General features: G+C 39.9%; 1 protein-coding gene and 1 long non-coding RNA gene across 2 annotated transcripts; both read right to left on the bottom strand.

Moving 5' to 3' along the window:
* Positions 1-504,147: 504,147 nt before the first annotated feature.
* Positions 504,148-525,333, bottom strand: LOC136876473 (uncharacterized). Its single transcript, XM_068228450.1, has 3 exons — positions 525,319-525,333; positions 525,048-525,237; positions 504,148-504,476 (listed from the first exon to the last, which is right to left on the bottom strand). Exons 2-3 carry the CDS (start codon positions 525,233-525,235, stop codon positions 504,281-504,283), a joined length of 384 nt encoding a protein of 127 aa, XP_068084551.1. The 5' UTR covers positions 525,236-525,237; positions 525,319-525,333; the 3' UTR covers positions 504,148-504,280.
* LOC137501327 (uncharacterized) lies at positions 508,376-525,018 on the bottom strand. The gene is made up of 2 exons (XR_011018474.1): positions 524,765-525,018; positions 508,376-508,507 (listed from the first exon to the last, which is right to left on the bottom strand). It is a non-coding gene; the product is annotated as an uncharacterized lncRNA (long non-coding RNA).
* Positions 525,334-576,716: the final 51,383 nt, after the last annotated feature.

Genomic DNA, 576,716 nt, shown 5'->3' on the forward strand with positions numbered 1-576,716 from the left:
TCCGTTGATGAAACTACGTATGTTTGTGGGAGGTATGTTGCGAATGTTATAATTCGCACGCTTCTCGTAGATCGTCCAGGCGATGTGTATTTAAATCATTCGGAGGTTCTAGATGATTACGATCGCCGTATCTACTGTACATATTCCTACCTTGTTTACTGCTGCTCGCTTCTACTTCCTTCTCGCCGCACCATGAATCTCGCTCACCTGTCGTCTACTTGACTGATTACGTCATCTTCGCTGCCCTTCGCTCTGCCTGTGCGCTGTGTAACCACGTGACATTATGTTTCTAGAACTCACTGGCTTGTAGCCTGCGCTCTTTTTCTGGAATCTTCCTTTCTACTATATATTGCTCAGTCCGCCTTTCCACCGTTGAGTCGGGCTTCGTGGCGGAGTGGTGGATCACACACTAATACTGTGCTTATTGTAATCATGGCTATTTCATCTGGACTCTATCTACAGCGACTCGGTGAGCAAGATTTATTATATCTATCTGCATTTGGACTGTGAACTTTCATTCGGGCTATTGCCTGCTGTGATACTTTCTTCTGTCGAGTGGTTATGCTTCCCTTTAAAAGATCATAACTTAGACTGCTTCTATTCACGCACTGCGCTACGGACGATTGTAAATTATTTTCAGATGTCATCCTAGATCTATACTCTTACTAAACTTCAGGAATACCCGGTGAAGAAAATCCTTTCCCGGTCCTAATTCTCATCCTACTTCCCTTCCCCTCCCTTTCATGCTTTTTCTCTTTCAGGGTTCAGTTTCGATGTATATTGTACACTTCCAATTTATTCAACAGGCTTTCCTTTTATGTACCATTGGATAATTATTTTTAAATGTGGCACACCTTTTGGATTTCTCTTCTACTTGCAATTATTTATCTTGTTGTTAAATCATGGTTGTTAAATATATATTCTCTTTCGCATTGTTATTTTGGTGATCTTCTATTGGCCTAGCTTGTTCCTTACTGCGCGATTTTCCTTGATTTATACTGCTCCTCATCACCATTATTATTATTATTATTATTATTATTATTATTATTATTATTATTATTATTATTATTATTCTACTACGCTGAGCTCTCTACCGTATCGCTATATATCTATGCATATTCCATTGCGTATTTCTGAGTATTTATCGTTACTTGTACCCTTGTCCAAACATGCTACCACCCCAAGAGCTATGGTAGCGCTATTATAAGATGCAGCTAACCATTCCACAATTGCAATACTTCATGACAGTGCCATGAAGCTTTTGTGGGATGGTGAAGTCTTGCTGTTACTAACCAATGCTGCACCATACAAGGTGAAAGCAGCAAGGGGACTTAAGGTGATTTACCCAAAAAATGGTCCATTTAACGTGTCTTGCTCACTGATTGCACAGAGTTGCTGAAGAAATACGGCAGATTTTTTCTGATGTTGACCGGTTAATATCAAAAGTCAAGAAAATATTTGTGAAGGCTCCACTGAGGATGGCCTTCACTTCCTCTTCCTCCTCAGCCAGTGCTCACCCGATGGGGAACGTCGCTCAACGCAGTAGAGTAGTACTGTGAACACTATGAAACTGTGCAAGAAATTGTTCCAATTTTGACAGTAGTGAGGCATCGTCAATAAAAATTGCACAGGAACTGTTTTCCAATGACTTGCCGGGACAATGAGTATACATTTCTTCAAATTATAGAGATTGATCGAAAACTATCTCCCTCCTAGAAACTGCGGGTTTATAAATATGTGAGAGTTTGGGAATAGTAAAGGACATGGTATCCAAAGTAGAACAAGCAAGGGGTACAGTGTCAGTTGCAGTGAAGAAAAAAGTTAGTAAGGTGCTGCGTGCAAATGAAGGATACGCAACAATGCGCAGAATTGGTGCCATTTTAGAGGATAATGGATGTGGTTTAGGCGGAAACGACCCGCTGTTAAGCAGCAGTGAACTGTCTATGTTTAAATACGCTCCTGTGTCAGGAGCTTCTCTTAGTTCAAAAAAATACTGAGCGACCTTCAAAGGATATTTCTTTTCGACAGCATGAGAATGCACATGATCGTGATGTTCAGTGCTAGCAAAGAAGAAGATTAAGTGGTATGTACGATTATGAACTCAATAAACTTCCTGTTAGGCAGTGTCTTCTAACTTACGCCGACAGATATCATGAAGCATGCTAATAATTCGGGGTTTTTTGTTTTCTTTTAGGAAAACCGAGCAAGAACTGCATCTCAAGGCTATGACACTGAATTAATGTTGAAAATTTTAATGTACTGCAGCTCTCTGTCAGTTTGCATGATTAAATGTGTCTGGTGTATTATCGCTGATCACGTTTTGGCACTTGAGACGTTTACTGTATGTTAGTAATACTCTACCTATCCCAAAAAATCATGTCATATTTTATAGTTTTTAGGTCATATTTGCTTTCATATTTTATACTTCTTTAGGTCTTGAACTTACGAACTCTATTAATAATAATAATAATAATAATAATAATAATAATAATAATAAATTTGTCAGTTAATTAATAGAACGCGAAACTTGGACATATTTGACGAGGAGAGTGTCTTTTTAAGGTCAGTCTTCGGAGATAGGTTGTATGGCGACAATGGGACGGTAAGGGGTTAGGAGTCTGACGGAATCGGCCGTGGTTTTAATTAAGGTAGAGCCCCAGCATTTGCCTGGTGTGAAAATGGCAAATTATGGAAAACCATCTTCAGGGCTGTCGACAGTCTGGTTCGAACCCACTATCTTCCGATTACTGGATACTGGCCGCACTTAAGCGACTGCAGCTATCGAGCTCGATCTTTTTTTTTTTTTTTGCTAGGGGCTTTACGTCGCACCGACACAGATAGGTCTTATGGCGACGATGGGACAGGAAAGGCCTAGGAGTTGGAAGGAAGCGACCGTGGCCTTAATTAAGGAACAGCCCCAGCATTTGCCTGGTGTGAAAATGGGAAACCACGGAAAACCATTTTCAGGGCTGCCGATAGTGGGATTCGAACCTACTATCTCCCGGATGCAAGCTCACAGCCGCGCGCCTCTACGCGCACGGCCAACTCGCCCGGTGAGCTCGATCTTAGGTCAGTCAGAAAGTAGCTAACACAGAGAAAAGACATACATTAAATAGAGTGCCATACTTGTGTACCATGAATAGTTTTAATCCTTACATTAATTTACATTAACAATGAATATTTTAGGAGAAATGAAAATATTAAGTTAAAAAACACACACTTACCACTGTCCATAATTCATAAGTATAATATTAGGTTTCATAATTTAATTTTTATTCTATACTATTTATCTTCTTCTTCTTCTCCTTCAAGTGCCATATCCGGTTGCCCAGACGTCGGAGATTACTCTGGAGAAAGTTTTCTTTCTCTCCATTGTAACTTCGTGGGAATATTGTCACTGGGGTGGTTTCCAGTTGCCTTCCCCTGTATGAATACAGTCTCTCCTAACATGGAGAACACCGAGCTCGATAGCTGCAGTCGCTTCATTCAGTGCGGCCAGTATGCAGTATTCGGGAGATAGTATGTTTGAATCGCACTGTCGGTAGCCCTGAAGATGGTTTTCCGTGGTTTCCCATTTTCACACCAGGCAAATGCTGGGGCTCTACCTTAATTAAAGCCACGGCCGATTCCTTCCCACTCCAAGCCCTTTCCTGTCCCATCGTCGCCATAAGACCTATCTGTGTCGGTGCGACGTAAAGCAACTAGAAAAAAAAGAAAGTAAACATGGAGAACAGACGCTGGGTGTAGCCGCCCACTCTGGATCAGACGCTACCTGCCTGTTGGTCCGAGGGAGGTATTTCATTTCCCTCCTCACACCCATATGTGGGAGGCATTACCCTATTAGCCACCTGGGGACGCGCCCTCTAGGGGTTACAGGCTCCCAGAAATAACAAATGGAAATATTCTGTAAGTGGGCAGAAATAAATAAATAAATAAATAAATAAATAAATAAATAAATAATGTAACAGTAATGCAGAGTGTTGATCATCCAGAACCTCCTAAGCTGCCGCCTGATACCATCCTGCAGTTTATATTGGTCGTGGGGTCAATGGCAAAGAAAGGATGTCGGAATCCCCCCCCCCCCCACACACACACAATTTCCCCAAATCATTATGACTTCATATCCTGGAAGCGATCTGGAATCCAGCTGTCAATCACACTCTGCACGAGTTCTAAGGAATCCTTGTTCGGTGCGGAGAGGTTCTCAAACCGCTTTCTTCCACACTTTATTCAGTATTTACTCTTTCATCGTGTCGACTGCAGTTCAGTGATCCTGTTTCCACCATTTCAATATAAAGTGAGTTATTTATTATTCATCATCATCATCATCTGTTTACCCTCCAGGTTCGGTTTTTCCCTCGGACTCAGCGAGGGATCCCACCTCTACCGCCTCAAGGGCAGTGTCCTGGAGCTTCAGACTCTTGGTCGGGGGATACAACTGGGGAGTATGACCAGTACCTCGCCCAGGCGGCCTCACCTGCTATGGTGAACAGGGGCCTTGTAGGGGGATGGGAAGATTGGAAGGGATAGGCAAGGATGAGGGAAGGAAGCGGCCGTGGCCTTAAGTTAGGGACCATCCCGGCATTCGCCTGGAGGTGAAGTGGGAAACCACGGAAAACCACTTCGAGGATGGCTGAGATGGGAATCGAACCCACCTCTACTCAGTTGACCTCCCGAGGCTGAGTGGACCCCGTTCCAGCCCTCATACCACTTTTCAAATTTCGTGGCAGAGCCGGGAATCGAACCCGGACCTCTGGGGGTGGCAGCTAATCACGCTAACCACTACACCACAGAGGCGGCTAGTTATTTATTATTACGGTATTATAATATTACTATTAATCATGCTTCAAATAATGAAGTACATGAAACTGTTTCATTTTTTTGCTCTGGCTCTTTTGGTGCTAACGAGTAAGACGTTGGCAATTCTGGTTACAGTAGACATAGTACATCCTATTAGCTGCTGATAGACAGTGGGCTGCCGCCGGAGAATATTGGTGTGAGGGAAGTCGTCATATTTTGTCCCGAAGTATATCAAGGTGAGATGTGTCACGAAATCTGTAAGATAAATAATTTCTTGTGGGGCGAATATCAGAATGATGAAGGGTAACTATAGAGAAGTAACAGTATATGCGTGAGAACCTGCTAATGAGAAACCGGCCAGATTAAAATGGAATTGTTGTCGGGCTGAGTGGCTCAGACGGTTAAGGCGCTGGCCTTCTGACCCCAACTTGGCAGGTTCGATCCTAGCTCAGTCCGTTGGTATTTGAAGGTGCTCAAATACGTCAGCCTCGTGTCGGTAGATTTACTGGCACGTAAAAGAACTCCTGCGGGACTAAATTGCGGCACCTCGGCGTCTCCGAAAACCGTAAAAGAGTAGTTAGTGGGACGTAACACAAATAAAATTATTAAAATGGAATTGAATTTCTTCAAGGGTGAGTCTTTATTTAGCCTTCTCCTAACTTTATAATAGTAACAGTGATGGAGCACTTCAGAGTGCACAATGGAGCACGAATCACGCTGAGGATACCGTTCTATTTGTCAGTTCAAAGTATGGGTCGAGCAGAGACTTGAAGAACAGAATACCTGAAGAGCAGTGGACTAAACGTTAGACTTACGATTTCAGGCTTAGACTAGAACTGAAAGAAAAGCCAAGAAAGCGATCAACTTGATGTAACTAAGCTCTGTGCTCGGCAGGGAAGGAGGGATAGTACTCAAAGTGAACAATCGTGTCCAATCTGAATGATGGAGTTTGTGAGAGACATTTGGAGCTTTTGTGACAAAGTAATGTCCATTAAACTCAAAGAGAAGGCTTTCAAACCTGTAGTCAAACTATCTCTGTCTTGTATAGAAGATTAAGTGCACAAGAAAAGTGTCGGGATAGATCTGTGGTGACATTTTGCATTTCACGAAATTGGGAATGAGTACGTCAAATGGACAGTGAGAGACTGCTTTGTGGAAGAAATTCCAGGAAGAAACTTTGGGAAGTTCTGAGCATATACTGCAATATGTAGAGGTGGTTAATAAATTGGAAAAAGAATGTTGAGTTTGCAAACTGATAGAAGTCAGGAGAGTGTTTAGGAAGTCGATTAGTAAGTGATGGAAGGAGGTGGTGGAGGTGAACATGAGGGAGGAGGAGCTGAATCTACGGTAGTGAATGGGAAGGACTCAGTGAAAACGGCAACTTACAAGAGAATATGGGAATAATAATAATAATAATAATAATACGGCCCCTCCGTAGCTGTAGGCATCCTTTCTAACGCCTCTAAATTGTGAATTTTCACGGAGATGGGCTGAACTGTATGATGTTTACCTAAATTTCATATTCATTAAAAGATGTTGTTTCTGAGTGCCACCTAGGGTGGAGGATTGTGGTCTGCCCAGTAAAGAATTGCTTCTGTGTTCGGTTTGGCACATAATAGGCTTGAGTCATTTGTTTCTATGTTGCCACCGCTGCCTGTTCATTTCTAAACCAACCCATCATCACCCGGCTTGTCCCTATAAATGCTGTAAGCTTGAATTTTATGGATCTATCAGGAACTGAGGTTATGCGACGTGAAGTGAGGTTCTTCTCCCACGGAGACGACAGAAGAGGCTGGATCAGCACGTAGTATGGCTTATCCTCTGTGTTCACCAGGTCCTCTGCCCCATTACGTTTTATGACATACCATGTCACTGGATCGCTTCAGGGTTCCAGCATCGCATTTCATTTTCTTCTCTGCATTTAAATTATCTTTTTATTTCAATTTTCTCACCGTTTTTCTGGAACCTTCGATCCGTATTTTGTGTATGGCTCCCCTATTTTGTAAGGGCAGAGAGTATCACGTAGAATACTAATTAGTGAGCTTTTAATTGTAATTAGACGTACCTGAAGGCCGCTATTGGCCCGTTCAGCCATTCCAAATTTGGAACTCAAATTCTCGGTTCTAGAACCTCCGATAAGCAATTATTTGTAGCTGAGGGCTTGATTCCCCCATTATTGTAATTTTATTCGGAAGCTCTAGCTTATTAATTTGTATTTAAACAACGTTTAAGGTTCTATTACCTCTGTGAAGGGTAAATTTATTCGTAGAGACTGAAACCTTCCTTGTACCTCACTTGCCAATGAATTAGGCAGACCTGATGTCCTGGTGAAGCCTTATAAAATCGTGTGTTGTTAAAAGGAAGCTTCCACCCCCTGTTTTGACTTATGATATTTTAAATATCCTACTTGTTCAAGCTTTGTTACAATTTGTTGCTGGTGTTCTGAAAACATAATCACACAAAAGAGAACTTGAAAATACATTCTAAACTTAAAATTTTTGGCGTGAATTTGCCCAGTGTTCTGGCCCTGCCGTTACTTTACCTGTGTTCTACGGCTAACACCGTGATAATAATAATAATAATAATAATAATAATAATAATCAAATTCAAAATTAAAATCAAAATCAAAATCAATAAAAATTCTCAGGAGGAAACCGTAATTATATTCTATTGCAAATTTTAAAAGCATTCAAGCTCTTTAGGCGTTTCCAACCTTGGAAATACCAGAATTTCACTCCAGTCTATCAGTGGGCTCATCAGTTAGATTGCTACATCTTTCTAAGACGATAGCGGCTAGTGCGCCAAAGGCTGGTATTTATGCACGCGAAGGTATATACTTCCCTTAGTACACCATCACTGCATTCTTCTACAAAAGAGGCTTACAATGGTGTCGCGTGATGATGATGATGATGATGATGATGATGCTTTTTGTTTAAAGAGGCCTAACATCTAGGTCATCGGCCCCTAATGGTACAACATGAGACGAAATGAAATGACAAGTTAAAAGTCCAAAATCTTTCACTGACCAGAATTCAAAGCGTGAAGACGAAGAATGAATGGATGGAGATGAATTTAAAACAATCAGTGGATCCGACTCGCAATATCTCGCATTCAGAGAAACTGATGTGAAAGAATACAGTATTATTACTGACCAAAGGACTGCGTCTATAGCATAATACTGAATCGATTATGCTTTTAATCTAAAGGGGTCCGAAATCCAATTCATCGGTCCCTCATAACGGTACTTATCGCTAGGAAAGTAGAACCATGGTGTTTGCCATGTTGCGGTACTAAACAAAAGTAGCGTAGGCTCGCGGTATTCCACACAGTATGGGACCACTCACAGGTAATGAAATTCGCACATGTAATACAGACCTATGGTGTTTCGCACATTGCGGCGCCATTTACAGGCAACGCAAACCTATGGTGTTCATCACATAAGTGCACTAACCACAGGGACTCGCGCTATCACGTGTTCCTCATATAGTGGGTACTAATCATAGGCAAGCCAGAACCATGGTGTCTCTCATATAGTGGTACTAATCACAGGTACTGTAAAATCCAGCACCGTACTCTTTTGCTACTAATCACAAACCTGTTTGGTACTTAACATAGTGGTTCTACGCGCAAGTAAAAGCGACCCATGGTGTTCCCCACGTGGTGGTACTAATCACAAGTAGTTCCATGGTTCTAATACAATCATCCCTTGGTCGCCCCTTTTAGTCGTCTCTTACGACAGGCAGGGGATACCGTGAGTGTATTCTTCGTCTTCGTCCGCCACCCATAGGGGGTTGTGTGTTTGGTTCGCGAGAGGTATTTTATTTCCTCAAGTCCGCCGGCAAGCCAGTTAGACACCTCCGCCCCTCCTATCTGACACCTGGGACGCGCCACGTGGGAGTATCACCTCTCCCCTGCTATGGCAGCGTGGAAGGTTCGTAGCAATGGTGTCTCAACCCGTTGAATGTTTTTAACATTTGCAGCCGATGAAATTAACTTATGGTTTCTTTCTGGGAATGTAAGTTTTAACGTGACTAAGTATTGGAAATTTGACAACCTGTATACCATCTATGTAGAACACCGACAGTCCTATCCGAATGAAGATAATGAATTGCGGGGTGTTGGAATTTGGTCGCAGAAGTGATTCTTCAACGTGCAGAAAACCATGGACACAAGGTCGTCGCATATGTAATTTGTTTAATGCTATCAAACGTAGCTGGACTGGAATCAGTATTCATGAGAATAGGAAGTCAAAGACTGAACCACTGACATCAATAATAACATGTTTCACTGTGTGTTAGTAATCAGTAATCGCACAATATGTAGATAGCTTCCCTCTACATTCAGCTCGTACCCATTTCTCCATCAGATAATGTAGTAGCTAGGTTTGGTTTGCCGTCAGGATACTCTCCAACCAAGTGCCAGATCAGATAATATATTTTCACTCTGAGTGACCTACAACAGCACATTAATCGCAACCATTAGACCAGGGAAGTGATTCTGCGGTGTGATTTGCAATGGTAATGAATGTTTATTAACGAGTGAGCAAATGCATGTTTAAATCACTGACCTAATGAATACATTTGTGATGATTGGTATAATGTATTGAACCACATGCACTTAAATGAGTGAGTGACAGAATGTTTCTGTAGCTTGGTCCGATAAAGAATACTCACCAAACCAAACCAAACCAAACCCCGTGGCACTTCAGCCCTTGAAAGGCCTTGGCCTACGAAGCGACCGCTGCTCAGCCCGAAGGCCTGCAGATTGCGAGGTGTCGTGTGGTCAGCACGGCGAATCCTATCGGCCGTTATTCTTGGCATTCTAGACCGGGGCCGCTATCTCACCGTCAGATAGCTCCTCAATTCTAATCACGTAGGCTGAGTGGACCTCGAACCAGCCCTCCGGTCCGGGTAAAAATCCCTAACCTGGCCGGGAATCGAACCCGAGGCCTCCGGGTAAGAGGCAGGCACGCTACCCCTACACCACGGGGCCGGCGGAATATTCGCCAAGTCATAGAAAATCAATGTTGAGTGACTAATTTCCGGAACAAGGTGAGTTTTAGGTCCATTATCTCAGATCGTGTTTCCACAGGATTCTCCAAAAAGTTTAAGAAAACAATGAGATCATATTTTAATTTTATTTTGAAACTGTATATTTAGACTCATGATGAGCAAAATATAATAAGAATCCACCATTTGAAAACTGTTCAATACTCATAAACAGAATACAGTTATATATTTATTAGCAGTACATGTGTATTCCCTACGGGCGATATCTTCAGCTGCAAGAAACTTGATAACAAGAAGTCCAAAAATGTCATATACTATGAAATTATTCTGCAAAAAAATACTATATGGCATGCAATTATGGAAATAATATTATAGTTCATTATCAATTACCAATCAATTAATCAGTCACCACTGATCTGCATTTAGGGCAGTCGCCAGGTGGCAGATTCCCTATCTGTTGTTTACCTAGTCTTTTCTTAAATAATTTCAAGGAATTTGGTAATTTACTGAACATCTCCCTTGGTAAAAGCCACCGTGGCTGAGACGGCAGCGCGTCGGCCTCTCGCAGTGGTTCAAATCCCGGTCACTCGATTTGAGATTTGTGCTGGACAAAGTGGAGGCGGGACAGATTTTTCTCCGGGTACTCCGGTTTTCCCTGTCATCTTTCATTCCAGCAACACTCTCCATTCTCATTTCATAGCATCTATCAGTCATTAATAAATCACTTTGGGAGTGGCGACCCCATCGTACTAATAGCCTATGTCTGCTTCATTCATTCCATTCCTGACCCGGTCAATGACTGGAAAACATTTTCATTCCCTTGGTAAATTATTCCAATCTATAACTCCTCTTTCTATAAGTGAGTATTTGCACACCTTTTGTCGGAATTCCAGCTATAGCTTCATATTATGATCTTTCCTACTTTTAAAATCTCCATTCAAGCTTATTTGTCTACTATTGTCATTCCACGTCATCTCACCTCTGACAGCTCGAAACATACCACATAGTCGAGCAACTGTCTTCTTTCTCCCAAGTCTTCCCAGCCGAAACTTTGCAACATTTTTGTAACGCTACTCATCTGACGGAAATCACCAGAACAAATAGAGCTGCATTTCTTTTAATTTTTCCACTTCTTGAATCAAGTAATCCTGGTGAGGGTCCCATACACTAGAATCATACTCTAGTTGGGGTATTTCTAGGGACTTATATGCCTTCTCACTTACATCCGTACTACAACCCCTAAATATCCTCATGACCACATGCAAAGTACAATTACATATTTATTAGCAGTACATGTTTCGTTCCTATGAGGTACATCTTCAGGTGTATGAAGATTGATTATAAGGTCAAAAATAGAGAGGCACAATAAAAAAACTGTTCGCCCGATGTTAGAGAGGGATAAAAATGTGCTGGATTGTACCGCCCCAAAAAGGGAAACATAAAAATTGATGTTAAGAAAGATTTGCAGGTAGGAAACACATTAAAAATGTCCTTAAAGTTAAATGAAATCTGGTCAGGGTATACAAGATCTGTAATGTTCTTTCAATAAATGCATGCCATATTTTTCTCTGCTAACAATTTTTATTGAAATTTAGCTTGTTCAGCCAATGGGCTTTGATATTTTCCTAGTACTATCGCATTTTCCTCCGGTGTAGCTCCTTTCCTTACGCCGAGCAGCGAGTACCTTATTTCTTCATTGCTTTCTCCTGAAAACCGTGGACTTTCTCCAGGATCTCTCTCATGGACTGTCTGTTTCTTAAGTCTGCCAACCTTAGTTCTTTTATGTCCTTCTCAGTCTCCTTCACGCATGTAATGCGGACTTAACTTCTTTCATCAAAAAGTGAAGAGGGGGTTGGATCAATCTGTTGGAGGAGATCTGGCTGCATGCTTATTAGGAAGCTACTGTTCTCTTCCTAACAGAGTTAGAGAGTCTCTCTATCTGGGAGTAGAACTCTTAATTGAGAAGTGTCTGTTCAACAGATGCTATTTCCACTTCCAAAATATAAATCAGTGTTTCGTCCATATGCAATACATTAGTTGAATATTATCGATTGTCATGAGCAACCCACACCAGAAAGATGTAATTTCTAAAAATTTGTGCCGAACTCGATCACGGGTACGTTATATATCTCTTTTATTTTATGTTTCTTGCGCTTTTCCCATAATTTTCTTAAAGTGGAAATATCGCCTGCTTAACATACACTCTTCAATTGAGACATCTCATGCATTTCCAATCTTCCAGAATTACTTTCTCCCTCTTCTATTTAGTGACAACACTACATAGTATAGAGGGCTTCCTGGGCTGTGGTGAATATCGCTTGTTGTAAGCGTTAAGCCAGTCGATAGGCCAGTTCTAGCCTGTTCACTCTCACGGAGAGGGCTGCATTTCCTGACAAGCTGTTTTCAGTCAAGTCGCAGAGGTACTTTCACATTTCTCCGCTCCCTTGATTTTACCCCTCTCTACAGCATTTATCTGTTAGCCTCTTGAATATTGGTAAAGTACTTGATTTCCTACAGTGACAAGTGGAGTTCCACCTAGGTCAATCAATCAATCAATCAATCAACAATGATCTGCATTTAGGGCAGTCACCCAGGTGGCAGATTCCCTATCTGTTGCTTTCCTAGCCTTTTCCGAAATAATTTCAAAGAAATTGGAAATTTATTGAACATCTCCCTTGGTAAGTTATTCCAATCCCTAACTCCCCTTCCTATAAATGAATATTTGCCCCAGTTTGTCCTCTTGAATTCCAACTTTATCTTCATATTGTGATCTTTCCTACTTTTATAAACGCCATTCAAACCTATTCGTCTACTAATGTCATTCCACGCCATCTCTCCGCTGACAGCTCGGAACATACCACTTAGTCGAGCAGCTCTTCTTCTTTCTCTCAGTTCTTCCCAACCCAAACATTGCAACATTTTTGTAACGCTACTCTTTTGTCGGAAATCACCCAGAACAAATCGAGCTGCTTTTCTTTGGATTTTTTCCAGTTCTTGAATCAGGTAATCCTGGTGAGGGTCCCATACACTGGAACCATACTCTAGTTGTCGCAACAGACAATTGACGAGGGTTGTTAATATTTCCCCAGTTTCAGCGGTTACTGCATGTCCCCTGCAAATATCAGACAATCCAGTCTAAGACCTTCCCTCTTGCGACCCAGTTACACTCAAATGTGGACACCAAATTTGACTAGTATCTTGTACCCTTCTCTCACAAGCTTCTCAACAATGCAGTTGAATAGGATTGGGGAAATTCTGTCACATTGTCTGACGCCTGTTTTGAGCTCAAGGCTTTTCAAGTTTTCACCTCTGAATTTAAAGTCGAAGTAGGTGTTAAACAGGGTTTGAGAATTATTATTAGTGTCCTACTGTCTGGTCCTAGTTCGACGAGAATTTTACTGTCCACGGAGTCGAAGGCCTTCCTAAAATCAAAGAAGGTTACTTAAACCTTGCGACTTCTAATAATTGAGAAGGTTAGAACGATTTTGATGTTGAGGATTTGCTCAGCACAAGATCGGCTATTCCTGGTATTTTCATAATTGACTGTCTACACGATTCTTGTTTGTTAGTAAGGCAGTAGACAGCTAAATTTATATTTTCTTCATCATGCCTTAAAACGGGACGCATCTTCTTTGCTGACGTTTTAAAATTATTTCTGCTATGACACTATTCTGCTGTGTGGCTGAGTGACTTACGATATTGTGCTCAACTATATAGAAAATTAACATAATATTAACATTTGTACTAGTTAGTATCTTATGAAAAATGTACTGGTCAGAAATAGAATTGATTAATTACGATATCGCAGACCTTACATCATCGATGTCTTTCAAAATTTTGCTAAGAAAGAATAGGGTACTTAATGGTGATTCCATGGATTGTTGACTGAATGTCTCACGTCGGAAGTCAAATTGAGTGTATGTGTCGCGTGTGTGTACAATTATAGTATTCCTGATTACTCGAAAGAAGTTTCATTTTATTTCTGTCCAAAATTCATTTCTGCAAAATGCTTATTCATATTAGGAATATTATTAATAGAATTCCTTAATTTGGGAGAACTATTTTATCATGTTTGTAATAAAGTTACATTTTTCTGTTTCAGGTAAGGAAACCGATGTACTATTCACTCTATAAGGTAGGAAGACACTTTAGAAAAATTTAAAAATGAGTTATTCAACGGGATATGGACTTTACTTCTCTGTGGCGTATGTGAACCTCAACTTATTGCTTACACCACAAGGCCTGTTATTACTTCCACATACCAACAATTGCTAACCACTCTCAAACTATTGGGCACTAAAGAGGAACCCATATTACTTCGAGATCGAGATATCACAATGTTGTTAATTTAATTGAAACCATCGAGTATCTTCTTCCTCACACGTGTGAAATTCGCTGGCCCGCAGGGGAAACGTGGAAGATAACTTTTGTGCCGGTAGAAAGGAACGGGAATATAATCTGTGGTATACACGGCAGAATATGTATTTCAGAAATAGATATTTGCATATCTTTAACTTGCGCAATGTGTAATGAGTTCATTTCATTTGAATCATAGTGAACTCTTTCTGCATGATAAACTATTTAGGATAATCTGACGTGCAACCCCACTTGAATATTACATATTAAATAACCACGCTCCGCAGAACAGTTACGCATTCTTCATCCGCTGCGCGTGGCACAAGATAAAAGTATTTATATTCTGATCATTTTTGTGAGGTGTGAAACTAAGCTCCTGTCACCTCACATCACCTTCCTATTCAAAAATGGTTTCTCTTAGCAGCTAATATTTTGAAAGCAAACTATACAATATTCTTTTAACAACACCCTCACTATTCTGATTTCCCGTATTTAGAAGTCAGACGTGTTCCTCGTAAGAAGGATGTACAGAGTTGCTTGATTAATATTATTATCTGTTAATTCTTCTGCCCAGAGGCTAGTTGGTTGCTCAAAAATCTACCAAGAAAAACAACGCAGTTATTTGAAGAATGCAAGGTCCATTAGGGCGACACAATGAGGCCTATAAGGCATGATAGAGAATGAGATTGTTTTTGCCATTGCTTTCCTCACTCTGACAGAAATTGCTGTTTTAGCACGAGAGTTCTTATGAGTAGCACCATTCTTAGCAACCAGATGTGCTGGTCGTGCTCTGAATATCATTAATCAGCGTCACCAATATATCAACAGCTTGTACACCACCACCAACATCATCATCATTTTTTAAATGCTATGCATTGTTGCTCCAGCGAACTTTCTCCGTCCTTTCTCTTCCCACGAGCTGCAGAACATTTGTTTTATGATGTTCATGATATATGAAAATCTCTGTCACCCTCTTCTACACATGGAATTGAAGACCTCCCCGGAATAAGGATGTACCCCAAAAAATCAGTCATTTTTGAGGAGAGGCGAAAATCATTTTTGGGGTTTATTTCATGGTATTCACTAACTGAACCAGTTGGATATGCAAGCGTCCAAATGAGTTCATCTATTGAGAACAATATTTTATGGTTATAAATTAAGGCTTAAAAATAATGTTTGAATAGGAAATGATAGAATGGAAAATAATCTGCAAGCATGTCTCACATTAATATGTATATAACAGAAAAAAATTCTTTACGTACACTTGGAACAAATGATAACACATAATATCAGAGTAATAAAACATCATTAACAATAAAATATCCTATCAAGATAAACTCAGACATTACAATACCGTGGTTAAACCTGAATGCCTCTATGCAGCAGAGAGAATTGCCATAAAAGGGATTACCGAAATAGAAAAAAAAGAGCGTAAATTTCTGAGGAAAATTCTGGGACCAAATAAATCAACAGGAAATGAGTTTACCTCCGTTTGAGATCAAATCAAAAGCTATATGAAAAGTATGAGAATATTTCAACCTCGATAAAGGAAGGGTGGCTGACTTTCTATGGACATGTGAGAAGAATGGGACGGGAACGCCTAGCAAGTAAGATCCTCATCTTCCAAGAAAGAAGAAAGACCCAAATACCATGGCTGAAAAAGTGTGGCATTAAGGACGTAGATATTACAAAGAGAGCAGTATTCAGAAGGAAAATTTCGGAGGTGACGGATCTGTTCGTAGAGAAACCCAGGAGAACAAGAAGGGTGTTCCCGGATGAGGAACGAGCGAAAGTGAGCCAGAGAATGAAGGAGTATTGGCGTAAAAGGAATGAACATCAAAAGTCAAGGAAGTTGTGTAATCGTAACCCATAGGAGGTTGAAATGATCCTAAATAAACTAAAAGAAGTCTAGAAAATATTTCAAATTATACATGTGATTTCGTCTACAGCTTTATTTAAATGAACACATGATGATGAACCAACATAAGCCCTGTCCACCATCTGGACTGACGTTCCATCATAACACCGAGGAGGACAAGGTTCTGCTGCCTATAAACCAGCTTAAAGTTTAAATTTAAGACATAATATAACACGGAAGCATAGAGGCGTAATGATGCATCCTATTTCCATGGACATCTCACTTTTAAACATTTTTGTTACATCCTTACCCCGGCGAGTTCTCCAATTCTTGTGTTTCACTAGGTTGCCCGACATTTTCAATTTCGATTCCCATATTTCACAGATGATAATTCCCATTTCATTTCCTTCTCACGGTTTTGCATTTACTTTCAGTTCATCTTGTCCGGTATAATAGCCTTCAAAATATCTGGGTTGCTTCTAGCCTGTATTTTTCATATTTTCCCAGGGTCCATGTGTCACTTCTACCAAAGACAGTGGCTTTGTTGGAAGCAACATATGTTATGAACTGTACCATAAGACAGATGCAAAAACTCTGCATCCTTCAAGAAACAGTAACAAGTGTCAGTGCAAATGTAACAGTATATGATTTATTGGTAAGTAGTATCAGTAATATTTAAACTGTCCCGAAAGTTTATGACCTAAGACTCTGCAAAGTATGCGAGTTAATATTCCATAGAAACTACTAAATATGACCGATAAAGGGTAAAATATGACTTATGGAATTTAGTGATAGATAGCTAATGTAAGAGTAATACTAAAATTAAACGCCTCCTAACAGAGCTACATTACGTTAAGACTTTCAATATGCATTCACATTAAATCGCGTAACTACGGCTTCCTTAACTTCGAACGCACTTGCCAAAGATACTTGTTCCGTCAGTAGTGCACCGTTTGGTTTATTAATGTTCCCGCGGTGACTTCCTCTATTGCGCCGCGTTGGAGCATTAATTAAATATACACCTGTTTGAACATTGCTCCGGCTATGAAATTCACAACATAGGGTCAAGAATCATACCTAGACTCTGTATTATATCATTTATGGATAATTTACATGAAAACGGGGATATCATGTATGAACACGAGCATTAACAATAAGGTGCATATTCGTTTCTCAGGGTAAATTACTTCCATTGTATTCCCATATACTCTAGATAAGTCGCAGGTTCCGTTGAAGAGTAGCTATATGCTCAATCAGTCATTCAGTTTCCATACATTTAGGTAACTGCCTGATCAACGCTTATTATACGGCATAAACCAATTCAATTGATCCATATATTATCTTATTACTACGTACTATAAGTTACTTTAAGAATAGAAACGCAATAGTAATACTATATCTAGTTTATTAGCATGCTAATATATTATAAAGTGGAATATCAATGCATCTATCGGCAATAAAGAAAAGAAAGTCGTACGAAATCACAAAATCATTCTTAAATTCTTGACTTCTGAGATAAACATAGCTGAAAATCTTTAAATTTCCATTATATTTGTTTACATTTACGTTAACCTTCAATAATATATCATATTTTCATTATTTAAGTTGATTCATGGGGAAATGTAGGGACCAAAACTTTATTCATCAAGGGGAAGTGGAATATATTCCTGTTATTACTGTTTGGGACTGTCTTTGGGGCATTATTTGGGTTTTCATCTTTCCTTTTGGTCTATTTGTCTGAATTTATTTGGATACTTGTTTGGATTCTCACTTCTGACTCATCACGTCACGAGATAAGTATTACTTTGTTTAAATCTGGGTTCAAAAACACCAATACAGTTATTAACATTCCAATCATAGCTAAAATTGAGTAAATTAAAACTGTACACAATCATATGTACATAATAAACAAATATCCTTACTGCAGAGTGCCATAGATATAATAGTAAATCAGTCTAACCTGCGAAAATCGTGCCACGAATTCCTAATCATGTATTTACTTATATTCTCAAATATCTCTTCGCTGTGCCAAGATTTTGTCAAAGAAAACCGTTCTTCATATTAGCGTTGACGCGCTGAACTTCAAATAAATATATATATATGCGAGACTCCATTTTACTCTTATATATTTATATTACGTAACGTATAATAAACAAGTAACCTATCAATACCTTCAGCTTGAAAGTCACTACGAAACATATTTTGTTTGGCTCAAGTCATACACTCAACTTAACATGGCCTGAATCCTTCATTTGGAGTGCTAATCCTAATATAAATATTATATGTAACACAGGAATTCGCAATTCAATCAGCTATCCCTTACTCATGCAACGAACAGAAAACGTATCTCCTCATACTAACAACATCTTGCCATACTATTATTCCATTTCCTTTATATACCTCCATATTTAAAAAAAATATTCATTTAACTCCATTTAAATAACCTCTGTGTTACGGTATAAATACTTAATAGCCTGAATATTCTTTCACACACTGCAACTCCGTAATATTTCAACATTTCCTTACAATACAATTATCGTACTGGGCATGTCTGCAACTCATATTGACCTCGAATATTAGGTTACGACTCGTATCTCGCATGCATTTTCTACAACCACAACTGGTTTAACATTTCACGGTCTGCTCGTATAGATTAGCACTACACATGCATATGTGCTCAATCTGATCTTGTTTCCATTAACCTAAAATTATCTCATAAGCACCATAGTTATACTGCAGAGAATGGCACATTTCATCGGTTAATAATTGGCATTTATACTCTAGTATCCGTTCGTTGGCACTAAATCTCTTACTTCTAGCACTCCTGCACTCATACGAAATATTTTTCATCAACTAATTTCAAATTCAATACGATGCAACTCATAATACTTATCTCGTAACGGGATTTTGCTGCTGGATTTCTCCTGGTCTAGGACATCTTGGAACAGGCAACCCTTGCAGTCCAAAGATTACGTCATCTGCGGCTCCGGCTGGGAATCTTGGCTTGAGCTATTTTCATCTTGAGCGATCAATCCATCTGTTCAGGCTGACTCCATCTTGTCACCAGTTCTCATGAAATGACAAAACAACAAATACATGGTAGATTGCATATTTCACTGGTGAATAGTAGGTTATTCAATACGTATTAATAGCCTTGTGATTATCGTATTGGTCGTAAATATCTTTCTTAATTTGATAATTTCTTTAACTCGGCCTACTTTTTGTTAATTCTTTAGCCTAAACAGATATTGTTTCCCACTTGGAAACAATAAATTATGCCTTCCTTAGCATAAATTTGCCGCTATAATATTAATTTCGGCAATGTTCGACTCGGCTGTAGTCTCTTTTTGCTTCTGTATTTAGCTGTTGCAATAATAAATATTCTTCTTCAAATCTTCGTTTTTCCTGCCGATATCTGCAGTTAAAGTCTTCAACGATGTCTGTATACTATTACTTTAATATTTAATGTTGCGCTAATCTCTTTCTTCTCCTTCAGTAGATTGTACTGATCCTCTTCAACTCGTAACTTTTCTCAAGGTAGTCAAGAATCGGTTCCATTCAAGAAAAATTTATGGTCCATCATTATTTAATCTTGAAACTCTTTTCTTTGCGACCGGTCGATATCGATTTACTATATCTCTATTCTGTGCATTTGCACCTTGCCTGAAGCTATTGTACGCCATATTTGTCCACTGTTTCCATGACATTTACGGCCGCTAATGTAACGTAATGGTACAGTAGGCTTACTGAAAAATCTCTTCACCGACATCTTTCACATAATTACTTAATTTTACATCTTCACAGAACCTAAACGTAGGCATGATAGGGTTCACTGCAGTACTAAAAGTTTGACCAATCTGTTGAAATTCGTTGGTGGTGAATGGAGAAGAGAGCTATAACAGGACACGTCAAAGATTGAACTGGGAGAGAGAAAACATAATATTTCCTTGTTTGCGATATGCTTCTCACATGAATGTATCTGTGAAGCTCTCCAGGAAACCATACTGTAAGTTGCGCTTCAAATACGCAATAAATCAGTCTTGTTACTTCAGGGTACAAAGCAAAGCAAAGTCACCTGCGTACAGGCCATGAAGGCCCTTGGAGGAGTGGAAGGTAAAGGCTTCCACCATTGTTACTCTCGGCACGTGATGGGGTAGAGTGGTTAGCTCTACGCCCGGCCGCCTTTGCCCCCAGAAATTAACCTGGTACTCATTTTTGGTGTAGGCTGAGTGAACCTCAGGGCCATATGCACCTCCGGAAATGGAAATCTCGTTTCTTAAATTTTACGACTGCCTGACGGGGATTCGAACCCAAGTCCTTCCGGGCGGAATGAGCACGCCTTTACCGCCTCGGCCAGGCAGGGTACAAGACAGATATGAACGTCAATCCTTAAGTGGATTCTGACTTGTGTAGTTTGAGAACGATCGTAAAAATATCCAACATTATTATTATTAATAATATTATTGTTCGCCTCTGTGGTGTAGTGGTTAGCGTGATTAGCTGCCACCCTCTGAGGTCCGGGTTCGATTCCCGGCTCTGCCACGAAATTTGAAAAATGGTACGAGGGCTGGAACGGGGTCCACTCAGCCTCGGGAGGTCAACTGAGTAGAGGTGGGTTCGATTCCCACCTCAGCCATCCTGGAAGTGGTTTTCCGTGGTTTTCCACTTCTCCTCTAGGCAAATGCCGGGTTGGTACCTAACTTAAGGCCACGGCCGCTTCCTTCCCTCTTCCTTGCCTATCCCATCCAATCGCCGCATCCCTCCACAAGGCCCCTGTTCAGCATAGCAGGTGAGGCCGCCTGGGCGAGGTACTGGTCATTCTCCCCAGTTGTATCCCCGACCCAAAGTCTGAAACTCCAGGACACTGCCCTTGAGGCGGTAGAGGTGGGATCCCTCGATTAGTCCGAGGGAAAAACCGACCCTGGAGGATAAACAGATTAAGATAAACCCTCCAGGTTCGGCTTTTTCCCTCGGACTCAGTGAGGGATCCCACCTCTACCGCCTCAAGGGCAGTGTCCTGGAGCTTCAGACTCTTGGTCGGGGGATACAACGATACAACTGGGGAGAATGACCAGTACCTCGCCGAGGCGGCCTCACCTGCTATGCTGAACAGGGGCCTTGTGGAGAGATGGGATGATTGGAAGGGATAGACAAGGAAGTGGGAAGGAAGCGGCCGTGGCCTTAAGTTAGGTACCATCCCGGCATTCGCCTGGAGGAGAAGTGGGAAACCACGGAAAACCACTTCGAGGATGGCTGAGGTGGGAATCGAACCCACCTCTATTCAGTTGACCTCCCGAGGCTGAGTGGACCCCGTTCCAGCCCTCGTACCACTTTGCAAATTTTCGTGGCAGAGCCGGGAATCGAACCCGGACCTCCGGGGATGTCAGCTAATCACGCTAACCACTAAACCACAGAGGCGGACCTTATTTTCTCAAATTATTAATATATTTCCATTTTTCAATTTTCTTGTAATTCAATAAAATCTGTCTTACAGCTTAAAAATTACCTCAAGTGATCAGTTTTTAAGCCAGAGACTTCTGGTTTTCACGAAAATTATCGCAAATTTACTTACTATCAAAACATAAAATAAACCAAAAGTGAGATTATCCAACATAAGGTATGGTTTCCTGGAGAGTGTTACATACACTGAACTGTCATCCTCCTTAATGAGACGTCCTCACAGCAGCTCTTTCTCCGAATCAAGTTTTCTAAACCTTCTGCCTGTCTATTCCGGAAAGAAAAAGAAAAGCATGTCTACTACAGTAATTGTAAATACTGTGTTCGAAACTCGATGTGCATAACATGTAACTTGTATAAAACGACGCCATAATTTTAGCCACAAATTCTCGAAATACAACCAAATATATCCGAAATGAGCAAAATATTACAGAAAAAATGAAAACGGCCAAAATATGGATTTATAAGCAACATAAAATTGCTTCAAACGGGGTCAGAGACCCATCATTCACACTTATTTTTCAGATTTCTGGGAAAATAACCTGAGGAAAGAAACTTGACTGTTCCTTAACTTTCCGAAAAGAATTATCTACTGGCGCGTAAATTAAAGCGGTGACTGACAGCGCCCAATTGTATTCCTTTAAAATTAGATTATACATTTTACTAAATCGATTCAAAGCTCAACTCTATGAAGGGTTGGCGTTGTAATGTTCAACAGACTTGCTGATTCATGACGAAATTTTAATTAGTCCGTTCTTTCATTAATATTGTCTCATTGCTTAATTCCTGAGTTTCGTTACGATCGTAATATTAATGTGTTGGACATGATCATTTCTTTAATTCATTGTTATTATTAACGTTTTTGATTAAATTGCTGTTTGCCACGTATCAATATCGTAATATTCGAGGAAAATGACTGGAACGTCCCAGGATATAAACGAGGCTATGTTTGCCGTCTACACGCAATAACTGATCGAGTTGTTGACGTTCTCTGTCAACTGAATGATGGATGGCCTGGACAAATAACGTTAAAATGTTTCGATATACCGACCGCGCTTCTGACCGTGAGTATGTGTTAAGCATATATATTATTTTCAACGACAGCCTTTGAGTGCTATTTTCGTGTTCTGTAGTAATGTAACAATTAGATCCAGCTTCTGGATGTGTTTGGACATGCCAAACTAATAATTACTGTATTATCATTACTTGTATGAACTCATCCTGATGTCTTGTACTCTTTATCGCATGGATTACCAGTGTCAGAAACTTTACCACTTACACTAGAATGGCTACTGACTAGAGTTCCACCATGACACGTGAGTGCCAAATAATAATAATAATAATAATAATAATAATAATAATAATAATAATAATAATAATAATAATAATAATAATAATAATAATAATAATAATGAATCCCGCCTGGTGGCCGTGATCGTTAAGGCGTTCAAGTCTAAACGGTTTTACACCGTGATTAGCCGGTTCGAATCCCCATTGGCCGAAAAAGTAATTCACCATCAGAATGTTGCCGGCGGGGAAGGGGAGGCTGAGGTATACAATTTCTAATCTTCTAATCACTAGACTGCGTACCAAAAGCCTGGATTAAATTCCAAACCTCTCCGCATTCTTCATATGGAGTGACGGCATATGACGCTGTTGATGGTGAATCGTCCGTCGGATGGGGACGTTAAGCCTTGAGCAGACCCCTTGGTACTATTCGCGGTACTATTCGACAGGAATAGGCTATGAGCCGGCACCGGGTTTCACCTTCTCCATATTATTATATATCACGTCATTCATTTTATCTCATTAACACTTCTGATGAGATTGACGTCAGGAAGGGCATCCGGTCATAAAAAACCCTCCAGGACAGATTCATCTCACCTCATATCCGGCCCAGCAGAGAAACAGTACAAGGGTTTGGAAAGCAAGAAGAACAACAGCAATAATAATAATAATAATAATAATAATAATAATAATAATAATAATAATAATAATAATAATGGACTTCAACTTCATACTACTCCCCTCTGTCCCCGGGATGAGTGGCTCAGACGGTTGATGCGCTCGCCTTTTGACCCCAATTTGGCAAGTTCGATCCTGGCTCAGTTCGGTGGTATTTGAAGGTGCTCAAATACGTCGGCCTCCTGTCGGTAGATTTACTGGCAAGTAAAAGAACTCCTGCGGGCCTAAATTCGGGCATCACGGCGTCTCTGAAAACCTTCAGAATAGTTAGTGGGACGTAAAGCCCATAACATTATTACAGATGTTACTATTATTATTATTATTATTATTATTATTATTATTATTATTATTATTATTATTATTATTATTATTATTATTATTATTATTATTATTATTATTATTATTGTACCGGGCGGTACACCTCTACACCGTTTATTTAAAAGTTGCGCCAGTTGAAACTCCTCTTCTGGAGGAAGGTTGAACTTTATCTACTCTATTAATTCTCTACTTTCTCAGAAGATGTCACCACGTGGAAAATTTTGAGTTTTTGAACTGTGTCACTTTTGATGTGTTTTTGTTTAGCTTGAAGTAAGAAGTGTGAACTTTCTCTTCTAGAGGACACTACTGAAGATCAACAATAGTGCAACCTAGTGCGGAGTCAAAGAACTATTTTGTTGAAGAAATTTTTACTTCAAATGTTTGTTCTTTGCTAAATTTCTTTCTGTTATTGTTTAAGTTGGCTGTATACCCCTCTCTTTCCCCTTGTTTTGCATGTAGCCAATCCCGAATTTCTTAAATTAATTTCTATCCAATCAGATGTATCTTCCCCCAACTTGAATCGATTGCGGGGTCCTAGCCAATAAAATAATTGTGGGCGGGTGTTTTCATTCCCCTAACGCCTAGAACCTTCCACGAGAGGTTATAAACTGCTGATTTTTGGGTCTCCGTGCCACTTCTGTTCCATCTTTCAGTGTATTAAGTACATCGCAGGAGGCGGGTAGCGCCTCTTTCTTCTGCAGCAGTCAACAATAAGGTAATGGCCGATTAATTAATTCTTTCTTTTCTTGCTCAGCAGTTTAACTCTCGGGGCGGGTGCGAAGCGTTCTACCATGTAACCTTTTCCTAAAATGTAACTACTCTTTTCTTCGATTCTCTTGTAAAGCTACATTCTGGGATAGAGAGTGCTAACCCTCTCGAGCTCCCACTCATATTGTTTTGAGGTGAACTTATTTTTCTCAACCTATTCTTCGATAATGTAAAACAAATTGTTCTCTTCTTAAGTCACCTCTTTAGTATGGGATTAGCCCTTGTATTAACGGCCTAGCGCCAAGTAGGTCTTAAACAAAGTGTATTAGGAGTGCAAGTTCGCCTCCTCTCAAATTGTTTTAGAGGTCATTTAATTAACCTGCTTTTCATTTAATAGACCTCAGTAGATTGGGTATTTTACCCCTGTGTTTATGTCCGTTGACGGACAACTTAAAGGTGGAGTTTGGTGTGGCCTGGGAGAGGCTTAAAATTGAGAGCGAGTGGCTCTTTTGAAAATGGTATATTGTATGCCTCGAGGAGGCTTTTCAGTGTAATTTGGAGCAAGGGCTCCTAGGTATGAATGGGGTTTTCTGCCCCTCTGTTAAAATTGTGTTTGGGGTAAAACTGAGCTGATTGCCCAAGAATTATGTTTCTGACTTTTGAAGCCCCAAATGGGGTACCTATGTAAATGTATTTTTCAATTGTGTTTCGGCTAATAAGTACCTGTTCTATTTGTTGTTACCTAATTTTGAAAAGAAAATATAACCTTGTTAAATTTTACGTTAACTTTGATTCCGTAGTTTGAGACCCATTCACGCCCGCACCTTCTTTCACGCATAACTACCACCAAAAACACGGTAACAAGTGGTAGCAGAGCGTGGTTGAATGGGTCTCAATTTAGCCCCTTTTGACGGCTAAACACTGTTTTGATCCGAACTCTAACCATTTTCTCAGTTGCTGGAAATTTTTTATTGAGGTTGTTCAAAATTTTTTTCGTCATCATGCCCGGCCCTCGCGATGTTCTCCTCCTTAACTATTTGCGCAAAGAGGAGTTGATCTACGAATTAACTATTAGAAACGTGCAATCTGGAGGCACGGTTGCTATCGACACTAACAAACTTAGAGAGTCCCTTGATTTGCCCATTTCCATCCCCAATTTGGGAGAGAAAGAAATTGATGACTCTCTTTCCACGATCGTCGAGAATATTTCTGGGCTAGCATCTGTAGTTAGTTTTTTTGATGAAAATGATCCGTCTCCTAATCAAATTAAGCGTGTGCAAGGCAGACTATATCACTTTTCAAATAGAGTTAATGATCTGTTGTCTCTAAAGGTGAATGACGTTCAGAGGAAGGAAGCTAATACGCTCCTTGAAACTATTTCTGAATTGTCTAGTAAAGTCACTCAATTGTTAACTGGGGAAGTTCCTCCCAAATCTGATCAGCCCACCATAGTGAATGCAGGTAGTGAGGAAGCGCCTCCCAAGGGAGAAGACAATAGGATAACCGTTGCTGCTCAAACTATCCCGGCCCCATTGGACACCGAATCTGAACGCCGTGCATCGTTGAGTAACATCCGTTCTGAATTAACTTCCTTACCATTGAAACCTTTACCTACTATGTCACCCGGGTTTAGCAGCTTGCCTCATCCATTGGCAATGTTGCTCAGAGGTATTTCTAAGTTTTCTGTTAACACCACCAGTGATGTAATTTCATTTTTAAGATTTCTAGTTGAATTTCAGGATCACGCCCTTGTGTTTTCTCTTTCCCCTTGTCAAATTTTGCAAATTATCTATCCTTATGCTATTGGTGTTCTCTCAGATAAAATAGTAAGAGCTATTGCTGAACAGTCATCTATTGAAGATTTTCACGCACACTTGCTTGCAAATTTCATTCCTGCCCGCGCGAGGTCATCTCTGATTCAGAAATACTATTATCGGGTACAGCGCTTGGATGAAAACTTGGCTGATTTCATACAGGACATTAAGTTTTATACTAGGGTGTTTGCTCTCCACTTCCCTGAGGATCAGATCGTGCAAGCTATTGTTGAAGGGATCTCACCACCCTACAGGTCATATTTGTGTTTCGCGGCATGCCCGCAAACTTTCTCGGAACTTGAAGCATTGGCCGTCTCAGCGGAAGGAGTTAGATACGCCGATTCCTTGCGTGTTGCGAAAGAACCCCCGCCTTCCTTTAGTAACACTCGGCCTCCACCTCGCCGATCAGTCACCCCTCGTAAATGTTATGCTTGCGGGTCGCCTGACCATCTGCGCAATAAGTGTCCTCTGATCAAGTCTAGTAGGGCAAATAATGGAGCTGGTTCATCACAGGGCTGTTTTAAATGTGGGGCTTTCTCACATATCGCCAAGAATTGTCCCAATTCGAATAGCACCCCCTCCTGCTCAACTTCTGGGGTAACTTCCAACAACAGTCAAAAGTGACTAGTGGCTTCGGCTGAGTCAACTAATCCATCTTCCCAAGGCTCAGCCCCTGGCAAAAAGGTCGAGAATTCAGGGAACGATAAGTCTTCGAATACATCTTTTGAATGCCCCAAAGAGTGTCTTAGGATTGCGGCGGATATCCCCGCACCTGTTCCTTTTCTTAAGATTGAGATAAATAACGAACCTATAACAGCTCTATTAGATTCAGGCAGTGTTTGTTCCATTATTTCGGCTGAATGGTACTCCAAATTGAAATCTGTTTGTAAACTACCTGTCTATGACTCTTCTCCTGTTAAATATGTTTCGGCTAATACATCTCCATTAGAAATTCTAGGTTCTTTACTGGTCAAAATTCGTATTTTTAAGTTTACATGGAAAATCAAACTGTTTGTGGCTAAGCACTTGTCTTGCCCCATCATACTGGGAGCGGACTTTATTTCTCACACTGGTCTTGTGCTCGATCTCCAGTCTAGGTCGTGCACATTCAAATTCGCTTCTAGTTGTAAAATCCCACTATTAACGTGTAATTCTGTGTCATGTTTCTCTATTTCGCCTACCCAGGATGAGATGTTGTTAGACCTTAGACATCTACCTGAGGAGCAGGCTAATAGTATTCGTAAATTATGTCAGTCATTTCCAGAGGTATTCACTGATACTCTTGGTGTTACTGACCTTATTGAATACAAAATTGAGGTCACGGATTCGATTCCTGTCCGTTTTCCACCTTATAGGCTATCTCCACCTCAAATGAAGGCTCTGAAAGAAATCATCGATCAGATGTTGAAGGATGGTATTATTAGGCCCTCTAAGTCGGCGTATTCATCGCCTATTTTTCTAGTCCCGAAACCCCAAGGAGGCTTCAGGCCTGTCATTGATTACAGGGCTCTCAATCGGAAGGTGGTGTTGCAATCTGTGCCCCTTCCTGACCTTCATTCTTGTTTTTCATGGTTTCGTAAGGCCAAGTTCTTCACTATCTTGGACTTAAATCAGGCCTATAATCAAATTCCCCTTGCCGAAGAGTCTAAACACCTTACAGCGTTTGCCACGGACTGGAATTTATACGAATACAACCGCGTGCCTTTCGGGCTCCCCACGGGGGCAGCTGTGCTCACTAGGCTACTAGATAGGGTCTTCTCCGACATCAAATTTGAATACTTATATCACTACTTGGATGATGTCGTCGTGTTTTCGGAGACCTTCGAAGAACATCTAGATCATCTGCGAGAAGTTCTGAATCGCCTTCGTAAGGCTGGGTTAACTGTTAAGTTGTCCAAGGTTGCCTTTGCTAAGCCCTCTATGTCTTTCCTAGGGCATATTGTGTCACCTGATGGTGTAGCAGTCGATCATTCTAGAACACAGGCCATCCGTGATTTTAAACCTCCCAAGGACATTAAAGGCATCGCCAGGTTTATTGGTATGGTGAATTTCTTCAGAAAGTTCATTCCTAACTTGGCTAATAGAGCGGCGCCCTTAAACCTTCTTCGTAGGAAAGGCATCAAATTCGAGTGGGGACCTTCTCAACAAGCCGCTTTTGAAGATCTGAAATTAGCTCTCTGTAATGCCCCTGTCCTTGCTATGCCTGATTTCTCAAAGAAATTCATCGTCCAAACGGACGCGTCGTCGTCAGCTGTAGCTGCAGTCCTTCTTCAAGAGACTGAACTAGGGAGGCGACCCATCGCCTATGCATCTAGGACTTTGTCGGCTCAAGAAGCCAATTATTCCATCTATGAGCTCGAAGGTTTGGCAGTCTTATTCGCCTTAGAGAAGTTCCGTCTCTATCTGGAACATGTCAAATTCGACCTGGAAACAGATAATCAAGCCTTAAGCTGGGTCTTAGGTAGGCCGCGTCGTACTGGTCGTATAGCCCGTTGGGCAATTCGTATTTCTGCCTTCCAATTCGATGTCAGGCATATCAGAGGTACTGAAAATGTTGTTGCTGATGGACTTAGCCGTATGTTTTCAAACGAGGTCGAGACCCACGAACCGGTCGACAGTTCATCACCTTCCGAGTCCATACTATCCGAGGTTAATGCCATCCTAACAGATGCTCCCATGCTTTTTAGAGATATTGAAAAATACCAACGTGAAGATCCGACGCTGGCTCCGATAATGGAAACCCTTTCTTCTGGGGAACAGGTTGTCCCTTATGTTCTGAGGAATGGTGTTCTATGTTGCCCATCGAGGCATGATAAGATGATGAAAGTTGTCGTTCCAGCCGTTCTGGTACCTATGATCTTCAAGTATTATCATGAGACCCCATTAGGAGGGCATCTTGGAATCTTTAAAACCCGTGAAAAGATTCGTGAAATGTTCATCTGGAAAGGTATGGACGGTGAAATCCGTGAACTTGTAAAAGCTTGTAAATCATGTTTGCTGAGTAAACCCACCATGTCCACCAAGGTAGGCCTTTTGTCTTCGCATCAAGCGTCGCGCCCCATGGAACGCCTGTATATTGATTATGTAGGACCCTTCCCCCAGTCAAAGGGTAATGCCAACAAGTTCATCTTTGTATGTGTAGATGGTTTTACCAGATTTTCTTGGTTATTTCCGACTAAGCTGGCTACCGCTCAGTCCACCATTACCTGTCTAAATTCCATTTTTGCTTCTTTTGGTCCGTGCAAATATATTGTATCTGATAATGCTAAGGCGTTCACATCAAATCTTTTTCGTAAATTCTGTTTTGACTTGTCCATCTCTCATGTAACTACTTCTGCTTATTACCCTCAACCATCTCTGGCTGAACGGGTTAACCGTAATCTCAGGTCTGCACTTATTGCCTATCATCATGAAGATCATTCCAGGTGGGACACGTCACTGCATTGGATAGCTTTTGCTTTGAATTCGGCGGTTCATGAATCTCACAAGTTTACTCCAGCTTCTTTGATGTTCAAGTTTGTTCCCAACTCGCCGCTCTCTAACCTCTGGTCTCTGAATGACATTCTACCCGAGACCATAGATCCGGATAACATTAAAGATCTTTGGAAGAAGGCTAAAGCCAATCTTAAAGTGTCTCATGAAAAGGTTAGGGAAAGGTATGATCGTGGACGGAGATCCACCCCTTTGAAGGTAGGTGACCAGGTTATGGTCAAAAATTTTGTTCCCGCGGGCAAGCTTGCCCCCAGATTCCATGGGCCATGCATCATTCTCGATTTTCTCACACCGGTTACATTGTTAGTAAGCAATCCAGCCACCGAGAGGATATTTAGGGTTCACCTGTCCCAGGTGAAACCGGTGTAAAATTTGTGTCAACTTGCTTCATATAATTTGATAGGAATATGATGGTTATATTTTTTTTTTTTTGAGTTCCACTTTTAAGGCATTCTGCTCCTTCTATTTTATTTTATATGTAAGCATTTCTGTAAACCTCCCCCGATTGTTAAACTGCCATCCTGTCCTTGTCACGGCCATTACCACGCTCCCGTCTCCTGCTCCACTAAATACAGTGGCTGGCTTAGATGAAATGCCATGAATATCGCCACGCCGCTGGCCCCTCAATCTACATGCCTGTGCCCTCAAAAAAAAAAGATGATGGTCCAACACAATTTTGCCGCCGAGCTTTTATGTTTCAGTGCCCCCGCAGCCGCGCAGCGCCGTGCAGCAACTGGGGAGGGGGATGGGCCCCCTCCTCTCCAGCGAGGACGACATGTGTACGGCGAGCCGGAGCTCTCCTCCCGGCCAAGGCTGATGTGTGGCGCACGACCTGCTACTGGCCCGCAGCCTGTATATGTTCACCGCGGGCGCGGCGTATTTCAACACCTCTGCTCCCCTCATAGTGCGGGCGAGCGGTATCTCAGGGTACTTGAGGGGTCCGAGCGGCCTCCTTTGGACGCAAGCTGCAACGGCCGGTCTGGCCATCCAACTTAATCTACATCAACTACATGGACAGTCACCTTAAACAATAATTACACTTGGGAATTCAACAACAATATTTGGTGGACATTGCAAAATTTTCTTCACTTTTAAGTAGTAAAAGTTTATCTTCAGAAATTCAAATTCTACAAACATAAAGACTTTCATTCACCTGCAACAACAACATTTTGAAACTGAATTAAGAAATCTTGTAAATGCTCCTGCTATCTATCTTCATATCAACATCATTACTTGGACTTTGTTTCAAACTGATGTCATGCGTCACCCCTGGAGGAACTTTTGGGGGGGGGGGGGAGGTCTGTACCGGGCGGTACACCTCTACACCGTTTATTTAGAAGTTGCGCCAGTTGAAACTCCTCTTCTGGAGGAAGGTTGAACTTTATCTACTCTATTAATTCTCTACTTTCTCAGAAGATGTCACCACGTGGAAAATTTTGAGTTTTTGAACTGTGTCACTTTTGATGTGTTTTTGTTTAGCTTGAAGTAAGAAGTGTGAACTTTCTCTTCTAGAGGACACTACTGAAGATCAACAATAGTGCAACCTAGTGCGGAGTCAAAGAACTATTTTGTTGAAGAAATTTTTATTTCAAATGTTTGTTCTTTGCTAAATTTCTTTCTGTTATTGTTTAAGTTGGCTGTATACCCCTCTCTTTCCCCTTGTTTTGCATGTAGCCAATCCCGAATTTCTTAAATTAATTTCTATCCAATCAGATGTATCTTCCCCCAACTTGAATCGATTGCGGGGTCCTAGCCAATAAAATAATTGTGGGCGGGTGTTTTCATTCCCCTAACGCCTAGAACCTTCCACGAGAGGTTATAAACTGCTGATTTTTGGGTCTCCGTGCCACTTCTGTTCCATCTTTCAGTGTATTAAGTACATCGCAGGAGGCGGGTAGCGCCTCTTTCTTCTGCAGCGGTCAACAATAAGGTAATGGCCGATTAATTAATTCTTTCTTTTCTTGCTCAGCAGTTTAACTCTCGGGGCGGGTGCGAAGCGTTCTACCATGTAACCTTTTCCTAAAATGTAACTACTCTTTTCTTCGATTCTCTTGTAAAGCTACATTCTGGGATAGAGAGTGCTAACCCTCTCGAGCTCCCACTCATATTGTTTTGAGGTGAACTTATTTTTCTCAACCTATTCTTCGATAATGTAAAAGAAATTGTTCTCTTCTTAAGTCACCTCTTTAGTATGGGATTAGCCCTTGTATTAACGGCCTAGCGCCAAGTAGGTCTTAAACAAAGTGTATTAGGAGTGCAAGTTCGCCTCCTCTCAAATTGTTTTAGAGGTCATTTAATTAACCTGCTTTTCATTTAATAGACCTCAGTAGATTGGGTATTTTACCCCTGTGTTTATGTCCGTTGACGGACAACTTAAAGGTGGAGTTTGGTGTGGCCTGGGAGAGGCTTAAAATTGAGAGCGAGTGGCTCTTTTGAAAATGGTATATTGTATGCCTCGAGGAGGCTTTTCAGTGTAATTTGGAGCAAGGGCTCCTAGGTATGAATGGGGTTTTCTGCCCCTCTGTTAAAATTGTGTTTGGGGTAAAACTGAGCTGATTGCCCAAGAATTATGTTTCTGACTTTTGAAGCCCCAAATAGGGTACCTATGTAAATGTATTTTTCAATTGTGTTTCGGCTACTAAGTTCCTGTTCTATTTGTTGTTACCTAATTTTGAAAAGAAAATATAACCTTGTTAAATTTTACGTTAACTTTGATTCCGTAGTTTGAGACCCATTCACGCCCGCACCTTCTTTCACGCATAACTACCACCAAAAACACGGTAACAATTATTATTATTATTATTATTATTATTATTATTATTATTATTATTATTATTATTATTATTATTATTATTATTGTACCGGGTGGTACACCTCCACGTCGCTAATTCGAACTTTGCCCCAGTTGAAACTCCTCTACTGGAGGAAGTCTGAACTTTATCTACTGTGTTAATTTTCTAGTTTCTCAGAAGATGTCACTACTTGTAAATTTTGAAGTTTCTGAACTGGGTCGTTTTCGATGTATTTTTGTTTTGCCTGTAGTAAGAAGTGTGGACATTCTCTTCCAGATGGCACTACTGAAGAAATACAATTATGCACCCTAGTGCGAAGTGAAAGAACTACGTTTTTGAAGAAATTTTGTGTTCATAAGTTTGTTCTTTGTCAAATTTCTTTCAGTTATTGTTTATGTTGGCAATATTAACCCCTTCTTTCCGCCAGGTTTGAATTTAGCCAATCCCGAATTTCTTTAATTAATTTATGACCAATCAGGTGTATCTTCTTCAACTTGGATATGTTGCTTAACCCTAGCCAATAAAATTCTTGTGGGAGGGTGTTCTCATTCCTGAAACGCCTCGAACTTTCCGCGAGAGTATATAAACTGCTGATTTTCGGGTCTCCGCGCCACTTCAGTAACATCTTTCAGTGTGTAAAGTACGTAGCAGGGGGCGGGAAGCACCTCTTTCTTCGGGCAGCAGTTCATCCACAAGGTAATGGCCGTTTAATAACTTCTTTTCTTGCTAGCTCAGCAGTTTAACTCTCGGGGCAGGTCAGAAGCTTTTTACCATGTAACTTTCGCTTAAAATGTAAAGACACTCGGTATCAATTCTATCTGTTTAAACTATAAATTGGGATAGAGAGTGCTTAACCCTCTCGAGCTCCCACTCATATTGCTTTGAGGTGAACTTATTTTGTCAACCGTTTCTTCCATTCTAGCGTAATGTAAATTGTTTCCGTTTAAAAGTCACCTCTTTAGTATGGGATTAGCCCTTGCATTAACGGCCTAGTGCCAAGTAGGTTTTAAACAAAATGTATTAGGAGTGCAGCTTCGCCTCCTCTCAAGTTGGTATTTTAGAGGCCAGGTAATTATCTTGTTTCTTTACTTAGTAGGCCTCAGTAGGTTGGGTATTTTACCCCTGTTTTCATGTCCTGGGAGGACAACTTGAAAGTGGAGTTTGGTGTAGCCTTTGACAGGCTGGAACTTAAGAGCGGCTTGCTCTTTCTAAAATTGTGTTTTCTGCGCGCCTCGAGGAGGCTTTACTGTGTAATTGGGAGCAAGTGCTCCTGGGCATGATTGGGGTCTTCTGCCCCTTTGTTGAATTCTGTATATCGTAAGGTTGGGCTTATAGCTCAAGAATTGTGTGTCTGGCTCTCGGAGCCCAAATCCTGTAATCATTGTAATTGTACATTTTCTAATTGTGTTTCGGCTACTGAGTACCTGTTCTATTTGTTATTTCTTAATCTTTAAAAGAAAATATAACCTTGTTAAATTTTATCTTAACTTTAATTTCGTATTTTGGGACCTGTTCACCCCCGCACCTTCTTTCACCTCTGCACATCCACGATACTCCGTAACAATTATTATTATTATTATTATTATTATTATTATTATTATTATTATTATTATTATTATTATTATTATTATTATTATTATTACACTCATGTGGTCGTGAGTGTGAACTGACGATGTAGCCCTGTTTTACGGACGGATGGCTTTCCTGACGCCAAACGTATGTAGAAGTAATCACTATGCCATGTTTCTGTGGTGGTTGATAATGCGATGTATTTGTTAGATATAAAAATTGTTCTACAACACCTTGGAAGAGAAGTGACTCTTAAGTTTTCTAGGTTGGAATAAACCCAGCAGAGAATTTGTTCCTGGCCATTGGCCAGCTACCTCATCAAGGGTAGAAAGCCGCAGTACTAAAGCCCTATGGACCAAGAAACGGGAGACCAAAAAGGATGGCGTAGATCTTATACAGAAGCGAATAGATACCAGTAAACATAGAAAACAACGAAAAGCCTTCGTAAATCGGTAGACACCATGTAGAGATATAATACACAAAATCTACTACGAGGTAATTAGCCGGACTCAAAACTTCGACTAGGTATCTAATGGTATCATGTCTGTCGTTCACTAATTATGCATACTAGAACCTGTATGAGACAATACATTGCTTGTAGGGAAAAAGTTTTAAGATACCAAATGTTTACACAGTAGAATTCATTACCTTGAAGTCATAAAAAAATACATATTGTCCCCTTTTCCGGGGTCGCTCAGTCGGCAAAGCGAGAGTTCCAACGGGTGGAACGTTCGCAGGGCCGTCTTTACTATTTCGGGACAGACCTTGTGAAATTTATATTTGCAGGGCTATAGGTGATTGGACAGGTGACACAGCATAATGAAAATCAGATCAAAACAACAATTACATTTATTAATAAAAGTGACAGTCTCGATACGCAAATAAGGAAGAAAAACATAATTATACACAATATCAACATAATGTGACTGCTTCTGATTTGTTAATGTGAACTTATATACACTGCGTGCGTATGGGTTCCATTCATTACAGTCCCTCGTTCCTTAAACTTCTTGTCTGAAACCATGCTTCTGGTCTAAACCGTTGATCTACGAACTGTAATATTGAACAGACTACAATGTTAGCGGAAGTGTCGTTATAACTAATATTGCTACATATGATTATTCAATTATATAATATGAATTTAATGAATAAATTCTTCGCCAATTCTTTCAAATTCTTTTACAAAACCTTGGCGAATTCCTACCAATTAATTCAAAAATCATTTACGAACTCCTTACAGATTTTTCGATTAATTCATTGAGAAATTTCTTAGCAAAATTCTTGGGAAAGGTATTTTACAAATTCATTGGAAAATTTTTGGAAAATCCTTTTACAAATTTCTTTGGAAAATTCTTTGGCAAATTTCCCCTCTTTCTCAGATTACGACCGACTATATTGACATATTCAAATTTTCAAACAATCATCCACTTTCTAAGTTACTTATAGTTGAATAGTAGAGTATCACATAAATAAATGTGCAACAGACTGAATCAAAATTTCACATGACAAGATTACATGAAAAGTCACCAAAAGAAATAATTTCTTTCTTTCCTTCCTTCTTAATCTGCTTCCCCCTACAGGGTTGGCTTTTTCCCTCGGACTCAGCGAGGGATCCCACCTCTACAACCTCAAGGGCAGTGTCCTGGGGCGTGAGACATTGGGTCGGGGGATACAACTGGGTAGAATGGCCATTACCTCACACAAGCGGCCTCACTTGCAATGCTTAACAGGGCCCTTGGTGGGGGATGGGATGATTGGAGGGGATAGACAAGGAAGAGTGAAGGAAGCGGCCGTGGCCTTAAGTAAGGTACCATCCCGGCATTTGCCTGGAGGAGAAATGGGAAACCACGGAAAACCACTGCCAGGATGGCTGAAGTGGGAATCGAAACCCCTCTACTCAGTTGACCTACCGAGGGTGAGTGGACCACGTTCCAGCCCTCGAGCAACTTTCCAAATTTCGTGAAAGAGCCGGGAATCGAACCCGGGTCTCCGGAGGTGGGAGCTATTCACACTAACCACTACACCACAGAGGCGGACCAAAATCAATTCTACGGTTTGAAATACACTGTTCAACTATCTCGCAATCGCACAATCTCCCCAATCATTTATCAGCAAATTTTATCATAGCATCAATATTATTATTATTATTATTATTATTATTATTATTATTATTATTATTATTATTATTATTATTATTATTATTATTATTATATCTCCCTTCAGGATTAGGTTGAAGACCCTTGCATAATATTCACAGATCATAGTAATGAAAAACACCGTGACATGCGATAAAAGACCTAAATTAGATGAACAAAAATCATCACCACCATCAGTTATGGATACTTCGAAGAATACACTCACTTAGCCTCATGGAAAAATTACTAATTCTTTACTTTACACAATGAAAGTTGTTGAGCCATATTTTATTATTATTCCCTGAATGACTAATTATATTACCATAATCACAAATACCTTCACGACTAACATGTACCCTAGCGGTCATCATGTTGTCAATATAAAAAGAATCATCACACAATCGTCACTCGCATTTATCTCTCAACAACAACATTACATTATTCCTATTCATTATTATTATTATTATTTTCATGATTATCATCCCTAAGTATATCATCTCGATGAACTACCTACTGATTAACATCTTTCACCTTCCCTTTTAAGGCGAGAATTATTTCGTAAGTCATTCTCTACTAAGGCTTCGGTTAAATCATTGCTTTCATTGACTGATCAATTATTATTATCATCACAATCCTTAATGAAACCTCTCATCATCCTTATTATTATTATCATCATTATACCCTTCATTTCCCAGTAAACCAAGGTCTTAATTGCTCTCGTACCCTCACGAAATTCACCAACAAATGGGGATTAATCAATGAATCAACACAGCAACAATTCAAGAAGTCAATAAAATGAAATGAATAAATCAATAAATCAACATCTACTCTACCATCATCACAATTCAAATTCTACTTCTCTAAATAAATTCAACGTTCCCTTATATAAGAATACAGTCCAACTAGTAATCTACAGAAAGAAAGGATAATGTTACAAGAGTACTTACTATTCCGATGCAGGTCTCCGGCGTCAGGAATACAGGTGTAGCTGTAGGTTTTTCCTCCGGATTATGGCGGATTATAGATGATCAAGTTCATCGTGCTGGATTACAATCGTCGGCTTAACAACTCATGATTCCTGAGCAGCCAGATAATATGGAATCATTCCAGCGCAAACGTACGCCTCCATTAATTTTGTGTTCGAGCCATCCACTTTCGAAGTTACTTATAGTTGAATAGTAGAGTATCACATAAATGAATGTGCAATAGACTGAATCAAAATTTCGCATGACAAGATTACATGAAAGTCACCAAAAGAAATTATTTCTTTCTTTCCTTATTTCTTAATCTGCTTACCCTACAGGGTTGGTTTTTCCCTCGGACTCAGCGATGGATCCCACCTCTACAACCTCAAGGGCAGTGTCCTGGGGCGTGAGACATTGGGTCGAGGGATACAACTGGGTAGAATGGCCATTACCTCACACGAGCGGCCTCACTTGCAATGCTTAACAGGGCCCTTGGTGGGGGATGGGATGATTGGAGGGGATAGACAAGGCCCAGTAGTTTGGGTAATAATTACCCCTGTGTACAAAATTGTAAAATTGTAAGTTGCGCCTAGAGAGGCCTGAAATTTTTAACATTTTTGGTGTAATGTAGCCTTGAGTAGGCTGTAAGAAGTTGGTGAGCATAGTCTCCTTGGTTAATGTTGGAGAGCATGTAAGCTCGTTTCTAAGTTTGCTGTAATATTGAGGGGTGCCTTTGGAAGGCTGTAAAATTTGTAACGGTTGGTGCAAAGTGCTCTTGAATTTGGAGATTTCTCTCCTCTTCTAAACTCAATAAATAAATAAAACTTGTAAATTTAGAGCTGGAGCTCAGAACGTGTAATTTCCAAACTGCTATTTGTACCTGTAACTTTGTTATTTCACTAAGTGAATAGTTGGTTAAGTTTGTTATTTGAAAAAAACATAACCTTTATTTTAAAGTTTTAATTTAATTTTTGATATCGTAGATAGACCCATCAAACCCACACCTTCTTTCACCTCTTTCTGCTCCACGGAACCTCCGTAACAACAATAATAGACTAGGCTTATCAGTTGTACGGTTTGATATTTTTCAGACGTTATTTGAACAGTTTTCGATTTAATTTTGTTTCATCAATCGAGTAAATGATTATAACCGAGACTTCGGTATCGTTTACAGTTCAGTAGTTACTGAACCAATTACATTTAAGTGCAAACATCTAATTGGTACATTGTTGGGATTTCAGCACCTCACTGAGCCGTAAAACCACGGAGGCAGTTAAATAACACATGTTAAAAATTGTTAATAATCTGACAATAACGAAGAATCCCAAGTTTAAATACATTGAGAATATATTTCATTAATTCTACCTGTCGTATTTAAGTTTTTATTAGTTGTTCGTATGTTTTTACATTTTATTTGAAGGTGACCGTGTTCTTAATTTAGGAGGCCGGCCCGTATTCACATTCACTACTTATAGTCTTGCTTATAGCTCAACTGCTTTTACTTATAGGAGGGTTTAAGTTCAGGGTCAGCCAACTGCGTGTACGTGTGATATCAGGTAACACGTCACACACTCTGCTCGGGCAGCGAAACGAAGTACTTAGTACTGTAACTGAGAAGTGAAGGCTAGAGGGGCGAGGGGAAACACAACGTCATTCGTAGGGGAGGCCGAAGGGCTGCAGGTACAATGCGGTATGTGTACTACATATTTCTCTCTACATATTTTATTGTAACGTAACTTGTTTTTGAAGTAGCATAAGCGTTATAAAGCAACTTTATTTCCACATATACAAACTAAACATTTAGCTGTAGCATTCCTATCATTTTCAACAAATAAATATAGATCTTTCCTTAAAGATAAAAAGATCGCAGGGGTAGATAACTTGCCGCCCCATGATGTTCCCGGTTCATCCTTACGTACTGCACCACTACCACCACCACTACGTATGGCACTGCACGTGTTTACTACAAAGCGAGGCTGTCTCTTCGTCTCACTCTACGACAGCGTCTCCCAATACGTCACATGTGCTCTCCGACGTCACACGGGCCCTCTTACACCACACGCCAGCCAGTTGGCTGACCCTGTTATAGTCCGTATCGTAATGATAATATTAATGGTATGTTGTATTTTTTCATTCGATATGACAGCATTATAATTGCAAGTACATCTCAGATTTAGTGACGTACACGAGTAGGAGCGGAGGAGTAATATAACAGTTACATGAAACACTTTATAATAGACAATGAATAATACAACATGACACACTATTCAATTCTAATGTTGGTCAGAATTATATTCCTTTGTGTCCGGCTCAGTGGATAAATGGTTAGCCTTTGGTCACAGGGGTCCCAGGTTCGATTCCCGGCAGGGTCGGGAATTTTAACTATAATTGGTTAATTCCGCTGGCATGGGGTCTGGGTGTCAGTGTCACCTTCATCATTATTTCATCCTCATCAATATTTGCAAGTCGCCTACGGGCGTTAAAACAAAAGACCTGCATCTGGCGAGCCGAACTTGTCCTCTGACACTCCCGGCACTAAAAGCCATAAGCCATTTCATTTTCACCTTGAGTTCTTTCTTTCTTTCTTACTTTCTTTCTTTCCTTCCTTCCTTCGCAATCCGTTTGTCGTCCAGGTTTGGTTTTCCCTCCGACTCATCGAGGGATCCCTCCTCTACCGCCTCAAGGTCAGTATCCTGGAGCGTGAGATTTTGGGTTTTTGAGATACAACTGGGAAGATGATCAGTACCTCGCCCAGGTGGTCTCGCCTTCTATGCTGAACTGTTGTCTTCTGAGGGTATGGAAAGATCGGAAAGGATAGGCTAGGAAAAGGGAAGGAAGCGGCCGTGCCCTGAAGTAAGGTACTGTCTTGGCATTTGCCTGGATGAGAGGTGGAGAAGCACGGAAAACACTTCGAGGATGGCTGAGGTGGGAATCGAACCCCCTCTACTCAGTTCACCTCCCTAGCCTGAGTGGACCCCGTTCCAGCCCCCTACCACTTTCCAAATTTCGTGGCAGAGCCGGGATTCGAACCCGGGCCTCCGGGGTTGGCAGGTAATAACACTAACAGCTGCACTACAGAGGCGGGCCTTAAATTAAGCACTAATACATAAGTTATATGTTGCACAGGCAACATACGGTATAAGATTCATGAGTAAAGTATAATAAGTACTTATTGTACTAATGAAATTCAGAGTTTTCTTGACAATTATGTAGCCGAATACACGCAATACTAGTACTAGGAAACTGTATTATTGTATTGCACATTAACAATAATTGACTTAATAATAACCCTAGAAGGGTAGTGCTCGCCTCAGGGATGAACATGTGATAAGCTTTCCCCAATTCTCCTTTTATTTTATCCCCACTTAAGTCTGGCAGTGCCTAGCGCAACGTTCAGGCTGCTTTCTGCTAGCAGAGAAAGTCGACAGAATGTTGAAGTAAGTGTTGTTTAGGATGCGTTCAATTCAGGGCCGTTTTCCCCAAATGAGTTTAAACTAGGTTTATTTTAATCTGGTTTAAGTCTGAGTTTAAACTAACATTCATTTTCCCCATATTGGTTTAAACTTTGTATCAAGTTTAAACCTGGCTCAGAGTTAAACCTTATATATTGTTGGTTTAAACTGCTGTTTATATTCAACCTTCTTGACATTTTATTAACGTATCTGTGATTTTCCTAATAGAATGGTTAGTTTTGACTACCAGTACTGCAGCACTTTAATGAAAAACGTACTAAAATTTTAACCTAGTATTAGCATTAGAAAAATGGGAGAATTTATTGAAGTCTTTGGTTAAATAGGAAATAATTTTGATGTGCAAGAGAGGTTAAGAAGCCGCGTTCCAACAAAAGTTTACAATCTTGGAAAATCGGATGTAACGGAGTTCTTTGATGGATTTATAATTCATAAGCGAACAGCAAGGATTGTCTAGTATCGAAGAAGGATTCATTTAAAACGTCAACTGCACGAAATAATGCTATTTCGCTAGAAGCAATGATTCTGGTTGCTTTAAGATATGATGCGCAGGCATTTTTTTCATTAACAACGGGGACCACAGACCTTAAATTGCAGTCTCCTTATAATATTATATACTGTAAAATACTGTTCGTGGTATGAATACTGTAATGTGAAGCATAAAAATATCCGGTACGTGGTGGCTGTGGTCGCTAAAGCGTGAAGTCAGCATCGTCCGAATCCGTGACAAGACGGTTCGAATCTAATTTGTCGAAAATATTTTTACCATCAGAATGTTGACCGGCACGGTAGGAGAGGCGGTGGTATACAATTTCTAATCGTTAGATTATATATTTATAGGATCAGAAAAACAATAAAGTATTTCATGCTTGCTAGTAAACTTGTAATAGAATAGATTATAGTTAAGAATGTTTCATCGTATCTATTGCCAGCATACCAGCAATAGAAATATTAATGCTATAGGGAGAAGAGTATTATGCATACAGTACGACATATCGTGAACTTGGTTATGTTATAAACGAATATGGAATCAAGTAATACATCTCCAAAGTCTGTCTGCTGGATCCAAGGTTTGTGAGATTGATCCCGGCCGAGGGCGATGGATTTTGAGAGGAGATAGATCCCGAGCATGCTTGGAATTTGTTTACTTGAAATTCACATAAATTTTTATTTTCTGAGGAAAGGAATACCGTAGGCCTATTGCTGAAAGACCAGGATTTTAATATTTCAACGTTCCCGTGTGTTCCGTTAGACAATAGACATCAAAAGACACGTATTATGCCCACGGTACTTGTTTATGGTAAAGCATGACAGAGAAAAATAAGAAATAAAAGTGCGTTCCAATAAATTGTAGACAGCAATAGGTAGAATTATATGACACAACACTTCGCACAAATGTAAACAATTTATTTATCAGTAAAGCTAATATCCCGCCGAATTTGTTCTTTATTCACTACGTACGATAGCATTAACTCGCCACAAACAGCTGATATTATTACAAAAATGTCGGTCATTGAATTACTTGGCTCTGATTGGCCAATTCCAATCGACCATGCCTTCGACTATTCCTTCAGTGCAGCCAACGTTAGCGCCAACGACAGCTCGCCCGTTTAAACTAAACGAGTGTCAGAAATTGGTGGAGAAAATGGACGCAACTTTAAACTAGGTACTAAAGTTAAACGGGTTTAATTTATACCAGGTTTAACTCGATGTGGAGAAAATGGCCCTCAGTCAGTTTTCTCCTTCGTCATCAGAAGGTTCAACGAGAATATTCTGGATTTCTTCTCCGAGAAATCTCCGTCCATTTCAGACTGTTGACCATATACGGAAAACCTAAAAAAAATTAGATACAGATTCCCGGTGTATATTTTCACACAACTACGAAGTGAAATATTCTACTTTATGTAATTACATGTAAAATGTACGGTGATCATTAGTAGCAGTTCGTCTTGAAGACGGAAGAAGTAGTAAGCGTTTATATGTAGCGCTTCGTATCGGCGACGACCGAGATTTGTCGGTTGGCAACACTGAATTTAAGCCACTTAATATTATTTGCAGTGCAATCATAATATTATAAATAGTGCAATTTTCTATCATTGTACTTATAAGAACTGATTGTGTTAGTTATTTTCTTTACAGTACAAGTATTTAATTTTATCTTATATTTTCTATGTATCCTATGCTCTGATATACGTTTTACTGCCCCTTTTGCATGAGCCATGGCTTGTAGAGACATTGAGTGATAAATAAATAAATAAATAAATAAATAAATAAATAAATAAATAAATAAATAAATAAATAAATAAATAAAACTCCTCGGCCTGTTCCAGTCATTCGACTGGGTCAGGAATGAATGAAGCCTCCATCCAGTGGCCGGCTGCCGAGCCTATCGCACTCCCCTGGAACAATGATTAATAACTAACAGATGAACTGAAATGATATTGGAGAGTACTGCTAGAATGAAAGAAGCCAGGGAAAACTGGAGTACTAGGAGGAATACCTGCCAACCTCGGCTTTGTCTATCACAAATCTCGCATGGAGTGACCGGGATTTAAACCAGGGAACCCAGTGGTAGGAGGCCGGCGTGCCGCCCGATCGGTATAAGGACACGATTTTACTTTCTAAAGTTCCATCAGTTTCGTTTGGGTGATTTCTCAGCCAGTCGGGTGCAAATTTCTGGGAGAACAACGAACTAAACATAGGCCTATGTAAAGACGCGAGTTATCTTAGTGGATTGTGACACCCTGCGTTGTTGACAGTTTGAGCTTTTTGACCTGAATACTATGCAGTGCAGCTAAAAACTGGGTGAAATGAATAACTGAATTGATCGTCTGTTTGCTTGATACTAGCTCACTGCGTGGAAGTCCTATGAAATCCCTTCTCAATCCCTGGGAGTTACATGGACCACATTTCGAGTATCTTGTTGACGGCCCAACGGGAATGAAGACAACCAGCCACTGCAAACAGCCCCTAGTGACTCAACATAACGCTCCAGAAATTTTACAGAAAGATAATTCAAAACAAATATATGAGTAAATAGATGATGTTTTATTAAGATTTCCATTGTGGAATTTTGGAAGGAACTTCAAATTCAGCTGAGATTATGTTACCCGCGATTAGACTGTAGTGGATAATTACTATAGGATATCTCCGGAAAATTGTAACACAGTAGATGTAATAACATGTTCTATAAACATCTCAAACTGAAAAAGCGTCTCCATTCGTAAAAACATATAACATAAGTGAGAATAAGACCTACGGTATTTATTAATCTAAATTCGCAACTGAGTTTACATTAAAAATACACTATAATAGAGTCTGATTAATACTTCTGGCTCGGGGACCGGGCGTGTGTGTGTTTGTTCCAAAACCCTCCTCTTCATATTCACACAACACAACACACCACACTACCAACCATGCAGAAACACGCATTAGTGAATATTTCCCGCCACGTAGGTTTGGCGTCAGGAAGGACATCTGGTGTTAAAACAATGTCAAATCCAAACGTACGACACAATTAGCACCCCCGATTCCACAGGTGTGTAAAAAGCGGAACAATATGTTTCTCTCGAATATTACTTGATTAGTGGAATTAGATGTAATTTTCCTGCAATTATACACAGCACATTAATTTGGAACAAATTTGTGCATGAAAACGCTCAGAATTTTCCACACAACTTAACCAATAGAATGTAACTTGAACAGTTCAAACCCTCAGAAATACTAGGCATCACATTAAACTTTCTCGTACTCTGAAAAGCATGAGGAGTGTGGAATTTTCAGCTGTTATTATAATCCTTCCCTAAAGATATTTTTGGGAAGGTTCATGAAAATGTTATCTCTTACAGCGCGTAGCCTCTAAGGTGTGAAATCCATTGGTGCTTCTGTTTAAAGTCACTTATGACCTACTCTTTGTTCTGGAGGACCGCCCTAACACTATTTAGTCTAATGGAAGGGGAGTCATCGTCTAATATCACACTCAAATTCTGGGTCATAAAAGGTAAGTAGTGTTGACACTTCAAACGAAAAAGCGAAGCGCGGTAACATGATAGTTTTTGATACCCATCTTGTCACTTATGACAGACCTACCCTCAAAGTCTGCACCTTCTTTCTACTGTGTTGGCAGATTTATGTATACTGAACTTCATTACGATGGTTGATACTTCCGTCTAGCCAGGATTCGGCGTAGGAATTCACCACTGCGAAAGTCAACCCATGGGTAAAACTGAGTTCTTTTAGGTGTCATCAGTCTTTGAATTAGTCTGATGCAGTTCCCCAATCCATCACACCTTACTCCATTACACCCCACTCTTGCAATTAATTTTCATAGTGCCCTTCCTGCTACACACTACCCGGCTCTCAATATTCAACCTGCTAGTCTCCCGGCGCGAATCAGGTCAGCTCTACGTGCTCACCTCGGTCGTCTCGCATATCACTACGCTATGACTTGGGCAATGATCCATGTACGCCACTGCCGGCGTTCCGTGAGCGTGGAGGTGTTGTTAGTTGGCGTGATTTCATGTAGTGCTCGAGGGCCAATCTCTACATCGCTACATATCTATCACATCCTACATTCATCATAATCTCTTTATCATACTGATCTCTTCGTCTCCATCAGCCACTTTCATCCTATATACCTGCATCCAAAATGAAATGAACAACCCCTGTATGTCTTAGAACGTAACAAGCCTACTCCTTCGAGTTAAATAACACCAAAATGTTCTCTTCACACCTATGCGGTTCGGTGCCTTTTGTTTGTGACCTGATCTACTCATCTCGCCTTACGCTTTCTTCTATACAATGCCACATTTTTATTCTCTTTATTTCTGACACAGTCATCGTACACGCTTCACTCCCATTTCTTCCACATTATAGACGCTTACTTTCAATAATGACAGTCTCATAAGTGTATTTTTAGTTGTTTTGAGTAAACATTTCTTTCTTATGAAGGCTTTATTTACTGATGCCACAGTTAACAATGCTACCAAAATAACTGTTTAATTAATTTTATCTTCTTAGGATAGCCATAAACACAAAAAATTAATCTGTACAACCATAATCGCAGCGACAGTGTGCCTGTCAATTTATTATTTTGGTGAAATTTACTTATAGTTACCTGTTTTAGGTGTAACAATGACAATGTACATAACTCTTAGTTTCGGTTTATATCTGTTTGTCTGTTTGAGTTATTATAACTGAAAAGCTACTGGGTATATTTCAACGAAACTTTTTAGAATCCACCTACCCAAAGATAGTTTCAGGTTTTATAGAATTTCGAAATCCCTGAATGGTCTGAAGTTATAGAAAGTCTAAAATAGTGAACTCACTCTCCCGAAAGTATCCAAGACGAACTTGAATGAACATCTGCCGACTTTAATGGAAATCAATTTATAATATTTTCCTCGTATATATTTTTCAATAGGAGGACTATCAAGGGAGATATTATTAATAAAATAACGCAATACCTAAAGGACATAGTCCAGCAGCTGGTTCGCATAGAGATTAAATTGAAAAACAACTGGACATATTTCAATTAAACTAACATTAATCGAAAATCTATTTCGAAAACTCATTTTTATGCAAAATTTTTCGATGGTTTGAATAATTAGGGAGATATTATAACGTAATGTTTCACTATGTCCTAGCAGACATAGATCAGAAGTGTTTTCGCGAAATGACGATTTCTTATAACTACAAAACTACACCGCTCCTATACATTCACACGAATCAACGTGTTGAATACAGCAGGGGTGGCCACTAACCTTAATTTTGAGAGCCGAAAATTTAGGAGCAAATTCAAGAGACAAAATTGGGAGCATGTTCAGAAAATGATTTATAAAATGAAGACACGTTTTCATTTTACAACAAATGAAGGAACATTTATTTTCTACACTGCACAGAACCCTGTTGTTCGGGTACACACCAAGGAATGAGATTTTTCGAGTGTTCATAATTGCTGTTAGATTTTTGAAATCCTGCTGATAGTTGGTAATCGCAGTTCGCACAAGTTCACTTAGATGTACATCAGTCCATTGCGATATTTAGATTTAATGAATTTAAGCGTTGAATACAGTGATTCATACATATGAGTAGTTCCAAAGATTGAGATAAGTCTCTTAGCACACACTTTTTAGTGGGTATTTTTCTTCTGGAACATTTTTTCCAAAATTCTATGGTATAAACGCCATTTCATTTCAGTCCTTTTGGTCCTCCGTCGTCTTGCAGTTCAAGTAGCTCCAACTCTACAGCTGCTGTATCCTTTGTTGTTGGTGATGAAACAGGACAGCTATCGTCCACAACATTAACAGAAAAATGATTTTCCAGTTATGAAAATAAAGATTTAAGTGATCTCAAATCATTAAATCTGCCTTTGATTTCTACAGCAAGGCCAGAGATATTACTAATGCAATCTCCAGTTTCCACATGAACGCCAGAAAGGTTTTCACTAATTTTCTTCAAACACTTGAAGTAAGAAAATATTTTAGTCTGAAGTTCTTTTCCAAAAAGCTTTAACTTGCTATGAAAGCTAAATACAGTGTAGGCCAAGTCAGACATAAGTTTTTCTCTTGCTTGTAAATATATGTTTAACGTTTTTAAATGCTGGACCACATCTGTAAGAAAAGACAAATCTAGCAACCACTGGGTGTCAAGAGCCGTACGAGACTTACTCAAGAGCCGCATGCGGTTCGCGAGCCTCGTTGTAGTCAGCCAGGGAATATAGCAACATATCATTTACTGTCCCTACTGAGTGATGTTGAATATACCTGCTACTAAACTACTTAATGTGGATGCCAAGTCCTGATTATGAACGAGGTGGCTTTGCTTCTTCTATAGGCTCATGTTTATTACGTGTTTTAAACAAGGAACGTTCACGCTGTAGCTCTTTCTTCCCCATGTGAGGTACCTTACATGTTATATTATACATCATTAGATGTACCATTGTACGGTGAGGAATTAATTGTCCATTTCTTCTCTGCTGTACATTTAATCCTTGACTAAAAGCGATAACCACATCTTCAGTTGTCCAGGGGACTGTTCTGGGGTAGTAAACACTCTATAGCATTGCAAAATCCACGATCCAGAACACTGAAATCAGAGATGTTTGATGGGTACAGTTTAAATATATTCATTCTTCACAGATTCCGGGAAGCTCGTATTGTTTTGTTATGTTAATAGTGTTTTGTTCTTTCAAGTCACCGGAAACGTTTCTTCAATTACTGGAATTACATTGTCTACCAACATTGCCTGGAATTCATTTTACATCAACGAGGACTTGACAGTAATACAAGAGGTAGTTTGTGCTATCTCTATTTCCCTCGATTGCGTCCCAAGTTGACCATTGAACTAGTGGTTTTTATGGAGATACCACCTATGTCTTTCAACCTGTGCCATAATCATAATTTCTTAGTTATGAATTGTTTAATTTTAATAAATATTACGGGGAATACTCGTCCAGCATCGTAACATAAAACTGCTTATAAACAATATGTACATAACCGATCATGGTGTTGAAAAGTCACCATTACGTTCCACTATGGATAATAAAAACTGCAAGCGTTCGCGTCTGTTTATATGTGTCGCGAGGGACTTCATTTTGGACGATTCTATGTTGATCGAATGGTTTCGACCTCAACAGCTACGCCAACATCCGTCACAGATGGCCCAGCCATCACTGAAGAGGTGTACTAGGCAAGTGAGTAGTGAGGTAGATTCCCGTTGCTTTCCTTGCTGAACCAGATGTTGCTGTAACGTATCAGTCTGCCATTCCCACTGAAATTCCTGCACCAACCGACCCTATGAGCAACAGTTTGACATCATTAATAACAGGCACTGGATGCATAAGGAATGGCCTTGCTAGCATCACTCATACCTCGGTCACTTTCCTGTTGTCAAAGTCAATAATGAGACTGCAACCGACGAAAGACAGTAACAAATTTGTTCTAGCCCACACCAGAAGACGCAGTGCAGTGTAAACACTAGTTCATGCAAGCAAAAGCATGTTGAACCTGTAGCTGTATCTAAAACACCGAAATAATGTTGTTGCTGTCATCTCAATAGCATACGCCAGCTATTAAGTTCATCGACTGAGTAATGGCGTGGATTATTTTGCACTTAAGTTACACTTATTTTCTTCTTGTGCACTAAAATAAGTGTACATCTGTTCTTGATTAAATTGCACTTGAGCAAGATACCAAATCACCGAAAGCGATAAAAAAATTAAACTTAACGATAGCAACTTTGATAGCGCCCTTCCGCCAGGTTGTACATCATTATCCTCTGGAACAGGAACTGCAGGATTCTGGCGAGATATTTGGTTTTCAAGCGTTGTGCCTTGTTTTTCTATACGCACAATGGGTGCTGTTTACGTTTCTTGGACATCGAATTCAACCCCATTGATGATGCCTATTTGATTCCCGATTATGACTTACGTATATTATTTTACAGTAATTAGATATTTCCACAGGTTATCCACACCACGTGGATGTTTATTTTATGTATCTACTGTTTGAGTTGTATTCCATACAATACCGGAGAACGTATCTCTAAGCAGCCTCTAAATCCTTTTTTTCCATGTTAAGTATCTCAACGCAAACGTTTCTCCATTAGGAACGTATAATCTCCTACGCTCTCCTTTCTCTGACACAAATCCTATTCATACTATACATGACCCTGAAGAGGAGATCAAACCGTTTCCTACTGTCCAAGAAAGTCAGATTTTTAAAAAATAAAATCAGCATATTATGGAACTTGAAAAATAAAGAAGGAGAAACTAGCAGATCTGTTGGACGTGTGAGTTATTGGTGTTGTGATTTCTACAAGGTTTCTGCAAGAAATTAGGAGAATGAAGAAAAGACACTGGAAACTACTGTAACGAAGTTTGAATGTGTTGTGCCTCATCGGTGAGAAGGTTCTGTTGCTTTAATGGCAATGCTAAAACAATTAGAGTTTATTTCGTAATATGGAATGTATATAAGTACAATGAAAGGAATACTCTGTATTTATCATCATTGGGAGTTTAAAAGTACACGCTTCCACTAAAAAAAGCAAAAAAAAAGGAAAGGATGTGAATTCATGTGCCTGTTTATTTGACCTTTTAAAGGAACACGAATGATTCAAATATAACTACATTACATTAATCATATAACCTACATAATAACAAAATATGAAAATTTTGTACTCACAAGTAATTAGCAATTATAAATTATAAATATAGGTAAATATTTATTAATGGTAGAGAGAAATATCTCCAAAATATTTAGAAATCAAAGTAATATATTCGAACTATAACTTTATTACAGAATGTAGCTGAAGGAGTTCCTTAACAACCTTAATTTATGGTCATGAAATGGAGTATGGCTTATAGTGCCGAGGATAAGTTCGGCTCGCCAGATGAAGGTCATTTGATTAGATGCCCGTAGGCAATCTGCGCGTTGTGATGATGATGAAATTCTGTTGATGATGACACATACACTCAGCCCCCGTGCCAGCGGAAATCACCAATTATCGTTAAAATTCCCATCCCTGCCGGGAATGGAACCTGGGATCCCCGTGACCAAAGGCCAGCACGCTAACCATTTAGCCACGGAGCCGGACTTAATGTATGTTAAGAGCATAGAATTATTTCATGAACGAAATTTTGTGGATATTTATAGATGAAGATTTTCTACACCCGGACACGTTGAGAAGGAGAGATACGTCTGTTTGGTTCAGATTCCTCGATTAAATCTGGGAATTAGGAAGTTAGAGAAATTCTTGGCAAGTAGTAAAAAGGAATGAATTTGTTAGGATGATTGCCAGTGATTAGCCTTTGCATACTCCTCAAAGTAGGTCTTAGAATGGAACCCACACACCATAAAGCTGGAAGCTTGTATTGATGGACAATTATAGAATGTTAAGAAAATATAGGTGGCTTCAGTTTAGTTCTTCCTATGGAGCGGTAAAAGATAATTTGTCCACGAGTATTAATATGTGAGATTCAAATTTCAGCCTACAGGAAGGTTTTTCGTAGCTCCTATATCTCCCATTAACTGAATAAAATAGTGGATACCTATGGAAATGCCCCTAGTTAATTATTGTATTGACAACAGTTCACATTAGCATACACATGTGTTTACAGCTCTGATGCAGTTGTCGTGCGTGTGATGCGTCCTGCTTACAGATGAGCATCATGTTAATGTACATTGGGACGTGATCTGCAACGCTAAGAACTTGACAGAGAATTACGCGGATGTTGGACAGTTTGTCCATAAACTAAAGGGTTTACTCAGTAAGAGTATAGTGTAAGACTGCCCACGAGTATGCATCGCCCATGAGAACATATTAAGGTTCACACTTTATCCGGTATTTTGCAAAAGCTACCAACAGGGGATGTAAATGAATTTCTTTGTGTGTGTACTTGTGTCTAGCCCTACTCTTCCGATGGTTTATTTCTGTTCATACGATATACCACTGTTTATGAGTAATTGTTCCATGATACTGTATCGTTATTATTCCTCTTGTGTATCCTTTTTCCGTATTCATTGATTATTTACTTCATATACTATATCCGTTTTTAAACATATGGTGTTCGAAATAAAAACTTATGATATGTCCTAAGAGTACCCAGAAGTGGACGGTGAAGTGGGGAATTCGGGCGATTATGAGGATGATGATTTTCCTTGTATTTCTTGAAATAATTCTTATTCTTTTCCAGGATCTCGTTAACATTGGAGTCATTGCCTGAGTTTGCCGACATGGAGCTGATATAAAGTATGCCGAGATCAGCCTCGATCTAGGACTTCCAACTCTACAGTTCATAATGCCTCTGATGAACACTTAAATAAACTCTACTTTCATTCGGTAATGACACTTTAACTTCCCATTCAAATGGGTACTCTTGTGTCAAGTAAGCGTGTTATCTTAGGATGTTAGTTGCACAAGAGTATATTGTATTATCCATCATTTCATACGAGTAATAAAAACCTACAAAACATATTTAAATATTACTTCATTGTTCTTTGGAATAATCGAAAACGAAAAGTTCAAGTAAAATTCCATGCAAACATTTGGATTTTGGTTCACAACGTCCAATGAAAAAATGCTTACTCTGGTGATTTTACTCTGGTTAATAAATTGATTTAAGAACTGAACTGAAATTATTAGAATGAAAATATTTGCGATTGTCAAATGAAGTTAAAGGAAAATGTTCTCTAGTGAGTTCAAATTTGGAAGTTGCCACACTGGCAAAGTCTAGAGAAAAAAAATGGTTTAAAATATGTAATTTTGTTTCAAACACAAGTAACGCTACAAATAAAACCAACAAGCCTAGAAAAATATTAATGAAATAATACTTATTCACACATTATCATTAAAAACTGTTACGCTTTTCAGCATTTATCTTCCATGTCTGTGTGAATTAATTGTACACAATTAAAATCGAGAGTAACTGAGTACACGAGACATTATTTTAACGGGCCAGCGTGAATACATCCTTCAATTCCTTTTATAGATTCGAATAACATCGAATACCCCGGACGTACAAGACCTAGAAATTCCGTACTGAACTACAGTTTAAACTGAGAGGAGTTTTACCTGCTTAATTTTTTCTTTTCATGGTAGAAAATACACACATTACATGACTTAATGTCGTTCCTAAATACTTTTAATCACTTGCCAGTGAAAATTGATATAATATGCAGGCAGAGTGCTTTCTCTCAGAAAAAGAAGAAGAAGAAGAAGAACAAGGGGGAGAATAAGAAGAAGAAGAAGAAGACAACCACTAAATATAACATGCTTTTTAAAGACGTTTTTATAAATTCAATATTTGCGTTTTAATTAGCGTGCCTCTTGTAATTTTTATATATTACTAAGCTGAATATCTCTCATATTAAGGGACGAAACATGTCCTTATGAACAAGTGTCATTCTTTGACGACATAATAAATGCATTGAAAGGTGGAATGTTCTTGATTTTAATTAGATGGCGTCATTGCGTATGCATAATAATGAATTTCATCCAATTACAACTGTGCACGTCCAAAATTCCTTATTACGCATCTAGATATTTAATTTCCTTTAGTTCTACCCATCACATTTAAATCGTTAAATCTAAGTGATTCCCTTACCCTCCATGTTCAGGTCTATTATTCTTTTAGTTAATCTATCCTTCCCCATCCGCCTCACTTGAACACACTACCAAACCCAGTTTACACCTACGGCTTCATCGATCAAGTTCATTCCTAAATCTTTTTCTCCTTACTATGAGTACCCTCCTGTCGTAGTACCCACCAGATTTTAACACTAATCATTCCTGCCACACCTAAGTCTGTTATTTTGAACTTTGAAACAGTATATCTTGATACCTTACAGTTTTCCTTCCCATCAGAAAACAGACCGATGTAGAGGTAATTTCATCCGAGAACTCACTTCTGTCTCACAGAATACGGCACATTGCCAGCGCGATCTCATGGCATTGGCCTTTCTTGCACTTTCATTAGATTTCACTTACTATAACACATTCGTGACAGAATATACACACGAATAATTTGAAATCAACCCACATGTTGAAATTTTGTATTTCTTACCTGACATTTAGTCCCCTTAGCTTTCTTCCTAACTTACAACACTTTAGTCTATATTTGTACCATATTCGCTGTTTCTCGTTCCAAGCTCCAAGAAATTAAGCATCTCGCCTTCGGCACAGTCTAACATTGGGACTTTTACTCAAATTCAAAGGCCAGACTGCTTACCACATTTCAAACATGCCGGAATGAGTGGCTCAGACGGTCTTCCGACCCCAACTTGGCAGGCTCGATCCTGACTCAGTCCGGTGGTATTTGAAGGTGTTCAACTACGTCAGCCTCGTGTCGGTAGATTTACTGGTACGTAAAATAACACCTGAGGGACGAAATTCCGGCACCCCGACGTCTTCGAAAACCAAAAAAATAGTTAGTGGGATGTAAAGCCAATAACATTATTATTATTACATTTCAAACCAGCTGAATACCTCCCTGCCATTTTATACCTTTCACTGAATAATCCACGTAGACTATGAATAAGGCAGCATTGTTTTATCCATGAAACTTCCCTGGATAATGAATTCATTGTGCCACCTCCTCTCATTGCAACATAAATGCTTTTGAATGCCATTTAAAAATACCCCTAATCCCTCAGCCCAGTTAACATATTTTCCCTTTGATCTTCTCGAGATGTACGAAACATAAGTGTATATGACCCTTAATCCTGTAACACTTTTCAACGCATACTGAATAATTTGTTCCTGACAACCCCATTGTGTTCTGAAACCAAACTTAATATCCACCATCGTTCACATTCTTCTTTCGAAAATCCTGCGAAGATGTTGCCTGGTATATTGATTAATAGAAAAATCTCAATACTTGTTGCATTACTTCCTGTTCCCTTGTTTAGTGATGGGTACAACTACCGTTTTTATCCTATGGGAAGGAAACATAATAATTATATTAGTATACAAACCCATTTAAATTGTCTATTAAAACTGCGAGGAATAATTTTTTTCCATAGACTATAAAATACAGAAATTCTACACAATTCCCTTATTCTTACCTACCGATATAAACGACCTGACTTTCATTAAAAAAAATTCTGTCATAACATATCAATTGAACTTTAAATCTAAGGTCAAAAAAGTTGTTTCTTCAGCGCGAATTTCTTTTCACTATCGGATTGTAATTGAAATTGACTTTTAGTATGTTGGGCCATAGTGAGTAAACCGGGTGACCCGTTAGAGCCGTACTTTCTACTTATAAGTGTCCCGCATGCACTTATGATGAATGGGATATATCTAATCACGGATTTTCACGGTTGCGGTTAATTATTTACGGCGGAATATGAAGGGTTAAAAACCTGACGACCGCTATCTGCATGCTCCTCAGCGCTACACGTAAAATGCAACCCCTTGCGTTAGTAAGCCTCGTTTTCGAACGCTCCCTAGAATGGTGCAGCAACACTAGAGTTTCTGTCAATATATCGACAATGGCCGGTGTGTTCATTACCGACGAATACACAGAGTTTTAATTGTGAGCTAATGAATCATTCAAGGCACATGACTGTAAATACACGCAACTTTTTCGTAGAGTGGAATATCTGTACGCGTAAACATTAATGAGTTGTTAAACTTGAATTTCTGCATCTGTTGCAAAACATCTTTAGTAAAGTGACTGCCATTTGTTTCACATCTGAAATATAATACATTGTACCGCTCCTTTGTAAACCAGCGATTAGGCATCCCGTTCATCATTAGTGTATGCCGGACACTCATAAGTAGAACGTACTGAGCTGGAGGGCCACCTGGTGTCTAATGGATATCAAAGATAAAAGTGACCAACCGAACACCAGTTAACATCCTATCACATAACCTTCTGATTTCACGTCGGTTGCTGTACCATTTGAGCTACAGTGTCATACTTGTTTTATTAGTAAAAACGCGAGCTACAGGTATGGGCTTTTCAGCAACGAACTCATTAATCAAGAATCTTTGAACTACAAGCAACAATATATGAAATTTAAAGAGGGAGTATGAACCTGGGGAAGTTAACAGAACTATCTACATACGGTGAATATATATATGCACATTTACTGTCTTAAAAAGTGATTTACTGGACTTACTAAGTCTCCGAATATATCCACGACCGAAGGGAAGACTCAAACGGTACAGCATCCGACGCGAAATCAGAAGGTTGTGGGATCTGATACTAGCTGGTGTACGGTTGGTCATTTTTGTTCTTGACTAGTTAATACACAGCTGTTTATCTGCACTTTCCAAGGAACATGCTGGAATAAATTGTTCGAGAGAGTTTAAATGATAACTTTCATAACATATTGCCCAAACTTTTACTTCTTACTTTCTGAGCTTACAGAACTACACGTTTTCTGCCAAAGGATATAGTGAACGAACGTATTTAAAGCGTTAAACCAAAATATTTCTTTACTAAAAACTATAATGTGCAACGGAAGATGGTATTACATGTCAGTTTTCAAAGTCTAATGAAATGTAAATACTAACTAAACAAGCTAAACATTTGCACTTCCGAGCGAATATCTACGTGGTTTGTACCATGTAGCTGTCAGTTTGCATTTGTAAGATAGCGGGTTCGAGCCCAAGAATAAGTCTGTGGCTGCAACTTAATCAAGGCCACGGTTGATACCTTCCCATACCTAGGACTTTCTCATTCTATCATCGCCGTAAGACAAACCTGTCTGTGCTGGTGTGACGTAAAGCAAATTGTAAACAATATAATTAAATGATCCACTCGCATTATTCACCTCAGGGACCAGCTGCGTAAGAAACCCTGGTTCTGGCAGTGCTCATCACTAAGACACTTCCACATTGTCGGAAACAAAACGGAGACAGACAAGTCGATAAAAGCAACAAAATTTCTATAGCTCAAACTCGAAAATACATTGAACAAGAAACATTATATCTCTATTATCAAAGCAGTGATGTTTTACGTTAACTAATGAAAATCCGTCATTAACACGAGATGAGTACTATTTTTGAACCATAACACAATTTTTAAAAATTTCGTTTACCTTACATAATCTTTCTAGTACGCCTGGAATTTTAGAATAAATTAATACTCGTACTGATGTTGTACAGATAGAGTAACTTCATGCTTGGCCATCTTCTCCCGTAAGGTTCATGAGATGTTAATTTAGATGGCTCTTACTGCTTTAGTTCTCAGTAAGAATGATTACAAATATTCGTGATTATTTTTACATTTTGATTTCTTGAGAATGAAAAAATGAAAATCCACAGCTTCTTTCCAGTCATTCGACCGGGTCAGGAATGGAATGAACAAAGCCCCTATCTAGAGGCAAGGATAGGAATTGTGCCGGCTGCGAAGACTGTCACACTCTTCTGAGTGAATAATTAATGAATGACAGATGAAATGATATTGGTGAGTGTTGCTGGAATGAAATAGGACAGGGAAACCCAGAGTACCCGAGAAAAATCTGTCCGCCTCCGCTTTGTCCAGCACACACCTCACACCTCACACGGAGTGACCGGGATTTGAACTAAGGAACACAGGGGTGAGAGGCTGGCGCGCTGCCGCCTGAGTCACGGAGGCTCTTATTTCTTGAAAATGAAATTTTATATTTCCCAGCTGAAATTTTTCGCGGTCGTAAGGAAATTCCCATTACTTAAACTCACATTCACATTTTGAAATTTGTCTGGAAGATGGATTAGATTTATTTGAAACATGGGAAAACAGACGTATAAACGGAGTCGTATTCAATATTACTGTACACAAAGCTGATTGCGTGTTGTTAACGGAATTTAAATTGTGTTTTGACACATTTATTAGTTAAAGCACAATCGGTGATTAATTTCGCCTCTGTTTAGCTTGACGGCTAATTAATTCTAGAGTGCTAGATCACAGTCAAAGCCAACATATTGAAAACGTATTAATCAACACGGAGTCCAGTATTTCAGTTCGTTGTATATTAAATTAAGACACGTGCTGTAATTTGTACAAAGTTCTCAGTAGATCTCTATGAGACACTCGAAACCAATTTAATCCTTGAAGGAATGATTATTTAATTAAAGTATCCCACCATTCTCCGTTCTCCAACTCCTGTACTTGACGCCGTTGACAAAGAATGATTTGCAGTACTATAAACTCCATAGGGTCAAAAAATTTGATTACAGACGGCTGTAACTCCTGTCAATACGGGAATTTGGCAGGATGTGTAAATATTGACTGAGACGTGGTGTGGTGACCAAGACGATTCAGTGAAGTCCGATATTGCCTCAATTTAACTTTACAGGCCTCTTTATTTTCTTCTCTCTTCTTTAGTTATGTCTCGAATTTCTTTCTTTCTACGACAGTATTAGATTTTCTAGGGTTAAAATATCGTTCATTCAAATTTATCTTTCCTTTCATTAACTAATAGTTCGTGCTGTATCCTTGAGGGCAAAATATTTAAAATGATGCGTTCCAATACTACACTGCGTTTCTCTATAAAAATCTCGGTGTGGCCTTATAGCAGCCGAAATAAATGTTACTTCTATTATTCCATTTTATTATTTCTATTATTCAGGAAAGCAAAGTCATCTCCGATCAGCCCATGAAGGCCCTGAGAGGTGTGGAAGGTAAAGGCTTCCACTGTCCCTAACCTCAATATTTGTTGGGGTGGAGTGAATAGCTGTATGGCCGGCCGCCTTTGCCTCCAGGAATTAACCTGGTACTCATTTTTGGTTTAGGCTGAGTGAACCTGAGGCTCATGTGCACCTTGGGAAGTGAAAATTTTCTTTCTCTAATTTTTCAACTTCCTTAATGGGAATCAAACACACGTCCTCGCGGGTGAAAGGAGCACGCCATTACCGCCTAAGCCAGGCATCACCCATCTCCAGTATTCAGTTGTGTCTTACATTTAGGATAGGTACTAGATCTATACTATAACTTAAACACATTGATGATTACAACTGAGTTTTGAATATTGGCATTCTTCTTCTACCGCTTTTCCCACATAGGCCGGATCGTGGGTGCGAACTTATCACATATGAGGATTTAGACTTGTTTTACGGTCGAATGCCTTTCCTGACGACAACGCTATGTGGGGATCGAACCCACTATCTCTCGGATGCAAATTCACAGCTGAGGACTCCTAACCGCACGGCCAACTCACCCGGTGAAAGAAAACACTTCGAGGGTGGCTGAGGTGGGAATCGAACCCACCTCTATTCAGTTGACCTCCCGGGGCTGAGTGGAAGAGTGGCTTGCAGTCTCAACATTGATAGCCATAAGAGTCTATGATGATATAAGAAGTAAACACGCTGTACGGAAGCTTATCGCAGATTACAGGCGTAATATTGGAGGAAGTGTTCAGATAGACGGGAAGGTCCATTTACTGTCTATCTGGCAGGAGAGAAGGAATTTAGGGGTATGGTTGCCATAGAAACGTGAGCGGAGCAACCGCTTTCGCCATGGGGACGTGCCTTCTGTTCGCGTGCTGTTGCTTGGATTTGCCAAAACTTTCATCAATCAGTTATATATTGTCGCACGCTACAATAGAATACAGCGGTCTGAACAACCAAGAGAGCAAGAAGGGGAAGAGATGTAAGATTGCGGCAACGCCATGCAACGGCACGGCAGTACGCCCTTCCTGTTGCGCTAGCTGTCAGAACGCTTCTTTTAATACTTTCACTAGAGCCTGGGTTTTTATGGAGTAAGAGTAAGAGTTTAGAATACAAACTAACTGAAGCGAGTAACAGATACACACTAATCTAAGCTTAGCATGAACATTATGGGTTCAGCGCATCAGAACCCCTAGAATTTATGTTAATCTCACTACATTACGGAATAGCGGCCTACACGGAACCTCCTAATAACCAAATTAGTTTGAATTCTAACCTATTACTGCATAACAATCCAGGGTCTAATTATCAATATAGCTGAGACCATGACATCATTGCACGAGCTGTATGGGTCAGGTGTCTTCTGCATCACCCAAACGCTGCACAAGACATAAGCGGCAACTCGACTGAGGCATAATGAAGGTCTAGGAATTGGAATGTAGCAGCCGTGGCCTTAATTAAGATACAACCCCAGCATTTTCCGGGTGTGAAAATGGCAAACCACGGAAAACCACCTTCAGGGCTGCCCTAAAAGCACGGCCATTTGGCCCGGTCCGGCACAACAATGAGCTATACAAACATCAGAAGACATCGTTACTTGTATAAGAAGTGCCTGGTCTTCTGTCGGCACCTAACTGATTCGTATGAACACCTGGAGACTCACCAACTTAGAAAGGATCCGCTGGGGTAGTTATGAGGATGGCATCCAGGAACAAGTGGATCTCTTCGGTCAAGTCGGATCCCGCCGGAGTCCATAAATGACCGCCCAGGGTTACGGCAAGCCATCCAGCAGGGACTTATTCCGATGTCACTTACGAGTAAGAACACAGGAACCAGTAGACTTATGTGGTCGAAGAAAAGAAAGCTGGCTCGCAGCCAGAAAATGAACAAGTACTCGAAGAGGAGAAAACCTAAGGTCAAGTGACGAGAAGATACGAGCCCCGTGGTCCTCATTAGGCCCAAACAAAAATTAATAATAATAAAGACAAAGACACCTCCATACAGGCCATGAAGGCCCTTGGAGGAGTGGAAGTTAAAGGCTTCCACCATTGCTAACCGCGGCACGTGGTGGGGGTGGAGTGGTTAGCTCTACGCCCGGCCACCTTTGCCCCCAGGAATTAACCTGGTACTCATTTTTGGTGTATGCTGAGTGAACCTCAGGGCTATATGCACCTCCGGAAGTGGAAATTTAAATTTTAGGACTTCCTGATTGGGATTCGAACCCACGTCCTTCCGGGAGAACCGATCACGCCTTTACCGCCTCGGCCAGGCAGCCCCTGTAATAATAATAATAATGCGCACTGGAAATATCACTAATAAACAGTAAAGTTTGGTAAATATTCATCCGTAGAATAAATATTAATGGAGTTATAACAGGTAACATGTAGCCTACATTATCAGGGACGACGTAGCATTTGTATCTTAGTTGAAATATTGTTGTTTTGAAATTACAGTCTAAATATTTATGTCTCCTTAGTGAATATAGTGCACAAAATAATCAATTTATTACACGTAGAACTAACTGAAAAGTATAGAGAATGCAGGTATTTCTAGACTAATAGGACGAAAATGACGTACAATAAAGAAGAGAAAGTAAATTTTTTGTAATTTTCATTAAAGTTATGTCAAGAATAATAAGCTCAATGTGACAGCTGAAATTTTGTCTTTGCCACCACAGAAAAGCAAGCTCACGTTTCATAACGGAGGAGGTTTCATAAATTATTGGGGGGGGGAGGAATATGATCTATTTATTGTATGGCTATATGCGGAAATAATCAAACGGCTGTCCTTTGTAGTAACAAAATTTCTCGGCACTGCCACTCTGTTTGTAATTTAGAGACTCGATTTTGAAATAAATTACACGATAGAGCATGACTCCATAACATTACATCGTGTTCATAATTCCGTATAACAAGTTAAATTAAATATAAAGTATTGTGCCACCCACCTCACTTGTACGTAGTCATGCAAATTTGTTTACCTTCCATAAACTTGTACAATCTTATCCGCCATCTCTGCTCTTCTACCTTTCATTGAAATTCCAACTCGAAACTTTTCTTTTTCTGCCTTTATTCATGTGTTTTTGTGCAGATGATAAAAAACAAACTATATCACATTCGGTCTTCTTGACACACGTGCAACGTTGTTCCAAGGAAACCAACAATTCAATACATCATTTTTCACTCTTCGGATGGGTGGATTGCTGTGATAGCAAACGCGTAGGAGAAGAAAGCATGTACAACATTATTCCTTAGATACCGTACACATCCTTTGCAATACAACGTTGTTACCACCATCGCTTCAATTACTTTCACAATTTTACAAGAACAGAACACAACGAAACATAGAAAGTAACTATGTCTGACATGATGTGTCATGGGATCTGCATTCCTATTAGTGGAATTAATAATATGCTTTTTCGCAGAATAGTTTACTCTTTTAATAAAGCTGGGCTGAGGAACTTAGATGGCTGAGACGCAGGCCTTCTGAACCCATCTTAGCGGATCCAGTCCCGACTCAGTCTGGTTGTATTTGAAGGTGATCAAATATGTCAGGCTCGTGTCGGTATTTTTACTGGCACGTACAAGAACTCCTGCGGGACAAACTTTTGGCACCGCGGCGTCTCCTAAAACCGTGCACAGTAGTTAGTAGGACGTAGAAACCAATAACAGTATTACTATTGTGATATTTTAATTCCGGGTGAGTTGGCCGAGTGGTTAGGGGCGCGCGACTGTGAGCTTGCATCCAGGAGATAGTGGGTTCTAACCCCATTGTCAGCAGCCCTGAATGTGGTTTTCATAGTTTCCCATTTTCACACTAGGCAAATGCTTGGGCTGTACCTTAGTTAAGGCCACTCCAGCCCTTTCCCATCCCTTCGTCGCCATAAGACCTATCTGTGTCGGTGTGACGTAAAGCCAATTGCAAAAAAATGATATTGTAATAAAAACTAAAGATCTTAGTGATAATGCAGTTTTTGAGGTAAAACACATCGTTCACATTGATAACCGTGAACGAAAGGGTTACAATTAAAATTCCACGATTCTTCAGGATAAGATTACACTTTACATCATTACCTCTTAAGAATGCATTTGGTGGATCATTTTAATGAAAATTGGTGTTTACATAGTTCCTACATCTTGTATTATAATATGGAAAAGAGTAAAAACTCAAAAGAACGCATTCGAATTATGCAAAGCGACCAATGCCAGAATACTGAAAATCGCTAGAAGTGTTTCCTGGCACTAATACATTAGATTTTGTTGTTGTAGCGCTTTCAGAGGTTTTAGAGGTCGAACGAAATAAGCAATACATTGAAGATAAAATTTCTAAAATGCACTTTTTAAGTTGTAACCCTTTAGTTCTAAGCCATCGACATGAGAAGGATTTACATCCACAATGAGGCAATAAGAATAATCCATTTGACATAAATAGTGGGTAATGTCACCTTTCCATCTATATCCCCTTTGTGTGTTGAATTTCTCTGAAGTGGGTTTTGAACATATATACAGTATCTGTGTTCTTTCTGTAAGGTAGTCTTTGATTGCAATTCCTCGGGTTTCGAAAAGACGTTAAAGATATCAGTGATGAATTATTTCAGCTACATTTTTACCAAACTTTAGGGTGATGTGTTCAGTTAGTTCTATGCCAACCTACACAGCATAATGTCACTTACAAACATACATACAACTGCTACACTCTTATTTGTTGAGATGGACAGGGGACAACAACAAGATGTAAATGATCAGATTATGGTGTAAATGATCGCACCTGGGATCTGTAAAACGATGGGGTTATCAGTTATTCGTAAAGATAAGTGTGAAGTAAACATCACAAACTTTCAACTGTTAAGGTATCGGCTAAATAATTGAAATGTACTTGAAATATATATTACATGAAAACTTTTTGACATTGTAAATTTAATACAACGGCCTTCCAAAAATGAAACTTTAAAAATGGAGTGAGGATAGGAAGAGTGATAACAGTAATCTTGTAGAAAGAAGTAAAACATCTTTGACACTCCACATAGTTCTCAGGGAAGAATAATAAACTTGTTTACTGAGCAGTGTCATAATAACAACAACAAGTAAAACGTGAAGTCCCGTGCGGATTAAATTTAATGACTTGAAGGGAGAAAGCGAGGAGGAAATTAATGAAGCGCAAAGTTGGAGGTCTGAAAGTAATTGCCACCATTACGATAAGCTTGGTGTGACAGCTGTGAATTGCCCACTTGAGTGACATCTTCTTAACGAACCGACCTTACAACTTTCAACTTTCTGGATGATGCCCAAGTTTACTACCAGGTGGAGGGAGATGCTTGTGCGCATTGCAGATGTTTATGGGCCCAGTTTTCCTTACATGATATACAATTCTACAAAAAAACTTCTGAAAATGAGCATTTTAATTTGAAGTATGAATGAATAGCGAACAGTGGGTAATCGACGAGTTAGGAATTTGATTTATTGTCCTTTTTAGTAAAATCAGCAGCTTTGTTAGAAGCGTTGATTCTAACATCGAACTGAGCTTCACATTTCGGGGTACAATGATGTTCTACTAATGTACTCCGTGACACATTTGTCATAGAATTATAAATAAATCATTGTAAATATTGTATAACTTCGTTCTTAATTCTGTGGCTTGGTTCTAAAAGGGCCAATGTCAAAAGCCTGTTTTTGAGCTATGAGCATTTGAAGTTTCGCTTATATTTCTCCAATTATTTTTTTCAACATCTAACTTTAAATAACTTTATACTTTCTTTGTGGAATTCAGCTTATTAAACGCTAATTTTTTCTATCGTATGCTTTAAAATTGCCAGGTCTCTAATCTTTATTGGTAATCTAACATTATTGACAAGGGCTTATTTAATTAAACATTAACTGTTCGTTTAGTACTTAACAGAGACATTGACCCTTTTAACATGTTGTAAGCGAGGATAAAACACGTTTTTATCCGTTAATATCTCAATTTCGATACAAAGTTACATAGGTCCTTTTAGAACCAAGCCACAGAATTATTTGCACCGGGAAACAGCTGATGTATTTTGTCCAATGAATGTTCGGCGGGTGAAAAGTACGATGAAAATCAAGTCCCAAAGTGTATTGGACCGTGGGAGAACGCGTTTGGGAAAGAGGATATGAGTGCCAACTTCATGAGAAATATCTTGTAAAGACTTAACCAAGAAATTTAGCACGTGGTACAGCAGTTTTCTGTTGAACTTACCAGTGTGCAGACAGTGACCCTCGTGAGACTACAGTGATGATCGAATGTCATGTGATAGATATTCCAGTCATCGTGCTAGTGATACGGGACTTGCATCGCTGTAAAGTAGGACGTGTACAGTAGCGTGCAAAGAAAAGTTCACTAAACTCTGCCACATTGATTATCTGCTTCCAAAGAAAAGTATGATTCTACGTTTGTAACACCACTACTAACGGAGGAAACTACGTTGATATGTAAGTGATAGCCGAAAAACCCTAAGGTTTTTACATTTTCCTCTGTTAGAAATATGAATAATAGCTTTGATAAACAAAACGTGCCTTAAAGATTTTTAAAATTGAAAACATTTCATAGCAAACAAAGAAGGAGTCTCTACTCCACGAAAAACGATAAAATTTAGTAATTTCCTCATTTGTGCCGAACGTTTAAGGGATAAAGGGCCCAAAAAGGTTTATATTTATGAGTCTTGAACAGATCTATCAAACTAAAAAAAGAAAAATTCGAAAATCACCTTCGGCCTAGATGCAGTTCCGGAAAAACAGCCTAAAGTTGTTTTTTACTTTACTCGACTTATTTCTGACTCAAATCCTATCCAAATTCACTTATTTGCATAATTCGTTCTGTAATATGTTCCTTGATTCAATACCCTCAGGTATGTTTCGTGTTTTTGAAAAACGACCACACCGAGTGTAATTATAAGAACTTGAGTGAAACTCTGCGTTAACGCACATTAGCGCTCGTAGTGGTAGAAGAAGACAAACTGCTAACCTTATCCACCCGGACAACGATGATTAAGAAGATTTTAATTTTTAGGAATAAATAAAGAATATATTCTCATACTTTATGATATGTTATTTACCTAAAATTCGTAGCTCATATCCCTAGGATGTTTTCAACATTGAGTTGCTTGTCTAAATGGCTAGAACTGTGGATTTTGTTTTACAAGTTGCTTTAAATAGCACCGACACCTATAGGTCTTATGGTTGCGATGGGGTAAGGAAGGGATAAGTATAGGAAAGAAGGGTCCGTCGCCTTACTTCACGTAGATCCCCAGCATATGCCTGGTGTGAACATGGGAAACTATGAAATACCATTTTAAGGTTACCGTCAGTGGAGTTCTAACACACCATCTCCCAAATGCAAGCTCACAGCTGCGCACCTCTTTACCACACGGCCTACTCGCTCGATAGGGAATTTTCTCATGTCTCACCATAGTGGAAGACGCTCTGTTCGTTCATGTCTCACGATGAAATGCTCCTCAGGGTTGTACATGGCTGGTCTGCCGTATGCAGAACCTTCATCAGATTATTTCCCATAGGACGATGTGACTATAAAGTTCTAACCGGCAAAATGGCGGGAACGTCATCCACCCTTCCTCTTGCATACCTTTTATGCGACCTTTATAAAATTTTCGTATTCACTTGCGTTCTTTGGCCATGTAAATTTCTCACAAAATGTCATGCATCTCACATTATATTTACCCTTCTGATGACTGTTAACATAAGCAACATGAACACTGATTCAACTGCAATCACAAGGTATTAATTTTGTGCAGGCTCTGTCCCGCGATAATTTAGTAATTTATATATCTCCGTTCATCTTGGCTATTCATCAATTTCAGTGCTCACTGGATATTTTTTACAATTTAAGAAAACGTTTATATCAGTGAAATATTATCTTATGGAATTCCATTTGATTCTGAAACGTCATCCGGCTCATGTCAGGATGTACTCGACACCGAATGGTGAATATTAAGTTGCATGCATAGCTGCTAGCGTCTCGTGAAGCAATAATCGTGGGAGAAATTTTGGAGAAATTATATGGCTCAAGGGTTTCATCACACTCCAATGCACTACGAGTAATCAAAACCCTTCAACGTCCTAGCTGGAAGATGTGAAGTACCAAGAGTGTAGTTGGAAGTTAATGCCAGTATATAACTCTCCCACAGGTAACCATATTTTCATAAATTAACCCTCCTTTGTAAACATTTTAAAGATAATTATTTAGCGTGATAGAGCAATTTAATATATCACTTTCACAACCTCAGTTTTCCTCCCCTCATGAGGCTCATACCTGCTTAAAACATACACTGATCAGCCAGAACATAATGACCACCTACCTAATAGCCTGTATGTCTACCCTTGGATGGATAACAGCGGCGACGCGTCTTGGCTTGGAAGCAACGAGGCCTTGCGAGCTAGCTGGAGGGAACTGGCACATCTGCACACACAAGTCACCTAATTCTCGTAAATTCTGAGGAGGGGGCGATGAGCTCTGAACCCACGTTCAATCACATCCCAGATGTGCTCGATCGGTTTAAGATCTGGCGAGCTTGGTGGCCACCACATCATTTGCAACTCGCCCCAGTGTTCCTCGAACCACTCCACCGCACTCCTGGCCTTCTGATATGGCGTATTATCTTGCTGAAGTACGCCACTACTGTTGGGGAACATGATCGTCATGAAGGGGTGTACGTGGTCTGCAACCAGGCCGTCATGGTGTCTTGCACGAGCTCCACTGGACCCATGGATGCCCACGTGAATCTTCCCCAGAGCATAACTGAGCCGCCATCAGCTTGTCTCCGTCCCGCAGTACAGGTGTCTAGGAACTATTCCCGTGGAAGACGACTGATTTGCACGCTCCCATCGGCATGATAAAGACGGTATCGGAATTCGTGAGACCATGCAACGCTCTGCCACTGCCCCAACGTCCAGCGACGATGGTCACATGCCCATTTCAGTCGTAGTTGCCGATGTCGTGGTGTTTGGCACATGCATGGGTCGTCGGCTGCGGAGGTTCATCCTTAGGGGTGTTCGGTGCGCTGTGTTCAGACACACTTGTACTCTGCCCAGCATTAAAGTCTGATGTTAGTTCCGCCACAGTTCGCCCCCTGTACTGTTTTACCAGCCTGTCCAGCCTACGACTTCCGACATCTGTAATGAGGGATGGCCGCCCAACCCCGAGACGTTTGGACGTTGTTTCACCTTGGTTTCGCCACTTGTTGAAGGCCCTCACCACAGCACACCTCGAACACTCGAAAAGTCATGCCGTTTCCGAAATGCTCGTGCCGAGCCTCTGGGCCATCATAATCTGCCCTCGGTCAAACTCAGATAGTGTAGATCGTGCGCCTTCCCCATTCTACACACGGACAACACGCTCACTGATACTACATGCACCGTGCGTGTGTCTGACTAGCAGTCATTCCTCATCAGGTGACGCTGCTATCGCGTGGTAGGTAGGTGGGCATTGTTCTGGATGATCAGTGTATACACCTAAGAGTTATTTGGCATTAATTGATCTTACAAATTATTATTTTTGTTATTGGCTTTACGTCGCACCGACACAGATAGGTCTTATGGCGACGATGGGACAGGAAAGGGCTAGGACTGGGAAGGAAGCGGCCGTGGCCTTAATTAAGGTACAGCCCCAGCATTTGCCTGGTGTGAAAATGGGAGACCACGGAAAACCATCTTCAGGGCTGCCGACCGTGGGGTTCGAACCCACTATCTCCCGAATACTGGATACTGGCCGCACTTAAGCGACTGCAGCTATCGAGCACGGTACAAATTATTATTAGACGTTCATTTCATCATAACAACACTTGTATTAACATTCCTGTCTCACATACGCTGGAGTGTCATAACATCGTCCTGAATTTTTTTTTGACATGCCATGTGTCCATTATTATATATGTCTCAAATTATAAGGTTATTGTGTGTCAACTAAGTGGTTCGAGACTCAGTCGCAAGATCTGTATACAGCCGATGAATATCCAAACAACTACATTTTCTTTTCGGTGTAAGATTTATGATAATTTCGTTATTAGAAATAAAATTCAAAGTATTGTTACCTATACCATGCCATGAAAATGAATATTCGGACGTGTTTGTAAAAACTTTCTGATATACCAATTGTTTTGCTACTTTTTATCGTTGTACTAACTCATCGAAGGTTTTCAATGATAGAGAGATGGGAAAGCACTAGGGTTGGGAAGGTGGCGGCCATGGCGTCAATTATGGTACAGGGAAACTACTGACAGCCATATCAATGTCTGCCGACGGTGGGATTCAAACCCACTGTCTCCCGAATGGAGGCTCACAGCTTCGTGACCCTGACAGCACGGCCAACTAATCGTTCCCAAATATTGCCTAGGAGCAATGAACTTTTCTCTGTGAAAAAAAAAATCAGGTAAATATTAATTTCAGTTTTAAAATAGGTTTTAGTTTGAAGTTGGTGAGTTATAGAAGAGATCGTAAAAGCCATGTTGTAAGTTACCTCGTAAATTAAATATTTATTATGGGACAGAAGTGAAGGGGGTGCATAGAAGAATATAATCACGTTGATGTGCACAACTATAATCAGTTTTTTTCCACACCTCAAAAATAACGATATAAGGCAGTCACGCAATTGACGACTAAAATATAATTACAATTACAATCAAGATTATAGTTTCATATGACATTGGATATCGTGGCCATAATCACGGGTTCCCCAGTTTTACATGGGATCCGAACCATATGGACGTATTTTTTTTATAACTTGCTTTACGTCGCACTGACGCAGATAGGTCTTACGGCGACTATGTGATAGGAGAGGGCTAAGAGTTGGAAGGAAGTGGTCGTGACCTTAATTAAGCACGGAAAACCATCTTTAGGGCTACCGACAGTGGGATCGAACCCACTATCTCCCGAATGAAAGCTGATAGCTGCGTGACCCAAACTGCACAGCTACTTGCTCGGTGACATGGATGTTTCTTCTCATTCTTTAAATACAGCAGTAAAATCGAGAATGAGGTGCAGAATGCGGCATCCCCAACACCTTGTTAATTAGGTGAGCGATTCTAATAGATATTCTCGAAATGTCAAGAATTTACTTCAGATAAGGTGAGAAAGTTTGCAGCTTATATAGGTGGTTCGGAACTCAAATAAGTATATTTCTCTATTTCATCAGCATAATTTCTACAACTCCCTGAATAATCCTTGCTACAGACAACTTTTTCAGTGTTGTAAATATTCTCCATACCTTTTAACTGTTGACGAACGCATTCTATGATATTTTAATTAAATCCTTCTCAACCACGCACCACAAATATTCTTCTACACTCCTAAGAGTGTAATTAATTAACGAAGTTAAAAAACTTTGCAATTCATTGCAAGTGTTTAATATAGGTGAAACTTTTTTCCTAGATCTCCTTTGAACACTACTGGATATAGATTTTACTTAACACATAAAATGTTGTTCTATTTAACCAGAAATATTTTAGCTGAGAAGTTTCAAAGCTTTATGTATTGTTACTAACCACCTTTACTATCTTTTACACGGAGCAGATTACTGTACTTTTCTGTGGCATTCATAGCAAGAAATTCAAGCCAGCGTGGCTCAGGAGGCAGCACGCTGGCCTCTCACCGCTGGGTTCCGTGGATCAAATTCCGGTCAGTCCTTGTGAGATTTGTGCTGGAAAAAGTGAAAGCGGGACAGGTCTTTTTCCGGTTACTCCGGTTTTCCATGCCATCTTGCATTCCAGCAACACTCCCCAATATCATTTCATCATTAATCATTGCCCCAGAAGAGTGCGAATGGCTTCGGCAGCCGGCGCAATTCCTATCCTCACCGCTAGATGAAGGCTTCATTCATCCCATTCCCGACCCAGTTGAATGACTGGAAACAGGCTGTGGAATTTTTCATACTAGTAAATTCAGTGAAATTTGTTACTAATTGAAGACTTCCCTGGAATAAGGAAGTAAGTAACAAATCACTAATTGTTCAGGAGAGACGAAACTTACTTATGGGGTTTAATTCATTGTATACATTACTTGAGCCAATTGCACATGCAAGTGTATAAATGAGTTCATATATTAAAAAACAATATCTTATTGTTACTAGCAGTTTCCCGCTGTACAAAGAATGGTGTTGTTCGTTACTATCCTCACAGATGTATTTGCAAAGGATCGACGTAATGAAATAAAGCACATGATCTGCTGTGGTAATAGAATTTAATATTATGTCAACAAAACACTTTAAAATACATCACACAAATAAATTGAATTAAACATTCATTGGAACAACACTACGCGCCGAACTGTTAAAAAGTCCTTCAAAGATCTTCGTCATGGAGACAAATGTACTCATAACTTTTCTCAGAATCTACCAACTTAAGTAGTTATTACCTCAAAAGAAAGCGCTTGATTCACTGAGTGTTTTTAGACCAAAACAAACAGCGTATCGCAATTAGAACGAAAGAAATGAGTGCTTCAATGAGAAAAAACGTTGAAGAAATGAGACGTCAAATTGAATGTGCACTCATAACTTTCCTCAGAAGCAACCAATTTGAATTATTAAGAGCTGAAATGAAAGAGCTTGATCCACTGAGTGTTCTTAGACCAAAACAAAATCCGTACCTCAATTAAAACCAAAGATATGATTGCCTCAAAGAGGCAAAAAATTGAAAAAAAATAAAATAATTTGAGGTAGGCGGAAGTTAAGTGATTTATAGTACCTGATGACAAATCTGTGTATGAATACCTTTCAGTTAAAAAAGAATGAAGGAAATCGACCGGATAGAATGGCTGGACTGACTGACTTAAGTTTTCATATTTTTTTAAATATATAGATAACTTTAAAGTTTTAAGAATACTGTATGAAATGGAGGTTATACGATGGAAAATAATCTGCAAGCATGTCTTACTGTTGTATATAACAGGAGATAAATCCTGTACATGTACTTGGAAGGAACATTATAAAACCAAAAACCAAACCCCCTTGGCACTACAGCCCATTAAGGGCCTTGGCCTACCAAGCGACCGCTGCTTAACCCGAAGGCCTGTAGATTACGAGGTGTCGTGTAGTCAGCACGACGAATCCTGTCGGCCGTTATTCTTGGCTTTCGAGAGCGAGAAGGAACATTATAGTAAATAATATTATTGTAATAATGACAATTATAAATTATAAGAAATGTCAAGATAATATTTCAAAGCATAGACGGTGTTTCGTGTATGGCCGTTATTTAAGTGAATTTTTTACACCTAATGATGAGCCAACACAAGCACTTGTCACCATCTTGACTGATGTTCCATCCTTACACCACGGTGTACAAAGTTCTGATGGCTGTAAACAACACTGAAGTTCAAATGTAAGACACAAGATTACACCACAGTATAGAGGCGTGATGGTATACATCCTCACTACGGAGAAGTCTTCAATTATTATGTACTACTGCAAATTTCGAAGAGATATTTGGATTGGAGCGCATTTTCAGATACTCAGGGCAGAGTGGTTGGCACATAGTCCTCAACACAGGAGTGATAATGTATAGATATTTTTATGATATATCCTTTACCACTTTTATAAGTTCAAGTCCATTGACGAAAAAATGCTCAATTACTGGCGAAAATATAAATGCAGGAATTTGATTGATGGATTGTCTCCACAACACATAAATTAAACTCTAAACATGCAAACAAAAAGTGTTTAGAATGTAGAACAATGGAACTGAATAATGGCTCATGTGAACGGGGACAGAATTTTTTATAAGTTGCTTTACGTAGCAGCGATACAGAAGTGTCATATGGTGACGATGGGGTACGAGTGGGGAGGACGTGACCGTGGCCTTAATTAAGGTACAGCCCAAGCATTTGCCTAGTGTGAACATGGGAAATCACGGAAAACCATCTTCAGGGCTATCGATAGTGAGGTTCGTATCCACTATCTCCCTTATGCAACCTCACAGCTTCGCGTCAAATGCCTCGATAGACGGGTATCCTACAGATTAATATCGGAAGAAAAGACGTTCACCTTCCCAATTGTTTGGCATCCACAGACAAGGTGTGGTCCCTACCATATGAGAACTGTGAGTTATTCACGGATATTGTTGATGTTGTTCTGCTATACTACTCTAGAGTCCAAGCTCAGTGGTTCAGACGGTTAAGTCATTGGCTTTCTGAGCGAAAGTTGGAAAATTCGATCCAGGCTCAGTCCGGTGGTGTTTGAAGGTCCTCAAATACGTCAACGCCATGCCGGTACATTTACCGGCACGTGAAAGAACTCCTGCAGGACCAAAAATCTTTCACGATGGCGTCTCCGAAAACCCTAAAAGTAATTAGTGGAATAACATTATTATTATTATTATTATTGTTATTATTATTATTATTATTATTATTATTATTATTATTGTTATTATTATTATTATTATTATTATTATTATTATTATTATTATTATTATTATTATTATTATTATATTACTCTAGATTCATATTCTCACATTTTTATAACAGCTTTATAGTTTTCACGTTCATGTTGGTACTGGAAATGATAATTCTCTTTGCTAAGTATACATAAATAAGTTGCTTGTAAAATATTTTTTTATTAAATTGATGAAGGTCTATATATAAGACAGGGCAGATAATGCCTAGTTTCGTCTTGAGGTTCATTTTAATATTTTGTCAGTTTGCCTGCGTGCAATGTCATTAAACTTTTCTTAAAAGATAAAGATAAATATGATAAGAATCTTTGTTACTCATTTTCCGGTTGATATTAACGGTAAGTGGTTGAGGGGTGAATGGAGAGCTGCGTACAAACAGAACATATACATCATTTCTGTCTCATTTAACACAGTAGGGAAAGTGGAAATCGTAACCCCACGAAGGAATGCGTCATTCATATTGATATCCTAGATTTGGAATATGGATATGTGGGTATGTAAACGATTCCGGTTTAAGGTCAATTGGATTATTCATACGGCTGTGGTCACTGGCGAGCCAGTAGAGCTTAGTTGGCGTGTAATCTGGGAGGTGCAGTGACGTGAAGTGTTCGCTTATAAAACATGCCTCACCGACAGGTACGGGAAGGATATAAACAATTGTTACTGGTTGAGTGGGCCATATAATTGGTCCGCGTGAAAGTGGGATGTAGTTGAACGTTGTGGCACAAATATAGTATATATTTGCACAACGTGTGCTCCCCGCCCACCTCATATTCTGAAACTCAACTCACTCCAATCACTGTTAATAAATCCATCCGAACCTCTCGACACCCTCCCATGATCTCAAGATTCACCCAATCCATAGACTCCGACTGCTCTCTCACCTCTCCTCCCTCACTCTATACACCACAGGAAACACAAACTACCATCACAGTTTCACCCAACACAGACACTTTCCGCCCCCTCCCCATACATGCAAGTCCTGAGCTCGGAAGCGAGACCTTTTCAACCTCGCAACCGAGCAAGGCTACTCAAACCAAGTACACTCAAACTAGGAGCAGGCGTCGCAAACCTGCTCCCAAGTTACCTCCTCCACCAACACACCACACTACCATCTCAGTGACTCGAACTCGCCCCTCCACCCAACCCACCCTTGTTACACAGTGCTATAATTGCCTCAAGCTCAACCATTCAGCGGCTTCTTGCCCTAATGATACCCGCTGTAACAGATGTGGTGGTCCCCACCGCCACTCTGTATGCATGGTACCAACGGAACAGGCGAGGTGCGCGAACTGCGAAGGCAGGCACGCAGCCTCCTATCCTGGCTATCCCTTCATGAAAAAATCAATAAAAGCACACTACAGTCGCTCACATAATCTACACACACACACACACACACACACACACACACACACACACACACACCTCCTAAGTCTCAAAATCCCACATCCCACGAACCCAGGACCCTTCACTCCAGACCAGACCGTTCAACCAAGCCAAGACAACCCCTCACTACTCAACCTACAGCTCTTCAACTTACTCACGTCCCTCAACCCGCCATCCATGTCAGCCAGACAACTATTAATTAATTAGCCCCCTCAAGTACTCCAGCAACTCACCCCCATCCAGTTACACTCCTCATCAAGCCAACTGCACCAAGTTCATCCCCCCAAGTACTTCCCCCTACTCCGAAGCACTAAACACTAGCGTATGCTACGAGAATTGCAGCAACATCGGCCGTGGTCATCATATGGATGGGTGACCACAAGAAGACAATCGTGCCCCTCACCTGCTTTGCCGACTCAACACTCTGTCCCCTACTAACACCTCTCCAATTTCGTCCTGACAACATTCTTCTTTCCTCTTCTTCTTTTTCTCTTTCTTTTAATTTACCCTTCGGGGCACAAGGCATATTCTGTCCAGTCATGATATGGAAGCTACAATCGGCCACCACCCACAGTACGTCAAGCAGCGAGAAGATGTCATCATCAAGAAATAGCACTCAAAGCCTATAATGAGGCTGACGGGCTAAAATACTCACGGAGCAGGCCCTGTCTGCTCCAAATGAGACGGCTGCTACTACTAATGCTCAAATGAAGCACACCCTGTACAGGATCAATCCGACGGACAACAGTGTAAGACGACCACAGCATTATTCGGATGTACTGTACAAATCTTTGGGTAACAACAGTGGAATTTGTGTGACACTGTGATGACACACGTTACGTGGCAAACAGCGGGTGATGTGATGATGGTTGACGATCCCATACCCTCTTATGCATGTGTTCTACTGACTCAATTACATCAGCACGTGAGGTTGTCGTCATGTAGTGAGAGATTACGCTGAGCCGGCGAATTGCATAGAATCATCTTCAGTGATGAATCGGCCTTTAGTCTAGGCCCCATTGTTCGTCGTATTCATGTCCAACGGCGTACCGCGGACAGGTACTGTATTAAAATTATTTTTGAGAGGCATATGGAGCCAACTTAACGCATCACACTTCTGAAGGCTTTTGTATACCACGAGAAACCACCATTAGTAATGGTGGATTTTGCAAAGACTAATCGACAATATTTTGAATCGAGTGGTTGTCCCGCTCATTGATACTGTTTTAAGTGGGTTGTTTCAGCAAGACAATGCCCACCCCTACACTGCACGCATTCCATTGAAGCTGTCAAAAACACTACCGTTTTACACTGGATGCTACGTCTCCGAACTGAATATCAATTTAACGTACAGACATGGACAAAAGAATTCATACCCCTAACCATTCAATACGAAATGCTTTATTGCTGGACCAATGCGGAGTACAGGTCAAAATTACAAACCCAAACGTATATCTTGTACAGCAGTGTACATTAAAAGCCACAAAATAAACTGGAAATAAATAACAGTACATAACAAAGCAACAAATTCGTACTTCATGATACTACTTGTCTAGACATAAGTATTCATACCTTATCACAGAAGAGTTCACAACTCAATGAAGAGACAGATATTACCAACTCGATCAGTGGCGCGTTTTTTTGCCATTCCTGTATATTATATCTTTTAACCTGCTGGGCATTGAGAACACCAGTTCGCGTGTTAGTTCTGATGCAATGTTCCCCATTCTTGTTGTAGTAACTGTTTCAAGTGTGCTTTACTTTTCTTACTCTGGACGCCAATTCACTCCATTAACGTTCGATGGGGTTGGTATCCGGTGATTGGGATGGTGTTTGTAATGTGTGCGGCTTGTTATAGAGTACCCCAAAACGAACAATTTTGTCCGTATGTTTGGGGTCATTGTCGCGTGGGAAATAAAACTCGTTAGCAATCCGAAGCTTTTCGGCGCGTTTGCGAACATTTTCCTCCAGGATGTTCAAATATTGGAATCTGTCCGTAGTCCCCTCGATAAATACCAACTCTCCCACACCTGAAGCGGCCATTGAAGCCCACGCATAACCGCACCCCCGCCGTGCTTCACAGTGGTAACGAGGTTCTGTTCATCGAGCTCTGTGTTACGGCGTCTCCACATTAAAATGCGTCCATCACTTCAGAAAATATTAAATTTACTCTCATCTGTAAACATCACTGTCGACCAAAACGCATTATCTTTCGCCATGTATTCTTTTGCGAATTGTTGTCTCTTCCGTCGATTCATTTTCGTTATGTGCAGTTTCTTTCTTGGGACCCTAAATATATACCCAGCACGATGAAGGATCCTCCTTACTGTTTTGTGTTACACTGCATGATGGAAATATCCTGCCACCTGTGATGCTATTGCCGAAGATGTAGTGTGTGGTTGTTTTTTAATTGTGGTTACTATGGACCTTTCTTCTCGTGCGGTCAGTTTTTTCGGACGTCCACTTCTTTTCTTGCGTATAAGAACATCCTCTCCTTTTAACCTTTGTATGATGCTTTGCACAGTTGATTTACTTCTTCCAATGATGTCTTCGATCTCGGAATACGATTTTCCTTGGTGGTGAAGGCGTAGAATAAGTCGTCTCTCTTCAACAGACGTTTACCTAGTTTTGCTCGCCATTGGACTAGTACCGTCTCTGACCAGCTGATCAGCCCGTCTCTGTCTGCATCTACTACACAACTAATGCCACGCAACAACACAGGTTTCTGTTTACTCGTTCAGACCCCATTTTTACACGTAAGGTATGAATACTTATGACCAGACAGGTAGCGTCATGGAGTACGCATTTGTTGCTTTGTTAGGTACTGTTATTTATTTCCAGTTTATTTTGTGCTTTGTAATGAGCACTGTTGTACAAGGTATACGTTTGGGTTTGTAATTTTGATCTGAACTTCGTAATGGTCCAGCAATAAAGCATTTTGTATTGAATGAGTAGGGGTATGAATACATTTGTCCATTTCTGTATATGGGATACGATGTGTAGACATTTCCACAACAGAGTACGTTTATCCATCACAAATAGTGGACGAAATAAACTTCGAAGTTCTGCAAACACTGGCCGAAATTCTGCAGAACGTTATCTAGCGTCTCATTCATTCCATATCGCGCAGGATTCAACAATGTATTGTAGCTCTGAGTCGGAAAATACCGTACAGATTTGTATCCGTACGTATGTATGTACAGAGGCCCCTGTTCGTGTCACTATCGTATTACTTCGTCCACTATGCGCAGTTGAAGCGTCACCTTGGTGGTATTGCGATTTCCAGTTTTTGCTAGTGTATTATCGCAACATCGACCGGTTTCATCGCTAAATGCTTAGCATGCTGGTCTGTAGTCGAAGGTGTCCCGAGTTCGATTCTCGGCCGAGTAGGGAATTTTAACCTTCATTGATTAATTCCGACGGCTTAGGATCTGGGTTCACGTGCCGTCTTCACCGTTAGAATTCGTCACAGGTCGCCTATAAGGGGTCAACACCAATGACTTGCACCTGGCTTCTTCAGAGGTCATACGCCATTGTAATGTGTCGCATGATCTATCTCCTGTATGTTTGTTCCTACGAAACGTAAGGAAACATCAGCTCTTAGCGCTTGGCGAGACGTTCCAGGAAGGAGAGAAAGAAGGAATAGCTACCAGATATACCTTCCAGTTGGCACTGCGTGTTGTCATCTTCCACTTACATGTTCATAGCTGAACTCAGATAAATAAGATTTTTTAATATTTCAGCGTAAAATACGTATTCCATTTCATTTCAGTACTGGGTCCCTTTATAAAAATCCATGTGTGCCAAAAACCTGTAAACCACAATTCTTTCAATAATTATAAAAATAAAGCTAACCAAAGTATAAACTCACTCGAAAAGAAGAACGTCGAAGGGGTCTGCCCAAACTGATTTCACGGTCAGATAGTGCATTAGTGTACATTCGTCCCTTTGTAGTAAAACAAAAAGAGCAGGGAACGTTCGGTAAAATTATTACTGTTTAGGACCACGACATGATATGACGTACTGAAAGGTGCAGGTCGTTTCACGTGCATTACTTCTGTCGATATCAGTAAAGTATTGTGAAAAACAATATTAGAGACGTGGAAAACTGTGAAATGTTTGTTAACTTTGTGAAAATTTCCGGAATGTTCAAGCCCATCTAAAATGTAATCAGACAGAAAAATGAATTAAGAGGAATCGAACAAGCCGAAAATATCCGAAGCCGAACATAAAAGGGACTATATAAAGTGATGAGAAAACCGTAGCGGTGGAGCGCCACGAGTGGCAATTGAACCTAGCCCATGGAGATAGATGCGACCGAAGGAACTCCAGAAGATGTAGTCGAATCGATAGGATTTTAAGCTGAGTTATTTGATTGCATTCGAAAAAGGATAAGCCAGACAAAATAAATAATAATTTAAAAAATTCAAAATCTAATCTCTGCCTATTTGCTTATTTTTAATACTCACTTAAATGATCTGAAACCTTGGTTATACACAGCCACATACGAATTTTATTTTTTACATTTTTTATTACTAACTAATGTCCTATTCACACTAACCTTGAGGCTGTAGAGGTGGGGTTCCTCGCTGAATCCGAGGGAATAGTCAACCCTGGACGGTAAATGGATTGAGAAAGAAAGTCTTATTCAGTCTAACCAAAATAATTGAAAAATGAACAACATTGACCCATATCTGGATATCCTAAAATCTCAGTTCTGAATAAATGAAAATGAAAACCCACAGGCTGTTTTCAGTCATTCCACCGGGTCAGGAATAGAATGAATGAAGCCCACATCTAGCGGCGAGGATAGGAATTGTACCGGCTGCCGAAGCCTGTCGCTCTCCACTGGGGCAATGATTAATGAATGACAGATGAAATGAAATGATATTGGAGAGTGTTGCTGGAATGAACTATGACAGGGAAAACCTGTCTCGCCACCGCTTTGTCCACCACAAATATCACAGGAAGTGACCGAGATTTGAACCACGGAACTAGCTGTGAGAGGCCGGCGCGCTGCCGCCTGAGCCACGGAGGCTCTGAATAAATATTCTACTAAATAGTTTATGAATTGGAATACTATATATAAAAACGATTTTTCCATGAATGTAAGGTACAGAATCTCGTTTCAAATCGTTTAGTGTCGTGAAGTAATGTCAACTAGATATTTCTGTCAGTCGTAGTGACTGGCGTGTTCATTTATCAATGTTGTCGAGCTCATTATGAATCCTTCTACGAAATGTAGTTTATGAGGAAAGATATTCTGAACATTAAGCCTATAATACGTGAGTTCGTTCCTTTTTTTCTTCATTTTATAACGGCTTCAACATAGAATTGCCTGCTATAGAACAGGAAGCCCTCCTGTGACGATCATGATGATAAAGTGGATTGTGTCAGTGAAGGTCACTAATGCTATGAACGTAACGAGAATGAGGGTAAACATTAGTTCAGGCAACAAATTTGGATATTCACTAGATTTTCGTATGGAGCAGTGATAGCTTATCGGCCTCAGGATTCCAAGATAGCGGGTTCAAACCCGGTAGAGATAGTCGAGTTTTTAAGGCGGAAAGAAGGTCATTCGACACACCATGTCGAACGATGTCGGCATTTAAAAGATCTATAGTGACACATTTGATGTTCACCCAACAAAATTAATAAAAACGTCGAAATTGAGGAGCGTCATATTAAAATATCTGCACATGGGTAGCTGCGTCCATACGATTATTATTATTATTATTATTATTATTATTATTATTATTATTATTATTATTATTATTATTATTATTATTATTATTATTATTATTATTATTATTATTATTATTGCAGTATTCATTGAAATACCTATTTAGGCAACAGATCATTGAGGGAGAACATACTAGAGAGCTGGTGGCGGATAACTTACAACTCAAAAAACCTTGAATATCTCAAGGAATACGGACCGGGACATTATATATTTCGGTTTTGTTGTCAGAGTATTCTGCATACCAGCCACAAAATAAAGACATAGAAGTTTTGAAAAATGCTTGCCCTTTTCAACCTGTGTCATGCGAATATTACTTCCTATTTCACAAGAACGATACGATAATTATAAGGTGTTTTTGTTTCCGTAAATGGAAAAGAGTAATTAGGAGCAGAAGAAAATACTTGTACCGCGCCTTGTTGATAGAAGAGGTAAAATACATCCACAGTATTCCCTGTCTATTGATATAGGCTACTGAAATGGAAAGCTCGTAGTGACTTTCAAATTGGGAGAATGCGATGGCCACTTCGAATCACCTAACTGAGTATGGTGAAGCTTTCAGTTACGTGTTTCAGGCTCATCACCTTTAACTCCTCTCTCCGAGCTCCTTCGGTCAGTTTCTGTTTACAACTTAATTTACGTCGCACCGACTCAGATCGGTCTTATGGCGATAATTGTATAAGGCTAGAAGTGAGAAGGAAGTGGTCGTGGACTTAATTAACCAAAATATCCAGCATTTGCCTGGTGTGAAAATTGGAAACCACGGAAAAGTTTTCAGGCTGCCGAGAGTGAGGTTCGAGCCCACTATATCTCGAATTTAAGTTAACAGCTGCGTGACCTTAACCGCTCGGTAGTTGATGTTCTCATCCAACTACGTCGATACAAGGTTTGTGAGGCCGACATTATCTTTCGTATTGGATTTAAAGGGGTGGTTGTTGGTTGCTTAGTTGAACTTACCCCCAAAATAATAATCACCTCTTTGTTCAACCAAATGTATAGTAATTCTCCAATCATGTGGAAAACTACTTGAAGGATTTATATTAGCGTGATTCTCCCTGAAATTTAGCACCATAGTACACATTTAGCACCTGTGTCTCTTACCTGAAGGGCCCTATTTTGATTCCTTGTTAGTCCAGGGATTTTGATGCTAGATTGCAGGCCGATTAGGGGGTTAAATCATCCTGGTGAAATCAATTGATGAGCTTTCTGACATTAGAGGTAGCGAACACGGTTAGAAAGCAATTATTTTGGGGTTGTCATTATGCTGGACATATAGCTAAGCATCGGTTGTAGTGCCAAGCCGAGGCTTAAAACTTGGCTGTAGGTGCCATCGGTCTTTTACTTCTCCTTAAAGGATGTCTGATCAATGGCAGTTGTATTGCTATTAATCTGGTGAAACAACGTTTTTCCCTAGAAATCAGGTCATCAAATACCAAAATAATGAAGGAGTCATACACCGTTAGCCAACGGCCGTACCCGTGTTGAAACACCGGATCCCGTGAGATCTCCGAAGTTAAGCAACATTGGGCGTGGTCAGGAGTTGGATGGGTTGCCACGCGCTGTTGGTGGGGGGTAAGGGAATGGAGGAGCGGAAAGGAACTGGCCACCCTACCGCACGTAAACTCCGGCTCAGGAACACCTCTGCGGAGGTTCGGACCTGCCTTCGGGCAGAATAACCCTTACCTACCTATACTCCGTTACGTGAAAGTAACTATCATCTGTAAATTGTGATGTAATGACGCAGGCTCTTGGAAATAAAGCATCCTCTTACTAACGGTATTTCTCTTCAGGCTGTGTCATCTTAATATTCCTGTAGAATTTGAGAGTTCTTCACATTATTGGAAGAATTGAGTATCAACGTTGATTGGTTCATCCGATCCTGATCACATTAATGAGTTTGGCAGTGTAATGTGGCATAAAGGAGCAGAGGCAACCTCGATTTCTTTTCTAATGAAAGGCGAAATGCACAGCCATAACTCAAGACGAATCCTCGGCAATCAAAGCCACTACTGCTGTGAGGAATATATACAGGCAGTCCATACGTATGATTCCCCAACACAGTTTCAAAGCGGACGAATTTCCGTACCGTATGTTCCTAGCCTATAATTCATATCGCTTTGAAATGGGACATAGCATCTCTCACGTTTCATATTATATTGTTCTAAGGACTGGTAGGGCATATAACGCTTATTTTATGTTGGGCTCCTGGAATTTTCAGCGTATCGGACTGGCCGTAGGGTTAGGATCGCATAGCTCTGAACTTGCATTTAGATGTTTGTATAGAGCTTCCCTACTATAGAAAATCTGTTGGAATTACACCATTCTAGGAATATAAAAGATGAATTCTAATGCACCATTGATGTGATATTCCTCACTATGGCTGCACAACTTGTGTGAAAGTACAAATGTTGCGTTTTCCTAACACTACGTACATGAGGGTCACGTAGGACTCGAACAGAGTTATTAATTTTAGTTTTCGAGTGGTGTAGGTGAGATAAATTTCCCCTTTCATTGTATATTATGACAGTGGTTATTTATTGTGTGTTGTAATGCAGGATTACTTTGCAGAGATTCTGTTCTGCAGATTGATTTATATGAATGCTGGAGGAAGCCGCTTACAATATTATCTGGACAGTAAAGTTTCGATCTGCTCTGCACCCATCATTCGACCAATGAGATATGTAAGGATAGCTAAAATTAGTAGAATAACCATTATTTATAGCTAAGGTATGTCGTATTTTACCAAGGGAGCTATATTCGTGACAAACATACGTTCGTGATAAATCTTTAAATACCGAGCTCGATAGCTGCAGTCGCTTAAGTGCGGCCAGTATCCAGTAATAGGGCGATAGTGGGTTCGAGCCCCACTGTCGGCAGCCCTGAAGATGGTTTTCCGTGGTTTCCGATTTTCACACCAGGCAAATGCCGGGGCTGTACCTTAATTAAGGCCACGGCCGCTTCCTTCCAATTCCTAGGCTTTCCCTACCCCATCGTCGCCATAAGACATATCCGTGTCGGTGCGACGTAAAGCAAATAGCAAAAAAGAAATCTTTAAATATCATTAAGTTCCCTGTTTCAGATCAAGAATTTCAACATTACTAGCAGTTCCCTGAGTTCTCAACAGATGTATTTGGATACTTGCATTTGTCTTCATCGCTCTAGGGACACTTGATAATTATTCAATGATTCGTCATGAACTTACCTGAATCATGACCATAACTCCAATTATATATCTAGGCTCATAAACATGAATAATTGCTACTATGATCAGCTAAAATCGATACCGTAAACATTGGTTGCACCTCAAGTTTCAATCGCATTTGATTTTAATAACATTATCAGGCAGGTAATTTGTGAATGCTCCTAGTTAATCCCAATTGAAGACATGGATGGAAGAAGGGCGTAACTCAAAAAACACTCTTTTGAGATAAATGAGTTTAAAGAATTACAACATCAAACACTTTTCTCAGAAATACAAAATTGTGGTATATTATACTTAATTACATTCCTGATTATTTCATAATATGTACACCAAAAATATTTATACATTTTTTGGTTTGTTGTCAATTTTGTATTTTGGAGTTACGCCCTTATTCCATTTTCAAGAAACATTTTTCATTGAAAATTAATGTTTTTTACATTATTGGAAGCATGTAGACAAGTTTTACAGGTTAGAACATTTGGCAGGGCACAACATACTATTAGGGGAGTCACTATATCGAGAATTTCCTACTCCCACAGATTCAGCTCCCCGGAAAATATTTTCAAACCATGCACGTGCATCTGCGCATAGAAAGCTTACTAAATCTTTAACAACTTTTAATTTTCTGGGTTCAATACCTACACGAGGGACTGGAAAGCTATCCAAATTATCTTACAGACCATATATCCTTCAATAACTGGAACTTGTCATGAAACGTAATATTATAATTCTGGCTTCCTGATACAGTTCCTTCAGGAGAGTGACATAATATGACATACTTTAGAATTGAAAACTGAAGTCCTTTTGTTTGTGGTGTTGCAAATGACAGTGGGCTGAGAACGGCAGATCATTCTGATAGTAAGGATTTAGTATCCGAATCATCTGAGGTTTCATTTGGTAAATATTCACTCTCATCTGCTGAAATATCAGATGTTTCTCCTCCTGACATTACTCCTGCGTCAGCTGTTTCGAGTCTGATGAGTGATGATTGCTGGCTCGCCCTAAGTCAGCATTGGAGCGTATTTTAAGTCGGACATGAGTAATATTTGGAAGAACGGCGCAACTCAATATAGCACATCACACGCCATCTATTGACACTACCGATAAGCCATTTAGGTAGTATCTAGAAGAGCCTCCAAGGAACGTATATATGCAATTTACCGAATAACACCACAACCTGACTTAAGCCCTTCTTCCATCCATGTCTTCAATTATAAAAGGAAGAGGAACAGGTCCATCATTGCGGCGAATGATTATGTCGGCCAAAGGTAGGGAAGATCAACGGGGGGTACGAAAATGAAAGTCTGTCTGTCTCACAAACCTAATCGAAGCACCTAAGGAAAAAACGATGAAACTAGAGCGAACTTTCAACTGTTGCCTCAGATTCGTTTACTACTTGAGATATGATGTGCACATAACTGCTTACCTTATTCTTCTTAATCTGTTTACCCTCCAGGGTTGGATTTTCCCGCGGACTCAGCGAGGGATCTCACCTCCACCGCCTCAAGGGCAGTGTCCTGGAGCGCGAGACATTGGTCGGGGATACAACTGGGGAGCAGGACCAGTACCTCACGCAGGCGAACTCACCCGCTATGCTGAACAGAGGCCTTGTGAGGGATGGGAAGATTGGAAGAGGTAGACAAAGAAGAGGGAAGGAAGCATTTGCCTGGAGGAGAAGTGGGAAACCATGGAAAACCACTTCGAGGATGGCTGAGGAGGGAATCGAACCCGCCTCTACTCAGTTGACCTCTCGAGGGTCAGTGGAAACCCTTCCAGCCCTGGTACCACTTGCCACATTTCATGGCAGAGCCTTGAGTCGAACCCGGACCTCCGGGGGCGCCAGTTTATCACGCTAACCACTACACCACAGAGGCGGACATCAAGATCATCACAAAAGACGTAAATATCACATACTTGTATTAATACATAGCAACTCGCCTCAGTACATTTCCTCTAAATTTCACTTTCGCTGTCCTCATTTCATAACTGTAATACTCGCGCTGGATCTACCCTTGGAATTCCTTTTCACCACTCATCTGCGTATAAGAATTATTTTACTGTGACCGGTTCCAGAATTTGGAATTATTCCTTAGCAGTCAGTGAGAGGGACAGTGACTCATTTACTAAATTTAAGAAATATTGCCGATATTACCTGTTGGAAACTACCGACTGACGTACGCACTATACAGCTGAGTGTACGAATGGCAATAAACTGTGTTTTTTCTGGTGTATGTAGACATAGTTGTGTAATATGTGCATTTATTTTGTGCGTGTGTATGTGTGTGTTCCAGCAATATTATTTCATATTGGTTAATGTACAGTATAATAGTTTAATTCCTTTACGAAATGCGAGTGAGAGTGATAGAGTGTGTGTTATCATAATTTAATTCTACTAAATTATAACTTACGGTCTAGAAAGCCAAGAATAATGGCCTGGAGGATTCGTCGTGCTGACCACATGACACCTCGTAATCTGCAGGCCTTCGGGCTGTGCAATGGTCGCTTGGTAGGCCAAGGCCCTTCAAGGGCTGTAGTGCCATGAGGTTTGGTTTGGGTTTGGTAAATTATAACTTAACATATCTTCAGAAAAGTATTGTAGGTGTGGTTAAATGCAGGAGAGGGCCATGCGCCCTAACTTCGTCACTTGAAAGAAGACAAATAAATAAATAAATAACAAATAAATGAAGAGAAAACATGCCCAAACAAACTGAAATTGTGTTCTCCAAATCTCCAGATACATTATGAAACTAAAGGCTTGTTCGGAGAGCCCTGTAACGATAGTAAATTCCTGATGTGTTCTTTTACTTAATAGTTTGAAGTTATAGTGTAAATTGAACTATGTTTTTCAAAAGTTTGTACAAACTTTTCCTCGTGAAACGATCCCCTATTCGCTCAGTTTGAGTTGTATTGTTTATTTTAGAGGACGCTTTAAGTGATAGATGTGTAACAGACCAATTGGCTTCGTTTGCAGAGTTCAATTGACTGTTTGACAGCATTACCTGCCTCCCTGTGCACTCGGGTGAAAAGTGACACGCTTGGTGTGCAGTGGCTCTTCTCTACTTGTTAGTCGTAGCAAAGACCGTGGTCAAATCCATAATGTCATCCGGTGCCACTATTTCCCACTCCTGTAGACTTGAGTTCCGCCTGTAAATCATCCGGACCCTGTATGGAAAAATACGTTTATGGCAGCTACCAATATCGATGCTGAATTCATATTAGGGTTACACATTTATTTGTAATGATTCTTTTATTACTCCACTGACAATACCCATGTTAGTTATTTGTGATTATCAGATACAAGACCAGAGAGAGGGTTGCGCATCATGACGCAGACCGAACGATTTTGTACTTGTAATTGTTAATTCTCTATTCACATACGTTTGGATTTTTAAAATATTAAGTAACAAGTCCTGATTACCTGCCAACTGTCCCGCTCCTTGGCTAAATGGTCAGCGTAGTGCTCTTCAGTTGAAAGGGCCCCGGGTTCGATTCCCGGCCAGGTCGAAAATTTTAACCTTAAGTGGTCAATTCCATGGACTGGGGACTGGGAGTTTATACTGCCCCCAGTATCCCTACAACTCACACACCGCATACAACAGTATCGTCCACTGCATTAACATGTAGTATCCTAAATATGGCAGATGCCTCCCACCCTCATCGGAGAGTCTGCTTTACTGGTGCTGGACCAAGATATAAATAGGCACATGACATTATAATTTTTATATACAAACATTGCCTTCGCCGCATTTCCCACATCCTATTAAAGAAACCGAAGCGAAATGAGTGGATCTGTCCCGTTTCACGGCCGGAAATCTCCCTCTACAAGAATCACAAGTGGAGGAATGCGTTCACCATTGCGTACAATTGTAGTGGTTGTTAGTGTGGTGTGTTGTGTGTGTTGTGTATATATGAAGAGATGCGTAATGATACAAAATAAGCATTCAGCCACCGAGCAAGAGGAATAAACTAGAGACAGATAAATTCATCGATTCAGCCGGGAGTCGAACCCGGAAATCTTTGAACGTCAAGCTGTATCGCCGCTCATGCAGGCAAAGAGCGTGAAACGTCTTTTTCCAGCGTATCCCACGTGAATATCGGCTCACTGAACCAAACTCTTTAAGGTTTAATTTAGGGGCTAAGACAAGATGCTGTTGCTTACGGCATCTAATTTTTCACATAAAATTTATTTCGACCTCTGCCATGAAAGACCAGCACGGGGTATTGTCTGTGTCTCCATCTATCTACCATACACCTCACTTCCCTTCTCTTTCGTGAAGCTCAGAGGCGGGGAGAGGTTTGCGCTCTAGCACAGCAAATACGGCGAGCTCGTCAATTTGAATCGCACATCCGGAAGTTACGAAGTAACCTAATTTTATGAAAGATAAAACTTTTCTCCGTCAATCCGATTCCATCATCGTTCTTTATATAACACGGAGAGTATCCCTGATTTGTTCAGGTGTAATTTAGGTATACGCTCTGTAGTCCCAACTCCAATTAAGCTGAAGATCTCCAGGAAGGGAGAAGAAAAAGACTTCGAATGTCCATATTATGTTGTAAAAGAATGAGCTGGAAGTTTTCCTCAGTCCTTTTTTGGATACGGATTTTACTGTATCTTCATTATACCAGGTGGTTCTCGAACGCCGTACTTTCTACTTATAAATGCTTCGCATGCACAAATGATGAATGGGATGTCTACCAACTGATTTTCACAGGGAACTACTGCCAGCGGGCAGGTTACTTCAGAATATGAAGAGATAAGAAACGGAGTGTCGCTCGCAGCATGTTACTCAGCGCTGCCGGTCTAATGCACCCCTTGCATTAGTAAACATCATTTTCGACCGCATCGTTCTAGGCTGGTGTATGGTACAGCCGCACTATATTTGCTTTCTGAATATTAGCAATGGCTAGTGTGTTCAGCAGCGACTAATACACAGACATTATTTTAATCTGGACAATCTGGTCGGAATGCAACAGAAGCTCCAAACAGACGTATGCCTTCTACACACGTACTTCACCGAACAGTATTAGTTTTTGTTTCATACAAGTAACTCTTCCATCGAGTGGAATGTCTACACTTGTATAAATTAACAAGTTATTAGATTTCCTTTTCTGCATATTTGGCGTGTCTACAAACAGTAGGGGCGATTAGAGGGTGGGGCGAGGAGGGACAGTCGCCCCCCCCCCCAACACCACTTTGTGGAGTAAACATTACATTTTTATTCCACTTTAGCCAGCTGGAATTAGGAATTATTTTTAAAAAGCTGTTTGTACAAACCTTGTTAGTTTATCTGGTAATTCCTTCGATCATTTTATTTAATTATTAATTATAGACGGAAATACGCACAAAATGCTGTTCGTCGTGGCTAACCAATTTGTATAACACTACAGCAAGTAGTGGAGACTTTGCATGTGCTGTGAGGAAGGGTAGTAGGGGTACATATTTTTTCCGAGGTCGTCGGCCACTGAGTTATAATTCACCCACTTGCCACGCGCATTAATTAGTCTGGCAGTGTCTTTAGTGTCTGTTAGTTTCTTAGTGAGTATTCAAATACTAAATGATTTTTAATTGCATAATCACGCCGTACCTCTATTTAATTGTACGGGGCGAGGTGGCCGTGGGGTTACGGGCGCGCAGCTCTGAGCTTGCACTCGGGTGATAGCAGTTTCGAATCCCACTGTCAGCAGCCCTGAAGATGGTTTTCCGTGGTTTCCCATTTACACACCAGGCAAGTGCTGGGGCTGTACTTTACTGCATTTAAGGCCACGGTCGCTTCCTTTGCACGCGTAGCCCTTTCCTGTCTCATCGTCGCCATAAATCCTATCTATGTCAATGCGACGTAAATAAAAATGGTAAAAAATCACTTGTAATCGTATTTCTACGGGAGCAAATACGAAAGTTCCTAAATTCTTCCTTTTTGTTATTTATTAAGTAAATGCCCCGTAATATGTTTGTGAGACCTGGTGAAAATTTTATTATATAACACTGAATCAAAATCTCAAAAACTTATTATTACGAAATCCACGGGGAAGATTAATTAAATTTACATATAAAATAACATAATACAAACGAAATAATTTAGTCCGGTGAAAGTAAAGTTGGTATTCTCTCGCGTTGAAATTACAATTACAATTAAATATATATTTTTTACAATTGACTTTACGTCGGACCGACAAAGATAGAACTTATGGGAAGGTAGCGGCCGTGGCCTTAATTAAGGTACAGCCTCAGCATTTGTCTGGTATGAAAATGAGAAACCACGGAAAACCATCTTCAGGGCTGTCGACAGTGGGATTCGAAACCACTATCTCCCGAGTGCAAGCTCACACCTGCGCGCCCGAAACCCCACGGCCAGCTCGCCCGGTACAATTCCACAGATGTACGGCATGATTATGCAATTTAAAATAATTTAGTATTTGAATACACACTAAGAAACTAACAGACAATAAAGAGACTGCCAGACTGACGAATGCGTGCGGCAAGCGGGTGAATTATAACTCAGTGGCCACGACCTCGGCCAAATAAAAAATGTACCCCTACTACCCTTCCTCACAGCAGATGCAAAGTCTCCACTACTTGCCGTAGCGCTATACAATAAAGGAAAGGTTTAGCATATAAGACAACAAATGCAAATAGCTTTTTTTTTAATAATTCCGAGTTCCAGCTGGCTAAAGTGGAATAAAATGTAATATTTACTCTACAAAGTGGGGGTGGGAGCGACTGTCCCTCCTTACCCAAGTCAATAACCGCCGCTACTGCTTTGTAGACACGCTAAAGATGCAGTAAATGAAATCTGACAACTTATTAATTTATACATGTGTAGACATTCAACTCGATAAAAGAGTTGATTGTGTGGAACAAAAACTAATACTGTTCGGCGAAATATGTGGGTAGAAGGCGTGCGTCTGTTTGGAGCTTCTGTTGCACTCCGACGAGGTTGTCCAGCTTAAAATAATGTCTGTGTATTCACCACTGCTGATCACACTAGCCATTGCCGATGTGCAGAAAGCAAATATAGTGCGGCTGTACCATACACCAGCCTGGAACTATGCGTGGAAACGATGTTTACTAATGCAAGGGGTGCATTAGACCGGCAGCGCTGAGTAACATGCTGCGAGCGACACTCCGTTTCTTATCACTTCATATTCTGACGTAACCTGCCCGCTGGCAGTAGTTCCCCTGTGAAAATCAGTTGGTAGACATCCCATTCATTATTTGTGCATGCGGGGAATTTATAAGTAGAAAGTACGGCGTTCGAGAGCCACCTGGTATAACTATGGTAAGTAATACTGTCATTTCAATGGTTGGTTATGGACTTCCACAAACCAGAAAAGGACTATTCCCTGGGTACTGACAACGAATCTTAACATTTCTATGAACATTTGAGTCGGATTTTCTTCGTTTATTACAGCAGACATTGTAGCAATATCTGTCCCATCTTGCATGCTTCGTCGTGAACTTCAAAGGTTTGGAGTCTATGTTTGAGATTTAAGGATCTAGTGTGATCAGCAGTGATCACAGTTGATCTGAAATTTCGTCAAACTGGAATCTTGAAAAACCTACAACCTGTTTTCCAGTTAATGACCGGGTCAGGGATGCAATGAATGAAGCCCCATCTTGCAGCGAGAATAGGAATTGTGACAGCTGCCGAACGCCTGTCACACACCTCTGTGGCAATGGTTAGTGGCTGACAGATTAAATGAAATGATATTGGAAAGTGTTGCTGGAATGAAAGATGGCAAGGAAAACCGGAGTACCCGAAGGAAAACCTGTCCCGTCTCCGCTTTGTCCAGCACAAATCTCGTATGGAGTGACCGGAATTTGAGCTACGAAGCCCAACAGTGAGAGGCCGGGGCAGTTCCGCCTGAGCCACGGGGCTCTTCAAACCTAAATCTTATTCATCTTCGTAGAAATGTACTCACCTGTCATTTATCGTTTTAATTTTGATACCATTGTTCGATACTGAACATTTGCACATATTTAATTGATCCGTTTACGAACGAGGTTTACGCCTTAATGATTTACAACTCTCGTGTTTTAAAATATGCTTCAAAAATACACGTACGGCTCTTATGTCCTTGACATACGTTTCAGTAATATTCTACAATACAAGAAAATCTTATCTTAATCTGTTTACCCTCCAGAGTCGGTTTTCCCTCTGACTCGGCAAGGGATCCCACCTGTACCGCCCCAAGGGTAGTGTCCTGGAGCTTCAGACATCGGATCGGGGGATACAACTGGGGATGACCAGTACCTCGCCCAGGCGGCCTCACCTGCTATGCTGAACAGGGTCCTTGTGGGGGAATGGGAAGATTGGAAGGGATAGACAAGGAAGAGGGAAGGAAGCGGCCGTGGCCTTAGGTTAGGTACCATCCCAACATTTGCCTGGAGGAGAAGTGGGAAACGACGAAAAACCACTTCAAGGATGGCTGAGGTGGGAATCGAACCCACCTCTACGCAGTTGACCTCCCGACGCAGAGTGGACCCCGTTCCAGCCCTCGTACCACTTTTTAAAAATTCGAACCCGTTCCTCTGGGGGTGGCAGCTAATCACACTAACCACTACACCACGGAGGCGGACTCAATGCAAGAAAATATTGATCCATTTACGGTATGTCAACCAGAGCGCATATTCTTTCTCGTACAGTGAGCTATATCCATTCTTACTGGGAAGAAACAGTCAGTATTTCCGTTATTACAGGCGTTTACAAACTCCTGTCCCAGAGGGATGCAATTACGATGCTAAATTTTGACCATCTAAATTGTAATGGGAAATGTTATTAATCTATCTAGAATGGCAGTCGCTGATTTTCGGTTACCAAGTTCTATTTTCAATGGTTTAGTTGACATGCAATGCAGTATAAATGAAAACACAGAGTATGGCAGTAATGAATGCTTGATTGAGTTGGGTCACTCACGCAAGCGAGTGAGTTGTGTGGTACCAAGTATGAAAATGAAAGCTCACAGCCTGTTTTCAGTCATTCCACTGGTTCAGGAATGGAATCCTTGAAGCTCCCATCTAGCGGTGAGGATAGGGAGTGTGCCGACTGCCGAAGCTTGTCACACTCCTCTTGGACACTGATTAATAACTAACATAGGAAATGATATTGGAGAGTGTCGGTGGAATGAATCATGACAGGGAAAGCCGGAGTACCGGGAGAAAATCTGTCCCGTCTCCGCGTTGTCCAGTACAAATCTCACATGGTGTGACCGGGATATGAACCAATGAACCCAGCGGTGAGAGACCGGCGTGGTACCGCTTTTAGCACGGAGAGTTTATTAGATTTCACCGTGATATTCAACATAAAGGTTTCTGTCCGCAGCGTTGTTTTCCAGAGAAAATATTTGCATAGAATCTGCGTCAAAGAACAAAGGAAATATGTGGAGTAAATCTCCGTAAATAACTTAGTAATAAGCTATAGGGAAATTACACAGGAGCGATTTTAAAATTCAGTTACTGTATTCCATATAAATTATTGAAACGGGATTGAATTTCAAACCGTAGATTAAGCTTTCATGATTTACCATAAGAGATATCTGAGAGGGAAGATAATACTGTACGATAACATGCAAGAAGAATTGTTTTAAAATCTTCTTCCTTCTCTTCTTCCTCCTCCTCCTCCTCTTCATACAAATACAACTACTTCTACGTGTTAAATATTGTCACAGTGAGGGCCGAGGTTGCAGGAGACCGGCGAATGGAAAAGAAGTTCCGTGAAGTGGCAACCACGTAATTGGGACCACTGGCGAGCAAAATAAGAGCCCCGTCGAACTGTTAGCCGAGCTCCTTAGAAGATGCTGGAAGGAGGCTTCTAACGACGGAGAGGGATCGCTGAATGATCTGGAAGAGGAAACAGTAAGAATCGTTAACTAATATTTTCATAACAAATGAATCTGTGTATCCAAGTGTCAGTTACGAGAGAGCGGAATTTAGTCACGAGACAATTGCGGATCAGTTTCGGCAGTACGTCAGCATGGACTAAGGTGGTCTTGATAACGTGAAGTACCGCGATCTCAGGGGATGGCACTACGCATTGAGAAGCTGGGTTCACGAGGAGTAGTTCGAAGTTCCACAGCGCTGCATGTTCTAACACACTCGTTAGTACAAAGAAGAAGATTGTAATTGAATAAATGCAGTCGATAGTAAAATGAGCTACCTTTATCAGTAGCCATTTTAGTCTTGGATTTCGACAACCTGCTGCAGAAATAACAAGTATTGTTACACAAGAAAATAAAAGTTTGAGGAGGAATAGGGAAAACATTAGTTTCCTGGTATGTGTCCCATCAGCTGATCTAGAGTTAAGGTTTTGGTGTGACAAACTTCCTATATATGGTGTGAATTTACGGATCATTCCTGGCAATTAATGTGAACAGTGAGGAATTAACCAACGTTGTAAGAATGGTTTTTGGGCTATTCATGATCAATGGATGAAAAGAAGGAAGGAGACCATCTTACTTGAAGATGAGATCACCCATATTCTCACCAGTGGACACCATAGATCAACACGATTTTGACTCATCTGTGTTTATTATATCCCCAGTAAGGAATAGATTACCGTATGACTGGGCAACATGGCGCAGGACTGAATGATCATATGGCCATATTATACGTTTCCAACACTGGAACTGACATCACTTCATATTGGGAGAGTTGTGACTGTGCATGAATCATCTCGCAAGAATTTTACCTTCGTATTTTCAATGATGATGTTAAGCTCCTGAAAACACTTTGCATTCAATGAAAGCAAGTGTAGACATAGCAATCTCTTTTTGTACATGCCTACAATATAATAATCACCACCAGTACTAAGCATGCATGATCTCCACATAATCCATCCAACGATCATAGTCTTCCGTCATCAATACTTGATAAGGATAAGACTACGAAGTATGATTATCAACTACTTCTGGAAATCAGTTAGTCTCATGTGGTCGCTTTTGTCCCTTTCAAAGGGAGACTGGCGTGTTTTGGCTTTTCGGAAATTTAGATGAACATATGGACTTGCGCATTTTCTTCCCCAATGGATAATATTGGCCGACCACATCTGCAATTACCTACCGCAGATCCCGTGTTTATCAGCCTGGAAAGATGTTGGAATTACAATAATTTCGAGTTTAGTGAACATTGTGTCACCATAATATCTACAACGTCCGACTTTTTGGCAGCGTAGAGGAAGTCTGTTCAGAGGGTGCTCGGTTCGATTCCTAGTGGAGTCAGTGGTTTTAATCTTAAGTTAATTTCCTTGGTCCGAAGTCTGGGTATTTGCGCTGTCTCCAACGTCACTGCAACTCATACACCACACAAAACATTATCCTCCTTCAAATTAACACGCAATTTCCTATCCACGGCACCCTTGTCTGAGGGTCGCATGGCCTCAGCTGACGCGTTCCCGCATTTTTGTTTGACGCCTTATACGCTTCCTGCGCGGTAATTTTAAAGTTCCATTTTACTCCACTAGATGGTATAGCAAACTACACGGAATGCCAAATGAACTTCTTCTCATCCTTCAAAAATTCTACTATCTATTCCGGGTTTGAAACTGTGACCTGCGGGTACGCAGACTGACACTCTATCACTGATCCATGGAGGGAGCTATATGATCGGGTAAATTGTAACGTCAAAATTTACACGTAGGCCGACCAATTAATATTAAATTGAACTGCATGCACATTGTAACTGTGGTCGTACGATTATTATTATTATTATTATTATTATTATTATTATTATTATTATTATTATTATTATTATTATTATTATTATTATTATTATTATTATTATTATTATTATTATTATTATTCCTATGTAAATGTCGACATATAATGCGTGATCAAAAAATCCCGTTTGATGGCGTTGCTGCAGCGGACATAGAACGTAGCGCAATTCCGATGCGGGTATGTAAGCACGGACATGTAGGCAAAGGGATTAGTGTGGTAGTCGTCTCGTGCCGAAGTACATGCATTAAATGAGGCGACGTGAACTATGGCGACGTTATTACCAAATACGTCCAAACAAGACCAACGTGCTGTTATTCCGTTCTTGGTACACCAAGTTCTGTGCGGGTCGCGTTTCGACACAAAACGCCGGTCGATCTGGGAGGACAGCCTCATCCATAACCGACAACAGCAAGCGGCCGGTGGATGAGGCGATTAGGGCGGACTAGCACATAGGCCTGTCCATGCTCGCCCGCTTCGGTCAGTTCGACAAGGCCTTGACAAGGATGTGCAGTAGGCGGTAATGGATTTCTTCATGCAGCAGAACACGGTGTGTTACCACACGGGGATCTTCAACCTGGTGTGCGGTGGGATGAGTGTCTCAGTGCTCACGGCGATTTCGCCTGATTGGCATCCAAATTCAGGACTGCACGGCCATCGAACGGAAACTTTTGGTCATCCCTTATACGTTCTACTAACGAAGACCCCATCCTTCTTGCAGGTCGAAAAAGCACAATGGTGTTAATATCGATGTGTATTGATCCTTGAAGGGATGGTGAACCACCACGCTATACAATTCGTGGTGGTTGAGGTTCGTGTGAACTTCTATGATCAACACAGTGACTCACGTGCCGCTCGTAGTACAATTTAAGAATTTGCTTGGATAATTCTGTGAATTCTGACGGAGATCAGTTTTCAAATGTAACATCTAGCGCATAAGAATTATCTTTGTTTTCAGAGGTAGATACATTCCGCAGCCCTCAAGGGTACAATTTCCATCTCTGTATAAAGTTTTCTAATAGCAGAACTTATTATTCTGTAATGCTTTGAATTGTGCCAGTGCGACTGACCTTTACCAGTCCCTAAGTGCAATGCATTCGTCGTACTATTGTCATCTGAACTATCATTAACCGAGGAAAACCGCCTGTTGGCGGAGATTGTTAAAACGTCAAGTCCGTATGCTCTGACACCGTCAAAATATTGGCAGGCAGGGTTGAAGAGGTTCTGATCATAAGGTTGAGTGCTAAATGCCTCTCCGCAGTGTTAGCATGGAGTGAGAGCGTATAACGCTTTTGATAGAGATTATTCTGTCGGATGCGGACGTTAAGGCAAAAGCTGACAGGAGTAGGCTCATCATCTTACTCCCAGACCTGCAGGTCACCTATGTGCGTCAAATACCAAAACCTTCCACCAGGCGAGCCGAACATATTCTCTGACACTCGCATTGGAAAAATAATACGCTTAACAGCTAAAAGAAATCAACTGAATATAAGAGTGGCGGACTCACCCAGTCGTCATCATGCCCCGCACGCCTCATCGCTTCTTGTGGTATCCCTATGATCCCATAAACTTTGGTAGTGCTGTTTGAGTTTCCAATCAGCCACTGGGCTGTAAATTTAACAGATGGTCATCAATCTGTCCCAGCGGTGCAATGTTGCTTTCGAAGTAGGAGCGGGTTTGAACAATCACCAAATCAGTACCTTGGTTGTCTGATTGTTGCATTACTCGATTTTACGTTTTGTTCGTTTGTTTCCCTAAGGAAGTAATTGAGTATTACATAAAGTAATTAATATACTGTATGTGAATGTGTGAGATGGCCATGCAGTTAAGGTCGTGCATCTGCAATTTTTCATTCGGGAGATAAGGGGTTCGAATCCCACCGTCGGTATCGCTGAAAAACGCTTTCAGTTGTTTCCTATTTACACATCAGGCAAATTCTGGGACTGAACCTTAATCAAGGCCGGGGCCACTACCTTTTTCAATCCTATCACTTTCCCGTTCTTGTGTCGGCGAAAACATTCGATGTTAAGCCACATGAAAAAATGAACTTAGTATATTACTATCGAAGAACATGTCACAAGAAAGGCCTTGGTATACTTGGAAAGTAATTCAATGCTGATTTTAAGTTTTCTACAGAAAAGGAAGGGTATTTAGCTGGCCGAAGCGTTGAAGAAGTAGACTAACCAAACGACGCGTAGTAGGGATAAACGGACAAAGATCTGTGCTACAGATTCATTGCACTGTCTTCATTGGCGTTCATTTACATGCTGACTTAAACATCCTGCTGAGATTATTATTTTACACCCCAAGAAGCTACAACCTTTGATCGCAACCGAGCCCGTGATCATGGAATCAAGACGTGATCTCATAATCAATTGATTTCCAAATCTGGTACATTATTTAATATCATATATTTTTATATATTTTTTAAAATGAACATTTGCATCCTTTCTCTCAAATGTATATTCCTATTTAGCTTCGAGCATCCAAAATATGTATAAGATATTTTGGAAAGTCAATTGTAATTCCTCAGAAAAAATTATGTGGTATACTGTACCTTTATAATATTAACTTTGCGACCAAGCGGAATCAGTGTTAGTGTGAGTACTTTTCGCTTCAATAATTTAGATTTCACTTTCATTTCCTTCCTTAATCCGTATACTCTCCAGGGTTGGCTTTTGCCTGGGACTCAGTAAGGTATCCCACCTCTACCGCCTCAATGGCAGTGTCCTGGAGCGTGAGTTTGGGTTGTGATACAACTGGGGAGGAGGACCATTAGCTCACCCAGGTGTCCTCATCTGCTATGCTAAGCAGGGGCATTGTGGAGGATGGGAAGATCGGAAGGGATAGACAAGGAGAGGGAAGGAAGCCGTGGCCATAAGTGAGGTACCACACCGACATTTTACTGGAGCAAAATTGGGAAACAACGGAAAACCACATCCAGGACGGCTGAGGTGAGAATCGAACCCTCCCCTTCTCATTTGACCTCCAGAGGCTGAGTGTACTCCGTTTCACCCCTCCTGCAACTTTTCAAATTTAGTGGCAACGCCAGGAATGGAACCCGTTCTCCGGTGTTTGCAGCGAATCACTCTAATCACTACACCACAGCGGCGGCCCCTTTTCATTTTATAGATCATTTTTGAAGAACTGTCGCAACTTTCTCTTATGTAGCTTGTGTAATATAGGCTACTGTGTAACTATCACGAACAAAGCAATATCAGTATCTCTAACCCTCAGACCATGCCTATGCCTCATAAACCATCATTAAAGCGCCCACTACAATGTTAAGCATCATACTCAATCTGTTACTCAGGGGTTATACAAACTGCAATTATTGAATGGTCTTCATTCAATAACTAGCCGTACTAACCGTAATTAACTGATTATTAATCAACGTATAGCCAGGAGAAGCTAATTAGGTACCACTTCTGCTAATATGAAAGCCCTTGCCATGTGTCCCAAGTACAGTACGTCCGGTCATGATATTACACAAGTGTCAAGTGATTTACAAAAACAGCGTAATAATTAATTCGTGAATACTTTAGTTATAATGGTTATAACGCTAAAATATGACACATAATAGACTGGATATTACATTTTCTAAAACTCTTCATAAGAACCTAATATTTTTGGAAGTATTCTTTACGTTTATATACAGTAGTAACTAAATAAAGTGTAGGCCTAGTGCACAACCTGGCTCTCCCCTAACTCATATATATCCAATTTTAAAAATTGTGGGATATCGTAATAAACGAGCAAACAGACAAAAGTCAACCAAAAAGCCTGCCGAGAGACAGGCAAAAAATTAACTGAACCCTAATTTCGAATTTTGTATATCTAATCCGAGATAAATAATTTAAGGAAAATTTGAAATGTATGGTGAAATGAATACTGTTTGGGTATACCATCCACCAGCCCATTATAACTCATGAAGATACGCAACCAATCTAAGAATGATAGTCCCTATGGCTTGCCACCGCTGTGCTAACAACGTAATACGACACAGACTTGCACAGGAAAAAGGACTATATTCCAACCAAAACAATAGGACCATTCCACAAACATGCTGATTATTGTGTGCTTTTATAATTCATGTACCACTAATAGGAAATAGTTTATAGTTTTGTCAAGTCATCCCTTGTGGCAGAATGCAAAATTAACTCTGTCAAACATGAATCATATATATGTAAAAGATATTACATAGCGAGCCATGAACTGCAATTACGTCTGGTAAGATCCAGTTGATGTACAGCAAGCATGGCTGAAGTGGCAACTTGTCCGTCACTCATCAGGACTGACAGTGGTTGGACGGTTCAAACCTAGGTGTACGCAAAGGTTTATGTAAGTGTTCAAAGTTTCCAAGTACAAAGGAAGGTACAGGAAATATTAGGATCAATGTTAATTGAATATTAATTTGATACACGATTGAACTCTAAATGCGGTCACAAATGCTATAATACCTACATTACAGAAGGAGATGTACTTGAAGACTATGAATTGTTACTGAATAGGCTGTGAATTGTAGTTTATGTACCGAGTCTTACAATGCCTCACTTGGAAGGAACTACAACTAATCAAGCAGAGCAATATGATGAATCTATTTTTCTGAGTTGGACTAGGAAACCGTATCTGTTCATAGACTTCATGTGTTGTATACTTTTGTAATGTAAGTGTTATTCGATCAGTGATCTGAGTTCATTCGAGTTTCAAATATCGAGTTAACATTGGCCCCAATGATTTCCACTGCTTTACTTTGTTCAAGAAAGCTATAAAAAAACGCACAGAAATGCGTACGGATAGATTCGAACCATTCGCCCGCTGTCATCACAGCTGTCGTCTACACCTTGCAACATCAGTCACGTTTATCAAACAATGCGTATCCCTTAGAATACGTGCTTGGAGTTCACGGTCATCCACCTCGTAATGTAACATCCTTTTTATATACCTTGTTCATGTTTTACAGAGTTTATTATTATCAGTCTGCCAAAACAGATTAACAAACCATTAACTAATTCGTGTTAGCGATATATGTATTGTAAAGGAACGCAATAAACAGCATTCATGTGCAAAGTTCCTTTTATCTTGGAGTGAATATAGCATGTGAAAATCTGCCCCATTTTACGTTGCTGACGTACTGGTAGCATGCAGAGCAATATCAACCCTAAAGACTATCAGTGTTAGAGAGGTTGCATATCCTCATGAATTAAAAGGCACTGGTTGACCATGCGGTATAAGGAGAAGAAGAAGGTCACCAGGAGATTGGTACAGTAGGGCCCACGAGAGTTGAAGTCTGACAGGTGAGCGGCGAAAGCTGTAACTACGAAGTACGCTGCGTTGTCATAGTTACCTCCATTTGCGATCTACCACCTTTCAGACAGGCTGAGTGTTTAATAAAACCTGTAGGCCTAGGCCTAATGCAATTCATTTACCCTTGACCGGTTCTTAAGCTCGTGTTAATAATTCCAGCATTTAAGACAGAACACGACATTATCGATATATATGTAAAAGATTTCATAATCACTACATCAGTTTCTGACAATAACCTCAACAAATGCACATGTTAATCACAGAATAGAACAACACTACCCACATTGATAGTTTTTTATTATTTAACTCCGATTGTTAACGGTACTTGTACAATTCAGGAATAAACTACGGTATAATAAGCACAATAGGAAGACGATACTTCATCGAGAAAAGAAATCAGTCAGAATATGAATGACAAAGGCAACTGAGAGCCAGCCAAGCCACGTGGTGATAGCGTCCTAAAATGTTGCAACTCTGTTATCGTTGTCATAGCAACAGGCCATTTTCGCACAGCGTTATTTAACTTTTTCTCGCCGGTGGCGCTAAACGTCAGACTTCAACTCTCGTGGGCCCTACTGTAGTTCATACGCCAACTTGAGCCTCAATGACCACGTTTTGTTCTCCTTTCTACTTCTCACATAAATAGAACCCTTGAAGCGAAACCGAGATCTCCTTGCAAAGAATAATGCAGTGCTACAGATTCATTGCACTGTCTCCATTGGCGTTCGTTTATATTCTGACTTGAACATCCTGGTGAGCTTATTATTTTCCTCCCCAAGAAGCTACCACATTTGATAGCAACTGAGTTCGTGATAATGGAATCAAGACGTGATCTCATAATCATTTGATCTCCAACTCTGGTTCATTATTTAACATCATATATTTTTATATGAATATTTGCATCCATTCTTGTGGCATCCAAACAAGGATGGTTTTCTTCGTTTATTATAAGTAGATGAAATACTATCTTCTTATTGTTATTCTTCTCCTACTTCTGGTACCATCTCCTCATAGATGGTTGGAGACCATCATGGAACAAACTTTCCTAGTTTGTGTTTGCCGCATCAAAGTGATTGTATTGTGGGTGTCGAATCTCACTGGAAGGTTCCTCATCCACGTTACCATTTTCTCGTTCACGTCTTATTTTCTCTTTTAACTTGCATTTTATTTTTACTTTTACCAGATTGAATTTTTCATTTCAAAAGTAATGACCATACTATATTTCACACACTAACGTCTGAGCGTACACAGAAATACTTCGAAGATATTTGTCAGCTATTGCCTGGATGTGTGGTCATCTCTAACAATTGAATAGGATATCGTCGTTGGGCCTAGAAAAGCTGCTATGTGATATATTTCAGCTTAGAACTCTGAACAAAAGGTTCTGTCATCTAAGGTTTAGTACTGCATGAACTATATCAACGAATTTTCGTTCTGTTATACGTGTGCTGCGGGTCAGTGTCCCTCCCCTCAACATTGTCACATTATGGTATTTCGAGGCGCAGCGACGATGTAATATGTGCAGATTTCAGATACACTTCGGTCAAAAGATGCAAGGATAAGCTGAAACGAAGAATGCACTGCTAAGGGCCTCGACGAATGGAGATCTTTCGTTGACCATACGCAGCCCCCACCCGAATGTCATCTCCCGTGGAGTGTATGGGGCCACTAAACAGAGTGCGCACTCTGCATGGAAGAAGTGGCTCTGCGATGAATTCTTAGGGCCTTCGACCTTTTATAAGCTATGAGATTGGTGAAGAATTCCAGACAATGCGACAAATCACCTTCATATGCTTTCCGTGGAAATATCGACGACCTTCTGACAGCTTGAACAACGGCTATTCAGTGGTCACAAGTGGACATCTTAGTTTAATTTATAGTTTTCATTTGTTATTTCACGTATTTACTTATATTTTACATCATTTATGTGTTTTTGTATTTTTGTACGTTTTCTTTCTATTTTTCTGTATTGGACATATCTCCCCCGATTTCTTCCTTATGTTTTACTTTGGCCGTTTACATTTATTCTGTTTTGTAAATTATTTGCTTTTTCACAATGTTACTCAGTTTATGTGCGGCTTAACTTGGGCCAAAAGCTCAATAATTAGTTGAACAGTTACGCACATGAACAATAATGAAAATGACCACCTATTTTGTATAGCGATAGAACACACTATCCTTATTGTATATGTTAATCGCTATTTACTGTCATATTGCATTTGATTTCCACAGTAAGAACAAAAGTTATTTCCTAGAAAACCAGTAATTTATTATTTCGGAATGACGAAAATATATTTTTAGGCTTTATCACCCAATATAATAGAACATACTAGAACAATAGTTCCGGATCGCCTGGAACTGAGGATAGAGTAATCATTCACTGCATTCGAAATTATTTTTTATACGTGCGTGATTTTCTTGTTACAGTTAATTTATCTACTATTGCATTAAACATTACAGTCATTCAGTTAATTTATAGTGTCTATTTTAAGCTGAATATAAATCTAATCAGACTCATGAAACAAATAAATATTTGCACTAACACAAATTAATGATGTTAAGATACATGTTGTCCTACACTAAATAACACTGTTAAAGTATAGGGCACCGGGCGAGTTCGCTGTGCGGTTAGGGGCGCGCAGCTGTGAGCTCGCATCCGGGAGACAGTGGGTTCGAATTCCACTGTCGGTAGCCCTAAATATGGTTTTCCGCGGTTTCACATTTTCACACCAGGCAAATGCCGGAGCTGTACCTTAATTAAGGCCACGGCTACTTCCTTCCCATTGCTAGGCGTTTCCGATCCCATCGTCGCCATAAGACTTATCTGTGTCGGTGCGACGTAAGGCAAATGGAAAAAAAGTCTAGGATAAAAATAAATACTATATGAAAACTACAATTTAGAGATTGTGTGTAAATAGTGATTATTACACAATATCCCATCTTTAAAATATTTATGAGTTAACGAACCTGATTAAACAAATCCAAATAACGATTACTTAATAGATTGCGTAGCAGACCTCGTCACCGGGCACAATAAACCAGGGCACACTTTAGTTCAGGGAGTGAAATACATAGATCAAGGTACATGAGTAATAATATGGATCTCATCGCAGTTAATACATTCTAAGTTAGGAGGCTACCTTTCTTTAAAACTTAGCTTCGCAAATTTATCTCCAGCACTTTCTACCCGAACTTTATTTATTTATAGTAATTAGAGCATAGAAGTCACAGAATAAATTATAATATCTACCTCTTCATCCAACCTGAAGCCTTTTAATGGCAATGTTTTTGAGCCTGCCATGGTTTTGAAATAAATCGCTAGGCAGCTGAAATTCAAAATGTTTCCTTACTTTATTTTTTACTTTCACTCACACATCGTGTGCACCTATCGACTAAAATATTGCCTCACATCTGCTGAAATGCTTTTAAGGCTTCCCACTCGCGCTTTGTCAGTAAAAATCGCACCTAAAACTGTCCCTGTAGAGAAATGAGACAAACAATGTGACCACGTAGCCTTGCGGTAAGAGAAACATCAAATGAATGATTCAGCTGTTTCAGGGTTTGTGCTGTCCTCTCATAAACCTCACCCTTCACCACCAGGCATCCTTAACAAATGAAAGTCAGCCAGCCAACAAGTCACTCAGCGGGATTGCCAACATGGCGTTACACATTACATGAATGCCTGCCTTCATGTTTACTGAAAGCGCGACTGCAGTTTAACATTTCCTCGCTTCTAAATAGGTCCTGTAACGACCTCCAGCCCCTGTTAAGGTTTAAACATCAAGAGGCAACGGCAGTGGTTGTATTTTCATCCGTACATCAGGGGCTCTGTTTAATTTCCTGTTTAAAATCTGAGAGAAAATGGACTGCCAGAACTTAATTTCTCTTGACTGTCCCTCTTTCCATTGATTAGTACGCTTTGTCATAGGCAGTTTTTGTTCGAAGGAAAGAGAAAATAAAGACTATTTTCGAAATTAAAGTCGAACCTTCTGCTGATCCAATGCAACACAATTCTCCGCCTTCGTGATAGTTTGCCGTGGCAATTATTAATATCATACTGTAGGCTCAGTGATTGACTTCCCTGTGACTACTTGGTTTGCTTGTGTTTATATTTCTTACTGTCCATTTGCGACATATTTTACTCTAGCCCGTTTCTTGTTTCTATCTCTTTGAAGTGTTTATGGCGTGTCCCATTTTAAGCACAGATTAAGTCCCGGACATCATGGCAGTAATATAAATTATATTTAAGGTAAACCTTCATTTTTATGTTCGTGCTGTGCGCACTTGCCTTTTCTGCATGGAGTCCCCTCCTCTATAATTCTGAAAACTATGAACCATAATTGTTGTTTGATAGTGTATCTTAATCTACTATTATCTCTGACACCTATCGAGTTGTCCGTACGGTTAGAATGACGCAGGTGTGATCGTTCATTCATCACATAGTGGGTTCGAACCCCACTGTCAGCAGCCCTGAACATGGCTATCCGTGGTTTCCCATTTTCGCACCATCCAAATGATGAGGCTGTGCCTTAATCAAGGCCACGGCTTCTTCCTGCGCTTTCATAGCCCTTTCCTATCCTATCGTCGCCATAAAACCTATCTTTTCCGGTACGACGTAAAGCAAGTTGAATAATGTATTTCTAGTATTTCTATGCACTTAGAAGGAAAGTCTTCCTTTCCTTTGAACAGAATGTTATGAATATTCGCGTAGTTAATTTATTTTGCATGGTTACGTTTAATTTATTTACCTTTTAATTTGTTCAATATACATATGTATTCTTACTGAGTTCACCTAATCTTTCCTTAGCCTGCAGCTTTGTTTACCATGTGTAGCTCTCACGGCAAACTGTTTCCTTACTCTCCTACAGTTGACCATGAGTAATCACACAACCACTTGACCAATTCTGAGCGATTTCATACATGACCTTTAAAATTATAATATTAAAATTACTCGATCTACGAGTTTCCTATTTAGGCCCAGTATTTTGAGAAATTCTACTATTTCGGTTTCGTTCACCCGACCACTTCGCAGCCACAAAAAGAGACCAAAACAATGACGCAACAGCCCCGAAAGTCCATGGCCTACCAAGCGACAGCTGCTCAGCCCGAAGGCCTGCATATTATGAGGTGTCACATGGTTATTCTTGGCTTCTAAGACCGGGTTCTCCGCCACAGTAGCCGGCAAAAACCTTACGCATCAAAACATAATGAATTCGTGAAGAAAACTAGGAAGTATACTGTTAGGAAGTGGCCCAAAGAACACAACATTCAACACAGTGCATACATGAAGATAATTTGGGAACATAAGAAGGCGAAAACTATCAGGCCAACGAACAATTTCAAACATGCTCTTTGAATGGGCATAACGAAATAATAATAATAATAATAATAATAATAATAATAATAATAATAATAATAATAATAATAATAATAATAATAATAATAATAATAATAATAATATAATAATAATAATAATAATGTAGTGTATTTTCGTACATTAATCTTTTGTCACTATTTTGAGACGATTCATATCCAAATATCTCACTTTATGTTCAAATTGAATTAATGCGAAAACTGTCAATACCTTTTTTCATGACACTTACTAATACTAAAAGAATGATATCCAGAATTTCTCTGTATTTGTTTTGATTTCAATCCTTTAAGTAGAAGCTAAGAAATTACACTTTTAGCTTCGAAAATACCGCTTCTCAGGCAAAGGGAAGCGAACAAGAAGTCAGTCAATTACTTCGGCGCCTTCGATAACATGCCACTATTCATTTCTTGCTATCAATAGTACTTTCTTACCTCTTTGCTGTGTAAATACAAAGCTATTTAAAATGAAGTCTTAAATGCCGTTCACAAGTGCACTGACTGCAAGATTTTGTCTTTATTAATCGCTGTTTCACTGAAATCTTAACGTAATTTTCTTCCACCCGTAGTTGCAATAGCTCTAGTGTCACACAAGGCGTGAGACTTCAGTTTTACTGATGTATCAATTTGAGGCTCCAGCAGTAACCATCAATGTTAAAGTCTGAGCATTTTCACTTTCACCTAAACTCGCAGCGTGGGATCCAAAATAATCCTATATACCTAACTATAGCACCATTCATTGTTGTTAGACATCTCAGTTTTAATGGTATATCAGTTAGAAGCGCCAGTAGTAACGTTTCTTCCTTATCGAGTATTTATATTGACCACACTCGGCGAAATTGTTCGTGGTAAATATTTATCATAACTCATAGGAAATCGGTGTAATGATTTGGTTTGCGGTTTACTTCCAACCAGTGGAAAATTTAAGCTTAGTTTACACGTTCATCAGTTCTGTCAATAGCCATAAATTATTAACTTCCGAGCGTGGAAAGCCGTGGAAAAAAGACAGTTAATATTTAAGATATACATCAATTTTAAATCGTACATAAGCAAGTGAACCAAAGATAGAAGTTCAAGTTACATAAGGTACACAGACTTCTATAAATAGATAACGAATACATTGTATAGAGAACGTGATGGGGTGTTTATTATTCTTTTAAGGGGAATTAAAATTAGGCAACCATCGTTTCTTAACCCCAATCGGATGAGAAGGAAAGATGACCGATTTTTAATAACGTCGTCTTCGTCACAAGAGAAACGCAAAATCACGGGGGACGTGAAAATGTGGTTCCAATGTCTTATAAACCTAAAATGATGAGGATGGTGAAGAACAAGAGTGGACCATGGGAAAGATAAAAGTGATAAGTGTGAGTTTAAGGAATCTCAGTCTCAGGTTGCAATCCCTCACTTGCATTTTGGAAGTCCTTGAGGAATTTTCCCTTCAGTCACTTCTTGCAACAGACAGGGGACATCCTGCATGCAACCAATTCCCAGGATAACGGGAGATAAGGATGTAAGACATAGTAAATGTCTACGGAAGTAGGAACTAAACGTTTTGAAATATTAATGAAATGAAATTTAGTTTTGATGTGAACTTCATCTTCTTCCTAGGACACAGTATTAGCTCTAGATTTCCGAGAAGTTTTATCAGTGGATTATAAAACGTACTTTGGAGTATTCTGGTGCAGAACGAAGGCATGACAAAGGGAATATGGAAAGAAAAGTCAACTTATGGAGAAGATTAAAACGTTTTCTTATATGGGACATGTGGAATATAAAACTTGAATACAACTTTTTTAACTGATACCTCAGAGATAGGTAAATTAAAAAAAGACATGTAGTTAAGCGGTGAAATATTGTGTTCCACGTCATAAGGCAGACCCTCCGACGAGAGTGAGTGGCACTTGCCATGTATAGGAAACTGTGTGTTATTGTGGTCGAAGTGTGTAGTGTTTCTTGTAGGGATGTTGGGCTAGGTTAAATACTCAGTCCTTGAGCCAAGAGAATTAACTATTAAGGTTAAAATCCCCGATATGCCGGGAATCCCACCCGAGGCCCTGTAAACCGAGAAGCACAACGCTGACCACTCAGCCACGGAACAGGACAAGTATTTGATAAACAAGGTTATCAAATTATCAAATTATCAAATTATTATAATTAGTGAAACACCTTTCCAATACACAAAATCCTTATATTTAGGATGAAACCATTTAATCACAAATTGGACATATTTCACTCAACTTTGTGAGCATCATCAGCAATAGTTAACATAAATAATTGGTGGGTCAGGGCCCTGATCGTGGTGTATATCCCAAAAGAATGTCTAATATACATTGATGAAAATATATAAATTTAACACTTTAAAAATAATCAATAAGATTATTTATGTCTATTAAAACAAAAATTTGAATGATTAAAATTTTGAATGATTAAAATTTTGAATGATTAAAATTTTGAATGATTAAAATTTTTGTTTTAATAGACATAAATAATCTTTTTGATTATTTTCAAAGTGTTAAATTTATATATTTTTATCAATGTATATTAGACATTCTTTTGTGATATACACCAGGATCAGGGCCCTGACCCACCAATGATTTATGTTAACTATTGCTGATGATGCTCACAAAGTTGAGTGAAACATGTCCAATTTGTGATTAAATGGTTTCATCGTAAATATAAGGATTTTGTGTATTGGAAAGGTGTTTCATTAATTATAATAATTTGATACTCTGAACTCCGATACGGTTGGAAAATGAGATTTATAACTTGTAAAACAAGGTTATGACAAGATCGATAGTGGTAACATGGGAAGTAAGAGAACGAAAGTAAGAGAAAGAAGAAGCAGCAGTAGAATAAAATAATGACGTCAAGGTCAGACCCGAGTGAGACTAAAGCGGAACTCATAGGGAAGAAAATGAGAAGGTGGGTGATTTGAAAACAAAGCTTTCTTTCTTGTTTGGGTCATTAGGCCATAGATGGGCTTGATACAGCCTGCATACCACCCAATCCTACGCCAACCTTTTCATTTCTATGTAATTACTACATCCTGCTTCTACTCTAATCTCTTCGTCATATTCACGCCTTCGTCTATCCCTACCGTTAATACCAGGAGTATTTCCCTCAAAAAGTGTCTGAACAGGTCCTGGGTGTCTTACGGTGTATCCTATCATTCTTCTTCTCAGATTTCGGCAAATAGTTCTAAACTCACCATTTCGATTCAGTACCTCCTCATTCGTAATTCTATCTACCCATACTACCTTTGGTAAGCTTCAAAAGTTTTTATTCTATTCATTTCTGTGCTACTTATCGTCCACGTTTCACTTCCATACAATGGCACGCTTCAGACGAAAGTCTTCAAAGACACCTTTCTAATTACTACAGTATATCAATGTCCAAAGTGAGCAAATTGCTTTTCTTAGAAAAGGTCTTCCTTGCTCGTGCTGGTCTGCGTTTTATGCCCTCCTTACTTCTGCCCTCGTTTGTTATTATACTTCCCAAGGAAAATTGCATCTAATTCCTAAAGGCTTCATCTCCTAATTTAACATTTTTTTTTAAAATCACCGTACCTCGATTGACTTCACTCCCTTACTTTTGTATTGGATTTATTTCCTTTATATTCTGTAGTCCTTCTCCAAGACTGCGTCCTGGTATCTATGGAAAATGTGAAACCTAAGTAGTGCTGGAGCGAAATAAATTTCACTTTCTACGGAAATCCTATGAACTGACTGAATTAGGAACATTAACTTGATTTTACGAAGTAGAAAGTTAGAGAATCCCATATGGGGCCATTCATCAACTGAAAACGAGAAGAACAATGAAATAAACCTCCCATGTATATTATACCAAAGTACGAGGGACAGGCAGAAAGTTAATGGTGATGATGATGATGATGATGATGATGATGACTGTTACGGAGTTATCCGTGGTAGTTAGAGGTGAAAGAAGGTGCTGGGATGAATAGGTCTCAATCTACGAAATTAAAGTTAATTTAAAATTTAACAAGGTTATATTTTCTTTTCAAGATCAATAAATAACAAATATAACAGGTACACAGTAGCCTAGCAACCAGTCAAGAATGTACAATTACGGTAGTTACAGGATTTGGGCTCTGAGACCCAGACACACAATTCTTGAGCAATTAGCCTAACTTTACTCGAATACAAGATTCAACAAAAGGGGGAAAAAACCCCTATCATGCCCGGGGGCACTTACTCCCAATTACACAGTAAAGCCTCCTCGAGGCACACAGAAACCTTTTTTGAAAGAGCAACCCGCTCTCAAAGTTCCAGCCTATCAAAGGCCACACCAAACTCAACTTTCAAGCTGACCTCCAAACACATGAAAACAGGGGTAAAAATACCCAACCTACTGAGGCCTATTAAGTAAAGAAACAGGACAATTACACGGCCTCCAAAATACCAACTTGAGAGGAGGCGAAACTGCACTCCTAATACACTTTATTAAAACCTACTGGGCACTAGGCCGCATATGCAAGGGCAAATCCCATACTAAAGAGGTGACACGATAGGAAAACCATTACATTACGAAACGAAGAAAAATGGTTGAGAAAACGTAGTCACCTCAAAAACAATATGAAAGGGAGCTCGAGAGGGTTAGGCACTCTCTATCCCAATTTATAGTACAGAGGCAGAATTTAAATCAAGAGTCTTTTACATTTTAGAGGAAAGTTACATGGTAGAAGGTTTCGAACCCGCCCCGAGGGTTAAACTGCTGAGCTGGCAAGAAAATAAGTTATAAGACGGCCATTACCTGGTGGTTGAACTGCTGCCCGAAGAAAGAGGCGCTTCCCGCCCCCTGCTACATAATTTACACAACGATAGGTGTTACTGAAGTGGCGCAGAGACCCGAAAATCAGCAGTTTATATACCCTCGCGGAACATTCGAGACCTTTCAGGAATGATAACACCCACCCACAATCATTTTATTGGACGGCCAAAAGATTACATGTCAAAATTAAAGAAGAAAACCAGGTTTGGTGGAAAATTAATTACAAAAATAACTCATTGGTCGAATTCAAAACTGGCGGAAAGTGAAGGGTTATACAGCCAACCTAAACAATGACTGAAAGAAATTTAACAAAGAACAAACTTATGAACACAAAATTTCTCCAAAAACACAGTTCTTTCACTTCGCACTAGGGAGCATAATTGTAGTCCTTCAGTAGTGCCATCTAGAAGAGAATGTTCACACTTCTTGCTACAGAGAAAACAACAATGAATCGAAATTGACATAGTTCAGAACACTTCAAAATTTACAAGTAGCGACATCTTCTGAGAAATTTGAGAATTAACACGGTAGTTAAAGTTCAGGCTTCCTCCAGTAGAGGAGTTTCAACTGGCGCAATGTTTGAATTAGCGGAGCGGAGGTGTACCGCCCGGTACAGACGATGATGATGATGGTGATAACTAGCTCAGATAGAAAGAAAATAAAAGCTGTTTAAATGTGTTGTTACAGAAGAATATCGAAGGTGATATGGGGTAGATCGAGCTTTATTTGATCTTCACCGGTTTCTAACTCATTTAATTTATACATGGCCCTGAAGTGGCCTCAGAAACCTAGTACTGCAGAGATCGGAAAAGTACAAGGGTAGACTAAGGGAATTCCAATGTGGAAGGAAACTTACTGCATGTATCTTCTTCCTTTACCTGTTACCTGTGACCATATTACAGATGATTCAAGTATATAACTACATGTAAGATGCGATGAAAATTTTCCGTACGGTTCTGAACCGGAATGCCAATCAGGCAAAATCGCCGGGATCACCGAGGCATTCATCCCACCAACGCCCCAGGTTGAAAATCCGTTTTGTGGTAAAACACTCTGTCCTGCTGTGTGAAGAAATCCGTAAACGCCTGCTGCTCATCCTCGTCCTGCAATGAGCTTTGACACTTCAAGTCCTGTTTGAGGGAACCGAAGGTGTGATTGGGAGAGATCAGGACTATAGGGCGGGCGCTCGTGTGTCTTCCACTTGTCCGTAATTGATGAGGCTGGCCTCCCAGATCGACCAGCCTCTTGTGTCGAAACACGATCAACACGGAACTTGGTGCACCATGCCACAATTGTGGTTTTCGGCAGACATAGATACACAGTCTTCATTCTCCATGGATGTCTACTGGTGTTTGTCCTTCGATAGCCAAGAACAGAATAACACTACGTTGGTAATAAATTCGCAAGAGTTCACATGGCCGCATTTAACGCACGACACGATCGCCACACTAATCCCTTTGACTACATGTCCGTGCTCTCAAACCCGCAGTCGCGCTACGTTACAAGTCCGCTGCAGCAACGCCCTCAAACGCAAACTTCTTGATCACGCCGTATACGTTCTGCCTCGGCAAATCAGCGGGCTACTCATCCGTTACCTTCAAGCTATTCAATTACTTCTTCTCTTGATATTTTTTTCTCTTCTGCAGGGTCAGGCGGTGGCAAATGTGAATAACATAGATAGACGTGGAAGGCCAGATATGTATAAGTATCTGTTGTAATGGCATCCTTATAAAACCTTATAAAACGCAGTGCGTATACTAAAGCGGGCGATTGCAACAATATTTATTATTAGTGTTTTAAGCCCACTATAGAGCACTTATGACTAGTTAATTTTGGATGCTTGCTTTCCTTCCCAGTACCTCTTGAGTTCAGCTATTAGTTTTTTCCTTTCATTCTTGTGAATGAGGTTTGCGAGATTTTATAACCTTTGTTATAGGAGACCGCGAGTTTACTATTTCACCAAATTTACAGTAGGCTGTTTTGAGACATCAGTATCAGAAAAACCAACGCAAGCTAAGTCAATTTGTTTACTTCATCGAGCCTCATGCTAGCAATCTTGTACCTCTTGATGGATGAGAAGATATTTTTCGTAAGCCTGCCGTTATCTATTCTAAGTAAGTTACAGCTGGGCGTGAGATGGCAAACATTACAAAGCCAGGAAGAAAGCTTATTTATAACTCATATTATGAGGAATGATTGAAGTCAGGCGAGAAGCTGGTAGACCACTGATGTTATGGCTCCAAAACATCAAAGAATGGATTTCTATCAACAGCACTTTAAAGCAGTTGCTTCGGACCAACATCTAGTCACATCACATCGATTCCTGGAGTAAATTTCGCGAAAGAAGGACGTAGAGAAAGAAAAGGGAGAATGATGACCTTAGAGGCGCAGACGGTTAGTTGTCATTCATCAGTATCCAGTATACTGGGTTCCATAAAATCTAAGATTATTGTCGTGTAAATGGCGGTATTTACATGTGACAATTCAGCGTCATTAGCTTCCACCGTGATCAACAATAAAAATAGCCGAACATTTCAATATGCCAAGGTCTCCTAAAGCTTGCAACAAAATAACAGTAATTTAAAGAATAACATTAATGATATAGAAATATAATAATAATAATAATAATAATAATAATAATAATAATAATAATAATAATAATAATAATAATAATAATAATGACAGGTTCAAGAAAATGATTCTCAACTTTGCTCTCTCAATAAGTCAAGAAAAACTCGCTTAGTGAAATAGAAACAAACCTTCAGGAAATTAGCATCCCGCGGGAAATTATTCAAGATCGACTGCAATTAAAAAAACACTCTACAAGTATCATTTTGCTGAGAAAATGAATATCAGGACCAATAGATCATGGACTGAAGAACGGAGGAAAATTTTCAGTGCTGAGATGAAGAGATTCTGGGAGAAGAAAAGGTCAACAAAAACTAAATAAGTTCTGTCGCACTCCACAGATGGGCATAACACTGTAATAATAATAATAATAATAATAATAATAATAATAATAATAATAATAATAATAGTAATAATGATAATAATGCAACTCGCGTACAAGTTACCATTTTAATTGCTATTATTCGTATGCTGGTGATAGTGAGTGCATCACAGGAATGACAAATCTCGCGGCATCCTCTGGAAAACAAAGCGTTTAATTTATTCATACGAATAAGAACGGTTTTTGTTTCTGAACGAAAGAATACATAAAGCTGGGGAATGTAAAAGAATAATGTGCACTCATACTCTTTGAATGAGTTATACATTCACAACTCTTTTGCATTGTCCATTTACCAGCTAGATTCAGTAATTATCACCGCTGTCCAAATATTGCTTTTGGAAAAACAAATACAAGTTTTATCAAGTAGTCTTTTAACGGTAAAAATAAGAAAATATACAGGAAACACCCTGAAATTTAATTAACTCGGTTTGCATTGATTAGCTCACGAAATTCAATTCTGGTCCAATTAGTACATTGAAAGCGTACTGAATTGAATTACTTCATTTGAATAAAACATTCTGAAAAATCCTGGTACCTGAGCTAAAAGTAAAAGGCACAATACTTCATCCTTAATTCTATTCTGAATAATACTCGCCCTGTTAATTAAATGTGGAAGAGTTTTTGTTTCCCAGCCTCTAAAAATGTATTTTCTTCTGCTAGGTTTCCCCAGAATAGAAGTGAAGGGGACTTGAGAAATACTTCGGGAGAGTTGTAGCGAAGGTCATTGACTTCCTACTAGGTCTAAAATATTGTTGATATCGAAACTGATAAGTTTGGTTGTAGGTGACGGTGTTTGATGGAGAGGACAAAGAACATTTCCGTAAATTCATCATGCCAGAGTCTAGTTGGATCCTCAAAGAGCATCACCGAAGATTAAAGAGTTATACGGAAAATATAAGGAAATAAATTCTTAAAGGATGTCGACGAATATTGTTACTAGGGCGGTAGAATAAGTAACGATCGCAGAAGTAAGGAGGACATCAAGCAGGAAAGGCCTACCTTAATAAGCGTGGACAGTAGCATTGCATGGAAGTGGAACATGGACGATAATTAGCTCAGAAAGCAAGAGAATAGAGTCTTTTGAAATGTGGTGATACAGAAGAATGCTGAAGGTTGGATTAGTATATCGAACACGAAAAAGAGATGCTGAAGCTTATTAATGGTTGGTGACGGATTTGGTGACATTTGGCCAGATAAAAGTAGCTGCGAAAAGAAACCTAACGTTGCATCATTCTCGGACGTACAGCTATGGCAAAATTAAAGAAGATTTGGCAAGATAGAGCAATATCTATGAATACGAAGAAAAGATTAGTCCATTCGCTTGTGTTCTCGATCTTCCTGTATGGATGCGAAACTTGGACCATAAAAGCTAAAGACAGGAACCGAATCAACGCATTTGAAATGTGGTCTTGGAGAAGGATGTCGCGAATACCGTGGACAGCCAGGCCAACAAATGATTCTGTCATCCGGGAAATTGGAATACAAGAAAGTTTATGCCAAGTTGTGTACCGGAGAATCCTGCAATTCTTTGGTCACATTATGAGAAGAGAGGATGACAACCTGGAAAAATTAATTGTCCAAGGAAATGTTTCTGGTACAAGGACACGAGGACGGGTCGCAAAAAGATGGGTTTATCAAGTAAGAGAGATCATGGGCTTACCATGGAGAGTTACTATCCGGAAAAAGCAAGTACGTACAGAATGGTATCAGCTTATAAAAGAAACAACAAAGTCCTTGGGTCATGATACTCAGTCATGAGTGGAACGACTGGAGATAGATAGTACTAATCCTAAGATACCCAGGACTTGTTCAGTTGGTTAGACCAAGGTAAGAATGTAACAAACTGATTAGAGTTGAAGTGGACGTAGAAATTAAAAGGTGGCATGGTGAGTTGCATCAAAACAATGTACGGACTGATGTCTCAAACAACAAAAACAGAAGGAAACCTAATGACCGATGACAATGTCATAATGAGGCGTACTAGGCATGATGAAGAGTAGGATTGTCTGCCTTTGCTTTCCTCATTGAGTCAGGCAGTTGTATTTCAGCTCCACTGGCCGTTTCAGTTGTACCTATAACAGAATCCAGACGTACTTTCACTGTGATTGTCATTACTCAGCAGCGTCCATTCTGTCGCAACCATAACTGGACTTCAGTGCAGACTACGTTTTACATTGGCTTGTGTCAGTATACACATTGAAAAATACTATATCCACCAGTAAATAGATGTATGCTTGATAGAAAATAAACCAAAGTAAAGGGACATAAATGATGATGAAAATACAGTCAAAAATATTCACGGGTAAGAGAATAATGTCATATTACATCACGGAGAAGAAGCGCAGATTCTCTTCACTTTAAATCGAAGTAGTACCGAGAGAACAAAATAATGGATGAGCCAAAATTTCATAGGCTCCTCATCGAAAAATTGCCACAGTTAAATCGTGCCAACCACACAAGTTAAGCAACATCTTCAGTGGTCAACTTATGGATGGGTGACCGCGCACAAACACACAGGATGGGAGCGTCTCCCTCTTCATGAAACACGTACATTTCTCCTTCTTATTATTATCATTCTTCCTCTTTTCCTTTATTAACAGCTGATCTAAATAAGGCCTATGGCACAGGTTCCTAAACCATGAGGTCAGCACAACAAATCCTCTGGGCCGTTATTCTTGGCTTTCTAGACCGGGACCGCTATCACACCGTCAGATAGCTCCTCAATTCTAATCACGTAGGCTGAATGGACCTCGAACCAGCCCTCCGATCCAGGTCAAACCCCTGACCTGCCCAGGAATCGAACCCGGGGCCTCCGGGTAACAGGCAGGCACGCTAACCCTACACCGCGGGGCCGGCTAAATAAATGCAAAAACTTTGGACAATTTTCGTAAATTATTTCAATCCCTAACTCCTCTTCCTGTAACGAATATATGACCCAATTTGTCTTCTTGAATTCAAACTTTACTTTCATATTGTGAACCTTCCTATTTTGAAAAACACCACTCGAACTTATTCGTCTAATAATGTCAGTCCACGCATCCTTTCACTGACAGCTCGGAACATACTACTTATTCGAGCAGTTCCACTCCTTTCTTCAAGTATTTCCAGCCCAAACTTTGCAACATTTTTGTAACACTTTTCTCTTGTCGGAAATCATCCAGAACAAATCGAGCTGCTTTTCTTTGATTTTTTTTTCATTTATCCAATCCAGTAATCCTGGTGATGGTCTCATACTCTGGGACCATATTCTAGTTGGGGTCTTGTACGGAGATGACTTTGCTTTTATCATTGTTTGTTTAGATTATCGACCGTGGTTTCGTGGTAAGCTACAGTATAACCACAAACTGTTATCATGTCTTAATGACAGTTCATGCGTATTACAAATCTCTGAGTAGAGTGGATGACATACACCAGTTTGTGTCTAGAGATTTGATCTAAGCTACTCAACAAGTTTAAAGGATAACTTTCCAGATTAAAGTGAAGTGCGTTAACGTTGAGTGTAGTGGGACAGTTTGCAGGGTATTAAAGCTCTGCAGTTCGGGAAAATAGAAAGTGCTTTGCAGCTGTGCTTGATGACAAGTTACTAGAAGTTCGTTCCTATCAGAGTAAGGAAAACTAATTGAAAAATATATTCTGCAAAGTCATTGTTAGCGCGGCTCAGATTTTCTTCTACATATTACAATTACAGTACACAAAGTGGTCTCAATTACAGTTCATTAACACCTAGCTGCTGGTTCGTATTAAGGATCATAGTTCAGAATATGCTTAGATCTGAGCCTCAAGAGTTTGTAAGTGTATCTGGCCCGTTAAGAAAGGGATCCAGGAAAGTATGTACAGTTAAATGTTTTATCCTTTTGAATAACATTCCGACAGGAAGAGTGGGAGTTTTGAAGATTCACATTCATTGATGAGTGGAAAAAATAATTAAAGGACATCAATTGGTCATCTAACGGAGTAAAACAGTGCTTCGAAATTGTTTTGCAGGCAGCCTTAATAACGTCATTGCCTATGATCCCGGACAAAATATTATGCAAAAATATTAACTTTTGAAAGTATTTAATAAATATTTGTTTGCTCTTTCCTCAAATAATAGCAATAATTTAAAACGGGAATAAATACTTTGAATAGGATATAACAAACGTTTAATAATTTGAGCATTAGAGCTTCGATAACGACTGAGGAGAAGGACCACCCAATTCACAAGCCTTATTAGGCAAATCTTTGGTATAATCACAAACATTTTGTACAGAATAAGTTACACTGTTAGCGGAGATCGAGCTCACAACCTTCCAGACCATGAGTGCCTATACGCACATCAAGGTATCCCCTTAACACATTCCCAGAGGGAAACGAAGAATCTCAAAAGTTTACGAACTTCTACATCTTTTGACATCCGTTGCCCCTATTTAATCACCAAGCAACAGAACAACATTTGGTTCCGAAGGAGCCAGACAATGAAGGAGCAGAAGTTCATGCTACAAGGACACGAATAATTAGATAGAATGTTCAAAAGAAAAGCCAGAACCAAATAAAATACTCAAGCAATCAAGCATACATACATACATACATTATCATTATAGACTGTTATGCCTTTAAGCGTTCAGTCTGCAAGCCTCTGTGAATTTACTAAACGTCGCCACAATCCTCGATTTGCAACTAGTGTTGTGGCTTCATTTAGTTCTATACCTCTTATCTTTAAATCGTTAGAAACCGAGTCTAACCATCGTCGTCTTGGCCTACCCCTACTTCTTTTACCCTCCATAGCAGAGTCCATTATTCTCCTAGGTAACCTATCCTCCTCCATTCGCCTCACATGACCACACCACCGAAGCCGGTTTATGCGTACAGCTTCATACATCGAGTTCATTCCTAAATTAGCCTTTATCTCCTCATTCCGAGTACCATCCCTCCATTGTTCCCACCTGTTTGTCCCAGCAATCATTCTTGCTACTTTCATGTCTGTTACTTCTAACTTATGAATAAGGTATCCTGAGTCAACCCAGTATGACTACAATAAAATATAATGGGCAGAAGTCCCTGTGTCAAAGAAGATAAGCCATACTACGTTGTGACTAAGATCGGAAAGTTAAAGTTTGAAAAGAGAGAAGGAGGAAATTCAATTTTGAAAAGTTTAGTCACAATAACACAAAATGAATAATGGAAACCAGGGTCCACACTCGTAATTCCACAAGACATTGCACTCGTTCGTGTCATTACACTCGTAACCAGAAAGCCCAGAAACCTACATTTTACAAATTATGTTAAATAAAGAAAAATCTACATTAACACAAGGCAACCGCAGCTCAACCCTAACCGTTACATGCTGAAGGGGAGCGCTAGCACCTTCCCGCCGCCACACGCAAATAAATTCACATCACAGAATACGTTCTTAGCCACCTGCCTTAAATGTTGTCCCAGCTCGTCTGTAGCCTAATGTGAGGAGAACTTCACTGGTCGTCGCACTGATCAAGATAGATACATGAGGGTGAGCTGGCGACGATTGGTTGACATAATTTCAAAATCCAGTTGCAGAAACTTAAAAATAGATGCAATAAGCTATTCAGTGACAACTCTTAAAAGTTACAATGCTCCACCTTATGGGGTTCATTTAAAAGTCCCTGGGTGGCAATCCAAATAAAAATAGTGACATTTTAAACAAGCTTGAAAATGATGTGGATTTCTGAAAGTTCAGGATGTTTCCACCATACTTCACTATACAAAGGGGTTTAAGGTATTGCCTGTCACTAGGCTGAGAGGCCTTACTGATGGCACGATGATTATTATTAATTGTTCATTTTTAGTGTCATGGAAACCCATACCCTGTTCTCTGGTTTACGCAAGAACAGATACGTTTCATTCTTCTGACTTATCTCTGTCTTACCCTTGGCGTTTTAAATATATATTTAAATATATTTAATTGATTGAGGTATAAAGAATGCTAGTAATGTCATTCCATATCCTCTTATGTTATGCTTATAGGTACATTTGAGTGGGTCTGGCACACTGAAATGTAATGATGCGGTGGAGAAATCAACGAGGATCTGTCTCCTCAATTGTTCAGCACAGCTCTCCAATGTACGTGATGGCTGCTGGACATCTAAACAGCCTTCTAATTGAGGAGCCACCAAATATTGTATCGTCGTTACTCCTGAAAAAAACCACTATGTGATAATATTTTTGGGAAAACACTGGCCCGCAACACATATATTATGAAGAACGAGAATTCATTGGTATTACTCGCACAATATCGAACCTTGGATGACATAACCTTACAGACGAAAAGTCTAAGCTAAAATATTACATAGCAATATTTTCAGCTGCAACGGCTATATATTCACGTACAGGTCCTAGAGCGTATTCTGCCAACAATTTCTATTACTGTAGAACAAAATATTATGCACACTCGAGTTTGGAGTTTGTTTATTAAATAACCAAGAATAGATAGATAGATAGATAAAAGCCTTAATTTTCTGTGGCGAAGTTAGTGCTCTTGGCCCTTTCTTACACTTAAGCACACACACATATTATTATTTGTTAATACAGTGACACTGATTAACTTAAAATACTACGAACTACAAATAACACTAATATTTAAGACAAAAATATGAATATATAAACGCAAATATGAAAGAAAAAAAGGAACTGCCTACATAATACAGATCTGAAAAATACTCATTTCAATACACAACGAAAGAAATACGAACGTAAAAATACTAGTAAGTTTAATAAAATTTGTAAATGAAATTCAACTAATTGTATCCTTGCAATACAATATCTAAGTTAAATATAGTTACTACTAGCTTGTTTAGGCTACAGTACGAATGTTTTCAATTCAATTTTAATTATCATATTAACCCAATATTTTATTTTAATGTACAATAATTTCATATCATTTTCACATCCATTCACTCGTTCCACTCATACAGGTACTTTGCTGGAAGCACTTAACGAGGAACTGCTCGTAAGATATTTTAAATATATTTTTTGATGCAGGATCTTTAATGTCTTTGGGAAAAGCATTCCACCATCCTGAAGCGGTGATAGTAAATGATCGATGGTATATGGTTGTTCGGTGGACAGGTATTTCTAGGAGGGATACTGAGCGAGTATCATGGAGATGTAAAGAATGAAGGTGACGAAAATTGCTGGAGAGATAAGCAGGGATGTCTTCCGAAGGTATCTGGCACACGAGAGTATTTGAATGTAGTTTACGTCTGTCGTCTATTCGTAACCAAGATAAGTGTTTATAGTAGTGGGAAACTCGATCGTCATACCGAAAATTCACAGCATATCTAAGACAAGCATTTTTAGTGCGTTGTAGTTTCAAGCTTAATTCGTTTATTATATCCGTAAAAATTACATCACAGTAGTCAAAAATGGAAAATAATAATGACTGAACAAGTTGAATTTTTAATGATCGAGGGAATACATTTCTGAAACTTTTTAAGGGGTGCAAGCCACAAGAAACCTTCTTACAGATATTCTTGACTTGTGCAGATCGGTTCAGAGTTTCCGTTATAATAACTCCAAGGTTAGAAACTGATTCACAATAACGTATAACAGTATTATTTAAAGGTATGGGAGAGATGCAGTTTTGTTTTAAAATTTAAAGATTCTTTGATGTACCGATGATAATGGCTTGCGTTTTATGGGGGTTAATCCCTCTGAAAATCCAACAACACCATCATTTTTCACGTTTCATTTCACGTTAGGTCATGTAATTGCCGTACTTTTAATTTATATTGTCATATTGTTTTACCGCAAGTGGAACGCAAAAAGTGCCCGTTTTTAAGCTTATTTCAAACATACGTCAATTTTAAGACATTGTTTCTCCAAACCCCGTCATCTGATCGAATATGTTTAACACAATGTACATTTGGATGTTTTAAATATAGTTTATACATTTAAGAATGTTGTGTTTCAAGAAAAAAGTTATTATCAATTTTCAAAAGTAACTTTTCCTCGGCTCGGGCTGGTTGAAAAATTGCGTTCATGGTTGCGTTGTAATCTTTACGGACCCAATAGTTCTGCTGTATGACCATGAAATACATAAATGATTTTTGACTTTTTAATGTCAGTTTGTAGGGGCTGCCTGGCCGAGGCGGTAAAGGCGTGCTCGGTTCGCCCGGAAGGACGTGGTTCGAATCCTGGTCAGGAAATCGTAAATTTAAGAAAGGAGATTTCCACTTCCGGAGGTGCACATGGCCCCGAGGTTCACTAAGCCTACACCAAAAATGAGTACCAGGTTAATTCCTGGGGGCAAAGGCAGTCGGGCGAAGAGCTAACCACTCTACCCGAGATACCGAGGTTACGAATAGTGGAAGCCTTTATCTTCCACCCCTCCAAGGGCCTTCATGGCCTAGAAGGAGATCTTTGCTTTGCTAATATCAGTTTGTATTTGTAGTGGGTAGGACGACATAAATGAGTAGATGGCTTGTGCTGGGATGACCCTGCGACTTTGCTGCGATAGTGTGAGACACCGCGCCACCCTGGAAGTTGAGTCTACTGACTACAGTTGCATGTACAGTGGCATTTGCTTCGGCGTATACTTAAAACGTTCCTCGGTATTTAATAATAATTACCTGGAAGCGGCATTGAATAGGATGGCATTATGAGGTAATGAAAAACATTTCCCATCAACTTTTTTCATAGGGAATAGTAAGCTCGCGTCATCGTCCCGAGGCGGTTCAGCTCTTTTCAGGCAAACCCCCAATGGAGCTTAGCTGCAGGTGCCATAATACAACAGCCTTCCTGCCATTCTGAAAACTATGACATTACGGGTAATCGAGCCCAGATTCCCCAAGGAAGGCAGCAAGTAACGCTAGCCGTTACGCTACGTAGGCGGACAGCTTTTCTTTTTACAATTTTTAATGTACTTTACGTCACGCCGATACAGATAGGTCTTATGACGATGATTAGATAGAAAAGATTTAGGAGCGACCGTGGCCTTAACTGAGGTACCCTGCCATCTGCCCGGTGTGAAAATGGGAACCCACGAAAAACCATCTTCAGGGCTGTCGACAGTGGTGGTCGAACCAACTACCTTCCAAATGCATGCTTATAACTGCTTGACCCTAATAGCACGGCCAACTCGTTGGGAGGACAGCTTTTCTAGTAAGGACAATGGACCTCCAAGGGCAACTTCAAAATTGTATCATATTTTGTTATTATGTAGTTTTTGCTTTTAATATTTTTAATCTTTTAATTATTTGGTATTTACGTACCAGCCTGACTTATCCGTGCTACTTGGTCTTTCCTCCTACAAGTCACTGTAATTCCAACGCTGGAGTTTTCTACCCTCAATAAAGACATATTTTTCCGTCTTCTTATTAACTAACTTCAGTTCAGTGTTGTTCAGTTTGTTGGCGAGTGCTTGTTCCTAAGAGATACCTCCAAGAACTTCGTTCACTGAATTTGAGCTTCGTACGATAGTGAGTGTCGTTTGTTCTTTTACCTTAGAGGCCAAGAAGCTAGGTGAAAAGCAGTTTCCTATTCATAAACGAACAGCTTATTGCCTCGGAATATCACTTCGGTCCGTTAAATACGCAGTGAAGAAGAATAAATAATGACGGCAAGGAAAACATTGAAGGTACTCCTACGCCCTTTGAGAAGAAACGACTGTCAGCAGGATGACCGCGGATAGTAATAGCTCAGTTCAATATTGGACTTATCAGGCGTACCATTCAGAGCTGTTTTGAGAAGGCTTCTCCGACAATTTTAAAATTAAAAGAGACATTCAAATACCAACGTTCCAGAAATGTCCCTTTAAAAACTTCGGCAAATTGTTCACAGTATCGGATTTTGCTTTTAAAACTGAACAACATGGCTGTTCTTATGGAATCGTTATCAGTCACAACCTCCGGACACGCGTTTTTATGAAGAATTCGACGACTTCGGAAAGAAGGCTACAAGATTTTCTACACAGTTGAAACATGGTGGGCCCAAAACCGCACGATGACGTACGCGGGGCAAGAAAAAGTTATTGAAGCTATAAATAGACATGATAATTTTGACAAATACCGATGCCATCTGCAGGAAGTATACGGATGGAGAGGAGGTTGAAAAACTCTGCCAGGAGCTGGAGAGCTTGTCATAACACTGCACATTAGCAGTGAACAGGGATTTACTCAAGGAGCCAAGCTCTGCTTCATGGGAAAGAAAGATATAGGTGATTATGACCAGGAAATGAATTCACTCTACTTTTAAGAATAGTTCAGGAACGTTTAAAGCCTACTCCTTCCAAAATCTGCTGTAGTGATAGACCACGCACCGTGCAACACAATGCTGGACCAAGAAATAAGAACCCTACCAAGTCATGGTTAAAAGCCGACATCATTGCGTGGATTAAGAAAAGGAACATCCCACTGCCACCTGATGCAATTGATTTCAATTCCTTAATATAGGCAGTACTACTCCACCATGCTACACCATACTTCAGAACGCCTCAAAAGAAAGTTGATCGAATCACTGAAAAATTAAGAAAAGATGTTGAACGTATATGGGTGCCAGTAGCTCACTGTGAAGAGAACGCTATAGAATTGGTTTGGACCTTCGTGAAGAACAAAAATTGCATCATTAAACTTCGCAAACGCTAAAGAGAAGGGACGAAGCATAAATGTGACAAGAGGCCTATGCCAAGAAACTTTACGTTCCGTAACGCCTGAGCTCTGGAAGAAATGTATAAAACATCCCATAGAAATAGAAAAGTATTATTGGAAAAAGACCACCTTACTGACGAGATTCAAATACATCCAGTTGTAGTCAGGCTTGAAAGTTGTGATTCTGAAAGCGATTATTAAGAATTATAAAGTGATGACGATATTTCTACTGATAAACTGTAAGCTAAACCAAACCAATATACATAGTGTAAATATTTAGAAATACGTAAATAAAAACTGTCAAAAGAAGAAAAATATAAAATGCTAATAACATAAAAATAATAAGAAATGCATTTTAAAGCTGCCATTGGATTTCCAAAGCCCTCGTGAGAAAAGCTGATGGGAAATGTTATGCATTATCTCGTAATGCCACTTGCTTCAGTGTTGATTCCAGGTAATTATTAAATACCGGAGGGATGTTTAAGTATACGGCGAAGCAAATGCCACTGTGCATGCGACTGTAATCAGTATACTCAACTTCCAGCGTGGCGTGGCATGGCGCGGTGTCTGGCACTTCGCGGCAGCGTCGCAGGGTCAGCCAGCTACGCATCCATGTCGTCCCACCCACTGCAAATCAAACTGATAAGAAAGTGAAATAATTTACGTATTTCACAGCCATACAGGATAACTATTGGATATATAAAGATTACAACGCGACCTAGACCGCAATTTTAAATCAACCCGAGCCGAGAAAAAATTGGGTTAGAAAATTGATTTCTTGGCAAGACAAAATTTTGAAATTCATAAACTGTATTTAAAACATCCCATTGTATATTGTGTTATAATTTAGATTCGATCAGATGACGGAGTTTGGAGAAACGATGTCTTAAATTTTACGTATGGTTGAAACGCGCTTAAGAACGCGCACTATATGAGTTCTACTTGCGATAAAAAAATTACAATATAAATTAAAAATTAGAAATCTACATTATCTTACGTGCAATTAAACGAGGAAAACGATAGTTTTATAGGATTTTCAGTGCGTCTATTGGTTATTTCATAAACAACCCCAAAACTCGAGCACGCATAATGTTTTGGTCGATAGTAGCTTCAAACATTGCATTCAATATAGACATGATATAGGCTTTTGGGATTATGCCGTGTCAGAAAAATAATGTGAAATTCTTTAGGTTTCGCAGAGAAATTTGCTCTACGTCTTCAGCAGAAAATGTCGACTGTTCACGAGAAAGGCTTCTCAAAGGCGAGGTTTCAATTTAGACGTTATAATGGAAGGGGAAGTGGTACGTTCATTCATCACCAGATGGCGCATCGGACACTGTTCAGCGCTACCGTTCGAAGCGTAAGCTGACGGAACCACCGGAATCAGTCTGAGAGGGAGTCACCTAACATAACGGGAGTACACACATATGAAATTATGACATAGATACAAGCCTATAATGAAAAATCTGGCGATGAGGTACGTACGAATTTGGAAAATACCGAAACGAAGTAACAAAAGTGAAGGGACAGCGAAGGGTACTACCTAGGTAAATCCTTAATGTCTGGCAACCACGTATTACTTACTTGATACTCAGTGTCCCTGTTGGAGTTGTTAGCATTTCTATGTATTGCCACAGCTTCTCCTATAATGCTGGACCTGTAGCGTCAAGTGTGGGTAAGGGCTCGAGCATCTTGGAACACGACATCATGATCCGACGATAGAGCGTGCTCAGCTATTCCTGATTTGCCTAGCTGTTTGAGAGGAATATTTCGTTCATGTTATTTGATACGAGTACTAATGGACCAGAATGTTCGGCCAATGTATACCTTGCAACAAGTACAGTGAATTTCGTTTACACTAGGATGTAAACGTGGGGACAATTTGTCCTTGGTTTAACCCAGACTGTGAGCAAACTTAGTGAAGGTGCCAAATACGGTTTTTACGTTTTGTGTGCGGAGGACCTTGACAATTTGATCTGTGGTGTTTTGAATGTAAGGCAGGTAGGCAGTTACCTTACTTCTTCCTCCTGTGAGCTTTGCTTGGTCGTTTCTCTGGAATGCAGGGCTCTATGAATCTGCAAATCGCTGTAACCATTACCCTTGAACGTTACTTTGAGTGCGTCCATCTCCACGTCGATAATGATGGCTCACAAATTCGTCTCGCCCTCTTAGTGAGTGTCGTGAAAATGCCTTGTTTTTGTGATGGGTTGTGGTGAGAATCTGCATAAAGAGAGCAATTTGGGTGGGTAAGCTTACGATAGATAGTATGTTCTAAGGAGCCGTCCGGTTTCTTTCTTACTAGAACATCCAATAAACGGAGGCATGCGTCCGACTCCATCTCCATAATGAATTTAATTGAAGGATGTTGCTGATTTAGGTGTTTAGAAATAGATGAATTTTCTCAGGACATTTTGTCCGGACCACAAATGTATCATCAATATATCTCCCTCAAGTCATAGGTATCACGGGCGGTGAAGCAATAACCTCCTCCTCAAAATGCTCCATAAAGAAATTGGCCACTACGGGCGAAAGTGCATTCAACAATTTTCCTGAACCCTGAAATGGAAATATGGTTAACACAGTGCCCCAGAGACATTTCCTTTCGCTGTACTATCTGTGAAATCCATATGACGTGACTTTTCTTAGGAAGTAGTCGGCATTCGAACAAAACAATTTCTTAGTGTGCAGAGCTTTGTTTTCGTGCTCTGTGGTAGCCTTGGATCATGCAGCATCCCACGAGTCAGTTTACGTTAGTTTGTTGCTCTTCCAAGTGTGTTATTGTTTGTAGAACTCTCATTATTTCTCCGGCAAGGAACATAATGAATTGGTTTTGTATAACTCTGTCAATACTTAGAGATGAATAATATAACTGGAGAATATTTTTTTTTCTGGAAAGGTCGCTTCATATATCCGAAGAGAATTGTTGAAGTCAGATCAAGGGAAAATTGTAGATTTAACATCATTCACTTCTTATGGTGAAAAGGAGGACACTGTGATTGAGGTGTACGAGGTGATATTTGTTTCAGAGGCGTATCAAATGAAAGGAAGGAACCTGTCATCAGTGGTCGTCGAAGCCTCAATGAAAGCTGGAATAACACCGAGGCATGATATTGTGTTCATTGGACCCTATCGTAAAGCAATGCTAAGCTCCTGAAAACAACATCAGAAGAATACTGTTTATCGATGCTGCGGATGTTGAACAATATAGTTAATTTCACCAAAACCGAAATCTTTGCACAGTGGATTAAACATGAAGCTGGCCAACGATATAATGGAAAAACAAAGGCTCATCCAGATTTTGTTTTATTATTCTTGATAGTATGGCTTTCGAAAATAATATTTCGTAATGTTCTTCAATTAGTAGTCCCACAAGTGTTATACTGTGTTTCAATTACAATACAGCAGGATGCTTTACACAAATTGCCATTTAAAATATGGGGTACTCACAGCCTTATGTTTCAGTTTATGTCCGAGAAAACTTACGTTTCCAGTCCAGGGATAAGTGAATCATTGATATTATTTCTTCATAAAACAGTTCTCTATAGGCTTTCCTAAACGAATTCATTGAAAAATCTCATTTCATCAAATTCTACGTTACTGTATAAATCGAATGATCACGTCTGGATCGTCCAGTTCCTTGGCTGAAAAAGTAAGCATAATTGCCTTTGGTTCAGAGGATCTCAGCTTCAATTACCGGCCGAGTATGAGATTTGTATTTTAAATGATAATTTCTCCTGGCTCGGCGACTGGCATCTGTACTTTCCCAACATTCCTGTAACTCAAACACCAAACACAACACTATCCTCCACTACAAAATCACGCAGTTCCCAGACACGGCACATACCTCCCACACTCGTAGGAGTGTCCACCTTACAGCGGCTGCGCCAGGTTGGAAATAACCACACAAAATTATTAATTATTACTTCTGGATGAGGATGAAATTATGTGGTTATCGTGCAATTTGGAATATGATACACATATTCTCTACATTCACTTTGAAAAATCATTAGGGTGTAGTAGCATATTGTTTGAGTTCCAGTGTGACCTGTTGGAATTATAGTTCAAGATACCTGCAGCTTCGTACGGTGACGTCCATGGGACAAAACGACAGAGGTTAGGCTGCGTGCCGGGTTCAAATCTCTGGGAGAAATATTATTAAATTTGTGCTGGGAAAACTTGTGATAGGATATTTGCTTACATTTCCATTCTAAAATCACCACATAATCAATCTCTTGCTACCATCATGGAAGTGTGTGAGAAAAATCACCCAAAGACAACTTTTCTTCCACCATGAAGTTGGTTGTTACAAATTCATCTCAATAACATAATATGCCACATTACTCCAAACACATACGACATAGAGGGGATTAGCATGTATTCCGTTCTGAAGATCTAGCATTCTGACGTGACTCAAGACTTAAATCTGCTGTATTTTATATTTCAGATTTTCTCAATAAGCACTAAAAATCTACTGTTAATAGTAATCGGAAGATAAAATCTATGGCTGCACTAGTTATGTCTAGACGTCTAGAATAACAGTTCAAAGAATATAAGGCGAAGGGCCATTCGGCAGTTCCGGAAACTAGATAACCTGAACTTGACCTTATAACCAGCCACGAGGCAGTCGATTCACATTCCCTAGGAGTCGCATCTATCGATGTGGTATGAACAAAGAATCCTCGCCCGTCTTATTGTTTTCTCTTCTTTCAGAGAATCGGAAAATAGTTTGCCCCACTGACCCACTCCTAGGACCGTGAATTCCAGAGTCAAGTGGAGTGACGTGCGGGGCAAGCGAAATGTTTTCAATGAAGGAATTGAACATCTGAATGGTGTTCCAGAGATAAACAATTCTGGAATCGGTAATATGGGAGATTCGCGACCTAAATGACCACGGCATTTTCTCACGAGTTTGTTTCAGTTTTCATAATACAAATCTGATGGGCATTTTGACCTACTATCTCTCTTCACTCGTTGCCCTCTACCAACGCTAACTTACCACCTCACAATAAGAGAATATATAACATTGAAACTAAAACAAATGCATACACAGATTTATTCATGACCTCATCCTCCCAACAAGTCACCATACAATTTTTCACACGTGTACATTGGTCTAGAAATTGTAAGGACCTAACTATCACGCGCGTAGTTAAATTGTATCTACGAGATAATAATAATGGCGTATGGCCTCCGGAGAGGCCTGGTGCAGGTCATTTTCTAGTAGACGGCCTATTAGGCGACCTGCATGTCTGTGAAGATGAGGGACCTACCTAGGATGATTTCTAATGTTGAATACGCCACAAACACCCAGCCATCCGAGCCATTGGAATTAACCAATTAAGGCTAAAATCCCCGACCCGGTCGGGAATCGAACCCGGGCCCTCTGAACCGAAGGCCAGTACCCTGACCATTCAGCCAACGAGTCAGGACATCTACGAGATATATTTGCAGGAAAAGAAGAAAAAAAGCAATTGGTTCCAAAAAATGGTCAGCATGGCAATATTGGAAATCCAGGAAGTGATATCGTTTAATACCAAAATTGCACGTGGAGCTGAATAGGTAATTATCGAATTCCTTTCTTTCTTTCTTTCTTTCTTTCTTTCTTTCTTTCTTTCTTTCTTTCTTTCTTCATTATCTACTTATATGTGTGCCGATGTTAGGGCTCACGGCCTTCTCTTAAACGTAACCGCATTAAAAACATTTAAGAATTTAAACATAAAATAAAAGCAAGACATAGTAATTTTACAAAAATTAAATACTAGGGACCGATACGCAACACACAAATACAATTAAAATTAAATGCTTAATACTACACATATAATGTTATATAAACACCTGCACCACACGGTCAAGTGAAATAAATTCAAAATAATACTAGCTGATGTACCCTACTTCGCTACGGAATTCTACACTGTGTACAGAATTCTAGGTTAAGTAGTGTACACGTTTGCAGTACGATTGTATTAAATTGTATAGTTGTTAACGTTACCCGACAAACGTAACGCAGAAATCACCATACTTTTCTCATATGAAGGATGGGTTAAGAATTTTAAGTGTAATGGCAGGCCCTCTTGCCTAGTATCAATCACAATCAAGTTGGGAAGTTTTCATTATATTGGTAGGCTCACTTGCCTACTGCCAGTCAGAAGCACATTTGACAGTTTTCATTATAATGGCAGGCATTCACTTTCCACCTGCCTATTCTACATCCTCAGAAAACTGTCTTTGCAGTTCTTCAGACTGAAGTCTATAGATGCTATTGTTGATCAATTCTATGAGCTTTTTATATTATAGGCCTTCAGATTTAGTTTCCTTCCGACTCTGTGATATTAGGGCATCTAATGTAAAGGGAGTCCTCCTTCTTTCGTGACTCATTCTTATCTTATTTTTCGAATGATCGTTTTTTTGCGTCCTTGTTCTCATTTTTATATTCAAAATCGTCCTTGTCGATTGGGATTTATGACTACGCATTTTTACACCTTAAGGCAATCATGACAAACTCCATCGCCAGTGAACACTATTAAACAATAGTACCATGTCAGCAATGCTCGGCGTTGATATGAAATAAGCAACAAAAGTCTAAATTAATCTAACTTCATGAATTCGTCTTAAAACTATAACCATCACCACCATCACCACCACCAATCTTATCATAGTTGGTTCGGTAAAACAGCATAAGACGTAAATGATCGTAAATTGTATTCTCTATAACTTTGTTACGTAGTACTTTTGGATAGGAGCAACAGCATAAGTAATTAAACCTTAAATTTTAGGTGTCCGCCTTTGTGGTGTAGTGGTTAGCGTGATTAGCTGCAACCTCCAGAGGCCCGGGTTCGATTCCCGGCTCTGCCATGAAATTTGAAAATTGGTACGAGGACTGGAATTGGGTCTTCTGAGCCTCGGGAGGTCAACTGAGTAGAGGTGGGTTGGATTCCCTACTCAGCCATCCTGGAAGTATTTTCACGTGGTTTCCCACTTCTCCTCCAGGCAAATGCCGGGATGGTACCTAACTTAAGGCCACGGCCGCTTCGTTTCCTCTTCCTTGGCTATCCCTTACAATCTTCCCATCCCCCCCCCGCAAGGCCCCTATTCAGCATAGCAGGTGAGGCCGCCTGAGCGAGGTACTCGTCCTCCTCCCCAGTTGTATCCCCAGCCCCGATGTCTGACTCTCAAGGACACTGCCCTTGAGGCGGTATAGGTGGGATCTCTCGCTGAGTCCGAGGGAAAAATCAACCTTGGAGGGTAAAGAGATTAAGAAGATGAAATTATAGGTGCCTTCCCCTGAACTACAATTTCAAGCAGGAGGAATACAATTATTTATGACTGTAGTTCATTATTCCCCGACTTTGCGTACCGATTTTTATTAAATTCTGTTTACCCATTTTCTCGAGGCTCGGTATTGATAAGGACTTAGCAACGGAAATCGAAATTCATGAATATTTCTCTTATAGCCGGCACGGTAAAAACGTATACGGCGTAAATGACCGGAAATTAAATTTTATACAACTTTAGTTATGTAGTAATTATCGATAGGACCACTAATAACATAAATATTTGAGAATTAAATTTCAGGCCTTTCCCTAAACTACCATTTCACTCAGCGGGAGTACAGTTACTTATGGCCTAGATTTTAGTGAGTTATTTCCTAACTTTACATGCCTATTTTCATTCAATTCTCTTCAGCCGTTTTCTTGTGATGAGCGGGCAGACAGACAGACAGACAGACAGACAGACAGACAGACAGACAGACAGACAGACATCACGGAAAATTAAAAAGGGCGTTTACTTGTAACTGTGGACATGACCGATAGAGAAATACAATCCTATTTAAATTTTGAGCAATGTACATACAAAACTCTTATTTTATATATACAGGCTCTTATAATACGTGGTAGGAATTACAGTTGTGTGTTTTACATATTAAAAGCAAGGTTAAAGATCGTGTAACAAATTAATAAGGCAATAAGAGTGGAAATACTAGTAATAAGGAAAATGTATTGTAGTAATAACGATTGAATGCAATCTGATAAAAAATTATTGTTATGTCGTGTTACTCTAAGTTAATTAACTAACGCCGGGCTGAGTGGCTCAGGCTTTGAGGCGCTTGCTTCCTTACCCCAACTTGGCAGGTTCGATCCTGGTTCAGTCCGGGAGTATTTGAAGATGCTCATATACGTCAGCCTCGTGTTGGTTTATTTTCTAGCACGTAAACGATCTTCTGTGGGAATAAATTATGGCACCCCGACGTCACCGAAAACCGTACTTAGTGGGACGTAAAGCCAATAACAGTATTATTAATTATCTAACATCTTGAGTGGGCAAAGGACTCCTTTCATGGAGTATAGGATCTGGAATCACTACTGACCCAATGCACAGTAAGTTAGAATAACTCTATCCAGTAATGTTTTCCTTCCCTGTCCTTCTCTCTCTTTCTTCTGACCGGAACTACACGCATATTATAGCTAGCTTTTTAGCCGAGTGTCCTTTTTTACGCCAGCCTTATAGGGAGGGAAATAATCGTGTTTATTGGTTGTGTGGTGGTTTCCGTGTAAATGAAAGGGCATATACTGTATTAAGTCGAACACAAATCGCAGTACACAAGGACAGAGGAGTTAACAAGACGCGACTAAAATCTCCAGCCTAGCTCTGCTCGGAGTTATTGAGGCGTACTTAATTAGTTACTCTTGAATTACACAGCTTCCAGGACTTTCTATCTAATTATCCCTCCAGCTAGTCTGGTCTGTTGTTTACCTGTCGTCTTCGCAAAGATATCTTACTCCGCCTTTCTTCGTTTTGTCCTCGTTGCTTTTACATAATTTAAAACATAGAAGAAATGATTTCGTCTGTCATTTCACCAACATGATGTCCCATATTTCTGATTCGATTCCGGCCCACTCCCAGGACTGTAGCCGTAAATTTTTCAGGTTTCTGGATCGAGAACTACGTGGTTATATTTGTCTTCATTATTTATTGCATGGCTCTGAGTGCCGGGAGTGTCCGAGGACATGTTCGGCTTGCCATGTGCAGTTACTTTTATATGATAGATAAAAAAAAAGCTTAATACATGAAACAACAACGGAAACGGGGAAGGACTTATATATAGAGTGGGAGAAATCTACCAAATGCATTATAACAACGAATTTCGAAGCAATAAACGGTGATTATTATTGTATATCACACAAATGTAATTTAATTACTAATTCATACCTACTTTAAAAAATTGGGACAGTCAGATAAAATATGATAAACAATTTTTGGCATTTCACAGATACAGGCGTATTTTAACCTTTCATTCTAGAGGATTGGAATCCAAAAGGTAAATTGTAACCGTAATTGCGCAAATGTACAATAACGGGGTTCCAAGAAATATTGTAAATACGCCTTGGCATTGCTCAACGGTGATACATAAGATTCCACTCATGGGCGTGAAGGTTATATTAGGCACCGGTTACAGTTCATAATAATCATCAGCACGTTAATATTTTGATAATGAGAGATTATAGCTTAAAACTACCTGAAGCTAATAGAAATCCTAATGTACAATTGACAATACTGAAAATTTATTTCAATAGGAAGGATGTTCCAATTTTACAAAATCAATCATCGAAAACAAAATAATCAACAGTAATCGAAGAGCATCTTATAACATGGGTGGATAAATAATAGACATTGCATAAAATAAATGACATACTTTTTCAACCATACATTAAAATTTCTTTTGCTGGTTATTATCTCTTCCGCTCATATGGCGCTACTATGTTATTCCCTTTAAAATAATGCCAAACCTATCTTATGTTAAATATAAAATACATGCAAACCCAGCCATATGAATAAAGGTAGGCCAATGAACTATCAGTGTTAATATGAAAGTTGCTGAAGGCTTAAACACGCAATCATCTCAACTTATTATTTTATACACCGCAAATGAAGAAAAATATTCGTTCGTTCATGTCTATGTCCATCTTGGGCAAAAAACCTTGTCCTTTAGTATCTCATTAACATCACTTTTAACAGTCACATAAAATAACGACTTCTAATTTACAAATTGAGCTCTTACTAAAATAAATACATGCATCGCCGTGGAACCTGAGAATAAAAATTACAGAACACTGAAAACTAGACACTGCAGCTAACTACGGATAATAAATTAAAGAAGTATGGAAACAAAATAACAACATAATCATGGTGTCCTTAAGCTGTCGCACCTAAAAATAGGTATTCAAATCTGCATGCTACTATAATGAACAATTATTATGAACTGAAATTATCAAGACACACCAACATCTGGATGTGTCCACGGTCTCTCCTCTGGATTGCTGAAATTCTGTCAACATCTCCAAGACACATGCTCTAGCGCTACAGTTACTCTAGGGTATGGAAAATAAGTAGGGTGTACACTGAGTGCTATGACCCTAACTTTATTCACAATATTAATTTGAAGAACTTCATCCCATATATATCTATTATCATTCATATAATGCCTGTCCCATACTTATGTATCATATTAATATTATTGACGATCTTTCATTCAGATATACAAGCTCATTACTACCGAAGACAATTATTGTCAATTCTAAACATATACGAGTTCCATGCGTATCCATGCGCATAATTAAACGTTTCTTTTATGAAGATTCGGTCAGGCCATATGGAATATCTGATTCATAAATGAAAATCCCTTACTCTTCACCACATAATAAATACATTTTCAATCCTTCCAATAAGATTCGCGAATAAATTGGCAAATTAATTTCATCGAAAATAAACCGTGTCATGGAAACGATAGCTAAATCATAATGAAATTCTCGCATCACAACCTATAAATGTGCATCAATTCGAATTCCAATCATGCCATCATTTAGGAGGATTAGAGCGCCCATCGACATTATAAAATATACATAAATGATTCAATATCGTCGCTCAAGTTGCTTTATGTATAACACGTTACGGTCATAAACGCGAAATGAAATATGTAACTACACAATGTACAATATAATAGAATAAATAAAGGACAAGTCTTTTGAACTCATCTTAACTGGCGAGTTCTTGAAGATATAAATCGATTATCCCGGTCCTCGGAACATTGTCATTTTTTCATATTACCACATTTCCCAGGCCCGCCGGGACTCCATCCCGGTTTAGGCCTGCATCATTATATTGGCGGATCTTTCAACATGACGATTCTCCATCTGATCCGCCATAGAGTAATCTGCAACTTATATAATTCAATTAGTACAATATTATACACCGAAATAAACATGTAAATATTCTGACGCCACACTCGTCTTGTGTGTCTTTCTTTTAAATAACTATAATTTCTACTTTTAAGGTTTACTTATTCGCATACGATTATCAGATAGATTCGACTGCACTGCTGTTAAATTTCCTTTCGTTCATGACAAGCGATGATCATTCTCATTTTTCTTTTATATTGTTCTCATATAAAACAAAACGCATTTCATTACTACAATAATTTAGCTGTGTGCGGTTTTGATTGAGAATATTCTTAGCAACTTAACCTCTTTTTATAGAACTTCTGAGAACCGAGGAACATTCTCTTTGACACAACTAATCTCACTAGCGGGAATGCTCAATTAAGAATGGAATGCGCCCAATAATTTATACCGTTGTTTCTCCAATTCTATTCGAATCGATAATTTTATAAATAATTCTCAATAATTTGTAGATGTTCATAGTAGGTAGATACTTCACAATGAATGCAAGTGAAGGCAAATCCAACATGTATATTTCATAATATTTAAACCAGCCCATGACCTGCGTTGTATAAACTGTCATCGGAATGAAACATTGCACATTAGTTATCAATTAATCTCGCATCGAATACGGTTCTTTTCACTCAACAGCAGTTGACTTTACTTTAAAATTAAACTTACGGACACACATTTTTTAGATACCACGGGGTTCTGCCCTTGTAAATTTTCACAAAATCATTGAATATTTACTTAAACTTATCACTCAATTGAGCGAGTTACTTTGAACTATCGATATATCTAAACATAAATTGACTGGGCGTATGATTTCCTCAAGATTTCAACTGACTTCAGTGTTATAATGAACTTTAATATTTCCTTCATGTTTGACTCGGAATCAGTTAAAAGGTTATAGATATCAATTCTAAACTCTCAGAATATGACCCATATTTTTCTTATCCAATGTGATCATGTGTTAGTAATCTACTTTCCAATCTATCTTAGATCTTCAGAAAGAACAATTTCGTTGTAAGCTGACCTCTTCTGCCATGTATCTATAGATTGTTCCATATAATCTGCATATACGTTTTCTGTTCCTGTTTGACAAAGAACATAGGGCACTTCTCATACAGTGTCTGGAGTGGTTGCAGCTTCTCTGGCAAGTTCATCTGCTCCGTCCTTCCCTTCTGGGCCGTTATGACCTCACACCCATTTCTTGCAGATATGCTGGTTGAGTCTAATAAATGTGATATTATATTAACAGTAATCGGATGTAAATTATATGTGTCTTGAATTGCATTCAATTCAGCCACAGAATCGTCTACTATACGTGCATTACAATCGTGATTATTAATCCATTAAACTGCGCAGATTTCTGCTAGAATTATTGAACATTCTGAAAGCAATCTAAATTTCCAGTAATATGATAGTTTCGATGTGGTTATTTAATTACTCTTAACGAGGTTTATCCATACCAGACGACGTAAAATTTCTCCGAAAATAAAAATTATATTGAAGGTTTCGTGGCAGAAAATTTATGAACGTCTGCATACGTTACATATATACAAATAACCAAATATGTGACTAATAATGGGAGACAAGTCTGTAGAAAACATATTGAGAATGTAGCTGGACGCGGTAAGGGATCGAGAATGACCGGGAGTACATTTGCAGAATACAGAAGCGTCGCAAGTTTGAGATTACCGTGCGTAGAATGAAGACTGTAAACGAAGAGGCAGTGGCAAGTACTTCTAGTGAAACAACGAATGTAGAACAAAGGAAATTGATGAACTGTGTATACAAGAAGTAAGGGGGGAGACCCAGCTTAACAAAGGAAAAAAGAAGGTTAATATTCATTCGATTGTTAAATATGCTACAATTGTTGTTGACAATTGCTGCACATATCCCAGTGTTGGCATGCTTCCTGGCAACAGGAAACAACTTCAATAATGTCAGAATTTTTATAATTTTAATATTTTAAAATATAATGTTCAAAATTCCCCGCCTTTTTAACAATATATCACTGTTTCCCTTATAAATTCCAAGTTTATAAGAATTTTCGTACTTTTCCTTTTTTAAAGTGTGTATCAAACCTACAGCTACAAAATGAACCTCAATCATTTACATAGACTGTGATTTGGAATTTTTGTCAGGTTTGTATTCCGAGCACCAGAAAATATTAATATTTGTATAAATATGTTATATAAAATCTAATTTAAACCCTATTGATTTGAATGAGGTACAGGTTGTAGTACAACACTATGGGAGGAAACTCTGAAAAAAATCGTAATTATCCGTGAAACAGTAAGAGAGTTATGAAGGAAACCGTTACAAACGCGAGCGATAAGACCAGCCCACTGGGTAATGTGGATCACTATATTAGGAATTAAATTTTATTTTGTAAAAATGTATCAGAATAATTTAAAAAATATATAGCGATGACTTCGGAAAATATTGCAATACCTTTGGTAGAGTTTGCTTTGAAAATTATTTAAAATCAGCTACCAGAAAGTTTTGTACAGTATATTGATAAGTGGGTTCTCAGATGAATAATTTGGTAATTCAAAATGTGTGATAACTCTGGTCCTCTGTTATGAATAATAAAGTGCAGCTAAGCGTGAGTATTTTAATACTAATTGCAATATATGCCTCCGAAACTTGGAAATTAACTATCAAAATAATGGAACAGCTGAAGGTCTTCCAACAACATTACCTTCAACTGATACGGATACGGGAGCGTGTCATATCGTAATCTTACTTTAAAAGAAGAGATTTTACAAATATCATTCTCAAAATCCGTGTGAGCATCTGTGACTGGGCAACAGGTTCAACTTGCAAGTTACATTCACCGTATGCCCGAAAGTCGGTATCCCAGATTTTTGTTGTGGTGGATACCACTTGGAGGCAAAAGAAAACAAGGTCGACCTCGAAGAACTCGACATAAGTCATTTTAAGGAAACCTTAGAACAGACAACATCTCTCAGGAATGAGCAGAATCTGTAGCAATTGACTGGCAATTCTGGAAAGCAATGTGCTTCGCATAGGACTAAATGATGATGATGTCTGAGAGTATTGGCTTAAATAACCACTCAAGCGAGCTCGCTTGCCGCATTTGATGACGGACTTACATTGGTGAGATTGCATTTCATGCAAATAAGGCACTTTTGTAGAGCCTTCTTAGCTCAGGCGGCAGCGCACCGGCCTCTCACCGCTGGGTTCCGTGCTTCGAATCCCGGTCACTCCTTGTGAGATTTGTGCTGGAGAAAGCGGAGATTTTTCTCCGGGTTCTGCGGTTTCCCTGTCATTTTCATTCCAGCAACACTCTTCAATAACGTTTCATTTCATCTGTCATTCATTAATCATCGCCCCAGAGGAGTGCGTCAGGCTTCGGCAGCCGGCACAATTCCTATCCTCACCGCTAGATGGGGCTTCATTCATTTCATTTCTGACCCGGTCGAATGACTGGGAACAGGCTGTGGATTTTCAAGGTACTTTTGTTATTGTAGCAGTTCGAAGATTATAGGTGAATTTACAAACGTTTCTTGCTATGGAAATGCTGTGGTGAAACAGTAACTAGGAAAATTTTATGATGATCATGTCATAAATGTCAGTAGCAGGAAGATCATTATAGACAAGTCTTCAATTTTATACTGATGTGTAAAGCAAAGTTTAGGGAATGTTGCGCGATCAGATATAGCTCCATATCAGTAATCGATTCCGTTAAGTATGATTTATAATGTGTTTCAAGAGAGTTGTCCTTTCCAAGTATTTACTATGGAATGGCTAAGCTGCTTGTGAAAGACGTCTTACTGATCCTAGAAGAGGTAAATCTGATCACGTATTATAGACAGTCATGAAAATTACGATACTTGGTGTAAATGAAGTGATGTGTAACAACTTCCAATGTATTCAGAACACTGAAGGTATACGCGGTGGATGATTGGAAGTCGTGCATTCTTGGATGACCGTGAGGAAAGGAGTCAAATGTTAAGAAGGATTTGTTTGAGATGACGAGACAGTTGGTTCTTCTTCTTGAAAGTACCATATCAGGTCTGCCTAGCGTTGGCGATCACTTTGGCGAATGGTGCGCGATCTCTTGCTAGATGGAAAATTATTTCAACACTTTGAATTCCAGTCCATTCTTTGATGTTTCGGAGCCATTTTGTTTGCTTTAATCCGACAGCTCTTCGACCCTGTATTTTGCCGCCTAGAATCCGCTATAATATCAGGTAACGGTATTTTATGACGATGTGGCCAAGTTAGATGTCTTCCGGCGCTTTCTTGTCCGAATCAGTTCCCGACTTGCCCTTCTGAGTACAAAGCCGACTATATAATTGATAATGCATGTGAATGAAAGTTGATCGCCACATTCAGTTGAATAACATGAATGGCTACCATAAAGATATGGCTGTAAGTGAAAGTGAAAGTGAAAATTTAAGGGAATAAATAGAATTATGGTAAAAATTTAATTAGTTTATAATCTATAATTACAGCACACCGTAGACGTTTCACGTGAAGCAAGAGCATGTAACTAGTACAGCTTAATAAGTCCTTTTGCAACGTGTGAAACTACGAGGTCATTCGCACCTATTGAAAAGGAAAGTAATGAACGTGACTATAGACATGAGAAGCAAAACTTGAAAGAACGAGAATAGGGGATCATTATAGAGAGGAATGGATTGAAAGTCTAGCTTTTGAATGTCTCCAGACCGTCAAAACGGAATAAAACCAAAGTAGATGTCCCTAAATATCCTTAGCCTAAAAATGTTTAAAAAACAACAATACAACGACTCTGTTATTGTTAATTGTGATGTGCTCTGTCTCCTCTGTAGCCACTCATCTCCACTGGTTGGTATTACTGCTGGATCTTCACAAAAAGTAACACGAAATAATGGTACATAACAAGTTTATACTCATTCAACGACGAAGAGATTCATTTTATGTGTGTAAACTTGGGTGGAGAAAATCTGTTCCACTACACGAGGATTGCAATAATGCTTTTTCTTCCATAAGGTTTCCACATTAACGTAACTAACACTTGACTCCACTCAGCCTTTACAATTTTTCCTTAGTGACTGGATTGATGTAAATGTATAGAAACAAAAATTAACTGTGGAGCTAAATGTCATGTGATGTTAATAACGTTGCTTGTCTACGAGCCCTCGAAATGGCAGCAGTACGGCGAGGCGTAAACTCTACAAGGTGTTGGAATCGTTCTGGAGGGATCTACACACACGCATCTTGCACTGCTACCTACAATTGGTCTTGTGTAGTTGGTGCGGTGTTCATGGAGCTTACACCAGCATGGACAGCATCCCGTAATTACTCTTTTGTTATCAGTATTGGGGTATTTGGAGGGCCAATACATGGGCATAACTTCACTAGAGTGCTACTGCAACCACCTGCGTGCTACCACAGGACAGTGACATGGCGCATTGTCTTGTTGAAATATGGCATCTCCATCAGGTTACTCCAAAGCCAGAAAGGGATGCAGATGGTTTGAACGAATGTACACATAACGTGCACCTGTCAGCGCTCTCTGCAGCCGAACAATGGGGATTAAATACGACTATGAGAACGCCACCTACACCAGAGCTGAGCCACCTCCCGTCTGGACATAATCTTCTTGACACGGAAGTTTCATAACTTCATGGGGCGTACGCCACACTCTCACGCGCCCATCAGCTCGATAGAACTGGAAACGGGATTCATCGGACCATACCACACGCCGCCATTGTTAAGTGTTCCATTGCCGATGTTCGTGGGCCCATGCACATCGCTGAGCTCTGTGTTGAGGTATCAGCAAAGGGACACGAGTTATTCGTCGGTTCGTGAAGCCTATGCTGAGCAGTTGCCTCCTTAGAATCCTGGTAAAAATGGGTTACTGATTCCCAACGTTCAACTGGGCGGTGAACTGACACACAGTAGTACGTCGAGCGCCCAATATGGTTCTGCGGAGGCGACGTTCGTTAGACACCTGTGATCTTCCCGAGCGGTGGTTTACGCGGGTGGTAACACTCTCTTTGCGATATTGAAGATCCACCCTCGACACAGTTGACCTTGGAAACCTAAATTCGCGTGTAATCTCAGCAATGCTCTGACCCGCGACGATGATCAACCTACGTTGAAGGTCGGTTAAATAGCGACGTGTTGCCAGCACTCAGGGGTCATGTACGACACATGTCTGATGGGACACCACTCCCCATGTCTTTTGGCCACTCAATGTAAACCAGAAAAAAGTATTAACTTGGTGTGATATGGCCGTCAAAATATCCCCGATTATGAAATTGCTATGTTTGGATGAAATAGCAGGGATTTTTAATTGTTTGTACTTCGTTGACGACATAGAAATCCTTTCCGGATGTATAGAAACGGTCTGGGAACAAATCAATATTCTGAAAGAAATAGCAGGTAAAGTGGACTTCAGGTATCTCTTGAGGATGTTAAATTTATGACCAGTGTTAGAGATTCACCCACAATGCTAAAAACAGATTACGGAAAAATCAGCAAGGTTAATCGATTTAAATACCTAGGTGAAATAATGCGTACTAATGGACTCGATAAGGAAGCAAAGAGATCATGAAGAAGAAAGCTGGAACTGGCATACGAACTCTCTAAAGATACCTACAATAAGAAAAATATCTCAAGAGGGGCCGATGACCTTCGATGTTGGGCCCCTTAAAACAACAAGCATCATCATCAGCATCAATCTCTCAAGAAAAGCTAAGATCAAACACTACAACACAGTAATCAGACCAGAGAGTCTGAATGCCACAGAATGCACGCTCTCTATGAAAACCGGTGAAATTGAAGAGATAAAGAAGATGGAAAGGAAAATAATTGACCATTGAAAACAGGGGGAAGAAGAGTTTAGACATAGCAGGAGTAAATATCTTTGTAAGGACGAAGAAGATGAAAGGATTTCAGACACGACTAGAAAGAGGAGAATTAAATTTGTTGGTCATATAATGAGGATGCTTAACAACAGATTGAAAAGACGAGTGTTTAACCATGTTTACAAGAAAAACCAATGGGTCCAAGGAGTAAAAAAGATATGACAGGAATTGGAATAACAGACGATATAACACGAGTTTGGAGCGCTCGGTAATCTACTCCTGGCGCACGGCGCGAAATGAAAAGCAATAGGTGATAATGGATGTAACAGCCAGGACCAGATCCAAAGAAGAGCCAGTATTAGTCCACTGAACAGTACGAATCAATGTAGATTATCTGATATTAATTAGTCCACACTCGGGGTGGTCTGCTTTAAGCCGCTTGTAGTAACAGTGGGTTACAATGCTATTATTTCTACCAAAAGAGATTAAATCCCTCTCACGCTTATTAGTCAACTTTTGCTATAATTCCACGAAATAGAAATATACGTCCTAATACGACAGATATGTACAGTACCTAACAAAAGATTAAAACCGCAAGCGAAAATCAGTTAATGAACTCTTGGACCTATATTTGTGGCAGGGGCCGATGACGTTCGATGTTAGGCCCCTTATAACAACAGGCATCATCATCATCATTATCATCATCATCATCATCATCATCATATTTATGGTACTAGTTGGTCTGCAAAAAATATGTTTTGGCGTATTCGAGTTGAAACCTTTGAACCTTTGAAATATCGAATGAAGTGTAGGAGTTATAACTTTTGAAACATTATGCGAACCTATAACATTACCCCTCCTTTGGGAGAAAAGGCCACCCTATTCACAGCACATAATGGGTACTTATATTTTTCTAAATACCTATCAAATGGATTCTTATTACCGTTAAAGCCGAAAGATGAAAATATCATAGGGTCTTTTTTGTTTTCATTTTTTCATTTTTCTCGACCCTCACTTCCCAAGTCGGACGGTGATTGTAACCTAAAAGATAGGACGCGTCAGCGATATTTCTCCATGTGCATTGCCTACGAGATAGTAAAGGCCAGTAAATTCGACACACTGGATGCGTCCTCGAGATACTTCCAACTACCGCCAGTAGAGTTATCTTTACTGAGATGTCTCGTCCGTTCATTACCACACGGTTGAATAAGAAAAACTATAACAATTCATTAAAACTATTAATTTCAGAAGATACTAAACAGATATGAGATAAAATGTACTCCAAGAGCAATTATACAATTGCTTACCTTCTACAACATATTTCTCAAACGAAATAAGTAATTCGCGAAAACTTTGTGATAAATTAAGACAAGTATATCAGCAGTAATAATTAATGTTTTTAAGGACCACATTATTTCATTTCATCTCATAGAAACGAAGGTATTGTATATATTATGTCACCTACCGGTACATAAGTTTAGATTACCTGAATTGTAAGAAGCTATCATAATTTCAGCACTTTGCCTTTCAGGGGTTTCGTTCTGAAATTATTGAAGTCTGATCGGAAGTTGCCTTGACATGATTGTCCAGAATCGGTTTTACAAACTTAGTATTCTTTTACCTAGTATTTCCTGCTCACAACAACCTACACAGTGAAACCGTTGCAGGAATTGGACACAACATGGACAATTAGCTTCTTTAAAAGATTTGCTTTTTTACAAAGCGGATCACGTGAATTTTAAAATATTTCTTAGGAAATACACAAACATTCTTCATGGGTACTGCATTCTAATTAGGTGTGTTAGAGGACTATTACTGGTGACTGGTGACTATAGGCAGGTTGCACAATGTGTACGCTCCTTATATACTCTTACCACATAGCCGATTATCGTTGCCAGGAAGACAAGCTCCTAAATGTCCAATTTTGCCGTTCTTTCTAATTTGGGTTACTTTTTGGGGAAGTTCGGATACCTTAAAACTTTTTTGATTTCATTACCCGGATTCTACTTCTCAATTTAAATATTGTTCTTCTTGATCTGATACTTAATTCTCTCATCAATACATATTTAGATTTAACAAAACAGCTAGCCTTGTACTCCTTTTCCCTTTATGGCTGACGTATGTATGTTCAGTCCGTCAGCGATGCCGCTGGTGGGATCCTCAACAGCTCTGCCATTAGCTGTCATAGATGGCTTAGACATCACTGAAGAGGCGTACTAGGGAAATGAGGAGTGAGGTAGTTTCCCGTTGCTTTCCTCACCGAGCCAGAGTTGCTATTATATACCAGTCTGCCAAGCCCACTGAAATGCATACACTAACCGACCCTATAAGCAACATTTTCACACCATTAGCAGGGACTGGCTGCATAAGGATTGGCATTACTAGCATCGCTCATACCTCAGTCACTTTCATATTGTCAAAGCCAAGGATAAGACAGAGACAGGTCTATGAAAGTAACAAAATTGCTCTAGCCTGTACCAGAAGATATAGTGCACTGTAAACACTAGGTTCTGCCAGCAAAGGCATATGGCTGACGTAGAAAAATTATTTGCTGAAGATATAATATGTTCATTGTTATGTGAATAGGAAATTTTACAAAATGTTGATGGCAATGCGTCACTGGACTCTTTCCGCCTTTGAACAGGATGCACATTAAAAAAAGGAAATTTGTTGGGAAGACTTTGTTTGAATGATGTGCTTACACTGAAATCGGTTGTATTAAAATGCACCCTACACACTCGGGAATAATTGTTAGGTGCCCAAAGAGATCGTACTTTATTACCCTGCATCGAAATAGCTTTCCTGCATATCTCTCTTAAAACGCACGCCGAAGGAAAACTATGGAACATCGCATTTCCTTGCTTTTGTATAGAGGTACATAGAGGTACACAGCAGTGCACCATCTTCTCACATTTGCCGGGCAGAGTGGCTCAGAAGGATGAGGCACTGGCCTGCTGACCCCAACTTGGCAAGTTCGATCCTGGCTCAGCCGGTGGTATTTGAAAGTTCGAAAATACGTCAGATTCGTGTCGGTAGATATTCTGGCACGTAAAATAACTCGTGTGGCACTAAATTCCGGTACCTAGGCGTCTCCGAAAACCGTAAACGTAGTTAGTGGGGCGTAAAATCCATTATTATTATTATTATTATTATTATTATTATTATTATTATTATTATTATTCTCACCTTCACAGACCGTCACAGACCCTCACCGACAGAAACAGTACTCACCATGTACTGCACAAGAACAACACAGCATCACAATTTCTCAGCACATCACAATGTTAAAGTCTGCCTAGAACATAACAGAAACGTGACATCTAGTGGCCAGACCGTGAACACGGTCGGCCATGTTTTCAGCGATGAATGAGTAGCTATGTCCCGGCCTTGTATATCTCGTAGGCAACGCCATGTGTAACATGTGTCGATCCTTGCGATCTGTTGAGCGAAGCCTGTACTACTTAAAGAAGAACCGTTCGCTGACGGTAGCTCATTCCAAGGATTTTAGAAGCATTTCTAAGTACGGTCTTAGTCTATTGTTATTTGAATGCGAAATTTCAAACAGAACATCCCAAAACCCGACCCATTGGCACTTTCATCTTTCGAAGTTTATGTCACTTTACATTCTACTGGATAGTTATTTAGGAAAAATAAAGTAGCCATACACCTTCTGTAGTTCAGAGAACTCAATGGATTTTACACCGGAAAGTGCGGTATTTTCATAGGTTCTCATAATGATTGAAACATGTGAACTATTAAACTTCATTCCATGTTTCAACAGTTGTTTTCCATAATGTGCATATCTATACACATAATCCACTAACTTTTGAGACCAGTTCGTACATTAAATATAGGACCAGGAGTCCATTAACTGATTTTCACTGGTGGTCTTAAACTTTTGTTGTGGCACAGTATAGCAACCTCCTAGTCATACAATCAATATCTACTAACTCAGAGTTGGCAAAAACGACCACTTGTGACTTTAACTCTCGTTTTTCATGAGCCTGCGCCCAGAGCTCTTCGATCCCAGGGCTCTCAGGGCAGTTCTCCAACCACGCTAGTTACAAGACGGCAGACAGTATAGCTAACACTATGTGAATAAAGGCTATGACTTTCACGCCCGGTTCCTTCAACGAGTGTTAAGTATTAACAATGCTACTAAATAGGCTTAAACACACAATTTAGCAAAATGAATGTCATGAAAAGTTGTTAACACTAACAAATTGTTAATTCCCCCTCCACCCCGCCCATGGTGCAACCGCCCCGAAGGGCCATGGCCTACCAAGCGACCGCTGCTCAGCCCGAAGTCCTGCAGATTACGAGGTGTCATGCCGTCAGCAAGACGGATTATCTCAGCCATTATTCTTGGTTTTCTATACCGGGGTCGCCATCTCACTGTCCGATGGCTCCTCAATTGTAATCACGTAGGCTGAGTGGACCTCAAACCAGCCCTCAGATCCACGTAAAAATCCCTGACCTGGCTGGGAATCGAACCCGGGGTCTCCGGGTAAGAGGTGGGCACGCCACTCCTACACCGCGGGGCCGGCAACAAATTGTTAATACTTGCGTGAAATTAACACGACACCAGCCCTGAGTTAAGCCACTTAACAGCTGTTACCAAGTTTCAAAATGGCAGCATCTAGAAGATGTAAGTTTGAAGCCTCGCTGCTGTACGGCGACTGTCGGTAAACTGAAGAAATATTCCCAGTTCTAGTCCCTTGGAAAGCAACTGAACTTTGAAAATGTTCTTTCACGAAATGTGGAAAAGGGAACTTTTAGGAAATGAGTGAGATGTAAACCACGAGATTGCTTGCAGTGTACACAAAATTTATTACTATAATTATATAAAAATACATCTTTTGTCAGATTTATATTTCTTTCTTTTAAAACGATTTATTATATTGGCATTCATATATCGTATATACGATATCTTTGCTGGCGAGATGTAGTGTTTACAGTGCCCTATGTCTTCTGGTATGGGATATATCAAATTTGTTACTTTCATTGACCTGTCCCAGTCATATCCTTGGCTTTGACAATATGAAAGTGACTGAGGTATGAGTGATGCTAGTAATACCATTGCTTATACAGCCAGTCCCTGTTATGAATGGTGTGAAGATATCGCTCATAGGGTCGGTTGGTGCATGCATTTCAGTGGGCTTGGCAGACTGATATGTAATAGCAGCGGCTGGCTCGGTGAGGAAAGCAACGGGAAACTACCTCACTCCTCATTTCCCTAGTACGCCTCTTCAGTGACGCCTAGGCTATTTATGACAGCTGTTGGCGGAGCTGCAGAGGATCAAACCAGCCTTCGGGCTGAATACCCAACATACATATACGATGTAATTATCGTTTTGTAATCCCGTCGCTTTGGTTGTTCTTCTTGATGAGGTTTACGTTGCTTCTGAACTTTTATATCGAAGTATTTGATCAATTGTCTTTGTTGATAGCTCTGCTATCACATCTTAATCCGAACGACCATTCGCTCCTTGGTTCATCACTATATTTCACCAATTTAAGTTTTTCTACTTTACTAACTTATTATTAGCAACCAAAGGACTTTTACGTGTGCACGTGGCGTACGACGTTATCACGTGATTCACTGTTAGATAACACAACCTCAAATCGGAAACTAGTAAATCTAGTGTCACATCATACATGAGTCCCTTCAAATAGAACTCGAGACCTTAGTTTTACGAAATTAAAAAATCTGACACACAAATTGTTAAAAAAGGATCAGTCTATTTATTGAAGTTTTTAAAATGAACATTGGATAATAATAGCGGAACAAGTCCATTTTTGAATAATTAGTTTTACGAAATTAAAAAATCTGACACACAAATTGTTAAAAAAAAGGATCAGTCTATTTATTGAAGTTTTTAAAATGAACATCGGATAATAATAGCGGAACAAGTCCATTTTTGAATAATTAGTTTTACGAAATTAAAAAATCTGACACACAAATTGTTAAAAAAAGGATCAGTCTATTTATTGAAGTTTTTAAAATGAACATCGGATAATAATAGCGGAACAAGTCCATTTTTGAATAATTAGTTTTACGAAATTAAAAAATCTGACACACAAATTGTTAAAAAAAGGATCAGTCTATTTATTGAATTTTTTAAAATGAACATTGGATAATAATTGCGGAACAAGTCCATTTTTTGAAAATTGTCCTCTTTATGGGTTTTACGTGAATAACATTTTTACCCGAAATGATTTCCAAAATTTTCTGCTTCTGTTTGATAGAGCACTCCAAAAAAGGCATTTTGACACCTTGACTATTTCTAGACTTTCAGTATTTTAGTTCTAATTGAGTGAAATCACTTTACGTTTTTGCTAAAGTAAGGCCCCATACTGTGTGACCCAAGAAACATTTTCACTGTTAAAAACTACTTCTCCATAAAGTCGGAAAACACTTTCCACAAATATACCTTAAAGCCAAAGCCATAATGAAGATGGTAGCAGAAGAAACTGATAATAGCCAAGGTTAGAGTTTCACATATATAGAAACTAATCAGTTCCTCCAGTGAAGCAGTGCCTTATAGTTCTTAGGCATTATAATGCTTTACATTATTTTCATGTAATTGTAGGCGACTATGTTTATGAATGCAAGAAAAGAGTGTATACAATAACAGTCCAAGGAGCTTTTGCTGCTATTGTAGCATTGTCCCCGCATGCCCAAAAATAATTCAAGACATATCAGTTATCACATTTTCCCTGTGTTGTAGAAGTCTTATATTTCACTCATAATGTTGTGATGTAACCGTCCGTTCTTTTATTTTCCATGCACACTCGAGTCCTTTGAAACTAAATCTATAACGACGTTAGTCTCGTATTCATTATAATAACGCATTTGTTGCCTCTTACTGCACAGGTTTACTTCCTAGCGGTCTCCGCTAACTATAACCTCAAACATGTGTGACAAAAGACATTCTGACATACCGCTCTGAGCGCTCTATGTAAAGAAACAAAAGACGCTCACTGCCGAACCCAATCAGAAATCTCATGGAAACGTATTAAGTTGTGTTTAACAATTGTTTTGTAACAAATGTGTTCATGAAACTACGGACTTTTAACCGAAATGTTAAATTATTAACAAATGTTAGTTAACATTTTGTTAAGTAAAATTGATCACAGAGTTGAAGGAACCGGGCCTCAGATTCACGCACTAAGGAAATTGTTGTTGCCGTAATATAATAATAATAATAATAATAATAATAATAATAATAATAATAATAATAATAATAATAATAATAATAATAATAATAATAACCGAATCCTATGGCGCAACAGCCCCAAAGGGCAACGGACTACCAAGCGAAATGCTTACAGACACCCTACAAGCCTCACACCCCAAAAATCATTAGAAAAATCGAAAATTGACAAAAATTTATGATGGGACCGATGCGAGGACTGGGCTGTTACTAAATTGGGTTCTGAAGCAAACCGGCGTACGAAGTGAAGCGTAAGCACTTATTAACCCAGTGGGAAATTTTATTTTCTAAGCAATGATTAACCCAGTGGGAAAATTTATTTTCTAAGCAATGACTATGTTAAATGGTAAGCGGGAACTTTTCCAGAGTACAGAAATTACGTTCTAACCTCTAACCCCGAGAAAATGCTGCGGGAAATGTTCTATGTTATAAAACAAATGTCGAAGTATTAAGCTAGGGTAAAACTGGAAAGAGACGTGAATTAATTATGCACTTCCAAGTAGCTCAGATGCTTAAATTTTGGTGTCAATGAACCATGATTCTCAGAAAAATTTGAGCTGTCCGATGGGACCGAGCTGAGGTGAGGGAATTGGAAATTGAGGCTTACAAGAACACACATTAAGTACGCCCGTATACGTGTTGTTGCTGTTTTACCCAACTGGAAACTTCTTTGGAAATCTATAATAATAAAGCCAAATCTACGGCACGCAGAGATCTGAATTTTTTTACATAGGATTATTGTTGGATGCATATTTTTACAGGTAAAGATACTTTTGCATTAAATGTTCATATTTTTAATCGTTTTAAAGATTTATGTACTTAATTATTTTTTACTCGATATTCATTTTATTCACTAAAATATCAGAGAATACTACGAGGATTTCAGTATATCAGAAAAAAACGTGAACTGTGTATTCCTTCAACTAACTTAATCTTATATTTTATTCAAAGTAAACGTAATATAAATAAAGAAGATAAACAACCGAGGGAGCTGACCATACGGTTAGGAGCGCGCACATGTGAGCTTGAATTCGGGAGATAGTGGGCTCGAACTCCATTTTCGGCAGTCCTGAAGTTGGTTTTCAGTGATTTACCATTTTCACACCAGGCTTCCTTGGAACTCCTAGCCCTTTCCTATCCCATCGTCGCCATAAAACCTCTCTGTTTCGGTTAGACGTAAGGCCAATTTTTTTTTAAAGAAAGGAAAACTATAGTAGTACATATACCAGTCAAAATGCCATTTTACGTCCAGACCATAGGAAGCTATTCTTGTCCGTGATATCCGGAATTGTTGGTCTGTGTATGTGTGCGATGGCCAGTCAAATCTACGGGACAAACCGATCACTCATGTCTGTGTCAAAGAGCAATTTTTTGCTTGAAGAAATGAAGCTGCCAGCGTCTTCAGCAAGCAGCTTTTACGATTTAATAGCATCAAACACGGTTGAATTAATAAACGCAGGAGAAGCCGCGGGAAAATGCTGCTACATAATATATATGGGCTTAGGAGTAAGGCACATGAATAGACATTTAATTACCAGCTTTAAATTTATCCGTTAAAAATAACTTATCTTACTGAATGTATTTTAGCCTTTCAATCTGAATAGCACAGTCCGACTCGTTGGCTGAATGGTCAGCGTACTGACCTTCGGTTCAGAGGGTCCCGGGTTCGATTCCCGGCCGGGTCGGGGATTTTAATCGCTTCTGATTAATTCTTCTCTCTCGGGGACTGGGTGTTTGTGTCCGTCCCAACACTCTCCTCTTCATATTCACACAACACACTACACTACCAACCACCACAGAAACACGCAATAGTGATTACATCCCTCCATAAAGGGTTGGCGCCAGGAAGGGCATCCGGCCGTAAAACAGGGCCAAATCCACATGTGCGCCACAGATCGCACCCGCGACCCCACAGGTGTGGGAAAAGCGGTAGGAAAAGAAGAAGAAGAATCTGAATAGCACAATGACCTTGATTCACGTGTTTATTTATGTTATTATATAAGAAAATAATATGCATTTAACTCGGAACACGTTTAAAACCAAGCTCATTGCCATTTTCAAGTGCAGTAAAGCGCAGGGCTCACCGCTAGAGTACATAATGCGTATTCACAGGAACCTCTTTTATACAGCCGTCATTAATCCAGATTTCCGGGTTAATCTATGTTGATTTCTTATTCACTGCATTGTTATTTTGTATTATCTTTAATCAGGAAAATATGCGCGCCCTTTAAATAATATTGAATGTATGAAGCGATGCAGTTGTTACGTTTGTACCACAGGGAGCATAGATATCGCCGGTCCCAACGCTTCAAGCCACAAGGTTGCATCTTCCTTGGGATCACGTTACTAAACTTATCAGTTAAGACGTCATGGAAAATAGTATGGACCACCGTTTGGTATTCCCCTGCTGAAGTTTTTGAATGTCCAAATTCCTTGAAATATTTGCAAACATACCTTGTTGTTCAGATGTAGACGATAGGGACGTAAATGCCTGGTTTCAGATTGGCAGTGATGGTGGTTACGGCATGATGCCCGATGACGAAATTATTGCCACCTGTGAAACAGAGGAGGACAGTGATGGTGAATTGGAAAACGAAAGTGACGTTTTAGGAAAAAAAAAAAGCAATGCCTCATATCGATGCAACAGCACTACTGGAAAAAAACTAATGAATTTTCTAGAATGTCAGACGGAAACAACTTCTGCCGAACTGATGTTGGAGAAACCTCTACACGATCGTATTGCTATCAAACGTCTCACGAATTGGAAGCAAAAGAGACTTACACACTGTTTTAGTAAACAGAAGTGAGCAGAGTACGTACTGTATTGAATATTACGTGCTAAAATAAATTGGTTCTCTTATTCTTGTAAAGTCAAATTAAGGTTTGTATAGATTAGTAGCTGATATGAATTTATTTATTTATTTATTTATTTATTTATTTATTTATTTATTTATTTATTTATTTATTTATTTATTTATTTATTTATTTATTTATTTATTTATTTTATTTTTGTTTCCGAATTATCCGGATTATTATTGTTATGGTTATAACGAAGCCATGGACATAAGTATTTTGCGATTAAATTACGTTACGTGTTTGTTAGGTGGGTGTTAGAGACAAATACATGTGTGCAGAGTTTAGGCTGAGAGAGTTGTTATCTTATTTAGCAGGGCTAAAATTGTAATAAAACTGAAAAGATACGAATCACAATATTTATGATCTCCATCGATTCAGTGATATCTCCTGAAGTATTTTTGGTCGTATCTACCTCCTTAGGTGTACAGGAGCAATAGTAGCACTCGTTACTGTCTCGCGGTGGTCGGCCGTCTCAACTTCCTTACGTTGTCTGCAGAATCTCTTCCGCTCAGTCTCCAGCATTTTGGGATTTTTGCATTCTCCTAGACTCATGTTTTTGACCTAATTTGCGGTTGGCTTAGATCCTTCTGATATTAATAATTTACTCTTCCTTATTTTTCCAGTACGCACTTTTAGCTGGTAAAATGTATTCGTCTTTTAACCATTCTTTAAATTCAGAAAGTGTTACTATATGTATGTGTGAAGCACTTGGGATATTTTTATGAAATTATCGACAATTTTACAATTTTTACATATTTCAATAAACTCACATAGACAATATTGAAGACACTATTTTTTCTATTTACTTTACGTCGCACTGACACAGAAAGGCTTTACGGCGACGATTGGGTAGGGTAAGTCCTAGGTATGAGAAAGAAGAGAAAACGCCCTTAAGGTACTGCCCGCAGCATTTTCCTGGTGTAGAAATGAGAAATCCACCTACTCTCAAATGCAAGTACACAGATCCTGGACAGAAACAGCGTAATTAACTCACTCGGTGAATAACATTTTTTCGTACGTGCTATCATGTCCTGGACCCCCTCCGAACTCCACTTACTAAGGCAGAATCTGACCTTGAAAATCATTTAGGTAGGCTCCTTGGGTCGCCCCTTTTAAAACCAGTTATATTATTGCTATCTTTGATGGATTTGAAATTGTGGAGGGGAGAATGGTGAACACTTCTTTGAGACAAAATTATTTTTAATGAGAGACCGTGCAGTAAGTATAATTACAGTATAGAAGGGCTACGTTTATAGAATTTGAAAATTTTGACTGAAATGATGAACAAATTGATATTGTAATAGAGTAATTAAGGAGTGTCTGCTCGAAAGGTGCTATTTCCACCTTAAGAAATTTGTGGGTAAGGAGCATGAAACCTAAAATAAAAGGCACATGTGACCTACCCACGATTGGTTTTGGCACAAATTTTAAGGAATTACATGTAATACGGACCTTAAGAAGAGGTTAGTAAAGCGCTTTCTATGGAGCGTTGCTATTTATGGGTCTGAGACTTGGAACGTGAGAGGAAATGTGGGTATGGAGGAAAATGAAAATCAACTGGCAAGACAGATTAAGGAAAACGTAGTATTGGAAGGAGTAAGTGAAGGAAGGGAGACAATACTGGAAACCATTCAAAAGAGAAGAAAAGAAGTTGCTCAGGTCACTGTTTACGAAGGAAATGTTTATTAACACAGGCACTGGATGGAGAAGTTGACGGTAGAAGGTGGAGAGGAAGAAGGAGGTACCAGATGATAGACAGTGTGAAAATGAATGGAAGACTAAAAGGATGGCAGAAGACATATAGGCCTGAGAATGCATGCGAAAACCTGCTGATAGGCAGAGAACCGATAATGTTGATGATGATGATGATGATGATGATGATGATGATATCTTTCTGGTCTGGATTGCTCATGGCAATTGATAATACTCGACCACTGTAATGTACAAGGCAGAAATACTGATTTATTTTTTGGAACTAGAAATAGCACATTTTGAATATACACTCTTCAATTTTACGAAGTTCACGAACGTGACGTAATAGACACCGACCCGTTTTACACTAAAGGAGGTGAATAACTGCTTTCCACCACACCATATCCCACACGAAGCGTAATTTCTGTTCGAAATAATCACCAGGGTACCAAAATTCAGTCTTGTGCTTCGACATGAAGAACCTCTTATGGAAACACTAATTCAGCCAGGTTTTGCAAAGGAAGGTTAAAATACCTGCTGTCCATTTAATTTGGCTGGCTCCCTGATGCATCAAATGACATGGATTCCTTTGTTTTCACGTTATAATTCCAGTGAAATGGATTTTACCTCCAGGCCGGGAATTCATTAGATTCCCAATTTCATTACGTGTGGCTGCAGTACACATTGTGGGTGCAGTTTCAACTCGAGCACACAGAAGCCGATGGAGCTGTGTAAAACACAAAGGCCTATAACAGTGCAAAAGTGTACCTCAACAGATCAATTCCACTACAATATCCCGACGAGCAGCAACAAATTGGTACGGTACTTCAAGTTTGACGAATCATATTCCACCTCATTTTAGAAAATGTGTATTCCAAAGACAGAATAAGGAAATGACAGTCATTCACAAGCGACTGAGCAAAATCGTCAGTGAAAGCCTTATATCGAAACTTTCCTTGACAATACGCACTGAGAATGCTTGCCCTGTTATACTTCCCCTTAAAATAATATCTACCATTACCACCACCATCATGTTACTTCACGGTGTTACCAGAAATATTCAACTCATCTTACATAAGCCTACTTACAACTAAAGACCAAGTCAGACGTGGTTCAGTCATTTCCGTGCCAGAATGTCTATCGATTTGAAATTGGCATTTTTGAGCACTTCCAAATACGACAGAATTCAATCGCGATCAAACTTTGGGTTACGAAAGTCAACGCTCTAACGTAAATGAGTCACTCATCTTGGTAGTGAGAAAAACAATATACAAGAGGTCATGCACATTTTAATGGACACCAAATCTAAATAGGATAGTACATATTAATCATAAGATTTCATGGAACACAATGGTTTTACAATTATGAATACTGGTTTAGAAGACATTCATCTATTATGCGGAATTTCTCATACTGCTATCTACAAAGCGTAGTATTCCATCTTCAGCTGTTCCGTCATAGAATGGATGGTTACCAGCTGTACTTCCTAACAATAATCACCAGTGCCATCACCATCTGTTCCTTGGTAACCATGAAATGTTAGTTTTATGTGTGTGTCAGTGTAGAATTTGATTCTATTCCGTTTTTTTCTGCTGCTTTCTGTTCCCCTTTATGTAATACGCTCAGAGTTTTCACATGTCATGCGACTCTGATGAGGTAGCTGTTTTCTTTCTAACTGATACACAAAGCAAGGTGGTTTGAATCTGGACAAACATGCTGTTCGTTTTCAGAAAGTGGAATTTTTAACACACCTAATTAATAAGATTTCTCCCAAATGTCATTAAATATACCTTTGGAGTCAGCGTAAAGGAAATTAACTATAACTCATGGTACGTAGTTTGAGGTCTCGGTTACGAATAGTAATACCTTCAACGGATGGATTTGAAATTATGGAAAGAAGATTTATATACACTGTTTTGGGACACAGGGATGTTAAAGAACAGATGCAGTTCTAGAATGAAACGATAGACATATTCTGTATCAAAAAAAGTACTTGTTCTTTATCGGTAAAAGTTTACAGTAATTCTTGGAGTGAAAGGTAGTGTTATTTCCAGGATTCTTTCTTCTTAGAATTTATTGGGTGAACGGTTTACTGGTTGTATTGAGGTATAAACCCAAGTATGTTTTCTACGCAGCAGTTAAGTGGACACGGATGTGTATGAATTCACTTAAGCTACGGCAGCTTCCACTCCTCTGAAGTGTAAATACACAAATCAGTACTCATACCACAAGGGCCTTAAAGTACACTGAGCTATTGGCTAAGACGTCCCAAGCTAATTACATGGCACACTGACAGTGAACATCATAATATAACCTAAATCGATCAATACACAACTCTCAATCCTAGTGTACACATTTGTAACTTGCCCATTACCTCTGCATAGCAAAAAGTCATCCCGTCTCCGATACCTTCGGTTCTTATTATAAATCCAATCTTTCAATATCTGTCTCTTCAAGCTTATTAGTACAAATTCGTAAGACCCGTCCGATTTAACAACTGAAAAGGGGTGATGACCGTGTAGTTAATGAATGGGATGAAGAACAAATATAATGATAACTATACATGGCGAGTTGGCCATGCTGTCAGGGCTGCGCAGCTGTAAGCTTGCATCAGAGAGCTAATGGGTTCGAACCCCACTGTCGGCAGCCCTCAAGATGGCTTTCTGTGGTTTCCCAATTTCACACCAGGTAAATGCTGGGGCTGTACCTTAATTAAGGCCACGGCCGTTTCCTTCTTATTCCTAGCCCATAAGACCTAACCTTGTCGATGCGACGTTAAGCAAATTCAAACCAAAAAACTATTGATATATTTGTTTGCTCTTTCCTCTTAACCCTTAAACCGCCGCTATATTTTTCAATGAATACAGATTATATAAAGTCTTCATGTCATGTTATCGTGGCCTTCTAAATCCTGAAGTTGGAAGGTTATGGCCACAAACATTTTCTTCACTGATAACGTGAAATAATCTCTCAAGAAAGTGCACTTTCCACCCAGACGTGCTATCGTCAGTCGGGTCGGCTGCTCTTCTTGCAAAGGCTTGTCATATGGCGTTACAGGCAATGTAACAGCAGTTGGGTTTAGTCTGTCAATGAAGATGCTTTGGATGCTTCTGGGTGAATCAATTATAAATTTGTTTCCTGACTGGGCAGGAACACGGTTTGGTAGTAAGGTTGGAGAGGTCTTCTTGCAGTACCTTGACGAAAGAAGAGAGGGAATCCTTTCATAAGATCAAGATGAACAAAAACAAAATTGGATGAGTATTGCTTAATATGTACAGGTTGAAGTCAGTTCATGTGTTATTTAAGTTTGAGTACAAATGACGGGATATCTTCTTTTGGTTTTTAATGTCGGGTATATTATCTGCTGCTAATCTAATTGGCGTAACGTAGGTTATCTCTGCAGATAATGTGTCATACGATGGAAGCACGTAAGATAGGTGTTCCATGAAGATTGTCGAGAAGATTGTGTGCCAGCGTTCTACTTTTCCGTTGGATGCTGGTAGGTGGTTATTTTAATATGATGGATGCTTAGCAACTTGGTAAGATGAGTGATAGTTTTTAACTTATTATTTCAATTTTCTTTGCGTCGCACCGACACAGATAGGTCTTATGGCGACGATGGGATAGGGAAGAAGTAGGAGTGGGAAGGAAGTAAACGTGGCCTTAATTAAAGTACTGCCACAGCATTTGCCAGGTGTGAAAATATGAGACCACCGAAAAACATCTTCAGGGCTGCCGACAGTGGGGTTTGAACCCACTATCTCCCGAATACGAGCTTAATTTAATTTCGTGTGGCTATTTCTAGCCGAGTGCAGCTCTTGTAAGGTAGACCTTCCGATGAGCGTGGGAGGTATCTGTCATGTGTAGGGAACAGCGTGTTATTGTGGTGGAGGATAGTGTTATGTGTGATGTGTGAGTTGCAGGGATGTTGGGGACAGCACAAACACCCAGCCCTCGAACCATTGGAATTAACCAATGAAGGTTTAAATCCCGGAATCGAACAAGGGACGCTCTGAATGAAGGCCAGTACGCTGACCATTCAGCCAACCAGTCGGACGAATACGAGCTGATAGCTACGTTACCCAAGCTGCACAGCCGCTTGCTCTGTGAGTGAAAAATTGACAGTCGATTAGAATTCCTAGCTCAGTTGTAACATATCGTCGGCTTACTTCTAAAACCTCGTATGTTGCAATGTTCTTCCTACCCATTATATTCCTTAAGACTAGCCAAGCCTCCCAGCCACATATTTATATGCAATCCATCAGAACATTTTTCGTAGCTTTATTTTCCTGTGCTACCATGTAAAGGAAAATGGTCCTTACCATACCGTATTGTAGGGATGTTGTTTTCATAGAGAATTTAAGGACTCCTACAGTTTAATGTATTTAAGGTTCATTTTTCTTTACAGGGCGGCATAGGAAAATGAACACAACGATAATTGTTCTGATGGACTGTACATCCATATCTGGCTGGGAGGCGTGACCATTCTTAAGGAAGAAAATGGATAGGAAGTGCATTGGGAGATACGAGGTTTTAGAAGTAAGCCATCGATATGCATAGGAAGAGGGCCTACAATATCAAGGTGAATGTAGGAGAAACGGTCATCTACTAGATTGCGTGTAACGATGGCATTTTTAGTAATCCTCCAGATTTTAGCATGCTGACAGGGAATGCAAGATTTATCCCACAGTTTGATATCTTTTTTCACTGAAGGTCATACGAATTACTGTTTGATAAGGTCTGTTGAGCCGTTAATTCCAGGATAAGCCAAGCTGTGCAGGGAATTGAATATAGTCCTTCGGAAAGTTTTTAGAATGTACGGGTAGTTTCCTCGTTGAGTTGTCACATATTAATTCAGATCAACCAGACAAGTTAATTTTCGTGAACTGTAAGGAACTATATTCCGACTTCATTAGTTTGTCAAGTTCCACATCATATTCTTCTAGCTCTGCAACATTTTTGAACTAAATTACGAAATGGAGGCAGGTAGAATGATTTCCGCAATTCTACAACATGTGTCCGCTGGTATATTATCCCCTTCATGAAGGTACCGTGCATTAGTGGTGAACTGTCCTATATAATCTTGGTGCTGCTTTATCAGAGCGTTGGTTAAATTAAAACGTTAGTGGTTTGTAATTCGTGAAAATTGTGAATTGCTATCCTTGTAGCAAGTATCATAACGCAGGTGTTTAATCGGGCGAGAAAGCTGCTAACAATTCACGGTCATAAACGTACTCTATTTGCGTTGAGTACCTGTGAGAGAACTTGAAATAGAAAAGGATGAAGTTTATGGTACATCGTTTCTTGATTGTTGGAGTGCTGCACCGACTGCGAAGTCTGACGCATCAACAATGAGAACAAAAGGAAGTTCTGGAGATGGATGAGCAAGCATAAAAGCTTTAGGAAGATTTTCCTTTAAACTTTGAATAGCTTGGGATGTTATATCGGTCCAATGAATTTTTCAGTTGTCCTTTCTCTTTGTATTTCTGCAGAGGTTAAGTACGGTGTGTTGCGTTTCCTCTGCGTGTAGCAAACATCTTCGAGAGAAATTGATTAATCTGAAAATTCTATGTACTTCTGCCACTGTTTTGGGACTATGAAATTCTTTAATTGTCTTTATCTGTTCTCTTAAAGATGAAGTTCTATTTGGTAACTCATGGTAACATAAAAATGGCAGTTTCTTTTTACCAAAAACACACTTTTTCAGATTTAAATTGATACTGTGTTGACTCAGATATTAAAAAATTCTCTGAATTGAACTTTGTGTTTTTCCTCCGATATTGAGACTACATGAATGTCATCAAGAAGAGTGTACCCAAAAAGGCAGGACACAGATAATACTTTTCGTGTAACGCTGAAACGTTTGAGCTGAGTTTAGAAAGCCTAATGGCATTTGTACAAATTCAAAAACAGTAAATGACGTTTTCACAGCTCTTTGTAATATAATTAGAGGCCATAGGGTTATGATTATAGGGACCAATAAGGTCCACTATGGATAATATGGTTTCCCCACTAATAGTACATTGACTATTAAAATTTAATAGACTTGGAATAGGATTGCGATCAAGTAGAGTAACGTCATACAGGGCACCGTAGTTCCCGCTAGGACGCCAGGAAACGTCGTTCTGGGGAACCAAGTGAAGTGAACTCAATGAGCAAATTTTAGACGGTCTTGATCATTTCTTGAAATTCGTTTCTTTCTTGTGCCAGTTTATTATTGTTGTTTTTATTATTATTGTCAGGGGGTTATCTTCGTGGACATGCGTGCACTAGAGCACCTGTTGTCGTAATGGTGTGGTGTGCACTAACCTGAGGGTGACTGAAATTTATCTTTGTGTTGAATGGATTGGGGTATTTCCTTATGAGTTCCTAGAATTTATCGTGTGGATTTATGGCCTAGAGTTTCTCTATCGAACAGCCTGTTTAGATTGTACGTTCAGTATACGAACAAAACAAAATAATGGGAAAGTGCTAGGACTGGAAAGGCAACGGTCATGGTCTTAATTAAAGTAAAAACCCAGCATTTCTCTAGTGTGAAAATGGAAAACCATCTTGAAGGGTGCCAATGATGGAGTTACAACCCACAATCGTCCGAATGCAAGCTAACTGCTACTTGACCTATCGCGCAGCTAGCTCTTTCCGGTCTAGGTGGTTTAATACCATGTTGTGGTAATAATATTGTCCCTTACAAGGCGTCGCATATTAATTTTTACCCTTTTCTGGTTAGTGGCTTTACGGGGCACGGACACAGATAGATCTTATGGCGACGATGGGATAGGAAATGCCTAGGAATTGGAAGGAAGTGACCGCGGTATTAAGTAAGGTACAGCCCCAGAATTTGCCTGGTGTGAAAATGGAAAACCACGGAAAACCATCCTCAGGGCTGTCGTCAGTGGGATTCGAACCCACTATCACCCGGATGCAAACTCACAGCCGCGCGCTCTTAACCGCATGGTGAGCTCGCCCGATGATGTTTATCTTTACCTGCTGACGTACAATATTTCGAAAGTTAATAAACGACACAATTGGACAGTGTTATGAAACAAGGAAACAGCCCACAAAATGAGAATAAGTGCAGGAAATAGCAGGCTGGCTGTGCCACATATTCAGCTATCTTCAAACATAATTTTTGTTCTCAGTGGCGATAATATGAGCTGTTGAACCAATCCACATTTATCTTAAGGAATATTTCATTTTCTCAACAAGGAGCCAATCCACAGAAACAAGCTGATTCTTGATTGGTAAAATTCAACAAGGAACCAATCCGCAAAAAGCAGTTGATTCTTGTATTACAAAACGCAGCAAGGAAAATATTCACCAGATTTGTAACGGAACGCCCTAAACCATATTTTCCTCCCACCTCTCCCCCAAAAGTAACAGTAATAATAGACAATATGATCCACAAAACGGATTGTTTTGGGAAACCTTGTATAAGTATAATGTAAATAGACACTTAAAACAAATTGTGTATTATGTAAAACATCTGAATATAACTTAAATTATTTTAAATATCGCAAACAATCTACTCTGAAAAAATTAAAATTAAAGAATAAAAGAAAGAAAGAACAAATACGATTAGCCAATAGGCCATACGCCTTTGTTCTCCTTATTTACACACACCCAGTACCCACCTTCTAAATCCCTCACTTCAGCTTTAACGCGCCTGAATCTTTTGGCCAGAGAGAAGGCGTTACCTTCTAGGTGGCCCGCTTCTCTCTTCAGGGTAAGAATGAAAACATGCTTAAAAGTCATCCTATTTTACTGTTGTTGTTGTTCTTATCTAAGCTTATAGCTTGTGTGCCTTATATTTTAAGAGTATGAATGATCCAAAATAGGTTTACTTCACATGAAGCATTAATTATGTCAATGAAATAAAATGTCGTATGGCTTTTAGTGCCGGGATATCCCAGGAACGGTTCGGCTCGCCAGGTGCAGGTCTTTCTATTTAACTCCCGTAGGCGACCTGCGCGTCGTGATGAGGATGAAATGATGATGAAGACAGCACATACACCCAGCCCCCGGACCATTGGAATTAACCAGTTAAGGTTAAAATCCCCGACCCGGCCGGGATTCGAACCCGGGAATTATGTCAATGCCACCTGGTTACGAGGGGTGTACTATATTGTTTTACATTTTAATTTTTACGTCCGGGTATGGATCACATTTTACTTTTGAAGGTGGTGACGTATAACTAGTGTCTTTGTCCACCGTTTGGTAGCAGTACACGCACAGGGGCCAACGAATGCACTCGTCATAGCCATTTCATAACAACACTGTCATCGTAGGAACAGACAACATGGAAAGCTATACGACTTGGTTTCTATGGAAAGAAGGCGTGACCACCACAGAAATTAATCGGTGCTTGTTGGCAGTCTGTGGAGAATATGCGCCGTCACATAAAACAATTTACAACTGGTTGGAAGGTTGGAAAACATGGCGCACATCGATGGACAAGGAAACCAGTTCTAGAAGGAATGTCACAGTGTCAACACCAGCCAGCATTGCCCGGGTCGAACAGGCTATCTAAGGAAACAAATGCATCGCATTTACGAAAATGGAGGCAACCACGTTTATTAGCCTAAACACCCTGCAGCGAATCGTGCACGGCCATTTACAGTTGGGGAAGGTGTCATCCACGTGGGTGCATAGACTCTTGTCTGCAGACAAAAAACAGAGGCGTGTGGACGTGTGTAGATAACTTTTGAAACTCCATGATTGAGATCCAGCCGACTTCGTGGCTAGGCTTGTGACTGGTGATGAGACATGTTACCACCGCTGCCATTGATCAAATGGGATTCACGGTACTGCCACGCCCACCATACTCTCCCGACTTGGCACAAAGTGATTACCACCTGTTCGGGAACATGAAGAAACATCTTCGTGGTTTCCGTTTTGCGGATTTTTCAGAAGTGGACACATTTATCAAGGCATTAGTAGCACTCCGAAAGAGTGATTTCAGGAAGTGTGGAGAGACTGACACATCTATGGCAAAAGTGCATACAGTTACAAGGAGATTATACTGAGTAGGTGGACGTAACAACTGATGTTTTACAAAACGCAGCAAGGAAAATATTCACCAGATTTGTAACGGAACGCCCTAAATCATATTTTCCTCCCATCTCTCTCCCCCCAAAATAACAGTAATGATAGACAATATGATCCACAAAACGAATTGTTTTGGAAAAACTTGTATAATAATAATGTAAATAGACACTGAAAACAAATTGTGTATTATGTAAAACATCTGAATATAACTTAAATTTCATTTCAGTAGAAAAATTAAGTGTAAAACAATATTGTACTCCCTTCGTATTTACAAGAGCAACAGGTAGTTTTCTCATTTTTAAGTAAATAGTAACTTACAACTTCTGTTTAATGTAATCTAACCTACAAAATTAATAAAATAGCCTTCATATTTTAATAGACCTTTAATTTTCTTGGCGTATTTGACCCATTCAAAGTTCAATTTATGGAGAAAACAGATTTCTGCCGAACTGAAGAAATTGAAAAGTTGATAGTCAATCGTAAGACTGACACAAATAAAGAAGTCAACTGGTTTGTAGTTCTGACGGACGATCAGCGATTTTCAATCCAGTTGCATGCAGGTTTTGATGACAGTAACAAGATACAGACCGTTGACATCATAAAGAAATTTGGACGACCAACGAAATAGCCTTTCTTCTTCATACCTAAACTTGTAAACCTATGGCCCCAAGGTAAACAAATATCGCCCACCAAACTTGAAGATATAAAATCACTTATGCACCTGATTCCATCTGATACGAAACTATTTTATGAGAGCTTGATATCAGACAATAGTGTAGTGGATGATCTAGACGTTTTCAATGCACCGCTTGAATTTGAGCTAGAAGGCGAAGTTGATTCAGCTTTAAACATAGAAATGAGTAACTTTCCGCTTAAAAACCACCAATGAACATACATGCCAATAAGTGCTTTTGTGCAAGACTTGAGCGCAGTGCGATTTTTATGTATTCTACTGCAGTTAATGCCACAATATAACAACAAAAGTGGCAAATATGTTGTGATTATTTTGACACTTAGAAATTCAAAAGTAATAATGTGTACTATAAGTTACGTGACTTATTGCTAAGAAATAAACAATAGGCTAAAAACTTTTTCTGCAAATTATAATTTTTCATTATCGTATTGTTAAAACCTAACTAAAACTGTAAAAAAAGAACAAGGAACTATATATATGGTACCATATAGGTCAACTGGTTCTCAGATTTTTAAACAAAACAAGGAGCCAACTCACATTTTAATCTGTAGAGGTATAAATAAATAAAACTCTGATAAATTTACTAATGGAATATATCATCGATGCCGGGAAAAAATCCTCCTATGTGAAATATTTTAGCTTAGAGCCTTGGCCTGTAAGGTTTTATCATCTAACGTGCAATATTGTCAAGGCATTCTCGCTCTTCATAATGCATGTGCTGCGGGTCAGTATATCTCCAAAAATATTATCACATAGAAGATTTTGTCTCAGCAACGACTATATTTGTTTAGGAGAAAGCTAATAATCCGTACAGTTTTGTACCTTTAAGTTCAATAGGGACACTTTGATGTGATGCTTTGTTTAAAGCTCCATTTTGTTAGAACAATTCGAACGTGGGTTGGTTTCTTTTTGCTTAACGCTGTCCAATTTATCATACTGCATTCATGGTTACAGTAGAGCGAATACCCAGCTGTCGGAAGAAGGTGAAGGCATTGTGTATATCGACAGCTAGTTCATGTTTCATTAAAATGAAAAATAAAAACTCTCAGCCTGTTTCCAGTCATTCGACCGAGTCAGAAATGAAATAAATGCAGCCCCCATCTAGCAACAAGGGTAGTAATTGTGCCGGCTACCGTAGCCTGTTGCACTCCTTTGCGGTAATGATTAATGACGCTCAGGTGAAATGGTATTGGATAATGTTGCTGGAATGAAAGACGACATAGAAAACCGGAGTACCCGGATAAAAACCTGTCCCGTCTGCGCTTTGTCCGGCACAAATCTCACATGGAGTGACAAGATTTGAAGCATGGAATCCAGCGGTGAGAGGCCGGTGCATTGCCGCTTGAGCCACGGAATCTCTTCCGTGTTTCATACCGAGCGAGTTGGTCATGCCGTGAGCTTGCAACCGGGAGATAGTGGGCTCGAGTCCCACTGTCGGCAGCCCTTAAGGTCGTTTTCCGTGGTTACCCATTTTCAAACCAGGCAAATACTGGGGCTGTACCTTAATTTAGGACATGGCCCCTACCTTCCCACTTCTAGGCCTTTCATATCCCACCACCATCATAAGACCTATCTGTGTCTGAGCGACGTAAAAGAACGTTTCATACGTTATGCAAATCGAACTCGGCACCCCTTTCCCTGGCGAATGAAGCACGTTCGAATGAGCCCCTCGGTACTGTTACTGAAAGTGGCTACAGAATATCAATATCTTTACAGGTTCATGAGTTACTTGAGATGGACATCTCAGCTGAATAACCCTGTCATCTCTGTGGAACACTGAGACGGGAATATTACTCGTCATTTGCACAGTGTACTAAATTGAATATGAACACCCCACCATCTTGAAACCAGCCTCGTTGTTTTGTAGACTTGTACACCGAGCTCTGCTCTTGTTTGTCATCCGCTAAAAATTTTATGTTTGTTAAACAGCAACTGCGATCCATTATGCAGCGGTTTCCGCTAATACGCGCTTCCCATCTGCGTGTATAAACAGAGCTTGCATTGTGTTGAAATAATAAAGATTATTAGCTGACGTAGAATTGAGCCGTGGATGAGTCATGAAAACCATTACGGGAAATACATTATACAGAATATCATGGAATGCTATACAATTGGAACTATATTGTTCATTTCCGATGTTAACAGTGGGAACTCAGTAATTAGGATTCGCTCTGCATTACATTACCAATGACAACGTGCTATTACCATTCAGTATGGCCAAATAACGTTCGCTCTTTCTGGCAGAGTATTCACTCAACCGCAAATTTTTAATCATATATAAATCATGATGAAAACATTAGGGCTTCTTTCAGACCTATGAAAGCAAGTCCATTTAGATTGCTAATATTGCAATTAGTTTATTTTCTGCTTTGTGGTCAATACATTCTTTTGTTTTTACTTAATTCAAATCCATTAGTAGTATACTCAGTGCGCAGGGTACATTACGGCTAGGCTGTACGTCGAGTGGACTGATCCAAGATTACCTGAATGGACAATTTCAGTTCCGAATATCATGTATAGTGCTGATCTTAGTGATAAAAATGTTAAGGGGAAGTATAATGCGAAATATCAGGGCATGTATTTGAATTATTGCAGTCTGACCAATTTAAATGGGACATTTATACCGAATAATAATAATAATAATAATAATAATAATAATAATAATAATAATAATAATAATAATAATAATAATAATAATAATAATAATAATAATAATAATAATAATAATAATAATAATAATAATAATGCCGCCTCTGTGGTGTAGTGGTTAGCGTGATTAGCTGCCACCCCCGGAGGTCCGGGTTCGATTCCCGGCTCTGCCACGAAATTTGAAAAGTGGTACGAGGGCTGGAACGTGGTCCACTCAGCCTCGGGAGGTCAACTGCGTAGAGGTGGGTTCGATTCCCACCTCAGCCATCCTCGACGTGGTTTTCCGTGGTTTCCCGCTTCACCTCCAGGCGAATGGTACCTAACTTAAGGCCACGGCCGCTTCCTTCCCTCATCCTTGCCTATCCCTTCCAATCTTCCCATCCCCCTACTAGGCCCCTGTTCACCATAGCAGGTGAGGCCGCCTGGGCGAGGTACTGGTCATACTCCCCAGTTGTATCCCCCGACCAAGAGTCTGAAGCTCCAGGACACTGCCCTTGAGGCGGTAGGGGTGGGATCCCTCGCTGAGTCCGAGGGAAAAGCCGAACCTGGAGGGTAAACAGATGATGAAGATGGTGATGATAATAATAATAATAATAATAATAATAATAATAATAATAATAATAATAATAATAATAATAATAATAATAATAACAGGTTAATAGTAAGCAATAATAAGCAATTTATACTCCATGTTTGCCAAATCTGTCAGCCAAATATAATATTCTTCTTGGTCAATGGGTTGTCAGAGGCCTCCTGTTTTGATCCAGAGGTACCCTACCGAAGAACACACCCACTACGCTCCAAAATTTGAAAATTCCTTTTCATGACATAGAAAAAATCATAGTAAAAATCATAAGATATTCTCTGCCAATTATACAGCTCCATTTATATCTGAAATTGTCCACTTTACGATTAATTTTCCAGAAATAATACTATTTCATTATTATAATTAGACTTATGTACTGTAGGTTATGTGTTCCAGAAGTTCATAGTCTCTGTCGTCTGGCCACACGGTGTAGAGGGCAACGCGTCCGCCTGTCACTCGGTGGACCTGGGTTCGATTCCTGGCAAGATCAGGGGTTTTTAATTGTAATTATTATTATTATTATTATTATTATTATTATTATTATTATTATTATTATTATTATTATTATTGTAGTAGTACTAGTAAGATTTATTGGAAATAAATCATCCCTCCTCCAGTGACGGTTACCATTTTTTAAAAATGCTATTTGTTCGGGGCGTCGTACAAGGAGGAGTGTGTTTGGGAAACACAAATTCCTCGTCCCCGCGTCAGGGAAACATATTAGATGCACTTTAAATTCTCCATCCTAGTTGGGAATTGAATTTCTTGATTCTCCAAAACGAACATCCCAATGCTAACCATTCAGCTAAAGAGAAGGACAATAGGACTAAGAAGCCTGGAGCCTGTTCGAATTACTTGTGGAAATTTACATATCAAGGCACTCAGGCTGCCTCCGTGACAATTTTGTTTTACTCTACCAAGTTAAAGAGGAGATGGAACTTTGTTGGGCATTCTATCTCCGAGTTTTAAATGATCTTGTACAGTAACAACCGAAGTGTTGCCAGAGAAATTTTACATGCTGACATAGAATAACAACAACAACAACAACAACAAAACAAACCGCATGGCGCAACAGATCTGAATGACCTTAGCCTACCAGGCGACCGCTGCTCAGCCCGAAGGCCAGCAAATCACGAGGTATCATGTGGTCGGCAAGAAGAAACTTCTCGGCTGTTATTTTTGGCTTTCTATACCGGGTCCGCAATCTCACCGTCAGATAGCTCCTCAATTGTAATCATGCAGTCTGAGTGGACCTCGAACAAACCCCCAGAGCCAGATAAAAATCCCTGGCCTGGCCGAAAATCGATCACGGATCCTCCGGGTAAGAGGTAAGAACGCTACCTCTACACCGCGTGACCGGCCATAGAACGTACAACAAGGAGTGTCGAAATTATTTTTCCAACTTTCAACAATCCTTCTACCGTTGTTGGGTTTGAACTCACAAATTCTAAATCTGGAGACCGATATCCTAGCATAGAGCTAGCTATAGGTATAATAACTTATAATTAATCAACATCCTTGCATTGAACAGCGTGCCTGCCTCTTACCTGGAGGCCTCGGGTTCGATTCCCGGCCAGACCAGGGATTTTTACCTGGACCTGAGGGCTGGTTTTAGGTCTACTAAGCCTACGTGATTAGAAATGAGGAGCTATATGACGGTGAGATGGCGGCCCCGGTCTAGAGAGCCAAGAATAACGGATCCGTCGTGCTGACCACATGACACCTCGTAATCTGCAGGCCTTCGGGCTGATCAGAGGTCGCTTGGTAGGCCAAGGCCCTTCAAGGGCTATAGTGCCATGGGGTTTGGCTTTTTACATTGAACAATATAATACAATCTAAACTAATTTGATGGAATAGGGTTATTTTCTATCATAGTTGTTCGTAAGGACTACCTTAGAATCTTCAGAATATAACTTATGGATTAGTTTCGGTAAATATCATATATGTCGCAATATAAACTCTATTTTGAAGACTTCATACAAGTCTCAAGAAGTGCAATTGAATCACCCTCGAAAGATATAACATATAAGAAATTAAATCATGGGTTGTAGTGCGTATTTCCTAAAGAGGAAGTAGAGTATACAGTAGCTAGGGAACCATCTCCAGAAATGAAAAGTAATAATACCAGTCCTTCCAAGAAAGAACATTTGAACGAAGGAAGGCGAAGGATCATGAAGAGCATGGAAATGGAAAACATCTGGGTTTCGCGAATCAAATTAAAGGATCCTAACACAAATGGAACCATTGCCTGTCTCTGACCCGAGGTCCTCAATCCACGCCCCCATAATGAGAATCCAGGAGATTCCCCTTTTAGTCACCTCTTATGATAAGCAGGTGATACCGCACATCTATCCTATGCCCCAACCACAAGGGAATATATTTAAATCGTTATTGAACTCCCTATCATGTAGCTCTTTGCACCCTTTCACTGTTACCAAATGTTTCATTTCACTTGGAGCATTCATTTTTATGCCTGGCAGTGTACAGTTTGTTTTTGAAGCTTAACTGACCATAACAGAATATGGCAGGATGTTTATCAATTAGTCTGACTTATTTATTATTTACGCCAAAACACAACAGTGTAGCGGACTCTTCACTTCACCGGCAACTACTGTTATCAACCTCGCCACGCACATAACCTTTTTCTACAATTAATATGGACTTACCTTCATCTGGATACACACCGCATTTTCTCTTCAACTGGAACTTGCATACTTAGGTGGATTTGCACACATCATACCTTGCATGAACTTTGCTCTATCCACCTTTACGACCGATGATAAACTAACCTCCTTTTCGCTTCCTGACGTCATGTGACATCGCCCGCTTTGTCACGCATGCTCCACTAACTTCTGGAATATTCCAGACATATCTCTCATTATTCCACACTATAAATTCCCGGCCTTCCTCTGAATGTGTTGAGATGGACTTTGGCCTGTGTGGAGGGAAGAACCTTTAACGTCATCTCCGTCTTTAGCGACATGTGCCCTGGACTCTCCATTTTTTGGGCAGAACTACTTGGTTCAAGATGAGGTATGACAAACTAAAAATGTCCTTATTGTAAATAATGCTGTGTTGCATTTGGAGCTATTTTCTTTGCAAATTCTAACTGGGAGAAGTGCATTTCCAGGCCGAGATTTTGCTTGGATTTTCGATTTCTATGCCTCATTTGACTATCCAATGACTATTTGCTTTCCAAATGTGCGTGTGGTATATCCGCAACTCTGCGACTCCTATACACACTTGTGGTTAATTAGTGCTTCTCCATTTATGTTTTGGTATACTTTGAGACTGTTTCATTATAGTATACAGTGACTTACGCCAGTATGACAACGTTTGTTTGTGTCTATTCGGGTGATAATTGAAGAGGTGGCAACTTTCATATGACATTAGACTTTGCTTAGTGACTTCATGTTGGTATACTTCAATCTGGTAACTGCGAACATTCTTTTCTTATTCTCGTTGTTCAACATTTTTCTTTAAACTGTATTCATCCCTTTCTTGTCCATCCCTTTCCTCTCCTGGCCCATTCTCTTATTTGCTTTCATTTTCTTCGATATTTTACTCTTGATGTAACAATTTGTATTACTTGTGGTTGGGAAAATTCCGTATTTGTACAGACTTCTATTCTTCTAATATTGTAAGACCTTGATTAATTCTTCTAATATATGTATATTTCCAAATTTTATCTTGGTTTCTCATCTATTTTCACCTGTCATGTCCCTTATTTCTCCTGCCATTTTCTTTTAGTTTTTTTTTAATATTATCTAGCATAGTTTCCACTGCGCTATCTGTGTTTATTCTGCAGTGTTTATTTGGAGAACCCTGTTTACCACGGCCTCAACTTGGCATTTTTCTCATTGCGTAACTTTATTCCCTACCGTTTGAAAGCACTCGGTGTCACTGATACTTTGGATTTCCCTTGGCTGGATTTATGAATAAATATATATATATATATGCATCTACCCCCATAAAGGGGTTACACATGGTAGCAGAGTACAAAGTCGCAGTTTACTACTACTCTAAATCTTCACCCTGTTACGGCCTTAGTTCTTTTGTTTCTTTCTTCTGAGGTTTAGTGTTTTTCCTCGCTAGACTCTGCTTTTCTTTTTGTCATCTCTTTCAACATGGCTTATTTTTCTGATAATTTTTCTCCTTATACTTCACACACTTCGGACATTTCGTTTGATCCCCATTTCAATTTTTCTGATCCAAATCCTTTTACTAATATGTCTTACAATCCTTTTCTCCCTTGTAATTCTGATCTTACTTCCACGTCTAGTACTCTTACTACTACTGTTTCTTCTAGTTCATCCTCTGAACCTTTACCAACCCTGCCTCAACCTAACACTCCTCTCTATCCTGATCTTTCTCTTTTTACTGCTGAATCCAAACTTCCACTTAATCAAGCACCTCCGCCTTCTCCCAATAAAACTCAATCAGCACAGCATTACTCTCCCGATTTGCGCACTCCACCACCATGCCCTTCTCAGCAATATTTTTATGAATCTCCATATCATCACACCCCTTCTTCACATCAACCACTTAATTTCCATATTTTGACTAAATGTCTTGATCAGGTACCCCTCATTCAGTCTACTGATCCTGATACTTTGACACAGTGGCTTTTTTTAGTTCGCAAATTTCTACAGACAGACTTGGCTCCGTTTTCCCAATTGCTTTCGTTGCTTTATCCAAAAACCTCTGGTCATCTTAGTAATTTTTGGCTCCAGTATATGAAGTCTTCTCATGATTGGGCTCATTTTCGCTCGGTTTTACATACTTATTTTCTGCCTTATGAAATTAGACAACAGCTGAGTAACAAATATATCAGACGTCATCAACGTCCAGAGGAATCAGCTTACGATTATCTTGACTCCATTATCGGCTATTCTGATGTGTTAGCTATTGCTCAACATCCCCAGGAAATTATTTCTCTTATTCGATTTTATGCCTCTCCAGCTTTCCGCCAAATCATCAATCCCTTTACGCCACCCACTACTATTCCTCAGCTTTACCACATTGCTCAACTAGATATTCTAAATACCCGTAGTAATTTTTCCTATTATTCGTCTACCCCACCTCCCCAGTTTAACACATTAACACCTCGCATGCCCTCTACCACCCGTCCACCTTCTCAGAGTGATATTTCTCGCCTTCGCTGTTATCGGTGTCAGGCTATGGGGCACCTCGCACGAAATTGTACCAATTCTACCTTGGGAAACTTCAATTCCCGTCGTCAGTAGGCAGCTCACGACCTCTTGGGCAAAATCTGCCTTATGTTTCCTCAACTTTCTCGCCTGCTACTAAATCACAGTCGTATACTCTTGTACAGTTACATAACATTCCCTCCTTAGCCTTCTTAGACTCAGGTTCTGCAATTTCCCTCATCAGTTTCTCCTTTCTTCAGCAACTTTTACAAACGCATCCGCATCTTCAATTGCGCCCTTCTACCCTCAGATGTCTTTCCATATCTCAGCACACTCTTGAAATCATGGGTTACCTAAAACTTAATGTTAAAATTTCCCAATTTTCTTGGCCGTTTGAATTTCAAGTGATTAATAATTGTTCACTTCCTGTTATTCTGGGATATGATTTTTCTGCTCATACTGGCCTTATTTATAATACTGCTATGGCCTCTATCTCTTTCTTTTTCAATCCGCACGTTCAAATTCCTTTGGTAGACCCCCTCGATTTCCCTATGAACCATGTATTCAGTCATCAGCATATTTATGCCACTGCTCCCCAACTAGATGCAATTGAGGCCTTGAAATCTGAATTTGCCGATGTTATCACAGATACTTTAGGCTCCGTTGTTAATTATCAGGCTCACATTGATTTACTTGATGAAACACCTGTTCGTTCGTCTCCTTACCATCTTAGCCCTCCTCGGATGGCCAAAATGGATGACATTATTGACAAAATGCTTCTGGATGGTACCATTGTCCCATCTTCTTCCAATTATGCCTCTCCGGCCTTTCTTGTCGACAAGCCTGATGGTTCTTCGCGCCTGGTAGTTGATTACCGTAAATTAAACTCCAAAATCCTCTATGACTCCTATCCTATTCCTAAAATGCAAAACGCTTTCCACTTTTTTTCTAAAGCTAAATATTTTTCTCTTTTAGATCTCAATTCTGCTTACTACCAAATCCCCTTGGACTCTCGGAGCAGTCGGCTTACTGCTTTCATCACCCCAAATGGCCTTTTTCAGTTCACAAAAGTTCCTTTTGGATTGAACTTGGGGTCACAAATCATGCAGAGATTAGTGGATTCCTTATTTTCTGATTGCAAGTACAAATTTCTCTATCCTTATATTGATGACCTTTCAATTTTTAGCCCTGACTTTGAGTCCCACATGTCGCATTTACACCATGTTCTTTCTAGATTACGTTCTATTGGTCTGACAGTTAACCCTTCTAAAATTTCTCTAGCTCAAACTTCTATAAAGTTCTTAGGTCACATTGTGTCATCTCAGGGAGTAGCTGTCGATCCCGAACGTACTTCGGCTATCTCTAATATTCCACCTCCCAAAAATCTCAAACAAACACGCACCTTTTTAGGCATGGTTTCTTTCTACCACCGGTTCATTCCTAACTTTTCTCACATTGCTGAGCCTCTCAATTATTTGAAACGTAAAAACGTCCCTTTCATTTGGACTCAATCTCAACAGGACGCCTTTCTTCAGCTTAAGTCTCTTTTGATGCATGCTCCCATTCTTCAATTTCCTGATTTCTCCCTACCTTTTGAAATACATACTGATGCTTCCAATCTTGCTGTTGCTGGTGTTCTAACTCAGGTTGTTAATGATGTTCCTCTACCTATCGCCTATTTCAGTCGACTTCTTTCTCCTACTGAGAGAAAATATTCTATCTTCGAGCGTGAAGCCTTGGCTTTATTAAATTCCATTGAACACTTTGCGGAGTATTTGGAACATAAAGAATTCCTTGTCAAGACTGATAATCAGGCTCTCTCATGGTTGTTACATAACGCACCTAAGATTGGTAGAACTGGCCGCTGGCTCATGCGATTGTCCAGATTCAAGTTTTCCCTTAAATTTATTTCTAGCACTGAGAATTCTGTAGCTGACGCTCTTAGTCGCTTATTTGACACTTCCACTCCCCAGTTAAGTACTACTGACGATTTACCCCCGAATCTCTCTATGATGCCTTCATCTTCCTCCATTCATGCGGTTCTTTCGTTAACAGACTTTCCTCTTTCATTTCAATCCTGTCAGTCGCATCAGCTCACCGATCAGTTCTGCACCCAACTCAAACAATCCATCTCTGATCCCTCTTATCAGGGTCCCTTTACTATTTTTAAAGATCTCTTGGTTTACAAACCCACTAAGAAAGCTTCTCCTAAAGTGGTGCTTCCACAGGCTCTTCAACCCATGATTTTACAATATTATCATTCCTCCCCTGTGGGCGGGCATCTAGGCATCACTAAAACGTACAACCGTATAGCCTCTCTTTTTTTTTGGCCTCAAATGCGCAAATCTATTCGCAATTTTGTTGAAACTTGTGAATTGTGTCAAACATCTAAACCTTTAAACATAAAGTCTGCTGGTCTTCATTCTGCCCTTCCACCCACTCATCCTGCCCAAACCTTTTTCATTGATCTAGTTGGACCCATAGTTCGTTCTTCTCGTGGCAACTTGTACATTTTTACCTTGTTGGATGCCTTCTCAAAATTTCTAGTCCTTCGACCCTTACGGAAATTTTCTACTAAGATCATCATTAATTTACTCACTGAACAAATCTTTCCTATTACCGGTTTGCCTGCTAATATCGTTTCTGATAATGCTTCTATTTTTACTTCAAGTGTTTTTTTTAATATGTGCTTTCAACTGGGTATCAAACGTATCTTGACTTCTCCCTACCACCCTCAGTCCAACACCGTGGAAAGGTATCACCGTAATCTCAAAGTTGCTTTATCTATATTTCATCGTTCTTTCCAGAAAGACTGGGATTCTCATCTTTCTTCTTTGGCGTTAGCCTTTAATTCTAGTATCAATAGTTCTACTGCTCGAACTCCGGCTAAGCTCTTTCTTGGTCGTGATCTCCAAACTCCTCTTTCCCTAACCTGGGATCTGCACAACCTCCTTGAATCTTCTGATCAGCCATCCTCTTCATCACTCTGGAAAGACGCCTTTGATCAATTGTTAAAAGCTCAACAGGTCCACAAAAAAGCTTATAATGCTCGTCATAAGCCATCCACTTTTAAAATTGGTGATTTAGTCCTCGTTGCTAATCATCCACACAGCTCGGCAATTAATGCCACTTCTGCCAAACTTGCTCCTCGATGGCTTGGACCATACCGTATTTTGTCTTTCCCTACTCCTGTCACTGTATATTTGCAATCCACTACCGATTTGTTTGATACTAAAAAACTTCATCTAAATCAGCTCAAGCGCTTTCATTCTTAAAAACTTTCATATCTTGATCTTCTTTTCTTTTGCCCTGTGTTTTCCTTTTCTTGTTATTACCTCCTCTTCTTACTGATTTTTTTTCTCTCTCTTTTCTCCATCTGGTCTGGAAATGTCTATTGCTCCCAGTGTTATTTATTATTTTTTTTGGTTCCTTTCTTTTCTTTGTTTGTCTGCCTCATCCCTCCATTCTTTTTTTTCCCTTTATGGAATTTCCTTTTTTTTCTCCCTCCACACAGGTTTCTCCAGTCTCCCTCCCAGCCAATTGGCACAGGTTGTAATGGGAGTGTACATACAACTTCCCAACCATTTTATTTTTCTCTTTTGTAATTGTTCTTAAATTTTTTAAATCTTCTTGTCATTTGTGATATTTATATTTATATTTCTATGTTAATTTATCACTACCCTTTTCTCCTTACCCTTTCCCTTTGCTAACGCGTTAGCCCTTTTCTTGTTTCCTTTCCTCCTCTACCTTTTTGTATTTTCTATTCTCTATTTAGGCATGTTTATTGTGTTTGGACATTTTTCTGCCGCCTCTTGTTTTGTTTTGCAGTATTTTCTCTCTTTGATATACCGTGGCGGCTGCTATCGACCCCCGCTCCAGCTCATGGAAGGGCCCTCCATTGCTGTTCCTGGGGCCGCCTCGCCGTCGCCATTCAACTGTATCTTCCGCTTCTCGTCTTCCACCAGCCGTCTTCATTTAACTCCAGCTGCTTCAACAACTACAAAAAAAAATCCTTTTGGATTTTTTTTTCTGGTGCCCGGCGGATGATGTAACGGACTCTTCACTTCACCGGCAACTACTGTTATCAACCTCGCCACGCACATAACCTTTTTCTACAATTAATATGGACTTACCTTCATCTGGATACACACCGCATTTTCTCTTCAACTGGAACTTGCATACTTAGGTGGATTTGCACACATCATACCTTGCATGAACTTTGCTCTATCCACCTTTACGACCGATGATAAACTAACCTCCTTTTCGCTTCCTGACGTCATGTGACATCGCCCGCTTTGTCACGCATGCTCCACTAACTTCTGGAATATTCCAGACATATCTCTCATTATTCCACACTATCAATTCCCGGCCTTCCTCTGAATGTGTTGAGATGGACTTTGGCCTGTGTGGAGGGAAGAACCTTTAACGTCATCTCCGTCTTTAGCGACATGTGCCCTGGACTCTCCATTTTTTGGGCAGAACTACTTGGTTCAAGATGAGGTATGACAAACTAAAAATGTCCTCATTGTAAATAATGCTGTGTTGCATTTGGAGCTATTTTCTTTGCAAATTCTAACTGGGAGCAGTGCATTTCCAGGCCGAGATTTTGCTTGGATTTTCAATTTCTATGCCTCATTTGACTATCCAGTGACTATTTGCTTTCCAAATGTGCGTGTGGTATATCCGCAACTCTGCGACTCCTATACACACTTGTGGTTAATTAGTGCTTCTCCATTTATGGTTTGGTATACTTTGAGACTGTTTCATTATAGTATACAGTGACTTACGCCAGTATGACAACGTTTGTTTGTGTCTATTCGGGTGATAATTGAAGAGGTGGCAACTTTCATATGACATTAGACTTTGCTTAGTGACTTCATGTTGGTATACTTCAATCTGGTAACTGCGAACATTCTTTTCTTATTCTCGTTGTTCAACATTTTTCTTTAAACTGTATTCATCCCTTTCTTGTCCATCCCTTTCCTCTCCTGGCCCATTCTCTTATTTGCTTTCATTTTCTTCGATATTTTACTCTTGATGTAACAATTTGTATTACTTGTGGTTGGGAAAATTCCGTATTTGTACAGACTTCTATTCTTCTAATATTGTAAGACCTTGATTAATTCTTCTAATATATGTATATTTCCAAATTTTATCTTGGTTTCTCATCTATTTTCACCTGTCATGTCCCTTATTTCTCCTGCCATTTTCTTTTAGTTTTTTTTAATATTATCTAGCATAGTTTCCACTGCGCTATCTGTGTTTATTCTGCAATGTTTATTTGGAGAACCCTGTTTACCACGGCCTCAACTTGGCATTTTTCTCATTGCGTAACTTTATTCCCTACCGTTTGAAAGCACTCGGTGTCACCGATACTTTGGATTTCCCTTGGCTGGATTTATGAATAAATATATATATATGCATCTACCCCCATAAAGGGGTTACAACAGCAATGGTTCTTTTTTTTTTTTTCGTGAATGCAATGGAAATAGAGTACACATTATGATGAGTTCTCTCCGCTAACCAATTGCTCCTGAGGGGTATGTAGCACATGGGTAAAATGTAACGCTCTTTTGCATTGGCACTGTAGAACCAGTCCGACTCGTTGGCTGAACGGTCAGCGTATTGGCCTTAGGTTCAGAGGGTCCCGGGTTCGATTCCCGGCCGCGTCGGGGATTTTAACCTTAATTGGTTAATTCCAATGGCACGGGGGCTGGGTGTATGTGTTATCTTCATCATCATTTCATCCTCATCACGACGCGCAGGTCACCTACAGACGTCAAATAGAAAGACCTGCAGCTGGCGAGCCGAACCCGTCCTGGGATATCCCGGCACTAAAAGCCATACGACATTTCATTACTGTAAGACCAATCGACGTTAAAGTCGGAAGATGATTCGATAAAATATCCCGGATCAGTACTCTGTGTATCAGTTGTATGTCATATTACTGACAGTCATTCTTTCATTGGAACACGCCGTCACTTTGATCAGACATGTATCATTAAACCACGTCTAGCGAGGAGTTCGGAGACTACCACCATTGAGTGAAATAGGATTTAACACATGTAAAACTGAACTTTATTGTTTTAATTGTGGTAACGAAAGATTTGTTGTAATAATAATAATAATAATAATAATAATAATAATAATAATAATAATAATAATAATAATAATAATAATAATAATAATGAAACTTCAGGTGCCTTTGAAATGAGGACAGGAGTTAGACAGGGAGATGGGCTGTCACCTCTGTTCTTCAACTGTATTCCAGAAAGGTCATGCGCGAATGGGGCAAGAAAATGAGAAATAAAAGGGTCGTCGGTGAAGTCAGACTGGGTTGCAAGGTCACGAATCATATAATTGACTGTCTTGCTTTTGCATATGATCTAGCAATCTACAGACAACTGCTTAACTCAATCACCTTAACGCACAGGCAGCGAAGGCGGGTCTTACGATCTCCTTTGAGGAAACGCAGTTTATAGCACACATTATTCGGCACCAAAAGACCAAGGAAAAAGCATACGGTCAGTGAGGTTCAAATATCTATGTTGAGTATACAGAACCCAAGATGTCTGAGAAAGAAGCTTTCATGTCACGCATAAATAAAATGAAATGAAATGGCGTATGGCTTTTAGTGCCGGGAGTGTCCGAGGACAAGTTCGGCTCGCCAGATGCAGGTCTTTCTATTTGACTCCCGAAGGCGACCTGCGCGTCATGATGAGGATGAAATTATGATGAAGGCGACACATACACCCAGCCCCCGTCATAGAGAAATTAACCAATTAAGGTTAAAAATCCCGACCCTGACGGGAATCGAACCCGGGACCCCTGTGGCCAAAGGCCAGCACGCTAACTGTTTAGCCGTGGAGCCGGATATGAATAAAATGGAAATGGCATACCATCTAACCTAGGGTGTCTAGAACAAACGATCAACATCCTTCAAAGCCAAGCTCAGACACTCTGCAGCATCATTTGGTCGAAGGCCGTCTAGACAGCAAAGTCTGCCTTACAATGAACATAAAAGGCCTGTTGAGAAATTTGAGTTCAAAGAATAATTTTGAGGAAAATCTTAGGTCTCATCAAAGTCAAAGGTGAATGTGAGAGAAGCCATAACTACTAACTCAATTTCCACCGATACGATACTGAAGAGGTCCGCCTCTGTGGTGTAGTGGTTAGCGTGATTAGCTGCCACCCCCGGAGGCCCGGGTTCGATTCCCGCCTCTGCCAAGAAATTTGAAAAGTGGTACGAGTTCGATTCCCACCTCAGCCATCCTGGAAGTGGTTTTCCGTGGTTTCCCACTTCTCCTCCAGGCGAATGCCGGGATGGTACCTAACTTAAGGCCACGGCCGCTTCCTTCCCTCTTCCTTGCCTATCCCTTCCAATCTTCCCATCCCTCCACAAGGCCCCTGTTCAGCATAGCAGGTGAGGCCGCCTGGGCGACGTACTGGTCATACTCCCCAGTTGTATCCCCCGACCAAGAGTCTGAAGCTCCAGGACACTGCCCTTGAGGCGGTAGAGGTGGGATCCCTCGCTAAGTCCGAGGGAAAAACCGAACCTGACGGGTAAACAGATGATGATGATGATGATGATGATGACGATACTGAAGAGAGGGATCACTCTCTACGGTCACCTGAGAAGAACGAGTCTGCAATGTCAACCAAGCGGATCTTCTGCTACTTCCAGAATAAGAATAAAAATAGACCTGATTCAGTGAGTAGGAATAGATCTACAAGAGGTGGGCATCACACGTAATGATGTGCTGGAACACAGTCCATTTAGGAAAAGATTTCAAGACTACAGGGATTTCCAGGAAAATCTGAAGCTAAAAACAGGAAAGGCGTGGACTGAAGAAAAAGAAGGATTACACTGGCAACGAATGTGAGAGTACTGGGAAAATGTCAAAGACCGGGGAAGGAGAGAGTTGAAATGACTTAGTGGACGAAACGATATGAAAGAATAACGATATTATTAGTTATACGTTCCACTTACTACTTCCACGTCTTTCAAACACGCCATCGTGCGTGGAATTTGTTTTACATACCAGTAAATCTACCTTTACCAAACTGACGTATTTCAGCACTAAATTTCATATGTCTATGGCCAGCGGTATTCGAGACAAAGGTACATAATTTTTTTCAAAAAATCGAATTTGTGGAAGGAAATTTTTTTAAGTAAAGTAGTTCGAAAAATTGGGTTTCTAATTTTTCATAATTCTTTTTTTGGCTTTTGTGAATGAAATTCACAGGGCTGTAAAATAGGCACCCCTTAATTTATGAAAATGTACTTCCACCAAAACGTTTACTGAACTTAAATGTGCATTTGTACAAAAACCTTAAGGTAAGATATCTGATAGCTTCTGAGAAAAACTTACATGAATATGAAAAAATTATTTTCTAGAAAAATGCCTTTTACGTTGGAAACATATCGTCGCTGCCGGGACAAAACCTCCTATGTGAAATATTGTAGTTGAGAACTTTGGCTGGTAAGGTTCTGTCATCTAAGATGCAATATTGTGTTAATATAGTCAAGGCATTCTCGGTCTTCTAAATTAATGTGCTGCGGGTCAGTATATCTTCAAAAAATATTATCACAAAGGGGGTTTAGTCCCTGCAACGACGATATCACATTTAGAGTTCTACACTAAAATTCACCGCATGCTTAATCTTAGTCCCTTTATTGTTTTTTCAAGTTTTGATATCTTCCTCTTTGCTGCCCTCATTTGCTAAGCGCAAATCTAGACATTGCTATCACTGCTGCATCTGCAGCAACACTTTGTCGTCAATGTGAATTCACCAGGAGAGAAACCGAGGTTCCGCATGCATGAGTGACGAACGGAATATCTAATAACTGATTTACACATGAGTATTACTGCCTACAGGTTAGTTACGTCGGAATATAAAGAGATAACTATGAGACAGCCGCTCCCTGCATGTTCTTCAGCGCTACGTGTCAATTGTGCCTCCTTGCGTTAGTAAGCTTCGTTTCCGAACGCTCAGTAGTGGGCTGGTATTTGGTAGAGTAGCACTATAGTTGCTACCAATATATCGACAATGTGTGGTGTATTCAGAAACGATAAATGCACCGACATTATTTTAATCTATGAAGAATCTGGTTGGAATGCAGCCGAAGCTCGCAGACGGTATTTGCAGGAGTTTCTAAATAGCCGTCTGTATTCTATACACGTATTTCACCGAACAGAGCTGCAATTCCGAGCTAATAGATTCTCCAAGGCACATACGAAGGCTGTAACTTAAATAGTGGCAACTATTTATTTACAACACATACAAAAGATTTACATGTTAGCAGCCTTTGCTGTCCTTCAATGTAGTCACCAGCGTTGTGTATAACCCGTTGCCAGCGATATGGAAGTCGCAGTATACTTTTAGCAGAGCCTGTTCCGTTGATGATGCAAATGGAGCGGTCTACTGTCTGTCGAATCTCTGCAACAGTTCTGAAGCGAATGCTCACGAATCGTCTGGTTTCGATCAGTGTCCAGTAACGCGGCAAGAGCATGCACTTCTTCTTCACTCGTAGGACGACCTGCCCGATGAGTGTCCGCCACAGTTTGCCGACCATCCCTGAGGCCTTTATCCAACGTGCCACTGTTCTGTAAGGCAATGCAGATTCCCCGCAAGCCTCTTGAAGACCTTGATGGCACTGTCGTGCTGTACGACCTCTGGCACATTCAAACTTGATCCAACTCAGTTGTTCCTGTTTGGAAAACACAGTGACAACGTTACGTTAGACCGCTAGCTCACAAGTGACTGTGTTTCTCTCGCTTGTGCGTACGCAGGTGATGTGGGAAGGGCGAGTCCATTTGCTCTGACGTAAGGTAGGTATGTAACCAACATGTGCTATCAGCGACAACATTAGATTCCGTTGCATAGCGTCTCCAAAGAAGTGTTGCCACTATTTAAGTTCCAACCCTCGTACCACACACAAGCAACATATTTTTAGAGTGGAATTTCCGTAAGTGTATAAATTAACGCCTTATTCAAATTTATTTTTTACATCTTTGCCGTGTTTAGAAATACAGCCTGTTATAGAACATGTGTATTTTCGGCTGCCAACAGTGGGATAACTGTATAGATTTGTCCTTTAGATTATGATGCATATCACTTAGCTCTAGCTAATACAAATTCTGAGATATAGCCGAAGACCACGTGTCAGAAAATGTCACGCGTCGTTTTCATGTTTGATATTCATAAACACACTCGTTGAAACCGGCAGGTTACAATATTTTCATTTGTCCTAACGATAGCCATGTGGTACGTTTTATTGAAAACACAAACATTCCAATTTCATATTGTTAAAATGTTATAGTCTACTATTCAGAATATTGAATTCATGCCATTTATAAGAATATGACAAAATGGTTATATTTTCCTTCTTCTAACCTTGCAAAAATTCTAAGTGTAACTTTTGAGTAACAAAAATATTTGCTTTAAAGATATGCTCAAAATTTCGCGTTTAAATGTGGAGAATCTTAATTTGACCAAGCTCGCCATAACAGTGGTAAATGTTATTCTAGATAGTTGCTTGCAGAGGAAGAACAACCACTTAGCCATCCTCTTATGACTTTAATCTAGAAAACTGTCGTCGCGGAGATTTGTACCTCTTCTGCTCTTCGACATGGATTTCAATCTCCTCGTGAAGCTATGGTTAAATAAGGGAAACGGGTGATCCTGCAAAAGATCAATATAATCAGTATGTTTCGTAACGTTTAATCGGATTTCTGGAGTTTTCTTTAAAACATAAATTACACTTGTTTCGTCCTTTTGTGCTCGTTAACATTAAATTATTCTACTATTTGTCATAACAATACCACCTACACACACAGGCTCTACACGTCTTTAGATGAAAAGAACAGTGAATTCTTCCTTTTCTAATAAGAATACTGTTATTTTACATTTACCAACAGCCGTCAGTTTCAAGGGCATATGTAGGTCAGTAGGGCAACATTTCAAACATTATTATTGCTGTCTTCGGACTGAACGCGGTAATAAAATATCATTCTAACAAATGCAGGTTAATGTTTTAACAGATCTCCGATGGAGGTGCGCATGACAAATCAGCACCTGCTTACATCTCGTCGCTTCATTAACGAAAAGAATGTGTGATACAAGTGATCATCGAGCTTGCGTGATAATGGATCATTTTAAAACAAACGAATTCAAGGAAGCTAAAAACAAAGCATTTTTCATGTGCAATACAAAGTATCTGCGAATGAACACAGTGGTAATGCTGGTGGTATCAAAAGTCAAATTCTAATATATTCTAAGTGCAAATCAGTAATGGAATTAGTAACTCTTATGTATAGTGAAGGAGACGAATTTTGAAGCGGGTATAAGTCAACATCCATGGAAATTCCTTCAAATATAATGAGTGTACAATGTGCGTGTAGTAATATTGTAGAAGACGATGGATTAATAGGAATTATTCGTCCAGGTAAAAATTAAGACTACAGACACAGGCAATTTTGCAGTTAAGGATATTTAGATACCAACCGATTACGAAGAAAGTTGAGCATAAGCTTGAGCACATGAGACGAAAGCCTTATCAGATGAGCTAGAAAACTTGTCGATTGTCTGCACCATTAGGAAAAGGATAAATATTTTAAAAAATTGTCTAAAGCTGTACTAAATTTCAGATGTCTATGACCAGCGGTATTCAAGAAAAAGGAACATAACATGTTTTCAAACGTTCGAATTTATTTTATTATAACCTCTTTAAATAATAAGTCATGACACTACAACAATATATTAGTATTCCTTTAAGTATAATGTTTCCAATTGCCAAGTTTCAGTTTTCATAAGAACAAAAAATATTAATTTCAATTGTGTAATTATGCCGACATCTCCCCTTTATCTCGTATTTTACTGTTTTGCTAATATTATGTACCACTAGCTGTTCTTGACGGATCTATTATTTAACATGTGCTTGATAACCTTTCTATCGATCTCTTGTGTTGTTTCTGACATTCTGAGACACGTAGGTGGATATCCTCTTCCAGCCAGCGGCATGTCATGACGTACTCGTCTCCTGGCTCTCTTCGTTCGTGCACAGTTTTATCTTTCCTACATTTAATCTCTTCCATCTGGTACAAAATTAAATTATCAGATTAATATTAAGAAAGTACAGAGGGATGTAAAAAGCATATAAAAACCTTGCTGGTATGATCTACATAAAGTTAGCTATGGACTCTTGTACTTTACTTTTAGGCTACAGCCCCTGTCATTCTCCTTTCATTTTCAGAGTGTTGAAAACATGTTTGGACATAAAAGTTTGTGGGTAGTAATCTAAATCAATCTTATCATGAGAAATTTTCCATTGAAGCAAGCATAAAACAATTACATCGAATTTTGTCCTTTAGTTCTCCTTTAAAGTGTAATTTATCTGGATAACTTATAGTTAAAATCTCACTGACCCTTATCGGAAACTTAAATACGACGTTCCATGAAAATCTCACTATCCATTATCCCGTGATTCTATGAGAGACAAACAGACAGAAAAACAAACATAATTTTTTAACCAAACCCGATGTTATGTCAGCCTGCAGTATAAAACGCAGGGCCGTCAACCACTCCGAGAATCGATCAACGGTTTGGACGTAGGAGGGATGATGGCACTGAAGTCATGTAACAGTGAGTCAGTAATATTAATGACTATAGACATATCAATAAGTATATAGAGGTGGATTTCAGTTAATGAATAGTTTAAAGGTCAGAAATATGAACACATAATCACATGTATTCTCGTACAGTATCCACATCCACGCGTTAAATATACTTCTAACATAGCAAAGCCATTGATATGGGGAACGCACATACCATGGTCTTTACATGTTCTCAAAGCCCCAAATCTAATGAGTTAAGTTCAGGCGATCAGATAGGCCAAGGTATTGGTCTTCTCTGACCAATCATTAGATCACGCAAGACCCGTGTTAGGTTTCTCTTAACCCTATGATAAATATGGGGAGGTGCACGATCATAATACGACCATAACACAACACGCTAGTAGGTATACGACCAATATTTAGGTAGGAAGATATTTCCGTGTTTTGTTGCATACTTTCCCCCATAAATTGCTGGAACATCAGGATTATTGACAGTAGTGGCAGGGGACCATAACTCCGAATATATTGTGTTTGCGACTAATGTTGCTGGACCCTTTTTCCTTCGTTTGTTCCGCCCTGCCTCCGCTCTAAGTTCTGAAAAAATATTCAAGGACATACTGTATATATATTTACATTCTTTAAAATACTATTAAAACTACTGCTATTATATTATTAACCATTTTTATTTACCCGAATAGTGTTTCAAAACACGTAATTAGATAAAAGAGACACGAAACATATAAGTAGGCGTATTCTTTAAACTCTGATGTTATAATGAACAATGGTTTATTGCGGCTGACCAGGATGGAGTACACAAGCATGCTTCATACTGATGTTGATAACGTTGTCAGCACGTCCTTTTGTCTAAGCAGGTCCTTGGAAGAAATAATATTGTTCGTAACAAGTGGTCTGGTGCTAACATCGTAAGCTTCCAAGTCACTGGCTTTACTGTGTTAGAAGTATCTTAAACAATCCAAGTGTTCTTTTTAGCTCCTCTGCATACAGATAAGGCTGATTCAGTATTGATTGATTATCGCATATAAGGAACCGTGTTTATACGGGAACATGAAAGCCAAAGTCCGTCTCCTCACATCAAAGGGGACATTAAGGTATGGTACTTAATGATGTGGTCAGAGGCTACTCTTATCATCAGGTCAGGTTGAATCCCTATAGCCCGTAAACTGCTCGGTTTACTCTTCAGCTTTTGTTGTGTCCATGCATTTTATGATGGACCATCTCCTTTATAGGAGCCGGTAAAGCACACGTGACTAATATTGCGGTTGATTCCCTGCCGTTCAAATGAAGTTCGCTGTAGAGGCTGAGTAGTCTAGGGAATGTGATAGTTATAGCATGACGTTGGGTGAGCACTGGGCAATAACTACCACCCGCTGAAATTCGATTCCACAATACAACACCGAGAAGACAGAGCAAAACGTGAAAAGAACATTAATTTTTGGATTTTTCCCACGATGTGTATATGATCGGACTGGACTGCAAGATCTCTTGTTACACACGGGTCCTCACTTCATAATATGTGTCGCACGAGGAACAATTTTCTGTCAGTTAGAACTTACCGGCTGGACATCGCAGGAATAGTGGACACTTGTGTCGCTGTGTGCCTTCAACTAACAGGTTGGGGAAAGCTGGGAAGTGTTATTGGCACCTAGTTTTAAATATGTTATTGACGTTTGAGTGTCGTGATTTATTCTGTACCATCTCATCATGTAACGAAAGTAAATAGTAAATTATTTATACATGGATGTCACCAACGTCTCGTCCCAGTTGCGAAATACTTACAGAGAACTGTTCGTATACGTTTGACAAGCAATCAGTGAGAAGGCGGATTCTCATCTTTCACACGCGCGGCTTTGTTCTCTATTTCGTACGATATCCTGTTCCAGGTGTCTTCGTATCTAGTAAGGTTTGAACTTTTAACAGCTTTCTATAGCATTAATGGCGTTTTCCTTCTAATATCTCTTAGAAATTTATTTTCAAAATCTGAATTCTGAGATAATCATTCATATATTCAAATGCACTCTTACCATTTTTAAAAGATTTTATTTCATATATTATAGAAGATATACTGCACTTCAAGATAGACTGGTTGTAAAATAATGTGATTAAATGAGGTCCAGTATATACAGCATGGGATTTATTCTCATCTATACGGGTGGTACAACCAAATTCAGTCTGACTATCGTGTGTAAATGTTAACTCCTGGGGGTCAAAGGCGACCGTTTAACCACTCTACCTCACCAAGTGCCGAGATGACGGGTAGTGAAAGCCTTTACCTTCCACCACTTCTTGGGGCTTCGTGGCCTATACGAAGACGACTTACCGGTATTTCTTCAATCACATGAGTGTATATACTCTATTTTGTGCTACCTCTCAGTGAATAATTTTTCATGTATATAACCGTTGAAGGAATTTGTCATACTCCTACCGAGTTCGATTGCTGCAGTCGCTTAAGTGCGGCCGGTAAGCAGTATTCGGGAGATAGTAGGTTCGAACCCCACTGTCGGCAGCCCTGAAGATGGTTTTCCGTGTTTTCCCATTTTCACGCCAGGCAAATGCTCCTGCTGTACCTTAACTAAGGCCACGGCCGTTTCCTTCCCAGTCCTAGCCATTTCCTGTCCCATCGTCGCCATATGACATATCTGTGTCGGTGCGACGTAAAGCCAATAGCTTCCTATTCCTAGACGTTTCCTATCCTATCGTCACCATAAAATCTATCTGTTTCGGTGTGACATAAAGCAAATTATAAAAAATATATATCATTATTGTTACAGTTACTTGCCGTGGACTGCAGAGGTAAGGGAGCGCGTGGGGTGAATGCCTGGACAGGGGACCATTTAGAGTAACATTACTCTAACGAAATTGGAAATTGTATTTCTTTCCCCTCTTAAAATCCAAATAGGGTTCAATGATTTAACAAGAACTACAAAAACATAGGAGCTGAAAAATTACTTGAGAATAGTAACATATATCAAAGGGCTCGACAGCTCCAACAATACGGCGGACTCAGAAGCCATTAATCAGGTACAAGTCGAATGGGAAGAATCCCCCACTTATTAACCTACGTTATGGAAGAGCATAATTTATCCTAACAGGTACAACATTATAGATTCTGAGCTCCAATTACACAGAGGCTAGCCTAAGTAAAGCGATATTTCGCTTTTTTAATTACACTGATAAACAATTGGGTGACACCACTCCATAGTGTGCATAAACAGTTTGCCCCATGGTGGGCTTTTCATTAACAAAATTTCACAAACAGTTGGTGTACTGTTCCACAAAGGAACCTAAATATAGACATGGTTACCCGCAAAATCGTAATGCTCATACAGGTGCATATTACCCATCCTACTTGGCCTCACGAAGGAAAAGAAAACGTTTAAAACAAACATAGGCCGTTAACAAAAGCCAAGGAGGTGAAACTCTATTACCCCTTAAAAGAATATTCTAGAGACGACAAGAATGTAAGTGGGTTTAAGGCCCTATGAAACAGAGGTTAATCCCATGCTAAAAGAGGGGAACATTAAAGCCCGAGACTAATTTATAAATTTATAGGTTAAAAACTTTGATCACCAAGCTCAAAATTAGAAGCGAAGTGTTTCGAGGGTAACCACTCGTGCTCCCTTTCATCAATTTATTTTCCCAGCAGTGAATATTAAATGAGTCCGAAGATTGAGCAAAAGGTCTTACATTACAGCGACAAACGAAAAGCTTGCACGTTATATTTTAAAGAAAAGCGCTGAAATCTTCCCTTCAAGAGGCACGTCGGCATAATCACATATTTAGGTTTATTCTGCCATTACCTCTTAGGTCTGGATCTTCTTCAAACCGGCCGCCCCATGCTCTTGATCACTCTAACCTCCGTCAAGTAGAACAAACAGTCACCGGAGCAATATCAGACAAGACGACCCTAATGCACTCAGTTTAAAAAGATCCCCAGGGGAAAGTTTTAGTGTATATTAGAATCCAGAACGCTGATAGGTAAATTTTCATGCACTAACCTCAGTTCTCATTGGTCAGAAAACTTAATTACAGGCATGTGTTAGGCAATTTACATTGGAGGAAGAACCAGGATGAGTTCGGCACAAGTAAAAACGTTTAAGAAGTATAACAAATTAAATTCCTCGGTAGATTAACGGTGGCTTCGCCCACCAGAGATCGCTAGAAAACAGATTCCAGAGCCATCTAAGCATCAGAGAAGAAGGTTTTACAAAGTTTTAAGATTTCTTAATCATTGTCCGAGATGGCCGTAGTGGAGAAGGTGCACAATTTAAATAGCCGGGGAAGGTATACCCCTGGTGCAGACCTCCACCCCCTAAGGTTTAAAATATAGTGAACAGTTTAGAAATCTTGGAGCACTACCAGATTTGTAAATTTTGAATTTCAGAAATACGTCAGTAATATTGAGTATGCCTCTGTTAATAGTCTTTCTTGTTTATTTGTTTTGGCTTCATGTAGAAGAGTTGTGATGGCATCATAACATAGCTAGTCCAAGTCCGGGCTGTACAGCCCAGATTTGATGGTAAGGGTGAACACAACGGCCAATATTCAGATGAGATGCACGGACCCCTTGGGTACCCTCAGATACCATCCACCCAATACTATGAGAGTTTTGAAGGCGGGTTGAAGAGAGGCCAAGACCAAAGACCAAGTTGCCACCCAGGAATAGAGTGGAAGATTTAGTGCTGGGTCCCAGCACCTTCCCATGGTGACAGGCCCAAATAAGTTTGGGCTCAGCGCCGGGGCAAGGCGGGCACAAACCCCGCGTCGGTATCTCTCCCAGGTTGATTGCTCGTGGCCTCAGTAGTAAGGCTGGGCACAGTAACAGGGTTATTTGGTGGCCAGAGTAATTGTAGTACAAATTGGTTTAAGTAGGTGTTTGAATATGGCTGGTAACATTGGAGGAGGGGAAAGTTGACTTCCTTATTAACTTTGGAGGCAGGGGCGACTATGGCAGAATAAGTTGACATTTCAGAAGGGAATACTTTTATAAAATTAATTTCTACAATATAAGTTACTTTAAAATTTAGGATGCTTCCTAACCATATGAATAAGTACTAATTCAAACACATCTTTTCTGGTACAAAACAAAAAAGCGGAAGTTCTAATTGCTTTAATAAATTAGTAGCATTTAAGCAAATGGAAAGAAAGCCTTCACACAGGCTTAACTTGAGAGTGATGAACACGAACAGTCCTTTCAGTCCCCGAAATAGTCATAAGAAGTGTAACAGGAGTGAGAAAGTCGATAATTACACAAGATTCCTGAAATCTAGGAGCAAGCTTTCCCGAGGGAACAACATTTTTAACAATAACCTGATCTCCAACTTTCAAATTGGTGGGTTTTCGTCCACCGTCATACCTCATTTTTACTCTCCTAAGAGAGGCTTTAAGGTTGTTCCTAGCTTTCTTCACCGTAACACAATAATGTGATATATTTAGAGCGACAGTGACACGCATACTGAAAGTGTGATCATAAAGGCCTCTGCCATTGCACTGTTGAGCTTGAAAATGAAGCTAGGAAAGAGGTCGGCCTGAAAAGCTTCTGCTGGAAGTCATAGCTTACCATCACATGGTATTGTTGTTAAAAGCTCAGCCGAATCGCTTTTCGTATTATAAAATACGGCACAGAGATAAGAGTGTGGCAGAAAACACTTCACCCGACTTGTGTGAAATGGGTATACTGTATGTACATGATAGGATACACCTTCGTGCCCATATGCTGTGCGATGCATTCCATCTACAAACTTGAAGTGATCGATTAGGAACTCACGTGCCACGAGTTCTATCTCTTGGATGTTTCGAGTTTGGCATTCATTCTTCCATACTTCCACACTTCATACATAACTATAACACTACAGTAAATCATAAGAGATGGGTGATCACTGGAGTTCGTGGTTTATAGCATTTAAAAATCGGAGATTTAGCGTTTTGATTTCAAATTTACCATTTTGTAGCAAATTGGTTAAAATAGGCATAATTTGCTAATCAAAACCGACTTTAAACATATTGGATCGTGTTACGTACATTTAGTACGTGTTGAAGAGATGTTAAGTACAGAACAAAAATGGCCAACCGGACAGCAGTGGGATCCGAACTCACAACCTCCCGATTTCGCGTTCGTTGATCTACCAATTGAGCTATAGTGGCCTAGGCCATCTTTGTTCTGTTGGAAAGGATGTATAAGCTACAGGTCTGGCACCACTGCCATCACACTCTACAGTGCGTTTAAGTTGCCCGTTGAGGGCCATGTCAATGAATATTGAATTTTGACGACCGCATTGTAATCGAAACCGACTTTCAACCTATTACGTCGTGTTACGTACATTTAGTATGTGTTGAAGAGATGTTAAGTACAGAACAAAAATGGCCAACCGTGCACCAGGACGGAAGTGTCCGTCAAAGTATTTTACAGCCTCATAATCGCAATGGCCGCCGTAATCATTCTTTCTCCTAAAATACACTGACTGACAGTGACAATGCAACACCAAGGAGGAGTGGTTCGAAAGGGATGAAAGTTGGGAAAAAAACAGAGACGGCACGGATGAATAATTGATGTTTATTTCAAACCGATATGCAGGTTACACAATGCAAACGGCATCGACTCAGTAGGATGTAGGACCACCGCGAGCGGCGATGCACGCAGAAACACGTCGAGGTACAGAGTCAATAAGAGTGCGGATGGTGTCCTGAGGGATGGTTCTCCATTCTCTGTCAACCATTTGCCACAGTTGGTCGTCCGTACGAGGCTGGGGCAGAGTTTGCAAACGGCGTCCAATGAGATCCCACACGTGTTCGATTGGTGAGAGATACGGAGAGTACGCTGGCCACGGAAGCATCTGTACACCTCGTAGAGCCTGTTGGGAGATGCGAGCAGTGTGTGGGCGGGCATTATCCTGCTGAAACAGAGCATTGGGCAGCCCCTGAAGGTACGGGAGTGCCACCGGCCGCAGCACATGCTGCACGTAGCGGTGGGCATTTTACGTGCCTTGAATACGCACTAGAGGTGACGTGGAATCGTACGCAATAGCGCCCCAAACCATGATGCCGCGTTGTCTAGCGGTAGGGCGCTCCACAGTTACTGCCGGATTTGACCTTTCTCCACGCCGACGCCACACTCGTCTGCGGTGACTATCACTGACAGAACAGAAGCGTGACTCATCGGAGAACACGACGTTCCGCCATTCCCTCATCCAAGTCGCTCTAGCCCGGCACCATGCCAGGCGTGCACGTCTATGCTGTGGAGTCAATGGTAGTCTTCTGAGAGGACGCCGGGAGTGCAGGCCTCCTTCAACCAATCGACGGGAAATTGTTCTGGTCGATATTGGAACAGCCAGGGTGTGTTGAACATGTTGAAGAATGGCGGTTGACGTGGCGTGCGGGGCTGCCACCGCTTGGCGGCGGATGCGGCGATCCTCGCGTGCTGACGTCACTCGGGCTGCGCCTGGACCCCTCGCACGTGCCACATGTCCCTGCGCCAACTATCTCCGCCACAGGCGCTGCACCGTGGACACATCCCTATGGGTATCGGCTGCGATTTGACGAAGCGACCAACCTGCCCTTCTCAGCCCGATCACCATACCCCTCGTAAAGTCGTCTGTCTGCTGGAAATGCCTCCGTTGACGGCGGCCTGGCATTCTTAGCTATACACGTGTCCTGTGGCACACGACAACACGTTCTACAATGACTTTCGGCTGAGAAATCACGGTACGAACTGGGCCATTCGCCAACGCCGTGTCCCATTTATCGTTCGCTACGTGCGCAGCACAGCGGCGCATTTCACATCATGAGCATACCTCAGTGACGTCAGTCTACCCTGCAATTGGCATAAAGTTCTGACCACTCCTTCTTGGTGTTGCATTTGCTCTGTCAGTCAGTGTAAATAACAACATATATCTTATTTTTAAGAAAAATGCGTCGCTTTTAAAAAATGTATGTTTATTTCGTACAAAACAGAGAGGTTCACATCTATTTCGCACAAAATTGCATAATTTCGCATGTGAACCAATTTTACATTTTATCGCTAATTCAGAATCGCTGAAAACCACTCGTACGGGTCATATAAGATGAAGGCACATACACTGACAAAGTTTCGACGTATTTCGCATTTATAGCAAAAAATCACAAACTCTAGTGATCACATGTTGTATGAACGAACAGAACACTCTTCTCTCCCCCTCACTAATGACCACCATTTGGGGATAGATTTTTGAAATGAGTAAAAATTTGGCAATGTTACGATTTTTATAAACTCTTTTGGTGAAAATACACTATTTTTACACAGGCACAAGCTCCTATACGGAACATACGTATCCATTAATCATTACAAGTTTCTTTGCAGCTCTGGAAGCATGCATCCGTGAAATTGCCTGTTATCCGTTGCTTGTGATGTATCTTTATAACGATAGCTGTAATTAAGCAGCTTTGAGTCACCTTTTGCTCTAAGAACTGTTTCCTCTACAGCAGGGCCTCTCAGGGTGCATGCGCTTGGTGCATGCACTGTGCACGGTGCAAAAGACGACTTCGCTTGGTTGACCAGAGTGCAAACCCCCCACTCCTCGATTTGGAGCAATAGCGCTCGCTCTTTCTCTCTCTCTTTCCCCACGCCTGTCTCGCTCGCTCCCCCTGTCTCCCTCTTCCACACTTGCTGCGTAGCGCTCCAAATCCGAGCCGAATTGAGCCGAATTGAGCCGAGTTGAGCCGAGCTTAGCCGAGTAGCCCAGAGACGAAGTGTTGGTGCAAGCCGTGCCGAGCGGGAGCGATGCACAGTGCACGGAGCTCTTGCGCCTCGATTTGCACGCGTGAGATTTTGTGCGTTTGAGAGGCCCTGCTCTACAGATTTCCAAGATATAAATCTTACGCCCAGTAGGATATTTTCTATACAGTTTTCATACTTGATGAGCCGTAGTTCATTTCTACGGTACTTTTTGATGTCGACAAACTTAATTATCTATGTAATAAGTAATATTTTTTTGAGGACAAATAAAAAAATGTTTCTTTTTCTAATAATTGACCGTCCTATGAATAATTGTACATGGTTTGGAAATTCAGTTCTAGATGGGAATGTAGGTGATGCGTTACGAAAGACGGTAATTAGTTTCATTCGTTATTAAAACCATTCAGTGAGACTGACGATGTCACAAGCTGAGCTCATAAGACTCCACTACTCGCTGATGGGCTGCGGTCATCTACAGTCCTGGGATCTTAGTGAACAACACGTACCACGGGGATTCTTCCTTCCTTTTCTTAGTCTTAATTAAAATCTGCATTCCGATAGGAAGGATTTTACATTTTTTGAGGTAGTATTCCTGATGGTTTAGGAAGTTTAAATACTCCAGTTTCATGAACGGCTACTCAAAACACTGAGGTAATAAAAAGTTCATGATTTTAATATTCATTTAAAAAATAGAAGTTGGCGAATTGAAATTCTCGTGAACACTACACCAAACATTCAGGGTCGAAATATACTGGAAATGTATTTGATGTGAAATGGCGAAATCTCGACGCGAAGGAACTGGAAAGTGTGGTTTAATGATTAGGCAGTTTAAATTCATTTCATATTCTTGTTCGTTTTAGCGTACACAGCTCATCGTTGTTGTTTTTTCTTCTAATGCTTAATTTCATTGTGTAAATTGTGTTTATGAGCCTAATATTTCTGTCCTTCTGCTTTACGTTACAGAATATACTATGCCATATGAAGATAACTACAATTCGAACTTCTAGATAATAATGCATGTTATGTATACTCAAAATTCATTTCCGTAATCTAACTTTCCAGCAACAGTCTCTAACCTGTTTGGTAACCGTTGAAGTAGCAATTTGTGTTATACATCACAAAAGGATTTCCTATCCATAGCCAATTCATTTCCAAAGTTCACCAAGGTGTAAAGGAAAATGAACCTTATTACACTGTATGAGTGCGTAAATACGTAATGCAAACATACATTCCTAGTGTGGCACGGTATGGTTCTTTTTTCTTTACAGGCCGGCATAGCAAAATGAACACAACGAAAATTGTTGTGATGGACTGCATACCCGTATGACGTGGCTGGGAGGTGTGACTAGTCTTGGGACATACGAGACTTTTTTCTTCAACGATCATATATACTATTTAATGACTAGGACTATTACGTTAATGACAGTTTTAACAATGAAGAGGGTTGGACATTGACATATAAATACTAATCAGAACACAATGAGGTAAGTAATACATAAGGAGATTTGTGTCGTTAAAGTTTACACAAGCAAGTTATCAACTCTTACCTTTCAATGAGTGATCAGAAAATGCAGTATGTGTGTGTGTGAATGACGGGGATAGAAGGTATGAATGTATTTAGAATCATATCCAGTATCACTTAAGTCTTTTCCAACGCATGTAACATCCGACAAGAAATACAACTTCAAACTAGTTTAGGCTAACACGTGTGTGGTTACTCCAAACTTTTCGTGTCTGCGATATGGCTTGCTTTCAGTAAGCTGTAGGTTCGTATATAACACTCGTATGGGTCAGAGTTATTAAGAAAAGGCTACTGATGGCGTTCGTTCACGATTCACCACGACTCTATGCCCAAAACCTCTGTACCCCGAGCCCGAAGGTCATTCCTCCCGCCATACCAGTTGTGAGAGTTGTGGTTAACACTGAGTGAATACTGATTGCTTGTTTGTGTTTCTGGCACTAAAGAGACCATTATGCGATATTTTATCACCCCTTATTATTATTATTATTATTATTATTATTATTATTATTATTATTATTATTTCGGAGTTATCCGTGGAAGGCAGAGGTGAAAGAAGGTGCGGACTGGAATGGGTCTAACTACAAGTCCGAAAGATGAATTAAAATTTCAATAAAGGTTATATTTTCAATAGACAACAAAATTTAACAAATTTTCACTAGGTGAAATAACAATGAAAAATCTGCTACAAATATAACTTTACAAACGAAAGCACAAGTTAAGGGATCTTTACAAATTCTGGGCTTCGAGCCCCAAGTTAATAATTCCTGAGCCCTCAGCTCACAACCACAAATTACAAAAGGGCAGAAAACCCCTCATTACATGGAGCACTTGCTCCCACCTAGTAATGTCAAGCCTCCTAGAGGCACCTTTCAAAACACCATAAAGAGCTGACCCGCTCTCAGTCTTTTAAGCCTATTAAAGGCAATACAATGCTTTACAATCACTTGCCATCGAGGGGCAACTTACAAGAATTAAACAGGGGTATCTCGTACCCAGCCTACAGGGCCTTAAAAGAAAAATAATAGGTTAATTAAATGGCCAAAAATACCAATATCAATGGAGGCGTTGCTTGCGCTCCTACATGAAACCTTATAAAACCTAAGGGGCACTAGGCCGATGATACAGGGGCTATTCCCAAGCCAGGAAGGTGACTCGTGTAAGACAATTTTAAGACATTAAGAGTAGAAAATCGGTTATGAAAACGTAGTCACCTCAACTCAAGATGAAGGGGAGCTCGAGAGGGTAAAGAACTCTCTATCTCCCATTTACAGTCAAAGTACTAAGAAACTTTTACATAAGCCGGCACTAAGTTACATTTTTTAAAAGTAGGTTACATTGAAAAGGTTTCGGACTTTCCCCGAGGGCTAAACTGCAGAGCTAGCAAGAAATAAAGATGTTAAAAGGCCATTACCTTGTAGAAGAGCTGCTGGCGGATGAAAGAGGCGCTTCCCGCCTCCTGCTATACTTCCATACACTAAGCTAGATGTTGTACGAGTGGCGGAGAGCCAGGAAAATCAGTAGTTTTTATACTATAGGGGAAGATTCGAAACCTTTCATGAATGATTAAGACACACCCACAGTCGTTTATTGGGTAGCTTACAGTTACACATCGACATTGGTAAAGAAAGACACCATTGGCTGAAAATTAATGACAGAAATTTACGATTGGCTAATTTCAAAACTGGCGGAAAGAAAGATTAATATTGCCAACCCACAAATGAAAGAACAACGTTATAAAAGAACAAACTTATGAATACAAAATATCTTCAAGAAAAGCTCCTTCACTTCGCACCAGGGTTCATGATCATAGTTTTTTGTAGAGACATCTGTGAGAGAATGTCTACACTTCTTAATAATAGTAAACAAAAACAATTCGAAATTAACACAATGACATCTTCTGATAAACGGTTGAATTAATTCTGTTTCAAAGTTCAGAGTTTCAGCTTTAGAGGAGTACTTTAAGGCGGAAAATTCAAATGTGCGGCGTATAGGTGTACCAACCGGTACAATTATTATTATTATTATTATTATTATTATTATTATTATTATTATTATTATTATTATTATTATTATTATTATTATTATACAAGCTGCTTTACGTCGCGACATATATAGATCTTATGGTGCCGATGGGATAGGAAAGCGCTAGGAGTGGCAAGGATGCGGCGTTGGTCTTAATTAAGGTATGTACCCAGCATTTGCTTTGTGTGAAAATAGGAAACCACTGAAAACCATCTTCAGGGCTGCCGATGATAGGGTTTTTTTGCTATTGGCTTTACGTCACACTGACATAGATAGGTCTTATGGCGACAATGGACTAGGAGTTGGAAGAAAGCTGCCGTGGCCTTAATTAAGGTGCAACCCCAGCATTTGCCTGGTGTGAAAATGGGAGAACAAGGAAAACCATCTTCAGGACTCCCGACAGTGGGATTCGAACCCACTATCTCCCGGATGCAAGCTCACAGCTGCCTGACCCTAACCGCACGGCTAACTCGCCCGGTGATGATGATTATGATGATAGGGTTCGAACCCACTATCTCCCAAATTCAAGCTCATAGCTGCGCCCCCTTAACCACACCGCCAACTCGCTCAATCTATTGTTATTTCTGACGTGGCCTTAATTAACGCACGCCCCCAGCATTTGCCTTGTGTAAAAATGGGAAACCGCAGAAAACCCTCTTCAGGGCTGCCGATAGTAGAATTTAAACCCACTATCTCTCAAATTCAAGCTCACAGTTGCGCGCCTCTAACCACATGGCCAACTCGCTCGGTAAATTATTATTATTAATATTATTATTATTATTATTATTATTATTATTATTATTATTATTATTATTATTAGCATTAGCATTATTATTTGCGTATTGATCCTGTTGGATCACGCAGTGCTTTTGTGATTCGCCTTTTCGGTCTTCCATGTGGCTATTATTTTTTCTCCGTGGGCTCTCTTGCTTTCTTCTGTCCTCTTGGTCCCTGGTTCCCTTAGAACTTCTTTCTCAGGCTGTACTACCGATCTGTTTACTTTTTTAAGGAACTTTTTTTTTTTTTTTTTTGCTGTTTGCTGTATGTCGCACTGACACAGATAGGTCTTATGGCGACGATGGAAGAGGAAAGGCGCAGGAATGGAAAGGAAGCGGCCGTGGCCTTAATTAAGGTACAGCCCCAGCATTTGCCTGGTGTGAAAATGGGCAAGTACGGAAAACCATCTTCAGGGCTGCCGACATTGGGGGGTCGAACCCACTATCTCAGGATGCGAGCTCACAGCTGAGCGCTCCTAACCGCACGGCCAACTCGCCCGGTCGGATCAGATTTCTGTCTATTATTTCTGATATATACTGTATATATATATATCTTGGCATTCTCCCAGGTTTCTTTGACTTCTTGGATCCATGGCAGATTCTTCAATGTTCTGCTGTACGTCATGACCTTGTGTATAAGCCTTGTTCTTGGGAGTCTTCAAACGTGGCCATAAAATTTCAATCTTCGTTTTCTAATATCTGCTGCCAGGTTGGACAGCTTCTCTGTTGCTTTATGGGATTACAGTCTGTATCCATTTTCAGTTATTTTCTGGACCAAAAGTGTTTCTTATGATCTTTCGTCTTCCTTTAAATGTTCTCTAGATACCCTTGAGTACCAGCGTTTTGCTCGCGTATAGAACTTCAGGTTTGAGCATAGTATTGTAGTGCCTGATCAATTTGTGTATGAACATACATTTTATGGTGCATTTGTGCTTACCGTACTGGTGCAGAGCGACGAGTCACGCCATGATGCCTGTTCTGCAATTTTCATTATGAATATTATTATCATCATAATTAAAATACAGCCAAAGCCTAAATGCATCTAATAAGCTAAAAAGCTTCCATTTCTTATCTCACTATCCTACTACTCCGTTTATTAAAATATATAAATATCCAGTATTCGGGAGATCGTGCGTTCGAACCCCACTGTCGGCAGCCCTGAAGATGGTTTTCCGTGGCTTCCCATTTTCACACCAGGCAAATGCTGGGGCTGTACCTTAATTAAGGCTACGGCTGCTTCCTTCCCACTCCTAGCCCCTTCCTCCATCATCGTCGCCATAAGACCTACCGTGTCGGTGCGACGTAAAGCAAATGACAAATATATACGTTTGGAAGTGGGTAACATTCTACATTCAAACATAGACATGTGGTCACCCTGCTATGGTTTGTCTCTATTCACTGAAAGTGGTGGTAGTGCTTATTGTTTATTGTTTTAAGAAGAAATACAACCATCCTCTATACAGGGTGTTAGGGGTATACGTGCAGATATTAAGCAAGTCGGCAAAGAAAAAGACATATCACAATATATGCTATGTACTTTTTACCTTGTCCTATTAGTTTGCCCTTAACTGAGCCAAATATTTCAGGACCTAATGTGTTTTGAACGGCCATAGCAGGGTATGCCGGTTACGTCATTCTGTCCACGCGTAGTGGAAGTACAGTAGCAAAATATAGGGCTTGTTGAACCTGTTTCTTATCGCAGGCCAACGCATGTTGTTGTGCACTTCCCCTAAAGGCTTGGCAAGTAGGAGAGGATGACTCACGTGCCAGCCACTTGCTGTACTTGAAAACCGGTCTAGGGTACTCTGTATGAAATGTACACAGAATCCTTACAGTGACCTCGAAGATACATACCAGCACATACATGCGAATCAAGTATTGTGTAGGTGTGTGTGATTTATAAGACGTCAATGGCATTACTCAGTGATCCAAGCTGACAAAATGAAAGGAAATAATTAATAAGTAAATGAAAAATGAGCGCAACATTTCGGTGCTGTTATTGCGACAAACTACGATGAATTTCTGACAATAGACAATGCGAGTTGTATATGCTTATTCATAAACTTTTCAGGTCAATGAAATGACGGTGGACACTGAAAGAAAAGGCTGTAAGTATTCAGTCATATTGTTATTAATGAGACAGATTTCAAAAACCGTAGTTGCAACCATGCGTGAACATTGCTCGAAGGAAAAATAGCTACTGTTGATTTTTTTTTGCTAGTTGGTTTACGTCGCACCGACACAGATAGCTCTTATGGCGACGATGGGACAGGAAAGGGCTAGGAGTGGGAAGGAAGCGGCCGTGGCCTTAATTAAGGTACAGCCCCAGCATTTGACTGGTGTGAAAATGGGAAACCACGGAAAACCATCTTCAGGGCCGCCGACAGTGGGGTTCGAACCTGGTATCTCCCGATACTGGATACTGGCCGCACTTAAGCGACTGCAGCTATCGAGCTCGGTCTACTGTGGAATTGCCGCCGGGCATTTCTAATAGAAGGCTTATTCTTCTTTTTCCTAATCTGTTTACCCTCCAGGGTAGGTTTACCCTCGGACACAGCGAGGGATCCCACCTCTACCGCCTCAAGGGCAGTGACCGGGAGCGTGAGACATTGGCTCGGGGGATACAACTGGGGAGAATGACCAGTACCTCGCCCAGGCGGCCTCACCTTCTATGCTGAACAGGGACCTTGCGGGGGAATGGGGAGATTGGAAGGGATAGACAAGGAAGAGGGAAGGAAGCGGCCGTGGCCTTCATGACGTTACAGCCCCAGCATTTGCCTGGTGTGAACATGGCAAACCACGGAAAACCATCTTTAGGGCTGCCAACAGAGGGGTTCGAACCCACTATACCCCACTCATGAGCTGTGGAACATCTCCATTCAATAGGGCAAGGCGATTTCCAGCACCGGTTCTAATTAACATCTGGATGGGTGTAGTTGGAGGTCGGTTACATCTTTTTATTAATGTTATCTTGCTCCTGTAGAGGCAGTACGTTATTGGAGCTTTCAGAGGATGTGTCGCTTCGACTACGCCGAACCATGTGGATTTTACACGATGGTGCAGACATTTCCTCAACGGTAGACAGGACGATGTGGAACTATCAATTGGCCAGCCCTTATTCCAGTGGATTGTTATGTCTGGCGGGACATGAAACACAAAGTATACTGAACTGAAGTAACCACTTCGGATGACCTCCGTAAACATATTCTTCCGGCACCAGAGGATATTCTGAACAACACAGGTTCCTTGTCTCGAATGCGTCGCAACTGCATTCGGAGAAGTGAAGCCTGCAGAGAAGCCCAGGGTGGTCACTGTGAACAATTGCTACGAGTTTCGCTTTGGTATGTCAGATGTTACGCCATTTCTGCACCGTAATGGCTTGGGAGTACAGTACAGTATCGATGTAGTATTTTGAGTCCCGATAGTTCGATATTCTCATAAATCCAAGCAGTGAAATTGAAGTACCGGTAACAAAAATTATAAATCGAGAGTTTCAGAGCGCGAGTGACTTGTACGTGCCGAAAGCTGAACACAGCACAGGGAAGACGTGCTTGTTAAAACTCTAGACATTGACCTTGGACGCATTTTGGCAGTTCCTCAATTCTACCCTGCATGTGGTTTTGGTTTTTTACGTGTGTTCGAGCAATTTATATTTTGTTTCTTATTCACTACGAGTTAAAACAAAAGGCACGCGCTTTTAAGGGCCGATGACCTTAAAACAGCAATCATCATCATCATCATCATCATCACATCATCATTATTAACACGTATAAAACTTCAATAAAATGCTTGTGTTATATTCATCACTACTGAAATAGGAAAAAATTCAATCAAATTAGTTATTTCATTCCCAGACCTCGTGGAGGAGTGGGTGGGCCTTCAGCTATGCGTGTAGCTCTTGGGCCATGTAGTAAGGAAGTAGAGTTGTGAGGATGAAATAATTCAAGTTGGACGTATGTCTTGTACATACAATAAATTGAATTGAATACGTTAGTAAATATGCTTGTTGTTTAAAGGGGCCTAACATCGAGGTCATCGGCCCTGTTAGTAAATACCTGACCGCGCAGAGAGATAACCGCAGCAACAACACGGACCCCAGAGGAGGTCCGCAGAGCACCCCACCCAGGGCAGAGGTCCCCCCACACACCCCGTTTATTGAGTAAATTTTCATGGTATGATGTTGACATAGTACAATGTTGACATACATACATACATTGGTAAATAAACAAACAAACAAACAGAGAAAAGTGGTTGGCCTTGAACTTGCTGGGCCGATTGAGACGAGTTCTTAGTCCAGTTATGTGAACAAAACAAGCACTGAGGTCATTGACCATGCTACACTCTTAAAGGCTACAGAGCAGATTAAAGGTGATGTATCACAAGGTCAAACATGAACATGTAACAGAACGTAACGTAAGATGTAATTGTGACACATGAGAAACGAAAAAAGTAAAAAGTAAAAAGAGGAATAAGACGAAAATATGAACAGGTGAATAATAATAATAATAATAATAATAATCAGACGAGGAAAAGAGTAATAAGAAGTAGTTCAATATGAGTAGTAGCGATAATAATAAGACTGAATAATAATAATAGTAATAATAATAATAATACCGGTAATGTTATTTGCTTTACGTCCCACTAACTACTCGTACTGTTTCTGGAGGCGCTGTAATTTAGTCCCACATGAGTTCTCTTTACGTGCCAGTAAATCTACCGACACCAGGCTGACGTATTTGTGCACCTTCGAATACCACCGGATTGAACCAAGATCGAGCCTGCTAAGTTGGAACCAAGAAACCAGTGCTTTAACCGTCTGAGCAACTCAGACTGGCCACTTTTATTTTGATAAATTTATTAAGCACTGCAAAGGAAGCAGTACGTTATACTTTATTTTACCATTACACATATGCTTTTCGTTTGTAAACACTAAATAATAATGTAATTTTTTACGTCCTAATAATTACTTTGACGGATTTTGGAGACGCCGAGGCGCCGGAATGTTGTATTGCAGGACTTTTTTAAATGCAAGTAAATCTACAGACACGAAACTGGCGTATTTCACCACCTTCAAATACCCCCGAATTGAGCCTCCATCGAACCTGCCAAGATGGGATCAGAATACCAGCGAACTATCGTCCGAGGTACTCAGCCCGGCGTTAGAGCTTGGAATACGTTGGTCGTGCGGTTAGGGGCGCGAAATTGTGAACTTTCATAGGGGAGATACTGGGTTCGAACTACACTGTCGGCAGCCCTGAAGATGGTTCTCCGTGGTGTCCCATTTTCACATCAGGAAAATGCTGGAGCTGAACCTTTATTAAGGCCACGAACGCTTCCTTCTCACTTCTACACCTTTTCTGTCCCATCGTCACCATAAGACCTATCTGTGTCGGTGCGACGTAAAGCCAATTTTGAAAATCATCATATTTAGGACATTATACAACTGTCGAGATCCATAGTTATAAACGATGAGAAGTATTTTCTGGGCAGACATTATTGGCGAGTAGTCAATAATAATAATAATAATAATAATAATAATAATAATAATAATAATAATAATAATAATAATAATAATAATAATAATGATAATGGTATTTGCGTTACGTTTACGGTTTTCGAAGACGATGAGGTCCCGCAGGGGTTCTATTTACGTGTCACTAAATCTACCGGCACGAGTGTGACGTATTTGAGCACATTCAAATACCACCGGACTGGGCCAGGTTCGAACCTGCGAGGTTGGAGTAAAAAGGCCAGCACCTCAACCGTCTGAGCCATACAGCCCGGCAAGAAACACGAAATGTAGGTACGTACACCGGTAGCAGCCTTCAGCTGTTATCGTAGTTCAGTTGCTCGTAAACATAAAACCAGTTTAGCAAGTATATTACGTAACATCTCGTTACAGTAGTACATTTGCTCCGAAACATAAACAGAAACCTGTTTGGCACGGGTGGCGCGTGACTTGCCTGTTATCAACGGAAAGCTATTCATTCTCAGAACAAGGCATACTACCTATTCTAAAAACATCGTATCCCTTTGCTTTCGAAAATAACTTCCGCTGATTACTAAAAGTTTGATATATAGTGGTTCGTCACATCGTTCTCTATTGCTACAAGAAATATCTGCACGTATACACCTAACACCCTGTATAACACTAATCACAGAGAAGAAATGGAAGGGGTCTGACACTTCGAAAAATGATGGTATCGGCCAAAGGAAGATAAGGGTCACGAAGGGCGTGAGAATGAAGGACTCCCTAGGCCTCCAAACGTAATACCGTCGGGGTCAGGAAAGAACAAGAGTTGACCAAGAGAGGTCGGATAGGATAAATGAAAGTGAGGAGCCTGGCACAAGTAAGTGGGAACAATGCCAGGACTCAGCTAAGGGCCCCATGGTCGCCAAGCCACGCTCCAAAGTTCAGAACATCTGAGGCCCCTTTTAGTCGCCTCTCACGGCAGACAGGCGATACCGTGGGTGTTATTCTAACGCCCCCACCCACAGGGGAATATTAATTGAAAGTGTTGCCTTGAATTCACGCTACCACTCTCTGCGTTTTGGTGCATTTAAACTTACCGTAACTGGTATAAAGCAGCGAGGTGCGCCATGCTGCCTACTTGTGGAATTTAATTCTGTCAAATAATTCATTATTTCCGTGGAATTTCCGACTTAATTCCTACAAAGCGCAGCTTCAGAGGCTCATCCGTTTATGTATTCTCCCAATGGTCTTTACAGCCCCGCACATACGAGAGTTTAAAATTTGAGCAGACGTGCGTGAATGTGGCCCCACTTTCACAGCAAGTGTAGAGGCCTAAAAACATCTACACTAATGAAAATTAATTGGAAGCAGCAGATGCGCCAGGTTTTGTGATACACGCTACGTCCTTTGACCCGACCAGACCTGACCTGATGTGTTCCTCACACATGAATTAAACATCTCAGCTCAGCAGGTGCCACACCAGACTAGTGGTTACCCAACCCCGTGGGGACAAATTTCTCTCACATACAGTCTGTCACCGTAATAATTAGCAAGCCCCAGCTCACGGACACTATAGAGCCTACCGGATTAAACTGTATTTATCCCTGTTTGCAATGCAGACATAGGCATTGAATTATAACATTTTGTGAGCAGTTTGTAGAGTATAGAGCAGTATTAACGATTTATACCGTAATACTATCGTTTAATGTTTCAATATTAATAACTGAAAATGTATTATTATTATTATTATTATTATTATTATTATTATTATTATTATTATTATTATTATTATTATTATTATTGTATCAGTTTACCGCCCAGTGTTGGCTTTACCCTCGGAATCAGCAAGAGACCGCACCTCTACCGCCTCAAAGAAGTGAGATATTCGGTCGAGGTATACAACTAGGCGGACCAGTACCCCGCCCAGGCGGCCTCACCTGCTATGACGAACAGGGGCCTTGTGGGAAGATTGGAAGGGATAGGCAAGTAAGAGGGAAGGAAGCTCTGTGGCGTTAAGTTAGGTATCATCCCGGAATTTGCATGGAGAAGAAGTGGGAAAACACGGAAAACTACTTCGAGATGTCTGAGGCGGGAATCGAACACCCCCTACTCAGTTGACCCTCCGAGACTGAGTGGACTCCGGTCCAGTTCTCGTACGAATTTTCAAATTTCGTGGCAGAGCTGGGAATTGAACTCGGGCCTACGGGAGTGGCGGCTAATCACACTAACCACTACAGCACAGAGGCGGAGATCTGAACATTTATTTTCACAATCTAAGGATCTTGGATAATTTGGTAAGGTCTACGGAAGAAATACGTAATAAAATTGAATTAAATATGGAGTCAGCGTGTCCTAAAATGGAAATATAAAAAGGAAAGTAACATTCTAAGATAATTCAAACCGTATCCAGCTCCATGCAGACTGAATTTCAGAACACTGATGGGTATTCCCTTGATGATGACGGATTCATTTCTGTATAGGCATTGTGCTCTGCAGTCTGATCATAATTCCAGGGGTATTTTGACTTTTTCTTAAAATAGCCTTTCCATGGATCACGGTCTTCGTTTTTTTCTGGAGCTATCTGATGGTGATTAGGATAGGCTTGAAAACGAACTGTTGAAACGGTGATAAATTAATATAATAGTCGAACAGCGGGTGATTACTACGACCCCTTGCGCGGTGATCACTATGATGAGGGCAAATATCCCATTATTATTGTTATCTAGGGTATAGTTGAAGATGTTCGCCCAGGTTGGGCAATTCTCTCCATTAGGGATCACTGAGGTAAGAATACTGTAGATCTGGAGGGAAATAATAATTATAAATAAATACAAATAAAGATAAAGATTAAGATAAAGTTAAGATAAAGATAAAGATAAAGATAAAGATAAAGATAAAGATAAAGATAAAGATAAAGATAAAGATAAAGATAAAGATAAAGATAAAGATAAAGATAAAGATAAAGATGAAGATGAAGATAAAGATAAAAATAAATCAAGAATTAACTGTTTAAGTAACTAACTAACAAAGTAATTAACTGTTAGATTATCAAACAACAATTAACTTACTGACTGACTGACTAACTGTCTGACCGTCTGACTGAACGAATGAGTCAATGACTGGCTGATTGATTGAGTTAACCAATTTCCTAACTGGTTGATTAACTGACTGACTGTCTGACTCACTTAATAACTTAATAAGTAGCTAACTGAGCTACCGTACTGACAAACGAACGTAGCAACTGGTTTTTAAAATAACTAACAAACGACATAAATACATAAATAAAAAATAAATATTTAAATAAATAAATAAATGCTATATGTGGGTGTGTCCAAGAATTTTTACAGACTTTTCGATAAACTACGAAGTTTAAACGTTGCATGTTGTTCCCTCCACATTGTAGTATTGCTCAAAATTAATAAAAATTCCGAAATATTAACGGAAATTCTTAATAACAAAATTATCCGAGTATATAATTGTCTCTCATTTACCACGAATACCACCGCAAGCGCATTGCCCTCCACCATCGTACACTTCATTGGCCCTAGAGCTAATCCGAGCGCTCTTCGCTCTCAGGCGGCAGTATTAATTCTTACAGTATTAATTCTTCTTGCCGTATTGACTTCGATTATGTTCATGGTCGTTATTGTTATTATTTTTAGTACTGACTGAGTACGAACTACGTACGGGTTTGAAGGTTGACTCTTTATGTGATTATTTTCTAATTTGTATTCTCCTGAAAAGAATATTGACATCTAAGTTATTCCTGGCCATAACTCTTCTTTATTATAGTTCCGATTACGGACATAATAGCCCAAAATTGAAAGTTGCTGCTTCGTGCTTTTCCATTTTCTAAGCTGAATTGCTAAACATGCTAAATTAAGTTACTAGCAGAAATTATTCCCACTTAACGGCATGTTTGATATTATTTCGTTACTGATTGAGAAATGTTGCCTTGAAGTCAAAAGAATTGCCTCCTAATCGCCACAGTTCACTATTTTGTCCACTATACATTTGCTTGTTGAAATGGATTATATGTTGCATGATGAACTGATGACTTCGTTTTTTCCTATTCGCATTCACAAGTTTCATTAAATTATAGCATTCTATACAAACGTTAGGTCGCAAAGTGTATTCATCATTAATGATTTGAATTTTGTTACGTCTGTTTCTCTGTTTATATAAATCATATTCAAATTCTTGGAGAGAATCCAATTCAAGTAGATATCATTCACTGGATAAGTACGTACCTAGATAGACATGTCATTCGTCTTTATAATAGTTTCAGTCTGATAAGGTTTTCAATACAACATGGATTAGATCCATCAGCTTTGTGATCAGCTTCTGGATCAGCCTTTTATGAACAAACGCACCAAAATCCTAATTTAACTGACTTTACTACTGTCCCATACTTCCTTCACAACAAGAGAAACACACAACAGAAATGAGACTGTTGGAAATTATAATTCCTCTGGAGTGAAAAATCATCTATGAAATATGTTTAACATTATATATACTGCACCCATTCTCTATAATTGGCATATCTACAGTGAGTTCCTCTCACCGGTCAGCCGACGGTACTTTCTCACTTTATCCGTGCATGACATAATATAACAATTAAAAATATGACATAAAACACGTACGTTAATATGTTTGAAATGTTCTCCGTATACATCCGCAGATTTTGGCACGTTTTAGGAAACTCCGATTCACACACATTAATTCGTCTTCCGTACTTGAGGCCTTCTATCTCGTGATATGTTCTATTACTTCGTCCAACGTGCGGGGATTTCTTGCATACACCTTTCTAATTTTCCCATAAATATTGTCGAAAACAGTTAAATCCGAAGACCATTCCAGCCATAAGTCTGCACCAATAACCCGGTCTTCAAAAGTGTCCTAATTGCAGCTTAATGTGTCATTAGGTCTATGCGTGGTGGCAGAGTCTTTCTGAAAATATCTTTTTCGATATTCAATGTCAGTTCGTCAAAAAGTAGTTTGATAATATTAGCCCAGCAACTTAGTGCATTGATTGAGCCCTATCGGTCCTGTATCATTCACAGGGCATCATACTCCTATCCATTCTTCATGCACAGCAATTCCGTATACTGTATGCGATGCGTATTTTCGGCACTCCAATGCCTGTGTCATAATATGCCGATGTAAATGGAACCATGCTTCGTCAGAGAGCAATATTAAGCTTGGATCAGTTACTTTATCAGGAATATTTCGCAAACTTCCAATTAAAAAACGTACCTGCTTAGCACGATCACGTGGATTTAGTTTGTGTACTAAAGTTACCATTTGTGGTTTCAGTATTAGCATTTTCGTAGCTCGCCAAGCTGACTGAGCTCTTCAAAACCCAGGTTTCTTGTCCAAGTAGCCTAGTCGTACGTACAGTACTTTGTAGGCGTTTGTATGCTTTAAATATTTCTGCAATTTTGTTTATTTTTTCCTCATTAAGCAAACGTATTCATAACTTTCGCTTCTTACAGAGTAAGAAACTCGTTCCTCTCAATTCAATTTGTCTACGAGTGTCCTTACTGTATCTGTATATGGAGGGCGTACGCCAGGAAAATTGTGTTATGAATCGTCTAATAACTTTCCTGAAAGGTTTTCCTTTTACATAACTAGCGTACATAAATAACTTTTCCTGTCCTCTGTACACATGTGGAGGCGTTATGAGAATTACACCCCCGAACTAGCTAGCACTTCATAACTCGAGAACAGTTGGAGCGACAGATCGATACTTGTTAAACGTTCTAAGCACGGAACATAGCTGAGGAAGGGAGATAATTGTGTGCTTGTTGCTATGCCACGGAGGTGGAACTGATGAGTCAACGGCAGGCAGACCTCGCGTGTCCACCGGCCAACCGGTGAATGAAACTCACTGTACAACCAGTCAAGGAACCGTTACGAAATAACACACCAAAAGACGAACAAGAAAAATAACGGTGTATAAAAAAGCTATTAAATTTCGAGAAAGATCTCATATATTAAAGGATAGTTTTAGGAAACCCTTATCACGATTGTTAGAAACTTCTAGAAATAAAGATATCCGTTTGACTAAAGAATGGAACGATTACTAGAATCTAAAAGAGAGAGTTTCGTTTGACTAGAAAATTATATGAAATAACGTATGCCATATCCAGAAACGGCAGGCTTCGTGATGCAAATGTTCAAATCTTTAACGGATCGAATTTATATCTTTAAGGGAACAAACAAGATGTTTTGGTTAGTGAAAGTGGAAAATGATGGATAAAGTATTTAGGGACAAGGAAATCATACAGGAAAATATTGTTCCACCACGGTTAGAATATGGTCGCTGTGCAAGCAAGTTCATCAAAACAATGTCCGTTGTTTTCATTCTCCTAGGCCAGTTTGTAAAGGAAAATGAACCGTATTGTATAGTACTGTATGAATGTATATTTCTTAAAGTATTTACGTAATCCTACTGTATGATGCATTGAAAGTTCATTTTCCTTTGTATATGAGCACAGGAAAATGAACACAACGAATGTTGTTCTGATTGATTGTATACCCATGCGTGGCTGGGAGGCGTGAACAGTCTTACGGAAGATAATGAATAGGAAGGACGCTTGTATTAGGTATTGCTGACGCAGGGATGATATGCTTTAAGCTGATTTCACAGCTTTTGTAATGAACACTTCAACAAACCACCGTATTCTAGGCATTAATTTACAAATATGTCAATACGGTCCCTTCCCATGGCACTTCGTCGCATGTCCGTTATGTGAATGCGAAGGTATTTACGCCGGAAGCAATTCTTCGCCATCAAGTTCACAGCTAGTTCAGTAATATTTTATGAAATATACAACAATTTTTTTACATGTGAGTAATTATTTCAGAAAATTAGATCACTTACTTCCTCTTGACAAGGGATAACGAAGAATGGTTGAGATCTAAATAAGAGATGATTTTACACGGGCTCCAGAATTTCCAGTGTTCATGGAGAACGTAATACAGGGAAGTGATTAATGAAAATAAAATATTATGATATAATAATGCTATTTATTAACTTTGAAACTCTAGACTTATCTGAACTGTACCGTGGCTGTGTTGAAATATCGGATTACAAAACATGCCCTTAATTAATTAGCACTGGATTTCGTTTCTATGTTGATAAGTAATCACGTAATGTTAGCTCTGTTGATGAGTTTAACTTTTTTCAGCAGCTAAACTCTGTACATCTTTCATAGATATATTATGGCGCATTTTACATTAATTCTCTTCATATTTTCACCGTATAATGTAATGTGAGGATAACACATTGCTAGTATAATTAAAATTATTTTTGTAATGTTTAATCTCCTTCGAAAGTTCTATTCTTATTATTATTATTATTATTATTATTATTATTATTATTATTATTATTATTAATATTGTTTTTTTTCTGTTACAGGTTAGTCAGACACTAATCTTACCATAGATATCAATCCTCCAGTCGGACAGGTAAGTGAATAGCATATGGATGTTCATTGAATTCTAATGGAGTATTAATCTTTGGCATACCCCGTTCTTTGGTTTGTTTGGACCATTACGAAATAATATTGTTCAGCGAGTTCCTTCCATTATATTCATCGGTCTCACCATCCATAACCGTTGCCTTCCACGGTGGGGGTTGCACAATGCGCCCTTCCAATTTAATGAGAACTGTGGCAAATGGCTTCACTGAAGGAAATCATCCACGAGGAAGACCTAGAAATACCTTCCTTAAACAAACTATATTGCACATTCAGGTACAAAATTGTATTTCAATGAAAGAAGTGGTGGTTGACAGGATAATCTGGAAATGCGTCATTATTATTATTAACAAATACATCGCAATTGGGAAATATCATGATGGTAATGGTCACGTACAGTAGTGTGATAGTAAACTAAAGTTAAAACATAATTATCCAACAACAACAAGCAATTCCTTGGAAAGAAAATATTACAAGGAATACTACTAGTTTGAAAGTTTAAATCCAGCATCATCACATACAATTTTCATGGCAACTGTTCTTCCTTAGGACTGTAAACCCATGATGAACAACGATTATGAGTTTTCAGGTTTATAGTGACACGTGACATATACTTCAGCTCACTATCTATTTTTTCTTGGAAGCAACGAAAATGTACACTGAAAGGATATAGGCTATGAGGCTCAGGAAGGATATGAAACTCGTCATTGTCTAGTAAAGACATCCCGACAAAGTTCAGTTAGGAAGTCCAAATATATCGTTGCACTGCCTGAATCCAGAGCCTGAGTTGCTCAGACGGCAGTACCGGCCGGGTTCCGTGCTTCTTCCCTGTCACTCCATGTGAGATTTGTGCTGGACAAAACGGAGCTGGGACAGGTTTTTCTCTGGGTACTCCGGTTTACCCTGTCATCTTTCCTTCCAACAACACTCTGCTATCTGTCAGTCATTAATAATTGCCCCAGGGGAGTGCGACAGGCTTCGACAGCTGGCACATTTCCTATCCTCGTCACTACATGGGGTCTTCATTTATTTCATTCCTCACTTTGTTGAATGTCTGGAAACAGACTGTGGATAGTTTATTGCATTTATCCACCTAATATGTACAACGGAACTAGGGTGAAGATAAAGGCGTTGCACGGCATCACTGCAGCCCCGAATATTACTGGACCGGCTGCAGTAGAATCAGACTACACATCGTACTTGCGCGTCAGAAATCGCAATGTGAAATATTCCAGCTTAGAATAATTTCACATAATTCTCACTCTGATGATATTTGTGCTGCGGGTCAGTATTTCATTCACAATGTTATCACATAGTCGTTTTCTCAGGCGCAACGACGATAACTCGCATTGCATTGATTCTCAGTGACATGTTATTTCAATTTAAATATCTTCAGTTCCATGAAACGAATTTATTTCGTTATAGTTCGTAAATTAAAACCTGCAAATAATAATAGATTTATAATGAGAAGTTTACAACGCATTTTTAATTTCACCTAGGTAAACCTGCAGGCAAGAACTATTTGTCTACAAGTTCGACTTTATGACGAGTGAAGGCACGGGCACCTCTGGGCTAACTAAAAACATATTTACCCATGCATGTGGTAGGAATGATTAGATTAATGTCAACATTTCTGAGAACTGCATGCTCTGATGAGTATAATAATCTGACGTACCTCTTTCATCTCAGAACGCATGCTAATACGCAAGAGGATCTCCGTATTAGGGCTAATAACCACGAGCAGAAGAGGCTAACCCCAGCAGACGACCTTCCTCAATTCTGCGTTCAAACGAGGATCATACTCTACAGAGCTTCAATTATCAAATTACTGAGAGAAAATGAAATTTATTATCTCTCAACATCGAGATATTAAGTTATCTCAAGCCGTCTGCTAGAAGTAATTCTGCGGAGTGGGATCTTGCTCCGGGGGATGGGGTAAATATCCTCAGAAAGGAAAGGGATTTTAGTGAGGAAAGATAGATTTGTAATAAATGTAGCATTACGTTTAATTTAATTCTCATGTAGAAGAAGGTAAATAACGTTCCACGTCGCTTACTTTGCTTTGTCGAATGTATAAGATACGTACGTACATAATGATATTTACACTAATTTACGCTACTGGAGGGTGGGTTACTTATACGGGAATTTACTCAGGACTGTGGCTATACTTCAAAGGAATGTTGGATATTACATCATAGGCCATAACGTTTATTTAAGAATACCACTTCGCACGTTGGTGGTACCCGTGGTAAATACGTACAAAGGTTTTTAGGGTGTTTTGAATCGAAATAATTCAAATACAGCGAGTTTCTCTCATAGGTTGGCCGGCTGGCGCGCCAAGCATATCTAACCCCCCTTTGACTCATCACTCCCCGCCTCGTGGCATAGCAACAACTGAACTGAACTGAAATAACAATTACAATTAGGTAAATAATAATTAATAAAATAAGAATTTGAAAATTAGTACATGACAGGAGATTTTGGAAATTCCTCCTCATGCATCCACACATTTCTGGCATCGTCTTAATGAACTACGATTCACACGCATAAAATTGCATTGTATATTGAGGCTATTTCTCTTCGGATATGTTCTTTAAGTTCGTACAACGTACGAGGGCTTCTTGCATAAATTTATTTTTTTAAGCTCCCCCCATGGTATCGAACTTAACATCTTCGTAACCCGCCATGCAAAGCTCTTCTAAACCCCGTCTTCTTGTCCAAGCCGTCTTAGGAATTTTGCAAGCGTATTTTCTCATATTACTGCGATTTCATTTCATTTTTCCTCGTTAAATATACGTTTCCTAACACTTCGTTTCTTAACGAGTAAAAAGCCAGTTCCTCCCAGTTTTGTAGGAGTTTCCACAAATTCTCTCTATGTGGAGGCGTACACCTGGAAATTGTTTTACAAATCGTCTAATGACTCCCCTGAAAGACTCTGTTTTCACATAATTTTCGTACATAAACACCCTTTCCCCTACCGTGTACATATGTGGATGCATTATGGGAATTATACCCCGAAGAAACACTTCACATCTCGAGAACATTTGGAGCGACAGATCAATACTTAACACACGTTCTAAGCACAGATCTGAACTGCGAGGTGCGGGCATTGGCGTGCTGTCGCTGCGCTGTGTGACGGGAAGTGATGAGTCGACGGGAAGCAGATAAGCTGGACGCGCCTGCTGGCCAACCTTTGTGAGAAACTCACTGTATTTTCTTCTGAATACACACATCTTCAGATGGAGAATTAATACTGCGAGTTCCTCGCAGGTAGAATTTTCTCAGAAGTGACTGAAATATAACGAAAATATTATTCGTTAGTATCCCCAGAATGTGTAACTACACGGCAAGTTAATGATATTTTCATAATAATTAAAATTATACGGAAATATTAATTGCTAGCGATTAAAAACCATCACCAAATGGATAGAAGAGGTCAAGAGGGATGCAGAAGAAGTTGGAATTACATTACAGATGATCCGCAATACAAAATAATTCAGAAGAAGAATCGACTGTCTAAAATCATTTCAAGAGAAACCACTAAAACGGATGCCCGAACAGATCATTTCCGAAGAAGAGAGAAAGATGAGAAGCGAAAGAGTGAAGAGGTTTTGGAAGAGATGAAAGGCCAATAAACCTTAACTTCTAAGCAGTCTATAGTTGCAAAATTCGGAAACCAATGAAAAATTCCGAGGAACATAGAATTCACTCATTCTGTTCCTGAACATTTATGCAATAGTTGTTTGATTCACGTATAATCAGTAAAAATTTAGTTACTAATCATATATCCTTACAAATAAGTTCAACTCTACTCAGAATGCATAAATTGTATGTAATGTATTCACATTCGTAGTAATTTTAAGCTGGGCGTAATTTAAGCAATAAGGATGTTAACTGTCACAGTTTCTCCGTAATTTCATCATATGGTATTTCTTTAAAATGTATATTGTTTATAATTGTACATACATTATGAACGTTTGTTTTTATGTGTGTCCAACCATTGTTTCTCTACAGGGTCGGGTATGAAGTGAGATAAATCTGTCGTGGCAGGATTTTACGACCGAATGCCCTTCCTGGCATCAACCTCATCAGAAGAGCTAATGAGGCGAAATAAATGACATGATATATGAAAGTAGTAAGGGAGAGGGTGAAACCAGGTGCAAACATACAGGCTACTCCTGTCAAATAGCACCAAAGGGGTGTGCTCAATTCTTAACATCCCCTTCCGACGGACGAATCACCATCAACAGTGTCGTATGCCCTCACTCCATATGAGCTCTGCGGAGAGGTTTGGAATTTCATCCAGGATTTTGACACGCAATCCAGTGATTACAAATTATATACCACCACCTCACCTGCTCTGGCGACCAACGTTCTGCTGGACCAACGGGAACAATATGAACAAATTATAACGAGATTATAGCGTTCCGCTTATAAAGCAAAGGGATTAGTTTCCTTTTCGTAGCGCTTGAACGGTCTATGTTTACTGCAAACAGACTCCTGATAAAGTACATCAAGAAGAGCCATTTGTCATGAGTACAAAGTTTGCCGCAACACCCCAGTTGCGACTTGCTTCCTTGACCGTGGATATATTCCATAAATTTTATATATTTGTGAGCGGTTGAATGGAACTGGTCACAAAGTCGGCAATGTAAATTTTATACCAGAGCTGAACAAAAGTATCTGGAATGTAAAAATTGCATTTCTATGTTTTGACTTAATAAACTAAGTTACACAGCAGTTCGAGTTTTCGCCACTCGATGTCATGAAAACTATTTGCAATTGATAAGAAATTTACTGAAAACTGTAATTGCCTTTTCCCCAAATTACACTTTTCTTAATAGGAACAGTCAATAATTAGTATCTTCTGAAGTATTGCACCTAGAAACATGAACTCTTTTTCTAAAATGCTCACTACTGTACGCCAATTTTGAAACCACACAAATCTCAAAAATGAAAAATCCGCGTTTTGGTCCCTTTCCGCTCAACGGGTTATGTATAGGCATTATTAGTTTTGCAAGTTGCTTTACGTCGCACCGACACAGATAGGTCTTATGGCGACGACGGGATAGGAAGGACCTAGGGGTTGGACGGAAATGACCATGGCCTTAATGAAGGTTCAGCCCCAGCATTTGCATGGCGTGAAAATGGAAAAAAATACGGAAAACCATCTTCATGGCTGCCGAAAGTGGAGATCAAACCCCCTATCTCCCGGATGCAAACTCACAGCTGAGCGCCCCTAACCGCACGGCCAACTCGTCCGGTATTATTTCTTCTTTCGTTTCACCCTCCTTGGGGTACGTTGAATCAATCATTTCTTTGTGTGTTGTTCTTTTCATAGTGCTCAGTATTTCTTCATTCTTTCTGATCTGAGTTTCCTGTCGTCTTTGAGGTAATAGGTTTGGCTTTTAATGTAGATTTATCTTGAAACTTTATATTTTCGTCTTTAGTTATTACTTTAGCTGTTCGACCGAATAGTGAATTTTCTGTAATTTTTTATTCTGCTACGTCTTCTTTCAGTTTCTTTAAACCAGTTGGGTTTTGTTTTGCGGTTACGGAAGAAGTCAAAGATTTGTTTGGTTAATCTATTAGAGTTCATTCTGAGAAGATGATCGTAAAAATGGATCTTTCTTTTCGCATAGTATCTGAGAGTTTTCAATTTTCTTGTAGAGCGTTTCATTCCTGATGTATGATGCCTTATTGTCCTGAAATTTCTGTCCTATGATCTTTCTTCAAATGTTCATTTCATTTAGCTCGAGTATCTCCATCTGGTACTCAATTATTATTATTATTATTATTATTATTATTATTATTATTATTATTATTATTATTATTATGTCCGACTCGTTGGCTGAACGGTCAGCGTACTGGCCTTCGGTTCAGAGGGTCCCGGGTTCGATTCCCGGCCGGGTCGGGGATTTTAACCTTAATTGGTTAATTCCTACAGCACGGGGGCTGGGTGTATGTGTTGTCTTTATCATCATTTCATCCTCATCACGACGCGCAGGTCGCCTACGGGAGTCAAATAGAAAGACCTGCACCTGGTGAGCCGAACCCGTCCTGGGATATCCCGGCACTAAAAGCCATACGACATTTCATTATTATTATTATTATTAGTAGTAGTAGTAGTAGTAGTAGTAGTAGTAGTAATAGTAGTAGTATATAATCCGTTTACCTCACAGGGTTTATCCCTCCCCCAGATTCAGCGAGGGACCCCATCCCTATCGCCTCAGGAGCATTGTCCTGGAGCGTGAGACATTTGATTGGGATACAAGTGGGGAAAAAAATCCATACCTCACCCAGGTGGCCTCACATTTTATGCTGAACTGGAGCCTTGTGAGGGGATGAAAAGATTCTAAGGGATAGGCAAGGAGTAGGGAAGGAAGCGGCCGTGGCCTTAAGTTATATACCATCCCGGCATTTGCCTGTAGAAAAAGTGATAAACCAACGATCTGAGTGGGTGGCTGAGAAGGGAGTCGAAACCCCTCTACTCATTTGACCATTCCAGAACTTGTGCCACTCTTCAAATTTCGTGCAAGAGCAGGGAATCGAATCCCGACCTCCGGGATTGGCGGGTAATCACACTAACCACTACTAGACAAAGGCGGGTGGCTATACTGTATACGGGTTTAAAACGCCGACTTCATTCTCGGTGTTCTGAGCTAATCTACCCGAATGTTTAAAAAATTATGGTGTATAGTTATGTTGTTTTGATCAAATATTGTGTTCCTTTACTTGTATCAGACTGTCCTTCAAGTTCTGTTTTTATACATCGTTATGCTTAGCATTGTTTGTGTAGTGTTGTAGTTCCATCCAGGCTGGCTATCTTCCGGTGTAGATTTGTGTAGAAGTGGGGAAGTTCCGTGAAGATCTCCCAAAAGGATTTAGTTGTCGCTCTGAATAAAAAGTCTCTAGATTCTGATTGCATAACGAGGGTTGTCACGTGCCCTAGGGATCACCATCGCGACCTCATCAATCGTGAGGAGAGACAGGGCGGAGAAAGAGAAGCAGTGAACCGTGGAAAAGCGTCCTCTTCTGGGCTTTTACACACCCTCTCAACCACAGCGTCACTCAGCCGAGTTAGTCCACTGTCGCTATCCAATATGGAAAGTTTTAATCAGAACTAGAGTGTACGGGACGTGATTAAAGTAGCAAAGTGCTGGCTCGTGAAGTAATGCTGCTACATGTAAGACATTATACTGCGTTATAAAATCCGTCTTTCACAACGAATTCTTATAATATCAGCTTATACATGTACGTCTGAATTTAGTTTTGTAATTTTTTTAACCTGTCACCTTTGAAGAATATATATATATATATAATTATGAGTAATAAATGATATTGAAATACGTTTATTTAAAAGAGATATTGATTAATGGCTTACCTAGCGAGTTGGCCGTGCAGTTACCGGCGCGCAGCTGTGAGATTTCATTCGAGAAATAGTGGGTTCGAACCCCACTCTCAACAACCCTGAAGATGTTTTCCTGTGATTTCCCATTTTCACACCAGGCAAATACTGGGGCTGTGCCTTAATTAAGGCCATGGCCGCTTACTTCACACTCCTAGCCCTTCCCTGTCACATAATCTCCGTAAGTCCTACCTGTGTCGGTGAGACGTAAAGCAACTTGTAAAAAAAAAAGAAGGAAAACATTCATGGCTTCCTCATCATGAACATGCAAATTCTATAATTCGTTGAAAAATGATCTAGAATATATTTATAGTCTATTTACATATAAAACAGCGAAATAAATTTATGGAGTGCAAGAAATTAATAAAAACGAAGATCATGAACATTTATCCGTTCCATTGTTTCCTTTAAGCTCTCTGTTTATTACAATAATATTGTACTGTGACATATTTTATGCAGTGCATGTATTAAAGATTTGGGGTCAAACGAGAGGGTCTATTTCACCGATCGTATGCTCGGATCCCGAAGATACTACATGATCCATTTACTACTTACACAACAATGTCTGATAGCAGATCTTAATTCAACCAAAATGCAGTGCAAAAATCGACGAAATATTCTGAATTAACTTCCATTTTTTCTAGGACGGAAATATATTATGTCTTTCATAGAAAATATCGGTTAATATCAAGTCGTGGTTTAGAAATAGTTTCTTCTTCTAGAGGCCGGTTACGATTCTCTAGCCAATGATTTTCAATGGACAGTAAGAGAAAGAAAATATATGAAATGGGCTTCTTGTAATATATTTTAATTGGTCTTACTTATACTGTATTTCACACGAGGTGTTATAACGGTAGTCAATTGGTATTTAAAAGACTGATTGGTTTAGAATCCATAAATATTATCGTCCTGTTATAAACAATGGGAATGTGGAAAGAATTCCTGTCAGTCCAACAATATATACGGTATTTGTTTTTGAACCGTAAAGTGAGTTATATCCCACGGAAGTCAAAATGAGTTACTGCAGCCGGAACTTCGAAATAATATATGGGCTACGTGTGTATGAACTCAGCCTAAAGGGGGATGGTACAGCTGTATGGATCAGAAAATTATATTGGTTTTTTAATTTACCTTTTCTTCGTGGAATACACCTATGCTATTTATTTTACTGAAAATATTATGTTTAAAAAGTACGTCTGTATGCTTTACTATCTACTTCCCTCCCATTCGTATGGTTATTTGATATTTTCGTATCATTACTGTTGATGGTATAGCCGATAGTGCTCTTGCTTTCTGAGCTCAAATTGGTGAATTCGATCCTGGTTCAGTTCGATGGTACTTGAGGTGCTTAAATACGCCACCTTCGTGACGGCAGGTTTACTGTCACATGAAAGGTCTCCTGCAGGACAAACTCTCGGCAACCTCACATCTCAGGAGAAGAGCAGCGAAATCACAGTTGCTCAAGAAGACACTAGCATACGGGGCCTCACTCTTGTTCAGCGTCTTACGGAATTCACCAGCGACAAAGTTGAAATCTCCATATAGACTCTGGACTGATCAATATGTACTTCAAACGCGCATTTAAACAAAACAATAGAGGCAGTGTTGGGAACAACGTCCACATACCAACGCTTTACTGGTCAAGGGCGCAGCAGAGAAAACCCCATGCTCCCATTTTCGTCGCCGCGAGGGATCAAAAACTCAACCGGATCTGAACATTCCACGGGAAGTGGCACTATATGAGAAAATAAAACTATTATTGTCTTTACGGTTTTTGGAGACCCTCAGGTGCCGTGATTTAGTCCCGTAGGATATGTGACGAAAAGGTAGAGGTGCAGTGTAATTGCTACGTCTATGTGTGGTGTTGAGGAGCAGGGATTGCTTTATGTTGTTCAGAACTGTCTAATGTCAACTTTCAAGGATAAAAATAAGGGTGTGTGGCCCTCGGAGAGGCCTAGTGCAAATCTTTCGAGTTGACGCCTTACAGGTGACCTGCGCGACTGTGAGGATGGGGCCGTACCTATGATGAATGCCAATTCTGAAGACAGTACACACACCTAGCCCTTAACCATAGAAATTAACTAATTCAGCTTAAAAATACCCGACCCGGCAGGGAATCGAACCAGGGATGTTTTGGACCAAAGGCCAGCACTTTAACACTTTAGCAATAGAACTGGGCGTTTTTTAAGGATGGATAACAGGTTCTGCAAGAAGTATCATCAAGTGACTGACTGTCGAATATGAACATTCCAGTTAATTTTTCTGTATATATATTGTATATTATTATAACTAATGTTTTTAAATGCCACGGGATAATAATAATACAAATCCGACTCTGTGTTGTAGGGATTAGCGTGATTAGCTGCCACCAACGGATGCCCGATTTTGATTCTCTGCTCTGCCACGAAATTTGAACAGTGATACGAGGATTGGAATGAGATCAACTCAGCCTCGGGAGATCAAATGATGAGTTTTGATTTCCGCCACAACCGCCCTAGATGTGATTTTCCGTCGTTTCCCACCTCTTCTCCAGGTAAATGCCGGGATGGTATCTAACTTAAGGCTACGGCCACTTCCCTCAGTTTTCCTGATCTATCCCTTCCAATCTTGCTATCCCCACAAGGACCGTGTTCAGCTTAGCAGGGAAGCCGCCCGGTAAAGGTACTGGTCCTCCTCCCAAGTTGTGTCCAATACCAAATGTCTTACGCGCCGGCAGCAGAGGTGGGGTTCCCCGACGATTCTGGTGAAAAGCTAACGCTTGAGGGTAAAGGGATTAAATAAATTAATTAATTAAATAATAATATTTTTTCCTGAATGTTAAGTGCGATAAGTTCACACTTTTTGTGCAATCTTCGTGTTTTAACACATGTATAATCTGAATGATGTTTGTGAAAGAAGATAACTCGGTACGGTTTTTGAGAACATTCTTAGCTACACCAGGTGAACCGACTGCCCTATTTAGTGGAGTTTCATGCCACCCGCTCTACCTCAAAGCACTGGTTCCTGTAGTGAGGCAAATAATAAAAACTGATATAAAGACTAGCCCTGTGTTTCTAATTTCGGTTTATTTATCCTCAGAGGTATTAATAAACAGCACGATCATAGTGTTAATGAACAAGCAGTGAACACAGCAATGACACATATTTATTCCCATGAAGCCGATGGACGACATAATTGTAGGCTGTGGTTTGTCAAGCCCGCTGAAAGTACGCCGGCCAGCGTAGCGTTTTCCTACACTCCACAGTAAACTTTTTTAATATACCTGTAATTTACTGGTCGAATATGGCAACTGGTTTGTATTTGGAAACTAAAGCTCAGTGTACAAGTAAAATCAGGTACTGTATGCAATATGGAACTCGAGCCACTGAGGCTACTCCGACAATTATCCCACTCAGCTCCGGAACACATGTTCAAGGTGCTTGTATTAAGACAAACTAGTGTCTATTCCATTTCCCTGTTTCATAGTTGTATCATGTTAATATAGAGCGGTTAAGCGTCAGTAGTGCATTGCGCTGTACCAAATCACATGGTATGATCTAGATTCCAAAATTTCTTAGATTAATGTACAATAACAACTGATTGAGTCCGCCTCTGTGGTGCAGTGGTTATCATGATTATCTGCCACCCGCGGAGGCCTGGGTTCGATTCCCGGCTCTGCCATGAGATTTACAAGGTGGTACGAGGAATGAAAGGGGCTCTACTTAACCTAGGGTGGTTCGATTCCCACAGAAATGCCGGGGTGGTGACTAACTTAAGGCCACGGCCCGCTGGACAAGGGACAGGTCCTCATCCACAGTTGTATCCCCGATCAAATGTCTCACGCTGCACGACACTGCCCTTCAGTCTGTAGAAGTGGAATCCCTCGCTGAGTCCGGGGGAAAATAAAACCTTGGACTGTGAACGTATTAAATAAATAAAATTTAAAAAACCATCTAATTGAAAAAATTTATGGAACGGCCTTCTTCTTCTTCTACTTCTCGAAATGTAGAGTCCAGCATTCTCTTCCAGGAAAAATATCGAACATGACGACTAACGCGTATTCTTGGGTTAAGTATGAGGAAGAGCTAGTTCAATTTGTGTAGTCAGTGATTTGAATTTGAATTTTCATTAATAATCTGAATTAGCACTTTTCTTTCATATGCGAATTCACTTTCCTGAAAACAACGATTCTTCTTACATAACTCGTATGACACAACAAGAACAGATAGAGGTACATAAGAGTTGAAACAAATACATCTCCACATATAAAATCGTTTCTATGTCTATACGTCTTCATTATTAACATGATAACTGGTTGTTATTTCCCTAAATCGGGTTCAGATTAATTTTAGTGTTGAAACTGTACTATCAAAAACGTATAATTAAGCGATTTCCTCAATTTTGCGGAAAGTTGAAGGGCTAAAGTGCCAGAAGGTTTCAAATTATGAGTTTTGGATATCTCCATCAAAAAGCAAATTTTAAAAATCGCTCCGGCCTAAATACAGTTTCATAAACACTGCCTAAAAACGCTTGAGTCTTTACTAGTTTCCTAATGGATTCAAATCCTAGCCAAATTAGCTTATTTACATAGTTCTTTCTGTAATGTGTTCTTTGGTTCAATGCCCTCAAGTGTTTTATGATTTTTCGAAACATATCCACGCCGAATATAGTTACAAGGGCTTAAGTGGAACTCTGCATTGAATTACATTAGCGCTCGTAGTGGTGCTTAAGTGAAACAATGCATTGACTCACATTAGCGCTTATAGTGGTTAGACAAACGCAAAGTGCTAATGTAATCGACCGTATAACGATGATTAAGGAGAGGATTGTAATTTTTAGGAATAAGTAAAGAATATATTCTCATACTTCATTTTTTTACTCACCTAAAATTCGTATCATATCCCTAGGATGTTTTTAACAATGAGTTGCTTGCCTATAGGGATAGAACTGTGGATTTTTGTATATGTGTCTTGCTTGTCCGCTTGTTATGTCATAGCATCAAGGGGAAAGTGGATTAGTGTATGTTCATTATAAACGACATGACCACAGTGTACGCGATTTAAACTTTCGTTTGAGTATTTTCATTATATTGGGTATTGAAGTTTACAATAACGGCATAATGGCATGTAGGAACTTATTACTTTGCGCCGGGCTGAGTGGCACAGACAGTTGAGGCGCTGGCCCTCTGACCCCAACTAGACAGGTTCGATCGTGGCTTAGTCTGGTGATATTTGAAGGTGCTCAAATACGTCAGTCTCGTGTCTGCGGGACAAAATTCCGACACATCGGCGTCTTCGAAAGCCGTAAAAGTAGTTCGTGGGACGTAAAGCCAGTAACATAATTATTATTTTATTAGTTACCATGCGTGAATTCGCCTCCTTTTCCCTGTTTCATATTTCTATCATGTTACTGTACCGTCGATTTTAGTGCTAATAAGATAATTCACTAGCTAAATTCCATTTTACCTTACAATGTCATATTTGTCTTCTTAGTACGTTTGTCTGCTTACCTGTTATATCAGTTTGGGTGTATTTGGCCCAGCGTTACCTTCGGTTTCCCTTTCTTACGTTAACCCTGTGAGGAGCGATGCCTTCACTATTGCGTATTTCTATGGTGGTTACTATTGTGAAGTGCTGGTTTCTAAATGAACTTACATACTATTCGTTCTTCCACAGCAGTAATACCCGCTCTGATTCCTGCCTTTCTATCCCTATCTACCGATCCTTAATGTATAACCATTCGTTTTGTTGTGACTGTTTCCAAACTTTGGAATTCCTTACCTGTCAGTGTCAGAGATACCACCTCACTACCGAAATTTAAGAGCGCTTGCCGAGACCTCCTGCTGAATGAAGATGACTAATTTGTATGACTGATTGTGTTAATGGCTCTGAGTTAGAAAAGTATAATGTATTCTCTTATAGAATATTATTATATATTATAATGTACAGTGATCTATGTTTCCATTGAATTATTACTACTGTGGTTATGTATAAGAGGACTCCGAGAGCACTCAGTTTGCCACCTGAAAACATAATAAATCATTAAGTAAATGAAAAATACATCCTGCAGGCCATTTTCATGAGACTGATGTAATTTCCTAATGATCATTTTACCCTTACGTATGTGTCGTGACGAATTGCTATGTACTTTTGCCTATTTTGGGCAAATCTCCATTCCAAATCATATTTACTAATCATAGAAACCTGCAAATAAATTATTCCCTTGTGTATTTAAAGAGTTATGAATTCATTTCATCTTCATCAGGAGCTTCACACTTCTTTAACTTTTAGATACATTTTTGAGATCTGACAGGGTAATACTTCACAGTTAGTATTGTCCGACTCGTTGGCTGAATAGTCAGCGTACTGGCCTTCGGTTCAGAGGGTCCCGGGTTCGATTCCCGGCCGGGTCGGGGATTTTAACCTTCACTGGTTAATTCCAATGGCCCGGGGGCTGGGTGTTTGTGCTGTCCCCAACATCCCTGCAACTCACACACCTCACATAATACTATCCTCCACCACAATAACACGCAGTTACCTACACATGGCAGATGCCGCCCACCCTCATCGGAGGGTCTGCCTTACAAGGGCTGCACTCGGCTAGAAATAGCCATACGAAATTATTATTACAGTTAGTATTTACTGATTTTGGCTGTTCTTAAAGGTAATTATCCCGACTGTCTTCTTGAATTATATGACCTTCTTACTGGACTTATTCCTGACACTCTTCTGACCATATATGTTGAAAAAAATGTATCCATATTCCAAGGACTATAATATTTATGTTTAGGTTGTCTTTTGTTTTCTGGTTCAAGTCTTTTAAACTTTTGTTTGTTTTGGTATGAGGTCTCGTTATTTTCATTTTGAGAGAGGAGACAAATTTTCCCCAGCTTTTTACACGATTTTTCCTAAATTCCCGTTTTCCTATGATTATCATTCGATGGTACTTTAACTTTTCTTCTAAATGTTTATTTCATAAATATTTCTTTAAAGCTCCTCCCTTGTCTGTAATTATTTTCACAATGTCTTGAGCCTTCCTTTCCTTGCCACAGTTTTTGTCTTACCAAAACTCTCAAAATCAGATTTTTTTAACATAGTTTGAATAATAGCCCATTCTTCTTGTTCAGTACTCGTTGATGTTGATTCAACTAGGTCTCGTCTGATATAGCCATATCATACCGGGATTTTTCAAAATCCGTACTCTAAATTATACAGTTATGGGATTTTGTCATAATCTTGATTTTTGTACCATTTAAGCTTCATTCGGGCAGGGCACATTAGTAAATAATGATCAGATTCAACTTCTGGGCCTCTAAACCCTTTGGTTTCCAGAACTGTTTCAGAAACTTTTCAATTGCAGTTTGTATAGTCAGCTATGGATTTCTGACGACGTACTTCCCAAGTAAAGTTGTGGATTTTTTTGTGTTGAATTTATTTATAATACATTGAAGTTCATTGTGAAATATATAATTTTCTTCCTTATGCCCCTCTGTTGGGGTATAAATTCTAATAACTAAGAGGCATAAATTCCAACAATTATAAGATAACCTAGGAAAAATTTAAGTCGTAACTTTATAATTATTTCTTTCCAGAAAATGTAATGATTTACTGCGGGTCTTAAATATTTATTAACCAGGAGCATAACTATTTCACCAAAGGTAACAATATTATTATATTTGTTTACAGTAGAAATACTCCGTTAGGTATGAGAATAGCATTCCTGATATTCGACTTAGCACTGTCTAAACCGTCAAGGAAATCCCCAAATTATATATGTAAGAAATATCGAAAATTGAATGTTCTACGAAAGGGTACGCGATACAAAAAGTGATTGCTTAAAAGGTAGCCGACTATAATATTTTTATATTGGAGTTAGAATTTTAAAAACCAGTTGTTGTGTATTAATCTTGAATTTTATTTTTCAACCATCAGCTTATTGTAATGTAAGTTCAAATATAATGAAATACTGGTTTGAAATGTTTCATCCTAAGTTCCGTCAAGCGATACTTTACAAAACGCAAAGGACACAGTCGCTTGTATTCATATCATCTAGTCGATGTCGTCGAAGCCTGAGGTAAAGGCCAGTATCATTACAAACCAATTACGTTCGCTTTATTTAACTGTGGCCGTCTTGATTCAGATGATGGTCGTTTTTAACGCTGACCGTGGGAATGGTCTCCGGTGATTTCCCGATTTTAGCTTCAGGCAAACTCTTCCTCACGTGAAACAACGTATAAAGCAGCAATGCCATTTATGCAAAATAAATCGACATGAATTAAAATATTCCAATATTTATGAGAGATTAGTTCACGAATTGCTTGCTCATTAGTAGAGGGAAATTTTAACTCTCATCAAACCTGGATTATTACGAATTACCTGGGGAGAGAATGTTTTTGAGCTAGCTTTACCGGGGCTTGTCATGTTACCAGCGTGCACTTCAAGGCCTTTGTTCTAGCAAGGTAATACATTGATTATCGTTGTCGGACAGGCAACGTGGATAGGTGCTTGTCATGCGCGTACCTCGGCGCTTTAAGGTCTTCACAATCTTGCTGGCAACTTTCTGTCAGAATTTGTATCTCTACTCACTATTTCATTTACGGCAAGTAACTAAAGTGACGTCAATAACAACGGGAAGTAAAATAAGCGAATAAAAACAGATTAGATCATGGAAACTGTTTCTGGTACTTGAGGTCATAATGTACGTAAAAATGTCATAAAAACTTTCAGTTTTTCACTACATCGAATAAACTTTTCTGAATTCAAATATGTTCTCACAATACAGGTGATATATATTTCACAATTGGCTTTACGTCGCTGGTATGAGAATAGGAAAACCATCTTCAGGCTGCCGACAGTGGGGTTCGATCCCATTATCTTCCGAATGTAAGATCACAGCTGCGCCACCTTAACCGCACGGTCAACTCGCTCGGCACAAGTGTATTTTAATGGCTATTTGAGCACGGTGGCACCGCTGCCACTAACCCCCCCCCTCTCATCCCCAAGTTTCCACCACGTCTTACATTTAAAAATGTGAAATTTGCCGATACATTTCCCTCAGTGACTATGTGGGGTAAAAAAAAAATGTTCACTACACTTTCTTAATAGTATAAGAGATTCAACATAGAATGATGTAAACCGTATAATATTCCACAAAACATAATTACTATAGCACTAACCAATTACAAATATGTCAGGGAAATTTTTAGAACCCATTCTGATAGAGTAAAAATACCATTTGGATACAAGGCTTTATTTTTTACAATTTGCTGTGTGTCGCACCGACACTGATAGGTCTTATGGCGACGATGTGATAGGGAAGGACTAGGAGAGGAAAGGAAGGGGCCATGGCCTTAATTAAGGTACAGCTTCGGCATTTGTCTGGCATGAGAATAGGAAAAAAATTAAAATCGACAGTGCTGCCACCAGTGGGGTTTGAATCAACTATCTACTGAATGAAAATTCACAGCTAAGTGACCCTATCCGCATGGCCAGCTCGCTAGGTCCCGTATTTTTATACTTGTTTATTTTTTATTTATTTGTTTACTTTTTACTTATTGAAATGTACCTAAAGTTGTGGCAGATATTTGCATTTTGAAATGTGATTTTCTGCTATTTCCATTCCTCTTAATGAATTAAAGAAAATAACGTTGTTGTCGGGACAAACACCCCTGTGTAATAATATATTTGGAGATATACTGACCCGCAGCACATACGTTATGAAGAGCGAGAATGCCTTGACAACATGCACACAACATTGCACCTTAGATGACAGAACCTTACCGGCCAAAGTTCTAAGCTAAAATATTTCACATAGGAGGTTTTGTCCCGGCAGCGACGATAAATAATTAGTATTATGGATGTATTTTGCTGTAGATAACGTCAAAATGTGACGAAAGTTTATTACTCATTGAACTAATAGTATCCTAGATACGAAACTACAAAGTGGGCCTTAAACATGCAGGGTTACATCCAGGTGCCCATAAATTTAATTGTTGGCTCACATGAAGATTACTGCCCAGATGACAGAGATGTCGGGGGTATCACGTGATCAACGTGAGGAGTCTTTCAATTCCATTGCTGCTTCTTCATGACCAGGTTATTTCCTTCTCCTGTCAGGCAGCTGGTTGACCGACAACATGTCAGCTTGCATTGGGGAGATAGTGGGTTCGAACCCCCTGTCGGAAGTTCTGGAGATGTTTTATGGGTTTCCCATTTCCACACAAGGCAAATGCTGGGGCTGTACTTTCATTAAGTCTACGGAAGCTTCCTTCCCACTCCTAACCGTTTCCTACCCCATCGTCTCCATAAAAATGTGTCAGTGAAACGTAAAGCAAGTTGTAGTGAAAGAAATGTTAAGGAATTAACAACATGACATTGATTTAACATATCAACTCATACTCTGCTAGATTTGGAAACCTTAAAATGACCAAATGTACAAACCAGATCATACGAGTAAGGAAGTACTCAACTCCTACACTACTTCCAAGGGATTTTCTGGCATTAGAACGTGTACATTCCGAAAACGAAAGTAAAGTGCGAGACAACCAACCATAGAGTAGATCACAGCGCTCTGTTTATATGTTATCCTGATAATCTCTAATCAGTTTTGGACACATCATGTACTTCTCTCTTAATGCCCTACACATTAATATTTTTTAAATAAAATATAAAGCATTACTAACTCACGTCTGAAGAAAGAACGTTGTGATTAATGCTGGATTTTCATCCGAATAACCAAGGTAAAAATGAAGGTGTACTTACGTTAACACTTTCACTATGAAAATCTACCCTTAAGGACTTCAATAAATGGCCATTTTACATACGTGTATCTCATCACTTACAGTATGTATTTTCTAAATGAAATCTACTCCATGTTTATAGTGGAATGGTATACATTCATGTTCCTAACAACCAGAACACCTTGAATGACTAGAGAGAGGAATTTCATATTCACAGAACATGTGCAGTAGTGTGTTCTCAAGAAATGATTAGCATTTAAAAATGTCAGCCCTCAGGTTCAAGGTCCATATTGGAATTCTGGCGCACATCCACCGACTGGTAAAGTTTGCCTGTGGCTCTCGTTGTCACTATAAACCGAAGTTAATGGATAAGTGTAACTTGAGCAGACGTGCAGGATTCCTGGCGGACGTATGCGAGAACTGTACCGTCAAATGAATGAGTTTGAAAGAGAGCGCATTATTAGCATGAAAGAACGTGATGAATTCATACGGGAAACTGCTTCTCTTGTGAGAAGAAGTGTGCCGGGAGCGCCACGGTTGTGCGCAGAATGGTTCACACAAGGCACGGCGAGATGGGCCTAGTCGCACCACAAAGACCTCCCCACCCCCTCGAGAAGATCGACACGTCATCCAAATGGCATTGCAGGAGATATCTGGGTCCTCCTCGGCTCTGGCGCAACAGTGGAACAGTGTAACACATCGTACACTATCAGGAGTGGCCGTTCATTACGGTTTGGGTTACAGACGCGTCGTCCACTTCTCCGCCTACCTTTGACATGTACATAAACTTACTAGACTGCAATGGTGTGCGGAACAACGTCACTGGGGACAGAAATGGCAGCAGATAGCATTTTCGGACAAATCCAGGTTCTGTTTGTTTGAAAATGATGGCCGCATTTTGGTTCACCGCAGACAGGGTGAGAGCCATGACTTAGACTGCATTCACACAAGACATACAGTGCCAACTTAAGGCCTTATGGTGTGGGGTGCTATTGGGTACAGCCCCAAATCACAGTTGGTGCGTGTACAGGGCACTGTGATCAGTGTGACATTCGTGAATGACATCCTACGCCCCGTAGCCATGCCCCTTCTGCACGACACCGCAGACGCCATACTTCAGCAATGCAATGCGTGACCACATGTTTCTGCACGAACACTTGCCTTCTTGTTGTCACAGGATGTCAGACTGTTTCCCCGTCCCGCCCGATCACCGGACTTGTCGCCAATCGAAAATGTGTGGTATATGATGAAACGACGGGTGCCGCGCTGTGACCCAATGCCAACCACCAAATATGAACTGTGGAACCAGGTGAATTCAGCATGGATGGAAATACCCCAGGACGCCATTCGTGCCTTATACACGTCGATGCCATCACGCATGGTACAAACTATCATGGAAGACCCAGTGCCTACTAGGCAGCAGGACACATGCTGGGTCCAGGTTACTGGAATGTTAATCGTTTCTGCAGAACGTACTAATGGACATGTCCTGTGAATATGAACTTTCTATCTGTAGTCTTTCAAGGTGTTCTGCTTTTTATGAACATGAGTGTAATTCATTACTGATATGGGTGTTATTAAACTCAATAACATTTCAATAATATTGATAGTTTAACTGCCGACATTCAATGTGTCCTTCATAGTTGTGAAATGAACATTTAAATACACTTCATCAACAGTAAATCAATACCAGGGTCATGGCCATAGACGTCACGAAAGGTTCTGGAAGAACGGAAGTAAAGGACTTCCACAATTCATTACCTCAGCGCTAGGAAGGATAGAGCGGTTAAACTCAAATTCGTTTTCACACCTGCCCTCATGAATTAATCTGGTAGGCTGAGTGACGTGGAAGTCTCGTTTCTAAATACTGTAATTCAACTTATTGAGGATGAAGTCCTGCTGGAAGAATCAAACTCGCCTTTACCCCATGAGCTAGACATTAGAAAACAATAGCAGTGTAGTGTCTTAAATTAAAAAAGTTAGTTGAAAAGGGATATTTTGGAAAATAATGTGTTACGGATTCATTTAACATAATAGTATTTTACTTGTTACCTTCATTCCCCCGAAGGCTACATGGTCTGGGCTTGCCTTTCATCAGGAGGCCTCCCTCTCTTTTCTCTGTCATGTCAGTGACTGTAAGTTGAATTTTAGGGCTGGTTTGAGGCCACTCATTCCACTTTAGAAGATGTGATAAGATGTTTGATGGTGGCTTAGCTGACCCGGCCTGCAAGACCAAGTATAATGTCTGAGAGGATAACATGCTTACCATGCGCAACGTCTTAATCTGGACGTCTTAGGTGTGATCAGCAATCACTTGGTAGATACAAGTCCATTAATGCTGTTTTGCTGTGGAATGGTCAGCATCGCTGCCATGGATTATTGTGATGTATTGCTTTCAGTACGAGCTTTAGCTGAGGATACCTTCGAGATACCAAATAAATAAATAAATAAATAAATAAATAAATAAATAAATAAATAAATAAATAAATAAATAATACGGCAAAGTTAGAAAGAGAAATGTTCAAAATATCGAATCCATCGAACCAGTTGGCTGTTCGGTTAGGACCGTGTACCTATGATCTTGCATTCCTGAGATATTTGGTTCAAACCCCACTACTGCCAGCGCTGACGATGATTTTGCAAGGGTTATCATTTTACCATCAAGTTAATGCTGAGGCCATGGTTACTTATTTCCCAAACCTTGTCCTGTCCTATCCCATTGTCGCCAATAAACCTGTGTGTGTCAGTGACACTTAAGATCAAAAACAATTAAATATACGATATGTTATTTTTATGATTCTATATATACTCTCTCAACATATTCAGTGTACAACAATTGAGGTTATGTGATATCAGGTGTTCATCACATTCAGGTACATAAAGTTAGGAACAGCCCTACTTTGCGAAGCGTAATTTACATTACTGTAACTTACAATTAGGGCCCAGAACCTTAAGTAATTACATATTCATTTCTTTACTTGTAGACAACTGAACATGAAAAATTTCGGTGAATCGTGGTTCTGATGCGGTTATGCCGCGGTTTCATTTTACATATGATTATATATTCTTAGTGATATTGCATATTTTTGCATATGATGCGAAGTATGTAATATGTTTGTACATAGCTAGGTAAATATTCAATAATTGAAAATTGTATCAGCTCGTATAATTTTCAGCCTACAGTAAATTAATATAATTCAATGGCTAAAGTTGGGTTTTAACCCTTTCAGACCGAGTACGCACAATTGTGCGGGTTCGTATTTTAGTTATCCCTGACCGTATTTGATGTTTTTTCGGCGCTACACCGGACTGCAGTGATTGTGCAGGACACGTGGCGTGTATTTCAATTGATTTTAGTATGCGCTTGACCGCCAGGGCGAAGGAAGAAGAGTTTAAAAAGCACAGTTGATCGGCGAGATGGCAGGAAGCAGTAGTGCCGAAAGTAAGTATTTATTTACTGCGTTTATATTAATCTAGAAGCTTTACTGAATACCGGAATATATTCAATGAAGTGTGTACATTGGTTAGTGAACGTAAATTTTGAAGCTACACCATCGTACGTGATACAACGAGGTTTTGAATTTTGATACGCACAAGTGTGTGGGTCCTGTTTTTCGGATGTTAGTTTTTATTTTGTAAAATAAACTATTAATATGTGTATTGAGGAGCATTTTAGTCAGTTCTTGACGTACAAACAACAATTCACACCTCCAGTTTTCTTTCAGGTCTGAAAGGGTTAAATTCCTTTTATAATACACTGACTGACAGAGCAAATGCAACATCAAGAAGGAGTGGTCAGAACTTTATGCAAATTGCAGGGTAGACTGACGTCACTGAGTTATGCTCATGATGTGAAATGCGCCGCTGTGCTGCGCACGTAGCGAACGATAAATGGGACACGGCGTTGGCGAATGGCCCACTTCGTACCGTGATTTCTCAGCCGACAGTCATTGTAGAACGTGTTGTCGTGTGCCACAGGACACGTGTATAGCTAAGAATGCCAGGCCGCCGTCAACGGAGGCATTTCCAGCAGACAGACGACTTTACGAGGGGTATGGTGATCGGGCTGAGAAGGGCAGGTTGGTCGCTTCGTCAAATCGCAGCCGATACCCATAGGGATGTGTCCACGGTGCAGCGCCTGTGGCGAAGATGGTTGGCGCAGGGACATGTGGCACGTGCGAGGGGTCCAGGCGCAGCCAGAGTGACGTCAGCACGCGAGGATCGGCGCATCCGCTGCCAAGCGGTGGCAGCCCCGCACGCCACGTCAACCGCCATTCTTCAGCATGTGCAAGACACCCTGGCTGTTTCAATATCGACCAGAACAACTTCCCGTCGATTGGTTGAAGGAGGCCTGCACTCCCGGCGTCCGCTCAGAAGACTACCATTGACTCCACAGCATAGACGTGCACGCCTGGCATGGTGCCGGGCTAGAGCGACTTGGATGAGGGAATGGCGGAACGTCGTGTTCTCCGATGAGTCACGCTTCTGTTCTGTCAGTGATAGTCACCGCAGACGAGTCTGGCGTCGGCGTGGAGAAAGGTCAAATCCGGCAGTAACTGTGGAGCGCCCTACCGCTAGACAACGCGGCATCATGGTTTGGGGCGCTATTGCGTATGATTCCACGTCACCTCTAGTGCGTATTCAAGGCACGTTAAATGCCCACCGCTACGTGCAGCATGTGCTGCGGCCGGTGGCACTCCCGTACCTTCAGGGGCTGCCCAATGCTCTGTTTCAGCAGGATAATGCCCGCCCACACACTGCTCGCATCTCCCAACAGGCTCTACGAGGTGTACAGATGCTTCCGTGGCCAGCGTACACTCCGGATCTCTCACCAATCGAACACGTGTGGGATCTCATTGGACGCCGTTTGCAAACTCTGCCCCAGCCTCGTACGGACGACCAACTGTGGCAAATGGTTGACAGAGAATGGAGAACCATCCCTCAGGACACCATCCGCACTCTTATTGACTCTGTACCTCGACGTGTTTTCTGCGTGCATCGCTGCTCGCGGTGGTCCTACATCCTACTGAGTCGATGCCGTGCGCATTGTGTAACCTGCATATCGGTTTGAAATAAACATCAATTATTCTTCCGTGCCGTCTCTGTTTCTTCCCCAACTTTCATCCCTTTCGAACCACTCCTCCTTGGTGTTGCATTGTCACTGTCAGTCAGTGTATATTTCAATGGCTAAAGTTGGGTTTTAAATTCCTTTTATAATACTTGGTTTGCTAACCCTTTGTCTTGCGAAATACAGTAGGTCTGAGTGCCCCAGCTACATCCAACAGCACTAATTATTTCTCAGAATCTGGGATGGCTCGGTGCCTTTCGTTGGTTAGAGTTTCTGACAAAATCCATGCAGTTTTGAAACAAATTCTAAGTTATTCAAGCTCTCCATCTATTTGCAAGACTATTAGTGGCGAACAAGAAGATCGCCCGGAAGATATTTCTCCCAGCTAGGTTTATCTTTCAAAATATGCACCGGTGACTTCCTGCGATGTTAAACCGTACTTTTCAGCTTAGAAGTGAATTTTATGTGATCAGCGCCCAAATATTCGAAAGCACTTGGGACATTTGTGTTACTATTGTGACTATTTGTGTTACTTAATAGGTATTTGAAGACAGATTCTATATTGAATTTAGATAGTAACATTTATTTGTTTCATTTTCAGGGCATGAGGGCAACAAGAAATTAGCTACGACAATACATTGCGTAATAATACTCCGCGATTTACAGTGCATGACATTATTTTTAAATATCCGAATATTTTGAATCTGCATTTAATTTTATTATTTAATATTGTCCAAATTAAAAAGCAGTAGATTTTTAAATTATCTGAAGCAACAGCGATGATTTTGTCATGAAATATAGAGGTATTGTTTCATATCAAAGCAATAAGTCATAATAAAATGAATATACGAATATTTTTGTAAATACTTTACTGATACTTACTACATGTTTATGTACTTACTTTTTACTTTGATATTATATAAAAATACGGCCCCAATTACAACTGTTGGGTTCTTCGGGCTGCAGAAAATAATTTTGTAAAAAACACACAATTTTCTTTCTTTCTGTTTCAGGTATAATTGTGTTACCATATTATGTTTCATTTTCCATGAGGTTTGTAAATATATAACCCAGAATTAGTTTTGCCAAACTCATCAACTTAACAGTTATAAATTAACTGAGTCGAAATTAAAAAAATGATGGCTTCAGATAACACAAATTACTGTAATTCTCGTGATGTTCACAAACATGTTTGATCTCATTGTGCGTACTTTGTTACTCTATTACAGAACAATAAAACGTGAAATGAGTTTTTTGTGGATACAATTTGCAGTAACTCAAATACGCACATTGGAATTTGATTTGTTTTGTGACTGTACCAGGAATGAATACAATGCACGCATGCTATTAACTACAACGAAAGCAAGGATTCCAAAAACAGATACCTATACAGTGAATAAATTGTGAGTTGGCATAATAATAATGCAGCAATGCAAGTCAATCTCCTTGAAAAGACAGCCAACATCACAGGCTTGAGAATCTCTGCCGAGAAAACGAAATTTTTGACGAATATAAAAAGTGCCCCAAAGTGTTTAGTAACGGATATTGGTCAAATAGAAAAGTAAAGAAATTCAAATATTTGGGTGAGACAATTCAAGAAAATGGTTTAGAAAAATCTGCTATAGAGGAGAGGATACAAAAGATGGAAAGAGCGCACGGTATAACTAAGAATACTTACAACAAAAAGTGCTTATCAAGAAAACACAAAATAAAGCACTAAAACACAGTAGTGAAACCAGAATGCCTTTATGCCAGCGAATGTCTATCATTGAAATACAAGCTTGATAAATTAGAAATATTAGAAATAAGAATTATAAGGAAAATATTAGGTCCTCTAAGAATTGCAGAGTTTTGGAAATTAAGAAGTAACAATGAAATTTACCAGAACGTAGAGAACATATCAGAAACAATAAGAAAAAGGAGATTGCTATTTCTTGGACACATTTACAGAATGGATGACAATAGACTAACTAAACGAATCTTCAAGTACCTTTGGGAAAAGAAATCAACTACCACCTGGATTCAAGAAGTCCAGAATGACCTGGAAAGGAACAACATACGAGAAGAAGAATTATTGGAAAGAAAGATTTTAAGGAAGAAAGTCTTACAAATTGAAGGATTCCAAGGGAGGAAGGAAAAGAAAACAGGCACAAAATGGACTGAAGACAGGAAAAAGAAACACAGTGAAACAACGAAAGAATACTGGAAGAAAAGGAAAGAACAACTAAGGTGGAACAATTGAAATTGTAACGTGGTCTTTAGAAGGCCGGAACGCAATAATAATAATAATAATAATAATAATAATAATAATAATAATAATAATAATAATAATAATAATAATAATAATAATAATAATAATAATAATAATAATAATTTGCTGCCTTAATTATTTTTTGCAGTTGTAAGCCTAAATAGAAAGATTTCCAGCGAGTTTAATAATATCGGTCATAGTTTTATTTCATACAAGTAATATTACCATTAATATCATTCTCGTCACGTCCACCTCCATAGTTGAACTGTTCGCACAATTTTCTGCTATCCACGGCACCCGGGTATCAATTCCCATTACTTTCAGAAATTTAAAACTGTCAGGAGGCTCAGAACCTGATAAACTGCACACATTGCTCACCTCAATAATAGGCGTGCCTCAAAATAACTGCACCGCACGAATTTATAGTTTCACCATCGTCACAATCATCTACTTCTTATTCATCTTTTCCTACCGCTTTTTCCTACACCTGTGAGGTCGCGGGTGCGAATTGCGTAGCACATGTGGATTTGGCCCTGTTTAACGTCCGGAAGCCCTTCCTGTCGCCAACCTTATATGGAGAGGTGTAAGCACTAGTCCGTGTTGCTCTGGTGGTTGTTAGTGTGGTGTGTTGTCTGCATATGATGAGAAGAGTGTGTCACAATCATCTACATACACTATATAATATACGTAGTAGAGTCATTAAATTCGTGGAATGTCCGTCTAGTGTCGCTGTGGAGCATTACCGCAGGGAGTTTGCACCACAGGATGTTTCTTTTGCACGCTGCTTTACGTCGCATTGTCACAGAAAGGACGTATGGCGACGAAGGGATAGGAAAGGGCTAGAAGTGGGAAGGAAGCGTCCGTGGCCTTAATTAAGGTACAGCCCCGGCATTTATCTGGTGTGAAAATGGGAAACCACGGAAAACCATCTTCAGGGCTGCCGACAGTGGGGTTCGAACCCATTATCTCCCAAATACTGGATACTGGCCGCACTTAAGCGACTGCAGATATCGAGGTCGGTACCACAGGATGTTGCTGTGACAGTTCTTCGCTAGTCGCTACAAAAGACAATACCGTGCATACAGTATAAAAAGAACTATGGTCTCTATTTGTAAAGGGTAGTTGAATTTTATGTGTTCAAAGTGAAGCCCATTGGTAGCCAAACAGCCTCGATGCCACTGAACTGCTGACCGAACTACGGCTGTCAGGGTTGCCGGTGTAATAGCCGCACAGGACGCCTCGATGGTTTCTCGTAACTCGTTTAGTGTAGCTGGCTTCTGCCGATAGACTTAATTTTTCAAGGTCCCCCATAGTCTGGATACCGTACAGATACAGATTATCTTCGACGTATCCATCGTCTACGTAGATTTTCACCCAAATAGTCTCTGCCATTTCTGTGGTAGTGAGGCGGATTGCCAGTTAGTTGTAGGTGAAAAGTGGAGCACCTCTCGAATGTTGAGTAAAGGCGATGTTTGCAGCATATGAAGATACACCTCACTAGTTACGGTACCTTCAAAGAAGAATGGACCAATCAAACAGCGCGATGACAGACCACACCACACATTAACACCGGGTAGATTAACAGGTTTGTCCACGCGAACGTGAGGATTTTTCAGCAGCCCAGTACACGCAGTTGTGGCGGTTTACAGTACCCTTCATTTTCAATTGCGCCACGTCAGACCAGATAACCATCCCTGCAAACCGTTCATCCTCGCAGAGTATGCCTTCAAACCACTCGCACTACACCATCCTTCAATCCAGGTCGTCTCGTTCATAGCGTGCAGCGATTTTGGAATGTACAGTATACTTTCCACTTTGCACCCTTTAGAATTCTTCGTACGGTTGATCGGCTTACCCCGCTTCCACGTTCAGCCTGGTTCACAGAATTTTGATGTGACCTAGTAAAATGTTGCAACACAGCATTGCTGTAAGCTGGACTTGTTGATGTTTTTGGTCAGCCAGACCTTTTCTTACACACATCCTGAAGAGTACCGTCGGCTTTAAATTTATCCCGAATATGATAAATTGCTGTAAGTATTGCCATTGCCACTGTACCTCCATCATGTTTGGGTACATCCAGTGCCATTTCAATACGTAAATGCGTTGCTCAAACGACAAACTTATTTCATTCTTTGCTGCACTGTCATCTGCTGGAAAACGCGCGCCTAGATTGTTGGGCCATTCACCTTCATCATCTGTTGAGAAACCAATGGACCTCAATAGAGCGTTGTCCTTTACTTAGCTCTACTTCACGACACGTAACATTATTATAAGTTCATCTTACAGAGATCGATAGCTGCAGTCTCTTAAGTGGGGCCAGTATCCAGTATTTAGGAGATAGTGGGTTCGAATCCTACTGTCGGCAGTCCTAAAGATGGTTTTCGGTGGTTTCCCATTTTCACACCGGGCAAATGCTGGGACTGTACCTCAATTAAGGCCACGGCTGCTTCCTTCCCACTCCTAGCCCTTTATCATCCTTTCGTCAGTGCGACATAAAGAAATTTGTAACAAAAATAAGTTCATTGTAATCCCAGCATAAAGAAAGAAAGCTATATCGTATGGTTTCCCTAAACTGTGGAGTGTCTGCGTTGTAGGAGCCAGCTCCTAATTGTGAAACAGGTGGGAAAATTCTATGCTATGTCACGCTTAAATTAAGTCCTACCGTGTAGTCGCAGACAAGTCAAATTACTCATTTCACTCATTGCCACATGTCCACTGGTAAATGAATACGTTGTTAATTTCGTATTATGTATTGAATACATTATATTCAAATGTCCGCATCGAGCTGATTACCAACTCAGGGGACTCAGTCCGCCGGGAAATATATTTGGTTTAGTAAATGGCTATATAATTCACTAAATGAAATCATATCGTTCCTTGAAAGTAGCCGGGATGAGTGGTTGCGGCGCTGGCCTCCTGACCCCAACTTAGCAGATTCGATCTGCGCTCAGCCCGGTGGTATTTGAAGGTGCTTAAATACGTCAGCCTCGTGTCAGTAGATTTACTGGCACCTAAAAGAACTACAATTTGACACACTTATGGCACCTTGGCGTCTCCGCCAGAAACCGCCAAAAGTAGGTAGTGGGGCGTAAAGCAATATTTAAAATTAACGTTGAAAATATCAAATTTGAATAATAGGCAGTGTGATTGATTATAACGCTCTCATTCTGTATTCCAGTGGTTCCTAAAGTGTAGGGTCAAGAGACGATCGATGTAGACGACAGAGAATTAGCAGCGTAATGAAAGCCGAAAATTCGTTCAACTCAAAGATATCTACTAACCTTCATTTCGAACTAAGGAGGAAACTAATGAATGCATATGTTTGGAATGTTGCCTTGTATGGCTGTGTTACATGAACAGTGGGGAGCAGTAGAGAACAGTAGACTTGAAACTTTGGAAACCTTGTGCTACAGGAGAATGGTAAAAATAAGCTGGATGGACAGAGCAACGAATGGTGTGGTGTTTGATAGAGCAGCAGAATCGAGAAATCTTTGACGTCAGATTCAGTTTAGACGATACTGGCTATTGGTCCATCTGCTGCACCTTAACACAGTGATAACAACAATAGCAGAGGGCTGCACAGACGAGCGAAATCGGCGAGGAAGACCTTATATGGAATACATGAACCAAGTCATGTCAAATGAGAGACGTGCAAATTATATGGATCTGAAAAGAAAGGCCGAAAGGACAGAAGAATCAAAGACTGCTGCAAATCAACCCATACGTTGGGAACAGAAGAAGAAGCAGAAGCAGGAGAAGAATAATGAAAAAGACTATAACTAATATTTCCGGAGATATTTATAAGTTTATTAAAATGTAATAGCCGCGGATATATCTCTTACGTACGGTAAAAACGCACGAAATTTGCACCACGAGTATTGTTACGACCGTTCTACGACATCTTACCTTCTGCCATCTGTTGCATTCTACTGCTCGCTCGCCCAGCTGTTTACTGACTGGCTTGTTCACCGGCACTGCTCTTGCTGCCTGTCTGTGACGTCACACCTACGTGATCTTCGTCGAGTAACTTCTCGAATCTCTTCACTTCGTATATAAGCAAGCCATTCCTTCGTTTCGACGGTCAGACATTTAGTGCATATTAACTCAAGTGGAGAGAGCGAACTGTTCGCTGGCGGCTGGCCCGTAGCGATGTTTTATTTCCTTTTAATTTGTGAATAGCTGCATCGTGCTTCAACAGACTGGGTTAGCAACATTTTATAAGTTGTTGTGGTACTTCGTTCTTTTAAATCAAGAATTGAACTTTGAGTGATTGATAATTTTGTGGCTTCTCGGTCTCCATTGTAAGAGAGTCCTTCTGACCGAAAATCGTAATCAATTTCATAACTTCAAAAGACTAATTGTGCTTGGACGAATGATAGAAGTGTTGCCACCTTTTGGACATTTTCTACAGGCCCGAGTGGTCGCTTACATCACCGAAGTAGTAGTGTTTAAGCAGTCTGGAAAGAACCCCCCCCCTCTACCTTTCTTTCCTTTCGTACTCACTCTGCCCCCTTTCCCTTTCCTTTATTCCGATATTGAGTAATGTAATTCTCTTTCCTCCCGATGTGTTTTAGCTCTCTTTCCCTCTTTGAGGTTTCAAATAAAGATTGTAGGAGTGGCCTTAAATTGGTATGGTGAAGTGTACTAATCCCCCCTTTTTATTGGAAGTCGTGTAATCTACTAGGTACTAATTGTGTTTTCTCTTTTGAATACGGGTCTTCAGCTTTAGCTGAATATTATAACTGGTATCCCCAAGAATTCTTAATCATTATTTGTCTCGATTGTATTCTGGTCGTCAAGTGGGCTGAGCCCTTATCATATGTTTGTATTTCCTATCCTTCAACTGATTTATGTATTACCTGTTCTAGTCATTTATGCTCAAAATATAGCTTGTTTTAAATTGATTCTTCACTCTTGTATTTGGTTCGATGTATGTATCCTCTGTCCTTTCACTCCTTGCTTATTCTTTTTTTGAACTCGGTACCTACCACGGACAGCCCTTTCGGTTAGCCCGCTAAGCTTCCGTTGCCTCTGTCGATTGAATAAAGCTAAGCCCGATATACTAATTTCTCTTGGTGTCGTCCCAGTTTATTGAGGAGTCGGGCATATGCCTTTCAGTGGTTTAACAAGTTTCCACCAGTGAAACAATATTTGCTCGCCTCAAGGGTTCAGCTGCCCTCATACTGACCCAAATACGCAACAGTATTATGCAGATTATTTTAATACATCTGACAGTGGTGGAGAAATTTGATATTTTCTGTCTTAGTCAATTATTCCGCCAATGAACGGGTCAAAATATGTTACGTCAGTGCCCGCGTTGGGTACTACACACTCATTCTGAAATACATGTTATTACCATCAATCATATTTTTCTATAAATGAACCATTACCGTAGTATTAAAAATATTCACATTTAATCACCATTATACTATTTTACAACGTATTTTTTGTTAGTACCGAATGTTTAAACATTTATTTCATATTTAACATAGAACTCAACATTTATCACCTAAAAGTAAAAGTCACATAATCTAACCCTAACTGTAAGTTCAATCCAACATGCTATCTTCACAGTCATAGCAAAGGAATACCGCGTGCCCCAAACGCAGGTACTTTTTGCACTGGCTGCATGAGTAGCGCATTTTCATGCCTTTGTAGTACGCACACCGTCGTCTATTATTCCTACTATTTTCATGTCCCAATTTTTCCTTCACCAGAGATTCGCTGCGAAAAACATGAAATTCTATTTACGTAAGCAGCTTGAAAATAAAAGACAGAATCATTCAGAAAAACTTCCATGACTGCATAGGTTGGGTCTAACAGGCCCACAGATAAAGAGTGAAAGCAAACACTTCGTCACAAGTATATCGTGTTATTAAACATGTTTAGGCAGGAAGGTAGTGGAAACCACAAGGAATCACCTACTTCGATCCCTGATAAAATGAAAGAAACAGGCGAACATGCGTCTCAGAGACCCAGTCCATGCATTGTCGGGTTAATATTGCTACACTTATTGTAAACTTTCGTGGTATCAGTACATCAATAGACCATAATATTCCCGCAACATGACGTTAAAAATGGAACACCTTGGATGAGGCCTTCGACCGGGCGCGGCGCCGAAGACCCTTTCTCCCCTACTAGCGTTACAAGGCACTAGCTGAGCCGGTAGAGACATACGGGTCGCAGTCTGTCCTTACTGGGCAGTAATCTAATAATTTACAGTAGGGGAATCATAATGATGAGAGGAATACTATTTACCTATGAAATGAGAAGAATGAATTACGTTTCCTTTTTTAAAAAAAAAATTAATGCCTGAGAAAACACGTAGATAATTTATACATGGATATGCCACCATATTAAACCTATAAATTAGACACCGTAAATTTCCTTGAGTGTGTAACTGTCCTCTCTAGTCCTTTCCCTAGAATTGCAATTCACTCTGAAGATATTTAAACACATTATGCACTAGTACCGTTGTACACAGAAATAATTGGATGATGGCGTATCTTGTATTACTCGCCTTATTTACATTATTACACTATATATTCAAATACCAAGTCGTCGTCCTATCGGCGAGAATTAACATTAGCTATCGAATGAACCAGGTGAGACGTATTTGATATATGAGCTTGTCTAAAATATCTGAAAGTCGTCTCACTTATTAGAAAGAAAAACACCTATCCCGCTATCTCATGAAATAAACAAATAATACACATCGTATGTTCCAATGGGATGTCACTTAAATATATACACGAATTCGACACTTGTACAACGATGGTTCCTAAACGAATCATATTTAGCGAAACAGAAAACAATACAGTATTCAAATACATATCACACCTGTGGAGAGAAGACAATAAATACACTCGACATTCACAATATAAATCACGGACCGGGGCATCCGCCCGTAGCTGGTGGCAGCAGCATAACTGCCTCTGGTGCTGATGAGACATGAACTCATGTCCCGTGACAATTGTGAAGTGTGACTTCCACTCTGAAAATCCCTAGTCGTTTTAATTAACATAAAGAAATGGGGGAATTCTCTCATTTATTGGAATTGTAGGTCTAACCAACGGTGTTTATTTCTGAATGGTTGCATGTAATATCGATGCCGGAGAGAAGCAGAACGAGCCCTCTAACACTAAGTTCCTCTCACAGCGGCGATAGTATTTCACATCCCTCCTTACCTGGCCGGACTTAAAATTTCACCGGCCAGCTGTTTACACTGTCCTCACCCTGCGCTTTCACTTTCAACACAAGGGAACTCAGTCCCGTTATCTAGCCACCTCGGCATTTCGCTTTAGAATATCATTATTCATTGGATGCCACACGCATCAATTAAACACATCGGCTTGCATCTAGCCTACTTTATACCATTAGCACGGGATAAACAACCTTGCGCATACTTTGCTTATATTTCATCAACACCGCATTCGATCTATTCCTTATCGGCTAGAGTAGCTCGATCTCATTTCTCGGCATAACCAATACACGCATATTTTGGAAGAAAGAAAGGCCCTAGCATTCGGGACAAAGTATGCTAACACTCGCGTTCTAAATAAATTCACACATTATCACACTTCACTTGTCATATCGAGGTTTCTTCTTCACCATACTTAATTTATACAAGGGGATGACCTAACATATTACGTGAAGCATCTACTACAGAAAACCTTGAAATTTCTAGATGACTCATATTACTCGTATCTTTTTATCAATGGTACATGGAATGATTTTTAAGAATATTAAAGAATCCCTTTTAATTCCCATAGTGCTCCACGGTAAATCAAATCTAGGGTCTTAAATTATCATGCATGAATTCCCATATTAAATAAAGAAATACGGTCCACGACCGTGAAGAAACATAAACACTAGCCCTATCAATAACTACTGCCATCCCTTTGAGAACAACGAAATCCTACCCTACATTTCTAAAGAATCTGCATGCATTAAATATTTACATTTTTACAGGAAATAGACTTTCAAATATTTTCACAATACTCATCTGCCTGGATCACCCCACAGCTCACCCAAGAAGGCACATCTAGTCGTTTAGTCGTCCATTACGACTGCATCAGCAATCTGGAGTCCGGTGTTCGGCTGCCGCTGGGTGGATGGCATGATGTCTTGGCTCCCCGTACACTGTAGGCAGTCCTTGAGGTTCCACGGCGTCTTGGTTATGTACGGGCCTCCCGCCGATTCTCTTCTTTCTCGGAGACTGACGTCACTGGCACACAACACAATGAGGGGATCTGACTTAATTATAATCGTGATAACTGGCAACACATTATAATTTCTATGATCAGAGAAACTCATAGGCTCGATTCCTCTAACCAAGCACCGGTAATGTTTGTAGCCCATTGCTTTCCCTATTGGCTGTCTATCCCACTGTCGGCAGTTTAGGCCCTAGTTATCACGTTCGCACTTTCACTGTTATTAGAAGTCCCAAAGCTACCCTTACGAACGTGGTTTGACCTTGCCTAATTCAGCACTAGTTTATATGGGAGTACAGATTAGCTATTACGTCTGGGATTTTTTTTACCGATATCGCCCTGAGTTTACGCGTCGCTACTGAGCCGCACTTTCTCCTACACCTGATCATTCATCATTATATGGTTACTGGATCTCCCATGTTATTTCTTCGGCAGTTAATACACTCGTGAATTTACTTACACGATTTCACAGCCTACTAGCGTTTGATTTACGTCCTCTTTACTCATATATTCGTACACATAAGCACTCTGCATCTCATATGACCGTCATGGTTAGGGTTAAATACCGCACTCTGTTAGTATCAATAAACCTTCACTCCACTATTACATAATCATATCACTGATAGAACTTCAGCTACATAAACACTATTCAAATGATTATTGACTGGTCACACTTTGTAGCACTGAAGCAAAGAATACTGAAGAGTCACTCACATTAAGTACCACCTCACTATGCCACTGGCAGAATAGAACAAGATGCTTGCCTCAGTTCGCACCCCCTTTTATCATGAAACGTGTTAGATTCGAGAGAGAGGGTAAGACTCCTCCTACCTGCAGAAATCGGTCCGGTGGCACGTGGTTTCCAGGATCGATCAATGCATCAAATTAAAGCTCAATTGCGCGAGTTTCTACTGATCACTTATCATTTTGATCACTTCACGCATTTTGCTTTAATCTCGAAAGCGTCCTTTGATATCCCAGTGAGGGAGGGGCTTGCAATTTGGCGGTTCCGTGGCTTCGGTCACCCTAACAGCTTTCTCCAGATGGTGAACACCTGTGGGATGTCCATAAACTGCGTAGATTATCCCATTAGAATCATGTAAAGGACTTCTTGGTGTCAAAATTTTCTATAAAATTCGCCGCTTTTAATGAACCTTGAGTCATGAAAATCTGCCTTGTAGTATGCGAGTTATGTTAATTTCTCTCCTGAAAACAATTGAAGACAGGTTTCTGGCAGCGGTGTTTCCGCGGGAAAAGGAGCGGAAAAGTGATATTTGTCAACGTTGGGCACGACCTCCGTGACCTACTTGCTGTGGGAGTGTTTCTTTCTCTGTCGCGCCTGAGTGAGAGCGCTTCTGGCCGGAGGCGAAAATATGTCTCGGTACAGTACTTACGCGCAAAGAGAGTTTGGTGCGTGGGGCTGACAGCTCGCCACTCGCACCCCGTGGAGGGTGGACGTGCGCTGACTTGGGCGCTAATTAACGTATGAAAGCGCGGACAACGGCATATTTGAGCGGCGGAATGCCACAATATAGTCTTGATGATGTGATGAACGGTCACATCCTCTCCCCACTTTGACAAAGAAAAATCACGAGTAGGGATTTTTCTTTCCAGTTCATGGTTTCTCCCCTCCGTGCATTCACGGTAATCATCTTGGTTTGATTCCTTGTCGCCATCATCCGCGTCGCGGCGGACTCCGTCAACTATCAGGAAGTTCACCTCGTCTTCTTCTTCTTCTTCTTCTTCTTCTTCTTCTTCTTCTTCTTCTCGTGCAGGCTCTCCTGCTGCGTTGGACCCGTCGTCGTCTTCCTCTTCATCATCGGGCATTTCATCATCATCTCGTTCCTCAGGCAGTTCTCTGTCCTCTTGATTGTTTGGATCCTCGGCGGGCAACTGTCCTGGCATATGATATAACATCAAATTAGCGGCGTTATAGATGGCTTCAACGGTACCATCCATTGACTGAACTTTGTATGAGTTGTTATCTAAATTCTGGATAATCCTATACGGTCCAATGTAAAGCTCAGCGAACTTGTGATAGAACTTCCTGGGAGGGTCGGAAGTTGCGGGGCGCTTGATTAATACGTATTCGCCTACACGTAGTGGTCGGTGAAACCGCTTACGCCTGAGTCGTCTTAATCGTTTGTCAGCTTGCCTCTTTAGAGACTCCAAAGTGTCTCTCACTCTTAATTCCACAGATGGTCTGGGATCTTCAGGACATGGCACGATATCTTTCCACGGCCTTTCGGGCTGTTCATTAAAGTGTACCACGCTAGGTATCTGCTGGGTTGATTCGTGTACTGTGGAATTGATGCACTCCATAATGATTGGGATTAAATCAACCCATCGCCTGTGCTGCCTCGGGCAATAGATCCTACAAAACTTGCCAATTTCGCGCATGATTCTCTCGGAAGGGTTTGATTCCGGATGTCGTATAGAACTCATCAAATGCTGTATTTCCATTTGCTCCATATCTCTTCGAAAAGCGGCAGAGGTGAATTGTGACCTGTGGTCAGTGAGTAGTTTATCTGGTTTACCCATTTTAGGTATAATCTTATTTTTGATCTGGCTAATAACGGTACGTGTGTTAGCCTTCTGTACTGGGCACAACATGACGTACTTCGTGAAGACGTCCATGCATACCAAGATGAACTGTAGCCCCCTGGTCGCCTTGGGGAGGGGACCGTAAAAATCCATAGAGTATAACTCGCGTGGTTTTTCTGGGATCAGTGGCTTCGGCGGTTGCTTTAATAGATATGCGTTCGGCTTTATGCGTTGGCAAGTATCACAGGTCATTAGTACCGTGCGTGTCATCCTTCTCATGCGCGGCCAGGTGAAAGTTTCTTTAAGAGTAGCCATGACCTTATGTACTCCTGCGTGCCGTATGGAATGGTGTGTCAGCCAAATGAGATCAACTTGTAAAGCAGGTGGAATAACAACTCGAAGTCGAGTGTGCGCCTCGTCCACGTATTTGTACAGGATTCCATTAATATGGTTATAATTTTGAGCGCGCCTCTCAGCATCTACATAATCAGGTGTTCCAGGTGGTAGTTGCTTTCTTAGATACTGAATTATACGGCGTGACTCTGGCCAGTTCTCCTGTTCTTCGGGAATCTGCCTCAACCTATCGAGAATCTCTCGGTCTTCTTCAGTCAGCTGTACGTAGTGTAGAACTTCACTTTCGGAATCCGGATTTCTACTGAGCGCGTCGGCGATAATATTCTCCTTTCCGGCGCAATGTTCCACCTCTAGGTCGAACTGCTGTACAAACAATGTCCAACGATTTACTCTTTCAGATGACATGGTGGATTTTAATATGAATGTGAGAGCTCGGTGATTTCTTAGCAATATGGGGAATCCATAAATATATTTACGCCAGTGATTTAAGGCGGTGACAATGGCAAGCATTTCCAGCTCCGTGACAGTATAGTTCCGTTCATGTTCGCGCAACTTACGACTCATGAAGGCTAGGTAATTTATGCGAGGTTCGGCATCCTTTCTCTCTTGGTACAGTACTGCACCGACACCAATCATTGAAGCGTCTGTCTGAATGATAAAACGTTGAGTATAATCTGGATATCCCAACTTGACGCTATTACTCATTAATTCTTTAGTCCTATTAAACGCATCTTCGCAGGCGGCGTCCCACTTCCACTGGTTGTTTTTCTTCAGACGTTCTTGTAATGGAGCAACCGTAGTAGTGTAAGACGGACAATGGTCCGAAAAGAAGCCACATATACCAAGGAATTGCCTGACAAGCTTCACTCTGGTGGGCTTCGGAAAATTTTGAATGGCTTTAATTTTGACTGGGTTAGGTGAAATGCCATCTGCGTCAATAATATGGCCCAAAAACAGAATGCTGCGTTGGCAGAAATGCGACTTTTCAAGATTAATTTTGAAATTATTCCGGCCCAAGTCCTCTAACACAAGTCGCAGGTGTTCAAAATGCTCTTCCATTGTTTCCGTCGCTATCAATATGTCATCCACATATTGGACAGTGATCTCTTTCACCTTGTCGCTCAGGTTTCGGTCCAGCGCTCTAATCAAAGCCGATCCGGCATTCTTGACCCCGAACGGAAGCCGGTTGTAAACATACGTCTGTTGGTCAAATAAAAATCCCGTTAAGACCTTAGATTCGCTGGACAGTTCCACATGATGGTATGATGCACGTAGGTCAACGCTAGAGAAGAATTGTATGTGCTGAAACCTCTTTAAGAAATCTTTGATATTCGGGGCTCTATCGTACTCGGGGACTAGCCTCTCATTTATGGACCTCACGTCGAGGCACACCCTCAAGGAGCCATTTGGTTTTGCCACAATAACCAGAGGGTTTAGGAAAGGCGTGGGAGCCTTTGAGATAATGCCATGGTCTTCCATTTCTTTAATGATCGTGCGCACCTTCGCGTGATATTTCTCCGATATTGGATATGGGTTTTTCTTAAACGGTTCCCAGCTGGTAACCACCATATTGTATTTGAAGTTTAATATTTTCCCTGGGTGAGACCAGAAAACATTCTGGTGTGCTTCTATAATTTGCTTTAATTTCAATTTTTCCTCATCATTAATTTTAGCCTCATTTAGTTTAACTTGTACTACGTCCTCGAACGTAGGCTCTCCTTCTTCCTTATCTTTCTCCAAACTAGCAATCATCGCTTCGAACCTTTCTCTTATTTCTTCCATTTTCTCCTGGTCCCAATTCGGGAACTTATCCTGGTCATCTTCTTCGTTCCGAAATGACTGAGCGGTCCAGATTCTCTCTTCTTCCATGACTTCTGGCATATCGTTCAACCGTATATTTTCCTGATTCATATTTACGAATAATTTTACATGGTTCTGGTCCATATCGATAACCGCTCTGTACTCTCGCAGAAGATCGGCTCCTAGGATAATATTGTACTCCATTTTATCCATAACTAGGAATGGATGCGCGAGTATGGCATTATCTATCTCTAGGTCTAGAAATACTTGTGTGTCGCATATTGTGGTGCGGTCAGGGATAATTCCCCGCACCTTTACCCTCGATACAGGGAGAGTTGGAACATTAAATTTTGACTGGACTTCTCTCAAGAAAACCTTCGAAACTACACTTACGCTGGCTCCAGTGTTAACTAAGCAGCGTACGCGTATCCCGTGAACTCGGATATAAATTACAGGTAATTCTCGTATCATCCTTTTACAGCTCGGATTAGGATCTTCTAACAAGTCTTCCGGCTGGACTACCCAAGTATCTATTGTGATTATGGTCCATTCTAGTTCGTTTCGATGATCGCTAGCCCGGGAAAAAACTATCTCCTCGTTTCTTAATTCTGGTTTTTTTAATCGCTCCACCCCCTGCAGAATATACGGCTGCGTGAGGGTTGAGACTATTTTCGCGGTTTTGCTCTCGATGGGCCTGGAGTTCGAGACTTTCCGCCCCTCTCATTTCTTCTGAAGAGGCCATCTCTCGGATAGGCCCCTGCCACTTGTCATTTCCAATTGGTTGGTTGCGCAGTTGTTCTACGTATCTCCTGGACTCAGCTTGTCGGTCTGGAATCTGGCTTTCATTTCCTCGGGGTCTTACCCACGACCGTCCGCCATCACCTTTCCACCTATTATAGGGCCTTTGGAAACGCTCAGTATAACCATACCGAGGGCCATTTTTTCTCTCTGGTCGTCTCCTGTATTCGTAATTTATAGAATCCCAAGCCTCATGATATCGTTCTCGCGGCCTGTTCCATCTGGAGAGGCTCCGGTCCTCCGTCCTCGGTGATGAGTACATCTCTCTAGATTCTTCTGTGCTTGTGCCCTGGGTTCTTCGCTTCGGGGATCCTCCTTCTGGATTCGCATTTATAGTATGGACCGTTTCATGGTGCCTCTGTCTAACGTGTCCCCCGTTAGTTGTTTGATCGAGTTGCCGTAGGATGTGTTCCGCTTCTATGGCCGTTCGGACGTTTGCGGAGATCAATATCTTCTGAACCTCAGGCGGCAGTTGTTTTCCTATGGCCGAGATGAGTTCTAACTCGGATGGCGGACTATCGAGCTCCTTCATCCGTAATAACTGATTTACGAAATACTCACAGAAACGCGTCTGGCCTGTCGCGGAATACCGCCTTGAATATAATTTTAAGCGCATTCCCTGCTGCGCATCGATCCCCAATATTTTTCAAGGAACCGGCGCCTGAACTCATCATAACTATCAAAGCAATATTTAAAAGCCTTGAACCATATGAGCGGTTGGTCCGCGAGATATCGCTCGACCACACGCAAGCGCTTGTCCACTGGGATGTGGTGATCTGTAAAGTACTGGTCCATCTCACTTAGAAAGCCCTTGGGGGTCATGTGCGCGTTTGACCCAAACTTCTTCGGTTCATCGTGATTTAATCGTAAGAAGTTATATAATGGGATCGAACCAAGGTCCTGTGGCATGGGGATCTGACCTAGCGGAAGGCGAGTTGGATGCGACTCGTTAATATGGGGTGACTCTCCCATCATGTCCGACTCTACATGGTTTCCTAACATTTCCTGGCTACCATTTTCCGGCTTTTTCAAGACTGACTTGAGGCCGCCGTCTCTTCGAGCCTGTTGTGCCTTTAAGTTTTCGACTTCGTCCTGTAGCTCCATAATTAACTTTTCGTGCACATCAATTTTAATGGCTACCTTTTGAGCTTTTAGCTCAAAATTCTCTACCTTCTCTCTCAGGTCTTTTATTTTGCCTTGAGTTTCCCGTTGTTTTCCCTCGGCGGAAGTGTTAAGTTCGACCCTTGCCTGACCCATTTGTTGGTCGATATATTCCTTGCATTTAGTTTCCGTTTGTTCCGCCACCTGTGTCAAATTTTCTTCGATCTCTTGGGACCTCAGAGATAAGTCTTCGAACTTAGTTCGTAGATGAATCATTTCCTCCGCTTCAGTATTTAATTTGGCCTCTAACTCTTCCACCTTAGTCTGTTGAGCGATTAATTTATTATTAGCTTCGCTTATTCTTTCGTCTAAACGGACGTTTGTCTGATCCAATTTAAAAGTGAGAGAGTCTATACGATGTGTGACATCGCTAATACTTGAGGTAAAAAGGTCCTTAAGTTCCGCGGCCTGGGCTCTGCCTGATGCTTCATACCCCTCTAATCGTGCATTAATCTGTCCCATATTACTAGTGTGCTGATCTAAAATTGCATTTATTTTGCTGAATTGTTCCTGGTTTTCCGCGTTTATCTTACTGAAACGTTCCTGGTTTTCCGCGTTTATCTGTTCCAGTTTATCAAAACGTTCATTAAGCCGTGTATTTGCCTGCTCCAATCTCTCGTTCTGTTCGGCCAATAATTGGGCGAACATTGCCTTCACTGCCTCCAAATCCATGTTAAACTGTATTCTTGAGAATTAGTGCCCCCTTGAGTTTGAGCTGCTTCGTGAAACCTTGGTTCATTCGATTTATTCCCTAACGAAAGAAGGTGTGTTTTAAAAAAAAATACAGGATAATTTATGCCGAAACTAGCTTCACAACAGCTGCGTAACACCTCCTAATAATTACTGTGCTTTCTCAGTATACTATACGTAATTCATGGATATCATCCCGATATATAACGAATACAATCTATTTTAGCCCTTCATGAAATAATAATAATAATAATAAGATTCGCGACTACAGGGGGTTGAGAATTTACCTGTACCTGAAACATGGTACGATCGATAAACATTGAATGCTCTCAGCTTCAAGACAGGCAAGATGCGTTTGCAGACAATTCCCCGTCTTAAACTGACAACATCGCACTGTTCATTTAGAAAACAAGAGTCGTGGGATGAGGCATCCCCTCTCATACGCGATATATAATCACTTTACGTGGGATATATCCCCTAAACTACCAAGGCCTGCTGCACATGCAGTACCTTTAGCTTAGACCCATGACCAGTGGAATTTGAAGAATTCCGTCTAATCATTCTATCCTCACTGTTGGGAAAATCATTTCACTGTTTCCATGAAGTTTCACAACTCCATGATATTATTGGGTCTGCTATAATCTGAGTGATTCCCGCGCATATTTCCACTTAACCTGGACGCGCGATATTTCATTCTTCTCCCTACAGTTATTATTTAAATTTAATTTACCTTATCACTCATTTAAATAACATGTATTCCTCTGTTCTAACAAAAATCGAATATACGGAATAAATTCAGTGTTCCATTCGTTCAGTTCTGACCGTGTCAGTTTGGCAATACTACTTTACTAGGTTCTCCTTCAATAGTAGCGGTGTTCGAACTTGTGCCTAATATTTGGCTATGTCATATTTTCTATCGCCATAAGGCCATTACAGGATTTGCCAAGGAAAACAAATAAAATACAACACGTGTGAGGTGTCAAACTCGATATCGCAACCTAGGTGTAAATCTGCCCATAAATAACACTGCACCACGTGTCGGGCGCCACACTTGATGTAACCTTTCGTGGTATCAGTACATCAATAGACCATAATATTCCCGCAACATGACGTTAAAAATGGAACACCTTGGATGAGGCCTTCGACCGGGCGCGGCGCCGAAGACCCCTTCTCCCCTACTAGCGTTACAAGGCACTAGCTGAGCCGGTAGAGACATACGGGTCGCAGTCTGTCCTTACTGGGCAGTAATCTAATAATTTACAGTAGGGGAATCATAATGATGAGAGGAATACTATTTACCTATGAAATGAGAAGAATGAATTACGTTTCCTTTTTTTTTTTAAAAAATTAATGCCTGAGAAAACACGTAGATAATTTATACATGGATATGCCACCATATTAAACCTATAAATTAGACACCGTAAATTTCCTTGAGTGTGTAACTGTCCTCTCTAGTCCTTTCCCTAGAATTGCAATTCACTCTGAAGATATTTAAACACATTATGCACTAGTACCGTTGTACACAGAAATAATTGGATGATGGCGTATCTTGTATTACTCGCCTTATTTACATTATTACACTATATATTCAAATACCAAGTCGTCGTCCTATCGGCGAGAATTAACATTAGCTATCGAATGAACCAGGTGAGACGTATTTGATATATGAGCTTGTCTAAAATATCTGAAAGTCGTCTCACTTATTAGAAAGAAAAACACCTATCCCGCTATCTCATGAAATAAACAAATAATACACATCGTATGTTCCAATGGGATGTCACTTAAATATATACACGAATTCGACACTTGTACAACGATGGTTCCTAAACGAATCATATTTAGCGAAACAGAAAACAATACAGTATTCAAATACATATCACACCTGTGGAGAGAAGACAATAAATACACTCGACATTCACAATATAAATCACGGACCGGGGCATCCGCCCGTAGCTGGTGGCAGCAGCATAACTGCCTCTGGTGCTGATGAGACATGAACTCATGTCCCGTGACAATTGTGAAGTGTGACTTCCACTCTGAAAATCCCTAGTCGTTTTAATTAACATAAAGAAATGGGGGAATTCTCTCATTTATTGGAATTGTAGGTCTAACCAACGGTGTTTATTTCTGAATGGTTGCATGTAATATCGATGCCGGAGAGAAGCAGAACGAGCCCTCTAACACTAAGTTCCTCTCACAGCGGCGATAGTATTTCACATCCCTCCTTACCTGGCCGGACTTAAAATTTCACCGGCCAGCTGTTTACACTGTCCTCACCCTGCGCTTTCACTTTCAACACAAGGGAACTCAGTCCCGTTATCTAGCCACCTCGGCATTTCGCTTTAGAATATCATTATTCATTGGATGCCACACGCATCAATTAAACACATCGGCTTGCATCTAGCCTACTTTATACCATTAGCACGGGATAAACAACCTTGCGCATACTTTGCTTATATTTCATCAACACCGCATTCGATCTATTCCTTATCGGCTAGAGTAGCTCGATCTCATTTCTCGGCATAACCAATACACGCATATTTTGGAAGAAAGAAAGGCCCTAGCATTCGGGACAAAGTATGCTAACACTCGCGTTCTAAATAAATTCACACATTATCACACTTCACTTGTCATATCGAGGTTTCTTCTTCACCATACTTAATTTATACAAGGGGATGACCTAACATATTACGTGAAGCATCTACTACAGAAAACCTTGAAATTTCTAGATGACTCATATTACTCGTATCTTTTTATCAATGGTACATGGAATGATTTTTAAGAATATTAAAGAATCCCTTTTAATTCCCATAGTGCTCCACGGTAAATCAAATCTAGGGTCTTAAATTATCATGCATGAATTCCCATATTAAATAAAGAAATACGGTCCACGACCGTGAAGAAACATAAACACTAGCCCTATCAATAACTACTGCCATCCCTTTGAGAACAACGAAATCCTACCCTACATTTCTAAAGAATCTGCATGCATTAAATATTTACATTTTTACAGGAAATAGACTTTCAAATATTTTCACAATACTCATCTGCCTGGATCACCCCACAGCTCACCCAAGAAGGCACATCTAGTCGTTTAGTCGTCCATTACGACTGCATCAGCAATCTGGAGTCCGGTGTTCGGCTGCCGCTGGGTGGATGGCATGATGTCTTGGCTCCCCGTACACTGTAGGCAGTCCTTGAGGTTCCACGGCGTCTTGGTTATGTACGGGCCTCCCGCCGATTCTCTTCTTCCTCGGAGACTGACGTCACTGGCACACAACACAATGAGGGGATCTGACTTAATTATAATCGTGATAACTGGCAACACATTATAATTTCTATGATCAGAGAAACTCATAGGCTCGAGTCCTCTAACCAAGCACCGGTAATGTTTGTAGCCCGTTGCTTTCCCTATTGGCTGTCTGTCCCACTGTCGGCAGTTTAGGCCCTAATTATCACGTTCGCACTTTCACTGTTATTAGAAGTCCCAAAGCTACCCTTACGAACGTGGTTTGACCTTGCCTAATTCAGCACTAGTTTATATGGGAGTACAGATTAGCTACTACGCCTGGGATTTTTTTTTACTGATATCGCCCTGAGTTTACGCGTCGCCACTGAGCCGCACTTTCTCCTACACCTGATCATTCATCATTATATGGTTACTGGATCTCCCATGTTATTTCTTCGGCAGTTAATACACTCGTGAATTTACTTATACGATTTCACAGCCTACTAGCGTTTGATTTACGTCCTCTTTACTCATATATTCGTACACATAAGCACTCTGCATATCATATGACCGTCATGGTTAGGGTTAAATACCGCACTCTGTTAGTATCAATAAACCTTCACTCCACTATTACATAATCATATCACTGATAGAACTTCAGCTACATAAACACTATTCAAATGATTATTGACTGGTCACACTTTGTAGCACTGAAGCAAAGAATACTGAAGAGTCACTCACATTAAGTACCACCTCACTATGCCACTGGCAGAATAGAACAAGATGCTTGCCTCAGTTCGCACCCCCTTTTATCATGAAACGTGTTAGATTCGAGAGAGAGGGTAAGACTCCTCCTACCTGCAGAAATCGGTCCGGTGGCACGTGGTTTCCAGGATCGATCAATGCATCAAATTAAAGCTCAATTGCGCGAGTTTCTACTGATCACTTATAATTTTGATCACTTCACGCAATTTGCTTTAATCTCGAAAGCGTCCTTTGATATCCCAGTGAGGGAGGGGCTTGCAATTTGGCGGTTCCGTGGCTTCGGTCACCCTAACAGCTTTCTCTAGATGGTGAACACCTGTGGGATGTCCATAAACTGCGTAGATTATCCCATTAGAATCATGTAAAGGACTTCTTGGTATCAAAATTTTCTATAAAATTCGCCGCTTTTAATGAACCTTGAGTCATGAAAATCTGCCTTGTAGTATGCGAGTTATGTTAATTTCTCTCCTGAAAACAATTGAAGACAGGTTTCTGGCAGCGGTGTTTCCGCGGGAAAAGGAGCGGAAAAGTGATATTTGTCAACGTTGGGCACGACCTCCGTGACCTACTTGCTGTGGGAGTGTTTCTTTCTCTGTCGCGCCTGAGTGAGAGCGCTTCTGGCCGGAGGCGAAAATATGTCTCGGTACAGTACTTACGCGCAAAGAGAGTTTGGTGCGTGGGGCCGTGAAGGGTGGACGTGCGCTGACTTGGGCGCTAATTAACGTATGAAAGCGCGGAAAACGGCATATTTGAGCGGCGGAATGCCACAATATAGTCTTGATGATGTGATGAACGGTCACATCATCTATAATGCCAATATAGTAGGTCCGTTATTGTACATTATAAATTTTCCAGCTAACTCATTCCTGGTTGCCAGCGTTTCGCCCCAGTATGCTAAGTTGTGCTCATCAGTTGGTAAATAGCACACCTATCAAGACGCATGACCAGTGCATACCGTGGAGGTCACTGGGAATGTTTCTTGGAGCCACCTGTAGTGCCAATGCACTATGAAAGAATTTGTAACATTTCCAACAATTGATGCTTCCCTGGCCATCAGATGATACGGATGTTGATTCCCATAAGGAACCTGAAATATTTGTCCCGAATGAGTAAAATTATAATACCAATATAGTTGGTATTATATACTGGTATTATTTTTCCTTCACCACAGATTCGCTACGAGAAGGTCATTGTCACCCTACAATGCAACTGGGTCTACAAGACATCTGTTCGCCTGTTTCCTTGATTTTATCAGAGATGGAAGTAGTTGATTCCTTACGTTTTCCACTACCTTCCTGCCTGAACACATTTTTAGTGACACTATATATTTGTGACGAACGTTTGCTTTCAATATAGTTGGTATTATATATTGGTGTTATAAATTTACTCATTCGGGACAAATATTTCAGGTTCCCTATGGGAATGAACATCTATATCACACTTCTCTATACCAATAGAATAATATCTATTCTAGTGGACATCGAAGCTCTGCACGAATTTAAATACAGAGTTTCCGTAAAATATGTTACGTTGGTTTCCACACAATCATAGGAGTAAACAAGCAAACAAGCAAACAGACATACAGACAGATATACAATGAACTGAATCTCCTTTCGATTATGCTGAGATAAAATCGTAGTATGTGTAGACGTTCTAAACGTACATACAAAATTAAAATTGTATTTACAAATATTATAAATAAGAAACCATTTATTATGAATTCATAATTAGTGTTATAACTGCGAGGATTATGGTCCTCAGTGTAGGAATGTAGATGAGCTACAAGCTGTGGATGGGCGGCTTGCACCACAGTCGCTGGTGAAGGTAGGTTATTCTTAGAATGCATTAGTAACAGTCTCGGTTAATGACCACGAGGCGGGGCGTGCATGTTTATCTATGTTACATCCGGCAAGGCAGGGCGTGTCCCCTCCATTAGTGAGAAGCTTGCATCACTCGGTGTCATCATGACCAAGTGTGATTTGAAACTTTCTACACCTATTTGAAAAACGGCTTATAAAACATGATTAGAGACAATCTGACAACTAAAGTACAGTGACAGTCCTACGCTTCGCGTGTAAGGTTGAGAAATTAGTATTCGAATAGTTTTTACGTAAAACCAATACCTTTTCAGATTATATCCCGTAGAAAATCGGCGAAAATACAGAAAGTTACAAATTTCTTTAATGTGTCTGGAATTACGAATAAGTTAAAGGTACCTAAGTTGGTGATGTTTTCAGTTGATGCTTGTTGTGAGGCACTTACATATGTTCGAATACCCCGTAATTGATGTATATACTTGATAGAATATTTGCCCTATATGATCCAGGGCCTAATCAATGAAAATAATTCAAGTATAATATATAATTTACTAACAACTAAACAACCTTATTTGGTGATTAGGGACCCAGTTTGGTAACAGGGTACACCTACTTTGGTGACCGTTCAATATTAACACGATAAAGTAGAAAAAATAATTTAAAAATCATGTTTGCGCTGCGTTACATATCTAACGTGAATGTTCATCAGTAGTATATTGATCACACATGAAAACAAGATCAAATTCTGTTTCATTCTGGCAAAGTTCATGGTAAGGAAATAGGTTGCCCATTGTCGACAAGCAGCTAACAGAAGATCAAAAACCTCTGATTTCAGTTTTAAGTTTCCTGCAGCTGACACTAGTAGAGATAAGGTATTCTGGGAATTCCTGACATAAAGCACATATCTTGCTCAATCTATGAGCAAAATGTGAAACCATTTGGAGATAATCTAACGTGGTAATTGACAAAATGAAAACTATCACCAAATAAGGAACCTTCACCCTACAGACTGAGTAGCCCATGGGGGTAACCAGATCTAATTCCTTGAGCTTATTATCATGCGCTGCATGCTCAGATTGAATTTTTTATAAGTATTAATATTTTATCTGAAACGACTCATGGCTGTTCTGTATTATCTTTAATTATCCCTGGCACGCAAACCTAGATTCCCCACGCCTCTTGAAAGCCAGGAAGCATTCGTTACAGTTGCAGCTGGACTTATGACAAAGAGATTTGTTGGAGCTACGAGCTTTCCCACTTGTAGGGTTTCCTACTCTCGGATATAGGCATCGCAGCATACGGCTGAGGTTCATCTAGCCCTTATGTTAACTTGCTAAGCATGTTTATCACTCGGTGTTGTAGTATATTAGTTTTGGGTAGTGAATCAATGTTTAAAAAAGTGACAGTACGCTAACCGAACAGATGCTATAGAAGGTGATGATAACAATTGTATGTGATAAACTGCTGAATAATGAATAGTGCTGAGGAGAATTATAAGCGTACAAATTAAATATTTAAGAAAGGCAGACCGTGCCTGCAGATCTCGACACTGCACTTAAATATGGCAAAGGTAGATTCTTCTTCACTCCTAGCCCTTTTCTCTGCCACTTTCATAAAAAAAACTTCCCTGTGGTAGTAACATTAAACATCAAACGAACAGAATAAAGTATTTGCAAGTTGTTGTTCATTAATTCATCGTTCCATATTTACCAAGTCTTCGTACATGGCACTCTGAACACGTCGAAAACTCCTTAGACATGTAAAACACGTTTTAATTTCGGAAATGAGATGAAGTATTGTAAATAAATAAATAAATAAATAAATAAATAAATAAATAAATAAATAAACACAAGCAGTGGTAGTTTTATGCGATTGTTGATATCATGGTCTTAGTGAATTTAGGCCATATTTATTTATTTATTTATTTATAAAATCCCCGGTACATTGGTCGTTACTGCAACATCGGCCGCCTTGGTGGGAAGACAGAGGCAATGCCACTTGGCTATTAATAATAATAATGTTATTTGCTTTACGTTCCACTAACTACTTTTTAAGGTCTTCGGAGACGCCGAGGTGCCGGAATTTAGTCGCGCAGGAGTTCTTTTACGTGCCTGTAAATCTACCGACACGGGGCTGTCGTATTTGAGCACCTTCAAATACCACCGGACTGAGCCAGGATCGAACCTGCCAAGTTGGGGTTAGAAGGCCAGAGCCTTAACCCTCTGAGCCACTCAGCCCGGCACACTTGGCTATTAGGATCTAAATAAACAAGTAAATAACTTGTATTATTAATCTCTTCGTATTTTTCAGCAGAAGCCTTATATTCTATGCTCTTATCGATATGGAATTAGAGACATACAACATGTATAGTTCTGCTGTATTTAATGACGTAACTGAACAAGGCAGGTAGGTTGAACCGGCGATGTGTAAATGAATTGTTTATAGCTGGATTTTCTGAATGCTGAAATTATTGGCTGTAGGTGTAACTGTTGACAGTATGTTCCTTCCTTTGAGACTTTATATTTACAGAAATTATTTTTGAGAATGACTAGCACTATAAAGTCAATATCCTTCATTAGCGAAATATTATTTTTTTATTGCTAACAGAGTTTGTGAATGAAATGAAGATACCGTTATTACTGCTACTTAAAATACATGTGACCATTAAATTAGCAACACGATGAAAGACAGGAGCCATAAAAATCGTTCATTATAGAGAGTCTCTATTTCGTGAGTATAAATGGTTGCGCTAACTGTAGAGATTAGTGTTCAGAAAGGAAAATAAGGGTCTCTTGCGTGACAATAACCTATCGAATATTGTATGACGTAAGAAGCAGAACAGCAGAACTTCTGGTAAGTGTACTTTCAAGACGTTGATCTGATGTAATTGTCGATAGTCTGTGGTATAAGAGTCAATGTGCAATCATCAATGAATGCCACATCTAGTACCCAGTGACCAGCAAGGTTGTAGAACATGGCGTCCCGTCTGGTTTCCATTGTTTGCCGCACCACCACAACAACCTGGCCATACGGCATGGTGTCTTACTTTTCCTTTAATTACCACAATGTCTGTGAAAATTATTTTGTTTCAGTTATTGTACACTAATCATCGGCAAACCACCAAATGTTTGTGTAAAAAATACAAAATGTACAATATTTCAATCATTTAGAGAAAGAACATTGTATATACGTCTGAGCCTTGTCCCTTTTCTCTACGGAGTCGGGTGTGAAGCGAGATCAATATTTATAGCGTGTTTTACGACCGTATGCCCTTCCTGACGCCAGCCTCATCATAGGAGTTAATAAGATTAATTGCGTGACATATGATAGCAGGAAGGGGAGAGGGTAAAACCTGGTGCTGGCACATAGCACACTCCTGTATAGTAGCATGAAAGGGTCTCCTCAAGGCTTAACGTTTCCATTCGACGGACGAATCACCATCAGCAGTATAATATGCCCTCAGTCCATATGAGCACTGCGAAAAGGTTTAGAAATTAATCGATGATTTTGGCACGCAATCCCCTCGCATATATATGATTAACCTTACAATTATGAGTTTTGTCTGTTAGGCCATTGCCGAACGATTTGGCCGTGAAGTTTCGGGAGATGGTGGGTTTGAACCCCACGGTTGGTAGCCCTGAAGAACATTTTCCGTGTTTTCCCATTTTTACACCAGGAAAATGCTGGGTGTAGTACTTAATTAATGCCGTTGTCCCTATCTTCCCGTTCCTAGCCCTTTCCTAGCCCATCGTCCCCATAAGATATATTTTTGTCGGTGTGCCGAAAACCAAAATTGTAAAAAAATAGGTCATCAGCCTAGATCCTACAGAGGTTATGAAAACTGCAAAATCCGATGGAGTTGCCAAAATGAGGCTTATTAGGCAAGATAAGGAGTGAGGTAGTTTGCCATTGCTTTCCCCAATAGGTCAGACAATGTTATTGCAGTACGACTCACTCTATTAGTAACAGCTTTCGTAACATACAGATGCACTCTTCGCGCTCTGAATATCATTAGGCCTACTCAGCATCACCAATACCTCAGCAGTTTCCATATTGTCACAGCATGGATTGGAATGGAGCTTAGTTGGAAGTTACAAATTGCAAATTCCTATGACCAAAATGTGTATTGTCACTTGGTAACCAGTACCACGCAAGAACGACATACAAAATTTACACCATAAGTGAAAGGAAAACCCTATATAAACTGTAATAGTCGTCCAGAAACCTTAGGAATTGGTCCCTTTTAATGAAATAGCTAAATACAAGTTTAAGTAAGCGAAAAATATTAACTTCACATTTTGCTGTATTCTGTTAGCTACGTTATGTTGTTTCTCAAGCTGCACGGTGTAACAATAACTCTCAGGACACATTCCCCTCACGTAGAAAAAGAAAAGATGTTTTATGTTCAAGGGTCCAGAAACAGTTTATTTCCATGTTAGAACACATTTTCTACAGCTTTATATAGTACAATAATCATGGAAAACACACAGGAATGGATCGTACCAGCATACCACATGAAACTCTTTTTAATATCAAATGTTTAAAATGACGTCCGTTAACATGGATACATGCGGATTGTTGCCGTCCTGGGACACACCAGCGCATCCCGGACAGCGGGTTGATGCCGTCCTGGGATATATCAGCGCATCCCGGACAGCGGATTGTTGCCGTCCTGGGACACACCAGCGCAACCCGGACAGCGGGTTGTTGCCGTCCAGGGATATATCAACGCATCCCGGACAGCGGGTTGATGCCGTCCAGCGGGTTGTTGCCATCATGGGACACACCAGCGCATCCCGGACAGCGGGTTGATGCCGTCCAGGGATACATCAGCGCATCCCGGACAGCGGGTTGATGCCGTCCAGGGATACATCAACGCATCCCGGACAGCGGGTTGATGCCGTCCAGCGGGTTGTTGCCATCATGGGACACACCAGCGCATTCCGGACGGCGGGTTGATTCCGTCCTGTGATACATCAGCGCATCCCGGACTGCGGGTTGATGCCGTCCAGCGGGTTGTTGCCGTCCTGGGACACACCAGCGCATCCCGGACAGCGGGTTGATGCCGTCCAGGGATACACCAGCGCATCCCGGACAGCGGGTTGATGCCGTCCAGGGATACATCAGCGCATCCCGGACAGCGGGTTGATGCCGTCCAGGGATACATCAGCGCATCCCGGACAGCGGGTTGATGCCGTCCAGGGATACATCAGCGCATCCCGGATAGCGGGTTGATGCATGTATCAATGTAGGTGTAATCTGTGGGCATTTTGAATATAGTAAGAAAGATTTTCATGTGGTATGCTAGTACATTCTGTCCCTGTGTGTTTTCCCATGTTTAATGTAACATGTAGAATTGTAGATTTTTTCTAACTCGGAAATGTAGCTTTTCCCAACTCATGTCCATATTTTCTTCGTCTACGCGTGAGGAGAGTGTGCTAAAAATTTCCCCCTATGGGTGGGGGCGGTAGAATAACACCCATGATGTGCCCTGCCTGTCGTCAGAAGCGACTAAAAGAGTCTCCAGACATCTTAACTTGGGTTGGTTGGTTGGTTGGTTGGTTGGTTGGTTGGTTGGTTGGTTGGTTGGTTGGTTGGTTGGTTGGTTGGTTGGTTGGTTGGTTGGTTGGTTGGTTGGTTGGTTGGTTGGTTGGTTGGTTGGTTGGTTGGTTGGTTGGTTGGTTGGTTGGTTGGTTGGTTGGTTGGTTGGTTGGTTGGTTGGTTGGTTGGTTGGTTGGTTGGTTGGTTGGTTGGTTGGTTGGTTGGTTGGTTGGTTGGTTGGTTGGTTGGTTGGTTGGTTGGTTGGTTGGTTGGTTGGTTGGTTGGTTGGTTGGTTGGTTGGTTGGTTGGTTGGTTGGTTGGTTGGTTGGTTGGTTGGTTGGTTGGTTGGTTGGTTGGTTGGTTGGTTGGTTGGTTGGTTGGTTGGTTGGTTGGTTGGTTGGTTGGTTGGTTGGTTGGTTGGTTGGTTGGTTGGTTGGTTGGTTGGTTGGTTGGTTGGTTGGTTGGTTGGTTGGTTGGTTGGTTGGTTGGTTGGTTGGTTGGTTGGTTGGTTGGTTGGTTGGTTGGTTGGTTGGTTGGTTGGTTGGTTGGTTGGTTGGTTGGTTGGTTGGTTGGTTGGTTGGTTGGTTGGTTGGTTGGTTGGTTGGTTGGTTGGTTGGTTGGTTGGTTGGTTGGTTGGTTGGTTGGTTGGTTGGTTGGTTGGTTGGTTGGTTTGTTTGTTGGTTGGTTGGTTGGTTGGTTGGTTGGTTGGGTCTAGCTGAGTCCTAGCATTGCTTCAAATTACTTGTGCCAGTTGCGGCACTGTTATGTGTCCTATCCAACCTTACTTGGCCAATTCTGGTTCCTTTCCAATTCCAACGGTATTAGGTGCCACTTTCATGCGCTTCCTGGCCCTTCTCTTTCCTTGGACCGTATCTTCATTTTACGAAGTGTTGGACGCCTCCAAATGTTTCCTATTGATTAGTGTTAATCGAGAGTGGTTGACCAGTTGTAATTTCTCTTAAAACAATAATCCCGACAACCACCAACATCCTGAAAGTTTGGACGTACAAACGTCGCATCGTGTTCGCCGGCTGGTCATACTCAGCCGAGTCTAAACCAATTTCTGCAGCACTTTATTCGGGACAAGTTCCATGCTTCATTCTCTCTTCAAGGACTTTTTCATGCATTATCGGGTAGAGTGGAGATACTAGGAAGTCGTGCTACAATTTTTGTACCGAAATAGGCTTTAAATATCGTGACATCATCCACGTTGTTTCGTTTAGCATGTTCTCAAATCATCCAAATAAACTTAAAGTTGGCCATTTTTGTTGTGTACTTAACATCTCTTCAAGACGTACATTGGGTACTGAAGACGAACTAATAGGCTGAAAGTTATTTCGGTTATAATGCGGTCGTGAGAATTCAATATACATTGGTTTCAAATTATATTTCGTGTATACGCAAGGCTTTATAGAGTAGCGCACTCCTGTACGAATTCACTTAACATAAGGTCTGAATTCTTCATGATATGGGTATTTTATTCCTGATTGTGTTAATCTTCGAGGTGACATTTTCCATGGCAGTGACATTATCCCATTGTTACGGCTTCTTTGTTCAATGAACATCGTCGTGGATTTCGTTCGATTGCCTGCAAGGTCGGCAATTAAAAGCACGCCTGGTCAAACCCTGTGATTCGGCAACTAGGCATTTTTGTTTATCTCTATATATAGTACTTTCTGAACACACAACTCTACCAGCCACCGCAACAACACGTAGTAGTGAAAAAAATTCCCTCCTCACACGATTGACGTAGGGAAGGGATTACGCCCGGAAAAATATGGTCAAGTACAGCTCACACCCTGGACCCCCATTCTGTTATGGTAAACATGTTAGAAAAATTGACATAGTGTTATCGGTAGTCTGTGATAAACGTAGCCGGTTTGTTGACGTAGTTTGCAAGGCGGCTGAACCTCTTTTGTTGTTTTCTAGTTGTTCAGAAACATTTCATTCCATTCACTCGGCTTTCACTTGCGCAACTCGATATAATGCTAATTGATTGGTATAATGCCATGGGTCCGCCTCTGTGGTGTAGTGGTTAGCGTGATTAGCTGCCACCCCCGGAGACCCGGGTTCGATTCCCGGCTCTGCCACGAAATTTGAAAAGTGGTACGAGGGCTGGAACGGGGTCCACTCAGCCTCGGGAGGTCAACTGAGTAGAGGTGGGTTCGATTCCCACCTCAGCCATCCTGGAAGTGGTTTTCCGTGGTTTCCCACTTCTCCTCCAGGCGAATGCCGGGATGGTACCTAACTTAAGGCCACGGCCGCTTCCTTCCCTCTTCCTTGCCTATCCCTTCCAATCTTACCATCCCTCCACAAGGCCCCTGTTCAGCATAGCTGGTGAGGCCGCCTGGGCGAGGTACTGGTCATACTCCCCAGTTGTATCCCCCGACCAAGTGTCTGAAATTCCAGGACACTGCCCTTGAGGCGGTAGAGGTGGGATCCCTCGCTAAGTCCGAGGGAAAAACCGAACCTGGATGGTAAACAGATGATGATGATAATGATAATACCATGGGCTAGTTCAAAGTACCTTAAAATATTGCTAAATAAAATTTCAAGTAAGTTTTTAACTCTATCGGTTAATGAAATGAAGTTTCGTATGACTTTTAGTGCCGGGATATCCCAGGACGGGTTCGGCTCGCCAGGTGCAGGTCTTTCTATTTGACACCCGTTGGCGACCTGCGCGTGTGATGAGGATGAAATGATGATGAAGACAACACATACATCCAGCCCCCGTGCCATTTAAATTAACCAATTAAGGTTAAAATTCCCGACCCGGCCGGGAATCGAATCCGAACCGATGGCCAGTACGCTAACCGTTCAGGCAACGAGTCGGACTATGAATTCTGACAGTACCGGTAATCGAACCCGTTCCCCGAGGACGGAAGGTTATAACACTAACCTTTACACTACGGCCCGCTAACAAGTTTTTGACGATTTTCGGAGACGCCAATATGCTGGAATTTTGTGCCGAAGTAGTTCTTTTCAGTGGCAGTATATCTACCAACACAAGGCGGACGTATTGCAGCACCGTCGAGTACCACTGGACTTAGCCAGGATCGAACTTACCAAGTTGGGATCAGAAGGCCAGCGCCTAACACGTCTGAGCCACTCAGCCCGACACTATGTCAGTTAATCTACTTTTCTGGATGTAAGCTGGATCATGCTTCATGAACCTAGAGTAAATCTTACTATATTCCCTTCAGAAACAGCCAGGGTAATTAAAATGTCATTTATAAAGAAATGAAGACCGGGCTGGCTTAATTCTTTTTAACGATACTTTTATCAGCTTTCATCGGTTATTTAATGGAGTTGCTGGAGGCACGCAGAATCAGTTTGGTTTTGACTGGGAGTTTAAGACCAGATCCCGTCCTGAGGCCAGCCGATTTTTAAAACTGTTACTTTATTTACTCATTTTACCTAACAGGTTTGGTTTCTCCCCCGCACTCAGCAAGGGATCCCACCTCTATCGCCGTCCTGGAGCGTGAGACATTTGGTCGGGGATATAACTGAGGAAGTGGACCAGTACCTCGCCCAAGTGGTCTCACCTGCTATGCTGAACTGGGGCCTTATGGGGGGATGGGAAGATTGCAAGGGGTAGGCAAGGAAGAGGGAAGGAGTTGGCCGAGACCTTATGTTAGGTACCATCCCGGCATTTACCTGGAGAAGAAGTGGGAAACTACGGAAAATTACTTTGAGGATGGCTAAGGTGGGAAACGAACATCCTCTGCTCAGTTGACTACCCGTTCAAGTGCTCGTACCACATTTCAAATTTCGTGGCAGATCCGGGAATCGAACCCGGGCGTCCGGAGGTAGCAGCTAATCACACTATCCACTGCACCAGAGAGGCGGACCTCAATTGATTCTATGGCCATATATTTTTACACATTTTATTAGGTTAAAGCAAAAATAACTTATTCCTAAAATTTAACTTGTTTTTTACAATGTAATTTTCAGTGCTGTTTGCAAAACAAAATCATGAAATATTCAGTCGAATATGTGTAATGCAGTCTACTATGTAAAACCGGGCTGTGTGGCTCAGATGGTTGAGGCGCTGGCCTTCTGATCCTAACTTGGCAGGTTTGATCCTGGCTCAGTCCGGTGGTATTTGAATGTGCTGAAATACGTCAGTCTCGTGTCGGTATATTCACTGGCACGTACAGTAAGAAAACTTCTGCTGGACAAACTTCCGGCACCTCAGCGTATCCCAAAACCGTAAAAGTGGTTAGTGAGATAAAAAGCAAAATAATGTTTTTTATTAATGTTTTTTAACCGATTGTTGCCCTTAAGGAGAGCGATTGAACTTGAATACATGATGCCATCTTGGCACGTTTCTTCTCTTTTCTTCCCAAAATCTCGCCATCCTCTCTGAATGCTTCCTCTTCCGCTCCTATGTCCACTTTTTCCCAGGTTGTCGTGATAACCTTGACTCAAATTTTACATTCGTGATTTTATTTCGGCACTCGGTGCGGTCCTCGAGATTCGCTATGTTCACCTGTTGTAGATCCCTCTGAACCTCTTTTAGCCATTCCGTACCGCATTTACTCTTTGTTACGATATTGAGTAGTATTTTCTTGCCGTTCTGGAGTTGTCCATTCTGTAAATGAAGGCCTATATGTAAAATATCGCTCGGTGTTTTCTGATTTCCTCAGTAATGGTGATTGTTATCTTTTCATAGAGGTCGTTCTGCGGTCTCTTCATCCAGATGTAATTTGTCTTGACTGCCCCATAAATCTCCCTAAGAATTTTTCACTCCTGTTTTTCTACGTCCTTAATTTAAGAATGACCGTCGATCACCGATTTTCCAACTGCATAGGTTGCTTCTGGAAGAATTACTGCTTTAAACTGCCGTAATTTTGCATCTATCGAAATGCTTTTCTTATAGTAGTGAGCCCACGTTAGCTTGTCGGCCTTCTGTAGCTTGGCGATTCTTTGTTCATTGGCGATCCGGTTTAGTCCCGAGGACTGTATAGTTTCACTAAGGTATTTAAAATGACTTACTTGAGTATTTTACCGTATTGTGTGATTAAAGGGGATTTATTTTCTGGCCGTCTTTCGATATACTGGGTTTTCTCGTAAGAGATTTATAGCTAGTCCGGTTTTATGCGCAATTTCAGGTAGTTTTTCCACTGCGTGTATCGCTTCAGTTCTGTTGTCTGTAATAATGGCAATGTCGTGCGCGAAAGCAAGAGACTTGACTATAATTCGGTTCTCTTTCTTCATACCTAGTTGGATGCCCTTCATATGAGGTTCCCATTCTGTAATGATCTTTTCTGGACAATATTGAAAAGGGTAGGGATATTCCGTCCCCCTGTCGGACTCCAGCTTTTGTTTCGAAGGGCTCCGATATTTCGCCCATGAATTTCACTTTGGACAATGTTCCTGTAACTTAAGTGTCTTTTCAATGATGTTTCGAATCTTTACGTCTATGCCGAATTTTTCCATGAATCTGAAGGAGGTCTCACGGTCTACTGAGTCATATGCCTTTCTGAAGTAATTACTGTATAGCTGCATTTACTCATTTGTAGTATCTTCCTCAAGCTCCAGATCTGTTCAGTACATGATCGCCCTTTTCTGAATCCGGCTTGGTAGTCACAAATTAGTGGATTCGCTTGCGGTTCTATCCCGTTTAAAAGTGCTTCGGAAAGGATTTTGTAAGCAACCAGGAGCAAGGGGATTCCTCTGTAATTCTTGATGTCCGTCTTACCACCCTTTTTGTGTAAGGGGTGAATTAGAGCACGTTTCCAGTTTTCTGGTATACGCTCTGTCCTCCATTCGTCTTAAATTATCTTATAAAGTTTCTACGTTAGTGTAGGATTGTTTAGTTTCCAAAGTTCAGCAATGATCCCATCTTCTCCTGATGCTTTGTTGATTTTAAGCTCCTTGATGATGTCTTCAATTTCTTCGAGATCGGGGGCTTGTGAGTCCGGGTGTGTGTGTGAGAACACCGGAGTGGTGAAGACTAGATTTTCATGGGGTGGACCGGGTGAGTTGGCCGTGCGGTTAGGGGCACGCGGCCTGTGAGCTTGCATCCGGGAGTTAGTGGGTTCGAATCCCTCTGTCGGCAGCCCTGAAGATGGTTTTCCATGGTCTCCCAATTTCACACCTGCAAATGCTGGCTTTGTACCTTAATTAAGACCACAGACGCTTCCTTCCAACTCTTAGGCCTTTCCTGTCCCATCGACGGTGCGACGTAAAACCACTAGCGAAATAAAATTCATGGGGTGGTTCACAGTTGAGAAGGTAGTTGAAGAATTGGGCTAAGATTTTGTAGTTATTTTTTGTGTTAGTTTCCAATAATCCGTCGGGTTTTTTGAAGCAAAGGCTGGGCATTTGATATCCCTGTAGATTCTCTCTTAGTAGAAACATCTTGTGCAGTGAAACCTGTTCAAGACGGAAGTGGCCGGGTTCCAACATTCTTTTCCGATTTGGACAGGTTTCCGTATTATTCAGGTAAATCAAAAATACAGTATTTAATGTGACATTGTTTTTTTATACTCTGTTATTATCTGAAAAGTCTTAAGAATGAAATGCATGCTATACATTGAGTGAAAACTTTCACACTAGGCAACTGTACTTACGTTACAAAGAGCATTCAGTGTCTTATCCATCAATGAATCTTGATGTAATTCCAATTCACGGTACACATTTTTGTAAACACTTATAACACTGAAAGTTTAATAACCACATTAAATTAAAAATGAACACTCTAAGGCTACTACAAAACTATTATTTGTCAATACACACGAATTTATTTCTTGCAGCTGGAGTTTCATATGTCACTTATCTTCACCTGCTTGGTGTTGCGCTGGATTGGACTTTTCTCGACGGATTCTTTAACCCGGCATAAATATTTGAACAGTTCAGGCAAATTCCGTTTGGCAGCGAATATTTGTAGACCCCCATACGTGCGCGAGAGCTTCTTGAGAGTCGTCATCAACTTCTGTCTCTTCTTCCTCGTTACTTCATTTTGCAACGTTCTTTTCTCGAGTCTCTCACCAATGATTTTTGTCGAAAAATCAGCGATTTGATATGGCGACACATCAAAATTTTCGTTGATGTATTGGGCAGCATACGTGTCAAAGTTTTCAGATGCACACATGGACGATATGGCCTGCACATTGTCTTCCACTTCCTCCAAGAGTTCGTTATCTCTAGTGGTGGGAATAAAATTAGCCTTCCGGAAGCATTTTGTGACAGTTTCTTGATTTATTTTCTGTACTTCCATGTGGATCCAGTTCACAGCATTCAGTACAGAAATAGATTTTGCCATATCACTGGCACTAGCTATCCCCTCCATCTTCGCAGCTATTGCCTGCTAAACTAGTCTCCTGTAGTGACTTTTAAAGGTGTAGATAACACCTTGGTCCATGGGCTGAGTGATACTTGTAGTGTTTGTTGGAAACCACGCTAGTGTTACGTTGGACAACTTAATGTGTGGATGGCGTGTAGCATTGTCAAGGAATAGCAACATATTACGATTTTCTCTCTTCATTTTAGCATTGAAACTAGTGAGCCATTCCTCCATCAGTGCAGCAGTCATTCACGCCTTTTTTGTTTGCTCTCCATATGACTGGAAGTTTACGCGGATCTATATGTTTGAAGCACCGTGGCTTAGCTGATTTTCATATCACCAAAAGTTTCTCAAGTTGTCCCGCCATATTCCCGCAAAGAAAAACAGTCAACCGTTCTGTAGACATTTTGCCGCCTACAAATTTTTCCCCGCGCAACGAGAGCGACTTTGGTGGAGGTGCTCTATAGTACAAACCCGTTTCGTCTCCATTGTAGACGTCGTTTGGAAGAAACACGTTCAGTAATGTTGTCAGTTTTTCCTACAACTCACTAACAACAATAAGGTTAGCGTCACTTGCTTCCCCACACACCTTATTCCAAACGATGTTATGTATATTCCTAAACCTTTCGAGCCAACCATTTGAAGCCTTAAATTCTGGCTTATTCAGTTTTATGGCAAGTTCAATGGCTTCACTTTGAAGAATAGGTCCAGAAATAGGCATTTTCTTTGAACGAGCATTAACAAATCACTCTCACAGCAGCTCATTAATTTCTTCATACCCTGTTAGTTTCTGCTTCCTTTAATGTCACCATTATTAGCCCCCAGCCACTCGCTCATTATGAGATCTTTGTTTTTCAAAGTGTCATCCACCTCTGCTTTATCGCAATGAAACTGTAGCATTATATCACGAACACTGTTTTGTTCTTTTTTTCTTCATTTCTATCACTTTGACTTTGTCGCGTAATGACAGCGCCACATTTTTACGAGACATCTTGCACAAGAATAACCATATTCCCTCAACCACTTAGAGGGACTGGAAAGCCAGACTGCTCCCCTGTAAACAATGCAATAAAACGGATTTTCTTGCTGCTATTGTCGCCCTCGCACAAAGGAAGATTGTGTTTACCTCTGCGGCCTACTGTTGAGAGTTGCTTGGAACTACAGTTTTTAACATAAAATTTACTTCAGCATAACCTGTTAAAATGTGAATTCTGTTTTGAAATGTAATTTACTTCAGAATAGCCTATTAAAAATGTGAATTCCGTTTTGAAAACTCATAAACAATTTCCGTTTCCGCGTTGAGCAGTTTCCGTTTTATTCAGAAAATATAACATGTAATACATATGATTTTCGTCAGCATCAAGAAATATTACGTAATAATATACAGAATTCCGTGTTATCCAGTGTCCGATTTGGACAGGTTTCACTGTATTATTTTTGGTGAAATCCTGCTGAATTTTGCGTAGTCGGTTGTTATCATATCTTCGTTTTTCTTTCCTAATTATTTTTGAGGCATGTGATTGAATTTGAAGGAAGTTATCCCAGTTTACCTCGGTCTCGTGACTGCTAAAGTTCTTCCACCCAGTTATGCTGTTGTCAATTATCTGATCGCAAATTGCGTTCCACCAGCGATGTTTCCTGGTGCGAAGGGGTTGTCCTAGGTTCATGACTTCCTGAATTTTCTTAGTTATTTTCTGCCAGTCTCTTTATTTCTCCTGATTAATTTGCATGAAGATTTCTTCTCTTTTGTGTTCCAAGTACTCTGGATCTGGTTTAATAATTGTAGATGGGCCTTTTTTCTTCTATTGGGTTGGAATTTGATCTTTATTTGGAGAAGAAAATGGTTCGATTCAAAGGATCCTTTACGAGCTCTAATATTAAGAATTTATTTTGTGTTATTTTTGAAATACCGACATGGTCAATTCGGTATTCACCCTGTCGAAGACTGGGTGATTTCCATGTTGCTAATTTTTGTAAAGGTTTCTTAAATTGGGTACTCTTGATTTTAAGTTTGAAGTTTCTACAAAAGTCAATTAATTTTTCACCATTCTTGTTGGTACGCTTGTGCTTGGTATGGGGCCCTGTGGTATATCTGAATTTTCTTTACTTAGCTATGCGTTAAAATCGCCTAATAAGATTTTCACATGATGCCTTGTTTTTTTGTTCTTTGTTTCTTCTAGAGTTTCCTAGAAATTTTCCACACTTTCAGGGTTAGTCTTGTGCTGATTTGTGGGGGTATGCAGGTTGACCAATGTGTATAGCTTTATTAGCTGTTTTAACGGAAAGCAGAGAGACTCGTTCGTTAGGAGAAGTAAAGTAAATGACTGAGTCGAGTACGGAATAGTGTATGATGAATCCAGTCCCAAGAGACGTAGTTTGTCTCTAACTTTTATTGCAAGTTTGCCCTTGCGGATTTTGAAATTCTCTGTATCAAAGTGTCTTTATCAGTGAATCGTGTCTCTTGGAGTGCGGTGATTTTTAAGTCAATATTTTCCAGGACGTTGGAGAGGATTTTTTTGCTATTTGCTTTACGTCACACCGACATAGATAGGTCGTATGGCGACTATGGGACAGGAAAGGCCTAGGAATGGGAAGGAAGCGGCCGTGGCCTTAATTAAGGTACAGCCCAAGCATTTGCCTGGTGTGAAAATGGGAAACCATGGAAGACCCTCTTTAGGGCTGCCGACAGTGGGATTCGAACCCACTATCTCCCGGGTGCTAGCTCACAGTTGCGCGCCCCTAACCGCACGGCCAGCTCGCCCGGTTGGAGAGTTGTTTTAATTTGCCTGTTTTAGTGAGGGTGTTCACATTTATTGCGCCAATAAAGTTTTTACGTCTAGTTTTGAGAGTGTGACAAGGTCTTGAGAAACTCCGCAAAGTGTCCCTGATCCCCCAGAATCCGATGATCAGGTAAGGCCATTCTGTCGAGTGGTGCCTGGGGTAATGTTTCTAAGATCGTCTCTTCCATCGTGCGCTCAAGTTGAGGTTTGGTTTTAGGGGTGATCTCAATGGAGACCACTGGTGTACGACACGATTTTGAGTTCGAGAAGCCGCCTCAACTAGAGGATTAGACGCTGACCACTTTGCCGCTTGTTACAAGTCAGACTCAATGTGGATTTTGCAGGATGGTATGCCTCTTCCGCCAATTCCGCCGTACTGAGACCTACTCTCTCCGCCTTCACTACCGTTGAGGTCTTCACCGTAACCCTGGCAAGGGACCCTTATATGGGACTACCAGCCGGGTCAGCTGGACCAAGGTTTTTAAAGAGGTGTTACTCCTCTGTCACTCGCCCTTTTTCCTCGCTTGTGACAGGCAGAGCCTGGCTTCCCAGATATTGGGCCCAGGTTGTTGTTATTATTATTATTATTATTATTATTATTATTATTATTATTATTATTATTATCTGAAAGAGGTCAAAGAGGGGGTTTCGAGATGATTTTAAAGAAAATTAACCGAAGGCACACTAGAAAGTAGAAAGAAATTAACAAGACCTTAATTTACACGCTAGTCGGTAAAGGTTTGTCATCCCTGTCCTAGAGATACCGCACTAGTAGTTAATCTGGCTTCCCCCTAAAGCATTGCTAATAACGAGCAACATATCCACAAAGTCTGCTGATGGCTAGTATCGGTCGATAAGGAATGTGTGTTGGGGAGATGCCAACATAGCAGACTTCATGGCTCCGACTGTGTACGTAGTCTGCCGAGTAACCTTCAGTTAGAAAGGGATAAAAAAATAAGCGATAACCAAGCTTCATTAAATGAAACTGCATGCATCCGATAAATATGTGAGTGAAGTCTGTACAACATGGTGACTGTACTCAGAAATTAACCTCCAATGGAAGGAAATACTAGGTGTTCCAGAACAAGATTGCCTAAGCCTGTACTGATATTTTCGACGTTGCTTACTTTATGGTGAACTGAATGCAAATGAGATGAAAAAATAGTATTAGGGCAACATGAATTTTCTTCTTTACGATGAGGCCTGCTAGGGAGCACGTGCCAGTTTAGACTCATCCCTCCTTGTTGTTTCGGGGCTGATGACCTAGATGTTAGGCCCCTTTAAACAACAAGCATCATCATCATCATCATCTTGTTGTTTCCTCCTCCGTTCTTTACAATATTCCTCCATCATTACACTTTGCCTTATTCTTCTCTTCTCAGACCTCTTTGGACCGGGTTTTCTTTTCATTCATCCTTGGAATCCTTCCATTGTTAGAACGTTTTAATTATAAACAGGGGCTGCCTAGCCGAGGCGGTAAAGGCGTGCTCGTTTCCCCGGAAGGACATGGGTTCGAATCCCCGTCAGGAAGTCGTACATTTTAAGAAACGAGATTTCCATTTCCGGAAGTGTATATCGCCCTGAGGTTCACTCAGCCTACACCAAAAATGAGTACCAGGTTAATTCCTAGGAACAAAGGTGGCCACTCTACCCCATCACGTGCCGAGGTTGACAATGGTGGAAGCCTTTACTTTCCACTCCTCCAAGTGCCTTCATGCCCTGTACAAAGGTGACTTTCCTTTGTTTTGCTTTTTATTTAAAAATCTCTGTTTATATAGTTTTCCACCTTCTCTTATTTTATTTCTTTCTAAGTCTTTCTTGACCTCTCTTATCCAGGTCGTTGTTGACTTTTTCTCCCAAAGTAACTTGAATATCTGTTTTGTGAATCTGTCATCATTCGTTCTGTAGCTACGTCCAAAAAATAGCAATCTCCTTTTTTTTATACTTTCTGTTATATGTCATATATTCTGGTATATTTCCTTATTAGTTCTTAATTTCCATTGTTCTGTTGTTCTCATTGGTCCGAAGACTTTTCCCATGATTCTTCTTTCTAGAAATTCTTTTTTTATTGGCTTTACGTAGCACCGACACAGACAGGTCTTATGGCGACGATGGGATAGAAAAGGGCTATTAGTGGGAAGGAAGTGGCCATGTCCTTAACTAAGGTACAGCCCCAGCATTTGTCTGATATTAAAATGGGAAACCAAGGAAAACCATCAGGGCTGCCTACAGTGGGATTAGAACCCACTATCTCCCGGATGCAAACTCACAGCTGCGCGCCCCCTAACCGCACGGCCAACTCGCCCGGTACTAGAACTTCTAATTTATCTCAACTATAGGTCTAAAACTAGACATTCACTTGAGTAAAGACATCCTGGTTTCGTCTCTGTATTGTAGTGCCTTACTTTAAGGTTTTTAGATAATAATTTCTTATTGTAAATACTCTTAGTGATGCCATACGCTCATGCCATCTATTTATACATTGCATTTCATTCAAACAGTAGCGATGTTTTGATACAGGATCCATTCAAAAGATGTAAAATAATGTTGTCGTCATAGCTGGAAGAAACAAATGAATATTGCGCAACGCAGGATGGCACTGTTGCTATGGTGATGGCAAGCATGGCTTTATCTCTACATGGGCCTATACACGTGACCTAATTGCTTACCTGATGTCAGCTACTACACGAATCACGTTAGTTCGAGTTCACGCTTCGTTCCGACTCATTCGGGTTGAGTAGCTCAGACGGTACAGTGCTGGCCATCTGAGGTCCAGGTGGTAGGTTTGATCTTGGTTCAATCTAATGGTACTTTGAAAATGTTCAAATACGTCAGCATCGTGTAGATAGATTTACCTGTACGTCAAAGAACTCCTGAGGGACAAAATTTCGATACTTCGGCGTCTTCCAAAACCGTAAATGTTGTGACCGGGTCGCAAAATTAACAATATTCTTATTGTTACGTTTTCGATGATTTCTTTCTTACTTCTTTATACTCTTGCAACCATTTTACCCTTTATCAGTATCTCTCCTCATTGAATGAAGTAATTTACTATTTTAGTGTTAATTAAAACACGTTTCCTACCACTATAACAAAAGCTATGAGTTTTGTAAACAGCTTCGCACAGAAATGGTGTCCCGACATAAACAATCAACACTGCCCTACTTCAGTATTGAAAAGGAGGAAAGGGAGTGAAGGGGTAGGGTTGAAGGCCACTTCGGTACCGAAAAGGCGTGGAAGGAAGTGAACGTGTAGTGCTGAAAGCACAGTGTGTGGATTGCTATAGATCCACTAGTGTGCCTATTTCAATCACAACAGTCTTGTAGCGGGTTGTCTACCTGCAGGAGGTGGGAGGGGACACCGTGCTTTGTTTACATCGGAACATACCGAGCTCGATAGCTGCAGTCGCTTAAGTGCGGCCAGTATCCAGTATTCGGGAGATAGTAGGTTCGAACCCCACTGTCGGCAGCCCTGAAAATGGTTTTCCGTGGTTTCCCATTTTCACACCAGGCAAATGCTGGGGCTGTACCTTAATTAAGGCCACGGCCACTTCCTTCCCACTCCTAGCCCTTCCCTGTCCCATCGTCGCCATAAGACCTATCTGTGTCGGTGCGACGTAAAGCAACTAGCAAAAAAAAATACATCGGAACACCATTTATTTGCATGCGTATACACTGTGAAATATAGTTTGATTTAGTGGCATCTGTCTCTGAAGATCACAGAAATTGAAAATTACTATATTTGACCTCATAATTTGGACAGGTATACTTATTCTAAATGGACCAAAATGATCATGTGCAATGAATGAACATTGTAGATTTGTATTAGCTTATTCATTACTCGTTATTCTTCATGATTATTTTTTATGACAGGATGTTTCTTCATTTTAAGCTGTCTGAAGGGTAAACTCCGAAACTAATTAAGTGACCTGGTAGACTAAATCATGCAATTTGGTAAAATAGCTTTAGGTATGAAAAGTTCTAATACTGGTATTTAAATTCTCATTAATTTTGTCGAATAATTAACTGATCTTATTTTACAGAGAGTAATTCAAAGTGAAGTATAAAAGGTGAATATCTCTGTAACCATTAATGATAGACTGAACGAAATTTGGGAGACTGTTTTAATGTGCACCCGGTCTAGAAACCCAAGAATAACGGACGAGAGGATTCGTCGTGCTGACTACAGGACACCCCATAATCTGCAGGGCTTCGGGCTGAGCAGCGGAAGCTTTCTAGGCCATGGCCCTTCGGGGCTGCTGCACCAATTGGTTTGGTTTGGTTTTAACGTGCAATTGTCTTAAACGTAAACTACAATCATGAATGCAGCTCATTATTTATGAAAATAAGGGCAATAATATACTGCATTCGACAAAATTTATGAAATTTTGAAGAGGAAAATTTTAAATTTTACCAAATTCCAAGATTATTGTCTACTTTGTAGCGTCATGATGTAGGTATTAGCGGTAAAATTCATGTTAGGTGAGTAGTTTCCGACTTTACCCTTCCGACAGCCCAGAGTGAATTCGCAGTCTAAAAATCATTACACTGGGGCTGTACCTTAATTAAGGCCACGGCCACTTCCTTCCAACTCCTAGGCCTTTCCTATCCCATCGTCGCCATAAGACCTATCTGTGTCGGTGCGACGTAAAGCCCCTAGCAAAAAAAAATAATTGCAAGGAACAAATTGTCATAAACAATTGACCATGAAGTATAATCACTAACTTGTAAGCTATTTCCAGTCTAACTGCGAACTTACTGTAGCTTGCAGTGGCCAAAATTACGTTCATACCGCGCTGCGAGCATTGCCCGTAGTAAGGTTTAACAAATCGCTGAAAATCGAGAACGGGCTGTGCACACATTCTGGCGGATAAATCGTATTTCTTCATGTATTATTTACGAGAGTATTTAAACAGATGACATGCAACAACCGTGTCAACAGGAACACTGGTGTCCGAGATTTTTAAAAGATCTAGAACCGTGTTTGTCTATAATGGAGGGGACTCCTTGGATCTAAATAACTAGAGACCAATAACCATCTATTTACTAGTGAGAAGAGTAATAGAGCGCACATTAGATACAAGAATATGTAGCTACGTGAGCTTTAATGACAATCAACGTGTTTTCACAAACTCTGCTGGCACTCATATCAACACTTCCATCTTGTAATCTATTCTGACATCTGGCAAACACCAAACCGTCGACTGTAACTGGCTTTTCCTGGTTATCACTAAGGTTTGTGACAACGCAAGGCATAAACAGTTGCTGAATGCCCCCTCCTCCCTCGCCCTACCATCAAAACTGGCTGACCTAATAATGGCAGTTAATACTACTCAAATAGAATCCCATCACAAGAAGATCAAACCAATTGTTTTCAATAAAGGTATAATGCAAGGTTCTCCCTTATCGCCGGCGCTTTACAGCATTGCAACTGACAACATTTCAGAAGAACTTTCATCAACAGAGTTCCAAGAAGAACATGGATATTGTGTAATGCCGGTCTTCCTAACGTAACCATTCTGGGCTTTGCTGATGATACGTTGACTGTATCGAGACATCAGCTAGAAAGAACACTGGAAACGACATCAAGAGATTCGAAGAAATTGGCCGAACAATCGACGTCAACAAATCTAAACCCATAAATCTCTAACATTACATGGTTACAATAAAATTACATCTATAACTCCTGCAGAGACAATCCGCCACCTAGTAGTAAACTATCACAATGCTACAGTATTTAATGCTAAATTAACGATGGAAAACTTAAGAGTAAACTAGATGAATTAGCATCAACTCCACTACTGCAAAAACATGAGAAATTTAATGTGCTATCAATCTACATTTGCCCATATTTGATCTACAAATTCCGCACTACACTTTTACATCGAATACCTGCGAGTTTCCTAACTGATACTGACAATCTTATCAAAATCACCGCGAAAGAAGTCCTTCAACTTCCAATAGATACAACAGACAGCATGTTATACTCCGATAAAATGTATGAAGGACTTAGTCTTTTCAAGTGTGGCTGGGAGGCTTAACTACTGCACATAAATGCATGCCAAGTTCTTCACTGATCGAACAATATACACATTAACCATACTAGAGACCTCCATACAGAAAGAGAGAAGTCCTCCCAAAAGCTTGGCCTACTCCTGAATACTGAATACGAATCAGTCAAAGTCTCACTCCTACGACAATAACTCCGTGAGAAAGAATTCGATGCCTGGTGTGCTTTACCACAAAGGGGTACTGGTGTTATACTATATAAAGAATACACATCATTGGATAAGAAATCCCTAAAGTTTAACCAACAGTGACTGGAGAAGTGCCATAAAACTGACAGCAAATATAGTTCCAGTTCGTGCATTACCTGGCAGGTCTGAAGACAATAACCACTGTCGGCGTTGCCACAGTGAGATTGAAACACTTTGTCACGTCTTTACACGCTACGGAATTCACGACATCGTCGTATAAGATCTATGATCGCTGAAGCCATAAGAGGAAAGCAGTATACAGTCTATGAGGGTGTACATGAATTGTTTCAGGCTGGGTCAAGCCGGCGAATTGACCTGTCAGCTATACCACCAGGCTCAATTAAAGGGTACATAATAGATCCCACAATTAGAACCGAGGTATCATCCACTCAACCACATGATGTTCACAAGGAGAAATGTGATATATATGAACCTACAGTTCCATATTACGCCGAGAAATATAATCTGGACTCCATAAATATTTTAGGACTGATGATAGGAGCAAGAGGCACCATTACTCACACATATAACAACATTTGTAAGAAATTTATTTTGGATAAGCAATTTATTAAGGATATTGGGTTAGCAGCCCTAAAAGGATAGGTACGAGGGCAGATCAGAAAATCAGTTGCACTTCCCAGTTATGGCCATTTATTACACCACCTATACAACAGTAACACGACTATAACGACATACGCTGTAACGCCAATTTTCCACATAGTTTCCAAGAGACTCCAAACATTTCTGCGAACGCACAGCCAACATGTCGATGCCGGATGCATAGAAATTTCCTCCAGCGTTCTGCAACCACTCGGAGACAGCGGCCTTCACCCCCTCATCGGTCTGGAAACGTCGACCACCGAGCTCCGTTTTGAGCTTGCTGAACAGATGAAAGTCACATGGCGCTAGGTCGGGACTGTAGGGTGGATGTTGCCAGACCTCCCACTTGAAACGCTGCTGCAGTTCTCTCGTTTGGCGGGCCTTGTGAGGTGTTGCGTTATCGTTCAACAAAATCACACCGGCGCTCAATTTTCCCCGGCGCTTCTCTTTAATCGCTTAATGCAACCGGTCCAACGTTTGACAATACGACGCCGCGGTGATTGTCGTTCCTTTCGGCATGAATTCCACGTGCAGCAAACCCTCCATGTCAGAGAACGCTGTCGCCATAACCTTACCTGCTGAAGGTTGAACCTTGGTCTTCTTTCGTTGTGGTGATGAGGGGTGCACCCATTCCATTGATGTTCACTTCGTTTCGGGGGTGAAGTGGTGAACCCACGTTTCGTCACCTGTTGACGATTCGCCGCAGAAACCCGTTGCCGTCTGCGGCATAGCGTTGCAAAAATGCCAGGGAGGATTGGAAAACTTGTCCCTTGTGCTCATCGGTGAGAAGACGTGGGACCCATCTTTTACTCAGCTTACGATATCCAAGGTCCTCGTGAACAATTGCGAACACACTGCCGTACGACATGTTCAGCTGCGTCGCGATTTCTCTCAGTTTAATGCGCCGGTTCTGTCTAATGATCGCATTCACACTGTTGACCTTTGCACGGGTCCTGGACGTTGCGGGCCTGCCTTCGCGATGGTTGTCCGTGATATCCGTGCGTCCGGCTTCAAATTGCTCACACCACTTTACTATACCTTGCCGGGAAATGGCCCGCTTCCCATACACAGCACAAATGTCACGATGAATGTCCTTGAAGTTCTTCCTTTTGACCCATATTAATCGGATTGTCGCACGCACCTCTTGTTTGGAGTGAACGTCCAGTTGACGCGCCATATCATTTGGCCGCTATTCACACAGTACTAGGCGAGATACCACAGCGACCTGCCTAACAGACGAGTGGGCAGTGTCTGTCCCTTTCTCCGCTGTGCCCACGTTTGCGACACACAGCGCGCTGCTGTGGCGCGTTAGTGCAACTAACCTTTTGATCCACCTACCCCACAATAGTAAAAAATAATTTATACTCTTAGCTATATTTTTGTCCTATGATGAATTCCTCTTGGACTTCAAAATCATTGACTGATACGATTTTTATTAATAAGTAGGTATTTTTAATATGGTATACCAATCATTTATAGACATATTTTATACGACCCTTGTAGTTATTAATAAAATTTTCATGCAATATTTGTCTTTTTGGCAGTCTCCAAATGGGGGAAGCAGAAATAAATGCATTTGTCCCTCAGTCCAAGTCAGAGAATTTACGATATTATTGACGAGTATACATTAGTAAATGTCATTCAATGTGCTCTTAAACATGGTTTCTCGTGGCAAACAAGTGCTTAATGAAAGTGATGTTTAAGATAATTTATGTAATCGTGTTCCCTCATATCTAGAAAAAAATTAAAACTTTCCCAATATGTAGATATTCTTACGTATTCAAGCAATTATGAAACGCGCAGGAACATGCATTAGGCTGTAAAACGAATTCCAGTCCTAATGAAATGCAAGGTGTTGTTTCTAATTCATGTTCGGATGTCAATAATAGATTCATTTGTGAATACCTTCAATATTATCTTCGCCCTGAGTATCTTTGATAGCATCACCTCCCGAGCCACTAGCGTCACACAGAAATATATATGTATAAATAAATTTTCATAAGAGCTCCCATTTTCTTTATTGTTATTATTGTCGGACAATTATTATCTTATACCACTGTCATTACTGTTTTGTAATTGCAATGCACGTTTTACTTTATCAAATTAGAGGAAATGTAACAGTATTTCAGAAAACTGTACTTAGTAATAAGGCTTATTTTCATTCGCAACATGTGGTATAATGATGTAAACAATTTTATGCTCAACGATGCCGAAATATAAATATTATATGCCAAAAAACTGAATATTAATGAGACTCATTTTAGTTCAAGTTTCATTATGATACAGGTTCTCCAACAATCAGAGTTCAGATTTTTATTTTTATACTGATGCTCCACCAATCAGAGTTCAGATTTTCATTATGATTCCACTGTTTGACCAATTAGGTAAGGATAACATCGCGCCTCCGCTCAACGCACTAGCTTCGCAATTGTTTCCAAAATCAAACATGTCGGACACACATGTTAATATCAAAGCACCTTCTACTTCCAATATTCCACAACCACACGGCACATTCCCGTAAATTCATTTCACCAACTGTACAATAAACAATTTGAATTTGAAATAAAGCTACTTTATGATAACCTTCTATCAAAGCTTTGAAACATATGACATTGTCAAGGTCTCTGATCCACTCACGGAAAATTAATAACCCAGCACATGCGCTCTGCGCTCTGTTCAGTAAACTTAATTGTCAAGCGACATCTCAACAGAAGTTTATGAATATTTAAAAAAATAGAATTATAATTATCGTCGAGCATAAACAGTCGTATGCAACTCGTCTATAATGGCAATTAATTATTGTCATTATCGGCTTGTTGCATAATACACTATTGAATTCTCAAGTGATAGCTGACGTGAAACAAACAACTTTTAAAAAACTAGATGCTCAAACAAGCACAAAGAGAAAAACCATGCAAATGTCTCCTATAGGTATATTTTTTTAAATCCTTAAACATGCCCAGTTCGGAACGTTTGCTAGGGATATTCAGGCCCAGTCCGGAATTGGTAACAACCTACAAAGTTCATGCATTGTACATGATTCTTTTTATACAGCTATAATAAGTATATCTGTCCAAATTATGATGGCAAAATAGTGATTTTGTACTACTTTACAGTGGTCTTCACAGATGTGCGCTAAACGTATAATTGCGGTAATACTTATTTATACCGACTGAGTTGGCCATGTGGTTAGGGGCGCGCATCTGTGACTTTGCATTCGGGAGATGGTAGGTTTAAACCCCACTCTTGGCGGCCCTGAAAATGGTTTTCCGTGGTTTTCTAGTTAAGCGAAACAATGCTGTACCCCAATTAAGGCCACTGCCAATTCCTTCCCGTTCCTGTCCCTTTCCTGGCCCATCATCGCCTTAAGACCTCTGTGTGTCGGTGCGACGTAAAGCTACTACTACTACTACTACTACTACTACTACTAATAATAATAATAATAATAATAATAATAATAATAATAATAATAATAATAATAATAATAATAATAATAATAATAATAATTGTACCAGGCGGTACACCTCCGCGCCGCTAATTCAAACTTTGCGCCAGTTGAAACTCCTCTACTGGAGGAAGCCTGAACTCTAACAACCATGTTAATTCTAAAGGTTATCAGAAGATGTCGCTATCTGTAAATTTTGAAGAGTTCTGAACTGTGTCTTTTTCGATTTATTTTTGTTTTCTCTGTAGTGAGAAGTGTGAACATTCTCTTCTAGATGGCACTACTGAAGAAATACAACGGTGCACCCTAGTACGAAGTGAAAGAACTGTTTTTTTGAAGAATTTTAGTATGCATAAGTTTGTTCTTTGTTAAATTTCTTTCAGTCATTGTTTAGGTTGGCTGTATAACCCTTCTCTTTATGCCAGTTTTGAATTCGACCAATGAGTAATTTTTGTAATTAATTTTCCACCAATCCTAGATGTCTTCTTCAGTTTTGACTTGTAATGTTTTGGCCGTCCAATAAAGTGCTTGTGGGCGGGTGTTATCATTCATGAAAGGTCTCGAATGTTCCGCGAGGGTATATAAACTGCTGATTTTCGGGTCTCTGCGCCACTTCAGTAACATCTATTATTGTGTAAATTATGTAGCAGGGGGCGGGAAGCGCCTCTTTCGTCGGGCAGCGGTTCATCAATAAGGTAATGGCCTTTTAATAACTTATTTTCTTGCTAGTTCAGCAGTTTAACTCTCGAGGCAGGTTCGATACCTTTTATCATGTAACTTTCCTCTAAAATGTAATAGACTCTTGGTATAAATTCTATCTCTTTAAACTACAAATTGGTATAGAGAATGCCTAACCCTCTCGAGCTCCCTTTCATATTGTTTTTGAGGTGACTACGTTTTCTCAACCATTTTTCTTCGTTTCGTAATGCAATAAGTTTTCCTATCGTGTCACCTCTTTAGTATGGGATTAGCCCTTGCATATGCGGCCTAGTGCCAAATAGGTTTTAAATAAAGTGTATTAGGAGTGCAAGGACGCCTCCTCTCAAGTTGGTATTTTGGAGGCCATGTAATTGTCCTGTTTCTTTATTGAGTAGGCCTCAGTAGGTTGGGTACTTTTACCCCTGTTTTCATGTGCTTGGAGGTCAGCTTAAAGGTGGAGTTTGGTGTGGCCTTTGATAGGCTTGAACTTTAAGAGCGGGTTGCTCTTTCTTAAAATTTCGATTTCTGTGTGCCTCGAGCAGACTTTACTGAGTAATAGGGAGCAAGAGCTCCTGGGCATATTTGGGGTTTTCTGCCCCTTTGTCAAACCTGGTATCTGGCTAAAGTTGGGCTAATTGCTCAAGAATTATATGTCTGGCTCTCGGAGCCCAAATCCTGTAACACTGTAATCGTACATTCTCGATTTGTTGCTAGGCTACCGAGTACCTGTTATATTTGTTATTTCTTGATCTTAAAAAGAAAATATAACCTTGTTAAATTTTAAATTAACTTTAATTTCGTATATTGAGACCTATTCATCCCAGCACCTTCTTTCACCTCTGCTAATCCACCAAACCACGGTAACAATAATAATAATAATAATCATGTAACATCCACGCGGAGTGGTTTTTTTACGTTAAGGCTAGTTTACACGACAACACTACGTTTCGCAACTAATTAATTTGAAACAAATTTCATAAAAGTAACTGCATGGATGTTTGTTCACATGAAGACACTAGTGCATAATATAGTTCCACCATATTTTTGCATTATACTCCAGTATTACCTAATTATTACACACAGTTCAAAAAGTAAGGGAACATGTTTTGTAACGTCTGGTATGTGAACGTCAATTTGGTAGATGGGGTTCCAATGGTCGTACAGCATACCTTGAGACCTTAGCTACTCAGAGTATGTCAAATCGAAGTAACACTCCATCTGTAGGCGTAGCCATGCATTAAACTGTCAGGTGACCCCACAAAACAAAGTGAATAGCAGTGTGTCTGTGTGTCGTTGTGAGGTACACAGACCACGGCGGTCATTTGAGCACGTTGTACGTACACCAGCACATCCCATGAGACATCGTAACGAGGTTCAAGTCACAAGGGCCGTCACGTTGATCCAGGAAGGATAGACTTTTCGTCATGTTGCTGTGGATCTCAATGTCTCTCCGTCAATTATTCAACGCTTGTGGAATCGCTACAATGGGACAGGCCATATCACAAGGAGTTTTGGACAAGTTCGTGGACGCATGACTACCCCACAGGATGACCGTTACCTGACCATCTGTCCGTTGCGGCATCGTTCAGCAACTGCCAGAGAACTGCAACGAGACCTCAGGAAGGTCACTGGAGTCACGGTGTCTGACCAGACAGTGAGGAACAGGTTAAGAGAAGAAGTGTCCTTACGACCCAGACATCCTGTTCGATTGCCCCATCTAACGCAGCAACATCGCAGCTCGCCTTCTGTTTGCCCGTACTCCAGTCAACTGACAACTTCGCCAATGGAGGCCTGTGTTGTTCACAGACGAGTCCAGACATAGCGTGATGGACGTCAATGTGTATGGAGACGCCGTGGTGAGTAGTACATGCCAAATGTTGTCCAGGAAGGCGACCGATTCGGAGAAGGTTCTGTGATGGTGTGGGGTGGCATCAGTATTGATGGCCGTACGGATCCTGTGGTAATCTTACCGCTGCGGGGTACATAGAGGAAATACTACTATAGCATGTGTTGGTTGCTGCATACGGTGTTGGCCCTGAATTCATACTCATGCGCGACAATGCCAGGGCTCATGTAGCGCGCATCACCAGCGCTGTCTTGAGAGAACTGGACTTCCAAGGGATGGAATGGCCAGCAGTGAGTCTCTACCTTAATCCCATCGAGCATTTGTGGGATATGCTTGACAGAAGTGTTCGTGGGCATCCTGTTCCACAACATACTCTCCTGCCAAGCTGTGATAAATGCTCGTGGAGGACATACACTATACTGAAGTACTCCGACTGTGGTAAAAATCCACCCTGGAGGACTATTATCACTTTGTCCTTGCCTCTATTTGGGCATTTCCGTTTCTGTTCTGAAAATGAACGCGTGTCCATCGATGTTCTTTCGTATGCTTCAACGGTATAGAATAAAAGTTTAGTTGGTAATATACCTGGGTGTGAGGTATTCTTTTGTGGAACATGGCATACGTTCAAAAACATGTTCCCTTAATTTTTTTTACTGTGTAGATGCTCACATGCTTACAGCAACTACAGTCGTGGCAGAGGTATTGTTGTTAACTACTCTAAAGGCCGAGAAAACTAACATATAAGTAAAGAATAGGAAATGGAAATATAGATCAAATTTAGGATCTCAGGATGTCTTGAAACTTTACTGACCGAGCCGGATAGCTGCAGTCGCTTAAGTGCGGCAAATATCCAGTAATCGGGAGATAGTGGGTTCGAATTCCACTGTTGGCAGCCCTGAAGATGGTTTTCCGTTGTTTCCCATTTTGTTCACACCAGGCAAATGTTGGGGCTGTACATTAATTAAGGCCATGGACGATTCCTTTCCACTCCCAGCTCCTTCCTATCCATTGTCGCCATAAGACATCTCTGTGTCGATGCGACGAAAAACGACTAGCAAAAAAATAAAAAGGAAACGTTACTGTCAAATATAATTGTAGAATATTGAATCTACAAAGTAAACATCTAGCTCTACTGATATTTTGTAAACGTTAATAAATCATGCATCATCATCGTCTTCTAAAGGCAATGCCATGTCTCTGCAGCCACATCTGACGATCTTCTGGTTGCCATATGAACCACATGCCAATTCAGTGAAGCGCCGGAGTTCCTGATGTATGACATCCTTGGGTCCCTTACCTAGTGCTTTACCTTGATGTTGGTTTCGAGAAGAGAGTCATGTCTCAGTACATGTACAAAGAACTGTGTTTTCCTCTTCTTTATCGTATGTAATCAACATCGATCCTGCTTTACGTTTTCTAAATCAAGGCAATTTTTTTTCTTATCCACCCAACTTGTTTTAATGTTCCCATGCAACAAAAAGCGTAAAAGTAAGCAATTTTCTCAATTGTGCCGAAATTTGAAGGGCTGAAGGGCCCAGAAAGTTTTCAAATTTTTAGTCCTTGATAGCTCTATCAAACTATTTTCCTCGTCGCCATAAGATCTATCTGTGTCGGTGCGACGTAAAGCCCCTAGCAAAAAAAAAAAAACTATTTTCCCGCCAAAATTCAGTTACGGGAAAACAGCCTAAAATCGCTTGTATTTTTACTTTTACATTTTTGATCTAAATCCTAGCCAAATTGACTTATTTACTGATTTCTTTCTTTAATGTGCTTCTTGTTTCAATATCTTCAGTCATTTTTGATTCTTTTAAATGTCCACGCCGAATGTAGTTAAAAGAGCTTAAGTGAAACTCTGCATTGACTTACATTAGCGCTCATAGTGGTAGCAAAAGGCAAACTACTAATCTAATCGACCGGATAACGATGATTAAGAAAAGGATTTTAATTTTTAAGAATAAATAAAGAATATACTTCCATACTTTATTATATTTGGTTTACCTAAAAGTCTTAGCTCATATCCCTAAGATGTTTGCAACATTGAGTTGCTTTCCTGAAGGGCTAGAACTGTGCATTTTTGCAATTCCCCTCGGAAACGACAATTCTGTAGCCTAAAGTTTTGTTTCTTCCTGTTTCCCCTATGTCCAAGTTTCGAATCCATACAGTAGCACACTCCAAACAAACGTCTTAAAATGATTTTCTGGTCTCCAAACTGAGATGATCGTTTAGGAATAAGTTCTTATGTCGCAAAGATTATTTTTCTAATCATGCATAACAAATTTAAATAATTTATTTTGGAAACTGTTTTTGTCAGGAGAGTATCAGCAATGTTCAATTACAGAATCCTCGTCTAATACATTTATTTAATGCCATTAGTTGACTTCTTACTATTTTCTCTCGTCTTTGTTGTTAAATCACGTATTTATTCCTAAGAGAATGGATTTTGTTTCTGAGTTCATCAACATTGCTAGTCCATTCCCATCACAACCTTCCAAAATAGATTCAATACATGTACAGCTTTGGAATGTGTTTTTAAAATAACACTGTTTAAATCTCATAAACTCGTCTAGACTGCGTACAAATAGAGGCATTTCACCATTTATTCCATTCTCCAGTTCATTTCGCAAATTAATTAACGGATCTAATCATTTATAATTTCAGAAGAAACAGTTTGATTTGTAAAAATTTGGGGGTAGCCGAAAGGCGTTAATGTCACAACTGCAATTCACGCATGTGTATTCAGTTAAAAGGCAGTTCATAAACTTAACAGCAAATCCTAGCGTCGTCGTGTAAACTGGCTTTACAAAACGAGATGCTTACAAAATCAGTAATGTAAACTTCACTTTAGTGGCTCTTGTGTACAATATTTGGTTCCATACTTTGGATCATTTACTTATTTTACATTAAACATTTTACTACACACAAGTTCGGCACGTCACCACCCTAGTCATCCATGTGTGACTTATGCAGAGACCTTTTTCTTTTTGTTGTGTGTTTTTCTGAAAGTTATGAGAAGTCTACTTGGAGTTATGTGGTGATAAAACATCGAAATGAATGTTAATTGATGCAGTGAATAATCCACACACCTACCATAATCGTAAATATGGTCTTTTGGTTCTAGATAAACCCACCCACTCTTTCGACTTCAAGAATGTCACTATCATTTGGATAGAACTGGTCTGAGCGATAAAAGTGTAACTTACAATGGAAGGAATTCTTTTTCCAGCAGCAGTTCATGGCGGCTTAAAAGAAGATACGTTGGTCGATTCTCGACTCAGTCAATGATGTTAATCTGGATCTGAGGCTTGAGATAATGCTCACTCGGAGTTCGATCGAGAAACTGTGATGTTAGAAGCAGCGAATCATGTTAAGAGAGACAACCAGTATGGATAAGAAAGTAAAATTTATCACAAAAATTAAAATATCTCAGTATTCAAGCTCTTGATTAGTGTCATATTAGTGTTCAATGAAATGGAATTAATATGGCTCCCTCCTCGATACATAACTTCTGGCATAAATGCATTTCAGTATCTTCAAGCCTTCCAGCTGGACTACAGGTATCTGGGCAGGCACTAAGTCCTAAATGAGCTGCATATGTTTACTGTATATGTTTGCTATTATTTTTAAGGCTCTTAAATTTCGAGAGATTTCAGAAAGGACTGACCTAGTTTTCATTTTAGAATAATATAAACCCCCAAACAAACTCCATAGCACTACAGCACTTGAAAGGCCATGGTCTACCAAGTGACCACTGCTCAGCTGGAAAGCCTGCAGATTACGAGGTGTCGTGTGGTCAGCACGACGAATCCCTTCGGCCGTTATTCTTGGTTTTTTAGACCGGGGCCGCTATCTCACCGTCAGATAGCTCCTCAACTCTAATCACGTAGGCTGAGTGGACCTCGAAGAAGCCCTCAGGTACAGGTAAAAATTCCCTGATCTGTCCCGTGACGTTCATTTCCAGTGAAGGATATCGTAACTATTCCACAATATTAGTAACTTGCATGCACTACAGGAATCTCCAGACTAGAAAGGTTCCTTAATCCTTTGAAAGTCACGAGTTCTAATTTCTCATGCTCTGTGCGACAAGCAAACCAAGTTCACATTTCATCGTCGTGGAGCGCATAGACTATTTCATACCCTTTAAAATATTCACAAGTCTCTGTGGAAAGAGACGGAGGTTTTCGCTCCCCGCCACTTGTCTGAGCGTGTTGCAGCTCGCTGACAATGATCCAGGAAGCCCACACTGAACAAATTCTCTTTCACGAAGTAAAGAGTGGACAGTTATGTACACAGAGTCTCAAGAGTAACAACGTATATTATGCACAGTTATGTACACAAAGTCTCAAGAATAACAATATCCTCAACGGTGAGCCCTTGCCCCTGATAGAGAGGACTTAGTCAAATTCTCTTCATTAGGCAGGATCAAATTAAAATTTTCAGTACAATAGAGAGAAATTTCGTCCTACGGATAGTTTAAATTAAGTGGCGGTGGTGATTAATCTTATAAAACAGGCATGGGAAACAGCCGTAACAAGACTTCTTACGTGCCTTTGTAATGAAAATGAAAACCTACAACCTTTTTTTCCAGTCATTGGCCGGGTCAGGGATGTAATGAATGAATCATATATAGGCTATTAGTACGATGGGGTCGCCTCTCCCAAAGTGATTTAGTAATGACAGATAGATGCTATGAAATGAGAATGGACAGTGTTGCTGGAATGAAAGATGACAGGGAAAACCGGAGTACCCGGCGAGAAACCTGTACCGCCTCCGCTTTGTCCAGCACAAATCTCACATGGAGTGACCGGGATTTGAACCACGGTATCCAGCGATGAGAGGCCGATGCGCTGCCTCCTGAGCCACGGAGGCTCCCTGCCTTTGTAATATGAACGATATATTTTTTCATTTTGCATTCAGTGTGAAACGAATGGAAGAACGACCATTTATAAGCACCCAAAGGTTATAGTGTTCTAATTGTATTGCACGTACGGCAAACAGACCCAGACCCAGGGTAAAGAATGTCACCTGCAGCCATTTGTCATGACTGCTACGTTTACCACAACCCTCTCGTAGTAATTAGCGTCCAGCACCGGTCTGTTCTCAGGGAATATACAACTAGGTAAGCAACTTCTAATTACAATTTATATATTCCCATTTTTTTACGAATCGGCCACTTAGGATCACGCTAAAATTTCAATTTTTCTATATCTGGAGTCTCCTCTTCCTCCAGTACTCATTCATATGGGCTCTATGCTCCTTCTTCTGCTCATCCGTCCAGGCTCTTTCCGTCGTTGCAGTTCCTTCGACTTGAAACCGTTCCTAATTTATCAATCATGGTCCAACATTTTTCCTGCTTAACAACGCATCTTCCTGGATATTGAACATCTCTAGATGTTTACGAACTTGCTTAATCAATGCCTTCGTTGTCTTCTTGATCCACAGATAGTCAAATAACTTCATGGTCAGTCTGGTTTTGTCCATCTGTACAAATGTCCGAGTAATGATAACCTCCTCTTTGTCACGGTTTTTGAAATTTTCTCCAAAATTTTGTAGACTTCGTAGCTGTTCCGACGTTTCCAGCCGGCTTCAGTCTGGCTTGGGTCCAAGGTTTTCCGTTGTATTCTTCTTTCTAGGATCTCCAGCTTCTCTATCTTGCAGTTCATCGAGAGGCATTCGCTGGCATACAGGCAAACTGTTTTTGTTACACTGTGATAATGCTTTTTTTTTTTTGGCATTCAATGAGGTACATTTCTTCTTGTAGATGTTTTTATTTATTTATTTAGTAGTAGTACGATACAGTTACGAAGTACACCAATTTACACTAACTGCATAACAACATAAAATATTAATAGTAATAAAGGTAAGGTAAAGGTTATTCTGCCCGAAGGCAGGTCCGAACCTCCGCAGAGGTGTTCCTGAGCCGGAGTTTACGTGCGGTAGGGTGGCCAGTTCCTTTCCGCTCCTCCATTCCCTTACCCCCCAACAAACAGCGCGTGGCAACCCATCCAACTCCTGACCACGCCCAATTTTGCTTAACTTCGGAGATCTCAAGGGATCCGGTGTTTCAATACGGCTACGGCCGTTGGCATAGTAATAAAAGATACAATAAAATTTAACAAAAAAGGTATTTAGTATTAATAAGTTTTTAGAAATATAATAAAGATGGAAAAATAAAAATGGAAAACACAGCATGATATCCATGTCACTAGTAATATTCTGACCAGGTTGTCAACAGAGAATCCAGAGCTTACTCCTTTCTAGGTTTCAATGTTGTTTTGAAGACATGATAGCAAATATCAGATATCAGTTTCTTACAGGCCATTTGCTGTTGCGCGCAGGCTATAGAGTACGTAACGTTGCAGAAGTACTAGGCGCACACGAGGAATATGGAATAGTGGTCTATTTCGGGTCCGACGTGAATGAACACGTAACGGGAATTGAGGTAAAAATGTGCACTTAAGGGTACCAAAACAATTCTGTAAAGTAAAAGAGAAATCTGTGTACTATAGACGTTTATTCAAGTCCAAGAAGTAGAAATATGAAAGAATTTGGTTGGTACTATACTGTCTCCTACTATTCACAGTGAAGGAAGGGCCGACAAGTGTCTGAAAATAAACTCTCGGCCTGAGTCGGAGGAGACCTATATCAGAATTTAGGGTTTTATACTTTTTACGTCCGAACAACTATTTTTACGGATTTCATAGTTCTATATTAGAGCAAGGGAGCTCGGACAGGAATGATTAAAGTGAGTCTTAGTAAGTAGGTGCGGTATCAGTTCCATCTAGGTGCTCTGCGGTCACCGACGCACTTCTCAAGTTCAGAACCTTTGGAGAGTCATTCACTTCTTTGATTACACTTTTACTACAGGAAAGGGACTCTTCGAATGTGTTCATCATCTCTACTTAAGTAAGAGGATTGCCTAACATACTTTATTCAATTAACAGAATTACAGCGTTGATGACGTGGAAGCTCCTTATGTAGATCACTGTTAGTACCTAGGTGTTAATATAAGGAATGATCTTCACTGGGTCAATCACATAAACGGGAGTAACGGTTAAAGATCTCTTCACATGGTTATGCGGGTATTTACGGGATGAAGTAAGGATATGAAAGACACCAGTTAGAGTTCGGTTTCAGTGTATGAGGCTCTCACCAAGATTACTTGATTTGAGAAATTGAAAGAATCCTAAGAAAAGCATCTGTATTTGTTCTGAGTAATTTTCTACAAAAGTGTGGAGTTATGAAAATGTTGCAGACTTTGGGCTGAGAAGGCTTGGGAGAAAGAAGGCGAACTGATCGACTATGCGGTATGTTCCGAGTAGTGATGGGACATTCGATTCATTTTACTGAATCGATTAATTTGATTCCGTTCACGTTACTGAATCGATACAATGATCCGATTCACGGCTCATTGGTCACCGCTCCTACTGCATCTGTGTAGTACGTGCTGGTAAGACAGCAGCAACAGCATTCAGTGCTCGCAGCTGCCGTCTGGTCTTCATACTATGAACTCCTTTCTTAGAAAAAGTGCTAGTTACTCTAATACATCGAAGGTTTCCGGTGACGCAGGGTGGGAAATGTTAGGATTAGGAAGGTAGCAGCCATGACCTGAATTAAGGTACAGTCCCAGCATTTCCTGGTGTGAAAATGGGGAAACTACGGAAAAACGATCTTAAATGCTGCCGACGGTGGGATTCGAACCCACCATCCCCCGAATGCAAGCGCATAGCCACGCGATATTAACCGCACGAAACTCGCTCAGTCATTAAAAAAAAGTATTTTTCTATCAGCTGAGGATTTTTTTTTATTGTCATATTTTGTATAGGCTACCCGAGATGTACAGTAGCCCGCTGGTTCTCTGATTCGACATACTGTTATAGCGTCTGTCCACATATGATTGAAGTCTTGTGCAACGATGTGACATATGAACTGAGAGAATACTGAGCCGTTCTTCCCAATATAAAACAGGTACTTTTGAGTGGTCATGAGCATGACTCATAGTCATAGCGCAGGCTAGAGTCGAGTTTAATTGTCAAATGTCAAGTAAGTTATAATACTAAGATTCATTAAACTAATAAATAGTATAACCTAATAGCCTACCTACTTACTAGCTACTTCAGAATTATGTTGTGACTACCTTTTTAACACTGCAAATAAATCCATCTATTATTTAAACCTCCCTGTAAGAAGAGGACAGTGAATGAAAATGGGTATTATTTTCAAATGATCTGAGCTCGAGAGTCCATTATAGCATACGATTCTTTCAGTGTAGCATGGCTCACTGTATGTCTCGCTGCAGTGAGCCGATTAGGAGCCGTGTGTATATTGTGTCTCACTGAACCGCGCTCGTTCACGATTCTTTCGATGTGCCATGGCTCACTGTATGTCTCACTGCAGCGGAAGCTCGGCTCTCCGCGTGTCCAGTGAGCTGATAAGAAGCCGTGTGTATAATGTGTCTCACTGAGCCGCGCTCGTTCACGATTCTTTCGATGTGCCATGATTCACCGTCTTGCTGCAGCGGAAGCTCGGCTCTCCGCGTGTCCAGTGAGCCGATAAGGAGCCGTCTGTATCATGTGTCTCACTGAGCCGCTCTCGTTCACGATTCTTTCGATGTGCCATGATTCACTGTCTCGCTGTAGCGGAAGCTCGGCTCCCCGTCAACGTCCAGTGAGTGCGCCACTCAGCACTGTCCGCTGGGAGTAAGCTGATTCATGTGCCGTGAGCTCGCCGTTCCTGTGAATCGATTCACTCGGACACTTGAATGAATCGATACACTGCTTCGAATCATACATTCAGTAGCCAACACTAGTTCCGAGCTGTCAGTGGAGAAATGGCGTGAAATGACATTAGCATAAGTATGTGTGATGGTTTCATAAGTAGGAAGACGAAGTTCAGGAGGAATAATGTGGTCAAATATTCATTTATAGGAAGAGGAGTTATTGGAATAATTTACCAAGGGTGATGTTTGATAAATTTCCAAATTCTTTGCTATTATTTACAAAATACTAGATAAACAACAGATAGGGACCCTATCACCTGAGCGACTGCCCTAAATGCAGATCAGAGGTGATTGATGGTGAGTGAATATTCGTATTCCTAATCACTATCGAGGAGTAGCCTATAGGCTACTCTTTTCTCAAATTTGTCAATTAAGCCTATTCAGATATTCTTAGAAACGCTGGCACGTTCCCTTACGTATGGTCTACATTATGTACTCACCAAATTTCACGACTCATAAAGTAATCTATAAATACTTCGATATAAATTAAAATTTTAAATTATTACTTGTTGCTATTTTCATCCCGGAATCGAATTAAATCTGCATTAAACGTTTGTTTTAAGCTTGAAGCCAAGAACAGAAAACCTGTTTCTGCCAGAACAAGTTATGAGGTGTATAATAGATAGAAGATGGGACCGACCTTCGTTATTCAGTTATGAGTGTGAAACCGTTAGGTTATGGAAATTACTGTAACTAGCTCTACAGAATGCAATCATATGGATATGTAGCTGGTACATGACAAATGCATTTCCCCTTTCAAACATCCGTCGTTATAGGAGCGTGCACTGGTACTCAGAAAGCCTGTTATCTGGCATCAGGACTCGCAACAGATGCATACATGAATAAATCAAGAATTCTCAGGTGAGAACCCTTCTATCCGTGCTATTTATACGCTGCACTTTCAGGAGGTCATGTTTGATAGGAAATGTATGGAGTTCATTTGTTTCATCAACATGAGTTAACAGCATTTACAAATGAATGGAACGGTGTTGTTCAGAAGATAGATAACCATCAAATGTGTGTGTAGAAGGCAAGGGTTCATCATTGGAAAGTAATCAGTTTGCTGTAATCTACTATTCCCGGTCAATGAACAGAAAAATTGAATCCGTCCACCTTTCCCGCAGTTTACGTTTGTTTTCCCAGTTGTTGGAGCACAGTTCTGATCGTCCGTTGATGAGAATTACACCGGCTCCTGTATACTTGCCACTCACAAATAGCGTGTTATCAGAGAGACAGTAGCTCATTATTATTATCATTATTATTATTGTTACCGTGGTTTGGTGGATTAGCAAAGGTGAAAGAAGGTGCGGGGGTGAACAGGTCTCAGGCTACGAAATTAAAGTTAATTTAAAATTTAACAAGGTTCAATTTTCTTTAGCAAAATCAAGAAATAACAATAATGGCAGGTACAGAGTAGCAAGGTAACAAATTACAATTACAGTATTTACAGGATTTGAGCTTCGAGCCCCGAACTCACAATTCTTGGGCAACTAGCCCAACTTTACCCCAAAACAAGATTTAACAGAGGGGCAGAAAACCCCATTCATGCCCAGGAGCACTTGCTCTAAATTGTACAGAAAAGTCTCCTCGAGGCATACATACTCAATTTTCAAGAAAGAGCCACTCGCTCTCAACTTTAAGCCTATCAAAGGCTACACCAAACTCCACATTCAAGTTGTCCTCCACGGACACGAAAACAGGGGTAAAATACCCAACCTACTGAGGCCTATTAAGAGAGAAAAGGTTAATTACATGGCCTCTAAAATACCAATTTGAGAGGAGGCGATCTGCACTCCTAATACATTTGTTTAAAACCTAATCTGGCACTAGGCCGCTAATGCAAGGGCTAATCCCATACTAAAGAGGTGACTTTAGAAAGAATCGATTTACATTACGTTAAGGAAGAATTGGTTGTGAAAAATAAGTTCACCTCAAAACAATATGAGTGGGAGCTCGAGAGGGTTAAGCACTCTCTATCCCAATATGTAGCTTAAAAGAGAATAGATACAAAGAGTCTTTACATTTTAGGGAAAAGTTACATGGAGGAAAAGCTTCGGACCCGCCCCAAGAGTTAAACTGCTGAGCTAGCAAGAAAAGAAGTTATTAAACGGCCATTACCTTGTTGTTGAACTGCTGCCCGAAGAAAGAGGCGCTTCCCGCCCCCTGCTATGTACTTTACACACTGAAAGATGGTACTGAAGTGGCGCAGAGACCCGAAAATCAGCAGTTTATATACTCTCGTGGAAAGTTCGAGGCGTTTCGGAAATGAGAACACCCGCCCACAAAAACTTTATTGGCTAGGGTTAAGCAAGATATTCAAGTTGGAGAAGATACATCTGATTGGTCAGAAATTAATTCAAGAAATTCGGGATTGGCTAGATTCAAAACAAGGGGAAGGAAAGGGTTATACAGCCAACTTAAACCATAACAGAAAGAAATTTAACAGGGAACAAACTTTTTGAAATAAAAATTTATAAAAAAAAAAAAAAAAACAGTTATTTCACTTCGCACTAGGGTGCACCATTGTAGTTCTTCAGTTGTGTCCTCTAGAAGAGAAAGTTCACACTTCTTACTACAGGTAAAACAAAATACATCGAAAACGACCCAGTTCAGAAACTCCAAAATTTCCAAGTAGGGACATCTTCTGAGAAACTTGAAAATTAACACAGTAGATAAAGTTCAGACTTCCTCCAGCAGAGGAGTTTCAACTGGCGCAAAGTCTGAATTAGCGGCGTGGAGGTGTACCGCCCGGTACAATTATTATTATTATTATTATTATTATTATTATTATTATTATTATTATTATTATTATTATTATTATTACTAAGAGTTGTAAGCAATGTAGCAAGTAGTAGAATATTTTTTCTTTTGATTTTTTTTAAAAAATTCTTTTTTCTTTTGCTACTTGCTTTACGTCGCACCGACACAGATAGGTCTTATGGCGACGATGGGACAGGGAATTGCTAGAATTGGGAAGGAACTGGCCGCGGCCTTAATTAAGGTACAGCCCCAGTGTTTGCCTGGTGTGAAAATGGGAAACCACGGAAAACCATCTTCAGAGCTGCCGACATTGAGGATCGAACCCTCTTTCTCCCGGATGCAAGCTCACAGCTGCGCGACCCTAACCGCACGGCCAACTCGCTCGGTGCAGTAGGTAACCTGGTACTCGTTTTTGGTGCGGGCTGAGTGAACCTCAGGGTTATGAGGTACTCCAAAAGTGGAAATCTTGTGTCTTCCTAACGGGGATTCGAACACCTGTAACCGAGAACGACTCTAGCCACACACATTCAGCTCGTTAAGATCCTTGGCTTGCTAAGGCAACAGCTGCTCAGATATTTCAATGGGACCTGGTCGACGTGACGATATCCTCAGCCGCATTGTTTGGATGATTTTTGATGGGAAGTGTCCTATTTACCGGGTTTGAATACGCGATCTAGTTATTATTATTATTATTATTACGTGTATAAATCTATATAAATAAAATTGTTTCTGTTTGTCTGTTTGTCTGTCTGTTTGTCTGTTCCACCATCACGTCGAAACGGCTGGATAGATCTCAACCAAACTTCATATTTAGAGTATACTGACCCCGGGGAAGGTTTCGATATGCATATCATTTTAAAATCTTTGAAAAGACGGGGGTTTTATAGGAAAAACGGTTTTCCTCCATTTTCTCTTATACTATTATAGGCAAAATATCGAATTTGTCGTATAAGGACGAGACAAAGCTCAATTTAATCCTCTTGACGCAAAGAACAAAACTCGGTAAGCCCTACGGGCCCGAAAACCATGTTTTAAGGCCCTAAAACCAACCGTTACGGAGATATTGGCACCACACTACCCCTGCTCTAGGAATCGGATAAAGAAATTAACTGCCGTAACCATGGCAACGTCAGCTCCAGGATTCTAGAGCAGTGAGATTATGCATGTACGTTTGGGCATAGCTGTCAACCAAAATAGGTACAAATAAGACTTAATATCTGGGAAAAAAATATACTGTTGTGTAAGGCACTCATAGGACTCCTTTGGGCGGGGATGGAAAGGGGGTGAAGAACGAGTGTAAAAATCTATATAAATAAAATTGTTTCTGTTTGTCTGTCTGTTTGTCTGTTCCACCATCACGTCGAAACGGCTGGATAGATCTCAACCAAACTTCATATTTAGAGTATACTCATCCCGGGGAAGGTTTCGATATGCATATCATTTTAAAATCTTTGAATACACGGGGGGTTTATAGGAAAACCTGAATGGTTTTTCCACCATCACGTCGAAACGGCTGGATAGATCTCAACCAAACTTCATATTTAGAGTATACTCCTCCCGGGGAAGGTTTCGATATGCATATCATTTTAAAATCTTTGAATACACGGGGGGTTTATAGGAAAACCAGAATGGTTTTTCCAACATCACGTCGAAACGGCTGGATAGATCTCAACTAAACTTCGTATTTAGAGTATACTCCTCCCGGGGAAGGTTTCGATATGCATATCATTTTAAAATCTTTGAATACACGGGGGGTTTATAGGAAAACCAGAATGATTTTTCCACCATCACGTCGAAACGGCTGGATAGATCTCAACCAAATTTCATATTTAGAGTATACTCATCGCGGGGAAGGTTTCGATATGCATATCATTTTAAAATCTTTGAATAGACGGGGGTTTATAGGAAAACCACAATGGTTTTTCCACCATCACGTCGAAACGGCTGGATAGATCTCAACCAAACTTCATATTTAGAGTATACTCCTCCCGGGGAAGGTTTTGATGTGCATATCATTTTAAACTCCTTGAAAACACGTTGGGGTTATAGGAAAACCAAAATGGTTTTTCCACCATCACGTCGAAACGGCTGGATAGATCTCAACCAAACTTCATATTTAGAGTATACTCCTCCCGGGGTAGGTTTCGATATGCATATCATTTTAAAATCTTTGAATACACGGGGGGTTTATCGGAAAACCAGAATGGTTTTTCCACCATCACGTCGAAACGGCTCGATAGATCTCAACCAAATTTCATATATACAGTATACTCATCCCGGGGAAGGTTTCGATATGCATGTCATTTTAAAATCTTTGAATACACGGGGGGTTTATAGGAAAACCAGAATGGTTTTTCCACCATCACGTCGAAACGGCTGGATAGATCTCAACCAAACTTCATATTTAGAGTATACTCATCCCGGGGAAGGTTTCGATATGCATATCATTTTAAAATCTCTGAATACACGGGGGGTTTATAAGAAAACCAGAATGGTTTTTCCACCGTCACGTCGAAACGGCTGGATAGATCTCAACCAAATTTCATATTTAGAGTATACTCATCCCGGGGAAGGTTTCGATATGCATATCATTTTAAAATCTTTGAATACACGGGGGGTTTATAGGAAAACCAGAATGGTTTTTCCACCATCACGTCGAAACGGCTGGATAGATCTCAACCAAATTTCATATTTAGAGTATACTCATCCCGGGGAAGGTTTCGATATGCATATCATTTTAAAATCTTTGAATACACGGGGGTTTATACGGAAACCAGTATGGTTTTTCCACCATCACGTCGAAACGGCTGGATAGATCTCAACCAAACTTCATATTTAGAGTATACTCTTCCCGGGGAAGGTTTCGATACGTATATCATTTTAAAATCTTTGAATACACGGGGGTTTATAGGAAAACCTGAATGGTTTTTCCACCATCACGTCGAAACGGCTGGATAGATCTCAACCAAATTTCAAATTTAGAGTATACTCATCCCGGGGAAGGTTTCGATATGCATATCATTTTAAAATCTTTGAATAGACGGGGGTTTATAGGAAAACCAGAATGGTTTTACCACCATCACGTCGAAACGGCTCGATAGATCTCAAACAAATTTCATATTTAGAGTATACTCATCCCGGGGAAGGTTTCGATATGCATATCATTTTAAAATCTTTGAATACACGGGGGGTTTATAGGAAAACCAGAATGGTTTTTCCACCATCACGTCGAAACGGCTGGATAGATCTCAACGAAATTTCATATTTAGAGTATACTCATCCCGGGGAAGGTTTCGATATGCATATCATTTTAAAATCTTTGAATAGACGGGGGTTTATAGGAAAACCAGAATGGTCTTTCCACCATCACGTCGAAACGGCTCGATAGATCTCAACTAAACTTCATATTTAGAGTGTATTCATCCCATGGAAGGTTTCAATATGCATATCATTTTAAAATCTTTCAATAGACGGGGGGTTTATAGGGAAACCAGAATGGTTTTCCTCCATTTTCTCTTATACTATTGATTTTCTGTAAGCTTCGTTTACCGTACGTGAAACGTCTCTTCATTATAAACAACTTTCGTTATGTTCATAGTTTACCTTACTCTTTACATGACGGAGAAATTTACAATTTTCTGCTGGTACCATGCTCTGCATTGAGTAACCGACAGACCGACAACGAACCTACAGGTTACCATGGCAACGTCTCTGACTGCATGCCAGCAGGGAAGTAACTTTTTGCCATTTTCCTCACCATGCTTTTAAATTCGTGGTTGTTCCTTAGGTAGAAGGCAGGAGAGGCGTCAATTGGCCTATCTGCGGGATATTGGCGGAATATCGTTGGATGTTATAACCGCCTTCGAATAGATTAAGTAATAACACCATTAGTCATCTTCTTATTTTTTGTTTACCTAGGAATCACTGGACCTAAATTTCTCCTCTGTTACCGCTTTATTATATCCATAACTCACACTAGCATAATTTATTGAGGGTCATTTGATTTTCCAATACATTAACTAGGCATTTACATATTTGTCGTTTTCCGGCTGTCCTCAGTTATAATCCATTTTCTATTACTTTCAACTCTCTTAACTGTACTATTTTCTTCCTTAATTACGCCGAATGTACGCGAATGCTACAAACTACTGGATGTATTCCCACCAATACTCATATTTAGAATACACCTGTCCTTGATAGGTTTTAGGGCAAATATTGTTTCTAAATCCCTGAACTGACTGGGGGTTTATACGAAACCGAAACAGTGATTTTGCACTTCCACAAAATATACACAACCAACGTTAATTTAAATCTACCTGCCTTGGTAGAAATTTTTTTCTAAACCTTTTTTCTCATGTGCATCATTTCGATATGAGGATTAATAAGGGAGATATCATTAACGGACCGTTTTTCTGTACAAGTCCCAACGGACTTAACTCTCGAGCGGGTGCGTGTAAAGCGTATTCCTTACAACTTGAAAACTACTGAAGACATTCGAACCAAAATTCATATTTAGCATCCACCTGTCCAAAGGTAGGTTTTAAACGTAAATAACATTTCATGTTCCGGAATGGACTGGCGGTTTATAGGGAATCGAAATGGTGATTTTACTCTTCCACAATATATACAGAACAAGACCAACCTGACTGGAAATCGACCAAACGTGATGGAATTCTAGCTCTAAACCTTTTTTTCATGTGCATTTTTTCGTCAGGAGGATTAATAAGGGAGATATCATGAATGGTCAGTTTTGCAGGTTAAGTCCAGCGGACATAGCCAAAAAGGTGTTTTACATGGAGCAGATTCCTTATCTACATAAATCAAATCGTAACGACTGTGTGCCTCTACACTGACTATTTTGGCGAAATTTTCGTACAGCTTTCCGTTTAAGGGGTAATATTGACCATCTGCATAATTTTTGGTTTAGTTTCCTGAAAGTCCTAATTTTTACCCGCCTCTCCGAAAATCCAGATTGCGGCATAATCTGCCAGAAGAAAAAGAAGATAATTGAAATTTGACAAAATTATACGTTTTAGCCTGTAACGAACGGAAAACATCCTAGATCATTAAATTTTTCACTTTTTATCCGCGAAGAATATAGAAATATGCAGGCAATTTTAATGATGGTGCAGACCTTCGGAAATTCCTATCACATAACTGATTGCACAATATTCGTTCAATTTGGAATGATCTACAACCTTGGTCTTATGACTTTTTGCCGTATCTGTATCCCTTTTACGTTTGATTTTTCTCTATTAATCGATGTTAAGTCAATTTGGAATTTTCACATGCATAATTCATACTTTCAATTACTTAGATGAAATACATAATCATCAAACTCTTCACGAAAATTGGCCCACCCAGTAGCCATATGTGAGCCAAATGCTATGTATGTAGCTGTCACATAATTATCCGAAAAGTAATGTAATGTGAGATAATCTTACAAATTCTTTACCCTGTTTCACTTTTCTAACTCAATCTGACCCAAGAATAGATGACATATCATAGGACCAGCCATTTAGGCCACTAAATCCGGCGTGTCTTATGGTATAATCCTTTGTCGATATGACGTACGTTTAGTAGCAGTTAATCTGTAAATGAAGGTCTTCAATATTGTAAACACGCATATGCTTTCGTATGTCGATTTGTGTGTATTCACTGATGCCGATTTTTAGCGATCGAGAAAGGGTGGGTCTGCTATTGTAATCAGTACTCCCCACACCGACTTTGACTAGCAGTAGGAAAGGGTTCCTTCTCCAACTCCTGTGTAACTGTCATTAGTAAGGAAGGTCTACAATTGTAATGAATAGTTCACTTCTCGATTTGACTTGCAGAAGGCAAGTGAGCATGCAGTTTTGTTTAAAACTCCCCTACCCGATTGTGTTTGGCAGTAGGCAAGGATGCCCGCCATTATAAAGAAATGTCCTCATCTAAAATGTGACTGGCATTAGGCATAGTGGCCTGCTATTTTGATGGAAACTCACCAACTTGGTGTGACTGGCAGTAAGCTGGCTGGAAGTAGGAAAATGGGCCTGGCATTATAATGATAACTGCACAACTCAGTTTCGAGTGATAGTAGGGTAATTGCCTGCCATTATAATAAAAACTGTAATCTGTCTGGAAGTAGGAAAGGGGGGCAGCCATTTTAACGAAAACTCCCCAAATCGATTCTGTGCGCATAGTAGGCAATGGGGCCTGCAATTATAATGTAAACTTCCCAACTCGATTGTGAATGGCAGTAGGCAAGTGAGCCTGTCGTTATATCACAAATCCATAACAAACACTTTACATTGGAAACAACGTACGGGGACCTCCCCATGCTCTTTCTCGGATAACGCTAAGAGACATGCAATTTTAAAACAATCTTATTTACTACATGCACACTATTTACTTCGATATTCGAATACAATGTAGAATACCGTAGCGAAGCACGGGTACATTCGCTAGTCTATATAAATAAAATTGTTTCTGTTTGTCTGTTTGTCTGTCTGTTTGTCTGTTCCACCATCACGTCGAAACGGCTGGATAGATCTCAACCAAACTTCATATTTAGAGTATACTGACCCCGGGGAAGGTTTCGATATGCATATCATTTTAAAATCTTTGAAAAGACGGGGGTTTTATAGGAAAAACGGTTTTCCTCCATTTTCTCTTATACTATTATAGGCAAAATATCGAATTTGTCGTATAAGGACGAGACAAACTCAATTTAATCCTCTTGACGCAAAGAACAAAACTCGGTAAGCCCTACGGGCCCGAAAACCATGTTTTAAGGCCCTAAAACCAACCGTTACGGAGATATTGGCACCACACTACCCCTGCTCTAGGAATCGGATAAAGAAATGAACTGCCGTAACCATGGCAACGTCAGCTCCAGGATTCTAGAGCAGTGAGATTATGCATGTACGTTTGGGCATAGCTGTCAACCAAAATAGGTACAAATAAGACTTAATATCTGGGAAAAAAATATACTGTTGTGTAAGGCACTCGTAGGACTCCTTTGGGCGGGGATGGAAAGGGGGTGAAGAACGAGTGTAAAAATCTATATAAATAAAATTGTTTCTGTTTGTCTGTCTGTTTGTCTGTTCCACCATCACGTCGAAACGGCTGGATAGATCTCAACCAAACTTCACATTTAGGGTATACTCATCCCGGAGAAGGTTTTGATATGCATATCATTTTAAAATCCTTGAATAGACAGGGGGTTTATAGGAAAACCAGAATGGTTTTTCCACCATCACGTCGAAACGTCTGGATAGATCTCAACCAAACTTCATATTTAGAGGATACTCATCGCGGGGAAGTTTTCCATATGCATATCATTTTAAAATATTTGAATATATGGGGGGTTTATAGGAAAATCAGAATGGTTTTTCCACCATCACGTCGAAACGGCTGGATGGATCTCAACCAAACATTGTATTTAGAGTATACTAATCCCGGGGAAGGTTTAGATATGCATATCATTTTAAAATCCTTGAATAGACGGGGGGTTTATAGGAAAACCAGAGTGGTTTTCCCACCATCACGTCGAAACGGCTGGATAGATCTCAGCCAAACTTCATATTTAGAGTATACTCATCCCAGGAAAGGTTCCGATATGCATATAATTTTAAAATCTTTGAATAGACGGGGTGTTTATAGGAAAACCACAGTGGTTTTCCTCTATTTTCTCTTATACTATTGATTTTCTGTAAACTTCGTTTACCGTACGTGAAACGTCTCTTCATTATAAACAACTTTCGTTATGTTCATAATTTACCTTACTCTTCACATGACGGAGAAATTTACAATTTTCTGCTGGTATCATGCTCTGCATTTAGTGACCGACAGACCGAGAACGAACCTACAGGTTACCATGGCAACGTCTCTGACTGCATGCCAGTAGGGAAGTAACGTGTTGCCATTTTCCTCATCATGCTTTTAAATTCGTGGTTGTTCCTTGGGTAGAAGGCAAGAGAGGCGTCAATCGGCCTATCTGCGGGATATTGGCGGAATATCGTTGGATGTTATAACCGCCCTCGAATAGATTAAGTAATAACACCATTAGTCATCTTCATATTTGTTTACCTAAGAATCACTGAACCTAAATTTCTCCTCTGTTAGCGCTTTATTATATCCATAACTCACGGCATTTATTTATTTGTCGTTATCCGGCTGTACTCAGTTATAATCCATTTTCTATTAGTTTCAACATTCTTAACTGTATTATTTTCTTCCTTAATTACGCCGTATGTACGTGAATGCTAGAAACTACTGGATGCATTTCCACCAAGATTCGTATTTAGAATACACCTGTCCTTGATAGGTTTCAAGGCAAATATTGTTTCTAAATCCCTGAACTAACTGAGGGTTTATACGAAACCGAAACAGTGATTTTGCACTTCCAAAAAATATACACAACAAAAGTTTATGGAAGTCTACCTACCTTGGTAGAAATTAATGTCTAAACCTTTTTTTCTCATGTGCATCATTTCGATACGAGGATCAATAAGGGAGATATCATTAAAGGACCGTTTTTCTGTACAAGTCCCATCGGACTTAACTCACGAGCGGGTGCGTGTAAAGCGTATTCCTTACAACTTGAAAACTACTGAAGACATTCGAAACAAAATTTATATTTAGCATCCACCTGTCCAAAGGTAGGTTTTAAACGTAAATAACATTTCATGTTCCGGAATGGACTGGCGGTTTATAAGGAACCGAAATGGTGATTTTACTCTTCCACAATATATACAGAACAAGACCAACCTGACTGGAAATCGACCAAACCTGATGGAATTCCACCTCTAAACCTTTTTTTTCATGTGCATTTTTTCGTCAGGAGGATTAATAAGGGAGATATCATGAATGGTCACTTTTGCAGGTTAAGTCCAGCGGACATAGCCCAAAAGGTGTTTTACATGGAGCAGATTCCTTATCTATATAAATCAAATCGTAACGACTGTGTACCTCTACACTGACTATTTTGGCGAAATTTTCGTACAGCTTTCCGTTTAAGGGGTAATAATAACAATCTCCATAATTTTTGATTTCCTGAAAGTCCTAATTTTTACCCGCCTCGCCCAAAATCCACATTGTGGCATAATCTGCCAGAAGAATAAGAAGATAATTGAAATTTGACAAAATTATACGTTTTAGCCTGTAACGAATGAAAAATCCTATATCATTAAATTTTTCATTTTTTATCCCCGAAGAATATCGAAATATGCAGGCAATTTTCATGATGGTGCAGACCTTCGGAAATTCCTATCACGTAACGGATTGCACAATCTCCGTTCAATTTGGAATGATCTACAACCTTGGTCTTATGACTTTATGCCGTATCTGTATCCCTTTTACGTTTGATTTTTCTCTATTAATCGATGTTAAGTCAATTTGGAATTTTCACATGCATTATTCAAACTTTCAATTACTTATATGAAATACAGAATCATCAAACTCTTCACGAAAATTGGCCCACTCAGTAGCCATATGTGAGCCAAATGCTACGTATGTAGCTGTCACATTATTATACGAAAAGTAATGTAATGTGAGATGATCTTACAAAACCTTTACCCTGTTCCACGTTTCTAAATCTCACCCAAGAATAGATGACATATCATTGGACCAGCCATTTAGGCCACTAAATCCGGCGTGTCTTATGGTATAATCCTTTGTCGATATGACGTACGTTTAGTAGCAGTTAATCTGTAAATGAAGGTCTTCAATATTGTAAACACGCATATACTTTCGTATGTCGATCTATATATATTCACTGATGTCGATTTAGCGATCGAGAAAGGGTCGGTCTGCTATTGTAATCAGTACTCCCCACACCGACTTTGACTGGCAGTAGGAAAGGGTTCCTTCTCCAACTCCTGTGTAACTGTCATTAGTAAGGAAGGCCTACAATTGTAATGAATAGTTCCCTTCTCGATTTGACTTGCAGAAGGTAAGTGAGCATGCAGTTTTGTTTAAAACTCCCCTACCCGATTGTGTTTGGCAGTAGGCAAGGGTGCCTATCATTATAAAGAAATGTCCTCATCTAAAATGTGACTGGCATTAGGCATAGTGGCCTGCTATTTTGATGGAAACTCACCAACTTGGTGTGACTGGCAGTACGCTGGCTGGCAGTAGGAAAAGGGGCCTGTCATTATAATGATAACTGCACAACTCAATTTCGAGTGATAGTAGGGTAATTGCCTGCCATTATAATAAAAACTGTAATCTGTCTGGAGGTAGGAAAGGGGGGCTGCCATTTTAACGAAAACTCCCCAAATCGATTCTGTCCGCATAGTAGGCAATGGGGCCTGCAATTATAATGTAAACTTCCCAACCTGATTGTGAATGCCAGTAGGCAAGTGAGCCTGCCGTTATATCACAAATCCGTAACAAACACTTTACATTGGAAACGTACGGGGACCTCCCCATGCTCTTTCTCGGATAACGCTAAGAGACATGCAATTTTAAAACTATCTTATTTACTGCATGTACACTATTTACTTCGATATTCGAGTACAATGTAGAATACCGTAGCGAAGCACGGGTACATTCGCTAGTTACATATAAATTCATCTGCTATAAGAATGTGTGTGAATTTTAACAAAATGACAATGATTTATAATGAATCTGACTTTGCGGTGCATTTTTCTAAGAATCAATTTCACTTAGTTTTTCTTTTCAAAAATAATGAACAGTATCAGGAGAGACTAAGCATCTCTGCACAAAAAAGAATATAAATCATTACATATGAGACTGACATTAACTTATAGATTCAGTTTCTTTAATTGTGTTTATTAATATTTTACGAGGTTTGATTCAGAAGTCATGGCAACGACTTTTTGTTTCTCGAAAATGTGTCAACGCCAAATCTATATAAATAAAATTGTAGGGGGTCCGCTGTCCGTAATTTCTTTTGTTTTGCCAATTTTTCAGATATTTATCCGTTTTAGGTCAACTCAAGACCGAATCGGTGGTTTTTACGTTTCGTGTCTGTTTGTTTGTCTGTTTGTCTGTTTGTCTGTTTGTCTGTCTGTCTGTTTGTTTGTCTGTTCCACCATCACGTCGAAACGGCTGGATAGATCTCAACCAAACTTCATATTTAGAGTAAACTCATCCCGGGGATGGTTTCGATATGCATATCATTTTAAAATCTTTCAATACTCGGGGGGTTTATAGGAAAACCAGAATGGTATTTCCACCATCACGTTGAAACGGCTGGATAGATCTCAACTAAACTTCATATCTAGAGTATACTCATCTCGGGGAAGGTTTCGATATGCATATTATTTTAAAATCTTTGAATAGACCGGGGGTTTATAGGAAAACCAGAATGGTTTTTCTACCATCACTTCGAAACGGCTGGATAGATCTCAACCAAACTTCATAATTAGAGTATACTCATCCCGGGGAAGGTTTCGATATGCATATCATTTTAAAATCTTTCAACAGACGGGGGTTTATAGGAAAACCTGAATGGTTTTTCCACCATCACTTCGAAACGGCTGGATAAATCTCAACCAAACTTCATATTTAGAGAATACTCATCTCGGGGAAGGTTTCTATATACATATTATTTTACAATCGTCGAATAGACGGGTGGTTTATAGGAAAACCAGAATGGGTTTCCTCCATTTTCTCTTATACTATTGATTTTCTGTAAACTTCGTTTACCGTACGTGAAACGTCTCTTCATTATAAACAACTTTCGTTATGTTCATAATTTACCTTACTCTTCACATGACGGAGAAATTTACAATTTTCCGCTGGTATCATGCTCTGCATTGAGTGACCGACAGACCGACAACGAAACTACAGGTTACCATGGCAACGTCTCTGACTGCATGCCAGCAGGGAAGTAACGTATTGCCATTTTCCTCATCATGCTTTTAAATTCGTGGTTGTTCCTTGGGTAGAAGGAAAGAGAGGCGTCAATCGGCCTATCTGCGGGATATTGGCGGAATATCGTTGGATATTATAGCCGCCCTCGAATAGATTAAGTAATAACACCATTAGTCATCTTCTTATTATTTGTTTACCTAAGAATCACTGACCTAAATTTCTCCTCTGTTACCGCTTTATTATATCCATTACTCACACTAGCATAATTTATTGAGGGGCATTTGATTTTCCAATACATTCACTTGGCATTTACATATTTGTCGTTATCCGGCTGTCCGCAGTTATAATCCATTTTCTATTACTTTCAACTTTCTTAACTGTATTATTTCTTCCTTAATTACGCCGTATGTACGCGAGTGCTACAAACTACTGGATGTATTTCCACCAAGACTCATATTTACAATACACCTGTCCTTGATAGGTTTTGGGCAAATATTGTTTCTAAATCCCTGAACTGACTGGGGGTTTATACGAAACCGAAACAGTGATTTTGCACTTCCACAAAATATACACAACCAAACTTAATGGAAATCTATCTACCTTGGTAGATAATAATTTCTAAACCTTTTTTCTCATGTGCATCATTTCGATACGAGGATTAATAAGGGAGATATCATTAACGGACCGTTTTTCTGTACAAGTCCCATCGGACTTAACTCCCGAGCGGGTGCGTGTAAAGCGTACTCCTTACAATTTGAAAACTACTGAAGACATTCGAACCAAAATTTATATTTAGCATCCACCTGTCCAAAGGTAGGTTTTAAACGTAAATAACATTTCATGTTCCGGAATGGACTGGCGGTTTATAGGGAACCGAAATGGTGATTTTACTCTTCCACAACATATACAGAACAAGACCAACCTGACTGGAAATCGACCAAACGTGGGAATTCCACCTCTAAACCTTTTTTTCATGTGCATTCTTTCGTCAGGAGGATTACTAAGGGAGATATCATGAATGGTCACTTTTGCAGGTTAAGTCCAGTGGACATAGCCCAAAAGGTGTTTTACATGGAGCAGATTCCTTATCTATATAAATCAAATCGTAACGACTGTGTGCCTCTACACTGACTATTTTGGCGAAATTTTCGTACAGCTTTCCGTTTAAGGGGTAATAATGACCATCTCCATAATATTTGGTTTAGTTTCCTGAAAGTACTAATTTTTACCCGCCTCACCCAAAATCCAAATTGCGCCATAATCTGCCAGAAGAAAAAGAAGATAATTGAAATTTGACAAAATTATACGTTTAAGCCTGTAACGAACGGAAAACTTCCTAGATCATTAAATTTTTCACTTTGAATCCCCGAAGAATATCGAAATACGCAGGCAATTTTAATGATGGTACAGACCTTCGGAAATTCCTATCCTATAACGGATTGCACAATCTCCGTTCAATTTGGAATGATCTACAACCGTGGTCTTATGACTTTTTGCCGTATCTGTATCCCTTTTACGTTTGATTTTTCTCTTTAATCGATGTTAAGTCAATTTGGAATTTTCACATGCATAATTCATACTTTCAATTACTTATATGAAATACAGAATCATTAAACTCTTCACGAAAATTGGCCCACCCAGTAGCCATATGTGAGCCAAATGCTATGTATGTATCCGAAAAGTAATGTAATGTGAGATAATCTTACAAAACCTTTACCCTGTTCCACGTTTCTAACTCAATCTGACCCAAGAATAGATGACATATCATAAGACCAGCCATTTAGGCCACTAAATCCGGCGTGTCTTATGGTATAATCCTTTGTCGATATGAGGTACGTTTAGTAGCAGTTAATCTGTAAATGAAGGTCTTCAATATTGTAAATACGCATATACTTTCGTATGTCGATCTATATATATTCACTGATGTCGATTTTTAGCGATCGAGAAAGGGTGGGTCTGCTATTGTAATAAGTACTCCCCACACCGACTTTGACTGGCAGTAGGAAAGGGTTCCTTCTCCAACTCCTGTGTAACTGTCATTAGTAAGGAAAGCCTACAATTATAATGAATAGTTCCCTTCTCGATTTGACTTGCAGAAGGCAAGTGAGCATGCAGTTTTGTTTAAAACTCCCCTACCCGATTGTGTTTGGCAGTAGGCAAGGGTGCCTATCATTATAAAGAAATGTCCTCATCTAAAATGTGACTGGCATTAGGCATAGTGGCCTGCTATTTTGATGGAAACTCACCAACTTGGTGTGACTGGCAGTAAGCTGGCTGGCAGTAGGAAAATGGGCCTGGCATTATAATGATAACTGCACAACTCAATTTCGAGTGATAGTAGGGTAATTGCCTGCCATTATAATAAAAACTCCTCACCTGAAATCTGTCTGGAAGTAGGAAGGGGGCTGCCATATTAACGAAAACTCCTCAAATCGATTCTGTCCGCGTAGTAGGCAATGGGGCCTGCAATTATTACGTAATCATCCCAACTCGATTGTGAATGGCAGTAGGCAAGTGAGTCTGCCGCTATATCACAAATCCGTACCAAACACTTTACATTGGAAACAACGTACGGGGAACTCCCCATGCTCTTTCTCGGATAACGCTAAGAGACATGCAATTTTAAAACAATCTTATTTACTGCATGTACACTATTTACTTCGATAACCGAATACAATGTAGAATACCGTAGCGAAGCACGGGTACATTCGCTAGTCTCATAATAAACAGTTATGTCTTTCACCGTTCAGTCTGCAGGCCACTGTAGATTACTAAATATCACGTTCTCCTATTTGACATCGCCTCTAATCTTTAGGTCAGGCATCTCAAGGTTACGAGCTGACTGGCAGCTCTGACTGCATGAGAAACAGCTTTACGAGCGCTAGCCCAGTCTCATAGTGCAAGCATCAGTGTTGCCAATCCGCTAAAATTCCGCCAAGAAATCCGATCTCAAATAATGAGTAATAATAATAATAATATTAATAATAACAATAATAATAATAATAATAATAATAATAATAATAATAATAATAATAATAAAAGCAAATGTCTGCACTCACCAGATCTGTGAGTTTCACTGGGATTAACCCCCTGCCTGCGAACCGGCGAGCTAAAAACTTGTCGGCGATTTACTGCCGGGTACAAACTAGGTGAATCCCCTACCTCAAGGGCCACACACAAAACAGGCCAGTTCATTAAACGGTCTCCCTTCATAGCATAAATATAAATGCTACTCTCTCACCGTTTCATTATCTGTCCTCATTCGTCAACTAAGAGACAAGTACCCTTTCCCCACGCATTACAAATTTATGATATCATGATCTCATAACATCAAATCAAATAACATGTTTTCCTCATGTGACTGCTAGCTCCTGACAAGAAATACGGAATAGCTCAGAGACAGACTGGAGTACAATTTTTTTTAAAAAAAGTAAAATGCATAAAACGCTAAATTCCGCTATAATAAATCTAGAATTCCGCCAAAAAATCCGCTGTCCGCTAAATGGTATATTTCTCCGCCGACAGTCCTCTAATTCCGCCAAATTTAGCGGAAAATCCGCTAAGTTATCAACACTGGCAAGCATATTGATCACTACGATATTCGGTGCAATACATACATATATGACTTCTCGGAAGAATGGTCAGCGTTGAATCCTTCAGATCAGATTGTTCCGGGTTCGTTTCCCGGCCGTGTCGTGTGATTAATTCATCTGGCTCGGGGACTAGTTGTTTTTGTCCCAACACTCTCCTCTTCATATTCAGACAATACACTACACTATCACCACCACAGATATTCCTCCACGTGTGTTGGAGTCAAGAAGGGCATCCGGCCATAAAACATGGTCAAATAATAAATAAATAAATAAATAAATAAATAAATAAATAAATAAATAAATAAATAAATAAATAAATAAATAAATAAATAAATAAATAAATAAATAAATAAATAAATAAATAAATAAATAAATAAATATTTGTTTTTGCTATTTGCTTTACGTCGCACCGACACATATAGGTCTTATGGCGACGATGGGAGAGGAAAGGCCTAGGAAGTGGAAGGAAGCGGCCGTGGCCTTAATTAAGGTACAGCCCCGGCATTTCCCTGGTGTGAAAGTAAATAAATAAATAAATAAATAAATAAATAAATAAATAAATAAATAAATAAATAAATAAATAAATAAATAAATAAATAAATAAATAAACCCGTGTGGGGATTTACCGGTTACCTCCATCGGGCGCGTCCCATTGGAATTGGGGAAGCTCGCTGGCTCTGACGCCAGCAGAGTCAGAGGGTAGTAGGGAAATAAAATACCACCGTGAAAAAAAACTGGTCCCTTGCCAGGGTTACGGCGAAGACTGGTAAATGACCAGAAGCGAGAAAACATCTTGAGGCAACCTCTAGGGCTAACAACCCTAGCTGTAAAAGGATGGGTACCCGTCCAAAGCAAAGTCAAAAAGCATGATGGCACAACATTTCAAGAAACATACTCCGGGGGGGGGGGGGTAAATCTTTGAATAAATCCCTCGTCGTGAACGCTACGGTGCACGAGTCTCGTTCGGATTCTGGGGGAGACTCGACATCATGCAAGAGACGAGTCGGAGCGTCTCGGTGCACCCCGAAGAGTCAAAAACTCAGGCCAAAATCTAAAACCTTTCTAGCGAATTTCAACATAAATTCACTTACACAAACTGGCAAGCTGAAAACTCTCACCAAAGCTCTTCACGAAAATCAGATATCCATAATGGCCCTACAGGAAACAAGGTACCCAGATGAAGAGATTTTTGAATCCGAAGGCTACCGATTTTTCAAGAGCAAAGCGCAAAGAGGAATCCTCAATGGAGCTGTGATGCTTGGAACCGCGTTTGCTGTTAGAACCAAGATCCTTAAATCGGTTGCAAATTTCGAACCTGTGAATGACAGATTGTCTATACTCACAATTAAATGCGCGAACAAAACCTACGCCCTAGTTAACGCACATGCTCCTACAAACGATAAGAACAAGTCTGATCCAGACGAAGTTGATAATTTCTGGGACCTACTGGATGAAAAATTAAACAAAATCCCCAAACACCATGTCAAGCTTCTTTTGGGTGACTTCAATGCCCAACTAGGTCGTGAACAGAAGTACAAGAAAGTTATAGGAAATTACCCTGCTCATAAAAGAACCAATCCCTACGGCAAAAGACTGGTGTCCATTTGCGAAAATCACAACCTGCAGGTCATGTCGACCCACTTTCGCCATCTACCCAGAAAGCAAATGCTTGGCGTTCTCCCGTCCAAGCTCTCGGAGAGATCCAAATTGATCATGTTGCAATCTCCAGGAGAAACAGCCCTGAGATTATGAATGTCAAGGTAAAGAAAGGCATCAATGTGGCCTCAGATCATTATATGTCTCTTATCAAATTCAAACCAATTCCCGCAAACAAGGAAGACAACCAAACAGATCACACGCTTCGACAATGATAAACTTCGGCAAAGGGTCGAGGAGTTCCAGGAGAAGGCTAGACCAAATGACTGTGACTTTAACAACGCCAAAAGTCTCCTTGATGAGGCCGCCAAAGACGTTGCAGAAATCAAGAGAAGCGAAAAGCATGCCTGGTGGTACGGTACCTGCGAATCAGTCCTCCAAGAAAGATTCAATGCGTGGAAACAGTACTACTCTACGAAATCAGAAAATGATTGGAAACCTACAAAACCCAACGTGCCCAAGCAGCTAGGGTGTTCAGAACTGAGAAACGTAAATACGAAAAATCTCTCATTGAAAAGATAGAACAAAACTTTAGGAAGAATGAAAGCAGAGAGTACTTCAGAGCCTTGAAACGCAAACTCACTGGCTATAAACCACCATCTCTATGCTTTGAGCGAAAGGACGGCACACTGGCGACGTCAAATGAAGAAAATTGCAGCATTCTGGCAGATTACTTCAAGAATTTACTTAATTGCTCTAAACCGCAAAGCTCCATTGAGACCAAGGAACCCTTACTCAGGTACCCAGATTCCAGACCACCCAACAGAGATGAAATCAAGCGCCACATTGCTCGTCTAAAAAAATAACAAAGCGCCGGGGGAAGACTCTGTAGTTGCAGAACTATGGAAATATGCCCCAGAGGAATCACTTGATATCTTGCAAAAGCAAATAGAAGAAATTTGGAACAAGGAGACCCTACCCGAAGATTGGAAAATAGCTTTGATCCATCCATTACACATAAAAGGCAACATGAAGAACATCAACAGCTACAGAGGAATATCTTTGCTACCCGTGACTTACAAAATTCTATCACTTGCCATCCTGGAGCGTTTGAAAGCACAAGTCGAATATCAAATAGGTGAATACCAAGGAGGGTTCAGAAAAGGTCGCTCAACAGCTGAACAGATCCAAAATCTCAAAACGATCATCCGATATTGTACACTAAGGTCCAAGCAGTATGTGTCTGTCTTTGTGGACTTTAAGAAAGCGTACGACTCCATTGACCGGGAAGTCCTGCTAAACATCTTAAATGATTTTGGAGTTGATTTGAAACTGCTGGCATTAATTAGAGCCACCCTGACCGATACAAAATCCAAGGTGAAGTTCCACGGATGTCTCTCGCATTCTTTTGACATCAAAACAGGAATCCGACAAGGTGATGGGCTATCCCCGATACTCTTCAACTGTGTTCTTGAAAAGATCATCAGAACCTGGCCGGTGAGATTACAGGAAACCAACTACAGTCCATTGAGAATAGGAACCAAATCCAAGGGGATCGCTACAGACTGCTTAGCATTTGCCGATGATATTGCTGTTCTCTCAAACGACATAGAAACCGCTAGACCTCAAGATGAAATTTTAAAGGAAATTGCCGAAGAAACTGGTTTGCAGATATCGTTTGAGAAAACAGAAGTAATGACTAACTTCAAAGAGGCTCCACCAAAACTCCATACAAAATACGGGGACATCACTCGAGTAGACAATTTCAAATACCTGTGTGAGATCATCATGAAAAATGGACTGGACAAAGAAGCACTTCAGGAGCGAGTACGCAAACTGGAAATAGCCTACCAAACATTCCGCACAATCTACAACAAAAAATGCCTTTCCCAAAACACCAAGATACGTCACTATGAAACAGTTATGAAGCCAGTAGTTCTATATGCAGCCGAAACTCTATCTCTAAATGCCAACAAAGGACTCCTTGAAGAACTGGGGAAAAGAGAACGCAAAATTGTGAGAGGAATCTTGGGATCAAAGTACAGAAATGGAATCCATCAAAAGAGATCCAACAAGGAAGTCTACAGCAAAATAGAGAAAATTACCGACACAATCAGAAAAAGACGGGCACGATTTTACGGTCATCTGAAAAGAATGGACGGAAGAAAGTTAACTAAAGAAATCTTTCACTTTTTTGATTCAAACCCCAAAACCACAATTCCCTGGTTTAGAAATACCAAAGAAGACCTGCAAATGCTACATATCTCAGCTGAAGACGCCCTTAACAGAGATCTCTTCCGCAAGAAAATATTGACGAACGGGCTAAACCGAGACGAGCAACCGAAGATAAGACACGGTGCCCCTTGGACAGAGGAGCGTAAGCAGGCCCACTCACAAAGAATGAGGGAAATTTGGGCTCTAAAGAAGGCCAAGTTCAGTGTCAAATGCAACAAGACTTAACGTGGTCCTTGATGACCCCAGCGAATTATAAATAAATAAATAAATAAATAAATAAATAAATAAATAAATAAATAAATAAATAAATAAATAAATAAATAAATAAATAAATAAATAAATAAATAAATAAATATATAAATAAATAAATAAATAAATAAATAAATAAATAAATAAATAAATAATACATACATACATACATACTGAACCCGACAGGGGCATGATCCAAGGACCTTGGGTTGATATCGATCTCAGTAATTACGCACGCAATGCTATTAAAGGGAAAGAACGCTGAAAATGATTAATATTCATATCATTAATAGAGGTCATACCGAAACTAATTAATATTCATACCATTGAGATAGATAAATTGTGTATTTTAAAATTATTTTATGAGATTTCTTTGTCTGCGACTTACTGCGCAGTATTATCCTCTGTGTAGCGGGGGCCCCGCAGATGAAGCCAAGCCAACTTAGACCCGGGAGGGGTTACGAATGGGGATTCCCTATGACATCACTCGAGAGAAGACATCCCTCCTCAAGGCTCACAGAATGAGGGGGAACTAACTTTTTCGAAACGGAATATAGGAGCCATCTTGGAATCGGACTGGCCAACTTAATTACCGACGAGGTAGAAAATTAATAAAACTCGAATTAGGGGCTCATCTCCCGATTTAAAAGGGATGAATGCTACTGGGACATTTATTTAGAGTGTTTAATGTCCTCTTCCGTGATAACTTTCAGCAGGAGAAAGAATACTGTGTTGTTTCTGCGTGGAAAAGTACTGGGGCCATCTGGTTAGTGTCATGACAGCTCCTCGAGACCGGGACTTCACCCCGTGTGGTGGGGGAAGCAGAACATATTTTAATTAATTTAAAGAGATTCACCGAAGGATAATTGAGTGGTTATGTCTCAATCGCACCAACTAGATGCTGGTCACCGATCAATCGTACTATTTTACCTCGAGTACGCCGGGAATAGGCGATACGCAAATTAGTGGAAGGGGTATCGCTCCCTAGTAAAAACTACTGCAGAAAGGGAGAAGCGTCAGTCGGGATTTGTGGCTTACAGGCGGCGAAGCTACGTGTTGTCGAGCTGCCAGTGATCTTTTGGTTGGAGTGAATTTCAATTTAATTTACAAGTGAAATCGCGTACTGTGCGTAAATATTGCAGAGATTGGATAGACGTGATGCTAGGGTCTAAACTTTAAAGATCAGAGACGTGTCGCGAACATTAAATATAATTTGTAATAATATTATTATTATTATTACTACGGCGCTACTGTGTCGAGTAGTGACAAAGGTACGCGGAATCCGATACTGAATCGCGGATTGCGGAGTGAGGTCCGGTATCGTGGCTGGACGTTCACACCGAATGTAACTAAATAAATCTTGGAATAAATAGTGACGTGTTGTGTGCCTCAGGAATATTGCCAGCGGTTTCGTCAACCTAGAACAATGGACTCCCAGTTGGAAAGAAGAATGGTGCCTCCAGTAACTGCTGTGGTGCCTATGGGTCAGCACTAAGCCAGCAATGGACTCCCTGAGCTGACAACGGGTCATCGAGATGGAGATGAGTATAAATCATAATTAATATGACGTAATCAGATTGGGCGGGGAACAGTTATCATTACCTGACGCTATAATGTTAAAGATTGTAACTTCAGTAATGTAGATGTGCTACCATGATACACGTAGCTTCTATTTACTTTATTTAATTAGTAACACGTCTGAGCAATCAATTGTAAATAAAGGGGTAACACGATAAGTTTGCATGCAGTAATAGATTGACTTAATCATTTTATTTGGGAAAACTTGTAATTATTGATGCGTCAGGAGACCAATTTTTTTTAGTAATTCAGAGTAATTCAAGTTAGGCTGTAGTTAGTCCAGCGATGATTATGCATGGCTGGTAAATAGTGTAATTTTATTCCGTGAGCACCCAGAACTACGAGATGTGACTTCGGAACTGACACCCAGGCCTCCACTGACATATATTTAGATAGGAAGTGTACGATTTTAATTGGAAGGCTTATCACAATTTTAAGTGCAAATTGAGGAATATTTAATTCATAATTGTATTACCGTGTGACGATTTTATCAGAAATCACAATTTAGATATGGATTAATTACACCGTCATTACGAGGAAGTTAATTATGATCACGCAGTATGGTCTAATTTCCAGGTAAGTCGTGTAGGGAGATGGTGTAATGATGAACCCAATAATAATAATAATAATAATAATAATAATAATAATAATAATAATAATAATAATAAATTGTAGTTATGGTAATCAAACAAGTATTGGTATCATAGGAACCGATGTCGCGTCGCGGGATCATGATATTGTAAATGAATGTGTGTGTTGAATTGAAGTGAAGTATTGAGAGCCAATGTAATTTTGTTTAAGGAACGATGAGGCTCAGTTTATTAGTGAACGATCCCCGAGATGGGGTGTTTTGTTAAGAAAGGGCGTTATGCCTGTGAAGGCCGAGGCCAATGACCACCCGCCGTGTGGGGGCTGTGGGCAGTTGACCTACTGAGGAGAAGTGTCGGTTTTTTGTGTATTCTCGTCCGCTCGTGTAAGAGGGAGCCTTGAGTTGAAGTGAATGAGGGCGAAAGAATCGCTTAATAATGAAATATTCAACACGCCAGACTGATGTAGTCGCTAATAAATGACACGGCGATTGTTACCAGTACTTGTTAGTTTACTGCCATTACACACTTGAGTATAACGTAGTTTAGGGTTTTCAGAGTCCCACTTCCATCCCAACGGGTGTCAGTTCAGTTCCCGACAGCGGCATTGGTACCCCAATGCTCAACCGAAGGCTGGATGTCTCACGTGTTTACTGTATATAATTTGTGTTCTTTAAGGGTTTATGTATCTTGTTGTGATTATAATTGAGTTACCGATGGTGTTGACCATCGGGGTGGTGAATTTTTTACAAGTGAGGGTCGGTTCAAACCCGGGCGTTTGTTCCACATTTTTATGAGTTCCTTCGTGGTACTTCGTTGGGGAATAGCTGTGTGTTTAGTATAGGGATTGCTCAGATTCGTTGCATGCATGTTAATCCTATTGGTCAATGATATCACATAGCCTCAGTGTCTATGATAAGTGTTTTCCCGTTCGAATCTCGTCATAATGGATCGCTCTGCGATAGATAATACTCGGATCCATCACAAACGACTGAAAGTCGATAACAAACAACAACAATTGATAATAATCCATGTAATTCATTTGTATATAAATGCGTCATTACCATCATCATCATTAAGGCCTAATAAACCACGTGTATTAATCTAATCTTTAACCCGAATGTGTTCTCATTGTAATTAGGTATGACCCGTCTCCTACCCTGTATGCCCTTAAGCTTAGTCGAGTTAAGCGCCCATTTGTTTTATTCCAACCCGTTAACGCCCTGTAGACATCATGCCGGAGCCATTAGGTGTAGGGACGGGCACAATACACACACACACATATATATGTGTGTATGACGCGGTTCGCACCCGCGATGCCACAAGGTGTAAGGAAAGCGGTAGGAGAAGAATATTCTTTCACATACAGTATATACAAGCCGACTCACGGACAGAGACTTGCGTCCGCGTACAAAAAAAAAAGAAATAAATGGTACCGGCACTATGCTTACGGCGGAGAAACTTTGACACCCGTCGTTTAAGTCTTTGTAAACTGACCTTTTCTTCGTCCCCTGTGTCTGCTTCTGATGTTTATCACGTTGGACCTCATTATTCTGCTACCATCCACATTCCGCTTCACTTGACCGAATCACGAAAGTCCGTTTATGCCGACAAATTAATTTATCGTCTTTTACCTCTTCATTCTGAATGCCCACCTACCTTTACTCCTACCTGTTTGTAACAGCAATCATTGTTAGTAGCCTACCTTAATTTCTGTTAGGCTACATCCAACATATGAGTAGATATTCTTAGTCTACAAGGCTTTCCCTACTGCACAGCAAGCTCGGCCTGTAAACAGCAATGTAAAAGTTATTTCATCCGAGAACTTACTTCCTTCTTACAGAAAACCATTCTTCTTCTCCTGCTTCATTTTATTTCTATTATCATTATTAATATTGTACCGGACGGTACACCTCCACGCCGCTAATTTAAAATGTGCGCCAGTTGAAACTCCTCTGCTGGAGGAAGTCTGAACTTTATTGACGGTATTAATTTTCTACTTTCACAGAAGATGTCACTACCTGTAAATTTCGGAGTTTTAGACCTGTGTCATTTTTGATGTGTTTTTGTTCTGCTTGAAGTAAGAAGTGTGAACTTTCTCTTCTAGAGGACACTACTGAAGAACTACAATAGTGCACCCTAGTGCGAAGAAAAATAACTGTTCTTTGGAGAATTTTTTTTTCAAAAGTTTGTTCCTTGTTAAATTTCTTTCTGTTATTGTTTAAGTTGGCTGTATACCCCTCTCTTTCCCCTTGTTGGCATTTAACCAATCCCGAATTTCCGTTATTAATTTCTGACCAATCATAGGTATCTTCCCCCAACTTGAATATGTTGCTGTATCCTACCCAATAAAAAGTTTGTGGGAGGGTGTTTTCATTCCCCTAACACCTAGAACCTTCCGCGAGAGTATATAAACTGCTGATTTTAGGGTCTCTGCGCCACTTCTGTTCCATCTTTCTGTGTGTAAAGTACATAGCAGGGGGCGGGAAGCGCCTCTTTCTTCGGCAGCGGTCAACAACAAGGTAATGGCCAATTAATAACTTCTTTCTTTGCTAGCTCAGCAGTTTAACTCTCGGGGCGGGTCCGAAGTTTTTCCATTATGTAACTTTCCGTAAAATGTAAAGAAACTGGTATCTATCCTATCTTTTAAACTGCATATTGGGATAGAGAGTGCTTAACCCTCTCGAGCTCCCAATCATATTGTTTTGAGGTGAACTTATTTTCTCAACCTATTCTTCGTTAACGTAAAACAAATTGTTCTTTTCTAAAGTCACCTCTGTAGTATGGGATTAGCCCTTGCATTAGTGGCCTAGAGCCGGATTAGGTTTTAAAAACAAGTGTATTAGGAGTGCAGATCGACTCCTCTCAAATTGTTATTTTAGAGGTCATGTAATTACCCCTTTTCATTTAATAGACCTCAGTAGGTTGGGTATTTTACCCCTGTGTCTATGTCCAGTGAGGACAACTTGAAGGTGGAGTTCGGTGTGGCCTTTGAGAGGCTTAAAGTTGAGAGCGAGTGGCTCTTTTTGTAAATTGAGTGTTGTATGCCTCGTGGAGGCTTTTCAGTGTAATTTGGAGCTAGGGCTCCTAGGCATGAATAGGGTTTTCTGCCCCTCTGTTGAAACTTGTGTTTGGGGTAAAACTGAGCTGATTGCCCAAGCATTGTGTTTTCAGGGCTCGAAGCCCAAATCCTGTAAATATTGTAACTACCCTTTGACTTGCTACTTTGTACCTGCCATGCTTGTTATTTCTTTGTTTTTGAAAAGAAAATATAACCTTGTTAAATTTTAAATTAATTTTACTTTCGTAGTTTGAGACCCGTTCACACCCGCACCTTCTTTCACGCATAACTACCACAAAAACACGGTAACAAATATTATTAATCTCATCGTCAGATAGCTCCTCATTTGTAATCACGTGGACTGAGTCGACCTCGAACCTGCATTCAGATCCAGGTAAAATTCCGTAATCTTACCGGAAATCGAACCCGGAACCTCCAAATGAGAGGCAAACACGCTACCCCTACATCATGGCACCGGCTAATAATAATAATAATAATAATAATAATAATAATAATAATAATAATAATAATAACAATAATAATAATGTTGTTTGTGTATCAGTCCATAGAATATTTTGATGCAGCCCTCCATGCCACCCTACCTTGTGCTAAACTTTTCATCTCTGCGTAACTATTGCATTCTACATCTGCTATAATCAGCTTGTCATATTCATATCTTGGTCTACCCCAACCGATCTTACCACCTACAATTCCTTCAAGAATCAACTGAACAAGTCCTGGGTGCCTTAAGATGTGTCCTATCATTCTATCTCTTCTTCTCGTCAAATTTAACCAAATCGATCTCCTCTCACCTATTCGATTCAGTAACTCTTCATTCGTGATTCGATCTATCCATCTCACCTTCAGCTTCGTTCTGTAAAACCACATTTCAAAAGCTTCTATTCTCTTTCCTTCTGAACTAGTTATCGTCCATGTTTCACTTCCATACAATGCCACGCTCCACACGAAAGTCTTCAAAAATATCTTTCTAATTCCCATATCAATGTTTGAAGTGTGCAAATTTCTTTTCTTAAGAAAGCTCTTCCTTGCTTGTGCTAATCTGCATTTTATGTCCTTACTTCTGCCATCGTTAGTTATTTTACTACCCAAGTAACACCATTCATCTACTTCCTTAAAGAATTCATTTCCTATTCTAATATTTCCTGCATCACCTGCCTTCGTTCGACGCACTCCATTACTTTTTGTTTTGGAGTTATTTATTTTCTTCTTGTACTCCTTACCCATGACTTCATCCATACCGTTCAGCAGCTTATCGAGATCTTGTGCAGCCTCAGACAAAATAACAATATCATCGGCAAAACTCAAGGTTTTGATTTCCTCTCCTTTGATTGTGATTCTCTTTCCAAGTTCCTCTTTGATTTCCTCTACTGCCTGTTCTATGTAAACATTGAAAAGGAGGGGGGACAAACTGCAGCCTTGCCTCACTCCTTTCTGGATTGCTGCTTCTTTATCAAAACCCTCGATTCTTATCACTGCAGACTGATTTTTATACAGATTGTAGATAATTCTTCGTTCTCGGTATTTGATCCCAATCACTTTCAGAATCTTAAATAACTTGGTCCAATCAACATTATAGAATGCCTTTTCTAGATCTACGAATGCCATGTACGTGGGGTTGTCCTTCTTGATTCGATCGTCTAAGATCAGACGTAAAGTCAGGATTGCTTCACATGTTCCTAAATTTCTCCTGAAGCCACATTGATCTTCTCCCAACTCAGCTTCAACTAGTTTTTCCATTATTCTGTAAATAATACGTGTTAAAATTTTGCAGGCATGAGATACTAAACTAATGGTGCGGGAGATTCACACATCTTACACACTAAATGGAATAACCTTGCCATACTAGTTTCTCTTAAGGCAGTCAGTAATTCAAAGGGAATGTCATCAATTTCAGGTACCTTGTTCCTATTTAGGTCACTCACAGCTCTGTCAAACTCTGACCTCAAAATTGGGTCTCTCATTTCATCAGCATCAACAGGCTCTTCTAGTTCCAGATCCAAATTATGTACATCTTTACCTTGATACAACTGTAGGATATGTTCCTGTCATCTTTCTGCTTTGTCTTCTTTCCCTATAAGTGGCTTTCCATCTGAGCTCTTAATATTCATACACCTAGATTTCCTATCTCCAAAGGTTTCCTTGATTTTCCTGTATGCAGCATCTACTTTTCCCAGGACAATACAACATTCGACATCCTTGCATTTCTTCGACATTCTTGCCATTCTTCCTTAGCTACCTTGCACTTTCTATCCACTTGATTCTTTAATCGCCTGTATTCATTTCTACCCTCTTCATTTCTAGCACACTTGTATTTTCGTCGTTCATCAATCAGGTCTAGTATCTCCTGAGTTATCCACTGATTCTTAGTTGATCTTTTCTTCCTTCCTAACATTTCTTCAGCAGCCCTACTGAATTCATTTTTCATAACTCTCCACTCTTCCTCTATTGTATTTCCTCCAGCCTTTTCATTTAGCCCTTGTGCAATATTTTCCTTGAAACAATCCCTCACATTCTTTTCTTTCAACTTGTCTAGATCCCATCTTTTTGCATTCTTTCCTTTCTTCAATTTCTTCAACATCAGATGGCATTTCATGACCAACAAGTTGTGGTCAGAGGCCACGTCTGCTCCTGGGAAAGTTTTGCAATCCAACACCTGGTTTCTGAATCTCAGCCTAATCATAATGAAGTCTATTTGATACCTTCCAGTGTCTCCAGGTCTCGTCCACGTATACAGCCGTATACAGATAATAATAATAATTGTACCGGGAGGTACACCCCAACGCCGCGCATTCAAAATCGTCGCCTAAATGAATTCCTCTATTGGTCAAACAGTGAAACTCTAACTACACCAACTTGGAACTTTAATCAGAAGATGTCACCACTAAAATATTGAGTAGTTTTGTTATTGTGAAGTTTTCTAAACTGACTGAATTTCTCCTAGTTTTGTTTGTTATAGGCTACATCAAGAAGTTTGGACATTTCTCCACAGATGACACTACCAAAAAACTATGGTTACGCACCCTAGTGCAAAGTGAAAGAACTTATAATTTAAAGAAGTTTTGTATTTCTAGGTTTTTGTAACTGATTGATGTTCGTTTATTTTTGGGTTGGCAATATTTCCTTGTCCTTTTCGCCAGTTTTGAATCTGGCCAATGAAAAATTCTGTAATTAATGTTCAACCTATTACAGGCTTCTTGTTCGATTTTGAGTGTTACCTTTGAACTCAACCAATAAAATTGAGAGGGTGTGGCTAGTTTAGTCTTGAATGATCTCGACCCTTCTCTGAGGGTTTATAAACTACGGCTTTTCACGTTCCTTCGCCAATTGATCGTCATCCTTCTGAGTGTGTGTGTTTCAAGCAGGAGGCGGGCGGCCTCTTTCGTCGGCAGCTAGAACATCTACAAGGTAATGGCCACATCTCTTTATTCTTTCCTGCTAACTCCGCAGTTTAATCCGAGGGAAAGGTCCGAATCTTTAAATATGTAACCTAAGTTTCTAAAATGTAAATCATCTTTCGGCTAATGTAAAAACTTTGTAAACCCTTTAATTGTAAATCGGGGATAGAGAGTGAATTACCCTCTCGAGTTCCCCTTCATCTTAGTTTGAGGTGACTACGTTTTATCTTTTCATTCTGTATTGTTTGGGAATAGCCCCTGTTTCAACGGCCTAGAGCCCTTGAGGGTTTTTGGTTTTCATTGTCTTGGAGCTCAGTGTATGCCTCCATTCCTTTTGTGTTTGGGCCAGTTATTTAACCTGTTCTTTTCTATGAATTCCCCGTAGGTTGGGTATTAAATACCCCTGTATAAAATCATTTTTCAAATTGTAAGTTGTGCATTGAGAGGCCAGTGATTGGCTTGAGTAGGCTAGGAAAACATAGCCTGTTGGCTATTTTTCAAAGTTTTGTAAGATTAATGAGTGTCTCTAGAAGGCTAGAAATTGTATTTTGGGAGCAAGTGCTCCATGAATTAGGAGATTTCTGCCCTTGAGTAAATGTGTGCTCTTTTGTAAATTTGAGCTGGGAGCTCAAAAATTGTAAAGCGAGGGGTCTGAAGTCCAGGATCTGTAAAGTTCACTAATTTTGGATTTTCCTAGACTTGTTTCGAGATTGTCATTTTACCTGATGTTGCATTGTTATGAAAAATTGTTAAGTTTGAAGTTCTAAAAGAAATATAACCTTTGTTAAAGTTTTAAATCAATCCCTTGTATTGTAGTTAGACCCATTCAAGCCCGTACCTTCTTTAACCTCTTTCTGCTCCAGAGATATCTCCGTAATAATAATAATAATAATAATAATAATAATAATAATAATAATAATAATAATAATAATAATAATAATTTATGAACAATTATATTAGTATCCGTCCACCTCCGTGGTGTAGTGTTCAGTGTGATTAGCTGCCACAGGGGAGGCCCGGGTTCGATTCTTGGCTCTGCCATTAAATTTGAAAAAATGGTACGAAGTCTGAAATGGGGTCCACTCAGCCTCGGGAGGTCAACTGATTAGAGGAGGGGATAGAATCCCATCTCATCCATCCTCTAAATGGTTTTCCGTCGTTTTCCAATTTTCCTTCAGCAAATGCCTGGATGGTACTTAAGTACACGGTCGCGTCCTTCCCTTTTCCTTGTCTATCCCTACCAATCTTCCCTTCCCCCCACAGGAACACTGTGCAGCGTAGCATGCGAGGGCGCCTGAGTGAGGTACTGCTCCTCCTCCCCAGTTTTACCCCCTACCATATCTCTCACGCTCCAGGACACTGCACTTGAGGCGATTCCGAGGTAAAAACTAACCCTGGACGGTAAATGGATTAAGAACGAAAAGAATTTGAAATTTGATATCAAACATTCCTTCTGAACTTCGGTCGACTGGTTATCCAAATCAAAGCTCCACTGACCAAAACTCCAACGTAACTATGTTTAGTATTCAGAAGTCATCGATTTAAATCTGAAGGGAACAGATAATGTCAATTTAGTTCTACTTGTTACCCCGAGTTTGGGAGTAGCTCGCTTGAAAGTTTTGCGGTTAGGCCCCACTAAATCACCCGTTACTGTTCGAGCTGCGGTCGCCAGATCCAGGCGCGGATTTCTCTGTCACCAATTACGTACACCCTGCTGAGAGGAAATTGTTCTTTACCGTTCTGCTCTGCTGGAGGCTCTCCTGGGTGTTGTGCGTACTTCATGTTTTAGAGCAACACAGGACTACTTAAAAGAGGAATAAAATTAACATTAGTAAAATCAGTGCATCTCAGCAGGAATATTCAGCAGTACTTATTAGTAAGACCTACCTCACTGGTTGAAGGGCAGGTAGCCAAGGCAGTGGATACCTAATTGTGGTCTAGTCTGATCTTCCATAAGCGATAGATTGGTCGAGGAGAAACAATACCTTGGCTTGTCCGTTCGCATCTGCTATTAATGGTATAAAATCATCAGCTATGATTAACTCGTGGAAATTACTTTTAATAAATGAAGAGGTCGAACCAGAACGGCTGGATTGGAAACAGAGGATTTTCACAACACGTTCCAACTTCCTACTCTGTGTCAGTGTGACGGATAGCAGATTGTAAGGGAAAGCTAAAATGAGTACTCTTAGATTAAAATATTTTCATTTTACTGACATATCGAATACGTTGACCCCCTGGTGAAGGGTAGGATATCTGGCTTTTACCCAGAGGCCCCAGGTTCGATTTCCTCACACTCAGCCTCCGTGACTACAATGAGGAGCTATCAGATGGTGAGATATCGGCCCCGGTCTAGAAAGCCTAGAACAACGGCCAACAGGATTCGTCATGCCGACCACACAACACCTTGTAATCTACAGACATTGCGACGTACAGAGTTCGTTTAGTAGGCCATAGCCCTTCGGGGTTGTTGCATCATGGGAGTTTGGTTTGGTTTACATCGACTATAATTTAATGTTCATGTGTTTGTTATGTACATGCATCGTGTGTTTTGTACACGTTGTGGTGGTCCCACTCTTGCACCACGGATGGGCGACAATATGTATATTGTCAATTACTACCTTGAAAGATCTGATTAATTGTGACGTACCCATAAATCATCACACTATAGAACAAAGATTCTGATACTTTATTACTTTTAATTAAAATAGTTCCATGGTTACCCATCCAAAATTAACGTTAGTTCTCTTTTGTAAGGTGATTGGGAGCCAGACCAGAGCTGAAGGCCCTAGGTCAAAACTTGTATTAAAAGGAGAGACACAAGATAATCACAGGGGTAGGGTGATAGGATACCAGCCATTAAGTACTACCTTGATTAACAAGTCTAATTTAACGTAATCTAAATTAAAAAGCAAAGAAAATAATTTGTTTAAGTGAAAATGAAATGCTAGTAATCTACCAAGAGCTGAACTGAAAGATTACTGAATGAAAAGTGACTCATTAACTTTAATTGACTCCGCGAATGCTTACTGCATTTTAATCGAACGCTCACTAATTGTAGACTAGTTCATTTGGACATCCTTCTGATCTGGTTTGGTTCCGTGGTTGTTGCCTTCCTTCATGTGGGCTGCTCATCTCGTGATCTTAGTACTGGTATGCCTGTTGCGTGTGTCAATCAATAGTTGAAAGGCGTCTTCTTTAAAATTACCACTCACTATTACGCCAATATCTATAAAGCAGATATCAGTCCTACTGAAACAGACCACTATGGGTACTTATGAGTGGAGAAAATTCCAAGATCGGAATATTTCCAAATTAAAATGATGCTTCCTCTAGACATAAAAATCTATCTATGCCTAATTGAGACGCAGTAGGCCTCTTGTTCGTTCCGGACTGGAAAATATGACTACAAGTAGTCGAATGAAGTAACTCGCCATGAGTTCATGACAAAGTGCAAGAAATAAAAGTACAGAAGCTCTGCGGTTGTACTGCGATAATTCACTGGTAGCGCAGTTCAGAAGTAGGACTCACCACTGATCTAATATCATGAGGTTCTACCTAAGTTATAATACCAAGTGAGACTCTCGAAATACCAATGCCAACTGAGACCGAGGGGCCTAAGTCTAAGTTTCCTCTCCCTCTACTACATCAGTCAATCGCTCCATCAAATCCATTCTAGTAGCTTCTTCTTAATAGGTCGACTTTTTCCCGCTTCGTACAAAGCGTCCCACGCTAACAGGTCCAAGGAATATTGCCGTATTCAAATTGATGTGAACAACGAAATTCATAAATATTGGCCTTGGTGGCTGCTGTCTTGAAATTCCAGGAACAATCTAGCATCGGTCTGGGGTGCGTGAATACCACTTGCTGTTGTCGTGAGCGCTCAAGTAAATCGTTAAGTTAATTTTAGCGTGTACGATGCAATACATTACTTGTATGAAACCTTTCTTTTCAGATCATCCTAACTTTTTTTCTGCTATTTGCTTTACGTTGTACCGACACAGATAGGTTTTATGGCTACGATAGCGTAGGGAAGACCTAGAAGTGGGGAGAAAGCGGTAGCGGCCTTGATTACGGTAAGGCTGGGTTAACTGTCAAGTTGTCCAAGGTCGCCTTTGCTAAGCCCTCTATGTCGTTCCTAGGGCATATTGTATCACCTGATGGTGTAGCGGTCGATCATTCTAGAACACAGGCCATCCGTGATTTTAAACCTCCCAATGACATTAAAGGTATCGCCAGGTTCATTGGTATGGTGAATTTCTTCAGGAAGTTTATTCCTAACTTCGTTAATAGAGCGGCGCCCTTGAACCTTCTTCGTAGGAAAGGCATCAAATTCGAGTGGGGACCTTCTCAACAAGCCGCTTTTGAAGATCTTAAATTAGCTCTATGTAATGCCCCTGTACTTGCTATGCCTGATTTCTCGAAGAAATTCATCGTCCAAACTGACGCGTCGTCGTCAGCAGTAGCTGCAGTCCTTCTTCAAGAGACTGAACTAGGGAGGCGACCCATCGCCTATGCATCTAGGACTCTATCGGCTCAAGAAGCCAAGTATTCTATCTATGAGCTCGAAGGTTTGGCAGTCTTATTCGCCTTAGAAAAGTTCCGTTTCTATCTGGAACATGTCAAATTCGACCTGGAGACAGATAATCAAGCCTTAAGCTGGGTCTTAGGTAGGCCGCGTCGTGCTGGTCGTATAGCCCGTTGGGCCATCCGAATTTCTGCCTTCCAATTCGATGTCCGGCATATCAGAGGTATCGAAAATGTTGTTGCTGATGGACTCAGCCGTATGTTTTCCAACGACGTTGAGAACCATGAACCGGTCGATAGTTCATCTCCTCCCGAGTCCATGCTATCTGATGTTAATGCCATCTTAACAGATGCTCCCATGCTCTTTAGGGATATCGAGAAATACCAACGTGAAGATCCGACGCAGGCTCCGATAATGGAAACCCTTTCTTCTGGGGAACATGTCGTCCCTTATGTTCTGAGGAATGGTGTTCTATGTTGCCCTTTGAGGCATGATAAGATGATGAAAGTGGTCGTTCCAGCTGTTCTTGTACCTATGATCTCAAGTATTATCATGAGACCCCATTAGGAGGGCATCTTGGAATCTTTAAAACTCGTGAGAAGATTCGTGAAATGTTCATCTGGAAAGGTATGGACGGTGAAATCCGTGAACTAGTGAAGGCTTGCAAACCCTGTTTGCTTAGTAAACCAACCATGTCCACCAAGGTAGGCCTTTTGTCTTCTCATCAAGCGTCGCGCCCCATGGAACGCCTGTATATTGATTATGTAGGACCCTTCCCCCAGTCTAAGGGAAATGCTAACAAGTTTATCTTTGTATGCGTGGATGGCTTTACTAGATTTTCCTGGTTATTTCCGACTAAGCTGGCTACCGCTCAGTCTACCATTACTTGCTTAAATTCTATTTTAGCCTCTTTTGTTCCGTGCCAATATATTGTGTCTGATAATGCTAAGGCGTTCACATCTAATCTTTTACGTAAATTCTGTTTCGACTTGTCCATCTCTCATGTAACTACTTCTGCTTATTACCCTCAACCATCTCTGGCTGAACGGGTTAACCGTAATCTCAGGTCCGCGCTTATTGCCTATCATCATGAAGATCATTCCAGGTGGGATACGTCCCTGCATTGGTTAGCTTTTGCTTTGAATTCAGCGGTTCATGAATCACATAAATTTATTCCAGCCTCTTTGATGTTCAAGTTTGTTCCCAACACGCCGCTCTCTAACCTCTGGTCTCTGAGTGACATTCTACCCGAGACAATAGATCCGGACCACATTAAAGATCTTTGGAAGAAGGCTAAAGCCAATCTTAAAGTGTCTCATGAAAAGGTTAGGGAAAGGTATGATCGTGGACGGAGACCCACCCCTTTAAATGTAGGTGACCAAGTTATGGTCAAGAACTTTGTTCCCGCGGGCAAGCTTGCCCGCAGATTTCATGGGCCTTGTATCATTCTCGATTTTCTTACGCCGGTTACGTTGTTATTAAGTAATCCAGCCACCGAGAGGATATTTAGGGTTCACCTGTCACAGGTGAAACCAGTGTAAATTTGGTGTCAACTTGCTTCATATAATTCGAAAGGAATATGAAGGTTATATTTTTTGAGTTTCACTTTTAAGGCTTTCTGCCCCTTCTATAAAATTTAGTTTCATATGTAAGTATTTTTGTAAACCCTCCCCGCACAGTTAAACTGCCATTCTGTCCTTACCACGGCCATTACCACGCTCCCGTCTCCTGCTATACACACTGTGGCTTGCTTATATTAAATGCCATGGATATCTGCACGCCGCTGGCCCCTCAACCTCTCAACCAAGCCTGTGCCCTCAAAAAAAAAGATGATGGTCCAACAATTCTGCCGCCTAGTTTTAATGTTTCAGTGCCCCCGCAGCCGCGTGGCGCCGTGCCGCGTCTGGGCTAGAGGAAGTGCCCGCTCGACCCCAGCGAGGACGACATGTGCACGGCGAGCCCGAGCTCTCCTCCCGGCCAAGGCTGATGTGCGGCGCACGACCTGCTACTTGCCCGCAGCCTGTATTTGTTCACCGCGGGCGCGGCGTGCTTCAACACCACTGCTCCCCTCATAGTGCGGGCGAACGGTATCTCAGGGTACTTGAGGGGTCCGAGCGGCCTCCATTGGACGCAAGCTGCAACGGCCGGTCTGGCCATCCAACTTAATCAACATCAACTACATGAACAGTTACTATAAGCAATGACTACACTTGGGAATTCAACAGCAATATTTGGTGGACCTTGCAAAATTTTTCTTTACTTTCAAGTATTAAAAGTTTATCTTCTGAATTCCACTTCTACAACCATAAAGACTTTACTTCACCTGCAACAACAAAATTTTGAAACTGAATCAAACCACATTAAGAGAATCTTATAAATTTTTCGGCAATTAATCTCCATATCTACATCAAAACTTGGACCTTGTTTTCTAACAAATTTCATGTGTCACCCCTGGAGGAACTTTTTTTTTTGGGGGGGAGGTCTGTACCGGGCGGTACACCTCCACGCCGCTAATTTAAAAGTTGCGCCAGTTGAAACTCCTCTGCTGGAGGAAGTCTGAACTTTATTGACGGTATTAATTTTCAAGTTTCTCAGAAGATGTCACTACCTGGAAATTTTAGAGTTTTTGAACTGTGTCATTTTCGACGTATTTTGTTTTGCTTGTAGTAAGAAGTGTGAACTTTCTCTTCTAGAGGACACTACTGAAGATCAACAATAGTGCACCCTAGTGCGGAGTGAAAGAACTGTTTTTTTGGAGAAATTTTTATTTCAAAAGTTTGTTTCTTGTTAATTTTTTTTCTGTTATTGTTTAAGTTGGCTGTATACCCCTCTCCTTCCCCTTGTTTTGTATTTCACCAATCCCGAATTTCTTTTATTAATTTCTGACCAATTGGATCTATCTTCCCCCAACATGGATATGTTGCTGTATCCTACCCAATAAAGTGTTTGTGGGAGGGTGTTTTCATTCCCCTAACGCCTCGAACCTTGCGCGAGAGGATATAAAATGCTGATTTTAGGGTCTCCGGGCCACTTCTGTTCCATCTTTCAGTGTGTAAAGTACATAGCAGGGGGCGGGAAGCGCCTCTTTCTTCGGCGACAGTCAACAACCAGGTAATGGCCGATTAATTACTTCTTTTCTTGCTTGCTCAGCAGTTTAACTCTCGGGGCGGGTCCGAAGTTTTTCCATTATGTAACCTTCCTTAAAAATGTAAAGAAACTGGTATCTATTCTATCTTTTAAACTACGTATTGGGATAGAGAGTGCTTAACCCTCTCGAGCTCGCACTCATATTGTTTTGAGGTGAACTTATTTTCTCAACCTGTTCTTCCTTAACATTATGTAAATTTGTTTCTTTTCTAAAGTCACCTCTGTAGTATGGGATTAGCCCTTGCATTAGTGGCCTAGAGCCAGATTAGGTTTTTAAAAACAAAGTGTATTAGGAGTGCAGTTCGCCTCCTCTCAAATTGTTATTTTGGAGGTCATGTAATTACCCCTCTTCATTTAATAGACCTCAGTAGGTTGGGTATTTTACCCCTGTGTCTATGTCCAGTGAGGACCACTTGAAGGTGGAGTTTGGTGTGGCCTTTGAGAGGCTTAGAGTTGAGAGCGAGTGGCTCTTTTTTCGGAAATTGAGTGTTGTATGCCTCGTGGAGGCTTTTCAGTGTAATTTGGAGCAAATGCTCCTGAACACGAATGGGGTTTTCTGCCCCTCTGGTAAAACTTATTTTGAAGTAAGGTTGGGCTGATTGCCCACGAATTGTGAAGCAAGGGCGCTGAGCCCAAATTCTGTAAATATTGTAATTACCCTTTTGACTTGCTACTCTGTACCTGGCATGTTTGTTATTTCTTTATTTTAAAAAGAAATTATAACCTTGTTAAATTTTACATTAACTTTGATTCCGTAGTTTGGGACCCGTTCACGCCCGCACCTTCTTTCACCTCTACCTACCACGGAAAACTCGGTAATAATAATAATAATAATACTAATAATAATAATAATAATAATAATAATAATAATAATAATAATAATAATAATAATAAAATAATAATAATAATAATAATAATAATAATAATGGCATATTACCAAAATGATCCTTCTGTGTTCACAAACTTACGCAAAATGTAGAGTAAAATTAATAATATATTCATACTATTACATTTAATTTATATTTAAAAGAATGGACCTGCGGAGATTGGCGCACAAATTCTTCACTTTCCACGAAAAATGCAAATCCCCGCTGGGTGAATGAGGCACACAGAGAAATGCGGTTAAAGGACAAAACCAGAGGACATAGCGGAGAGGACCATGTTTAGGAAGAAAGTTCCGGGGTAGACGCTAGAAAACCTCGGAACATCTTGGCGAAAGAACGAACGAAAAGATATTTTAAATTGAAAAACCATTTGTTACAAACTGAACAGAAAGGTGTAAGCTTAAGAATCCGCAGTCCACAGTTGGTTGGTATCGATGCAAATAAATAAAATAAATATTTATTTAATCGTATCATTCTTAAAATAACATGATTAACATAACTACAGCCATAAGACCTATCTGTGTTGGTGTGACGTAAAGCCACTAGAAAAAAACATAACTAAATTATAAAAAGTAATATATATATATGACATGACGTATGGCTTTTAGAGCCGGGAGTTTGCGAGGACAAGTTCGGCTCGCCAGGTGCAGGTCTTTTGAGTTGACTCCTGTAGGCGATCTGCGCGTCGTGATGAGGATGAAATTATGATGAAGACGACACATATACCCAGCTCCAGTGTCAGCGAAATTGACCATTTATGGTTAAAATTCCCGACCCTGCCTGGAATCGAACCCAGGACCCCTGTGACCAAAGGTCAGCACGCCAATAATTTAGCCATGGAGCCGGAAATAATAATAATAATAATAATAATAATAATAATAATAATAATAATAATAATAATAATGGCATAGCCTCAGCCCAATACAAGTAAACGCTCATATATCTCACCAGAGTTGGATATGGGCTCTCCTTCGTGAAGAAGTAACTAGCAACAAAGGTTGAATGGGAATGATTCGCAGACACCAAGTGAGTTGACCCCGGAAAGAACAAACGCAATGAACCTTGCTTCCAATAGTTTGGAGAAATGTACCACATACCTTGGCAGTGGATGGTATGTTTTGGAGTTCCTATTTCAGGTTTAAATGACACCAGTGCCTATGCATCGTATTATGTGGGATCTACATCACAAGCGGATATGAGAAACCAAAACGAAAAGAGAAATTTTTTGCGGTAGGCTATCACTATTGTAACGACCTCAGGGTTTTGAGGGTTATTGGAAATAAAAGACAAGTATTACTTGGTTGTTAAATGTTATTCATAATTAATAACATGGCACACTTCGAATGTGGGTAATAACTCTGTGTAGTAGGGATCTGTTATATGAAAAATAAGTGACATAATTTAATAATTCTTCTTGTAAATTGTTTTCACTGTTTCAATTTCTCACAGTAACGCGTATTACGCTCTTTTCGTTTCAGTTTATTTACTTCTTAACTGCCGTAGCCGAGAGACCTCCGAAGTTAAGCAACATTGGGCGTGGTCAATATTTGGATGGGTTGCCACGCGCTGTTGGTTGAGGGGTAAGGAAATGGAGGAGCGAAAAGGAACTGGCCACCCTACCGTACATAAACGTCGGCTCAGGCACACCTCTGCGGAGGTTCGGACTTCGGGCAGAATACACTATTACCTTATCACATTCGTTGAAAGTATTCCTTAAAAATTTATTTTTCTCATTTCTACTCTTTCTTTTGCAGGATCTGTTTACGAATCCAAATCAAATCTTTCGTTTCCATTATTAAATGTGTTATTCTATACAACTGATCACGATGTATTCACAACGACAGCTAACCTCCAACTGAGCGGTCGAGTCAACACGGCGCCATCTTGTAACAGAGTATGCGTGTGACGTCACATATTTAGCACAAAACTTGCCTTATTTTGAAGCGCTATTTCATGAAAACTTCGTTTCAGATTTTCAATTTATTTTTGCAACAGGCAGCCTCGTCGTGTGTCTGTCAGTTGAGACATAATCGTAAGTTAAATAATCTCGGCAATATACGCGTTCTTCCCAAACTCTAAAAGGGTCGTAAAACTTGTCTTCCCATGTAACCGTTGTTGAGAAAAGTAGATTATAGCTATTTTCGTACAGATATTTCAATATACGAAGGTAATCCCAAAAATAAGGTCTCCCATTTTTTTTATAAATACAGAACTCTGTCTGTGTGGCTGTTTTTCACAATATTGTGGAGAGTGCTTCCCACGCTCGAACTTAAGCACTCGCACGCCGCGCTGAGGCACTCAGTTTTGGCTTGGCAGCCGTTGAGAATGGAGCTCCCATTGGATTTTACCGCCAAGTGCATGGATGTCAAAAATGTTCCTAAGTGGTGTAGAGAGTGTACAGCCGGTCAGACTGAAGTTCGCGACGAACAAAGGAGCGGGAGCAATCAAATTCCGTCGAGGCAGTCGTGAAGGTTGAAAAAATCATGCGTGAAAATCGGCTGATCACCATATATGTTAGAACAGGGTCTCTTAGTGTGCATGTACTGTGCACGGTGCAAAAGGCAACTTCGCTTGGTTGACCAGAGTGCAGACCCCCATTCTTCGATTTGGAACAATAGCGCTGTCTCTCTCTTTCCCCGAGCTTGCCTCGCTCGCTCCGCCTGTCTCCCTCTTCCTCACTAGTTCCGTAGCGCTCCAGATCTGAGTCGAATTGAGCCGACCTAAGCCGAGTAGTCCAGAGACGAAGCGTTGATCTGAGCCGAGCCGAGTGGGACGGATGCACTGTGCACAGGAACTCTGTACCGCAGTTTGCACGCGTGAGATTTTGCGCGTTTGAGAGGCCCTGATGTAGAAAAATGTTCAAGCTGTAAAATGATGTAAACCACTGTAGAAATAAAGAGGTCTATGTATTTATAAAAATATACGTTACCTTATTTTTGGGATTACCTTCGTATATACAGTGAAAATTCCTTATGGATCGTTAAGAATGTGTCCAATATAGTGGAGTGTCCATCCTACAGCGTAAGTGTATACAGTATTTCTAAATTTCACTGACAGTGCTTGAAAGGAAAAACTCTGAGCTAGTGTGTACTGTATTGTAAATACATAATAAAAGCAGTGAATTTATATACAATACAGTATATTGAACTTTTAAAAATCGCACCCTCAAAATCTTACATGGAAACAAAAGAACATCTGGAAGGACTTTTATTCAACGGATGTTATGTTGACAGAAGGGTGGAAGAAATCAGACTATGATCTAAGACATTTAATGACACCTTTTTTTGTGCACGTTTTGCACCACAAAGTTTGTATTATCAAAAGATTCCATAACCCAAGTAAAAACAGTAAATACGAGTTATATGAAGAACGATATGATCGACACCATTTCGGACAATATCTTTAAATAAATTCTAGTAAGGCTGAAACATATCCTAAATCTTCTAATGGCTCGTAAACCTTCTAATGGCCATTTGGCTGCAATAATAATAATAATAATAATAATAATAATAATAATAATAATAATAATAATAATAATAATAATAATAATAATTGTACCGGGCGGTACACCTCCACTCCGCTAATTTAAAATGTGCGCCTGTGGAAACTCCTCTGCTGGAGGAAGTCCGAACTTTATTTACCCTATTAATTTTCTAGTTTCTCAGAAGATGTCACCACCTGGAAATTTTTGAGTTTGTGAACTGTGTCATTTTCGACGTACTTTTGTTTTGCTTGAAGTAAGAAGTGTGAACTTTCTCTTCTAGAGGACACCACTGAAAAACTACAATAGTGCACCCTAGTGGGAAGAAAAATAACTGTTCTTTGGAGAAAATTTTATTTCAAAAGTTTGTTCTTTGTTAAATTTCTTTCTGTTATTGTTTAAGTTGGCTGTATACCCCTCTCTTTCCCCTTGTTTTGTATTTGACCAATCCCGAATTTCTGTTATTAATTTCTGACCAATCATTGGTATCTTCCCCCAACTTGAATATGTTTCTATACCCTAGCCAATAAAAAGTTTGTGGGAGGGCGTTTTCTTTCCCCTAACACCTAGAACCTTCCGCGAGAGGATATAAACTGCTGATTTTTGGGTCTCCGGGCCACTTCTGTTCCATCTTTCAGTGAATTAAGTACATAGCAGGAGGCGGGAAGCGCCTCTTTCTCCGGCAGCGGTCAACTATAAGGTAATGGCCGATTAATAAATTCTTTCTTTGCTAGCTCAGCAGTTTAACTCTCGGGGCAGGTGCGAAGCGTTCCACCATGTAACCTTTTCCTAAAATGTAAATGTAACTACTCTTTTCATCTATTCTCTTGGAAAGCTACATTCTGGGATAGAGAGTGCTAACCCTCTCGAGCTCCCACTCATATTGTTTTGAGGTGAACTTATTTTTCTCAACCTATTCTTCGTTAATGTAAAACAAATTGTTCTCTTCTTAAGTCACCTCTTTAGTATAGGATTAGCCCTTGTATTAACGGCCTAGCGCCAAGTAGGTCTTAATCTAGTGTATTAGGAGTGCAAGTTCGCCTCCTCTCAAATTGTTATTTTAGAGGTCATTTAATTAACATTCTTTTCGTTTAATAGACCTCAGTAGATTGGGTATTTTACCCCCTGTGTTTATGTCCGTTGAGGGCAGCTTGAAGGTGGAGTTTGGTGTGGCCTGGGAGAGGCTTAAATTTGAGAGCGAGTGGCTCTTTTGAAAATTGTATGTTGTATGCCTCGAGGAGGCTTTTCAGTGTAATTTGGAGCAAGGGCTCCTAGGTATGAATGGGGTTTTCTGCCCCTCTGTTAAAACTTGTGTTTGGGGTAAAACTGAGCTGATTGTCCAAGCATTGTGAACTCGGGGCGCGAAGCCCAAATTCTGTAAATATTGTAACTACCTTATTTTGACTTGCTATTCTGTACCTGCCATGCTTGTTACTTATTTATTTTGAAAAGAAAATATAACCGTATTAAATTTTAAATTTACTTTACGGGCACTATAATTTCGTAGCTTGAGATCCATTCATACCCGCACCTTCTTTCACCTCTACCTACCGCTAAAACACGGTAACAAGTGGTAGCAGAGCGTGGTTGAATGGGTCTCAATTTAGCCCCTTTTGACGGCTAAACATTGTTTTGTTCCGAACTCTAACTATTTTCCCAGTTGCTGGAATTTTTTGAGTTTTTCAAAATTGTTCTGTCACCATGCCCGGCCCTCGCGATGTTCTCCATCTTAACTATTTGCGCAAGGAGGAGTTGATCTATGAATTAACTATCAGAAATGTGCAATCTGGAGGCACGGTTGCAGTAGACACTAACAAGCTTAGAGAGTCCCTTGATTTGCCCATTTCCATCCCCAATTTGGGAGAGAAAGAAATTGATGACTCTCTTTCCACGATCGTCGAGAATATTACTGGGCTAGCTTCTGTAGTTAGTTTTTTTATGAAAATGATCCGTCTCCTAATCAAATTAAGCGTGTGCAAGGCAGGCTATATCATTTTTCGAATAGGTTTAACGATCTGTTGTCTCTAAAACTGAATGACGTTCAGAGGAAGGAAGCTAGTACGCTCCTGGAAAATATTTCCGAATTATCTAGTAAGGTCACTCAATTGTTAACTGGGGTGAATGCAGGTAGTGAGGAAGCGCCTCCCAAGGGAGAAGTTAATAGGATAACCGTTGCTGCTCAAACTATCCCTGCCCCATTGGACAACGAATCTGAACGTCGTGCATCTTTGAGTAATATCCGTTCTGAATTAACTTCCTTGCCATTGAAACCTTTACCTACTATGTCACCCGGGTTTAGCAGCTTGCCTCATCCATTGGCAATGTTGCTCAGAGGTATCTCTAAGTTTTCCGTTAATACCACCAGTGATGTAATTTCTTTTTTAAGATTTCTAGTTGAATTTCAGGATCATGCCCTTGTGTTTTCTCTTTCTCCATGTCAAATTTTGCAAATTATCTATCCGTATGCTATTGGTATTCTCTCAGATAAAATCGTAAGAGCCATTGCCGAGCAATCATCTATTGAGGATTTCCATGCCCATTTGCTAGCTAACTTCATCCCGGCAAGGGCCAGGTCCTCCCTTATTCAGAAGTACTATTACCGTGTACAACGCTTGGATGAAAACTTGGCTGATTTCATACAGGACATTAAGTTTTATACTAGGGTGTTTGCTCTTCATCTCCCTGAGGATCAGATTGTACAAGCTATTGTGGAAGGGATTTCACCACCCTACAGGTCATATTTGTGTTTCGCGGCGTGCCCGCAAACTTTCTCTGAACTTGAAGCGTTGGCCGTCTCAGCGGAAGGAGTTAGATACGCCGACTCTTTGCGTGTCGCGAAAGAACCCCCGCCTTCCTTTAGTAATACTCGGCCTCCACCTCGCCGACCAGTCAATCCCCGTAAATGTTATGCTTGCGGGTCGCCTGACCATCTGCGCAACAAGTGTCCACTGATCAAGTCAAGTGGGACAAGGAATGGAGCCGGGTCATCACAAGGCTGTTTTAAGTGTGGGGCCTTCTCACATATCGCCTAGAATTGCCCAAACTCAAATAGCACCCCCTCCTGCTCAACTTCTGGTGCAAATTCCACCTATGCCAATACTAAAAAGTGACTAGTGGCTTCGGCTGAGTCGACTAATCCATCTTCCCGAGACTCAGCCCCTAGTAAACAGGTTGTAAATGCAGAGAACGATCAGCCTTCAAATTCATCTTTTGAATGCCCTAAAGAATGTCTTAGGATTGCGGCGGATACCCCCGCACCTGTTCCTTTTCTTAAGATTGAGTTAAATAACGAGCCTATAACAGCTCTCTTAGATTCAGGCAGTGTTTGTTCGATTATTTCGGCTGAATGGTATTCTAAATTGAAAACGGTTTGTAAACTTCCTGACTATGTCTCTTCTCCTGTTAAATACGTGTCGGCTAATTCATCTCCATTAGAAATTCTAGGTTCCTTACTGGTCAAAATTCGTATTTTTAAGTTTACATGGAAAGTTAAATTGTTTGTGGCCAAGCAGTCTTGCCCCATTATATTGGGAGCTGACTTTATTTCTCACACTGGTCTTGTGCTCGATCTCCAGTCTAGGTCGTGCACATTCAAATTTGCTTCTAATTGTAAAATCCCACTATTAAAGTGTAATTCTGTGTCATGTTCTTCTATTTCGCCTACCCAGGATGAGATGTTGTTAGACCTTAGACATCTACCTGAGGAGCAGGCTGATAGTATTCGCAAACTGTGTCTGTCGTTTCCCGAGGTGTTCTCTGATACTCTTGGTGTTACTGACCTTATTGAATACAAAATTGAGGTCACGGATTCGATTCCTGTCCGTTTTCCACCTTATAGGCTATCTCCACCTAAAATGAAGGCTCTGAAAGAACTTATCGATCAGATGTTGAAGGATGGTATTATTAGGCCCTCTAAGTCGGCGTATTCATCGCCTATTTTTCTAGTCCCGAAACCCCAAGGAGGCTTCAGGCCTGTCATTGATTACAGGGCTCTCAATCGGAAGGTGGTGTTGCAATCTGTGCCCCTTCCTGACCTACATTCTTTTTTTTCATGGTTTCGTAAGGCCAAGTTCTTCACCATCTTGGACTTGAATCAGGCCTATAATCAAATTCCCCTTACCGAAGAGTCTAAACACCTTACAGCGTTTGCCACGGACTGGAATTTATATGAATACAACCGCGTACCCTTCGGGCTCCCCACGGGGGCAGCTGTGCTCACTAGGCTACTAGATAGGGTCTTCTCCGACATCAAATTCGAGTACTTATATCACTACTTAGATGATGTCGTCGTATTTTCAGAGACTTTTGAAGAACATCTAGATCATCTGCGAGAAGTTCTCGATCGCCTTCGTAAGGCTGGGTTAACTGTTAAGTTGTCCAAGGTTGCCTTTGCTAAGCCCTCTATGTCATTCCTAGGGCATATTGTGTCACCCGATGGTGTAGCAGTCGATCATTCTAGAACACAGGCCATCCGTGATTTTAAACCTCCCAAGGACATTAAAGGTATCGCCAGGTTCATTGGTATGGTGAATTTCTTCAGGAAGTTTATTCCTAACTTCGCTAATAGAGCGGCGCCCTTAAACCTTCTTCGTAGGAAAGGCATCAAATTCGAGTGGGGACCTTCTCAACAAGCCGCTTTTGAAGACCTTAAATTAGCACTTTGTAATGCCCCTGTACTTGCTATGCCTGATTTCTCGAAGAAATTCATTGTCCAAACCGACGCATCGTCGTCGGCGGTAGCTGCAGTCCTTCTCCAAGAGACTGAACTAGGGAGGCGCCCCATCGCCTATGCATCTAGGACTCTCTCGGCTCAAGAAGCAAAGTACTCCATATATGAGCTTGAAGGTTTGGCAGTCTTATTCGCCTTAGAAAAGTTCCGTCTCTATCTGGAACACGTCAAATACGACCTGGAGACAGATAATCAAGCCTTAAGCTGGGTCTTAGGTAGACCGCGTCGTACTGGTCGTATAGCCCGTTGGGCCATCCGTATTTCTGCCTTCCAATTTGATGTTAGACATATCAGAGGTATCGAAAATGTTGTTGCTGATGGACTCAGCCGTATGTTTTCTAACGACGTCGAGACCCACGAACCGGTCGACAGTTCATCACCTTCCGAGTCCATACTATCTGAGGTTAATGCCATCCTAACATATGCTCCCATGCTTTTTAGGGATATCGAGAAATACCAACGTGAAGATCCGACGCTGGCTCCGATAATGGAAACCCTTTCTTCTGGGGAACATGTTGTCCCTTATGTTCTGAGGAATGGGGTTCTATGTTGCCCTTCGAGGCATGATAAGATGATGAAAGTAGTTGTTCCAGCTGTTCTTGTACCTATGATCTTCAAGTATTATCATGAGACCCCATTAGGAGGGCATCTTGGTATCTTTAAAACTCGTGAAAAAATTCGTGATATGTTCATCTGGAAAGGTATGGACGGTGAAATCCGTGAACTAGTAAAGGCTTGTAAATCCTGTTTGCTTAGTAAACCGACCATGTCCACCAAGATAGGCCTCTTGTCTTCTCAGCAAGCGTCGCGCCCCATGGAACGCCTGTATATTGATTATGTAGGACCCTTCCCCCGGTCAAAGGGTAATGCTAACAAGTTCATCTTTGTGTGTGTAGATGGTTTTACCAGATTTTCTTGGTTATTTCCGACTAAGCTGGCTACCGCTCAGTCCACCATTACTTGCTTAAATTCTATTTTTGCTTCTTTTGGTCCGTGCCAATATATGGTATCTGATAATGCTAAGGCTTTTACATCTAATTTATTTCGTAAATTCTGTTTTGACTTGTCCATCTCTCATGTAACTACTTCGGCTTATTACCCTCAACCATCTCTGGCTGAACGGGTTAACCGTAATCTCAGGTCCGCACTTATTGCCTATCATCATGAAGATCCTTCCAGGTGGGACACGTCCCTGCATTGGATAGCTTTTGCTTTGAATTCGGCGGTTCATGAATCTCACAAGTTTACTCCAGCTTCTTTGATGTTCAAGTTTGTTCCCAACACGCCGCTCTCTAACCTCTGGTCTCTGAGTGACATTCTACCCGAGACAATAGATCCGGACAACATTAAAGATCTTTGGAAGAAGGCTAAAGCCAATCTTAAAGTGTCTCATGAAAAGGTTAGGGAAAGGTATGATCGTGGACGGAGACCCACCCCTTTGAAGGTAGGTGACCAGGTTATGGTCAAGAATTTTGTTCCCGCGGGCAAGCTTGCCCCCAGATTTCACGGGCCATGCATCATTCTCGATTTTCTTACTCCGGTTACATTGTTAGTAAGCAATCCAGCCACCGAGAGGATATCTAGGGTTCACCTGTCCCAGGTGAAACCGGTGTAAATTTGTTTCAACTTGCTTCATATAATTTGATAGGAATATGATGGTTATATTTTTTTTTTGAGTTCCACTCTTAAGGCATTCTGCTCCTTCTATTTTATTTTATATGTAAGCATTTCTTGTAAACCTCCCCCGATTGTTAAACTGCCATCCTGTCCTTGTCACGGCCATTACCACGCTCCCGTCTCCTGCTCCACTACACTCAGTGGCTGGCTTAGATGAAATGCCATGGATATCTGCACGCCGCTGGCCCCTCAATCTCTCTACATGCCTGTGCCTTCAAAAGAAAAATGATGGTCCAACACAATTCTGCCGCCTAGCTTTAATGTTTCAGTGCCCCCGCAGCCGCGCGGCGCTGTGCCGCGGCTGGGTTCGAGGACGGCCCCCCTCGGCCCCAGCGAGGACGACATGTGCACGGCGAGCCGGAGCTCTCCTCCCGGCCAAGGCTGATGTGCGGCGCACGACCTGCTACTTGCCCGCAGCCTGTATATGTTCACCGCGGGTGCGGCGTGCTTCAACACCTCTGCTCCCCTCATAGTGCGGGCGAGCGGTATCTCAGGGTACTTGAGGGGTCCGAGCGGCTTCCTTTGGACGCAAGCTGTAACGGCCGGTCTGGCCATCCAACTTTGCCTACATCAACTACATAGACATTCCTGTTCAACCTTAATACCGTTTCACGGGAATTCAACAGCAATATTTGGTGGACATTGCAAAATTTTTCTTCACTTTTAAGTATTAAAAGTTTATCCTCAGAATTCAACTACTACAAACAGAAAGACCTTCACTTGCAACAACAAAATTTTGAAACTGAAACAAACCAAATTAAGAAAATCTCATAAATGCTTCTGCAATCTATCTTCATATTCACATCATAACTTGGAACTTGTTTCAAACTAACTTCATGTGTCATCCCTCGAGGAACGTTTTGGGGGGGAGGTCTGTACCGGGCGGTACACCTCCACTCCGCTAATTTAAAATGTGCGCCTGTGGAAACTCCTCTGCTGGAGGAAGTCTGAACTTTATTTACCCTATTAATTTTCTAGTTTCTCAGAAGATGTCACCACCTGGAAATTTTTGAGTTTGTGAACTGTGTCATTTTCGACGTACTTTTGTTTTGCTTGAAGTAAGAAGTGTGAACTTTCTCTTCTAGAGGACACCACTGAAAAACTACAATAGTGCACCCTAGTGGGAAGAAAAATAACTGTTCTTTGGAGAAAATTTTATTTCAAAAGTTTGTTCTTTGTTAAATTTCTTTCTGTTATTGTTTAAGTTGGCTGTATACCCCTCTCTTTCCCCTTGTTTTGTATTTGACCAATCCCGAATTTCTGTTATTAATTTCTGACCAATCATTGGTATCTTCCCCCAACTTGAATATGTTTCTATACCCTAGCCAATAAAAAGTTTGTGGGAGGGCGTTTTCTTTCCCCTAACACCTAGAACCTTCCGCGAGAGGATATAAACTGCTGATTTTTGGGTCTCCGGGCCACTTCTGTTCCATCTTTCAGTGAATTAAGTACATAGCAGGAGGCGGGAAGCGCCTCTTTCTCCGGCAGCGGTCAACTATAAGGTAATGGCCGATTAATAAATTCTTTCTTTGCTAGCTCAGCAGTTTAACTCTCGGGGCGGGTGCGAAGCGTTCCACCATGTAACCTTTTCCTAAAATGTAAATGTAACTACTCTTTTCATCTATTCTCTTGGAAAGCTACATTCTGGGATAGAGAGTGCTAACCCTCTCGAGCTCCCACTCACATTATTTTGAGGTGAACTTATTTTTCTCAACCTATTCTTCGTTAATGTAAAACAAATTGTTCTCTTCTTAAGTCACCTCTTTAGTATAGGATTAGCCCTTGTATTAACGGCCTAGCGCCAAGTAGGTCTTAATCTAGTGTATTAGGAGTGCAAGTTCGCCTCCTCTCAAATTGTTATTTTAGAGGTCATTTAATTAACATTCTTTTCGTTTAATAGACCTCAGTAGATTGGGTATTTTACCCCCTGTGTTTATGTCCGTTGAGGGCAGCTTGAAGGTGGAGTTTGGTGTGGCCTGGGAGAGGCTTAAATTTGAGAGCGAGTGGCTCTTTTGAAAATTGTATGTTGTATGCCTCGAGGAGGCTTTTCAGTGTAATTTGGAGCAAGGGCTCCTAGGTATGAATGGGGTTTTCTGCCCCTCTGTTAAAACTTGTGTTTGGGGTAAAACTGAGCTGATTGTCCAAGCATTGTGAACTCGGGGCGCGAAGCCCAAATTCTGTAAATATTGTAACTACCTTATTTTGACTTGCTATTCTGTACCTGCCATGCTTGTTACTTATTTATTTTGAAAAGAAAATATAACCGTATTAAATTTTAAATTTACTTTACGGGCACTATAATTTCGTAGCTTGAGATCCATTCATACCCGCACCTTCTTTCACCTCTACCTACCGCTAAAACACGGTAACAATAATAATAATAATAATAATAATAATAATAATAATAATAATAATAATAAAATCTCTGTGGACATGAGTCCCATTGTACCTCGTTTTCGATTTAGCTGTACTGCTCGGTCTTGGCAAGTTTTGAAGAGACAAGTTTGCTGCAAGATGGAAGCACGCAACCGGACACTGTTAGAAATTCTACCTCTCCCTGTTCAAAACCTGCCACACCATGCGCGGTATCATGTGAGTTGTTAACTAGGTACAGTATGCAGGTAATTTCAGATTGTACGCTTAACAAGAACAGTTTGAATAGCGTTATGTCACAGACGTGACAAGATGGATTATTCAAACGAAGACATGGCAAAAATACACTCAGCAGAAATAAGACATCTACGTCTTTGTAAAGAATGAACGGGTAACAAACAAAACTCTCGAAGGCCTGCGGGCTCTCCGGATTTGAATCCAACAGATTTACATTGTTAGTGGAGAAATTTGAAAGGATTTATTATTAATTCACCCACTCCCACCATTGCCGTACGCCATCGGCGTATACAATGTGTCTGCCAAGAAGTTCAACAGAGTGACTGGTGAACTTCCCGAGATATCGAATTAATTATTTCAAATTATTTATCAGTATGTCCATGCTAATTTGAAATGACTCTTTACCAGTATGCCTGATAATTGATGAAACCCTTTTTTTCAGTCGTAAGCTTGTGAGGATATTAACTGTACATATTTTGAGTGATAGGATATTCTTCTTTTTCTTCCCCTCCTTTAGTGTTTGTCGCACCTGGTGGCAGGGTCCTCAGCATCTCCATTTAATTCGTTACGGGTCATGTCTGGATGTATTTCTTACAGTTTTCATGTCGTGTACTGTATCGGTCCATCGTGGTCTTGGTCGTCCTTTGCGCCTCTTTCCAGCGACTTCCAATGTATTGTCCTCTGCACGCAACGAATACCTAAACCAGCGCAGATGGCTTTTCTGCATTTTCTTCTGCATCGGTGAAACTCCAAAACATTTTCTAATATCTTCGTTTGAAATCTGATGCAGTCTAGGAATGTCAGCTGTCCACCTAAGCGTCTTCGTATCAATGACGCTTAGTCGGCGCTCTATCTCCAACACTCGGAGCCGTAGAGAGCGACAGGATGGATAACAGTCCGGTAAATCTTAAATTTCAGATGGTCCTTCACTGAAGGTTGCAGGTGACGCCCGTTGTTATTCGCCACTTCAGCCAGGCTGCGTGTATCCTTATGCTGACATCATCAGTAAACTGGCCATGGATTGTTCCAACTTCCCGGGGATCTACTGTCATGTATTCTCTCTTCTTTTTGTTGAGGCGCACGCCGTGTTGCGCTAGTCGGTTGTTCCACTGTTCTGTTTGGCACTGCAAATTAAGTTTCATCTCCGCAGCCAACATGACTTTTTTTTTGTCCTAGTTGCTTTACGTCGCACCGACACAGATAGGTCTTATGGCGACGATGGGACAGGAAAGGGCTAGGAGTTGGAAGGAAGTGGCCGTGGCCTTAATTAAAGTACAGCCCAAACATTTGCCCGGTGTGAAAATGGTAAACCACTGAAAACCATTTTCAGGGCTGCCGACAGTGGGATTCGAACCTACTATCTCCCGAATACTGTTTACTGGCCGCACTTAAGCGACTGCAGCTATCGAGCTCGGTCGCCAACATGACATCATCAGCATAGAAGAATTGCCCATGGTATTGGCTTGTATAGGTCTGATATAACGGTGTCCATCACAGGAATGAATAGCATTGGTGATAAGGGAGAGGTTTGGTGACTCCTACAATGATGCAGAAATCATCGGACGCTCCTGCGGCAGCTTGAATATAACTCCTTGGTTGTATTAGAGCAAATATACTCACTTAAAAAGGTCCTCTGGAATGCCATGTTCTCGTAGCGCTAACTAACACAACCTCTGGTCTTTATCCAGCCCACATCCTTGCATGTGCTATCACAAGATGTCAGGTTTTACATGTAGGCTCTTTCTTCTTTCTGCCTATGTGGTTTTTCCCTGACCCTTCAATACCACACCTTACACTATCCAACCAACACAAACTTTGCCGTGGTAGCGAGTCTGACTCGGAAACCTGCAGATACTCCTTGTATCACTTCCCACTCTACCCAGCTATCTATTTTCTTCTTAGAAATTAATAGCATGTCGGAGGCCATGTAGATTGAGTCGATTGTCACGGCGGGAGAGCGGGCTACGGGGGCCCCTCGTATAAAAAAAAATCGTAGCGCTAACCAGATTAGGTCATGTGGTACCCGATCTAATGCCTTCTCAAGGTCCAGAAAAGTGACATGAAGCGGCTTATCTTTTTACGGTGTTTCTCAACTAAGATAAAAAAGTTGACAAAGTCATCTCTGTACAGGCCATGAAGGCCCTTGGAGGAGTGGAAGGTAAAGGCTTCCACCATTGTTAACCGCGGCACGTGATGGGTAGAGTGGTTAGCTCTACGCCCGGCCGCCTTTGCCCCCAGGAATTAACCTGGTACTCATTTTTTGGTGTAGGCTGAGTGAACCACACGGCTATATGCACCTCCGGAAGTGGAAATCTCTTTTCTTAAATTTTATGACTTCCTGACGGGGATTCGAACCCACGTCCTTCCGGGCGAACCGTGCACGCCTTCACCGCTTCACAGTAATAATGAATGTTCCATTGTTCTGCACAATTCATCATTTGTGAATGTAAGATTTAAAGGGGTATTACAAGACAAAGCCTGACTCACATAACCGTTCTTAATTTAATTATCAGGAACATAAGCCTGAAATAGAAAGTAACGACGCTTTAAATTGCAATTACCTCTAGAACAAAATATTATAATTATATTTGTGCTGTAGGTAATTCACGAGAGTGAAAAGACTTAATTACAAATCTCGTATCTGGAGGAGAAGTGCAGAACGTGAGCGAAATGGATGAATAACTGGTAATTACCGTCCTGTTTCAAGGGAAGGTCATACACACTCCGAGAGGGGAAGAGGAAATAAAATGAAGTACCAGCGAATAAGAGTCCAACTTAAACCTCACTTAATGGGCTACAATTCTCTTTAATATACCTCCGAGAACATTTCAGTTAAATGAACGGAATAACTTCACAGTCCTCGTATAAACCGTTATTTATAAACTGGACTTTTCAAGTCAAGTCCAGCGCTGTACAATTATTTTCAAATCAGAAAGTGACCATATTTGAAGTTCCATGCTGATGGTCAGAAATTTTAGGTATAGAAATGTATAGACGTTCTGAATCTGTGTATTTAAGATAGAAAGAGATGTGTAAAATCCAATGTTTGGAGTGTGCGAACATATGAAAGGAAGACGTGTACAAGAAAGGAAGAAACTGTAAACAGCAAAAATATGGTTCAGGAGGATTATGACCAGAACACGTTGAAATTGTAGGAAAAGGAATGAAAGATTCCTGAAAGAGAAATGAGGAAAGAAGATCGAGGCTAAATTAATAGGACACATAATAAGGCACAATTATCTCATCTCTTGCATTCGGGAAGGGAAGGTCTGGTTAAATAGAGAAGAGCATTCCCAAGAATCTCGTACACGAAGCAACTTCGGGAGTGAATTAGTTGCAGTTGGAATGAGGGAGCGGTTACAGAGTAGGCTCCGCCCTACAAGTGGCCACGGCTGGTCCCTGGTACGACAGCTCTGCACTCCGAACGGCCAACCGACAGATGAAGAATGGCCACGGATCTATCGTGGCTCTACGCTACTGCATTTGGGAGGTGGAGAGAGGCTGCTGCTCATCGTCGGCTGTCCTGAGAATTCTTTTCCGTGGTTTTCCTTTCTTCTGCCCTAAGGCGACTGAAGGAATTGTTCCTAGTATAGGCCTAGGCCACGGCCGCCAAACCCCTCGCCTTCTCCGAGCATCTCCTTAAAAGTAACAAATCTTCGTGCCTAAGAGACGGCATCATTGTTTAAGAGGCCCGCCTTACCCTTTAGGGGAAGAACTGTAGTAGGAACTGAAAGTCCTAGCTAGTAGCAGCGAATTATAGTTGCCGCCACGAGGCTTAGCCTTCAGAAGTTAATGATGTTATACTTTAGACCAGGGCCTCTCAGGGTGCATGCGCTTGGTGCATGCACTGTGCTCGGTGCAAAAGACGACTGCGCTTGATTGACCAGAGTGCAGACCCCCCACTCCTCGATTTGGAGCAATAGCGCTTACTCTCTCTTTCCTCACGCCTGTCTCGCTCGCTCCCCCTACCTCCCTCTACCTCACTTGCTCCGTAGTGCTCTAAATCCGAGCTGACTTGAGCCGAGTAGAGCCGAGCTTAGCCGAGTAGCCAAGAGACGAAGCGTTGGTCCGAGCTGAACCGAGCGGGACCGATGCACAGTGCATGGAGCTCTTGCGCCTCGATTTGCATGCGTGAGATTTTGGGCCCTTGAGACGCCCTGCTTTAGACACTCATGGTCCTTATCATTTTATTCTCGAATTATCGAAACTTCCGAGTGAGAGCCATTGGGTTTCAGTTTCTGGTTGTGAGTGAAACTAATCTAGTCCATTCTCGTTTGATGAGACGTGCCTTCATATACGAAGGAGTGCCACAGTTACAAACACTAAAATTCGCGCCATGGAACTGAGTAGCATTCACCTTGAACAATGATCCATACTGCCCAAGATCTGAACGCAAAATTACGTTCATACACTTTTTCCTAAAAATCCGAACTGGGATGCGTTGGGAACACGACCACAAACTTCGCCCTAGAATACGAAATAATGTATCTGGTCGGTGCAAGTGTGAAATGTTTTCACCGCTGGGGCGGTATATGTGCTCGACTGGGACTTCAATTGGGCAGAATTCGCCCCAAAACTTTTTTTACGTTCGATATTATTGACTATGGATATTTTGGAATTCTGAAGATGGTTTTCCTTAGTTTCCCATTTTCACACCAGGCAAATGTTGGGGCTGTACCTTACTTAAGGCCACGGCCGCTTCCTTCCAACTCCTAGGCTTTTCCTATCCCGTCGTCGCCATAAGATCTATCTGTGTCGGTGCGACGTAAAACAAGTAGCTAAAAAAGTGTTGTCGGTGGGTGAAGTTTACCATATCCTGTAATGTTTAACAGGTGGGTTCTGCAGGGCAGTGTTATTGGATCTTTATTTTTTCTGATATATAAAATGATATGAGTAAAGAAGGATATTTGCGGATGATGTTTTACTGTATAGAGAAGTAAATGAGCTGCAGAATTACAAGTATAACAAAAATGCATTCAAGAGGAGAGAATTTCAGAATTCAATATGAAGCCATTTATTGTCAACTCACCGGGCGAGTTGGCCATGCTCAAATGCCCTAGAATTATCATTCACAGCTCCAGTATTCGGGACATAGTAGTTTCGAACCACACTGTCGGCAGCCCTGAAAATGGTTTTCTGTGGTTTCCCATTTTTACACCACGGCCTCTTCCTTCCCACTCGTAGCCCTTTCCTGTCGCATAGTCTCCATAAGACGTATCTATGTCGGTGCGACGTAAAGCAACTAGCAAAAAAAAATCTTCACCTACTCTAAAATGAAATGTCGTATGGCTTTTAGTGTCGGGATATCCCAGAACGGGTTCGGCTCACCAGGTACAGGTCTTTCTATTTGAGGATGAAATGATGATGAAGACAACATACACCAAGCCCCCCTGCCGGAGTAATTAACCAATTAAGGTTAAAATCTCCCACCCGGCCGGGAATCGAACCCTGTACCCTCTGAACCGAAGGCCAGTACGCTGACCGTTCAGCCAACGAGTTCCGTTTTCTAAAAATGTAGCCATCCATTCAACCACACTCTGATCATAGTCCGAGCATTTCTAAACTCTCATTTGCCATTGTACTTCTCACTAGAGATGGCTGAAAAATAACGTAGCAGTTACTTTGTCACAGTTATATTCCTGTCACTGTTACAAATGTAACGAGGACAAAAAAATACCAGGTTGCCGAGTAACGACAATGGAATAACGTATTAGTGAAAACAGTAACTGGGAAGTGGGAACTGTCACTAGTAGCAGCTTACAGACACAGAATGTGACGTTCAGAGTTCAGATAGTACGCATGTCTTCCAAATGAGAGCGTTTTCGTAGGAGATTGCTTTAACTCAAAAACACTATTGTGTATAATATACACTATATTGTATTTAATTAAGTTGTTGCTGTCATCTGGTAACTAAAGTGTGAACTGTTATGACATATTCAACTGCTCAGGGGTAATCGTTGACTCAGACATCACGCAAGGCCACCTACATTAAAATATTTTTATAATTTTCATCCGTATAATTTTTCTTGAACCGTAAATAAATTAGTATATTGGTATTATAGATATCATATTATAGATAACATAACATTACTTCATTTTACTTAATCGATCCTATTGTACCAGTTTGTGTCGATTTTGGCAGAGAGATCATCATGTTTTCTTGTCTTCTATCCTTGATAGGGGCATTGTCAAACTCACTCCTCTAGATTTCAGAAAAGACGCTAAGTAGTATTTTCATTCCATCCTTTGTCTGTCTCTCGTTAACTTAATAGCAAATAGGAATGCGTGTTTTGCTGCACCGACTTTGAACAGTGTAGTGATGCGTGTGCACATGTGCGAGTGAATGAATGGGACTTCACAACATAGCTGTAACGACACAAGCTTGAAGCTCTGACCAGGCTGTGACCAATAAAAGGTGAGTAACGTTGGACGTTATTTTTAACTGTTACTCTTCATAGTTACGTTATTTTAGCAGTGGCAAATGTAAAAGTTACACAAAAATAACCGTTTGTCACACCCCTACTTCTTAGTGTAATTACAGCAGGCCTTTCCTCCAAGAAACTGAGCCAAGGGCAATATGCGGCGGTTTGTGATCGGGAGCTGACATATAAGATTATACGCTCTGTCCTGAAGCCATATATCGCAGTTTAGAAGTATTAATTACATTCATTATGCGATTAAAACCTGTATCCTGTGTGTAATGTACTGAGAAGTAAATATTATTGTGAGTTCACGTGACCCTGTGATCTCATGGTCCGGCCGTCACTGGATGAAATTCACTACCTGTTATATGCTCCTACTAGTCTACCAGCCACTCTGGAGGCAACAAATGAGTTCCATTTAATGCATAAAGAAGATCTAAATTCGCTGGTGAACTATGAAGTCGTCGAAAGTCACTTGCTCCTTACTGAAAGGAATAAATGTATCAAGTTCCTGTAGTTACTACAGTACAAGTATTCTATAAGAGAAACAAATAACTTTCTGTCAGTGTAACCTAGAGATTATCGACAATATGCTCTAAGACCTCTCATATCATTTCTCATTCAAATCATCTTTGAAATGTGTATTGTAGCAAATAGATTATAATGATGATAGTGGAAACCAATGTAACTCCCGCTAGAAAACTGGGACATCGATTGTGCATGTCATCTAGCGGTTCGCGCAGATAACTACACTTGATATTGCACACAGCCGGCATATGTCACTTATTTTTAATTCTTTCACTCTCAGTAGCCCCGAAGTGAACAGGATACATTTAAGCAATGATGAAGTTGATGAAATTTGTGATTGAAAAATCTACAGCAACTCCATGTTGAAATCATCCTAGGGATATGAGCTACAAATTTTAGGTAAACAAAATATAATAAAGTATGAGAATGTATTCTTCATTTATTCCTAAAAAATTACAAGCATTTTAGTAATCATCGTTATCTGGTCGATTAGATTAGCAGTTTACCTTTCTACCACTATGAGCGCTAATGTGAGTCAATGCAGAGTTTCACTTAAGCCCCTATAACTACATTCGGTGTGGACATTTTTCAAACAATGTAAAAAAAAAAACGCCTGAGAGTATTGAACCTAGGAACACATTACAGCAATACTAATGTAAATAAGTTAATTTTACTAGGATTCGAATCAAAAAGAATACTAGTAAAGAAACAAGCAATTTTAGGCTGCTTTTCCGGAACTGCATTTAGGTCGGAAGGGTTTGTTTAAAATTTGTTTTTAGTTTTATAGAGCTACTCAGTACTCACAATTTGAAACGTTTCCGGGTGCTTTATCCCTGTTTCGGCACAATAAGGTATGTGTACACCCAAAAATTGTCAAAAAGTCTCATTTTTTTCAATTTTGAATTTCACATTACCTGGATTCGTTATTTTGTTAGCTTTAATTTGGTGTACGTTACAAAACCCTACCTTCACTACTTTTTGAGACATCGACGTTTATGTAAAATGCAGCACACTGAGCCACGCCCCCGTTTATGGACACAAGTGTTCATTCTTAGCCTTCTGCTCATGCTGATCATCTGTGACTTTTGTTTTCCTTCTAGTTAATGATGTACAATATAGTGTTCACTCCACACTAACCCTGTGCTGCTCTCTATGAGAATTGTTCTTAATTATTTGAATAAACAGCTGTGAATGTTTTGAGCACCCTTGCATGTTGTAGGCCTTCTATTTATATTGATATACTGATAGTTTTCCAACAATTCTAATTTGTTTATTTTGAATATTGTTGTACATTGTTGTTATAACCATGGGTAACAGAAAAACTAACAGGAGGCTTGTAAGGAAGTTCCATGGAAACCAGTTTACAAACATGAAGAAAGTTGATAGGTTAGAGCAGGACAATGAAATTGGATACCGAAAGGTGAAGGCAGTTGGTGTTGTTTCCAAAAAGCAGTGGCAACTGGCACAATGGATAAATATAAGCCTAAAAATGGACTGCCTGACAATGTACTTGGCAAGCCAGTGTACTCCAAGCTGACTGATCCAGCCGTGCTAGGGCGTTGTCTCCTTGGCAAAACGCTAAATCAAAATGAAAGTTTTAATGGCATGATATGGAGAAGATGCCCAAAAACTGGTTATGTAGGACTAAAAACATTGAATTTTTGTGTTATGGATGCTATTTGCCATTATAATTTTGGCCCAGATGTAGAAAAGGAAATTCTAAAGCGAGTGGGTGTTACTATTGGTAAACATACTCGAGCCGGTGTGAAGTTGGCTAAAGCTGTAAAACAGAAAAAGTATCATCTACAGAACACCCCAGAGGAGAAAACCAGGAAGAGGTACCTGAGAGGAAGAAGGAACATGAAGGAAGACCTGAATCCTGGTTTAGAAGGGACATCAGATGATGCAGGAGGTTTCTAAAACAGTGTTAAAACTTTGAGCTGGATTTCTGTGGAAAATAATTTTTAATGCTCTCATTATTTTAAAACATCATAATATTAGACCTAATTATCCTATTTCACTGAATATTTTTTAAATTAAAGCCAAAAGCCTACTCCAGGGCACAAACCTCAGAAATGTAACTAATGTTGTAAAATAATATTGATTATGTGATTTGTTTATAAACACTCACCAAAAAAATTTGTATCCACTAAAGTAATAGGACATCAACAGGCACAATTTCATTCTAGAAACATGTATTTTAGGTTTATGCCCTACCTATAAGTGTTGTGAAGAATATGCAAAAAACAGATTTGAAGAATGTCAATTAGTTTGGGAGCTATGATGTTTAAAACAATATAATACATTTTTAAACAAAATAATTTGTTATTAACAAACAATGCAATATTTTTAGTTTATATACATACTGATCTTTCTACATTTTCTTGCCGATTCCAGAAACCTAAATTCCAAACAGGAAACCTTGTAATTTAAAAAAAGAAAATTCTGGGTGTACACATACCTTGTAAATTGCTTAATTGTACGTTATTTTTTCTAGTATCGGGACCACTATTTTGTCTACTGAAATGATTTCAACATTAAAACTAAAAGTATTGAAGAACTGCATTCAGGGATGGGTACACAATTTGTCTGCTTTGAAACTCTTATGGTTAGATTTATAAAAAATATTATGATTTCCGTTTTTTTTTTTTTTTTTTTTTTTTTTTTGTGAACAAGGAGTATCATGCATTGAAAACATATATTCGTTCATTAGAACGAAAGGAGGTAACACATACAAACAAATTTCGCAGTGCCACAAGAGGTGTAATCATAAATCAGTTGCTCTCTGATTCTGATCAGAGTATTTGTGAGTCTGATACAGCAAATTTTATATTCACTCATAATGTATATTGTCATCTTATGATAATGATTATATCATAAGAAATGTGCACTTGGAAATGAAGACGTACAACAATTTTACGATTTGTCAATTCAGTAACTACTGATCTACATTTAGTTCATTCGGGCAGGTGGCAGATACCCTATCTGTTGTTTCTCTAGCCTTTTCTCAAATGGTAGCAAAGAAATTGGAAATTTATTGAACATCACCCTTGGTAAGGTATTCCACTCTAACTCCCTTTGCTATAAACGATTAATTGCCCAATTTGTCCTTTGGAATTCCAACTTTTATCTTGGTGTTTTGATCTTTCCTACTTTTAAAGACACAACTCATACTTATTCGTCTACTAATGTCATTACACCCCATCTCTCCACTGACAGCTTGGAACATTCCACTTAGTCGGGCAGCTCGTCTCCTTTCTGCCAAGTCTTCCCAACAAAAGCTTTGCAACATTTTTTGTAACGCTACTCTTTTGTCGGCAGTCACTCAGAACAAATCGAGCTGCTTTTTTTGTGTGGACGTTTTCCAGTTCTTGAATCAAATAATCCTGGTGAGGATCCCATACACTGGAACCATACACAAATTGGGGTCTCACCTTTACATCCTTACTTCAACCCCGAAATACCCTCAAAACCATTTTCCGAAATCTGCTCCCTTTGTTTGCAATCCCATTTATCTGATCACCCCAATGAAGATCTTCCTTTCCAATTTTACTCCAATTGCACAGGCTGAAAATTTCGCTTCTTGCAAGGTTATCAGGCTACAGTTCTGACGCCCACTTAGCATCTCTCCGTACGTGTCCTGTTTCAATATCGACCTGTAAAGCACCGTTCGAGTAAAACGCTGAGAAATTAAAATAATCTGAATTCTTGGCATACGTTACACGATGGAAATATGCGGATAGAATTTTGGAATTCTTGGGGGGATATTATGTTTAGTAACTGCCATTAATTGTTAGTTATAGAAATCCACGGAGACCTGTGTAAAGGAATGGCCTCAGCAACCATTGTGGAAATATATTGACTTGACATTATTTTGGGTGCCTGTGTATCAATTTCTGTGTTGTAAATTCCTCTAGCAGATGGCAGAGGACGTGAAAACCTTTTGGATGGAAATTTACTAAGTTATATGGAGCATTATATCACATGGAGTCCCCAACATTCTCCTCTGACTTACAAGAATTCAACAACCTCTGCCATGTTTAGACCAGAAATATTGCGATCCGAAGGCCTACACTGCGTCACTAGTGCAGGAAGGGAGTAATCTTTACACAAAGGTAGGTAAATTAGCACACATCAACTCGAAGAACACTGCATATTGACTAATTGGTCGTAGACGAGCTCTTTCGTATCAGTTGTTCACGGGTTGACTTTTAAAATTACAGTTGTCATGGAATCTAGCGGAGATGAGAGATAATAAATCCTCTATATCTTTCTTCTAACTTCAGTTATTCTCATTACCTCGCGAACAGCTGCCTCTGTGGATCCGTGGTAGAGTGTCGGCCTCCGAATCCCAAGATAGCGGGGTTCAAACCCGGCAGAGGTAGTCGGATTTTTGAAGGGCGGAAAGAAGTCCATTCGACACTCCATGTCGTACGATGTCGGCATGTAAAAGATCTCTGGTGATACATTTGGTATTTACCCGACAAAATTAATTAAATCTCAGCCATAGACGCCCAAGAGAGATTCGGTTTACTCTGTCTGCCATCTAGCGGACCTAGAGTAAAACGGAACGTCGAAATTGACGAGCAGACAGCCAGATGGCGTCAAATCGAAATGTCTGCACACGGTAGCTGAGGCCATACGATTATTATTATTATTATTATTTACCTCGCGAACTTAAGATAATGACTACACAGTATTCCAACTTAATAAAGCGATCACTAGAACAGTCACAGTCATCCCCAGTTTCTTCAACACCACGAAGAGTGAACAACATTTCCACATCACCGGTGCTTGTAGCAAAATAAAAATTCTCAATTCCCTTCACTGTTACACAATGTGATTCGTATGAAACGGACGGCATTTAGTACTGTCTCATGTCGGATTGATGATAGCTACGAGCATGTAATACGTTTCTAAGTATCGTTATTAAAGTAACATTATTTCCCATAAGAATGTACACGCCTCCCAGCCAGGTATGTAAATGCATGCAGTCATCAGTACAATTTTAATTGTTTTCATTTTCCTATACATAGCCTATGTGTAAAAGAAAATGAATCGTACAATACCGCAGGAATGTATGTTTGCAAGACTATTTGCGCACACTTACAGTATGATGTATTTAAGGTGATAATTATTTTTGGAGAAATACGGACTCGCAGCACAGCAAGAATTCGTTGATGTTTTACCTTATATGACAGAACCTTAACGACCAAAGCTCTAAGCTAAAATGTATTTTTTTTTATTTTTTCAGGATTAACTACGACATATCTGTTCTCCCCATGTTTTTCATAGTCGAAAATGTTATTCTAATAGGTCTGTGCTTTATGCCTTTATACAGTAATTTCCATACACTGATCGACTATCGTTACCTCCAGTATAGTCTCCAGCATCATCCCTCAAATTCGTTTCTCTATACACTAATTCATTGGTGTGCAAACGCTAATATTCGTCAGTCCCTGGTGTTCGGTTGGTCAATTCGCTTCTTCTCCTTCTGCCGTTTCCCCATATCTGTGCCGCACATGTTGATTTGGACCTGCTTCCCCTCCGGATGCCCTTCCTGACGCCAACCGTATCTGCAGGGATCTATTCACTACTGTGTGTATCTCTTGGTGATCGGTAGAGTGGTGTGCTGTCTGAATATGAAGAGGAGAGTGTTGGTACAAACCCCAGTCCCGGAGCCACAAGAATTAATCAGATGCGATAAAAATCACCGAACACGCGGGAATCGAACCTGGGACCCTCGGAACCGAAGGCCTCAAAGGTTGACCATTTAGCCAAGAAGTCAGGCAGTTGGTCACTTCACTATGTGCTCGTTTCCAGCTCTCTATTTGGTAATAAGTTACAATTGTCTTCATATTTTTTTCTTTCTGTCCTTATCCTAATTACCTAAGGTCAACACTTTGGAAGGATTTAGCCCAGTCTTACGGCCGGATGCCTTTCAAGGTTCCCACCTTGTGTGGAGGGTGTATTCACTATGGCGTGCTCCTGTGATGGTTTCTAGTGTGATGGGTTGTACTTACATGAAGATGCGTTAAGATGAACAAAGGAACAAAATGTGAAAATGGGAGTGTTGGCGGAAGTAACTGCAGACAGAATCATAGGGCCTATAGTTTCTGAAACCACAATCACAGGGCAAAGAAATAGGAATTACATTCTCGTGCCATTTTTAACAACTGACGGACAATGAATGTCAGTCTTGATTTTTTCAGCAAGTCTCGGCAACCGTGCATACGGATAACGAGTCATTAAGTTGAGGGAATTTTTGACAACATATTAATTAGTAAACCAGTGTGACCCACAAGATCCCCAGATCATACGGTTTGAGATTTTTATTTATGGGAAAAATTGAAACATAAAGTTTATGCAACTAACTCTCACGCTGTAGATGAACTCAAATAAAATATCACGAGAGAAATTGAGACGAATTCGGTAGATGAACTAATGCGTATGAATGAAAATTTCCTTAGATGAAGTCAGAAATGTGTAGATACAGGCGGAAGCCGTTTTCAAAATCTTCTGTGGCAAGGTGAGAAATTATTTTACTTTGATTATGCGTTATTGTGTGCTTGTTATTTACATGCGATTCATACGGGCGCTCTCTCGGCTCCAAGCTCAGCGAGTTTCCATGTGCTCGTCTGACCATCTACCCGCTGCTCTGCGTCGGCCAGCCTGCTCCACTTTGAGTGAAAGACCCTTTATTTCACTTTGGTTAGACGCAGGTATTTGAACAGAAGTATTGCCATCGTTATGTACCTAATAGGTTAGAACTTATCAACTTCTGATACCTGTTCAATTTAAAGTATGAAAGAATATTAAATTCTCCAGCAGTGTAAAGAATCGTTCAATCGTATGATACTACTGTATAGTCGTCTGTCGAGAAGTCGCGTGGATGCGGGGCAGTGTTGCCAACTTAGCGGATTTTCCGTTAAATTTGGCGGAAATAGAAGACTGTCGGCGGAGAAATATATCATTTAGCGGACAGCGGATTTTTTGGCGGAATTCTAGATGTGTTATAGCGGAATTTAGTGTTTTATCCAATTAACGTTTTTAAAAAAAATTGTATTCCAGTCTGTGTCCAAGCTGTTCCGTATTTCTTATCAGGAGCTGGCAGTCGCATGAGGAAAATGTGTTATTTGGATCTGATGTTATGAGATCATGGCATCATTAATTTCTAATGCGTGAGGAAAGGGTTCTTTTCTCTTAGTTGACGCGTGATGACAGATAATGAAACTGTGAGAGAGTAGCATTTATATTTATGCTATGAAGGAAGACCATTTATTGAACTGTCCTGTTTTTCCTGTGGCCCTTGGGGTAGGGGATTCACCTAGTTTGCACCAGGCACTAAAACGCCTACAAGATTTAGCTCGCCGGCTCGCAGATAGGGGGTTAATCCCAGTGAAACTCACAGATCACGTGAGTGCAGACATTTATTATTATTATTATTATTATTATTATTATTATTATTATTATTATTATTATTATTATTATTATTATTATTATTATTATTATTATTATTATTGCTCATTAAATGAGATCGGATTGCTTGGCGGAATTTTGGTGGATTTGTAGTAGTATTTAGCGGATCTTGAAAATATAAGTTGGCAACACTGGTGCGGGGTAAATATGGCTGCCGCGCATGCGTCTGTCTCAACTCTCAAGGCCTGACAATAAACATCAGTTCCGTCCGCGGTGATTCCTACGAACTCAGGTGCTATCGTGATGTTTCGAATTGGTAGTACCATTGTGCTTTATATCCACAATTACTATAATTAATAAGTACTGCTTTATGAACAGTTTAATAATGAATATGCATTGTCTGTTTCGACTGATGTTTGTAGCCTAGTATCTGTTACACGTGCCGTACCTACAAGCTGCCACGACTTCTCGTCAGATGGCAAGTTATGGAATTTTGAATCCTCTAAATGTCTCATTCAATTATAACGGGACTATAACAAATCATTCCATTATAGCTTTTTTTTTAATCGTGTCAGAAATGGAACACATGACGTCAAATATATTAAAATATAATATAAAACGTATCCAAAAATTGGTACTATAAACATATGATAATTTCTATTAACAAGATAATATGACCAGCATCTAACCAAAGCTAAAGTCTAGGAAATACCTTATAAATTATACGTTTTCTTAATGATAAGACCAAGTAGGATTCATGCGTTGAATGCAAATACATCATGCATTTCAACTCCTTTGAATTATATTTTATTATTTGGCAAACATTGAGTTTTTGCCTTAAACAACAAACTATATGTGTTTTAGTGACGATTACGATTAATGAATTCACTCTCTCTAGTTGCCGATCGTCCATGATTAATTCATTTTCTCATTCCATTAGTTTATTCCCTAAGAATAGTTAATGTATCAGTGTTTTCGTCTTCTTCCTCTAATTATTATTATTGTATGGTTTTACCACACCTTTGGTATGGGACATATAGATTTTCTCTGTTTTACGACAGAATGCCCTTCCTGACACCAACTCTATGTGGAGGGGTATAACTACTACTCATACTACTCATACTACTACGTCATACATTTCTCTGACGTAAGAATGTTCTAATGTTGTACACAAACTTACAGGTCATTCTACTAAGTGAATGTAATGATTTTTCAGATTTGTAGCTTATTATCAGTTTAATGTGTACGCCTATACTTCACATGATAACACTACTATGGAGAGAAGCGTCGAATGAAACTAATTAACATACCGTATATTACAGTAGTGATTCTGGGTATTATCTGCCTATATCCACATTAGGGGATTATGATCTCCCAGAATATTACAGCCAAAGCTCAAAGCATGTTGCACTTAATATGAGTACACCGGTGGTAAACCAGCAGGTTTACATCAGCAGGATGACCTAATGAGTTAAGCTGCTCATGAATAAGCAAGTAAGGGTAGATAGTGTTTATTCACCTCTGGGATCTAACGTCAGCTCTAACATTCCGCAATAAGTAACGAGAAATGTAGAGCTAAATGTGTGGTGTCCACATATTGTGTGAGACCAGTCAGAGAATGACAAGGGTAGCAATACGGTGAAGTGGATAATTCTGGCGAAAGTCGCTGAAATAAGAGACATACAGAATGGTGACGAAATGACAAACTCCTTAATGAATAACGTAGTCGCAAATGAAGCAGACAAGCGAAGTTTTTGGATTATCTCTAGCTTTGTGTACAACATTAGAACATTCTTACGTCAGAGAAATGTATGACGTCATCAAATACTTTTGTGATTAATGTGGACTAACAAGGGAAAATCCACTGATATTCACACTTCGTCTTCTACCGCTTTTCGCACACTGGCGGGATAGCAGGTGCGAACTGTACAGCACATATGTATCTTGCAAGGATTTACGGCCGGTTGCCCTTCCTGACGTCAACCCTATACGGATGGATGTATTCACTATTGTGTGATCCTGTGGTATATTAATAATGGCAAGTGGCCTCCAAAGGGGCCTGGTGCAGGTCTTTTGATTTGACACCCGTAGGCGACCTGCGCGTCATGATGAGGATGAAATGATGATGAAGACGACTCATACACCCAGCCCCCGTGCCAGCGAAATTAACCAATGATGGTTGAAATTGCCGACCCTGCCGGGAATCGAACCCGGGACCCCGGTGATGAAAGGCCAGCACGCTAACCATTTAGCCATGGAGCAGGACGCCGTTGCAATTAATCGTACACAGAATCTCCGGCTAGGCAGGAATTGAACCCGGTGCCCTCTGAACCGAAGGCAAGTACGTTGACCATTTAGCCAAGGAGTCGCAACATTGAATTTCACACTACTCACTGTAGTACATATTACTTCATACGGTCATGCATCGTTAGTATAATTTTTCTTTCTTTCTGAATCTGTTCACCCTCCAGGGTCGGTTATTCCCTAGGAATCAGCGAGCGATTCCACCTCTACCGCCTCGTGGGCATTGTTCTGGAGAGTATGACTTTGGATCGGGGGATACAACTGGGAAGAAGGACCAATGCCTCACCTAGGCGGTCTCACCTGCTATACCTAACTGGAGCCTTGTGGAGGGATGGGAAAGTTGGAAGGGATAATGGCCTTAAGTTAGGTACCATCCCGGCATTTACCTGGAGGAGAAGTGGGGAACCACGGTAAACCACTACGAGGAGAGCTGAGATGGGAATCGAACCCAACTCCACTCAGCTGACCTCCCGAGGCTGAGTGACCCCTCTTCCAGCCCTCGTACCACTTTTCAAATTTCGTGGTACATCCGGGAATCGAACCCGGGGCTCCGTGAATGGCTGCTAATGACGCTAACCACTGCATCGTTAGTATAATATCAAACAAAATAATGTGTAAAGCGCAATAACTTACTGTATATTAGTGCACTTTTAAGAACAATATTTGTGATGAATTTAGTCGTCATGTTTTGTTCGTTAGTCTATATCTGTGACTTTGAGGCTCTGTGCCACAAAAACTTGAGTAAAACTCCATTGTCTAGGCAGTCTTCCTTCTAGACAGTTCTCTGCTTTGATGTGGCTTTCGGAAAGCCTAACGATGAAGTTTCTCCCAGTCTTGTTGAAAGTTTCCAAGCATATCTAGATCTAATTTATGTACTAATGGGAGGAAAAACAACTTCTCCTACGAGTGAAATTCTGTATAATGATGCATTTTTAACAAATTACTGCATTCATTTAACATCTTTGCTTGAAGGAGAATATGAAGCGTGATTCATTAAGCGCTATGGATCAATACTCGAGTCTGCATTCATATCAAACTATCTATTCATTCTTTGTGTCAGGATAATGACAATTAAATTTAATATCCAAAACCAAACCAAACCCCATGGCACTACAGCCCTTGAAGGGCCTTGGCCTACCAAGCGACCGCTGCTCAGCCCGGAGGCCTGCAGATTACGAGGTGTCGTGTGGTCAGCACGACGAATCCTCTCGGTCGTTATTCTTGGCTTTCTAGACCGGGAATTCAATATCCACAGAACACATTATTCATAGTTCGTCGTCATCTACGTATCATTATCTCCCAGGGGAATGGAGACTATTGACCCAACGGCATTTCTTTTCTTGGTGGAAAATATTTGCTATTTTCAGTTTGGAAGATTTATCATGAGTTCAAATTATTCCAAAAATATTGCCCAAAATTCTAACTAACATTTGATGGACTCAAATATTTAAGAATCATAATCAACATAATTGAGAATATCGTGCTAGTATCTGATAATACTCCCAAATTACTTCCTGTTTTGCCGAGCAAGGTAGCCGTGCGATCAAAGGCGCGCAGCTATGAGCTTGCCTAGGATCTAGGAAAGGTTTTCATTCCCCTCCCAGGGGAAACATGGTCCTCATAATTCAGCTCCTCGAAGGAGAGGGGCGGGCCAACAAGAAGGTGACGCCTTCTTTCTGGTCAGGGGATTCGGCGGGTTGGGAGATTTGATGGAGTCGAGAAATGGTTAGAGGTGGTTTAATTCGGTAAAAGAGATGGAGGGGTGTTTCGAACTCTTCGCTAACTGCTTTATTAATCTTAATATTTTACAGTTGCTTACAGTAGTGATTAATTTACAGAGTTTTTACGGTGCTGTGTATAAATCGGCAGAAAGTGGGTTCAAACCCCATTGTCGGTAGCTCTCAAGATGGTTTTCGGTGGTATCACATTTTCATACCTGATAAATTGTGGGACTGTAATTAAGGCTACGGCCGCATCCCTCCCACTCCTAGCCCTCCCCTATCCCATCGTCGCTATAAAGCCTATCCCTGTCGGTGTGACGGAAAGCAGGTTGTTAAAAAAATAATTCCTCGTTTGAACGAGTACACCAGCTCGCTGTTTAATAATAATAATAATAATAATAATAATAATAATAATAATAATAATAATAAAGTTATTTGCTTTACGTCCCACTAACTATTTCAACAGTTTTCAAAGACGCAGAGGTGCCGGAATTTAGTCCCGCAGGAGTCCTTTCACGTGACCGTAAATCTACTGACACGAGTCTGACATATTTTAGCACCTTGAAATTCCACCGGACTGAACCAGGATCGAACGTGCCAAGTTGGGGTCAGAAGGCCAGCGCCTCAACCTTCTGAAACACTCAGCCCAGCCCTGTATTTATTAGCTGCCTATCTGTTGGGTACCGCCGAAGTGTATGGAGCTCTGGTTCACAACATTTTAGATTTTTTATCATTTATTTAGTTAATATACCCCTCAAAATTTGTGTTAGATATTGTTGAGACGAAGGAAGGGAATAGACTCCTAGGGCACCTAGCATTGTTCATCTCTCTCTCTACCTTCAGACACCCGCATAAACATTCCTTTTTAATAAACTCTTTTTAGCGGGATGTTTTATTAACCACACAAAAGGTGATTCCGTTATTCATTTATTCTCCGCTATTCATATCCACTTAAATTGTTAAGAAATAATTTCGTCGAAAATAGTCCTTGTTAGAAAGGGTATCTGATGAACGAAACCCCACATACTGTAGTGTGACTTTGTTATTTATTATTCTCTTGTTTACTTACCCTTTCAAATAGTTTTACAGCAATAGAATCCAATGCGATTCTTTTATATACGACCGTGAAAGCAATAATTGGCATTTAAGAGTTTATTTCGTAAATGTAGGTTGGAATTATCCCCTGACTAAGTAAACTGAAAATGGAACCCACGAAGGCACGCAAGTGTTACTGTATGTGATCGCTAATATCGTCGTCATTGTATTAATTTTACGCAATAAATCTGTGTTTCCTGCTTTTTTTTATTTTTGATGAGGAGCTTGAGTTTGAACGATCGCGGCAAATTCTTCCCTCACTCCTTGTAGTGCAGACACTCATTCATTACAAGCTACAATTATTACGTTTTCAAGAATTTGCTTTACGTCGCACCGACACAGGTCTTATGGCGATTATGGGATAGCAAATGGCTGGGAGTGGGAAGGAAGCGATCGTGGCCTGAATTAGGGTAAAGTCTCAGAATTCGCCTGGTGTGAAAATGGAAAACCACGGAAAACCATCTTCGTGTCTGCTGACAGTGGGGTGGGAACATACTATATATTGAATGCAAGTTGATAGCTAAGTGACCCAAACCGCACAACCACTTGCTTGGTGCAAGGGTTATTATTATTATTATTATTATTATTATTATTATTATTATTATTATTATTATTATTATTATTATTATTATTATTATTATTATTATTATTATTATTATTATTATTATTATTTTATTATTATTATTATTATACCGGGGGTACACCTTCTCCGGCCAGTTACATTGCGTGCCTTCCATAAGGCCATCTATGTAATCTAAATTGAACTGATGTGGTACTAAATAGTTTGGTTTTAAACTGTGAGATGCCTCTACCATAGGTTTAGTTGCTCCATCTTACGGGGTAAACTATAATTATTCCATAAAGAAGTTTGTAATTTTGAGGTTTTTCAACCTGGTTCTTAGGATTGTTCTTTTATGTACATATCAAAGTTGTCTACACTTTGTTCTGGTCCCTTCTCCAATAACAGTCAATCAATCAGAATTTTGTAAATATTTTCTCTAGCCAATATAATCGAGGGGTGTGTACAGGAATCCAGTAAAGAGTTCTGGACTCTTCCCATCACAAATAGAAAAAAATCTAGGGGCTTTATGGCCGTATTGTCTTCCTCTTGCTGAAATTACATTAGTGCGGCGTGTCTTAACGGAAGCAGAGGCCGCGGGTGGTGTTAGCAGCAACACAAGATAATGATAGAATTTTCATAAACATGTGATAGCTCCAGCAGATAGTTTGAGGGGAAGATTTCAACCTCTTTTATTTCATGTAAATTTCTAAGTTGGTGGTTTAATGTAGAATTATCGGCCAGTCTGAGGACACTGTTTTTCCGATTGGGAAATACGTAATGTAAGGGAACAAAGAGTGATTTTCCTCTGTTGATTCCCATTCAACTTGGTATGGGGTGACTAAAGTTTTTATCTTCTGAAATTCCTAACACTCTTTTGGTATTTAATGTTTCTCATTCAGTCACTTCGGTGTAGAATAGGCTTAGCCTCTGTATCATTGGGTCATAAGCCCACTTAGGGTTTAAACAACTTCTAGAAGGAGTGCAAATGTTTCGTCTCCTAGCCTTTTGTTCATGGCCAATCGTGTCCAACTTTTACTTTTACATTAAGGCATTCATTGCCCTTGTTTATGTTTCTGGAACAGAAAGTGAAAAACTGTTGAGCAGAAGATAAGCTCAAACCAGGTCTACGTGACTATAAATACCCTATTTGAAGAGTGTCAGGTAAAACCTTGTGCGCTGTAAGAAACATAATGCATCTGAGAGTCTGGGCTATATTACCTTTTGGAGCTCAGACTCCTAGGCTATGTAAGTTAGTGGAGCAAACATGTTCTTATGAAATGGTGTACCTGTTGAGAGCTATAATGCTCATCTCTTGTTGATAATTCTCTCTAGTTTTTGTATATGATTTGCGGACTTAAAGTCCGCTGTTTTTATCGGAGCTGATGAGCTCATTGTTATTCTAGTTAACTGTTACTTGTTCCAAATCCTCTGTCTATCAAATTTTAAACTCAGAAAGAAACGGGAAATAAATAAAATTTCTAATTTCGTTGTGTTATATTCTACTCTTGCTAATTCCTTGTCCACCTATTCACTCCAGCAACTTCCTACACCTCTGTAAACCATGGAATTCTCTGAACAATTATTATTATTATATGATATAATTTTCTAGAGGTTCCCGCTGTACAGTATGCATAGTGTCGGAGAAACCTAATATTAAATATGAATCTACTTCTAGTTCGATCGACATATTTGGAACAAAGCCACTCAACTAATATTTTTTAAAGCCTAACTTCTTTCGGAATTTGCAGCATAACTGTACGAGTTCATGATATTTCAACTGAGTACGCAGCTATTCCTATAAACGCATCTGTCATCATCATGAAAAGGAAAATATACAGCCTGTTTCCAGTCATTCGACAGGTCAAAAATGGAATGAATGAAGCACCCATCTAGCGGCGAGGGTAGAAATTGTGCCGGCTGACAAAGCCTATCGCACTCCTCTTAGGCAATGATTAATGACTGGCAGATGAAATGAAATTATATTGGAGAGTGTTCCTGGAATAGAAGATGACAGAGGAAACTGGAATACCCGGAGAAAATCCCGTACCACCTCTGCTTTGTCTAGTACAAATCTCACATGCAGTGACCAGGATTTGAAGTACGGAACCCAGTGTTGAGAGGTCGGCGTCATCATATTTATATTTAATTATCTGACAATTAACTGGAAAACACATCTCGTCGCAGATATGTGCACGGTTATCAGCTATGGAGAATAAAATATATCCATAATATTGTGTAGAGAATTAGGGATAATCACAATAGGACGATTTATTGCAATTCTTCACGCACGTATGGCTCCAATCATGAATAAAAAATCGTCATGCACTCCATGAATAATCCGATATTATAAACTCAATACCCTATAATCTGATTTGAGGAGAAATAATTTTAGCACGCTTTCATGGCATGAGGGTACTCGGAACGAGGAGATAAAGGCTAATTTGGGAATTAACTCGATAGATGAAGTTGTACGTATAAACCGGCTTCGGTGATGGGGTCATGTGAGGCCAGTGGAGGAGGATAGGTTACCTAGGAGAATAATGGACTCTGTTATGGAGGGTAAAAGAAGTAGAGGGAGAACAAGACGACGATGGTTAGACTCAGTTTCTAACGATTTAAAATTAAGAGGTATAGAAGTGAGGCCACAGCACTAGTTGCAAATAGAGGATTGTGGCGATGTTTAATAAATTCGCAGAGGCTTTCAGACTGAACGCTGAAAGGCATAACGGTCTATAATGATAATGTATGTATGTATATACGTCATACTTTATACAGGACTAGCAAATGTACCCGTGCTTCGCTACGGTATTCTACATTGTATACGGATATCGACGTAAATACTGTGCGTGCAGCAAATGAGATTGTTTTAAAATTGCATGTCTCTTAGCCTTATCCGAGAAATAGCATGGGGAGGTCCACATACGTTGTTTCCAATGTAAAGTGAGGGTTGCGGAGTTGTGATGATAACGCCAGGCTCACTTGCCTACTGCCATTCACAATCGAGTTGGCAAGTTTACATTATAATTGCAGGCCCCAATGCCTACTGCGCGGTCACAATCGATTTGGGGAGTTTTAGTTACAATGGCAGACCCATTTCCTACTTTCAGACAGGTTACAGTTGTGAAGTTTTTATTATAATACCAGGCAACTTCCCTACCACCAGTCAAAATTGAGTTGTGCAGTTATCATTATAATGACAGTCCCTTTTTACTGCTGCTAGCCAGCTTACTGCCAGTCACACAGAATTAGTGAGTTTCCATGAAAATAGCAGGCCACAATGCCTAATGCTAGTCAAATTTTAGATTGGAACATTTGTTTATAATGGCGGGCACCCTGGCCTAGAGCCAAACACAATAGAGTAGGGGACTTTCGAACAAAACTTCATGATCCCTTGCCTTCTGCAAGACAAATCGAAAAGTGAATTATTCATTAAAATGGTAGGCCCTCCTTACTAATGCCAGTTACACAGGAGTTGGAGAAGGACCCCATTCCTACTGCCAGCAGTCAAAGTCGGTGTAGGGAGTACTGATTACAATAGCAGACACATCCTTTCTCGATCTCTACAAATCGACATCAATGAATATATATACAGATGGACATACGAAAGTATATGAATGTTTACAATATTGCAGACCTTCATTTACAGATTAACTGCTGCTAAACGGTACGTCATATCGACAAAGGATTGTACCGTAAGGCGCAGTATTTAGCGATCTAAATGGCTGGTCCTATGATATTTTCTCGCATCTAATCTATTCATGGGTCAGATTGAATCAAAAACGTTGAATAGGTTGAAATTTGTGTAAGAATATCTTACATTTCCATTACTTTTCGGATAATTATGTGGCATAGCATTTGGCTCACATATGGGTACTGGGTGGGCCAATGTTCGTGTAGAGTTTGATCATACTATCTTTCCTGTAAGTGATTGAAATTATGCACATGAGAAGAAAAGGTTTAGAAATTAATTTCCATTAAGGCAGGTAGATTTCCATAAAGTTTGGTTGTGTGTATTTAGAGGGAGTGCAAAATCACGGTTTCGGTTTCGTATAAACCCCCAATTAGTTCAGCGATTTAGAAACAATATTTGCCCTAAAACCTCCCCAAAGGACAGGTGGATTCTAAATATGAAGTTTGGTGGAAATATATCCAGTAGTTTTCAAGTTAGAGAAAGACAAACAGACCAACAAACAAAGAAACAAACAAACAAACTAACTAACTAACTAACAGACACCAAGGAAACCTACCCCTGGACAGATGGATGCTATATATAAAATTTGGTTCAAATATCTTGTTAGTTTTCAAGTTGTAAGAAGTACGCTTTACACGCACCCGCTGGGATTTGTACCGAAAAACGGTCCGTTAATGATATATCCCTTACTAAATCCTGTTATCGAAATGATGCACATGAGAAAAAAAGGTTTAGAAATTCATTTTCATTAAGGCAGGTTGATTTCCATTAAGTTCGGTTGTGTATACTTTGAGGGAGTGCAAAATCACGGTTTCGGTTTCGTAAAAATCCCCACTCAGTTCAGGGATTTAGAAACGATATTTGAGCTAAAACCTACGCAAGGAGAGGTGGATTCTAAATATGAAGTTTGGTGGAAACATATCCAGTAGTTTTCAAGTTATAGAAGGACAGACAAACAGACAAACAGACAAACAGACAAACAGACACCAAAGATAAAAATGATGCAGATGGTCATTACTACACCTGAAACGGATAACTGTACGGAAATTTCGCCAAAATCAATGTACAGACACACGGTCGTTACGCTTTTATTTTTTGCGCTAAAACCTACCCAAGGACAGGTGGATTCTAAATATGAAGTTTGGTGGAAATATATCCAGTAGTTTTCAAGTTATAGAAGGACAGACAAACAGACAAACAGACAAACAAACAGACAAACGGACACCAAAGCTAAAAATGATGCAGATGGTCATAATTAAAGGTGAAACGGATAACTGTACGGAAATTTCGCCAAAATAATCAATGTACAGACACACTGTCGTTACGATTTAATTTATATAGATGACGGATAAGCATGAGCACGTTGAAAAGTGCAGACTTCCACTTCGAGATTCATATCTCCTAAACGGTTTATGATATTAAGAAACGGTTTGCGCCATCAGACGCCTCATTTATTGCTCTACATGTTTGTTTCTAAACCCCTTCCTCGTATCTCCCATATTAAGGGGGTAAATTGAGATCAAATTTTGAATAGGGTGAAATTTGGGTGCATTTTTAACACTTTACATTACATTTTGCCTACTTATGTATAAGCTAGAATCATGAAATTTGGTACACATATGTCCCTTAATCGTGCCAATGTACACCCACAACGTGAAGATCCTATCATTCTTATAAGTGTGTCAAACAATGAAATATACTTGTAAAAATCACCAAATTTACGAACAATCCAGAAATACGGCCAAATTTAACGTATAAGGGAGAGAGATACGACAAAATGTCACAGGAACAAAGTTGTAGATCACTCCGAATTGAAGAGACATTGTGCCATCCGTTTTGTGATACGACTTACCGTTTAGCCAAAAAATAGCTCAAAAGGAATGTCTGCACAGTCATTAAAATTGCCTCCATATTACGATATCTTTGGGGGGTAAAAAGTGAAAAATTTGAACATCTTGGAATTTTCCCGTCGGTGAGGGACCAAAAGCTATAATTTCACCAAATTTCAATTGTCTACTTCGTCTGGCAGGTTGTGCCGCCATTTTGATTTGGGGGGATAGGGGATAAAAATGAGGAAATTCTCGAAAATTTTTAAGCCCACGAAACCTATAGGTTATCGTTTTGGATATACTATACGACTGTGTTCTTATGCTGAGCCCAAAATTTGAGCCCCCCCAGCGTGCCCCCTTCAGGGAATTTTGAGAATTTCCGATTTTTCTAGGGATCCTGGGGTCATCAGTTTCCTCCGTACAAAGTTTCAAATTTCTGAGATTTCTGGAAGTGCCTCATTAATTCACGTCTTTTTTTCATTTTTAAATATTTATATATACATCGCTCCAGCCCGACTTGCTTTTATATATATAGATGACGGATAAGCATGAGCACGTTGAAAAGTGCAGACTTCCACTTCGAGATTCATATCTCCTAAACGGTTTATGATATTAAGAAACGGTTTGCGCCATCAGACGCCTCATTTATCGCTCTACATATTTGTTTCTAAACCATTTCCTCGTATCTCCCATATTAAGGGGGTAAATTGAGATCAAATTTTGAATAGGGTGAAATTTGGGTGCATTTTTAACATTTTACATTACTTTTTGCCTACTTATGTATAAGCTAGAATCATGAAATTTGGTCCACACATGTCCCTTAATCGTTCCAATGTGCGCACACAACGTGATGATCCTATCATTCTTATAAGTGTGTCAAACAATGCAATATACTTGTAAAAATCACCAAATTTACGAACAATCCAGAAATACGGCCAAATTTAACGTATAAGGGAGAGAGATACGACAAAATGTCACAGGACCAAAGTTGTAGATCACTCCGAATTGAAGCGACATTGTGCCATCCGTTTTGTGATACGACTTACCGTTTAGCCAAAAAATAGCTCAAAAGGAATGTCTGCACAGTCATTAAAACTGCCTCCATATTTCGATATCTTTGGGGGGTAAAAAGTGAAAAATTTGAACATCTTGGAATTTTCCCGTCGGTGAGGGACCAAAAGCTATAATTTCACCAAATTTCAATTGTCTACTTCGTCTGGCAGGTTGTGCCGCCATTTTGATTTGGGGGGATAGGGGATAAAAATGAGGAAATTCTCGAAAATTTTTAAGCCCACGAAACCTATAGGTTATCGTTTTGGATATACTATACGACTGTGTTCTTATGCTGAGCCCAAAATTTGAGCCCCCCCAGCGTGCCCCCTTCAGGGAATTTTGAGAATTTCCGATTTTTCTAGGGATCCTGGGGTCATCAGTTTCCTCCGTACAAAGTTTCAAATTTCTGAGATTCCTGGAAGTGCCTCATTAATTCACGTCTTTTTTCATTTTTAAATATTTATATATACATCGCTCCAGCCCGACTTGCTTTTATATATATAGATAGATGACGGATAAGCATGAGCACGTTGAAAAGTGCAGACTTCCACTTCGAGATTCATATCTCCTAAACGGTTTATGATATTAAGAAACGGTTTGCGCCATCAGACGCCTCATATATCGCTCTAAATGTTTGTTTCTAAACCATATCCTCGTATCTCCCATATTAAGGGGGTAAATTGAGTTCAAAGTTTGAATAGGGTGAAATTCGGGTGCATTTTTAACATTTTACATTACATTTTGCCTACTCATGTATAAGCTAGAATCATGAAATTTGGTACACATATGTCCCATAACCGTGCCAATGTGCGCACCTAACGCGATGATCCTATCATTCTTATAAGTGTGTCAAACAATGAAATATACTTGTAAAAATCACCAAATTTACGAACAATCCGGAAATAAGGCCAAATTTAACGTATAAGGGAGAGAGATACGACAAAATGTCACAGGACCAAAGTTGTAGATCACTCCGAATTGAAGCGACACTGTGCCATCCGTTTTGTGATATGACTTGCCGTTTAGCCAAAAAATAGCTCAAAAGGAATGTCTGCACAGTCATTAAAATTGCCTCCATATTTCGATATCTTTGGGGGTAAAAAGTGAAAAATTTGAACATCTTGGAATTTTCCCGTCGGTTAGGGACCAAAAGCTATAATTTCACCAAATTTCAATTGTCTACCTCGTCTGGCAGGTTGTGCCGCCATCTTGATTTAGGGGGATAGGGGATAAAAATGAGGAAATTCCCGAAAATTTTTACTCCCACGAAACCTATAGGTTATCGATTTGGATATACTATACGACTGTGTTCTTATGCTGAGCCCAAAATTTTAGCCCCCCCAGCGTGCCCCCTTCAGGGAATTTTGAGAATTTCCGATTTTTCTAGGGAGCCGGGGGTCATCAGTTTCCCTCGTACCAAGTTTCAAATTTCTGAGATTTCTGGAAGTGCCTCATTAATTCACGTCTTTTTTCATTTTTAAATATTTATATATACATCGTTCCAGCCCGACTTGCTTTTATATATATAGATGACGGATAAGCATGAGCACGTTGAAAAGTGCAGACTTCCACTTCGAGATTCATATCTCCTAAACGGTTTATGATATTAAGAAACGGTTTGCGCCATCAGACGCCTCATATATCGCTCTAAATGTTTGTTTCTAAACCATATCCTCGTATCTCCCATATTAAGGGGGTAAATTGAGTTCAAAGTTTGATTAGGGTGAAATTTGGGTGCATTTTTAACATTTGACATTACATTTTGCCTACTTATGTATAAGCTAGAATCATGAAATTTGGTACACATATGTCCCATAACCGTGCCAATGTGCGCACCTAACGCGATGATCCTATCATTCTTATAAGTGTGTCAAACAATGAAATATACTTGTAAAAATCACCAAATTTACGAACAATCCGGAAATAAGGCCAAATTTAACGTATAAGGGAGAGAGATACGACAAAATGTCACAGGACCAAAGTTGTAGATCACTCCGAATTGAAGTGACACTGTGCCATCCGTTTTGTGATATGACTTGCCGTTTAGCCAAAAAATAGCTCAAAAGGAATGTCTGCACAGTCATTAAAATTGCCTCCATATTTCGATATCTTTGGGGGTAAAAAGTGAAAAATTTGAACATCTTGGAATTTTCCCGTCGGTTAGGGACCAAAAGCTATAATTTCACCAAATTTCAATTGTCTACCTAGTCTGGCAGGTTGTGCCGCCATCTTGATTTGGGGGGATAGGGGATAAAAATGAGGAAATTCCCGAAAATGTTTACTCCCACGAAACCTATAGGTTATCGTTTTGGATATACTATACGACTGTGTTCTTATGCTGAGCCCAAAATTTGAGCCCCCCCAGCGTGCCCCCTTCAGGGAATTTTGAGAATTTCCGATTTTTCTAGGGATCCGGGGGTCATCAGTTTCCCTCGTACCAAGTTTCAAATTTCTGAGATTTCTGGAAGTGCCTCATTAATTCACGTCTTTTTTCATTTTTAAATATTTATTATATATACATCGTTCCAGCCCGACTTGCTTTTATATATATAGATGACGGATAAGCATGAGCACGTTGAAAAGTGCAGACTTCCACTTCGAGATTCATATCTCCTAAACGGTTTATGATATTAAGAAACGGTTTGCGCCATCAGACGCCTCATATATCGCTCTAAATGTTTGTTTCTAAACCATATCCTCGTATCTCCCATATTAAGGGGGTAAATTGAGTTCAAAGTTTGAATAGGGTGAAATTTGGGTGCATTTTTAACATTTTACATTACATTTTGCCTACTTATGTATAAGCTAGAATCATGAAATTTGGTACACATATGTCCCATAACCGTGCCAATGTGCGCACCTAACGCGATGATCCTATCATTCTTATAAGTGTGTCAAACTATGAAATATACTTGTAAAAATCACCAAATTTACGAACAATCCGGAAATAAGGCCAAATTTAACGTATAAGGGAGAGAGATACGACAAAATGTCACAGGACCAAAGTTGTAGATCACTCCGAATTGAAGCGACCCTGTGCCATCCGTTTTGTGATATGACTTGCCGTTTAGCCAAAAAATAGCTCAAAAGGAATGTCTGCACAGTCATTAAAATTGCCTCCATATTTCGATATCTTTGGGGGTAAAAAGTGAAAAATTTGAACATCTTGGAATTTTCCCGTCGGTTAGGGACCAAAAGCTATAATTTCACCAAATTTCAATTGTCTACCTCGTCTGGCAGGTTGTGCCGCCATCTTGATTTGGGGGGATAGGGGATAAAAATGAGGAAATTCCCGAAAATTTTTACTCCCACGAAACCTATAGGTTATCGATTTGGATATACTATACGACTGTGTTCTTATGCTGAGCCCAAAATTTGAGCCCCCCCAGCGTGCCCCCTTCAGGGAATTTTGAGAATTTCCGATTTTTCTAGGGATCCGGGGGTCATCAGTTTCCCTCGTACCAAGTTTCAAATTTCTGAGATTTCTGGAAGTGCCTCATTAATTCACGTCTTTTTTCATTTTTAAATATTTATATATATATCGTTCCAGCCCGACTTGCTTTTATATATATAGATGACGGATAAGCATGAGCACGTTGAAAAGTGCAGACTTCCACTTCGAGATTCATATCTCCTAAACGGTTTATGATATTAAGAAACGGTTTGCGCCATCAGACGCCTCATATATCGCTCTAAATTTTTGTTTCTAAACCATATCCTCGTATCTCCCATATTAAGGGGGTAAATTGAGTTCAAAGTTTGAATAGGGTGAAATTTGGGTGCATTTTTAACATTTGACATTACATTTCGCCTACTTATGTATAAGCTAGAATCATGAAATTTGGTACACATATGTCCCATAACCGTGCCAATGTGCGCACCTAACGCGATGATCCTATCATTCTTATAAGTGTGTCAAACAATGAAATATACTTGTAAAAATCACCAAATTTACGAACAATCCGGAAATAAGGCCAAATTTAACGTATAAGGGAGAGAGATACGACAAAATGTCACAGGACCAAAGTTGTAGATCACTCCGAATTGAAGTGACACTGTGCCATCCGTTTTGTGATATGACTTGCCGTTTAGCCAAAAAATAGCTCAAAAGGAATGTCTGCACAGTCATTAAAATTGCCTCCATATTTCGATATCTTTGGGGGTAAAAAGTGAAAAATTTGAACATCTTGGAATTTTCCCGTCGGTTAGGGACCAAAAGCTATAATTTCACCAAATTTCAATTGTCTACCTAGTCTGGCAGGTTGTGCCGCCATCTTGATTTGGGGGGATAGGGGATAAAAATGAGGAAATTCCCGAAAATGTTTACTCCCACGAAACCTATAGGTTATCGTTTTGGATATACTATACGACTGTGTTCTTATGCTGAGCCCAAAATTTGAGCCCCCCCAGCGTGCCCCCTTCAGGGAATTTTGAGAATTTCCGATTTTTCTAGGGATCCGGGGGTCATCAGTTTCCCTCGTACCAAGTTTCAAATTTCTGAGATTTCTGGAAGTGCCTCATTAATTCACGTCTTTTTTCATTTTTAAATATTTATTATATATACATCGTTCCAGCCCGACTTGCTTTTATATATATAGATGATCGAAAACAACTTCAACCGTGTATATGAGCGTTAGAGCTTTGGTAATTCTGATAAATAATTTGAAAAAATAATTCGATGTCTCGCGCCATTGCCATTTTATTAGCTGCTGAAGTTAGCCAATCAGGTTGCTCCGCGGGTGAATTCAAATGGGCTTTGCGCGGCGGTGTTGCTAAATCTGCACTTGGATCAAAACTTGCTTCAGAGCACCAATCGAAGAAAAGTACTTCGATAGGGAAAGGAATTGAATACGGACTTCCGAAATGACAGGACGCGCCGTAGCAAGTACGCTGCGGTGTCACCTACTGAAATCCCCGGTGTGTTTTTGTTTCATCGGCATGCCTCTCAAGCACGCTTTGAGTCACTTACAGATGTAGCAACAGGGCCTCTCAAGGCCCATTTGAATTCGTCCGCGAAGAGATCTGATTGGCTAACTTCGGCAGCTGATAAAATAACATCAGTGCAAGATATCGAATGATTTTAAATTATTTATCAGTATGAGCAACCCTCTAACATTCATATACCCGGCTCACGTTGTTTTGGGCCACCCTGTGTTATTGGGAGTGGACTTCATTTCCCTTCTTCTCTTCACAACCACACTGTACTTGCTATCTTGATGTAGTGTCCCTGCATGCTCTGTTGTCATATGTTTCTTTTTTCTTCTCTTCGAGCTCTCATGGGACACGATAATGTCTGGAAGTAGAGAGCAGTTATGTGTAATAGAGGGCAGATAAGATAAGTTTTCTATTAGCAGTGGGTCATTTACCTTTTCTGCGTGATATGTCCTTATGCTCTTCAGTGGAAACAATGAGATGTCACGTACAGACTAACAGGATAGTGTTAGGTGCTTGAGTTGAGAAAAGGCTACCCTTATAAAAAGGTAATAAAATTCAGCTCCAAGTATGGTATTGCGTTAGGAGTACGAGATTCTACCAAAATAACAGAGAAAAGGAGGATTGAATTGCGTACTTTGAGTGGAAGCTTCACGGCCTGTGGGTTGCCTACTGCATTTGTCTTACAGGTTGGACCGTGTCGTTGCTCTGCGTTCTGCGTCAATCTTAACTGCATGAGGAGACTGATTATTATTATTATTTTTTTTTCTTGATTCGTTGTGCCCAGCTGTGGAGCGCGTTTGAACTTATTTTGCACAATGTTTCTTCTTCTTTTCTTCCCAATATCTCTTCATTTTTTCACTGTGTTCCTTTCTGCGTGTTTCTGTCCAGCCTGTATTTTTTCTTATTATTATTATTATTATTATTATTATTATTATTATTATTATTATTATTATTATTATTATTGTGCCACAGCTAGTGTCTCTCTTTGAGTATTACATGAGCTGTTCTCTACTATTTCCATCTCCGCTAAAGACTATGAAATTGGTGATAGTGTAATAGTTTTTTCTTCAATGTTTATATCGCTCTGCTCTCGATATATAAAAGACCTCCTAAGGTAAAACCCCTAATTAACACTTAAGGAAAATCTATATAACTATTATGGCAAACTTGTTGGCATGCTGTTGTTATTATTTCTAGTTCCTAAGTTGCACATACTTCCTCTACTACCTCCTCTAATTCTATCAGCCTATCTTAAGCTAGAATGTAATATTTTTGACCTCTTAGTTAATGGAAGCCGTCCAGTGCGATCCCTAGATTATAAACACCAGATCTTTCTGGCTCACTCTCTATATAAGCTGAAGCATTTTCACCCTCAGTGTCTTGCATTGCTGTTGTGATTGTGTGCGCGTAATGACGGAGGAGAGAGAGGGTTCCCCTCGGGGACATCTGGAGGCGGGGGTTTGGGCCTGAAAGAAGTCGCAACTAATAAGGTATTGTAGAATTAACTTATCTAAGTGGACTTAAATAATGATTTCCATTGTGGGAATTTGGTTGAATGCAAGGGAGCACGAGTGGTTACCCTCGTAATTCTCCCATTCAAATTGAATAGGGTGACCAAATTTTTGTAATTCTTAAATTGACTTACATTTTTCGGCTTTAAAAGTTTTTCCCACTGTCACCCCGTAGTACGGAATCAGAGTCTGCTTCATCGGGCCATCAGCCAACATATGTTTCGAAACTTTTCATTTCGGAGTGCTTGATGTCCGCCACCTTTCTAATTAGTTATCGGGCTACTGTAAAGACTTCCTTTTCTAAATTCGTTTTGCGGTGGCTAAGTAGGTCTTCGGCCCCAGTATATAAGTTTCTTGAACGATAATCTTAATAAGTTAGATATGTGTGCTTTAACCTAATAGGAGAATTTGGAAACACTATTGTAATCTGAAAGACTGTATCAATAGCCCGTTATGGGGCTGATCCGGAAAATATTAAGAGTTATCTCTATCACTGCCATGTTAATGTAAATGGGAGCTAAATTCCTTGATAATTATACTGGTTAGAAGCTAATAGTCTTATGTTGTACCGGTGCCAGAGCTTCTTAGTTCTTATATTGGCTTTCTCCAGCTGGCGAGCTCCAGTATTGTTTTAAAGCAGTAAAGGTTTAGAGAGCAACCTTGCTGTGATTGTGCATGTTATGACTAAATCAAAGTCTATTGGAGAACAAATAAGTAACATTTCTTGAAGTTTGTTAGTTTAACTTATACTTTGAATATGGCTTGTCAGCCCATTCAACCCAGGCGTTTCCTCTTCCTCTGTGAGCCACGGAAACGACAGTAAAATTATTATTCTTATTATTCTTATTACTATTAATATTAATATTATTCTTACAAGCGAATGGCCAACTTAGGATCACGCTACATTTTAATTCCTTTCTCTTCTTGCGTAGTTTTCTCTGTGTCCAATATTCCTTCACGAGTTCGCTGCCCTGCTTCCGTTGTTCATCTGTCCAGGCTCTTCCGGTCTTTTTAGTTCCTCCTGCGGCTTGGACCTCTTCCAAATTTCTCACTGTGTTCCTAAATGTATTCCTTTCTAATAGATGGACATCCGAGATGTTTAAGCTTTCCATATCCTTCTTCCTTTCCTTAATCCATGATGGAGTGGTCTTCATCCTCCGAGAGTAATCAAATATCTGTTTGGTACGTCTGTTTGTGTTAATTCTGTACAGATGTCCGAGAAACGCCAGTCTCCTTTTCTTTATCGTCCCCGAAATCATTATTAGTGTTTACAAGTTGCTTTACTTTGCACCGTATGGTGACGACGGGATAGGAAAGAGCTAGGAGTGGTAAGGAAGCGACCGTCGAGTAAAGCTAGAACAGACATAATGAAATGGATTGGCGAAATCTAAACCGATTTTAAACAGGCAGGAATTACACCAGCAGATGTCCAAAGCAGGGTAATCTTCAGATCAAAAACTCACAAATGGCAAGTTGACCAAGAGGAAAGTCCAAAGAAGAAGACTGCTAAACATGGTCTGAAGACACGAAGGACGCCCACAGTAAAAGAATTAAAGAATTGTGGGCACGAAAGAAGGCCAATGCACGTCTCTAAGTAGTCTATGTAGTCTTAATGGGCCCATTCACATATATAAAATATAAATACTGAGCGAGTTGGCCGTGCGGTTAGTTTAAAATTCGAAGTCCAGCATCAACATGTACAAATTCGCATACAAACTTAAGAACTTCCAGTGATTACGGTTTAAAATAATATAGGTTGAACTTGCTACTTACTTAACATTACAACACCGTCATATACAAATTCACACGCACCTTACTTACTTGTTTGTCAAGTCTGCCTGGGTGCATTCTTTTAATATTTGCATGGAATCTCAGCCTGCGTTTCCGATTTTCACTGTGAATATTTGTGTATTATTTCGTTAACTGTTTGCCTCTAAGTTGGTATTGTTTGTCGGTGAGTTCTGGGCTTTGATTTCTCCTTATGATTTTGAGTTCCTTATTCTCAGTGTTTTCAATGTTTCTTTCCTGTTCAAAATTAGCCTCTGTGACCCATAAATACATTCTGGTTTAATGACTGTATTGTATATATCCGTTTTGTGTGCTTGGAGATACATTTTTTGTTATAGATTTTTTGGGTTATCCCAAATGCATTTTCCATCTTTTGACATATGGTTTTATTGGATTTGGTTTCTAACCCATTTTCCTGAATTGTTTCACCAATATAGGGCCTACTTAAATTGTTATACTCCATTCATTTTGCAGTATTTTGTTTCCATGAATTTTAGTGCTTGTAGGGTGCAGGTAATGTATTCTGTATTTTCAAAAATTCTCTGAAGGCAGACAATTCCCACAATTTCCTTCCAACTTTCAATCATTTTGGGCTGTTGAAATGTCTTGGGTTAACATTGCTCGGTAGTCCGCAAATTATAGGATATCTCACTAATTTTCCTCTGCTTAAAGTGATTGGATGGTGAATATTGAGCGCTAGTTTCTGTTTGCATCATTCTTGTATCACTTCTTCAAGGACGCATTTAAAGAATAAAGGTGAGAGTACATCTCCTTGTCTTACTCCCGTTTTGATTTCTAAGGGTTCCTACGACTCCCCCCCCCCCATTAATTTAACCTTGAACTTCGTGTCTTTCAGTGTCTTTTTTTAAGATTGCAAGTGTTTTCATGTCTAAACCTTGTCCTTTCAATATTAGGAGGAGTGATTTGTAATAAATTCAATCATACGTTTTTTGAAACTAACAAATGTGCAGACTAAATTTTTGCTACAAATTATCTGATGTCTTAGGATTAGCTTTAGGTTCAAGATTTGCTCTTGACACTATCGGCTTGGTCTGAATCCTGCCTGATATTCTCCGATTTGTGGTACTAGTTGCTATTGTCCTCTACCAAGAAGACATTGGGATAACATTTTCTATGCACCCGATACTAATGAGATTCCTCTGTACTTGCTTATATCTGCTCTGCCTCCCTTCTTGTGTAGCGGGTGAATTAATCCATTTCTCCAGTCGTCTGTGATTTGTTCTATTTACCAAATGTCTTGCGTGATTTTTGTGATTTTTGTGATTTTTATGGTGTTTGGACCGGTTGATTTGAGGGCTACCGCTATGAATCCATCTTTACACGATGCTTCAGTGTTTTTAAGTCGTTTGACCTGTCTTGTGATTTGTTCATCTGCTGGTAATAAATTTAGATTAGAATTTTAAGGTTCTTGTGGAGAAAATCTTGTGTTGGTTCTGGACAGTTCAGTAATTCTTTAAAATATCTGGCGAGCTCCTTGTAGTTTTCTTGGTTGCTCAGTGCCAACTGTCCGTTTTCTTTCTTTAGAAGACACTTTTTTCAATATCCTGCAAGCTTAGTTATGAAGTTCTTGTAGAACATTCGTGTGTAGTTTCATTTAAAGTCTCTCTAAATTTCAAGTAGTTGTTCCTTTTCGAATTTCCTTTTGGTCTGTCTGATCACTTGAGCTGTCTATTTCCACGCTGCCAGGAATGTTCTTTTAGTTATTCTCCGTCTTTTTTTGTTCCAGTTGTTGTATATCTTCCGTCAAGATTGAGCTGCTTGTTCGCATTTCTCATTCCATCAAAGGAGTTTCTTCCTTTTCTGCTGAAGAATTAGTGTTTGTGCTGTTGTAGTCAGTTTGATTTTGAGTTGTTGCCAATTTTTTTTTACTCCTTTCTCTCTAATTCTTCTATGACGGTTGAATCCTAATGGTGTCAAAATTTGGGATTAGTGGCTTCAATATTTTGAATCTCTGAGTCCTCAACTGTAGTTTGATTCTTGTCAGGTCTATGTCAGGTCTGAGTCTTTATTTTCACCCCTCCTGACTTGAACATTCATCATTTCTATACGATTTGGATAGGGAATTTCTACATGGTAAATTTAGAATTCCATGATGAGTGTGTTGTCGTTTTTTGTCATTTGTTTCGATGGTTTCTTTTTGAAGTGTCTTGACATGATTTTAAAGTTGAGTATCTTGCAGAATTCGACAAATATTTGCCCATTTCGGTTGGTTCATATTTACGCTGGGAATTTTCCTATTATTTTTCAGTGTTTTCTTTCTTTCCTTAATTGTGCATTGAAGTCACCTGGTAAGGCCTTGACGTGGTTTGGAGGAATTTTTGGTACTATTTCTTCTAGTGTTTCCCAGGATTTATCTATTTTCTGCTGTCTGTTTTATTGGCTTTCATTGATTGGTATGTGTGCATTAATTAATGTGTATGTTTTATTTGCGAACTTTACAGCGATTGTCATTAGTCTGTCGTTTACAGGCTTCACATTTGTTGCTGATTTGAGTATGTTTTCCTTGATTGAAAAAGCTACTTCTAAAAGTGGTGTAGTTTTGAGAATTCGTTTGTCTGTTTTCCTTTGTACGAGTCTGTAGTTCCCAAAGTCCATTCTGATTTCGTCATCCAGTCTTGTTTCTTGTAAAGCCAGTATCTGTATTTCTTGTTCTTTTAAGGTTTGCTCTAATTAATACAATTTTCCTGCTCGCATGAGATTATTTATGTTTACGGTTCCGAAAAAGGTTTTTACTGTTTAGGCGAAGTTGGCCATAGGTCTCCGACCACTTCTGTTCGCGTGTCAGTCCAGACTCTCCAGGTTCCGACAGTCTAGTTTTACTGTTCTTGACAGCAGTGAATTGATTACCCCCTGAGGTAAAACTTCGATTTCTAACACGCCTAATGTTACTTGATTATCACAAGTTTGGACCAAGGCCAGTTCTTGGGACTGGAGTGGTGAGTTTCAGAAAATGAATTTCCAGCCGCACCTCTGGTGATCAGACGCTGTCATTGGGATATATCCTCTTCTGTCATCAAGGCCGTTGATAATTTTTTCACTTACCTCAGTTGATTCGCGGGTGCTAATCTGGCTATGCCTTATTCACACCTGTCCTGCATGTCTGCAGGAATTTTCCCTATCAGCCACTGGGACGTGCCGTACCTGGTTGAGGGCCCCCACTCCAGTGTCTCACCCAGCGTTATGCCTAACTCTTACTCAGTTCACAGCTAAACCCCCACGCAAGCTGACCAGGCAAGGATATTATTATTATTATTATTATTATTATTATTATTATTATTATTATTATTATTATTATTATTATTATTATTATTATTTTATGTACTGCTCTCAGCATGACATAAGGAGTAAAAGGCAGAATTTTTTATAATAAAAAATTATCTTGACTGTCGTTAACCTGGTGCAGCTCAACGTGCAAAATGCTGTTATTAATAATAAAAATGTTTGATGGTAGGAATATCCCAGTAATTTGGCCCAAAGAAATAAGTTTTCCCGTACATAGAAATAATTATATTTCAGCACACTTAGCAAGATTTATACAGGTATATTAGCAAAAAGTCTCACGAAATAAGAAATTAATGCAGTATATTTGTCATTAAATTGTTAATGGAAATAAAACAAAATGTGGTACGTTACATATTACGGGTTTCGATGAAGAAAAAGCCTTCAGTTATGTCAGCAGCCGGGCGTCCGTTGGAAAATTGGTACATGAACTAAATATACAGGGGTTATAAGTACTTTTAAAGTAAAAGGGGATGTAACATTAGGATATATTCACTAAAATATGGGACTAAAGAGGGAGTGCGAAGTATCGCCTATATAGTTTGTATGTTTTATTTACAACTAGCTGTAGTACCCGGCGTTGCCCGGATAGTTTCTGAATATTTACCTTTAAGATTTGAATTACCTGTTAGTTATGTGTGAAGTGAATTTTTATAGAATTCCTTTTTGACTTGCAGATTGATGTGTTACGATCTATTATCTAGTTTTGGAATTATTTAGATGTGTTTGATTTCAAGTTTTAGATTATTTAGTTTTCGAGTAAAACTTCGTCCTTATGGAAGCTCGAATCGACTGGGAAGTATTTGATCCTGTCAAACATTAGTAAGTGATAACTATATGTATTTAGCCGTCGCACTATAGATACGATGTTCAGGATTTCAACTGTCAATGAGACTGCACCCACCCTTAACAGGTAAGAAATCTGGATTGTCACCATTCATCCCAGTGACCCCGAAAACTGTAGATTCGACACTGTTTTCGATTTTTTTTTTATATCTCACTCTCCCCCTCCCCCTCACCCTCACCCCAAAGGGGGCTGAACATTAACTTTTAAAAAATTCGGAGTGTCACTATTCATTCCAGCGACCACGAAAACTACGGATTCGATACTATTCTAGATTATTTTTCTACCACTCCCCTCGCCCCCTGCCCATAAGGGTGCTAGGGGTGTCTTACCCCCACGCGGTTTGTCTCCTGATACTAGTTGATAAGTGTACCAAGTTTGGTGAAATTGCTCCAGTGGTTTAGGAGGAGATGTGTCATTTGGACACCCACCCCCCCCCACACACACACGAATACACATACATCCATTTTATGTATAGTACGAAGAAGAATATAATATTTTTATATATAGTTTTTTGATTATTTTTATATCTCACCCCCTCCACCCCCCCACTTGGTCTTGCAAATCATCCGGTGTATTACTATTCATCCCAGAGACCCTGACATCTATGAATTCGAATCTGTTTTTAATTATTTCTGTATCTCACCCCCTTCGCTCCCCACCTAAAAGGGGGCTGAACTTGGGCTTTAAAAAATTCTGGAGTATTACTTTTTCAACTCAGCGACCCCGAAAACTATGAATTCGACACTATCCTCGATTATTTTTATAACTAACCCCCAGACCCCCTCTCTTAAGGGCGTTAGGGATGGCTTACCCCCACAGTGCTCGTCTCCCGATAGTAAGTAATACGCGTACCAAGTTTGGTTGAAATTGCTCCAGTGGTTTAGAAGGAGATGTGTCATTTACACACAAACATACATCCCTTTTAATACTTTACCCTCTTTCCATCCCCGCTCAAAGGAGTCCTATGAGTGCCTTACACAACAGTATATTTTTTTTACAGATAGTAAGTCCTTTGTGTACCAATTTTGGTTGGCAGCTATGCCCAAACGTACAGGAATAATCTCGTTGCTCTAGAATCCTGGAGCTAACGTTGCCATGGTTACGCCAGTTCATTTCATCTCACTTGTGCCATTAGAAACCTACTTCAAAATCGAAGTTTCTTCGTTGAGTTCCAGCGAAAAAGAGGCAGGTGGAGGATACAGAAGAACGGACTACCTCAGGGAAGCGTGTTGGCACCAATGTGTTTCACTATTTACACAAATGATCAGCCTTTTCCTGCCGGGACGAATAGTTTCATCTATGCTGATGATTGTGCTATCATTTCTCAGGGGGATAATTTCGAGGCGACTGAACAAACTTTGTCCAAAGCTCTAGACACTCTTGCTGGCTATTACAAGAAGAATCAGCTAACACCATACCCAACTAAGACGCAAACCTGTGTTTTCCATCTAAACAACGGATAAGCTTCCCGAACTCTGAAGGTGACTTGGCAAACATAGCATTACAACACAATCCTACTCCGAAGTACCTCGGAGTCACTCTGGATCGTGCCTTAACCTACAGAAATCATTGTTTGAACATCAAGCAGAAAGTGGCTGCCAGAAACAATATTGTGCGGAAGCTAACTGGACCATCTTGGGGAGCACAATCAGACACAGTGAGGACATCTGCCGTTTCGCTCTGCTATTCTGCAGCTGAATACGCAATTCGGTGTGGTACAAATCTTGCCATGCCAAAGCAGTTGATGTAGAACTCAACGAAACGTGCCGCATTATTACTGGATGTTTGAGACCTACACCTTTGAAAAAAGTGTATTTCCTTGCAGGGATAGCACCTCCCGATATCCGCCGTGAAGTGGCAGCCAAGAAAGAAAAGAGAAAGGTGTTGACATCGGAAGCCCACCCTTTGTTTGGATATGAGCCACCACGCCAGTGGCTTATGCTTCTTGAGAGTAACCGGAACACTTGCAGGAACAGCGCAGCAAGCAAGAATTCAAGAATGGCGCGTCAGAAGTCAAAATGCGAGGATCAGTCAATGGATGACCCCAAAATAGGAAATCCGTCCTCGCCATGCCACAGATTGGGTGAATTGGAGAGCACTGAATAGACTGCGTTCTGGTGTTACGCGGTGCAGGGCAAACCAGAAGAAATGGGGTTTCGAAGTGGACAGTGAAGAAGAGCAGACCACAGCCCATTTGCTCCAATGTAGTCCATGCCCATTCAGCTGCACAACAGAAGACATGGTTAAAGCGAAGCCAAATGCACTTGATGTTGCAAGATTTTGGGTTCACATAGTTTAATGTGGCTTTTCGTCATTGAAGTATTTATATTGTTCTATGTTTTTTCCTTATATTTAATTTTAAACTTATGTATGCTTCTGACACGATATAAATAAATCCGATTCCTAGAGCAGGGGTAGTGTGGTGCCAATATCTCCGTAACGGTTGGTTTTAGGGCCCGTAGGGCTTACCGAGTTTTGTTCTTTGCGCCAAGAGGATTAAATTGAGCTTTGTCTCGTCCTTATACGACAAATTCAATATTTTGCACATATTAGCCTATTATTTTTATATCTCCCCTCGGTGTCCCCACCCCACCTCGAATTGTTTTGAAAAGAAAATAAAGCCCATGTTACTCACTGGAAATGCAGCTTTCTATAGGCGAAGTAATTTTTAAAATCGGTTTAGTAGTTCTTGAGTCTATTCGTTACAAATAAATCTACAAATATTTCCTCTTTATAATATTATATTCACAATATATTGGAAAATGAAGGGAAGAAGAATGTAGCAAATCAGTATCTTATCAATGTAGACCAGGGCCTCTCAAACGCCCAAACTCTCACGCGTGCAGAGCGAGGTGCATAGGCTCTGTGCACTGTGCATCGGTACGCTTCGCCTCAACTCGGCTTGACTCGGATGGTGTAGTGTGCTGAGAGCGACGAAGCGTTTGGTGGTAGACGACGTGTTTATCAGTGAAATAGATAAGCGCACGACAACAAAATAATGGAGCAACCTGTTTCGAAGAAAGCAAAGACTTCCGAAAGTCCATTTCAATCGAACTGGGAACTTTCGTATGTTTCTTTTTTTTTTTTTTTGTCTGTCGTGACGATAACGCCAAATGCTTAATCTGTGGGACGATAGGGACGATAATTACATGCGTAAGAAAATCGTCTGTTGAAAGACACTACAACAGATTACATTCGGAAAATTATTGTGAAATCATAGGAAACGTCAGAGAGAAAGAATTAAGGAAGTTGAAACATCTTGAAGAAGAGCATTCTATATCCACAAATGAGGTTTGTTCCAGTACTGTAGCATTTTCATTTTGGTTACGGGTTCTGCATTTAAAATTATGTTTGCATTCCTCTCAAACATGTATGTGTATTTCTAATTCACTTTTTTTTAATTTTTTAATAACACTGGTAACCTTGTCCCATACAACTTGAGCGTCTCCGCTCACCACACGTAAACATTTCGCAGTGGAGAAGAAATAGCAGTGAAGGTGAGGAACGCGGAGACAGGCCGAACGGGCGAGACAGGTGTGGGGAGAGAGGAGTGGAGGGGTCTGCACTCTGGTCAACCAAGCGAAGTCGTCTTTGCACCGTGCACAGTGCATGCACCACGCGCATGCACTCTGAGAGGCCCTGATGCAGACATTCCTCAATCGGTTTTCGCAGACGACCTCTTTCAGCTCATTCAGCTATGAAAAGTACCTCACTTGGTCCAGTGGTTTAGGCGTGACTGGGTGAGAAATGGAAGGGCATCATCTCGCTTTTAAACGTTATACAATGTGTTAAAACAATTTGTCATATATTACATTTTCAGAAGACTACCTTAAAATAAAATATAACTGAAAGTACCCGCCGTTCAGTTTCACACCTCTTACAATTAAACGATTACAACTATAACTATCGTCGGCTTAGTCTCCCACAGTCCATTATTCTCCTAGGTAACTTATACTCCTCACTTCTTCTCACATGACCTGACGGTCAAAGCCGGGTGATACGTATTTACAGCTTCAGCAACCGACTTTATTCCTAAAATAGCATTTATCTCATCGTTTCAATTACCCTTCTGTCATTTTCACGCCTGTTTGTGGCAGCGAACGTTTTCGCTACTTAGTTTATGCAAATAAAGGAACACTTATGTACATGAGGTTGACTTGTAACGATGATAATTCTCGACTGTAATATTTCAGTAATAATTCATAAACCAGTAATTTTCAGGCATATATTTATATGTCTTGTTTGGATATGATAAACTTTTCCCTACAGTTTGTCTCATTACTTTTGTTCCTGTATATTTGGGCGTCGGAGGCAGTGTAGCGTAAGTGCCATTTTACTAACTTTTCAGGACAGCATAAGGAAGCTGCTGAGGTGAATGTTTTGCTGCCTTTATTAAGGTCGAATCGACAGTTCTCACCATGGTAAACTATCGTAAGATCCAATGCGATAAGGAGTGCGACAATGGCATGAGGTTGAACTCCGTATGATCACTTACCATTGCTTATCGCTGGATTCGCCTTGCTCTTGCGATACTATCACATAGCTTATCTTCATTCCTGTACAATGCACAATAGTGAACTCATAAGAAGGCACACCCAAAACAAGTCGCCTACGTCATTTTTGCTTATGCTTTACCTCTGACATCTAGATAGATAGTATTTTCTTGTCTCTAAATTAATGTGTATAAAATTCGATGAAATCACTTTATATAGTACTTTCTCGCAATTTGCATCTATATTCCGCCACTTCTAAAGATAATGTTATCTTTATAATACTACTTTATAATGAACATTCCAAAATTTCATGATTCCATGAGCTAAAACTGGCTTAAAATAAAGCAGCGTCGTAGCTATCATTCAGTGCTTGTATTCCACAAAATGATATCTTATCTTATCTAACAGATTATTTACAGTTGCTCTCAACCATTCATAACTACCCAATGAGAGCTGAAGCCAGCCTAACCATCAAAATATCAAACCGCAGATCCACCCCGTCTACAATAATTATCTTATTATCAGTACAATTAGAACATGGAATTCGTTGCCCAGTGACCTAAGGGACACTCTGTCTGAACCGGCATTTAAAAGGAAATATTGGAAGCGGTATTTGAGCGGATCAACTTGGGTGTAAATGCATGAATTCTGCTTTCCTGTTTTGTCATTTCATTCCGTTTGACACTAAGATTTACTAATTTTTTTTAATCGATGCATTGCGACAATGTTCTTTATTCTGGATTATTTTATGCACGTTTCTTCTTCCTTTCCTTTAACGTGTTTTTATAACTATGGGTACAGTTTAGTATTTTAGTGTGTATGCAATAAGTGTAATATTGGCGCTGCTGAGCCAAAACCGCGAAAGTGTCAATGATCTCCCCTTAAGACTGGTCCCACCTCCCAGCCTCTGTTGTGGTGCCGGTATTGGAATCCCACGCACAGCGGGGCTTGTATCTAGTTCTCACCGGAAGAGCTGGCCAGGCGACTAGGTGACACTTCACGTCATCTCTCAAGAACCTATATAAGCGAGTGGGCCGGTAGATAATGCAGTCAGTCGTCCAACGGCTAGCTGCACCTTATTTCGGAAGCGCAGAAAATGCTCGGTATTGTAAAATTGGCGGTTTGGCAGAGCAGCGACGATATATTGTTAGATTGTATGTATATTATAAGTAAGGATGGGAAGTTCATACCTATGCATCTACAGTCAACATCGGTTACAATCATTGTCGTTGTTATAACCGATAGTCAAACAAACCGGGTTTTTTTATTGTTGCTAAAATTGTCGTATCTGCATCTGTACGTTTTAGGTTGTACGCGTACAAAGTTAATAATCATAATTAAGTTAAAAGTTCAAAAAATACGTACTGTATTTACAGGAAAGTATTTATCTAGTGGGACTGTGAGGAATTTAAGTTAAAAGTTCAAAAAATAAGTGCTATATTTACAGGAAAGTATTTATCTAGTGGGGCTGTAAGAAATTTCATTGATGGGAACATTAATTGTTCTATGCTGCTACCCTTTTGCACTCAGCGCGCCGATTTCCTCAAGGGTTATGGCGAGAATGTCACGGCGCCAATACATCGGCTCTGTCCTATTCACGGATTTTGATAATTTGTGTGTCTGTTAAATGCTAACAGATGATCGTGATAGTAACTTAAATAGTTGAATTTGTATTTTACTCAACAGATATATCCACCAGCCCTACGAAAAATTTTCGACAAACGAAATCTGCTGACCTTGAATGTTTTTGTTGTAGTTGTCCTAAGTTGTTATTGCGTGGATCTGTTTTAGGTTGGCTTATTAATACAACAATTTGAACTTGCTATCATTTTAGTCTACAGTTCTATAATTATACATCTTCTCATTACTCCGTGTTTACATGTGGTTGCGTCATCTTGTTCTCGTAATGGCTGGGCTATGTTCAAGGCCGAATGATTCCGATATCCTTGAAGTTTCAAATTATTAAGTGACTTTTTTATCGTAGTGATTCCCATTGTGTGAGAAGTGACGATTTTGCTCCTGAAGATTTTCGCACAGTCACAACTGCTCACCGTGCATCGGACCGTGAAGAACCTGCAGCACACACTATTAAATGCTTTTTTTCATGTTTAAGAGTAAAGAAGAAAGACGCAATAATGTCTGATTTTTCTGTCATTGAAAACCATTATTTATTTTTCAAAAAATTCTTTTCAAACTACAATAATTTATTTCGTCTTTACGAATAATAATACGTCTAAGGTATATTCATTTCTGAAATGCTCATAGTTTCCTATATTAGGGTAATTTATTGCATTTTAATAATACGTTAAACTGTTTACGTGTTGATTTTTCGTAATTTGGTTGGAAAATCATGGAAGTTAGTTCGAGCTGCTTCGACAAACCTCTGCATATAGACTGAATGCAAGAGTGTTAAACCATCTAAGTCAGGACCTTTCAAACTCCCAAAATCTCACGCGTGTAAAGCGAGGCGCAAGCGCTCCGTGCACTGTGCATCGGTCCGACTCGGCTCAACTCGGCTTGACTCGGATGTGTAGTGCGATGAGAGTGACGAAGCTTTCGGTGATAGACGGCTTGTTTATCAGTGAAATAGATAAGCGCGAGACAACAACATAATGCAGCCGGTTTCGAAGGAAGTAAACACATCCGAAAGTCTATTTCAATCGAATTGGGAACTTTCGTATTTTTTCCCAGTCGTGGCGATAAAGCCAAATGCTAAATCTGTGGGACAATAATTACGTGTTCATCAAAAATATCTATTTTTCAATACAAAGGCTTTGCTTGAATTCTACGAAAATTTGTCGAAGGAAGATTTTCCCAAGCTGCATCGAGAATGAGCTAAGTTTATTTCTATGTTTGGTTCTACATGCGTATGTCCAAAAAAAATCTGCTTTGAGTTGTACAAAAACTAGATTGCGTGCGAATATTTCTGATCGTAATTTAAAGAACACTCACAGAGATCCCTTGTTCCATATATTACTGGTATATATGTAAAGAAAAAGGAAAAGAAGAGCTAGAGAAGATAAATTTTATGCTAAAATCATATTGAAAGACGAGTTTTTAACACCTGTAACATTGTCCCATACAACTGAGTGTCTCCGCTCACCGCACATAAACATTTCCCAGTGAGGGGAAAATCAGTGGGAAAGGTGAAGAAGGCGCTGACAGCCCGAACGGATGAGAGAGATGTAGGGAAAGATGAGTGGGGTTTGCACTCTGGTCAACCTAGTGAAGTCGTCTCCTGCACCTTGTGCCGTGCAGTGCACGGTGGCATGCACCCTGAGGGGCCCTGATCTAAGTAAAGATTCTTCATTATCTTTGTACTCAGATCATCTGGTGCGCTTGATTCTTAAAGACTTCTCTTCGGAAGGTGACTGTATTTTAACTGTGTCCTTCCAAACTTTAGAAATCGTTCAGTGTGATGCGTCCCGTTCCTTCGTGATCCTGACGTTTGTTTCCCCATTTCTAATCGCCATTTAATGTGTGACTCCTTTCAATATTAAACACTTTACTTTTCTTCTACGACATCTTTACAGCGATGCTTCCGTTGACTATTTAACAGACATACTGCCACCTGGGCGAGTGCCCTAAATGCAGATCAGTAGTGATTGATACTTGAATTCATCTGAAGAATGGAAAATTCTGTGCTGGAATTGATAAGGTTTCCGGCGATATACTAAAGACAATGCGTGGGGATGTAGTACCGTACCTGAAGTACTTGTTTGATTATTGTTTGCATGAAGGAACTTTACCAAATGAATGGAGAGTTGCAATAGTAACCCCTGTATATAAAGGAAAGGGTAATAGCCATAAAGCTCAAAATTACAGCCCAGGCAGTTTGACATGCATTGTATGTAAGCTTTGGGAAAGCATTCTTTCTGATTATATAAGACATGTTTGTGAAATTAATAACTGGTTTGATGGGAGGCAGTTTGGGTTTAGAAAAGGTTATTCCACTGAAGCCCAACTTGTAGGATTCCAGCAAGATATAGCAGATACCTTGGATTCAGGAGGTCAAATGGACTGTATCGCGATTGACCTGTCTAAGGCATTTGATAGGGTAGATCATGGGAGACTACTGGCAAAAAATGAGTGCAATTGGACTTCACAAAAGAGTGACTGAATGGGTGGCTCAGTTTCTAGAAAATAGAACTCAGAGAATTAGATTAGGTGAAGATTTATCTGTCCGTATAAAAATTAAGAGGGGAATTCCTCAAGGCAGTATTATTGGACCTTTATATTTCTTATATATATCAATGATATGTGTAAAGAAGTGGAATCAGAGATAAGGCTTTTCGCAGATGATGTTATTCTGTACAGAGCAATAAATAAGTTACAAGATTGTGAGCAACTGCAACATGACCTCGATAATGCGGTGAGATGGACAGTAGGCAATGGTATGATGATAAACGGGGATAAAAGTCAGGTTGTGAGTTTCACAAATAGGAAAAATCCTCTCAGTTTTAATTACTGCGTTGATGGGGTGAAAGTTCCCCTTTGGGATCATTGTAAATACCTAGGTATGAATATAAGGAAAGATCTTCATTGGGGTAATCACATAAATATGATTGTAAATAAAGGGCACAGACCTCTGCACATGGTTATGAGAGTATTTAGCGGTTGTAGTTAGGATGTAAAGGAGAGAGAGCATATTTGTCTTCGGTGAGACTCCAACTAGAGTATGGTTCCATTGTATGGGACCCTTACCAGGATTACTTCATTCAGGAACTGGAAGAAATCCAAAGAAAAGCATCTCGATTTGTTCTGGGCGATTTCCGACAAAAGAGTAGCGTTACAAAAATGTTGCAAAGTTTTGGCTGGGAAGACTTGGGAGAAAGGAGACGAGCTGCTCGACTAAGTGGTATGTTCCGAGCTGTCAGTGGAAAGATGTCGTGGGAGGACATCAGTAGACGATGGTGTCTTTAAAAGTAGGAAAGATCACACTATGAAGATAAAGTTGGAATTCAAGAGGACAAATTGGTGCAAATATTCGTTTATAGGAAGGGGAGTTATGAATTGGAATAACTTACCAAGGGAGATGTTCAATAAATTTCCAATTTCTTTGAAATCATTTAAGAAAAGGCTAGGAAAACAACAGATAGGGAATCTGCCACCTGGACGACTGCCCTAAATGCAGATCAGTGGTGATTGATACTTGATTGAAATCTACAATATAAAGCGTTACTTTGTTGTCAGCAAACCTCAAATACATAAGAAATAAAAATCAATACTGGACGTCATAGCCGATACATTTCTTCGAAAATGTGATCAAAATGCGTCGTTTTATACGATATTTTGTAAAAAGCGACATCGTAAGAAGCGATTTTTAAATACAGCATTTATATAGGACTTGGACGTGACCGTTAGGTTACGCCATTATTTCCTATACGTTGTTAATACTGATGTTGCAATAAACGGTTTCGACTATATTTTTTCCACCATTGTATAAAAATGCTGGTAAATTATTTATGCATATCACTAATATCTAAAAAGAATATGAGCACTTTTATGGTATCCATAAAGTTCATTTTTAATTTTTTAATAGATGCATCATATTTTGTTTTTTTGCCCTAAAGTGGCATATTCAACTTATATTATCACGTTCATTGTTATAAATGTACTCCCTGGCACTTTCTACTAACGTGTAATAAGGAAAGTGGCTGATGACAGTGACGACTCATACATGGTAGGGCTTATTCAGAGAAGAAATGAGAATTTTGGTGTGCAATGTGAAGGAGTAGAAAGAAACAGCAAGATAGTGACGAGGGAAGCGTGACTCACGAACGATACTTCAGGCGCGAAGCTGAATCTCATGTGTCCCGGTGTTTCCCCACATACGATTGCCAGTCAGTGTTGCCAGTTTTGCTATTTTGCACTAAACCAAGCGGTCTTGAGTTGTTTTAGCTACAAGAAATTGAAAATGTAATGCTCATTGTGTAGGGAATTAGCTACATTTTGAAGACGTCTAACTACAACAAAGTTGATTTATCGTTTTTGGTATTGGGATTTAGTTATCTTTCCATGATTGAGCAGTGACTTTGTCTTTATGGAAGTTGACAACACTGTTGCGAATCACAGTATGAGGGCTTCACGTGGAAAATCAATCACAACAGTAGTGGCGCAGCTTCGGTGGAGGCTGATTGGATATATTGCTTCGACCAGTCGTCTTAACAGTGCTGAAAGCTAGTTGTTAACTGCAATAGTGAATAATTCACCGATTACGAGGCTGGTACTTCAAAATCAATGGAATAACAATATAAGTTACAGGCAATAATTGTATTTTATGGAAATAAGCGCAAAGTGAATATGCATAGTTTGCTGCGTATTTAGGTACATTTTTGGCCGGCTGAATAAACCGTTCGATCTTAGATCACAGACGAAATTGATCTGAATTCACGCTAAACTCCGATTTTTTGTTGTATAAACGTTAATGTGAGATCAATTCGCACTGAACTAGGATTAATTTTGACTGGAGAAATTTCTCCGATCAAACTATTTGATCTCAGTTCAAGGAGTTGTTTTCTATTCGAGATAGAAGAACAGTTCATTGTGAACAACCTGTGATGTTACGATAAATCATATGAAAATACACAAAAGACTAACCAAATACATTATTAGCTGTAGTTGTCGTCCGTATATAGGCTATATTATTCTTCATATAAACATAATTACATAACCTCTATGAATTGCTTAAGATATTACATTATTATGTTCATATTTTACAGATATCTGATTAGTGAGATAAAGAGCGTTATTCAGCCAAGTTCTCCATCTCAAATAACATATGGACCGTTCAAGATATAATGGAGTCAATATCCTCTGAGGTAATGCTATTAACTTTGTTTTGTTAATGGAACTATTATCCTTAAATCTACAAACATTACAAGTTCAGCACTGTGATTATTCTGAAAATGGATCCAAGTACTTCTCAATAAAATTTTATGTATTCAGACGTGTATTCAGACGTGCTCCATTTGCCAGCTGGGGACTGCCCTGATCGATTCGCTCTACGTGTGTAACATGAGCTAGCTATTGACATGCAGAGTTATGTCACCTTTTACTGACAGCTACGTATTCGGTCTGCTGTGCTCATAAGAGCACTATGACCAAATGTATTATTTATCACCTTTAATATCGCCGTAGGTAACAGGAACCGTAAAGGAGAAACGGATATACGATGGGCTGGATGTGACAATACTTTTATCCTTACGTGATATTAAACCACACAAGACCGAAGCAGCTAGTGCACTGGGCAATCACCCCCTTTTTAACACTAATCGATTTTTCAAAGAGTGAATAAAAGAAAGAGAAGGGCCACGAAGGCTGTGAAAATGAAACACTCGTTGCGCTTCTCAAACCTAATAACGCCGGTATCAGAATAAAAACAAGAGTTGACTGAGGGAAGTCGGATATCCGTTTTTCCTTCACCTGTGTTCGCTGCAAGAAAAGCATATATTATGAAGAAATTCCAGTACATGCTACAAACTACGTTCTTTTGACGAGTGTCACGGCCAGCTCAATCCCACCATTTACGTATTATCCAACGGGCAAAGTTATTTTATATTTCATTCCTTTTGCGGTGTTGCAACGTCCACTTTTCTGAACTCCGATTATATTTAAGCTACGCATGTGTAAACCGAGTTCAGTTTTGTACAACGCGACGAAGTCGTAATCTCAGTTCAGTTTTAGAACTAGGTTCTAAATTGATCTCTGGTTAGATTTCTTTACACAACCGGCCCTTTAGGGCATAAATGCATATATATTCATACAGTTTTTAGCCAATGAACTTCCGATCCCTAATTATAAGGCTTGGTTTGGCAGAATAGCAAACTTCATAGCCTGAGTCACGCTATTTAAATAAAGATATAATAATTGAGTATATTAGAAGAAATTCTAAAGGAATTCAATTAGATTAGGTCCACCTGTTCAGTACACTTCCGCCATTTATTAATGGTCTGTTTAAAAGTTATATAGTGGTTTAAAATACCTTGGACACGTTTCGACCTAGCTTAGAGGTCATCATCAGCAAAATAACAAAGAAGAAAGACATACAACAAATAACAGTGACACATAAAATTCCGAGATGAAATACAGTCAACAAATGCAATGGGAGCTTATTTCAAAATGTGTAGAGCTTCATTATTAAATGTATATTTCATAAGTACACCTGAAAATGTTAAAAATGTACATGGATTCAAACTTGAACAAAATAATTGTGAGCGTGGGTCCGAACGTATGTCTTTCTTCTTTGTTATTTTGCTGATGACGACCTCTAAGCTAGGTCGAAACATGTCCAAGGTATTTTAAACAACTATGTAACTTTTAGACAGACCATTTAATAAATGGCAGAAGTGTATTGAATATGGGTATCTAATATGATTGAATTCATGTAGAATTTCATCTTAGATATTTGAAGTCAATACGGAACCGGAATGAAGTTTATTACTTGTAATAATTGAATGATAAACATTTAGTTTCCATATAGGCCTACACACGATTTTCCAAGTGAAACATGAATTCACCCACCTTGAAGAATTCAGTCGGGTATAACGTCGTAGTATTAGGGAGAACACTTATGCCATTGACTTAACATATTCCGTCGAATGCTTCTCCGGATCCTGTATAATCTCGCGCGTATTATGGCGGTGACATCGTGGAGATGGCTGCCACAATTAGTGGTGCAATTAGGGTGCAGAAGACGCCAGGCTACAGTAGTCATACTCGTTAGCGACAAATTAGAGTTACAAGACACGCCCAGGAAACGCATCACGTCTCTCAAGACCCTGCTATAACACCGACATGACAGTCAGGAGTAGTGCTCCGGTGATCTTACCGAGAAGATGTCAGCTTTGCTGCTCAGCTCACAGTAGACTGATGCTGGATACGCATGATTACGTGTAAAATGACAGCATTATTACAGAATTCATATTCATTTACCATATCCATCTCTGTCATGATAATATGTGCGCTTCATTAATAATCGTAATATTCTAAAGGCCATAACTTGCTGATGCGACCATGCCTCTCTTCCTTCTACTCCCTACTTCAGTCCCTTAGAGTCTCTGTTATTTCATCCACCATCATTTCTCTTGCTTTCCCTATGGTTCCCTTCCCCAATATATTACCGACAGCTATTATTGTGGTGCGAAAATTAAGCCTAACCAATTGATCTAAAGGTGATGTTTATTTCCTATGTATTATGTTTATTAAAGTCATCGTTCTTTAACAATATTTAAAGAAAATTCGTTCGGATTTCTTTCTTTTCAAGATGTTCAGGTACCTCTTCTCCATTGCCTCCAGACTATGTAATTTTTAATGTTGAAATCATTTCTTAGCAGGAAAAGTATGATTCCCCTTACTACGATAAACGTAGAATTATGCAGTTTTCTCAATTGTTCTGAAAACGGAAGGGGCTAAAAGGCCCAGAAAGGTTTAAAATTAAAAGTCTTCAATATCTCTATAAAACTTTTAAAAAGTTTTAAAATGACTTCCGGACCAAATGCAATTCCGGGAAAACAGCTTAAAATTGCTTGTTTTTTCACTCGTTTCCTTTTTTATTCAAATCCTAGCCAAATTAAACTTATTTACATAAATATTTCTGTAATGTGTTCCTTGGTTTAATACACTCGCGCGTTTTATGATTTTTTTGAAAAATGTCCACACCGAATGTAGTTATAAGAGCTTAAGTGAAAGTGTGCATTGTATCACATTAGCGCTAGTAGTGGTGCTTAAGTGAAACAATGCATTCACTCACATTAGCGCTCGTAGTGGTGCTTAAGTGAAACAATGCATTCACTCACATTAGCGCTCGTAGTGGTGCTTAAGTGAAACAATGCATTCACTCACATTAGCGCTCGTAGTGGTAAACTACTTATCTAATCGCAGATAATGTAATAAATTACTACAATCTAAAGCACCACTAGTTAAAGTGAAAATAATTATTCACTGTGTCGTATATGCAGGTAGTACAACAATACTATCAATATTCTTTAATGGAGAAAGACGAGCACAATCGCGCCTCTCTTAAAGAATTTCAAAATAACTTTCAGATGACCGCCATCCATAAGGCATATTTATGTCTAAATAGAGGATTAAGGAAGCTTTAGTAAATGCACAATGGTTTCCGGACTGGACGCTGAAAGGCACAACAGTCTACAATGCAGATGTATGTATATGTAATTTTCAGGAAAAAATAAAGAATATATTCTCATATTTCATTATATTTAATTTACTTAAAATTCGTAGTTCATATCCCCAGGATATTTTCAACACTGAGTTGCTTGCTGAAGGTCTAGAACTGTGGATTTTTCTTTCTCTTCAAAATGTTTTGGCTACTTTTCTCCAAATTCAAATTTCCTCCAGTTTATGTCACCTTTCTTTACAACGCCGGTGCACTCCTGGTGAAAGAACAATTTGCTTTCATTTTTTGAAAATGTTGAGCGACTGATTAATGATTAACTGTGGTTTTCTCATGATATGCACGTTTAACCGGTGCTATGTTTCTCCTAATTTCCATGATTCACCTGTGTAAATACTGTATCTAGGCAACGAAAACTGTCAATCTGGTGAATTTTGTGATTTACAATCTTGATTTTAGAAGTCCTTTCCTCGCTTTATTTCTTGATTAACATAGGGCCTTGTTCTTTCTCTGTTTCCGAATACCTGCGGGTGCGAACTGTGTCGCACATGTGGATTTCACCTTATTTTGAGGTCGTATGACCTTCCTGATACCAACCCTATATGGAGGGATGCAATCATTATTGCGTTTTCCTGTGCTGGTTGTTAGTGTAGTATGTTGTCTGAATATGAAAAGGAAAGTGTTAGGACAAACACAAACTCCCAGTCTCCTAGCCAGAAGAATTAATCAGATGTGATTAAAATCCCCGACCAAGCCGAGTATCGAGAAACCGGGACTCTCTGAACCGACGGCCTCAGAGAGTCGAACCCTTCTCATAGGGCCTATTGATATTACATTATACTGGAATCCTTTAAGAGAGGTGCGATTGTGCTCGTTTTTCTCCATTTTTTTAAAAAAACTTTTGGATAGTGTGTTGTGCTGTCTGCATATGCGACAGAAGGAATAATCCTGTTCACTTTAACTCGTGGTGTTTTGGATTGAAGTGATTTATTGCATTATCTGTGAAGATTTTGAACAGATGCGGCGATAGTCAGTAATCTTACCGTACACAGTAAAGATTTTTGGTTTACAGCTTTTGCCATTCACTTCTACGTTATATGTTTGCTTTCTAGTACCGAAACTAACATTACTCTTTTTTCTCTCCAGTCTAAAGTGTGGGACTTCAATGCTTTGGAATAAATTCTTGAGATTAACTTATGCGGAATGTGTTTACAGTCGGATGCCCTGCTTGAGGCCAACATCTGTTGAGGAGATAGTGAATAAAACTGGGTAAGGAGATAGAAGGAATCTGCTGGGACTTATGAACAGGAACGGGCCTGATATTTGCTTGGAAATGAAAATGGGAAACGAGAGAAAATCATTCTCAGGACAACCAACGGTGTGATTCAAAACTACTCGTCTCCCGAATGCAGAACTTGGCTCCAGAACCGCATCGCGACAACACGTGTGACCACTCCGCTCGGTATTGGACCACATCATTAATAAAAACGAGTTTTATCACAGAGCGAGTTGGCCGCGCGGTTAGGGGGGCACAGCTGTGAGCTTGCACTCTGGAGATAGTGGGTTCGAACCCCGCTGTCTTGACACTGAATATGGATTTCCATGGTTTCCCATTTTCTCACAAGATAAATGCTGGGGCTGAATATTAATTAAGGCCACGACCGCTTCCTTCCCACTCCTAGCCCTTTCCTATTCTATAAAACCTATCTGTCTCGTTGCAATGTGAAGCCAATTGAAAAATAAATTGTTTTTATCATCCACGACATATCAGTACGACAGAGTGTATTAGCGACCATGGGTCCCGGAGCTCAGACTGACATTGCTTCTACTTACTTTAACGAGACTACTCACATTCATCTTTCCTATCCAAGCTCTCGGTCAAACTTCTTCTGTTCTGTCTTCGACGGTATTAGATTTGCGAGGGATCCCTTCGTAATCCTTCCCCTTCTTTTCCCGATACCTTCATTCTGCGATGAATTTGTCCCCCTCCTATTTATCCTATCGTTAGTGTTCAACTGTACTTAAACCTGAAACAATAACAACTCCCACCGACATCTTGAATAAAAACTCACCGAGCTTGATAGCTGCAGTCGCTTAGTTCGGCCAGTATTCAGTATTTGGGAGATCCACTGTATCCACTGTCGGCAGCCCTGAAGATGGTTTTCCGTGGTTTCCCATTTTCACACCAGGCGAGTGCTGCGGCTGTACCTTAATTAAGGCCACGGACGCTTCTTTCTTACTCCTAGCCCTTTCCCGTCCCATCATCACAATAAGACCTATCTGTGTCGGTGCGACGTATAGCAACTTGTAAAATAATAATAATAATAATAATAATAATAATAATAATAATACCGAGCTCGATAGCTGCAGTCGCTTCAGTGCGGCCAGTATCCAGTATTCGGGAGATAGTAGGTTCGAACCCCACTGTCGCCAGCCCTGAAAATGGTTTTCCGTGGTTTCCCATTTTCACACCAGGCAAATGCTGGGGCTGTACCTTAATTAAGGCCATAATACCTTTCCACTAGCAAATAATAATAATAATAATAATAATAATAATAATAATAATAATAATAATAATAATAATAATAATAATAATAAACTCAGATATTCAATTTTTAAATAATATGTGCGAATATACCGTGGAAAATAAAAGAAAAGAAAAAATGTTGTGTATATCACTCTAAACTTGAAACCATGACGGTAATCCTATCAAAAAAAGAAATCACGCCAGTAGTTCTACGAGATCATAGCCACGCGATATCCAGTTTTGCAAGGAATACGAGACACGAGGCATTGGCTTTTATTTCGAAAATTCTACGTACATTGGAAAAGATACGAACCACGGCCATTTTCGTGACAAGGTAGTGATAACTACACTGAGCTACCAGTCCTCCATTTTACCCGATGATTCATCTTAAGTAGTTGAAGAGATAGGGATTTATCGTCTGCGTCATCATCATGATCACATATTGTGTTGTTCACACTATTCAAAGGATTTATTTTATATAGTCCTCTTGTGGACAAAGTTTTCCATTTGCAGCTAATATTATGCAATTTAACTTATTTCAACCTACATGATTTTCACCCAAATTAAAACATCATCATGCACTCCAAGTAGACATTTTGAGGTGTATTCAACGAAATCAAAAACATTTTACCTTTCTAACCTCCAAGTTCAGTCGAAATGGAAAACTGAGTTAAAATATATATATATTTTTTTTTTGCTAGGGGCTTTACGTCGCACCGACACAGATAGGTTTTATGGCGACGATGGGATGGGAAAGGCCTAGGCGTTGGAAGGAAGCGGCCGTGGCCTTAATTAAGGTACAGCCCCAGCATTTGCCTGATATGAAACTGGGAAACCACGGAAAACCATCTTCAGGGCTGCCGATAGTGGGAGTCGAACCTACTATCTCCCGGATGCAAGCTCACTGCCGCGCGCCTCTACGCGCACGGCCAACTCGCCCGGTGTTAAAATATTAACAATATAAAATCTCTTACGATAAATGTATTAGAGTAATGAAAATGTTATTCGTTTTACGTCCTACTATCGGCTTCTTACAGTTTTAGGAGACGCCGAAGTACCGAAATTTTGTCCGGTAGGAATTATTTTAGTGTACATACCAGTAAATCTACCAAAACGAAGCTGACGTACTCGCGTTCCTTAAAATTCAACTCGACTGGACCCACCAAGATGGGTTCAGATGTCCAGTACACCACCGTCTCAGCTACACATCCCTCAAAACATATGAGAGTAAAAATTCATCACCAGAAATAATGTGAATTATCTGAAAGAACCTGCAAGACAAATTAATATCACGAAAGTAATGGATTCACTTGGAGGTTATTCTTACAACTAGTACTTTAGCCTTCAAAATAAAAATAAAGGGAAATTATTATTATTATTATTATTATTATTATTATTATTATTATTATTATTATTATTATTATTATTATTATTATTATTATTATTATTATTCGAATAATCCTTTCGAAGGTACGATAAATCAACTTTGGTTACTTTTCCTCACATTTATCTTTCTTCAGTTCCAAACTTCCTTCATTTTCTGAGAATGTTGTTCCTTTCCCCTTGAGTCCATTTTCTTCCAATTGTTAATTTATTTCTCCCCTGAAATCATGATTTTCGTCTTACTTCTCTGAAACGTGTTCTGTTTTCTATCGTATCAATTCCAGTATTTTTTCATATCCTTTTCAATTTCAATGAATCACATTGGTTTGGATTTGCAACTGTTCAGTAAGTTGAAGGTTTGTTTAGTTAGTCTATTGTTGTTCATTCTATAAATGTGTTCAAAAAATTGGTGTCTTCTTATTCTCATTACAATTGTTAGTTTTCAAACTCTTAAATATTGCTCTCTGTTTGATCGTAGTTTAAATTCACCATTGTTGTTTCTTATAGGTCCCAGTATTTTTCTCAAAATTCTTTCAACTTTTTCTAATTTTTCAAGATCGCCAATTCTTGTACGTTGCATATAAAATTTCTGGCCGGGTAAAGGTTTGATAATGTCTTAATTTCAAGTACCAGGGTATATATTTCTTATTGCATATATTTGTTTGTCATATGAAACACCCTTTCCATTTTGTTTACTCTTATATCAATAGCTACATTTTGTTTTTGCCTTTGCTGGCGAGATGTAGTGTTTACAGTGCACCATGTCTTCTGGTACGGGCTAGAATAAATGTGTTACTTTCATTGACCTGTCTCAGTCTCATACTTGGCTTTGACAATACGAAAGTGACCGAGGTATGAGCGATGCTAGTAATAACATTTCTTATGCAGCCAGTCCCTATTAAAAATGGTATGAAAATATAATTCGTAGGGTCGGATGGTGCGTGCATTTCAGCGGGCTTGGCTGACTGATATCAGAGCCACTTCTGACTCGGTGAGGAAAGCAACGGGAAACTACCTCACTCCTCATTTCCCTAGTACGCCTCTTCAGTGAAACCTAGGCCGTCTCTGACAGCTCTTGGCATAGCTGTGGAGGATCAAACCAGCCTTCGGGCTGAGTACAAAACATACAACATACACATATATTTTCTTTTGTACTGTTTGTTATCCGTTCTCCCAGGTACTTAAGGCAATCTGTCCGAGATATTATGTAATTGTTAATTATGGTTTTTGTTGTTATTTTTAGCTTTTTACAACGTTATACCCATCTGTGAAGCGAAACAGAATTTATTTGGCTGATGTTGATTTTTTCTTCTCCCCAAATCTCTTCATCTGTGCACTGGAAGTTTTCATCCGTTTTTCAGTCCATGATTTATTGGTCCTGGTATTCATTTTCTCAGCAACATGGTGGTTGTTGGCTACTTTTTTGAACTGGAGTCGATCTTGAACAATTTCTTGTGGGTTACCAAATTCCTGAAGGTCTTTTTCTATTTCACTAAGCCAGTTGTTCTTGTCTTTCATTGAGAGAGCAAGGTTGAGAATTATTTTGGTGAGCCTGTCATTGTTCATTCTGAGAATGCGGCCATATTACTTTAATCACCTTCTCCTGATGGTGTCGGTGATCTTCTCAGAATGCTGATAAAGCTCCCGAGTCTTCCGTTGCATCCGGATTCCCTCTGAGCAGACTGGACCAAAGTTATTCCTCAATATTTTCCTCTCCTGTTTCTCTATGCACTTAATAAGTGATCTGCCTCCAATGATCAAGGTTTCCGAGGCGTATAGTGCTTCAGGTTTGATAACTGAGTTGTAATGTCTTAATTTTGCTTTCCTGAATATTGACTTTTTGTTGTATCTGTTCCAGGTGAGTTTACAGTCCTTCTGTAATTTTGTAATAATGATTGTGTATATATATATATATATAGATAATAGTCTGAATGCTTTAGATCACCATCTCGTACATCTCACTTTGTAAGGTAGTCCCTTGCAGCAAAATCCCCAACAAAGTTACTCGAAACTACGGGAACCTGCTTCACATTTAATTTCTCTGCTGCTGCCATGTACAGTAACTTGTGACAGGAGTTGTCAAGAACAACACACATACAGTAGAAGGGAGGTACAGGAGTAGAAAGTGAAGACTGTGATAAGATTCAAGAGATGCAAACTTAATAAAGCTTTCCTTCATTTTTCCCAGGCAATTAATTTTAACATTAAACTTTCCTTTAGGTTTCATGCTTTTGAAATCCCTCAGCAACTCTGTAACATTGCTAGTCTAAATTAATTACACTGCCTCGCGAATATATTTTGTAATCTTGGAAATTAATGATTCATATGGAAATCGATGTGCTGACTTCGAAAATGTCAATGAATTGGTCCTAACATGTACAAATTTTACTTAATTCGATATTAAATGTTTAATGGATACCACATACAGCTCGTCATTGTTGTTGTTAACAGTAATATAATTACTGCGAAACATAAATTATATTAGTACACTTGAATAATATTTAATGCGTATATACAGTTTATGATTCCGCGGAACAAACTACCCCTAGTCTGACCGCACATCTCTGAACTGTTTGCCTTTAACCTTCCATGTAGTTTATGGGCTGTCACTTGAAAACCGGGAATTAGGGGATAAATCTGTCAATAGTGACTCAGGAGAAGAGTGACAGATCTTGTTAAGATATTATAAACCCAGCCCTTTAAGGAATGTATGTCCTAACAAGAACGAAAACCTAAACAGAATTCGAGATTGGACTGTTAATGATTCCCTCAAAGTTAACCCAAAAAATCATAAGCCATCAGAGTAGGATGTAAAAATAACCGAAAAAAATTGGAGAGAAAAAATTCGTCCGATTATGTTTCAGGAAACAGAAATCGGTGTGAAAGACTCCGTGAAGGATCTAGGCCAAATCATTGACAAAATTCTAACCTGGTCTGAACATGCGACAAAAATCTACCAGTGAACTTTCTACACACTACACTTATTTAAGAAGGCTAAGAGATCTTCTCCAATTTAAAACAAAGAAATTACTTGTACAAAGTCTAATTCTACCCATTTTAGACCATGGAGACGTTATTCACAACAGTTTAAACAGCACACTCGGTACCAAATTACAGCGCGCATTCAGCGCATGTATCCACTTTATCTTCAATAAACCGAGTCATTGCCATATCTCCCCCTACCTCAATCAGTTATCTTGGCTTTATTTGGAGGAGAGACGAAATCTGCACTCTGTCAGTTATTCATAGTTTATTAACTAACTCCCTGGTAAGTTTCTCTACCCATCACTACTAGTTACAGTGACTTATTCATTCCTGCTATGATCCCCCTGAGGAATTCCCTGCCAGCTGAATTTAGAGACATTCCTAGTACTCAACTGATCAAAAAAAGGCGCTGCAAACCTTACTTACTTATAAGAACATAACATACAGCACAGATCTAAGATAATTTACTTCCGTTATATGAATATTATCCGTAGGAACTAGACGATAAGCTATTCCTTTTAGTGTATATGTTACACAAATTTAGTATGTTGTAGGATTTTACAAAAATTAACCAGTGTATTATGGTTGGGCGTATAGCCTGAGCCACGCCACAGAAAACAAGGTGATAATAACAAAAATAATATAATACCTTAAAGCCCTCAGTTTCATTCCTTTACTGACGATCGTCGGCAGTGTAGTAATCTCTTGTAGTACGAAACATTAACTGTTCAGTGTTGTTTTTAGTCATGCTTTGTGTTCTGTCTAAAGAGCTACGGAGTAAAAAGCTATATAGCTTCTGTCAGCGGAAACATCAGGATTTAATATGTGGACGACCTCAACAAGTTCGGTTATATTTGTGGTTCATACCAGCTATGAAGACAGAAAAATAATAATACGGCATGTATTAAGAAAGTTCTTTTGCGTATTTTAAAGTTAAACTTGGAGATCAAGGTAGAAAGTGGGTACCACATATTGAATGTAAACTTTGTTTTGAAAGACTAAGACACTGGTATAATGATAAATATAAATTCCTGCCATACATAAAAAATAGGTACAAAAATGAAAGTCCAAAATCAAATATCGTCAAAGCCTAGAATCAGGCATAAGACCTACAGCTATTCAAAATCGAGTTGGAAAGTTTACATTATAATTTGAGGCCTCATTGCCTACTGCGCGATCAAAATCGATTTGGGGAGTTTTCGTTACAATGGCAGGCCTCCTTTCCAACTTCCAGACAGATTACAGTTGATGAGTTTGCATTTTAATGGCATAAAACATCCCTACAGCCAGTCAAATTTGAGTTGTGTAGTTATAATTATAATGAGAGGCCCTTCTTCCTACTGCCAGGCAGCTTACTGCCAGTCACACTAAGTTGGTGAGTTTCCATTAAAATAGCAGACCATTATGCCTAATGCCAGTCACATTTCAGATGGGTACAATATTGTTTATATAGGTGGGCATTCTTGCCCACAGCCAAACATAATCGGGTAGGGGAGTTTTTTTTACAAAATTACATGCTCCCTTGACTTCTGCAAGTTAAATCGAAAAGTGAATTATTCATTACAATGGTAGGCCCCCATTACTAATGACAGTTACACAGGAGTTGGAGAAGGATCCCATTCCTACTGCCAGTCAAAGTCGATGTGGGGAATACTGATTACAATAGCAGACACACCATTTCTCCAACGCTAAAAATCGATATCAATGAATATATATACATCGCCATACGAAAGTATACGCATGTTTACAATATTGCAGACCTTCATTTACAGATTAACTGCTGCTAAGCGGTACGTCATATCACAAACGGATTTACCATAAGACGCCGTATTTAGCGGTCTAAATGGCTGGTCCTATGATATTTTCTTGCATCTCATCTATTCTTGGGTCAGATTGAGTTAGAAAAGTTGAATAGGGTGAAGTTTGGGTAAGATTATCTCACATTGCATTACAGTACTTTTCGTATAATCATGTGACAGCTACAAACATGGCATTTGTCTCACATATGGCTACTGGGTGGGTCAAGGTTCGTGTAGAATTTGATGATTCTATCTTTACTACAAGTGACTCAAAGTATGAATTATGCGTGTAAAAAGACCAAATTTACTTAAAGTCGAGAAATAGAGACCAATTTAACGGATACAGATACGACAAAGGGTCATCACACCAAGGTTGTAGATCACTGAAAAATTTGAAGATCTTGGAAGTCTTCCGTCGGTTACCAGCTAAAACGTGTAATTTTGCCTAATTTTAATTTTCAAGCTCGTCTGGCAAATTGTGCCACAATCTTGATTTTGGGTGAGGGGGGTAAAATAAAAGATCTTCAGGAAACTACAGCTAAAAATATGCAGATTTTAATTATTACCCCTTAAACGGATAGCTGTACGAAAATTTCGCCAAAATAAGTCAATGCACAGACACACGGTCGTTACGATATGATTTATCTAGAGAGATAAGGAATCTGCTCCACGTATAACACCCTTTGGGCTATGTCCGCTAGACTTAGCCTGAAAACCGACCTTTTATGTTATCTCCCTTATTAATCCTCCCGTTGAAAACTGCACATGAGAAAAAGAAATTAGAATTGGATTTCCAAACAGTTTGATCGATTTCCAGTCAGGTTGGTCTTGTACTTTATATATTGTGGGAGAGTAAAAATCACCATTTCGGTCCCCTATAAAACCACAGTCCATTCCGGGAATTTGAAATGGTATAAACTTTAAAAGCTACCCTTGGAGGGGTGGATGCTAAATATAAAGTTTGGTTCAAATATCTCAGTAGTTTTCAAGTTGTAAGAAATAAGCTTTACGCGCACCCGCTCTTGCGTTAAGTTCGGTGGGATTTGTACCGAAAAACGGTCCGTTAATGATATCTCCGTTATTAATCCTGGTATCTATATGATGCACATGAGAAAAAATGGTTTAGAAATTAATTTCCATTAAGGCAGGTAGATTCCCATTAAGTTTGGTTGTGTATATTTTGAGGGAGTGCTAAATCACGGTTTCGGTTTCGTATAAACCCCCAATTAGTTCAGGGATTTAGAAACAATATTTGCCCTAAAACCTACCCAAGGACAGGTGGATTCTAAATATGAAGTTTGGTGGAAATATATCAAGTAGTTTTCAAGTTATAGAAGGACAGACAAACAGACAAACAAACAGACACTAAAGCAAAAAATTATGCAGATGGTCATTATTACACCTGAAACGGACAACTGTATGGAAATTTCGCCAAAATAATCAATGTGCAGGCACACGGTCGTTACGATTTTATTTATATAGATTCTTAAACTGCAGATCGCTTTTGTTGACAATTTGTTTAACGTCGCACCAACACAGATAGGTCTTATGGTTACGATGGGATAAGAAAGGCCTAGGAGTGGAAAGGAGTCGGCCGTGTCCTTAATTAAGGTAAAGCCGCAGCATTTGCCTCGTGTAAAAATGGGAAACCACGGAAAACCATCTACCGACAGTGGGGCTCGAACCCACTATCTCCCGGATGCAAGTTCACAGCTAAATCGCTTTTAAGATCATTATATCAGGCTTTTGTGTCTTTATGAGGTCTAGACCCAAAGTTTTCAGGAATTTTCTTCTTGAAAGCTTTTCTCGAGTATTGCAGTTCATAATGATTTGTGAATTTATTCCACCAATGTAAAGAAAATATTTTCCAAAAGAAGGGCACTAAGCGCTAAATAAAATCAACAGTAGCTCATAACCAAATGAAATATTTCAGATGCAGTTGTGTCATTTGCCCAGAAATATAACATGCTTACGTGGGAAGGTTTCATCACTTTAATTTCATCTACTGTAGATTGTATCAACCATGTCTGATGTACGCATGCACTTTAGTATAATTTTCTCATCCGTACATTAGTGTGGTAGGTTATTTCTTCAAGAATCGACACTGGGAAAAAGAGGTTCCATACTTCAGTAATTGTCTCTGAATTCTTGGCCTTCCCTGTCACTCCTGGAAGGTGAATTCCGATGCTCTCGCTTGGTCTGCGTCTGCACAGATTAGGTACGTGGATTATCCACTGTGTTGTCTTGTCATGGTCAGTGTAATAAGGCCCAAAACAAACGACTATTCCTTCCACTTCATCTTCTTCTGCATATTGTTCATATCGTGATCAATATTTCCAAACTCATCTACCTTGGAGAATTATCAGATGAACTGTTACCGTCCTGAAACATATTCTCTTCATGGTCCGATTCCTCTTCAAGCCAAGTGGCCTTTTGATATTCATCATTCACAATGTAAAAAGTAAAGTACACATAAAAATGGAAAATAATTAGAACTGGGTAATTAATCATAAGAATTGTAAGAATTTGGCTAGCTAAACACGAAATACGAAAATTGAGAATAAAACTAAATCAGTAAAAATGTGTGAGCGCTCCGCTCACCGGCACGTGGGTGTACAGTTCAGTGGCACTGAAGTCACTGAAGATGATTCAGTTAGGTAGTGTTTGATCCCCCTCACTCCATATATTCCAACGAACAGCTACCAGCTACTCATAGTTACCTTCGGCTTTCGGCCATTAACAGCAAAATTAATTTGGGGAAGAGGCAAATAAACTAGGCAACCGAAGTATGATGGACTTAGAACCACGAGAATTTTTGTGATTAGTACCATTTCGTGAGGAACACCATGGATCTACGTTACCTGGGAACAGTACCATTATGTGCGGAACACCATGGGTTTATGTTGCCTGTGGGTGGTACCATGATTTCACCGTTGGTTTACATTGCTTATGATTAGAACCACTATGTGAGCAACACCATGAGTATACGTGGCCTGTGATTAGTACAACTAACTGAGGAACACCATGGATTTAGCCGGCGCCTGTGTTTAGTCCTAATACGTGAGGAACACCACGGATCTGCGCTGCCTGTGAGTAGTGCCCTTATGTGAGGAACACCATGGATCTACATTACCTGTGAGTGGTGCCATTATGTGTGACATGCCATATCTGTGATTAGTACCACCATGCGAGGAACACCATGAGTACAATACCTGTGATTAGTACGACTATGGGAGGAACACTATGGTTCTGCTTTACCAGTAATTAGCACTCTAATGAGGGGCTGGTGATTTGGGTTTTTGGTCCCTGGACAACAAGCATCATCTCAGAAAATAAGACACTGTGAATTGCATCCACTGATTGATTAGGATTCATGATCATTTTTATCATCATTTGTTTTAGATTCTAGTCAGTGATACACTTTGAAGGTTTAACTATCGTTTCATTTCGTTGAACCTCGTATCACTAGGAGCCGATGACTTTACTATGAGGCCCATTTAAACAACAAACATCATATTAATTTCCTCATTTCATTTTAAATGGAGTTAATTAGTATGTTCTTGTTATTCCCTAGAAGAAGTACACTGACTGACAGAGCAAATGCAACACCAAGAAGGAGTGGTCAGAACTTTATGCCAATTGCAGGGTAGACTGACGTCACTGAGGTATGCTCATGATGTGAAATGCGCCGCTGTGCTACGCACGTAGCGAACGATAAATGGGACACGGCCTTGGCGAATGGCCCACTTCGTACCGTGATTTCTCAGCCGACAGTCATTGTAGAACGTGTTGTCGTGTGCCACAGGACACGTGTATAGCTAAGAATGCCAGGCCGCCGTCAACGGAGGCATTTCCAGCAGACAGACGACTTTACGAGGGGTATGGTGATCGGGCTGAGAAGGGCAGGTTGGTCGCCTCGTCAAATCGCAGCCGATACCCATAGGGATGTGTCCACGGTGCAGCGCCTGTGGCGAAGATGGTTGGCGCAGGGACATGTGGCACGTGCGAGGGGTCCAGGCGCAGCCCGAGTGACGTCGAGTGACGTCAGCACGCGAGGATCGGCGCATCCGCCGCCAAGCGGTGGCAGCCCCGCACGCCACGTCAACCGCCATTCTTCAGCATGTGCAAGACACCCTGGCTGTTCCAATATCGACCAGAACAATTTCCCGTCGATTGGTTGAAGGAGGCCTGCACTCCCGGCGTCCGCTCAGAAGACTACCATTGACTCCACAGCATAGACGTGCACGCCTGGCATGGTGCCGGGCTAGAGCGACTTGGATGAGGGAATGGCGGAACGTCGTGTTCTCCGATGAGTCACGCTTCTGTTCTGTCAGTGATAGTCACCGCAGACGAGTGTGGCGTCGGCGTGGAGAAAGGTCAAATCCGGCAGTAACTGTGGAGCGCCCTACCGCTAGACAACGCGGCATCATGGTTTGGGGCGCTATTGCGTATGATTCCACGTCACCTCTAGTGCGTATTCAAGGCACGTTAAATGCCCACCGCTACGTGCAGCATGTGCTGCGGCCGGTGGCACTCCCGTACCTTCAGGGGCTGCCCAATGCTCTGTTTCAGCAGGATAATGCCCGCCCACACACTGCTCGCATCTCCCAACAGGCTCTACCAGGTGTGCAGATGCTTCCGTGGCCAGCGTACTCTCCGAATCTCTCACCAATCGAACACGTGTGGGATCTCATTGGACGCCGTTTGCAAACTCTGCCCCAGCCTCGTACGGACGACCAACTGTGGCAAATGGTTGACAGAGAATGGAGAACCATCCCTCAGGACACCATCCGCACTCTTATTGACTCTGTACCTCGACGTGTTTCTGCGTGCATCGCCGCTCGCGGTGGTCCTACATCCTACTGAGTCGATGCCGTGCGCATTGTGTAACCTGCATATCGGTTTGAAATAAACATCAATTATTCGTCCGTGCCGTCTCTGTTTTTCCCCCAACTTTCATCCCTTTCGAACCACTCCTTCTTGGTGTTGCATTTGCTCTGTCAGTCAGTGTATATGGATGGATTTAGCCACTTTTGAAATTAAGCTCCGCATATTCTATACACTTAGATAGAAACGTTCAAAATAGTTTCGACCTGGTTGATGAAAATGTCGGTCATCCTTTTATTTAGCTCCATTTAACAGCAATCAACACCACGACCAGTAATTTCGATTTACTCGGCAATACATAGCTCATTGGAAATGGAATTGAAGCAGCTCGTGACAGGTATAGAACCTAACTACTAAACTGAGTTAAACGGACAGTTCCAGAGTGCCGTTGTGGATAGATCTGTTTCATTGCAATGCATGTCGTTTATGTTGATTTATGGGGTTATGTAGGTAAATTCAGGGATGTCTGTTAACTGCGGCAGACATTAAACGATTAAGCAAGCGTTTTTGTATTCAGAAACGGACATCTATATATATATAAAATAAGAGTTTTGTCTGTACATTGCTCATAATTTGAAAAGAATGGTATTTCTGTATCGGTCATGTCCATAGTAACAGGAAAATGTAATTTTTACTTTTACGTAATGTCTGTCTGTCTGTCTGTCTGTCTGTCTGTCTGTCTGTCTGTCTGTCTGTCTGTCTGTCTGTCTGTCTGTCTGTCTGTCTGTACACGCATCACGAGAAAACGGCTGAAGAGAATTTAATGAAAATCAATATGTAAAGTCGGGAGATGAGCCGCTACAATCTAGGCTATAAATAATTTTATTCACGCCGAGTGAAATGGTAGTTTAGGGGAAGGCCTTAAATTTAATTACGGTATCGAATATTTATATTATTGGCGCTCCTATCGATAAATACTATATAACTAAAGTTATATAGAATTAAATTTCCAATCAATTATATCTTATACATTTTTACCGTACCGGCTCTGATAACACAGATATTAATGAATTTGTAGTTTTGTCGCTAAGTCCATATCAACGCCTAGCCACGAGAAAATGGGTTAACAGAAGTTAATGAAAACCGCTATATAGAGTCGGGGAATAAGAAACCACAGTCTAGGCTGTAAATAATTTTATTCGCCCGAGATGAAATGGTAGTTTAGGGGAAGGCGCCTAAAATTTAATTTTTAAATACCGGTACCTATGTTATTGGTGCTATGGAAAAGTACTGCATAACAAAAGTTATAGACAATACAGTTTCCGATCATTTATGTTTCATTCGGTTTTACTGTACCGACTATGATAACAGTGGTATTTCAGAAGGCCTACAATATCGAAAGCCCATAACACTGATAACACTGTGCTGGACAAAGCGGAGGCGGGACAGGTTTTTCTCCAGGTACTCCGGTTTTCCCTGTCATATTTCATTCCAGCATTGTTTGTTGTGATGTTCTTCGTTTCTTATGGTCCCGCTCAACTCCGATAGATGGGATTACTGCTTCGTACCGTGTATAACAGCCCGTCTGAACATCGGCGGGAAATAGCTGGGGAGTTTAAAATCTTTCTTCTTTAGCATGCCATTCCTCTGGTTCATGTAGCCTCCTTGGCTCAGACGACAGCGCGTCGGCCTCTCACTGCTGGTTACCGTGGTTCAAATCCCGGTCACTCCATGTGAGATTTGTGCTGGACAAAGCGGAGGCGGGACAGGTTTTTCTCCAGGTACTCCGGTTTTCCCTGTCATCTTTCATTCCAGCAACACTCTCCATTCTCATTTCATAGCATCTATCAGTCATTAATATATCACTGGAAGTGGCGACGCCATCGTACTAACAGCCAGTCAATGACTGGAAAACAGGTTGTAGGTTTTCATTTTCCTCTGGTTCATACATTTTCTGATACTGTAGGTTCGTAAAACACTTTTTCATCATAGTATTCCAGTTATTCGATGTCTACTCTGACGCGCTGTTTTGAATAAGCTGTATGCACACTTACGGCAGAGGCTCACTTAGTAGTAGTAGTAGTAGTAGTAGTATGACCTGGTCTAGAATTACAATTTATGCCTATTTCAAATTATAGCACCACTATTCACTAAATAACTCAAAAGTCAACCCTGAAAAGAGCCGTTTCTTAAGAAAAGCTTCTTCCTCTTCACTTTTATTGAATTCTACATTAATTTAATTCCAAATTAGCAGTGATGTGGGGCTTCTCCTCTGGCTTGGAGGAAAAAATTGCCTCCAAATCCGATAGGTTCTTCCGTTGCCATTGTAGTGAATTGAGATTTTCCGACTCATCGGGTACTCCTCGGAAACAGATTAGTAAAAGGGCATAGTTTTTGCCCTGGGACTCTCTACTATTCGCCTTCCCACCCTCCCGCTCCCCGCACCGCCGAAAAAAGACGAAGAGTGTTCACGGATCAAATCTGTCTGCGACTTGGTCATTCCAACTCTGGAATTCCAGAATAGTACTGTTCGTTAAAAGTGAGAAAGTGTGTGGTCTTTCATTTGATGGAGTATTTCATATGAAAGCATTGCTTTTAATCGCGCTATTCCTACTGACGTCATAGCAATGACCTATGTTCATTTCAGTTGGAAAAACCACTAAGACAGTCTTTCTGAGGATGTGAAATGACTGGTGGAGAGTGAGTGTCTGCCATTATAATGAAAACTCCCCAACCTGGTGGTGACTGATGGTAGGCCAGCAGGCCTGTCATTACAATGAAAATTCCCTAAACCAGTCTTCATATGAGAAAAGACGTTTGGTGACTTCCCCGTCACGTTTCTAGGGTAACGTTAAGAGCTATGGAATTTAATACAATCTTGCTCACAACGTGTACACCACCTAGCCTAGAATTCTGTATACAATGGAGAATTCCGTAGCGAAGCACGGGTACATCAGCTAGTATTCCAAAAATATGAAAGTAGTTCGTTTATTATCCTTTCTGAAATTGCTCTTAAAAACTACATAATTTTGCATCGATTTTGTCCATCTATTTCAGAACGTGGACTTACGGTTCAGTTTTATTTTCGAGTACATTCAGTTTGTTCTTGGCGCTGGACCAGACTGCACCCCCTGTGGGTGTGGCTAGTAGAATAACACCCACGGTATCCCTTGTTTGACGTAAGAGGCGACTAAAAGAGGACCCAGGCGCTCTGAAGTAGGGAGCGTTGTTTGGCGATCATGGGGCCCGTAGACCTGGTATTGCTTCCACTTACTTGTGCCAGGCTTCTCACTTTAATCTCTCCTATCCAACGTCCCTTGGTCAATTCTTTTCCGACCCCGACGGTATTAGGTTTGCGTGTCCTAGAGAGTCTTTCATTTTCACGCCCTTCGTGGCCCTTGTCTTTTTTTTTGCGGATACCTTCAATTTATGAAATGACGGAACTCTTTCGGTTTCTTTTTTTTTTTTTTTTTACAATTTGCTTTACGTCGCACCGACACAGATAGGTCTTACGGCAACCTTGGGATAGGAAAGCGCTAGGACTGGGCAGGAAGTGGCCGTAGCCTTAACCCTTTACTGCATGAATAATTTTTTGTTTTCGTTTGGTGAAGAAAATTTCAAGCTTTAATGTTCAACATACGTTCAGTGTATTAGATGTACCGGCAATTCTTAACTGGGGCTAATAGCTTAACACTCATATGTGATGTGGATTGCCATAGTTGAATATATATACGAATTTTCACGATTTTACGCTAAGCTTTTAACATTCAAAGACCGAACATTACTACCTACTGGCCATGGGTACGTACTGCAAGGCGCAAGTACAGCTTGCAGAACCGTAGGTCGGTAATGTCTTTGAGGTTGAGCCAGAGGTACTCCTGAAGCCTGTGGTAATGTGATGGGGAGGGCCCACGTAAAATAAACGGTGGTTGGTTCGCGTGGATGTTGACGGGGTGGAAGGAGTACCTTCGGTTGTAGGGCTGTTTTGTCTTATGTTATGTATATATATAATAAATAAATAAATAAATAAAAAGGCATCACTGGGATATGTGTTTAATTGATTGTACAGTTGAAGATGTGCCGTAAAATACAATATTTGTCCATTTATACAGGTGAAAAGTTGTTTGTTGCCTGAGGGCAACAGTATGCAGTAAAGGGTTAACTTAGGTAGAGCCTCAGCATTTTTCTGGTGTAAAAATGGGAAACCATGGAAGATATTTTCAGGGCTGCAGACAGTGGGTATCGAACCCACTATTTCCCAGCAGCGCGATCCTAAACTCGCCATTTTTTGTCTCTCTTTCGTGTTGTATAGAGGATGGTTGCCTAGTTGTACTTCGTCTTAAAGTAATAAACACCACCACCATCAAGACAAAGACGCTGGCGACTGATGTCCCGTAATGACCCCACGGTAAGTCTGTTTTTAACCACGTGCACTGAAATTGCACTTGTGATGGCCGCTTTGCTACAATACAGGGACAGTAGTTCGTGTGAGGGCTGTTTTGGTACAGGTTACAGTTACGGCTAGGTTAGGATAAGGATACACAGTGACCGTCGGTTATATTTTGATACAGTTATATTCAGTTAGAGATGGTTACGATATACAGTGATACACTGCTACGGTAATGTTAATATATATATACACAGTGACGGTCAACAAGAGGCATTGTGACGGTTAGGATTCCACCAGCACTAGTTAGGTTAATGATCAAACTTTAACATGTTGGGCACGGGAACATAAAAACATTTTTAAACACTGTAAGGTACCAGGTTAGGAAACATACCACATGAAACTCAGAGGAACTCCCTAGCTAATAATCCTTTTAGCGTAGAGAGGTGCCCAAGCAAAACAATCAACATACACTCTTTTAAAACACTGCACCAAGGTAACGGTGGCAGCAAAGAGAATCTAGATATAATGACACAGTAAGACGAAGGCACAGTAACGTAGTAGGCGACAGCCAGTTGACAGTTCAATAGCAGTAAGAAACCCAGTGCACAGCGATTATCCAAAATGTGCACCCAGTAAATCCAAATAAACTACCACAGAGTCACCACACGGAAGCAGTTAATGCAATAAATAAATACAAGTAAAAGGAAAGACAACTTACCTCAAAGGTGAGAAAGTGGAAGGTGCCTTAAGATCTTTGCAATCATGACCTTAGATATAAGAAAGGATAAGTCGAGGATTTTAGAAATATCGGAATTTAATTAAAACGCAAAATGAACATTACACCACAATAAATAAAAGAAGAATAAGTCAAGGTTTTCGAAATCAAGATCTAAGGATGGAGGAAGTAGATAATTAATTTCTTTAAATCGCAACTACCAAGGAGAGAAATGAATCCAATCTTTAGCACGGTGTTATTCTAGAACAACCTGCATTAATGAGCAGGGCCCGGAAAACAGCAAACCCGAAAACGCCATTCAATGGAAATACACTAACACACGGTACCGGCCTGGTACAATACCAAATAGGTTGGCACGAAGAAACAGCTAAATTCAGAATTAGGAAATAAATCACAGGAAATTCCCAAAATCACACCACTAAGTCAGTGGAGTGCAGAACAGGGGTAATTCGGCAATACACTCACAACACCTTCAGGAGCGTAACGGAGTAAGCAGATACTTCTGCTAAATAAAATATTTCATACTTAAAATCATAGGCCAAAATTCGAGAATGGCATCACAAGCACTGAGAAGTAGGTAACGTAAAGGGTCCACACCAACTCAGTAAGGGATTTCCAGAATACGCAGAAGTTTCTGCCGAATTCAATATTTCACACACACAAATCACAGGAGAGATAATACGGATACCCCCAACAAACAATAGATACCGGGGAAGGAAATAAAGTAAACCAATAATAATAATTCCCCAAAATTCCAAGTCAAGCTCAGATCAACCAATTCCAACCGTAATCCGTGCCAATCACCAACCAACTCATCAGTCATCGCGTAAAATCAACAATCTCATCAATATCTTTAGCAAGAATAGTCATCAAGACGACCTCAAATTCAAATTAAAAACAGACAGTCAACGAGTGACAAAACACTGTTGAACGGATTGGTATTCATTTTTCTCAGCTCCTCTTAAAACAATTAATAACAATTTACCACCCAAGGTGGTTGGTGATGAAGATTAACCTTACAGAACCGTTAGGTATGTTTGGTTTTTTGCAAGTTTTGAAATGGGTATTAACCCAGACGCAGAACTACATTTCTTTTAATTAACAAGTTGATGGCCTCCAGAAGGGCAGGTCCAAATTAACATAACTGACCTTTCGAAAAATAAGTACAAGAACCAGAAGAAAATGTGTTTTAGGAAAGGGGTCAGTTATTGAAGAATGATCAAATAAGTTTCTGTTACTAGCGAAAATGCCAGATCGGGAAGAGAATCCAGAATGATAATAATAACGGTACAACCACAAATTACGTTAACAGACACAAGAAATGATAAAAACATACCAAATTTCCACCCGAAAGGGATGGAAAACCAGGGTAAACCCTGGACCAAAATAAAATCTTACATGGCATGTCTGTCTGGTACAAAGACAGGAATAAAAACTGCAAGATGGCCTCCCCAACAACGGTCAAGGCCCCAGCGTTCTCGCTAGTAATAGGGAGCGAGGGTGAGGGGGAAACAATACAGAAGTACACAGACAATGGTATGTATACCTCTGCTGACATCAAAAGGAGGACGAGGTTCAAGGAGATTAAACTTTAGGTAACAACCTTACACACTAGGAGAGAAATCACAGTCACTCAATAAATTAGCGTATTGTATACGTTCCTCGTAATTACACATTTCTATGAATCATTTGGATCGATGGATGTAATGTTTGTTGCGGGTATCGAGAGGGTTTAAACCGTACAAGTTGGCCATGTTTTCTATGTTAATGCGACGTGAAACAAAATAGTAAATAAGAAGTATTTTGAATACATTTCCTAATAAAATATTAACTGCGATGAACATAGAATACCACGCGCTCATTCTCAATTCAGTGAACGGACACCCCTTGCTGTTACTCCACAATTGCAGAAGCTTTAAAAGCTTTCTTATATACTGTTCATAAATGATGAAGTTATATTATGGTTCCCCTCTGGGAACTTATTTTTTGATGAAAAAACAAACTTTCTTTTTTCTGGTGTTTACACTCTTAATGCTTCTTTGAATATCAAACACTAATCTATGAAGCCGTTAGATTATTCAAAGAACCCAAACGATTTGAATGCGCTGTCAGCAGCCCTGCGAAACTGAAAGTCATATATGTTGACACACACACACTCTCGTGTTGGTGGGGCTTTTGCGGGATTGTCCATCAAGCTTATATTTTCTCGGATATTACTTAGATATTATTTCATGTCGCCCAATGCATGTTGTACGTTATGGTGTTTTGTATGCATATATAAAATTCTGACAATAACTAGGCCAAATACGGGCCCCCACTTAGAATGATATCTGTGAGTATTGCCTAAATGGAAAATATAACTAGGGAACCATCTCTTCTTAAATGTACTCGGAAAGAAAAATGAGGTCATCAGAAAACAAAATGCGAGGACAGTGAAGGGTGAAATAAACACATCCGATTATAGAGAATTTGAAAATGTATAGGATATATCTAGAATTTAATTTTATTTATTTCTTTACTTCTTATGTGAGTTTTGAATATAAAATATTCAGTACCCATCATGAAATTGAAGGAATGAATAAATAATTGCAATTAGAAGGCAGTGATAATGTAGCGCATGGTGATGTCATTTCAGCTGACAACTTTCATACATTAAGTGCATCATTTTGAGGATTATAATCCTGGGCACATTTTTCGTATTTACTTTGAAGGGATGAGGTTTGACCCTTTGGAAAATTAAAATACTCAAAAGAGATAGTAAAGGTTATGATTACGTGAATATGAAGTCCTCGAAATTATGGTACCGTGTCGGAAGAGAACAGGAATTAAACAAGGTAGGTAGGATAAGGCAAGATAAAAGCCACAGAGACCAGGATAAGCAAATGTAGGCAATTCTAGATTTAATCAAGGAACAGGTGGTCACCAATCCACGCTCCTAAGTTCAGAAACCGTAATAGTTATTTACAAAGAAGTTACTTCCAAGACACAAAGTACACATTCGATGAGATTACGGTTACATGATATCGTGGTATTGACAAAGACTGAATTAGTCAGAAGGTTAGTAAAGGAATGATTTTCCAAGTCATCTATGAAGTCCATGACGAAGCATAAAACTGAATCAGAGTAGGATGGATACCATTACTTTTTTTCTTTTAACAGTTTGATTTTCGTCGCACCGACACAGATAGGTCTTATGGCGACGATGGGAGAGGAAATGCTTAGGAGTGGGATTGAAGCGGCCGTGGCCTCAATTACGGTTCAGCCCCAGCATTTTCCTGGTGTGAAAATGGAGAAACCACGAAAAACAAACTTCAGGGCTGCCGTAAGCGGGACTCGAACCCACTATATCCCCGATGCAAGCTTACAACCGCGCGCCCCTAACCGCACGGCCAACTCGCCCGGTCCATTGCTTCTTAAAACATGACCCGATATTTCAGTGATCTAATGTAACTACCTGCCAATCAAATATAACCGTTATGCAATAGAAGTAAATATATACATCGTTACTGAACGGATAGCGATATCAGTTAGAGGAAATCGTGGGCGTATCGAATAATGCAAGACGAACAACTCCAGGCTTGAAGGGAAGATGTGTTTCATCTTGTCACAACTGAAACAGGTAGTTATCATTCCTTCAAGTAAGTTGGCTGCAGAATCTCAAGCATATAAGGTGTAATTCATACCTGTCAAATAATTTCAAAGTTTAATCATTGTATTTATTTTAAAAATTACAAATACTTTCCACTCAGATTGAGAATGTACAAAATAGGATGTGTACCAGACAGAAAAATGATTTTACTAATTTTTCGCAATGAAATGAAACATAAATAGTAGATATAGAACGGAATAATAATTTATTGTAATCCAAAACGTGGTATATGCATTCTGTACCTTATTACTGTTTATCTATACTACATTAACCATTACAGTTAAACTTGTTAATTATTTTAATCCAGTTCCTTAATTGCAGTTTTATTCCTTTAAGGTGTATTTATTCTGTCCTAGAGGTTGACAAACATGTATCTTACCCTCTCTAAATTGTACGAGTGCTTATTTTTGTGTCATCACTCTTTATAGAGTTATCAGTATATAGTTATCATTTGTATTTACCTACATAGACCGAAAGAAATCTTCGAAGTACCGTCAGGAGTGTGGTTTTGTACAGTTCAGAAATGGGCGATCCTCTCATGTGATAAAGGACTGGAAGCATTTGAGATATGATGCTGGAGAAAGGTAGCATAATAGACTGACCAATGAAGGGGTTTTCGGGAATTTTGAACGAAGAACTGTAATGATAACAATAACGAGATGAAGACACCAGTTTTTAGATACTTTATAAAAATAATATCAAGTACGGAATGGTACGGAAGTAACTTATATATTTTATTTTATGGGTACAAACGTCAAAGTGGTCGGCCTCAAGCAAGAGGGAAGGAGGAAGGCCCTTACTGAAATAATCAAATCAAATCAAATCAAATCAAATCAAATCAAATCAAATCAAATCAAATCAAATCAAATCAAATCAAATCAAATCAAATCAAATCAAATCAAATCAAATCAAATCAAATCAAATCAAATCAAATCAAATCAAATCAAATCAAATCAAATCAAATCAAATCAAATCAAATCAAAACAAATCAAATCAAATCAAATCAAATCAAATCAAATCAAATCAAATCAAATCAAATCAAATCAAATCAAATCAAATCAAATCAAATCAAATCAAATCAAATCAAATCAAATCAAATCAAATCAAATCAAATCAAATCAAATCAAATCAAATCAAATCAAATCAAATCAAATCAAATCAAATCAAATCAAATCAAATCAAATCAAATCAAATCAAATCAAATCAAATCAAATCAAATCAAATCAAATCAAATCAAATCAAATCAAATCAAATCAAATCAAATCAAATCAAATCAAATCAAATCAAATACAATGAAATGAAATGTAATCAAATCCATTCAAATTAAAGGGTAACATTTTACAGAAGTGACCTTCGTTACGTATAATTTGAAATATCAGTTCATCATTTGTTATTCATATTATCTTTCCAGGAAATAATTTAATTAGGACGCTTGAAGACAAGTAATTTCGACACATTTTTATTGTTAATTATTTTTCTATGGAGGAATGACTTGAGTCACTGTGATAATTCCTATTTATCCATAAAATCTACCCGTAGTGTAGTTATATTACGATGCCGAAGCAATAATCTCATCATCAGACGCACTGTTCAATCTCCATGAAATATATTGCAGCTGCGTCATGGAGTACAGATTTTAAACGAGGGGAAGTAATGCAATTATAGCACAATCATGGCCTTGTTTTAAAATTACTCTTGTTTTGTTTCCGTTCGGCAGCGAAACAAGCGCTCTATTTACCCTCATCAAAATCTAATTCCCCGTATGAATGGTCGCTGTGAGGCTCCTGTCAGAGGGAAATACAAGCTCTTTTAGAATTTCATTTCATGATAATGAAGTTAAAGATTCTCGCTTGTGTATGTCATTTTGAATACAACAATTCCAATGTACGATTTATTAGCCGGCCTTAAATATCCTTCTCTCTCTGGGTGACGTAAGCCCCTAGCGGTCTCTTGAGAATTCTGGAATACATACAGCATGTCACAGCCAGGTGGTTGGTGATTGCCAGCGTTATTACGTAACTTGAGGTTTGTCCTGTATGTTTATGTTGTGGCCTGCATCTAAACTCTTTCGACCTAGAGAATAAAGTAAGCATAAACAAAACCTCGTGACTTCGAATGCTTTACACTTGCTTCATTCCTCGTCCGCCGCGTATAAAGTCCATTTCTGAATTATTTTAAAAATACGTGCCGTTTCGGAAAGTTTGACGTGTAAAATATTGAATGCGAAAGCGTTTTATCGATTGAAAATTGTAAGCTAGGTCAGTAACTTAAATATTGGATATGTGCTGGCATTAATCCCTATTTATCTGGTATTTATAGCTGTCAGCCACAAGGAAAGTCACGCGCGTTTGCACGACGTTGAGTCGGTTCATTTTAACACATGGAGTTGTAAAACATAAGCGAGGGAAACCTCTGAAAAGTGGAGAGAAGACTATTGCCTTAAATGTATTTATTAAGTTTATGGAAACATAACCTGGCAGTTCAATTGACGATATCATGGAATTAACACCCCAGTTCATCGGTGTGTCCCTTTTGAGTGCTTACAGTGCACGGGAAGAGTTCTATGAATTTCTTCATTCTGCTATTCGGAGGAAAATGCACATATTATAAAAATAAAAATGAACTCCCTGTGATTAACGAAGTGTTATCGGCTGCAAATTCTAATCCTGAAATCCTAGATTTTAAAAATCCTCCCTGCATACCCTACAGAAAGAAACAGGTTCCGAGTTCATCAGTAGAAATCGAAAAAACGTCGTAGTGGCAGAGTCGATATTATATTGTGCCGTATGCGTTATCTCCGCAAGATAAGAGTTTAGACAACAGTGCTAATCAATTTAGGAGAGGATTCCAGTGATACAAGTGACAGTGAATCGTTCGATCTACAAGGAATCAAGCCTCCTGCCAGTTTAGATTAATGAAGTAATGAAATGTCGCGTAAATGGGCATACTTGTTAATATTCATGGCAAATTAATTTTATAGCAGTGATGTTATATTTGTCCGCCTCTGTGGTGTAGTGGTTAGCGTGATTACCTGCCACTCCCGGAGGCCCGGCTTCGATTCCCGGCTCTGCCACGAAATTTGAAAAGTGGAAAGAGGGCTGGAATGGGGTCCGCTCAGCCTCGGGAGGTCAACTGAGTAGAGGTGGGTTCGATTCCTCACTCATCCATCTTCGAAGTGGTTTTCCATGGTTTCCCATATCTCCTCCATGCAAATGGCGGGATGGTGCCTAACTTAAGGCCACGGCCGCTTCCTTCGCTCTTCCTTGTCTATCCCTTCCAATCTTCCCTTCCCCCCACAAGAACCCTGTTCAGCATAGCAGGTGAGGCTGCCTGGGCGAGCTACTGGTCCTCCTCCCAGTTGTATCCCCTCGAACCAATGTCTGACGCTCCAGGACACTGCCTCTGAGGTGGTAGAGGTGAAATCCCTCGCTGAGTCCGAGGGAAAACCCAACACTTCGAGACTAAACAGATTAAGAAGAAGAATATGTTTTTATTACCGTATTCCAAATACGCTTATATTTAATATTATTTATCAAGGGAACTTGAATTAGTAATATGATATCGTCCCTTTTCTGCCAAAACGGCGAATGTTACAATGCTCTTCCTATCCATCATTTCCCGTAAGAATGGTCACGCCTTCCAGCCACATATTGACATGCGTTCCATCAAAACAATTTTCGTTGAGTTCATTTTCCTATGCGCATGTGTGAAGGAAAATGGACCTTAAATACATCTCACTCTAGGAGTGGGTAAATGTCATGGAAACATACATTGCTTCAGTATGGCACAGTAAGGTTCATTTTCCTTTACACACGCACATAGGAAAATGAACTCAACGGAAATTGTTCTGATGGACCGAATATCAATATGTAGCTGGAAGGCGTGACCAGTCTTAAGGGAAATAATGGATAGGAAGAGCATTGTAACATTCACCGTTTTGGCAGAACAGGGATGATATGTAGCCGGCCAAAGTCGTGCCAGCCGTCGCGGTTATGCGTAGGGCTAAAGTAAACATTGGTAGAGAAGTTAATAGTTTTCATAAGTTTAAAGGAATATTTTTAGGTATAATTTTGAATCTATGTAAGGCTTGATGTTCATAATGACGTAAAGAGTAGGTAGAGAGATGCGTGGACACGCCGAGCGATACAAAATATTCGTATTTGATTTGATCTGATTGGATTGGATTGGATTGGATTGGATTGGATTGGATTGGATTTGATTTGATTTGATTTGATTTGATTTGATTTGATTTGATTTGATTTGATTTGATTTGATTTGATTTGATTTGATTTGATTTGATTTGATTTGATTTGATTTGATTTGATTTGATTTGATTTGATTTGATTTGATTTGACTTGACTTGACTTGACTTGACTTGACTTGACTTGACTTGACTTGACTTGACTTGATTTGATTTGATTTGATTTGATTTGATTTGATTTGATTTGATTTGATTTGATTTGATTTGATTTGATTTGATTTGATTTGATTTGATTTGATTTGATTTGATTTGATTTGATTTGATTTGATTTGATTTGATTTGATTTGATTTGATTTGATTTGATTTGATTTGATTTGATTTGATTTGATTTGATTTGATTTGATTTGATTTGATTTGATTTGATTTGATTTGATTTGATTTGATTTGATTTGATTTGGATTTGATTTGATTTGACATGTATAATATGCATCCAATAGTTGCTGATTTTGTTTCCTTACTCTATATTCATATTGTTCGGGTGTTTCATAGTTTACATAATCTCAACGATTTTCCTTTCAAGTTTCCAGGGAATAGCTGATAACATCATGGTCCTGTCGAATGAAATTTCGTGTCTTGTTTCGTAGCAATGCTTGGCTACAGCTGAAATAACTTATCTGTGTCTTGGTTCTTGATGTGCCGAATATGTTCTTTAAGATTGGTAGAAATCAGACGCTTCGTTTCGCCTTCGTAGTACGTTCCGCAGCTACATTGAAGATGGAGGCTTCATCCATGAAGGGAGCATTTCCATACTACCGCCAAGCATTTCCTAGTTTCAAGCCTCTTTATAAGACGGGTTCGCTTTGCTTTTCGGCAAGTTCCTTTCATTTATCCAGGGTCCGTAAGTAAGGGATGTATCTTTCCAATACTCTATTTTGGTTCTGCGCCGGGGGTACCAGAATCGCTTTCCTGTGCTAAGCGCTCTTGTAGCTTGTACGTCACTGTGAGGACACTTCTACGACTACTTCCAAGCAGTAACATTACTAAGTGGGCTCCGGTCAGCTGTTTAATTGTTTATGGCGCGTTTATTAAGTGAATTAGTACAGGACTAACACAAGTAATTAAACATTGTCAATATCATGTGTACGCAGACGACATACAGATATATACACATGCACACCCTCGTGACTTACCGACTGCAATAAATAATATGAACGACGACCTAGGAAGAATATGTAGGTGGACCGATGACCATGCACTAAAGATCAATGCCCAAAAATCACAGTGTATTCTTTTAGCTACCCAAAAAACCCACGCACGACTTACAGACATCCATACCCACTCAGTAACATTAAGAGGCACTCAGTTACAATTCAAAGACACAGTTAAAAACTTAGGGATGATAATGGATAAAAACCTTAGTTGGAACGATCATGTAACAGGTATATGTCAGCGAGTGTTTTATTCCTTACATTCCCTTAAAAAACTCAGAGATTTACTCCCCCAAAATGTAAGAAAACTGCTTATCCAAAGTATGGTAATGCCAATATTCGACTACTGTGACGTAGTATACAGTAACCTGAATGCCTCACTTTCCATCAAGCTCCAAAAGGCACATAACGCATGCGTTCGATTTATTTCAGATATACCAAGGTTTAGCCATATTTCTCCCGCATTTGCTAGGCTTTCATGGCTACGCTTAAGAGAGCGACGAAATTTACACACTCTTTCCCTGTTACATCGTATACTGAACCTTAACACACCTGAATACCTTGCCACACAATTCCATTACCTAGCATCACCTTCTAGTATTCCTACCAGATCATCATCCACCGCAGTACTAAGCATTCCCATTCACCGCTCAACTGGCTACAGTAGATCATTTATAGTCGCCGCCAGCCGAATTTGGAATTCCCTACCTGCTGAAATTAGGAGCGTGTCAAACCACCTCCGCTTTAAGAAACTCTGTCAAACCTGGTTAATAAATAATAATGATTTCTTATAACATAGTAGGATTAGATCATAGTTAAGTTTTAGATTAATTAAAACATTTAATTGCTACCTTAAGATATTAAACTGTAGATAATTTAGTGTATATTTAACTCTTCATGTAGGTGTAGGTCGGACAGAATAGCAGGCTTCATAGCCTGAGTCCCGCCATATAAAACAAGACAATAAATAAATAAATAAATAAATAAAAATGTGTGTGTGAAATTTAGATTACGTGCTGTTATTTAGAGTACGGAGGTAGTTAAATCAGTAAAATCAGGAATAACTGGTCTGTTGCAGAGTGTAAAAGTATGGCCTATAAAACTGAGAATATAATTTATGATGGCTTTCGAAACAAATGTTATTTATGGACTAAATAGATGTTATGGTGTCAAAGAGCTGATATAATTAACCCTAACGCTGCTTGAATTTGTTCTACAAATTACCTCCCTCATAACTATGAACGGGTTATAAAACGAACTGCCGGGCTTGCCATTAAAAAAGAAAATTCAAAGCAGATTCTGTACCCATCCAAAATACTCCTAACTTGCATGGAAATGGTATCGATGCTACAAGTACAAGAAATGATGACGATCAGCTGACAATATTTGCGCCAATAGTGATATTAAAATAATTACCATATTGATATTCTGAAGGAAAAATCTCAAATTATTGCGAATAGGCTATTCCTGTTCCTATATTTCCTTCTGTCCATTATTTTCTATTTATACATAGAAATTATTATACTAGGTAGTACAGAACTTCATACGAATACAGACACGATATTCGAGGTAGCTGACAGTACCAAAGAAGAAATCAATCGGCTGCAAACAGAAATACAGAGACTGAAGACGAAACAATTGTCATGAAGTATATAATTTATGACCCAGAACAAGTAACAAGTTACAAAATATCCTGTACCTTTTACGAAACGATCTCCCCACAATTCAAAACCAGAAGCTCATATACAGTGAACTGAAGCCTGTCTGGTCTCGATGTTTCTTTACGATCCATTCTGAGCAAAAGAAATTGAGTGAAGTGATGCCTAGAGGACATTGCAAGTGCCCTTATCTAAAGAGCTCTCCCTCCTTAGGCATATGTTTATTTGCGAACACAGGAATATCCTCTACCTTTTCGCTCTACTTTTCACAATTGGGCCAAGCATTTTAAAGTGTAAACCTGGAATTCTGGCAGAGGTTATGGATCTCATTAAGGTCAAAAGCAGAAAAAGTTACGCACTTACAGAAGATAGCACTTATCAACTTCGATGAAATGAATATACATGGTCGTGTGTTACGATTCATCTGGTGACCTGATTTGATGTCCACATAATTCCCCGAAATTCACAACAAAATAATGTCGCTGTATGTGAGAAAAAAAACATTCATTAGGATTAGACGAACCATAAAAGATATACGGACATTTTATGAAAGAATGATGCTAAGAAGAATCTTCACTTGGTAGCATTATGATCGTTTAAGTTAATTTAATTTCGTGTGGCTATTTCTAGCCGGGTGCAGCCCTTGTAAGGCAGACCCTCCGAGGAGGGTGGGCGGCATCTGCCATGTGTAGTAACTGCGTGTTAGTGTGGTGGAGGATAGTGTTATGTGTGGTGTGTGAGTTGCAGGGATGTTGGGGACAGCACAAACACCCAGCCCCCGAGCCATTGAAATTAACCAATTACGGTGAAAATCCCCGACCCGAACCCGGGACCCTCTGAACCGAAGGTCAGTACGCTGACCATTCAGCCAGCGAGTCGGACATCGTTTAAGTTGATTTAATATTTAATTTACAATGAACGTAAGTCTAGATGTATAACAAATTATTCTTAAATTATTGCATTTCCTGTAACCTACATGTCATATAATTCGTAGTTTCCTTTCTTTTGAAGATGCGATAATTAACTATAATAAGTTGGATACTAGTTGTCCTTTATGTTAAGTTAAAATGTGTTGAATTCAGTGTTTACCTCATTTATATGCTTATTAGTTCGAGTAATTCGTTCATAAAATATTATTAACTCAATTTCGAAATCGCCGCTGTGAGTGCATGTGTATCATAGCAGCTACAGATTTGAGGCGCTATGTTTTCGTATTAATTTTAAAGGATAAATGTTATGTCCTCAAAAGATGCATGACTAAATGGAGTGTAATTCAAAATAATATTAAACCTGAAATGAAATGGCGTATGGCTTTTAGTTCCGGGAGTGTCCGAGGACATGTTCGGCTCGCCAGGTGCATGTCTTTTGATTTGACACCAGTAGGCGACCTGCGCGACGTGATGAGGATAAAATTATGACGAAGACGACACATACACGCAGCCCCGTGCTAGCAAAATTAAGCAATGATGGTTAAAATTACCGACCCTGTCGGGAATCGAACCCGGGACCCCTGTGACAAAGGCCAATACGATAACCATTTAGCCATGGAGGCGGTCAATATAAATAATATTAAACAAGATGAACTTAAAAAACACTCAGCTAACTGTACCATTTAACACATAATGCACTGAATCTTGCGGTAGCACTAGCTTGAGGGTGGCGTCACGTGCACCAGCCAATGGCAGAGCAGCTCCCCGGAGTGGCCTATCTGTTAGTATTTTAGCTACATTGGGTTCTGCCTTTTTATGATCCTTTAGGTTCGGAATTCTCTGGCGAAATGTTGGGTGTGAAATATGCTGTACATTATCGATAGGAGTTTGTATGTGTGTAGATCCCTTGGATTTTAATTCTATATTACACACTCCCTCTTCGTATCTGGGGCTTTGTAGTCGTGCGGATTACGTCTCGATGCATCGTTAATCTTGCTTTAAAAACCTTGACTGGGTGTTTTTACTTTTCGAGGTTATACGGGTACTGATCACAAGGAAAGGAAACACGTTTACCTTAATCAATGACCGGAATTAAAACACACTCTCAGTATTCCATGGCAGACCAAAAAGTGCGGTAGACCAAAGATATGTTTGATATGTTTCGAGTTGTCAATGGAGAGTTGGCGTGGAATGACATAAGTAGAAGCATGAGTGGAGCTTTAAAAGAGTAAGAAAGATCATAATGTGAAGATAGAATTGGAATTCAAGAGGACAGATTGTGAACAAATATTCATTTATAGAACGAGGAGTAAAGGATAGGAATAAATTATCAAGCGAAATGTTCGATAAATTTCCAAATTCGTTGAAAATATTTAAGAAAACGCTAGGAAAACAATTGATAGGGAATCTGCCACCTGGGTGTCCACCCTAAACGCTATTGATAATTGATCTCATTAATAGCAAGAGGGCACTTGATAGTGGTTTGCGTGATATTCATTTTAAGATGCTACATCTTGGAGATAAAATCTCGGGGTGGAGATAATTTTTTTCTCTTTGGTCTACCGCATTTGTTTATCTGCCACGGAATACTGAGAGTGTATGTTAGTTCTGTTCAGTAAGCGAGGTGAGTGTGTTTCCTTTCTTTGTGTTGCGAATGAGATTTTATGAAAGTGATTTTATCTGATTTCCCACATTCAGATGAAAATTGCGTGCTTAAATTCTTCCCCTTTCCTGTTCTTTTTCTCATATTACATTTTCTTTATTTTTCTACAGCTCTGATATTGCTTATTTAGCTTGTATTATATTAATGTTGGATGTCATTTACATTGGTATCTTTTAAATTTTCACTTATTTTTCTTGCGAGCTCCATCTTTGAGTTCTGCTCTACACATTAGCATCTTCCTGTTATCACGTCACTCTTTTCTTTGTTTCTGGGTGGGCTTTACTCTGTGTGTTATTGCCTTTGTGAGGGCGTAATCTCGGTTAGTTTGGTTGCACAAGACCATGTGAATTCGGGCATTCGGTCCTTTATTCAGTTAATATTTTAACATAATCGGATTTGAAATACTACGTAAATGTAGTCTTGATTGAAGTGATATTTGGATTTTCTGTTTTATTCCGAGGGAGCTATATGTGGCTAGTACATTTTAATGGTGATATTTTACTGTGAGTGCCCTCCATCTTATTCACAATCTAAGGACTGCAGTACTCCTGTTTCATGGATGCTACGACTTTCTTGGGACATCCTAGATTTACCAAGTTAACATTTGTTTTGTTCAGCTCTCCCAGATTTTTTGTGTTAACTTCTCTCTTTTAGTTTATTTTACCGCAGGTAGATGGTATTTCCACGTTGTAAAGAAAACTGGACCCAAATTCCGACTTGTTTCTAAGCTGATCTTTTCGGGATTCACGGTCTGTTTAAAACACCAGTTCCTCCCACTGCGTCTGCAATTCTGCTTGGTAACTTTTATGATATGTATATGAGTTGTCTGATCCCTCCACATAATTATTCCTTTCCCTGAATACGTGGAAATGTTGGTGTTGGTAACGATATGGGTTGTTGATCCGTCTGACTACTTCATTTTTCCGCTTTAATAATATTCCAAAATCTTTCTTTCTAAATAAAGCGAAGGGAAGTAATGCAATTATAACACAATCATAATCTCGTTTTAAAATATTTGTTATATTTCTTACATTTGACAGCAAAACTAGATTTTTAAAATGTTATAATGCTTCCATTTGACAGCCTATCTAATCTCTCATGCATCTGTATTCCGGTCAGAAATTTTAAAATTGGTGGTCACTTGTCGGTCAAGTCCAGAATAAGAAGAAAATGATCTTTTTTAATATCCATCTTGTCTGTCTGTCTGTCTGTCTGTCTGTCTGTCTGTCTGTCTGTCTGTCTGTCTGTCTGTCTGTCTGTCTGTCTGTCTGTCTGTCTGTCTGTCTATCTGTCTGTGTGCTATGACGAGACTGCGACAGACCAGGAATTCAATAAACATACATATTTAAGATTAATGGAGAAGGCACTACAGTCTAAGTTACAAATAATTGCATTTATTTTAGGTGAATAGTATTTTAAGAAAAGGCTTGTAAAATAATGGCCCTATCGATAAATGCTGTATTTTCTAATCCAATATGGGTCATGAGTGCACCTCTGTATGACAACCAATCTATGCCGAGTGCAACAATCTCTGTTTAAATATTGGTCTGGAGGAGCTAGGAAGTTAGATACATTTTTTTTGATATCTTGCCATTCCTGCAGGCATTACCTACTCTTATAATACAACTAGCGTTAGTATTCCGGGTTCGATTCCTGGCAGGGTCAGGATTTTTAACCATAATTGGTTTATTTCACTGGCATGGGACCTGAGTGTATGTGTCGTCTCCATCATCATTTCATTCTCATCACGTCGTGCAGGTCTGCCTACGGGAGTCAAATCGAATGACCTGCATCTGGCGAGCCGAACCTGTCTTCGGGCACTCCCGGCACTAAAAGCCATACGCCATTTCATTTCATTTATCTAAGAAGTAGATGGTAGAGCCATCTGACTGTAGAAGACGAAATTCTTTGGGAGTTTACAAGTTCAAGTCCGTTGGCCTACATGAGAGAAGGCGTGCAGTTTAAATCGCCGGGGAAGTGAAAATGTAATCGAGAATTTTACCAAAAATATATTCGTTAGAAAATAAATATTATACAAGAATATTAAAAACGTTTAAGCAAGTGAACCATCCACCCATTCATTGATTTTCAAACCATGCATCTTAAAATACAGCACTTAAATGGACAGGCTCAATATGTTTTTTCTCGAAGTACGCCTACATTATGGTGGAACAAACAAACAGAAAGAAGAACGTGGATATGGCCTTGAGTCGACCTCAAACTGATAAAAGACACAAAATCTCGAAAAGAAATGAATATACAAATAGTGAAACCCTACAAATCTTTTCATGCCTACTTTTTGGTTTTATCTATGGAAACATTAGTGAACAGTTAGTGATCGTGCTGTACGTGACAAGATAACAGCTATCAGAGACTTCAATCTGCTCCTTATACAAATACATACCGTTCTACCAATCTGAACTAAATTTTGTACACTTAACTTTTTAGACCCTATCTTCAAGAAATGTTAACAGACCTCTCTATTCCCTAAATTTGAGTCCTTTGACAGATTAACATAGGCTAATGTAGGTGAAATATTGAATTTGTCGTACAAGGACGTGATAAAACTCATTTTTAACTTTCGACGCGAAGAACAATACTCGGTATGGCCCTACGGGCCCGAAAACGATGTTTTAAGCTCTAAAACCTACTACACCTCAGATATTAACACCACACTACCCCTGGTCTAGGAATCGGATAAAGGAAATACCGGCCGTAACCATGGCAACGACAGCTCAAAGATTCTACAGAAGCGAGATTACGGATGATCCCAGCACAGCTGTCAACCAAAACTGGTACACAGATGAATTACTATCTGGAAAAGAATACTGGGGTGGGGGGAAAGACCCCGTAACACCCCTTTGAGCGGGGATTGAAAGGGGGTGAAGTATAATAAGTAACAAATGGTCGTTGCTGGACGAAACCTCCTATGTGTTAATATTTTTGTAGATATATTGACCCGCAGCACATACATTATGAAGAGCGAGAATGCCTTGACAATTGCCACGCAATATTGCACCTTAGATGACAGAACCTTACCGGGCAAAGTTCTAAGCTAAAATATTTCACATAGGAGGTTTTGTCCCGGCAACGACGAAATATATCGACCAATATTAATGTAGAATCCATAGTTTTTGTGGTCGCTGAGGTGAATAGAGTAGTGACACTTCAGATATCATTTAAGTGCACGGTGGTAACAAGGGCTGAAAATCAAAATGTTCAAAATGACTGAGATTACGAAGGAATGTGTGTATGTTCCATCATAGCTCTCAACCAAGCTTGGTACACTTGGTACACAAACTGCGGGGGAAACACAGCACTAGCAATCCTAGGGGAGGGTGTCAAACACAAAAAATTACTGAAAATGACCGATATTAGTGTCGAATACATAGTTTTTGTGGTCTCCGAGAGGAACTGTGACAATCTGGATGCCGTTTAAGTTACAGTTCATCTGCAGTCGAAATGGAGATTGAAAGGGGGTGAAGAAAGAACATCGAAAATGACCGAGATTTTGGATGTATGTGTATAACTAACGCTGTGGTAGTAAGACACCACTAGCAGCCTTAAGGCGGGGGAAGAAATGAATTATAAAAATAATAGAAAACGACCCCTACCAATGTAGAATCCATAGTTGTTGGGGTCGCTGAGATGAATTGTGATACTCCGGATGTCGTTTCATTGCAAGTTCAGTCCCAGTCGGCATAGGGTGTGGTGAACGGGGAAAATTAAAATATGATCGAGATTATGGATGTATGCGTGTATGTTCCAACATAGCTCTCAAGTAAACTTGGTACACATATGACTTACTATCTGGAAAAATACTGTGGGGATAAGAATCCCTTGCACACCTAGGGGAGGGGATGATATTTCAAAAATAATTGAAAAGGTTGGATATTAGTGTAGAATCCATAGTATTCAGGGTCTCTGAGATGAACTGTCTCACTCTGGATGCTGTGTAAGTCCAAATTCAGCCTCCATCGGCATGGTGAGAGGGGGTGAAAAAAGGGAGAAGAATGCTTATTCCATAGTTCTTTGGGTGCCTAACGTGATTTCTTTTTGCTAGCTGCTTTACGTCGCACCGACACAGATAGGTCTTATGGCGACGATGGGAAAAGGAAGGGCTACGAGTGGGAAGGAAGCGGCCGTGGCCTTAATTAAGGTACAGCCCCAGCATTTGCCTGGTGTGAAAATGGGAAACCACGGAAAACCATCTTCAGGGCTGCCGACAGTGGGGCTCGAACCCACAGTCTCCCGGATGCAAGCTCACAGCCGCGCGCCTCTACACGCACGGCCAACTCGCCCGGTCCTAAGATGATTGGTGACAGCCCCGGTACAGTTGAACATCATATGTATAACGCGAAGCCTAAATACGTACAGTTACACCATACTTTTATTAGTTGCTAGAAAGGATCAAAAAGTTTCCAGACTATCTGGTGTGCCCCAAGTAAATACATTAAATCGAAATTAAACAATATCAAAGTGAAACTTAAAATTATACACAGAGCAATATTTCTAAATCTACGAAGGAGTTCGTAAACTATCAGTCAACGTCAAAGTAAATAAATCTACAAAGAATAACTTCAAAGTGGTAATACAAATCTTGAAAGTAAAAATTAAAATAGTACCCGAGCAGAGCCGGGTACTGCACCTAATATTCGATAAAGATAACTATGATAATATACTTTATTTAATAATTGTAATATTATTTTACCATCTGTAAGACCTTTCCCTAGTGGTAAGCAACGCCTTAAAAGCCTGAGGATGGTGAAGTATCGCGGAGACAGACTGAACTTAATATAAACCTCATAGTATTCAAGTCCCTTGACAGATGTCACTACTTTGGTTTTGAGCGCCACGTAGGGATTTGATATTGAACCCTTTGGTCCAAAGGTCATGTGTTCAATATGAACTCTGTTTAGTGGAGTATTGTAACTATTAGGTGTTGACACAAGCAAAGCGCATTGCTTCTGTTTCTAAGTTGCCACCAATGTGATTTTCAAATTAAGCCAACCAGTCATCGCCCAGCTCGCGCCTATAAAGTGGAGCAAACCTGGACTTATGTATCTACCTTTTTCTTTTTCCAAACCATGATTTTACGATAGAGGTGTTATTATTATTATTGTTATTATGATTATTATTATTATTATTATTACGAGAAGAACGAAAACACTAAGGGAATCATCTCTCAGGATTAACAAGCGAAGCAACCTGCAAACAAAGACGCGTAATGACACAAAATATTTCGCAGAATGTCTGTGTGTACTGGTATTGAAGAACTTAAGAGCTGAAATAAATAATAGAGAATTGGAGAATATCTGACGTGAGTGATTAAGTACTGCCTATTATGACACAATATGATATCAGTTAGGGCAAGTCATGATACAATGATGGCAATCAGAACAATAAGAAACGTTATGAAATAATTCAATACCTAAAACATGTTTGGAAAGCGAGTTAGGCTCAATGAAGTCAAAACTAGGTGATGAGTGAGCATATTTCTTCAACAAACACAACGCAATCCGAATTAATTCATATTGACTGCTCAACAATTCAGCTTTCTTTTCTCTGATGGCATTTTGTGGAAATCCCTCTGAAATCCGTTCTAAATTATGAGATTTAACCTCTAAGAATCTTGTTTTTATTTCCAGAATTCAACAGCAGGGCAGACATATTAAACTGAGACAAAGGGAAATACATTTTTTTTGTGTCTGGAGTCCCAGGTCACGGCAATGAACCACAATACCTAAGTAAGGTATGTGCAACATAGAGCAATACAGTTCAAAATTATTGTTATAAAAACTATGTGCATTGTTCCTTCGAACTTATATAAACTGGTTTTAGGGAGGTTTTCTGTATGCAATGCTCCATGTTTGTTTTAAATTCACCTTATGGTGAATAATGTATTGGTATCTAACAGGATTATTTTCATTTGATATCCCCTAGCGTTTTTGCAAAGTTGCCCACGAATGTTCATTCTAAATACCATAATTATACATAAAAGCATGCTTTTTTTGTTCCAGGTAATTCCCACAGCAATTCTGGTGTGAAGACCGCTTTCGTAAGTGAGGTAAAGTGATTTATTATTATTAGTTAGAGTAGGCAAAATTATGACACGCATAACTTATACTATTTGCATCAATAAGAAGTCTCACTATCAGCGAGTAAGAACCGTAAGTTCACACCGAGATCCGATCTACTGCATTGCCGACGTGAGAATGTCACAACTGACACACTCTGGTTATATAAAGTGTGAAAGTGTCGAACACCACAGTCACAATCTGACTTTGAAGAGAACTCCAAGTTGCATATAATTAGCATATATATATGATAATTCCTGCGTCTCATTACTCGAGGTAATTCCATTTATAAAAATCGAAAATAAGAGAGGTCCTGTCGCAGATCCTTGCGGGATTCAAACACGGTAGGTTACAACAAAAATAAATTGTATCCCATTATTGGTGATCTGAGGGGTAGGAAGTTATCCACGATAGTAAAATTGAGAGTAATTAGTGGAAAAACTGTGTCAACGATTATTGAGATCTAAGAGGGTTAAAAAAATGTATCTATCCTTTATTCGGTATCACAGAAATGATGTTTGTATTTTAAGCGGGCTGTTATAGTGTTGTGATGAATTGTGGAGCTTGATTAGTATTCAGTAATATGTTTTTTGACATTCAAGTGTTTCAGTTACTTGCTTTTTGCCAGGTACCACAAAATGCAAATTGTTTGGACGTCAAGTGCTGCAAATGGGTTATTAACTTTTGAAATTGAATTGATAACGACTAATCTCTACAAGTAGGGAAATATACCCGTTATCAATGAGGTATTAGTGATATATTGCTATGTTCTATAGAATTAAGTCTAGAAATTTGAATAATAACTTTGGGGCTACTTTATCACGTCCTGTCGGTGCTTACTTTATGGAATGAATTGTTCACCTCGTCCTTGCTGAAGATATCTATGAAAACAATGCAAATTAACTTTCTTGTTTAATTTTAATTTTCAGCCCGTAGTTTCACCGTCCTTTTGCTAGTTTTGCGTGCAGTTAATCACCATATATTCCCCATCAACAAGAAATTGCCAAAAGAATAGGATTGCTGCACCGTCATTAATGTACAGTTTTAAATTAATGTACAAGTAAGATTATATTTTTTTAGGATAATAATTTTGTGTTTATAATTCGCAGGAGTTATGGTTTTTCTTTTAGTTCTTCATGTTAGTATTAAGTAAATAACAGTATAACGCGATTTTTTTCCAGTAAGTTATTACTCAAAATTCTTGACTTAATTCAGTCTGTCTTAAAAATAATATTGCTAACATCTCATCGATGACCAGTATATTTCCCTCCCATTGCACATTATGTGCTGTCCCAGTAACTAGAATCTTACGGCTCTCTACTAATTAACATGATCGTTACCTGCGTGTTTTTCCTTTAGTATGCGTGAAGAAACTGATCAAGTTCATAACACGTCAAATATAAATTACGAGTTACTCAACTTTATCACTGGTGTAGTGTTTAGTGTGATTAGCTGCCTACCCCGCAGACCCCGGTTCGATTTCCGGCTCTGCCACGAAATTTGAAAAGTGGTGCGAGGACTGAAAGTGGTCCACTCAGTCTGGGGAAATCAATTGAGTAGAGGGGGAGTTCGATTCCCTCCTCAGTTATTTTCGAAGCGGTTTTACACTTCTCCACGCAAATACCGGGATGGTACCCAATTTAAGGCCACAGCCGCTTCCTTTTCTTCCGATCTTCTCATTCACCCACAAGGCCCCTGTTGAGCACAACAGTTGAGGCCACCTGGGTGACGTACTGGTCCTCCTCCCTAGTTGTATCAAAATTTCTCAAAATTTAACCCCCCAGGACACTTTCCTCATCCCGAGCGAAAAGCCAACCCTGGGGGGTAAACGGATTTAAAACAAGAAAGAAAGAAAGAAAGAAAGAAAGAAAGAAAGAAAATAATATAGCATTTTACTTATGTATTTTATTTTGTAAAATAGCATTTTTATATATTTTATTTTATTTATAAAATATTATATTTTTTCCTGACGTCGACCTCTATAGATCTTTTGCCACTACTTTCACCATCTGAGAGGAACCTGCGTGTAGGACCTAAGTGGAAATGGGGAAGTGTAGAGTGTTGAATGTGAGGAAAGGAACGTTAAGGAAGGCACAAATACCCAGTCCCCAGGCCAGGGATATTTTACTTATATATACTCTCAGACCACTTCCTTGGCTCAATGGTCAGCCTTCTGTTCAGAGGACCCCGGGTTCGATTCTCAGGCGAGTCGGGAACTTTAATCACGTCTGATTAATTCTTCTGGTACGTAGAACGAGCTTTTTGTTTGTCCCGACACCCTTATCTTCAAATTAACTAAATACACCACACCAACGGCCAAATCCGTCCGCAAATTGTTGACGTCAGGAAGATCATCCGTCTGTAATACAAGGCTAAAGCCAAATGTACTACACATTTCGTGCTTGAGACCCCTCTGGTGTGGGGACAAGCGGTAGAATAAGAAGAAGAAGAAGAAGAAGAAGAAGAAGAAGAAGACTATATTATACACTCATGTTCATAAAAAGAGAACACCTTGAATGACTAGAGGTAGGAATTTCATATTCATATGACATGTTCATTCGTATGTTCTGCAGAAAGAATTAGCATTTCAGTCAGTTATGTTCAGCATGTGTTCTGTTGCCTAGTAGACACTGGGTTCTTAATGGGCATTGATAACTTGTTCCGTGCGTCATGGCATCGACGGGTATAAGGCAAGAATGGCGTCCTGGTGTATAGCCGTCCACGCTGCATTCACCTGGTTTCACAGTTCATCTTTGGTGGTTGGCAATGGGTCACAGCGCCACACCCGTCGTTTCGCCATATCCCGCACATTTGCGATTGGCGGCAAGTCCGGTGATCCGGTGGGCCAGGGCAACAGTCTGACATCCTGTGCCAACAAGAATGCACGTATTCGTGCAGCAACATGTGGACGCGCATTGTCCTGCTGAAATATGGCGCCTGGTGTGTCCTGCAAAAAGGATATGACTAAGGTCACCGGATGTCATTTATGTAGGTCAGACTGGTTACAGTGCCCTGGACATCCACCGACTGTGATTTGTGGTTGTAGCCAGTAGCACCTCAAACTATAAGGCCTTTAGTTGGCGCTGTATGTCTTCTGCGAATGCAGTCAGTGTGATGCATCTCCCCCTGTCCTCGGCGAACCAAAATGCGCCCATCATTTTCAAACGAACTGAACCTGGTTTCGTCCGAAAACACTGTCTGTTGGCATTCCTGTCCCAGTTGACGTTGTTCCATACACCATTGCAGTCTAGCATGTATGTGCACAATAGTCAAAGGTAGGCGGAGAAGTGGACGACGCACCGGTAACCCAGACCTTAATAAAGGGCAACGGACTGTCACTCCTCGTAGTGTACAATGTAATACATTGTTCCACTGGTGCGCCAGGGCCGAGGAGGTCGCAGATCTGTCCTCAAAGGCCATTAGGATGAGGTGTCGATCTTCTCGGGGTGATGGTCTGGGTGGTGCGACCAGACACGTCTCGCCGTGTTCTATGGTCTCCTGTGAACCTTTCTGTACATAGCCGTTGCACTGCCGACGAAATTCGTCCCACACGAGCAGCAATTTCCCGGATGGATGCATCACTTGCTCTCATGCGCAATCTTACAAACTCACTCACTTGACGATAGGGGTTCTCGCATACGTCTGCGAGGCATCCTGAACGTCTGCTCGAGTCACACTGATCCATTACCTTCGGTTTATAGCTTCAACGAGAGACGCAGACACATTTTACTAGTCGGTGGTGGTGTGCTGTGATATCGATGTGGACCTTGAACCTGAGGGCCTACATGTTTCAAATGCTAATCATTTCTTCACAACATACTAGTGCACATGTCCTGCGAATATGAACTTCCTTTAAAGGTGTTCTGGTGTTTATGATAATGAGTGTACTTTCATGAAAGTGGATCTCATGTTTCAATAGTGTATGTTCACTCTGTATTCCAAACCCTCCCGGGAACATGAATATTAATTACGTTAAATTGTTACACATCCATATCGTGTTGCCAATTCTTGATAGATGTAGTAGTTTTGCATCTTCCAGTAGGCATAGATCAGAATAAAATGTGGCTTTCACTTATACTGAGTGCGACGAAATGGAAGCTGTTGAATTATATGTACTGTTGAGTGTTGAGCTTCAGAGCAGCACTTGTGCGTCAGAACGTAATGAGCGGTATTTCTGTTAGGACTGGTCATCCTGCAATAACATTTTCTGGTTCAGTGAGGGAAGCAGTTGGAAATTTCAGACCCCACACCTCACGCGTAATTATCGGAGCACTACTACTACTAATATGTTTTTATTCCTCCTCTGAAGAGAGAGGCGGGCCTCCTAGACGGTGACGCCTTCTCTCAGGCCGAGAGTATTGTTACGGTGAAGGTAATGCTCGGAGCATGTGAGGGAGTTTGCGGCCGAGGCCTATACTAGGAACTGTCCCCTCATTTGCTGTAGTGCAGGAGAATGAAAAAGTACGGAAAACCATTCTCAGGACAGCCGACGGTTGGGACTAGCCGTGAGGTCCAGCGCTTTCCCGTCTCCCATATACAGAGTTGTAGAGCCGTGGCCACCCTACATCTGCTCGGTTGATCGGTCGGAGTGTGGAGCTGTTGGTTCACGGACCAGCTGGGGACACTTGTGGGCCGAGACCCACTCTGCATCCACCGAGCTCTCTCTCGCAGTACGTATGTGGTTTCCCTATTACCGCATGAAGTTTAGTTGTTGCATAAGGGGAGCCCGGAGGCCGAAGGCTTAGCATACGATTCCACACCAACTATTTGCCTAATTGCATATAACAGCCTGTCGGCTTCAATACAAACAGTGAGTTAAACCTCTCCATTTCAACCGTATGTCTAACTCATCCTCGGGATTATCATGAATTTACCTATTACAGACTAAGCATTTTCCTGGGTTCTCAACAGATGACTCTAGTTACTTGCATTGGTCTTCATCGCGCTATAGCGGACACATGACACTTAATCACAGATTTATCTTGAATTTATCCCTACCACGAACACACCTCCCTTTATCATATGCTAAGTAGTGCCAGTCCATTCAGACTTCCTTTCAATGTGAGAGTTGGGCACGTTTTTTTTCTAGAGAGAGTCTAGGTACTCCTTTCTGAACCAGTGGTTTTCACAGGTAAAATAGGTATAATTTTTAGAAGTCAGTGAATATTTGGGAATAAAATCTGGTGACATGACTTGAGACCTTGAATCGCAGTTGAATGGAGATCGCCGACTTTAATTGATTTCCATTTTGTTTCGAGACTTCAAGCTCAGCTTCGACTACAAAATCAAGGCCTGGTAAATAATTCTTATAAAACGTCGCTGTTTCTGTAATCTTTTTCCACAAACCCAAGCACTAAATTTTGGAACTAATATTTGGGGCATATTAATTTATTACTTGTCTATGTACTTTAAACATTGTAGTTGGTGCACTTTAACATGAAATCAAAGAAAGGAATGACCGAGCTCGATAGCTACAGTCGCGCTAGTGCGGCCAGTATCCGGTATTCGGGAGGTAGTGAGTGCGAACCCCACTGCAGCCCTGAAGATAGTTTTCCGTGGTTTCGCATTTTCACACCAGGCAAATGCTGGGGCTGTACCTTAATTAAGACCACGGCCGTTTCCTTCCCACTGCTAGGCCATTCCTGCCTCATCGTCTCCATAAAACCTATCTGTGTCGGTGTGACGTAAAGCAAATAACAAAAAAAAAGGAATGTACATTGCAAAACAGTAATATTTCGCTGGAGCGCTCTCCATGCAGTTTTCCCTGTCAGCCTATTTTTCCCAATCGTCACAACATTATGTGTCAATCTATATTATTGTCTTTGCAATGCCATTCAGAACGTTGAACAATTGATTTAAAATTTTCATGAGCATTATCTCCAGTTTTCATGACAGTGTCTACATGTTCAACACGCATCACCAAACCACAATGAGCAGTTTGCAGTGACACTGACAAGGGACATGTTAATGGAAAATATTCTCACGTACTAACAAATAACTTAAAACCTCCAACGTAAAAACTGGTTAATAATTTACACTCATTAATGGATAACTCTTTATGAAACGTTTCTTATATTTTCTGCTGGTTCATTACAGCTGTCGAAAGGAGTTGTATAACTGTAGTCTAATTTTGTGCCGCTTTACCCAAAGTATTTCACACAAAGGGTGGGACTGTGCGATTTATTTGCTCTGCCAGAGTTTTTTTAAATATTTTCTCTCGGAAAGTTAGTTCTTTGTGGGGACAAGAACGGGGTAAGTTAATAATACCCTAGGCAATACTAATACAATTTGTATTTCACTACTTAGAAAGGACCAAATTAAATATATGATTGCACAATGTACATGGACATCCTAAGAGTAAATCTTTCTTTAACTCAGCTTGAACCCCTTTGGAATTGTCACTCATAGTATTCGCACCGTCTTAGCCCTACAAACGGAGACATTTTAAATATATACCCAAACCTAACCGACTAGTGATTATGGCCTCTGATAAAGATGAACTTGTGGTATTTGTAACTGGGATAAATTTTAAAAAAACATAACGAATGTAAATATCTCCGTACTCTCCCGCAATTTAACGCACACACAAATAATATTGTTTGGTACCTGTAACATCAGTTGTTTCGTCGGTCAGTAATGAGAAGCATTTTTTACTGTTCACATTATCTACAAGGTTTACAACAATGAGACTGCCACAAATATCGATCAGTTCATTTTGAATTTTGTAGCTAATATACACTGAGTGGCCAAAAGTCACGGAAAGGGGTGTCCCATTAGAAAATGTGCCTTGTACGACCCCTGAGCCAGCTGAGCAGTCTGTCACAGGCACCAGTGTCGTGAAGATGGCAACATTGCGCGAGTTAATCGACTTTGAAACATCGGATGATCATCAGCGCACTGCACATGGGTGATAGCGTTACTGATATTAACGTCAATTCAGATTTTCGAGGTCTAAAGTGTCGAGGATAGATCTTCAATATCGTGGAGAGAATGTTAGCGCCCACGTAAACCGCAGCACGGGAAGATCACAGGTGTTTAACGAACGGACTACACGTCGCCTCCCCAGAACCATACTGGGCGCTCGATGGGCTACTGTGAGTCAGATCTCCGCCCGGTTGAATGTTGGGAGTCAGGAACCCCCTTCTACCAGGCCTGCAAGGAGGCAACTGTACCGCATAGGCTTCACCAACCGACGACCAACTGATATCCCTTTGCTGACACCTCGACACAGAGCTCAACGACGTGCATGGGCCCGCGAACATCGGGAATGGTCCGTGGAACAGTGGCAGCATGTGGTATGGTTCGATGGATCCCGATTACAGTTGTGTCGAGCTGATGGGAGCGTGAGAGTGTGCCGTATGCCCCATGAAGCTATGGATCCAGCGTGTCAACAACGTTGTGTCCAGGCTGTAGAACGCTCAGCTCTGATCTGGATGACGTTCTCATGGTGCAATTAGGTCCCACTGTACGACTGCAGGAAGCGCTGCCTGATGCGCGTTATGTGGACGTACTTTCAGACCATCTGCATCCCTTTCTGGCCCTAGATTACGCTGATGAAGATACTGCGCTTCAAGAGGACAATGCGCCATTTCGCTGCTCTGTGATAACACGCAGGTGGTTGGATGAGCACTCCAGTGAAGTTACGACCAGGGATTGGCCCTCGAGAATCCCCGATTTTAATCCAATCGAGCATGTATGGGATGCTGTCGGTGCTGGTGTATGCTCCATGAACCCATCACCCCCTCACCAACTACACAAGCCCATCTGTGGGTAGCGTTGCAGCATGATTGAGTCCAATTCCCTCTAGAACGATTCCAACACCTTGCAGAGTCGTTGTCTCGACGTACTGCTGCCGTATTGAGGGCTCGCGGAGGAATTAACTCAATATTAACACCACATTCAATGTGTCCCCATGATTTTTGACCACTCGGTGTATTTGGCATTCAGTGAAATAAATTTTAAATGTTATTTAAAAACGTCATCCCCACAGCAACAAGAAACCCCAGTAATGCACGGAAGCTCCCCTCATTTTCACCTGAATCTGTAGTTAATGGTCCTGAGTCCCTATGTACTCTTAGAACAATATTTTGACGCTCACAAATCATTGCTGTTTCTACAATTGAAATACGTTTTCTTCTGTTCTCTGATACTCGTCTCCAGTGCGGACAATTTTACACACGGATAAAAATAAGTTTATGATAGTGAGTTTCTTCACGGGAACAGAAATATTCAAAAGCAACCCTCTAATGTGTGAAGGATTTAGACACCAACTTTCTTTCCTAGCTTCTGAATCCCTCGCTCTCCCACTCTGCCGACAGAAGACAATATTAATGTAATAGAAGGTGTTCGTCCTCTATAATCATTATAACGCAACGATATAAATATTAAGTTTTTCTTTTGGAAACGCTTTCTTTTTAGTACAGGAAATACACAGATCTGGAGTCCAAGGTTCCGTCAAGAGCTCTATAAAGACCTCATGATCATTTGTTGGGGAATTCGCAACATGAACAGTACTTTCAGCTTGTAACGGGTCGAACTTCAATTTCCTCACCAATCACAGCAGCAACAAAAGTAGATAGAACGAGGCTTATGACGCCTCAGCTTGCGCTGATGAGACCTGAAAAGGACGCACATTTATTACTAGAACCCGAATTTGTGAGCTGTAATAGAATGAGAACTTAATGAGTCAAGTAAGTGAACTCCAACCACACATATGCACAAACGTAGGGAGACGGCCAATTACAACCCCTAGAATTTATGTTACTCTAGGTATATTTCGGAACAACGAGCTAGCCGATGCTTCCCATTAGCCAAATTAGTTTGCATACTATCATATTACTACCTAAAAATCACGGCCCTACTTACCGCTATGTTCAACTCACTGTCTCTCTCCATTGTCTATTATTTTTTTAAATATGGGTTTTTTGGAACAAACCAAGTAGAAATCTTTCTTTGTCTCGTTTTGATTCTGCTATCCGGAACTGATCTACAGGAAAAATTCCAGCGGACTGAGGTGCATTTAAAATGTACTGGGTGGGTGGACCTAATACGAAAGTCAAGAATCAACTGCCTCATAATATCGCCTTGAATGTCATACAAGAAGATAACTAATTCCTTTGATTTTTGATGACGCCGCATGCTGCTGCGAGGGAGAGAAATAACATTACTCAAGTTAAAGTTGACACCGGTAACAAATAATCGGGCGTGCCAGCTGCGTTGTATTAATTTAATTTCACATTCGCCTGGATTTTAATATGTGTAAGGTGGCTGACATACAGGTATAAAGACTATAACTCCGACATCTCACCAGTGGATATCATGCACACTTTGTTTAATGGGTTGGAAAAATACAATGAATGGTCAATAAAATACACTAAAGCAACGACAAATCTAGCGAAGTTTATTTCTAAATATCTATTTATCTTTCGTTTTAAGCCTGTCAAATGACAAATTACGCCAGCATCGACCCTGAATAAAAGACTTTGTAAATCTAGATATTGCGTTGAGTCTGGTGGCTTCACAATTTATTATGAAAACGACCGGCCAATTAAAAAAAAAATCTGTCAGTCAAAATATACAGGATTTGAAATTTTGAATATTGGTTATTGTTTTTAGAAACAATGAAACTTATTTATCTACCAGTGTAACAGTTGCAACGCAAGTAGGGGATTATTTCTTCATCGTTTAATCTAACTTAAATTTTAAACAAAATTCTTGAAAAATCAGTCATCTCAGTGAGGGCCCTCCCAATCTGCCCCCGGAGGCCCGGATTCGATTCGATTCACGACTCTGCCACGAAATTTGAAAAGTGGTACGAACTGGGCTCACTCAGCGTCAGGAGGTCACTGAGTAAAGGAGGGTTCGATTCCCTACTCAGTCATCATCTAAGTGGTTTTCTCCAGGCAAATGCCGCGATGGTAGCTAACCTAAGGCCAGGGTCACTCCTATTCCTATTCCTTCCAATCTTCACATCCCCTAAAAGACGCCCGTTCAGCAAAGCAGGTGAGGCCACCCGGACGAGGTAATGGTCCTCCTCCCCAGGTTTATTTCCGACGACAGGCGGGATCCCTCGCTGAGTCCGGAGGAGTATCCAAACCTATAGACGGTAAACGGAGTAGGTAATTTTTTTTAGAATTTTCGTCTAACACTCCGTTTCTTAAAATTTTGAATGAGGAGTTAAATGATTGATTTCATCTTCTTGTCTGTTTTACTGTTTATGCTACTATCACGGTGTTAATGACGTGGAAGGCTACACGTTTTTATAGTATTCTTCTGCTTGGTGAGGGTTTAGAAGCAACACATGGTCAGTTCTTTGGAAGTGATATTCCGGTAAATATAACAATCGTTGTAGGAAAGCTTTTTTTGTGTGTGTGTGCATATGTTACTCGGTTCATTTTTTGGTACGATAAGTGATTACGAAATACCTGTGGAAACTCGTACCAAGAACAACTACTTATTTAATGTTTGGTGCTCTGTCATCTGGCTCTGTATCCAAACACAGAAGCGCGCTGAATCTCTGACTGCTCAGTTATTCAGTTGTTTATTCCTTGGAGATACAATGGTTCCTTTCTCTCTAACGTTCTGTTTTCACTCTTTATCAAAAATTGGTTACATTCTTAACGATTGATACATTCTCCTTGATCGTTTCACCCAAAATTGTTTTTGCATTTAAAATAAACTCACAAATTTGCCCGTAAAATCCATCTTATCCTATGGATAATACGAGGCTTATGTAATCACTACACGGTCCACAAGACGTGATCGCTGTCCACTTCCAACAACGACAAACAAAAACCAGCGCTTCCTCATCCAAGTGACATTGTATTTTGAATATGTAATAATAATAATAATAATAATAATAATAATAATAATAATAATAATAATAATAATAATAATAATAATAATAATAATAATAATAATAATAATAATGATTTGACGCCCCCAGTATGGCGACCATCTTTTCCCTCGGTACCCTGTCATATGCTTTCTCTAGATCTACGAAACATAAACACAACTGCCTATTCCTCTCGTAGCATTTTTCAATTACCTGGCGCATACTGAAAATCTGATCCTGACAGCCTCTTTGTGGTCTGAAACCACACTGGTTTTCATCCAATTTCCTCTCAATGACTGATTGCACCCTCCTTTCCAAGATGCCAGTGAATACTTTGCCTGGTATACTAATCAATGAGATACCTCGATAGTTGTTGCAATCCTTCCTGTTTTCTTGCTTATAGATAGGTGCAATTACTGCTTTTGTCCAATCTGAAGATACCTTACCAACATTATACGCCGATTGTACTACTCTATGAAGCCATTTCATCCTTGCCTTCCCACTAAACTTCACCATTTCAGGTCTAATTTCATCTATGCCTGCTGCCTTATGACAATGGAGTTTATATACCATCCTTTCCACTTCCTCAAGTATAATTTCACCAACATCATTTTCCTCCTCCCCATGAGCTTGGCTGTTCGCAACACCACCAGGATGATTTCCTTTTACATTGAGAAGATGTTCAAAATATTCCCTCCACCTCTCCAGTGATTCCTTGGGATCTATTATGAGTTTACCTGAATTACTCAAAACACTGTTCATTTCCTTTTACCCTCCCTTCCTAAAATTCTTCATTACTGTCCAGAAAGGTTTCCCTGCTGCTTGACCTAGCCTTTCCAGGTTGTTACCAAAATCTTCCCATGAATTATTTTCGGATTCAGCAACTATTTCTTTCGCTCTGTTTCTTTCATCTACGTACAAATATCTGTCTGCCTTGGCCCTTGTTTGGAGCCATTTCTGATAAGCCTTCTTTTTACGTTTACAAGCTGCTCTCACTTCATCATCCCACCAAGATGTCCGCCTTTTCCCATCTTTACACACAGATGTTCCTAGGCATTCCCTTGCTGTTTCTACTACAGTATCCCTGTATGCCACCCATTAACTTTCTATGCCCTGAACCTGCTTACTGTCTACTGTTCGAAACTTCTCACTAATCATATCCATGTACTTATGTCTAATTACCTCGTCCTGGAGATTTTCTACCCTTATTCGTTTTCAGACAGATTTCACTTTCTCTACCCTAAGCCTAGAGATACTTAGTTCACTACAGATCAGATAATGGTCTGTATCATTGAAAAATCCGCGGAAAACTGGTGCATTCCTAACAGATTTCCTGAATTCGAAGTCTCTTAAGACATAGTCTATTATAGATCTGGTACCCCTAGCCTCCCATGTGTAGCGGTGAACAGCCTTATGCTTGAAGAATGTATTCGTAACAGCTAAGCCCATACTAGCACATAAGTACAGCAAACGCTTCCCATTCCCATTAGCTTCCATATCTTCCCCACATTTACCAATCACCCTTTCTTATCCTTTCATCCTCATCTGCACCCTCACATGGTGAATACACGGACATAATTCTAGTCCTAATTCCTCCAACTGACAAATCTACGCACATCATTCGCTCATTTACGAGCCTAACGGAAACTATGTTGCGTGCAATGGTATTCCTGATAAAGAGCCCTACCCCAGACTCTGCCCTTTCCTTTCTAACAACCGTCAAGTACACTTTATAATCTCTTCCTCGTTATCTCCCCTTACCAGAATATCACTTACTCCTAGCACACCCAGATGCATCCTCTTTGTTGACTCAGCCAGTTCCACTTTCTTTCTTCCATAAGCCCTATTAATATTGATAGCTCCCCTTCGAATTCCATTTCGTTCGCCAAGTTGTTTCCAAGGAGTCTCTCGCCTATCAAATTAGAGTGGTACTCCGTTACTCCCATAGGTCCGAGGCTTGCTTAAAAAGTTCTGAGCTCGGTAAATTCATGAAGCAGGATGCTACTCTACTTGCACATAGTCCAAGTGAGGATCTCTCCTCTAAGGGGTTATGGACCACCGGTGAGTTGTATAGTCCTAGCCGCCTGAGCACAAAGAGGGCCAGGACTCAGATTATGTCCGAGATGCCCACTCCCATTCCATAGCAACTGGTATCCCGACTCTCAGGACCACTTACTAGGCCACTCAGCCGTTGCCCATGGTTCACGAACTAGGACGTGACTACAGTAACCCACAAACATGAGCGTAGTTTTTAAGTTATATAATTATTTTTCCGTATATTCAACCGTAAGGAAATATATATTGTGGAATTGTTGACGTTAATTACCAACAAAAATATCTGCCGTACCCCAAAACAAGGAAGCTGTTTTTCTTTCCGGCCATCCAAAAAATTCTGATAGGGGCCTATGGCCTAGATGTTAGGCCCCTTTAAACAACAAGCATAATCATCAGAATTCTGACATATGAATGTCTACTGCCATACATTTTTGGCATCGCTATTGCAGCCTAAAATTATTTATAATTTCTTTCCAGACCGGTGGAATATGATATGTGTATGGTATCTGAAATGGTTGATTTTGGCAACAATATAACAACGAATTGGACTGAAACAATGTCAAAGAAATTTGATTCTAGATGTCCGTAAATATAATTGAAATTATTTCCTCTTAGCAAGATGGTCGGGTGCAGTATACCTTTATTTCTCTTAGGACGAAAGAGGTGTTATTACTGAACTATGCAATGAAGAAGGAACTTAATTTTGGGGTAGACTGTTTCATGGAGGAAATAATTTCTTTGTGATGTGAATATCTAGATTACCTGAAGAAATAGAGTGTGCCATTGAGTTTCACGTTCCGAACGAAAGGATCTGAAGGGAAATATATTAAGGAATGATGTGGAAATCTGTATTAAGTTTTCTAGGTGAGAAACTTTTAAGTAAAATTTTTGTGTGTGAGTGTATTGATTCACACGGTACTACAGGTACTTACATTCTGGAATCCAAAAATGTCAACTCCAGTCATTTTGCGAGGAGAAAAATATTCGTAGTGGTTTGTATATGAATGGTTAATCAATAATAAAGCTCACCTCAATTATGACTAGATCTCGTAAAGGTAAAAGTATTCTGTTTTTCATATTCTTAAACGTTATTGAAGGGCTCGTAAAGAATTTCACCACCATTTCCATTAGAATATTAAAAATGGTTTTAATGACATCAAGTTCAATTGTAAATGGACTTTTGCCGGATTTACCCTGACTACAGTGTGTAAACCTAGGCAAATTTGGCTGTGTAATTGCTTTCAAATGCTGGGGCTGTACGTAAAGCCAATTGTAAAGAAAAAAAATAATCAAACATGGCTGCACGCAGTGACATTAATAAGGATGAAAATCATATATCACAATGTTAATAGAAGTTTTAGTCGCTTAGCAACCTGTTAATTACAGAATGTATTGCGGGTTAGGGTAAGCCTTCGCCTGCAATTATTGGAGTGATCATTAAATTTGATTTTAAGATTACTCAAAGTTGGCTGAATTTAGAGACACACCACCACACCGGCAGGTAATTCTGGAGAGAATAGAATAAAACTGAAGCAAATCGGTTCAGTAGAACGGACGTTCGTATTTGCCAAAGCTGTTTTTAGTGAACTCTTTTAATATATAGATAATAAAGAAGTCGATGGTCGACGTCCGCATGGAAGACTTCGTGCAACTATGGACGAATACAGTTAATTCAAATTTGAAATGCCAGATGATGTGTTCAGCTGATCAGAGTGTAGTTCTTCTATGTGAAAAACGGACCCTGCTCAGTTCATGTTAAAGTTGGAAGTCTTGATGCTTAACTTTGAATATTCTGCGTTGAAGAAACATCCTGGAAGTAAACTGAAATATATGGTAAAAGTTCCGCTCCAGGCAGAAAGTAGAAGTAGAAGCTGGAAGCTATGTTCATGCAGCCTTCCTTATTGATGAATCGTGCTTCGACGAAAGGAGATATGAGCTGTAGTTCTGCAAGAGACTGTAAGATGTTGTCGATCCGTTATTAATCTGGTTGAAATGGATGAGCAGCCTTGGCGAGTAGCAAGACCCGCTTTCTTGTATGTAGAATAGTCCTATCCCCGCATTTTATTAAATTATTCCCAACTTCCATAACATACATAGGTATGATTAATTGTAATGCAGAACCTGTGTGCCGGGAGTCAAATCTGGGGTCAACAGACAGTATCAATTATATCCTTGTTACTGTACAGGGATGAAAGTAATATTCGTCATCTACATCATGGCTGGAATGTGTACATGCCGGTTCACGGCAATCTGTAATACTTACACTGAGCTGCATATTGATTGAAACGTAGATAACAAAGCTAATTCCTTTGTGCATACGAACTAATAACTTCGTAAGTTATCAGAGGGAATAATGCGATGATACCTTCTTCATCTATCGCTTTTCACACTCCTGTAGGGTCGCTGGTGCGAATTGAGCAGGACATGAGGATCTGGCCCCATTTTAGGGCTGGATGTCCTCCCTGAGGCCAACGCTATATCGAGGAATGTACTCACTATTGCGTGTTTCTGTCGTGGTTGGGAGTGTGGTGTGTTGTCTGAATATGGATAGAAGAGGTTTGGGACAAACACGAACACGCAATCCCTAAGCCAGAAGAATTAATCAGACACGATTATAATCAGGCCGGGTGTCGAACCGGCGATCGTCTGAACCGAAGGCCTCAACCAGGACCATCCACCTAAGGATTCGTTCTAATGATACGGAGGTAACAATCTTCACAAACAGATTAACGAAGGAATTAACTAATGTGTTATTTTCTCAGTATTATGACAGTCCACCCGCCTCTGTCATGTAGTGGTTAGTGTCGTTAGCAGCCACACCCCCGGAGGCCCGGAATCGCTTCACGGCTCTGCCACGAAGTTTGAAATGTGATACGAGGGCTTAAATGGGGTCCACTCAGCCTCCGGAGGTCAACATAGTAGAGGGTTCCATTCTCACCTCAACCATCCTCTAAGTGGTTTTCCGTGGTTTCCCACTTCTCTTCCAGACAAATGCCGGGATGTTACCTATTTTAAGGCCACAGCTGATTTATTTCCTCTTCCTTGTCGATTCCTTCTTATCTTCCCATCCTTCCACAACGTCCCCGTTGAGCTTAGCAGGTGGAGCCGGCTGGGCGAGGTACTGGTTCTCCTCACGGTTGTATCCCTGACCCAGAATCTCACGCTCCAGGACACTGCCCTTGAGGTGGTAGAGGTGGAATCCCTCGCTGACTCCGAGGGAGAAACCGAACCTGGAGGGTAAACGGATTATGAAAGAAGAACGATGACGGTCCACAATTGAGATGTTTCGGCTTCAGGGTATGTAAATAAGAGAAAGATAAAATACCAGTGTGTATCATAAACAACTACGTCTCCAACACGTCATTTGTTCACTAAACAACAATATGTAGATATTTATCACACAAATTATAGTATATTTTACAATGCAATGTGACCTATTGAAAATGTTTAAGAGTTATATAAAGGATCAACCAATAGGATAGCGATATTGATCACATTTTGTCACTTGGTAGACAGAAAATCATTGTTACACGGGTGAATTAGGCTATATATAAACTTTAAAAGTGTAATAAATGTTGGAAATGTCACACCACCCTTCTGTTCGTAGATAGATCTTTAATAAATATCTTGTGCTTCTATCGGCAGCAGCACCGATCTGAAATCAAACGCCATCAAGGTACTAATGTAACAATGAGTGTCCCATTTCGGACATGCACGTCCGTTCTGTTGTTAAGTTTTTACGGCACTGAAATTGCGAATCCTGCTGAAATTTACTGACGAATGACAACTCAGTTTGGTGATGCAGATTTATTACAGCAGGAACCAAGGGGGGAGCGTTATTAAGGGCTAAAGGGGCTTAGCCCCATCAGATTTTCAGACATAAGAATGTAGAAAAGTTATATTATTTATATTTTAGATAAATGATTTAATGAGACCAAATTAATATCTGAGTACCACTGTTCTTAAGTAATTAATGATATTAGAAAATGAAAGTATGGTGTATTACGTGTTTTCTACGTTTATCCTGACACTGGAGCTAATTCGCTCTCAGCCCTCATAGTGAGAATTGGTAACTATTTTGAAGGTCAGTAAACCTTTGAGGCAGTGAAAGCTTCAATTCATTTTAAGATGACAAGCTAGAGGCTAGCTTTGACATGCCCGCAATAAAAACAGACAATGTAGACGAAGCTGTAGCGGCGGGTGTTATGGCGATGTTACTGCAAACTGACTTATATTGTTCTAACCTCATGTATCATGTTCTGGTGATCATTCACAGAGTGAGGCTTTCGACACGTTTCGAATTTTAGTTTACCGTTGCGGAGGGGAGAGCAAAAGTTCTGGATAGTTTTTGTTTAACAGTGATTAGTATGTAGTGTTTAAAATAATGAATAATTTGCACCGCAGAAGAATCGACGAGCGCAGATCCTTTATGAATGAGGTAACACTTTTTTTGCTATTTGGTTTACGTCTCACCGACACAGATAGGCCTTGTGGCGACGATGGGATATGATAGGCCTAGGGATGGGATGGAAGCGGCCGTGGCCTTAATTAAGGTACAGCCCCAGCATTTGCCTGGTGTGAAAGCAAGAAACCACGGAAAACCACCTTCAGGGCTGCCAACAGAAGGGTTCGAACCCACTATCTCCCGATTACTGGATACTGGCCGAACTTAAGCGACTGCGGCTATCGAGCTCGGTGAGATAACTTGTAAAGTATTTTATTATTAACATGAATTAGAATCAAGTATGCTTAACTGTATTGATACTGCCAATAACAATGCAATTACAAGGTTTAAATATGTGTGTGTATACCACAGCAGAAGCAACAAAAACACATTAATAATAATAATAATAATAATAATAATAATAATAATAATAATAATAATAACAATATCCATATTAGCCCCACCTACAATTTGAACCAGGAGAGGCTACTGGCAGGAACATGATAATGTTGGGCCCCAGACTGGGCGGGAAACAGTTGTGACCATCCAGGACCTGCACTTTGAATGTCTTCCTTGTCCAACGTAACAACCAGATAGCAACCCTTGTGGTTATCACATGCTTGGGCCACTAATTGAGGCATAGGGAAGAAACGTGTTCAGCGTGTTCCGTTCAGATAAAATGAAGGATGAATGTGGTGCACGCAGAACACCCAAGGATATTTCAGGATATTTTTAGAGGAATCAGTTCACTCTGGAGGACTTCCGTTGAACGCAAATGAGACTACAAAATCACAGTTATGCATTGTTTCCTCTCAGTAAAGTAACATGAATACATGCATCGTCATTATAGACTTACAGCGTTCAGTGTGCGAGCCACTGTGAATTTATCAAATGCCTCCACTGTTCTCTATTTGTAACTAGTATTGTGGCTTCGTTCAATTCTATACCTCATGCCTTTAAATCACTAGAAACTAAGTCAAGACATCGTCGTCTTATCACCCTACACTTCTCTTACCATACACGACCGAGCCCATTATTCTCCTAGGTAACCTATGCTCCTCCATTCACATGACATGCCCCTCCACCGAAGCCGATTAATGCCCCTGTGGGGTGGACGGTATAATAACACACGCGGTATCCCCTGCCTGTCGTAAGGGGTGACTGAAAGGGGCCTCAGAGGTACATAACTTGCGAGCGTGGGTTGGCGACAATGGGGCACGTAGTTAAGTCCCGGCATAGCTTACATTTACTTGTGGCAGTCTCTTCACTTTCACCTAATCTATCCGACCTCCCTTGGTCAACTCCCGTTCTTTTTCAACCCCCACGGCCCAAGCGAGCAGACGCTTGTCTGAAATTATCCCACTTATGAAAGCCGATCAAGGCCTAAATCTAGAAAACAGGCTCACGCTATACAAGACATCCATTCGACCTATTCTAGAGTATGCCAGTCCGGTCTGGGGAATGGCAGCCAAAACTCACCTGGATAAGGTGCAGCGCCTCCAAAATCGTGCGCTGCGTCTCATCTCTGGTGCTCAATGGTTTCAACGAAATCGGGATATCCACCAATCCCTTAAGATTGATGAGATCAGAACCAGAATAAAGAAGACATCCTGGAAATTCTTTTCTGGTTTGACTACTAAGCCCAACCCCCTCATCTCGACGCTGGACAACTATGATACCCTTGGTCTCCGCTATAAGCGACCCAAGGTTGTCTTAGATTAGTCGCCCCTAAAAAGGGCGCAGGTCACATTCTGACCAGTACTGATTTCGTTGATTCCAGGTCCCCCTACCATACATCAATGCAGTTTCCTTCAACCAATTAAGAGATAGCACCCAAGACCTACACGGTCGGAGGGCTAGAATCCTCAACGGATCCAAACCTCCTGGATTCCGTCTGAGACTTGGGGCATGGCCAGTGTTCTGAGTGCGACGTGTCCTAAGGCAGGCAGGGGACGTGGGTGGCGTTCGGAAGGCCCAGCAACTCAAGGTAATCGTAGAATTTTTTTTTGCTAGGGGCTTTACGTCGCACCGACACAGATAGGTCTGATGGCGACGATGGGATAGGAAAGGGCTAGGAGTTGGAAGGAAGCGGCCGTGGCCTTAATTAAGGTACAGCCCCAGCATTTGCCTGGTGTGAAAATGGGGAAACCACGGAAAACCATCTTCAGGGCTGCCGATAGTGGGATTCGAACCTACTATCTCCCGGATGCAAGCTCACAGCCGCGCGCCTCTACGCGCACGGCCAACTCGCCCGGTCGTAGAATTTTCATAAACATGTGATATCTTAAGGGGAAGGTTTCAACCTCTTTTATTTCAGGCACATTTCTGAAGTTGGTGGTTTAAATGTAGAATTTTCGGCAATTCTGAGGACAATACCCTATTCCCTACCTGGAAATATGTAATACAAGGGAATTAAGCGTGATGATCCTCTTTTGGTTCCCATTCAACTTAGCACGGGGTGGCTAAAGTTTCTAAACCTACATTCTTAACACTTATTTGGTACTTATTCAATGTTTCTCATTTGGTCACCTTGATGTAGAATAGACTTAGTCTCTGTATCAATGAGGCATAAGCCCACTTAGGTTTTCTTTTTTTTACTATTACTGTAAGGAGGCCAAGTGTTTCACCTCCTAGACTTTTGTTTATGGCCAGTTATGTTCAACCATTTAGTATGAGCACTCGTGCACCTGTTGATTCGATAAATGTTTCGGATGTCAGTTCCCTTTAGGAACGTTGTGCTACAAACTGTTGAGCAATAGATAAGCCCAGACCATGGCAACGGTGTGAAAAAACTTTAATTAAGGACAACACATAGATTGTAAGTACACCATAAAAAAAATTAATGCCTCTACGTGGATGGACTATGATATAATTGGAGCGCAGACTCCCCTACAGTGTAAAGGATTGGAGAAAATCCTGGTCTTGTAAATGTTGTATCGGGCAAGAGCAATCCAGCTCTTTTATGTGTAAATTAGCATTTGTAATTCTCACAAGTTTTGTACCTGATATTCGAAATTTTAAGTTCTTGTTATTGCTAATGTTGACGACCTCATGAATATTGTTGTAGATTTTGTACTTATTATTAATTTTAAAGTAGAGACAAAAAGGGAAAAGTATAATTTCAAAATTTGTTGTTTTAAGTTATGCTCTAGTTAATTCCTTGTCCACCCATTCAACCCTCATGCTTGTTACATCTCTGTGGTCCACGATATTTCCTTAACATTCATAAAAAATAGAACGTCTTGAAAGATTAGAGAGTGGAAGTTCACATATAGAGGACGTGTTCATTAGTATGTTCTGCAGAAACGATTAGCATTTCAGTCATCTAGGTACAGCATGTGTCCTGTTGCCTAGTAGGCACTGGGTCCTCCATGGGCACTGATAACTTGATCCGTGCCTGATGGCATCGACGCGTATAAGGCGCGAATGGCATCCTGGGGCATAGCCATCCCTGCTGCATTCACCTGGTTCCTCAGTTCATCTTCAGTGGTTGGCATTGTGTCACAGCGCTGCACCCGTCGCTTCACTATGTTCCACAAGTCCGGTGATCGGGCAGGCCAGGGCAATAGTCTGACATCATGTGACAACGAGAAGGCACGTCATCGTGCAGCAACATGTGGTCGCACATTGTCCTGGTGAAATATGGCGTCTGGGGTGTCGTGCAGGAAGGCCATTGCTACGGGTCGCAGGATGTCATTCACGTAGGTCAAACTGGTCACAGTGCCCTGGACACGCACCGGCTGTGATTTGTGTTTGTACCCAATAGCATCCCTCTCCATAAGGCCTTGATTTGGCTCTGTGTCTTGTGCGAATGCAGTGAGTGTGATGCCTCTACCCCTGTCTGCGGAAGACCTAAATGCGGCCACCACTCTCAAACAAACAGAACCTGGATTCGTCCGAAAACACTATCTGATACCATTCCAGACTCAGCGACGTCGTTCTGTACACTATTGAGGTGTAGCATGTTTGTGCATGTGAGTAGGGGAAGAAGTGGACGACGCGCCGGTAACCCAGACCGTAATAAACGGCGACGGACTGTCAGTCTTGATAGTGTACGACTTGATACACTGTTCCACTGTTGCGCCAGAGCCGAGGAAGATCTGTCCTGCAATGCCATTCGGAAGAAGTGTCGATGTTCTCGGGGGGTGGTCTGGGTGGTTCTACCAGGCCCATCTCATCGTGTTCTAGGCCTTCTGTGAACAATTCTGTACACACCCGTTGCACTGTCGACATACTTCCTCCCACACTAGCAGCAATTTCCCGGATGGGTTCATCCCGTTCTCTCATGCCAATCATACACCCTTTTTCAAGTTCACTCTTGACGGTACGATTCTCGCATACGTCAGCGAGGCATCCTGCACGTCCGCTAAAGTCACACTGATCCATTACCTTCGGTTTATAGCGATAACGAGAGACGCAGGCACATTTTACCAGTCGGTGGTGGTGCAGAGATATATCGAGATATATCGATGTGGATGTTGAACCTGAGGGCCTACATGGTTCAAATTCTAATCATATACATATATATGTATTTATTTTTCTATTTGTTTTGCGTCGCGCCGAAATCATTTCTTCACATGTCCTGTGAATATGAACTTCCTATTCTAGATTTTCAAGGTGTTCTGTTTTTTTATGAACATGATTGTATATCCCCTGTTATTCGTTTAATATCTCCAAAATCTGTCATTTTTATTTTCATTTTATCATTTAACTGCCTACTTCAGTTTTCTTCCTTATGTTTTAAATTCTTTCACTTCTTGTCTTCTTTAGAAAGAATTTCATATCCACCAGCTACATTCACCTTTTTCATATTATAAGAATGACTTCTTTAAAAAGAGCCGGAGAAGTAAATTTGAGATAATTTTTTTCTTTCACTGTTCGTGTTCTACGACACAAAGATTTAAAATCTGTAACTAATATAAACTACCACGTCTTCTTTTATATTTTAGTTATGTACATTTCCTCGTCGGCCTAGATGTTGTATCTAAGCATTTTTATTGTTATTTGTCAAGTCGAACTGTTGAGTGACATTCTTCATATTTCTGTTGAATATAGGTCAGTCATAGTAAAAAACGAATATTTAAGCAGCCTATTGAAGAAGATATTTGTGGAAAGACAAGAAGCTAGTGGAATAGGTGTCACTGCTAAGGAACTCCACTACATGCTAAGATCAATTGATTTTCTGATGCCGTGCGTAGATGTAAAGATTGCTTTAAAAGTTTTGTATTTTAGTACATTGAATGAGATGAACATGCCCTTTCTACTGTGTTGAATGTGATGAAAATTGAGATACGAAACACTGAATAAAATTCGATAAAGGGACATATAAATAAAATTCGATATTGAAGATAGTCATTTGGTGAGATATCTAACGTAGTGGAGGACATACTTTGACTTGTCATTTATTTGATTTTCTTCAAGGGGATTCAAGACTGAAATTTTGAACTTCTACGACTTACCACTTATGTAAACCAAATTTAAAACACAAGCGATATTAATATGATAGTGGTTCACACACAATGTTGAGTTGATTGGTTAAATGATTGCAGTGTTATTGACAAATAATATTTACTTTTATATATTGAATGGAAAATGCCCCTTGCGGCATAGTTTTCATTTTTGGGAGATATAACTTGTCAGAATTTTCACAGATACTCATATATTTAAGAACAACTCTGCGTTTTGCAGTCAGGTATAAACTAATGTGATATAATTTGTTTCACTTTTTTACTATCCAGCCAATAGCAAAAATTTAGCTTCCTAGTATTTCAGTAGTAAAACTATGAAGGTAATATTCAACCGACAATAAAATGCAGAGCTACTTTTAATTCTTGTACATATTTAAGCATTCTGTGATAATCTCATGTGATTCGGATAAGAACTCTATCGCAAGGAGCATTTTAAGCACGGCAAAGATATGAAAGAATTTTGAGGTAGATAAAAGCAATTGAAACTTTTAAGAAACATACTTGCTTTAAAACTGCCTTGGATTGTAAACTACACCCTCATATGTCCTCCTCCTCTTACGCACAGCCTAGGCCGAGTAGAAGGTAGGTATATTCCAACGTTTTTAGTGAAATTTTAGTCCGAAATAACTTTGAAATTAATTTTGTCTAATAGCGTGAAATAAAGAAGTGTGGGCCGGCTCTATATACGCCTATACGCCGAACCGCTACCCTTTAAATCCAGCCTTTGGAGCTTTAAAAATGACGTTAGCGAATTGGGGGATTTGTTAAGGTTAAAATTTAAGTCACGGCTCCGCTTAATTTCAGTAGACGTGGTACGCCATTCAAAGTGGGATTCTGGAGGGGTGGGTGGAGGAGGGATCTCTGGCGAAGAACTGATGTGAAACTTTTTATCTAACGCAAAATATGATTGTGGCTCAAAATGGACTAAGTATGCGGGAATGGTTTGTGTATTATTTCAAAGTAGAAGTATGAATGAACAAGACGTGACCAGGGGCATAACGAATATTACAGGGGCCCGTCTACAGAGAACGCAATTGTGCTTCCTCGAAGAAAGTGTGTAAAACCTGTGAATAACACACATCAATTTACTGTAGCAAATACAAGCAAAAATTTGATTGAATCTTTATCCTTTTAACATATATAAAAATATTGTAAGAGTGACATGGGAAGAATAAGAGCTTTTGAAATGTGGTGCTGGCGTTGAATCCTACGAATACCATGGACGAGTAAGGTAACAAACGATGAAGTTTTGAATAGAGTGGAAGAGAAACGCTCATTGTTACCAACTATTGAAAATAGACTAAACAGCTGCATTGGTCATCTATTGCGCCATTCATCCTGGTGCATTACACCGATCGAAGAAAAAGTGGGAGGGGCACCAAAAAGAGGTCGACCAAGACCTCTTTTTGGTGCCCCTTCCTCTTTTAAACATTTCACTTTACTCACATTGGAGTCCAAGAAAACTATGTGAAATGCTTTCTGGGATGTGGAGCTGTTAATGATTTCTCTGACATCATATTCGAAGCTGAGAAGGCTCATTTCACTGAGTGTTTAATGGTTCATAACATTTCTTAGAAAGTTCCCTATACATACTGTTTTAAGAATGTAATCGCTCCGCGAAGAAAAAGTAACAGAAAGAGTAACAAACGGATGAAACGCCAAACATAAGTCTTGAAATTACAACTGAGTTAGGCGACATTTTATTTTACGGCGTTTTGTGATGGTCTGTTGTTGCTTGTGTTATGAGAGATGTCTGTGTTAGACTCAAAACAATATCAATAACCGCAGCTAAATCCAACCATCGGATATCTCCTCTTGTTACGAAATGTAAGCTTTTCTAACCCATTCAACAAAAACATTGCAGTATCACCTTTCCTTTGCAGAAAGGCGATCAATTGGATTTAATTATTTAGTTATTTATTTGCCTATCCCGCGATGTAAGGGTAGCGTGCCTGTCTCTTACCCGGCAGCCCCAGGTTCGATTCCCAGCCAGTTCAGGGAATTTTATAGGGCAGGTTCTAGGTGGACTCAGCCTACGTGAATTCTATCGAGGAGCTATGTGACGGTGAGATCCCCGGTCAAGAAAGCCTAGAATAACGGCCGAGAGATTCATCGTGCTGACCACACGACACCTGCAGGACTTCGGGCTGAGCAAGGTCGCTTGGTATGCCAAGGCCCTTCGGGGATTTTGCACCATGGGGTTTGGATTTGGTTTTATTTATTTATTTACTTTTGTATTTATTTATTTATTTATTTATTTATTTATTTATTTATTTGCGGAAATGTATGCAGGGACCCATAAGCTCCCACCAGCATTGCAGGCCCTAACGTTTCGCCACCGGACGTGACCCCTTTAGCTGGCGTAATGCGTACGATGTACAAAATGGCCGCCTAGCTAAAGCCTGTATATGCTGGTCAAAAATCAGTCACCGCGCGATGTGTTCCGGAGTGTAAATGTCTAGCACAGACGAGTGAGATGCAAATTGATTTTCCTTGATAAGATCTATCAGAAAAATTATTGAAAAATATAAATCATAATTGTAATTTAAGAAAGAAATATTGAAGGCTTTGTGATTGTAAATTGACGACTTTCGGCACACTTTGAAAAATTGTCGAAATGTACTACTACCGAATTGGATAATGCCTATAGCTAACCTATTCTGAAGGAAACTGGACTCAGTAAGGTTTCGAATAAAACCACAACGAATGAGACAGCAAAGGAAGCGCCTCAAACTTGAACCTGACGTTGGTGACTGTAAATGACAGGGCGATGGCAAGTACTTTCACGGAACAAATAATGCATAAGGAAATTTAGTTGAATAAATAAAACCATGTAGAAATTTCACCTTCATTGTCATTTATAATTACAATACAGGTTATAGGTTCCTCGTCTGTTTGTATTCTACAGTTCAGAAGTATTTACATGATTCTCTGTTACTTTCAGTTATATTCTCCGATTAGTTATTTATAGTTAACCGTATTTCATTATCGCTTTTAAAAACTCAGATCACATTTAGTTACAGCAAGTTGTTCTATTTAAGATTAAGTGCATTATTCAGATATTAGTATAACTCATTGATGAGCTTATTTCATTTTGAAATACTAATATTAAAACTTGCGTTTACATTTTAATTATATTTAAAGCGCAGGTTCTTTATTTTATCTGAAAGTATTTTATGTTATTTGCTTTACGTCCCACTAACTACTTTTAGGGTTATAGGAGTAAGGCAAGGTACGTAGAATACAAGGTAGGGATCACGAGATGGGTGCGCAGTAGCACAGTAGAGCTGTGACGTCACGCAGGACCCTCGAGTTGAATCTCCTCTGAATGAGGTAGAGATAGTTCGAATAAGAATCGCTGTACACGCAGAAGCTAGGTGCTAATAATACAAGATAGTAACATATCTGTGGTGTATAAGAAACCGTGTGTGTTTATTTTATGTAATAAAACGTAAAATGCAGTAATAGTGTACACTTTTCAGTATGCTTTTTCATGCCACTGCAGGCTGCACAAATTATAGCAGGCACGCGAAGGAACGAAACATACACTTTCATGTATTCCCTAAAGCCACTGGCCTAAATAAATGGTGACAGAAGTAATCAAGACATTATCGAAAGCTATCTTTCTCAGCCTAGTATCCACTGTGGGGCTACAATAAATGCCAGGAAACAGCTTGCGTGCCAATACATCCTTGGCCGAAAGCACGCTGTCTGATGGGGCACGCAAAAGCCCAAAAGCGGTTTTTATTGATATCTCAAAAATTAACTCTCCGATTTTGAAAATATTTACATATTTCAACTTTTAGGCAAGCTGTATGTATTCGTGCCGTTCCGCATAAAGATATGGAGTTAGTATCAATATCTAGGTTATTAATCACCCCATGGGAATATGTAGCACATTATTTAACAATCCTCTGGATATCATTTACGAAAATGAAAACGGAATGCCGATATTTTTAATGGTTTAGACGTTATTTCTGTGTAACATCTTAGGTGAATAACCCTGTATAAATACGAAGTGGATGTGCTTGAAAATATTCCCCTCAATAAATTGCGATGGTATGAGTTACGGATATAAGAAGGTGGTAATTGAGGAGAAATTTAGCTGCAGGGATTCATAGGTGAACAGATAAGGAGATATATTATGGTGTTATTATTTAAGTCTAAATAGGCAAGACAGAGGAAGAAATTAAAGAGGAAAACAGAAGTAGAAGAGAAATACAGTAAAAATTTAATCAAATGCCAGAAAACACATTACGGTGTGAAATAATGGGGCTACACTCCGCGGTACTGTTCAAATATTAACAACGCTCCTTAGCGCTATTCGAGTACGATTGTAACCTCCAACGGTGTTCCGCCAATATGCCGCATAATGCCCGTTTGACATCTCTCTTGCTTTCTACCCAAGGAACAACCACGAGTTTACAGGAATGATAATGACAATGGCAATACGTTACTTCCCTGCTGGCAAGCAGTCAGAGTTGTTGCCATGGTAACCTGTCGGATCGTTGTTGGTCTGTCGGTCACTCAATGCAGAGCGTGAGACCCGCTGAAAATGGTAATTTTCTTCGTCATTTGAAGAGTAAACGAAATAATGTACATACAAAAGCTATTTATAATGAAGGGATATTTACCGGGGGGGAGTTGGCCGTGCGATTAGGAGCGCGCAGCTGTGAGCTTGCCTCCGGGTGATAGTGGGCTCGAATCCCACTGTCGGCAGCCCTGAAGATGGTTTTCCGTGGTTCCCCATTTTCACACAAGGCAAATGCTGGTGCTGTAGCTTAATTAAGGCCACGGCCATTTCCTTCCCATTCCTAGGCTTTTCCTATCGCATCGTCGCCATAGGACCTATCTGTGTCGGTGCGACGTAAAGCAAATAGCAAAAAATAAGAAGAGATGTTTCCCGTATAGTCCACGGATTTTACAGAAATCAATAGTATGAGGTAAAATGGAAGAAAACTGTTCATCAGGCCATGTGAAGTTCTGGTTCTGACATAATAAAAAATGTCAGCCCCTTTTAATATTTAGGTGAACTGATAAACAACAACGGAAAACACAGTTTGGAGGTAACAGCAAAGATGAAAGTAGCATTCCAGATCACTAGAAATGTATACAAAAATAGACCCTAATGTATGCCAATGTACTTTGGTGGAAAGCTCGGCTTTGTTTTAATAATAAATAGGCTTTGATTTAGTAATAAGCAAGTGGTCTTAATCCAAAAAATTATATTTATTAAGTTGAATATTATGTTTGTTTCATGGACGAATTTCAAACAAATTAAACAAATAATCTGCAGACTGAATTGCCTGGGAACCTGAAATAGCAATGTATCGACGCAGCATGCTAACGGAGGACAGAGAGATGTTAATTTCAACACTCCCCGAATTGAGTGTATACGGGTGTCTGGCGTACCTTGAAAGATGATGGTTTCACCCCGTGCTTGCTGCACCAAGTGTACTAGTTAAGTGTTCCTTTCGCTCCTTTTGACAGTTGTAATTTGTCAATGGTTATTGTGTAGGCCTAATACTAGAAATAAGGAGATACCTTTTCAACATATTTCTTTCACAGGAGAGGCATCATTTACGGCGGATTGAATCGTGTAGGATTTCCATAATATGTATGCTCGAGCTAAAGAACCCCGCGTAACGAATTGGTTAATATTAGTCACGTCATTGTTCTTATCCAGAATATTTTTCTTTTCTTTTTCACATTTACTACAAACGAGGATTACTGACTGGCTTTTGTTTGTTCTTTGAGAACGGAACACACACGTCTCGTGTTTCTCTCTACAGTAATTAGCAAGAATTTCCAGCCATACTCACATTTTTTACCAACGTCAATGGCGCGATTTTCAGCTCTTAGTCGTCTCATCTACGGACTAATTAGGGGTTATATTCACTCGGAGGTCATAGTATTTCAGAATATATAAATGGGGCAGTTTCTCGTTATTGCTTTAGACTCGTCAGTATAGCCTGTTCTTTCAGCAAATCCGTGGAAATGTTGAAGTGCAGGAGCAACTGTGTTCATTTTCTAACAATTTTCAAAAGATTATAAGTCCAACCAATCTGATTTCAAGGTCACTGTACAACAATGGCTCTTACAAAACACTGAAGATGCACGATCAGCTGAAACGGACGACAATATATTACATTATGCCGGTTCGATTATAATAAAGAATTGGTTTGTGTTTTTTATTGCTATTTGTTCGGGGCGTCGACCTAAAAAGATCTTTTGCCCCTACTTGCACCATACATGAGGAACCTGCGTGTATGTAGTAATTGGCGAAAGTTTAAAGTGTTGAATGTAAGGAAAGGAGTGTTAAGAACGAAACAAACACAGTCCCCAGGCCAGGGATACTATTATAATTAAAAACTCTTGACCCGGCCGGCAATCGAACCCGGAGCCGCTGGGTGACAGGCGGACGCGTTGCCCCCTACACCGCGGGGCCGGACAATAACAAAATTTAAAGGCTATCACACTGTCACAAAATTCCTTCTCATGATTTGAATCATAATACTCCCATATTTCTCAGAAAGTTGATTTATTTGATTCTATATGTTCAAACTGGCAATTTAGTGAATACTGGCGTGCTCTAAGGTTCAGAGCTTGGCCTAATATGCTTCTCGATATATATCAGTGATATGCCCACGACATTTAGGATCAAATATTATCATATGTACGCCGATATTCTTCAGATGTACTTACATGTTAGTCCCAGTACAGCAAATCAGCTTTTATAATTTTTCAAAGAAGACATAATCCTCCTAATTCAATGGACCTATCATCATAATTTTCATTTTGTATTTTATTTTGCAAATTACTTGACTTATGGCGGTGATGGGAGAGGAAATGCATACGAGAGGGAAGGAAGCGACCGTGGCCTTATATTTAATGTACAGCTGCCGACAGTGAGATTCCAAGCCACCTCACAGGTGCGTGCCCCTAACCGCCTGGACTTAAGTCATTTGAAGAGTCAGCTGATATCCATTGGCTATTCCGAACTCTTAAACTCTGTGGATTTCAATTCATTTCTACAAGAAAATAGCTAGATATTTCCATCCTCTACAGCAATGCTGTCAGTGACTTCGGAATTATTTTCGACAGAACTTTGTCTTAGTCGGAGCACTTGACAGCTGAATTAAAATAAAGAATTTAATCGTTGCATACTTTTAAGTATAACATTCACTCTATTCCTCCTATTATGAATAGGTTGTTTATCGATGCTTTAATATTTCCTATCATGTCTCAGCTGATACACTGAGCTGATACATTGTGGAGAGTTCAACATGCCCACGTTCGTTACATTTTGAACACTGCACATGATTTGTGATATTTATAGCAATATCATTTCAGCGCCTGTCAGCAAAGTACCACTCACAGAAAACAGTGTATTTCCATATGAATACACGAAGTCATTGCTGTTATCTTAGAAGATGTTGACAATGTGGAAAAGCAATTCCATTTCTATTGTGAGACCCTTGGTAATATTACTCAAAGTTAAAACAGAATTATGATATCTTCAACTATTTACAAGTTATTTGAAGTGAACAAAATAGGTGATTCACATTGTGTGCTTACGAATGCATCTATGTATATGTGCGTAAGTAAGTTTAGGCCTTAATATTATGACTGGTCGATTCCCAATATTTTGACTTGAGTTGTAGTAGGCAACTTCGAAAGCTACTTTCTTCAGTTTGACAGAAGATACTTTTACACGTTCATGGAAACGTATGCTGTTGTGATGTTTTTAAATTCGAATATGAATAACGATAGAAGATATAGTTGCAGAAAATCGTATTGTCTTGCGTTACTTTATCTATATAGCAGTGATTATTGATTTAAAAGGAAGTATATCAATTCGTCTCCCCGTAGGATCTAAGTTCAAATCCTATAATTTTTTTCTCTATGGTGTTTGCGATAAGAGAACAGGGATTGAATCTATTGTAGCTAAACGAGAGTTCAAAATCTATACAAATCACCATTTCACGTCATTTATTGTGCACAAACTGTGTTAAGAATTGCGTTACTGGCAACGTTCATAACTCAGTCATGTTTTAAAAAATCAATTATCCCAATAAGATAATTAGATGAAAATGTTAACGGTTAGGTTATTCAGTATGCCGAAATTAATGTATGAATTATCTCAAACGAGAAACATGTGGTAAGAATATTATATTTAAAAAGAAATAACGTAATGAAAGTAGAATAACCTGTTTATTCCTTGAAAGAACGTTTCCAGATTCTGTCAAAACACATACAAAAATTTAGAAATATATAAACATTTATGAACTTGAAATCTGGAGCGTATGTTAATGAATTTCTCTTTTGTCTCCACTCAAGCATAGAATGTGACGTATGTGAAAATTTGCTCTTTCACTGGCGCGAGTCCAACTGGATATCCAGTCCGTTGACCTTTCGTTGCGCCACGACCCCTGCCTTGGCTAGGTCAATGGCACGCTGTGTTTCAATTTTTGGCGTTTTAAATTTAGTGCTGGCATCATGATTGTTGTTGTTGCTGTTATTAGTATTATTATTAGCCTCGTATTAAAATTAACAGTCTAAACTGAAAAGTGAAGGCTTCAGATATTAGAAAGCAATTTGATGAAAGGTATGAACTTTCTGAAGCATTTTCCAGAAGACTTGGAACTGAGATTAGATATGAAAAGTACCATCTTGATGTTTCATATTTAACAAACTGTTCAGTAACTGAGAACATTCAACTTTGATCGGCAGTGGAAAATAAATACATTTCAGTGCTAACAATTCACTCGTAATCACGCGGAAGTTAACTGCCCCCTGCGCCAGCTTCTGCGAGAGTAGTGCTCATTACTTGCTAATCCGGTTCGTTTCGTAAAATAATCCAGGACGACGCCGCCTTGTTTAGTCTGAATACAGCAGACGAACAGGTTCACAGCATTGTTGCCTGTGGTTGCCTTGCTTCGCTGATTTGTTGATTACACAAGGAGCAAGTCAGTCTGTCGAGGATCTTGCGGTGAACACAGCTGTGTAGTCAAGAGCTTTACGCTGCAAGAGGAATTTAGCATATTGGAACATAGAGAATCTGGAGACAAGACATAGTAACAAGTAGTAACAGAGATGTAATCATGAAAACTTACTAATGGAAGTGTCCAATTCCTTATCTGCTAATATTATAATTTTTCGAAGCACTTTATTTGTAAGACAAGGTGAGCCTGTACTATCTTGTTGGAGTTCCTTTATGAGGAAGTCTTATGATTTATTTGTATAAGGCCCAAGAATATAAACCCAAGTACGGAGAATTGGATTCGTTTCACTGCGCACCAACGTTACACTTAACGATGTTTCCAATGTGGCATGCATTTCATTGGAATAGTTCCAAATCGATGGCTTTCTTTAACCCTCCGTTAAACGCGCGCTCTGTTGTAACACCCTTACACGCGCGCGGACTGAGAGTCCGCGATTGTGTGTAAGCTTCCATTCCTTTTATTTCAATTCTTTTTTCAAGAATTCCTTATTTCTCTCTTTTTTCAATCTGTCTTACATCGTAATTACTTTATTTGATTTTATTAAAATTGATAAATGTGTATACAATCTACATTTACAAGAACATGTCAGTCCTTTAAACATATTAGAAGTTATCAACTGCAAATCACAGGACTTAGCAAAACTAATTGCAAATTAACAATAATTGGTTATTAATTTACTCCTTGGAATAAAATTGTAATCGTTACATTCTATTAATTGATGTATATCGCACGGAAGAAGTCACGATGTCGTGATGTTCTTGCCATGGAGTAAGTGCATTTCATTTCATCCACCTTATCAACGACCGACTTCGTGTCTTTATAGAAGGTAATCATTCAGGGTTTTGATCCATCTGAATCGTCATCAATAGAATGGTCTTAATGGAAAGTAGATAGAACCACTACAACTTTGTCTTTCCTTGACTTGTATGACACAAGGGTATATATAGCGATTTGTGCATGTTACGATTTCTTGTAGCATTTCGTCGGTAAAGAACAATTACAGAGCTTCAACTGGCATGTCAGTATGCATGGCAACACCTAATACTCCAGGCAAGTGTTTTCTAATATTATGTTCAGGTTGCCTGACCCTTCTATTGCAGGGCGATGATTCCACTCGGTCCCGTCCTTTCCAACATATATTCCATGCTGTTCACATTCAGTCACGTCCTCTTCGTACGTGGACTGTTTGCTCTCAGAATTATGATCACTATCGTTTACGACGTCCAGATCACTGTCATCACTTGCACCAACTTCATCGTCGTCCAATGACTGCTCGATTTGATCCATAACTCTCGGAATAAATCGCACCAACTCCTTGGAAAGAGGACGCAAAATAATTATTTATAGCTCATTTTGTAATATCGTGTTTATCCCACTATAAATAATCACAAGCAGAAAATATATAAAAATGAGCCCACTACTACACTTGTAGGTAATAAAAGTATATAATTTTATAATAAATAATAACGGAAGAATGGACAACTTACCAAAAGAGTGAGTAAGATTAACAACTCACCAACACACGCCTGCGGACTCAGACTCCGCAAGTCTGCAGTTGACAATATAAACTTCCGTAATCAACAGCTCGGCGATTACTCAGACATTCTCACGCCGTCACGGCCTCTGTATTGTTGCAGAAGGAAGCTACAAGAAGGCAGCCCGTTCTGCCTTGCATTTTCGGCCTATGATACCAAAGAATAATAACGTGCGGATTCTCACTCCGCGGCGCGTGTAATGGAGGGTTAAAAACCTCGTATGTCCGAATACTCTTCCTATCCATTATATTCCTTAAGAATAGGCACGCCTCCCAGTCTCATATTTACATGCAGTCCAAAAGAATAATTTTCGTTATGGTCATTTTCCTCTGCCAACTTCTAAAGAAAAATGAACCTTAAAAACATTATACTGTAGGAGTGTGTAAATTTGCCATGCAATCAACATCCCTACAATACGATACGGTAAGGTCCATTTTCCTTTAGACACTATCAAAGGAAAATGAACACAGCGAAAATTATTCTGATGGACTGCATACAAATATATGACCGGGAGGCGTGACCAGTCTTAAGGAATATAATGGGTAGGAAGAACATTTGGACACACGAGGTTTTAAAGGAAAGCCATCGAAATACCTCCTGCTTTAGTCAAGATACAACAAAAGGCCGATAGAACATTATTTCAGCTAATATTACAAATAAACATTTCCATCAAAGTATTTTTGGTGCGATTGGATCATGATTATGTTGTATTTCCGTGTAATTTGGGAGTGTTTCTAGATGGGTCATCTGTCTTGAAAACTAGTTATTTCAATATGCCCAATACGTATTCTTCCGGGGCCGTAAGATATTGGCAGCAGGAAGGGTACTGAAATGGATTCCTACGAGAAATATTGTGAACCTCAAAGTTTCCTTGCAGAAGGGTGATACCCCACCAGTGCGTGGTGTAGCTCCATCTTTCTGATTTTATGGTCGCTGGAGAGGTAAATTTCGGGCGCGAGAAAAACTGCATAAATCCCGCACGGATGTGATAAAATATGTGGTCTCTGTCAGATACCTGGTCCACTGTTCTTGGAGTCTGTTCAGCATTCTCGACGAATTAAGTGCCCATTATTTCATAACTGGACATGACGAACGAAATCGTAACCCGCACACAGTGTGGTGGTTTCCTTATAACGCAATCAGGCCGTTTAAACCCTAAAAAGCGAGTTGATTATCGGTTATTGTAGCCATAATGGCTTTCATCTGAAATCCATATATCCTATAAGAAATTAGGATCCTCATGCACCATGGAAAACACTCGGCTGCAACACTATAATAGGGATCGCTCATCCCTTTCTGTTAGATTCTGAGCAACTTGTACATTTTTTCTAATCCACTCAGCTCTTTAAACATTGGCTAAAGAAACCTTTCTCTGAAACTGATTTTCAGCAATGGAGATCGAAACACTTGTGGGAATTTTTTTTCCATGTGATACTTTCCTAACTGTCTGACTAATTTTACTAACATATAAAACTGCATTTAACTTGAAAAATATGAAATATCTGCATTTAAAAAGGAAATTATGAAAATTAACATTCATTAAATAAAATACACACTCGTCGGACCTTGTACTCACACTTACTTGTTACCTGCTTACTTACACATACGTTATTTGAAGGGCGCCAGCTGCCACTCAGTGCAGCAATAATAGAATGAGACTCTTGACTATCTCTAGGGTGTGGCGTAATAAGCTTATTTTTGACAACATACCGTATAAGTTCTGGGAAAAGGAGATTGGCGTTCGGTTTCCCCATTAATTTTGAGGTTAAGATATTTTACTGTCATTGAAATAAAACTATGAATTCGTTTTATAGAACAAAATATATTCTTTAAATAATATATATAAAAATAGTGAGTCTTGTTGCGATAAAACAGATGAGAATATGAAATTATGACATTGCAACTGAAAGAAACCAGGCATGAATTTGAATTCTTCTTGACCGGACATTTAACAATTTATACGAAATATTTCCCTCACTGATTCACTTGACTGTACCTTCAACACTTTGAGTGTAATTACGACGTATTCCTTTGATCTGGTGTTTACTGTAGATGTGTCACGCCTAACTTGGTGATACATCCTTGTGACTGCTTCTTCTCCATATCATCTGATTTCTTTGTAAGTCAATATGGTATTACCTCATGGCAGGTCCAGGGTTGCCCTCTCTGACTCCATGGTAAGCCCTTGCGTCCGTGTCTTCAACTAAGTGACCAACTAACTTTGGCCTCACTCTCTCAATGACCAATTATTAATGGCTCACTGAGTCTTGGCTGAGTCTTCTCCATCTCTCGTTCACACTCATTGACTGACCGACTAAGGCCTCCTCATCTCGTAGACTTCTTCACTGTTCAGCTTCCGTTTAACTAATGACTGACGCTACAATATGCAGCCACCTTTTATAGACGTTGGTTGACACAGCTACGTAATCTCCAGAAATAACAATGACATTCTCCCACAACGCCTCAAACTGTTGCCTGTAATGGTGAAATCCCCCGGGGCTCTCTAAGAAACTCAAAGGAACAGAGCTCAGTGCTAAGTGAGCACGATGACGTAGCCATGACGTGGCGATGACTTGGCAGAATCGCCAGTAGTGCAAAATATAACAACGTCACATCCACATCTGATATATCGAAACTCTCACTGTACAGGTATTTAATGTTAATCTACATATACGTATATATGCATACACTCAATTACAAATACGCAAGCGACAAGCAATGCATAATCGAATTGAATAATAATTATAACAAAATAATAGTAATCTCACAGATAAAATAATAATAATACGGACATAATAATGATAATAATAATACAGATAAAATAATAACAATACAGATATCATCTTGTAACGGGATTTGAACCGTTACACATGTAGTGACGGTTAATTTCCGTCTTTGTTCACATAAGTCTGATGCTGTATGACGGAACATGTCAACGAATGCTAACTTTTTTCTGCCATTTGGTACCTCCTTATTGAACTTCTCCTCGCACTGCTCCTTAATGTGAAGCAAATTCGGCCCATTCTGACACCCTATTCCGAATGACTCGAAATAATGTTCGTCTGTTATGAGAATTGTAATTGCAGAAGTTAATGCAACACTGAATTAACAATATGTCAAACTACCGTATACTACAAATAACTACATCTTAGCTAAGTAAACATGGAAAGTAGGTGGCCAGTAGTTTCAGTTTGCCACATACCGAATTCCTCCTCAGCGGTGGGTACAAATAGGAAGCAGTGATATCAGCTCTTCAACAAATAGTACGATGCGATTCTTAATGATTTCTGTCGTATTCCTGTGTTAGTCACTAATTAATGTAATGAGAATTGTCGGATTCAACCCATTCACCAAGGTATTTGAATCCTTCCACTTTCTAGATTCTATCGTGGGTAGTCAAAACATGTGGTGGAGCATGTATGATGTTACAAATGAATTATTATTATACTTATTCTCTAGGCTTATGAGCGTATCGGCATTCAGTTTGGAAACATCTGAATGAACTAAGCTCCTTTGTAATCGCCCATATGCGTTTGAAACTGAGGCCTTCTCAATTACCACACCTAGGATCATTCAAAACATGAAAGAAGCTGACAAATTACCATCTGACTGGACCTCAGCCTTGATCTACCCCATTCACAAGAAAGGAGATCTTACAGAAGGGAACAACTACCATGGGATATCTCTCCTCACAGATACATAGACCTTACTGGCAAGGGCGAAGAATCAACAGCACAGTCAACTGAGGAAATATCACGGAGTCTTCAGGAAGGGCCAATGCTGTACTGAGAAAATCCTCGACCTCAAAACAGTACCTCCCTACTCCAATACTAGAAGCCACCTGGTGGTGGTCACCTTTGTTTATATTAGGACGGAACTAGGACTAGACAACAAAACCTGATGAGATATTTTATAAACACCGACTGACACTCACTCCACGGTTACATTCAGAGGCAAAATCATGGAAACTGTAAATATGAAAACAGGGGCAGCCAAGTTCAAAGGCTTCTTCCACTCTTCTTCAACTTTGTTCTAGAAACGTTTTGAGGGAATGACGCAAGGAAGTGGTCAGTTTCGTAGTCCAGAGTGGGGTATACCTCGGTTGGCATTATATTATCTGCCATTTGCAGCTTCACATTAATCGCCGAATCTCTGGAAAGAGTGGTGATCCAGGTTAACATTGTGAGAAGACAATTAGCTAAAGCGGGACTTCAAGCGTCACTGGAGAAGAACAACAGCTTCACCAACTTCAAAGAGGTTAACAGAGACATATTACAAGAATAGGATAAAAACAATCATATGGAGAAATTGAAGTACCCCGGCGAACGGACTGAACCCAAATTCTTATCGAAATCCAATAACTAACACAAAACCCCTACAACAAGCGATGTTTATCACGAAATCTGAAGCTGAAACATTACACAAATGTCATTCGCCTGAATGCCCTGTGTGCCATGGACTGTATATCAATAAATAAAAATGTATTTCTTGAAAAACTGGAATTCAGAGAGAGAATTCTCAGGAATCTTCTAGGACTATTCTTGGAGGATGGGATATACTATTGATGTCACAATTGGGAACACTACTCCAAGATGGAAAGGTTCTCGGAATCTGCCAGGAAACGGAGGATAGCTTTCTGCAGTCACGTGGCAAGATTATCTTACGGCAGACTAACCACCGTCTGTTCACCTTCTGGCAAAACAAAAATGTCCGTGCCACATGGCTGATGGGGACTGAGAAGGACAAGAAGGAACTGGAACTGACAGCAACAATAAAAGCAGGTTTTCACAATTCACAAGCGCTACATAGACGAAGTTGTATAGTATAAATATCATATGTACATAAGTCCGTCATCTAACAAGCGGCTTGCAAGCCTCCGTGACTCAGGTGGCAGCGCGCTGACCTCTCAACATTGCGTTCCGTGGTTCAAATCCCGGTCACACAATGTGAGGTTTGTGCTGGATAAAACGGAGGTGGGACAGGTTTTTCCCCGGGTAGTCTGGTTTTCTCCGTCATTTTTCATTCCAGCAACACACTCCAATATCATTTCATTTCATCTGTCAGTCATTAATCATTGCCCCAGAAATTGCGACAGGCTTCGGCAGCCGGCACAATTCCTATCCTCGCCGCTAGACGGGCTTCATTCATTACATGCGTGACGGGTCAAATGATTGGAAACAGGTTGTGGATTTTCATTTTCAACAAGCTCCTTAGTATTAACGGGAAAGATTGCTGACCGTTTGTCCAACAGGTCCGGCGTTCAGTTCTCTCTGCTGCTATTTGCTTTAAGTCGCTCCGACAGAGATAGGTCTTTTGGCGACGATGGGAAAGGAAAGGCCTAGGAATGGGAAGAAAGCGGCGGGTGGCCTTAATTAAGGTACAGCCCCAGTATTTGCCTGGTGTGAAAATGGGAAACCACGGAAAACCACCTTCAGGGCTGGCGACAGTGGGGTTCGAACCCACTATCTCCCAGATGGGTGCTCACAGCTGCGCGCCCCTAACAGCACGGCCAACTCGCCCGGTCGTTCATTTCTCGGGTAGGAATGTTTAATCTTCATTGCTTATTTCGTCTGACTATAGAGCTGGGGGTTTATACTGTCTCAAACCTTAGGTTCCATGGTGGATAGGCCTTCATACAAACAGACGCGCAGGTCGTCAGTGGGAGTCAAATCAAAAGATCTGAAAATGACTTCCCCGGAGGCCACTTATTATTATTATTATTATTATTATTATTATTATTATTATTATTATTATTATTATTATTATTATTATTATTATTATTATTATTGTTGTTGTATTCACAAGAGTCCATGGAAGCATAAGCATACTGTTTGAAAGGTTAGTCATACTTGTAACCACAAGTAAATGCGAGTTACGGTGTTTGTTGTTATATTTCTTGGCTAGTTATAGAAAGCAATTCAGATACTAATGTAATACTGTGCGTCCGTCACTGATTCAATCTTTACCTTAACTAAATAACAGCAATAAAGTTAATTAAGGTTGTTTTCTCTTTTTTACCAGTTGCAATGCGTCGTGCCGAAACAGATAGGTCTTGTGGTGACAATCGGGAGGGAAAGGTCTAGGAGCGGGAACGAAACGGCCGTCACGTTTATTAAGGTGTGAAAATGCGAAACCTCGGAAAACCATCTGCGGGGCTGCCGACTGTGGGGTTCGAACCTACTATCTCCAGAATGCAAGCTCATAGCTACGCGGTCATAACTGCCCAGCCAACTCGATAAGCATTGTAATATTAATAATAATAATAATAATAATAATAATAATAATAATAATAATAATAATAATAATAATAATAATAATAATAATAATAATAATAAACGTTTTATGTAAGGTAATATTCTTATAACAGCATAAGCATTAAATCGAAGTATTCCTAATAGTACATATAATATATATCCTAAAACTTAGAAAGAATATTTTTTCGACACTAGTTAACATTCTATTGCAAGAAGATAAATCTAAAGACTTAAAAAACGAACAATAAACATTCATTTTAAGCATCCCCATTTTATGATTTTTAGTTCGTCCAGAGGCAATGTGACGATACGAAGCGTGAGAAATTTACATTGTCGTGCTTTCAAAATTTTACTAAGTGCTAATTTATAATTATAGTGTCGTAACTTTTAACAGGACTCCTTACTTTTCGCGATGAAGATTGGTATAGGCTGTATAGGAAATTATTGGTGATTTAGGCAAATTTGTAACTTTTTCACTCCTTATATTAACATATCCTGTAACTCGCTGAAAATGTATTACTGGAATGTAACACGTCAACATGTACTTATGGTCTAAGAAACAAACAGACAACATGAAATCAATATGTGACCTTCATATAATTGTCATTTCGTTTAGATTATGTGGATCGTTGGAGGATTTATAATAACAATATACACCAGTTCACTTCTCAATAATTTCTATGTTAATAATGTTATTGTTTTTACGTCCCATTAACAACTTTTGACGGTTTTAGGAGACGCCGAGTTGCTGGAATTTTGTCCCGCAGGAGTACTTTCATGTGGCAGTAAATCTACCGACAAGAGGTTTACGTATTTGAGCACCTTCAAATACAACCGGATTTAGCCAGGATCGAACCTGTCAAGAGTGAATCAGAAGGCCAGTGCCTCAATCTTCTGAGTCAGCCAGGCCAGGCATTCGTATAGAATGCTTTCAGATATTACTAAAGTATCTAGGTCTATATAAAATACTTATAGTTCAGGATATTTCAGCTGTTATTCGTTAAAAGTGGAACAAGTGTCCAATAACAATTCGATATCGACTCAGTTAATCAAATATTTGAATAACGGAATGTTTCCGATGTACTTGGGCCGTCATATCCTGTTTTTCCTGCAATCGCTTCGCAGAACTTTATATGATGTTTGCAGCTCTGCAGGATTTATAAAAGGGATTGAATGAACATTCTCGTTCGTAAGGGAAATAAATCTACAATGTTCAGTAATAAATTCAAGGCCCCTTAACGAGTACTTAATAGGCCTCAAACAACAGAACTGATCAACGAAGAAAATCGGGGGAAGTACGAATAAATCATTGGAGTTGACTGTACGGAAGCTGCTTACAATTATTATGGAAATTTCAATGGAAATGAAGACTGAAGCAACCTTCTGTCCTGGGAATGTTTACCCAGAAGTGGATATTATGTATTTAAAATACTATTGCACTCGGCTATACCAGGAACTATTGCTTGTTTACGTCTGGTACCACACATGAATTTCAGCAACTGTATTAGAGTAAATATTTCCATTAAAATGATTTCCTTTCACTTCTTTGCAGCGAGCAGCCAAGCACATCAGTACGGTGCGTTCTAAAGAATTTGGGTTACTACATCGTCGTTTAATCTAGATAAACCGTTTATGCACTATATTTCAGCCTGTAACTCTGACCAGAATGGTTCTGTCATCTAAGGTTCAGTATTGCATGAACCGTTTCAACGAATTTTCGTTCTGAGTGATACATGTGCTGCGGGTCAGTATCTCTCCCCTGAACATTTTCATATAACGGAATTTCGAGGCGCAACGGCGATATTATAACGTTCTCAGTACAGTAGCAAACAGCGTCCCAGTTAACAGCACTAAAATATGTAGAGTTAAACTTGTTAGTGCAGCAAAATGCTTATTCGTTGTAACATGCCATATCATGTAGTAATATACACTGACTGACAGAGCAAATGCAACACCAAGAAGGAGTGGTCAGAACTTTATGCCAATTGCAGGGTAGACTGACGTCACTGAGGTATGCTCATGATGTGAAATGCGCCGCTGTGCTGCGCACGTAGCGAACGATAAATGGGACACGGCGTTGGCGAATGGCCCACTTCGTACCGTGATTTCTCAGCCGACAGTCATTGTAGAACGTGTTGTCGTGTGCCACAGGACACGTGTATAGCTAAGAATGCCAGGCCGCCATCAACGGAGGCATTTCCAGCAGACAGACGACTTTACGAGGGGTATGGTGATCGGGCTGAGAAGGGCAGGTTGGTCGCTTCGTCAAATCGCAGCCGATACCCATAGGGATGTGTCCACGGTGCAGCGCCTGTGGCGAAGATGGTTGGCGCAGGGACATGTGGCATGTGCGAGGGGTCCAGGCGCAGCCCGAGTGACGTCAGCACGCGAGGATCGGCGCATCCGCCGCCAAGCGGTGGCAGCCCCGCACGCCACGTCAACCGCCATTCTTTAGCATGTGCAAGACACCCTGGCTGTTCCAATATCGACCAGAACAATTTCCCGTCGATTGGTTGAAGGAGGCCTGCACTCCCGGCCCGGCGTCCGCTCAGAAGACTACCATTGACTCCACAGCATAGACGTGCACGCCTGGCATGGTGCCGGGCTAGAGCGACTTGGATGAGGGAATGGCGGAACGTCGTGTTCTCCGATGAGTCACGCTTCTGTTCTGTCAGTGATAGTCACCGCAGACGAGTGTGGCGTCGGCGTGGAGAAAGGTCAAATCCGGCAGTAACTGTGGAGCGCCCTACCGCTAGACAACGCGGCATCATGGTTTGGGGCGCTATTGCGTATGATTCCACGTCACCTCTAGTGCGTATTCAAGGCACGTTAAATGCCCACCTCTACGTGCAGCATGTGCTGCGGCCGGTGGCACTCCCGTACCTTCAGGGGCTGCCCAATGCTCTGTTTCAGCAGGATAATGCCCGCCCACACACTGCTCGCATCTCCCAACAGGCTCTACGAGGTGTACAGATGCTTCCGTGGCCAGCGTACTCTCCGGATCTCTCACCAATCGAACACGTGTGGGATCTCATTGGACGCCGTTTGCAAACTCTGCCCCAGCCTCGTACGGACGACCAACTGTGGCAAATGGTTGACAGAGAATGGAGAACCATCCCTCAGGACACCATCCGCACTCTTATTGACTCTGTACCTCGACGTGTTTCTGCGTGCATCGCCGCTCGCGGTGGTCCTACATCCTACTGAGTCGATGGCGTGCGCATTGTGTAACCTGCATGTCGGTTTGAAATAAACATCAATTATTCGTCCGTGCCGTCTCTGTTTTTTCCGCAACTTTCATCCCTTTCGAACCACTCCTTCTTGGTGTTGCATTTGCTCTGTCAGTCAGTGTATATATATATTAATAATAATGTTTTTTGCTTTACGTCCCACTAACTACTTTTACGGTTTTTGGAGAAGTGCCGAAATTTTGTCTCGCAGGAGTTATATTACGTGCCAATAAATCTACTGACACGAGGCTGACGTACTTGAGCATCTTCAAATACCACGGGACTGAGACAGGATCGAACCTGCCAAGTTGGGGTCAGAAGGCAAGCACCTCAAACATCTGAGCCACTCAGCTTAGCAATATATTTATCAGTCATATTCAATGTTATGGGAGAATGTTCTTCAAAACAATATTATTGAGCCTTAGAGATCATTATACTTAACAGGTTATCAGTTTCAAGCAGAAAATTCTAAATGTAGCGTGGTTCCAGGAGTTTGTACCTAGGTATTATATGTTTTCAGCACTGTTTACGTGTAAGCACAGCAGAACAGAGCACTCAGTTGATGCCTGCAGTGTATAACGGCTTATAAGTGGACACATGCCCAAGATTAACTAACATTTAGCTAGTATCCATACAAACACTTTTACGTTGCCTCATAAATATCTTGTGAACTATTCTGAACGGTACATTATACGAGTAAATGGGAATGCGTTACGTATTCCTTTATTTTTAAAGGTTGTATGAACATGCCAAGACAGAAGTAATATTCTGTAAATCTAAGACGGGCTGCATTAAATGACTTAAAGGAAGGGAAATCTCAATCTCGCATTGCTGGTGAGTGTGGAATATCCCAACAGATGGTAAGTGTATGGAATTGACGTTAAGAACAAGAAGGCAAGGTACAGAAGAAACCCAGGTCAGGTCAGTCTAGTAAAACAACCAGGTGGGAGGATGGAATAATTCGGAATCAATCGGTTACTGTTCCCAAGAAATCTGCAACGGAAATCAGGGATTGTTTAGGAGATTGTTTCCGTCAACTGATGTTGGGGTGATGATAATTTTAGATTAGACACACTGGAAAAGAGGCGGCATATCATTTATATACAAATGACTATAAATATAACTAAACTCTTACGTAGGAATTTATTCACGTTAGCAACGACATTTTTGGAATAATATATGAGAAGCAGTAACATACACTAATTTTTACTTGTCAGAATGTGCAATACGTTCAATTTTGACAATAGGAATATAGTGATATAAAATAGAAATAATAAATGAAGTAAGATGAAAAGAGATTTTCGTAGATATATGTGACACCACCTGCGATCGTTCACTGGTTATCTAATCCGAATATCAGCCTTCGTTCAAAATTATTATATGTTCGATCATGTTGACTATATGGATTTATTTTACAATTGGCTTTACGTCGCACCCACACGGATGAGTCTTACGGCGACGATGGGATAGGAAAGGGGTAGGAGTGGGAAGGAAGTGGCCATGGCCTGGATTAAGGTACAGCCCCAGTACCTAACTGCTGCGAAAATGGGAAACAATGGAGAACAATCTTCAGGGCTGCTGGGTAAGAACCCAGCATCTTCTAAATGCAAGTTCACTGCTGCGTGCCCTTAACCGCACGGCCAATCACTCGGTAATATATGATCCTTTTAATTAGAATATAGCTGAACAATTATAGATTATCAGCTGAAAGTGTTATTACTAGTATTAATCTAATATACTTGTATATTAAAGCATCACACCTAAAGCAATGTGTAGCTTTAGATTCACTTTATAAAATTGTACGTGTTTTCCAAAGATTTACATATCCACAGAAAATGAAATGTTTAGCGAAATTACATGGATATGCTCTAATTGTTGCAAGTCTATTTCGTACACTACTTTAAATATCATAAATAAACGAATAAAAAAAGAAAATAGCGAAATAAAGTAGGGGTGGAAGAGAGAGAGTGTGTAAGAAAGAAGAAATAATTGCATCGTTCTACATCTTAGGGAAAAAATTACCATAATCATAATTATTTTCAACTCTGAAATTTGATCACCATTCTCTAAAAATATTTTCTTTTCTAATACTTTTGCACAACTGCAATATCTACACCTCAGTTCCACAGTTATTATATAAAAGGCAATATTCGACATATGTCACACCGTTGCTCTACGGTTTAGATAAATTAAGTATTAACAATTTGATCTTTAGGGTAATAATAAAAATGTTTATGCAAATATCTGCGAGCAGACATTTCTCGAAGGTAATGGTACGTCTTGCGTGGAGTGAATCATCTCAAACCTTACACTTCAGCGTAGAGTCAACACATCCAGATGATATATAGTTCAATAATTTAATCTCCAAGACAAGTAAAAAACAACTTGCATGCAAATACTTCAAGATATGCAAGAAAACAATTTTTTGCAGCATTATACCACGTTTTGCAGAGAGGAAGCGAAATTTCTTTGCCAAGGAAATGGAGTCACTTCCTCAGTCATTCACAAGATAAACTATCGAGCGCTCAAAAGCAGTCGGTGCTCCATGAAACATGCATACGGCGTTCCACATCAATGAGAGTCATGAGGAAATGTCACCTGTAATAATTCCTTTACGAGTGCGTGTGTAGGTAGTAAGAGAGAGGTGAATATGTCCGTCAATTTCATCAATGCTTTATTTGAATAGTAAGGAATACCCAAAAGTCAAACCATGTTGCTGTGTTAAAGCAAAAGGTAGGTACAGAAGTTTCGCTCAGAGAGAGTAAGAAGGATGATTTTGAAAGGGTGTCCTTTAGAAAAAAAGCACGCCTAAGAATGTTGTATACTCTTTCCGGCTCTTCGGTTTTGGAGTGAGAGTTGATTAAGGACCAGCGATCATAACATTTCGTGCAAATGCAAAATTATCTCCTTACAGGCCATGAAGGTTCATGGAGAGCTGAAAGATAAATTATTCCACTACTCGTAACCTCGGCTCGACCACCTTCGCCCCTAGGAATTTACCTGGTACACATTTTCGGTGTGGGCTGAGTGAACCTTAGTGCCATGTGGAAATATCGTTTCTTAAATGTCTCGGTTGCCTAACGGTGAATCGGACCTACGTACTTCCTAGTGTACCAAGCACGCCTTTACCTCTTCATACAGACAACCCCTCATAACACTTAGTACCCTTCATAATGATCTACTGTATGTACCGAACCATAAATCTCGTAGGTGAACTGACTTGCGGACAAGAATATGCTTGATGCTCATTCTAATCTTTTAGGGCATGGAATTTCCGTCCCGTGGTATAATCTTCTCAATTTCATCATATTGCTCTATGAGAGAGGAGACTTCTTTGGTCATACCAGTTGGATACGAATATGCCGTAAATTTGAGGAAGTAAACCCACATCGTGAAACACTTACTACTACTTACGCACTCTTTTCAAGGGGTGATCTAGAAGACCTGTTATGGTGGTGGATTGATAATTCATGGGGAAAAACGACAGGAATATCAGACGATTTTGTCACTGTGTACACTTGAAAATTTGTGAACAAATTTCATGAAATTATGTATATAATTGCAAATAAATTATGCTTTTTTTGAGAGTATCAACAATGTTTACACAGCTAGCAACAAAACCAGAAGCGTAATTTAAAAATAATTGTAAAATAAAAATATTGGTTCGAACTTACTGCGTTTTTTAAGTACTCAGACTATAATGACAAAAAATCATAAATTCTCAGTTTATCAGAAAACCAAAGAGGTTTTCTACATAATATGAACTGTGTATACACGGTCGATCATGAAATAAACTATTATATTCCTTTAAACCGTGTTGCCGTAAATGAGAGTATTCTATCCAACAAGTACACAGCATTATTCCCTTGTAGAAGCCATAAACTGTTACGCATTAAGAAATCAAATGGATAATACAATAATTTAACTAACTAATTTAACCTTCCCGATAGTCTGTGGTTTTTCTTAGGGAGATCCCGACATGAGGGAGAACTCGACACTTTTAAGCTTAGCCCCACTGGTAACCACAGTACTCTACAGGTCAAACTGCAGCCATATGGCTTTGTGCTCATGGTCATCCTGTTACCATGCCCCAAATCTCAGACGGAATCCGAACAAGTCGGTTCCGTTGATTATTTTTAGCCCTCCGACCGAGTAAGGTCTTGGGTGCTATCTCTTTTCAAGGTTGACTAAAATCTGCATTGATGTTGGGTAGGGAGACCTGTTAGAACGGAATCAGAACTGGTCAGAATGTGACCTGCGCCCTTTTCAGTGGCGACTAATCTAAGATAACCTTGGGACGCTTATAGCGGAAACCCTCTGCATCATAGTTGCCGAACGACATGATGAGGTGATTGGGCTTGTTGATTAGTCCAGAATAGAATTTCCGCAACAACTTCTTAATTCTGGTTCTAATCTTACCAATCCTTAGGGATTGGTGGATGTCCTGATTCCGTTCGAACCATTGTGCACCAGAGATGAGACGCAGCGCACGGTTTTGGGCGCGCTGCACCTTATCCAGGTGAGTTTTGGCTGCCATTCCCCAGACCGGACTGGCACACTCTAGTATTGGTCGGATAGATGTATTGTACAGCGTGAGCCTGTTTTCTAGATTTAGGCCTTGATCGGCTTTCATGGGGGGGACAATTTCAGATAAGCGTTTGTTCGCTTATGCCGAAATCGAACTGATATGATCTTTAAAGGTAAGTCCTCTGTCTAGGATAACACCTGGGTGTTTAGTGGCATTTTTCCACCGGATCACTTCGCCGAAAAAGTTCAATGGGTCCATCATCCAATTTTAAGCCCCTCCTCCCGCCGGGAGGAGGAGTTTGGTTAGTTTTGCTGGTACCGGTGCGAGTGAACGCTCCTCACGCAGTTGTTTAGTGAAATGTAGTATTTAGGGAAAATATATAATTGAGTTATTGTCTTAGTGAGTATTTGATAGTTATTAGAGAAGGCTGATAATCAGTGAATAATGAAATTACGTTAATTAGTCGCCCATCCCATGGGTGACTACGCCCAATATTGCTTAACTGTGGCTTAGTGAATTTTTATAATTGAGGAGTTTTTAATGGTAGTTAAATAGGACACGTATGATTATTCACTTAGTGTATGGATGACGTAGTAATTAATGTTTCAGATACGCGGTCGTGTTGGAATGGTCACCCATTCAAACACTAACCACGCCCGGATTTTACCTTTGATGAGGTAACTGGCATTTATCTGATAATTGTGCAGTGACTACACATTCAGTAATAATTATAATTTCGGGTGGCTATTTCTAGCCGAGTGCAGCCCTTGTAAGGCAGACCCTCCGATGAGGGTGGGCGGCATCTGCCATGTGTAGGTAACTGCGTGTTATTGTGGTGGAGGATAGTGTTATGTGTGGTGTGTGAGTTGCAGGGATGTTGGGGACAGCACAAACACCCAGCCCCCGGGCCATTGGAATTAACCAATTAAGGTTAAAATCCTCGACCCGGCCGGGAATCGAACCCGGGACCCTCTGAACCGAAGGCCAGTACGCTGACCATTCAGCCAACGAGTCGGACTACACATTCAGTAAACTGTTGCGTTATACATTTAATGTGAGTATGCGGTGTTAATTTTGAAAACAGCATTAATCATTGCAGCATTTTATCGAAGTGCACCCGCCACGGGGTCTGGTTTCTGGTGTTTGTGGTGTTATGAGAAGAGGTAGTTTATTGGCTAAGAAGGCGTTTTGGTTAGGAAGTGGGTTAATTTGGAAAAAATTGAAATTGATGGGGGGATGTGAATCTTGGTAGGGTGGAGATAGTTTTTGATGTACAGGGTCTCGGCTACTCGACCCACCGAGGGGGGCCCGCAGGGGAGAAATTTGACATTTAGTGAGGAATTGTTGAAATTGGAGGATTTCGGGGTCGGGATGGGGTCGAGATGGGGTGGGGATGGCCCTTCGTGGGGAGGCGCCGCACCACATGTCACGGAACTGACGCATCGGCCGCGACGATGGGGAACCTACCCTACCGGGTACCATCTGGTAACCCTTCAGAGGGGGCTCCGAGCCGGAACGCCCCAATCCACCACATGCTACGGAACTCGACGCATCGGCCGCAGCGATGGGGCAGGGCTAAGAGCACGCCCGCACGGGACACCGCCCACCATCGGGCCACCATGAGTTGGGGGATGTCGTAGGTACCTTGGCATTTTTCCTTGACCTAGGGAGGGAGAATCCATGTCACATTAATCTGTTCTGTGACTAGGATACCTGGGAGGAAGTAGGGAATGGAGGGGTGCGTTTGAAACACCATAAGGGGTCAAACGCACTTCACGGACCGACCTGATGGCAACCCGTTGCCTGCGTCGTGTCAGGGGTAGTTTTTTGAGTGGTTAACGCCACTGACAAGACACGATCGCAGAACACCGTGCCGCCGCGACACATTGCTTTCCAGTACAACTGTAGTTGGAATCTTGAGGTGTTAGCAAGTAAACCAGCTGAATATGAAGTTAGGCCCGTGTAGAGTTGTCTCCGTACCGCTGTTTCTTGGCTTGGTGGGATGTAGTAGCAGTACAGATCCTTGGTTAGAGCCTCTTGATTGAATTCTTGGTGCTGGTTGACTACGGATGCTGATTGGTCGCCAGGCCGGTGAGGTGAGCTATGATTGGTCGATGGAGTGCTGGGGACCAGCGTGCTTGGCTGCTGGGTCGGCCGGGGTGGCCTGAGAGCTAGGTGCTCCCTTACTTTGGCGGCCATGTTGTCGTCGTGGAGTCTTGGTTGAGGAGCACTAGCGTGCTTGGCGGCTAGCCCTACAGGTGTGGCCGCGAGATCCGGAGGCTCTCGGTGTCTCCTTCATTCCACATGCACCTCGATGTTAACACCACGAGCACTTGGCGGGGAATGTGTGTTGTCAGCTTGGTAAGTGCTGCCACCTTTTGCCTGCCAATGAAACTCGGGGATATATTTTTGGGGACAGGGTTTAATGGTGCATTAATACTACAGTTTAGTAGGATCAACCAATGATGACAATGTAGAGTATTAGGGTATTTATAATATTTTTGTCATGCTATTCTTATAATGGTATTTGTATTGTTTTGTTAAATTTAATATAAATTACGAAGGTTTGGGACTGATGATAAAGTAGAAGTTTCGCGTTAATAGTTTTGCATCTAACTGGTTATATGTGGAAGATGCCGCGGAGATATGTGTACAAAGGTCTGCTTGGACGATGGAATGCAGAAGATATGACTGCTGCTATTAAGGACGTGAAAGGAAATGGAAGTCTTTTGACAACACTTGCGAAGTATTTCAGTGTTCCAAGGAATACACTCAGATACAGAATACTCTTTGGTATATCTACCAATAGACAACTGGAAAAAGGAGCAACAATGGACAAAGCTATGAAGGACCAGTTAGTCAACCATCTTGTTCTTATCGATTCTAAAGTGTTTGGACTAACAGTGACCGACTTACGAGAACTGCCTTTGAGGTTCACTCAGAGGAATGGTGTTAAAAAGCATATTTAATAAACAAAAGGCAATGGTTGGATATGACTGGGTTTTGCAAGAGCCTGCTACTATTTTTAGTGCCGTTGAATGTTTTTTTCAGCTCATATTTAAGGTAGGTAAGATTATCAGTGAAAAAGGAAAGAAAAACGTGTTTCACAGTACCACGGCAGAAAAGGGATCTACGTTAACAGTAATGGTGTGTGCTAATGCTGATGGATATGCTATCCCACTCTTTGTTATAATGAAGAGGGTAAGGTAAAGAGACACTTACTCAAAAGGAATGCCCAGTGGATCAGTTGTTAAAATGTCCGAATCGGTGTAAATGACCACTGAGGTATTTTCATTATTCCTTGATCATCTAAACCGTTACAAACCTAGGGGCAGGATTCGGTTGATAATCGACGTACACTCAACGCACTGCAAAAATCCGGATGTGCTTGATAAGGCATCTGCTTTAGGAATAGAGATGTGGTGCTCCCACCTCCCCCCACCGCCCCACAGTGCTCAACGCTGCCACTCGCTAGATGTGTCTTACTTCAAGAAATTCAAACATTTTTACAATGAGACCACCAAGAACTTTGATCGCGCTCACCCGGGAAAAGGGATCACCATAGATAATTTTGGAGACCTTCTAAAGCTGGCATGGGACAAATCGACAACGTCAGGAAATTTTATCGGCGGACTTCGGAAATGTGGCATTTATCCGTACAATCCCGATAGCCAACGAGACGACATTTTTGAATGTGACCTTGTGCTAGACGAAACTGGTTCAAATTATGTACATTTTGGAGAATATGTCACTGTAGAAGATAATGCCAACAGTCCTACATTAACACAGGAACCCGAAGCTTCACCCGTAATAACACCTCTCAGTTGCTCAGTCCAGGAATTGTCTCCTGTTCCGATATTAAAACTCCCGTCTGGAAAAGGAAGAGGGGGAAGAGCGCAAGAATACGCTACGGTGACTTCACAGGATTACCGGGAAAATTTTAAAAAAGAGGAAACGCGAAAATGAAAAGGATCCTTCAAATGGAAGGACAACAATGAAAACTCGGCGTGTGCAACGGGGAAGCTAGTTTCTTTTTTCTGAGAAATATTGCGCATAATGTGACGACAACCGTAATGAGGCAGGATTCAATTTAGTGGTGAATGCAAGAAATGGTTCCACGGCATGTGTGAGGAAAATGGAAACGATAAACAGTTTATATGTACCCACTGTATATAATAGTTGTGTAACTATTCCGAGGTCTTACCTACTGTCAGATTCTCCCTAAGTGTGGGAGAAGTGGACATTATTGAACCTTTTATTTATTTGATGATAATTTAAGATGTTATGAAATGTTATTTTTTGCCATAAATAATAGAAAACATAACCTAACTGTGTACAAAATCGCCAGGAAAAGAATTGAAATATTTGCTAATAAAACATGATCAAAATTACATGTTTTTGCTTAGCGTGTCGAGATATCCCTAAATTACCTTACTAATCTCTTCTCAAATAGAAAACTCTGGGCTAAAATATAAATACGCAGAAATGGAATTAAAAATATTTGTTTTTCTTATAACATTCGTAGTTTTCCCTAGGAACTGCCATAGTTATGTCCTAAAAATGGTTCAACTAGGACCAGCGGTCCGGAAAATTTCCCTCAAATATATAGGAAATACTTTCATTTAGATATTTTTGGGTTATTCGTGTTCAACATTTGAAAAGACAGCACCCACTTTGATATAAATTCACTGATTTTTTTATGACATATGCAATCGCGCGCTTTCTTGTAATCGCCGTTTTCGGGCGGCATTTCGGTGTATGGCAGGTGTTTAATGCTATTGTGATAGTAAAAATGCCTGTCTCCATACGAACCAAACTTTCCGCAGGGACAGTAGTGGTCTGTATTCTATCCATTCAGCACCAGTCATCTGGTCTCCAGGAAACTACGAGTTCCGTGCTTATTCAGCGGTCCCTACGGACTGCTGCGGACTGCGGATCGCTGATTTCTCAATTCATATCTATCAGAGTTTTTGTCCGTACATTGCTCAGAATTTAAAAAGGATGGTATTTCTGTATCAGTCATGTTCAAAAAATGCACTTTTTAATTTTCCGTAATTTCTGTCTGTTTGTATGAAAGTATGTACTGTATATACGCGCATCACGAGAAAAGGGCTGAAGAGAATTTAATGAAAATCGGTATGCAAAGTTGGGAAATAACTTGCTGTAATCTAAACCATAAACAACTGTATTCACGCTGAGTGAAATGGTCGTTTATGGGAAGGCTTACAATTTATTTCTCAAACATTTATGTTATCAGTGGTCGTATTGATAAATACTACATAACTAAAGTTATATAGTACTAGCAAGATACCCGTGCTTCGCTACGGTACTATACTGACATTTATAATTGAATGCTTAACGTTTTATATATAATCCTCGAAATTCGCGATTTGACTCGTTTTCTGAGAGATTACGGCAAAGTTCCTCACATTTTTCAATCTTTCCTTCCAGCAATCGATTTCGTACTTCCCGGGCTAGGTCCAGGTATTCCACGCGGTCAGTTGGGACACTACATCTTTGCCATCTTTTCCTGTAAGCATTTTTAGTATGGATCAAATCCTGAAGGAGATCCGGTGTGATGTCGCCTTGGGTGCCTTGGCGGTACTGAACCCGCGGCCGGACTGTATTCGTAGTCATTACCAGGCCAGGACCCGTTTCCAGCGCGATCCGCACAATTTGACGACGCTCCAGAACATTATTATTATTATTATTATTATTATTATTATTATTATTATTATTATTATTATTATTATTATTATTAGATGTTCTAGACCCCACAGCAAGATGAAAGACCGCTACTTGGCGGTAAATTAAATCTGCTACCATTGTCATTGTTGACAATGTGACCAGCACTATTGTCGCGCGGAGGCAAGTGTGCGGGATTTTTGGCGATACAAATGACATACTTCCGTGCATTATTGACCTTATTATAGAGGTGGACAATTTGACGGTCAATCTCATTCCTATCGTTTATTTCAAATGTGTTTAAATTTTTATTTATTTGCCAGGAGAGTCTACTGTAATCTAAGAACGTTCTGCGAAGGAAAAGGTGGCTGTTAAAAACGAACCCAGGAAAGATTAAAAATGATCGGTTTATGATCAGAATAAGTACATCGAAAATCTACAGCCCGTTTCCAGTCATTCGACAGGGTCAGGAATGGAATGAATAAAGCCTCATCTAGTGGCGACAATAGGAATTGTGCCTGCTGCCGAAGCACTCCTCTGGGGCAATGATCGATGAATGACAAATGAAACGAAATATTGGACAGTTGCTGGAATGAATAATGACAGGGTAAACCGGAGTATCCGGAGAAATACCTGTCCCGCCTCCGTTTTGTCCAGCACGAATGTCACATGGAGTGAACGGGATTTGAACCACGGAACCCAGCTGTGTGAGGCCGGCGCGCTGCCGCCTGAGCAACGGAGGCTCCTTATAAGTACATTATGAACAGTAAAATCAATTGGTCTCACCTCATTTTACATCCCACCGCAGTTAAGTTTATTTAACTCTACCCCCACCCAAAAAAAATTAAAATAAGGCATGTTTCTTTATGTTTAAAGGAGATTCCAAACACCAATGTTCACGTCTATTACCTTCAGTTTTGAGATATAAGTATCGCCATAAAAATAATTCATTTTTTCACTTCTTTCTCACTCCTCGCCCCCCCCCACCCCAAACCGCAAGTGAATTTTCCAGCAAAATATACTCGTTTCTTTAATAGTAAAGGATCTTCTAAATACCAATTATCACGACTCTAACTTCTTCAGTTTTTGATTTATGTGTCCTCATGAAAGGAATTCAATTTCTTTCCACTCCCGCCCCCCAAGATGGTACCCCCCCCCCCGCAAACGCGTTTTTCTTTGTTTTTAAAGGAGATCCAAATACCAATTTTCACGTCTGTAAAAACTTTAGTTTTTGTTAGATGTATGTATTCTCATACAATTAAGTCAATTCATTTTTCAATTTTTTCACCCCCCCCCCACTTAATTGGATTTTCCGAGAATACGTGTTTCTTTACTTTTAAAGCAGATTCCAAACATCAAATTTCACGTCTGTAACATCTTCATTTTTGAGATATCAGTAGCCTAATTAAAGGAATTCAACACCATTTTCAGTCACTTTTACCCCCCCCCCCCATTCACCCAAGTGGTATTTCCGAAAACTAAAAATACACGTTTCTTTATTTTTAATATATGTAAAAAAATACCATATTTCACTTCTGTAACATGTTTTTTTTAGATATATTTAGAAATTTTCATTTTAAAATTTCACCCCTTTTTAGTTCCTCTTAAGTGGAGTTTCCAAAACAAATCACCTATGTTTCTTTACATTTACAGGAGATTCCAAATACCCACTTTTTACGTCTGTAATATTTTACATTTCTCAGATATTCTGTAGATATAGTCTCTCAAAAAATTCACCCTAATTTGTCACTCCTGTTTAACCGCCATTAATTGGATTTTCCAGAAACTAAAAATATATGTTTCTTTGTTGTTAAAGGGGATCCCACATACAAATTTTCAGTTCTGTAATATCTTCAGTTTCTGAGATATATGTATCCTCATTAAAGGCAATCAACCCATTATTCACCCTTTTACACCCCTCCAATTGGGATTTACAGAAAACCAAATTATACGTGTTCCCTTAGTTTTAAAGGAGATTCTAAATACCAATTTTTACATCTGTAAAGTTTTAAGGTGTAGACACACTCATTTTAAAAATTCACCCCCCTCTTCACCCCCCATTATTTGGATTTTCCAAAAACGAATATATACCTGTTCCTTTATTTTTAAAGTAGATCCCAAATACCAATTTTCAGGTCTGTAATATCTTCAGGTTCTGAAATATAAGTAGCCTCATTAAAGGCATTCAACCCATTTTTCACCCTTTTCCAAACTTCCTATTGGGATTTTCCGAAAACAGAAAAAATGCGCGTTTCTTTATTTTTAAAAGGAGATTCTAAATGCCAAATTTTACATTTATAAAATTTAAAAGTTTTGATATATAGATACACTCATTTCAAAAATTCACCCCCTTTTCACTCCCCATTAATTGGATTTTCGAAAAACAAAAAAATACTTGTTCCTATATTTTTAAAGGAGACCCCAAATACCAATTTTCAGGTCTGTAATATCTTCAGTTTCTGAGATATAAGTACCGGTATCCTGATTAAGGGCATTCAACCCCTTTTTCACCCTTTTCAAGCTATTGGGATTTTTTGAAAACCAAAAAAATACGTATTTCCTTATTTTTAAGGAAGAATCTAAATACCAATTTTTACATTTGTAAACTTTTGAAGTTTTGAGATATAGATTCACTCATTTTAAAATTTCACCCCCCTTTTCACCCCCTTAGCGACGGTATATCCAAAAATTCTCTCTTAGCGAGCACCTACATCTTAGTATGGATGTATCCCCAAAATTTCATTTCATTATGTCCAGTAGTTTTGGCTCGGCGATGATGAATCAGTCAGTCAGTCAGTCAGGACAAGCTATTTTATATAGATAGATTGAGTGTGGTCAATTGATAACTTTGTAGGTAGTGTGTTGGGACAAACAATAAGAAGATGGACCTGTGATGGTAGTCATTGTTAAATAGGAAAGAATTCTTAGGTTTTTATTTTATTTTACCATGTGGACTTGTAATTTTATTAAGCGTAACGTAACCATTTATAACCTGAAAGTTGGTTTTATAATAATATTTTTCAAGTGATTTACCACTTTTTAATTAACTTCAGTGTTTGGCATTTGTTCTAAATGCGTGATGAATAAGTGTTTCCTGCATTTTGCAGTTTTGTTCCTTCAGAACGACGAAACGTAAGATCCTCTCGGATCGTGTTTTTGTTGGTTCCTTCTGAACAGCTGTTTGGGTGATGCACTTTTTAGCATCGGGATTATTGTATAACTTAAGGGTGTCATGAAATGACAATACATGGTGGAATTTTGTTTAAATTGTGAATGCTGCTGTTAACTGGTAGTGAACACCATGCTTTTCCCATAATAACTCGCAACCTATCCAAAGCAACTAATAGTCAATTTGGTTCGATTAAGGGTCCATTCGGCGGGTGTTTCCGTATCCAAAAGAGTATTCGACTGGTGGATAAACTTAATTAAGAGTAAATCCAGAATTCTACTTGTTGAACGTCAGATTTTCCACGGATCGTGTGGATTAATTCTCAGTTATCGTTTGGATAAATAGGTGCCCGATTTCCAGGTTTTCTTTTCACTTTTTCAGTTTAACCGTCCACTAAATTGTGAGATCTCTGTTTTTCTCCGAAGTAAGTTCTTCGATATTGTAATCAATAAAAATAACGCTATGCAACATGACTGTGTTTGAAACATTTAATAATTAATAATTTCTTGATCAAGGATTTATATAAATATATTTTTTGTGCAATTAATTGATTCAATAAAAGTTAGTAAGCACATATTTACTCCTCATTTCAAGTAGTTAGGCTCTCTTCTGAACCCCATTGTTTGGTTAAGATCGTGACCGAATTATTCCCGCAACGACCCCAAGATTTAAGAATTCAATATTGCTCTACTGCAGCAGCTGTGGCCGACCAACGATGGAATGGTAAGTCAAGGGTTCAACATTGCGTCCTTTGAATGGGATCGTTGCCTCATCAATAGCTAATGCTCTGCCTGGATTGTATTTCTACTGGAAGCTTTCCTTTATTTGCAAGAATGGAAGCTCTCTTTGAAACATGTCGTAAGAGGGATCATCTCCACCTTTTAGCTGTCTAATGTCCATAATATGAAAATATTTTGTGAGAATATTGTATCTCTTAAAAGTTATAGAGTTTTTTTTTATTACAGGACACTCAGTGTCTGGACTAAACCAATAATAACATGGTTCTGGAAGTGGAAAGATGCCCATGTATATAATAACTCCAATGTAAGTCTTTATTTCCTCTGAGCAAGTGTTTTCCCGTTCAATATCTAGTTTACCGCACTGTGCCTTTTTGAATGCCGAATTGATATTTGTGCAATTGGCTATGTCATGCAATAGTTTGTCTCCTCCTAATATATGTAAAAATAATCTTCATCTTGTGAACAACTTTCCAAATTATCGACTGGTCCAACATCACCCACGTAATCATTCGGAGTAACGAAACGAAACATTTGTGTTGCCTGAATTGCCGGCGCATCGCCATGAGATCCGATTTCAGGATATCCGTTTTCATTTACATCACTGATATCACTAAAATTATCTCAATTTATATCTTCCTCAGTTACTAAAAATTCACTTCCAGCACTACTCAACAATCCCGCCAAGTTTACAAACGAAAGAGCTGACCCGCGCGCGCTGAAATTCAAGGCAGATTATCGCTCTTTTTTTTATTTCCTAAGCCTTGTAGATTATACAGCGTGTTCATGAATACCTTGTAAATATTTCACTGCCGAAAACAACACAAAACTATCGCATAGATAGCAGACGTGAGTAGAAAATGTGGCCGGACGCTTTCGGGTGCTAAGGACCGGAAGGAAAATGAAAAGACGGGCACTTTTGGACGCTAAGGTCCGGAAAGGGTTGCTTCAATCTCTATTTAACCCTCAATTACCCAACATATATTTCGAGGTCACATACCCCAAACTCAGGTCTGACTGACCTTTAAACACTTAAACACTAAAACATAATAAGAGCAATTGAATTATGAAAAATTATAAAATCTGTGTCATTTATACATTGAAGTAAGACAAACATAAACTAGAAAGATCAGTGATAGTAAGATCTTTTAACAAATAAATCATCCGTCCTCCAGTGAGTGAGACAATAAATGACAATAATACATCATTAATTACACTATGTAATCTTAATAATTAAATCATGTATTTCCTGGAAAATTCATCGTAAGGAGATTACGATTTCAAGTGTAAATGAAACTGTATAATTTGCAGCGAATATCTAATGATCTGTCATAAAATCTTCTCTATTACGTAAAAAAGGACAGTTAACGACCAAAATTATTTCTTTGAAGAACTTCTCATATTGTTAATTCAAGTATTGAATAAAAATATTGGAGATTATTTGTTATTATTTATTTGTATAACAGGATAAGGACACAGCATGACATACACGAATATACGTGAGTAAAAACAGTAAACAAACAATACGAGTAACTTCTTGGACATACTGTTGTAATGCAAGGATGTGATTTAAGGTGAAATATTATTTTCAACAAACTTAATTCATATTCTCAATCACTAATATTTATAGTTCATCAGTGCATCCCCGAACAATTGTCTAATTATACTTTCAAAAATTTCATTAGGAGCATTCGCTTCATGTAATATACTGATGTTCTCATTCAAGAACATACGCACCTTTTAATTAAAGAACACAGTGGTTTCTTCCGACCACTACAAAGTAGAGAAACAATCACTATTGCAACTCCGCGCGTTCTCGCAGACAGATCCAGGGTACTTGCGCGTTAAGAACGCACGAAAAGTGATTTCTGGGCCTTCCTTTATGAGCAACATAGTTATGCAGTTAAAACAACTGGTATCTACGAATAATAAGACATGAGAAAAGTGTTACTTAAGAGTAAAGACAACAATAATAACCACTTACGATGAATAAATGAAGGAATTCCCTTCTAACTAGTTCCAGCAAATAGTAACAAATTAACAATGTAACTATAAAATGACCATGTGATACCTGCAACACACACTGGCAATTATTGTCACTAAATAGCCAATAGGACTCAAACAAGCAACCATATCATTCACTCCCACCAAATCTGCTTTGAAATTTCCTTAAGGAAATGAGGGCCTATGAGGGCGACCATTCAAATCCGGAATACAGTCAGTTTACAATTTCGATAGAGTTTAAAACATCAAAAAGTGGAAATTTAATTGTTAATTTTATTAGTATATTCTTTATTCCAGGCGTAGTTATGGAGGAATTTTAATCACGTTCTCAGTCATCGATGGAAATAAATGTTTTGTAGATGAGTCCCTTAGTGTCTGTATTACTAGTTTTTCTATTTCGCTGAATGGAACTTTCAAATTTTTAGTAAGGTCTGACTAGGGAGGTGCCTATTGCTTCCAATAGCAGGCCTCTGAAAATCCATAGGTATTTTATACTTTGCTGACAGGTAAGCAAGCACGGAACATAAATAGTTTACTTTTCTGAGTACACATCCCGAGCCTGATCTGTGTCCCTTTCAAAGCGAATGGTTCCTGTTCATGGATATAATGCCAGCCCTTCGATTAGGTTCATAGGTTGAGATGCAGTGAACCTTCTCGTGTACCTCCCAACCACGTTGCCCTATGTAGTGAGCAATGGACATCCTTACACGATGGTGGCGATGGTTACGCATTAGCTCAGTGCTCCGGCAGAATCCCAGCACATGTCCAAGGTTTTCTATCTCGTTTCAGCCACAATCACTGTTCATAATTATTTTGAACACTGTTGATATGTTATACTTTCTCATGTTCAGGAACCCATACATTGGGATGTAAGAAATAAATTGATGAAATAAATAAATAAATAAATAAATAAATAAATAAATAAATAAATAAATAAATAAATAAATAAATAAATAAATAGATAAATAAATAAATAAATAAATAAATAAATACGTCCCTACTGATTTGTGACTAAATTTTACTTTTTTAAAATTATCCCTATATTTCAAAATTAGCGATAAATTGCTTCGAAGTGTGTTTTGGTTGGCGGCCAAAAGCCTGTGTTTTAGTGTTTTCTACGCTTTCTATGGACTAAATATCTGCGAATGTTGTTTCAAATCTAACACTTTTAAAGCAGCATAATTTTTAAATTGTTAACGTTTTGCGTAACTTACCTTAAAAATGTATAAGTATATTGCCATATTGTGTATTTTTCAGGAGAACGTAACGCATTTTAATGCATTTAGTCGTTTGCATCCAGTGGAACTGTTTAAACGAAGGTGATGAGGGACGTATCCCAGAGGTCGCTACCCTCGAATCTTCTCTTTGAGCATGGTAAAGGGAACAATGAGCTTAAACCACATAAGACTGACGCTGTATACAGTATAAAGGAGTTTATTAAGTAGGTAATGGAGATGAAGGACTCACGCCAACTACTGTACTCCTTAGCATGTACAGTGAGGATACAACCTCACTCTTTCTCCCCTGGTTATAGTGAAGATAGTGATTTATAGTTATTTTATAACTGTTAGGTTTGATTAATTGTCACTAACCGTACAGTTTAGGGACCCTGCGTGCCGATACTGTTAATCTTGCACGTTGGCACTATACATTCACGGTTTTTCTCGTGTCTTGCGAGATGTACGTGTTACCACTGCCGAACTGTTAAAATCACTAGTGTTACATTTACGGGTATAAGTGAAGCATATTTTCTGTTTGGGTAATGCATGTTCAGTAGAATTGTGCCCTGTTTTAATAATGCATTTAATAACGTCGTTGGTGTGGAATTACAAACGCAGCATTTTAATAATATGGTCTTATTTCGTCCAATTCGCGTGTATAGAATGCAATTAGGATGAAAAGAAGCCAGAAAAATCTGCGCGAACTCCTCCGAAAAGGAAAGCTACAAAACCTCCTCTATAAAGATCAGTTAGGTTGAAATGGAAGAAAATTTCGTATCAACCTGACTTAAACTAACCTTGTCTTCTCACGATTTTGGTACGGTTTGCACACAAAACCTTTGTGTATTATTATTGACTTACGGAATAGTTGAATTTAATACAAGTAACAGCAAATTTCAAGAAGTAAGGTAAGGGTGTATTCTGCCCGAAGGCAGGTCCGAACCTCCGCAGAGGTGTGCCTGAGCCGGAGTTTACGTACAGTAGGGTGGCCAGCTACTTTCCGCTCCTCCATTCACATACTCCCACCAACAGCGCGTGGAACCCATCCAAATCTTGACCACGCCCAATGTTGCTTAACTTCGGAGATCTCACGGAATCCGGTGTTTCAACACCTGAACAGCTCCACCATCAGCTGACATAGATGGCCCAGGCATTTTTGAAGAGGCGTACTAGGGAAATGAGGAGCGATGTAGTTTCCCGTTGCTTTCCTCACTGAGCCTGACGTTGCAATTACATTTCAGTCTGCCAAGCCCAATGAAATGCATGCATCAACCGACCTTATGAGCAACATTTTCACAGCATTCATAGCAGAGACTGGTTGCAGAAGGAATGGCATTGCTAGCATCGTTCTTACCTCAGTCACTTTCCTATTGTCAAAGCCAAGGATAAGACAGAGACAGATCAATTAATGTAACAACATTTCTTTAGCCCATACCACAAGACATAGTGCACTTTAAACACTAGGTCCTGCCAGCAAAGGCATGGTTGTAGTAATGTGTATATTAAAATAAAAGCAGAAACATATAATTAAATTATGTGAGGATGAGAGAGTGTGTGTATTTTCTTAATTCCTCATTGGGCTTGAAAAGCGACTTAATTATGAATATCTTGATTTATCACTTAGTTGGGTAAGGGCACCTCCGTTGTTGATACTTACACTGAAGTAGTTTTCTATGGTGATCTTTCGTGATATGTAACTAGTTATTCTGGTAGCAGTGATGAGCCATTAAAAAAGAGAACAGAGCGGTGATATTTGCTTTTTAGTGTACAAACTTACGTGACGAGTTCTATACTTGCAGTTGGTTGTTCTTCTGGAATAAGTTAAGTGTACATAGATGGATCTCTCTCCTTCAACAGTACTTGGGAACTGTGCAGTTCTAGTTGAGAGATTACTATCTACGTTCGGTTTTATTTGTAAGCTGCTGGATATCATTTCAAGAGTTATTGTAAATCCCAGAGGGATGCAATAAAACCCTTTATGGTGAAATATTCTTACTGTACGATTCATATACTGCGAAATACACTCGGCAAAATCTTGTTATTACACAGGGTGTAACAATAAATTAAGGCCATATTTTGTGGACAAATTATTAACACGTAGAAGAAGCAAAATGTTACATGAACATTAGTCCGGAAACTCTCTATTTCCTTCCTGAAACTTATTTCCTACAACTCTATATAGTAAATTAATCATGGGAAACACACGGGAACAGAATGTATCAGCATACCACATGAAACCATTTCTCGCATGAGAAGTTATAAATGCCCTCCATTAGCATTGATACATGCATCAGACAGCAGTCACATTGAATCTCGTATGCGCTGATGCGGATGTCTCAATGTTGTTGTTTGAGTCATCAGTCCATAGGCCGGTTCGATGCAGCTGTCCATGCCCCCTATCGTGTGCTAACCTTTTCCTTTCTACATAACTGCTGCATCCTACATCTCCACTAATCTGCTTGTCATATTCATACATTGGTCTACCCCTACCGTTCTTACACGCTACACTTCCCTTAAAAACCAACCGTAGAAGTCCCGGGTGTATTAAGATGTGTCCTGTCATTCTATCTCTTATTTTCGTGGAATTTAGCCACAACGATCTCCCTTCACCAATTCGATTCAATATCTCCTCATTCCTGATTCGATCTATCCATCTCACCTTCGGCATTCTTCTGTAACACCACATTCATAAAGCTTCAATTTTCTTTCTTTCTGAGCTAGTTATCCTCCATGTTTTACTTCTATACAATGCCACGCTCAAAACGAAAGTCGTCAATTTTTTCTAATTCCTATTTCAATGTTTGAAGTAAGCATATTTCTTTTCTTAAGAAAGGCCTAGCTTGCTTGTGCTAGCCTGTACTTTATGTCCTCCTTACTTATGACATCGTTAGTTATTTTACTACGCAAGTAACAATATTCATCCACTTCCTTTAAGACTGAATTTCCTAATTTTATATTTCCTGCATCACTTGACTTCGTACGACTGCCCACTATGATTTTTGTTTTGGACTTATTTATTTTCATCTTGTACTCGTCACCCAAGATTCCGCCCATACCATTCAGAAACTTCTCCATATCTTCTGCTCTCTCTGATAAAATAACAATAGCATCGTCAAATCTCAGGGTTTTGATTTCCTCTCCTGGGATTGTGTTTCCAAAATTATTCTTGGTTTCCTTTACTACTTGTTCTATAACGGAGGGTATTCTGAATGTTTCATGAACCAAAGAGTTTCATGTGTTATGCTGGTACGTTGTTTTCCTGTGCGTTTACCATCAATAGGTCGATGTAGAATTGTATAAAATGAGTTTTAACGTGGAAATAAAGAGCTTCGGCACCACTGTCCGTAAAACATATTTTCTTCCACGTATGAGGTACGTACCTCGGAAAGTTTCACCGCACTTTACTGTCACACCTGTATTTGGAACAAAGGAACATATACACCTCCTAATGGGTAGTCGCTACTGGTGTCTTGATGGTACTATCAAGCAGGGACCCACTAATCTAACATAATTGTGTACTGTTCTAGCTGAGCTAAAAGCCAGTCAAAACGATGGTGGTACTGAAATGTCGGCTCCATTGATTCATGCCGTATTGGGTGATAAGAAATATGCAAAAATATTTTATCTTCAGGACGTGAGTTGGAATTTGATTTAAAACAACCAATTAGCATTCTGTGTGACTTCGAAAAGGCCATTAAAAGTAGTACAAGTGCCTTTACTGCTGCTAAAATATAAAATTTAGGCCAGTCGTTACAAAGGAGAATTCGATTAACTTCCATGTGGGTTATAATATTTAAGTATTTAAGGGGAGTCTCGACTGAAATGTTGCGATATTTGAACAAAATATACAATTTTAAATTTTAAATAAGAATCCCTTAATTCTTCCACTTTTAAATCCATTGTTTAGTTTTTCCCTAACGCCATTTTAAAGCTCTAAATTCCGGATTTAAAAGGTTGCGATTCTGCGCGTATAGAGCAAGCCCATAGCCGTTTATCTCACACTGTCACACAACATTAGCTTCAAAGTCATTTCGGACTACTACTTCAATAATACCGCTGGAATATATTTACCTTCTAGTAGGCCTATGCTGTGTGTGATGAGCCCAGCGAAACGCTGGCAACCAGGAATTAGTTAGCTGGAAAATTTATAATGTCCAATAACGGACCATTTATATTGGTATTATAAATATACTCATTCGGAACAAATATTTCAGATTCCCTATGGGAATCAATATCTATATCATCTGATGGCCAAGCAGGCATCAATTTTTGATAATGAGACAAAGTCTCTCATAGTGCATTGGCACTGCCTGTGGCTACAATTAGCCTACGCAGTGGCCTCCACGGTTTGCACTAGCCAGCGTCTTGGTAGGTGTGCTAGGTACCAACTGATGAGCCCAGCCTAGCACACGGGGGCGAAACGCTGGCAACCAGGAATGAGTTAGCTGGAAAATTTAAAATATCCAATAACGGACTATTTATATTGGTATTATAAAACGTCTGAGGGAGTAATTTACACTCCAGGGAATATGTTTCTCAAAACTTTCATTGCTTTTTATCTCCATCGAACTATTTCAGCTCTTTGTCCTGCATAGAATGCTCCTTGCAACAGAGTTCTTACCAGATTCACCTGAAATTTTCAGAGAAGGTTTGAATACGTACAGGAATTAAGAGTAGTTCTGCGTGTTATTATCAGTCAGATTTTACCTTCATATTTTTGCTCCTAAAAGTACGAAACAGAACTTCTTTCCAATTGAATGAAAAATGAAAATTAAAGAAATGATATATCCGAAACTGTATACCTTACTGCAAAACCCGGAGTCGTTCCTAATATTAGTATTTTTGACAAATCTGCAAAATTACTGCCAAAAGAAGAAAACATCTGTCGTATGGAACATTTAACACCTAAAAATTATTTAGCAATATCCTGGCCATGAATTAACTTGAAAATGAAAATGATAACCTACAACTTGTTTTCCAGTCATTGACCGGATGTGGGATGTAATGAATGAAACATATAGTACGCTATTAGTACGATGGGGTCGCCACTCACAAAGTGATTTATTCATGACTGATAGATGCTATAAAATGAGAATGGAGAGTGTTGCTGGAATGAAAGATGACGGGGAAAAAGGGAATACGCGGAGAAAAACCTGTCCCGCCTCTGCTTTGTCCAGCACAAATCTCATATGGAATGTCCTAGATTTGAACCACGGTATCCAGCGGTGAGAGGTCGACGCGCTGCCGTCTGAGACACGGAAGCTCTGTCATGAAGTACCTTATCATCTCGGAATTTAGTTTGTGAATATATCTTATTAAAATGTGCTTGAATTTTTATTTTACAAGTGGTAAATTCTAGAAGTTCAAAATTTCAATCACGACTCCCCTAATATACATTTTATCCAGTACACCGTACTCGCTTCTTCCTAGCCACCACTTACCGTTACCAATATCTTCCGAAGGATTTACTAACGAAACGAGCAGGATATTGCAATTCTGTATCCAGATACTCCTTGTCTTGCATCCGTTCAAGACAACAGGCTACAATTGCGTCTTGTATAGTCTGAGTTTGAACTGTTTCAGAGAACTGTGCAACTTGTGAAGTGACTGAGACTGTAGTAATTACGATTTTCATCTTGAATTGCGGCTATATCTCTGTCCTTTGTTTCTATCTCTCTGTGAAATCTGCCCCCAAGTACTTCCCGCAGAATGTTTGGGAGGATCGAATATCTACTCTAATGTCTGGAGTTATTTCCTTGAAGTAAAGTGGGCGATACATAAATTTAGAATTCAGATGGAATACCCATTAGTTTCAATATTTGACGTCATTCATGATTTTTAAAGGCAGTCAGTGAGTTGTAGTCCGGCTGTATAGCTAAATGGTTAGCATGCAGTCCTTTGGTCACAGGAGTCCCGCGTTCGATTCCCGGCAGGGTCTGGAATATTAACCATAATTGGTTAATTTCGTTGGCACTGGGGGTGGGTGTATGTGTCGTCTTCATCATCATTTCATCCTCATCACGACGCGCAGGTCATCTACGGGAGTCAAATTAAAAGACCTGCATCTGGCGAGCCTCACATGTCCTCGGACACTCCCGGCACTAAAAGCCATACGCCATTTTTAGTGAGTCGTGCGCTCCCTCACAAACTTAGCGTTTATGCTGCATTTTAAGCTGCTTTAAGTGCATGTGTTAAGAGGAAATAGTTAACTCTTTGAAGCATGCTGGTATGAAATATAATATACCACATTTTAATTCATTCTGAGGATGCTGCCTGATGGCTATTTCTACTACCACCACTCTACGCTTTCCTGCCAGTTCTTAGCTTTTGGACAGAGTGAGCGTTATGCTATATTCTTCTTATCGGCTGCCTGACTTTGTTCTTACTTTAGGGAAGTGAACCTCGGTGAATCACCTGCTACTTATTTATTTATTATTTAGCGTATGGCTTATACAGACATAATCAGTAATATATATATATATTTACAGCTGAGAAACAAAGTAATTTGTGCTTCACAATTGAATATCTAATTCTTCAATCCAGCGTGCAGCATCTGGAGTTAGCAGCAGGAAGTCATCTTCATCACCGTGATAGGCTCGAATCTTACATTCCCTGACGATATGACGAACAGTGTGGTGAGGAGCTCCGCAGTCACAGTCTGGATTAGGTAGCTTATTCCACTTATGGAGAGCGGCTCTGCACCGACCATGTCCAGGTCTTGAGTGGTAGGTGGGTTCCACTTGGAAGTCTGGGACCTGAGAAGGTATGAAGGAGCAAATCACCTGCTGTTATTTATTCAGTTGTGCCTCTAGAAACCTATGTTCGTGCTGTTTATATCTGCTGAACAATTCACTAGATATAAGAGCTAAAGTAAGTAATAATCACTTTCTTGTACTTTAGAATGTTTATGTACGTCACTTGGGAAAAGTGGGTGGTATGTTTTATCAACCACCATATGGACAGTGAGGTTATAAGCTAAGTTTTCTTTAGTCTCTTGTGATGGATGTTATTTCAGTGACGTTTTGCACAAAACAATCACCTGGAAATGAATTTGAGGTAAAGAAACATAAGCCACATGTTCTGTAGGATGTTCGACTGCAGAGTTCACCTCAACAGCACTGTGCTTTGTCAAATGTAGCACGAAGAATAAGAAAGTTCGCAGTGCTCTGACTGTAAAACTTGAGTAAAAACGAAACATGTGTCCAAGACCTTCGCTAATGCTAGGATAGTGTTGTTCGTAATTAGAGAAGCTTTACAATATATTTATTCATTATTCTTTGTGCTTGATTTATTTTATTAGTGATTTTTGATGTTATTATTTTGCCATAAATGAATATAATTCAATCAATTTCATTATTGCATTGGTGTTCAGTAAGGTTTAGAACAGGGAGAATAGTTGTAAAACGCAAGATATTTCTAATTTATTATATTAGTTACTTTCTCTCTTTTCATTTTATTAACGTTTATATCTTCTTCTCCTTAATCGGTTTACGCTCCAAGGTTGGTTTTTCCGTCGGATTCAGCGAGGGATTCCAACTCTACCGCCTCAAGGGCTGTCCTGGAGCGTGAGATATTGGGTCGGGGATACAACTGGGGAGAATAACCAGTATCTCGCCCAGGCGGCCTCACCTGCTATGCTGAACAGGTGCCTTGTTAGGGGATGGGAGTTTTGGAAGGGATAGACAAGGAAGAGGGAATGAAGCGGCCGTGGACTTATGTTAGGTATGATCCCGGTATTTGCCTGGAGGAGAAGTGCGAAACCACGGAAAACCACTTCCAGGATGACTGAGGTAGGAATAGAACCCACTTCTACTCATTTGACCTCCCGAGAATGAGTGGATCCCATTCCAGCCCTCGTACCTCTTTTCAAAATTCGTGGTGGAGCCGGGGATGGAACCCGGGCCTCCGGGGTGACAGCTAATCACACTAACCACTACACCACAGAGGCGGACATTTAACGTTTAGATATTATACAATACTTTCAGATTTTCCATTTCAGATTCTTATTTACCTCAAGTTATGATTAGTACTAAAAACATTGGGGTTTATACAATGTACTTATAACAACAGCCATTTTCGGATAATCATATATTAAAATATAATCGTAAATGAGGTCATTGAATAAAGTAAAAAGGATATTTAAGCGTCAACAAGTGGAAGTAGTTGTAAACAGGAAACATTGTACGAATTCATCTTAAACGCGGAATAGTTTGCGTAAATTATCTGGCAAACAACACAAGGATTTATAATTAACCTATAACTGTATAAAAGATTAGATTCAAATAAATATAATGATGCGAACCGTTATTTAGTTGAACATCTTTGAGACTTAATTATTCACAACGTGAAAATTGCCTAGCAAGTAGTTTTATATCTGCACCGTAAGATTTTTTAAGACCAGAGCTCTTTTCCAGAATTCTGCTTCATGTTCAAGCTGTTCTCTGCTTGTATTGCATGGTAGAATATCAACTGAAAATATGACTTCGGACATTCCCACCACTAAAATCCATAAGCCATTCCATTCGAACTGAAAATAATGGATCTGATACTCTTAGATTTCCAGAGAGAACATCTATTATCAGATCAAAAATCCACAGTTCTATCTCTTCAGGCAAGCAACTCAATGTCGAGAACATCCTAGGGATATGAGCCACGAATTTTAGGTAAATAGGATATAATAAAATATGATAATATATTCTTTATTTATTACTAATATTTACAATTTTTTAATCATCGTTATCCTGTCGATTAGATTAGCAGTTTGCCTTTTCCTTCCCCTACGAGCGGTAACGTGAGTCAATGCAGAGTTTTACTTAAGCCTTTATAACTTCTTACTTAAGCCTTTATAACTACACTAGCTGCCTCTGTGGATCCGTGGTAGAGTGTCGGCCTCCGGATCCCAAGATAGCGGGTTCAAACCCGGCAGAAGTAGTCGGATTTTTGAAGGGCGGAAAAATGTCCATTCGATACTCCATGTCGTACGATGTCGGCATGTAAAAGACCTCTGGTGATACATTTGTCATTTACCCGACAAAATTCATTAAAATCTCAGCCATAGACGCCCAAGAGAGTTTCGGATTACTCGGTCTGCTATCTAGTGGGCATAGAGTAAAACGGAACGTCGAAATTGACGAGCAGACAGCCAGATGGCGTCAAATCGAAATGTCTGCACACGGTAGCTGAGGCCATACGATTATTATTATTATTATTATTTAACTACATTCGGTGGAGACATTCTCCAAAATCAAATGACACCTCAGGGTATTAAACCAAGGAACAAATAAGTTAATTTGCTAGGATTTGAATCACAAAGAGAACGACTAGAGAAACAAGCGATTTTAAACAGTTTTTCCGGAAATAAATTTAGGCCAGAAGTGATTTTCGAAATGTGTCTTTTTAGTTTTTGATGTAGGTATCCAAGACTTACAATCTGAAACATTTCTCTGTCCTTCAGCTCTTCAACTTTCGGCACAATTGAGCAAATTGCTTAATTTTTCGTTTTTCTTAGTTTGGGGACCCATACTTTGTCTGTTAAAGAATGTATACAACATTAAAATATAGGGACTCAGTTCACATCATTGATGAAGACCAACTAGGAGTGATATGGTCTCAGTAAATCTTACACTGCTTACAACTTGCGTCTCTGCTCCTTGGTACAAGTCCTGCTAATATCTACATAAATGTAATTACAATTTTTTATTTAGGCCTACGCTTCAAATTTTTGCCCCGCACAGATTTCTTTCTCAGACTTGGTTTACATTGTAATCACTATACAACGATGACCGATGTAACAACAATGCTCCATTTATCAATATAATATGCTGATCCCAGCGTTAATTCCATTAATCCAATGTCAAATTCAACTCTATTTAACGATACTCTCGTTAAAGATAAATTTATCCAGTACGACTGCCTTTTCAGACGCAAGTGATGTGCCTTCCTCCCCGTACTACGATAATCCAAGCCAAAGTGTAATTAGGACCATTTGCGAATGCCACTAAAGGATTTAACTTTTCGATTGTGAAAGTATAGCAACCAAGATTGTTTATAGCTGTGTACTTACTGAAAAGTGAATCTGTTGGGTAATTCCGACAGGTAAAGAATTCCACGAATGTAATAGGTAGTGTTTATACTAGAAGGATTTATTCAGCAGTACTGTAATTACTGGATAGTGGCTAATGACTGAAATTGCCTCTTCACTATTTCATTTTGACACATTGTCGTACATTTCAAGGAATGTTGTGAATTGTAGCAGTGAATCTCTTCACAATTAAGTCTTTGTGCATTTCCTTGTCTGTGAAAAGGAATGCGAATCAGGGTATAATTTCAGATTTCTTCAGCTTTTTCTAGTTCACAGCAGCGGAATTTTGCACAGTTTGAACAACAATTTATCATGGAAAAGACATTAATATTTCGCCGTCAGTTTGGCTGTATTCTTCTGGACATAGGCAAGGTATTGACCGGTAAGGTTCTCTCATCTAAGGTGCAATATTGTGTGAGTATTGTCAAGGCACTCTCGCTCTTCATAACGTATGTGCTACAGGTTAGTATATCTTCTAAAATATTATCACATAGGAGGTTTTGTCCCGGCAACGACGATATATCAAATTCTTCCGTTAATATTAGCTGCATCGAAAAAAATTACACCTTAAAGTTTGTTGAAATACATTTTATTTCCAGATGTTTTATGTTCGTTTTACTTGGTGAATAGAAATGAGGCATGTTTGATGATGTTTGTCTTTTTTAACTTCCAAATATCTCTGCATACATTTGCTCCATCGGAAACCTGTAAATAAAACAAAAACATTTGTTAAACTACAATTTACTAACATTCATATCTCACAATACATTATTACTGCAAGAGAATAGATAACGGAGATATTCACACAAGTTCATCAACGCCGAATATGACTCACATGCCAGTATTGTTCAGTCGTCGTGGTAGCGAATTAAACGGTGATGATGGTCATTGTTGTGGTGACTGATTTTATAAGGTACTAGCTGTAATACCCGACGTTGTCCGTTTCTGAATACTTCCCTTTAAGATTTTCATTACCAGTTAGCTATGTGTGAAATGAATTTTTATAGAATTACTTTTTGACTTGCAGATTGATATGTTACGATCTATAATGTAGTTTAAGAATTATTTAGATGTGTTTGATTTCAAGTTTTAGATTATTTAATTTTCGAGTAAAACTTCGTCTTAATGGAAGCTCAAATCGACTGGGAAGTATTTGATCCTGTCAAAAATTAATAAGTGGTAACAATATGTGTTTACCCGTCGCATTATAGATACGATGTATAGGATTTTAACTGTCAATGAGACTGTCCCCCTCTCGCCCCCCCCCCTCTAAGAGATAGAAAATCTGGATTATAACCATTCATCTCAGTGACCCCAAAAACTGTAGATTCGACACTGTTTTCGTTTATTTTTATATCTCACTCCCCCCTCACCCTCACCCCTAAGGAGGCGTAACATGAACTTCAAAAAATTCGGAGTGTCACTATTCATTTCAGCGACCACGAAAACTATGGATTCGATACAATTCTAGATTATATTTAAACCCCCCTCGCCCCCTTCCATAAGGGTGTTAGGGGTGTCTTACCTCCACGCGGTTTGTCTCCTGATATTAATTGATAAGTGTACCAAGTTTGGTGAAATTGCTCCAGTGGTTTAGGAGGAGATGTGCCACTTACACACCCACACACACAGCCACGCACACACCCACGCACACACATACATCCATTTTTATATATAGTAAGAAGCAGAATCAGAAGAAGAAAATATTTTATATATAGTTTTTCGATTATTTTTATATCTCACCCACTTCGCCCCCCACTTGGGCCTGTAAAAAATTCGGAGTATTACTATTCATCTCAGATACCCTGAAATCAATGGATTCGAAACTGTTTTTAATTATTTCTATATCTCACTCCCATTTGCTCCCCACCTAAAAGGAAACTGAACTTGGACTTTAAAAAATTCACGAGTATTATATTTCAACTCAGCGACCCCGAAAACTATGAATTCGACACTTTTCCCAATTATTTGTATAACTAACCCCCCTTACGCCCTCCCTTAAGGGCGCTAGGGATGGCTTACCCCCACAGTGCTCGTCTCCCGATAGTAGGTAATACGTGTACCAAGTTTGGTTGAAATTGCTCCAGTGGTTTAGGAGGAGATGTGTCATGTACACACACACATACATCCATTTTTATATATAGAAAGATAATATTTTTATACTGCATCCCTTTTCCATCCCCGCCCAAAGGAGTTCTATGAGTGCCTTACACAACAGTATACTTTTTCCAGGTAGTAAGTCTTATTTGTACCAATTTTGGCTATGCCCAAACGTACATGCATAATCTCGCTGCTCTAGAATCCTGGAACTGACGTTGCCATGGTTACGGCAGTTCATTTCTTTTATCCGATTCCTAGAGCAGGGGCAGTGTGGTGCCAATATCTCCGTAACGGTTGGTTTTACGGCCTTAAAACATGGTTTTCGGGCCCGTAGGGCTTACCGAGTTTTGTTCTTTGCGTCAAGAGGATGGAAATGTGCTTTGTCTCGTCCTTATACGACAAATTCGATATTTTGCCTATATTAGCCTATTATTTTTATATCTCCTCACCCCGATCCCCCCTCGAATTGTTTTGAAAATACAATACAGCCCATGTTACTAACTGGCAATGCAGCTTTCTATAGGTGAAGACATTTTTAAAATCGGTTCAGTAGTTTTTGAGTCTATTCGTTACAAACAAACAAATTTTTCCTCTTTATAATATTAGTATAGATATAGATGAAAGCGCATAGTCATCAGCAGATAGTGATCAGGAAATTATGATAAATAAGAATATTGTTCTCTTATCCGAAAATTTAAACAGTAATTAAGGCTTTAATGTTCAGGATCTTTAGACAGCCTAAAGAATGATAGCTCTGGTGTCTTCTTGTAACTGAGCAATTTATTGCGCCACACACACACCTCCTTTCGTACATACCATGTCAATTTAATAGTAAACCGATCATCTATAATGTAATTACCTCACGCTTACCTCGCAAAACGTATACAATTTACACATCCCAGAAGACCGGCAGCTTGCTGGCCACGTGGAGCGCTGCAGTCGCATGGATGAAAAAAATAAGCCGAGCTTCGGGACTGTGTATATTAGACTGTGCCCTAAGCCCAAAGAACTCTTCAACAATAACACTACACTGACTATTGTTAACTGATAGGTACTCTCTAATTTCGGTTGCCACTCATATTCGCTAGATGGCATTGCTATTGTAATTGTATAGAACGACAGCGACAGGTTCAACAGCTACTAATTAATAGATCTCAAAAGTATAAATGGCAGTTCCTTTCCACTTTGTCCTCTGTTCCGATAAAAATAAATTCAAATTTAGTGAGGCCTACGAACTGAAAGCTTTTGTGTTGGTGGCCCCGGATCCTCAAGATCACAATAATATTTGGTGATGGATCTCTCCATCCCAGATTTCAATAATTCAGAAAATTGCACATTACAGCATCTCACATTGTTTCTTCGCATGAAAATGACGAAAGTTACACGTATTCCCCGTTTCGTTATTGTCATTATTAAGTCTCAAGGACAGTCGTTATACAACGTGCATTTTTCTTCAGGGAGTCAGGATTTTCACACGTTGCGAATTTCACGGAAAATATTAAGTACCAGTACTTACGTAATACAATGTGAAAACCTTCAACTTTCTTCTTCTTTTTCCGCTTTGCCCAGTTCTCTGAGTTCGGGGGTGCGAACTGTGTCACAAATGTGGATTTGGCCCTGTTTTACGGCCAGATGCTCTTACTCTATACACAGGTATATAATCACTATAGCGTGTATCTGCTGATCATTCAGCCATAGAGTCTGACGAAACCTTTAAAAACAAATTTAAAAACTGTTAACAAATATTGTTTATAAGGAACTAATTAATCGAAGTACAGTTTCGTCTTTACAAACCAGTAAAAATTGCGTGTTGATATTGTTAGAATAAACACCGCCTTCTTGATACCAAGAGTCAGAAATTAGACCCTTGCGATATCATCGCCAATAAATGCCAATTGAACATTTAAAATGAACATGGATAATGATGCTGATTTTATAACGCCCAGAGGAATAATAGGAAGGAAAATAAGTGCCAGCTGGAAATACAGGATCGCGGAGGCGCTTATTTCATTCAGTGTCTTGCAAATAAAATGTTGAAAACTATAAGTTATGGCATTTTGTTACTAAGGTATATCGTCGCTGTGCGAGCAGTACCTCGTATCTCACAATGGTCTTTCTAACCATTACCCTCCTTTAGATTGGTCACCCCTCCCAGCCACACATGGATATGCAGTCCATCAGAACAATGGTCATTGTGCTCATTTCCCTGTGCTAATGAACCTGTAATGCATTATACTGTAAGAGTGGGTAAATACTTCATGAAAATATACATTCTCACCATATGGTACTAAAGAATAAATTTTCCTTCATAAAAGTGCATAGGAAAATGAACACAATGAAAATTGTTCTGAAGGACTGCATATCCATGTGTGGATGCAAGGTATGACCAGTGTTAAGGAAAATATTGGATAGAAAGACAGCACGCTATAAAACTGGGCTCTAAACCTGCGCGGGTTCTAATGAAAATGGCAGCCGAAGTTGGCTACGCCGCGCAGTGTTGCCAACTGCTGAAAACATTTCCCGTGTTGCCAACTTCGTAGCTTAATATTTCCCTTTTTTTTTAAATTCATTTTCGTGTGAAAAATATACCTTGAGTGCGACGGTGCTGCTGCGTGTGAGCGAATATTTGTACTACATGCTTTTGTGCGATGGTGCTGCTGCGTGTGAGCGAATGTTGGTACTACATGCTTTTGTGCGACGGTGCTGTTGCGTGTGAGCGAATGTTGGTACTACGTGCTTGAGTGCAAGAGTGCTGCCGCGTAGGGGCGTTCGTGCGTACTCGTGGCGTGTAAGTCTTTGGTTGTAATTTTAAATGTTATTTCCGTATGGCTTTTATTTTTATATCTCGTCGCTGCCGGGACAAAACCTCCTATGTGAAATATTTTAGCTTAGAACTTTGACCGGTAAGGTTATGTCATGTAAGGTGTAATGATCAAGACATTATCGCCCTTCATAATCTATGTGTTGCGGGTCAGTACATCTCCAAAAATATTAACACATAGGAGGTTTTGTCCCGGCAACGACGATATTTTTATTTTTATTTTATATATATGTATATATATGGAAGGATAGGATTTAGAAGGAGAAAAATGTACATAGTTTTTTGAATGGCTGCATGTCGGAGTAGCTGCTCTTGCCTACATAAACTTGCTTGCGCATGAGAGCACTTCGGAGCGCGTTTCCTTATATTATTTTTCTTTTGTTTAAATTTTGGTTATTATGAGTAGGAGGAGATGCTGAGTGAGTTAAGGATGGAGGTATTTTGGCCAGTAAGTTTGACATGCATTGTATGTAAGCTTTGGGAAGGCATTCTTTCTGATTATATTAGACATGTTTGTGAAATGAATAACTGGTTCTGTAGAAGGCAGTTCGGTTTTAGGAAAGGTTATTCCACTGAAGCTCAATTTGTAGGATTCCAGCAAGATATAGCAGATATCTTGGATTCTGGAGGTCAAATGGACTGTATCGCGATTGACCTGTCTAAAGCATTTGATAGGGTGGATCATGGGAGACTACTGGCAAAAATGAGTGCAACTGGACTAGACAAAAGAGTGACTGAATGGGTTGCTATATTTCTAGAAAATAGATCTCAGAGAATTAGAGTAGATGAAGCTTTATCTGACCCTGTAATAATTAAGAGGGGAATTCCTCAAGGCAGTATTATCGGACCCTTATGTTTTCTTATATATATAAATGATATATGTAAAGGAGTGGAATCGGAGGTAAGGCTTTTTGCGGATGATGTTATTCTCTATAGAGTGATAAATAAGTTACAAGATTGTGAGCAACTGCAACGTGACCTCGAAAATGTTGTGAGATGGACAGCAGGCAATGGTATGTTGATAAACGGGGTTAAAAATCAGGTTGTGAGTTTCACAAATAGGAAAAGTCCTCTCAGTTTTAATTACTGCGTTGATGGGGTGAAAGTTCCTTTTGGGGATCATTGTAGGTATCTGGGTGTTAATATAAGGAAAGATCTTCATTGGGGTAATCACGTAAATGGGATTGTAAATAAAGGGTACAGATCTCTGCACATGGTTATGAGGGTGTTTAGGGGTTGTAGTAAGGATGTAAAGGAGAGGGCATATAAGTCTCTGGTAAGACCCCAACTAGAGTATGGTTCCAGTGTATGGGACCCTCACCAGGATTACCTGATTCAAGAACTGGAAAAAATCCAAAGAAAAGCAGCTCGATTTGTTCTGGGTGATTTCCGGCAAAAGAGTAGCGTTACAAAAATGTTGCAAAGTTTGGGTTGGGAAGAATTGGAAAGAAGAAGAGCTGCTCGACTAAGTGGTATGTTCCGAGCTGTCAGCGGAGAGATGGCGTTGAATGACATTAGTAGACGAAATAAGTTTGAGTGGCGCTTATAAAAGTAGGAAAGATCACAATAAGAAGATAAAGTTGGAATTCAAGAGGACAAACTGGGGCAAATATTAATTTATAGGAAGGGGAGTTGGGGATTGGAATAGCTTACCAAGGGAGACGTTCAATAAATATCCAACTTCTTTGAAATCATTTAGGAAAAGGCTAGGAAAGCAACAGATAGGGAATCTGCCACCTGGGCGACTGCCCCAAATGCAGATCAGTATTCATTGATTGATTGATATTGAACAGGACTGTGGTGGTTGTTTGCCGAAATAGGGTTAGATAAGTAATATAACGTACAGGGGTTAATTTAATAAAGAATAAATGTCAATAACAAAGGTGTTAATAAGAAAATTATTTGCATTACAGTAGTAATATACAAGCACTGTTTACATGCAATAAAACAACAAATCCCGACACCACAAATGTTAAACAAGTAATAATAATAAATTTGTTGCACAAATGTTGTCTTGGTCGTTAATGATATACCAAATGGGAAAGTAATTGCACTAACTTGTTATTTAAAAAAAACCATGACCCTTACATTGTGTATGCTTATATATATATAGTGTATTTAATGAAGTTAAACATGGAATAGACACTAAAAAACAAGCGTCTTTGTACAAAATATGTTAGTGCTGTACATAAAAACCAACTAGTGCTACACACTATTACAATAGCCTACTGCATGTTTAACTTAGCGCACAATGGTCAATGTTCTCACTGTGTGCCGTTATCTTAGTTTTATCTGTTTGAAATGCTAATAACACAAAGCGTGTCTTGACTTGATTTTCCAGGTATGTTTCGTTGCACCCGTAGGAATAGAAGGAAGTCCATATGTTTCCCACAAGCGGAAAGTTTGTAATATATGTACAAGCTCTTCATCAGACAGAGAAACACTGGCCATTTTGCAGTAAATATTATCGATAATAATTATTGAGTTGTCGTCTGCACAGGAAGAGTTAGAGCGCTAGCATCATTACTGCTGCAAATTAACACGAGCTCGTATGTACAATTAACTACCATGCTTTTAAAGTCTTCTGCTAAACCTAGGAAATGCAATAATGGTACCACTAGATGAAATTCTCCCATTGTTTCATCTATGACGACATTCCAGCCTGCATTCTATAGGTAGATAGCGTTTTCATTTTGAAAAGTGTTGAGTGTTCTTATGGTGCTCGTACGTCCGAGCAGCCGCGATCGACAAATTTCAATGCTATTTAGTTCATAATTAACCTCCGAGAATAGAAAAGGAGCGAAATTCCCTTCTAAAGTTGCCGATCTCCTGGCTCGAGTCGTTTCCTCCCCTAAGACACCTTTAATGTGTAGCGTCCATAGACTAGTTATTAAATGTTGGATCTGAGATTGCACTGGACTAAGCACTTGATTGTCATAGCCGAGAGTTGTACCGACGTATAGGTAATAAACATGATCTTTTGTTTAATAGCCGTATCGTAGGTAGGCATCTCTTTAACATGTAACACCCTCGAAAAAACATCATACTGCAATAGTAGTTGGAAAATCATATATACTAAGGAGCTGACAGTCTGGTATTTTCAACGCGTATCCTAACGATTACAGAATACGCTTGTTTGCTTTCTTTAGACATCGATTACTAGCCGGTTTTTTTTACCAGTGTTGGTTTCTTTCGACCACAGGGATGTACTGCGCACGATAATACACTACTGGCGTGGTCGAATGTGAAAACTTACAAACAGTTCTTCGTGCTGAATTCTACAGGACGTCCATTCTGGTCAACGAGACGAACTGTAATGGTGTTTATAGTACGTGCGTCAATAGCATAATATACTAATTGTAAAGGGTGTTCATGAACTTTGTATCCGTACGGTACGGATGGAAAGAAATTAATCGTACGTGTTTGAATACCAATTAACATCGCGTCTCAAGTCGCGTAACACTAACGTGTTATTTTCTGATGTAATATTCGGTATACTGTTTGATGTGTACAAACTTTTTAAAGCTACTTCATAGCGAGCGCTGTCGAAATGTAACTGTTGAGAGTTATATAAGTTATATATTCAGCTCAGGTCTCGGACCGCTTAGAGTATATGTGTAAGCAGTACTAGCCATACTGGCTGCACGCACTACACTGTGTGTTGCTGCTGTTAGCAAGGATATATGAAGGAAAAAACAGAGGTATTAGACGTTTACTTAACAACTATGCGTGTGTACAGACGCAACGACAGTGCTAACGAGCACAAAGTCAGGAATAAGAAAAGAGTGAGAGAAGTAGACGTCACCATGGTCATGGGTTAGTAGGCAAGCTTTTAAACAAAGTTATTGACAACCTACCATTTGAAATGCGTCTGCCTAGATATAACTTTAGCGGACCAGGGATGCGACTGCAAAAGCGATTACGATGTGGTGATATCGTTATCAAGCCCCTAGACGAAGCCTGCAAGAACATGGAATTGCTTACTTAGACGCTGACGCTTAGACGCTGATGGGGAAAAAAGGAGATAAGCGGATAAAGGCGTTCAAAGTGTTCTTCCAACTCGTGTTATACCAGTACCAACGAAAGTCGCCGGGTTTCTACCATTGATTCCTATTTTCGCCGGGTTATCAGCTCTAGGAAGCTTTGCTGGAGGAGCAGTCAGTTTTGCGAGCTCCTTAAACCGTGCATCGGCAGCTAAGAAAAAATTACAAGAGGCGAAAGGGAATAATCAGACGATGGAAACTATTACGCTTCGAAGTGGTAAAGGTTTATATTTAGCTAACCTTGCAGAAAAGAATTAGGATTTGTACTTAAAACCATGCCGAAAGTAAGATTACCACGGCGAACAATAACGAAACGTGACCTGCTGTTTTATCCAAAACGGTGGCGTATTCCATACTGCGTAATTCCCTGCCTAAATGTCCGTGGAAGGAGGAACGAGCTTTCGTAAATTTACAGGCAGTGTCTCGCGAAGGTTCACACTGGGTCGCTTATTAGAAGAGTGCGCAGTTACTGCAATATTTTGATTCGTTTGGCGACTTGCGACCTCCTCAAGAACTTGTGCGTTATTTTAAAAAGTGTGCCATTTCAGTCGTATAATAGTGTTATTTGTGGTCATGTATGTCTACACTTTCTCACATCAGCGTAAAATAAAACTGAAAGAAGCTACGACGCTGCCCGTAACCGATATTCTTCCGAAAGAAAATGTGCCTACCCTACCACGTCATGGTACCTTCTTGCCATATAACGTAAGGTGTATTATCGCTGGCACGAGTAACAGTGGAAAAACAAGTATACTCTTAACGCTACCAACCAAAATTATGGTCTTAAAAGTCAAGCTTTGTACGTGAGTTACATGACCATACTGGCATGACACCTGAAACCCCAGGTAATGTACCTAGTATCTCAGGTACAGCAAGTAATATTCATAATTATAAGTTTTGAAGGAAATATTACCATGTATTTCATTACTGTATAATAGTCATAGGCTGATTCATGAAGTAATGTCACAATTGTATTTTCCACTGGGTTGGTCATCCAAAGTAAATCCAGTGACACACACATGAGCAGAAGATTCTTGTTGATGACTCGCTGTTAGTCACGAGCAACTGAGTGTATTGTAATCTCGGGGTACGCCCTGAACTTTGCTCGCTATTTCATTATAAAAGATCCTGTGTCCCAGGCTCATTAGCTTCACTTAATCATCAACACGCTGTCAGATAGGACTCGGCTAGTCCGTCACTAAGAATCGAACTCTGCATTAACATGAGCATTGAGGGTAGATTATCAGCAACTGTTTAAATTATTTTAAACCTGCTACCAACAAGTCTAGTTATTTCTGAAAGAGTAGCCTACAGCAAGCGGTAACGAATTCGAGACCTTAGTGGTTTAATATTAACACAATGTAAAGGTTCTGCGTTCGAAGTATAAACCGCTAAAACTTAACTCGTGTACTCAAGGACGCTTTATCAAGCAGCCTACATGTTCTTCGAAAGGTTCTTTCCTCCATTTCGGGTATCAAACAAGCCTCCTTTTCTGAACAAAAGACCGTAGTGCCTCCCAAGAAAGCTGATCAGAACTCAATTTTTATTTTCGATGACATAAGTCATAGCGGTCCTATTACTAAAATTTACTTTAGCTTAGGTCGTCACTATGGTGTCTATGTTATTTATCTATGTCAAACGTTCGCCCACCTACCAAAAAGATCATGTTCGCGATAGTGCGAATTTTATTATTGTGTTTAAGCAAGATAATCTTAACTTACGATGACCACGTCACTTCAGACAGTCTTTCGAACGATTTTAAAACCTGTTTGCTTATTTTTTTGACGACAGTTCATATAGTTACATTGTTATTGACAAAGACAGTTCTACGAATCGTGGGCATTACAGGAAACGTCTCGACGAATACATCGTTATGACGTCATAAGTAAACATAACGACACGGCAGATTATAAAACGAGCTCCTAGAAGAAGCAGCGTCATTGTTCGCTCATCAGTGTAAGAGAATAGTTATTAGCATTGATTCTGTGTTTATTATAACTACACCTATCAACGAAAATGATATCGCTAGGAATCGGTACGTCAACAGCATGTTCTGGCTGTTTACACACGTACACATCCCGTCCGCTACTTTACCTTCAGAGAACGTTACGAAACAGTACGTTATAGACGCCGTAGCGGAAACCATCAAAACGCTAGACGAAAGGGAAGAAAAAGAGGACGGATTCGACAGCAAGTAGACGACATCACGGTGTCACTACGATACCTCAACTTATCACTATATTTTATAACCAGTTTACGAAGCTTTTAGGCCTTGCCGACTCCAACATTGATGTAAAACACCATAAAATAATGCGTCTTGCAACGCCTGAAGAAGGCGAGGACGCAGTAAGTAAAACCTACTTAGAATCGTTTGCCGCTAGCAAAGAAAATTTCAAGGAAAAACAATTCAAATCATCTCTCGTCCTGCTGCAGGGCACTATGTCTCCGATTATATACACACTATCGCACCTATTACGCCTGCGCTAACAGCTCTGTACGATGCGTTTGATATAGATGACATTGTAAAAACTCTAGACTTACCTACCTTGCCGATCCAGTTCAAAACACCGATGTAGCAACGGAAACAGATTTAGAATAGTTTGCTGCTAGTAAGGAAAGCTTCGTTAATTTAGAAAAAAATCACTTACAGTCTTCGCTCAAGCCTCTGCAAGATGCTATAGACTTCTTAAAGGAACATACCGATGTTATTATTCCTCCACGGTGTGCTTGATGTTGAAGATGATATACTTCGTGTTAAAAACACTAGAATTACAGAGCTCGCAGAACCTTTCGAAGTCAATGATGCTGTGTCTAAAAAATATTTAGAAACCTATGCGCTAAACAAAGAAGAATGCGCACTAACTTTAAAAGGATTCGAAGAGCATGCAGACAAATTGAAGAACGTTGTGTCCCATCATTTAGACAAAGTTAGTAGTTCTATTGTTTAATTTTTTTTTTTTTTTTGCTATTGGCTTTACGTCGCACCGACACAGTAGGTCTTATGGCGACGATGGGACAGGAATGGGCTAGGAGTGGGAAGGAAGCGACCATGGCCTTAATTAAGGTACAACCCCAGCATTTGCCTGGTGTGAAAATGGGAAACCACGGAAAACCATCTTCAGGGCTGCCGACAGTGGGGTTCGAACCCACTATCTCCCGAATACTGGATACTGGCTGCAGTTAAGCGACTGCAGCTATCGAGCTCGATAAGTTAGTAGTTCACATGCCGTGCTAATGTCTATTAAAAATTTGTTCGTGTTTTAAGTGAACGCACGCACACTGTACTCAGTGATATTAAAACACGTCTAGCCTCTCAATTTACTGTCAGCGAAGACTGTGTCCTTCATGCTAACGAATGACGTATTAGCAGTCTTGGCGAGCCGGAACATGAAAGGGATGCTGTCACCAAACGTTATGTCATAACCGTTACGTGCACACGTCAGGCTGTAGAGGAAAAATTTGCAAAAAATATTATACCAACGTCTCGAGCCCTTTTAAAAACGTGTTTAGCTTTAAGGAGAATTTTCTGTTAATTCGAAACGGATTAGTGACTTGCTCGCGCCTGAGCATGAAGCTGATGCTGTAAATCGTAAATATTTACAATCGCATGCACCTAATAAGGATGTTACTAACCAGATAGGCGCTGCACGTAAGGCTCTTGTTGATGCTTCGTCCGAATTCAAAGCCGGGCTTACTCTAAAAGCGGATACCGCTCATCTTAAGGATAAACGGTTAGCTGGTGTAGCAGAGCCTACAGGAAACAATGATGCTGCTACGGTAAAGTACGTCCAGTCTGTACTACATCCTATTGCTCAACAGTGCAACAAAATAGAAGAAAAACGATAGCATTAGCCGGTTTATTAAACAATGTATTAACACTGACAATTGGACTGAAACCATTGACCTACGCAACAAGCGTCTAGGTTCTATTGCTCCTTCTTATTTTTAAAGAGATGTTGTCAATCTAGGTCAAATGAAAGAATATGCTGCCTCTAATGAGACTTTATAAAAGTTTAACCAAGAATTAATCAACCGAGTTGCTACTCTTAATGAAGTAATACAAGAATTATATATGTGTATGTCACACCTGGAAAAACACGAAGACCTTCACCGCTATGCAGATATTGATTGACCTTCAAAATCGCAGACACGCATGCGACCCTCACTTCGCTACTCTATATCCCTAATCGATGACGTCAGTCTTACTACACATGCTTGCGATGTTCTCACTTTAGTTTTGCACCGTCACGGCACTGAATCCTATGGAAGTCGCTATCGATCAAGATGCAACTCGGGAGCTGTTAGCCAACCTGCGGTGGCTAATGCTGCTGCTTGATGCAGAGCAGGAGCTTAGCTTAGAACGACTACCGTACATCATCCCCGCCTGCAGGATTGAGAGCGAGAGGCTATTCCAGTCTATAAGTCAAGAAAGGTATTACGACTTACTTGACCTAGCGCATCTCGTCTTAGATTGCAATGAGCGTCATTTTGGAGTCTATGTCATCGAATCGCTACCCCGGCACGTCCTCCTGACGCTGCATAGAGTATTAACACAGGCAAGTTCATCACGACCGCCATCGTCACAGGACAACCTGTCGGGGCGTCTGACGCGGCGGGAGGAGCTGTCGAGGAACCCGTCACCGCCACCATCGCCGATAATTCCGCCGCTCGTAGACTCAAAGTTACGCCTCGAGCGTATACACCACCACCACCACCAACAACAACAACAACAACAACAAAAAACAACAACAACAACAACCATCGATCAGCGACATTAGCCGTAGTAATGCAATACGAATGTCATCGTCTTCATCTCGCTCGCCGTCTCAAACATCGACTTCGGATAACGAAAAGTTCTTATTTTTTATTCTTTACTAAAGTGCTACTAAACAAATGTCTTTTCACCAATATTAGTTGTGTGTGTTAATAATAAACAAACTCAAAGAGAAGTTCTGTTCTTATTTCGCTAGAGACAACTATTATATAGTAATATTCTAACGTTCAATCCATGCATCATACACAGCGGAGAATCCTAACAACTTTACCAACACCTGATCCCTTTTACGTTTAAGTATCTTTCCTACTAAGTACGTGTTCGGATACTTGGTTTTCTGAAAACTACTAGCAATATTGTTGCCTTGAACGTCTGCGAACAGGTAAGTTACTGGTTAAGCATGGTTCACTTTTTTTTTTATAGTAAATAGTTCGGTCGTCCAATTGGGTGTAGATCCTTTCTCAAACATGTGATGCCAGGATTTTCAATGTGTGGTACATTATCGACAACAACGTGTCGTTCGCATAATGCTGTAATAATGAAATAACTGTCGTAACCCGACAAATTATGAAATAGGACGGCAACGAATCACAGACGTTTGTGACGCATATCACAAGTGTTATGTGCAGCCCGTAAGATGGTTATGATCCTTAACTTTACAATCCGTTTCGATAAATAGCTTTTCGCACATATAACACACAGTGGTCGTTTCGAATGCTAGAGTTTCCTCATCTGTAAGAGGCTCTAGTGGGATCGGATTAGCGTAGTAGTCTGCGATAGTTTTAACAAGCTTGCACATTTACTCTACAAACCACGAAATGCAATCAGAAGAGTGGCGAAGCGCAAATCTGCAATACTCTCTCTTAAACGGGCAGTGCACGTAGTAGCAAATGCTATGTGGCTGATGCTTACTTATCGGTTCTAAAAAGGAGTTTCTACCTAAATCTTTAGGTTGACAAGTGTGTATAGGCTGCAGCGTACTCTCAATATCTGCGTAGACAACGAATAGCACGCTTCTTTGTTTTTTATATGATTAAATTAAAGAAACGTGTCCTCTTCATCTGGCATAATTAATGATTGAGCAGGAAACTCAGCACAAACTTCTAAATGCTTACGCAACTTACTTGCGCGTTTAAAACAGGCTAAACAACGTTCACAACCATAAGTTTGATGTTTAAGTTTACTTAAGGGACATCCCATGATCCATGCAAAGTGGTACCTTGACCGTGTACTGTCTCGAGGCTTGTATATTAAAAGGAGATTTTTTGCTATTTGCTTTACGTCGCACCGACACAGATAGGTGTTATGGCGACGATGGTATAGGAAAGGCCTAGGAATGGGAAGGAAGCGGCCGTGGTCCTAATTAAGGTACACCCCCAGCATTTGCCTGGTGCGAAAATGGGAAACCACGGAAAACCATCTTCAGGGCTGCCGACAATGGGATTCGAACCCACTACCGCCCGGATGGAAGCTCACAGCTGCGCACTCATAACCGCACGGCCAACTCGCCCGGTTAGAATGAGATTAATGTGTCGAGTATGGTAATGGTGTTGCGTAATAAAAATTGGCACTAACGTAAATGAGGTGTTTCGTTCGGCTGCTCCAGATTCTAACCAATGACCATTAAGACATTGAGCGCCATACACATTAATATATAGCTTGTTTTGCTTTTCAAACAGAGGTGTATCCTTCAAATCTATGGGCAGAGCAATGTTATTTAAGGTTGAATCGCGAGTGTAGTGCGGATAAGACGTAGGTCTCTCAGTATGCGCAGTAACTGGATACAGGAAACAGGCATTATCATTAGCTCGAACATTAACTATTACTTTGTGGCTAGGAATAACCTTCGGTATTGGAAGTTGATGGCCTATATGAAAGCCTGCATATGTATTAATGTTAACATGAAAACACTGAATTTTATGTGGGGCCCATCCTGAATCCCGTTCCTGAAATTGATCGAGCTTTAAAAGTAGAGGCTGAACAACAAAGTCCCTGTACCAGTCGCAAAGTGTAGTAGACAATGAAATAATTGCATTTCGCGTAGTAAAGTGAAACCTTCCTATTTCACCGCTACTTAGCAACAAATGTAAGGTATTTATATTTAGTGCGCGGCTCTGCAGAGCATGTACAGTATGGTTCCAGGTAACAGGAGGTAACATTTTTCAAGAAACATACGAGGATCTTTGTGGTGAATGTTCTGTATAACACTATTACTGATACGTTGTTGAAAGCTAGAGTTTAGTAGTAAATACGAACATCCTGAAAGTTGCGCGCATAGTATAAAATGAGGAGGTAGCGTACGAGGTAAGGTATGCCAATACACGTAGAGTTCATCTAAGCTTTCAATGACGCTAGGCTCATGAAAAGCATAATCTCATTTGAGGCATACATACAACACCTCAGCAGGCATGTGGTTAATAAACCATGCTTTGAGACGTTGTAATGTAGAGGCTAGAAAAATGTACTCGATCACTTGGTAACTGAACTGCTAGCAGCGCGCTTTGCTCGAATTCTCTCGCTTTATTTAAACAGCGGTTACAGGCGCTACATACAGCGTTTACACTACATTGCTGTTAGTAAGGATAGATTTTATTGCAAAACACAGAGTTTTTAAACGTGTTAACCTGCATAAAATATGTTCCACGTCACACTGATCTTGCAGCCGTACACATAAGTATTGATGAACGAGACTAATTAGTGAAATAACACCTCTAAAATAGTTAAGGTTGATTCAAAGCGTTGCGTAGTACTATTGTAGAAAGAAACTAGTAAATAGTGAAAATCTATAGGGAACAATGCTTTAATTTCTTCTACGCGACGCACACTCATCGACACTTTGCCTGCGCTCAGATTCGAGCACAGGTGAGGATAAGGATGTGTATAAATAGATAGAGTTTCTGTTTCCGATAATCGTTGCCGAACAGTCACTGTTCAGTTCTTCGTTAATATCTTCGTCTATATTAACATCTCCTATGCATGCTGTGACATATTGCATACATTGATTGCTAATACAGACGACGCATTTGTACCGCATTTGAACTTCCTTACTAGTCGGTTAAGTAACAGCTAAAGCGTGTCTTAAATGTATTACTATGAGTGACTTAACCAGTAAAGCGTTCCTCAAACACAACACTATGCACGCCTCGAACTAAGCCCCCATAGATAATCGTTGGTAAAGCACGATTTAGTTGTTTGACTGCATCTTGCGTTAAGGAAGAATATACCTGCGGGAATAGAAGACACTTCCACACGCCGGGCTGAGTGGCTCAGACGGTTAAGGCGCTGGCCTTCTAACCCCAACTTGGCAGGTTCGATCCTGGCTCAGTCCGGTGGTATTTGAAGGTGCTCAAATACGACAGCCCCGTGTCGGTAGATTTACTGGCACGTAAAAGAACTCCTGCGGGACTAAATTCCGGCACCTCGGCGTCTCCGAAGACCTTAAAAAGTAGTTAGTGGGACGTAAAACAAATAACATTATTATTATTATTATTACACTTCCACACTTACTGCGGCTGCTCGGGAGCTGATGCTGTTTTGCTAAAGTCAGCAAAAAGTCGTGTTGCTCCTCCGAAGGTTTGAAGTCTGTACCACTGGACGAGGAACTCCGTTCCTGGGGGAAAAATGGTCAAGTTTACAATTTGCAAACTGGAAGCTTCTTGAAGGTAATCCAATTTTCCCCATAATTCAAGGTCCATGTCTGCAAAGAAAAAAGTATACTCGGTAAAAGGAATAAAAGTACGGCAGTAGACGTATGACATAGGTCACGAAAGGCACTTACGTATGTAACTATGTAACAAAGTGTTAATGCCGGCGAGGACGCACTACCATTCTCGTAGGCGAAGGCTGGTTCGTAGATGTTATTAAGGCGACGACCCTGTCTAGAAGAGTCCCATTCAGCTGTGAACATATAAAACCTCGAATAAACACGTGAAGGAGAACTAACACGAAACAATGGTTTCTCGCAGACTGAACACCAACAATCATCGAAACTAATTTCATCAAATACTCTGCCCATGGTGAAAGTATACGTGTGGACAAAAGTCTCATTACGTAGAGGCTATCGAGTTAAAAATGTCTTAACGCAGCGGAAGCAGCTGTGGCTAGTAAACGGCGGCGTAATAGAATAATAAATTAATGATAAGATGTCAACACTATAATAAAATAAGTCTAATGTAACACTTGGGTTTTTAAATTCGAGAGGATAGTCCATATTGCTACGATTAGTTTCATACATTAGTCAATACTCTTTAAACATAGTGCCATTACTTACAATAAATTTACTCATATTAGAAATACGGTTTACTTACCGAGAGGTGAAAAAAAAAACAAAGAGGTTACGCGAACCATGTAGGCAAAGCGAAGTTCGAAGCATAGAGACAAAGTAAATCAGACTGTGAAAGCCTCCTGCTTTTATACGTAGAGAACAATAACTTACACAAAACCTAACCACCTGTGTTTGCATTCCCTTGCCTGCACACTTGTTGTCCAGATGTTCACTTTTGTCAGCTTTGCAATTTCTGTTTGCGTGACCTTATTTTGCACACTTGTCGTCTGGAAGATATCGTTTGTCTACCTCGCAAGACATGTGCGCATTACCTCGGTTAGGTGTACACAAGGACATAGTTACATAAGTAGTAAGCAGTCGTACAAAGTATGCTTCAAACAGCACATGATCAAATCAATAAATTTATAATAACTTGCCTTTATAACGCTCCATGACTACTTCTTGGCTTAGCGGTCTGTACTTAACTATTCTGTCATGAAGAAGTATACAATACAACGAAGTGTGTTCAGGCATGTTAGCATCCGCTTCGAATTCTACACGTATGTCTACGGGTAATTAGCGTATCGAATCATCCCGCATCGCACAATCAATACAGAGAGTTGTATTCCCATCGGTGAATTGAGCTCGCGTTATTGCAGCGGATTTGAAAGTTGTACTTGATAATACGATTTCGGAAAATTTAGGGATGCTTCATATATATCAGCAATGCCAATCTTAGCAAAGTTACATCGTAATAGTTCATACGAAGAACACACATCGTTTAAGTAGAGTTGATACTTAGTTAGCGCACAATCTTCAAATTTCGCACTGTGCACCCTTATCTTGTTTTTTATCTGTTTGAAATGCGAATAACGTTGCTTTCCCATTTGGTTGGTTGACTTCATTTTCCAGGTATGCTTCGTTGCACCCGTAGGAATAGAATGAAGTTCAAAACATCAGTGGGTAATCTGTGTTAATAGTTTGTAGCACATGTACACGCTCTTCGTCAGACAGAGAAACACTGGGCATGTTCTAGTAAATGATATCGATAATAATTCTTAACTTTTCGTCTGTACGGGCAGAGTACAGAGTGCCAGCATCATTACTGCTGCGAATTAATACAAGCTCGTGTGTACAACCATGGCAGACTTGATGCGTCGCTCTAGTTAGCTAACGAACCGAGGGATCCAGTCGGCCGTGGTACAATTAAAACCCATGCATTTAAAGTCTTCTGCAAAGCCTAAGAAATGTGGTAATGGTATCACTACATGAAATTATCCCTTTATTTCATCTATTACGGCATTCCAACCAGCAGTCTGTAGGTGCATAGCTTTTGGACTTTGAAAAGAGGCGAGAGATTTTATAGTGCTCGTACGGCCGAGCAACCGCGATCGACAAATTCCAATTCTATTTAGTTCATTAATAACCTACGAGAATAGAAAATCAGCGAAATTCCTTTCTAAAGTTGCCGAACCCTTGGCTCGAGTCGTTTCCTCCGATAAGACACGTTTAATGTGTAGTGTCGATAAACTAGGTATTAAACATTGCTTCTGAGATTGCAATGGAATCCACACTTCATTGTCATAGCCAAACGTTGTGCCGACGTATGGGTAATAAACATGTTCTTTTACACGTTTAATCATTGTATCTATGTAGGCTTCTCATTAACATGTAACACTCTCTACAACTCAACCTGCAGAATATAGCTAATAGGGGCATTGGCCGCAATGGGCATGACGTCAAAACTGGGATCGGGTTCAAGCCAAGCAAAGATTTTAATAGGCATACGTTGCATTATAGCATTCCCAAACAGATGATTTACGTCCAAGTAAATAAGGTATTCGCTCGGTTTGCAAGAATCACGAGTGCTTAGGTACTTATTGTTCACAACGTCGTACCGATATGCGCAATATACAACACCACAGCGGATATAGGACTCTATAAAGTGTAACATATCAACGGATGTCAAAAGCTCTAACCACACCTAGTCGTTCTCAGCATATTATCTCAACTAAGACCTGGAGCTGGCTTGAATCGTCTCATTATGCATTTTTACTTTTTGTAACTTTTTCTTAGTAAATCAGACTGTGAAAGCCTCTACGTAGAGAACAACGAATAACATACACATAAAACCTAACCAGCTGTGTTTGCAAAACCTTGCCTGCACATTTGTCGTCCAGATGCTCATCTTTTTCGGCTTCACAATTTCTGTTTGCGTGACCTTTTTTTTTTTAAATCAATCAATACTGATCTGCATTTAGGGCAGTCGCCCAGGTGGCAGATTCCCTATCTGTGGCTTTCCTAGCCTTTTCCTAAATGATTTCAAAGAAATTGGAAATTTATTGAACATCTCCCTTGGTAAGTTATTCCAATCCCTAACTCCCCTTCCTATAAATGAATATTTGCCCCAGTTTGTCCTCTTGAATTCCAACTTTATCTTCATATCGTGATCTTTCCTACTTTTATAAACGCCATTCAAACCTATTCGTCTAATTTTGTACGCTTGTCATCTGCAATATACTCTTTGTCTACCTCGCAGGACATGTGCGCATTATCTCGGTTAGGTGTACACAAGGACATAGTTACATAAGTAGTAATACCCGCTGCACCTCCAGCTCAATTTAAGTTTCAAGTAGCAAGAGAAAAGGAACTCGTGAAAGCAGCAGTACTCAACATGGAAGAAGACATTACTGTACAAAAACTAATTAGCTCCGTTCCCGTACTTACTATGCGATTAATCGTAGCTACGGTGCGTGCTACTTAAAATGAATACCTACAACCTGTTTTCCAGGCATTGATTTAGAGTATCCTAAAGTTATACACGATAAGCACAAGCATTTTCCACTTTTCCCAACACACTAAGCAGCTCCTAACGCAGGGCCTCTCAGGGTGCATGCGCGTGGTGCATGCACTGTGCACGGTGCAAGAGACGACTTGGCTTGGTTGAACAGAGTGCAGACCGCCCACTCCTCGATTTGGAGCAATAGCGCTTACTCTCTCTTTCCTCACGCCTGTCTCGCTCGCTCCGCCTGTCTCCCTCTGCCCCACTTGCGTCGTAGCCCTCCAAATCCAGGCTGACTTAAGCCGAGCATAGGCGAGTTGAGCCGAGCCCAGAGACGAAGCGTTGATCCGAGCCATGCCGAGCGGCAGCGATGCACAGTGCACGGAGCTCTTGCGCCTCTATCTGCACGCGTGAGATTTTGGGCGTTTGAGAGGCCCTGTCCTAACGCAACATGCAAGAAATTATCATCTACGTTACATAACAAAGAACGATATATTTTACATTACCGCATGCTCAAACAGTGTCCTCAGTATGGCTTAAAGTGCACGCGTGTTCGCCGTGTACTAGAGTTTGAGTAACAACCATGGCTTAAGCCCTACATCGACCTCAACACCACCGAAAGGAAGCAAAGTACTTCCTCCTTCGAAACAACGTTCTACAAACCAATGAATAATGCTGTCTTCGGTAGAACGCTCATGAACGTACGAAAGTTCAGAGAAGTTACATTACTGCACTAAAAGGCAGGACGGCACAGTACCGAAAGGTTCACAGCCTTACCCAATTTAAAAGACGGATAATGTTCAGTAAAGACTGTGGGGCAATTGAACTCAGTCGTTTACAGGTCAAGATGGACAAGCCCATCTACGTAGGCATGGTTATCCTTGTTTTAGCAAAAGTTGATCTTGCCAAGTTCCATTATGAAACCCAAATTTCATCAGGAACGTCAGCTCACGTTGTTGTACACTGGCAGATAAGACTTATCTACAAGTATACTACTGACGACTTTCATCACGTTATTAAACCTGATATTCTTCGTTATTTCGATACAGGTAATTATCCTGTGCGGAATCCATACAGTGCCCAACCATGCAACAGCAAAGAAACTGGGTGCCTGAACGATGAGTTTAAAGGACAAGTTCTCTCCAAATTTATCGGACTCAGAGAAAAGATGTATGCTTTCGAAACAGGACACAAATTTAATCACAAAGCTAAAGGAGTTCGAAAGCCTGTTCACTTTCTCATGCACGACTACGAATATTGCTTACCTAATAAAACCAACATTTACAAACAACAACATACTATTCAATCCTATCTACAAAACCTATATACTATTCGTCAAAACAAGCTTGCCTTATCTCCCTACGATGTTAAGCGCAGCGTACAAAGCGATGGTATCATTGCATTGCCATGGGGACATTTCGCTTTACAAGATGCTATATTATTATCATCTACCTCACAGGAGTAACCATACAGCTCTTAGAGCATATTTTTTAACGTTTTATTCCGTATCATTTTATAAGTACTTCGTTTAGTTTGTTGCTTCTAAAGTAGACGCAAAGTCTTCGATATATAACTATACAATTCTATCTCGTGTATGCAACTTGCAGTAGGCTGTTGCACTACTTGGTTTTTATGTACAACACTAACACATTTTGTATAAGGACGCTTGTTTTTTTAATGTCTATTCCATGTTTAGTTTCATTAAATACATTAAATATATAATAGTATATCGTCGCTGCCGGGACAAAACCTCCTATGTGAAATATTTTAGCTTAGAACTTTGTCCGGTAATGTTCTATCATCTAAGGTGCAATACTGTGTGAATATGGTCAAGGCATTCTGGCTCTTCATAATGTATGTGCTGCGGGTCAGTATATCTCCAAAAATAATTATCACATAGGAGGTTTCATCCCGGCAACGACGATATACAATGTAAGAATCATGATTTTTTTAAATAACAAGTTAGTCAAATTACTTTCCTATTTTATATAACTTTAAGGACAAAGACTATTTATGTGCAACAATTTTATTATTACTTATTCAACATTAGCGGTGTCTGGATTTTTTGTTTTTTAGTTTCTATTTCATAGTTGGTTTCATTAAATACATTAAATATATATGAGTATATACAATGAAGGGCCATGATTTTTATAAATATGAAATTAGTTCAATTACTGTCCTATTTTATATAATTTTAAAGACCAACACAACCTATGTGAAACAATTATATTATTATTATTATTATTATTATTATTATTATTATTATTATTATTATTATTATTATTATTATTATTATTTCGAAATTTACGGTGTCGAGATTTGTCGTTTTATTGTATGTAAACAGTGCTTGTATATTACTAGTGTAATGCAAATACTTTTCATATTAGCACATTTGTTATTAACATTTATTGTTTACTAAATTATGTTAACTCCTGTAACCACTACCATCCTGTACAATAGCCAAGATACCGCCATCCTTACTCCCACATCACCGCCTTCTACTCATAATTACAAATATTTTAAAAATAGAAAATAATATAAGGAAACGCACTTCTAAGTGCTCTCGTACGCAAGCAAGTCCATATAGGGAAGGGCACCTACTCCGACAACGACGGAGCATGCAGCCATTCAAAAAAACTAAGTACATTCCCCACCTCAAATCCCATCCTTCTTTATATATAAATGAAAAACAAAATTAAAAATATATAAAAATAGAAATAAAATACAAAAATAGCATTAAAAACTACAACCAAAGACTTACACGCCACGAGTACGCACGAACGCCCTTATGCGGAAACACCGTCGTACTCAAGCATGTAGTACTAACATTCGCTCACACGCAGCAGCACCGTCGCACAAAAGCATGTAGTACCAACATTCGCTCACACGCAGCAGCACCGTCGCAGTCAAGGAATATTTTTCCACAAAAATGTTAATTTTTCAATTAAAAGGGAAATTTTAGACCACGAAGTTGGCGACACGAGAAATTCATTTTAGCACTTGGTAATACTGCGCGGCGACGCCATCTTGGGCAATTTTTTTTAAATAGATCACTCGCATGTGGGATACGAGGTACTGCTTGCACAGCGACAGTATATGTGTTGTATTTTTTCTGACGGAGTGCGTAATTTTTGTCCTTTCAACGAGTTTAATTTATTTTATAAGTTAGTTTTCCACCTCGGGAATAATTTCAGATTTTTATTGGTTAACATTTGAGAACAAAGCATTGCACGAGGGAAAGAATAGATAGATGATATTCCAGAATCACTGGTGAAGAGTCGTATTGTGTGCACAGCGGAAACTCTGAGAGGATCGCGAGTTACATACAAGGAGAAACAAGTCGGAGCAAGTAAACTTTTTCTTTGTTCTAAACCCGAAGTAAGTTCGTGAAGAAGCCACCAACTTGATGTTATATATTGTACTTTTGTTTCATCTAGACCTACAGGCATCCATTGCCTATTTTACTTCATGTTCTTTGCAAATTCCGCCTAGGAAGAGTAGTAACATACTTTCCCGATTACTATGTTGTAACTTTTGCAGTTTCACTGAAGAATAGAAAAAGAAATAAATTCGATGCACGTGTCCATTAAAAGCGGTTAGAAATATATCACAAGCGTTAAAATAACGAAGTTACAGAACGTCTTCGGTAATACAGGTACAGTCCTTTCTGAATTAAATGTGGTAATATACTGTAGTCAAGAAGTGAAGATCGCGATACAGCATGTGAAAAGGATCTTTGTCGAAATGAAAATCCTGCTCAGTAGGGACGGTTCGAGAGAGGGGCGCCTCCCAGGGCGACATGATTCATGGGCAGGAACATCTTAAACCATGAGCAATAGGTATTGTATATAGTTCACCGCAGAAGAATTAAGCTTCTCGTTGGAATTATTGTGTCAATTATGAAATGTTAATATATGACGCCGTACGGATGACACACGAATCTGCTGCCCATCATGTGTAATCGCATGGAGTTGCCTTATCCCTTTGTATAAGCAACGTTCGTAGTCGAGTGCCGATATTTTCCCCACCAATGAATTGCTTTCTTATTTTGGAAATGGATTTGGTGACTTTAATTAAACGGGCCTGAAAATGAGAATGTATTGGAGGTCTTTGATATCATCTCTAACATAATTGCAACCACGTTTGGTCACTGTTTCTGCTTGCTCTATATTGAGCGCCATTTGTAATATAATTCCCTATATAAAGTATCATTTTTAGTATTAGTGGCACCCCGTTAGTCACCATTTGTAAAAGAACTACAACCATGTTGATCACCTTGTTACATTTCTAATGTCATTAGAAGGTGGGAAATCGTTCAAAGCAGTTTATATATTTGTGTAGTATTTATAACATTCAGGGCCATTTACTGAAAGCAGTCACAACAATGGAAACTTACATGAGAAAGGCTACAATATATTATTAAGCTTTCCCTCTCTTCTCCTCCCTCACACGCTCTGTGGTCTGACATATGTGATTAGCCACATTAGGTTTCTTTATGAAAACCTGCTAAAGTTTTCTCCCTCCCCACTCCATCCCCATTATAGTTGGAGAATAATATACCAAAGAAGCTGTCAATCCCTTTCTATAGTTCAAATAATTGGTAAATTTCCTTCTGTGAGTGACCGGCAAGGCGTGATCATGTAGGTAATGTGGGAGGTCTGCTTAGTGCCCTTTCTCTTTCCGGTCCGCTATCTCTTAACTCGCTTGTTTTCACGTTGTGTACAGCCACTGCGCACAGTATCAGCATGATGTGTAGACAAAGACTGGGCAGCGAGAGGAGTGTGAAAGTGTGTTAAAAAGAATAGCAATACCAATACAGGAGAAGATCTCGTAAACTGCCTTATTAAGACAATTGAGGGAATGGAAGTAAGAATGATATTAACTGCCACAAAGCTACATTTTGGGATTTTGTGTGAAATCATATAAAAAAGGGATGTAATAACGTACTGAAGTTTGAAAGATTAGGTGCTTTTCACACGTAATTGATGCATTGTTCGAAAGAGTGCAGAGTGAAAGTTCCACCCTCTGGCCACCAAACAATGAGAATAACATTTAATGAAGTATATCAGATGCATGAATCCTGCTGTTTTGTCAGTACTAAATGAAAATAAACGTTTGGGAACAGATATTTCAATTTTGTTCATTCAACCGAAATTAAGTGATTAACTACAAGTATTACTTAGAGAGTGACGGTATAGCTTGTTCATGTACAAGAAAATTCATTATTTCGATTCTTCGTGAAAGTGTTTAAAAGATCAAAGTCTCTTTATGCCAAATAACTACCAAGGTACTAATATCCATTAGTTGTTTTCAATGTTTGAAAAGTCGTTCGGATTTGACAATACATTAGAGTGTAATGTTCTCCACGAGAACATGAAAAATAGAAGTGCTAGAGAAAAAAGAGGAAAGAACAGTTTCAAGAAAATTCTGAAAACCCATTAAGGGCTGAAAATGAGTGTTTCACACACAGAAAGAATGAATACTTCTATAAAAATGAGATGGAAGAACACCTGATACTTATTTGGTCACATAATGAGGATGGATAGTGCCAGACACACAATACAAATTTTAATTATGTTCACAGGATTAAGAATGGCAGTCAGTGAATGCAAACTACAATTAGAGATATGGCAGATATAAAATAGCATAGAAAAACGTTTCGTTTGTTGAAGCAAAATTAGAACAGTTTCCAAAAGGAAGAAAAGAAGGAACGGAATAATATCGGCACAGAAGGGAGGAGGAATAAACACAGTGAAATAATAAAGAACTATTGAAAAGCAAGGAAGGAAGGAAGTAGGGAACAAACGGAAGTGAATTTACTGGGTCATTTTGCGTGGTCCTAGGTTGGCCGAAAATTGAGATAAGAATAATGCATTATAACTACAGAATTTATTTATTTTTAGTTTGTCAAAAACTTCGACGATAACCTTCTTTTAAATTAGTCGGAATATGTATAACTGGATAGTTTTGCTCCCATGAGCAAGAAGAAAATCATTTGTACACTTACAACCTCTCCCATTTTCATTTAATTATCAATATGGGGCCTAACTTAGAGTGGACTTTCCACTTTAACCGGTTACACCAATACGAATCAGACACTTTACGAAACTTTACTTGTGCCTGAGCGTCTTTGTGCAGCATGAATCTCAAGTTCCCTTTGACTATATTTCGCAAGAACATCAGACTCTACTGTAGAAGGATTACACGTGAGGTGGTTTCTCCATCTAACTACCATTGGAGTGTTTAGTCAGATCTCTGGAGAGGGAACAAAGGCAATTTACAAGAAGCTTACTTGGTAAAAGCTGATTTAAGTGAAACTGATCTCCCTTTTGGTGTCGCGTGAATTTGCGTCGTAGTGGTAAAGCCACTGTGATTACCGGGAACTAAGGTAGCTCTTGAGAAGGTATCAGGTAATTTTGAGCAAGAAATCGAGTCAAATAGCTGTCTGGAATAGAAATGAATGGATTTCAATGAAAATTTACATGCCCATTAAGGATTTAAAACATATTTAGTAACACTCATATATAGGTGAAAATCCTATAATAAATGTTTCTTCTCTGCCTTGTTCCAGTTACCTGGAGCCGTAAGTAACGTAGATTATATCCGTAGACTGTCGTTCATTTTCACAATTGCTTTTTTTCGGCGGTTGATAGTGTAACGCGTTGTGTGCAAATGAAGATGTGTATTAAGACGAACAGGAATACTTAGCTCCATAGATGGAGGAATTCGACGACATGTGGCGGAAGTTCCCGACTCAGCCCGGAACCGAACCCTAGACCATCCAAGGCCACTCTACTGATTATTCACCCAAGTTCTGTATTAAAACATTATAAAATTACTTACATTTTATACTACAGATTTTTATTAGCATAGTGCTTTATCTATTACCAGCGCAAAATAAGAAAAGCTTTATTCTTTAAGTTAAGAACAAGAATATTAATACTCTCACACTACCGAGGAATTGGCGGGGGGATCAAACTGAACTACTATGTCTCACCTAATCTAGCCTTTGTAATTAGTATTTTTCTGTGTAGTGTGCTCGTCAGCCATGATAGAGGTGATTGTATGTTTGATGACCTTTGGGGTTCACTCCATGAAAATGAGTCGTAAAATATTTTAACACAAATGAGATGAAGAAATGATAGACAGTTTTCTTACTCTACACCAAAGTATGCTGACAACAATTCATTAATTAGGGAGACTGAAGATGGCACCTTACGTCACAGGGAACGTAATACATAAAACGTTGTTATTCAGCCTTCAGTTCATTTATATGATTCATTATTTTATTGTATTCCCCTAGTCGAATGCAACCTGATACGACCTCCTAACGTATACAGAGCGTACGACGATTGATGTCTTTCAACCACAGAGCGTGAAAAGGGGGATCAGAAAATGTTAAAGGAAGGCGGGAACCAAAACCTTCCATTCGAAATTTATTCACAAATTAAATTGGGTTACGTCACTTAATATCGTTTAAGGCGAATCTACATCCTAGACATATTACAGTCGCTCAAAAATGTAATGACTGCGTGTATGATTCTCGCACTTCACGCTTTATCTCAATTTAGTTCATTTAAATTATTATTGAAATGTAATTAACGTTCCATTTTGATAAAAACCCTGTGGATACCCACAACGAATATCATATATTTATTAAATGAACGTAGTTTTTGTGACATTATTATTATTATTATTATTACTATTATTATTATTATAATTCGCTGGGGCCATCAAGGACCACGTTAAGTCTTGTTGCATTTGACACTGAACTTGGCCTTCTATAGAGCCCAAATTTCCCTCATTCTTTGTGAGTGGGCCTGCTCACGCTCCTCTGTCCAAGGCGCGCCGTGTCTTCTCTTCGGTTGCTCGTCTCGGTTTAGCCCGTTCGTCAATATTTTCTTGCGGAAGAGATCTCTGTTAAGGGCGTCTTCAGCTGACATATGTAGCATTTGCAGGTCTTCTTTGATATTTCTAAACCAGGGAATTGTGGTTTTGGGGTTTGAATAAAAAAAGTGAAAGATTTCTTCAGTTAACATTCTACTGTCCATTCTTTTCAGATAACCGTAAAATCGTGCCCGTCTTTTTCTGATTGATTGATTGATTGATTGATTGATTGATTGATTGATTGATTGATTGATTGATTGATTGATTGATTGATTGATTGATTGATTGATTGATTGATTGATTGATTGATTGATTGATTGATTGATTGATTGATTGATTGATTGATTGATTGATTGATTGATTGATTGATTGATTGATTGATTGATTGATTGATTGATTGATTGATTGATTGATTGATTGATTGATTGATTGATTGATTGATTGATTGATTGTGTCGGTAATTTTCTCTATTTTGCTGTAGACTTCCTCGTTGGATCGCTTTTGATGGATTCCATTTCTGTACTTTGATCCCAAGATTCCTCTCACAATTTTTCGTTCTTTTTTCTCAAGTTCTTCAAGGAGTCCTTTGTTGGCATTTAGAGACAGGGTTTCGGCTGGATATAGAACTACTGGCTTCAGAACTGTTTCATAGTGACGTATCTTGATGTTTTGGGAAAGGCACTTTTTGTTGTAGATTGTGTGGGATGTTTGGTAGGCTATTTCCACTTTGCGTACTCGCTCCTGAAGTGCTTCTTTGTCCAGTTCATTTTTCATCATGATCTCACCCAGGTACTTGAATTTGTCTACTCGGGTGATGTCCCCGTATTTTGTATGGAGTTTTGGTGGAGCATCTTTGATGATAGTCATTACTTCTGTGTTCTGAAACGATATCCGCAGACCAGTATATTCGGAAATTTCGTTTAAAATTTCAACTTGAGCTCTAGCGGTTTCTATGTCGTTTGAGAGAACATCAATATCATCGGCAAATGCTAAGCAGTCTGTTGCGATCCCCTTGGATTTGGTTCCTATTCTTAATGGACTGTAGTTTGGTTTCCTGTAATCTCACAGGCCAGGTTCTGGTGATCTTTTCAAGAACACAGTTGAAGAGTATCGGGGATAGCCCATCACCTTGTCGGACTCCTGTATTGATGTCAAAGGAATGCGAGAGACATCCGTGGAACTTCGCCTTGGATTTTGTATCGGTCAGGGTGACTCTAATTAATGCCAGCAGTTTCAAATCAACTCCAAATTCATTTAAGATGTTTAGCAGGACTTCCCGGTCAATGGAGTCGTACGATTTTTTTGAAGTCCACAAACACAGACACATACTGCTTGGACCTTAGTGTACAATATCTGATGATCGTTTTGAGATTCTGGATCTGTTCGGTTGTTGAGCGACCTTTTCTGAACCCTCCTTGGTATTCACCTATTTGATGTTCGACTTGTGCTTCCAAACGCTCCAGGATGGCAAGTGATAGAATTTTGTAAGTCACAGGTAGCAAAGATATTCCTCTGTAGTTGTTGATGTTCTTCATGCTGCCTTTTTTGTGTAATGGGATGAATCAAAGCTATTTTCCAATCTTCGGGTAGGGTCTCCTTGTTCCAAATTTCTTCCATTTGCTTTTGCAAGATATCAGGTGATTTCTCTGAGGCATATTTCCGTAGTTCAGCTCCTACTGAGGCTTCCCCCGGTACTTTGTTATTTTTGAGACGGGCAATGTGGCGCTTGATTTCATCTCTGTCGGGTGGTCTGGAATCTGGGTACCTGAGTAAGGGTTCCTTGGTCACAATGGGGCTTTGCTGTTTAGAGCAATTAAGTAAATTCTTGAAGTAGTCTGCCAGAATGCTGCAATTTTCTTCATTTGACGTCGCCAGTGTGCCGTCCTTTTGCTCAAAGCATAGAGATGGTGGTTTATAGCCAGCGAGTTTGCGTTTGAAGGCTCTGTAGTACTCTCTGCTTTCATTCTTCCTAAAGTTTTGTTGTATCTTTTCAATGAGAGATTTTTCGTATTATAGTTTCTCAGTTCTGAACACAATAGCTGCTTGGGCACGTTGGGATTTGTAGGTTTCCCAATCATTTTCTGATTTTGCAGAGTAGTACTGTTTCCACGCATTGAGTCTTTCTTGAGGACTGTTTCGCAGGTACCATCCCACCAGGCACGCTTTTTGCTTCTCTTGATTTCTGCAACGCCTTTGGCGGCCTCAACGAGGAGACTTTGGCGTTGTTAAAGTCACAATCATTTGGTCTAGTCTTCTCCTGGAACTCCTCGACCCTTTGCCGAAGTTTATCATTGTCGAAGAGTGCGATCTGTTTGGTTGTCTTCTTTGTGTTTGCGGGAATGGGTTTGAATTTGATAAGAGACATAAATTTATGTCTGATGCCACATTGATGCCTTTCTTTACCTTGACATTCATAATCTCAGGGCTCTTTCTCCTGGAGATTCAACATGATATATTTGGAACTCTGCAAGAGTTTGGACGGGAGAACGCCAAGTCATTTGCTTTCTGGGTAGATGGCGAAAGTGGGTCGACATGACCTGCAGATTGTGATTTTCGCACATGGATATCAGTCTTTTGCCGTGGGGATTGGTTCTTTTGTGAGCAGGGTAATTTCCTATAACTTTCTTGTACTTCTGTTCACGACCTAGTTGGGCATTGAAGTCACCCAAAAGAAGCTTGACATGGTGTTTGGAGATTTTGTTTAATTTTTCATCCAGTAGGTCCCAGAAATTATCAACTTCGTCTGGTTCAGACTTGGTCTTATCGTTTGTAGGAGCATGCGGGTTAACTAGGGCGTAGGTTTTGTTCGCGCATTTAATTGTGAGTATAGACAATCTGTCATTCACAGGTTCGAAATTTGCGACAGATTTAAGGATCTTGGTTCTAACAGCAAACGCGATTCCAAGGATCACAGCTCCATTGAGGATTCCTCTTTGCGCTTTGCTCTTAAAAATCGGTAGCCTTCGGATTCAAAAATCTCTTCATCTGGGTACCTTGTTTCCTGTAGGGCCATTATGGATATCTGATTTTCGTGAAGAGCTTTGGTGAGGGTTTTCAGCTTGCCGTCATTCACAGGTTCGAAATTTGCGACAGATTTAAGGATCTTGGTTCTAACAGCAAACGCGGTTCCAAGGATCACAGCTCCATTGAGGATTCCTCTTTGCGCTTTACTCCTCAAAAGTGGGTAGCCTTCAGATTCAAAAATCTCTTCATCTGGGTACCTTGTTTCCTGTAGGGCCTTTATGGATATCTGATTTTCGTGAAGAGCTTTGGTGAGGGTTTTCAGCTTGCCAGTTTGTGTAAGTGAATTTATGTTGAAAGTTGCTAGAAAGGTTTTGGGTTTTCGCCTGAGTTTTTGACTCTTCGGGGTACACCAAGACGCTCCGACTCGTCTCTTGCATGATGTCGAGTCTCCCCCAGAATCCGAACGAGACTCGTGCGCCGTGGCGTTCACGACGAGGGATTTATCAGAAGATTTACCTCCTGGGGTATGTTTCTTGAAACGTTGTACCATCATGCTTCTTGATTTGACTTTGCTTTGGACGGGTACCCATCCTTTTACAACTAGGGTTGTTAGCCCTAGAGGTTGCCTCAAGACGTTTTCTGGATTCTGGTCATTTACCAGTCTTCGCCGTAACCCTGGCAAGGAACCAGTCTTTTTTCACTGTGGTATTTTATTTCCCTACTACCCTCTGACTCTGCTGGCGGCAGAGCCAGCGAGCTTCCCCAATTCCAATGCGACGCGCCCGATGGAGGTAACTGGTAAATCCCCACACGGGTTATTATTATTATTATTATTATTATTATTATTATTATTATTATTATTATTATTATTATTATTATTATTATTATTATTATTATTAGTATTATTATTATTATTATTATTATTATTATCTATATATTTAAAATACGAGGCTGAATTTTACATCGATTTTGGGAGAACGGCTGAACCGACGGACATCGTAATGCAATCTGACAAAAGCTCTTGGGCTGTAGATTAACGGAGCATAAAAGATGCTTGCCGTATATGTTTTAATTGCTAAAGAAAATTGTAGCATTCTGATTGAATAATGCGCTCGCCTACTGGCGAGCTCGAGCCCAGCTGAACCGCGAGAGTGCTCAGCAGCAGACACGATAGAGGGGGTCGAAGTGTAGTAGGCACGCTTGAGCAGTCACTGTCTTACTGGTCAGCTGGTGGACAGAGGAAACCTTGAACACTACAGTCAAAATTCCTCCAAATTTAAATGAGGATTCGTTTTCTGGTTTAAAATTAAATTCCAAAGCTGCTGGTGATCTTCGATTAGCACGGCCCAATATGGCATAAAGTCGGAATGGCAAATAGTAATTCACTAATGTGTGTGAATCGTCTTCTAAAATGTATCGGGGGTAACGATATTCCATTCCTTGTGGTGGGGAAATCATTGTTCTTGGGAGAGATTTCATTAATGTTTTGTCTGTTTTGTCGCATGATTATAGCAAAACATTTATTTATAAAACCAAACCTCATGATATAACAGCCCCCAAGGGCCATGATCTAAGAAGCTACCTCTGCTCAGCCCGAAAGCCTGCAGATTACGAGATGCCGCGTGGTCAGAATGACGAACCCTCTCGGCCGTTATCTTTGGTTTTCTAGAGTGTATTTATTTATAACTGTATTAAATAATCACCTCTTTCAACGTTTTCAAAAATACGCCACATAATTAAAATATGGGGCAAAACCACAAAAGAAATGGAATTCGCTGATTTGATTTGCAACAAATCTGTAACGGTGACTGCCCTTCTGTAGATGGTGACGGTACCAAGATGAGGTTCTCCTTTCAGTTGCCTACTGGGAAGGGCTTTGTTTACCGTGGACGTGTTCTTTGCCCCCACCTACAAGATAAACATTCAGCCTCGTAGGATCAATTGAGGAGCTGCCTAGTCTATAATGCAGTCACGACAGCCAAGCAGTACCGTAAAGGATGTTGTTAAGCTGACCATGTCGCACTCCATATGACTGGGCAACAGTCTTCCTGGCAGGATGAGACAATCGTAGACGTTTCAGGTAAGAAGGAAGCCATATTTTCCAGTGTCGGCTTAGTTAAATGTAACTTAAAAGCTCTCTAGGTTGTCAAACAAGCAATTTTAATGTAAATTAAAACACTACAACATACCTATAAAAACACACTATACAAACTTATACGTAAACAATAATATACGTGTATACGCATGATGTAAGTGATTTGATAGAATCTGACGATGTTCTTGTAGAAGGACACATGTCATGTGTTTGTTACAGGTATGTAAAAGTGTTATAATTTATATTCAAATTGTGTGTGACAGACTGGAAAGCTTACAGGTTACTTAATAGAATTATAAAGTATAAATTGGTAACGTACTTATTTAAATGTAATTATAACTAGGGTCAGAGGCCCCTTTCGCTCTAATTAAGTAAAACTGTCACTTAAATTCATCATTTAATATATGAAAATGTAGTAACAAATGAAGAGAACACATAAAAGAGTGTAATATACATTTTTCTACTTACGATACATTAAGATAAAAACTAATCATCTGAAATATACACGGCGGTGGGAAACAGCATGATTCAGGTTATATAAGCGTTAGAGCGTTAGTCGCACTCATAACTAATTTGAAAAAATTTAATTTGATATCGTGCACTGTTGTCATTTTACCAGCTGCTGAAGTTAGCCAAACAGTTAGCTATAAGTTACATGTCAGTCTCTCCTGATATTGAAGAAGAAACGCACACAAGCATTTTGAACTCTCTGGAGCTTGGTATTATATATCTCTGAGACACTGCTGCCCACCACAATCCGATGTAGGAAACACCATGATCGCATCAACTTCTTTAAAGGATGATATTGCAAGCTATGACGAAATTGATGCGATACACCAAGTAATTTCTGGACTATATTTTTTGACGTGGATGGACCACCAGGGATTATTATCCATAATAATAGCTACATTTGAAACCACTCCTGATATTTGACTACAGGTACGTTTACAATATGCAAGAGGAATATCCTTGTTGAAAATTTACATCAATTTATTCGATATCCTAGAAAAATATCTAAGGTGTTGTTTTCATTTAATAGCAGATTATGATTGAGTGTATTGTACCAGTAAGGCATAGGCCCTGGCACATATAAATTATAAATCTTATTTTCTAGCATACAATTCCGTTCCGATGCATGAACAGCTGTGTGAGAGAATGTTCTCGTACCTACTGCACTCCACGAGGAAGAACGCAAGTCAAGCAAGGTCAAGTGATGCCACCGCCGCCCGCAGCTTACTTCCCCTACAGAAGTTTCTCGGTTATTTTAGTGAACTTTTTAACACCTGGACCGATTAACACGAGACCAACGCTGAATTGTAGTTAATGTTCTGGAAGTAAAATCCTGCAAATTTGAAATCAATTCGTCTAGTGGTTTCCGAAATATGACAATTTAAAGTTTGGAAGGAATACTCGCCACTTCATCACCTTATTTCGAGCACTGCTCGCCAGACCTGTATATATAGGCCACTGGGCCAAGCCCATGACCAGTCCCGTGTACAGAGTCCTGTGTGCACAGTGTGTGCAGAAAGTGTGTTCCGTCGCGATTCGCGAGTACGTAATTGTGGCCTTAATCAATTGCTGTTAAATTAGTAAAAGAACATCGTACCGTACGTAAAGTTTCCGCCGCGCCGCGACGACGGTAAGATTATAGACGTTTCTCAAGGTGAATTATCGTAATATAATACTTGTGAATTTATTAACAGAGTAAGGCTATGATTTGAAGTGAGAATTGAAGTGTCCAATATTTTACGGACTAGCACACGACATCGTAAACTTTACTAATTTCACGTATTTCTAAAACTGTGATAAAATCCTACAGCATTGCGTGTGGTAAACTGAAATCATAATTTAAAACCACTTTAACCTGTCTAAGACATATTTCTTTTACGATAATATATCAGTGAACTGTGTATAACTTTATTTACTCGACATTCGTCCCATAACAAGGGCAAGATTTAATTATTTTCCTTGTGCACTTTCCCGATATTTCTATCACCAATGTGAGAAACCCAGTGAACATTAAGGACTTTTACAATAATATTAAATAGTACAGACTAGTGTGGTGTAAATACTACCATAAAATCGCCTTAATCTGTTGATAATATTTTTTTAGAGACTTGATAGAGACTGTTACAAATCACATTTTCAAGTGCTTATAGACTGTGTTCAATACTTTACAATCGTATTTCAGACATAACTAGTGACGATTATGAACTGTGTTAATTCTCACACCCATGAACTGTGTATATAAGAACTGTGTTTTCTGCAGCATGGACTGTGAATGTTAATTCAACATCGCAAAATCAGTGTAAGAATAGAACTGTGCATTACGACGGTGTGTCGTATTAATATCCGTGACATTTGTGAATTTAATAGTGCCAGTTGAACTTTCCCTGTTCCGATATTACCTCCAAGAACAACGGAAATCTTGGCAAAAGTGCTACGAGATCCTGCTACATCAAACGTCGCTTCGAACGAGGGATTTACATGTTTTTTTTTAGTTATGGTACCCATCGAGGGACGTCGACGTGGGAGATAGACGTGGTATCTTCACTGAACATCGCCGGTGGTGAGATCGAGCATTCGCCCGCACACCGCGGAATATTCCAGACACCAAGTCACCAACTCCAACACTTGTAAGCAGATCTTCTAGCATTCTGGGTGAGTAATCACAACTGACTGACTTTTTACAAAGCACTTAGTTCAGTACAGTGCTCTTACAAGTGCTTCGTGTGGATATCAATTCATAATTTTATCGTCATTTTAAAAACGTTCAGATTTTGCTATAAATTCATTTTCAAAGTTATTAATTAAAATGAATTCACATTACCTAGATGAACTTTAGGATTTTCAAATGCTTTATTAATTTCATTTTTTTCAATTCAAATAAACTTAAAGACATTCAGCAAGAGATTAAATATTTTATTTTATTTATCAAACTTTCTATGACAAGTGTGTGTTCATTTTTGTGGTTTACAAATTAGAAATACTGTAGGTCAGCACCATAAATAATGAACTCATCCCTGGTGCAAAGTGATATTTTGTGTTTACATTTAAATTAGAAAGACTGTAGGTTGTTCTGATTTATGGAAGTGCAATAATTATTTTTCTTATTATCAAGCAAACAGACGTCAAGAAGATCACAACATAAATATTTTAATTTGGCAAATATTAGTTACAAATTCGCAATTGGAATTGCAGGGTGATTTATCTGTGGATATTGTTAATAAATTTTACAAAAAAAATAGAAATCAAGACAGAAGTTATCAACCCTTTACAAGGTTCCTCAAATGACTTTCAAAACGACGTGGTCTGCATCCTTTGGGATATTTATTTTGAGCAGCAAACCGTCTGATAAAATCATTGAGTGACACACAGTCGTCATAGAGCACATGGTAGGAGTCACATCCAAGTTTCCGGACGTATGGTCGTCAGTATTCATGTTGGCCACCTTGACTATCCTATAGGCGTCTTCATCCTTCTCCGTTCCTTTGAGATGCTTGTGAGTATCCTGCCCTTCTCTGAGCTCATAGAATCGTTTGTAGGGCGCCAGATGTAGTCATTTCGAGATTTGCGGGTAGTGAAGTACTAGACGTTTCTTTCCTGGTCCGGGTTGCAGAAGTAGAACTTGCACAAGAGTGTTGTCAGACCCCAGTTCTTATATGCTGTGCAGACCTTGCGGCGTCGCCCATCGTGGTTGACTTACTGGAGCGTGCCTCATGTTCCGTGAAAGGAATCTGCGTCTGGCGCTGAGGCATCTGGGCGCTGTAACAAAGTATAGTTGCATCGTCCTCCGACCACACAGCGACTGCTTGCCACAACAACGCACCGAGGTCTTATGTAGGTAAGCCCACTGCGCGTGTAGCCCAAGAAACACTGCAGAGAGCCGCGGTGGCCGAAGGAGTCTGCAAGCAGGCGGTTCGGGAAAAACCAGAGAACCTACCGAATACTGGAGGGGGTAGCCACTATCCTCCAGCACCGGCCAGGATCTATCGTCCCAGAACGCTGCTCAGTGCTTTATTATAATTTACATACATACATACAAACAGGAAATGGTAAATATACACAAGAACAAACATCAATAGCGTGAAAATACACGAGCAAGAAACAACAATAGAGCTGAGAAAGCGACTAGGAACAAGATTAGTCCACACAAAATTAGTCTGCTCCTTACTAAGAAACGTATTACTTGTGCATTGGCAGTGAGTTGATTTATGATTCTTTTTCTAGCTTTGTATGTTCAGTCCGTCAGCGCTAACGCAAACCTCTTTCACGGGAAAGGAAAGAAAAACTAACAGCAGGGCTCAAGAAGTATTTGGTACGAAAGCGAGCATCCAAAACAGAACTAGTTATAAGCTCCGTAGTGGACTTAAATCACTAATAATAATTGCAGCAATATACTGTACCGGGAAATGATTGCGGGGTTTGAGCATGGGAAGGATCTCAGGTGGTGTTCGGTGTTTTTTTGGAGCAGGTACAGAGACGGATAGTATCGCAGGGCGAATAATCGATAGTAATTCTTTTGTGATGGCACATTTTGTGGAATGCACTTCTTGTTGTACCGGGTTTGCGACAGTTGGCATGCTGATATTGATGTAGTCATTCTGAATCTTGATCTATTTTAGTAACATGATTTAATAACATGAATTTTGCCTGGGAGGGTGGAGTTACGTCACCTAGATCAATAAACAAATCTAACTTAAGAGTGAAGATCTTCTCTTAGTTTAATTTCATGAAAAATTACTTACGTCATATTTATTACTGTTTTCAATTTCATTTCTGTAATACTCGAAAATAGCCTTAAATACTTGTGTATTTAAGCATTTAAGCATTTAAACCCTTATTGAGCAACGATTCCGTGAAGCTGGAACTCGCCTCGAAAAGAAACTAACGGACTCCAGCCCTCAAGTTGAAGCCACATTAAAAACATGCGAGACCAGTTCGTTGAAAACTTAGAGTCTATCAAGGGCACTGGATTCAGTGAGCCTTTTAGTGGTAACCTTATCGCCCTCGGCAAATTTACTTTCCAAGGTCCTGTCGATTTTAGAAGTTAAATCCTCGACCTTACTATTTGACTCGTTTAACTGCGCCTGCAATTGTGACTGTAACTGGTTGTTAGACTCAATCATTTGAGTATTTAACGCGGTTATTTGCGTGTTCATTTGCACATTAGACTCTACCATTTGCGTGTTAATACTGACAATTTTAGCATTCTGATCGTTAATGCTAAGCCTAAGGGCGTACCAACAGTTAGAAATGGCTAACACCCTCATGCAACGTAGGCAGATGAAATTCTACGGCACCCTCTCAGAATGGCTTACGAAGATCTCACTCTCAAAAGTTAACAAGACTGGAAACATGTGGCTTGATGAAATAAAAGAACAGGCGTATCTTCCGCTGGGATTTCTGATACTGATCTCAAAGACCGCCCCAAATTGTGTAAAACGGTAAACTCGTGTTATCCTCTATCAAACGTCCTTAAATCTTAAATCTATCGCTGGTGGGATACTCAACAGCTCTTCCATCAGCTGTCATAGATGGCCTAGGCATCACTGAAGAGGCTTACTAGGGAAATGAAGTATGAGGTAGTTTCCCGTTGCTTTGCTCACCGAGCCACAGATGCTATTACATATCAGTCTGCCAAGCCCAATGAAATGCATACACCAACCGACCCTATGAGCAATATTTTCACACCAATCATAGCAGGGACTGGCTGCATAAAGATTGGCATTACTAGCATCGGTCATACCTCAGTCACTTTCATATTGTCAAAGCCAAGGATAAGACAGAGACAGATCTATGAAAGTAACAAAATTGATCTAGCCTATACCAGAAGACAAAGTGCACTGTAAACACTAGGTTCTGCCAGCAAAGGCATTTCCTAGCTTTGGCCGTGTTGAAATGAATCTCATTTTGAACTCCAACGAGATTTTTAATTCGCCTTCTTAGAAGAATATGTTGTTTCACAGGATGTAATTAAATTGAATTATCTGTGCAAGAAGATCAGCCAACAAATATTCTTCGCCCTTCAAGTTATGCTTTACGGAATCGCCTGACTTGCTTTTATCTTCAGTCTTCCGTATTTCTGTTGGAAGTTCATGTCCTACCATTGGTTGTTCGTGAGACTTCAACGTAACCGATAAATATTTCGGAAAGGTAGGGAATATTTGTGTTACTGATCTTGGATTCAGTTTCCAGCACACTCTGGGTATTTCCACCTTCTCATCTTCTACTGTAAGACAGCGTGGTGGCCATGAGCATGAAGGCTTCAAGTCTATTTTTGGTCCGTCACTGTGGTTAGCTCGTTCGAATCCCATTGGTCGAAAAACTTTCACCATTAGAATGTTGGCCACCAGCGTAAGAGAGGTGTCAGTATACAATTTCTAATCACCAGATTGCTTGAGAAAAGACTGGATTCCATTTCCAACCTCTCCGCTGTGTACCTGTGGAGTGAGGGCATACGGCACTCCTGATAGCGATTCGTCCATCGGATGGGGACAAGAGGATTGAGCAGATTCCTTGGTGTTATCCAACAGGAGTAGGCTATGTGCCAAATCCGAGTTTCACCCTCTCCCTACCTTATGATCATTGTCGTCCCACATCCAGACACGCAAGTCCCCTACGGGTGTCAAGTAGAAAGACCTGCACCAGGCGACTCAAACATGTCCTCGGACACTCACGGCACGAAAAGCCATATATGATTTGTAGGAAAATCTCGTGCGGTGCAAAACTCCAGGCAGATCGTTTACATACAGTGAGGGAGTTAAGAATTTAATGTGAACGATTGATGGCGTACTTAAATATTCTGAAATTCTCATGAATTTCTTAATTTCGTTGCTTCCTGTAAGGAGTCTGGTACCACATGGTCAGTTGCTCCGTGTTGTGTGCCTGACGTCTGCTGTGACAACTGGGCAGAAAATCGAATCTTTGATCTCCGCCCTCTCGCCAGTTTTTCTCTCCAACTAACAGCAGGGAGTGAAAGAGATTTCTCTCAGGTTCACATGACATTTTAAAGAAATTATAAACTTGTTCGGTATTTTATGGAAGTCGTACAGAAGTCCTACAAAGTTTTAATGAAGTAACGTCAGATGCACCACCGTACGAGATGGACGAACTTCTCTTTATAGAATACTTTACCTTAACGTCTTCAACAAACAATCTTCACTCCTGAAAGGAGTTGAAGAATATAAGTTGTATAGAATACCGCATTCACCTTTTATGTTACCAAAGTGTGCATTCTTCGTCTTTCTGGTGTTCTGAGTTCGTCAGTGCATCACAGTCCAAACCTAAATACTGGAACACACAGATTTGGTTCGCAAATATAAAACGTGCAGTAATAATAATAATAATAATAATAGTAATAATAATAATAATAATAATAATAATAATAATAATAATAAATCCTGAGAATGTCCTCACTCAGAGAAAATCTCAGACACATTTAGGAATAGACGTTTGAAATTTTATTGACTTATTCTTGGAATGAGTAATCAGAGAGTGACCAAAATAATTCTGAACCTTGCCCTGTCAATGAAAGTAATAAAAATTGGCTGTTCGAAGTTGGAAGAGTTCTTTAGGAAATAGGCATCACAGATGACATTGTGTTAGACAGATCTAAGTTCAGAAATTAGTCGACAATCACCGCCTTACACGTCAACCAAGCACTATCACCAAGGAAACCAGGTCAGAAGATCACAAGAAAATCCACAGCGAGAAGATGAAAATATTTTGAGAGAAGAAAAATAATGCAACGAAATCAGCTAGTGTAAACAAATGTAATCACGTTTCTTAGTCCGGAATAACGAAGTAAGGATATGTCCTCAGTTCCCACGTGAAATTATTTTAACTTGGCACCATCTAGGCTGATTTCGCGTAAATTTTGACAATCCTTTCTCACTCTACTAATTGACAGAGTAAACTGGATATCCTCTGTTGGGCAGTATACGACTGAATTTCAAATATTTATCAGCTTTGTTGAGTTAACAGGATATGTGTCACCAGATATCATTTTCATCCCAACATCTCATGACATGGAAGATTGAAGTGACTTTTTCCGTCCTTTTAAATCCCAGGTTTCACTGTCAGGTTTGAACTGGGAATAATGAGTTCGGAAGGCCAACACTTTACCACTGACTCAGCCGTTGCGTCTCGGAATACAATTATGCGAATATAATATAATAATTTCGTCTGGCTATTTCTAGCCGAGTGCAGCCCTTGTAAGGCAGACCCTCCGGTGAGGGTGGGCGGCATCTGCCATGTGTAGGAAACTGCGTGTTATTGTTGTGGAGGATAGTGTTATCTGTGGTGTGTGAGTTGCAGGGATGTTGGGAACAGCACAAACACCCACTGGATTTAACCAATGAAGGTTAAAATCCCCGACCCGGCCGGGAATCGAACCCGGGACCCTCTGAATCGAAGGCCAGTACGCTGACCGTCGGACATTATGCGAATATGGTGAGGGGAGAAGTACTGACCCCCAGTATATGTATCACTTAGAACGAAAATTCGTTGGTAAAGTTCATGCAGTAGTGAACCTTAGATGATTGAGCGGCTGTGTCTTAGGACGATAGCTGGACATGTTGTCTGACATGCCTCTAAGGAACAACGTGTATGTCAGGAACTATCAAATGAAGGTTACAATGCGTTTTTTTTAACTTTGCAATTCGCTAACCCGACGCACAATAGCGCCAGGTTACCAGCACAAACTTCGGGTAGCTTAGATGGAATTCCAAACAACGTTGGTGCACGTACTACTGGCAAACGTGCCAGTGTCCCTACAGTAACTGTTCCACTCATTCTACAACGATGAGGTGTTAGGCTGCAATGACGTCTGGAATGATTGCACTGGGCCAACGAATTTCACAAATTCGTATCAGAATGATAGACCTGGATGATCTTCCTGTCAAGGAGCACACGGAGCCAACAAAAGTATTATAGTCTAGGAGCAAATGCAATTGAAATTGCAATTCTCAGGGCTGTTTGGCTGCTCGACAGTATGTTGACAGTAATGAAATGAAATGGCGTATGGCTTTTAGTGCCGAGAGTGTCCGAGGACAAGTTCGGCTCGCCCGGTGCAGGTCTTTTGAACTGACTCCCGTAGGCAACCTGCGCGTCGTGATGAGGATGATAGATGATGAAGACGAAACACACCCCTACACCCAGCCCCCATGCCAGCGAAATTAACCAATTAAGGTTAAAATTCCCTACCCTGCCGGGAATCGAACCCGCGACCCCTGTGCCCGAAGGCCAGCACCCTAACCACTTAGCCATGGAGCCGGACTATGTTGACAGTGTTTGCAGTCCATAACTCCATAACTGTTCCTCTGATGATGAACGTTGGTATTAGGATGCTTCAGCTCGGCAACGTCCACACACATTTGATGGGCTTACGACTCTTCAGCTCTCCTCAGCCACCTCTAACTCTGGAACAATTTGGTGTGTATTGCGGGAAGCAAGAGTCGTACTTCCTTATAAAGTGATCCAGGTAGTTATTGAATCCATACGTCCAGGATTTTGACAATGTACTACATCTCGACAGAATGTATTATAATTTTTTCTGAGTCAAATTTCAGTCTTGCAGTTCCATACCATCATTGTGCCACAGTTTCCATTTTAAGTAATATATTTTACCTCTGATCATAGTAACTTCCTCTATCAATTGGGCTCAAGAGTGTCGTCCACTATTTATCACTGCGGGTTCAAAACCGACAAAGGTAGACGGATTTTTTGAAGGGCGGGTAATGTCCATTCGACACTCAATGTCGTTTGACGTCAGCATGTGAATGAGCTACGGTAACACATTTGATGATTAATTAAAACTCAATCATAGACTGCCCAACAGAAATTCGGTTTACTCTAGTATCTGGTAGTGTAAACTGGAACGTCAAAACTGACGCGCAAGCAGCCTAAATGACATCACTCGCTACCTGAGGCCGTACTGCACCTTTTAATTTGCGACCTTTTCCTGTGCCTCTGTGTTATGTTGTTGCGCCACGTTGGGCGACCAATTTAATGCACCGTTTGGTTTATTAATGTTCCCGCGGTGACTTCCTCTATTGTGCCGCGTTGGAGCATTAATTAAATATACACCTGTTTAAACATTGCTCCGGCTACGAAATTCACAACCTCGGGTCAAGAATCATACCTAGACTCTGTAGTATATCATTTACAGATAATTAACATGAAAACTGGGATATCATGTATGAATACGAGCAACAACAACATGGTGCATATTCGTTTCTCAGGGTAAATTACTTTCATTGTATTCCCATATACTCTAGATAAGTCGTAGATTCCGTTGAAGAGTAGCTCTGTGCTCAACCAGTCATTCAGTCTCCATACATTAAGGAAATTGCCTGATCAACGCTTAGTATTTGGCATAAACAAATTCAATTGACCCATATATCATCTTATTACTACGTACTATAAGTTACGTTAGGAATAGAAACGCAATATTACTACTATATCTAGTTTATTAGCATGCTAATATATTATAAAATGGAATATCAGTGCATCTATCGGCAATAAAGAAAGGAAAATCGTATGAAATTACAAAGATCATTCTTAAATTCTTGACTTCTGAGATAAACATAGTTGAAAATCTTTAAATTACCATTATATTTGTTTACATTTTCGTTAACCTTCAATAATATATCATATTTTCAGTATTCAAGTTGATTTATGGGAAAAGGTAGGGACCAAAACTTTATTCATCAAGGAGGAGTGGAATATCTTCCTGTTAATACTGTTTGGGATTGTCTATGGGGCATCATGTAGGTTTCATCTTTCTTTTCGGTCTATTTGTCTGAATTTATTTGGACACTTGTTTGGATTCTCACTTCTGACTCATCACGTCACGAGATAAGCATTACGTTGTTTAAATCTGGGTTCAAAAACACCCATGCAGTTATTAACATTCCTATCATAGCCAAAATTGAGTAAATTAAAACTGTACACCATCATATGTACATAATAAACCAAATATCCCTACTACAGAGTGCCATAGATATAATAGTAAATCAGTCTAACCTGCGAAAATCGTGCCACGAATTCCTAATCATATGCCAATGTATTTACTTATTCTCAAATATCTCTTCGCTGTGCCAAGATTTTGTCAAAGAAAACCGTTCTTCATATTAGCGTTAACGCGCTGAGCTTCAAATATATATATATATATATATGCGAGACTCCATTTTATTCTTGTATATTTATATTACGTAACGTATAGCAAACACGTAACCTATCAATACCTTCAGCTTGAAAGTCACTACGAAACATACTGTATTATGTTTGGCTCAAGTCATACACTCAACTTAACATGCCCTGAATCCTTCACTTGCAGTGCTAATCCTAATATAAATATTATATGTAACACAGGACTTCGCAATTCAATCAGCTATCTCTTACTCATGCAACGAACAGAAAACATATCTCCTCATACTAACTATACCTTGCCACATTAATATTCCATTTCCTTTACATATATATCTCCATATTTAAAAACATATTCATTTAACTCCATTCAAATAACCTCTGTGTTACGGTAGAAATACTTAATAGCCTGAATATTCTTTCATACACTGCATCTCCGTAATATTTCAACATTTCCTTACAATTCTATTATCGTACTGGCCATGACTGCAACTCATATTGACCTGAAATATTAGGTTACGTCTCGTATCTCGCATATATTTTCTACAACCACAACTGGTTTAACCTTTCACGGTCTGCTCGTATGGATTGGCACTAAACATGCACAAATGCTCAATCTGATCTTGTTTCCATTAACCTAAAATCATCTCATAAGCACCATAGTTATACTGCAGAAATTGGCACAAATCATCGGTTACTAATTGGCATTTATACTCTAATATCCGTTCATTGGCACTAAATCTCTTACTTCTAGCACTCCTGCACACATACGAAATATTTTTCATCAACTGATTTCAAATTCAAAACGATGCAACTCATAATACTTATCTCGTAACGGGATTTTACTGCTGGATTTCTCCTGGTCTAGGACATCTTGGAACAGGCAGCCCTTGCAGTCCAAAGATTACGTCATCTGTGGCTCCGCCTGGGAATCTTGGCTTGAGCTATTTCATCTTGAGCGATCAATTCCATCTGTTTAAGCTGACTACATCTTGTCACCAGTTCTCATGAAATCATAAAACAACAAATACATGGTAGAATGCATATTTCACTGGTGAATAGTAGGTTACTCAATACGTATCAATTGCCTTGTGATTCTTGTATTGTTCGTAAATATCTTTCTTAATTTGATAATTTCTTTAATTCGGCCTACTTTTTGTCAATTCTTTAGCTTAAACAGATATTGTTCCCCACTTGGAAACAATAAATTATGCCTTCCTTAGCATAAATTTGCTGCTATAATATTTATTTCGGCAATGTTCGACTCAGCTGCAGTCTCCTTTTGCATCTGAATTTGGTCGTTGCACTAATAAATATTCTCCTTCAAATCTTCGTTATTCCTGCCGATATTTTGCAGATAAAGTCCTCAATGATATCCGTATATTATTACTTTAGTATTTAACGTTGCGCTAATCTTTTTCTTCTCCTTCAGTAAGTTGTGCTGATCCTCTTCGACTCGTAACTTTTTCTCAAGGTAGTCAAGAATCGGTTCCATTCAAAAAAATTTTATGGTCCATCATTATTTAATCTTGAGACTCTTTTCTTTGCGGCCGGTCGATATAGATTTACTATATCTCTACTCTGTGCATTTGCACATTGCCTGAAGCTATTGTACGCCATATTTGTCCACTGTTTCCATGATATTTACGGCCGCTAATGTAACGTAATGGTACAGTACGATTATGATTACTACTGAAATTAGCATAAATAATTGGTTGCTGTCATAGCAATCCTGATATTAAATAAGTTACTTGCTTTAAATATCCTAAAATAAGATTTAACGGAAAAGAAACCAACTGGACTCTTTGATTTTATAATAAGCACAAAAAAGAGGTTATGTGTCTTAAAATTATTCAAGGAGTGTCACCTACCTATAAATGAGGGAATCGGCTAAATGAAGAAAAAGGCACGGAAGACAAATGTTGTTTTGTCCGAGAATGAAGGAATACGTATCGGCCAGGAAAGGAAGGACAGGAATGATGACCGGCAAGAATCTAACTCACGTAAATGTAGCCAATATAAATTATATTGCAGATTCATCATAATTGAAATTTTGGTTCAATCAATGGATAGAGTAAGATTAATCCAAAAATATATATCATGAATATATGACCCTGCAGAAAAATGTACATCAAATGGATAAATAAGTATAGCGGAATACGTATCACCTATCTTAGATCTAGAGAAACGAAATTCGGTAGATTTTTTATTACCTAGAAGCTACAAGGAAAACTTACAAAGATATACTTTTCCCTGAAATGAAAGTAGCATGGTGCTAATCACCTCCAAGGCCTTTTTTAGTTTTGCTCTGTTAGAGAATAATTCAATAGGGCAAAGACATCTTTATTGCAAGTGCTGGTGTTATTAACTTCTAAAGAAGTATTTATGACTATTAAATTACCTTCCTCTACAATGTTATTTAAAGATGAGGCAAAGAATTGAATATTTGAATGTGTTTTCTTGCTATTTACGTCTTAGTTGCTAAACTACGGGGGATAGAATGTATATTATACATGTATTCCTCCTTCTTTTATGTAGAGATATTTTTGAAACAAATAGATTTCTACATATCGATGGTTTTCCTTTAAAACCTCGTATGTCCAAATGTTCTTCCTACCCATTATATTCCTTAAGACTGGTCATGCCTCCCGGTGATATATTTGTATGCAGTCCATCAGAATAATTTTCGCTGTGTTTATTTTCCTTTGCTAATGTCTGAAGGAAAATGGACCTTACCGTACCGTATTGTAGGGATGTTGATTGCATGGCAAATTTACACACTCCTACAGTAGCCTATAATGTATTTAAAGTTCATTTTCCTTTATAAATTGGCAGAGGAAAATGACCATAACGAAAATTATTCTTTTGGACTGCATGTAAATATGAGACTGGGAGGCGTGCCTAGTCTTAAGGAATATAATGGATAGGAAGAGTATTCGGACTTACGAGGTTTTTAAAGAAAGCCATCGATATGAACCAGAAAAATGTGTCTTAAATCATGCAGGTGTCCGTAAGAAGCCAAATTAAGTTCATAAAAACAAAGAAAGAGTTAATATGGAAGGGATAGCTCAAGAAGTTGTCGCTCAACAGCTTGTGTTACACTCAGACCGCTTTTCAACTTGCCTCGCGCTATGTCGAGCAGAACAGAGCAGCTTTACTGACGATTGTGATGTTTATGAGGCGCCGGCGTAATATTGCCCCGTCCAGCTGGCTCTCTCCATTACCAACGCTTCACCAAGTGCACTCAAGAAAAGAAAAATAATCAACTTCATAAAGAGAAAAAAGCTAGTGACATCTCTTTATTATTATTATTATTATTATTATTATTATTATTATTATTAATTATATACAGTCGTATCAGCACACACTTTATTAAAATATAACCGGTTTTCGGACACTAAGGTCCATCAACAGTGTGATGGTGTCATATTTTAATGAACCCACTGTAAATTGTAGTATTAAGGCATCTGAATTATTCAAGGTATTCGTGAATTTGTATAATATGGACGTGCTGTATTTACAATGCTAAGATAATAGCTAGCAATTGGACCACTCAATCTACAGAAATTCATAGTGCAAAGTATTGTAAATACGTAAGGTAGGTGTGAATTTGTACTTTCGTAATGTTAATCTAGTAGTAAGCTCTACGTATAGTATTTTAAGCTATATCGGGAGCTCCAAGTATTAGTGGGACTAATCAATTTCCAAACCCTCCAATTATAATAGGCATTACCATAAAGAAAATTATTACAAATGCTTGGGCAGTGACAATTACGTTATAAATTTGGTCATCACCAATCAAATAACCTGGCTGTCCCAACTCTGCACTCGGATTAATAAGCTGAGAGATGTACCTACCATTCCTGCTCAAGCACCAAAAATGAAGTATAATGTTCCAATATCCTTATTTAATTGAAAAAGTCATTGTTGCGGTAGGGTGGCTGAGATTATAGGCGGTATTTCTTGTAATATTTCCTTTCGGTGGTCTTTCTTGTTGTACTCTTGTTGTTGTAATTGTTGCTGTTGTGTAATTATGTCTTAACTTTATTTTCACACGACTGTAAGTTATCATCGCCACAGGGATATTTCCCATTTGTGATGTACTTTATTTGTTAATAATAATAATAACACTGCATTTTAATTTATTCGATTCATAAGAAACGCATTACTGATTTCAGATTTTTTGAAATCAATACTTACGTTTTATAGCCCTTTTAAATATCCCGGATATTTGAAACGTGTATTTGCTTACACCGTGTAGTTCCTCGGGGAATATAAGCGGATTCTTAGTGAAGTTCTCGTATTGGGAGCCTCGCGCTCTGTTGCTCAGTAAATATTCTACAGTGGCGGATGGAAATAAGACACACACTATCTCAACATAATATAGAGTAGGGCGGAGCGCATGAATAGAACATAACCGTCAGATTTCAAGAGAAAGGACTGATCAAACGGCGAGCCTCACATTCTTAAGTCAGAAACGCTCCCTGGCCAATCAGAACATCCATCTGCGGCCCCGTGTTCTCAAGTACCCATCCACTCTACTTCCATTATCACCGGCCAGCCACGTTCTCTTCCAGCCTCATTTGAATTTCACTGCGCGCTTTCTTTTCATATTACAGTTCCCCTCTCTTACTACCTAGCTCTATTCAAATCTCTCCTTCTTATCAGGCAGTTCGATCTAAGGCGAAGGAATAAATCCCTTGGGCAGACTTAGCTCTTTGTAAAAGGGATTTTTAACCGACAGTTCTATGCAGAGATGTGTTGTAACCAGAGGTTGAAATAACATAAAAACAAAATATATGTATTAGAAACTAAATAATTTACTACTCTTTCCTCACAGTAATGACAACCACCGGGCGAGTTGGCCGTGCGCCTAGAGGCGCGCGGCTGTGAGCTTGCATCCAGGAGATAGTAGGTTCGAATCCCACTATCGGCAGCCCTGAAGATGGTTTTCCGTGGTTTCCCATTTTCACACCAGGCAAATGCTGGGGCTGTACCTTAATTAAGGCCACGGCCGCTTCCTTCCAACTCCTAGGCCTTTCCTATCCCATCGTCGCCATAAGACCAATCTGTGTGGGTGCGACGTAAAGCCCCTAGCAAAAAAAAAAGTAATGACAACCATGTTCCATTCACAAATTATTGCAAAGAATGAACTTTATTACGGTTCAGTATTGACTTAAAACACTTTGTTCCAATTCTTGAGAATTTTCATTTTCATTTCCACCTTTCAATACATGTAGTTCATAGACTAACACACACAATATAAGAGATAAGTTTAGTCATATTTCGTTTGGTAAATGTTTCGACTTGTTGTGATCATCATAATCCGATTTGTCGCTGTTGTTGTTGTTGTTGTCGATAAGTGGTTGTGAGCCCCAGAGCTAAAACTCTTTTACTCATCTGTTTTCATGGAGTACCGATGGGTCCGAAAGACACTGTTACACTGGTGGGGGATAAAACAATCTCTTTCAGAGGGATGAGGCCCCTTCATTTTTATCAAATGTATGGAATCAAACGGCCCTTTTCAGGGTCAATTTCTAATAATTAGTGCTGGTGAAATTAATCTGGAATAGACCGAAAGAATGTCACGGTTTGTAAGTAAACCAAGGGGCTCTCAATTTGTAATGGGCTTCTTGGTTCTTATAACCCGTTTTAGCAGAGAAATTCCTGGATCTGTTGACTGGACAGAGATTATCCTATACTTAGCCGTACTAATAAGTTGGTCAATTTATAACCTAATGGTGGGATACGTAAATTATCTCGTATCTCGTTATTTGACCTCAACAGAGGAGTGTTAATCGCCCTTTGTAATGTTTTATTTTGAAATGACTAAAGTCTTTTTAAAAGGACATTTGCAGAGTATCCCCATGCCTCGCATCCATACAGCAGGATGGGTCTCACGCACGTTAGATAAATATTTCTCTTTCTGGTGGCAGAAATATATTTATTACTTAGCAGTGGTTTAAGGCAGGCCACCCTGGCTGATGCTCGCTGCAGGACCTGGTTCACACATTTGAAACATCTAAAATCAAAACCAAATAAAAGAAAACATTAAATAAATTTACATTTATTAATTTTTGTTGTTAATTGCTTTACGTCGCACCGACACAGATAGGGCTTATGGCGACGATGGGCCAGGAAAGGTGAAGGAATGGGAAGGAAGCGGCCGTGGCCTTAATTAAGGTACAGCCTCAGCATTTGCCTGGTGTGAAAATAGGAAACCACGGAAAACAATCTCCAGGGCTGCCGACAGTAGGGTTCGAACCCACTACCTTCCGGATGCGAGCTCACAGCTGCGCGCTCCTAACCGCACGGCCAACTCGCCCGGTACATTTATTAATAATCTTAAATCCAAGTCACCGTAAATTCTATAAAAATTAAATATTCCTACTAGAGGTAAAATTCATAATGTAATTGTTAAAACTACTGTTGTTGATTTTAAAAAGTTAACGTATCATTTTCCTTAAAATTGACCTTAAATTTGTATAAAGAGCCTTTGATTCCACTCTTGAGAATATTTTGTATTCGTCGCCGTAGCCCGATCACGTCTTTTAGAATGTCTCCTCCACTTAAGCAGTCACCCATATAAAAATCATCGCGAATAGCCTATGCTGCTGCTGCAAATTCATTTTCATGAAGGGTAGCCAATTCATTTAGGTACTCATGGCATGGTAAGGTGCTGATGCTGTTCCATATGTTACTGTATTCAACTGATAAATCCTCACAGAGACCTACATAATTGTGAATCCAATCCGTTTGTCTGATAGTAAGCTGATGAAACAGATCCTAACAGAAGTTCGGAAACTCAAAGGCAAACCTAGATGGATCATGTAGTGGGTGATGATTTCAGGCTGAGCAGGATAACGGAGCAAGATGTCTTGGGTAGACACATCTTTAAACAAGAAAATGGAGGATTGGAGGGTACATGATGATGAGGTCAAGCAGCGAAACGACTTTCCTTTTCAGAGGGCAGAAGAAATGTTCATGTTAAGAGAATGAAGGACATGTAGGTAAGGATATGTAAACATTATTGTGAACAGAAGTGTAGCCAGGATCGGCCGATGGAGGTTTATAGTTACAAAGTGATGGTAGAACGAAATGAAGGCGAATTCATGACTTGTCATTACAAGGGCACTGATATGAGTGAATACAGGTCTGTTGGTTCTACAATTATGCCTCTGCATGTTTATTTAGTTTTTGTTTATTGTCATTTTCTGTGTATTTCCTTTGTGTAAAATGTCCATGGGGGAGGGTTCTAACCCACAATTACCGCCCCCTTATGGCTAAGCCACTGGTTGAAAACCTAAATAAACGTGGTCCAGTGAGGGCGTAAAAGTGTTAAAAAAATACCCCGTTGATATCTGATATCACCTTCTTAGCTTTGAAACTGAGGCTAAGAGATCTAGCGCGATCTTCCTTGTGCTGAAAATAAGCGCGACGGCATGCGTAAACCTGCCTAATAACTTTTTACCCAACTGAATCACTCCCTGACAATATATAAGCGATGTAAGAGTGAAACGATAAAGATTTTTTAAAAGTTGCTTTACGTCGCACCGACACAGATACGTCTTATGGCGACAATGGGAAAGGAACTGCCTAGCATTCGGAAGGAAGTGTCCGTGGCCTTTACAGCCCCAGGATTTTCCTGGTTTGAAAATGGGAACCAAGAAAATACATATTTACGGCTGCCGACAGTGAGGATCGAATCCACTATCCACCGAAAGCGTACTCAGAGCTGAGCGCGCCCAACCCCACAGCCAACTCGCCCGGTCTATTTCAAATAATTAATTTAACTATTCTCATCTTTTACAACCCGTAAGAAAACCAAGCACGTAATCTTGCAATATTTCCAACTAATAACGCTGGCAATAGTGTGTGTTCCTCTTTAAGAGGAGTATATAGCGCTTTAATGAAAGAAAAATTACGCTATTTAACTGGGAGATTTTGCAAGGAACTTGTGCACAGCTAGAGAAGTCTGAGGGCTTGTATGTAACCAGTTGCATGACACGAGTGTCACGCCGCTTATGTATTTACTGGCCTGTCAAATACACTCCCCGTCATAACGTACGTCTCCCACCTGCAGAGTTACGACCCAGCGTGTGTTCTGGAGTGTGCTGTGAGAGAGAAATGGTAATATTTATAAAATATACATCTCCTTAAATATAATTGTATGACTTCCATAAGAGAGATAAAGCCGCCGCTATTTGGGAATCGAAAGATTGGCCGCCTAATCAGTTCATATTTATGAAAAATATTTATTTTATCTCACGTTTCGATTAAGAAAGGCTTGAGTTATAACTGGAGATTAAAATTGCCAAGCATTTGGCGGATTATCGCTTTCATGTTTAAATGATAAACAAGGTCCATTACCTGGTATTTCAACTCAGGGAGTATTTTATTTATTTATTTCATATGACAACAATAAGTATTTGCCAAAGGACACAGAATAGCTCTGAAGTTCTTTGAAAAATAATTGAACTCTTGGTTTCCTAAAACAAATATCAGTGTACTCAATTATATGAACATTTTTATGCTGCCGGGAGGAAATAATATACTATGTTTCCCATACAAATGGTTCCGGATTATTGCCACTGAAAATTTTATAATCGTGGTAGCAATCTTGTTTGAATATTTCTGTCCAGACTGTACGATCGCCGCCATTGGAAAAAATTTCTGGGGGTGATTCCTCTAGCAGCCAGAAGCGGTCCTCTTGCTCGCATGTTCTTGACACTGTAAGCTCTCTGGAAGCAGGGTATCGTTGGCACCTATATACTGTTTTTCTTCATCTACGTCATCTGGCTGAGAAAGAGCAAAACTTATCGTAGAGTCAATGATTTCTGATTTGCTTTACCTCCAATTGATGCCAATTATATCAATACGACAATTACTTCCACCTTCTGTTACACAGTGAATTTTTCAACCTATGGTCTGAATGAGAGTGTCCGGGATTTTGTTTATTTATAGGAAGTTCTATGTTTTCTTAGGAATTGTCACTCTGGCACCAATAATAAGGATAATGACTTCCCATTTTGTTGTCTCATCATTCTTTCTGAGATCCTATATGGCCTTTTACTACTCATACACTAATCGAAGCTGCTGTTCATTTTCATCGAATTGTACACTGGGAACCATCACCATACTCGCACCTTTCGATCGATCGATGACAACAATATCAGCTCGTACTGTGGATCCGTTTATGGAAGGACATCCTACTTCTTCGTGGATCTGCAAATGTTGTTGTTTACGAAGGCCTCCAGCAATCCATGTGCGAAATGTATTCTAGCGATTTATTCTCATCAGCCCTCCCTTACGACAGAAACCTAATACATGAGGTAAGGTTTCGAACTCGTCACTTTAGTTAATGTTTGAATTCGGACAGGATTGCTTGACTTGTCTCATATTCAGAATAGCCAAAAGGAAATTGTTCAATATTACTTTTCTTCTTGCTAAAAATCTTGATGAATGGAGCCGTGGAAGTAGACAAGGGATTAATCTCATATGGAATCCGACTCCACCATATCAAAAGTGGATGTTATTTCGGGATCAGATTATTCAATAGCCATTGCGGTGCATTCTGTAGTTGAGGATGTATTTGTCGACTAAAATTTTTATCCGTTCTTCCCACGGGAATTTGTAATGGATTACATGTTTCCTTCATGAATTTATGCGAAGTTACATGCCCGTATTCCAACATTTAATACGACAAGTTAAAGTGACATTTTTCAACGAAAGCACGGGGCAGTAACGTAAAGTACGATAAAGCTGAACAAAGGGGATACAGAATGAGGACGATCACAGAACTTATTGTAAGGTACAGTTACAGGTTCGAAGTTGTGTGAAATTCTCCCTACAGTACTTCTCAGTTGCATATTGTTGTTTCTCTGATCTCTGGCGTGGCGCTTTAACTAAAGAATCATGAAACCCATCGTTCATGGTAACCTCCCTTATTACCTGTTCCAACGAAATGAGTAAAATGGCTCTTTATTTATTCCCGTTAACCCATCTTGAAGTGACGTGCACCAAGTATTCCACGAGACTCGGACCAAAAATATAATTTTTCTTCTGCATTTCCATTAGTACATACAGTCTTTTGATAGACCTAATTTAACGATATATTAGGAATAATATATCTGTGAACGCTAACTCAAAATGATACCTTGACATCACATAATCCTGAATGAGTAGATTGCAAATTGAACCCGATTTTGGGCTGTTCTCTAGGACTTATACCGCAAAAACCGTCCATTAGTGATATCTCCCTTATTAAACCTCCTATCGAAAAAGGTTCACATGAGAAAAAGTTTTAGAGATTTCCATTAGGATTGACAGATTTCCATTAATGTTGATCATGTGTATTGTCTGGGAGGGTAAAATCACGGTTTCGATATCCATATACCAAGCCCCCTCCCCAGTCAATTCAGAAGTAACATTGGATCTAAAATCTACCCAAGGACAGATGGATACTAAATATGAAGTTTGGTAGAAATATATCCTGTAGTTTTCCAGTTATATGAACTTACACACGGACAAACCGATAAACAGACGCCAAGGCTAAAAAATATGCCAGAAGGTTATTAGTCCTGAAACGGATAAGCGTACGAAACTTTCGCCAAAATATTCAATGTACAGACACATGGTCGTTACGATTCTATTTATATAGGTTAGTCTTATTTACCGAATACATTTTCAGTAAAACTGAGGAAACTAGAAATGTAGGCCTAAATATCTGGGCTTGTAGGCCGTTGTCCACGAGTAAGTGATTATCCCAACGTTTCACCGAAGACTACGTTCGGCATTGTCAAGGGATTCGACTGACTTCGATTGCAGCGAATCTCTCATTGGAATAAAAATGTAGTTACTGTTTTCATAAATCTGCATTGTATTATAAGAAGACGCTGCATAAAGGGGCTTTTCAGTCTCAGTGGCCTGTAAATCATGATCAATAAATTCAATAAATTCAAATTCAATTGGAATGAATTGGTGTTGCTACTAATACTAAACGTTTTCATTCCTCCCCTGAAGGGGGAGGCGGGCCTCTTAGACGGTGACGCCGTCTCTCAGGCCGGGAGATTTGTTACGGTGAAGGAGATGTGCGGAGAAGGTGAGAGGGTGGTACAAACTGTCCCGGCATTCGCCTTAGTGCAGGAGAATGGAAAACCACGGAAAACCATTCTCAGGACAGCCGACTGGTGGAGCCAGGCGTGAAGTCCGGCACTGTGCCCCAGGCCCGTCTCCCGAATGCAGAGGCATAGAGCCACGGTAGAGCCGTGGCCAACTTTCCTCTGCTCGGTTGGCCGGTCAGAGTACAGAGCTGTTGGACCACGGGCAACCCGTGGCCTCTTAATGGACGAAACCCAAGGGCCGAAACCCACTCTGCATCCACCGACCAGTGGTGTTGTAATTCCACCTCATTATATAGTGCAGGATTCGGTACGCTGCTCGCCTATTGGTCCACCATACTTTCGGCGGGGCGATGGGGGGGCTGGCTGTTCTTCGGCCAATATTTAGAGCATTAAGAAGCCCAGTTAACATCGATCTGCCTTGGCGGAGACAGGCAACTGGTCACCCGTTGCTTTTTCTGTTCTACGTCGGCCACCATGTCCTTCCACATTTAAGGTTTTCAGGACTGGAAACCAGGCTTTGTTTACACGTTTAGATTCCTCCTTACGGTTGAAGCTGTGGGTGTGCTTCAGAATTTCAATGGCTTCCCTCTCTAGCCGGGCGTGATAAGACAGAGTAGTTGACAGTACTTTGGTGGCGCTGTACTGTATGTCACGGCCTGCTAGCAGCGAGTGTTCAGCAACTGATGATCTATCTTCTTGTCCCAGCCGGCTATGTCGGTTATGTTCCTTCAATCGTGTGGCGATGTTGCGTTTTGTAGTGCCTATGTACACCTGGCCGCAGTCGCACGGGATCTTGTAGACACCTGCTGTAGAGAGAGGATGGCGCTTGTCTTTGGCAGACCTCAGTAGTTCCTGGATTTTCTTCGTTGGCCTATATATTGTTTTTACCCCATGGCTCTCCAATAGCCCCCTATTCTGTCACGTGTTTTCCGAATATTCGGCAGAAAGTCTTTAGCTGCCGGCCGCTCCTCCTTGCTTTCTCCCTGGTCGTTGTACGTCTGGGATGGAGTGCTCACTGGATATCTTTATGGCTGTAACAGTTAGCGAGTAGGGCCATACTGAAGTGGCTGAACTCCTCGTTTAAGTGCTGAGGTTGACAAATTCTCCTAGTACAGTAGTTTAGTGTCTTAATCACTCCGTATTTTTGTCGTAAGTTTTGGTTGGACGTCTTCTAACGATAGCGGTCTATGTGGGTCGGCTTGTGATACACCGTGTGTCCCAAGTTTAAATCGTCTGTCTTCATTGCCAGAACATCGAGGAAAGGGAGTTGGCCTTCGTTTTCTGTCTCCATGTTGAACAGAATATTGATGTTAATACAATTCAGATGCTGTAAAACAGCTGAGTTTTCAACTTTACACACATAGGCACTACAAAGCGATCTTTTCCAAACGGGTATGATGACTTAAATGTCAGATCACTTAAAACCACATTCAATATATTAATACTTTCCAGACTTTGCTCTTCTCTTGCGAAACATTGCCCTAGAAAACGCAGGTTTATTTCTTCTATGTTCTTCTCTCTGTCTATGCCACTTGCAATACTCTTTGCCAACACCATATCCCGAGGAAATCAATTCGACTCTTGTGTTTAGTAGTAACGGTCCAAACCTCACAGCTGTACAAAAGGACGGTGAATACCAGAGATTCAACTTTGTACTTCTCGATATTGCTCAATCACGCCAGACATTACCTAAATTTAACAATGGTCGCTCAACCAAGTATATTAAGTCGTTAAATCTCCTTTACACAGTTTCCCTAAGTATATAAAATATAAAATAAGTCAATTGCTGAGAGATAACGAATTCCAAATATGGTGTCAGCTTCCTCAAAAGGGTAAAGGTGTTTCCTTATTTAAAGAACACTATTCAGTGAACAGCTGGATAACACGTCATGACGGCCTTTCTGGCAGTGACTGGCGTGATGCTCTTTAGATAACCGCTTACGCCACAGCCGTTCGAGCCGTTCATTGTCCCAGGACAATAATCGTTGTCGGCATTGCCAAAACGAGATAGAAACCCTTTCTCATGTCCTGGGATACTGTCCCTATGGCGAAACCCTGCTACGTACTACACACGACACGATACGAAACTCTATCGCACAGGCATTGCGAGATGCTGGTTACACAGTACACGAAGAGATCCATGGATTGTCGGAGAATGGTGGCACCCGTAGGATTGTTATGATAGCCTTCAGAAATAACAAGAATCGATATATTATTGGTCCTACGTTTCGGTTTGAATCGCATGTTAATCAGCCCAGTGAAGTACACGAGGAATAGAAAACCATCTATGTACCAACTATCCCCTTCAACCGACGTGACTACGGACTGGATAACATTGAGGTTATAGGTCTTATGATCGGTGCAAGAAGAACAATTCCAAAGTTCTTCGAACAATTCCGGTCAAGTTTCAATCTATCAGAGTAGTTAACAAGAATTATGGTCCTCAAAGCCTTGAAAAGGTTCCTTATCCATACTGGGGAATAATTTGTATAGTTATAAATGTATATAGTATACTTTGTCCTCATGGGTAACCTCCTTATGGGGAAAGTGTTATTCTCTCTGAATAAATGTATATATCGTCGCTGGAACGGTAAAAGGTTGTATTCCACAATACCCTTCCTATCCATTATTCTCCTTAAGACTGGTCACGCCTCCCAGCCACATATGGATACGCAGTCCATCAGAACAATGTCCGTTGTGTTCGTTTTCCTATGTGGACGATTAAACGAAAATGAACCTTACATGCATTGTACACTAGGAGTGCGTAAATACGTAATGCAAACGTACATTCCTACAGTACGGTACTGTAAGGTTCATTTTCCTTTACACATGGGCATAGGAAAATGAACACAACAAAATTTGTTCTGATGGACTACATATCCATACGTGGCTGGGAGGCGTGGCCCGTCTTAAGGAGAATAATTGATTGGAAGAGCTTTGTGGAATACAACCTTTTACCGTTCCAGCGACGATATATATGCTCATAGATCTCGATCCACTACCATCAGATTGTCAAATTTTTATGCCTAAAAGCAGTGAACTCATCTCTCCCTAAATCAATTCTTACCGACCCAAGAGTGTTAATTTATTTAATGTGTTTCACTTCCACTCCAATTTCGTTTATGAATAATCTTAACGAATATCCAAAAATCTCAACTAAATCGCTTTATGATGTCGCTTTCATTTCATTAAGCCACAATCGGTTGCACCTTCTTTCATTTTTCTTTAATATTCGATGTTATCGCTGTCGGTTACATCCAACATGAGTATGACGGGAATGAAATAAATTATTTCTTAGAACACTCGTTTGTTTCCAGTAACTTCATAAGCAGTACGATGTGATATTACTCTGTAGCATGTTCGCTTCTTGAAATCAACCCGTCTGCCTTTAAGAGAATTCGATCTCTTTCTACCATATTAAATTCAATTTCAAACTTCAGTAGCAATGTATGGATAAATTCCACATTATTACATTGATTTCATATGGAAAAGACATATTCAAGACAACGAAAACATGATTTCACTCCTTCAGTTGTGAGTAGTTTCATTTTTCGACTTCTTCGTTATTCTTTTACCCTCCAGGGTCGGTTTTCCCTCGGACTCAGCGAGGGATCCCACCTCTACCGCCTCAAGGGCAGAGTCCTGGAGCTTCAGAATCTGGGTCGGGGGATACAACTGGGGAGGATCACTAGTACCTTTTAACTTTAAATAGCTCACCCAGGTCACCTCACCTGCTATACTGAACAGGGTCCTTGCGGGGGTATGGAAAGATTGGAAGGGGTAGACAAGGAAGAGGAAAGGACGCAGCCGTGGCTTGAAGTTAAGTACCAACCCGAAATTTGTGTGGAGGGGAAGTGGGAAACCACGGAAAACCACTTCGAGGATGAGTGAGGAGAAGAATCCAATCCCCCTTTTTTCAGTGGACTTCCCGTAGCTGAGTAGACGCCGTTCCAGCCCTCGTACCAATTTTCAAATTTCGTAACAGAGCTGGGAACCGAAACCGGGCCTCAGAGGTGTGGCAGCTAATCACACTAACTACACTAATGAGTTTTAAACAAGAAAAATTGTGTTCTATTGGTTTTTGTAGCTGCTGAGCTATGAAAATATCAATTTCACTACATTTTAAGAAAAAGAGGAAATTATATTATGATGACAACTAATTTAATACAACTTACGTGGCATGTTGAAGATACGGCGTCAACGCGGAGAATTCGTTCTCCAGATACAAGTATCGTTGAAGAGATGTTGAGAAGTAAAGTTTCTTCAAGTAGATGGCTATATTCTGAAGTGGCTCCTTGCATTCTGCCAGCCAGCATTTTCCAGCGCGCAAATCCTCTCGAGAATCACTTCCACGCACCCTTCCGCTGTCGTCTCGACACGCTGAAATGACTTTCTGACAAGCACAGCACTCATGTTTACTCATTCATACCACACCTTCCTGAGGTAGTTGATATTAGTACCAGGTTGGCGTTCGATAAAACTTAACCTCTAAAATAAGTGAAGGGGAATTGAAATGCCCATCTTTGTCAATTTTAAAATTACCAAAGTTATGTCCCGAATGTATCAAATTTTGTTGAAGGAATTTTGGAATATTTATATCCGCATTTTTTATCTCAGCTCAAAATTACGCAAAATTATTGAAGTTGGATGAAACGCTACATTTAAGGAAGAGAATTGCTCATATTGAAACTATTAAATATTACATTCAACAAAGAAAGAAGGGTTGGGGGAAAGGAGAAGATCTGCTCGACTAATAAAGAAACCCTTGCAACTGTAAGTCTCCGATCTGATTGAGATTTTGTACAAAGACTTCAGAGTAGGAATGCTTTATTAAGCCATTTCAAAATTAAATTCCTAATCGTATATTTAACACCTTTTTAGGTAGGAGTGAGTGGTGGGAAGTAGGTAGAGGTAGGGAAGTAATGTATGTGTGAGAGGGAAAGAGTTAAAGCGTAACACATGAATTAGCCGGCCGCCCAGCCTCTACACAGATAGGTCTTACTGCGACAATGGGAAAGAAAAGGCCTTGGAGTGGGAAAGAAGCAACCGCAGCCTTAATTAAAGTACAGTGCCAGAATTTTTGGGGGGTGAAAACGGGATACCACGGAGAACCGTCTTCAGAGATCGAACCCACTATCTGCCGGATGCAAGCTCACAGCCAAGGGAAGTGAAAATATAACGTATAAAATAAACAGTACTCTTTATGGAATAGAAACATGGACCGTTGGCAAAAATTAAAAGAGATTTAAATGTATTCGATATTTTGTTTGGGAGACGAATGATAAGAATATCCTGGACAGCAAAAATGACAATGAGGATGTGTTTAGCAGAGATGGAGAAAAATAAAAATCTTTAGAAGAAGCTAAGGAAACGGAAATGTCGGTTTATTGGACACTGGTATAGGCACAACATGGTTAATGGTTTGGAGTTGAAAGAGAGGCAGGGGAGCAGGCAGGCGACGACTGCCATTCATTATCCAAATAATTTACGTGAATTCAAAATCATATGCTGGAACGAAACGACAAACGGAAGAAAGAGAAAGGTGGAAAAGGAAAGTGGCTACCCACTAATATTCAGTTTGTGGAGCGAACAACAATAAAGCATTTATTGCCAAGATTAGGCTACCTCCGTTCTTTGAATAAGATTATGTTTTCATTTTATTTTAAAAAATCCTGAGAAGAATGCACATTTTTGTTTACTTTTTTTACGAGTTGCTCAACGTCGCAACGACACAGATATGTTTTATGGCGTCGATGGGATATGATAAAAATAGGAGTGGGAAGGAAGTGGCCGTGACCTTAATTAAGGTATAGCCCCAGCATTTGCCTGGTGTGAAATAGGAAAACACGAAAAGCCATCATGGCTGCCGACAGTGGGGTTGGAACCCACTATCCCCAGAGTGGAAGCTCACAGCTGTGCGCCCCTAACCGCACGGCCAACTTGCTAGGTCACACTGTATTAATGAATATTTTTTTTTTTTTGCTAGGGGCTTTACGTCGCACCGACACAGATAGGTCTTATGGCGACGATGGGAGAGGAAAGGCTTAGGAGTTGGAAGGAAGCGGCCGTGGCCTTAATTAAGGTACAGCCCCAGCATTTGCCCGGTGTGAAAATGGGAAACCACGGAAAACCATTTTCAGGGCTGCCGGTAGCGGGATTCGAACCTACTATCTCCCGGATGCAAGCTCACAGCCGCGCGCCTCTACGCGCACGGCCAATTCACCCGATGTATTAATGAATCTAATTTAGTGCTAAGTGAGCCTTGCGTTCTAAAGGTAGCGAGCCTGCCTCTTACTCTGAGAACGCAAGTTCAATATCCGGGTGGGTCAGGCATTTTTATCTATATATGAGCTCTGGTTCGAGGTCCTCTCAGCCTAAGTTAGGAGATACAGATCTGCGGTCAGATGGCGGCTCCGGCCTAGAAAGCCAAAAATAACCACTGAGAGATTCGTCGCACTGACTATGCGTCACGTCGTTTTTATATTAGTTTAGGCGCTTGGATCAGTTATAATAAAGTTGTGATAGAAATTGCAATATTTAGTCGTTTGTGAAATAAAGGCACACAATATGTAGAACATTCTTAAAGCAATTATTTCGATAGTCTACACAACCAAACAATTTATTATTAGTCAAATACCACACTCGTAGCCATACTTCCACCATAAAGAACGACACTTTATCTATAAGTTCATTGTTACCACAGACTTCTATATCAAGTAGTTATAAAAATGCAGGTGTGCCAAGTGAAGAAAGTCAATGTGCTTGTAATTAACTATGAATTAGGAAACATCAAAACTAAATTTTAGAACAACTTTTTTAGCAAATCGCTCAAAAATGTAATCAGATTATAACATTTTTGTAGGGTAAAAATGTAAAATTACCAAAATATTTGACTTTTCGGGTCTAATAGGCCTAAAAAGAGATTTGCCTTACATTCCCGAATAACGAGTGCCTCCGTGGCTCAGACGGCAGCGTGCCGCCCACTTAACTCTGTGTTCCGTGGTTCATATCCCTGTCACTTCATGTGAGATTTTGTGATGGACAAAGCAGGTACTCCGGTTTTCCATGTCATCTTTCATTCCAGCAACACACTCCAATATCATTTCTTTTCATCTCTCAGTCATTAATCATTGCCCCAGATGAGTGCCATAGACTTCTGACAAACGGTATAATTCCTATCTTCACCGCTAGGTGGGGGCCCCATTCATTTCATTCTTGACCCGGTCAAATGACTGGAAACAGTCTGAAGATTTTCATTTTCTTGAATATCTAGCACACTCCATAGGAAAGCGAAAAACATAGCATTTTTCTCTCACTGCTTAGAATAGCTCGGTGATTGTCACCATTGCGCATTTTTCCGGATTTGTTAACCAGGAGATCCTTTTTTTCCCATCAGTTCACTCTCCTGGTATCTTACTTTGTGGAATGGATTTCGGTACCTGGTGTCAAGTTCTGTGCCTCATGATATCACCCACGTATTGGAGATTCCTCGTTTTCCCTTAGATCAACGCTGCCATGTCATACTTCATTCTCCGCAGGATGCCATTCTTTGTTACATGGTCTGTCCACGTTACCCTAAACATCCTTGTGCACAACCACATCTCAAAACGCCTCCAACTTACTGATAACTTCCTCTGTCAACGTCTTCTCTTCAGTCCCATAGGAATGACTCTGCCTGCTGTCATTTCTTGATGGATACAGTACTTTTGCATCCATCTCCTGACACAAGCCAGAGTAAAGTATAGCTTCCACCGAAGTCTCAGTCAACATCCATGGCTGTGACAATATGGAAGCTGCTGGGGTGTGGGTAGTGCTGAGTAATGACATTCAAAGCACGACTAGTGTATCTGAGTGTTATGAAATGTGCTGCTCATAGGGTCAGTCGTGCTGCAATAGTACTTTCTGACCCAGTGAGGAAAGCAGTGGCAAACTACCTCACTCCTCATCTTGCCTAGTACGCCTCATTTTGGTGCTGTCATTGGTTTTTGGAGTATCCTTATAACCGCACAACCTTTGGTGGTGCTATTTGAGGATCCAACCAGTCTCTGGGCTGATGACCTAACAGACAAGAATGACTATGGAATACGTAGCACCGAAAATGAGAGACAGTTTATCAATGGTATAGAGTTTGAAAGTGTTAGTTAAGTAAGATTTTTGAAAAAAAGAACATATTTACCGGCAATGAGTAAAATGAGTGCCTTCTTGATTTCTTTTGATTGTTAGGTGACAGACGAGCCATTGCGTGACATAATATGGCCACTCAGCGATCGCATATTACTAGTTATTGAAATAAGAAATATGTAATTAATTAATGGATTGCTATGTCCGGAGAGGCCTGATGCCGGTTTTTCGAGTTGACGCCTTATAGACGATGTATGCACGTCCGTGAGGATGGGGCCCTACCCGTGATGAATTTTAATACTTAAGACGTCATACACGACCAGCTCCCGAGTCACCGGAATTAACCAATGATTGTTAAAAAGCTCTGACTTGAAAGCGAATTGACCCGGGAATCCCTTTAGCCAAAGGCCAGCTATAGATCCGGACAACATCTAATTAATTTCTGTATAGAAGGAAGTTCGGACCGTTCCTGTCGTCAGCATTAACTAGTGGGCTATAATTTCCCACTCCTTCTTTTGAATATGTTATTACAAGCAGTTAGTCTTGTTGTCGAGTAATAATTGGTATTCATTAACTTGAGTTCCTACCAGTTAGGAAAGTAGGAAAATCATACGTACTGAAGTCATTTCATACGACTGAAATCCTAAACATAAAGCATATATTAAATTGCATATTTTAAACCGGGGTTATTCAACTTAAATATGGTAATTTTACCTAAATTAGGAATCAAATATATTGGGGTGAAATTGTGAAATATAAGAAAATATGTATTTGCACACGATTCTATATTCAGTCGGGTAATGGTACGCATGAAATCTATGTTTTTCGCAATTAAAAATAAATCATATATCGTCGCTGTTCGGGCAAAATCTCGTATGTCACAATGCTCTTCCTATCCATTATTTTCCTTAAGACTGGCCATGCTTACCAGCCACATATGGATATGCAGTACATCAGAACAGTGTTCGTTGTGTTCATTTTCGTATGCTAAGGTGTGAAGGAAAATGCACCTTAAGTATATTATTCTGTGTTTTACTTTTTCAGTCTTTTCTTTTTGGACTTTAAGGTACTGGTGTGGGTGTTTGTTGTTTGTAATGATTTTGGGTTTTTTCTTCGAAGGCAATTTGCAGACTTATTTTAGCTTTTAATTTATACTGTTATATTTTTCTCACCTATTACCTTTATTCTCGTGTACTACTGTTTTATATGTATGTCTTATTTCTTGTATACCAAGCTCGATTTCTGCAATCGCTTAAGTGCGGCCAGTGTCCAGTATTTGGGAGATAGTAGGTTCGAACCCCACTGTCGGCAGCCCTGAAGATGGTTTTCCGTGGTTTCCCATTTTCCGACCAGGCAAATGCCGAGGATGTACCTTAATTAAGGCCACGGCCGCTTCCTTCCCACTCCTAGCCCTTCCCTATCCCATCCTCGCCATGAGACCTATCTGTGTTGGTGCGACGTAAAGCAAATAGCAAAATAATATATATATTTCTTGTACGTAAAGCTGCAGATGAAGGTAGAAAGATGTCCTTAGATTTAATGTTTAGTCAGGCCATTTAATTTAAGTGGTGACACTTTATGCTATTGAAGAGGTAGACAATATATACGTGAATTCTTATTAAGAATCCGACATTGTTACCGCACCATTCGGTGTTGATTCGATTTGAGCATGAATGGTCAGATAGGAAAGGAGTCTGGTACAATTCAGTAAGTCGAAGCAAATTCAGCCTCATTGTGTGAACTAGTGGTTACTAATCTAAGTGAAGAGACCGAGAAGGAAACGAACCCTGGAATACGGAGTTTAAATTCAATGGTAAACATAATTTGTTTCATTGCAGATTAAACCGGGAAGTACTGGGTATATGAATTGTAAGAATTGGAATGCACATCATCGTAAAACACTTCATTAAACTCTCACCCGCCTGAGACTTTGAAATTCAGATTGCTGTTCTGTGGGTGGGCTTCTGGAGCAGCTTCGATTGCGTTGGTAATAAAACGCGCAGTATAAAAGGCAGCGAAGTTACCATTCATGGCTCCTTCTGCTGCAGATCAGGGAACATGACCTGATCCTTCCCAGAATGATCTCAAACATTCCAAAGTGCTGTAAAATTCGTATGTTTCAAAGACAGTAAAACTAGAATGAATAGCTCACTCATTCGGAAATCCAAGGTTCAACAGGTATCTTTTGAAGATTTGTTTCTTATTTTATCGAATGCATATTGATTCTGGTCCCGCAGAAGTGAACAACGTAATTGTTTAGCTGATGGGGTGCCGCTCATACTACTAGGGTTCACATCCTGGTGGATATTATAATAAGTTTCAACTGAATCGTGCCATCTGGGCGGTTCTCCAACCTTAAACTCCAAGAGAGAACACACAGTAAACAAGAGTGACTCATGAGGACCAATAAAGTATTGCACTAAGGTGAAGGAAGTTTTTTTTTTTTTACATTAACATTTTTCCTTTGTCCGTCACTTTCTTAATGCGGTTGCCGGTGTGAACGTGGCGGCGCACGTGGGAATGGCTCTTGTTGTGACCCTATGCCTTTCCTGACGCTAACCTTATATGGAGAGATGTGTAGTGGTGGATAGGGTATTTACATTCACAGTGCCCTTTTTATTGCCAGTACCCAACGGCACCCATAATGTGCACATTTTTCCCCTCAGTTCCTACAACAGGACAGAGATTTATTGACACAGAAATATTCCAAGAAATGTTACTGTATTTACGAATTGATAGGCTCACAGAAATGTGGGCTGGTTTAAATACCTCGGAATAGGAACCCGTAGACCAACAGGCAGCCCAGCTCCTGGGGGCTTCAAAATACTGGGACACCCTCTCTCCAGGGGCTGTAAATATGGAGGGCCCGTACTCAGAGTTAAGAGTGGAGTCCACAACGTCATCTACAGTCGAGAAGATCTCAGAAGTGGAACTCTGAGCACATATCGACTGAAACCCCAGTCAAAAAACTCAACCAAGGAAATCAAATTGAAGAAAGCGCCTTCTAAACTTAATTACCTCAGGGTGAAATCCCTCGGTTGAAAACCCGCATGTGGTCTATTCGGATTCTGAGGAGACCACAGAAGTGTGCGAGGAGGAAAGTCGGAGTACCTCAAATCCCCGTAAGAACAAAAGCAGTCGCATAATTGCGGCCAGTGTCCAGTATTCCGGAGATACTAGGTTCTAACCCCTCTGTCGGTAGCCCTGAATATGGTTTTGCGTGGTTTCCCATTTCCACACCAGGCAAATGCTGGGGCGGTACCTTAATTATGGTCACGGCCGCTTCCTTCCCACTCTTAGCTCCTTCCTGTCCCATCGTCGCCATAAGACCTATCTGTGTCGGTGTGACGTAAAGCCAGTAGCAAAAATAAAAATAAAACTCAAATCACGAATGTGGCTAATGACTTTTAGTGTCAATTCCCCTTTGAAAGCTGGAAAATTGAAAAGTATGTTAAATAAACCTAGAGAACGAAACATTAAAATTATTGAATTTCAAGAATCGCTATGTACAGGTGAATGTTCCTTCGATTGAGGAAACTACAGGATATTTAAAGGAAAACCGGGTGAACGAGTTATGGCGAATTGTCCACAATTTGGAACTGGATTTATAGTGGATAAATCAATACTGGACTCAGTGTGACATTTAAGTCCTACTCAAGGCGTCATTCCATCCTAACTGTAAAATCATGAAGTATAATATGTACTCTAACTAATGGGAATGCACCAACTAATGTTACTAACAAAGAAAATCCTGATAAAGCAGAACAATTTTGGAACCATTTGGATCATATTTTATAAAAATTTCCAACACATATTTTTAAAGTACTCATGGGGGATTTCAATGCACAAATCGGTAAAAAAAATTGAAACTCGGTTGGTAAATGATCTGGTCATAAACTTATAGAAATGGCATGCGACTTACTGAGATATGCATAAGTCATGATTTATTTTTTAAATCAACTTTCTTCAAGACAAAACCCTCCAAAACTAAGACTTGGGCCTCACTTGATCCTTTGTTAGGTGGTTATCAACTGGACCACGTCCCAATCTCCCGCATGAATACAACAGAAATCATGAAACTCAAAGTCCTCAAAGGACTAGACTTGGACTCTGATCATTATCCTACTAAATTCACAATTGACATGGTTCCAGGAAAAGGAAAATTTGCAAACCGAGTTCCTCAACGAAAATATGACATAGAGCAGATTCAATTTAATAAAAATTTTAAGATAGCAACAGAAAAATTGAATCCGAAAAATTGGTCAAAACTCCAAGCAGAAAACATAGCACAACTAATGAGGACGAGAAAACATGCTTGGTGGACAGAGGAATGTGACAAGCTCATACAACTAAGACAACAAGCTTGAAATAATTGGTCATGCAACAAAAATCCAACAACATTTCAAAATCTCTAAAGTGTTAGAAAAATTCGAATAGAAAGTGAAGATATAAAACTGCAAACTATATAAGAAGAATTTAAGAAACATAATTCACGAAATTTTCAAATAACTTATAAACGGACGTTAACCAAATATTCGCCAACACCACTCCATTTTGCCAATGAACATGGAGAAATCACCTACACTAACAGTGCTAATTGTGAAATCCTGGCAACATACTTTTCTAAATCACTTAATTGGGAAACACCGCAAATTTATGTTCAACTTTCCCCAAAGTAACCCAGATTCAACCACACCGAGTGTCCAGGAAATTAAGGACGTAATTAAATCAATTAAAAGTAAGAAGGCTTCAGGGCAAGACGATGTACAGTAGTGGCAGAACTATAGAA

This window comes from Anabrus simplex, chromosome 6 (genome assembly GCF_040414725.1).
Source record: "Anabrus simplex isolate iqAnaSimp1 chromosome 6, ASM4041472v1, whole genome shotgun sequence".
Taxonomy (NCBI): Eukaryota; Metazoa; Arthropoda; class Insecta; order Orthoptera; family Tettigoniidae; genus Anabrus; species Anabrus simplex.

What these genes read in the sequence shown, in the direction of transcription:
- LOC136876473 (XM_068228450.1), bottom strand. Translation starts at nt 525,235, where the DNA reads ATGGACCTTGAATTATGGGGAAAATTGGATTACCTTCAAGAAGCTTCC. An exon ending in TCAGCTCCCGAGCAGCCGCA is followed by an intron (nt 504,477 to 525,047) that starts GTAAGTGTGGAA and finishes ATACCTTCTCAG; the next exon opens with GTCCCAGACTTCCAAGTGGA.